The sequence below is a fragment of the Chaetodon auriga genome, chromosome 13 (assembly GCF_051107435.1).
Source record: "Chaetodon auriga isolate fChaAug3 chromosome 13, fChaAug3.hap1, whole genome shotgun sequence".
In the NCBI taxonomy this organism is placed as follows: domain Eukaryota; kingdom Metazoa; phylum Chordata; class Actinopteri; order Chaetodontiformes; family Chaetodontidae; genus Chaetodon; species Chaetodon auriga.
Window position 1 is genome coordinate 10,155,516 of NC_135086.1, and position 576,716 is coordinate 10,732,231.

Below are 576,716 nucleotides of genomic sequence, written 5' to 3' on the forward strand. Positions count from 1 at the left end.
GTTGGAATAACTCCAGCAGAGCCGTGGGGAGATGGTTCTTTTGCGTCTCTGGGAAGCTGGTTTGTGTTTGTTAATGGTACTCCACCTGGCGAGTGAACAGTGGGTAATGATGGAGAGAAAAAGCCGAGACGTGCAGAGAGACGGAGAAGAGAAAGAGCGATGATGATAATGATGATAAGGAGGAGGAGGAGGACATACTGCCTTTCTCTCACTGCTAGACTCCTTCCACGACTCCCTCCTGTCTCATCCCTCATGTGAACTGAATGGAAGAGAAGAAAATCAAAAGGGAGATGAATTGAACTCCTCTTTCTGACTGCAGGAGCACTTATACTCTCCTTTTTTACTCTTTTATGTGTGTGTGTATGTGTGTTTAGAATGGGTAAAATGGGCCTTGCTTCCTTGTATGAGAATGAGGACGAATGCAAACGCGCACTTGATTTTGCTATTAGTTCTTTGTTTTCTGGCTTTAATCAAACAGCTGTCTAACATTCTGTGAATTTCTTAATGCTAAATACACAGGAAGCTGCACACAACTTGAAACACAAAACACAGGTTAAATCCATAGAAACAACACAACGATTTTTACTATTTTACAAAATACCTCAAGTTTTTCTTTAGAAATGCATTTTTGATGAACTATAGACAGTTGTTTTTTTTATGTTTTTGTTTGCTGGAATACTTTTTCTTCTTTGTCTGCCTTGAAATGATTTGTACCTTGGTGACGTTTATATTCCAGGTTTCCTCCACCTGTTACAGCATATACAAAGTAAAATAAATAACAGATCGGCTGATGCACTTTGGTGTCTTAGCCAGTGACCTCTGAACTGTCAGGACTACACTAAGTGTTCCACCTGTTCAGCGGATCATCCACATGCTGTGTGAAATTGTAATGGTAACTTTATAGTCCAACATTTATGTCAGTTTTAACCATATTTTCCTCCTCATATTTCAACTGTTTTTGTGTAAAACTTGATGCCAAAGAGACTAAAGTTTAATGCCACATCATCAGAACTCAACATGTGCTTTCAAGTGGCTCCAAAGTTTAACAGACCACCTGGATGATTTCTGGCGCCACTATCGTGACACGGCACACTCTTTATCTTTTCAAAATGGTAAACAAAGCTTACAACAATCTGCTCTGCTTTCCTCTTCCTTCACAGGAAGACGCCTTTGCCTTCGCCAACCAGGTGGGCTACCCCTGTCTGCTGCGGCCCTCCTACGTTCTCAGGTCAGTTTAAACACACGTCAGCCAAAACACAGTGAAACTGCAGCAGATGAGATTATTATGTGAGCAGTCTCTTCATCATGACTCACTGTAACACCTTAATAACAAGCACATTTTTTGCATTTCTAGCCAATAAAGTATATGAACAAATACAGGGGAGAAGACAGTGCAGTCCTGGTCGGCTGAGGCATGAAAGAAAAAAATCAAGTAGCTTTCTTAATAACTCATTTGGAGACTTATTGCTAACTGAGTAAAATACAATTTCAGTTATGATGATTAATGAACTTTACTCCACCGCAGCTCATTCAGTTTTGCAGTGACACTTTTGTCCAGCAGGTGTCGTGATCAGACCCTGCATTCAGCAGGGGTTTGTCACAGGGAATAAACTTGTGTATGAGGGAGTTTTGTGAGACATTTTGCGATTCTACATGCGAGCTGTGATGCTGTTTCAAAAAGGGAATCTGTCCCTGCTCGTTAAGCATGGTGGGAAACCCCGTGTGTCAGGCGCTCGGTCACATTTAGCATCAGAGTAATCCACTTCATCTTGATGTAGCCACAGTCATGCTAATAATGAAGAGTTTATTTATTGTTACAGAGTTTATTATTATTAAAAATTTCACTGTCTTCCATGTTAAGGAGGAAAGGCTTCCCTCCCTTCTCCTCTCTAGCATCAGCGCACGGTGAACTCTCTCTGATCTCTTCCCATCCCCAAAGCATTTTCACTCTTCCCCTTTGACATACTTGTTAATGGTTTTTGAATGTTCCTCCCAGCCTCGGTACATATGCACAAACTCACACATTTACACACCAAACACTCTCTTCCTTGTCAGATTCGTGCTTCATATTTTTGTAACAGTGAAATATACACACACACACAACAGAACTCACAAAGTTTGAAGTGTTTTGCCCTAAAATATATTTATGCAATAACTTAAAAAGAAAATCCATATATTGTATATCTTATTTGCATACTTAAACCCATCATTCCTTTTGGTTATGAAAACATTTTCGCAGTATAACTGCTGTGACATGCCAGCACTGCTTGCTCCATCTGTACCATGATGTGCATAAGGAATAAGACAGTTTTCAAACTAGTTTATGGTTTTTCCATTTTAGTAAACAGCTTCCAAAATGTCAATTCAAAGCTTAAACATTTGGAAACTGTCTCATTTCTTCACTGTTACAAGTGCTGCAAAAGCCAACGTTGGCAAGACAGCAAATGCACAGTTGTTCTGAGGAATTTCTGTCTGTGTGAGAGCAAACCTGTGTGGGTGAGAAACGTCCCAGTTAGACCTAAGTAATAAACACAAGACTGAAAATCAAATTACTTTCGTAAAAATCCATCAAGTGAACTGATTGTGATGCCATTGTTTTGGAATTGTTGTATCTGTTGAATTTCCCTTCACTCTGGGGACTTTTTTAGGTGCTGGGTCTCAATGTTTTGAAAGTTGAAATCAATTCAGGATGTGGTGGGTAACAAATGGGTTAGACCTCTGAATAGTATTTGTTCAGACAGACTGAAAAATGTAATTATTGCCACACAATGTGTTAAGGCATATGCCATTCTCCGCTACACCGAAACAATAATAATGCAGAGCATCAGCCAGTAACATTTAGCCCAGTCATTTAACTGGGTTTGCCACAGAAAATATTCTGTCTTATTTTAGATCCAGTGTTTGTTTTGCATTCTGAAAATTTCCCCTTAGTTACTTTATATTTTGCCCTCTGAACCAGGGGTCAGTCTTCTTTACAGCCCTGATTCCAAAAACATTTGGCTGACGAATATAACTTAGAAATGTTTCCAGGCAAAGTAATAAGATAAACACAGCACTTCTGTTGTAACTACTAGCAGCACTACAATCATCACCATCACTACTAACACATTTCCCATGACTGGCTGTACTAGCAGGGCCGATAAACTGAAAAACACATTTTTGCATACTCATTTTATTCTTGTCAAAGGCTGACTCAGTGATCGACTGGGCCAGCATATAATGTTTTTTTTTTTTTCCTATGAAGAATTGTTTTAAAGAAACATCCTCCCAAAAACTGTATTCATGTGAAACATCTGAGAACAGTCATACAGAAACTAGATGGCATCCAAGTCAAGGATATGCCTGAATGTAAATGCACATCGTCGGTACTCAAATGAGGGGTCAGTATTCATTTGGGGGTTGGACATATGTCTGCCTGTGAGCAACAGGCAGCTGAGGCATAAAGATCTATCCCGAGCCCGTGGCCTCTCTCTGTCCTGTTTCTCTCAACCCCTCCTCTTCAAACAGGAGGATAGCCCAGCTAGCAGTCTAAAATCAAAAACAACAACAACCGCCACAACAAAACTAGCCTAAATCTGTTGTTTTTTAATGACTGAGTTCTGAACTCGTTTTCAAGAGCCTGCAGTGCTTTTCGACCTAAATAGCAGCTCTTCTCCCTCTCTCTCATTTTGACTGTTTCCAGACCTTGTTCCCGATGGTAATAGTGATGCAACGGAGAGATAATGAGTGTTTTGAACGATCATTTGAAGCTTGTATGTTCTCCTGTTTGCTTGCGTCTCTGCCTCTCCTGTGGCCTTTTGTTTTCTCTCCCTCACTCTCTCTCCTGCTTGCATCTCACCAGTGGCTCTGCAATGAACGTTGCGTACGGAGAGGAGGAGATGAAACGCTTCTTGGAGGAGGCCACTCAGGTGTCCCAGGTGAGATCACTGTGTGCATGCCTGCACATGTGCGAAGAGATTGCCTCCAAAAGTCCTACCTTGGCTTTTAATTTTTTTGCTGTCTTGTACTAAATTAACATGTTAGGACATGTGATCTCTCTCTCCATCACACACGAGCACTGTCATACTTTTTCGTGTTGTGTTCTCCCTCTGCTTTCAATTAGCTAATGCTACCAGCTGGCAAAGCTGTTGGCTAGTATTGTCTGTGCATCTCTACTTCACTGAACGCCCAAGTGGTTTGGGGGCACCCAGCCCCTCCAAGAGTTCCTTCCTCAGGCTACAAGCATACACACACGTCACACCTGCAGAGCACCAAAGCGAGCCTGTTAATGGTGATTTAAAAGGTCCAAACAGAGCACTATTGAAATACTTTTGTTTCACATTATTGGAACCAAACACGTTCTTGGGGGCTCTGGAAATTGACGACCTTCCCCTTAATTTAAGAGTAGTCATGTTTACATCAGATGAGCAGTGGAGGAATTGTGTCAATTTTATTGCAAAGTCACTGTTTTTGAGCATCGAGTGTAATTGAAATACTTAGTATTTGGTGTCAGAGCCTTTGAATTAATGGCTGTTTGACATTAAGGCCCACAGACACCAGCAGGACCTTCCCTGGAAATGCTTTATCAGGCTTGTGCTGCAGCCATCTTCACTTGTTCATCATTTATTGTCTTTAGCAAGTGAAACAGGCTGAGTTGGGTTAGGGTCAGGTGACAAACAACTCAAGAACATTAAACTCCTAAAAAACCCATTGGTTCACGTTCGAGTCAACTCCCTCAAATTAGAAGTTTGCTCAGAGCCAAAAATAACAAGATTTTCACTAACTTAAGTTTACACACACTACACAGACACACAAAGGCAACAACCTCGTTCAGACTTGGGTTCTTTACCTTGGATTCATTGATAGATGAACCATCCTGCTGTCTCTCCTTTAGGAGCATCCTGTGGTCATCACCAAGTTCATCCGTGGCGCCAGAGAGGTAGAGGTGGATGCTGTGGCCAAGGGTGGCAAGGTGAGACATTACTGACTTGTTCTGTTCACTTATTTTTGTCTTACTCGCTTTAATACCACCCTGTTTCCACCCTGTGTATGTAAAGAAGTCTTTGCACTGTAGACTCAATGCTTTGCCAAGTACACAACATGCACCTGATGCACTGTATTATTGTGTTCTGCCTACAATAATTACATGAAGTGCCAGAAGGTGAGGTAAAAAATGTTGTTTCATTTAAAATATGACTATACATCTTTGACATAATGTAAGATTATGTTGCACGGTGTAACAGCCTTGAAAACAACAATGTTTGTCCCTCTTTTATTTAAAATGACACCCCATTTGACCATATTTTCATTTGTAACAGTATCATTGTTATTCATCTCTGTAGCCTGGCATTTTTCAGTCCTCCATTATTTTTCAGTTTAAATGGAGGAGTAGGACAGATATTGAGCCCAGCAGATGAATAAAGTAGAAGTAATCTCATTCATCTTAGTTGAAAAGACATTACAGCCCAGACAGATCTGATTGGGAGAATGGAATACATTAAAACAAAAATGCAGGTAAGTGGTGATACTAAATGAATTTTTCTTTTTAGATTAGTTCAGTTCAGGGCCTGGGTTTTTCCTTTTTTTTTTTTTTTGAGACAAAGGTGGCAAAGGTTGGAGAATGTGCATGGCAGGAGACCTCAGTGGAAAAAAAAATCACAATTTCACTTTACTTCCCAACTTGAGGGCAGACAAAGAAAAGGGATAAAAGGGCACAGAGCCTGATAGAAAAAGTGAAGACAAGAGCTTTTCAAAGTGACCAGTAAACAGATACCAACAGGTGGGTCACATGACATGCAAGCTATCGGAAAAACTGGAGATATTTTTTATTCAAATATTTATGTACAATATATTAATTACACATTGACAATCAAAACACATGTGTTACATGGTACTAAGTTTATTTTTTCAATCACGGGGTTTATGTTTGTTGGCCAACTGATAAATGATAAATCATTTTAAGAAGACAATCTAAAAAAGAATTAAAGTCCCTATTCCATTTGAATTTTTAATGACATAATTGTTTTTTTGGTGGGAAAACTATAATATTAATCATATACAGTATTAGACACAAATAGCAGCAGGGCATTTTCATATGTCTAATGAAGTCTGTGACAATGTAGAAATCACCAAAAGAAATAGACGGGGCACATTTAGGGAGGATAATCAAAAAGGCAAATTGCAAAATTAGATTTTAAATGACTCCTGAGACACATGGACCAATGACTTCTCTTCATGAAAGTTTTACATTAAGCTGATTTAACTTTGAAAAAGTCCTATAACTGTATAATTGTTAGCATTTTAAGTTGCAGTAGGCGACAGAGCCACCTAGGTACTTGTCCTGAATGCCCCGTCTGTTTTTCTATTGTTTAGGCTGTGGGAGTCATTTCAAGGGTGTCAGTTTGAACGTGGGCAATCCAGTTGTATGGTAGATTTTCTCTCTCTACTTTCCCTGAATGCAGCCCCTCCATTATCTTCAGTATCACATTAACAAGCTGTCCACTCATTGAATACCAAACAGGCCTCATTATTCCTGGCCAGGCGGTGTGTGTGTGCATGAGTATATGTGTGGGAGAGCGGAAAAGTCAGAGATAATACGTATTAATTACAGGCTCTATCTGAAGAGTGCTAATGAATGTTGTGGTTAGCAGCAGTTTAAATGAGCTAATGATACTGCAGCTCATTTACAGACACACACTCACAGAGTGGCTTGGAGATACAAATCTCCTTTCCTTTGGGTGAAATGTTGGAAGTTATTCTTTTGACACTACACGTCGGCATACGTTGTTTCTTAGCTAGTCCATCAGCAAATACAAGCTCTTTGTCTTGAATGCATTTTCAGTTTTTGACCTGAGTCCTCTCAATGTGCAGTGCTGCACACACTCACACTTGTTGACACTGCATTTTAGTATACTAGTTTGCACTGTGACATGCTGTCGGTATAAACACATCATGTGTGGAAGCCATCTGCCTCTAAATCTGAAAAGTTATCATCAGAGAACGGGCCAAGGCTGCAAAAGTTGAGCTGCCTTGAGTGAGTATTTCTGTTGCTTGCTCTTCTTCTTATCTGCATGCAAATATATAATCATTATGTGTCTGTCCAGGTTCTGGTCCACGCCATAACAGAGCATGTGGAAGATGCTGGGGTACACTCGGGAGATGCCACCCTAATGCTCCCAACGCAGACTATTAGCCAGGGGGCGCTAGAAAAGGTCAGCTAAATCACACCCAGCATTCACATAATGACTAAAACCATATAAATTATACTATAAGATATATACATAATATATGACCCAGTTGATATTCCATTCATATGCTGTGTTTATTTAAATCATAATGGACATTATGCACAGATAAATTCTCCATTTGTGTTCATAGAGATATCATGGTATGGAACTGTTGATGACAGCCTCATACGTATTGTTGTGTGTGTGCTCTTTTTCCATTGCTCTCAGGTTAAGATTGCCACCCGGAAAATCGCGCAAGCATTTGAAATTTCGGGGCCCTTTAATACTCAGTTTCTGGTTAAAGGCAATGATGTCATGGTAGGTAATATTTCCTCAGGGTATGACTAAATGATAGATCGACATTTTCACGCCTGGTTGCATCAAATGCAATTCACTCGCAAAGTGAAATCACCTTGTGCTCAAAATTATTTGCAGAAACTGGATGGATTTTCTGATCTATGTTGCCTTTAGCTTTGATGTTTCAGCTACAGTGCACACACAGGAAATGTGACCGTAGATAATATTGCAATTTGTATGTATGTTTGTGTGCTGGTAATTTACATATCGGAACTCAGCGTGTTTATCATCTTATTATTTTGAGTGCTCTCTTGAAAAGACAGTAATTGTGTTGCGTACCCTTTTAGGTGATTGAATGTAATCTGCGGGCATCACGCTCCTTCCCGTTTGTATCCAAAACGATTGGTGTGGACTTCATCAATGTGGCAACCAAAGTGATGGTGGGAGAGCCTTTGGATGAGGCCAGCCTGCCCTCGCTGGAGAAACCCATCATTCCTGTTGATTTTGTTGGCATCAAGGTGAGAAGGGAAACTGCCTGCCTGACTGGCTTTCTTTCTTCAAACGTTATTATTTGTTATATATAATAACATTTATAGAGTGCAGAGAGAAATTGGATGGATGGATGGATGGATAAATAAATGTAGAAAAAGTTGAAATAAAAAAAAATAAAATAAAATAAAAAAGTTCCAAGTAAGGGAGATTTGTGTTTGAACACAAGCATGCTGTACAATGGGCTGGCCTTGGACATGTTTTTCTATCAGGGACAGCAGGGCATGCAGTCGTAAGTACCAGAGATAATAATCATGATGGACTTGAAACCTGTCAAAATGTCCTCTGTGAAAAAGGCCCAAGTGCAGTACAAAACGGGTTTGCACAACCAAATTAATCATATTTCTGCTTTTTATTCAGTCTTCATTGTCAAAATCCTGCATAGTTTTGGTTCAGTACAATGTTTTTTTCACTTCTATGACACATCAATGTGGGAAAAGCGCAGGGGTAAATAAGAAAATAATACATGATTCACGGTCCTGTGCAGAACGAATCCATCATTAGTGTTATTAATAACACCTGTGCTTTTCCTATTGTACCGTGAAAACGGCCTACTTTCTTGGCCAAATTGGTCCATACGAGAACTAGTCAGCACAAATGTGTCACTTTGGTCAGCCCAAGTTACAGCTGGTCACCATGTTCCCCTTTTAAGGGCCTGTTGACCATGTGTTCAGTCCCTGTGCCCTTGCAGTGAGCCCCAGTGCTTTTTTTGGTCAACAAACTACTCACCAAATGCCCCTTTGGTTGGCCAATGTGACCCCGGGTCAGCCCAAGTTGCTGTGAAAGTATCCAGTCAGCACAAGTGCTGTCTCATTGGCCAAAGTGGCTCATTGATTAGTTCAAGTGTAGCTCGGCTAAAGGCACCAGTCATGGAGATGCCCCCATTTTAGCTCCTCCCTATTATCCTATTGCGTCAAACTTTGTAGATGTAGCTTTGATGTCCATGTGTGTACGTTAAAACACCTGGTTCAGGCTTCACAAAGGGATTTGTTCTGATTCCGTTTAAGATTTTTTACTGATAAACATTGTATTCATACTGCACATAAGGACAAGTTCAAAAAAGCACAACCCTGATTCCAAAAAGGTTGGGATGCTGTGTAAAATGTAAATACAAACAGAATGCAGTCATCTGCAAAAAAGTGAGCTCATGTAGTAATATCCTTTATCGAGTCATGTGTTTCACAAAATGGTGAATCTCGCCCCATCCTTGCTTGGTCATGGTCATCGGGTTAACCATCCATCTTTACATCCAACCGACGCTGCTTTACTGCTTATCTTCAGCCTGAGCATGCCTCTATAGTGTTTCCCATAGTCACACAATGTGCAGGGTCCAAGGTAATGAATGGGAATATCCTTGGCTCAAATGTGTCCCGGTGCTGCCTAGGCTGTTGCCATTTTCTGGATAAAAGAGAAGGACTCCTGAACGTGAAGAGTAACACTAAGTCACACAGGGAACTGTTTACAAGATAAACATTCTTTGGTAACAAAGGATTTTTAATCATGTACAGTGTGTGTTAAAGGATTTTTATATGCCTAGGAAGTTGTAAAATACTCTGAACTCATACAGGACTATGTTGTTCTTAAACTTAAGTACATTCAGAATTAAGAGATTTAACTGCCACCAACACAATGGTGGATTTTAAAGGTTTAATAGCTACCTGCTGTGTAAAAGTGACTTTCAATGTTCCTTTCAAGTCCTAATAACCACGTCTGAATGTTTTACAGCCTGATGTAAGAGGTGTGGTTGGAAAAATAGTTCCTATGTAAAGAACTCTACATGTATGGTCTGTTATTAGATATTTCAGGTTCTGCTCGTACAGCTTCCATTGGATGAAATAACAAAAACGACAACTACTGTTCCATCCCTCTACCTAGGCATGATTGGGGGGGTAGTAGGTGCTTGCTCTTGCCGGCTGGGAGGCTTACTTCTTAGATTGGATGTGAGAGAGTTTATGTGTCGCCAGCTGTTCCAAAGCTATTTTTTCCAAAGTAATTTCTCCCTCTAATTACAACAGAGCTGCTGTAACAATGGCTGTAGTTTGGAGCCAATCACGCAGGTATAATCCCCCACTCTCCCCCACCACCTAAAGTTTTCAATTTCTAGTCTGCATAGTGGTGAAGAATATTAATCAGAGCTCTGAATACTCCAGGCGCCAGGCTTAAAAGACTTTCAGAGTTTACTTGGAGTCTATGATACAGACTTCATACCCCCCGACTAATATGGGCCTTGCTGGAAACCCTGACAGAATACATGACGATTGTTTAATGAAATAGTGTGACTGTAGTTAATTTCTTCCTGTTTAACACATTATTGCTGCCTCAACATCAAGCCCCCTCTGTAAACACACTGTGATGTCTGAAACCATTATCCAGCCTTAGTAGCCTGAAGTGTGTGCCATCAAAATGCACTCCATCTAAGCCTTCATCCTCACTGTCCTCATATCATCACAAGGCACAAGTCATTGCCATCCAGAGAGACCATCTTCATTTATCTGTCTCATTCCCTCTCAACCTCACTCTGTTGCTTGCGCTGTCTCTTTTCTCTCTCCGACAGTCCCTCGTTTGAAGCCACGTTGTTTTCCTTTCACTAACAAGTCCCCTTTGTGTAATTTCTGTCTCTATATACAAACTCATAGGAACAATAACACAGTTGTATTTATGATGCTGAGAGGAAGAGGGGCACGAAAATAACATTTGAGGAGGAGGAAGTGGGTTTGGTGGTTTGGTGTCAGTCCCCAGTGCACACTTATTGGCTGGAGAAAAATAACTTCCAACATTGAATGTTTTGTCCCCTTGACCATGGCATGCAGGACATTATTGTGAGACACTTTCTTGTGAGCTCAATGACTGAGGAAAATGCTGAAAACATCGTACTGGCCATTACATTTCTGTAAAAGCTGCAGTATGAGGTCATTTTAATACCAATGAAGTGCTATCTGAACAGAAACACATTGGCATAGAAATATCTGCTATTTAATGTGTTGGTTAATGCATAATGTCTACCTCTTCAAATATGATGCTTTCTAGTGTGCTTGCTGATCAATGTGCAGTATTATGATATAATTACAATTACAGTCATTTAGCAGATGCATTTTTCCAAAGTGACGTACATATGAATTCACAGTTTTTGTGGTTCAGTATCTTGCCAAAGGATACTTCAGCATGTGGAGCCGAGGCCGGGGATCAAACCACTGACCTCCTGATTGGCAGACAACCGCTCTACCTCCTGAGTTACAGCTGCCTCATGATATTTTACCTCTCAGTGCAGTGTTGTCACATATACCTTTGATGTTGCTCACTGAGATGTGTGCTTTGACTGTTGGTGGCAATCTATTATATAGTTGTAGAAGTTTGCGATAATGTTCCTTTTCTCCATAGAGAATAATGGGAGTCATCTGACAGAATCCACCCAATTCCACCTTTAAGTGAGTCACTACATATCGAACTTTATTGCTTCAAATCACTTGAGCGTCTTTTAAACTTTTTGACGTTTACTTTTATTGGTTAAAGTTTTATCCTTTTTGTCAGACTTTAGACCAGCTACTGTACAGTGGGGATGTTAATGGTGATATCACTCACTCCAGCTGCTAATCTGGTTTTCTAAACGGGAACAGAAAGCAGTTGCACTGCTACTACTCACCAGTGCTACTAATGCAAGCACCAGTACTGCTTCTTTGACAGTTGTACCTGCATAGTATACTCCATCTGCCAACCAGAATTACCACAGCCACAACTTCCAAAGCAACAACACTGAACCCTAGCATTACTTATTTGCACTAATTATGCTAAAGCACCAGCCCCAGTACCCTAGCACCCACTTGCAACGCCTTAACAATGCCAAAAGATGCTACTTGCAGCACACTGGCAATGATCTAGTAACCTAGCAAAATATACCTAGCAAGCTATTGGAATACCCTGGAATAACAACCAAAAAGACAAGCAACCACCTGGCATTGATCATCTAGAAAATTAATCTAGTAATCACTTAGCAAAGTCTTTATAATGACCTATGAAAGCCCGAGCAAACCCCTAGTAGTGCCCTAAAATGTCAACCATGTTGCTCTCCTTAGCAGACCAATTCCAGGTAAGTTTTCAGAAAACAGTCTTTCCTAAAGCTTTTGTTACAGTGTTAAAATATCATTTGCAACATCAGTTAAAAAATGTGGGAACTGTCATTCAAAAATCTGTAAGCACATATATGGCTGTTAGTTTCCATTCAGCTGCACGCATTTACACAGGTGCCACTTTCGCCTCCGACAAGAATGACATTAGCAGCAACGTTATGTGGAAATGTCTTACTTTATTCCTTTCCGTCTCCACTGAAGCTCAGCTGGTGCACCAAGATAACATTGTTCATGTTGTGGAGCTTCACAATTCTACTGTCTCTTAGGAGTGGGCGGTTGGTGTGGGACAGGGAGATGGGGAAGGAGTGCTTGTGTGTGTTGGTAGGATGTCGTAGTTACAGAGCCTCGGTTATTGTGCCATTCGCATACAGTCTGTCCCGGAGACACACCATTGCAATTGGAGGGCATAACATTATGAATGAGACCACTGAGGTTTTTCTCATTTGCTTCATGAAGGCTTGTGGGTGGTTTCTCATCTCCAGACCATTTAAATCTCTACTTGTGTAAGTGATACCATTTTTCTAGCTTGGTGGTGGTTATACTTCCACTACCTAGCTTCATAGTTTTAAGTGGCTGCCGCAGATTTGGTTCTACATTTTTTATGGGGGTCCCCTCTCTTACATACAGTTCCACTGTTTTGGATTTACAGAGACCCAAGAGCAAATGCTTTTGTCTCACCTCTATTTCACCAAAATCACCACCTAGTTTCTTGTCTCTTTTAATGCACATTTAAAAGTTCCCCCTCTCTCTGTATGTATTCCTCTCCCTCTATTTCATTTTCTTTCTTGGTTACATTCTGCTGTTTTATCTCTGCATACTTCTCTGTCTTTCTCTGACTCTTTGAACAAAGCCATGATAAGCGATGCTGGTTCCCCGCCTGCTTTCCCTTCTCTTCGTCCCTCCTTACATTAGTATGCGAACATTACATTCAGCTGATTAGATAGCCCGCTTCAAGGATGAATCCCCCCCTAGTGGCCCTCGCCTCTTTGAGTGTGTGCACGCTCATGAACCACACAATGCCACACCACCACCACCTCTCTCTCCCTCTCTTCAAGGTAATGGGGATTGTCTGCTTTTAAATGGAGAAATAAGAACGGCTTTCCACATGGCGCCCAACTATTCTTAATTCTTCTGTAATACAATAACAAGAAGCTATTGTCTTCTGTTCTTGTTCTGGCACTTTCCTTTCAATCATTCTCTCCTCTGCATCTCTATTTTTATGATTTTATCTAATCCTTTCCCTCTGCTCTGATTTTATTCTCTTCCCCTTTTCCCTTCCTTTCATCTTCTTTTGTTTAGTTTATTTCCCCATTCTTTAAATTAATTCTTTGTTCCTTACTTTTTCCCATCTCCTCTCTGGAGTCTTTTAATTCATTCTCTCCACTTGTCATTTGATTCTTTCTCCTCACTATCTCCATCTTCTTTTGTTTTCTCTCCTCTTCTGGCTCGCCCTGCTGTTGCCCTTCCACTCAGGCCACCAACCTTCTCCTCTTGTGACGATGGCGCGTCTGGCAGGCTGTTAATGCGACTGGTGGCCTGCAGTTTGAGAAGCCTCCTTTCTTTACAGATTTCCATGTTTTTAGTCTGTCTGCACCAGTAGCTGTCGCACTAATCTCCTTAACTTTCTATGCATACCATAACTCTCCCTCTTCTCTGATGTGCCCTTCAGGTTTCATAGTTGAGGCAGAAATGACGGTTTGGAAGAGGCAAAATGAAATGATGACTAGTATGGGGAAAAAGCCACTTTTAGTGTTATTTGGTAGAAGCCATTATTCATCATTACACATACACATTCCATAAGCATATGAGGCAACTGCTGCTGGCTTGCCTCGCCTGCTTTTTTAAGAGAATGCAAACTTTGTGTCACCTCTAGGTGGCAGCAGTGTTATAAAATCCCTGATATGATTCCAATGGAGTGAAGGCATTTATGTGGGAAATGATTTTCTGTTGACTGCCACTGTCTTTGCAGTATTTATTAGTTTATAATACCTCCACAGTTGTTTTTCCATTAAGAGGAATTTGTATTTAAACACAGGTTGTAGTTCATGTTTAACTCTCATGAGCGTTGCCTTTTTGGTAAACTGATCCAACTGATCAAATGACATGCAGTAACAACTGGCCACAGCTAAAGGACGTGATGTACTTTCAGCCGCGGCTCATTACCATCACATGCAGTGATGTCCTTTTCCATCAAAAGCATGCAGAAACAAATCCCTTCCTCTCCCCTTCTTTCACCAGGCACCCATGTTCTCCTGGCCACGGCTGAGGGATGCAGATCCTGTACTTCGCTGTGAGATGGCCTCCACAGGAGAAGTAAGCCCCTCAAAGGCACACAAGCCACGTTTTGTGTTAATACGTGTATACTGTCAGCGTTAACAGTTAGTCATGTGTCTGTTTGTGTGTTTTATTGCAGGTAGCTTGTTTTGGACCAAACATTTATTCAGCCTTCCTGAAGGCTATGCTCTCCACAGGCTTTAAGCTACCGCAGAAGGGCATCCTGATTGGGATTCAGGTAAGACTACAGCCATCTGGAAGTCCACTTGCCTCCTGTTTGTGTTTCCTTTTGGTGCCTCCTGCCCACAAGACAACAAATGCGAGGTGCCTTCTGAACAGATGGCCTAAATCTTTTAGGCTATCGGCTTCTTACAATGCCAGCCTGGCACTCCTCAGTTTGTTTCACACTGAATCACACCTTGATTCATGCGACACTTAACAACTCTTACGTGATTTAAAGAGAACGGCTCTCGAGTGACCTTGTGTGAATGACCCAGCAGATCTGGTCATGCCTGTCAGAAGAGTGGATAAGATGAGTAAACCTGATGCTGTTATAACAACAACAACTATCCACACAAGCAATAATCTCTATTATAAACCTCCCTCTGTGAGGAGGAACACCTCACAAAAAAATGACTAGTTTAATATAAAACTGTTCTCCTCATCCTCACCAAACAAGTGCTCTGTCAAAAGAAGACTAGAATCGCCACTGTTGGGTAGACTTGTGGCAAAAAACAATTCCCTTTCTCAGCCACAGAAAAGAATAAAATGTAAGCATGAACACTGTACTATTTAATGACACCACATTACGTGAGTTTTGGTAATTAAGTCTTGCTGCCACCCTGGGTTGCTACACTGCAAGTTTGACTAATGCAGCTCTAACACAGCACTCACAACACTAGCTGTATAATTGGTGCTCTTGGGGAACAGGTCCACTTCAAGGCAAGTACCTGGGGTCACATGCTCACTGTAACATGGCTGACGAGCAGAAACACTTTAGGCTGACAGGTGCAGAACAAACAGCTACACAGATGTGATTTACTTCCAGTTTGAGAAATACTGTGGTAGGAGGATTAAAACCATTTTTATTTCATTTATTTTATCTTGGTGAATATGACTGTGGGCTCTAGCTCGAGGGGCAGCAAATTTCACACTTTCACACAGGTGGTATTGACATGTGTTAGTGTGGGGACTTCTATACTGTTGCCATAAGGCAGTGTTTCTCATTATCGTGCTGAGAGTATACAAATTTGCCTAATGTGTTACCACCCGTACATTCAAACAAGTAAAACATAGAAAACTACTCTTTCATTTCTGCACTTTCTTTTGGTGTGGTTGTGCTATATTGGAAATGTGTCGTATATCATTACACATTAACACTGTCCGTCTGTCAGGCTTGTCACGGTTTCCATCTCTCTGTGTTCCAGTTGAGCATACCTCAGCTGTTTGGATGTCCATTCATGGCAAAGCAACCATTTCGAGGCTAGTCTGTCAAGCTTTGGAGGCAAACAGCGAATGTTAGCCTACCAACCACAGATTGGGGGTTTCAGGGTTGCAGATTACATTAGAAAAATTAACATTCAGGACTTTCATTTTCAGACAAATCAGCTGGAAGCACTAAAAAGTCACTTTAAAAAATTAGCTTGACATGTCAAAAGCTAATTGTTAGCAAGAGCTGACGTTTCTTTGTTGTTTTTACAGTTTTTAAACTTTATACTTTCAAAGATGCATCTTGATTTATATGTATTGGTGCATGTTTTTGATAGTATAATTTGCAGATAAGATGAAATGTTTAAAAACATTAAAGATGCAATATTCCTTATTATTTATATTAACAAATGGATTCGATGACAGCAATGTGTGATGTGAAAGGTGGCACACATAGTGACAAACTCAGAGAATTATCAACCGACTCAACTTTTTAGACTCTTTCAGCTAATTATTTTGGTCTTCCAACCCATAATTTTACTGCTTGGTACAGTCTCACCGAGTGAATTTTAAATAATTGATTGCAAACCACTTTGCCATCCCTTTTCCATGCATCTAATGACCCCACATTCTCCATAGACTTGCTCACCAAAACTTTGTTCTGTAGGCCATAAGGGTTGTTAATTTGTGGATATGATTTTGATTGTGATATTAAAGAAAAGATAATCACATTTAATGGAACACAATGCTGTGTTATTGTCACCAAGCAGAGACCCACAGACTTTTAAAAAGGAGCCGTTGTTAGAATAGAGGAGACATTGCCATTATTTTTTAATGTTTAAATATTCTGAATGAAATGTTCACACTCTTCTATAAATGCCATATAACAGCTTGCAGATGTGGCTGTGTAAACCCATAATATCCTCAAATACAAAATATTTTATGTCTGACACTAAAGCTTGGTTTAGGCTTCGGCGTCGCGGCGACGCAGTACCTACGGCGTACACCCTACGCCGTCACTGAGCATTCGTAGTTCTGCGTCGAGGGAACGCGTTGCTCCGCAATTCACCGCCAAGCCGCTAGGGGGGTGCGGCTGTGTCTTTGTATGGTTTCGGGGGGCTCTTGCTGCCGCGAAGAGGAGTTGTAGAGGTGGTCGTACTTGCATACCTCCTCGATAATTCTTTCTTCGGCTTGGTCCAGTTTTTCTTGTAGCTCTCACCACAGAAACTTTGAAAATGGCGGTGTTGTTGTGCTGCGACCATAGGGCTGCGACTGAACCGAAAATTACGTTCTGAACGGACCAATCACAGTCCTCGACGTTCACGTCACTACGCGTCGACGCGACGCGTAGTCAGGATTTTTTGGAGGCGCGCGTCAGGCCACGGCGTAGGGTCCGCGTAGGGGTCTGCGTCGACGGCGTAGGTACGGCGTCGACGCGACGCAGAAGCCTAAACCAAGCTTAAGACTACATTATCCATGTTGGCATTTCTCTGGTGTGCTGTGACTTAACTCCCCCCACTTCCTCCCACTCCCACCACCCCCTGGTGTTCGAATCATAATTGGACGATATGAGAATAGAAAAAGTTGCCCAACCCTATGAGTTATAAGTTAGTGTTATAGTTATAAGTCAGTGTTGTGTTTTTAGTTTGTTTCTGCTGCCCTGTGCAGTGCAGCATACATTGGTTGCTTTGTGTCATTCGACGGGATTTAATTTACGCTTGTAGTACAAACTTGATGCTTCACATAGAAAATGATGAAGAGGGCAGTCGCTGCAATGTGGTGAATGAATGTAGTAAAACTGCTGTTTTTAATAGTTAATACACGTTGGTCTTGGAAAATAAAACTATGGGGTATTTTGAAGGGTTGATGCGTCTCAACCGACAATGACTAGTGTCAAGACCAGGGTGACACGACCCTGGTGTCTCTTAACAGTTTACATAGAAAGCAATAGATGCAGGTGCCTTGATGCACATCTGTAATGTCTTATGTGCCGACTGCAAAGCTGATACGACTATAGAGAAAACTACATAGTGTGTACTTCATGGTATTAGTATACTAAGACATAGTTACAGTCTCATTAGTCGTCGCTGTCTCCAGATCTGCTGTCATCTACAGTCTCTCTCTCCACTGTCGTTTTAATTAGCTGCACCTATTCTGTCCCAATGCCCAGACTGTGTGTCAAAATTGAAAACCAAATTAGAAACTCGTGTGTCATATCGGACTTATTATGGTACTCTGCAGAATATACAAAAGATATCAAACCATATCACAATGATTTTGGTTTAGACTGCAGTAATTTTAGCAAGCATATTGTTTACTAAGCTGAAGGGCACCCAGTTCGAGCATAATCAGTTGCAAATTAGCTGCAAAAACTCACAAAGGAGCTTTCAGCTCTTTCAGTATGTTTGGTGGAATCCATAAGTGGGTCATTTTAATGTCTAACAACATAAATAGTTTTTATTCTTCCTTTAAATCCTGTGTTGTGTGTGTGACAAATGTGATAATTTTTTAAATTAAGGCCTTAAACCCATCACAAATCCAAATCAACACGGAAACTGGATTTGTGGGACCTAACTTCTTTTCAAGCAGGTTTTTCTTTAGATTCTTAATTTACAAGGCATGCCTTATTGTTAAATTCTAGCAATATAAAAGACACCTTACTACTATCTGTACAAATTAGGTTGTTTAAGGTTTTCAAGCAGAGCTTAGCTTAATCCTGAACCATGTTAGCTACAGTATCTGTACACGTAATTCAGATTTCTTTACTTTGCCTAGTTTTGTTTATATAGGCTTAATATAAAGTAGATTTATAACTCACAAGATATTGCAATGACAAGGCAAAGAAGATCTTTGCAAATATATCAAATTACAGATTGACAGATACAGGGTGAATACAATACTTTTAACATAAATACATATGCTGTCACAAACAACAAGGGGGGTTCTTGTATTACTGTAGTAAGTCCTCAACTGCGGACCCCAGTTGGAGACCCACTTGTACTTGGTTTTTTTGGTCATATTTCTTCTGTTGACGTGATAATAAAGCCACAAAATGTCCGAATAATCTTTAAAAATAATCGTCAGTACACACACAAAAAAAGGAAAACTGAAAATAAATTGAAATCATAGATAATGAAACTAATTTGAAAAGTGGAACGAACACAACCCTTACACACAGCACTGTAATGCTGAAGCGGCTTCAGGCCCAATCTCCAAAGACCTTGGGTGGCCAAATAAAAGCCTGCTTTCTTTGGCTTGATCAACCACACATTCCCTACACACACATTTAAGACGCTACAAATTCTATCCATCGACCAAGAAAAAAACAAAAAAAACACTGTCGTCTAGTCTCACTAGTGTAAACTGGCAAGTTTTCAGAATGCTGCAGACTGGCAGTTGCACGTTTTTTCCTGTCTCGTCACAAATCTTTGGTCTGAAGTAGCCTTTAGTTAAGCAAGGCAAAATTGGAGAAAAAAAAAATTGGTGCAAAGCTAGTAGAGGCATATCCAACATGACATGGAACTGTTAATTTCAGATCTGAGACATTTTACTCTCACGAGCCCACGACTAGAGTTGAACAATACAGTCGCCTCACAGCTTGGCACAATATAGGGTTCACAGTTTGATGCACAGCGTTGGAAAACCAAACAATGACTGTGGAAGATTCCTTATTTATTTCTCCTCATGCCCAAAACACACTGGTGGGCTGCAACATGTATCAAAACTTAAACAACTCGGCATCTAGTTGCAGTGGGTAGGCATGCCGCGCCACTACAGAATATGCCTCAGTTTTCTTTGTCAACATCAGTGTTGTCAACAGACTGACCGTAGACTGGCACATCTATCACCAACACAGAACTAACTGAAGAATGAAATACACCGACATAACAATGGCAACCTTTAAATGAATGAGAAATGCACAAACTTGATTTGACCAACGTTCTCCAAAAACCACAGTTGGCACCAAAGCCAGACTTTTGAAATACAGCTGAACAGCAGCATTTGCCATTCAGCTGTATGATACATGAAGTGATAAAGCAGTATTTAGAGTCATGAATGCATTCAGTCAATAGAGAGACGCAGGGGGATGTGAACATCGTGGATCTACACAAGACAGCTAGAGGTATCTAGCCAAGAACGCATCTTTCTTCTTCCTCTTTTTTTTTTTTACCTTAGTGACATTGAGACTTCTACCTGAGCTTCAATGAATGAGCAGGAAGGAGAGGACTTTGAGTAAAGGAAAACATAAAAGTACAACTGGAGTTCCTGCTAAGCTCGAAAATTATTCAGCTTGAGCTGTAACATGCAGTCACTGTTTGTTGTCACACCGAACACACGAACTGTCAGAGAACTCCAACACTCCACGGTAAAAAAAAACTGCTCCATAGCACTCCACTCTTTGGAAACCTATTGGTAAGATTCACTCGATATGTGTACTGCAGTCCATCTTTTACTCCACAGTGCCATCACATTTCACAACAGAAAACAACTATAATACAGCAAAAGGTGAAGGGGTCTAAGTATTTCCTGGAGCCACTGTTTCAGCACTCGTTCCTGTGAGCTGCACCATACACAGGATAGTAAGGTCAAATTAAGAGCAACCCTTCCTCAAACATTACGTGCCTGTTGTCTGTTTAAGAGTCGTTTCTGATTTAGTGCTTTGAGTAATCCAGTCTGGGAGCAAATTAACATAAACCAGGGATTAGTTTACATTGTTAGTCAGTTGCTTTAGCGTTGCAGGTGCAGCACTTTCTTGAAAGTTACCCAACACCTAACACACGTAAAACAGTTAGACATCTTTAGTCTTAATTACCATCATGCTAAAGGCACCATCATTGCACAGCATGACTACTGATTTGAAAAGGGGAGATTTAAAGTAAACTTTCAAAGATGACCTGTACAAAAGTTGTCTTTTCTCTGTATTTATAATGCTGCATTTTGTTTCCGTCCTCCCATCATCCCAGCATTCGTTCCGACCCAATTTCCTGGCTACAGCCCACCAGCTGAAAGAGGAGGGATTCAAGGTGAGGATTGAAAGACTGTATGTTTCAAACGCTACAGACCAGACTCCTCATTGAAATTCAGATATTTTCCTCTATGACTCTTAACGCAGGTTCCTGGTTCTCATGCTTGTACCCTCATTAAATAAGACGCACCCCAACATTGTTTATCTCTGTCTTCTAGCTCTATGCCACTGAAGCCACCTCTGCCTGGCTGTGTGCCAATGATGTGCCTGCCACTCCAGTTGCCTGGCCTTCTGAGAAGGGAGGAGACACCAGTTTGCCCAGTATTAAGAGGTTGGGAAATCATCCATTCACTCTGAACACTACGATGATGTTTTAATTCTTTTGACACGTTCACAAACATAAAAACAAAGCCAGCTAAAGTGGAATTCTGAGACAAAGCTCTGAGACTTGCTTATAGTTTCCTCAGGCAAGGCTTAACTTATACATAAATTGTGATTCATTAGATTCAAAATTGGGATATCTAATCTAATATCTAATCAGATACTGCCTTAAGATCTAAGGGCATAGCCCCTTCATTATCTCTGTAATATGCTGACAAGATCAAAGAATATGTAGCAGACTTAGAAGTCCAGAGTCATTGCATTAGCCAGAAATAGGGCTCAAATAGGGAGGATGAGGAAAGTCTTACGTCAGAGCAATGCCAAGTTAAGTTTGGGGAAATCAAAAAAGCAGCTGAAGGATCGTGGTTTTCATTTGGCCTGGTCCAAAAATAAAGGAAAAATAAAACAGATATATTTTTAACATTCAAAAAAAATACCTTTAACTGCCAATGCACTTGAAGTGAAGCTGACTGCATTTCTTCCAGTTATTGCTGAAATGAAACATAAGTTTTACACCATTCACTTTCAGTTGTCAAATGTACAACCTTCTTCAAACGTTCCAGCAACATAGAATAATTGTAGCAGGCTGAGTGTGACTGCAATTTTGAGGTAATGATTCCACAAACAAGTCATGATCATGCTACAATGAAGCCATCTGGACCATATGTTTGGAAATGAGCTGGTGAAGAGGAGGATGTAAAAAGAATTTAATAGGCCTAGACCAGAATAACACACACACACACACACAGACACACACACACACACACACACACACAAGGTTAGCTGGCATCAGCTGTGCGAGGTGGCATAGAGGCCAATTCTTTATAGAACAGAACATGACCTTTGTTGTCAATGTTGTCTGTCCTCCATATTTTGTATTAGAATTCAGGCCTAATTCGAGGCTGTCTGTCAAAGGCCTTCAGATGAAAACAGTAATACACAAGTCAGGGCTTTACTCTGTGTGTGTGTGTGTGTGTGTGTGTGTGTGTTTGAGAGAGAGACTGTGTGTGAGAGAGAGGGGGTAAACAAAATTAATTCAAACACTGCTAAAATAATGGGTAATAGGTTTCTAGTCCTTTTTGCAAGGTGTTTAAATTATTTTTTCAACTTTTTCTTACAAGAAAAAAATCTTACAAGCAAGGAAACTTAATGAGAAAATAAACTTTGAATTTTTCTCATTTTCTTCACATATTTTTAATGGCAGTTGTGTGTGCAACCTGCACAACTCCACTCAGCTTTATTTGGCACGTGATTACAGAGGCTGATAAACAAAGTTGCAGCAGAGCCCTAATGTTGACTAATTGTTGTTGTTGACAATTTCATAGAGGGGATCAGTAAGAGCCATTGGAGACATAAATGTATTGGCTGTCGAACCAAATTAAAGCGGCTAAAACCTGCAGAATCGCACAAACATGGCCCACATGAGTTCACAAACACAAATGACGCCTGATGCCAAAAAAGTCCTTGTCCAGCTGGCACAAATGCATACACAAAAGTGGAGGTAACTAATATCATATATAATATATAAAAGTAGAAACAACTCTATCCAATTACAGGAAGGAGTTTAATTCAACTGCATTATATTGCATAGGGCACTTAAAATAATTTAGATTTATTGCTTTGATTATGTTTTCTCTGTTGTTATAGACTGATCAGCGAGGGTCATATTGACCTGGTGGTCAACTTGCCCAATAACAACACTCGCCACCTGAAGGACAACTTCAGCATCCGCAGAATGGCTGTCGACCACGGTGTTCCCCTCATCACCAATTACCAGGTCAGTAAACGCCATGTTACTAGTGACTCCTGAAAAGTGGTGATGTGCTCAACTAATATTCATGTACTGCGTCTGTCACTTGGCTTCAGCTTATTGTTTTTTTCCTGTGTTTTAGGTGGTAAAGTTGTTCGCAGAGGCTATTCGCTATGCAGGTGAGCTCGACACGACCAGCCTCTTCCACTACCGGCAGAAAGATGGCCAACAAAGAGTGGCTAGCCAGCAGAGCTAAAGTTCCCTTCCTTTTGTAAAACAGCCGTATGAAGTGGGAGCAAATTTCCATCATACAGTTTTTTCTTTTTTTTAATTCCTTGTTTCCTTCTGTAAACACAATAATTCATGATAAACCATTCACAAACAACTTTTGGGTTGAAAGGTTGTTAAAAATGGATGGTGGACCAGATGCTCTGTAGATCTTTCCCAGAAGGTCAGAGGTTAAATAGACCCTCACAGGAAGCCCCCTGAACAAAACAAAGAATCATAGCTGGAGGATAAACACCGGCCAAAGAACTGTTTCACAACCTGGCAGTCCAAAAGTTCTTCTTTATTGATGGCCTCTGAAGTAAGCTATAAAGCACTAAATTAAGTATTATTATAAATAGACCTTTAGTTATAATTTACAAGTGTCTTCTAAAAACTGACCAGAGAAGGTGTTTACACTGTCTTTTTAGTGAAGTACATCCCTCAGAGGTTGCTGGTTTTAGTGTTTCTTTCTTTCTTTCTTTTTTTTTTTTGTCTCAGTGGTTGATTTTCTTTTTTAAATTTGGAGGGCCTCTGTGACTGAGATGCAATTTAACTTTCCAGCGCTCTTAAAATACCAATATTTGGCCAATTGCCTTTTTTTTTTATTGATATGGTCTAATTCATACATTTTTTGTTTAAGATTTAAAATGCTGAAAATGTACTCTATAGTAAAAACGTCTTACATATGCATGACTTTTCAGAACTGCAGATAAGGTCTCTGTAATGAAGGTAATCCTGCTGCATTTCTTTGATGAGGAGGAACTTTTATTTTTCAAGAGTTCCAGCCTGTAGCCCCGGCTTTGACATTTGAGGTTGATGAAAACCGATCTGTTTATATATTTGGATTTTTGTGTGTGTGTATATACTGTATGTTTCAAACAGTCTGTGTTTGAACCTCTTTTGAATTTTAAAACATCAGTGCAGTTAAGTGCATTTAACTATACTCTGTATAGCAATAATCTCCCACGCTTACATTTTGTTGTTCATGTTTGTGTTATGTAAGAATCCACTAAAACACAATGAAGTTTTCTCTGGCGTGTATCTGCTCTGTGTGTGTGTTGTGTTTGAACCGGACATGCATTAAAATCAGGGTGCCTTCTTCTCCCACAGTAGAGCCTCTACTCTGAACAGCCCATTCACACACACACTCAACATAATACAACTGAATTGGAAAATGAGGTGGTGTAGTGTTACCCACCAAATTAAACAAGTTTGGTCCAAGAGGTTACTGAGAAACTCTGACTCGGAAACGGTGCATTGTATTTACAACACATGTACAGCACTTAGGAAAAAAATGCTCCAAATAGAGAAAACACAACCAGAAATATGGCAAGTAGCACAGATGCATATTAAAGGGGAACGTTCACCCCAAAATCTGTGTGTGAGTTCTGCAGATATCAGAGTTCCCTCTGCTCAGTGATACTGTCCCTTTAAAACCATCGGTACACTGGAGTATGACCATGCCACTGGGGTTACTCATAGTAAAGTGCTAAACACAGGAATAAACTACAAATTGATTCTGAATGACTGATCTAGCATTGCTATTATAAATTATTTTGTTCCCCTGCTAGCATAACTGCTTAAGGTTCCATTTACAGGCCCTCCAAAGACCACTATTATTGATCTGCCTGCAAATCCTTGGCAGCCTTCCTCCAGCTATTTGACCTGATTTTACCAGCCTCACTCCTCCATCTCAGCTTCTGCAGGTTAACATTTTTCTTTGATTAAGCAACATCTACTGCATCTGCCTATAGCACTGTAAGATCCACAAATAGTACATCTCACTAGCCACGGAATAAAGCCAACGAAACTAAAAGGCAAGAGGGGGCAGCTCCTATCTACACAGCAAATGTGGTCTCCCTTTTGGTATACCATACTCAGCTCAGCGGTAGTGATGTAACACCTAATGCAGGAGCCCAAGGGATTGTTCTATTATTCAGAAACAGGGATATCTAAACCACTGTGTTGGAACTTGCTTTTGATCGGGTCATGATTGATGTTTGAAAGAGCCAACTGCTACGTTCTGTCAGTGAAGATGTGAGTGGAGTCAAAATCATGAGGGGCTTCATAAAGTTACACACACACACTAGTGTCGTTGTCTTTTTTGAATGTACAAGCACATCTACTGTAATAAACCTCAATGGTTGCCAATATGACATTTATTGTGGGAGGGAGGACCCCATGTGACAAAGCAAACCTCCACTGGGTCATCCACCTCAGAACAGAATAAAGTACCATATTAAATAGCACAAAGATATACACGTGGGGTCAGTCTGTTGCCTCCCAACATGCTGTAGCACCAGCATGAAAAGGTCAGTGTGCTGTAAGGGAAAGATTCTTCAGAAATGTACACTTGTAGGAATTACACTTACATACAACCAAGTTTAGTCATTTATAGTCAAGAGTAAAAAGTGCAATTGAAAACAGACAAAATGTGCAACTATGTGGTCCAAGAATAACCCATGGTTTAGGTTGTCATTGACTGCTGATGAGGAAGCACAACTGGCTGTATTTAGCAGACATGCTTCACAGTTTCAGCCTATAGTGGACACTTTAACGGCTTCGGTTTAGTGTAACTCGCAGTTTTCTTGGCTTTTGTGTTTGTCAAGGATGTGAGACCACGAATGAGAGAGAAAGAGACAAAATAAGTGCAAGTGAGAAATTTAAATATATTCACAAATCCTTGTTAAGTTCCTCGCGAGCCAGAAGAGAAAGAAGTCCGCTTTTTTGCTTTCCTTCGACTGCTTCTCAGACACAGAAAATATCGAATTCTGTCCGAGCAAATTCTCAAATCCTGTTCAGCTGAGCTAATTCTGCCTCAGCAGCCCAAGGCCATCAGAGTCACGATTCACTGCAGGTACAGTAACCAAGCAACAGGGCTGCTTGTGGTGTTCATTGCTGACAATAACTCCAAGGTAGACCCCTATGCCTTCAGCAGTATGTCTGCAAATCCCACTTTGATTAAAGTGCACTGTTGTGAAATTTAACCTTACTTTGTTTTTATGAAAAACTGATGTTCTGTTTTGGGGTCTTCTGGCCTCGAATCCTCTAGGAGTACACCAAGGTCTTAGATCCTATGAGAGTCTTCCTTGGGCGAGCAAAATTACAAAACTTACAGATGCAGGATGAAAAAGGAGAGGAACTGATGGGAAACAGAAACTGGGAAAGGTCTGAAATTACGACCACAGATTGACAGTATACCACACACCATCGTTTCTGTGGACTGCATTAGGCTAGAACAATGGGGGCTCCTGGGTTTGTAATTGATGGAAGCTACTGCGAAGGTTAAACCAGTATTTAGGCAAAAATCGTCTAAATGGGGCTCAAACAGGCCCATTTTTTTGTTTTTTAAGATGTCATCCAAAAGGAGAAAAGTGAGAGCTAGATAACAAGATTCTAAAGTTATTTGTGATTTGATATTAGACATATTACAGTAGGTATAGAACAAATTCGTCTTTGATGCAAATGCATGAGAAATATGTCAAGAAATCAGAGTTTTGAGGACACTTTAAAACCATGTGAATCAAAGATGCCATTTTAAAAGTCAACATTGAAAAACGTACACATTCATCTGTTTCACATTCAAAGCACTTTTAGCACACTTAATCTCATAACCTCACAAAATCACTAAACACACATTTAGTGACAATAGCTACAGTGTATTGCAGGGGTACTTAAAGTTAAGGATACTCATTATTGTTCCCAGAAGAGTCATTAAAAAGTGCTCTTGTATTTAGTGAGGGAGCGCACAGCACTGGAGATGTTTAATAAGGTACAGCAACGATTGTTCTGACATGAAAAATGTGAAGACATGCTTCTGTCAAAACAAACCAACAATAACTGTGTTCTGGACATCATCACTCACAGAGAGGCTGGGTGTCGGACACAAGTTAGTAACAGGCCATCTACTGTAAATCTAAATTATCGGTCATTTTTGTTTTATTGATTGATTATTACTGAGCCTCAATGTACAAATTCAACTTTGAACTTTAACTTTGACGTGAATTACAGACGGTTGAAATGATGGCAGCTGCCAGATGTGCAAACATGGCATCAAGCGAGAGTTGTTGTGAAACTTAAGTTGATGATTAATTGTCATATCAATAAGTGCAATTAACAATTTGTCTTCTTCTGCTTACTCTGTGTCACTCTAAAACAACAAAATATCGTCTCATATGAGCTGAAACAACCCGTTCAACAGCAGTAAAGCCTAGACAGCCAAGGTCTTTTTTCTCCCATGTTTTTTTCCTGGGAACCTTGTGAAGACAGACAGTTTATTTACCTCAACCAGCTGATGGAAATGCACCTAATTGAGTTTTTAAGTGTTTCAACATCAGCCAGGTTTCCATCCATATGTAGTGTAAACTTTAACCAGTTAAGTGTAGTATGGTCCCATTTCCCAGGTGCCATTAAACCATAGGAGAAGAGAACACAATCAGATGACATCAAGTAAAAACTCAAACGGGAAAGCAGCAGCTCATGCATCTGTTTCTGCTGCCTAATACTGGGTACTCATTCTGAGTCATCGACTTACGATGTCCATTTTATGCTTTTTGAGGAATTTCTGAATGTCGATTGAAATAAGTGTGTAGGCTATTGGTGTTATTGTTAGTGTGATTATTCTCTCAGGCAGACAGGGAAAGAGCAAGCCAGTTCTTTGAAGAGCTCCGGCAATTAAATTCAGCAGCCAATGTTGATACATAGAACATGAGTGCTTGTAAAGGAGGAATGGAAACTACGGTTAATCACAGCTGCAACACAGCAGGCAAACTAAGAATCTATCCCCGTAAATAAAAAAAAACCAAAACAAAAAAAGAGATGTGCCTGCTCAAATCAAACAGAATAATTGACACTGTCAGACTTTGTTCTCGATTTTTTTTTTTTTTTTTTTTTTTTTTTTTTTTTAAAGAAGAATGAGGTCAGTCTGAGCAGCCATGTCCAGAAATCCTAAATAATGCACTGCTTCACTACATTCTCCTCTGGCTGGCATGAAGAGAGACCCGCTGTTTTTCATTGGAGGAAAAAATAAACCTGGCTAATTGACATGCGTTTTTCATGCTGTGCTAAATGAATTATTTATGGAGGTGAGGAGCGAGCAGGGATTAGACGACAGCGCTTCCTTGTGGGATGAGTCCCATAGTTGTTGGAGGCCAACTGCCATGTGTGTAAGTGTGCACGACGGGATGTTAAAGGCCCATCAGTTTTCCGACCATATGAATAAATATTTGATGAAAACAATACATTTTTCAGCCTTTAGTACAAAGTCTGTATATCATGTCAAATAGTATGAGCATGTCTTGCCCACCTTGACATAAGAGAGTGCCTGTTAGATGTCCTGCCAGCATACACACACACACGCACACACACCATAAACTCAAAATTAATAGTACTTTCTGCATCTGCCCTGTTTCAGTATGTGGTAAATATCATTCCGACAGCAAGACACTACCCCATTAGCTGTAGTCGTATCTCATTGCAATAGTGATTGTGCAGCTTAATTGTTTCCCAGGCTGCCAAATGCTCCGAGCTGCCTTCTGCAAAGACATGACTGCCATCAGATACTTCCATGCTGCTACAACACAGTCACCTATTGTTTCACACATTCTTCACCTCATGAGCTTTAGAGTCATTTACAATGAGTTATCCTGTCTGCAGTAATGGATAAGCTTCACACGTGTAAACCTGAGTATCTACAGTAGATAGCGGTTCATTAACACAGTATCTTTGTCTCTGAGTCAGTTGAGTTATTCAAGAACTACTGGTTAAGTGAGTTTTTACTACTTAGTCTCCCCCCTTATTTCTAAAGTGTAACCAAAGAAACGTTTAACAGGAAACTTTTAAAATCAATTTAGAAATTTCCATCTGTATTTTTTTTTTCTCCAATGTTTTACCTGTTTTTTATGTTCAAAAATAAATATTAATCATTTTTCTATTTCATTTATTAAAATATATTGAAATGAATGAATGTAGCAACTGGAACTCATGGTCGTCACTTACGCAACACTTACTTATTTTACAGAACTGATTCTGTGGAATCTGCCTGTTTTAATGGTCTGTTCACTGAATGTCTCCTAAACCTAATTATCAGAAGTTGGCTTGTCTAAACGGTACGATATCTGTGTATGTTCTGACAATGAATAATCTGAGCTTTCCATACTAATTGCTCTACCCCTGAATCCCATTAAATCCCCATGTAAGCTTGCCTGATGAGCTCACTTAAATTACACCTTCTGATTTACTTCCTTGTTAGCGTACAATTAGGAACACTTTGCGAGAGAAATGGCAGTGATGGCAAATTCCCTTTTGTTATGTTTTTACCTCCCAGGTTCCAAGGGAGGACTTTGAGAATGAGGACTATAAAGAGTATGTTTTTCAATCAGCATTACAAAACTTCACTGGGCTCAATCACACCCCTTGTTTATCGAGAGGGGGTGGCAATTGAATGCCGTGGTGGATTGGTGTTGGTATTCTGGTGATGAAGGGGAGATTTCCCAGTACGGTCTGATGAAGGTTGTAACTCAGGCTTTGTCTAGAATGCCAAAGACAAGATGTGCTGTGCTGCCTGCCCCCCATCCCCAATCACCTGCATGCTAGCGAAAACTTTCATAGTCAGCTAAAACCCACAGAAAAGCTCTGAAACATGCACCAGGGGAAGCTCTACTCAGTATCACTGGATTATGTTTTATAGCCTCTAACCGTTCTTCACTCTCGTGTGAGTTTACTTGTGCATTTAGCGAGTTGATTTTGAACAATTCACAGAGGTGGGAGGGGGCGGTTCTATAAATCCAGAATGACGGTGGTGCTTTAGTAGTGAAATAATTTCTACCGAGGATGAACGGGACACAAACGTCCCAGTCTCGCTCCAAGTTGGCTAGCCTGTTCTTATGTTTTTAAGTGTTTCCTCACAAGGAGCAGGTACCATTTTTTTTGCTAAAGACTGGAGCACTCAGTGGGTTAACTAGAGGGCAAGCAGGGCTAGTTAACATATAACATGTATTTACCAGATCTGTCAAATTGGCCAAAAGTGATGTTTAATTATTCCCTCTGAAAAAACACATCAGATCAGACCATTCAAACCTATTTTTGAGCATTATGCCCAGAAGAGGGCAAACCAATACAATCAGACACATTCTGAACAAACATAGATGTTTCATCTTCAATCAATGAAAGCGACATTTGTGCAGTTTCCAATTGGTGTCCGTCCACGCCGTACGGAAGATTTCAATGTCCTGGACAAATGGGAGAATTTAAAGTCAAATATTATCTTTGATTATGGATCCTATTTTCCTATGTTTTTGTGTGTTAGTGATTAATGGTGACAACAAAGTTTTTTCAGTATTGAGCAAGAGTGCAACAGCCAGCAGCCATGAAATGGACCGTGATGTAATCGAGTGAGTAGCCTCGAAATATTTTCACATCTAACATTATGACCAGAGAGATTACATAATATGTCAGACCTCAAAAGATTTTTCTGGTTTAAAAAAATCCATGTAATCTGTGTATTACAGAATAAGGGAAATTCAGGTTGAGTGACTCATGTGTGTCACGCAGTGCATTCAGTGTGGGCCCACCAGAGAACAGACGTCGTGATAATGCAGTTTTTTTCTCCACAATTAGGTATGAAGGTTCATGATTGAATATCTGTTCTACTTTCTTTTTTTTTTTGCAATTTTATTATATATTCAGATTTAGAATATTTGTTGACAGTTCTATCGTTTACGAGCAAATGCTATCTAGGTAGCATTGCTAAGAATCATATTTCGTTTGCTTAAATTAGCTTTTTATGTCTACAGAAGGAGCGGGTCCTCCTACATGGAGTCTGGCAGGTTATATTGCCACATTTCTACAGTAGACCAGAATGGACAAACACTGGCTCTAGAGAGGGTCTTTACATTTTTCACCTTTTTAGTGGCCACCATAGAGCAGGGTAGGACCAAGGATATTCAGTTGATTACAATCTGCAACCTCGCACAATGTTAAAGAAAAGTTAGGATATTTTACAGACTTGTAAAAACGCCTACAAAACTGGGTATGTTAAGCATTTTACTAATCTAACCAAGTGGTTTTTGTGCTCAACCTAGCCAAACCTTAGCCACGGCACTTTCACAACATAAAACGGAAATGCAAAGTTTGAATGTAAAGAAATGTTGAGTTTCAACATATCCATGGTTTGCAGAAACGTACAATGCCAACCTTTACTCTCCTGATTGGAATGGAAAGATTGCCATGATTCAAATCAACATTAAAAATGGTTCATAGTTTCAAACATAACTACAGCAATTTATTTAACCACCTGCGGCAGCTGTGCCATCTTCCTTTTTGACTGGGGCAGGGTTAGTGGACGATTGTTGATGAATGTGAAGAAAGTCAAACTCTGAAGAAAGACTGACACAACAAAAGCACATTTTACAAAGCAGAATCTCTTCAGCCACATTTCCTAAGGAACCATGGGACCTTCTTAGTCTCAAAGCAACTCATCTTCTGCCACTTTGCCTTTAGTGACACAGACACATGGCCCAGGCAATGAAAAGGCCTCAAAAACAGAATCAAAAAGCCTGCCACGAAAATGACAGATTTTGGTGGATTATTAGGTTCATCAAAAGCTCACCCACCAAGCGGGGTCTCTGCGTTTCATCCTTACTGTCTTTCTCCAGCCCTGGGGTACAGATCTGCACAGATGAGTGCTGAGTGGGCTCCTTAAAGTGTGGGACTTTAAGACAAGCTACATGAATAGAGCTGGCATACTCGCAGATAATTAGGGACGTGTAGGAACAATGGTGCAGCTCATATCGCCAAACAGTTCCCACTGAGATGAGCCTCGTAGACACAGAGAGGAAAACTTTGAACTTATCAGGCAATTGTAGAAGTCCAACTCACATTGCATGATTAATAATAACAACAGCATTGTAAAACATTTGAAGGCATTCAGCTGATGGCACACTGGAGGAGAAGGTCAAGCATGTCTGACGTGACTGAAACTGACTGATTGACAACCAGGAGAGAGTTGCATAAGAAGAAAGCTTAGAGAGCACATTCTAAACTCTGCAAACGCTTTGTATGGGGGAAGCAAGATGAACTCATTTAAAGACGAGAAGAGTGTAGGTCTCTCCAGTGTCTTCACAACAACACAACATTAATCATTTAACATTGGCTCTGTTGCATAACTGGGTTTCTTTAAGCTCATTAGATATGAATCTAGGCCAAGTAAATATTTTACCATAGGCTACTGTTAAGTCTGATCCCTAGCCTGTCCTCTGTGTTTGAGCCACATTGAAATTATCCCTCTATGTCTGTTGGTGAGGCTTGCATTACTTAAAAAAAGCCTATAAACCTAAGATACATTACCATTTTCAAACCACACCACATTAAGCACCTTTTAGTTAATTAGAGCCGCTTTACAACATCACCCGATTTAATTTCCCATCATCATGTGCACATGACAGAAGCAGCGATGCCATCTTGTCTTTGCTGTCGAATGTCTTTCACTTGATTATAAAATCGTATGGGTTAAACAGTGAGAGGGGTAGTCTCTTCTCTGATGCAAAGTCAGGCAGCTTGTGTCAGGCATTTTCAATTTAACACTCCCTGGCAAAAGGGGAACCATAACATTTATTATGTTTTGCGAAGTGGGGGGAGTGGGAGAGCACACCAGGTATGACAGGTTAGTCGTGCAGTGGCAGCAGTGCCCACAGGGGCAATGGCTGCTTGGGTAAGGGAACAAAACCATAATGAGATAATAGTGCTCATTGATTACCCCTCATTACAATACAGCTGATCCCCAAATGGTCCTTTCTGGATTGTAGGAGGAGGCTGGAGGCAAGCCAAATGTTTACAATAATTATAAAGGCTGTAAGAGGGCTAAATACTGCATGTGTAGCCAGATTGCAGCACTATGGAAAAGTTGGAAATAAGGTGAGTTTTCTGGCTTTGGTAAAGAGAGTTGCATTAGTTCAAGCAAGATGAAATAACAGCATGGACCACTTCTTCTAGGTGTCTAGAATATAGTAAGAAATTGATTGAAAGTCGAATAAACTTTCCAAAAACAAAAATCCAACAAGAAAGTCTGCTTCACACAAGATGTGCAGGGGTGAGAAAGTAGTGTAGACAGGGTTTTATCTCTCTAGGTCTCTAGTTCATTCTTTACAAAACCACTTTGCTCACTTTTAGTATATACAAACTCCTTCCAGGAAAGATCTTCTGAAACTGTAGACCATTATCTCTGCTTGAACAATTGCATACAGCCACTTTTAGTAGTATTTGGGTGCACCAAAACAAAGAAAAGCACAAAACAATAAAAAAAAAGCACCTGTTCTCATTCTGTTTTTTGCCTTCCGGCACTTACTATCATCAAGATAGGCTTAGAAATTCCTGGCCATCGGGGTAATTCTGCTTTACAGTTACGTAAAACTATGTCTAATCCACAAAACAATTAGATAACATATTATATCTACATATTATAGAACTGAACAGAAGAAAATATAAAAAAGAATGGGATTCAGGACTGAACCTTGGGGCACACAATAGCTGATATCTGCGGATGCAGATGTGAATTCTTCTGCTGACAGAGCAATTCAAGGGCAGAAAGAGTGACATCAACCCAGTCATGCAGGCAGTCTAATAAAACAGAGTGGTCCACAGTGTCAAAAGCCACAAGATCCAATAAAGCCCAACAATGAGCAGTTCCCTGCATCTGCTGTTATAAAATTTGACTTTTAAAAGTGCTGTTTGCTGTAGATAGAGCTAAAGGTATCAGCATGTAATTCCTGGCAATATAAACATTTTTTTCTGCAACTACAGAAAATGTTGGCTTGGATAAAGGCTGGCAACGGTTTAAGGGAGAAGGATCAACATCGGGGTTTTTTAAGGGTTAGTGTGATTACTGACTGTTTAAAAAAGAAGGGAAACAAGCCAGAGAGCCACAGGCAGTTTAAAATGATATATGGCCCCCTTTAGACACTTGGTAGGAACCACAATTGGAGTTCATTTTGCAAATTCTCTCAATGAAGTAAGTGGTCCAGACTGTTATGGTCACATTACTCAGAGGGAAAAGATCCAGTCTGTGCTTATGGAGCGTTGTGCATTTTTGTACTCGACCTTGAACTTCCTCACATTTCTGAATGGATTATTTATTATTTGTTAACTGATGACGTACAATAAGATTCTTGACATCTTACAGGTTTGGGATCTAAAAGGAACTTCGCTGCTACATTTTTGGTGTTCATTTTTCTTCACAAGGTCGGTTAGCGTTTCACAGGACGATTTTGTTTTGTGATGTTTCCACTCCTGTTCTGCTTGCCTGCATTCTCTCTTCAGAGCTGTTCCTATGTCTCAATAGCTATTTCAAGCAGTGCTAGCCACTCGTGCTGTCTGACTAAATCATGCTCCAGCACACAGCTGACACTGAGATGACAGAAAGCAGGATGCATGTCTATTTAGGCTGTGCTTATGCCTGCAGTTTAACATAATATACAAACAGGATATTACACATACAAATGTTCTACAATACACTGGAGTTTTATCATAATGTAAATGTTTACACTCTACAGCATGAATATGGAGGTATTAAGCATCAAATTAGGCATGGCTATAACTGGATTAACCTTACAGCTGCAGTGGTTTCCTCATATAAATAGCAGATGCTGTGTGGAAAAGCATTCTTTAAAATAAGTTTGACTAAAGCAGATCAACTTGAAAATCTGTCAACAGAATCTATGTCGGTGATTTGAGTGGCTTAATCAGTCACGTAGGCCTCCATCGATCAAATCAGAGATGCGGAGCAGTATTCAACAGATGGAGCACTGAGTATGTAAGGTAGCCCTAACCTGTTGTAACAGCACTGTCTTGATGGAAAAAGCAGGGACATCCCTGAACTTTGTCCTGGCAACAATCTGGATGGTACTTTCCCCTTCAGCCTGGAGGACTCGACATCCATGTTTTCCAAAAACAATTTTGAAAATTTGCACGGCAGAGAAATCCTGTGTTCTTTGAATTGCATTCCAGTCAATCCAATGCGAGACAATTTCAAAATAACTTGCCCACTTACTGTGATCTAGTCTTTCCACCCCTCAATGCCCCCTGCTCACATCCACTTCCCCCTGCCGTCCTTCCTCGCAGAGATGCTCTGCTTGCTCTTAATGAGTGTGGACATCTCTTCAGAGTGCAGAGCCCACCTTGTTCCACTGCTGCAGATCTCCTCATATGGTGAGGCTTTGCACTGACTCTCAGCAAAAAGTGACACACAACAAAGAGAATATACATATACTGTATAACACAGGGGCAAAGCAGTGATGTGCAATCATGTGAATGGGGTTAATTCAGAAGTATTCGAAACAAAACTAAGTATGTTATCAAAATTTGGCAACTTAGCACATAAAAGCATCACCTCTTCTCCAACACTTTGCTAATTTGAGCTTGAAAGATGTCTCCACACCAAACTACAGAAGCAAAGCAATATTAAAAAGGACCTCAGGCCACTTGTAGCCAACTCTGCCATACTAGATATTGTGTACATTAGTTTTAGTAACGAAACTGCCTGGTTTAAGCAGGAAACTGGAGTGTGTAGTTTGGGTTGTATCAGCCTCCTGTTTTAGTTTTATCTGGTCTCCAAAGTGAGTAAAACACGAAAGTAGGAGTTGTAGCATGACTTACTTGGGTTTGTTCCCTGTTGAGGCCTTCAGGATGACTGAATTGAACTTTTCAGTTTTGCTCCTAGGCTTGCAAGTGTACATATTTGTAGTGGTTGTCTTCTATTTCCAGGATATTCAGTGAGGTGAGAGCTGTCTGCGTTGATGGCTTAGATTATCAAATAAAACAACATTAAAGAATTATAAGTGGGATTCAATAAAATCCTAATGTAATGCAAGGTAAGGCAGCAAATGCGTAGGGTGTTCATGTGTTCAAAATCACATCTTGCTGGAAGGAAACTCTAATCTTGATGGCAAACTAACACACAGTATTGATTACCTGCCCTATGGGCAATTAGCCAACACTCCATTATCTAACTGCCACATATGTAGTTTGCATGTAACTGCTACAGATGCAGCGGTTAGATGCTAAAAATAGATTGTTATAAAGGTTAATTCAAATTAGATTTTTTTCTTCGGGGGTTACAACAACCATCCAGACTAATACAAGCTTTATTTGGACCTAAATTAAGCTCTTTCTTCATCGTTGAGAGGTCCCCTCCAGGAACAACATTAACGACAAGCTACAGTAAAGGCTGCTCCTCTGCACAGTTCTCAGTTTCACAAATCAAATGAGAGGTCAAGGTCTTGTGTCATGGGCTCTAGAGCAGAAAGAGAGTGAGCAGTGAACAACTTTCTGCCACAGAAATCAGAGACCTTCAGATCTAAGCTGAGTTTATTCAAGTGAAGATGGACTGACTTCTCGAGTAAAGACCATTATAAACACAATAGAACTTGTGGAGGAAAGTATCCTCTGAAACCCTTAATAAAGGTTGAGAAGAAACATGGCTTCAGGGTCACACATAGAGATATGCTGTAGTTTTGGTTTCGAGGAAGGAATGTAAACTGGAGAGGTCTGAGTCTGAGAGGCTGCAGACGTCAAACATGATGTTTCCTCGATTGTTTCAACTCGCCATGACCTCAAAAGTTCATTTTACAGAAAATAAGTCCTAGACTGTGGAAATGAACATGAAGAGCATTTTCCTGGCGTGTGAGAACTTTGAAGACAGAGCTGTGCTGTCTTGTGTTGAGTGCTGTGCATAAATGCCTTTTGCTTTGGCACACTGTGAGCTGTCTATCTTGTAAAACATTTTGCAACACATTATTGTGAGCTCTTATTTTCATTCCTAAATGCTTAAAGGTAACTGAGGTGGAAATATTCAAATCCTTTACTTATGATTAGTAGTAGTGCACCATAAAAAACTCATTTACAAGTAAAAGTCCTGCATTGAAGCAAGTAACGTGGTTGTGAAAGTAAAGAAAAAAGTCTTCAAATTTTACAGTAATACAGTATTTGACTAAATGAATTTAGTTATATTCCACCACTGCTTACAGGATAAGAAAAGCAATAAGATACAATCATTGAGATATTGATATCTGTCGGTGAGCAGTAGCTCTAACTCTTTTGGAGGCAAGCCATTATACATGATAAAATGACAAAAATTGACCCCAAAAAACACACAACCAGCGATGGACTCAGCCAATCGCTGATATATTCGTCCAATCGTTGACAGCGAGTGTTTACTAAGTGACTGTGCCCACATTAGAACAATAACAAGCATCATCGTGGTTGTCGTCATAGCAATTCCACAGAGAGGTCACAAGTGAGGGTCAGCTTTCGAATAAAATGTCAAATATTGTATCTCTCCTCAGTGAGGTGGCTGATTGCCAGTAAAAGTTTAAACCCGGATTGAAGCCTCTCTTTTTTTTAACTACCCATAATAATCCCCCCAATTCACCCAACTGCCCCTTCTGTGTCGGAGGTCCTTGCTTAAAAAGATAGCGAGATCCAATTTTACCCTTTAAGCTCTCCTGTGTTGACCTCATCACCTCCCTCAAATTTCCAAGCTTTTTTGATAATCCTAACTATTTGAGATAGCCACCTTTTTCAGACTGTCACAATATTAAAATGAGTCTTCTCCTTATGGAGGGGAAGTCGAACAATAAAAATCTGTGAAGAACAAGCACACTTCTGTCTGTGATTTACCCGGAAATGGGACCACTAACCACAAGGTTGAACAAGGATCAATACAAACTTTTAAGCTGCCATGCAAGACTTAAGTAAGTCTCAAATGGCAGCTGTACCACCAAAAGTGTAGAAATGTGGTTGTGGGTGAATGACTCATGATGAAAGAGCTACATGAATGCAGTCAATACAAGATTAAGATTAGAGATTTAACAAGATATATAATTAATTGTGAACAGAAAAGGAGTAACTGAAGTAGTTAAGAGGAGATGGTCACTGACAGTGGGTCATAAGGCTGAGCAGTGCAGTGCTCAGTGCTGCTTATGTATATTATGATGGTATGATCTGAATTACCTTTCACCGAGTGCTTCTCAGAAATCAAATAAAAACCAAATTAAGTCAACATACGGAATGAGATTAAAGCAACACTTTTGCGCATTTTACAGCTAACACACGCTGAATGAACAGCATTATTAGGCTGTTCCAAATTTCTCTAACTAATCACAAATTCTCCATTAGGGTTGTTAGGATTTTGAATGGAAGAGTTACTCATTGTGTTCCTCATTAAACTGTTAAAATTACAGCTTAATGTGCTTAGGTCCATACCACACACTCCAGTTATCGTTTAAAAGGAGTGCTCAGGCACAGGCTTGTTGTTTATGGTTTTGTGTATCCCTCTAAAAGCTAGTCAAGCACAGCTAAAGGTGGGCCCATACTCCATATTTATGAAATTGGCTCTGTGTGAAATTGGTTTTTGCCTAATGGATCCCTGCATGGGTGCTCCGCCTGATACCTCAGCCTTAGCTTATCGGCACCAGAGTCACACTGAGGACGGAGAGACAGAACAGGAAAAGGGACAAATAAACAGGAACAATGTCACAACAAAATGAGGCTAAAATTATTATTATTTTTTTCATAAAAAAAAAAGAATAGAGCACGCATGGCCAGGGGCATAATATCAAATGACAGAGAGCTTACAATTGCCTCACGGCACACTTCCCCCATTTAGACATAAACTACAGAACATTAAAGGATCCATATGTAGTGCCATCAGTGTAGCGTAGTGCCACCTGAATGTTAATTTCCCTGCTACAACGCATCTCAGCTGAAGTGGTGAAGCAGAGCATCTAACAGGACAATATGGGAAATATACATGAAAAGGCTTAATTCTCACTTCAAGGAACTCCACTACGTACCGCTCTCTCTCTGTCACTATCACTCCCGAGATGGCTAACAAGGCTGAGGTCACTCAGTGCAGTGTGACACTGAAAACCATCTCAGATTAAGAGAGAAAAGGCCGGGAATTTGCTGAAATTAACCTGCACCTCTTTCTGTAAAGCTGTGCATCATTAAACAAGAAATGGCAGGATTTCAGCACTGTTAAGCAACCGAGTACTTCAAAAGATCATAACTTGTATTATGAACCAGGGATTTGGCCAGTATGCATCAGGCCTGTTCCATTTATTTCAATTACACGTCATTCTGCATCCTCCTTGACTGGATTGGGGATGTAAACAGAGTGGGTCCTGAGTCTGTTTTGGGGTCTGCAGAACATGATAAAGACTAACACGAGTAGACACAACTAGAGTACCACAGAATCTTTGTAAAATGTTTGCAAATGCAATGCTGTTCCAGAGTGATGTCTGCCATGCTGCATCAACAGCTAATATTGGCAAATGTTTGCGTCATTAAGTTGCTTACCAGTCCAGCAAATCTGCAGCCAACTCTGCATTAGTATTGTTAATCCAAAGTCCTAAAGATCCTTTCAAATCCTTTCTGCACTGATGTCCTCTCTGGTGCTGAGGAAATTAAATAAAGTGCAGAGTGCATTGTGGGGTGGTTCATGGAGCCTGACAGTCTCAGAAAATACAAAGAAAGCTTAAAATCTCACCAACCATTGAAGTAGCAGAATAATTGATTGGTATGAATCAGCAACAAAGCGAGACATGGTTAATAACTAGTATGATCATTTTGTGCAAAGTGCCAACAAATCAGAATGCACCTTTTACACCTTTTTAGTTACAGTAATAGCGCAGACAGGTTAAAAAAAACTCAATGCATATTTGACTAAATGATATTTTTTTTTAGTCAGTTTCTTTTGGTGCAGGCAGTATGTTACACTTACAATTTGCTGTGTTGTCCCATATGACATGATAGCTTCACTCTGTTATTTTTAGGCAGAAAAGTGGTGGCAAACATCTCTTTGTACCTGCTCTCAGGGAAAAAGACCAAGGATTTTAGGGGTGGCACGGAGGGAGGGTGAGAGAGAAGGAAGGAGGAGTGGGGGGTGGATGGATGGATGGATGAAGGTTGGCTGGAGCTGTCAGTCTCATCTCTCTCCTGTCTCTCCTCATCCATCCTCACCATGCTGACAGCAGTCTTCCAAGCAGAACACCGCCTGCCTGCCAGGTAATTCATATTCCCTACCTGCACAGCCACCACCACCACCACCACCACCACTGACACAAGGAGACAGACACGCAGGGAGGGACTGGTATGTGAATAGAAAAGCAGCAAGAAGCATGATACAAAATGAGGGAGAGAAGAGAGAGAGAGGAAAGAGGGAGAGCAATTTAGATGGCAACATGCAATAGTAAAGATGCTGGATATGGATTATGAATTACATTGAATGGATTAATATCATTAATAACTAAACAATTAACTATTAATTCTTTTAGTATGGAAAATTTGATATGAGGATGTAAAACAAACTACACACAATTATTTGTTTAACGCCATCCATGGTGAGATACAGACTGATAATGATTAATGTATAAGAGGAGGAGAGCAGTAGTTTGTTTGGTGCTATAGTCTCACATTGCCACACACACACATCTCCACACTGTTTTCTCTGCAGGCAGGAGTAACACTGTCAACAGATCATCCACAGCGCCATCCACTGAATCACAATACAACAAACACCTAATCAAAAAAAAAAAAAGCTGGCAAGATCATATCTGGCCCATCTCACCTGCTCATTAACTGTTTCAATGTTTTCTTTTTCCTCTGTGAGGCGCTACAGGTCTCTGTCCATCAAAACATCCTTCTTCAAGAGCAGTTTTTTTTCCTACCTCCCAACTCCAGGATATATCCCTGCATTTATTCTCTGCCTACCGAATTACTATGAATTGTGTGATATGTTATATTGATGTCTGTATGTGTAATGGTGTTGTGAGTGAGCCTTGTTATGATGTGGTACTGAAAACAACTCACACTGGCTCGAGCTGTGTGGTCGTTAAAGCTCAACAGCACCACTGTGACCACTGTGCTGTAGTGTTTGGCTACAAAGTCTTGAACCAAATGTTTCCTGCAACACTATCTGATTCACTGACCAATAGAGTGGATTTAATTAATTCTGTACATGACAGCAGTATTTTTTTTGTTAATTGTGTAGTAAGAATTCAGTACTACTTCACAACAGGTCTACTGTCTACTGCCATATAATAGCAGCCACTTATGGGACCACTTCTTGAAGGTAAACTGTGGAGTTTTTTACCTGTAGTAGCACTATGGAGCCATTTTTTATGAGTGGGTCCCTATTTTGCATGCACATGAGGTGGTGCAATGCACATTCATGCCAATGGTGTCACACTATTCCACTATCCCAAAGATAGCTGTAATGTGCCAAAAAAAAAAAAAAACCCAGGGAAGAGGAAGACTAGTAGCTCACAAATAAAGATGTGAAATGATGCACAAGGGAAAGGAGGAAGGAAACGCTTTCATCACATCTGTTAGACCCCAAGGATACACACAATGCATTTTGGTGAGTTGCACTGAATGTAAACACAAGTGCTGTTTGTTTACAAGAAAACTCAGGCAACCTTTAAGGCACATCACCTGTGAGCCTGTTGGTTTGTTTCACCTGCATCACCTGACAATCAGGTGATGTCTTGCACATGACTTGCTGTGTCCTGCCTTGTTTTGAAAATAAATAAAAAAATTAAATGAAGCAGGTTATTATTGAAATATTTTATTGTAAGTATACTGTGATGCTGTCATTTTGTTTTTTGTCAAATGCAACCTTATCTTTTTGGAATAAAGGTGGGAGTAGTGTGACTTTAGTATGAGTGGCACAAAAGGAGGTGGTTGAAGTGGATGAATTGGTCAACAAAGCATGAAACGTTGACACTGGAGCCTGGCTTTCCCTACTGATGATAGCAATCACCATTTAACTGCGTAGTCATCCTGTCAATGGGGAAAATGCTGATAAGTGTCACTTTGGAAGGCAATGAAAAACATCTTATTTTGTGGTTTAGGTTGGAGTATTTGTGTGTTATACTCATTTTTTTAGATAAGTGCTGTGGAATAGTCTTAAAAATAAAACTGGCAATATCTCCTCACATCTTGACTAGATGGAAAGACACCTGTGCTGTAATCTGACCAGCCGAGATCAGAAACGCTAATCCTTATGTGTCTCTCTCTCTCATTCTTTCTCTGTGTGCTCTTCCTGTTTCTCTCCTTGTCTAACTATTCGTCCTTTGTGATTCAGGAGACATCACAAAGAAATCTCAGCCATCGGATGAGGACAGCTTGTGGGCCTCTGTAGCGTAGCGTAACCGATAGGTGATTGGATTGAGAATGATTCCCTCTAATGACGAGGCCGGCTCAAGGCTGTTAGCGGTAATGAGAACACGGTACGTGCACAGAACCAGACTGCTTTGCCTCCAAATGCACCACTGGAGGCCAGGAAACACACATACATACACACACACACACACACACACACACACACACACACACACACACACACAGATCAACACACGCACAGAGACACGTATGGACCCTGATACAAGGACAAGCACACATGGGCATAACACTGACGAGTCGCACCTTGCTGAACATTTAGCCCTCAACTGAAGCGAGGAAAAATAAACCTGACAGAAAAAGGTTCAAGGCATTGAGAAGATCGACATATTTAATACAGAAATTAAACAAAGATAATAAAGTGCAGTATGTTCCAGATTTTGCTTGGTTTGGTTGAGAATACTTCTGAAAAGATTGCTTGATTAGTGAAGGACATTCACTTCTAGTGGCTACTGCTCTGCCCTGAATGAGCCCCATGGCGCTGGAAGGGGATTGGCATGGCTCCACTCTGATGCCTGGTGCTACTAACTGGCACATACCGTTGGTGTGTTGCAAGCCACCTACCAGGCACACATGTTACATGTATGTTGCCAAGAACGGCATTTCCGCACCCCTGCTGCACATAGTGTGAACGCAGCAGAGCGTCCCTCTGTCTACCTGTATCTCCAACCCCCCCCCACACTCCTACATGCACACAATGTAACACACACCTGCCAACCACCAAAGTACACACACGCTCATTTACACACAAGGAAACCCATCCAAACACAAGCCCAAACACATGCAGGTATAGCAGGCCACTTGAAAACAAACTGACAGATGCTGGTGAGCTGGCGCAGACACATACACACACAAGAGGGCATGGAAATAAACACTTGCCCACACACACATATATGCATTCACATTCACACATAACAGTGGGCAGATTGTGTACCGTAGTATTGGGAGCCTAACCAAATGATGCATAGCTGTGGTTCTGTAATCATAAAACTCATCCGCTGTCCCTTGTGTGGGAGTCACAGCAGAGTATGTGAAATAGTAGCACTTCAGATGCAGTGCGTAATGACGGACCGCCAGATGCTCAATGGAATGCTCAATGGAGCCCATCACTGCTGAGCGTGATCGTGGAGCTCCCTGTATACCGACTGTTCCCACCTCCACTGGCAGGGAGACGACCAGTGGTAGCAGTCAAGCAGGTCGTTCCAATCTCCAGAGCCGAGTGAGAGGACAGATGCTAATCTCTTCATAACCACTTCAATGTTCTACAGCTTTCTTTTTGGGTAAGAGGATTTCATGTAACACTCTTCAGCAGTTTAGGTCCTGAGACTACATGTACTTGACACACACACCTGACGCTGTTGCGTTATTTCTGATTCATGTTTCAATCTGTTGATAACATTTACAACCTAGTAGCAGTAGCACATTTAAATGAACACTGTATGGCCTCAAATAGATAATAATTTAGTATATTTATAGACATTTCCACATAATAATCAGCGCTGTTCAATGAATTGAAGGTTTTGTTTTCTAATCATTTATCTTTATTCATTGCTTATATTAAACACTGCCTTCAAATCAATTTGACCCTTTTTTCTTTTTCTTTTTTTTTTATAATATACCACAAATGCTAAAAATCTAACCTCACCATGGCCATCCTTGAAGAGGAAAAGTGTTGAGTGTGCCTTAAATCCAGCAGGGGGAGCTATTGCAGCTCATCTTGTCTCAAAAATAGCCCATTGGCCCAGGAGTTGAGTAACACTTGTGTAAAAAATTCACTACAGACACACATGGGTAAAAAAAATAAAAATACTGAAAAACACAACACACAGAGAAATGTCAGATTGCACCACATATGTGCTGTGACTCAACAGCAAACATATAATTGGACTGGTACTTTCTAAGTACATTGTGCTTTTCCTTTCATTTTGAAAGTGAAATTTTGAGTGAACCTCTCCAGTAAAACTTGCAGAGACATTTAATGATTGAACTGAGTTTCAAGTCTTAGGTCTTTATATTGTCACAAAATGACATTTTACCTGCCTTTCTTCAAGTATTTTTGTACTTTAACTTTCAAATGTGCATCATTGATAAGAATTCAACAATATGCAGGAGTATGTAAACTGCATGTTGGTGACACCAATTACTTCTGAAGAGTTGTCTGTAAATGGAAAACCAAGTGAGTGACAACCAGATCCTCCACAATGACATATACATGTACACAAGCATGTACACCAAAAGTTATATAAACATTCACAATGTATCAGTGAAAACTGCCATAAATAAATAAATAAATAAAATAATTGAAATTAAAGAAAGATGACAAGCAGTCTCGAAACAACTTTTTTCCACAAGTCAGCTCCGGGTGTCCGCCACAGATGACTGAATTAATTCACAATTACGAACGCTCCTCATCATCCATCTACCTGCTGTGACAGTGATGAGCAGGGGATAATGCTACTACCCATAGTCCTATTTAGTAAACATATGGTGAATGCTTAATGGGAGGAAAATTGCTACTATGATCTCAGCTTAATCCCTACACCTGTATTACAGCAACTGATAGCCACCTATGTTCTGTTGTCTCAACATAACCCCTTCCTCACCTCAGTGTCTTCATTAGGTAACAATGATTGAAACACACATTCTCTGTGCAGTGATTTTTAGCAGTGCACTCGCATCCTTTACCCACTACCCTCACTTCAATCAACTTAAACAAAAATCTCATAATCACATATTAAATAATTCAATATGATTGCCTTTAGTGGACACCACTGAAGCCATGCAGTACAGGTGCCCCAAGGCACAAAGAGCCACCATATGAAAATGTGAAGTGTAGGGAAATGATTAGGAAGTATATAGGTGGCAGCCATGATAAGAGCTGGTTGAATTCTCTAAATGCTAAGATGCGTCAACGCTTCCTCTCTCATTTCCTTTAGCATAGGATACACTGGACCACTGCTTTATGAGAGCAAAGGAGATAACACTGTCCCACAATTCCTTGTGGCAGCAGCATTCAAAGCAGTGCACCACTCAACATCCACCATTGCATAATTAGGTGGCCTAATGTAAGTGCAGTAGGGTTTTCTTAGAACCGCGGCTGTCTTTGGTGATGCTGAATGGTGGACATCACTATCACATCAAAGACAGACCAAAACCTTTTGGACAATGTAAAGACAAACTACTCATGTCTTTTATTACCCAGCATGCCAAGTCTCTACCAGCTCTAGAGACCATCCAGTCTGCTTGCACTAGACATCCCCTGCTATTACTGCTAATGTACCGTACGTACACATTTCCAACAGCATCTTGGCTCTGACCAGATACCAGGTACACAAAATTTTCATTATTTCAAACCTTTCTGATACTCCTGATATATTTTTTTCATTCTATAATGGCATCCCCCATACCAGCTTTCATCGTCACAGGCAGATTCCACCTTTCCCTGGAACAGGGATTCACAGGAAACGTAGAAATGCTCTAACCATAATGTTTGTAATTTCATCAACAACAAATGTCAGTCTCCCTGTTAAATTACACCCTATTATTGCTCTCCTACAGCTGTATTAGGTAACTGCTAATGCATACTGAACAATTGCCACTGTTTCACATTAAACACAGTCAACTGGCATACCATTGGGTGGCTTTTACTGTGAAGCAGCCACCTGCAATTCAATGCATTTGTCATTGATGTTAAAGCATCTACGACACAGAACATGGTCATTGTTGCTGCTTTCTGTCAGATAAGTTTGAAATATTGCCAGGGAGAAATGGAACAAGAGGGAACAGCAGTTTGATGAAGAGCAGTCAGATGAGATTTGCGAGAACCAGCACACCTCCAACACGTCATCAAGGTAAACAACCCCCCTTTTTTGTGCCTCATTGATGTGAGCACAACTCCTCACTTTCTTCTTCATCATGACCTTGTTTGGCTGCACAGTAAACTCATTCGTTCTTCTGTCACCTTTCTGACAGAACAGCAGTGGCAAAATCAGAAGAATATTTTTGTAATAGTTGTTTCTAGCGGTTTTGGAAAGCAACAAGAATACTCATGTGAACTGTTTGGGAAGACATTAACATCTATTTTGTTAAGTTGTTAACTTTTGACATGACAATATTGGACAACCCCTGTTCCTGAAATACAGCTCAACCAAAACTCAATTTGTAGACCCCCTAAGGCCCAAAGAGGCAACGGACCAGCCAAGGCGCATAATCCATTTTTGTCCCAGAGCATCTTGCTTGTTAATGCAGCAACTCATGATTCCAATCTGAACTTTATTTTTCCACAATCCTATAAGACCCTGCAAAAGGAGCAGAAATTATTTACCATTTGCAGCGTCCATACATGGAATGCAATTCAGCGGAATAATAGCTCCAGGCTTTGTTTGATAAGTTTGTCCTCATACAGATGCATACATTTTAAGCAAACAAAAGAGGAGAGAAAGCCACTCAAGAGTCAATTATTAATTATTAAAAACAAAAAAATCTCAACTTGACGGGATAAAAAGAGCTGTATTGAAGATGCTTGTCAATCAGGCTCCATAGTCTGCCTGTTCTCTACAGAGCGCCTCACCAATGACAACTGACAGCAGCCAAACCCTGTCTGGTCCAGTGTGTGTATACTGTACAATAACCGTGGGCGCTCTGACTCATTAGCCTCCAGGATTTTCACCTGAAGGGGAGATTTTGGGGGTTTGAGTTAATTCAAATGCGCTACTAGGAAGACGCCGAAGGCAAGACATTTTGGAGACAGAAAGAGCCTGACTTAGTTTGTCTCACACACCATGAGCAGTTTAAAAAGGTGTTACAAAGGTTTTTCAGGCTCCTTCTGTCTCCAAAATGCCTTGCCTTCAGCATCTTCCTCGCGGCGCATCTGAATCAACACAATTCCCAAAAAGCTCCCAAGGAGGGTCGAGAGAGAGACACCCGGGCCAAGTGAGGTGGTGGTGGAAAGCAGGAACTGTGACCTCGCTGTGTCTTAACCACACTCAAACCTGCCTCAGATAGGAAAGGTTCCATTTGGCCCATTTGCACATCTAATGTAACATGCACGAAGAGGCATTAGCTTACTAGGTTGACATAGCAACGTGACAGTGTGTATACTGTACTGGAAACTATTTCCACCAACTTAGCCCTCTGGTCATTAACATAAAAGAAATTGAATCCACACAGGGCATGTATGTATGCATGCATGTGCATATTTAAGCACACAGTGTGTTATGTTCATTAATTCACTCATTCTGATATTCAACCCACCTACTTTCATTCAGAGCAACAGGACAGGGAGTCATTATTTACAATGGACATGCTGCATGTTCAGTGTATGTGTGACAACCTGATGTCTTATTTTACTGCTATTGTGGAAGGCACAAGTTAAATAAAGAAATAAATCAGATCTGTTTCATGTTAGTTTGGTCAAATGACATTAAGCTACCACCGTGAACAAATAGTAATAGTGATAATATCTTTCCAGTCACTTTCACCAGGAATCTACTCAATTTTCACAAGTGAGTTTGTAATGTCTGACAGGCCACTAGAATTTGGGATTTTTGTCATATTAGGGTTTAATGAATTGGCACCCTGCTGTAGCTCATCATATTTAATTATCAGACGTGCTTGAGTTTTTCTGACTGGTGTCCAGGGTAAGCAATAACCTAATCCTTTGCCGGAGGCATTGCATTAAAAAAATACCACTATGTTAATATATGTTTATAAATTAATGAGCTGGGAGCTAATTTCAGCCGTAACATTTCCTTTTTATTTTCTTTTCTTGTTGTATTCATCTGGGATGAATTCATCTGGGATGAATACAACAAGACCACGAAATGATCACACTGAAAAAGGTGGTCCAGTCTGAACAGCGTCTCCGTCATGGGAACACTGCTAATGGAAGAATCTTGTATGCAAGATGACTGCGAAGACGATTAAACTCCTAAACAATGAGACACCTTTATACATATATCTTTGGATGAGGATAGTCTTTAATGACGTCAGCAACAATAGAAATGGTAAACCAGCAGTCCAGAAAACGTAGATGCTACATTTGGTGTTGCTGTGTAAAAACCTTGAACCTCATCAATCATTTACTTAAAATACAGAAGCAGTTGCATGCTCCTATAATTGTTGAGAAAGTTATATACCCATTTGGGGTTATGATACTGTTTCAAAGGTAATTAGATAACAGAGGAAGAGTGTTGTATACCCTACGCCAAAAGCTTTTTTCTTTCTTTCTTAAAAGCTATCTTTTTAGAGATGCAAAGTTTCCTCTGCACTGTAAAGTGGCCGTGGGGAGGAAGATGAGAGACAGACTAAAGAGTGCTCTCATCACTGGAACAAGAGAGATAATGAACATTTTTCAGTAAACACGCACACACACACATACTTACCTCAACTTGAGGTGCTAGTCAGCATAGCTTTGCTGCTGAGTCTCTTTTTCTAGGTGCGGCTGAAGAGGGTATTTTTATGTTAATTGCCCACTTTCTGCTGCTCTGGTTATTCTCTGAATGCTCTGTTAGAATCGCTTGTTTCTCTCTCAACCACCTGCCACACAGAGGAAGATGAAAAGATGAGTAGGGGGATAATGGGAATGAGTGAGAACAGGGCAGCTGTACTCTCTGCCTCTCTTTTTGTCTTTTTGAAGAGAAATCCAGGAGTCACCTCAGCTGTCTCCTCCATCTTGGCACACAGGCCTGCCTCTCCACAGCTAACACATTAACCAAGCGTAGAAGATTACTAACAAAATCCACAATTGGCCCCCGATCTAATCTCTGAAGATATCCCTTTTGCTGCTCCACGCAAGAGCGCGAATAGGAAAGGGATTGCGAGAGCTGTTGCAAGAAAAGCAAAAAGGACCTCATCCTCTATTTAAAATGAACCCTTATTAATATTTCAAAATGTTGGATATGCATGTGGCTTTGAAGAAATGAGCAGCTTTTTTCCAGTCATTTGCTACTGGAAAAGGGAGGCCGTGATTGGGAGCAGTGGCAAAAAAAGAAAATTAAACAAAAGAGTGAAAAAAATGGAGCCCTCTTCCCTATTCAGCGGCTCAACAGCATTTTGCCTGCACTGAGGAGAGGCAGGAGAGCACAGATGTGAAGTGGTTAAAAGACCTGGTAGAGGAAGAAAGGTAGAGGAAGGCACTCCTGCTAGTGTCTCTGTCATTACCCTTTCACTTTGCACACTGCCAAGCCCATTACTTAATTTCCCTTGACGCCCTTCACTATGACAGAAGTTTAAGTGAGTTAAAAGCAAACCTGCAGAGGCATGCTGCCTCAGAGAACTGTGATAAAAAAGCCAAATCAAACGATATCAATTTTAAAATATGGTCAAAGATGCTACTGGTTTTTGGATTTAATCGGCTAAAAGCCCAAAGGATTCTACTTATGATGCATCACACAATGTTAGTCACACTCTACGTCTCTACACCCTGGAAACCAACACTGTATATGCATACAGCACATTCACACACACACATACATACACTGAGACATTTTCGCATACAGAAACCATTTCTCTGCTATCTCAAAGATGCAGTACTATGGCCTAAGAGATTTGTGAGCTCATTTGCAGGCACATTAAAGCTCCACTCACTCCAACTTGAAAAAAATGCCATAGCCTTTTGACAATTTTTTATTGTGGAAGCGCAAAACTCATTTCAGCAGTTGACACTTGGGTACAGATATCAGAGATACATGTATTTTTGGAGAGGAGCTAGTGCGTGGAAGCAAGGTATGTCTGTAAATTGGATGTGCAAGCAGTTTTGGTGCAGAATGTGTGGGGTTGGGGGGGAGGGAGGTGTAGAAAATAAGCATGCCATTTTGCTGTAATGATATATGTCATCTCTAACAGTGAGTGAGAAAACATTCTGTGGAGATTTCTCTGGTAGAAGTCTGAGCAGATGCTAAGATGATGACCAAGTAAAGATACTGATCAACAAAAAAACACACTTTTATCAGGCTTTACTTCCCATTTTGCCCAATCTCTTCTCATTGATAAAAGAAATCTCTAAAAAGTGATTTACTTTGAAAAAAAAAAAGGGTGGGGGGGACTGTTTAAAGTGTGCAGAAAGTGTGTATTTAACACCCCAGCAAAGAAAGCATGGGAGCTTTAGCATTAAGTCTTTTTGTGCACTTGCTTTGCTCAACCTACAGCAGCAGCATTCTGAGTTCATATGCTTTAAAAGCCCTCTTTTGCCAAGCAGCCAACAAATGATTAGCAGGGACAATTACCCAGGAAAGGCCTGCCAACCAAATAGGTAAACAAAAAAGGCCCATTAGCTTGTGGAGTGCACCTCAGCTACACCGGGGACCCGTTGTGCTGGGCTGCTGGCAGACATATACAGACGTAATGGGATGTTTTCATGTTGCCCCACATGTAAATGTAGTACCTTGACGTGTTAACAGCCAAGCAAGCTGACATGGTTGCTAATTAGCTGGAATCAAACAACCCTAAAAAGAAATCCTGTTTACAGGGTCTGCCTGATGTCAGAAAAGGAAGAACATTGTTAAGATGTGCCACCTGATGTTTGGACAGTGAATTCACATTTTTCTCAACAGGTGGTTGAAAGTAACCCAAGATTCATATGCTGAATGTTTGTTATCTGCTCACTAATAATCAAATTCACCCTTCTGTACTTAAAGAAAAATGCAGTGGTGCAGTGCTATGGACCTTTGTAGCAAGATTAACCAGTGAAGCAGTGTTTCTATGGCTGTGCTCCATTTGGCCAGAGAGCTGCCTGTTATGTATCAGAGGTGGAGGGTATGATGTTAAATCACTATCAGCTGATGATCAAACAGCAGCTGGCAGGGGAGACGCTGTTGTTAACTTTAATTTGATCTTTCCACAGCATTTAAGTCAAAACAAGCCATGCCAAATGTGTGTTCATCAGTCTATATTGTTTACAATGGCGCTGGTACAGGTGGGTTTTTTGTGTACTTGCTGCGCAAGCTGATGACTCAAGTCAGCTTTAGTGGCATGTGCTGTGTTGTGAGCCAAATGGAGTGTTATGAGAGTCACTGTATTTCTTGGATGAAAAAAAATCAGAGCTTCCTCTCACTCGTGAACTCCTGAACTGCGTTTCATAAAGGATGCATCTCACTATTTTCAGTATATGACTCCTGTCAATACTCTTGTGGTGTTACCTTACAAAGCGTTAGCTCACTGAACGCCCACTCGCTCTCGTCACCACCCCAACAATCCCACCTCCCACTTGAACCTCATTGGCTCCAGAGCCCCAGGAGTGCTGCGTGTGTAATGTCATAGCCATATTTTATTCATGTCATTGGAGTGTTTGGGTGGCCCTGCTTGAGACTGGGACACAATCTCTGCTGCCAGTAAACACCAATTTAATGGGCCCAACTGGCTGGGAAGAACTGCAGCAGCTGGGGGAAGATGGCATGTATAAGAAATGAACAACAACGATGTGTCAGACACGAGCAAAAAGCAGCGAGAGGGAAAAAGTGGCAGCGTAGCAAATGTCTCTGACTAGAAAAAGGCTAAGGGGGATGACAATGTGCTGGCGTGAGCTCTTGCAGCTGCCCCAGGGCGTAGGTACTGCATGCTGAAATGCTCTGAAATGTTAGTGCTGGCCCACTTTGCCTGTCTGGTACAGTGATACAGACAGAGAATCATGTTAGATGCTTAACTCCAAAGTGAAATGCACGTCTATGTTAGAGAAAGTCCTAGGAGGAGATACACAAATACACAGTATGTGCGCGCACAGGAGATGAAGACAGCTGCATCACAAAGTGGCACATTGAAAAACTGGCCATTTGGCAGGAGTATAAGTGGACAAAATCTGGACTGGTCCAGTAGGCAAGAGCCATAATAAGTCTTTCTTGTGGAATCAAACTCAAAAAATTACCTTACATAAGTGAATCTCCAATTTACTGTGTGACAGCACAGACAATATGCATAAAGCACATTTACAGGCAAAAAACTTGCGTAACAAGTGAGTGTGCAAAGAAAAAGTCTGTGTCCTTAAATGTCCCATGGAAGCTTCATTAGTGCAAACCTATCATGGTTAAAGATAGAGAAATGGATTTGGGGAATGAGGACAAGACAGCGGCTCGAGCCGAGAGGCTGAAAAGCCAGCGGAGCAAAGCAGAGCGGACAGTAACTCCCCACACAAATCAGCAGACAAGAAGAGTGAGCAGAAAAAGGCTTGCACACATACAGCGCAAGAGCTTCCCCTCTTCTTTGTGTTATGCCACGCTGTGCTGATTTAAAGAAACTTACACAAGGATCCTTTGTTAAATCTTAATCAGTCTGACATTGTTTGTTATGTGTCATGTTCCTGTAGCAGAAGCTGGTACTGTAGTGATACTGGGATGTTGGCTTCTCTTGTCTCCTCCACTTTGCCTGTTGATTGTTTCTCAAAACTGCTGTCGACCTCAAGCCCAATCCTGAACCTGACAGATTTTCACAATCCTAATAAAAAAAAAAACAATCTCAGGATGTTTTGAGGGGGTAATAGAAATTGAATTAAAGCGAACAAAGCCAAATAAATTGGCTTGGTGGCATTTGTTATTTAGAGAGTGTTAATCCAGAGCTATGCTGTCCAAATAAAAGCGAGGGCAGAATGAGCTGTTGCCTTTAAGCTAATGAGATATTAGCCAAATCCTCTTAGCCAAACTATTTTGTGAGGGTTCAGTGAGCAATTGCCTTGCTGGCACTAATATGAATGAAGAAGTGTGATTTTTTCAAGTGCCAGGTTGAAAGTGAGTCCACATGAGACATATCTAACACGCACAAATGGAAAAGACAAGTTTACACCTTTAGCTTCTGGCTTGAAAGGAGATCATGATTGTCTTTTTTAAGACTCTCCAACAGCTCTTAGTGAATGTTATTGTCTAAGTCTGGACTTTAATAATAAATGATTAGACTGTTACATGTTATTATGTTAAATATGTCATTTCTTCAGTGAGGGAAATTTGTATGCTTCACTACACAGGATTCATAACAGACACATTAAGAGACACACAAGAAAAGAAAATCCACATTAAGTATGCAACAAATGACTCATTTGAGTAGCAATTACATGCATTCAGGTGCTAGCAAGATTTTTAAAGTTATGTTTTCTCTCTCTTTTAGACTTGCTTATGAAAGTAATGTTGATGTTGATGATAAACATCTGTCACCACTGCAGGCTTCTTCCAAATGACTCTGTGTTCCGTAAACTGGAATACCAGACACGGTAGTCAATAATGCATTGAGATATAAGACAAATTATCTATATTTTATTTCAACCAAACACAATGGGGTAGTGCACTAGAAGTCAACAGAAGCTTCACAATAGAATCAGTGGGAGTGTGAAAGATTGGGGTACCAGCCAATTCTTTATCTGAGATGCCAAGCTTAGAATAGACTCTTCCTTTGCCAAATCATGTGTCCCTTCTACACCAAGTAGGTCTGACACTGGGGTTGCCAAAATGATTAGATTTTACAAAAGATTATGCCAGTTAGATAGGGGAAACAATCTTATATTCAACACTGTGTTATAAACAAGAGTGCGTTTTCCCCAAGTTTAGTGACACGAAAATAAGGATTTGGAAGTTGAGTCCTTGCCACCAAGGCCCACATAAACCAAGAAACTTTCTAATGTGAGTGAAAGTGTAATCTGGTGTTTATCAAATAAAGCTCATCCCCAAAGTAACTCAACTTGATTAAACTCTGTCAACAGTAAGAGAATGTGACAGCTATATGTATGATAAACTTGAAAGAACAGGGTTTGTGGCCACTTAAAGGCAGCAGAAACAAGCGCTCATGTTTTAACTGGTGCACTTATAAGCAAACCACTGCCGATTTACAGATCCGTTAGACAAAAAGAACATTAGAAAATCAGCTTTGAATCCAATATTCACCCTCCTTCAGCTTTGTTTTGTTGTCGGAAGCAAACAATGAGTTCATCAGGGCTTATTTGCTGAAAAAAAGAAGACTGCACTGAAACGATTGCAGACAATAGCGAACCAACACAGTAAAGTTGTGTGCCATAAAACCAAAACAATGAGACGAAAGATGCTAAAGTGATCTTTAAAGCTCAGGGGACCTGCATTTTTGATTAGAGCAGTTTTAAGTACAGCAGTGGCATAAATGTACATGGTTACTTTATGTAATTGCATGGTGGATATAAGACCAGAGACAGGAAGCCGGTGACTGTAGTGCAGTGGAAAATAAGACCATGGGAGACGAGGGGATGTATTTACCCTTATTTTTCTCTTTGATGAACTGGGCTCAGTCCAACTGCGAGTGAACATGTCATCTTTATCTTAAAAGTTTAACCTTGGTGGCAGACTGATGGACAGAGAACCACCTGCTCAACGTTGGGAAAACCAGGAAGCTGATCGTTTATTTTAGGAAAAATGAGGCAAAGACACGGACCCTGTCTACATCAGCGGAGCTGAGGTGGAGCAAGTTGACAGATTTAGGTCCCTGGGAATCAGCATCTAAACCCTGGTAAAGAAAGCTCAGAAATGGCTTTCTCAGGGAAACTTGAGAAAGCAACATTCCCGTGTCAAGGTCTTGTTAACTGTTACTGAGAAGCAAATGAAAGCATCCTGGCTGGAAACATTACAAATGAGCATGGGATGTGTATGACCCAGGACAGGGGGGCTCTGCAGCCGGTGATTAAAACCACCCAGAACATCACTGGTATCCTTCTACCAAGCATCAGTGACATCGGTGAGGTGAGGTTGCATGTGCAGAGCCCAAAGGACACTAAAAGACAAGACCCAACCCAACCACAGCCTGTTCACTCTGCTGCCATCTGGCAAGCAGACATATCCACTGTTGTACCACCAGACTACAGATCTTCACACTCCTCAATTCATCATCCGCGCTCCGCCATGAATAAATGACATGGCACAGATGTACATACTTTCTGGGTGTATTCATATACAAGTTGTACGTTCTACAAAAGTAACTGCATATATTTTATTTTTAGTTAAGTTTACTCTAGTTTAAATATTTGTATTTATGTTCTTTTTTGTGTGTAGCATAAAGGTACTACAGCTTAAGATTTCATTATACAACCCTGTGCCATAAAATGAAAACAAACCTTAATTTGGGTAATCGGTGTTGGGTTATGCTCAAACAGAACTAGTTCATAAGACGTGTTGTCTGACCACGTCAGAAAGCAAAAATGTTTACGGCAGTTGCCTACGTATGGACAAGTAAAAAGCCAGCCGTCACAGAGAAGGAGACGTAATATCATTTACATACGGGGATAATGGAGCACATTTTCAGACTGTGTCTCCTGGAAGGCGTTCATAGTGCTGCACTGGAGTATAACTCATACGGTTTAGCTGGCCTAAAATTGCTAACTTGCTAATTTCATAAAAGTTTACGAGACTACTGCAAATGGGGGCATATTCTTGGTTAAGTGTCTGTTACATCCAGTTACACCTTAGATTTAAAGCTCTAAGGATTCAGCTTTTCTTACGCCTATGATAAAGCTGAGCTTCATATAGAGTGGATCATGTGTGCTGGTAACGGTGTGTGACGACTTACACACTATCATGCCAGTGCAGGGAGCAGCCCATTCTCTGAAAGGAGCAGACTCACGTTTCGCTGCTCTGTATGCTAATGAATTCTAAGGGCAAAAAAAAACAGGTTGATTTACAAGTTGACCCTTACCATCCCAAACAGCATTACAAACAACTCTGATTTCCTTGCACCCAGGCATCGGGGGAAGACAGAGAGGGCAATCATATTCATCTGTATCCGCCCTCACTCTGCATTTGCCAGGTCTGACAGAGAAACCGCGGGGGTTGTGTGCTCACTGAATGAAATGTGAATAAATAACACAGAGAGAGAGAGAGAGAGAGAGAGAGAGAGAGAGAGAGGGAGAGAGGGAGAGAGAGAGAGGGAGAGGCAAAGGCATTAATTTCCCTCCTTCATTCATATTCACACGCTGGGGACATCGCTCTCAGATGCATGATCTTAAACAGATTTCTTGGCGCTCACCCCTATCAGCGCGTTTTCTCTGTCATGTATCAAAGCCGTCGTATATATGAATAAACGCCCCGGACCCAACGTCATATCCTGCCTGAGCTAAAGCGATATTCAGGACAGGACTGGGAGGGGGGCTGTGGGGGGTGCATGGCAGTAGGGACTCCGGTGCACATTGCGGGGATCGTGGCGGGAGACGACACCATACATCAGTGGGGACATAGGCTGTCAGAGCGTGAATGGGTTTTGTCATGAATGAATAACTACCAGAAATGTGCGGTGAGGGGAAGAAGAGAGCTTTACTTGCCTAAGCCTTTTCATCTCCTGTGATCCACACTTCAGGGCTCGAGTAAAGAAGGGGGGTTTTGGGGGGGAGTGGGCTTGTTGAAATAAACAGATTCCTCAGTGGGAGAGGATGAGGAAGGAGAGCCTCTTCTTCCCACTGAAAGAAGGAGTGAACGAGGAAGCAGATAAAGTCTGTAACAGAGGGTGCAGCCAAGCCAGTCTGACAGTGTGCAGTGTATGGAGTGTGTGCTGTCTGTGCAAGCGTTGTGTTGTATACTCATGTGAACTGTCCCCTCAGGCTTGTGTAGCCTGAACACTTTTGTTTCAGAGTGTAGGGCTAATTTTCCACCCAAAGCGAACTCTGTCACAGGGAATATGCAATGAGGAAAAGGCTCACTGGAACTATCTCGCCCTCACTGTCTCAGTGTCACCATTTCAGTCCCTGATGATTTTCTCTAACTATTAGGACCAAAGCAGCAGCTCTGTGTGTGCGTGTAAGCAAGCAACAAACACTGCTGTGAAAATTGTGACAGAAATGGAAGAAAAAAAAAAGGCCACATAAATGGGGATAGACGAAAAAAAAAAAAAGTAGACCCTCCTACAGGAAGAAACAGTCCATACTGTGAGGAGGTGGGTGAGACTGGGAAGGTGAGGGAGCTGGGCTGAAGTGGGAAGCGGGGGGGAGATACCAAGTCTTGCCCACCGCACTGTGTTTGTACTTTACCGGCACTGTCCCAGAATGCCGCCTGCTGATTTCCCGTCTGCCCTGGCATTGCCTCTCATGGCAGCTGGCGTCCCTTCTCCCTGTCCCTCCCTTCCAAGAATGGCAACAATGGATTCAGGGGGCTGAGACGCTGCCAGTGTCAAAGATTAGCTCCACCTCTCACTTCCATGGCTCTGCCCTCCTGTCACCTTTTGACCTTTTCGCCATTTTTACCCGAGGATATGATATGCTGATTAGCGCTGCTCGGCGAAAAATTATTTCAGTCAGTGCTGAGATCACGATTAATTAACACGATTACGCATTGACTTTGGAAACATCATGCGTTTACTGAACTTTAAAAATCAACAAAAAAACAAATAGATTAAAAAGGCCTATGATATAATTAAAAAAATGAGAGCACCACACATTATTGTTTACTGCTTTTCATAATAGTTGGAATGTAAGATTATCTTTTCCATAATACTTATGGCCCTATGAAAATCTGTTTCCAGATTCTATTTCATTTTTCCTAAATTCTGTGGTTTCCGTTTCAATTTTTCTGAATTCTGTGTTTTGCAATTGAAACGTATTTTATCACAGAAAGAGTGTCTAATCATGTGGTGAACAACAATTCAATTTAACAAATATCAGTTAATTTGATTTAACACAACATTGCACTACTCTTCATCAAACGGATCCCCTGCAGGACGGCCTCCATACGCAGCTCCAACACACCAGGTCAAGTAGGTCTGACGGAGGCTACTCTCATGTTTGGGCAACGCTTCGCCTTGTTTACAATGCTTGACTAGAAACAGAAGAAGCTTTTTCATATTTTCCAACAGGATATCTGACTCTGCACACAGCCACAAAGTCTCTGACAAAGTTGCATCCATCGATGTGGTTGCGCTTCTGAGTTTGTTGAAGTGATGCACGCTGCCTTTCTCTCTCTCTCAGAGGACCTCTTCCACATGACGGTGTGTGCTTGTGTGTCACATCAAAATAGCAGTCTAGTTGTTTTTCTGTTTATTTGGCTTAGGCTGTGTTAAAAAAATGTTTATAATGGAGGAAAAACCCTGATTTTTATCAACATTTTGGCAATTGTCGCAATACTACGCCTTTTACAGTACATTCCAATTTTACTGTCAAATTCTGCAATTCCCATCCTGTTTTCCAATTTGTGGAAATCCCATTCTGGGCTAATGTAAAGTGTCAGAGCAAGTCTGTCTCTCATGTGTGTCGCCAGTGTCCCCTCACACACAAGCCCATTGCTCTGTACTGACCACTGTCCTTTACTGTACAAACTGGGGGAGATTTATGTATTTACAGGGACAGTGAACAATGAAAAACACTTATTAAGTGTCATGTTCTTCATCGTTCATGATCAAGGTTAAAGGAGGCTTTTAAACATGTGCTGCAGAATAGTAGTGTGAGTGTGTGTCTGTGTGTGTTTCCCGGTCCCTAAAGGCCCAGTGGTTCCTCCTGACTAACTGTGTAATCGATCATAAAAAATGCTGAATAGCTCAGTCTGGACAAGAAACAGGGAGGCAGCAGTGTACAAGGGACATTGACTGAGTTAATGGTGGTTTATGTGATGGCCTATGCGTAGGTGTCTTTGTGGTTACTGGTATGAACTCAGTTACACTGGGATATTTTACAGGATAGAATTATAAGTTGTATTCCTCCCAGAAAGTTTGTATTCTAAAATCTCACAATCGTTGGACAAATATAAATACTTGGATTCTTGATTTTTATTGTGCCATGTCTGCTTTTTTGCTTACTCATCGACACACAAGGGAATGTACTTGTTTGCTAGCTTACTGGATTTTTCTGCAGGACAGAGATCTGGTGCAGGATGTAATAAAACTAGCTGAAAGTCTGGAAACACGGTTAACCAATCAAAACTGAAAAGCACTTGATGTACCACCTCATTAGCTTGCAAATGTGCAAAGACAGAACTCCTGAGGTGCCGCACGCAGTCTCTCTGCTCAGCTGCTGGTCAGTAAATGGACTAATTCTTGTACACAAGCTAAACTGATTGGCCTCCCTAGTTTGGATAACACCTCAGCAATCAGTAAACAGGTGTTTGTGTACCAGCTGCTGAAAGCTATGGACTGTAAGCCTGTAAGCATGCTCAGCGCCTCTGATATGTACACTGCAGCAATCAGTTTGTCTGAATTGCCCCAGCTATCTGGGATCACAGGTCTGATGGAAACCATGATGCATAATACCAACCAGAAATTTCTTCTACCGGGAGTTCTTGCTACATATTTGCAAATGTTATTTTGAATTGTTTCAAGGATAAATGAAGAAAATTAGATCAGTTTTGTTCAATATCAAAATCTTTTACAATGCTGGAACGACACATTAGATTAATATAAAAAGGAAGACAACAGCACAAGTTTTGGGATATTAAGTGGAAATATTAATGGGTAAAATTTGCATCAAATCTCTTAGATTAGTAAACCACAGACTTTATTTTCTACATAATTGAAAGGCCTTTGGGAAATAAGCTGCAAAAATGCTCTGAAGAAACTAGACAGCTCAGAAAACTTTCAGGGTTTTAGAGTTACAACCAGTAACACTTCCACAAAACTAACAATCACATCAAACATGTCATTTTGCATTGCTTGATGTTAGCTGTAGATTTAAGATAATGTGCTGAAGCAACACAATGGTTGGACAATCATTGTTAGTAAAGGAGAAAGCCAAACTCAACCATAAGAGCAACACCAGTATCTGCCTGATACCAGCGAACATGCTGACATTATCCATGTGTTAATGTGATGAGCTGAACCAACTTTCAAAGTGTGAAATACAATGCCAACTTGAAAGACCCCTGCAATCATTCCTGGGTATTACTTGATTTATTATCAGGAACAGCACCTAAACAACAGGACAGTCAAAACAGTTTGCGTTGTCTTTGGGTTGAACATCTACTCACTCGACCGCTCAGCATGTTCAATGAAATGGATAATTTGTAAAGATGTGATTGCAATTGCAATGTTGATTTCCCTTTTCAGGAATCAAAACATCACATCAGAATATTAAAAATTCATAAAAATGAAAGGAATCATGGCACTGAAATGAATCAGTGTTTTCCCCCCATCCCTAATGCACACTATGTGAATTTACCCTAAGTGACTGAAATTAATATACACTGATGTGCATGCTAGAAAGTTTTGCTCAGGATATCATCACCTAAACCAACCAACACGATGATACATGAAACGCAACAAGGGTTAAGAAACTCCAAGACAATGTGAGCATGCACAGACACTGACACAAACACACACAAACACACACAGTCAAGCTGTGCATTCCTTCCTAATCCAGGCTGGATGGAGCCTGTAATACAGCGACTCTTCTCTCCTGGTAGACCCTGGTTCGTCTTTCATCTCCCAGGGACTGTTTACTTCCAGTAATTAGGCCATTCATCACCCTAATGGGAACATCCCCCTCCACTAAATAACTTCTCTTTTCTCTGAGGAGGCTTACAATCCTGGCACAGCGTCTTGGGAGGGAGGTGGTACTCCTCCTAGGCACAATGCCATGGAGGGAGCAGAGGGTTGGGAGAGAGGAAGGGGCAGGATGTCCAATCTGTGAGGTCTGATAAAACAATGGAATGAATAATTCTTAATGTGGTGCAGATGCTCTCCAAATATATTAATGTGCTATGTGGAGGTAATTTTGTGATTGATTAGAGGCCGTTGGAGTGACCCATCGGTGAACTGCAGGCCTTTGACGAGTGGCTACATTTGCGAAGATGGGTGGTGTGGTCGGCCTTCAAACTTGACATGTGTGAATGAGCCAATACAACGGTTCTATGGGGGGATCTTTAACATGGGTAACACCCATCCCATCATACAAAACCACACCTGACCGTTAGCTCACAGGTTGTATTGTCTAGCAAAGGCAGTGTCAGCTCCACAAGGGGGCAGTGCCCCCTGACTACATTCACTGTGCCCCCTAACTTGATTAAAAGCATGTCAGTGTTTTCTCCGTCATCAGTGTAGGTAGCGATGACTGCAGTGAATGGAAATCCATAGTAAAGCTTTTAGAATGCACAGGACAGCGAGATTATGTGGATGTTTTGTCTGTTGTCGTTTTGCTGTGACCTTGTTCTGTGTTATGTGTGAAAGGTAGTCGACACAATGACGTCGTACTAAGCAGTGCGTGATATTCATGTTTTTTATAGTCATTTGAATGGCAATGATACCTTAATCTGTGATTTTTCTTCTTAAAATCTTAAGTCCTCTGAGGAGCTTACTACCATTTGGTTTCACTTTTAAATGATGAATATACCTTGCTACTAATTTGTCCCTGGAATATATCCCACACAGACAAAAACACGATAATAATTTTTAAATACTTTTGTGTAAAACTGTTGACAGCACACCTCAAATGGAACTCTGAAATGAGAATGCATGAATGCGGGTGCAAACTTTGGCATACGCACCGGACGAGCAACTTCCAGATGAATAATGATTAATAATTTATTTATTTATTTCCAACAAGCAATTGGCAACTATACTAAATATATTTTACCACGGAGCTGAACATTTTTGACTGTGCAGGCCTTTTATCTCACGGACAGGCTTGTTGTCAGTATGAACGACTTGGGAAAACCTCATCTTGTGTGGAGGTCAGTTAAACCACATAATTACTCATTATTTTCCCCTTCAAGAATCTCTAACTCTCTACTTCAGAGTGAACAATAGCTATTGTGGCATGGACAGACACCTCACACAAAGCCATGGGAAGAGAAGGGGGGAGTATATTAATGAAGCACCAGCGGGAGCAGTGCTGATGAGAGATCGGTGAGTTGATGGCTCTCCGGCAGTACTGCCTTTCCATTCATTACCCTGTCCTGCTGTATCGGCAGAGGCTGAAGTCCAAACCCTTGTCTTGTCCACTGGGGAAAGAGTGGACGAGCTGGACTCCTCATCTACCTCTCTGATCACCACTCGCCTCTCTGAGGGTGCCATTGTGTCCTGTCCCTCTTCATTAAGATAGGCCTTAATGGACTTTTTCCAGGCCTCTGGGCTTGCAGAGAGAGATAGAGACTAGGGAGATGTAAAAGGGCACATGAGGCTGTGGATGAATGTGTTCCCCTTCTCTTGTCACCTACTATACAACAGGTTTGACCAGCTAAAAGGAGAGTCCCTCTCCATACAGAAAGGGCTCTCTTTCAATATTTGGTCTCACAGAGAGAGAAATGAAAAACAGGACAAAAGGGAGGCGGGGTGGGTGTTTCTCTCTTTTCAGGGGTCTTTCTATGAAGGGGTTGCGATTTGGCCCAGCTGCCCCATCATTTTTGTATTGTGAAGTTATTCCTATTTGCCAAAGCAAAATCACGACCAAATATGTTTAATGTGTTTGAAAAGAAGACACTTACACAGTCTGATCTGTGTATGTGGGATTATTCAAAAGCCTCTGGACTTCCAGGTGCAATTCTGAACACAGCAGTTTCACCCTCATTTCCTTATCTTATATTATTTCCACCCCTTTCAGACCTTCTTTCTTTTCCTGCGACTGCATAGTTTCATGGCTCCTGTCAGTGCACCTAGACATCTCTGATCCGGGTCCTTGTCCATTAGGAGCCTCAGTCAGTTGCTCTGGCTTTGCATGTAACTGCTCATGCATCATGTCTTCTTCTCTGTATGAATGGATGAATGAATGCAAGTTTTGCCTCGTGTGTATGAGTACTCAGAATCTGAATCGTGGGTTTAGAGGATTAGGTTTAACCCCTTACCCTACCAAAATATCTCTCGTTCATTTTTCTTCCCGTCTATTGACACAAATGCTATGTTCATGTTTATACTCACATTATACATTGTTAACAGTCGATTGGTAGAACCCACTTCAAGATACAATCACAACAGTTAGGCACAATAAACGCCAACAGCAGACTGAGCTAGTAAGAAAAGTGAAGTAACTAGTATTGCATTGGTAGGAGTAATTAGTAGTCATTCACGTTCAGTAAGTACTATTTTAAGAGAAATTAGTTACATATCTTAAATAACTTACCCAACACTGGTCTCAAGTAGACATTACTTCCTTTTAAAGACAGAACAAAGAAAGAAATTTGGAAACCATGTTTGTTGTACATCATTATTTCATCCATTACTGTCTTACACAAACTTACCCTGAGTTACGTAGTGCAATTAAATAATAAGAGTGATGCCACTGACAGTGTAATGCCGTAAAGCTGTGTTGTACTTTCATAATGGAAAGATGTTGACGATGTTATTTGATGTTGTACTGTACCATCTATATAGATTGGGCATAGTCTAATAGTCTGCACGCATCGTGAAGTCAAATCTCTATCTGACCGACTTGATTACAGCACAGTCATAAAGAAACACAAGTGATTTTGTGTCACAAGAACACAAGAGTCATCGTACACAACCCCATCCACCATAGCTACTATCAGATGCAGGTTTTGTATTCAGCAAAGGGTCACTCTCATTAGTCAAACCCTTGTATGGCACGGTAATGAATTAAATTAGGTAGCTCATTAGCCAGCAACTGGGTGATAGGCGAACTCATTTGATGTGCATGTGCCTTCTCTGATTTCAACACTGATGAGGATGTTATTGGAACAGGAAGGCGTGTTTCACTGTTAAGTTGTTTCACGGCTCACCTTTGAAGGTTTTACACAAAGCAGGGGAATGAAACCAATTTCCATGCACCTGATCCTGATTGCTGGAAAAACTGGTAGCATGGCTAACAACGTGGAGAATAAAAGATAAAACTGAAAAGGCCAAGTAGCACAGAATAAAGCCTGGGCAGCTTCATCAAAACTTAGCTGCTCTGTCATTATTATTTTTGGTTTATTAAATATGAATAGGATCAGGCAGATGTTTGCGATGAAATAAGATTGAAACAACACTAGAATGAATATCCACTGAGTTTATATCACTTCAGGCCTTAACGGGAGCGTACACATTGCTTTTGGTTTAGATCACAGTGAATCCATTGACAGAACATGAAAAATGCAGGAGCCATGAGTAAATTTTTCCTCTGTTGTCTTTCTATTAACTAAAACAACACTAGCTGTGCATGAGTAAGAAAAAAAGGAAATAACAGCTCCACAAAAAGCCAACACCAGTACATAAAGACTGTTCTTATATTGTTGTTCGTGTATTCTTCATCCAACCAATACCATTTCACATGCACAGAGCAAAGAATAAGATATGTAAATACTTAATATTTACAGTAGGATCAGTGACCCATAGAGAAAATACAAAGCAGAATTCTGTTTAAGCACAACTTTTTATTTTAGGCTGCACCCAGATTTTCCTACTCTGATTTCCTGAGACAAGCCAAACATTGGCTCTAGAGAGTGCCTGTCGCATTTTTTTTTTCAAAGTTTTGCAGCCAACGTGGGTTACATGTTGGAAGGAAGGAGGGACGCAAGGGATATACAGTTGGTTGCAATCTGGAACAGGACTGCTACATGCCACTAAATCCTACACACTGGTCCTTTAAGAGAATGTTAACGAATACATTTAGAGAGAGTAGATCATAAAAATAAAAATAAAAAAAGTGTGAAAGAGTGAGAGTATAGTAAGTGTAGTATGGTAGTTTGATATAGTATAGTAGTATGACATAACAATCCCAGTCCAAGGTCCACTTAAGTAATTTTCTGGAGCCTTTGACCACATCACTTGGTCTTCATTTGTGGGTACAGTTGTTGTTAAACTTGTTGTTAAACATGAAAATACTAAAGAACAATCCAAACCGTCAGATGAAGACCATGAGATTGTTCAAAGCTAAACGCTTCGATGGAGGCTAGCAAGCAAACCTGGACTGGTCTGAATGCCAAAAACGCAATTTTTCTTAAAGCTACAGTAGACAACTAACGAACAAAGCAAAAGTTTCCACCTCTCTCTCTCTGCTGCCTCGTATCACTCCACTAAGCCTCTCCCACCAGTTCACATAGCAGCAGAAGGAGTCCCTTGCCCTGTGAATCCTACGGCGTGAGCCTTGCTAAGACCCTGGTCCCTCTCGTCGCGCTGCAACTCATCCTGTGAAAGACGGCCCTCCAGTGTTTCGTGGCCCCAGGGCAGAGCACCCCAGGCTTCAGAGGCAGCTACGACGCCGTCTAACAGCAGGATGAAAGGCTAGTAGATGCTACACACACTCGCACACACACCACTGTCCCACCCCAGATGTTATTCCCCCCCGTTTGTCATCATGCCTCTTTGCCACTCATCAATGCGAGGGCATGCCATTGAACATAATGAGCCTGAAGCTCATGTAGAGTCAGGATGCGTTCACACACATGTTTTGTATTATACACTGTTGTTTGAAAGGACGTATCAGAAATTTATCACAAGCTGCAGTGAACTATTGCTCACCTGAGCTACAATATGCTGAAAGGCTATTTTGGAAGGTTGCCCAGTGATACCTAAAATAAACTGCCCACCACATATTGAGCAAAGTTACCAAAATCACTACTGGACAGTGCTATTGTCACCAGGAGTTTAAAACCACTTGCCTGGGGAACACAAACTTGTTTCTGCCCCTTAAAGGGACAGTGTGTCTACGTTCGTCCTCTGGAGACTAACATTAACTCCACACCAAACCCCAGTGCTAAACCTGGCATTTACATTCCCTAACCTTAACCAACACCTTAACCCTGAAATTCAATGTCTGACTTTGAAGACCAGGTTTGTGACCACAAATTGGCCCCAATAATGTGACTGTATGAACTGGATTAACACAAATACAAACATACACACTCTCTCATTTCCCCAGATTGTTGCAGTCCTTTTGACAATGGTCGGGTTTGTTTGTATGAAGGACAAAAAATTCAATATTTGAGTGGTGGGGCGTGCAAAAAGCACAGCTGAGGCCCTGTTTATTTCATAATGGAGACAGAGGGGAAGAGAGAGAGGGAGACAGAGAAAGAGGGAGACTTCCTTGTATCTTGTTTACCATTTCCAATGAAAAATCCCTGTTTTCTTTCTCTACCTCTCTCTCTCTCTCTTTCTCTCTCTCTCACACACACACACACACACACACACACACACACACACACACACACACACAACATCAGATCACAAGGACAAAATGCACAGTAATCTGAGCTCTGAGTATCCATTATGTTGTAAAAGAGGGAAAATGATTGATGCACATATGAATTAAAGTTCAATTGAAGGACGCAGCTCCCAGTTATGGCTGCTATTCATCAATTAGATCCTGAAACACCCCCTTCCAGAGAGAAAAAAAGAAGGTAGCACAGAGTGTCCTTCCTTACTTTTGTATTTTCCTCTCGATGGACAAAGCAGAATTCATTGGCTATTTTTAATTTAAGGGAGAAAGGGCAACCCTCTCCCAATCATTTTCACTTAGTAGAAAGTTTGTGAACACAAAAGAATATTACAGGAACAAGGCTGAGAGAATACTAATTTTAACCTCTGCAATCAGCAACAGATTGGCTGATCAATTCATCTTTTCAGTTATTTATTCTGCTTTAGTCTACATTTTCTAGTTTGAAATGTGAAGAATTGTTGCTTTTCTGTTTTACATCATTTTGGATTTTGGACTGTTTGACAGAACAGGGAAAATGAAAATGAAAATGAAAACATCACTTTTGGGAAATTATACTGTCATTTTATACACTCAATGATTAATCCGAAGAGTGATCAACAACAGGAAAATAACGTAGTTGCAGCCAAATCAAGCCAAGCAATTTGCCTCTTTCTTGCTGCTTTTCTGACTCAAGAATTGCTGGCCAACTGTAATGAGGACACTGTGTACCACTGTTTTGTTTAACAATACCAAAATCACAAGGGTGTAATATTTCTCATTCAAAATGGTGATAAGTTTTGAAGCAATTGTTGAAGTTGACAAGATAAAACCAACTTCATGAAACAAAAGACTGTTCATCTTTTCAACTTTCTAATATATATAACACTATTATTGGAAACTAAATGGATATGAATACACTGGAAAAATTACTGTAGCAACACTGAGGCCCAGCAGAAAAATCAAATCTCTAAAGAAATCTAAAGTCTGTCATATACGCTACAAAGCTGGTAAAGCTCTATAACATATATTCTCAGGAATCTTTTCAAACTGAGTGAGCAGAAAGACGAGGAAGCTCAGCAAGGTTGCGGGCTAGCAGAATGACAAAAAGCTTGTACGGTTCATATTTGTGAGTCCGCCAGTAACAGCAGACAACACCCCCTAAGCTTTTTCCAAATCCTAACACGTTTTTCTTGCATGGCTGGTGATAATTTCTTTCAAATACCAGCCAATGTCTCTCCCACTTTTTGTGCTACAATTGAGCCTGGAAACCAATAAAGAATGAAGCTTCCTTGACATTTTGCAGCTTTACCTGTGTCAATTCTACCGTACATTGTTTCTAAAGGAGATAATCCGTGACAGAGAGCTCTGATCAGGTACTTGTTTATGTTGCTGCAATCTAAGGCCTTAATCTGCTAGGGAGATATCAGATAGTGCCATCCCTCGGTGGTGTTGAGTGGATGGGAGACTGTCTGGTCGTGACTTTGTGTGCATAGGAGGGGATTAACTGAGAAGAAGCGAGTGTAGAGGAGAAAAGTAGAGAAACAGATAAAGCCCATAGAGAGGCAGCATGATGACTATGTCTCATATTTGAACATATTCGAACAGAGTCATGACCACATTCATGAAATTACACGCAAAGACCAGACCAGAATTACCAAAGCACTCTGGATAGTTGCTTTGTCTCACAGCATTATAAGAGTAATGCAAACGACATTCACAGGGACACCATAATGCTTGATTTTACCTATACATCAGGAACTCTGCAATTAAAAGGAATTGACAGTACACATTTGGGAGCTGATTTAGACTCAGTGTCTAATTTCACTGCAATATCCACAGTCTTTAGAGTTTCTCTTTTAAGGAGGGTGTGTATTTCTTATGATCTGACCGATTCAAGTGCCCTCTAGTGGGTGTGATTTTACGAAAGTAACAATATCTTGTAGTGTTAGTAATCTGTCCATTTTGCCAGCCAAAATTAAAAACATTTCACATGAGGTACCCCTATAGCTCAGTTGGTAGGGTGTGCGCCCCATGTATTGATACCGTCAGTCCTCTGCAGTGGCTGCAGGTTTGACTCCCACCTGCGGCTCATTTGCTGTATGTCGTCCCCTCTCTCTCTCTGCCTCCTTCTCTGTTGTACCTTCAGCTTCTCTATCATAAAGGCTAAAAAAAAAAAGTCTCATGAATATTTGACCCACAGATGCTCTAGTTATGGGTTTACTGAAGCTACTTTCAGGTTCAAGTTTTGACTATGAACTGGACACACAGTGAGAAAACTGCATAGTTATACATTGCATATCAGAAATTTCCCTATGGTGCAAGTAGAACGAAGCAGAAAACAAAAGGTCACCTCAACATGACAGTGGAAAAGTTCACACAGTGAGTGAGGGAACAGCAACGTATGCGCACTCTCACACATGCCCTGCATTCACTGCCTACATATTTTGGTGCAGCAGTGCATTAGTAGTAGCTATTGTAGCAGTGGGTTCACATCTCTCATTATGCATCACCATGCCAACTGGAAGAGAGATTAGAGTGCAGATTAGTGAGACTCCATTATTTTATGTCCCAAATGGTTTTGAAATCAATGGTCCAACCAAAGAGCGTGACTTTCATTTCAATGCTGGCGCAATCCACTACAATTATAGGTTTCACTAACAAAAGTGATGTGTTCCTAATGGTATACTATTCAGGTGCATAATACCCAGCATATAGTCTATGTTATTCTTTGCAACTTTCCCTTAATCATAGTTTCATTTATTTATTATAAATTGACAATAAACTGTGGTCCTACAAACCACGCTTTTTGTCCTAAATCAAGCAAAAACACAATAACGAGCCATATTTTTGCATTGTGAGACCCATTCCTGTCATTATGATGAACATGGCCAGTGTTATAACTGCCATATTTGTGAGCTACAGTTAGACTTTCAACTGTGACAAGTTCCAATAAATCAGACTAAAATGTTGGACAAAATGGCAGAGAAATTGAGATCCCCTCAACTTACAGGTCTGCTGACCAGCTGTATGCTGTTTGTGAATAAACATGAAGGAGTGTACTAAGTGCTGCACCATTTCTCTGTTTCTCTCATATGTTTGAGGAGAGGTGAGATCACTGCAGACCTCTTAAAGGTTAATTCGGGAGAAGAAATGAGTTGTGCAAAATTATAGCAGGGACATGTCTCCCTGTCTTTTGTTTAAAATTATACCTTTAGTCCAAGCACATTTCATACACAACTGCACTGTTGAGATTAAAAGAGACAAGCGAGATATGAAGGGGAAGAGCCGGGAAGAAGAGACAGAAAGGAAGGCTGATCATTTTTCAAACTGATGTTTTCCTCAGGACAAGGCTGTGAGGAGGATGGAGACACAGCAAAAAAGAGGGAAAAAAACACAATAAGAAATGCTAATATACACTGAAATTAATTAAATGATGTCGAGTCTGATTTTATCTGACAGGGAGGTAATTTGTCTCTCTTTGGTTGCCTGCAGACTATGGCTTTGTGTGTGTGTGTGTGTGTGTGTGTGTGTGTGTGTGTGTGTGTGTGTTGGTTTTGTAATTGCTTTGTGCCAATGGGGCACCGTCTTCGTGTTATATGTGACTGTAATGTGAGCATTTTCGATTTTGCACGTGCTTTCCAGTGATGTTCAAAGTGGGATGTGTCAGCTGAACCACACAGGTGAAGGACAAACAGCGCACTCACAGCTGCAACACCTGCAGATTTTAAAGCAACCTTGTGTCTCCTAAAGGTTTTTCTTACATTAATGCATTCTTGTAGTTTATTTAGGTGCTCACATTTTTCTAACAAGCGACGCCATGTGTTCATGTGAATAAGGAGCATCCTCTCTTAAGAGTGAAGGGACGTAGTGTTATAGCACTGCATCATCTCTTAGAGCGAATGTGATGAGAATTAAAGGAGAGAGATGAGGAAAATGAAAGAGAGAGAAAGAGTACCTGGAGAATAGTCTGCGCTGTCACACAAACCCACACATAGCCACCTTTTACACATGGTGAAAACTAGCTAAAGCTACATCGTCTGTAACGTCTGTGCAGTCAGTACACTGGCCGGGATATTCCCATGAACAATAAATCTTGTGCTAAAGGAGGTAACATTTAGTACAAGCAGTTTTTGTTATATTTGTTGAAATTGTCCATACATCCTGACAGCAATCAATGGTGGCCTATATTTGATTCTGCCTGTGCATCACCCAAGTCTTCCACAAGGCCAGGCAGATATTTCGCTAAAGATACAGCAAACTCATCGCAAAAGAATGGCAGAGAAAGTGCCTCTGATGACATGAAAAACACGAGGAAAAAATGGTTACATTTAGACAACTAAAACTGCTTGGTTCAGGTAACTGACGAAAATTAGTCAATGTTACGATAAACCAAGTATCTGATGGGATGTAAACCATGGACTCTGGTGTCAAAGACACTTTATACACCTGCCGATCAACTGCAATGTCTTCCCTAATGACTCTTGCAGTGATAAAACTCCTTCCTCCTTTCTCCTCTTGTTTTGAGAAAGGTCATTATGTCACAAGGGCAGTCAACAAAAAGTAAAGATTAAACAACTGAACAAACAACCACTGCATTGTTGTTTTTCTGGTGAGGAAAGCCTTGAACAAATCTATAAAGCACACCAGAAAATTGTCTCAACTTTCCACAATGTTTTATCACAAAGCTCTTTCTCTTGAGGTTCAACCAGTGTGACTCAGGGGACTGTCGGCTTTTGTTCCAGTGAAAAACAAAAGCATTTCTTTGTTCAGTTTCTGATCTCCTGTGCTGAAGGTGCTAGTAAAATGAACTTTTGTTGTGCCTGGTTGGAATGAAAACCTATTTATACATTCAACCTGCTGAGTAAATCTAACCTTACAGACAGCTTTAAGAGAGAGTGTTTACAGTCTCTACCTTTCTCTGAGTTTATTCCGGTTTTATGAACGTCACTCTTGCTATATAAACCCATCCTCAGACCATGTGACTGTGCAGCAGAAAGAGAGGTGACTGACCTGCTGGCCTAACCCATTTAGGTGACCTGACATTCACCTCAGCTCTCCCATCAGGCTTTAATCCTCTGGCCCTCCTCTACAACCATCGACTATGCATGTTCAGACTCCAGTGGCCCTTGTGGTTTGAGTATGTGAAGGGCTAAATTAGAGTGGGTTGGATGTGGGAGGATTTCAAAGCTTTTCAAACGCTACTGATCTAATATGAAGCAAAAATGCTGCAAAGGCAAGGTCAGGAGGGGGCTCTGCCATACACTTTATAGTTCACAGATCCAAGCAGCTGCTAAAATAAAGGAAGATACAATCGTTCTTTTGTGTTGCGAAAAAAATCAAATTGCATCATGAAAGAAGATGGTGACAAGGGTAATGAAACTCTGCATGGCATAATGTGTTTCTTCTTCTAGCAGCAAAAAGCACAATTGTTTGTTAAGGAAATGGGTACAAGCAATCATCAGCCCTTCTTTTGACGTCGGTGATGAAACATGAAGAAAGCCTACATGACCAATCAGTGCAGGCTGTCATGGTGAACACAATGACAGTACACTCCTTGTGGGAGCTCTGGTTTCTACCATGCGTTGATTGTGATATTGTCATTTAAAAGCAGAATTTTGTTTCTGATGAGCACACTCAAACATGGCGGATACATAATGGCTGTAATCAGCCTTACTTTGATCATGTCTCATGTATTCTTGTCACACAGCTATCTCTTGTCGTTTTCTTGTCCTCACATTATTGCTTGAATGTAAAGATGGGGTGAAGCGAGATGAAAAATCCATTTTGAGACAGACATCGAAAAAGAGAAGGAACACAGACACAAACAGGAACAAAGTGTCTTCCCATTAAATATGCCTGTTCCTCCCATAAATAGACAGTCTGCACTCATTGCTCTAAGGGGTCTAGGTGTGCAGACTCCTTATTTGTGTCTCACGCTAAGTGGACAGAGGAAAGGGAAAGCACTCAATAGAGCAGACATCTTCACCAAGGCCAAATAACCTCCCCAGTTACCTTTTATCTTCACAGTCAACATTTTGCCAAGTAGATGACAGAGCAAAGTTTACTCTGATGGTATCACTATGGTCACATGGTTTCCAAAATCAACATTTTTCTGACTGTTGGGTGCCTGTTTTTTTTGTTTATTTATTTATTTTTTTTCGATGTACTCTCTAACCATGCAGCTGTCCCCCACTGATCCAAACTGAAATATCTCAGCAACTATTGAATGGATTGCCATGAAACTTGATACAGAGAATCTTAATTCATTCGATCACATTTCTCTTTGTTCAGTCCTTTGGTTTATGACCATATATCAGCCAAACTAATGACATTTCCATCAGTAGCTGCTGTACTTTGTGCTTTTTAGCAAATATGAGCATGCTAATGTGCTGAACTACGTCAGTAAACATGGCAAACATTTTACCTGCAAATCATGAGCATGTTAACATGCTGAAATTAGTGTTTTGCCTAAAGCACCACTGAACCCCAGTACATCTCCACAGAGCTGTTAGCACAGCATTGCAGTCTCAGACTTATCAATATTCTGTCTATTCGTCACAGATAAACAAACGTAAAGAGACAGTCACATAACTGACTGTGACATTTTACTTGTACAGACTTAAGCCAGCTTTAGTTTGCGTGTAATGTAATGTAAATTAAAGCCAAAAATTTTCCAGCTTAACCACAAGCAATCGCATAAAGTGTTGTGTTTCCACTGCAGTGATCAAATGAACTTGCCAGCAATCACTGTAGTCTCCTAACAAAAACAAAGGGTAAAGAGTTTTTCAAGACAGCAGTGACCACATACTTTATTTGTTGTCGCTTCAGTGCCGACTGAAGTTTCCTGTATTATACGTGTTTAAATCTTCAAAATGTCCACCCTATGAATTTGCAGACTGATCCCACTCAGACTTTGGTCAGAACTCCGATGACATGTCTGAAGTGGTCAGCATCATCATATCAATATGAGATTGAACCTTGCCCATTTATGACCCTGCAAAAGCATCTACCTCCTTTATTCTAACATTAGCAAAGTATGCAAAATCCTGTTGCTCCATATTGTCTCATATGCACAGTTAAACTTTAATTTTACATGAGTACAACATTACTAATACTATTTTTTCGTCAAATCCTCAACTAAGGATTGTAACATCATCGGTCCACCAATATTTTCTTTCTCAGTCAGATGTTCCTGTGGAACTGTAACATATCTTAACAGACAAGTACAGATTACATTTGATAGTGTACAGTGTGTACACTATCAAACTTTGTGACATTAGTACATTTACACATCAAAAATAAGATTTAAAAAACAAGGCTTTGAGATACTTGGGCTACAGCACTTCTACCTGTTGTCTGAAGAGCCCAGAAATCATAGAAAATTAATGACTAAATATATGGAAGAACTAGAGAGCTTAGGGTCAAGTTTATCTTTCTCAAACCATCCCTGATGCAACTTAAGGCTCTGGAGACCAAGTTTAATTAACAAAAGGCAAGAACAAAAGATTATATCTGCAACCTGATTGTAAAAATTCATTTAAAAATTTCCAGGTGAACCAGTGGAACAACAGATATTTACTTTTTAACTTTACTTTCTTTTGTTTTTAACTTTTTAAAATTAACTTTCTTCTCCTGAGGGATCTCAGAATGACAAAGTCAATTCGTCTGCACTGTTTAATGACCAACATCCTTCAGGAGGTCAGTCATATTAATAAATTTTGACCAACAACATACACCCTAAGTCCAACTGCAGCCCAATGGCAGGATAAAGTAATAAAGATGTAACCTCTACCTTATTACTGGATGAGTGTTAAGAGTCAAAATAGAAAATTGAGATGTGCCACTTTTATGTGTGAAAGGACACAATTATGCTGCCACTGTAAGCCAACAAAGAACTGTCATCAACCCATTATGTTACACATGAATAGAGCAGCATAATTGCAATGGAGAGTTGACTTTAACAATGATGCCTGCTCACTTAAGACTGCTGCTTAATTAAAATGCAGCGTTGCCTACAATTGCTCTCATTTATCACTCTGCTCACATGTTATTAGTATATTCTATGAGTGGAAGTCATTTGAAAATCTTACTTCATTGCCATTAACTTCGCAGACACGAGGAAATGCTAGTTTGCCTGCTATGTCCTTGATTAATCTTTACCGTGGGTAAGAGGATGTGCATACATACAACTTCATTAACAATTCTTACCAACACAATACAGCCACCTTTCTCCATATTTAAAGAAACTGTATACTTGATTGTGTTTGGCAATAATATAATAGATCTAATACTAGACTTGTAAATTAGCAAAGTTAACCCAAATAAACAAACAAGACTTGACATTAAGCCATGGAGCAAATAATATTTCCTCCATATAATACAGGCTACTGTCTACAACCAAAGCAGCAATGCATTTGTATACGAAATAATCATCAGCCATAGTTGACAACAACTGGAAACCAAAGCGAAATGATAAAGAACACCCAAAAATGAATTCATATTAGAATAAAAAACAAGAAAAAACTGAGAATACCCCTGATGTTTAGAGAGGAAATCCAGAGGTGATCCATAATGATTTGGAGCTTATTGAACCAATGATGAAGGTAACACTAAGTTCACAAACAGTTCAAAAATCAACGCGGAGGCATCAGCAACATAGTCGAGATGCATCTGTACATTAAACCACATGCTCACATACAGAAGCAACACCAAAAACACACACAATAAAACAAATCAATGAACACTGCGGACACAACAGTATGCAACAGGACACAAGAGCCAACCATGCTCACACTCACAGCAAAAGTGCACAATGCTCAAACAATCAGACAGGAAGTTATTAACGTTAGCACCCACAGTTCATGTTAAACACACGCGGTTTCCCGGAACCATAAAACTGGCGCCCATATGTACAATACACTTCACACAGCCAACACAGCATGAAGAAAAGACATGAATGGCTTACCTGTGGTGACACTTTAATCAGGTGTCCCAGGCTGATGCTCTGATGATGCCAAGTCGTTTTGACTCTTGAGAAGAGTGATATCACTTTAAAGTTTATCATGCAGGTTGATTGAGGACCGTAGGAAACCATTCATCTTAGGATATGTTACTGGGGCTCAAGCGACGTAAAGTCCAGTGCGCTTCATGGTGTCTTGCTAGCGGCTAATTAGCATACACACACGTCTACTTACGCTAACTTACCGACAGGGAAACACCGCAGGTCGCGGTGCAGCTTTGAGAATGGCCGTTAAACATGAAATTTTAACATTTCTGTCGACAGACTGAAACAAAGTGCTTTAGTTTTACCTTTACTTAAACTTGTAGCTAGCTAACCAGAGGCTGCTAGCTACACAACCTCCCGTTCCTCTGCGCTGCGCAATGCGGCCGTTGTTGACTGAATTACAGAGGAGGATCATGGGTAATTGAGTCAGGGCGCCATCGCACGGCGCATGTTAAGACTTATTTCATGTTTCTGCGTCACGTGGGTGTCGCACTAACCCACCCCTTTACTAGACATACATCTAGAAAATCTACTTTTCATGAAGTCAGATCAAAACAGATCCGTTTTCAGCTTTGTGACTTCATCCAGTTAATACAAGGGTAATTATTTTTAATGTTTTATTTAGCTTAGGAAGATTTTCTCTACCCATTAAGAAACTCTAAATTTAACACTCAGTTTATCAGAAATATTCTAATTACCAAATCTGGAGATTGTTGATTTTCACTGGACAGAGGATATTAAAAACTGTACTCTGAAAAGTAACTAACTATAGCTGTCAGATAAATGGAGAAAAAAAAAGTGAAATGTAGTGGAGTAGTAGTGCTGCATAAAATGGAAAGCCTCTAGTACCTTGAATTTGTACTGAAGTACAATTCTTGAAAAATACACAGTGGAGACTGTTTGACCATATGATGGCAACAAACAATGCATTGTTAAGATAAAAGATGGTTAATTAGGCCACAATGCAGTTCACACCGATCCCCGTTCTTTGGGTGTTATGGTTTCTGAGACTCTGACACTTTTCGGGAAAGACAAGGAAAAGCAGAAGAGAATTTCTAGAAAACCAAGAGCAAATAACATTCAAGCAAATACCACCATTTGCGCTAAGTATGTTTTTCATTCCTGAAACACTGACATGAGGAGAATCATTTCAAAGTTGGATTTGAGTCAGTAACAACTGGCAATGTCACACACCGAGAAAAGCACCACCTCCCTGAAAATATATTCAGCCATCCCAATGTATCTTTCATTATTGGAAGTGAAGGGAAATATAAATGAGTTGTAATGATGATTTTCTCATTTAAAATGCCAGTGTAGTTTCAATAGGGTCCTCTCTGTTTGAATATTGCCTTGCCTAACAAAGCGAGTGATAAACACTAAATGCTGTGCAGCTCATATTCAACAGTAATCAGATGAGCTGTACAAGCAGTATGCAAATGACCAATGAGATTGCCTTATTAATCTTAATGTGTGTATTATCAACCACTACTTAGTGAAATGCTGGACAGTTTTAAATCTTCCCAAGCTTGAAATGACAATATTTGAATGCAGTGAAAACGAAGTAGCTTGTGCAAATCTTTCATAACCACTGATTAAAATTCTAATGTTCCCAATAAATCATCAAACTTCACTGGATTTGGAATAGTTTGATTTATGTTATGAAACTACTTCAGCATTCTCGGTCTTGATTGTGAAACACTGGTTGTGCACCTTACCTCTCAGGTCATGTGGCCCATTTTTGGCAGCATGAAAACTTATTCCAGTCTGTTTAAGAGCAGCACAACACGTAGAAGGATCAGTTCCAACCCATCATTAACATGGGGCCTATTTCAAGATGTTAATGCAATCATGGCAGTGGAATTTTAAGCATATGCCCAGCTGCTCGGGTAACAGGTAAACTTTCTTTATCTTAAACCCAGTGAATTCGACAGTGGGTTTTTTCCTTATTGTCTTCTGTCTAAAACTTGTGTTTGCAATAGCATATCTCTCTTTGCATCTAGTTGTGGCACATTCCCAGCACAGACCCTTCTCTCACTTGGATCTCTACCACTAGCTGAGTTAGGGCCTAATTACAGTACAGAGCACACATTTTGAAGGCTGAATAACATGAGGCGAGTTGCACTGCCTTATTCAGATGAAGCTCACAAAGCAGAGCTGCTTGCTGAGTTTTGTGTGTTGTTGCTAAGAAACCATGGCATCAGCTGATGATGTGACAGGGTTGCCAACTCGCAGGCTTCTGGACCCTGGCGCACACTTTCACCTTCAGTCTCACGCTGTCACTGGCCAAACAGTTCTTATGCCAAAACACTGCTACAGCACCAGAGATGAACGGGCAAACGTTATGGTCAGAACTCAGACTCCGAGTGTAAAATTAAATTAGCTTTAGATTGGTGTGTGATACTGACTGTGTGGTCTTTTTTCATGTGTGGGCAGTGGGAGAAGCTCATGGATTTCAATCACTGGGCTGTGATTTCTGCACTGTTAACAAGACAGCTATGCAATGGCCATTTGTTTAATTTTATGATTTTTTTGGGTGTTACTCTGGGTTAGAGTTAGCGGCTAACAAGCAGCAACACGTCCCTGTCTGTAAATGAGCCCCTGAGTTTGCTAGCCACATATTAGCTATCATGAAAGTGAACTAGCTAGCTCATTATCTGAAAACAACATTCTCTACTCTGCTCAATTATGCACCTCGGGTCACTGTAAACAACAAAACAAGGGTTCTGTGATTTTTTATTTTGCCAGAGAAATAAGTTAAAAAAGCATGAGGAGGTTGCTATGAAGGAGTCTTGCTAGCTTGGCTGTTTGTAATATCTTTTGTGGAAACCTTAAAATTTAAAAAATTTGTAAGAAAAACTTTCCGCTGCAGAGTAAATTAGTGAGCTTTGCAATGCTCCTCTCTGTTGTTTTAACTGTAGGCCTATTAATGCTTTTTGTTACCCAAATTTTTGAGATTTAATCATCATTGAAAAATGCTCCAAATTAAAACTGACTGCACCGCTACAACAGAGACTGGATCTCAATAACAGCTGACAGCAATCTCTCAACAAAATGTGACAGCACAGTCATGCCACATCTTTCATGAATATTATAATATTCAATAAAACAATTCAAGAAAAAAAAGCTTGTGTAGCTTGTGTTTCTCTTCCCAGCAATAGCGTGTCCAGTCATCAGTTTAAAGAATAAGGTTCAACTATATAATGACCATGTACGGAGAAAATGCTTTTTGGGTACCTGGGTTTTTTTTGTGTGTGTGGCGGTACCACCATTTGCCACTGGGACAATTGGAGGCAATACTGACCGGCCAAATCATGTCTTCATTCATAGTTGAGATTGCTGTTGGCTGGCAGAGCAACTTTGTCTGGCCAAGTTCACCAAAAAACATTGCAGTGGGGCTCTAAAGCATTTCATGAAAGCAACTTGAAAAGACCTCTCCGCTTGAAGTTTAAAATGCATCTGGCACGATCAGGTCGGCTGATCCACGGGCGGGCCATTTACCGTAGAGGTCATATGACATACTGGCAGTAACACTGTCGGGGTTTATTGTGCCTGCACAATAAGAAAACAGATTCACTTAGAGTCAGGCAGGATTTAATACCAGGTTGTCTACGTATTGTCTAGTATGATGCTTTTTGTGTTTGTGTGTGTGTGTGTGTGTGTGTGTGTGTGAGCGTACATTCCTTGAGAGATTGTAGCCTCTAGAGACAGACAGCCTGTGAAGAGAATCCAATATGCTGTTCCATAATGAAAGCTCTCAAGGGGGATCGCAACGCTGCTTAGTGGGCTTTGTACAGTCCATTCAATCAGAGGCTGCCAACATGCTGGGACTTAGAGGCAGCTGCCCTCACCACTGGCTCTCTGAGAAAAAGAGATAGCAATGCCAAAATAGTGGGAGCAAGACAAAACAAGTTTTAGAGCTTTGGTGTTAGTCTCTTCTGTCATGTTAAATAACGTTACAGTGTGATTGCATCAGGTGATAGGATGTTATTGTTTGAAACTGCTACGCAACGAGCAACCATCTGCTGTGGTGAAACATCCGCAGCATGTCCCGTCTACGCTGAAGGTTGTACAGCTTAGTTGCTGAAACAATTGGTTCACCAACCCAGGACGAGACAGCGAAAACTCCAACGAGAAAGAGAGCGGTGTGCACATGACACCAAATGGCATGCTATGGAAAAATGACTTCTAGCTGGAGCAAGCAAAATGCTGTTCTGGCCTGCAGCCAATTCTTAGACCTCTGTCTTTGAAAGTGTTTGTATCAGCATATATTAAAAAAGCTGCACATGGAAACATGTAGACAGTAAAATGGTTTTGCTGTGCTGTAGAGGTGCTGCAGAGATTGATGCACTGTCAAATACAGCCTTCACTTTTATTCGCTGAGAAGCGTCGGTCAATCGATTCAACTAAAGACATTTAAGATCATTTACATTCAACTGTGCCCATCATCCCTCATATCAGGTGCAAATCCATACACTTTGTCAGGGGGGCTGGCGTGTGAGAGTGAGAGGAGAGGCAGTGACAGATTGTTTCGCTCACACTCTATTACCATCTTAAGGCAAGTGATTTGACTTTGCATGGGGCAAAGGCTCCAAGATGCCGATCTCGTTATTGGATTTCCTATGATAATGCCATAAAATGTCATCAGCTGGAAAAGAGATGCATCTATCATGCACGAGCAAGTGTCAGAAGTAATGGCACTTTATTATTGGTGCTCCTGTGTGATTTTCCTGCAAGTGTACAAGTTTGTGTGTGTGTGTGTGTGTGTGTGTGTGTGTGTGAGTGGCTTTTAATGTGAAAAAATGGGCTGAAGAATAGAGGTTGTGGTGATGGAAGAAGAGCTACTGTACTGTCTGACTCCTTGCTCTTTCTAACCTGAAGGCATAATCTCCTGAATGGTGAGAGATGTCTACAGCCTGGCCTCATCTGGGCAGAATGAAGATGTCATGCTCTGGCTACAGGCTACACAACACTCCCATGTGTCTGGCTGAACCACTCAAGAACAGGCTGACATTTGAAGTAAGGAGGTGTAAAGAGCCCTCAAAACTATAAGGACTGAATTGGAAGAAGCACTGAATCCCATCTAGACGGGGATAAAGGCAGATGGCCACACTGAAGCCTGTCACTTTGATGGAAAAGTTGAATGAATTATGAACAGTCTGAATTTCTCACTTGTATTCCTGCAAAACTACAAACACATCTGAAAGGATAATTTGTTAAACACGTTGCGCAATTCTCTATGATTGCAATGACAGTAAGAATGAGAGGTGATCATCATTGCTGACCTTATGATCCTTTGTGAAATGCTAACCCATTGGATTTTCATTGTGGTCCAACTGAGGCATGCCCCCAGTGTACACCCCAATACAATCCTGTGGGATCCAGTGTCGATTACGGGCCAAATCTACCGAGGTTCTTATTTCCACTGGGGTCCCACTGTGACACTGGGGTGTGTCCATTGCGGTTCCAGTTAGGGTCCCATTGGGGCATACCTCAATTTTACCAGTTCATAATAACACAACACTTGAAACAACGTTAAAGCCTTGAAAATGAGCACAATCCATCTTTAAATATTGACTGATCTTTATTCATATTGAATTAAAAATATAGTTTTGACAGATTCATGTAACAAAACAGAGGGAATACGTATTTAAATGTTCTAGATTGGGAAATGTGTCAATTTACCAGTGAAGAGAAACGTTTAAAACTGGCAATATGTGACAAGGTATGGTCTATAAAACCTAGTTTCTCAATCATTCTGATGAGCTGATACAAAGCAATGATTATTTATGATAATTTTTCTGATAGAAGAGCCTTTCTTCCAAACTTCAGTGTACTTTTAAACAGCCACGCAGACCTTTGAGAAGCAAATCAAATATATACTCTATGTAAATGCTGGATTTTGTAAATGACTAGATTGCCACCAAAATCACCACCCTTCGTTTGGGAAGTGTACCACAGGCCTATAGTATTCTGTAGGTAATAGGCAATATAGAAAAATTCTGTCAACATTTAAGTAATCCAAAGTTGATACTGGTGAAAATTCCAAGTTTTGAAAGCTAAATCGCAGTATTCATCAACAGCACAAAACCTGTAGTTGTCTGGCTCACTTCCTGCATGAATCTGATACAACTGCGGGTATATTCCAGTTGTCAAATTGTGCATCCATAGACTTCTCATACAATTCTGCTCTCCCTGATAGGTTGAGATTAAAGTATATTTAACATCCAACCATTCATCTTGAGTTTCTGAGCATCAGCCACACTTGATATCAGCATTGCGATGCACGACTTGATCGCTACTGACATATTTGCGACAATGCCACAAAGAAAGTAGCTGAAAATGATGATTTTGGTGTCAGTCCTCACATCAGATATTAGGTAAAGTGACAAATGGGCCAAACTCCCATAAAGTCCTGCAAACATCCTGTGAAATGGAAATCTTCACCTCCTGCTAAACTGAAAAAGAGTGAACTTTCAAGTCCTGATGAAGCCAAAAAAGGTAACCTACGAACCTTTATACAAGTAAATAGCAGTTGTTTAAATCATCAGTTCAGCCCATGCAAACTGTCTTCCGTTTTGTCTCTCACACACCATTTAATCACTCTGGGAGCTGTAAAATGATATTGCTACACAATTCAATCAGTATTGCCCCAAATGGATGAAAAGCTGAATATCTTCCGAAAGTAAACAATGACTGAGCTCAGTGCAAATGGAAATTAAATTAGTCAAGGAAATATAGTATAGGTCCTTACAACTCAGGGTGAAAAGTGACACTGGTGTGTTAATAACATTGGTTAAGAAAAGACTGAGAGAAAAGGGGGATAAAATATTGAATATTCATTAGTATTGCAACAGCATTTTAAGAGTGTACAAAACTTTTAAAAAAATCTCAAAAGGTGGATAATACTGAGAGAAGTGTGGAGGAAAATGGAGGTATAATACACCCAGTAAAAAAAACCGAAACAAAAAAAAGAGGAAGAAAAAAATCACTCCTACAAAGTGAGCAAGAGCAGAGGTCAAAACACAAAATCCACCAAGTTGTGCTGAAAACACAATCACACAATCACAGCGGAAATGATGAGGTGTGGGGTGACAAGAGACCCTGCAAGCGTTTAAAATCAGAGTTCACTCTTCAAATTACATTTACAGGAAATATATATATATATATATATATATATATATATATATATACTGTATACTGTATATATATTTATATACATACAGAAAAGATATCCCCAGAGGAAAAATTAAAGGTACAGTAGACCACTAAAAATGCAATGATGCAAGGAGAAATAAAACAAACAAAAAAATATCTTCAGCTGGAAAAAGAAGCATCATTGTCCTATTTACAGTTGCACCTGGCCACCTTTTTTACTACCTATAAAAATACTATCCACTTTTTATTTGTTTTATTTTTTTTAACAATGGTAAAACTGTGGAGTGACCCATTTGCTAAATGTACTTGTCATTTGGTTAAAAGACAATTATTAAATCCATTTTACAGTTTTACCATCAATTCATACATTGTAAACTGTGCTTACTCAACCACTGTCATCTACCCCTGTTTTCATGGCATGGTAGAATATACACATATGAATCAGTGTAAAATCAAGAGCATGACAGCCATTCACAGTTTGATTCTATTACAATGGTAGAATATGTTTGTTAGCTGCTTTATGGTTTCCCTTTATAAAAAATGTGATTTGTTTGATGATGCATTGACCAAAACGATTTGTACTTGAGTGATTAATGGTGAAGTTCTCTGAAATGTAACGTATGTTCATCCAGTACAGTAGGACCACAGGTGGATTGATATTATTGATGCTGTGAAAAATGTCCTCATGATATGAATAATCAAAGCACAGAAAAGTGAAATAGAGCACACTCTATAAATACAGTCCCTGTGTCCCAGTTCAGGGGCTGGACCCTCCAAAGTCCTAATTTCTTGACCAGATGTGTTTTGATAGTCCAACAAGTGCTGTCCCACTTCAAAGGTCCCGCAAAAGTGTTAATCCTTTCCTTAATGTCCCATTGTGGTCAGGGGATCTGGGGATTACCACACAAAATGCTCAAATTCCACTTACTAAACCAGTGAAGAAGCCACACAAAGTGTAAATAATGGAACTTCACTGTTTGTTATCTTTCTTAGCCTGGACATGTAAATCACAAGGGATTTAAAACTCAGCCATTTGCACTATGAACCCGCTCTAAATATCAAAATCACGCTGTAAAATCAGATATCGTGAAAACTGTCCCAATTAACCACTGGTATTTAAATGTCATAAGCTGTCTGAAGGCGACTGCTCAGTGGGGAAATTGCGAAAGCTTCAGAGCACCTGAACACAACATTAGTTTTGGTCTTTGTTTGGTCTCATTTGGCAACGACGTGCAGGTTCAGCCAAGAACTCACTTCCTCTGAAGGGCAAACATCCAGCCCCTGATTTGGGACACAGCTAGTAGCCGCTTTAAAGTTAATGAGAGAACATGACGGACATAAGACGAAGAAGCCTTAAAAACTGCACTTCAAAAAAACTCTCTGTTGCCACAATGACACCCTGAAGAGCAAAAATGAGAGTTGAAAGAAAATTTTACACACCATTTACAATAGTCATCATAACATTTGTTTAAAATACATTAAACCCCAAAACAAAAGTAGATGCACAAAATAAATATAGCTGTTACTATAAGGCCGATGAGGAGTCAGTATTGACAGGGAGTTATTGTGCTCCTTTAAATAAGTACTGTACCTATGAGGCTATACCTATATCAAACAGAACATTATATCTTTTTACATGAAACAACGACTCATGTTAACATTTGACCACAATTACTTTCCCTTTCCAGATTGTTTTAGTCTTTGTTCGTATTCACTTCACACAGAGCTGCTTATCGGTTTTTACTGCTTAAGCTGCAGAACAGTGTTTGCTACATACAATTCTATGGTCACCTCGGAGGAGAAAGAAAGAATGGCAATAAGCTTTGGTCTCCTTTGCCAGTTACAGTGCACTTGCACCTTCCCCCCTGCTAGCTTTTGTAACGTTGATGCATTGGTCGGGTAACATTTCTGGAATGCTAATACTTGAGTTTTAACCCTGCTGCAGGATTACAACCTATTGCCTGTCGTTCAGAGTTTCTGAGCTGGTGCAGTGTGTGAGATGTTGGGTAACATGATTTCCCCACAGAACAACAAGGGAAAGTGGATGCATTAGCATTCAAAAAGCTAAAAGCCCCTTGCGATGGTTGTTGGATGAGAGCGCCAGCAGGTTTTCTCCTCCAGAAGATTGGCTTTATTTTTCCATAGAGATCCATTACGAAGCCTTTGGGTGTCTCTCCACTGCTGTCACTGCACTTAAACACACGGCCATACAGTAGTCCACAAGCACTACAACTAATACCTTATGGGTGATGGTAAAAATAGACTTACATAACTGACTTAACTCTAAAAACATGGAAAGGACACTTTCGTTGCACACATTTACACAAAGAGAGTATACATTAGTGTAAGCTCAAACTAGTAAATCTGAAGATGTGAGGGGACAGATCTAGCACAACTAAAACAAGTTATTAACAGAGCAATGTCTGTAACCGTGTTTCCATCTGTCGAGCAAATCTGAAGCAAACTTTTGACATGTTGCAAAAAAGAAAAAAGAAAATGTTAATTAGGCGCACTTCCATCAACCTATTTGGAAGTTGCAGGTATAGACGGCATTATGAATGGATGTAGAAGTAGAAGTTGCACACCGGAAACAATACCGGTTGTTTGCCAGCCGCCAATAAACCTCAAAGAAGAAGAAGAAGAAACAAAACCAGTCATCTTGGCCATCTAATGGACAGAGATCCTCAGGAATTTTTCAACAGCAGGAACAGTTTCTTCTTCTTCCTCTTCTTCTTCCTTGTTTTCTTCCTCATCTTCTCCTCCTCCCAGAGCATAAACAGCTAATATGAGTACAATGTTTAGAACTTATTCCGAAAAAGTGTTTCCATCTCTCATTACTGTACCTCTTTTAAACTTTTTTTGTGAAATCTACATTTCTGTTGAGTTGCACATTTTAGCAGTTTGTCTTTGTACCATGGCACTAATCTGTCTTCCTTTACGCTTTTATTTCAGTGGGTTTGACGTCTGTTTATGATGTGGTAACTTGTGCCTCAGCTGGAGCTCAAATGGATGATTATTATTCCCCATAAAATCTGAGACACTGAGCCGGGGCAACATCTGTGTTTTGGACAGTAAATCATCAGCACTGCTTGTCTGACTCTTCCCTCTGCCTGGTGTTTTCAGTGGAGAGGCACAAGGTTGTGTAACAGTGGTTGTGTATTGGTATGTCAGCAGTGAGATATGCACAGGTGTTAGTCGGTCTCCAGATTTCATGAACTTATCACCTATTACTCAGGGTGGGCAATTTAAAATAAAATCTCAAATCAAGGTATGTTTAGATTAATGTTACAATATCACTTTATATCACGATATGGCCGATTTTCTGGAAATTTAATTAACAAATATTTACTGATGTGAATGTTGGTTTGGTTAAAGGGGTACTCCATCATGAGCTGTGTTGCTCAGCCTTTGAATGAAAACAGCTGTGTAATGTCTTCTGTAGTAAAGTCTGCGAATACAACCCCGGTAAGAGTTGAATGAGTTGAATTGTATTGACTTCTGTGGGGTTGCATTATGGAAATTGTAGGATTTTTGTGGTTTTGGAACTTAACCCATGCTGGGACCTTAGAATATGGATATCTTGGCCTCTGCTCCTTCAAATTTGAGCTTCCTTTGACATTTAAGAGTCCCCTGACTTTGTGGGAGTGTGATGCTAAATTGCTGGAGTACCCCTTTAATCCAGAGACTAAATACAATCAAGGTATTTTGCCACATTGATGTAAAAATCCTGTAAATCAGATGTTGTCAGCAGTGCATGCAATAGCCCAGTAAAACAAGAGACATCAAAACAATTACTATCTGGGTATAAGTGTGTTGGATATTGTTGTATATCGCCCAACCCCACATATTACTACTATGATACTCTTTAGAGAGTGGGGATACTCAAAACAGGCCTCAGTGCACTGGAAGCTATCTGTTTATAGTTGCAACATGATGAGGAAAAAATGAATTGCTGCTTACAGCAAGAATAACAGCAAAGTCATTTGGCTGTGTCAGAGCATTAAGTACTATTAAATTATCAACCCCAGCCTAAATTAGGCTTCAAAGTCATTTGACGGCAGATGCTAGTGCTCTCTGTCAGAGTTTACTGTGGCATCTGGCAGCATTGTTTGAAGCTAGCATCAGTGGATTCAGTGATAACTTATGTCTCACTATTAATGTCAAACACCAATACAAAAGACAGTGTCCTGTTTTCTCATGGTCATCCATGGTAAAAATGTAAAGGAGACCTTCGTAGACAACCTCTCCTCCTGAACCACTGAAACCCTCAGAGACAGAGCAAGGCTGTGTCGTCGTGACTATGTGGTCAAAGTTAATTCTTAGCTTCTATGACACGAAGTAATATGAACATTGAGAGGTGCAAAGAAAATCCTCGCCTTTTGATGCACTTATATATCTTTCCAGACACTGCTCGGTCTACAGAGCCTTTTTCTGGGATTTCTGTCTTGTAATGACATGTAATTGGCTTATTTACAGCTCTGTGGGGTTAGCCTCTTTGCCACCTCCACAGTGCTCTTTCGTGGCTGGGTGTCTGTGCTGTTTGCGTAAGAGTAAAACAAGGTAACAAAGTAAACAGATCCCTGATACCTAAAAAGAAAAGAATATATATATATATATATAAATTGAGCTGTTTCAGATTCTAAAATCAGATCAGATCAGATTTTTCTCACGTGTTCAGTTCATATGCTCTCATGTTCCTTTCCCTGTTAAAAGATATGTCCGTTCCCAAGCACGAGGTCCACTGAAACATTATTCCTTTTACTGCAGTTAGCATTAGTTATGCCAGTCACGATGCCGCTTACAATGATCTTATAACAGTAATATTGGAGTGGATGGTTTGCTGGCTCTTCGGACTGGGCTGGTGTGGATGAAAGAGGAACAAGAGGGATACCATTGAGGGGAGTTTTCTTCCGAGCGATCAACCTTTTAAATCCCACCTTAGCCATGCCAATAATCCGTTGGATGCTTTCCACCAGGTACTGGGTGATATCACAGATTTCCATAAAACTGTGGTGACATTTACTTTTCTGTTGACCCTTTCTCTGCGCTGCACCACTGGCTGCCATTATCGGCACACTCTGTCTTCCAGCACAAGGTCAATGAAGCTTCTCCTCCAGAATATATTTCAAGTGGCAGCAGGCTTATCTGTCAGGGCTTGTGTGTGTATTTACTTATGAATTCATGTGGGGTTATTATTGGTGTGTCAAGGCTGCAGGCATGTTAGCATGTTTTAGGTATGATATGAGCCGTGTGTGATAAATGTTTGAATTCCATTACTGGGGCAGCAACATGTGTAAGTGAAAGAAGCATGTAGACAGGCATGCAAGCAAGGGCTCTTCGGCATGACTGCAGGTTTGCTGGTAACTCATGACACAACTCCATGTGCATGTGTCATGTGACAGCACACAAGCAGCGGCAATGTGTGCATACTGCAATGTGTACATCAAGCTAGGTGGAAAATGTGCGCAAAGGACATGGTGATTGCAATTCATGGGTGGATAAAGAAAAGCATGTAAGGGCATGGTGACAATCCTCTCTCTCAGTTCATTTCTCCTTTTTCTCTCATCAAACATTTCCAAGCTTTTGTTATGTTGTTTTTGTGCCTTTTTTCTACTAAAGATGGCAGGACAGTGTGCTCCAGAACAGACCCAGCCTCAAAGAGGTGTGTCTACTTGCTTTACGCTTCAGGGCCAAAGATGGAGCTAAAAAAGATGGTTTGAATGTCAAGTGAGGCTGCCAGTGACTGTAGTCCTGTCAAGAAAAGTCAGAACCTTAGGGTGAGAATAAAAGACTTGCAATCAGACATAACAGAGAGACGTGTTCAGGGAGGGTGCAAGGAGAACCCGGGTTGAGAAGTACTGCATGGAAACGAGAGGACTGTTCAACGTCCGTTCATCTCCACCCTTAACCCTCTAGTCATCCCTCCATTGTGCTACAGGTGGGTCACTACACCACAGTGTTCCTCTGTCTGTATGGAGGGGGTGGCAACACATTGCCAGCTTTCATAGCAGCCTCAGACAAGTACTCCTGGTTTTCGGCCACAGCAGGGCGAATGCGTCCATTCTGGCGGTAGAAGAAGCGTGTGCTGCAGTCCTGCAGGTACTCAGGGTTGTGCAGTGAGGACTTCGGGGGTAGACTGTGCTGCCAGTATTCAGGATTGTCAAAAGTGGCCTTCTTGCCTTTCTTATCAAACATGATGGTGTTGCTGGTGATGCCTGAGTGCAGAGTGTGTCCTGAATGTCCCGGATGCAGGGTGTGTGATGGGTACGATGGGTGGGGGAGGTGGCCAGGAGGTACCACATATCCAGAGGAGGAGACTGTGTGGCTCGAAGTTGATGGGTTGACTGTCTGCGATACTGATTGGGCAGCAGAGGACCCCGGGCCAGGGATGGAGACTGCGCCAGCCAATCCGTTCTTGTCCCCAGGGTTAAGGAAGGTATTCAGGTACAGTGGCTCGTTGATATACTCATCGTCCCCGTGAACGGACTGGCTCTTGGGGGCAGCAGCAGCTCCAGCCATGTGCAGGGTGTGGCAACCTGCTCCATCAATCACTGCGTGGGCGTCACCGTTCCTACGACGTGTGACGAAGGGGTTTTCCTCTACTGGGTTGCGATAGTCTGGAAACAAAAACGGGATCGTGAGATTAGTGCAGATCTTTTCATCTCAATCGAAGCTGCAGCTACTGTGGCCACTAAAAAAGCACGTCATACATCAAAGAGCAACATGTAAGTAAACACAAACTATTTAGGTTACTATTGCTATCAGTGAAACATCTGCTAACTTTATGGACAAATTCAGCAGTTCTCAAAACCGTCAAAAGCACCTGAGTTGCTCTTGTCTCTCATGGCAGTCATGTAGCCATCCTGGTCCTTGTCTCCTTTTGCTCCTCGTTCCACTAGAAGAGCAGTTGGATCTGCACTGTAACGCTGTCCGCTACTATCCTCCCCTCCACCTTGGGAAACAGAAAGACAGCAAGAATGCAACAAAGAAAATTAAAACATGGCACTTTATAAAGCATATCTCCATGAATTGACAGATCCCAGACTTGTAAATAAGCACCATTTCGATTCAATCTAAACTCATGTACTGTTGTCAATTTTGTGACTGTGACTCAACTCTTAGGCAGGGCTATGACTAATATCAAGCACTCTGTATTTTTATGAGGATTTAGGGGTTTTAGTGACCTGAGATGCATTTCAATTCAATTTTTCCATCTGTCGACAATAGATAGATCACTATCATACACTGAGCCATCACCAGAGTGGCACAAGCATACTGCGCTATCACTCTCCAATGAATGCACAGTAGGCAGATAAACATTTATTTATGCTTAAGGCTTGATTTATTTTTTCTCTAAACAAACAAATCTGCAAAAGAGGCACAAATGGGCCCAAAAAATCCTGCTCTTGGTCTCAACAGAGCTAGAAGCCGCCACTGCTGCTGCTTCTCTCCTGTTGTCTGAGAGGTGTAATATGTAGCTCAGTTTTGCCAGACAGCTACTAGATTCAAGCTTATCCTTTTGTTCTCATCTCCCAAATCCTCTGCTGGTGAGTGATTGACTGTCACAGTGCAATACCAATGAGGAAACAGCACATAGGGTCAGCCAAGGAAGGGCAGGAGCCTGTCTGCTCGCTTGAGGGCTGGTTTTCATCGATGAGTTATTGCACATATTATGGTTTGCATGTTCAGCCTATGGATTTTTAAAAGCTGATACTAACTATTTTCACTCTGTATGTTATTCCTGAAAGTGTGGGAAAAGGTTATGGTGCAGGATAATGCAAGACCGTACAGCAACTTTTAAATGAATATTACAATTTAGTACTAATAATAGTCTGTTTAGTCTAGAATAGTCTTGACTCTTAAGCCTATAAGTCATTTTTGGTTAAAGGTCTGTCAACACAGACATAGATAACAACAACAATGATATTATGGACCTTTTGGTCCATAATTTAAAAAACGTCATTGTGCAGATGTAAAGACAGCTGCAGGCTGTGAGTAGAAATTTTAACATACAAAAGCGTCTAAAATGCATTAAAACTCAAAGCTGTCCAATGAAAAACATTTAGAACTACATAGCTAATGTAACTGAGGCCTGGTTATATAGACCTTGTACTCTTACAATATCCATCAGTCTCACACACACACACACACACACACACACACACACACACACACACACACACACACTGAAACTCCCCCCAGTTTCTGTAACTTTCGGATAACACTTTGCTTTACCTTGACCAGCAGTGAGAACTGAGCCAGCCACAAGTGTGCTCGACCTTGGGGAGGCCTTCTTCCTCAGGGTGCCATTGCAACGAGGGTCATCTTGGCTGGCACAGCCAAATCCACCACCAATCTGGCCCCCTGAGGCCAGATCCTGCGGAGGGAGGCAGCCTCCAGACACAGGTGGAACAGCGACCACTCTGGGGAGGGTGGCCAACATGTCCTCCATGCTGAAACTGGGGTCCTGGTAGCCAAACTGGTTCTGGGAAGAAGGAGAAGAGGGAGAGGGTTTAGTAAGGACAGAGGGGCAGGAATTTTAGACACAATCCAAAAATATCAAGTTACAAAGCCAAAGCAAGGCCCCCGAGACAAATACAAGTGAGGGGTTACGGTAAAGTTTTACTCTGCTCCCCTGTGGATGACTTAAGTTTGAGTTATTATCCGTGTGAGGTTGTAACTGTGTTTCCACTCTTTAGTCTATACAGTAGTTCTGAAAGCAGGTGACTCGATCCACTGGTGAAGTACAAAAACAAACAAAGAAAATAGAAATGAAAACATAAAAAGTAAAATAAGGACCACACACACACACACACACACACACACACACACACACACACACACACACACAAAAACCGATAAAATGTAGTGTGAAAAATGGGCAATTCAAGTTCTTTGTACTATTGTTCATCTGTAATATTTAAATGTGACAGGCAGGGGAGACAAACAGCAGTGCCAAACAATGATATGGCAGCATGACTGCCAAGGACAATTTAATTAAAAGGAGTTTAATTAAAAGGCTCCATGCAGCAAAGTCTTAAAGAAGCCATATCAGCCCTGCCCTGCTGTGTGCATTTGTGTCTACGCTCATAACAAAAAAAGCCGTTTTAGAACCTCACTGAGTGCTTTATTCTGATTTATCTTTTTTACCCATGTATCCAACAAGAGGTTTTTGTTTTCCATTTCCCATTCCCTCACTTACTTTCCCTTCACAGCTTCGGTAAATATACTAATAAGATAGAGAATCTTTTTTTTCTCCCCTGTTTTATGTATTTGTCCTTAAGCACGCATGTTGAAATAATGGCAAAGGTGGCTGAAGTTCCTGGAATTTTGGTCTATGAATGAAGGTTTTGGGTCAAATCTCACTTCTGGCCAGCAGTTTCTATACTCATTTATTTATCAGGTTCTCCCATTATTCTTTTGGCATCCTGTAAACCACAAGGAAGTGGTTCCTCAGGCCTGTAGCAAGAGTCAGACCTGAACAGATTTTCTTTATACATTAGAGATGGGGCAGTCACAGGTGGGAGAATATTGACTATTCTTAGTTAGTGGCAGTATGCATGTGTGTATGCTACTGAAACACAAAAGCCCCAAAGCCATCAAGAAGTTTATAAGGACTTTTTTTTTTTTTGAGGCAGGCTCATTTTCTGTGTGTAACTGCATCATTATATTCCATTGACAGTTGGCTTCCACCTCACTCTCTCATTCAGTGGTCTGCACTTGAAGCCTGGAGGTATTAGTTGAAGCTCCAGAGCTTGCGCCGTGTTCTCATTCCTACACCCTCTCTCAGCCCTCATTTACACCTCCTCTCTCCTCTCTTGTCTCAGTATTCTAAAAGGAAATTACTATCACTAACCTTAACACAAAAGTAACATTTAAAAAAGCTTAAATAATGTTTGAAGTCATTAAAATGAACTGCCAACGTCTCAGTCACATTATTTCTTCAAAATCTTGGCCACAAAGCTCATCATGGACTTAATTAATCCATTGTTGAAGCACGGTGAACTGTGGGAAAGTAAAACATCAAGTAAAATGTCCCATCCAAATGTCGCTCTGTAAAAAGCAGAGTTTTAGTGTTTTGGTCACGATTAAATTTGCAATTCTTGCATATTCTGTCACTGTTAGGCAAGAGAATGCATATTAAAAAAGACAGTTTCAAGTGTGGTGGTAACGCATGGTTGTGGGAGTGAATGTACAACTATGCAAGTGTGAAGATTATAGTCATGTGTAAATATTGCATTTTGTTTGCTACAATAATTGAGTCCATTGCAATCATCTACATGATTCACGTGGATGAATGTGGCTGTATGAATTTAATCTAATTAATTCAGCATGCACCCCAAAAGAAAGCCCAAAAAAGAGTGGAGGATAACTTTACAAATATTATGCAAATAAATAATCTGTCACACCCTGAAATGCACCAAACAGAGTTGCAAAAGGAGTCATGTCTCTCATTGGCATTCAGCAGGCATTTTCATCCTGACACAAACACAGGGGGATGTTGGAATACAAAATGGCTGAGTTGCCTGGCTGTGTGACTGGTTTTGTGATAGATTTAAGTCCAAAGATAGACGATGAACATTTGAACAGTAAGAACTGAGGGAATCTGCCTGTAAACCCGAAATTGGAAGAAGGCAATTACCATAGTTTCACAATGGAAAGAGACCAAGGGAAACCGGCGGAGAAAGAGAGAGCAACAGGGAGACGAGAGTGAAAGCAAGAAAGCTGTGTGAGTTCTGTTTTAAGATCTCAATCTTTTGTGCTTCAACAGGAGAGTCCTGCAGTACACGCTGAGAAAACTCATTCCCACATCACTTTAGCGGCCTTCTAGATGATCTGAACGACTGCTTTGACTTAATATTGTCTCCTTTTCCATCACGGTTCAATCACCTGCTGCTACAGTCAAAAAGAAATGGTAATATGAAAGAGTCCATGTAAAATTAAAAGATAAGCAACTAAATTCAAATGACTCTCGCTGGAAAAACAACAAAACAAACAAACAAAAACATACCAAGCTGAATATTAAATACTACAAGGGCTTCTTTTTGCTAAAGTACGCATACTCCTGAACAGCCTTTATGCAATATGCAGTGGGGGAACCCTGTCTGGGTGTACTGACTCACCATATGATTTGATTATGCATGTGATAACAGGTATTATGAGAGATTAAGTTCTGAAAAACATATTGTTTTAGCATCTTCAAGTTTTTCTGGACTATGCACATTTAATAAGAATTCTTCATTTAAACAGAGAGTTGCTGTTGCTTCAATCTGCTGACTGCAAAGTATCCAGGGCTTACTGTCAGTCATGAGGCCTAATTTACTCATGTTGGCCAACAAGTTAACCTGACTGACTATATTTTCCTATTTTTTTTTTTTTTTTTTTAGCCCTTGTGTTAGAATCAATGCCTTCAGATTATAGAGAGTAAGAGTCATGCTGGCACAGGTCCTGAAAAAGGAGGCTTGTCTTAATTTTAAAAGGTGTTTAAGAGCTGCAGCAATCCTTCACTTTTTATGTTTGGATGGCCTAGATTCACACTGAATGCAAAGAAAATACTCTGACAGGATCTTCTGAGAATCAGGAACACAAATCATTAAAACAGTTTAACTTCTCACTTATGTTGAAACACCAAAGTAGTACTTGAATTTAGAATGAGATCGACTTTAAAAAGGCAGACGCACACAAAACACTCGGGATGAGTCTCTGATTGCTTGAAAAGTAAATTTGAGAGTATGTGATTCGAGAAATCTTCCACCACCAGACCGTGAATACACAGCTCCAGTTTAAGACATAAGTCAAAGATATGGCTGAGGTCGGCTCAGAGACAAACTGAAATTAGCAGGCGTCTAATTTGAAATGAGAGCAATCAGCCTGTAATGCCCTCTGTAGCACTTTTCAGATGGCACTGAAATGTGCCATTAACACTCCTACTTTACTGCCATGTTTTGAGAGGAATTCCAGATGTGGGAGTGTTATTACAACAGCTGCAACAGCAGTGTATGATATCATATGAAAGACAGGGTTGCACAAAGTCACAAGACATCAAGTGTAACGTCTACAGTCATACTCTTGGTCACAGTGGATATAAAATTAAAGACTTTAATTATGTTAAATTAGCTGTGTATTTACTAAACCTGACAATACTTTTAGAGCCTTATAATGAGTGAATTACAAATTAAACTATGCGGTTGCTCAAATAAGCCATTTTAGAGATACTGCAAATAAACATGTTCCAGTGAAGGAGACTTCTGGATATCTGTGTAATTGTAATGTGAATTCTGTGATAGATACAGTGAGAGCAACAAAACAAATCACCATCTGGTTGCATAACTACAACCCTGATTCCAAACAAAAGTAGGGAAAAACGAAATTTGATCTTTTGCACAGCATCCCAACTTTTTTGGCATCAGGGTTGTAAGAGGAAAAAAGCCAAACTAAACAGATGCCCCAGCAGAAACAGTCGGTTCCCTCCCATCATCTAAGACAGCTATTCAAAAATCCACGAGTTGAAACAACCCACTGCTAAAAGAAAATACCTTGTTGGAGTCCATGCGTGGGCGGGGAGTGTATGCCAGTGGTGGGATGTTGAAGGAGTGAGGCACCAGGTACTCTTCAGCATCCATCAGGTCCTCCAGCTCCTCCTCATCCAGGAGGCTCTGGAAGAACTTGCTGTCGTTGGGGCTGGGCAGCTTCATGCGGTCGTCACCCTGAGAAAAGACGTGCATTGATGTACAGCTTGTGTGGGTTCAGTAATTTGCATTAGTAATTAATGATAAAGAAATACTGTGACTGATCAGTTGTTAATTGTGTCACATTCAAGGCAAAATATATTAGAAGTAAAGGCACATGAACAAGCAAAGTGGGAAATATAACTTGGAAAGAGAACTAAATGCTGTTGAGCTCTATTTCTTTTTTATTAAAAAGCACAAATAAAGATTTGTGTCAACATTAATTTGATTTCTGCAAATGATGGAGGCTCAGCTTTACTGTATTTCTTGACTAAGCCTTACACCATCAGGTAATGCGATGAGCAGTTAGTGTATTTTCTCAGAAAGGAGTAAGAAAAGCATAAAGCGGTTTGTAATGAATATTAAAGGCATCACTAAATACCCACATCCTGTATAAAGTGTCAAAATAAAAAGCACAAAGAGGAAGACTGGCCAGGTTTCACTTTGAAGGAAGCTTACCTATTCTGGTTTTTAGACAAATAGAAAAAAAGAAATATCATCAAATCATCTTAAAGACATGTAATCCAGATCTTGCAGGTACGTCGTCACTCATCACCTACCTGGATGACCAGGTATCTTTGGGGATCACGAGCCATCCGCGTGAACTCTGCAGCCAGCTCCTTGAACTTGGGCCGACTGTCTGCGTCAATCATCCAGCCTGAAAAACGTGTTGGCGTTAGTGTCTGACTAATATGAGCTTCCACATACATCCTGTATATAGATATTAACATTCAAACCCGTGGATACTTGATGTTTTTGCTAACAACCCTTGACTTTAAATGTGACCCTATTAATGCGCAAGTTTACCCCTAGCATCTTATTCTTGGCAGCAAGCAAAAGCCTCATCTACACCAATCAAGATCGCCTCATTTCCTGATGCTCTGTGAACTTAACTGCACCTAAGTGGGAGGAAAGGTGCAGTACGTAGGTATACGTGTCAGTGGTGATCAAGCAGAGCCTTTCTGTATTCTTCACACTTTGGTGTCAAGGGTTCTGCCTACGCAGACCACGTCAAATATGTGTGCCATGTTCTTATCTGTGCTATTTGCATAAAAACATACACTTTGATATGAACTTTTGAGCCCTAAATAGCATAAATTCTTCATTTGAAGTTCATGCATATGTGGCTGCAGTGACACTGTCATTCAACATGAAGGGTGTGTATGAGGAAGAGTGAGAGCTGCGCTGAAGGCTACTATGACGGCATCTCGACTTTCTTGGTTAGATTAGTGTTCCTCCTAATCCCACGCAACCTGCCCACTCGTTCCAAGTATGCCAGAGCAATGTTGCAAGCACGTGAACACAAAATTACTTAAAGTCAATCAAGCTATGTTTATACTTTAATATGACATGAAAAATGATACATATGCCTCGATGCCTCGCTAAGATCACAAGCAAACAACGAGTAACTGACAATAACTTGTCACTAAACTTTGTTACAAAAGTTAAATTGTGTAATAAAATTTCCCACTTTTAAAGGTCTCAAAAGATTTCCCATTCACACCATTTCCCACCACATAAAAATTCTTATTTGTCCCATAACGAACAATGGCAGAATTTTTTAAACAAAGTTCTCTTTATTGTAATCACTTTTTCCAATCTAAAGATAAATACTGTTTCATCACTAGAATGGCCATATGGAGTAATGTGTTCCTCTGCCAAATTCTCGGTGAACACAAGGGTATGTTGCCAAAGCAATCATGTGATCTGGCCCTGAGTAGAGCCCATCTAGGTATCCAGGGAAATAAGAGATAGAGATTGAAAGACAGAGGCTTTCCACACAAGTACACACATACAGATACAAGAGATTCCATATGTAAAATGATCAACTTTTATCTTGGAGCCTGCTTTCATGCCTGGAATAGTGAAGTGAATATAGGAAGTGCAGTTCCACCACGTGTGCAGTGCAGCATGTGTCTGTGCCTTCAGTGCATGAGTTCTGCATGTGTGGTGCAAAAAGAAAGGCAGATAACAGGCAGGTGACAGTGACCTCTCCCTGCTGTGTGTGTGTGTGGTTGCCAGGTTGGCGCAGGTTCAGGGTGTCAGTAAGAGCCAAGGTGACAGTGAGGCCCAGAGGCTGCAGCTTGGAGACCAGAGGAGGAGTCCGAGGTGGAGCTGGCACCAAGTCTTTGTCATGGCAGCAGTGGCCAGAGGTTACATCGCCCCACCTGTGACCCCAGTGCACGATGGCGTGACAGCAGTGACCGACCAATAAGGCAAACATGTTGGTGGTGGGGGGGTCACAGCCAGCCAGAAAGATGACTTCCTAATTCATTCAACTCCTTGAAGGATCTCTCACTATTATTGCCATCAGAGAAACGTCTCATGTTGTAACACTATCCGCTGAAAAATAACAGCTGGGCTGCATTTTAGAATAGTAATATTTCAGCTTTAAAAAGTTCATCTCTGACACCACCTAGACCCTCTTGTACAAAACAGCTGTTGTGGCATTTTGAAAATCACTCAATAAAACGTGTAATTATTTTTGCCTGCTTCAACCAAAAAACGGTTTGCCCTCTCTTCACCTTTAAAATCCATTGGCTTTTCTGCTGCTGTGAAATACTGCGGCTGGAGATAAAAACTGGAAATCAGGTACAATATATTCTAATAGTGTACAGAGACCTTTTAGTGAATATCTTTTTTGCTGGGACTGTAAGAAAAATGTTCATTTCATGGTATTTTCTGGGGGTGTGGTTTGTAGTGGTGTTGCATTCGATGTCTTTGTGGTTTCTACGTACATTTGACCATGACCATGTAGACGTCGATGGTGCAGATGGGCGGCTGGGGAAGACGCTCTCCTTTCTCGAGCAGGTCTGGGATATCTCTGGTGGAAATCCCATCATATGGCTTCCCTCCGAAGGTCATTACCTCCCAAATGGTTACCCCTAAAATGAAGAGGTCATAAATATGAGCGAAAAGAGACATCAGTCAAGCAGAGCAGAAAGAGAAAAGATGTTCAGAGAGAACAGAACAAGTAGAGGAAACATAAGTAGAATCGAGATGAGAAGAAGATAAAAAGAAGAGTAAAGAGCAGAGAAGATTAAAGAGTTGAGAAAAAGGGGTTACACAGAGTCAAGAAGAGACAAGTAAAGAGATGGGATGCCAAAGACGTGAAAGAGTTAAAAAGAGAAAGTGGGAGACAGAGAAGAGCGAGTAAAAATGAAGAAAAGTAAGGAGACAGAGAACAAAATAAGAGGCAAAGCAAAGATGTGAGAGAGCAGAGGGGATCAGAGGAGATGGGATGAGGAGACAGAAGAGAATACAAGAAGAAGAGAAGAGGAAACAACCAAACAAAGGCGAGAGAAGAAAGGACAAGATAAGAGAAGACAAGTCAACAGAGGACAGAAGAACTAATCAGAGTCTTGAAAGTCATCAGTCAATCTGAACTTTCAGCACTCTTCAGCTTTAATCTTGTTAGCGCTAAATGAGCTAATAAGTGGTAAGCAGAGTAAATGCACACTCCGAGATGGAAGTATAATAGCCCGCGGTCACAGAAGCCCGCTGAGGACATGGACGCACTAAACCATACTAATACTTTTAATCAAACACACATTATTCTCTTTGATATGACCCGTCTTGCATATTTTTTTTTTTTTTTTTTAGAAATCTTATTTTTAATGGCTTTAAGAGTCATTGTTAGACTTAAACAGGAAATTATTATTTGCAATATAGCCATAAAAACCTCATAAAAGATTGGTAGATTTAAATCTTGCTGACATTGTGATGGCTGGGAATACCAATTTTAATATTAGAGGATTTGAAGAAGGAGATTGTCCAGTTTGCACTGATTCACTGAATCACGTCCGAGCAGTTTTTAAGACTACAGTACCGTACGCATGCCCTTACTACATCACATTTCCTTTAAAAAGGAAGACAACTTTGGGCAAGTCCGGCCCATTTATTTACAGAAAACACTAAAAAAGTTCTGACCAAAGTGCTTCAAATCCCAGATGCCAAAAAAGTTGGGACGCTGTGTAAAACATAAATAAACCAGAATGCAGTCATTTGTGAACAGACTGTGTTCACTGACAACAGTTTTACAAAATGTTCCTGAGCCCATGTAGTTATATCCTTGAAACAGTCATGTGTTCACAAGTAGTGAACCTCGCTCCATCCTCGCTTGTGAATGACTGAGCCTTTCCAGGATGCCCCTTTCATACCCAATCATGATACTATCATCTGTTATCATTGAACCTGTTTACCTGTGGAATGTTCCAAACAGGTGTTTTTGGAGCATTCCAAGTCTTGGTGCTCCTGTCCCAACTTGTTTGAAACATGTTGCTGCATCAAGTTCAGAATAAGCAGATATCTATAAAAATCAATGAAGCTGATGACGTAGAACATTCGGTTTTCAAAAGGCTTAAATCATCAAATTCTGTTTTATTAATCTTTTATGCAGCATCTGGGCTCATTTTTGGGATCAATGCTGTATAATTAAATAACAAAATGAAAATAAAAGAAACTGTGTAGTTAATTAAGAGGACTCAAATGCATGATTAAATAGTGGCGCTGGAGGAGGAAAACCTGAGAGTGAGGGCTAAACTATTCCACAGTCAGTCAGCAATGGAAAATAATCAGCCACTGCTGGACTTTGAGACTTCAGAGAGAGACCTGAGGAAGGCTGAGCTGGTGGCAACCCATGCAGAGTTTCAAAAACATGCAAAAGAACCTCAAAATCAATTCCATATTTAATGGGTAACAAGGAAAGGGAGGAACAGACAGGGGTGATATGGTCTCTCTCTGTGGTCCCAGTGAGGACTGCTGCATTTTGAACTAGGTGAAGGTGCGATAGGCATGACTGACTGAGTTCCACATGAAGAGATAAATCTTACCGTAACTCCAAACATCACTCTGATGGGTAAACTTCCTGTAATGGATACACTCCAGGGCCATCCATTTGATGGGCATCTGCCAGGAAGAAGCAGAGCAGTAGTTTTACAATTCATGCAACATTCACGATTTAAAAGACTAAACCTGGATCATCCCTTGGTGAGATGTTGGCACACAAAGATGGTGTAAAACCACGTGAGAGAGAAGACAAACATACATACACACACACACACACACACACACACACACACACACAAACACACACACACAAGCTCCGGCTGTATTGGAATAAGGTGGGGCAAATGGCAGGATGGTCTGGGAGGCAGCTTAACACTGTGATTAGATTTGAAGGCCAATTCTATTGATTACAGTGATGGAGGCTGAGGGGAGGGGGATGTCGAAGGTTAGAGTGTGTCTGTCTTTCTCTCAGTGGAGGGGATAATACCAGAGCGCTCAGCGTTGACGCAAACCATGATGGACACACTTGAAAGGGGGTGAGAGAGGATCAAATAGGCTTTCGTGAGACGAGAGGGTTTGAAAACAAAACACAAAAGACGAAAAGGATGAAGAAAGATTTGAAGAGGCCGGAGGCCCATGTAAAGGGAGCTCCAAGGACATATTCGTTTACTACATTTACAGGGTTTAGAGATCTCCATTCCCCAAAAGTAAATAAAACGGTCCAGCAGAGCAGAAAAGTATCTCACTGACTCCACTAAAACTGTCCTTTGTGATGGGCTAAGTTCCTCCCACAGGATATAAAACCCTAATTAATGTTAATGTCTGTTGTTGTCTTTTACAACATGTCAATGGTATGGTCCAAAATAATAATTCAATAATATTGAAACCAAACACATCAAACGGCACGTAGTTAAAGCGGATAACAAGGTCACTCAAATGGTAATAGAGTACTTATTAGTACAGTACAAATTAAAGCCAGAATAATGACATGGAAGCCATATTAAACCAGTTTAGACAACATTTTTTTTTCAATATTTAACACCACTTTAACACCACCTCTTTTATCTGTTTATCCAAAGTAAGGTTACAACTAGCAGCTAGTTAGCTTAGCTTAGATTGGAAAACAGGTGGAAACGGCTCACCTGGCTGCCTGAAGGTAAGAAAAAAACAACAACCAGCACCTCTAAAGCTCATTGTTTGTCAGGTTATATGTTTAATTTGAACAAAAAACAATTCATCTGTGTTAAAATGACAGTTGTGGGTTTATGTTCTAGGCTATTTCTTGGCCTGGAGCAGTGACTTCCTGAAGACTGGTGACTGTGAGGTCGCAAGACTCCCCAAACTATATTTAGAATTAAATGAGGGGCACATTTTATCCTCCACAGTCTTGCACAATACAGAGCGAGGCCCAAAGATGGCGAATGTTGACACATATTTGTTTATTTATGGGATTATTTGTCTGACAGTGTAAATTTCATGTGCCACACAGTGATGACTGGATTTACCTTTCCTCCATCGGCATTGTATTCCTTCTCATTGACATCCAGCAGGCGAGCCAGACCAAAGTCAGTGATCTTGATATGGTTGGGAGATTTGACCAGGACATTTCGGGCTGCAAGATCCCTGTGAACCAGCCTGCGCTCCTCCAGATACATCATCCCCTGCAACACACACACAAACAGCGATGATTTTCTGTTGGGTTCAATGATATACAGTACACCTATCTGCAAGCATGGTATGCAGGAAGAGGCATAAACACACACATGCAAGCACGAATCCTGTTCAACATCACCATCCATCTTCATCATCATCATCGCTATCATCACAACCACCATCAAGACTGCATTAAAATTCCTATAATTATTAGTGTCATCATCATTACCACCACATTGTTATTTTTACGGTTATAATTCACATCAATCAACAACTAGACGGTGGAAAAGCCCCCTTTATTGCCAAATGCTTGGTGATGCAGTAAGACCAGCAGCCATAAGCATCAACCCAGAGGCAGGTTTCATTTACTGAACAATCAAAAATCATTCTGAGGTGTTCAGATGAGGTTTCCATGTGGTTTCCATTTGGTAAAAAGTACAGATAACCCATCAAAACCACTTGACCACTGAGGGTCAAACACGGGCAGCAATTGAGACATGCTGTGTGGGAATGCAAATGTTCACATAAAAGATATTTACTCATAAAAGTGTTTTCTACCAGCGGCATCAATCTATAAGTATCTGTATCAGCATTCGAAAACCATCACAGACCCAGACACATAATCATGTATCAGAATTTGCATCACCATAAAAGCAGGTAAAAAGGTGCAGTCCGAGACAAAATGGCAATAATGTCATCAAGCTAGAAAAGAGCAGCTCGCTATAGTTGTGTGAACGCTTGTCAGAAGCGCATTTTGTGCGACACATCTACAGTCTTCACTGCCTTTTGTGCATCACTGTGAGAGGACCTGAAGAGAAAGAAAGAAAGATGGGGGAAGGGGGACGATTTCAAATTGGACGAGCAATAACAGAAGCTACTTTGTTTGAAGTGGCGAGAGCACAGAAAAACAAGGCCTTATTTCAAACCAAAACAAATTGGATTTAGCTGGAATGAATGGAGGGGTGGATGGAGGAGGAGGAGGAGAGAGGAGGAGGTGTGGGGATAGGTGGGGTTGAGTGGCGCAGTCTAAGAGGTGAGATTACATTGGTAAGGCTATAATCATACTGCCTCATTTGGCTCCTTCCCAGGAGAGAACATGTAGTTCCAGCACACATCTGCACAAACCCACATATTCCCGCAGACATGCAACACACATGGAGGTACACCTGTGTGTGTGTGTGCGTGTGTGTGTGTGTGTGTGTGTGTGTGTGTGTGTGTGTGTGTGTGTGAGTGTGGTGGACAGAAGTTGAGCTTAGGAAAAGATCATGCATGTTCAGCTGGTAGAGAGTTATAAAAAGGGAAAGAAGGTGCAGAGGTTCCAGCACAAATATCCACTGTTTGTGACTTTCCATCCAAATGTAGGGCAAGTTTTGAGAAAATTGGCAAAAGAACATGCAAATGAATGCCTGTTTCCACCTCTAACGCTATGCGATTATTAGGAGTTGGTTCATCAAGATGACACAAGTAAGAGAGCGCCAGTCGAGCCTCAAGCCGTGAAAAAAAAAAAGACAGAAAACACGACGTTAATATGACATTTCTGTTTGTGTCACATCTGCGTGCCGCCACGAGGACACGTTTTAATCTGCAGAAACAGCTTCTTCTCCTTCTTCTTCTTCCCTCACAGCGCAGTTGATCAGCCATGTGAGTTAAACGTTCACTACGTCACAGCTTCTTAGAATGAAGTGCATGAAGTCTTTTTCGAATGCCTCAAGCGAGTACAATATTAAAAATGAGGATGTTTTGTCGAATTTTGTTGTTTCTGATATGGTGCGAAATACGCAGATGAATCACGGCTATGGAGATACGTGATTGTGTTGCAGCTTTTTCACTTCAAAACCTACATTCACAACTCGATGCCCACACTTATTCAGATTATATGGTGGATATTGTGGGCTGCATCAGGATAGGCTCAACATTCCTGTCAAGTTCTGGCCTAATAATCAACCATTTCACTTCATCATTCAGCCTGACATCGAGTTCGAGATGCCTGTCTGATTGGAGGGATGGATGGACAGAGATCCTGTTACAATATGCCACAGGCCACCAAGGAGATGGTGGCATCAGAGATGTGTTATGATTTTACAGACAGTAAAGTGCATGTGGCAGTTTCATCCATTCTTCAGTTCAGTTCCTGTCATGACGGATAGATTAATTGATGAGCAGCAGTGAAAAAGCTTCATTGAAGGAAAGGATTTTTCCTTTTGCTTGTTTGTTTCCTACATTTCTGTTCATTAGTTTAACACCAAACTAACTGCTGAGCAATGAGGTATTTAAATCATTTCAGGGAGATGCAGTGCCAGGCAGCATGGAGCTCTAAAGTGCCACCTATGATTCATGGAATCAGGAGACCTGACAAAGTGCACAGCACTCTCTCACTGATAGCAAACAGTCTGATTTTCAAGTAGCCAGTAATTGACTTTTCTAACCACATTTTCACTACGTTTTTAGGAACAGCGTCGCTGGCTCCAGGCTCAATAAGCTCTTTGTGAGCCAAATGTTAGCTCGGCTGCTAACTATTGCTGCCAACTTGGCAATATGTTACCAGATTTATAAACTCTTGGCGGCTGTGCTTAAGAGACTAATAAAAATTATTCAGCTTTTTTTTTTTTCAAACTATAACACAACAATTTCTTAATTGCCAAAACATTTCTTAATAAATGTACAGCATGAGTTCTGCACATTTTTGCACATTTTTGCTACTAACATGTCTAATCCAAAGAGGCCTGAACCCATAAATTGCTTTACACAGTCAAGCAAGTATTTATATGTAAATAAGTTCAGGACCTCACTTGCAGACTTTGTGAGCGGCTGATACTGAATCTCCTTAGAAACACTTGCAGTACCTACGATATTGATGCAGCTGCAGCGTGACCTGATGTTCAAAGTCAGAGGACATGTCAGGAAAAGTCACTCTAATGTAAAAAAAGATGAAGCAGATGATGTGTGATTCATTTTTTCACCCCTCCAGTGTTTTATCCAGCTCTTGCAAGCATGCTTTTTTTTTTTTTTTTTTTTTTTTGCTCAGCTTTATAGAGAGAGAGGGAGGAATTGAAAAGACTCAAGTTTAGGATTTGAGGTATCCCACAGCTCACACATCATCAAGCCTATATCTGTGTGCATGTCATGGTGCACACTGCCAGCTTTCTGACAGATTCTTATTTGTACATAAATCGTGCCCGGTAATCTCCTCAATTTTCGAGACAATTAAGCAGTGGAGGGAGAATGGATGGCTTGGCAACCTGTGAATTTTAATTTGCCAGCACAATGAGATTGAGAGGGGGAGGTGATGGAAGTGCGCAGAGTGGGAAGTGGCTGCAGACGTGCGTGAGGAACAAACTTTTTTTTCTTTTTCTGCTCGGTTGCTCTCATTTACTGCCCTCCCATGTGGACACGATGAGAAAATCTCACTGCCAGAAGTTTGTAATTGCAGCAAATCTGGATGCGACAGCCAGGGAGACGCCGGTTGAGGAAGCTGTGTTTCAGGTAAGCCCGCCACCAGAGAAAAATCCACCGGCTTCAGACGGACTCAGTTGTGATCGCACCTCCAGACATGGGCTGCTTTCCAATCAGTAGGGATCAGGCCTGTGCCCTAAACCCCACACGCCAAGGTTTTACATGAAAAAGCAAGCCGAGGAAAGAAATCTCAGCACTGGAAGCAGACGTTTCAAGGCTTTGAATATAGAATAGACTTTCAGGTAAATAGAGTTATAAACCAGTTTGTCACAAAAACCCACTTGCAAGACTCCTTTTTGCACACTGGATGAGATCAGTCTTCAGGCCATGTTTGTATTTTTATGCATTGACAGAACTGCATGAGCCACATACTCACATTCGAGCAGCTAGTGCAGTTTTAAAGCTTTGAATCTAATTATGAAAAAAATGGCTTCCATGTAACCTTCAACGACTCACTCGTCACTGCTGTTGCCCCTGCAGTGGGTGCAGACATTACTAATCCCTGCTTGACTTCCTGTAGGTTTGTTAGACGTAAAAAATACATGCAGAGTTGTCCTTACGTGTAAATAGCGGTGAGGAAAATCCCATTTACGGAAGAAGAAGGGAAGGTGAACAGGGCATAGGAAGTGCTATAGGTCTGCATGCAGGATGCTTAAGCGCCGTCTCACCCGCCAAGAGAATTACTGCTCCCCCCGAAAATATTCTGACCTCCCTTCATGGCTATTTATGCTTATTTCACAGAGTCATGCGAGCAAAACCTGAGTGGACGGGATTGTCCTCTGATGTGTTTCGTGAAGACAGTTTTTTTTTTGGGGGGGGGGGGGCGGAGTGGCAAGGGGCTGAGAAGATTAAATCAACAGGGGAAGAGCGAGGAGAGGTGGCACCCATTTTTCACCGACTGGCGCTTCCCACTGTTGTTTATTCTTGCAAGATAGACACACACACACACACACACACACACACACACACGCACACACAGAGGGCCGCACACAGAGGAAGCTGTCAACACACACACAAGCAGCACACACATACAGGAATCTATAATCAAGTGATTCATTCCGATTCAATGTTATTCAAGAGGAAACACTTCTAATGAGATTGAACATCCTACAGAGGCTCTATAAACCCCTTGTGTGTTCTCTTTCTTTAGAGAGTGTGTGTGTGTGTTAGGTGATTCACATTTTCATTATCTGGAATCCAAGATTAAACCGTTCTTTTATTAGCTAAAAAAACAGAAGGCTTAGGATGTTTGGAATAGAGGATGGTTTAAGAATTTGTTAATGCGACACACCACATTTTATCATGTGTGCCATAAATTTGCCGACTGCCTGGTGACTAATGCGACCTGTTTCGACAGGGTGCCTCCCGCAGTGACGGCGTGTTGAATGGATTCTGAAAAAGCACGTCTTTCCTTCCCGGACTCTTGTTTGCACATACCTTCGAAAATGTATCTACTGATCATGTTCGTCCATGATACTCAATCTGAGGCTGGCTTCTCTCATGTATATCAACAGTCCAGGAGGTGACCGCGTCTGGCTGCTGCACTTCACAACACATAACTCAACACAACCACAGCTTGTTTTTCTGGTTGTGTACTCATTAAAGTAATGTGATTAAATAGTTAATTAACAAACTAATTGCAATAAAAAAGAAAAAAAATCCAGGTTAGCCGTTTTCACATCCTTCCTGTCTTTATGCTAAGCTACGCTAATCACCTCCTCGCTCCAGCTCTGCACTTATAACACAGACATGAGGGGGGTGTCGATCTTCTCATCTCACTCTCTGTGAGAGCAGCATGTTTCCCTTGCACAGCTGATTCAGCGTTTTCCCTCAGAGGAGCCGTTTTGGTAGGTGTATGCTGTTTCAGCGGGTCCACATCTGAGCAAACTTTGTCACTTTCACAAATGAGCTTTAGTAGCCAATGTGAACATTATGTCTATTCAACATGACACAACGACATAATACAACTTTATCAATGCAAATTTGTTTTGATCTTTGCTCGATATCCCGTCCCTGCCACACCCATGATAAATCCTTGTCTCTAAGCAATATGCAATACTTTACTGTAATAATAATAATAATAATACTGTATAATAACACTATTCTGCGTAATAATACTATATAATAGGCTATATTATCAAATCATTGTGAAATTCACTTTGATTAGCTTTTTTCTTACATGATGTCAGCTGTTGTGGGATACTGTACATTTCCTTTCAAGTGCAGGATAGCAGACCCATTAAAAATGTGATCAATGTGAATGAGAGTAATTTTATTCTAGACAGTGAACGCTGAGCAGCGAGAGGGCATGACTCATCTGTGCTATTTTTCTCTTTTGTTGTACAGCCTCTCTGGCTCATTTTAACTGGGATGCCAGTATTTCTGGAGGGCACAGAATGCTTGGTGACTGTCTATTTTGTGTTATCATATTGTGAGGCACGACGGCGTTTTATTGGAGGTTGGTGACACCAGTGCGGCATCTGCTTGACGTAGTGCATGTTTAATGTATGGTTTGGATATAAAAAGATCCCAGTGGGCATGAGAGGAGGTGAATCACGGTCTGAGGAATGAGGTGAAACGAATCGGACCAATGTGGAGGAGAACCTGAGAGAAAGGGGGGCGGTGGTGGTGGTGATAACACAATAATGATGAAAGCAGTAGGCTTTCATTTCATTTTGAGCTCCCATGTCAGAATGAATTTACAAAATGACATTAGGGGGCAGCTTGAATATGAACAATTTGTCTGAGCACAGACTGTGTTAGCAGTGTGTGAGGGGAAACCTTGTCCATATACATTTATTCTCTCTGATGAATGCTTAATACAGATTCCACCGCCGTACCTACAGCACACAGGAGGGTTAGTCCTTGTTACGTGAACACACACACACAAACACTCTCATCACCTTCAATTAATAAGCGGGAAAGGCTGAACGAATGTAGATCGCGTATAAAAAAGCGTCTGCAACATTCAAAGACGTTAAATGCCACTCAGAAAGTCAGGGATTCTTTTTGTGTCGCATTGTGTGTTGGGATGAACGCGTTACGCTGATCTACTGTGTCTTTATCTTTTTTTTGTGTCTCTATTGAAATGATTTGTGGCCTCTGACACAGAAATCTGAATATTGGTAGAATGGGAGAATGCTTGTGAAATCACCACACTTTGCTGTATGAAATGATCTAAGTTAAATCAATGTGTTGTGCCCTGGTGAACGGAAATCAAAATGTGTTGAACCAACCACTAAATTTCTTTGCTTTGGAAAAAGCTTCTCAGGTCTTACTATCTGCCTCAGCCCAAACAATCTCCATCAATTCTAATCTCAGCAAAACATTTCTAAATTACCTCGAATTAACAACCAAAAAGAAAATATGTCAAACTAACGATCTGATTTATGGGGCTATTTGGCAGGAGTACTTATCCTGGGTGTAAACATTACACATTAACAGTACAGAACAGCCAAAAGTCAGGTTTTTACGCTGGATCAAAGTTTGTTAAAATTTGTTTCAGCACTGCCTTTTGAAATTTGGTTTAATTCTATGAGCCCCCAAGAAGTTTAATTTATTAAAACCAGCGTATATACTTGAACACAAAAATAACAGATCAGGCACCTTAATCTCTTTTCCACAAATGTTCTCTCAAGCTTGAATTGAACTCACTCAGGACCAACCTCTCCAACCAATACTACAGGATGTACCCTCTTTGAGTTGTAGTTGCAATAAAAGTGTAGAAAAACATGGTGGCTGTGAAAATCTGTGGGGATCTCCCCTCCCTCCGTCTCCTGTCTGTCATGTGTATGTTTCTCTGCAGGGCGTGGCTGACAGGTTGGCCTCCTCCTCTCCTGACCACAGCTGCTCTCAATCAGGCAATCGAGACTCACCTGCTGCCACAGTACATAAGCACAGGTTTTCCACCAATTGTCAGTTCATCCATGTGGTAATGACAAAGACCTGAAGTCTCTCACTTAAGTATTTTTTTTTACTTTGTTTTTTCCTGTCAGCTCCCTGACTCTTGTTTTTTTGTGCTCAGGTGCCTAATCTCCACCTGTCTGAGTCCATGCCCTGTTTGTTTGCTCCGACTGAAAGAATTGGATTGAGCACTTGTCTGGCCTGTTCCTCCTCCGTCATCTCAGCTCCGTGAATCATCTGGATTTGTCTGTTTGCACATTCTCCGAATATCTATTAAGACTATTGACTTTTACTTGTCTCCTGTCTCTTCTGTCAGAGTTGTGACACTTTGGGTCCAAGAAAATCTGCTGATCTTAGTGACATTTTTGTGTTCTTTTTCAAAAAATACTTGATTTAAACAGTACAAAGACAATATATTTAATGTTTTACCTCATCAGCTTCATTGGTTTTTGTAAATATCTGCTTATTCTGAATCTGATGTTTCAAACAAGTTGCGACAGGAGCAACAAAAGAGTTGTTGTGGAAGTTGTGGAATGCTTCAAAAACATTCGACAGGTAAACAGGCTCATTGGTAACAGGTGATGGTATCATGGTTGGGTATGAAAGGGGCATCCTGGAACACATGACTGGATAAAGGACATTGCTACTTATTACTATGGACTCAGGAACAGTTCATAAAACAGTTGTCAGTTAATGCAGTTTGTTTGCGAATGACTGCATACCACTTGTATTTACATTTTAGAAAACTTCCCAACTTTCTAGAAATCAGGGTTGTACATCTCTGCAGTCAGGTCAAGCATCAGTTTCATCAGCAGATCCTGCTTAATTTTGATGTTTGTTTGCTAGCGGGCTTGAAAAAAATATGCACTATTCTAGTCCCCGAGTAAATTCACTTCAGAGCAAAGTTCAGTTTCAGACACCTCTATTACAGAGTGGAATGTTTAGAGATCACACAGGACAGAGGGAATGATACTGCTGAGCCTCGAACGATCACGGACAACATAACGATTTGTAGAAAAATATCAAATGCCACAAGGTGCTCGAAAAGGTTGTTTTTTTTACCTCATGACAGCGATATTCTATGTGCGAGATGAGGGTATGATTCCCAGGGAGGGTGGCTGTGTTTTCACTGAAGAGCTGTCAAGCAGCCATCACTGTAAATGGGATTCAACCTCTTTCCTGTACCCGTCACTGCGGCAGCTGAGCAGGGAATGACCTCACTTGGCCGCGGCTGCTGAAGTTAACAATCCTGCTGTCACAGAATTCATATCTGCTGCTTCCAATTGAATAATCAAGTCAGAATTCAATCTAAGTTCAGCTCATGAATGTGATTACAAGCTGCAGGATCTGGCAGAAGTTTGAAGTTTGTGTCCGGTCAGAAATTCTAAATAAAATTGCATTAATGTCTTTTTATGGAAGAAGTGGCGACTCCTGGTCAGGTTGCACAATATTACTTGTTTAAACAATAGAAAGGGGAATAAAAGTCAAAAGATTTGAGGGACTGAGCGAGTAACAGAGAACAAATCTCATCAAAAGCCACAAAAAATCTCCAAAATGTCTTTTTTGGGTTCTAAAAGGTATTTTAAGAATAGCTGTAACAGATGCTTTGCCAGTAAAATAGATATGATCTGGAGCCTACTCGGCAGATTAAGCACATCTTTCATAGGCTGGTGTGTTTTAGCTCTGAAGAGAGAACATCTATTCCATACGCACATTAAGATTTCTAATTTTGTTTTGAATAAGGAGAATTAAAGTTCACATAAACGATAGTTTTAATGAAGTGAGGCAAACGAAAGTAAAACCTGAAACAATAAAAGAGAGGAAAGCATTCAGAGGCCTCTGCTTGAGAGAAAGCTCACATTTTTGAAGCCCCTCATCCAGCTGCCTCTTATGAATGAATGTATAAAGGGTATCCTTTGACCTCACCGCCCACAGAAGGAGCCGCAGAGGGAAATGCTCAGGAGGAGAAAGAAATAAAGAACAACGGGACAGCAGTGCTAATAAACCCTGCTTCAGGTGAGAGTTTGATGTAAAATCTAGATTTCTTGTTTGCAGAAATCACAACTGTTGGCTTCAAAGCAAAGAAATGAATCTGAGGAATTCATGTAACTGCAATAATTATAATCCATATGGATGCCAGTTATGGTCGCTTGCGCTGAGGAATTTAAAGACACTGTCATGCCAGCTGAAAAGTGAAGCTTGTACAGCATGAAGACATTAAACACAGCTACTCAGAGAACACTTCTTCTGATGTTTGACGCTGTACGACATGTATTTGGCTTCAAGGGAATTAGAATGCTGTTGAGATTGCTTTTATGGTCGCTTTCCCCTCTAAAGAATGAAAGAACATGTTTTTGTTTCAATCGAGCTGCTGACTTTATTTTTATGTTTTAACTTTATTTATTCACTGAAACCAATGCTCCTTTTTATGAGGAGGAAGCAATACTGTGTGCTTTATGTACAGATTCAAAACTGCTTCCCGCTGACATTAAAGACCAACATGTTATTACTGATTGCATGTTTGGGTGAACAGTTTTTGACTGAGCAACGCTCTTGAGTTTCACCTAAAAGGTGACTGAAAGTGCTGTCCAGTGAAGGCTGGACTCACTAAAGATGCCTTAACGTCTGCACGCCGCCAAGCCCACCAGACCGTACCAAGAAAAATGAGTTCGCCTTTCTCAGCAGCATGTGCGGGTCATGCATTTGTGGAAATTTAAAAGGTTAGAGCTGCCAGACTGTCCTTTAAATTATGAGGCAATATTTGACAATCTGTTCTTTGCATTTTTCTTCAGTTTTGATGATGCCAAGTTCCTGGGTTGACTGTGACATGGACCCTTCCTGCTCATTTCTAAAACAACAACAACAACAACAACAAGCTTGCTATATGCACTTATTAATATTTCTTCTGTGAAACTCCTTTTTCTTTGTTGTCTCTTTCCTTGACATAGAGGTACTTCAACACTCTGGAAGTGTGCAGTTGTGTGTGCGTGTGTGTATATGATGTATAAGGTAGGGAGGATGCATGCGGCAGAGGTTGGCAGAGGCATGACAGCATATCATCAACAGCTATGGTCTGCTGGGGTCTTAGGGGTTTAGGTGAGGTTGAGAGAAGGCTAGGATGCGCAGAGTAACACAAAAAACAAGAAGACAGCAAAAATGGAGCAGCTGTGTATATGGTCAGGGCAAAGAAAGACAGACACTCAGCAGAAGCTCGTCCGTCTTTCCCCATGTTAATCGAATCAGGTCATACTCATAGGTCAGAACCAAAGACGAAACAACGCCATGGAAAGGGCAGGTTTCAGCAACTCTTTCGTCTCCGCAGGGGTGTCAGGTCATGAAATTCTGAGTGAAGTCCCTGCATCTAAAATCCTCAAGGGCCATTTTCACTCTCATAGCGCAGAAAGGGTGCAGGATCTACAGCAGCTGATTCAAAGTTCACGCAGGGCAACAGACGGACGAACAGTGTGCCATCCAGCAGCCATTTCTGGCTAAATAAAATCCTCTCGATATGCTCTGATATGCTGGGGGCTTGTTTTTCATGGCAACGCGAGGAAAAAAAATCCACAGGTGTCGTGTGGGTACCAGCTACTTCAAGTCAAACTTTACTGCGGCTTTTAGCACCAAAATAAAACTTCCAGTTCCAGCTCACAGGTTGACAAAATGCTATTATGGTCGGTGTGATAAATTAAGAGATATATGTTACAACTCATCTGCTTAAAGGTAACATTTGGCCTGGATCATCTCCACTGATATGATTTTAATTTCAGATAATGCTTGATTTTTGCTCTCTATTATAAAAACTGAGCACTATGCAGCTTGGACTTCGCTAAGCTACGAGGTTTGGAGGATTAACTCAATAAATGATATCAATTCCTTTACTTCTCTGCCCCAGTCTTTTATTTCATTTTCTTGCTCTTGCAAATACTTCAAGATTGAATACTGACTGGCTATCTGTACTCCAGTCATGCCATCTGTCTGTTTGCTTGTCTCTGTCTGTCTCATAGATAGAAGGTATGGGCCCACATCGCACAGTGTTGCACACTTGGTCATCAATGACCCACATCGAACCTGGCTGTGAAACTGCAGGGACTGCCAGTTCCTGTGGCAAACACAAACACACACACAAGCACACACACACACACACACACACACAGGTCGAATGCATGTTAGCAATACAAACACATCAAATTATCGTTGCTATGGGTTTACATCCTGCTAGGACTGTGATGCAGAGAGACAAAAACAGGGAAAGAATAGGAGAGACAAGCAAAGGCAGGGACAAAGAAAGGTGTGCGTGCATCTGTGACCCAGATTGTGCAATACGGCCTCGCTTCCTGTCAGTTTACCACAACACTCACCACTGCCACCCTGCCAGCATGCCTGTGCGCCAGGCCCCCTCAGGCACCTTTGGGATCAGGTGGCAGATTGATAACACACGCCAACAACATGACCTTGTCCTGGAAGGGCCCACTCAAGCCCAGTGATGAGGGCAACAGAGGCCAATGGGGTGAGTGGGAGTGGAGGAAGAATGAGACACCAGATGGATATGTTAATGTACTTGGCACGGTGTAATCTGCTGCTATCCCTCTCTGTCTTGCTCTTTCTCTTTTTCAGTCCGCCTCTCTTTGTCAATGAGTAACCACAGTGGAAAGTGTCATTCTTAAAGTGCCATGACGTGATACAGACCGGTCAGTCTCTGTCAGCAGCCAAAGAGCTCGCAGCCACATGATCACGTTTCTGGCACAGACCGGCTTAATTTGTGTCCTCTTCAATTACAGTAGCCTGTAATTTGTACAAACAGGAAATCACAACAGACGGAGCTAAGCGTGCTCATTAGCGCAGAGATTCAACCAAATATCTGCTGAAGTAGTCACAAAATAACATGCTAAAGATTGCAAAAATAATCACAGGTGGTGCCTTCGAATTGAAGCCTCCTGAAAACTGCAGGTTCTGGATGTGTGTAGTATACGTGTTTGTGCGTTTGCATTTAAAGCCCTACAATGAACAGTTTGTTTGAATGAAGGGTGGTCATGGTGCTATTGTATTCACTTGGTGTGATACATGACAGCATGTAAGCAATTAAACAGAGCAATTTGCAAATAACTATTTTTCCTGTTGTGCACATGTAATAATTACAGGCATCAAATAAAATGCACGAAACAGATTTTTTTTTTGCAAGCTACTAAAATGTCTTTCTAGAATTGTTTTGTTAATTAATTTGTTGACATGCTGTCAGAAAATGTCTGCTCCCTGATGGGAACGTGTAACTGATTTGAGCGCACGGAAAAGGAAAATAATGAAAATAACTGGGCAAAGTGTATCTTATTTGCATGTAATAAGGCTTGAATTTATTTGATTGATGTCGCACAATCTGGTCATTTGCTTGTGTGTGTGTGTGTGTGTGTGTGTGTGCATGTGTGTGTGTGTGTATGTATGTGAATATTTGTATGTTTAATGCAATGAGAACAGAGCTACTTCTACATACAAACACAAGAGGATGACATAAGATTTTTGCAAAAATAAACTGAAGTCAAAATAATTAAGAAACATCATAAATTAATCACCATCTGAATGTTTCTATATAATATGGGGCACACATTAATGCAGACTAAAGTATGAAGTGTGTAAAACATACACACAAATTAACACCAATACACATTCTCTGGGAAAGGGGATAAAACTGCACACACACACACACACACACACACACACACACACACACACACACACACACACACACACACACACACACACACACACTCATGTACACACACAGCATATATTGTGGCAGTGTCTCCCGACCACTCAAAGGCAATGATAACCTAAAAAAAGGTATTCAGAAAGGTAAACAGAAAAGGAGTAAGAAGAAAAAAACAACAGTACCCGACCTCTCGAGGAGAGGAGCCGTTTTGTTTTCAGTCAGCTGTAGTTTTGGCCAACAGGAAATGCGTTCAGAGATTCTCGCTCTCCTCTCCCGGCCCGTGTACTGATGGCCATGATCATAATCTTTATTTACTGTCTCGTAATCAATCCGAAGCTTGATTTCAACTATGTCACACATCTCTTAAAAGATGTCACAACTTCCCCTCACAGACTGAGAAAGTGTAAGTGAAACTGAGTGCTCAGCTTCTGTGACTCTGAAGTAATCGACGCTTGGTGTCTGCAGCAGGCTTTGACTTAACATTCAGATTGAACACCGCAGAGATGGACAGTACGATGTGGCTAAAGGCGAGGCTGTTTGCTGCCTTTCGCACAAGCCTTACAGTAAAATCATGGCGACAACATGAATTTAAGTCTCTTGTTTTTCAGGTTATGCTCTCTGAGGCTTTGGTATGTTGGTGAAGCTTCGGAGTTTCACTTCTTTGAACTTTCGTTCATCTCACGTTGAGTGAGTCAGGTCTCTGTATGTGATGTTATCTAACAAGGCTATTGCTTGGTGCTAATATTTTTTTTCCATTCAGCCTATACTTAATTTTGATGGATAAGTCCACACTCACAAGGTAGAGAGAGGCGGGAAAAGAGAAAGGGAAAGACGAGGTTTTTGATGATGAAACCCTGGATTCAAATGTGAGGTCGGGTTTGGTTCAATATCTGTTTGAAAGCTTTTCTTAGCAGTTCTGCCTTCACAGAATGCTTTGGTAAATTCCTGCCATCAATGCATGAGCCTGTATGATGAATCAAAGGTTCCCTCCTGCTGGATATACAGTATTTCGAATTAAAACAAATACATCTTGCATTATTGAGCAATATGAAACATTAATATTTTCATTTAGTGACAATGCCTCTTCAAATATTCATTCAATTTGACTCATGTAAAACTGTATTCTGGCCAGCCCCCCGAGTTAGACTCTCCCCTCATGAGTGGCCTCTTTGTCCGAGGCAACAAATCACACACGTGACTTTATTATTGGGTCCTGTGAGTAATGTTGATTCCCAATAACATTTTAAATTATGAAACCATTTAGCTGAACAGAGCGCACGTGTTCCTCTGCGAGCTGGGAGAAGTGTATGACCCTTCTGCCTTATGAAACTATTTCAAAGCTTATTGCATTATCTCCTAAAATGCATGGTTGTCAATCTAACCCTAAGTGTATTTGTCTTAATTCATGAAAACTTGACATTTCTGGAGAGAAATGATGTTCTGCCAGCAGCAGCATGATTTTCTTTCTGTCCTTAATCACATTGGTACAGCTTGTGCTGTCTGGCATACGACAAACATGGTTATGAGTCAGTCGCTGACTCAGGTTGATGACTGTGAGAGACAGCAGCTATTTAGAGGATAAGTTTATTCTAATTTCTTCACCTTTCAGAGATGGGACAGTGGCCCTATCTGGTGAACCATCCGTCTGCTTGTGTTTGAGTGTGGGCAGCCCGGTCTGTTTGTGCTTTCCAGTGAGGAAGTGTGTGGAGATTGCCTCAGGTTGTTTGCATAGGGGTGGGTGTGTTGAAACACACTACTGAGACACCTCTCGAGTAAACATCAGCTGTGCTTGATTTGATCTGCAATGTTGCTCACAGGATGGGCCTTAAAATGTGTGCGCTTCTTTATTTTAAGCAGATACTGTCTGGCAGTCGTAAAATCTCTTCCAAATGAGACTCGGACAAGCTGGTAGCTCCGATGTAAATGTTTAATACAAGGAATGAACTGGCAAAACATGCTTAAACACAACAGCACGACAGGTTGCCGCCTTTTCGGGCTGACAGAAATCTGGCTGAAGGAAAGCCTCCTGTGTCAATCGGCAGCGTGCAGCATTGTCAAACTGAACCAAGTTTTGAGTAGGAAAACGCATAAAAGATTGATTTTGTGAAAATAACAGATTTGGTAGCAGATTGTTGTTTAGCTGCTCTATGAGAATGTGTGTTGGCTCTTTGGCTCGGACCAATCTGCCTGTATGTTTTTTTTTTTTTTTTTTTGACAAGAAAATGTGCTCATTGGACAGAAGGATGAAATGATGCTTTATAAAAGAAGGCTGAGGCAATCTTGCTTGGCATCCAAAGCTTTTTCTGCAGACCTTCTCTTTTAACTTATCAGCACAAAGTCCCTCGGTTTGTTTTCACTTTCTACTTAATAGATTGGTGGTTGTTTGATCAATGAAAGCCACAAACTTTACTATAACTTTGCTAAACCACAAAGAGCATCTTTACATTTCAGGTACAGTACAGTACATCCATCCTGCTTTACATCCATCTATAATGTTATGTCTACTGTAAGTTTGCCAATTTACAGGCCAATTGATCAGAGCACGGGGGGGTAACTGGTGGAGTGGCCTGGCAGCACTCAGCCATCTGCAATCAGAAGAGAAAACAGCATGCAACAAGCTTGCAACTTCTCACCAATCAATAAACGGAATAACTGCCACTTAGACCATTATACCATCCTCTTTCGGGTCTGGAGTAATGAACTGTAATAGAGAAATGATAATAATGATGATAATCATAATTAGTGGGATAATAATAGGGCAATCACCGGGTGCCGTAACGGGAGACATTAACTGTGATCTATGATTGATCTGCTGCGAGGCTGGCAGCTTTGCAATCCAGCAGGAGTTCCAGGGTGACGCCAAGAAAGCGTGTCCAAGTGAGCTTGTTGATGTCATTTAAATTCACAAATATACAGAAATAGTTGCATTGTTGTTTAACACAATCAATTACACACTAATTTTGCCACTAAACCTTCGACTTTTCTAATATGATTGTAATGGCAGCCAGTCTCCATGTATGCTTTTATTACAGGCCTAGTTCAGCCGAATTACAGATAAACACGTTTTCTTACTCTCTATATCCAGCCATACCAGCACATCTGCTTTCATTTGGTTTTGAAATATTGCCTCTGAGATTTCTGCCTCCACCGGTGAAATAAACTGCGTTTGTGTTGGTCAAAGCATTAAGAAAACTTACATTAAAGAAATTAAACGTTACTAACAGAGCACGCTGCCAACAGTTTTCATATGGAGCTTTTTTCTTTTTTGGTAGAAAGAAAAGTCCTATTAAAAGTGCAGAAATCTAAAAACTAAAACAAATAAAAATCAAATGATCTACATGGCTAAATATCAAATGTACAGCTTTTATATAATGCTTTTATCCAAAGACCTTTCTAATTGGCCCCATTATGCAAACAATACAAATAGCAGAAGTGGTAGAAAATACCAAATGTATTTTATTGTTTCTTTCAATGTATCCTTTCACTGACCACATCCTTTGGAAAAAATAAACATCTTACCAGGCCTGTGTGGTGAAAGGAAGGTTAAATGTGCAAGCATGAACTTGCAATTGCTGTGACCGCCTACGAGCATGCATCGACACGCATGTATGTGTGTCAGCGAATGGCTGTCAGGGTTTACTTTGTCCTTTGTACTCCCAGTAAATGAAACACACAGTGTCTCTCCTCTGTCCAACAGGTGTATGAGTACATCTCTATATCATAGTCTGGATTTGAACCACCTTGCAAGTGCGTGTGCGTGTGGCTGAGAGACCCTGAGGACGGGAAGCTGCCATCAACATTGTACGGCTTTCTCTTATGAGCTTTGGGATGTGAGGCTCTGTATGTGTGTGGGAGCAAGAGTGTGAGTGTGTGAGGCCTTTCCAGCCAGCTCCGGTTTGCCGAAGGGAGCGCGAGACGTGCCTGCATCCCGTCGACGAGTTTTAACAAAAGCTATATTATAACGGGAGGATCCTGTCTCGGCCGTGATAACAGCTTCAACAATGCCAAACCCTGGACCCCGGTCAGGACAAATGAGCAGGACAGGTTTTCTATAGTTTAGTCTCATTTGCTTCATTCCTCAGATGATACTGATGACACACCAAAACAACCTTGAGCTGTGACAATTCCACAGAGCATCTTAGGACACTGTGAAAAGAGCCGTGAGCTTTCGAAAATATGCTGTTTTGGCTTTTAGGATGTGTTTGGATATGAGTCTCCACAAGCAGGGTCCACAGGCACAGGGGTGCAGAGCTGGGCAAGGACGAGGAAAGTGAAAATCAAAACAATTTGGTTTCATTATACGACAGTATTCAAATTTCACTCAAAGACACATTTGTATGCTGACAAAGTGCCACTGAGATAAGCAGACTTGTATTAGCATGAAAGACAAAGTCGGCGTGTAGGTTATGTTCTTCATCATGCCACTACAGTGTTTTTTAGCCATTTAAATGTAAATCAAACAACTGTATACACTGTCATACTAATGGCAGTGACTTATCATTAGGAAATAGCAGGGATGCATCAATGTCCAACCCTGTATCTGTATGCTAGAAAAAAACACATCGCTCAACAATGGATAACTCCAGTCAAAGCACAAACTAAAAAGAGCACGACAGCCTCGCACAGCAGCCAAATCATCTCAGCTTTTGCTGCCATATTTAAGACTTTAATCAGTGAAGCAGCAGATGAGGCAACAAATGTTTAAATAACACAGCCTCAGTTCCAAAAAAGTTGGGACACTGTGTAAAACATAAATTCAGAATGTGACAATGTGCTAATCTTTTTTGACATATACTCAATGCAAAAAAAAAAAAAAAGTACAAAGGCAAGATATTTAATGTCTTACCTCATCAGCTTCATTGATTTTCCTAAATATCTGCTTATTCTGAATTTGATGGCAGCAACATGAAGTTCCAAGTTGGGACAGGAGCAACAAAAGACTGTTTAATATAAGATTAATATACATATCAAATAAGTGATAAGCTTCAATATGACAAACTATAAAGAATCATAGCTAAAAGACGCAAAGAACGTGAGATTTGACTCTGACTCACAAACTGTGTTTATGCATCTTGGTGGCATCTTTGTAAAAGAGTGAGGGAAAAGATGAGAACAACAGTATATTACACTGCCCTCTGTGCGAGTCAGACACCACTGAAAATAACAGATGGTGCAGGTCTGTATGCATGACCGTATTCCTGACCTGCGCTCCAACAGCTACATCACGAGTCCACACCCGTTCAGAATTTTATTGCTAATTGCAGTGAACCGGAATATGGAGAGGTTGAGATCATTAAAAGGTTTAATGGCATGTTGGTTGTGCTTGACTTTGATTGCTTTTTTTTCCTCCCCTCACACTCTCTAATCTTGGTAAATGCATTATTACAACGCCAAAAACATTTCCTGTAATTGAACTGATAGTTTAAGAAATGTGCTTGACACACTTTGAGCTTCATCCAGCACTTGCTGATGGGTGTTCAGTCAAAAATAGGCTCCAGCAGATAAGACACATGACAAGTCATGGCCAGAGGATCAAGAGTGTTTCAATTACAAAAACAAGAAGCCCTAAAATGTCCTGCCACAATAACCACGACACGGTAAACAAACTGTTATGCAAATGAGGTCTGGGTAATTAATGAAGTAATTACCACATACTTGTATTTACAATGTTCTTGTCTTCAAATAGAATTATAACTATGAATATGGACTCCATATCTCAAAGCGTCAGGGAGTTAACAAGTCACTAATGCCTCATTAACGCGCACATTTTTGCAGAACCGTGATGGAAAAGCTTTTTTGCACAATTTACTCAACAGGGGGAATCTGTGGTGTGAGACTTGCAGGGAATGTGGAGTTGAGATTGGTCGACTGACAGCCGACTGAATATCAGACACTGTGATGGACAAATTACACCTCAAAAAAATGTGACTTTGACAGATTACACCTGTAATGTACAATGCCACAGTGGGTCTTTCCATGTGGTTGGGAATCCACCAGATATGTTAAGGGCCTCATGTCTATTGTGTGCTTTTTATTTGGAAAAAACATTCTTACACCTGAACGGTTAATTCGAGATGAATGACCCAAAACACATAAATGTCTAAAATTACTGAAGTTTATGAGAAATGGACAGCAAGAAGACTATACATCAGCACTAACTGTTTGAGTGACTTCTTAGACTCGGTCAAGAACGCTATATATACACAGTATTTATACAACTATACTGACTGCTACACATTTCAGAGCAACGAGACACGAGTCGTCCAAACACCCCTTATAATGGATCGGTTTCATCCTCAAGTCCTTCATTCAAAGGTCTGGCAGGTGACTGGCAAGCCACAGGGGTGAGATGGCACGGAGCTTGGCACTTGTCTCTCGCGAAGGGCTGGACATGTCAACCAGACATCATCACACACACTCAAACCCACAAACACACATTCATTCATTGACCCTTTGAGCAGGAATGCAGACAATACAAGCAAATGCATATGCACATTCTATTTGAATGCAAAATTCCCATTAACATCCACTTCACACGCACTCACTCTCTTATTGTTCCACACACACACACACACACGCACACACACGCAGGGTTTGAGTCAGTTCCAGAGAGGCTCGTGAGGAGGCATCTACAATGGCAGGCGACTAATTGAAAGTGAAGTGGGTCCAAGCTGTCGCAGCGTTGGCCTTCCGCCTACATGGCTAAGAGATGACAAGCTATCCACCAGCGATAGCACCAACAGCCTGAACACACACACTCACACACACACCAAAACTCTGACGGCTGTGAACTACCTACATAAATGTGTATGTTTATTGTACATTCACATACTTAGAGCGAGATAGCATACATAAATACATAAATTCATGTTAGCCACCCACATCTCCAACCACCTCCAGGGATTCAAACCCTTTCCTATGTAAATGAGTAACATCTAACAATAATAACAACAACAGCAACAACATCTTCATCACACACAATAGGGTGTTTTACAATAGTGTGCTTGTCAATCCACAGAGGAGCTTTAATCATGATGACGGCGCTGCAGCAAGCTTCAATCACATCATTCTGGACAATTTAGGGTATTAAAAAACTGTTAATCAATGAACAAAGATGCTGCATACATATTGAAGACTGGATCATCTACAGATGATGTTTGGTGATCATTTTAAGTTGGGTGAAAAAGAGCAAACTGCATTTACTTGACCTTCGTTTTCAGCCATAAAACTGCAGAGAAAAAATATCAATGGACAAATGGTGCTAAGTTACTGAAAATAGGCACACTGGAGCATTTAATACTATCGGTAAAACGATTTCACTCACTGCCAATGTGAAAAGATGTACTTTATATCTTGTTTCAGCAATTTTATTGCCAAACCCAAAAGCAAGCATGGGAAGCATAAAAATATGTCAGACCGCCTGTATTGGTTTGATTCGTATCGACTCGCGTAAGTCAGGGAAAACATAATGTTTGCTGATGCATAGCTGAGGAGTTACAGGCCAAGATGTGAATTGAACGGCATTACAGGCAAACTGTATTGCAGTATTGACCCCAAATGTTTGCCTGCATATCTATATTTATGATGATACAAAATATGCTGAATGCTTGTATGGCTGTAGTTGCCCATTGCATAAAAAGAAGAGGATGCCAACAGAAAGGCTTGCCAATAGCTGAAACAGGTTTGAAGCCGCTCTTAAATGCAGAGCCTCCATCTTAACCTCAACATTACAGCGATACACAGAATAATCAATAACAATTACAACAGTGCAAAGTGGTTAATTGTTTTTATAGTGTACAAACCTTTCCTCTATGCCTCGGCAGTCTCTTGGCTGGATCCCATAGTTTTTCAAATTAAAGTTCAATTGACTTGTTGAGAGAGCTCAACAGCCCAAACACACACATGCATGCACACACACACACGCACACAATTGTGTTTCCATCATTTCTGGGGATATTACATAGACTTACATTCATTTCCTGGAGCCTTATCCTAACCTTAACCCAAGTCTTCACCCTAAAATGTAATGATTTACATTATGGGGACCTGCACTTTGACTGTGTGACTGTGTAAACAAATTTATGCCCCCACAACGTATATACAGAGAAACAGATTTCTGTTTGCATGATGTGATTGTTGGTGTATCCTCAGAGAAATAAATCTAAAATCAGAGGGTGAAACTGTGTAGAGGAGACTGAAAGAGTGAGAGTAACAGTGAAGTAAACGGTAAACTGATGACATATTTTATACATCAGGATCTGTGTGGGTGTGTTTGTTTGCTTGAGGGCATTACGATGTATATGTGTGTGTACTTATGAGATGTTCACTTTGTTAATGTTTGTGTTTGCCACTCTGGATACCTACAAGCCTTCATTTACCTGTATGAATGAGTGTGTGTGTGAGTGTGTGTCTGGTAGTCACTCATTAGCGTAGACCCGTCTCCCTGCGCTGCCAGTCTCATCCATTGTGTGGGCTGCCTGCAGCCATCCATTTCCCCCACCGCCCTACCTGGCCACATCCATCTCCGCTCAGATGCTGTTCAAACTGCGTCACTGCTATACGTGTGTGTCTGTGTGTGTGTGTGTGTGAGCGAGCCAGAGCGAGAGACAGAGGAAGACAGGGAGAGAGGATTCTTCTTGGCTTGTTTGTGTGTGCCTTTGATTGACAGCATGGCAGCCATGAGTCAGAGCAGGCCTAATAGTCTTTGTATATTCCTCTGTCCTTTGTGGCGACTATCTATCCGTCAGCTGCCTTGAGGTTTGTGCTTTTGCATTCAGAGGCCATTCTGGGTGACCAAGTTTCACTACAAAGACAGAATTTGTTTCACTTTTTCTTGATAAAATCGACCATTTTCAGGTAAAAAAGAAAAGAAGAAGAACAACAAAAAAAACAAAAAAAACAAAAAAAACACCAAATGCTATGATTAGAACAAAGACTACAAATCCATCCTTTCAGTTTGCACTGTTCATCCAGACCCGGGTCATGGTGGAATCACACAACCCACATGTACCTCTCCTTCTCCCTGGCCAACTCCTCCTCCTCCAGCTCTACCTGGGAATTCAAAGTTGCTCCCGGGCCAGATGGGATATGTAATACCTCCATTGTGTTCTGCCCTCGTATTTTCTTCCCGGTTGGATGTGCCAGCAATGCCTCCAGATGTGGAGGTGTCCAGGAGGCTTTCTAATCAGATAGCTGAACCATCTCAATTGACTCCTTTTGGCACGGAGGAGCAGCCATCCTAGTCTAAGCTCCTTCTGGATGTCTGAGCTCCTCGCCCTTCCAACCCTGTCTCCTAGTAATTATGTTTATATGCAGCTAATTTGCATTGATAATGATGTTGTCAACACAATGTTCAGAATCAACACTTGCATCAGTGAATGAAACACTATATTTTATGTTCCATGCTCAAGTTGCAGGGAGGTGATCAGGGTGGATATCAGGGGTACAAAGTGCAGAGGACCAGAGTCCAGGGTTCACGTCCAGACACAAGCGCCTAAGTTAAGGTTTGCCAAAGATTAGGATTTTGCTTCAATGTTAATAAAAATTCCCATGTTTCAAGTCACTGCTGACTTTTTCTGTATTAAAACAGACCATGATCTTTCCCTAACATTTACCAAGTGCTGTCAGTGTCTGAAACCTAACCATAAAAAACTGTAGTCACTGCAAATGGAAAGTGCACTTCCAGTTTGCCTATTATGGTGGAACACAAATGAAATACGTTGTCAGTAAACATACGTTCAGTATCAATGCTTTTGCAACTTGCCAGCTATGTTAATTAACAACATTTCCTCATTATGTTAATCGAAAATGTAGCTTAATCGGCATTACATTTCCGTCAAAACATATTTGCTGTTGCTAATTAGTTAGTATGTAAACGTAATTTGTAGAAGACAGGGCTGCACCCAACAGCGAATGCAACTTATCTGCAAAGTTTTTTCGGCTGGTTGTGTCCACAATCTGCCCAAAGCACATAGCTGAGGGGTTGGACATTAGACCGACTAGGTACAATTCAGAGTTCACATTACTGCTGCAATTAATAATAATAATAATTAAACCTATATTTATAGATAGCATCTTTAAAAGGAAAGTTACACAGTGCTTTAGAGTGAAAACATATGAGAAAAGTAAAACAGTTCCACAGCTGAAGGGCCCTGACAGCAAAGGTCTGGTCAGATTTTGAAACCGTTAGTAAGGCTCAGCCAGAGCAGTGATCAGGCTCATATGGAGTTCGCAGATCACAGGTAAGGAGCCTGACCACCCAAGGCTTTGAAAATGAGCACTAAAGTCTTAAAATCATTTCTAAAAAGTGCAGCAAGGCTTGGTGTGATGTGGTCGCTTCTCCAAGAACGTGTTAAAAGCCTGGCAGCAATGTTTCGTATCAACTCCAGTCTTTGGATGTTTCCCCTGCTGATAGGAGAATAAAGTGTGTTGCAGCAATCAAGTCTGGAGGAGATTAAAACATGGATGATCTTTTCTAAAGCTGCAAATGAAAGGCCTGACCTGATCTTGGTTAAATGCCTCAGCTGGAAGCAGGACTGCACCACTTAAGTCACTGAGCATCACAAGACATCACAAGTCCAAAAGTACACTTGGACCAGAACTTGTTAATTTGCTCATGCATCATCATCATCATCATCATCATCATCATCATCATCATCATCATCATCCACATAGCAATGAAAATGTCTACACATTATTTGCCCCAATGGTAGCATGTAAATAGTCAAAAACACCCATAATAGACCCCACAAAACCAATCACTGATGCCACCACCGCTTTTCAGACATTGTGATTCACTGTGTTGAAGGCTTAGACAAGGTCAAGGAGAAATAAAATGGAGTACAGAACCTGCATTAGCGATAAACTGTTAACCTTGACCAAAGCAGCCACAGTGCTGTGCAGAGAGCGAAATACAGGACTGAAACTTTTCAAAAAAACTTGATTGCTGTTCATAGAAGTAATTCATTGTTTTCTAAAACCTTAGATAAAAATGGCAGCTTAAAGATGGGTGTGAAGTTAATTGAAAAAGCGGGAGTGAGAAAGGGCTTCTTTAGAGGGGGTAAACAGTGGGGTGTTTAAAATCTGAGAGCAAAATGCAGAGAGAGAGAGAGAGAGAGAGAGAGAGAGAGAGAGAGAGAGAGAGAGAGAGAGAGAGAGAGAGAGAGAGAGAGAGAGAGAGAGAGAGAGAGAGAGAGCACCCAGTAATGGCTAAAATATCCCAACAGACTGCAGAAATACAGCTTTTAAAAACCAAGTGGGAACGCAGTCTGGAGGGCAGGTGGATGCTTTTTGAAGGGTTGACAGAGAGATTTCGATGAAGTGAGTTAATGTTGAAGGTGGGCAGGAGTCAACACGAAGCTCTCTGGTTTCTGTGTTAATGTGCTGCCAAATCTTCAGTACTCTGTTGGAAAAGTAATGAGGAAATTCCTCACGTCTCTCTGGGGAGGATTCAGCTGGCTGGTTAAGCCGGGGGTTCAATCACAGAGTTCATGGTTTTAAAGAGGATTCTGGGATTTTGACCCTGTTTAGCAATCAGTTGTGAAAAACAGGAGTGCCTCGCCTCTTTGATCGCACACTAATAAACAGAGGTGAGATTTTTAAGAGAAGTAAGGGAGACGATGCTCATTCATTCTTCTTTCATTTCCGCTCTATCTGCCTTTTTAAATTCCCTGTTTCTTCATATAACCATGGCGGAGAATAAGATTTTGAATTTTTCTGTATCACAGGAGATATTCATTCACGCAACAGCTATTAAAAACAGTGACTCGCTCCTCCATGGGGAGGCTCTGGTGTTCATGGGTACTAAAAAAATGTGTTTAAAGCAGTAAAAGCTTGACAGAGACGAGGAGCAGAGAGTGAGGGAATCAGAGAAGGAGAGCTGGGGTCAGGAGAGAGGAGTGGAACCTGGAGGAGCTCTGACTTATGGTCAATCAACCAAATTCATGTCTTCCTTAAAGAGAGCATAGGGAGCATAGGAGGCCACAAAGTCAAGTGTGTCCTTCGTAATGGCTGGCAATGCTTGGCATATCAGATAAGATTAAAAGAGAATTTGATAAAAGATGAGGAAGAAGAGCAATAAACATGGATATTAAAATCACCAAGACCTCTGTCATATTATAATGTAACGACTGATAAAAGATGATGAAAATTTCTGAATAAAACTGTCTGCAGGTTTTGATTCCAATTAATTACCTCCACAGGTGAATTCACTGGTAGCTTCTTTGCTAAAGGAGCGCAAATCAGTGGTGGAGTCTTTGGTTGGAATGAAAACCTGCAGAATCTCTTCATGACATGTGGTCGTTTATTTTGGGGATTTTGAATTCTGTGTCCTTAAAAACTTTAAGGCATCAGCGGCCAAAAGAATTGATCGTCTGCCACTGATTTTCCAAACAAAACGACGAAGAAACATATCTCCATCTTTTAATTTATTGGTACAGAGATGCACATTCATGGATGAAATGCACCGAGAGCATTTAATGTGTGTCAACTACAGCCTGAGCTCTGTTGTTGTATATCGAGCCTACAGTATGTCATTGTGCCAATATGTGATGGCAGTTTAATCCAGTTCCCTGAATCAACCATATTTCTTTTTTATCATGGGTTTCCCTACAACTTCAGCCACATGCTATGATGATACAGTACATTGTGCTTCCATGCCACTTACATAACGACCCCCCCCCCCAAAAAAAAAAAAAAAAAAATCTATGAATTCTATCTCAAAAGTCCTCTCCTTTGATGAGAATTGCAACTGATGAAAACATGCATAAAGCTGCTCTCTCAAATCAAACAGGCCTTTCAGGCTGATATTTACCCAGGGGAAGGGAGGTATTCTGGCTGCTAACATTGAATCATACACTTATTTATGCAGTCATGAAAGACCAACACAAAAAAGCTTCAGAATTAATTAGTTTGGGAATGAAAGAGAGGGAGACAGCTAGAGCGAAAGCTAGAGCGAGGGGAAGGGAGATAGGCGGACACTTGTTGACATTTCTAAGGGTTGGTAGTATCAAAGGCTCGACGCCTGTGATCTGCTTCTCGCTCTGTGTGTTAACATGCAGTCTCGGAGCAGGCATGCTATTTGCCAATGCTGCTCGGAATCAAACATTTGAATGCAATTTGAGGATATTCTACAAAAGACAAAAGTAGGAGAAGAGAGAGGAGGGAGGGTTCAGTAAGCACAAGTTGGTCAGTTGTCACATCAGTGACGGTGGTCTGTTTTCAAGACAGTGGTTCAGCAGACATGGGATGAATTGCTGGTTTCACTTATTTTCCTGCTTAACATTTAATCTGTCATTTTGTACAGTAAACAGCATGATGGTGTCATTTCATGAGACAAAAATTGGTCATGCTTTATCATGGGATGAATGTATTGAGCGTTCCTTGTACTCGCATGAGAGGAAATGCGTCCAAAACCATTAGCATTCCTTGATTGCAAAACAAAACCAAAACAAACAACCTTGCAGTAATTTGAATTTATTAAGGTAACCACATCGATTCAAGGACAGGCCTTAGTTGCCCCGAGCTAGCTGGTGTCCTTGAAAAATTGTGTCCCAGTGGAAATGTTATTCTGGAAATTTTCGCATATTTAGATTGCAAACATAGTTGTATTTCTTGAATATGTCCAAACAAGCATCAACAAACAAGCAAGGATTACGGCACAACAGAAACCAAATTCTTCCAGCATTAACAACTAGCACTAGTCGAGGTTGCTCATACAAACACGGGTTTGGGAAGTGGAGACACTTGGAGAATTTCAAAAGTCAGCCAGTCGGCGGCTCATCAGAGTGGCTCGCATACACCGACTCGGCCCTGGTTTACAGTAACATGAGACAAGATTGGACAATATTTGTACCTGCAAAAGATAGAGAGGCAAGATGAGCATCTATGGGAGCTGACGGTGTCTTCTTACACGAACGGGACGAACAGAAACAAAAATGAGAGAATCCCATAGAGTAGAATGGGAATAGGAGTGAACTGAGTTTTCATTGGAACCCTGGGGATGTATGTAATGAGTTGGAGAGAGGCATGTTTGTCGAGTCTGGTTTACACAGAGAAATGACCCTGTGATACACACTGTGGGGCCCCTCTTACCACACGTGCACACACACACACGCACACACACACACGATACCTAACTTGGAGGCAATCCAAAGCAGTAATATTGGAGAAGGAAGTAGGAAAGATTTGCTGGTGAATTCGACAAAAACAATTTTCACTGAAAAGCTTGCTTGGATGAGTTATTCCCACTGTGTAAGTGAGGCTGTTTAAACGGTGGTGTTGTATTGATGCGGTTATGATGTGTCATCCCGACACAAGTCTCACAGGCAGTGGGACACCAAGTTCTCCTTCAAAGACAGAATACGTGAGGTTCACACTAAATGTTTACCTGGAAAATAAATAACACTGGAAACCATCACCGTTGTGTACTACCTGTGCAAATTCAGCTTCTTATATAATTTCCATTTTTCCGTCTCTTTTGGTGTCTATACTAGTTCTGCTAGTTCAAAAGAATTCATGTAGAGGCTTACAAATTTCTCATTTTATAACAGGGGGACCATCGCTACACTGCCTTAAAGCGACAGTCCCATTTTCTTACAAGGGTTCAGAATATAACTGTAATAACTGGATAATTAACGGAGTTTTCATATGAAGAATGCCAAACTTCAGAGAGGGGTTCTGAGTTCTAAGATTTCCTTAAGGGCATAGTGGTTTGTGAGTCTGAGGTTTTGATCTGATGAGGGTGCTAGAGGCATTATAATTCGGGCACTGGGATATAATTCAACCGTCTGTGGCAAATTTAATGGCAATCCATCGAATGTTTGTGCAGACATTTCATTCAGAGCCTGACTGCATCATCTGGGCAGCATGTAATAACATCTTGTCAGAATACAGTAACATGGAAGTGAGTGGTGTTTTCTAACTGTAGTATCTTGTGCCTTGACCTTCATCTCTGAAGCAGCTGTCCTACATCTGTACAAGCAAAGTGAATTCCTTTAAAAATGCAGCAGTGAGTTTTAACAGCTAATATATGGATCATTACTAACTCTGACCCCACACTGACTTGACTTGAGCTTCAAAATATAAAAAGCAGTGCCCCGGGGTAAACAGTTTTACGGCTCACAAATGAAGGAATTCATTGTAGCAGCGATGGAGGGGATGTTTAAACGCAATGCAAGTTTAAATAAGAAGAGTTAAGTGCAAATCATTTCATAAGACATTGCCAGGAACATAGCAGCTCCAAAGGTATGGTTTGGTGACAGCTTAGTAACGATGAAATATGTCTTATTATCAGAGTGGTATGGACTCATTACTATATATGATATCATCTCCCCTGTTTCTGTCTCTTTTGGTGTGTTAGAGTGGTATTGGCATTGGTATCAATTATTAAAAGTGATAACAAGCCTGCAACTGAAAACATTTAACAGATAGCCATGTCTACAAGTGGATTTAACTTCCCCTAAACTGCTTAACAAATTCGTGTCAGGGTGAATTATTTAACACAAATAAATAATTTCATTTCCTGTCAAATTTTAATTTGGGGATTAACCCGTTGAGATGCACCATCTCATTTTCAAGAGGGTCCTCGGGAACAACAAGATGCAAATCAACAGACATTTAAACAGGAAATAATGAAGCATAAATGATAGCAATGATAAGAAATTATCCAAGGACAGAAAACAATCAATATAGTAACATCCGCAACAACATATACTACATAGGGACGCTCCTATGATCCCGAACCACACACTACGCCTGTTGCAAGTGTAATGTGCATGAAATCAGAAAGAAATTAAAAAAATTAACACTGTCAGACAAAACAGTATGATACCAAAGTACTGAGTCATCGTATAAACTACTAACAAGAACAAGAACATTTGAGGTAAAGAAGCAAAGAAGTCTTGAAGTCATGAAAAGAAGTAATTGATCTGAGGTCAATTGTCCCAGTCTGATGGTGCTTTTAAACTTAAAAGCACATCTCACTTTAGAGATTCCAAGCACAATAAAAAAAGGACGTTGAGTGTGTCAAACGGAATATAATGATCTAAATGGATCTATTAGCTGACGACGGATAAGTGCATTTGAAAACAAAGAGCAACCTGTGAAAATCCAGTAAGGACACCTTGAGACAAATCTACAGATATTATTGTGTTAAAACATGATTGAAAGCATGAAGATGTGTTTTGGAGGCGTTCTGGTGTGCGATATGGGATCAGTAATGGAACATACAAGGTGTAAGACCATACAGAGAGTAAAACAATTACTTGACCAATGGGCCTAAAAGAAATTCAGAATCAATTCAGCCCCAAATTAGGTGTGGACCCATTGGTAAAATGAAAAGTCAACTCCGCAGATGAAAGAGTACTAGTACCAAACAGCTTACTAAAAGACCTCTGTTTCATTATTGAGCAGGAGGAGATTCTGATGGCAGAGAGCTTTGAATTTTAATTATATCGGAAACAGATGTGTCATCTGCATATAACTGAACAATCTACCATTAATACAAAGAAGAAGATTAAGTAGATCATTGTGGTACATCCTTTTCCATAGTTACAAAATTGGATTGATTGTGATGAAAAGATATGCACTGATGACAACCATGAAGGGAAGAATTAAAACAGAATAATGCCTTTTAAGAAACACCAACATCAAAAATTTGATCAAAAGGAAGATTATCATGAAGCAAACTGAAAGCCTCGATTAGATCAATACAAAATCGCAGCTGTACATTGACCTTGGTCTAAGGATGACAATACATCATTGACAAATTTTACAAAGGCAGTAGAAAATTAGAATGAAAACCAGACTGAAATGGGGATATAATACTGGATTGAATATATTAACATTTCATTTAAAGACAAAAGCATATAGCAGATTCCTTCGTGAAAAGCGTCTTGAGGAACATTGTTTGAAATTTTCTTTTCTTCCCTCAGTATTACAGTGAATTCATATGTTGAAATATCATATTTAGTGTTCATGTAGTTGTTCCAAAGTCAAACATCTGACATTGTAGCACCACAATATTTTATATACATGAACAAGAGGACCAAAGAGTGTGTGAGTAGCAGGAGATTTAAAAAGCAAGCAGACATAATGAGGAGAACATGATATAGTAGGAGCATATGCAAAGATAAAACAGGATAAGAAAAATCAGTCCGAAGGCAAAAAACACATTCTCTGGCATCAGAGCCCTGCGTGCGTTGTAGCTCTAATGAATCCGCTCATTAGTATGACTCTCATGGCGGATCATGCCATTAATAATCTATGACTGTGATGGCGGCCATGACAGAGAGGGAGGACCACGGGGATGTCGCCTCAGAGAGTGGAGGCCCGTCACTGGCAAGAGCCTTGAGATGTATACATCCCGGATAAAAATAATGAAACACTCTGCAGAAAAGATGCTTGAATCAAGTGTGGGATAAGTTATTATGAACACTACATGTGGGAATGTTGATGGTGTTGGCTGCATTGTCTAAGTGTCCCTATTCACCTTGTAGGCATTATTCAGATAAGTCCATTGTGTAGGACACTTTGTGTGACCATGAACCCATGTGTGGCCACCTTATTAACCATGGCCCCGAACGGCTAATCGAGTCCCCAGGAGCTGTAGCCAATCATTGAAAACGCTAAACAATGCACGCTTGAGACACACAATAACAGTGGTAAACAATATATCACCATATCTACCCTTTATGAATTATGCATCTCTCCATGTTGACAGGTGTTCACAGCAGGCATGTATTTATTCATGTCTATGTCGCTGCTGTAGATCCTTTTTCCATTAAGTAATTTGTGCGATTAATTCTATACCATGAAAATATTTGTGTCACACAGCATGGGATGCTTGTCAGCGTGGCAAGACTTAATGCACGCTCTGATCGCCTTTGGTATAAATAAAGAACTTTATGTGGTATGATGGTAACCGTGTCCCTAAGTTTAAGTGATGGTTTAATATTTTCCTGTGGCAGCTCACTGGAGCACTCTGATTTAGCCAAAAATGGCAAGTGAAATATTTGTCCAAGATATTAAATCTGGAATTGCAGTGATTGTTGAGTCATTTTCATTCTGCTTTTGTTCACTTTTTAACCAATTACTTTTGCTCAGTCGTCTCACAAATGCAGCATGTTTGCAGATGTTATTATATCATATGGTATGTAAAGAGGTAGAATGCAGTCTACCACATGGCCTTGTAATAAATACCTTTTAATAATGAATAAATAGATTTTGAAATAGTGAAGCTTTTGATGCTCAGGTTATGTTAGGGTTGTTTTCCCTTTCAAAGAGATAGTGATTCAGCATCGTAGTGAACTGTGAGATCATTACTATGTGTACCTGTCAACTATTAATATTGACAACTTGATTAAAATGAATTACAATGCACTCCTACATCCATGATCCTGTAACACTGAGCTCCCTGCACTCAACACTTCCCCCACCGAAGTCAAGCAAGGCTTTGAATTATTTACATCACTTCTCGAGAGAGGCCGGCAAGGAGCGCCGCTGTCTGCTGTTGAATCCTCCACACACACCAACACACACTCACGGACACCGAATATCCAGTCCTTGTGTGTGGCTCGCAGCAACACACGAACACAGGCATTTACTTTTCACTCTGGAAGCAATGTAGTAATGTCACTTGGCCTCTATTAGCCAAGGCAAGTTATGTAAGGGGCGTTAGGTGGTTCGGTAGTTGTGTCCATTTAATCCAAAGCAAACACAAATATTTATACAGTATGATTTCAAAGGGCGCGGGGGCATGGCAGCCAGTGACAATACAAAGCAAATGTGGGAGAGAGAGAGAGAGAGAGAGAGAGAGAGAGAGAGAAATTTTAAGCTTCATCATATACATACAACAGTGAAATGGATGCAGTGAGGAGGAGAAATAACTTTCTCACTACTGACTGAGGAAAGAGTGACACAGATGGTGGAAAATGAGAAAAAAGGGCCTGTTAAAGGAAGGTATCAATCACTGGAAGAGGGTCAACACGAAAGGTCATGGAACAACAAAAATGTCAGTAAGTCAAAAATGACTTGTTATAAATGTTGTAAAAAATGCTTGTGTTGTTGTGTTAATTGTCCGCAAAGCCTTCAATGGCACTCCAACTCCAAATCATCAGCTATGATTAATTCAGATATTTGGCGCAACAGTCGAGGCAACAAAACGGCAGCAATCAGTGACGATGATCCACTGGTGAACAAATAACTAAACTAAAAACAGTAATCTGCCAAAGCACCAGCCTGCAAACTACTTAACTAAGCAACCAGCCGGTCACCAAAGCAAGCAACGAATGAAAGAACTAACAAGCAACCTTACCTTGGCAATCTGGACACACCAATTGAGCAACAGCTGGGATCCGATGTTGTCCTTGTGCTCATGGACGTAGTCGAGCAGGCACCCGTGCGGCATCAGTTGTGTGACCAGCTGGATGGTGGGACTCAGGCAGACGCCCAGCAGGCGCACCAGGTGGGGGTGCTCCATGCTAGCCATGATCAGGGCCTCCTGAATGAGACAGATACACACTCAGGCATATGGGGGAAACGGGTTGAGGATAGATGATGACATCGAAAATAGTACGCCAACTGATTCTACAGTGTTGGTCACTTTAGGCAACAGTCAACCCTTTTTATACAAAAAAACCTGTCATGTTATTTTTGTGATCTTGGATATTTCTGTGTGAATGTTTGACCTTGAAAATCTCTTCCAAAGCTACACACCGCTGTGATGTTTTTTGGGCTTGCAGAGAACACCCCAGTCATTCAGATTAAGCTGTGCATGGACCCTTAAGATCCTGCTATTACATGTCTTTATGAACAGCCAGAAAAATCTCCCCCAAATCAAACAAATTAAGGCAAAGAATAAATAGCAGTGGCTGCCCTCTTTAACTGCAAAGTCCATGCTTATGATGTACTTCAAGCCAAGCATCTAACTGGGTTAATGGTAATAGCATCTCAATCTGTTTATTACAATTACAATGTTTAAACACGGTAACTTGAAACTATGATGTGCTTCTATACGCACACTCAGAGCAAGAAAACCTATCTGTGCAGATACCGTATCCATAATGTGTTATGTTGTGCTCAAACAGGTAGTCTTTTAGTTAGTGTCAAAAGACAAATGCCAGAGCAAAGGTTCAAAGACTCACACACTGGCAGAAGGTTCATCATGTTTACAAGTGTAGACTGAACTGTCGGAGACCATATAGTAGAAGCCCTTATTCTGTTTAAGGCTGAGGTTCTCTTGAAGTGAGCAGCAAGGTTCCACCAAGTCAGAAACAGTCGAGTTTTTATTCAAAATCCAGACATCAAAGTGACTCACTGATTCACAAGACTGCCAGCACGCTTTGTAGTAGACAAAAAATGTAGTAAATACACCAAGGTGAGCTTGCTGCACAAGCTCGATTCCAAGGAAGTCGGGACTATGTCTAAAACATGAATAATACAGCATGTGATAACTTGTTAATCCTTTTTTTTTTTTACATACGCTCAATTAAAAACAGTACAAAGACAATACATTTAATGTTTTATCTCATTAATTTAATCCTTTTTTTTTTTTTTTTAAATATCTGCTTATTCTGAATTTGATGGCAGCAATATGTTTCAAACAAGTTGGGAAACTGGGAAGACTGGGAAAGTTGTGGAGCACTCCACAGGTAAACAGGTTCATAGGTAACAGGTGATAGTATCATGATTGGGTATGAAAGTGGCATCCTGGAAAGGCTCAGTTGTTCACAAGTGATGATGGAGTGAGGTTCACCACTTTGTGATTGTATAAAGGATGTTGGTACACAGGCTTAGGAACAATTTTTAGAACTGTTGTCAGTGAACACAGTTTGTTTGCAAACGCCTGCATTCTGGTTTTTTTTGATGTTTACATAGCATTTCAATTTGTAGATCATGTGTCTCTGTGTAATATATTAAGTTTGGTATGAAAATATGTAGATATGAAGAAGCTGCTCCGGTGCAGTATTTATAGGTTTGATATCTGCAGCCTGTGGGGTCAACATGTTTATGTGTAGGATTTGTAGAACAAGAGCAAATGTTCTATATTTATCATAATGTGTAAATTATATTACGAGTTTGCAATACTAGATATGAAAGAAAGAAACACAAGATATAAGATATAAGATATAAAGAAACACAACAAAAGACAAAAATAGATCATCTACTCTGTGCAACTATGCAACAAGACACCTGAGTCTTTGTGTGCACGCACGCGCACACACACGCACACACGCACACACAAAGCATAGTGCCTCCAGGGGTTATGGGTTGATATGACAATTCATCATGAGATGGATAGCTGTGCAGCAAGAATACACAACATAGGTGGAGGAGGTTGTGTGTGTGTGTGTGTGTGTGTGTGTGTGTGTGTGTGTGTGTGTGTGTGTGTGTTCGGGAGAGACAGATACACAGTGTTTAGAGGTCCACTGAACACTGACAGAGAGATACAACCATAACACAGTCTAGGATTTACAGTACACGGCTCGTGTATCACAGCACTTGCATAATCAGACTCATGTGCTGGAGATGTCCTGCGATGACGGCGCATACGGTACATTAAGGATGATGGTAAATCAGACCAAAGTCTGGGAGAGACTGGGCCTTCCTGTCTGCCTGCGGTTTGACTGCTTGGACGGGGTTCATCACTGCGATGTGATTTCCTGAGATGTCTTCTCTTTTGTGCATATGGACATCTCTAAATTAAAGGTGAGAGGATTGCGGTAAATATGGATTGAGCTCTGTGAACTATGGTCCATTACCATGCCAGCTCGTGACTACACAACATCTGGGGTTAGTTAATACTGAATAGCAGCCAATTTGATTTGGCTGAATCCTTATCAGAATACTAATTATGGAATTCATTTTTCATAATTAAATGAATAATGTCAATATTTCTGGGGGTATATCTGAGCTGTTTGTGTGTGTGGGTGCACTGGAGTACGGATCTGTGCACCATGACAGAGAGAACAAAATGTGTGTGAGTAATAATCAATTTACACAGCAAATATGGATGCTGAACGTAAAACCCAGTGAGAAAAAGCTGATTTTCATGACAACACATGTTAATTTCTCATTTTGCTGTTGAACAAAATCACAAGCAAATCAGAAAATATATATTTTTAAACTCTTGTTAAAACCATTAAAACCAGAGTTCAATTAAAACAAAAAAAAACTGAAAAGTGCTGTCATGCAGGTACGGACCTTCACTGTCAGAGCCCCCAGACTGTGCAACACTCAGACAGACTACATCAGTAGCAACCTTTAAATCCTTTCTTTTACTGTATAGGAGGCCGTTTATGAATTCTTAAACATAACTTATTGGGTTTTATCATCCTGCTCGTGACATTTAACATTGTTTAAACTGTATTTTATCTCTCTGTGTTTTATGATCCCTGTGTTGTTTTTATTTGGTTCTTCTTCATCTGCTGTTCTGTTTCTGGGTTGGTTCTATGTTTTGTTTTTTTTTGTTTTTTTTAAACTTCCTGTGAAGCACGCTGCAACCTTGTTAAGAAAATGGTATATAAATAAAGTTTATTATTATTACTCAAGGTTGATTTTTTTCCCCTCAGAGGACGCTGTTGTGATATCGACATAACTGTTTCCTGCAATTCTTGTGGTTGGAGAACTTTATAAATAATGTTTATTGTCATAGTTTATAGTATGCCTGCCTTCTGATACATGTATGTCATGCTAAAGTGGATTTTTTGGAATGCTATAGTCTGTTTTATACTCATGCAATTACTGAGAAAAACATTAATGAAAAGAACAGAGCACAGTCTTCTTCATGCACAGGGGAACACGGCATTGCTGAATGCAACTTCCAAGGACAGGACACGAGGGTTTATCCTGCTCCTGTGAAAACAAGCCTTGAGCAGGACTTTGGCTTTCAAAAGGAATAACAGACTGTAGCACGCCCTGCCTGCCTGTAGCCACTATTATGATCACAGCCACACAAACACACACACGCATACATGTAGATGCATGATGATCTTGCTCAGTATTGACACCCTGTGCCCTTGTTAGGCGGGCGCTGGCAGCAGGGAGGCGGTATTGGCATTTTGTTGCTGGGCCAAACATTTTGGTCCATTTGATTGTTGTTTAAAGGAGAAGCCTGAGTGCCCCACAGGTGTGGGGTGGGAAACTCTACACACTCACACACACATGCACACACAGACTAAAGGACAATCAATCCTCGGTGACATTCTTCAAACAGTCAGTGGCAGCTGAGTGTGGCCTGCAGCTAGAAGGTCACCGGTCAGAATTCCCAGTCCGGCTGGGAAAATATGGATGGTTAAAGTGAATGAATGGCACTCCTCGTTCTCTGTGTAACTACCGCTGATGCTCCCTGGAGCAGAGGCCGAGCCCCCGGCTGCTCTGCAGTCAATAGCTGTGGAAACACCGTGGAAGTGGGCGAATGTGGAAAATAAGGTGGAACTCCAATTATTTTACTGGGAAAAACATAAAATGAGTAAACCAAGCATCAAGAAATTTGCTCTGCATTTTGTGTGTAACGCTGCCACTTTTATTAGAAGTTTTAGTTTTACTTCATCTCTCTGCTTTCTTGCTCACCCAATCACACTCTCAGTTACACTAGAAATTTCCATCAGGAATTCAATCTTATTTGTAAACACTATCACAGCTTCTGTAATTGAAAAAAGAAAAAAAAAAAAAAATTCCCATGCAGATGTCTACTCCTCTCCCTCACTGGCTGAATAAACGCTTTTAGTCCGAAATATGTATTGATCCGTTTTTCCTTTCCTGACTGGAGCTGTAAGGATGTTCAGCATGCCATGTACTGTAAATAAACACTCCTCGCTATGCATGCGCATTCTGTCACACAAACCATATGAGTGAGTGTTGAATGGAGGCCTGGGGTGGCGAGCTGGCTTTGTGCGCACACACAGGAAGACATGCATGCATCAGGCGATATAAAGTATGTAAATGCTTGTTTTTTATATGAACGTTTGCTCGTACATGATAACGCGCTGTTTATGAATTTATCCCTTTCGCTCTTTCTCTCCGATACGTTGTCCATTCATTTCTGAAATCTGGCTCTCAATCTGGAAATCAAAGCTCACGGAGCATTAAATTAAACACATGTAGGATATTCATCAAGGATGTCCTGATAAAAATAGAAATGCTAACACTCCAAAACTCTTCCTCTTAGACTGTCAAACTAAGTGCAAAAACATGAGTGCAATCGGGTCGCTTTCGATGTGTGTGCACGCGCGCTTGTGTCTGCTGCGTGTGTGTACATGTGTTGATGGGGTTATTTCATCTGCATTGCATCATCATAGGGTAATAATTTTGATTTTTTTTCCCCTCACTTTTCCTTTTGAAATGAGCCGAGCTGTGAATGTTTTATAAATGGGGCCTCGTGCACTGTGCTGCTGGGAGCCTGTGGCATGGTGTGTGTGTGTGTATGGGGTGTACATGGGGGTCCTGGGGGCCCCTGATGGTTTCTGTTCTGGTGTCTGTAGGGTCTAAACTTAGTTTTCAATAGCTTCATTTCACCAGCGGAGCAGATGTGTCAGTTGTCCTTTCTTTTAAAAATGAGTGAGAAATGGTTTCTATCGTCTGGTGACTGCTTTTAAGAGTCAAGTCCCAACACTTAACTGTGTGGCTTATTTCTGGAAAACTTGAGCTCAGATCTGTGGGGAAGGTCTGTCAGGTCTTAGCTGACGGGAAACTAGCAACAGGAAAAACAATTAAATCCCGGAATTGATTGTTTTTTTCTGTTCTATTTGCCAGGTTTCAGGATACTCACGTCCATGAACTCCACATTAGCCTTGGGTCCTGTGGCCTCACTTAGGATTTTAATGGCTACAGGAATCTTCACTGTTTCACCCTCTGGGACCCAAATACCCTGAATAAATAAACACACAAACAGATGATGAGTTAAAAGACTGAATGGAAAAACGCTTTCTTATAAAATAAAGATGTTAAAGATTTGAACAGGAGGAAATGTTCATTAATAAACTGAAGATTTTCCACCCTGAATTCTACTTTGTCAGCTCACTTAATGACCGTCTTCCATATTCTCACATGCAGTATGAGAGTGTTCTGCATGCTGTGTGATTAAAGGTTATTTTGTCCTTCAATAAGACTTGGGCAAAACTATTTAATCATTTTGAAGTATCTAATTTCAGGTGGGATTAAAGTCATTTAGCAGCTGCCAAAGTGGTCAAAGCATTTCAAAGAGGACAGAAAGCAACCTTTGTCCAAACGTGTCGCACCTTTGTTAGTCTTTTCTCAAAGGAACAGCATTCAGGATTTGTGATATTGTACATATATTTTATCATTTTTTTGTAAACCCCTCAGTATTTCAGCAATATTTCTGTGGCTGACTGTTACAGTATAGCGAATGATGCACTGCACCACTGGGTTCTACCATTTCCAAAATCACTCATTACTGATCGCCCCAGAAGGAGGCTGCTGTGTTTCATGGACCATTTCTAAATGTCCGGAAACACAGTTTTCCCTTGTAATCAAGCCTGTGAATGGCAAATATTTTCAGATTAATAAATGGTGCATAGGCCCGTCCAACGTGATCCAGATTGTGTTGGAGCTCGAAGAGACATGCAGGTCAACACTTCCCAGTCCAAGCATCATTCCTCCTATCCCTTCAACTCTTTAACCCAGCCAGATGAGGAGTGAGCAAATTCTCCAGGTGCACAAATGATAGTAAAAATGGACTTTTTACTGGTTTAAGATACCCTGTGAAGTAATCAATCACAGTTTATCTCAGACTGTGTTTCTCACCAAAACCCATTTTGTGGCAATACATATTATTCATCACACAATGCTATTTGCAATTTCTGTTGTTTGTGGACATCAGCTACACGTTTCCCACATTTGTTGGTGCTTTGCTATGTTAATGATGCACCACCAACTCTGCATAATCGTGAGACCACGGGACATCGTACTGCTTCACTTTCATTTAACAGACCAGGCAAATCTCTGAGGTTTACTTTAGGTGTCAGCTCATGGAATGAGAGAAATATATTGAAGCATTTATTGAAAATAAATAAGTATTGAAAATAGAGGTGCGTTGCAATTAGCCATGACCTCTGAGTTGTGCCTGATGTAATAAGATCATGCATTCAAGCTGCTGAAGTTATTCTGCTGACTGACTGATCTCAGCAGCGATCAACTGTTCCTCAACCCCAAGAGGATCCACTGGAGGAGATTCCGGTACTTCTCTGATGTCTCCTGGCCACCAAGGGAAACTGTCGGGGTCCGAGGGCTCACCCTTGAGACTCTGAATGGATTGTATGTTCTTACAAACCTAGAGGTACCTGGACGCTCCCCAGGGAAATGTGTCCTTTGAAAAAGGGACATCTGGGTTCCTGCTACCATACCTCTGACCCAGAAATGTGCCATAACGTGAATGGATGGATGTATGAAATGAGAAATGATGATTTCGGTGAGAGAGAATCAGTTCTGTCTAATTCCAGCTGTCTTCCTCTACCTCTCCCAGTGGTCTCAGCGTCTGCTATTACTTATTCTTTTCATCCCCGCCTCCAGCCTTCCATCTCATTTCCTGTCATTAATGGTCCTGCAATCTGTCTCTCTTGTCTTCCTCTTTTCTCCAAGATCTGACATCATGATCTCAAATTTAGGAGCATATTAATTCATTTGGCCGAGCACAAGCTGAAACAAACAGTGCAAACAGTTACTATGACTTTATATAGGGGCGTGTTTTACCTTGTAAACAGTCCCGAAGGCCCCGGAGCCGAGGATCTTGACCCTTTTGAGTTCTGTCTCTTTCAGGATGCGAAGCTGGGCCTGGTTGGGTGCCGTTCCACTGGGTGTTAAAGGTTCCACCAGCTGAAAACACATCCAGTGACAAAGAATCGTTCAATCAGTGGGTACCGTAGCACAAGCCCTTTCACACAAGCCCCCTCCAATGCGATTGATTCTTTTTTGCACAGTTCCTCTCCTGCAAACAGTCAGCACAACCCTTTTCCCCAACACGTCAAAATATCGTCGAATGTCTGATATCACTCATATTGTCAGCACTTATTTGCAGTTCAGCTTTAGGAGAATCATGGGGACAACAAGTGTGTAAATATGTCCAGGTACAATAATAAGCCCTTATCCAGGAGATGGTGCCGCCTAACAAACCTCAGCTCAGTGAGAAAGTACATTTTATATAGACTACTGCTAATGTTCAGTACTTACAAGACTGTTCCTTCACTCAACAATAAAAAAAGGCTGTTTTAAAAAAAACTGTGACCTATTTTCCAGGAAGTCATGCTGTGAAACTCAGCTTTTATCATAATTGATCAACAATTGCCATGGAGTTACTTAAAATGAGCTTTCCTTAAAATAGGAATCACTCCCTGAAATTGTGAAATTCGAGCACAATATTTACTGTGTCTAATTAAAGTTGTAATTATTGCTAATCTTATCACGCGTTTTGCACAAGTTTAGTGACTGCCCAGTACGTCAGGTGACTGTTGGGTTACAATGACATTTTTCCAAAAATCCAAACCTTGGTGTGCCATTACCATTTCAATTTAAGAAGTGAGAAATGTAATATGTGGGCAGAAAAGGGAGATGGAGATGGGTGGAGGAAGAGCGAAAGAAGGAGATGGGGGAGGTGGATAATTGTAGAGCCTGAAAAGGAGTTGACACTTTTGTTGTCTCATTACTGCACAAGTGGAGGAACGAACAGATTTAATAGCAAGAGAGGGAGAAACATTATATGAGGGGAGGGATGGAGGAAGACGTGGAGTGGGAGAGGAGCTGTGGCAGAAACAACAACAACAACGAGACAGCGATGGAGAAGCGAGCAGCTGAATTAGTTTGAGGATGCAAAGGCATCACGCAGGGGGCAATATAAGGAGAATTAGGAAAAGAGTGGAAGATTAGAAGGGAGGAGGAAGAGAAGCAGAGGAGGAAACGGAGTGAGGGAGAGCGTAAATCAGCCTGGCTGTGGTCGGCAGCTTCTGTCCCTCTGGCTCATGGTTACCATTTGATTAAAAAATAGCCATTCTTCATTTAAATGGAATAACAAATCAGCTTCTGCAGGGTGGAAACAAGTCGGGCGGGGGCCACAGACACAAACAACCAAGCAGACAAACACACACGAGGCAATACAGATGTCTTTAAAAAGGAACCACCCATACACACACACACACACACACACACGCATCCACACTGCTGGACGCTGCTCCACCGCGCAGGGAGCTGTCCAGCACGAGTGGTGCTGAAGATGCTGAGGCCGTGCAGCAGCACATTGTACAGCACATGGGAGCTGTCCACCGCCTCACTCTACAAGCCAGTGCTGAAACCCAACCAAAAAGGGTGTAGCCACACAAACATGTTTGCTTGCTATTATGACTTAATCATACCACAGCTGAGGCACTTCTCACGCCAGCTGAAAACAGAATGATGAGGAAACTGCAATGCATTCGTTAAGGAAAAATCAATCGGAACGTATTTTGAAAAGTTAAAATAGTTTAGACGCCACAGAATTGGTGAAAAAGCGGCTAAAAAGTTAAACTCTTCACATTAACTACAGCATTACTGCACGTATTCACAAGGGAGACACCACTGCAGAAAGAGAAGGGCTGTTAGTTTCCGTCTAGCTGCTTTGTGAAAAAGTAATTTCTTCTATATATTTATCTAATTCTTCCCTTTGAATGAAAATGCACCAGTTAGGGCAGTGAAGATCACATTTAATTGTTTGCCGCACATTCTGACTTCGCATTAAAAATGACAACAGGCCTCTTCCTCATGAGGGCTGTTTTGTGAAATATTCTTCATAAACTATATGATGTGATACAAGACGGCCCTGAAAGAACTGAACATTTGTGTAGCCGTGATGGTGTTTGAATTTGTGTATGAAACCAAGAAGAAGAGGCATTTCTAAGTAATCAAGAGACAGTGACAAGTGTCAGGCATATCATACTATAGCTATACCAATACGCCTATTCTGTCATTATAAAAGGTTTCAGCAAAGCAACTTTGCTGATACTTGTGTGCTCTGAAGAGAGAGAAAGCAGCGAAACAAGACCTGATTTTAAATATGGACACACAAGTGCACTGGATGACGTACTCTTCTTGTTTTAACACAAAGGAAAAGTGCTTTCTCCTCTTCTAATGGCATGGGCCGTTAGCTCTTCCTGACAGAAGTGTCCTCTCCAGTACACTATGGCAAAGTCAACACCTGTGCCTCCCAGTTTCTGACGCTTTCTCCACCTCCGCAGTCACCATCTGGAGACGTGACATCTCTTTTCTCTCTCTTTCAGTCTGCCTTTCTCTTTTCTCTTCTCACGCACGCACGCACGCACGCACGCACGCACGCACGCACGCACGCACGCACGCACGCACTCAAGCTACCCTTTCAAATTGTGGCCAAAATGTCCTCATTTTCCAAAAAATGTCTTCAGTCTCTTGGTTAAAACCTGCTTCTCATTGTGTAGCAATTTCAAGTACACACATACACATACATACATAATAGCGCACACACACAGTGCTGCACTACAAACGCATTCAGATTGCAAGCACACACACATCTGCACACAACACCGTAATCACACAAGCTCAGACAAACGTCCTCAGGCGTTTCCCATGTTTTGATCTTGTTTTCTTTTAAGATTAATGTAATATTCGTCCTAAAAACTGTCAATTTTACGCAGAATCTGTTAAAGATAGTTCTGCCGCTCTTCCAACTCTACGCCGATTTTCTTTTAATTTCTTCAGTGTTTTAAATGCGTTTGATTCGAAGCTATGGCAAAATTGTTTGGCCAATATGTTAGAATATTAAAGGTTTACGGCGTCTGGGTTGCATATAGATTTCTCGGGACGTAGCTGCATTTGGTTAAATTTGGACTAAAACTGAGGGAAAGTGCCATGCAAATGTCCCAAATGTCCTTTGACTCTCAGTCATGCACGGTCTTCTGACCACGCTGTCTTCCAGTGCTGCAGGCATCAATTTCTCCCTTCTTGTGTTTTTCATCTGCTGCCCTGCTCACCTCTGTCTCCAGGAAGCGACGAAGGGCTCTCTTCTTCTTAATGTTCTTCCGCCGTACAGACACTGCAACGCTCAGCACCATGATCACCACCATGAAGAGGCCGCCGATCACCCCCGCTGCGATCAGAGGGGTTCTGAAACGGAGACAGCGGAGGGGGAGAAGAAGGAAAATAAGTAGATGATTAAGACACAAGAGGATGGCGGCATTGAGAGAGCATGAAACATTATTACCGGGAGGACAGAGATGGTGACAGAAGGGTGGGTGGGGCGGACATGTGAATAGGTTGAGTAGGAGTGGAGAGGATGAGGACATGAGGACACCATGTGCGCACGCACACACGCACACACACACACACACACACACACACACACACACACACACACACACAAAAGAAGCTAACAAATAACAAACACATAAACCACATGTCTCTTAAGTCGATACTTATGTGGGTGATCCTTAAAAAAACCTCTTCACCTTCAGGTTTCCACTCAGATTCATCTGGTAACAAATATCCGTCCATGCCGTCTCATTAAAATCGAGGCCGAGATCAAAAACATGGAAATAACCATCAAAGTGAATTCTCTACACCACACCAAGGCTGTCATTTGAAATCAAGCCTCTCAATAATTTTCCTGATATGCTCCCCAAACTGTCTACAGAGTTGCAGCAGAAATGAGGAAGAAGAGTTTCCAGTATACCAGCCCCCACTTCTTCTTTTTTTTTTTTTGCCTTAATGAAAGAGCTTAATTTGGTCAGTGCATACTGAGACTGTGTCCTAAATCAGAGGAAAAAGGCTGTTATACAAGACTGTATATCACAGTCTGCAAGGATGCACCCCATAAAATGTTATCACAGTCAGCCGGCTTCATGGGGAGTGAAGTATCTCCCCACATTGCTCTCTTTGGCTTACACAGGCAGAAAAACACTGTTTTGGGCACCGTGTAATGGTAAAGAGCTGGTGAGAACTAGAGCCCGACCAACAAATCTGCCGGGCGGATATACTGGCCAATATCTGCTTACTTCTGATATGTCAATACTGATAATTACTTCATTTTTCAACTCTAAAATGTTCAGAATAAATATCATTGCCGCAACTCTTTGAAGGAATAGTTCGAAATACGCTTCTACACTTTCTGGTGGAGATTTATATGAGAGGATCAATACATTTGTATATTAAATATGAGCTTAGCAGCAGAACAGCCCCTTTAAAGCTGACAAATTGACAAGTTATATCTTTTTTTAGTGTGTATACACACAGAAATGTAAAATAAACCAGTTCATGGTGACAATAATCGACACCAGGAAGTCACTGCACCTGGTCATGACATGACGTAACCCCCGCAAAACCACAAATAATAATAATTTACACTTTGTTTTTTGTATGAATTGAACAAAGGAGATAAAAAGTGGTAATTGGTGAGCTATAGAGATGCTGCAAAACAATTAATTTAACTTCAGACAGAGCCAGGCCAGGTTCCCGCCAGTTTCCAGTCTGGCTAAATGTCTTCCGATTTTAACAACATCTAACCAACTGATGAGTAAGAAGAGTGATTTCAATCTTCTCATCCAGCTTTTGGCAAGACAGCGAATGAGTTTATTGCTCATGTTATTTTTTTGGTGAAAATTATTAGCTCAATTAAATTCTCAAAATTTGTTATTGGCATTAAAAATCCAGAACATTAGAGTTCAGCGTATCAATGTTTTTAGCCTTACCAGAGGTTGGTAAGAGTAAAGATCTCATTAATATGTGTAATATTAATATCTAATATTCACGAGATCATCGTTTAGTGTTCCTGCTGCAGTTTATGAAATCAGGATGTAATCCAAGTACCATTACTTTTCAGAACACAGACATGCTTGAAGCTCATTTGTCTGCACTCTTAAGCAATAACTGTGGTGAAAGGACCCCTGACAGCCAGTGCTCATCAGTAAAGCTACAAATAGCCGCATATAAATCAACAAGACAGGCCACCAACAATGTGGTGCATGACCAGATGTCACTGTAGCATCAAAACCCACTGCAGATGTCTCATTCAGTCTGCAGGCTTCATGCATCCGATGGACATTAACAGGAGCCCTGAGTGATCACATGAAACGAAAAATGTACCCAAGTTCTAAAGATCACCCTGCAAGCCACCTTTCTACATAATCCGTGATACATTTGACCACATTAAATGCAATGATTCTCCACCATTACAAACCCCAGAATCTAACAATCAATGCAAAAGGAGCCAATCGGGGAACACAGAGACACAAGACAACAGGCAGCTCTGATCGCTGTGAATGAAGTGGGAAAGATACTGCCGAGTGGGAGCATGTTTGATGAGGTATTACTTGTCATTTTCATCAGACTAAATATTACATAAGTGACGGGAAGTGATTAATCCGGCTTAATCAGATATGCACACAATCCCTACACAAGATGTATGTTAATGCCAGGTGGAACGACGGCCTTTGAAGGCTTAGCGTAATCGTGTATTTCTGATAAGCCACTTTGAGTCGTGCTCAAAAGTCAATACCTCCACAAGGTAACAGATTTACAAGATGTGTGACACTTCAGAGCGGGCAGCTAAGCCCGGGGGTTAGCCGGGCGCCTACTGCTGTATCCCAGCCACGGCTACTGTATCGGAGATCTGATAAGAGCTGATCTGTTCAGCGGGTCAGCCGGCAGCCACATTCTCCCTTCGGCTGCAGTTCCCATTCGTCCTGTTGGCAGTGGCTCAAAGACTGTTTCATGAGGAGAGGTTTTAGGTAGATTTCGAGCTGTGGATCCACTGGCCTCGGTAAAAGCTTCAGGACACTGAATTTTGATTAGTAACTCCTCAGTTTCTCTGTTTGTGTATATACCTGCATGTCTCTTCTGCACAACCACCATGGCAGCCTCCTCCTATGCTGCTGGATGGTCTGATGGTCTGAGTTTCAAGTCAAACGTCGTCTTTTAGCATTGCACTGTCCTGTCCTGTCCTGTCCTGTCCTGTCCTGTCCTGTCCTGTCCTGTCCTGTCCTGTCCTGTCCTGTCCCGCGTGGCTCTTGCCGGGCTGCATCGTTGTGTTGCAGACCTCCAGATCCACCAGTGAGTTCTGTAGCGCTGGCTGCTCCCTCCCGCCTATCAGCCTTGCTTTTTCTTTTTTTTTTTTAGATCATCCGCCATCCAGCACCCGACAACTCTCGCTGCCACTTGATGCCAAACTGTTTCTCCTATGAAATCCATTTGCTGTAAACTGTTAGCGGCATTTTGTCCCGACCCCCCCAGTCTCAGAATGAAAGCTAAAGCGCTATCAATTTATCAAGATCCAGGCAAATTGCTTGCACACATACATATACACAAACACACACACACAAGCATGCATGCACAGAGAGGCATTAAGGACACTCACAGGGATTTTGGGCCTTAGAGCTAGCCATTAATCAGAGAGTTTGCTTAGACTGTGTGTGTGTGTGTGTGTGTGTGTGTGTGTGTGTGTGTGTGTGTGTGTGTGTGTGTGTACATGGTGTGTGCTGCTGTGTGCTGTGTTTGTATGCTGGAGTATAGAGGCAATCCAGAGAAAGAATTTTGTACCTGTCCATCCAGCCAATGCAGTCTTGCAGTCTTGGTCCAATGCACCTGAGTAAACAAATACAGGACAAGCGAAAAAAGTTAAATGAACAACATTTAGAGTTTACAACCCATCTGAGACCCTGTAGTGAGAAAAGAAATACAGCCACTAATGTAAAAAACATTTTATGCCAAGGTCCTGTGTTTATCCTGTGGTCCTGGCATTCAGATGACCCGTGTGGGGTTTTTATACACAAAACCTTCTGCTTTTGTCATCCCGTTTAGACGAGCTTTGAATCAGCGTGTGGGCGTCCGTTACATAAATAGGTGGTTCTTCTCTGCGCTCATACAAATTACTACATTCTACACATCCCCGCCTTTCATATCGAATGAAGGACACTAAAAACAGTGCTCTATGTTGTTAAAAAAAAGTACAATTTTGCCAAAAAACTCTCCATCAGCAGTGTTTTCGACTATTGTGATGATGCAACCCATGTAATGCAAGACTGCAGAGGTCACTCATGCTGACTACAATTACATCGTTCAGGTGGGAACAGTATATGACAGCACACATGTTTGGGAGCCTTCACACACACATCATATATTAATACATAAGAAAATCCACATTTAATTACCTTTTATGATGTACCAGGAAATAGCATTTGTTCAAAAATACTATAAATTTGAGATTTTCAAGTTTCTAAACATATTTTGGATGCTGTATTTTCACGCTCGAGCAGATTCATTCGCTTGTCCAGCTTCTCAAATCCGCATTTAAATAGCAGTGTGTCAGGTGCAGGTGCACTTTGCTTTTAAAGGGAACAGTAGATGACACTGATTGGTTTAATTCATGCTTTGGCCAAAACATACCTATGATTAATTTAGACACTAAACACAACCCCTTTGCACCTCATTTTGCACCCAGATTAATTAGTAAAACTGGAGTTTGACATGCCCCCCGTGCACTTTTGACCATGCACTATGGCTCATTTAAATAGGACAAATAGACTTTGAAATAGTGCAAAGAGGCGAGATTTCACCGTTGTCTTCATGTCTGTCTCCCTTCCTTCACCTCGTTCTGTCTTTCGCTTCTCAGTTAAATTCAAATTCTGCCTTGTTTTATCTGCTGAGCATCAAACATACACGAAGACAGCAACACATAAAATCCAATGTGATTTTCTATGTTTAACTCTGGCTTTAAGCCTCACAGGAAAAGTAAAGGCTAGGCCGCTGTTTTAAAGTAATAGGCAGGTATAGCACCAAAAAAAAAAAAACAGCATCCACAATCCCACAGACTTTCCTGATGCCTGTGGGCAAACGTGAAATGTGAATGAGTTCTGAAATAAAGCCTTGTTAGCGCTTGTTCAGCTTCAGTGTGTCCACATGGGGGGCAGATTACAAAGCTACATTGTCTTGTGATGAAAAGCAAAGATCTCTGCTTGAAATTTCACCAGTCCCCCCGTGTCGACGTTTCAAATCCCCCATGCGCACTGTGCACTGGTGGCATCACACGCCACGTCTGACAGACTTAATGCTACCTCCAAAATTTGAATGTTTAGAAGTAAAGGATAGTGGTTTCATCCCTGTCTCTGTCTCTTTGCCTCAACGTCTATCTCCCCTCCCTCTCCCTCCCTCAGCTTGTTTTTTTTTTTTTTTGAGAGGTGGATCTGCTTATGAAGCTATACCTGTGACAAAGTGTCAGCCTGGTGTTTTCCATTTACGACTACATTGTTATGCTCGAGCGAGCTGGAGGCTGTCACTCAGGAGAGGAGAAATAACACACAAGGAAGTGACATAAACTCCCTGTGGAGTTAAATACAAAATGATGTCTTTCCAACCCTTGTTGAATATTACATTGAGCGATCAGTGGCTAGTGAGCAATGGAGAGTGGCAAGGTATTTTACTGACTCCTCTCACTTTCACTCTACCTCTCTTCTCTCTCATTTCCTGTGTTGCCTCTCTATTTATCTCTGTTTTCTTGCAAGATGTTGGATGACAATTTAATGTTTGCAGGACAGGGATAGTAAAGGGGATATTTGTGACTTTGTGCTTTTCAGCCACTATTCATATGAAAGCCAAATGCATTTAAAATGAGAGACTGAGGAGACTCCAGGGAGTGGCACAGCTTGTTTATGTGGTGACTACTTGAAGGGCCAGTTGGTGACCGTCTGGCTGGGGTGCGCACCAGTCACATGGCATGACAAGCTACTCATAATAACCAATGAAGCAAGTGCACCAAGTTAAATAAGGGATAATGCGGCTGTGTGTTAGACAGTTCTGGGCTTCCCATCATCCAGTAATTCCTGATAATGGACACCTCAAAGGGCATTATCCTGGTTATACCATAGTCAGTTTCCCTGGCAAGGCCCGAGGGTTTGACTAATACTTGAGACAATCTCACTACATGATTCTTCAACTATATATATTCTTCAACTTACTATATATTACTATTCATTACTATATACTATTATTACTATATTATTACCATTGTTAGTATTGTTAATAGCAGTATTTTAGCATTCTAGTATTCTTGTTACTTACTGTAGAGTGTTGCACAACAGACATTTCTATGTAGATGGTTGCTATCTATTGTAGCATAACACACATTTACATATTTGGCTATTATTTATGGTTGATTTATATTGCAGTATAGTGTACATATTACATATACACACATATATATTTTACATATTTTTACATATTCCCTAAGATATTTCTTATTTCCTGTTTCTATTGACTTGTTCTACAATGGGAGCAGCTGCAACTGACCCAATTTCCTTTTGGGGATCACTAAAGTATTCTGATTCTGATTCAGTCATTATTGTTCCATAAAGTTCATATGTTATCTAAACATTTTTTGCTACTCCAGTAAATAGGACAAGCCTTAGATATGGCTTGGCAATGGGAGATATTTCTAGGCTGCTCAGCTCATATAAGCCTTTGGCTTCGCTAAGAGCCAGAAAGCTAACGTGATGCTACAAGATTCAGTCAATAACACATTTGACAGTATGTTTAACAACAGGACTAGCTAGCTACCCAGCCATGTAACTGTCCCCAAATCAATATCAAGATTTCCATGAACAGATGATGGACCATGTGTACTGTTGGCTGCAGCCTGAAGGCGAGTTCAATAGCAAATGTACTTTTTGGAGCTTGTGTGTTTCAGTCACCATGTGGCATCTAGAGGCACTGAAGGTCTGACTGCACTCAGCGTGTGAAAGTTAGTCATGGTTGTAATTAGGTGTTAGCTTGTTAACATGTTGCAATAGATTGTAAATGGAGGATTTGACCATGTCCCTGATGTTACGGTTTTAGATACAGGCTGATACTATGGAGCCAGTACATCCAATCAGAATTGAGTATTCACCCAGACCATTTGTACCATCAAGTTCTGCCTCATGACAGTCTGCAAACTTCTTTTTTGGAACAGCTTGAACTCTAGCAGAAGAAGGCTTTATAAATGTATGTACGGTGCAATACAGCTAATCTTGCTCCTTATACATTTTGCACTTTCAAGCTCCCTTTTTCGGTTTGCAATTTCTCAGTGGTGCAGATTTACATGTCAGAGTTCACCAAAGTTAAATCCTTCATAAAAGCCCTGGGCATATTTAATTCACTTTATCACTAATTGTGGTAATGCCATTGCAATTGATTTAAAAGCCTGAGCAAAGCCTTATGGTTTGGTTCAGGATCTTGGGTGAGGATAGGTTTACGGTATGGTCAGGACTGGGGTTAAGGTAAGGGAATGTTAATGTTAATGGAAATATTCCTGTATTAAGTTCTGTGATACCCAGCTACGTTTACTGTAAAGTGAGGTGGGAACCTTAGAAATAAAACTAGAGTTTGGCCTCATTCATCTTTTACAGATTGGAGGCACTGACTTCTGATTTCTGAAGGAATAACAGAGATGTCTTCCTTCATCTCACTCCACACCTCTGATCTGTCCTTGTCCTGACTCTACTTACCCCTGGGTGCAGTTGGCATGGCAGGGATGGCATTCATTGTTGGCCTCTGCGTACTTGAAGATGAAGCTGTTGGCGCCTTGCAGACCATCGGGACACTTTTCCACACAATTAGGACCATCCTTGAAATGGAGGCATTTCACACAATGCTCGGGGCCCTGAGAGAAGTGAGAAAAAACAAAGCATTGTTTTCTTCAGATGTGTGTTTCTTTTCATTTTGAACGCACAGAGTAGTTGTGAAGAAAATGAATATGGTGGGCTTGCATATAACCATCAGCAAGGTTTTAGCAAGGCACTTGACTGATGATGATTATTATTATTATTATTATGAAGATGGCGATTAGTAGCATGAGTCACATCAAGCTAGAAAAAAAGCTTTTCGCAAGGCGGCTTTGCAGTTATGATAACTCTTCCTGCAGATGTCTTCACGGCTGGTGATTTGGAGAGAAAATGTCTTTTTCATCGCCGGTGAGTCCAGCTTTCTCTCGCAAACATTTATGTGACAGTTTGTACTCTCAAGTTTTGATTCCTAACTTCCTGTGTGTGTAGAGAGGACATACTGCAGTCGTACTTTACATGATGAAGTCGGGCATAAAGGACAAATCTGTGGCGTCAAAAATTGAGAGGATGAGATATCTGCTCTAGCCTCGCTTTTTAATGTAGACTGATTGATGGGTATATTTCTGCATCAATAACTTGCCAAGTGGAGGTTTCTTAGCAGCTTTATGGATTAAATTGTTGTGCTTGCTTCGGTGTAGCACTGAAAGCTTGAGAGCGTAAGTGAGATAACAGGGAGCAAAAGACAGAGGGTGAACCGAGCAAACGCAGAGACAGAGAGGAGAAGGAAGTATTGTACAGTAATAAGGGAAAGTGAAGGAGACGGAGAGTGGACATGGATGCAGAGTAACACAGCAAAGGGCAGAGGCAGCGAGAGCGAGAGCGAGAGCGAGCGAGACACGGTGCGAACAAGAGAGAGAAAGAGGGACGGGAGGGAGAGAGCAGACGAGACGCATAAAGCAGTGCGAGCGGAGCAGGCAGATAATAACCATCGCTCACAGCACACACAATGACCATAACAATCCGCCTAGAACAGGATTTATGGAGCTAATATAGGCGAGGGAGGAGGTAGGGGAGGAGAGGAAGAGAGGCGAAGAGCTCTCCCAGACAGGCCTCGTATCATCAACAGGCCCAAAGAACATCTCATTGACAAACAACACACACATAATTACACACACACACGCATGCAGGCACTGTGAAAGGAAACAAACATGATTGAGCCACATATACAAACAGATGTCCAAATTACACACGCACTATAATTAACACATACATCCTTTGTAAGTGATTAATACAGGTAAGAAAGAAACACAAACTCACACACTGTTGTGTAAACAAGAGGCTATCAAGGTAAAAAGATAATAGCGAAGGCAGAGAACTGTCCTCTGGCAAGTGGAGGAGTGTATGTGTGTGTGAGTGTTCGTACTTAAGCTTAAGTTGTGTCTGTATGTTGTCTTGTATGCAGTCTGTGTCTATCAGTGTGTGTGCACACTAATGTCCCTGTGTGTGTTCTCCATAGCTTGCGTGTGTGCGTACACATACATTCACCCCGGTATAATTGTGCAAAATGAAAGTTTCGCTGCTCTCACTGGCTTCAGCGTTGAGCCTGGCACTTTGAGTGTCTTCCCACCCGTGGTTATTGGTGTGTGTATGTGTGTATCCAATAATCCCACCACATCAGTAAACTAAATTATGTGACACAGCAAACAAACAGTGTTTGGTCCTGCAGGGGTAGCGGGATACGCTAAAAACGACAGGAATGCACAGTGTCGCAACCAAAGTACCCTGCTGTAAATTTAAATTGGGCTGCTCGTGTGCTTAATGCTGACGTTTGTGTGTAATTTTTGATATCTGTGTGTGTAAATGAATATTTCTGTTCCTTCTATCTGTCTTACTTATGCACAAACCACACGAGTATCTCAGGAGGATCGGCAATTAATCTTTACAGTGCCAGAGCTTATAGTTAAGACTTTGAACAGGCAGCCACACAAAAAGCCTTTCAAGGCATGCTCAGGTACATCAGCAAGGATTTACAATTTATTTTATCATATATAATGCACAGACCGAATCATCATGCTCTGGTATATATATCTGCTGGGGTCCTTAAAGATACTCCCACACTCGAAGTCTTAGAAAACCATCACACCACAAAATAAGTTTAAGCATTAATGATGAGGTGGAGGGATAAAAGGCATGGAGGGGAAAGGAGGCAGAAAAGAAACAGCGGAACAAATGGGAAAGAGATGGATGTGGTAACGCCTACGAATATGAGAAATAGCAATTCAGTGGTCACGAAGAATATATACAACAGCTACTCGAGCAGATTCAAATGCATTTTATTTAGATATCACATGTTGTACTACCAAAGTGAGCAGTTTGTGCCTCAGAGTGTGCGACTGCATGTGAGTGTGTGTACCTGCCACAATGTGTTTGCAACCTTTGCGGAACACAGGAAGCAGCATGCAGAGTATCAATCCCATTCATGAAACGAGTGGGTTGTTTTTATTACAGTCACAATGGAGCAGCTTGGCAACTTGATTCAAACTTAAAAGAAAAATTATTTGAGATGAAAGAAAAGGGGAACAAAGACAAGATGGAAGGAGAAGGAAGGAGCTATCCTTGTCAAACATGCTTTGAAAATTGACAAAAAAAACTGTAATTTATAAGACAAAGTGTGTGAAGTAAAGCATGTTAATACAGGACATACAGACACGTGTGACCTGCCATCAGAACTCCAGAGATGGGATTCAGAGTCTGTCACAGCCTGCTACAAATTTCACAAGTCTTGTCTTCTGCAGAAAACGAAAGCATTCAGTAGGAGTTGAGTTGAGCTGAACTGAAGCTTTTAGTGCCTGTTGTGAAATGTACGCTTGCTCTAATCTTTCAGTTAAGGCCAGTAATAGATGGGCTTGCCGGAGATAAAATGAGCAAGTCAAGTATGTTTGTATCGATGATCAACAACAGCAACTACTCCAGATCTACGATTATCGCCTATTCTGTCCATAATACAGCCGGTACTCACGGCTATAGTCATATTTCCAATCTCCCTCCGCAGAGGGCATTAGGCCTATCAAATCATTGTGTGTAAGCTATAATGTAATTGCTATGGGATCTGTGGCCATAACATGATTGCTGTAATCCATTTGTGTGCCTGTGCTGAGCATGTGACATCTACATGAGGTCCAACAGGTTACCCTGGAACATTTCCATTATAAACAGCTTGGCAAATCACACACACATGCACGGAGGCACTCACAGGCTTGATTACTGCGCGAGAATGTGCAGCGCTTATATATGGAGATTACAGGGTGCCAAAATAGGGACAAATTGACACTTTTGCTGAAGAGTCATGTTTAAAGTCATATATAAAGAATTTAACTTTCACAAATTAGCCCTTGAGACTTTGAGCTAATGAAGAATCGTCTATATGGGCCACAAAAAGTGCGTGTCCTATGTTTTTTTTGTTCCTTTTTTTTCCTCTGCTACAGGTATCTGTGTTGATTTATTCTCTTCATAGCAGCAATCTTCCCATCACTTGTCCAAGAAAGCCAAGTGCAGGGCTGTGAGGAATCAAGTGGACTGCCAAGATAATCAGACCAACGAACCTCCTCCAACAACAACAAACACACTCAAGTCAACAAGCAGAGATGCGCTAACTTTCAAGTCCCACCCTTCTAAACTGCACTGGGCAAACTATCTGACAGGGTGTGATGGGACACAAAAGACAGCACACGGCGCCTCTGGCTTGCATCTGTCGCAAATCATCCCCTTCTATCAAACAGCGAGATAAGATTTTAAGAGAAAGCGCAGGGTCAGGGGCCTCATGTGGCTGTGGGTGTAGAGCGCAGGAGAGGCAGACGGAAATGAAGGTCAGGGATTTTCTTTTTTCACTCTGGCATTTTTCTAATGTACAGCTGCGACCAAACAATCTTTCAAAAAGCTGCTGTGCTTCTCTAAGAGCCTGTGCAGCACAAAGGTTTGTCATGAGTACGAATGCCTTTCGGAAAAACAACACACATTTCAATTAAAAAGAAAGGGTGTCCATGAACGCATTGTTGACGGTTCACGTGAGATAAAAACAAAACCATATACTCGCGTGCCCTTATTTGCACTGAATACAAATGCAAATAATGCTGATCTCAGCTGAAACAATTAGTTTGAGGCGGAACACGAGACATAATCAATAGAACAGCTGAGAGCCACGCTTTGACTGCTAATACAATAATTAATCATAGTCTAAGATGACCACAGGGAATGTCTGCAGCTCCAAGTCATTCGGTTTGTGGTGAGTGAAGCAATGCTCTGGCCTTGAACACCTTTCTGCTTTTTGTTGGTTCAGTTCATTGTTGGTTGTAGTATTTTCATGGGTTATGTGTAACCTTTAAGTAGAACTGTATTGAGGCGTATGTTTATTGATCTGATCTTTTTGTCCCTGTCAGGTGCCCATAGGAGCACTGAAGCCGGCTTTGCCTCCTGTAATCCTTCCTGATGTGTCAGCGATGGAGGGACAAAATGTGCAGTCCTCTTTTCATGTGTAAAAATTTAGCTGAAACTGAAATGAGGCTTCAATTATCCAAGTCAGACAAATCATGTTAATATCTTCCAAAGCCACAGCGAGAGATCCCTTCCTAATGCTCAATTTAAATGGAAGGGGACAACTGAGTTACACAGACAGTAGATATCTTCTTTTAAAAAGTCTTTTTAGTATAGAATTCCCTCTTTGTGCTTCCCTTGAGCTGCGGTAACAAAAAGAGGGAATTTTGTACTTAAAAGGCTGCAACTTTGGAAGATTTGTCTTAGCTGGATGGCTGAAGCTTTGTAGTATCATTTTCAAATAAACTCTTTAATGCAAATTGCACAAAAAAAAGGACTGCAGATTGTGTTCCCCATCACTTAAGCATTAGGGAGAGATCTTTTAATGGAGGAAAGATGACAGCAAGCAAAGCCTGTTTCTGTGCTCACATGGGCACCTGGTTGACCTGAAAAACCTCTCCTTTAAAACAATATCATCATTATGATTTTTTAAATGACATTAACCTTATATTTATTTACAAAGTCACACTATGGCACCTTTCAATGATGGAATAAAGCCACGATGTTTCCTTTTTATGTTGAATGCTATTCTTCTTTAATGACTCGATGAAAGCAAACGTAAACAAACCGCTGCTTCTCCGTCTTCATTAAGACGACGTGCGTGAGCGACATGAATGCTTCAGTCTGCCTTCTCGTCCGTGGGAGCAAGCTTACCGGGCCGTGGCAGGTCAAAGAGTCATCGTCAGCTCGCTCACACTGGCCGTCACACTCCACACACACCGACCCGTTGGCATACTCTCGAATATCCCTGAGAGGGAGGGAGGAAAGGTGGAGGGAGGGATTAGGGAAGAGAAGGTGATACAGGGGGTGAGAGACAGGAGGCGGGATGATATTTGTGAAAAAGAACAATAGAATAGATGTTCAGTGCTCTCATTTAGACTGTAATTTCCATTCATGGTGTGATGTGCCTCTTCGGTTAGCTTGTACTGTGGATAGTATGGGAGTAAAAAAGCTTAGCAACAGATCTTCAATCAGCTCTATACTGCTGACCACGAGCACATCACGTGTATCAGATAATAAACACAGTTTAGCTAAACAAGGCATTCGTGAAATAAAGGTGGCTGGTAAAAGAAAAGAGTGTCTCAAACTACTATTAATTGCTGCTAAACACGAATCTCAATGTCATGTTTTATTTTCCAGAACAATCTCTTTAAGAGCCTTCTTATTGCCGAACACAAGTTTGCACAATGATCCCTATCAATCAATAACGTCTGGATCAATTTGGAGTTCAGGATGTCATTGTCAGAGCCAAGAAGACAGATGGAGGGATTGAGACAGATACAAGAATTAGTAATAGTGGATTTGTCTGATTCAATCTGCTGTTATGAGCATTGTTTCTTAAAATGCTGACTTTTGAAATCATGGCCAGATGCTGCTGCCAAAGCATCAATAGGCAGTCTCAAACACACACACACACACACACACACACACACACACACACATGCACACACTCCTGTTACGACAACAAGCATAATAATACTGATGGCATCACGCAGGAGGTGAATGCAGTTGAAAGGTACAGTACCTGTGAGGGTTTTCAAAAAATCAATTAAATTAAGTGCCTTGTTATTCAATTTCTGCAATCCCCTTATAATAGTAGAACACCAGAGTGGCCTCGAAAAGTCATTAAATTTGACCACAGTGCGGCTGAGTTGGCGCTTTGCCTTTGTCACTACAAGACAAGGAGAATGACTTTTGGGTACTTCTCTTTTGGTCAGTGAGGGAAAACAGAATGTTCAATCTCAGCAATAGAAAAAAAAATGTCGTTGGCCCAGTGGGATCAAAATGAAATTAGTATTAATTATGCTTCATCTGGCCTTCATAAAACCTTCCAGGAGGCAGGGGAGGTAAGGCTTTGTCTGGGTGTGTGCTGGTTGAAATAATAAAGGCTGCAGTGTAGCTGGAAGATATCACTGATGCTTCAGACTTGTGATGTTCTGCTGTCTTCTGCTTCTCTGTCTTTTCTCTGATATGGGACAAAAATACAGCAACACACGTGCAGTCAATAACAACCTCCATACAGATTTGATGCAAAATTAACAAACGGTTTCACACATAATCCCTGCTGCCAAACCTGAACCTGTATGTTCAAATGAACAAATAAAACTGCATGTCGAACAATAAGGCAACTCAGAAGTGCTAAAAATTGTAATTCCTCAAATGGCCACTTGGGGCTGGCTCCAAAAGAGAGTCAATTCCCATAGACCCCCATATTAAAATATCCAACTTTAAAGCAGAAATAAACATTTTTACAGCTTAGAGGATTAAACAGTTTTGGTCTCTATAACTAATTTCCCCATTCATGACAACTGTATGAGGGTTAATCTTTATATAACGTACTTAAATTATATTAAGGCTTAAAGTTACGCTCAATTATGGGCATGGCTGCTTTGAGTGACAGGTAGCTGCTAGGTTTCAGCAACCAGGCTTCATTCTGTCTGCCTCATGTCCACCAAAGCTTCACCTCTTTGCCTGCTCTAAACACATTTTCTTTAGACTGAAATGTAGATTTTCGAATTTAACACTTGCAGTTTAGGAAGCAGTCTTCAAGTACCTCTGTCCTCCAAGTTTTTGGCAAGCACACATGGTATGAAATAAGCTCTGCACACTGTCATGTGATCCTTGTTAAGGCAGATTTCCTGTGCTTCTAGTCCTAAACCAATCCACCGTAAAAGCCCTGTCACAAAAACCTGAACTCCAGGGCACCTCGAAGATTTGAATAGACTGATAAATACTAAGCAGACACCAAATAAAGGCACAAACAACAATAAAATATTCTAAAGCATGACTCATGGAACACACAATGTGGCAAGGCTCAGTGGGTGAAGGGTTGGGGGTGCATTCAGTGAAGCTCTATGTTTGGCCGATGATGTGCTGGTTGTGCTGGCAACGCTGACGGTGTGGGTGGTGCTGGCGTGCAAGTGGACAGGTAGGCAGGGCGTGGCCCCGTGCGCAAGCAGAGACTGTGACACGCAGTGACACGCCTAGCCCCCCTGCCCTAACAGCACCTCCTGGTCCTCCTCATATCTCTCCAGTGCAGCCACCCAAGATTTTTTTTGATCAAGTTGAGACTCTGAACTTAAAAGCATCTTCCCAGCAGCTCTGCAAGGAAAAATAATCTAAAATGTTATTAATAAAACTCACCGGGGGAGCGGGTCTCGTCACCTTCCACTGCGAGGTGGATAGCATCAAGCTATACCGCCTTTTTAAGTCAAGGGACCCCTGTTGTTTTGAAACTCTGCAGGGGTGCCTTTTAAACTGAGAGCTACCACTACGTCTTAAATTGTTCTTTTCTGCCCCCGGCTCCTCAATATTATCCATAGTAAACAGAAAAGTGACTGCTGAACTTAAAAGCTGCAACAAAGAGCCTTGGGGTGTTTAAGTTTTGATGAGCAGGTTGTGCAGCAGGTCTTCCAACAAAAGAGGATTACTTGAAAATTCAACCACTCCTATTCATAGCTGAGTAGGAGGACTTGACACATGCTTATGCATTTGTCCTTGGTTCGATTACATTATACCGCTGCTTCACTCGCCTGAAACCTATCTAGAATATTCCTGCAGGGGTTCTGTCATGCACTTAATAAAGGAATCAGTTTGATCTTTCCTGCACTGGACACCTTCAAGTTGATGTACCAAAGCGATGATGTCAATTACTTTAAAAGTTGCATTAGTTGGATTTACAAACCAAACTCTGAGGCAGATGCTTCCTGCGTGTTTAAGAAGAGGCTGTATGTATAGTTTGCTCCGAACACATCAACCACTTGAAAAGACACCATAGAGACACGGGAACCAGAGAGCCTTAACAGAGACTTTCTATCGCTGCAACGATAAACTCCAAAAAGTGGGATCGACCTTGTGCATTGTGCTGCTGAGGGACTTTCATTGTTATGATGAAATCGTTCTAGAAATTGCAGAATTGTTCGTCAACACATGAAGAGCTTGAAGTAACCTAGACAGTAACCTTGTTGTAGGTAAAGTAAATAACTGATAACAGACTGATAAAGCATTTTGTTTCGGGGGCCTGTGTACACGACAATCAGTAAGCTGATGGGTCGGCATTTCAACAAAACAGTGAGAAGTAACGTTTGGCAGGAAAGCTTCAGTCTGAGTGACAAACATGCAAAGTTTTTTCATATTACGTCTATGACTATAAAAGGGTTGTTTATCATTGACCTGGTGGTGTCATGTTGATGCTGAATGCAGCCTGATTTTGTCCTCTGCGCCACACAATTAATAACTGCAGCCTGAGCAGAATGATAAGTACGGGCAGGAACGCTGGCTTCCTCGATGAAGACCTTCTCCTGGCCGACCGCATTGGCATTGTGCAATGCTTTACACTCGTACCCAAAGAACGTGGGTTTTTTGGGGTGCCAGGGACGAGGCAGGCACCCAATCAGCCCTCAGCATCTGTGTTTGTGTGTGTGCCGATGCCCTGCAGATTTTCTTTCTGGTGATTTACTTGGCCTGAGAGAAGAAAGTGGTATCTTCGCTCACATCTGTGATTTCCTTGGTTTACCCACAATGGGCTGTGGGAACTTGACACAGATGTCCCTACTAAGACGGTGGGAGTAAACAGGGTAAGACTGCAGTTTAGCTGTTATAGTTCACGTCATTCATGGTATCATTATCCATTTTATTTTACTTGAAAAGAGACATTTTCGCTTTTTCTGTTTTGCTTCAGCTGCAATTTTGGGCAGCCTGATACAGCAACTGCACCCAGCAGATGGAGAGGACAAATATGGTATCTTGTCAAGTATAGAAGCTAAACTTTACTTAGCAGTGGGCCAGGACATGATAGTTTCCACGTTTTTACTTTTATTAGTTTGAGTCAATAAACACGTCCACAGTATTTAAACCCCTCTCTGTCTCTCTCTCTTTTTTTTATTTTAAACTTTTGGTGACTCAGACAGCTTGAAAATTTGCCGTTTTTCCAAATTTCCAAGTCCACAGCATAGACAAAGCACAGCAGGAGCTACGTGATTGTGTGGTTTGTTTTATATTGTGAGCATCAAGTAGTCAAAAAAGAAGACCTGCACAGATGGAGTGGTTAGGTGAAGAGCTGCAACTTAGGCCAACCTAAAACTTCAAGTGTAATGATGACCTGAAGACCTTTAGAGGACAACACATAGACATATCATGAGCTCAGATGCTCAGTGCGGCTTATGTCTGCATCTGCCCACCGCACCAGTAAGTCTAGGGTTTCCCCAAAGTAGGAAGCCATCCACTTCCTGATGCACCCATGATTTTTGTGGTTAACAGATGACAGCCTAAACAATAGCCACACATATTCTGTACAGCGTTTGCCGTATGAAAAAGCCTCTCTGCTCTTCTGCGTTTTCATTTTTATGTTGTTAGCGGAGGTGTTTTTTTGTTATTAAAGACTGCAGGATGCAGTTCATAAAAAAAACTACATTACATTTTTTAGACAGGACTTTGTTTACATGAAGGAAATCTGTTCTCTCTTATTCCATTCATTATTAAGTAGGCACTGCAGAGGTGATTCCAATGTGCCCTCAGATTTATGTTTTCAATCAATGCCCCATCTGCTGTCTCCCTCAATCAGTCAAGCAGCAAGAATGCTACCCAACCTCCCACCGTACATCCATATATCTAACTAGCACAATGTAATCTACCAGTCAGGATGACATAGGGTGACTGTGTTGATGTATTTGTGTGTACGTGTACATGCTCATGCATAACTCACCCTTCATAAAGATTGCAGGTCTCCACGCAGGTTCGTCCACGGCTGAAGTATCTGCAGGAGAGGCACTGGTCCGGGCCAGGACCCCAACACCCTGCTTCCGAACACAGCGGGTCACACACCATGCTCTTCTCGGCTGCTCAATACACACATACAGGGAAAGAAAGACAGTAGCAAAACACAGAATTACATTCACGTAGACTGCAGTTGTGCTTTGATGACTCAGTGCAGATGCAGAGAATAAATTACCTAAATTACCCCAAATTAGCTGGATATAAAAATGGCCTAAATAGGCACATTACCGCTAAAAAGAAACAGGGCTAGATTTACTGAGGCACATGCAATTTGCAAGGGTTCGGTTTTGCTTTAAACTTCTCCACCTCCACTGAGCAGATGTTAATTTGCGGTGGTCTATGGAAGATGTGCTTCTGTGGAGATGACTTTCCTCAATAATGGTAGGAGTAACTGCAGGAAGACAGAGCAGTACAGTACGGCTCAAAGAGATACTGAAGGATTACACTCTTTGAACAGTCACACAATAAGTACTCTCTGAAAGATGAAACACATAATGCTCCCATTTGATCCTGGCAACAGCTATACTTTTTAAAACATTACATGAATTACGTCATTTCAGTCAAGGACAGTGATGGCTGTCCATTGTGCATGTATATACTGTATGTTCTGCATTTATAAAAATAGCCTCTAATAACACATAGTGTGTGTGTAGTGCTGTGTGGTATGGCTCACTGTGGAGCTAGCAAAGGAGGGAGCTGTACTGCTTCGTTATAAAAATGCTGAGCCAACACTGACAAAGCACTGGGGGGGACCCAGATTGCACCTGCATACTTGTTGATTTAGACTTACAGAAGAGAACATCACTGTCTGTATTTATTTGAAGGGTTTCATCTGAAACACAGCCTTTCAGCTCTTCCAATAAGAGTCGGTGTCAAAAGGCCCAAATTTGTCAATACTGAACATTAAAACTAGAGATTTTGTACTGGCTTCAATCCTAAAAGTATCTGCTTCCAACAAACAAATCCATAGCTGCACACGAATGGTACAAACAAGTTTCGTTGGATGAAAGTCATGAAAAGCCACCTTTGATTTATGAAGAGAGAAGCGTGAAATGTGTAGGTTTGGCTTTACTTTGGATTGCATTCAGTCAAAGAACGGAAAAGGCCCTTTCTGCTGGTCCATTCACAGCGAACAATCTGTTTGCTGTTCTCTCTGCCTCTGCTTCTCGCTATTCCTCATATGGTGCTAACTGACTCAGGCCATTACATCTACTCTGCTCCATTCGCTTCTTCTGTCTGCATCTCTTATCTGGCTCGCTTTTGTCCCCTTTCAGCACTCGGCTCTACAAAGGTTGCTACATCGGAGAGCATTACAGCGACAAAATGAGAGTGTTGAAGTACCATGGTGACAGCGCTGCAGATACACAGGGAACTTTTATCACCCCATATGCATCTGACGTGATTTCCCCTTTGCCTATGGATTTTAAGACTGACTCTTCTCTTCTCTTCTCTTCTCTTCTCCATGCCATAGCTGTAAAAAGACCCCTGCTGTTTCCGAGGTCCTGGCCACATGTAAGCTGGGGGCAATGCCTCTGTGTCTGCTATAGCCATGCTCTGAATGCTTAAAAAAATCACACAGAAGGATGCAGATACATGGAGAAAACAGAAATCAAGTGCTTCTTTTGAGGGAAGAGGATGAAAGCATTGCCTTTCACAAGAGACCAAACCACTTCTGTTGGGCTTCCAGTGCCTTAGGTAAACTGACCATGCAGAGGGAAAGATGGCGAGTGGGAGGATTGATGGGTGCTGAGAAAAAGGAAGTAAACACTGTAGGAGGAGAGGGTGATCAAAAAGATTCCAACTTCTGATGTTTGTGCCACAGCTGGAAAACAAAAGCTCATGGGGTTTGAGCTGACAGGTGTCTTTTTGAGTCCCATCAGAGGAGAATGGGCTATGATGATGATGATTATGATAAGGGCTTATAAGTGACAGGGAGGAAGGAGAGAGAGAAAGGAGAAAAACAGCCAAATCAACAAAAGACAGAAAATGAAATAAAACGAGTGAACAAACACCTGTGAGAGCCAAGCTGTGCTGGTTAACAGATTAAAAAGGCTTGCAGGGAGAGGTGTAGTTGGAACTCAACTGTTGCCTTCAGCATCTGCATCCCTTTCGTCTGTATCAGAGGCAGCACTGACAGCGAAGCAAGGCAGCCACTGAAAGGCTAAAGAGCGCAGACAGGCAGCTGGGGAAATTATCCTCGTCCCTGTGCAGCACGGGACAACTTTTTGCTTTTGTTGTAACGCTGGCAGTAATTACTTTGAAAAATTTTGAATTTGTATAATTAAACTTTTTCAGATCTTTCAGAAATCTTTGAGAAAGCCAAAAAAAAAGAAAGAAAAGAAACTGAACAGGATTCATCTCATGGTTAAAAAATTCATTAAACTCCTGATAAACTTCACTGGAGTTCTCATTAAACCTCTGACTCTGATTGCTTCTGATCAATGTAAATATCAACTAAATATCTGCATTACAAAACAGTCATTGACTGTACAAAATGCGTTCATGTGATCTTTTAGTTTGAGTACATTTGCTTCCATCTTGCAGGTTATTTGCTATAATATTTCTCTGAGTCCTCTTTGTTGTCAACAGGCCTTTTCTGCAGCACACAAAAGCACAGACTAATAACATAAACTGTGGCTCCAACCTATGGATGATATTATATATAAATATGGTATGATTTTATCCCTGCTGCTTGCTGAAAGCACCAACATTTGGTCGCCTGTGCTCATGTGCTACCGCAGCTCATGTTGTTGAATTTTTTCTCCCTTTCCTGTTCTGATGAAATAATTGGTCCGAACCACCTAAAAAAAAAATGATTTCACACTAGAGACAAACTGAATCTCGGTTCAATTTGATCCACACCAAGACCGCCTCTTTTTATCAGACCGAGGTTTGGCTGTTTGTTCCGGACTGAGGTTCAACAAAAATTCAAAGTTTGGCTTGGATCAAACAGAAAAGCTCAAAAATCCAGACCAATCGAGGTAAGAGTGAAAGGACCCTTACAGTCATTCCGGCTGATTAAACCTCTTTTCAGGTTGAAGCTGCTAATATGAATGATAAAGGTGTAATTTGTCCTGCCTTAAAATATGCAGCAAAGCTAAGTCTGCACACACCCACCAGTCCTGTGAAGAGCTCTAATCATCCAAAATAATTAAAATCACCTGTGTGGGTTTACCATCTCTGACGGCCGGCCTTTAAGACATTACTGAGAAAACAATGGTTATGAAACAGCTCTGTCTGGATGTGGTTATTTGCACTGAGGGCACTGGTGGGGCTAATAACTATGCTTTCTATGCCAAGGTTTGACTTTTTGGAGAAGTTAAGAAAACGAAATACTTTTTTCTCTCTCATGTATTATCCTGAAGCTTACACTCTAAAAACTGCATTATAAAACGCTGACCTTTCATCGCTAATGAGCCATCACTCAACAGGAAGTTTAAGAACCCCATCGTGGGCCCTGGGATTCCCTTTTGTCAGATACTGGCAGTGGTAGCTGAAAGCTTGTCTTTATCACTTAATACTTGCTTTGGACCAAAGTGAGAAGATCCTTCTTTTCTTCAGATCTTTGAGAACGGCAGCAACATTTAAACATGTCTGACGGTCTTGTTTGCATGCCACGTTAACTAAAACCAGATATTGACTCAACAGGACCACTTGCGTATTGTTGACACAGATGATGTTTTAAAACTTTGACAACATTCTCTGGAAGCATTTTTTCAGCCGAAACTCAAAAGAGCGAGTTAGAAATACTGTTTACGACCAGACTTCAACCGAGTGCCGACTGTCAAATCACAGCTCAGTTAGAAGAAACTGAGCAGCTTAATGCACAGTGAGGAATTTTTTAAAAGACGAGTAATTTTCATCCAAAGCAGAAGCGGGCAGACTTGAAGAGAGCGCACGCTGTCAAGCTAAAGACAGATCATCATTTGCAATCAGATCCAAAGCAAACTGGCCAAAACCACTCAAGTCTAGTTTATAGACGTACGGTCAAAACACTGCGGCCTCAATCAGCGAGCAGAAATTTTACTTGGTTGACAACTTTGACCGATGAAGCTTCTTGGACGAGTGGTGAAATATGTTCAACCCTACAGCATTAATGCATCGAATTTCATCTGGACGTGACCTCGAGGACACAAACAGATCGAGTGAAAGCTGTTGTAACGTTGTTTCACGCACACACACACACACACACACACACACACACACACACACACACACACACACACACACAAAACGTGATTACATTCTTGGATGCGTCTGCTAGCAAACGGTACAGTTAGTACAGACAGTGCTGCTGTGAAAATCCGGTTGCCTTGGTTTCAGGTTTCTCTAATTACACCATGACGTTTCTACATCACCACAAGTCGTATGAATAAAAGGGCATATGCAGAATCTTTGTCCTCTGTCTTTGCTGCCCTGTAAGGGTGTGAGATTTGCCCTTTTCCAGTTCCTGCTAGGCTCAGTCAAGTGTAGACACACACACACACACACAAACCCACACATACACACTCTTGATGCACACACGCAGAGCTATGTCAAGGAGAGTGGTGTGTGACTCTCGAGTCTCACCCAAAGTCTTCAAAGTCACTGAAGAGGGAGAGATAGTGTGTGTGTGTGTGTGTGTGTGTGTGTGCGTGTGTGTGTATGCCTAACACTAAGGAACTGCCCAGGGGAAAAGAGCACATGAGCAGTGAAAAGGGGCCAACTCAATAATGCAAATACTGTCTCATTAATGAACATTATACATAAATGAATAATGTCTTAACACTTGTGGCAGTGATATAATAAAAGCTCTTCCATTTTTAGGGACACAATTTTTGTCTCATCACTTCAGATATTTGCCTAATTTAATTTGGCCAAACCTTGCTTGTCTGAACAGGTCTGCTGGTTAATTGGTCTAATTATAAAATTATTGTTTTTGGTTGTCTTTAGAAATTAGTGAGATAATAGCTTCCAGTCATACCAATGATAAAGAATAATAGAAATGAGAAGTGTGTTGCTACTATTATATGTTCATCGTCAATGGTGCCATCTGCTGGAGCGCAGTGAAGTTACAACCCCGATTCCAAGAAAGCCGGGACGCTGCGCGAAACATGAACGAAAACCGAGAAATCTCAGCAAGTCAGAGGCAAGGCAGGAAACTTAACACTGAATGTCCGTGACGCGCGATCCCTGACGCAGCACTGCATTAAAAACTGATATGACTTAATAAAGGATATTAGTACGTGAACTTGGGAGTAAGCACAGTTTGTTGTTCCTTTTTAAATTTAAGTTAAGACTCTACCATTCGAAGTGAAAGCCGAGTATCAACAACATCCAGAAACACTGCCGACTTCTCTGTCCTGAGCTCATCTGAGACGCAAAGTGGAAAAATGTGCTGTGGTTTGACGAGTCCACTTTTCAAACTGTTTTTGGAAATCATGAACCTCATGTCCTCAGGGCTAAAGAGGAAAAGGACCGTCCAGATTGTTACCAGCGTAAAGTTCAAAAGCCAGCATCTGTGATGGTGTGGCGGTGTGTTAGTGCCCTTGGCGTGAACAACTTGCACATCTGGGAAGGCACCATTAATGCTGAAAGGTACAGACAGGTTTCAGAGCAACATATGCTGCCATCCAGGTGACGTCTTTTTCAGGGACGACCCTGCTCGTTCCCTCAAGACAACGCCAAACCTCATTCTGGACAGACAGCCAGGCTTCATAGTTAAAGAGTGTTGGTTCTGGACTGGCCTGCCTGCAGTCCAGACTTGTCTGCCTTTGAAAATGTGTGAAAATGAAGAGCAAAAATACAACAACGGAGAGCTCGGACTGTTGAGCAACTAAAGCCATATGTCAAGCAAGAATGTGAAAGACTTTCTCTTAAAAACTTGAACAATTAGTGTCCTCAGTTCCCAAATTCTTAGTGCTGTTAAAAGAAAAGATGATGCAACACAGTAGTAAACATGCCCTTGTCCCAATGTTTCTGGAGCGTGCTGCAGACATGAAATTCAGAATGAGCGTCTATTAACAAAAAAAAACAATAAAGTTTATCATTTTGAACATCGCATATCTTGTCTTTGGACTGTGTTCAGCTGAATATAGGTCAGAAAGAATTTGCAAATCACTGCATTCCTTTTTTTTTCACGTTTTACACGACGTCCCAACTTTCTTGGAATCAAGAGTTGTATGAAAAACGATGATTTGCATAACCAGAAAACATTATATCATAGTACCTTAACAGATGTGGCAGATACTCCATTCCCTCAAAATAATTGACCTGGTTCAGAAGCTTCAGCATTGCTCTAATCGTCAGAGTTTTCTCTGAAGTTGAGCTTTGTTTCAGGTCAGCAACCTGCAATTCTGTCAAACCATTAGTGTCTGAGCCTTCTGCTCCGGAGTAAATATCAAACATATTTCTCCATAATCTCTCAATCTGTAACCTATTTATAAATGTGAACAAGTTTGTCAGAGCAAGAAACAAGAAACACTGCGGATGCCTGGAGCCGCACAGCTGATGTGGAAGACTAGAATACAAAAATACATCACAGTTCATGACAGCGAGCAGCAAAATTAAATGACAGCCATGCAGCACACTCCAATATTCAGTGACTCCAAAGAAATCTCTCTCCACTTTGTCAAAGGATGTCCCAGATCTGAGCTTTCTAAATTGGTTTCATGTTGTGTTTTTGTTTTCCTGACAGTTGCAGCCCAAAGACTGACTTGACTTAAAGATGTCTTGAATCTTTTGACTTTGGGTTAAATGTCACAGTAAGAGGCAGTTAACGGTGCGGACACACACTTTGATTGTTGAGATGATGAAGGTTGTGATTTGAGCACCAGCACTGATCGGGGCCGGTTGGCGTAGGCAGCCGTGCTGTTTAATGATTTTGATACTTCTCCCACTGATTAAGGCTCCATTGAGCTCTCTGTCAACATCACATAACAGAGAAATAATAATCAATGGTATAGGAATTTGTAACTAAACAGCCTTTAATTTTATTGCTGGTCTGCTCCCATTTTGGTTTGTTTCTTACATTTTATCAACTTTTTGAAGGGTTTGGATACGGGGTTTAAGATTCAAAGAGGCAAAGGATGATATTTGTGAGCAGTACATATTTCAGCCAGAACTGGATGAAAAACAAACTGGGCTCAAAAACAAGAAAGGGCAATAGAATCCTCTTTGTTTTTCCTTTTCAGTGGGTGAGTTTTTACAAAATGTTGTTGTAAAGAAAGACAATATATTTGTTACTTACATCTATTTTACTGCTGCAGCTTTGGCTAAACATGTAATGATACATAGGCACTCTGCATATCAACTTCATGCTTCTCTCTAGGCTGAAATAAAATATGCAAAGTGCCATTTGATGTCCAGATGGTTTGCACATAGCATATATACATATATATAGATCACTTTTTCTGTCCAAAATGAATCTGACTGGGGATTTTTCATTTTAATGGTATGTGACCCCTTTGTTACAGCATGGGGTAAACTATTTATATACCTGAGATTTTAGTTTCTGATGTTTGTGGTGATTTAGCCATGACTTACAGCACTTCTGTGGGCTCTGGTTGTTGCGGATCAGAGCCTTCTGCTTTGCATCGCGGAACAGTCTCGTCCAGTTCACAGTGCTGTAGTAGCAAAGCTGGCTGTTCTCCGCGATGTGGACGTTCCCAGCGCTGATCTCTCTAAGGGACTGGAGCTGCAATGATGAGATGCCCTGCTGCTTTAACACCAGCAGGGAAATCCCACTGAGAGGGAAGAATGGGTGGAGGTAAGAGGAAGAGAGGAAGGGATGGAAGATGAGAGGAGCAGGTGGAGAGGGTGAGGTGAGGAGAGGGGGGAAGAAAGGGAGGGGAGAGAGGCAGAGACGTTGGATTTATTTCACAGGTTTTGATGCCATAGTTAGGTGTTTTTTCTGGAAAAATCTATTTTCTGTCATGTTATCATGCGAATTATTCATGAATATTGCATGACGCAATTTCTCTCTTATAAATCACTTTAATTCCAACAAATAATGTTCATATGCAAACGACCAATTTAAGGGAAATGTAGTGCTGCCTAAATCCATCACTCTGTGTACATGGTTAAATAATACAAATGACAATAGCAGAATAGGTGCAAACATGTACTGTAACTCATATAGGTCAAGACTAGCATAACACACTGCCACCATAGCAAGTGACACAATGCACATGGAGCTTGTTTGTCTATGATGTTATATATGTGAAGTACAACTGGCATGAGATCACAGAGTGGTCGGATGGTGCGCTTGAATTACACTCCTTTGGCTGCATTTGCATTTGCCCAATAAACAAACTTATATAGAGAGTGACACTGTTCTCTGTCCACTTAAAGTCCATACAGCAAATCACAACAGGAATGCTTTAAGCTCCTCTTATAGTGCATCCTTCACATCAGTTCAGCTGAAATCTGTCATATATTTTCCACACTATTTTTAAAGTCTGACCAAAATCATTTGTGCTGCTGATCTTGTAACAGAGACCTGGAAGCCTCTATGCTGCACTTTACACTCAAAGCCACTGAGTTAGGTTTGGATGGAAATGTGATGGATTCAGTACAAAATGCAGGCAGGACATTGAGCAGGACGCAGGTGTTCAGCAGGAAACAGAGACCAGGAACACTGGGAACAAAAGTCGATGGTGCTACCAATTATCTCCACCGTGGTCTTGTTTGCAAAAATTACACCACAGAATTATCATTTCACAATGATACCATGTGTTTATAATTTAACATGTTCCATCTAGAATATTCTATTATTGTTAAACTTCAATTACTACACTGCGTCTGCTTCGCTGTTTTCTCTTCTCACATTTCGCTATATGCTCCTGCAGTGACTTCTTTTACCATTCTGCCCTCAAGCCTCTCTTTATTTCTTTTTTTCTTCATTCTGTCTCCCGCCCTTCCCCATATGCCCCACTTGCACAGTTTAAAAATGACAGGAGGCCACTGGGATGTCAAAGCCATCAGATAGACAGAGTATGCAGGATCGAGTGCAGGATAAGGGTTGATGGCAGCCTGTAATTTGTACTGCAGCCTGCTGTTTCCATCCGCAGGTGGACGACACACAAGTGCGCGCACACACAGCCTTATGCGCACACACTCACGTCCCACACGCTGCGTCCCACAGGCCACTCTGCCATCAGCCACACAGACGCTCACTTGGTTTCCAACCAAATGTCACAATACATTTTCAGAGGACATTTGAATAAACATTAAATGATAAATAATTATGTTCTATCAGCTGGGTTAAAACAAGCGAGCTGGCTTCTTAAATGTCAAAACAAAACCACCACAAGGTGTTTCGAGAACCAAACAATGTTGGACTAATTTCTTTGATGAAAGAAATGAAATAATGAAATACACCAAGGACTTTTAATTGGTATTAAAATGATTTAAATATACAGTATAACCCACTCATTTACCCATGGGCACTCTTCAGTCCTCCGTCTTTCTCTGCATGTCACATCCTCTGCACTGCCTTATGGTAGCATGTTGTTACTGTACTTCTTGAAGTGAAAACTGCTCACAATTGATGTAGAAATACATTTGATATGTTTAAGCTTGCACAGTAAAATAAATATCAATGCTTTGCTTGTTCACACCTTGGAGATGTACATTTCTACTTTGATGTGGGAAGCTTTGATACATTCTAACCAATTTAATCACCTTTTACTCTTTTTCTAATTTCCCAAAGAGTTCTAGTCAGAGAAAACTGATGTTTTGGTTTGGCTAAAAAAATTGAAACTAATCCCGTAAATGTATTACCAGCTTGCCTTTCTTTCCCAAGGACTGAGCTCTGTTTGAGGCAGCATTGACACAGCTTTGACATGAATCACACCATAGTCTAAAAAAAAAATATCCAATCACAGCAAAGCTATTATGTTCTCAGGTGTGTACCTGTACACTGCTCTTCCCCCAATCGTCACCAAGTTGGAGAAAACGCTCAAGTCTGTCATGTTGTCAGGCCAAGACTGGATGTTCAGAAAGCCTAAAAGGGGACACAGACACACACACACGGGTTATAATGAGTCACTAGTACTGACAGACGAGAGCTGTCCATCACATCTTCTATTTCACACAGTGAGAGAATGAGTAGAGAGAGAGAATTAGCAGCATTCCAGGACCACAACAACCACACCACCTGAGTCTCATCTGGAGGCAGCCAAGCACTGCTATGCCAGAAAAATGCTATAGCGCAGCGAGTCCACGGAGGAGTTTGGCGCCAGCTATGATGAGTCTAAAGTTTGATATATCAATATTTTTGCATTTCCTTTATCTGCCTCCCTACTGTTGAATCATTTAGAAGATTAAATGAATAGCTGAGAGGATGGCTGTGGCTCATTTAGGATTTTCAATAATGGATTCAGAAGAATGAAATATTTAGCAGAGAAACGGCAGGGGGTAAAATCCCCGAGCCAACACCAGAGGACAAACAAAACAGCTGGATGAGGCCCTGAGACCGAGGGAAAATGAACAAGAGGGTGAGGGAGGAAGAGATGAGGGGGAAGAGGGTGGAGGTCCGGGTAACCATGACGACAAACCAAACACAAAACCTCGCAAATTCATTTATTAAAGGAAAACAGAGGCTACAAGCTGCTGATGTATTGCCCTCCTTGTAAAGGCAGAGGAGGAGAGGGTGGTGGTGGATGGTGGATAAAAACCTTGTGGGTGTGATGTGCAGTTTGATGCATTCTCCAATCAATGAACACTATTGGACTCCATTATATTAAACTGTGTGTTTTCTTCCCGCAGGATGCATAACTTTGTTTATCCAGAAACGGTGGGGGAAGGTGGAGGGAGCGGAGTTGCAGAAAAGAAGGCAGCTCGTGGCTTGTTGACAAGAGAGCAATAACCTTCAACAGCACCTTTATCAGTTTGTGGACATTGTTTTGTTTGTTGTGTCAATCACAGCTGGGCAGCAGAGGGGGGTCTGGGTGGATGCTTATTAAGAGTGTTTGATGAGGAAATGAGAAAAAAAAGAATGGAGTCAGGTAATTGTGAGGAATCACACACCAGGGTCCGTGCAAATGGACATGAGTGGAATTTGATACACAGAGTTATTCTCCTTATTCAAGAGCACAATGGACAAAAATCCACAAAAATGGAAAACTAAGCTTAGTATATAATACAATGCTATTTACTTTATTTACTTCTTTTCCCAGAGAAGACAAAATACGTGTAATAATGGCTGCCATTGTGATAGAATAGTAAAAGGAATTTGTTTTGTTATAAAATATTATGTGATATTTATACAGAATAAGAACATGTGCTGCTTGGAAACGGTTGTTTGTAAAAGCAAACAGCAGCTTTGGTACTTGTCCATCTTGTTTATTGCATCTCTGTCCCTGACCTCATGGTGTGCAGTTCAGGATGCCGAGGGCCTCTTAGCCCAGACGCAGCAGTGCTATAGGATCGTTAGCGGTGTACTTGTTGGCACTAATTGTCTTAATGGGGGTGCTTCCTAATCAAGGTAACAAGCCACTGCCTGCTGCACACTCGCTGTGCTAATGTGATACTGGGCTAACAGCACACATAAGCTATGTATGTTAGAATGGCAATTGAATAAAATTTGTCCTCAACTGGATACAGCTTAAAAAAAAAAATAAAATCAAATAACAAAGGAGGCGATGACTGAATGCAGCATGGGAGTCAGAAGGTGGAAAATGCTAACAGCACTCACTGCAAGACCACAGCTGTCTAAATAAACAAGGAGAAAAGAATTATGTGTTGAAAATAATGTTATGCTTTAATCTTCTGAATTTTTTGACAGTGTGTCTTAAATTTGTCTTATTACTTTTTTTAATTTCCACATTTAATTTTAATCCATTTGTTTTTTCCTACCAAAGCTTTTGATTACACTTCAATATTTGATCTCTTACAGGCTCAGTGAAAACAGCAGCTGGTCAATGCTGTTCCTGCTGTCGGGCTTTGCACGGGTTTAGGGGCTAAGACGGATGGTACTGATGATGAAGCGTCCACCATCCTTGTTTGTGTTCAGTGGTGAAGCTATTGTCTGGAGTTAAAGACAAGGTCTAATGATATCCTATATTTTTCTTATTATAAACAAATCCCATGAAATCCCATGTCCTGGGTGACATGTTTCTTGATTACGATGGCAATGCAATTCATCTTTAGTCAAACCCACACAGTGGTGTACCAAATCCATACTAATCCTCATCTGGAAATAGCCCCCTTGTGCCCTCGTTCCTGCCTTTGGAGTAACCTTTGATAAAAGCCACAGTGCCCAGCTGTTTTGAGAAATTCCTAAGTCCTTTTTAAAAATCAAACTATGTATATGTGACCTGTTTTAAAAGATTCATAGTACATCTTCAGCAGGAACGAGCCAGTTGTGGCTATGTGAAGCAGAGAGAGGTGGAGAGTATAGCATTGTTGGAAATTGTTGAAAACATAGAATAACAGCTACATAATCCTTAAACAATAATAAAATAAATACATTTTAAACATTGAATAAACTTTCGACAGAAGACAAAACAACGTGCTGCGGCATTGCAGAGAGTCATTTAGGATGCACATGTAATTTATGGACAATACTAATACTAGTGGGGTCTTAGGGGAATTTATCTTAACGCTGTTAATAAGTGTGATCGGACAGAAATGCATTTAGCCTCATCTTAATATTTCGGTGTCTTCACCTTCTTCTCACCTCTGCTTGTGAGTGTTTTTTGAGCAGAAAAAGCAAAGTGAAAAGATCACCTATCAGCGGCAGTGTTCTGCTGAGAGACACGCCGCCGGCACACCAATGCACAAAGCAAATTACAGCGTAGAGCCACTTAGAGAAGAAGGCCATGAGCTCACAAGCAAAGGTTAAGAGTGCTTAAATTGTGGTGATTACATTCCGGGTCACAACACTGAGAAAGCCACTTGTGCTAAGCTGCGTGAGTCGCCCACTCTTTGGGTGGAAGCTGATCTCGTGATACGTATTTGATGGTGGTGAAAAAGAGAAGCGAGAGTCACTTAATGAAAGAAAGAAAGAGAAAGGAAAGAATGGGAGAGAGATGGGTATGGTGGTGTGTTCCTCCTCCACAGCTCATTTGAAAACCAGAGCAGTGCTATAGTAGTTGTGACCTTGGGGTCATGGAGGCAGGTTGGCTGCTTCAGTTCAAAGTCACGTTCTCTTGACGGCTCGGAGAGATGACAAGCTGAGCTGACACACATCACTGACTCGCCTGCATTTTGTTTGGCCATTGGTTTGTCCCTTCTCTCAAACTGGAGTCAGTAACCGAGAGAGAGAGAGACAAAAAAAATCCAACAAAAACAGACCTCTTGGATTGATTTTATCTGGGGTAAATGCATTATTGCACTTACCGGTTTCATTCTTCCGAGGTATTTGCTCAGTTATACAAAATACTTACAATGCATTCAGAAACAAACGCACTGAGAGTCAGATTTGAGTTGAAAGGCAGAATGAAAAATGTGTGATTGCAGCAGCTAATTACGCAGTTAATTGCTCACTTATATTATTTTAAGCATAAGACCATTTTAATAGCCTCTGCCTGACACTTTTTACATGCCCAGTCATTCTGAGGAACACTCAATGGTTTCCTAACCTTAAATAACAACATACAAATGGCTTTTTAATGTTTGTCCTCTTGTTTCATTGCTGCATCTGATCAGATTAGAGGCCTACAAATGAGCTATAGCTGACGTCTATGGTCAGTTTCCCTCACAGGAAGGTACGGGGCAAGTGTGGTCATTGTTGATACAGCAGTACTCTGAAACTTGCACTACTCTCTTTGCTCTAGAAGTATAACAAACCAAGTGCTGTTCATTACAGAGTGTTTGCTTTGAATCATATTAGACCATGCAGATGCATGTGGAGGGACCACGAAAGCACGAGTGGTGTAACTGAGCAGGTAGACATGAATTAGCCACTAGTATTATATTTGTCCAGCCACTTTTGCATTCGCTGCTCCATATATTACATTGAAAGAATAATTCTGTTAATCAGTGTTGGGTAAGGTTACTTAACTCATCAGAGCACTTTTGCGTTCACAAGAATGAAAACCCTTTGTGATTCCTGACACATGTGGGTAAAATTGTTCAGAGGGAGTGTAGCCGACTGTATTGACAGTAATGTATTGACTCTACAGTCATTGCATAGTCTAGTCTACGGCCTATAATTTGTAACTGTGCAGGCTACTGCAGGAATAACAGATGCAATATCCCCTTTATGGCTCTTTATTGACCATTATGATTGATTGCAAGCAAACATAGAATCAAAAGGGTTCCAGGGTGCAATGCATGTAGCCCAGCAGGCTCAAACAACATGTAACATGCTAGTAAACAAGAAAGTAAATAGAAAGCAAGGCGGTCGGAGTGTTGTGGAGCTGTGCTTAGCAGGTGCTTCTTCAGATTTGAAGTGGAGCTGTTCTGCGCTGACAGACACTCACCACCCAGACACAATTTGCCTTTCACTGTGATTTTCCTGCCTTTCACGCACAAATTCAAAATAATACTTCCATGACGTAAAAGCTGTCCTCTCCAGCATCTCGCTGGCTAAGCTGCACATGTGCTTCCACCAGTGAGCAGACACGGCCAAGGATTGAGACAGAAACAGTGCAAATGTGTCGGGGGAATATGGTACAATTTTAACAGTAACAGATTGCTTATCTAAAAATGTTACTAAAAAATGATTACTAGAATTGCAAAACTAATGCGTTACATTACTCATTTCAGCAAAAAAGTAATCTGAGTACTCTGACAAATGACTGTAACTCGTTACTCAACACTGATATGAATACTTCCTTGTCAGCGGTTGCAGGAGGAGGAGGTTCAATGTGTAACAGAAATAATTTATATCTGTGTGTGTTTCAGAGATGCTTTTCACAACCAAAATAAGACAAATGTCAACACAGTCCGAAGTAAATGTGTTTTTTTTTTCATTCAGCTTTTGTAAAACCCCTTCATAAGTCAAAAATGTGACAAACAATATTCCAACAGTAATATTTTCTCATTTCATGAGGGAGTGTCACATTGGAGATACAAGGTTTCTTTGTGATGGCATTGTCAAACGTCTGGGCTGGAGAGATGACAGTGTACATGCAGCTCAGAAGTGGTGGTGGTGGTGGTGGTGGTGGCATAGGGGAGCTGGAGGATTAACAATGCGCACCACATGTTCTGGATCTTTTCTTCATGGTGCGTGAAGGGAGAGCTGGGACTGTGGGACTCAGGGCTAGGGACTCCCCGAGGGAGAAGCAGCAGAGAGACAGAGGAGATTGAAAGACTCATCTGATATTCATCTTATGCTGCAATGTCTGTCCTTGGTGTGGACAGTCTCAGGGGCGGGGGGTGAGGTAGACTTGAGCAAATGCACGCACAAATACACACAGAAGCATCACATATATGAACACTCTGCGTGGCAACAAAGTGCAGGAGAAGGGAAGGTCATTTTTTTTTTATTTCTTTGTTTGTTTACTATTCGTATGCATGTGTGGAGATGCACGGCGCACAGGTGATATTACTCACCTGTGATCTCGCGAACGGTGCGGAATACATTGAGCTTTTCTGGGTCCAACGCTTCAATGTTGTGATAGACGTCCCTGTGAATGACCATGGGAGATCAGAACGATGCAAACAAAAACAGAAAGATCATAGCATCTGTGCATTAAACTCACCCAGACATGGAAGACGACGATTTAGAAAAATCAGATCAAACCTGTAAAATGTGATTTTTGTGTAGTTTTTTTTTTTTTTTTTTGCTTGTTGCTTATAAACGATGGCTTCATCCATCCATACATAATATACACGTTTGCAACACGCTCCCCACTGCAAATTGCTTTTACATTCCTTAGAGTAATTTATGAGTATGTACATTTGTCAGCCGTCTTCTTACTCTCAAGGCATTTTCAGTGTATTCACATCCCTCTCCTCATCAGCCTCACAGGTAATATCGTTTAGATTCATTCGAACAATTAACACCACGCTTACACGTTTTATTCAGGCTTTTATCTCAAGCAATATTCAAGCAAGAATTATTATTTATAATATATTACAGCAATTGGAATTTATCTGAACCATTACTCAAGTTCAATTTTAGTTTTTCAGATTCAGAAACATATTTCATTTTAACACTGTCAGTCCAGGACTTCCTTCATTAAAGCTATCGTCTGATGATCACAGTTCCACTCCTCCTTTAATCATTCTGATAAGCCAAATCCTCCAAACTCTCACCCTTTGATCCCGGTGATGAGGAACACCAGGTTGCCGTTGATTTTGGTGCAGTTCACAAACTTGTCGATGTTGCTGGAGTCCACTGTCTGAGCTGACTGTAGGCTGGCTGTACCGATGCCGTCGCACGCTGGAACGTGCAGAAAGATAGCAAAATGCATGAGTTTGATTGAATGTCTTTAGCCGCCATGTTAAAATCATGCAGATTTAAAAGGCAAGCAATGTGAGTGTAAGTGAGCATATTCTAAAACATCTGTCTGTGGCTTACCTTTGGGGCAGATGTCAGTACATGGAATGCACATCTTGATGCGGTTCTCCTCCACCTCCATCTTGTTACTGGGGCACGCTCTCACACAGGAGCTGTGGTCCACCACAAAATTATCTGAAAAAAACAAGTCACTGTAAATGTCAAGTACAGATGGCTGCTGTTTGTCCCACAGGAACATATAATAAGTGACACTTTGCGATCACATAAGATAAGACAGCCTTGAAAGTCACTTTTATTGACTTTGACAGATGCTCTCATGACTGCAAGAGTTTCTAGAATGCCAGTTTTATTATATAATATCAATTGATGGATGCTCAAATAATGAGTTCAGTGTTAAATATTCACTAATCAGAGAAACAAATGCTTTTTACATGTTTGTCCAAATCACTATTTGTATGTCTACTACTCTGTTATTTTAATTATGTTCATTTTAGCATTTCTCTATTAATTCACCAACCCACCCTACAGAAAAGGGGGCTCACATAAACAGCTGTCAGAATCTGTGAACTTAAAAACTCACTCCAATGAAAATCAAGTTTTTAACCTTGTTATCATGTCCATATGGGATTTTTTTTATGTCATGTGCCTGAGGAACCAATCCCATCAACAGCACTGATTTACCACAAAACTTCATTTGAAGCCTGACGCCGTTCCAATCTGTTTATCCTGGGGACACAGTGAGTAGGAGCCAACATGTTCGTCGACAGTTGAGGTTATTTTTCTCGTGTTTTATTCGTTAACAGTGTGCAAACAAATCTGGTGGTGTGCTAGATAATGCTAGCCAATGTTAGCCTGCCAATGTTACGTGATGATTCATGTAAATGCCGACAGGACATTTTATATGGCTTGGGGGTGTTGACAAAGAAAGTTACAGCAAACGTTAGTCAAAACACTTTGTCAGATAGCTAAGCTGCCAATGAGGTTTGTGTGTTTTATGAGCCCAAGCTGCAGGCGAGTGGGGGAGGGGCGGGTGGAGATAGAGGCGCAGACTGCTTAGATCTGTGCATACGACATGAAGGCAGTTAAATTAAGTTCTTTCAGACCCAAGACAAAAAAGAATTAACACCGACCTCATATGAATGTTATACAGTTGACCACAAATGAAAAATGACTAAAAACAAAGAAGAAGTGTGATGAAAGCAACAATACGTCACACTGAACATTTAAATGGTTACATGATACTGCATTTCATGTCTGCGCAAAAGCAACACTGCCTTCGAGCTCAAGTCCCACTTCCCTCCCTGCTGCTTGGCCTTTTCACTGATGTTGGAAGCAGCGTGGGGCGTCCACAATTAGCTGTGTGCATGGTGAGTGGTTAGCAGTTAGCTGGGTAGTGGTCACAGAACAGGGCAGATATATGAAGACGAACAATGTCACTCAGTAGATATGATGGTGATGCAGACCCCTGCTCATCAAGATGAAGGAGTGTTGGGGTGAGACCTTGAGCAGCAGTACAACCGTGAGATGTGTGCAACAGAATAACTGAAGATTTGGCAGATGTCTGGTATTTCTTGATGTAGAAAGGGTACGAAATAAAGATTAGTACGAGTATAGACTCTCTGTGGTGTTGTTAGTCTCCCTTCTGTGCATTTCATGATCCATGTTGATAAGTCTGTCAGGCCATTCCACACCACGGCCACATGTGAACCAGGGCTAAGACTCAAACTGCCTCTTCAGTGCCGAGGGCCACGCACATGCTCCAGTCATCCCTGACAGCAAAATGGCACTGCATTTGTTGTTGCTGTTTGTACTCATCACACTGATTTTATCATCCAGTTTAAAGGTGCAGCTCAGCACCAAAATACCCATTCAGAGCAGAGGAGAATAACACCTGTGTTTACTCAAATGACACGTGGTCAGCCCAAAGCCCACCACCGCGTGGTCATCAAAAACACACAGCTGTGAGTGTTGTTGAACTTTCTGTCCATGAATATATTCATTTTCACTGTAATACCTTCTTTTTCTATTTGTTTTTGTCATGAATGATCTTTGCTTATACTTTTTTCTTGATATTTTGAATTACTTTGAGTCCACACTGAAACTAAAGAGGCTTTCCTCCATTTCTAGAGGTAAATAATCCCTCTCCTCCCTCTCTGCCCATAGATCTCAACACCTCGCCGTTTGGGTTCAGTGAATGCTCACGTGTGATACATCAATCTCATGCAGAGCGAAGGTAATGAGGAAGAAATGCTGGATTTAAAAGACAAGAACACAAACAGTATGAGTGTGTTTATATGTATATTTATGGGAACCCTGATCAATATAATGCATCCCATAGCCCTTTACCTCGATCTTAACCATCACCATTAAACGCTACAGCACTTCCTCAACTTAACCAAGCTGACGGTAATCCTACCCCCAAACTTAACCCTTAAACAGCACTTTATAGAATTGAGTTTGTGCAAATGGAAAATGGATTTATATTAACACAGTATATGGTGGTTGGTACATTGTCCAGATCGAACCACCGACATTCTGGTACGTGGACAATCTGCTCCACCTCCTGAGTCACAGCCTGTGTGTGTGTGTGTGTGTGTGTGTGCGTGTGTGTCCAGGTGGTAAGACTTACGTGGACACTTCTTGACGCAGAAGGCTCCATAGGTGTACTTCGCCCTTGGGTTGTGTTCCAGTTGGAAAGTGGTGGGGTTGTAGACAAATGGCTGGGGGCACTGGGTCACACATGCCCCACTGTCATTGAAGTTGGTGCAGGCCTGCAAACACACACACCAAGAGCACACACAGTGGTGAAACAAGTATTTAGATTCTTTACTTTACCCTATCCCTGATGGTATGCAGCATGCATACAGTACAGGAGATTTGTTGGATGGTAGTGACATATAGGTGGACGTGTTGTTTTAAACCTACATAGCAAACAACACTATTACTTGTGTTTAAATATCAAGAGAGGACCCAAACATTCACTTCACCAAACCAGATTTGAACTGAGATTTTCCTCCAAAGTGGCCAGAGTTGACATTACTGAATGGTGTTGGCAGAGAATCACCTGTATGCACCCAATGAAATAAGCACTGGGACAAAGCGTGATTTGCAGTCAGTCGAGACTGTCGCTCTCTCAACTGGAGCAAAGTTCAAAATGGCTTCCTGATTTAATCATCCTTGATTCCTCTAAAAAAGACGAAGAATCAGTCAGAGAGAAAAATAGACAGTGGACAAGAGACAGTCAGGCGGAGAGTGTAAAAATGAGCAATAATTACCTCCGTTAATGTCCTGAAAAATAAGGTCTTTTATCGAAGAATACATGTGAGACTTTGATGCTTTGCTCTCTCATTTGGGGAGCAGTTAAAAACACGACTTCCTGATTTATCTCTTCTTGAGTATGATACGATAAGAACTTGCCTGCCCAAAGTCAGACAGAGGAGTTCCACATTGATGGGTTGAGTTCTGAATTACAAGCGCAGAAACATGCTTAACATGCAGAGGGATGAAAATAACTCTGATACAGCACATGGCAAAGAGCCAGGATGGAGGAGTGGCTGCAAAGTATTGAACAATAGCGCTGATGTGGGGAAGGAATGGAAATTAAATGTCACTTAATGATATTTGCCATACAAAAGAAAAACAAGGCATGGAATTAAAAAATCCCTTTGAAAGGAAAGGAAAGTTAAATGTCACAAGTAAAATGTGTCATATTTGTGAAAAACAAGACATGTGAAAGTACAGTGTGGACAGAAACTAGACTGCTGTACTGTGTAGTGGTTAAGGTCACAGTAAGTTTGCTGGAAATGAATGGAAGTCAATGTAATGTCCTCTAAAGTGATGGAAACAGGACTCTGTGTGTGTGTGTGTGTGTGTGTGTGTGCGTGAGCGTGTGTGTCCACTTACAAAGCAGTCTGTGTCCTTTGGTCCATAGCAGCCACCTGCACACTCACGATGGCAGCAGTCACTAACATAGGGACCAAAACAACGGCCGTCACACTGCTCAGCACACACTGTCTTAGTTACTGTGGGGCGACAGACGCATAAAAGAGAAAGACAGAGAGAACAGAGTTATCATATCGTAAACACCCAGAGTGAAATGCTGCTGAGGACTAGTCCACATAGTAATGTTATTGTAGTGAGGAAATGGAAAGTACACACACTGCAAATGTATCACTGTAAAACGGGCAAGGACTCTGAGAGAAGGATGGCATTAAAAGATAACTAGTTTGCTCTTATGGGCTCGTTCTTACTCTGTAGTGAGCGTAATTAAATTTGTCACCTTCCGCTCTGGCAGTATGTAATCAGTGTCATGTAGATAAAGCTATTTGAACTGAAATGAAATTAATTCACATCTAAAATGTCCACACACAACAATATTCTTCCGCGACCCCCGTGACAAACCGATGGGTGTCTGACACCTGCACTGAAATCGCCCGGCAAAATGTGTGTATGTGTGTGCGCATCTGTGTGAGGCCAGTTCAGCCGAAGCTAAGGAATCCCTGCCACCTACTAGCTGTCTTCAATCATGTTTCCGTCTCCCTGCGCGCTCCTCTGAGGGTCTCTGGCTGGATTTGACAGAAACATAGTGATTTCTATCTGACTCTGACTCTGTACTGCCGACCCTTCGTGGTGAGCGTCTGTCCACCCTTTCCTGTCGTAATCATACGGGCTGCCGTATGACTGTGTGCCTCGCTTTTTGACAGCCATATGTAAATGTACACACAGCGCTGACAGTTCACAGATAAAGACAGATGGTGAAATAAATGTCAGCAGTGGGATTTATGTGATGGAGCAGGGAAAACCTTCCTAAAGGAAATGCTATTGGGGATGGGAAAAACAGGAAAAGGCTGCAGTTGCTGCAGAGGATGTGAATTTCATGGGACTTGTTGCTATAGCTTCTGAATCCACTCCAGTGTTGGACTTCACTCATTTTAAGAAATGCTTTGCTGATTTTTATTTCAAATAATATTGCATCATTATACCCTGAAGGATCAGTAATTTGCAGTTTTAGTTTGTTCCTCCATCATACCCCTAAAATCTCATCCTTCCTGACAAATCAGGATCCCCTTTCCTGAGAAAATGAACATGCACTGATTTTCTTGCTCCCTCGAGTGTATAAAATGAAGTAATGGGAAAAGTTCCTTCCAAAAAAATAACAACTTTCTAGAATTTCTAATCAAAGCTGATTTGTGAGGAAAACAACCAATGATGAAGGAAAACAAAATAGATGGATCATCCCGCTCCTTTTTTTTTATAGTCAGATATGCTGATACAGCTAAAAGCAGTCACAGATGTTATTACTCAGATTGAAGCAGTAAGTTGTCTCTGTACACATTTCTGTGACTACTCTTATGATGGACAATATTTTGTGGTTTTTGCCCTTATTTGGAAAAAGACAATATTCCTACTAAGCTGTTTGGATGACTTATGAAAATGAATATTCCATTAATATTCCTGCTTGCAGCCGTGCATGCTCCCGCTAAAGCGATGACAGGCGAGACAGCCTCCCTCTTCCATTCATTTAACCACCTTCCTGAAAAGGTCGGCGTTGCAATATGTACACATAACCAGAAATGTGGGCTTTTCATTTGTGCATGCATCTCTACCCCAGCCAAACGGTTGGTTAAGATTACTTGGTTTGTTTACAACATACAGTGCTGACTGTAAACAGGCAAGAGACTACGTGTTGCAAACTGCAGTAGAATCCCAGCTGAGACACATATTCTGAATGCACACTGTACACACATGCACAGAATCCTCCTAAAACCTGAATAATATCAGCATTTCCCACATGTCATAATTGGAAAATGCCACATTCACAATAAGGTCTAATTCACAATATCCAATAGAACAAGCTGTTTATGTGACCTGTATCAAATCTGGAATACTGTCATATTAGAAATAGTGTAAATTAGTGCAAACGCAGTCCTTGTTAGTGTACAACGTTATAAACCAAATGCTGGTGCGTGAATGTTCTGTATTTTTGTTTATGTGTGCACCCACACTGTGTTTTCATGCACGCTGTGTTTGCCTTTGGGCATTGCGGTGACGAGATACTATCACAGTGATGGATACAAGCCACAGACAACCCGACGAACACACATGCAAACACACAAACGCACTTCGCACTACGCCTAACGTACCATCAGTGGCATTCCATTAACGGCGCCTGGGCTAAAATGAAACAGCCTACTTTGCTCAAAAGACACTTTGTCAAACAAATGACCTTGTCAGGAGAGTGACGCAACGCTGTTGATCAATTTGGCTTTAAACTTCCACTTTAAGAAAAAAGGGGGGGGGGGAAAAACAAGCTGGTAACAACAAATACAAAAGGAATCCATCTCATAAAATATGCCTGCAAGCTTCAGTTTGAACAGGCTGTGGACAGTGGCATCAGTCACTGGAACCACTGCCTCTCAGTTCCCATTTACATGAGCTAAAATGTGCTTTTTTACATCTGGCTTCCAAAAGGACTTCATCAATAAAGACAGGATTTTTTTTTTTTTTTTTTTGTGGTGAAAACACTTTCTATACGTAGTAAAAATTGCCTAAGGCTCTGTGTAAATTTCACCGAGGCATCGATGGTGTAAATTTTCCACTCACATAAAAGCCTGATTTTAGTATAAGATATGGAACACACGCCTATAAGATACAGATCAAATGTGTGGGTTAAAGTTGAAGGTTTCATGCTTGCGTATGCTCGCAGTCAGCTCGATTTCATATCAGTAACAGTGGTTTCCTGCAGTGGAAGATTAGTATATACAAACTTCTTGCGCCATTCTTGCAGCATAATCATTTTATATGTGTGTTTAGCCAAAGTATAGAAGCGCTGTACCCAGATATTAGGTCAGAATATAATGGATAAATCGAAGAAGTCAATAACACTGAAACTTGAGGAGTCTCCTTTCTTGTTTTGATACTTTTTTGACATCACTGGCATCATTGCAACCAATACAGAGAAGCTGATGAGTCACTGTGAAGGACTAAAACTGAATAAGCTAAAAAACAGATACTTTTCATGCTAACGAGATTTAATAAGGGTGTTCATCATGATGTTCGTTTCTGAAATAAATCAAATAGAAAGACACAAGGGTACAAATTAAACCTGACTAATACAAATCTTATGTCTTATTGATTAGCTGAAGAAAAAAAAATGAAGAAAATTTCAATACAAGGGGACATCTGTCTTTGTGTTGTCCAGCTAATACAAGAGATGCAGATTCACCGAGTGATATTTTTAGGATCTGATGGCCCTCAGAGGTTTTACTGTGAACTCAGTCAGACACAAAGACACTTAGTTAAATCATTAAGTAATCGCTTTGCTGTTCAGTGTGATTCATACAGTATGTGGCCACTTTTTATCGAAATATCGCTAAGTATTTTCTAATCTGTAACTTTCTATTGCTTTTGTGGTGCTTCATAGTGAGTTTCACTATAAAAAGCTCTTCTGAAAGAACGTAATTTAACGTAATTTATGCACAATGCTTGGGTCACTGGAAGGAGGCTTGCTCTCACTGTTTTTAGGCATAATGAAAGAAAAAGTTTGCACAAAGGATGTTTTGAGATGAGGTACAAGTTACTTATTCGACTCATATTTATCCTTAGACATTAGCTTGGGTTGATAGTTGTGGCTCGATATCTCCGAGCCAGCTGATGGCTTCCAAAACAAAATGTAAAAACAAAAAATATAGTCATGCTGAAATAACCTCAACACAACTGTACCTCCCAGAAACAAGCTAAGGAGTTGCTGGTCATCAGACCCAGCCGGTAGCAGCAGTGACCTGTTAGAAAGAAATTATCAGCAGAGAGCAGCATTGGCTTATGGCCTATAAGTTAATTTGACTGTGTGCTATGCAAAGAAGCACTACTGCATCTTTTAGACACCCTGGACTGAGGTCTGAGAAGAAAGTCTAATTAACTGTTGAGAGTCATTTCAGTGTTGAGTTGTGGTTTTTAAAAAATAATCCTATAATGACCTGGTTTGCTGTTGGAAATGTTTGTCTGGCTGGCCATTAGCTGGCTGGGGTGATGACAGTCGATAGAAATACCAAGAATTAGGTTGTTTCTAACTCCACACAGGCCTTTCTCATAGTGGACAATACCTGCAATACCAGGAACTGCATTGGTGCAGCTAATAACTGCAATGATGGCTGTTCTAGTAGGTGTGCCAGTGACACGGCTTGAATAATCAGCTGTAGCTCTGCCGAACAGAATGCCAGAGTTAATGTTTTTGGGTCCATCTGCGTGAAGGACAGCCGTGACAAAGGTTTACCACATTAATATACTCACATTGTGGAAAGTTTTATTTTGGAGCCGACAATCTTCAGAGTCATTTAGCTAAATTAATGCAATGTTGATGTACCATACTGATACCATAGCGTAAAAAACTGAAATAACTAAAGAGGCAACTAAAGGCAAAATAATTGATCCTGATCTGTGGAGACCCTGCTAGGCTGTGCTTTTACAAACCACAAGAGCCCTCAGACTGCACTTCAGAGTTGTTGTTCATCTACTTCTGGGAAAAAAAAAAATCCTCTACATCAACTTATAGGACACACTCCACTACTGTTATATACAGCATCTGTGATTCACAAAGCCAGGAGTTGTGTTGAGTTGTAATTTACTCCTTGGGTGTATTCACCTCCCCCCTGAGGTGGTGACACCTAAAGCTGCTGTTTATTGTTGATTTTGAGACAGCTGAATAATTATTCATGAAAATGTCACAGAAAGCATCTCTGAAGTCATTTTTCATTTGACATTTTTACACTTATTCATTCCATGTGCTTCAGCACAATAAAATTGAAGGTTGTGAGGAAAAAAGGTAGAAGGGGGATGAATCATGACATCCATGTATGGATGAAGATGGCGCGATAATGGCTAAAAGGAGGCAGACAGACAGGGCCGGGGCTTATCGGGGGCTCGTCTGTGACGTGTTGTTAACAGGTCCTGGTCAAACAGTTCATCCCTCATTATCTTAATGAGATCGCGACCGCAGAACAAATACGATGAGACATGCCAGGGTTGGAAGGCATAGATGAAGTGGTCTGCGCACAGACTGATGGGAAGAGAGGAGGAAATTGATGGCGAGGGTAGTGCAATCAAACTGGAAGAGGAAGGGGAGAAACAAAGACATATTTAATGGAGAGAGGGGAAAAAAGTGTGCGAGTGCTATTTTTTGTCTGCATGAATATGTATGTGCTGTATTTACAGGAAAAGAGCCAAACATGGTCAGATTAGAGAGCAAGCTGTGTGTGCGTGTGTGTGTGTGTGTGTGTGTGTGTGTGTGTGTGTCTGAAATTATGTGTTCAACAGAGATGGAGGGATGATGAAAAATGGATGGATGGACATGTGCAGAGACAGAGTGTGAGTATCTGTGACAGCAGATCGATGGATTTTACTGAGGTAAATGCCACAGACTACAAACTGTAGAAGTATTAGTTAAATAAAAGTAGTGGAGTAAAAGTACAACATTTCCAAAGTGGAGTAGATGTATAAACTAGTGTAAATTGGAAATACTCAAGTACTGGTACCTTAGAGTTGTGTCACGGTCTGCCACCTCCTTACCTGCTGCCATTCTCTCCCTCATCTGCACACCTGCTCTGTCAGCACCCTTCACCACTAAGCCACGCCCACCTGCCTAATCACCTGAGCACACACCTGAGACTCATCTCCAATCAGTGCAGTACTTAAGCAGCTCTCCCACTCTCACCTGTTGCCAGACAGGTGTTCATTGTCCTCATGCAAGACTCTCCTGCAGTTATTTTTGGACTGCCTCCTCGGTATCGACCCTGCCTGCCTCTGACGTCGTCTGCTCCTCTGCCCTCCAGCACCTGACCACGTTTATTGCCTTGCCCTTCCTGGTTCTGTTACTGAGTGGGACTGCCGACGTTACCAAAGACTTGGATATCAAGAGGATTTTGGAAATGCACAAATATCACAACGTCAAATTAACCAAGAGCGTTGTTGAACGAGTGAAAAGGGGGAGGCTGAGTATGCACGGCAGCTCATAAACAGGAATATTAGTGGAATATTCATTTCCGTTATCCATGTAAACTGCTTTCTCGTAATACTGTGTTTTTTGGAACAAGGACACAAACTGGAATATTTTGTGCATGTTAACATTGTCGCTGCCAGAGAATTTGAGAGCCTAGGAAAGATGACTGAAGGGGAGGGAATAACGTGGAGCTCTCCCCTGCCGATGGGCTCAGTAGTGTATCACTCTCACATTCTCTCCCGGCTGCCATTAGCTAGTATGAGGGTGGGAGGTCCCAGCAGGAAAGTCTGTGGTAGATGTGTTGGGGGTCTAGGGATGTTATTAGGTGTTAATGTGTGCTGGAGGTGGTGGTATTTTCACAGCCATTATAGGCTTGTGAATATCTGAAAAAAAGAAGTCCATTTACAAGGCTGAAACCTGCCTGAAACCTTACAAACTGCCACTACTGTCACTATGAATTAGAAATTAGTACAGCAACATAAACTGGGACTGTGCGATAACTTTACCTCGGCAATAGTTGAACACATTTACACGCCACTGTTGCAGAAAAAAAAAGCCTTGTATTACTTGAATATTGATTAGAAAAGAGTCTGTTGCTGCTGTTCGAGGGAGCTCTCCGTAAATCCAAGCAGTGACAAGACGTCTGCTGAGACGACTAATCCCCCTTAATAAACACTTACATGAACATTAAATCTCAGTTAAATCAACAACAAATTCCACATGAATGGCAGCGAACGGCGTTGACATTAGCCTGATCATCAGAGTTACAGAGACAAGTGTGAGGTTATAATCTACACACCACACCGGTGTGAATACGTTTGCATGTTAGCAGATCGCACACTGAAGCACATCTTCAGTCTGATGTTAGCAAATGGAATATTAGCATAGAGGTTTATTTTTTCATGCTCATGGTTTTAGTTGATCTTCATTTTTTTTCTGTTTAACTGGGGTAGTTCAGCATAGTTCTGATTATCTGCAAAAAAGATCATTTCAGGAGAAAACCACAGGTGCTATTTGATCTTCTCTCCGCGTGGCATACTGCAGGTTCAGATCTGATAAAAATTAACTTTACTGCCAGGAAATGAGCTCCATTTGTGGTCCGGATACATCAGAACACGTCAGTTAAAACTCAACAGATGTTTTTATTTGATCATATCATTTCCCGTTTATGGCGAAAGGGCTATGAATTAGAGATTTTCCAGGCATATTGCAGCTCTTTGACAAATATCAAAACCACATTAGTTAGACACACTTTAGTTCATAGTCGTATATGACAGCAAGCCAGGTGTCTGCCAATCATTTCACAAAATACATGCTGCTGATTACAGTGTTGTTGTTCCTGTCCCAGCTGGTTTGAAACATGTTGCTGCCGTTTAATTCAGAAAAAGCAGATATTTACAAAAATAAGTTGATGAGGTACATTACATTAAATATATTGTGTCTGTACTGTTTTCAATTGAGTATATTATGTCAAAAAGGATGAGCAAATTATAACATTCTGTTTTATTTGTGGTTTACACACCATCCCAGCTTTGGAATCAGGGTTATAATAATGCCGGTAATACTTACAGGTTTGACACTGCTCCTCTTTGGGTCCCCAGCAACGACCATTACAGGAACGATGGCACCTTGGACCTGCACACAAATCCACAAGGAAAGGGATGATTGGCATTTCTAATGGTTACTTATTCACAAAATATTACCAGTATCAGCCTTCAAAAATCCATTTCAGGTGAACCTTAAAATAGGCTAGAGGCGGTAAGCTGAGTCTGTGTGCCATCAAGCACTCCACTGAAGCCCAAATTGATCCAAATAGAGAGCGAGGATGTGGCTGCTCCTTTGGCTTACCTTTAAAAACACCTAGTGTGTGTGTGTGTGTGCACTGCTTTCTCTGCAGCATGATAAAATGTATTTGAAGTGTTGTTCCTAAGACCCAAGTCTTCATTATAACTGTATTTAAAGGGATTTGCGAGTTCTTGATATTTATTCTAATTAGAATCTCACTTAATTAATACAAACTGCAAGAAATGTAGGTTCTTGAATAATAATGACGATGATATGTCTATTAATTCTTTTTTTTTAATTTCAAATACTGTTTCTACCCTTGTAATTATAGTTTATAGCAATTTTTTCAACATTCATTTCAATGAAAATGTAACCATGTGTTTTGTTTTTTCCAGGTTTTCTTATGATTATGCAAAAAAGATGATGAAACTAGCAACAGCGCAGCATCTCCCCTGACTGGTACGTGCAGCTCTCGTTATAAAAACTTAAATAACCTTGGCACAGCTTGTTTTGTGAAAATACGATAATTCTCCCTGTCGCTCCACTCTACATCAGCCTCGCACGAAATCAGCACACATCAGGTTGAGATAAAAGCAGCAAAGCAGCAGAAAGCAGCATCATACCCTCAGAGCTTTATCCAGAGCCTTTCTGGGTTTTTTGGAGGACTTAATTGACTGTCTAGTAATTGACTGCGGGGGAAGTGAGCCTGGATAAGTGCAGAAGTGCTGTCCTCTGTCCATCAGCCTCTCCAGACGAGAGCTATTAGCATCGAGACTGCCTCCATTCCCCAACATGAGCCTCTCCATCCCCTGCCCTCCTCTTCTTCCTCGTCTGTGCCCCTCTCCACCACACATTTCATCTCTTTCACCCTCAATCCGCCCCTCGCTGATTCATCACTCCTCTGTGGTTTTCTTTCACTTAATGTCTATCCCTGTCTCTCTTTGTCTTTTTCCAGTCTGTCACTCTACGTTCCTTTGTTTCTGCAGCCTGTTCTCCTCAAACTAGTGCTTTGACAATGGTCCCGAAAGAGGGGCCGGCAACCCTGAATGTATGAAAAGCAGCATACAAACGGGAGAATAACGTCAACCGGATACAAGCGGTTATCTGACGGTGCCACGTGTGCAGAACCTGTGCTGCACTTCGATGTATCTCTGTTCTCCTCTGAGCCTGGTGCCCCTGTGAAGTCAAGCCAAAGAGTTTTCATTTAGTGTCCAAGGTCTTCACTATCTCAACTTATAAATTCTCAGTGGCCTAGAATAAACCTGTCCCACCCAACTTCCTGCACCATAATCTTTTACAGCTTTCTTACAACAGCCCCCGAAGGTTAAAATGTCAAGAATACTGCCATACTAGGGCAGGTGTGGGGCAAAAAACAACTGAAGCAACAGGGCATGGTTTCTGGTATTACTGCCCTGTTTTTGACAAAAGAACAATAAACACAATATGCATGGCACAAATAAGTAAGTAATAACAAGGTAAAGCTCCTGTCTCCCCAAAGAATGAAATGGAGATTAAGTTTTCAATTGTGGATTACAGGTTTGGAGATCTTTGATCTTTTCCCGGAGAGGAAGACTTGCACAGGAGTCAGGGTCGATCCGGGGCTAACAGGCCTGCAGAAAGGAGGATGATTGAGCAGAATATCAATGCTCGGAGCTGTTAATCTGCATCTGAAGCCTTCAGCTTGTGCTGCGAGAAGAAATCCAAGGACATGTGCAGAGATCTTTTTATTTTGTTCCATAATGATAACGCATTTTATCATGTCATTTTGTGTATGCAGACGAGACCAGGCGGCTTAAAGAAAACGGAAGAGCAGATTTTAAATGTCAAACAGCTTGAGCACATCATTAATAATAAAGGCAGCGTGAGTTAAGAGGTTAAGTCAATGAATTAACAGAAAAGGGTCAGAAGAGATGACTTAATGCGTCTTTACTTCACTGACAACCACCTCAACCATCATCCTTCTACTCCTTGACAGATTAAGTATGTTTATTTCACCATATTAAATCCCTTCATAATTCTGAGCATTTATTAACATGTCTTCCATCTGGCTACAGTGGGGCATTAATGTGACATGAGCGAGCAGTCATTGTGGATTGTTGTGGTAAGTAGAGTGACAGAATGGGGTCAAGGGGTGGTTTTCTGATGCCAGTGTTTTGCGGCTCACACTCAGTCAACTTATTGTGAATGGAGCAGGTTACGATGTGGGAACTCCTCTGGACCACTTTCCTTGTCACAACTGAACAGCCTGTGCTGCTTCGTGACAGGCTTCAGAAAATATAAATGGAATAGCAGTGGATATACCTTTCAAAGTCTAATTTTGAGTGTGCTCAGAGGCCTGTTAAGTTCCAGGTACCTTCAGGTGGAGCTGGCTATGCTTTCAATCAAGAGTGTTTAAGCACATGAGTCATCACATCTGTAGTCCTGAGCGATCCTCATTAGCAGGCTACACTGCCACAACTACCGTTTTTAAGGTCAAGAAAAATATGAGATGACATGTGGGAGAAATTGAGAGGCGCAAGATGGGAAAAAAAGGGGGAAAAAAAGAAGAATAAGAGTTGGAACCTGCAGTTTGGAGTGTAAAAATCTTTGTGGTTTTATGAAGTGCAGTATTAATACAGTAAATGTGCACATTTTTTAAGCTTTTGCTAACAAAAAGACCCATTTGGTGCCAAATAATGTGAAAATTATTACCATGGCTAGGTAAATCTGGAAGAGGAAAGTGACAAGAGCAGCAGTTACCCCTTCTTATTACCACAGCTCAAGAACTATTGAGCAAGGCAGTTAAAGAGGAACTGTTTGGGGAGTGCTGCTGCACATGTGGAAAAGTGCTGCTTCAGATCATGTGCAGCTTCCTGGTGTGAATGAGCGTGTAAGCAATGATCTCAGCAAAACTTCCTCCTACATAAAAGGTGAAAATCAAATCTTCTCGTCTCCCGTGCGTGTGCTTACTCACATGCGACACTGCTGTTGGTGGGCACCACCACAGGATGACTTCGTGGGTTTTTGACAATGTCCTGCCAATGGATTGTGTCTGCATGACACAGGAACTTGTTCTGGTCAACATACACGCCTCCACTCAGGATCTCTGTGGAGAAGAGAGAGAGAGGAGCACACAGTCAATACAGAAAGACACAGCAGGGCTTTCGGAGTACTTAAGCTGTTTCTGCCTGGAGGATGCACTGAATTCAGCAACCCTGCTACCAGGCTCCTGATGTGTTTTTTAATTGCCAGCTTTATTCACCAATCACTGTATAATTAACAGCTGACATGGCCAGACACAGCATGCTGAAGTCAAAATCATTAGCATAATTTAGGACCAGGCTGAGTAAGCACTTCATCCTTTTCTTTCCATGTGAGGGTAAGACCGGGGTCGGGATTCGGGATGAGCAGCTGATCTTGAGACGCTCATATCTGATGATGGTTATTGTGAGGGCAGCCGGGACAAAGCCGTGTCATATTGCTGTGATTACAACCTCTGATCTTTTCCTATTTTCTTGTTTTTCTCATCCTTCTCTTCCCACGCCGTGAGCAGACAGAATCACTTATGCCTCACTACCGTCACAACATAAAATCCATGTGGGATTTAAGCCCCGGCAAAGGACAGCAGCCATAATATGCATCGCCATGTCGAACCAATGACTGTCCACGGATTGATTCCTTTCGCCACGTACACGCACACAAACACACACAGCCTGTTGAATGATTGGATACAGAGGACGGTCCCGATTATTGTGCAGGAGTTTAGAGAATGCCTAATCCCGACTTTTATGTGAGAGTTAAAGAGTGAGAAAGAGAAAGAAAGAGAGACAAAGATGGGAGAAAGCCATAAAGAGACGGATGACAGGAAAGAAAGACGGAGTGAAGCCCAGTAGCAGATTTGCATTATTTACAGAGCTTGTGTGTTCTCTATCTCCCTACAAACAGATTACTGACACAGGGCTGAAGCTGATGAGACACATAATCATACACGAGGCGCCCTGCCAGCACCACACAGAACCAGCCAAATACAATATCATCCCACAAAGGCCCGATTAAATGATATTCCTTGGATAATAGGTGGCGGTGGTATTACCTACGCAAGCCCCCACTCCCCAATCTCGGCTCCCCCTCTGTATCTTTCTGCATGTGCGGTGGGAGTTAGGGAGAGAAATTAATCCTGCCTCTCACTGCAGGAGGGATATCGCTCGGCAAGGAGCAGCCCGCGTCTCAAATTCAAATTGTTTGCACAATGGGATGCTGCTGGCAAAGTAGGGCAACGGACAAACCAACAGACAAAGCAAAACAGTTATTATGACAAAAATACCAGCAGGACATCTCAACCCCGGTAAAGCAAGATACATGTACGTCCTGCAGGCATTCACCTTCATACTGGCTGGTTGGATTGTAATTGGAGCCAAAATGTGTCAGGTTTCGGTGTAAACATACCCAAGACATATTCAGCCACAGTTCACAGTTCCAGCGGGCTTTGAAAGTCCTTATAAATGTATGTAATTTTCAGTTACATTGGATGAATGAATATCCCAGTTAAAGTATAATTTATATGTAAATAAAGTGCATAAATTCAAAGCCAGCTGTCTGTCTCTGAGTGAGCTTCAGTACTTGACATCCTGTGGGAAAATGTAATATGGCAGTTTTAAAATGATCTGAATCATCTGACGCTAATATCTTGTCTTGACAAGACTTTGAAAATCATTGCAAAGTTTGATCAAAATTTGATCATTGTGTAGGAGGAGGTACATTAGAATTTGCCTTTATTATGCCGTATTCCATCTCTGAATATTTCTAAGTGATAGTGGATCTTTGCGCAGAGCTATCAATGATGTCCACCATTCATCGGTCAACGAAATGTGCCCTCACATCCGCAAACTTACTCGTCATAGGTTTTTCATGGGTCTCACTTAAGGAATAACAGCTTGGCCAAATAGAATTGCCAGAATTCCTGTGTGCAGTAAACAAGTGAAACAAGGTGTTTCCACTAATCCCAGCTGGATGTAAGCAGCATACATACTCTCAGACACACTGTATAAACGGACAGCAAAATAAAACACTCTCTGTTCAGCGCTGTCATAACAAGCCATCTTCAACACCATCCGGTCGGTTACACCATGTTCTAATGCCTCTCACGCACATGGTGCATTTGGATATGTACAGCACACACAGCACACTAATTTGCAATGTGAAATGACAGAGTTAAAGAAGCTGGATAACAGTTTAATTGGCTCCTTGCTGGCCCTTTGCCCAAGACAGTCATATCTGTCACCAAGATATGAGTAATTAAAAAACACATATTACATAATACTTACAATAACATGTGAAATTCATGCAGGCCTTTCTTTCATTACAAGTAAATGCTTGTCTTGCACATTTGGAGGGTGTGCAGTTGGTGGCCAGGGGGAGATCAATGGTTAAATCCTGTTGTTGATTGTTTAGTGGGTAGAGAAAATGCCTTAATTAGTTTGTTCACGTAGCTACAGCTCGTATTTCCAAACTACCCCCTCCCCTCCCAATTCGTCCCGAGAGCAAATCCACGCTTTCTTTGAATGAGCGTATGGCTGAAAAGGCATGGCAATCTTCAGTATCAGGCTACATGACCGTTAGAGGAAAACAATATGAAATTCAGGGAGGCAGAACAAATGTATGCAGGCAATTATTTTGATGGTAAGTACTTGTTGTGATTTTTTTTTTTTTTTTTTTTTCCCTTTATTGCAGTGCGGGGATGAGTTTGATTAAGACTGGGAGGCAAATAGCAAACCAATGATCAGAAAAAAAGTCATATTAATGAGTTTGGGAGAGAGTATTAATAAGTGTTGTGTGGATTGTTTAATGAAGAAATATGTAGGACAACAGAAGCACTGTAATAAATGTTTGACTTGCTCCAGTGCTGGAGGATTGCTTTTGCAGATATCCCCTATAGTGTTAATTCTTCAGTCTACAGATGAAATGTGCTGAACTTTACAAGAAAACACACGTACATACATATACACATGAACATGAAGATATCTTCTTGATAAGAGCGAACACAGTCAGCTGGACAGTAGTTGGAAAGATAGAAAGGCAGCAAGACAGGCAGAAAGACACTCAAACAGTCAGGCAATTATAGCCGATCGACAGGTATTCAATCAGAAAGACAGAGGAGTTTCTCCTCTCCTCCAGCAGTGGGTCTGGGGATTTTACTCTGGGTCTCCACTGTACTGTCTTATTGACTCTGAGAGCTTCAACTTGTTTTCGACTCAGCGCTGCTATCAGCTCAGTCGGACGGAGAGGAGAAACTCTGCAGGAAGATGAGGACGCATTCCGGGTCAAAGAGACTAAATGCCGGGGCGCAGATCCTGCTGTACACCGCAGCAGCAGGCGGAAAGCTAAAGTTGTTGCTATGCTACACTCGATACACAGACTGAGAGATGAATGCACGCATGCACACGGAAGGAAGCATGCTCCAAGAAAACATTCACACACACACAGCTCAGGGATGGCAATGATGAGGCCCCATTACTATATGTGCCTTAAGCATCAATTAAATTACCAGTTTGCTTTATCTGGTAACCAGAAGGTCACTAATTTGAATCCCTACAAGAGCTGGGAAAGTGTGGTTGCTCTACTCTACTGTCCCTTGTACCGTGAATCACTTGAGAAAGACACTTTATCAGTGATTGTTTTCGTGGCAAGCAATAGAAAACTATGCTCTCTGGTAAAAGTAAGACAAACAGTACAACCAGGAATCCTGGGATTACAGGAAAACAAGCAACCGTGTGCCTGTCTTTACTGGTGCTGTGCAGTTTGTATTCGATTTAGTATTCTAAATAAGCTTGGTAATCATTACAATAGTTATGTCGCTGTGCCATAGCATCACCCTTCCAACTAGTGATCCAGCAACAGAAGAAGAAAAGGAGGTAATCAGTGAGTAGTTCTCTAAGGAAGCTAATAAAGGCAAAAAAGAGGGAGCACGAAGAAAAAAATAAAACATCCCAGGCTGCTGACTGAACTAGGCCACTTCCTGTACGACAAAAGCGGAATAAATTAAGGAATAAGTGAGTGAATGATTGAGCAAATTAAAGAACATACATGCTGTTTGAATAAATGATGAATAAATGACTTGGAGTGATGGATGTGAGATGATGGGAGAATGAATGACATCTATTTTATCAGCCATCATCCATCAGTGTATCTGTTCATCTGTCATGATCGATGACGGCTCTTGAAAAACAGTGAGAAAGAAAGAAACTGCAGAGTGTCTAAACTACGGTTGCAAAGGTTGAATAGATAATGAATGTATTAGTGAATCGGACAGCATGATGAAACAGACCCACTCCAGAGACCACAGCCTCTTCATGCACCATCAGTACCTCTACCGAAAAAAGAAATACATGCTCCAACCAACTCTAACTAATAATATCATTAATAAACTAGAATTACCACCTTGGGGTTGTGTACCTCCGTCAACCTCTGTGTGTTTTTTTTGTTGTTATGTTGCTGCAAAAGAAGCTACAGGCTGTAAAAGGTGGATGCTTCACACACATCTTCAACAACCAGCACAGTTTGAAGGTGGACGCCCAAGATTAGTGTCACCATTCAGCATCTGACCAGATGTGAAATATGGTGATGATCTTTCCTTCTGCTCCTGAGTTAAGGTGTTGAACAATGGCCAGAGGGGTGTTTTTGCAGAACATTATGACGTCACAGTGAAGCTGATCTTCTTCATTTTATCTTATGAGATATTTGTGTCAAACTTTGTCATAATTAACATATGAATGTTTCAGTTATGGCCAAAAACGTGTTTTGTGAGGTCAGTGACATTGACCTGTAACCTTTACCACCAAAATCTATTGAGTTCATCCTTGAATCCAAGTGAACGTTTGTGCCAAATTTGAAGAAGTTCCCTCAAGGTGTTCCTGAGGTACCGCCACGGCAATTGGACGGACAACCTGAAAACATAATGCCGCTGGCCACAGCTATCGTCAGCGAGGAGGCATAACAACCCACAAGGTTTGAGAGAGGATATTTCCTGAGTTTTCAAACACCGCTTATGTTGCAACACAGCGCCGTGTCAATCACTGTGCTCTGAGTTGCTTGGTTGCCGACAGGAGATGTCAGGACAGCAAATCTCCGCCTTTGCTCTACAAATAGGTGATCTCCCATCCCATCCATCATCTGCTGCTGTGGCTGCTGCTGCTCCGCAGTCCCATCCTTGCCCTCCTGTCCCCACTGTTGCCAAGGAACTGCTTGCATATCCCAGACGTTAAGTGTACATTTGTATGTATGTGTTTGCATGCGTATGTACGCCTGCACTTGCATGTAGGTGAAGACAAGAAAAAAGGGAATGTGTTCGGATTAGCGCACAGGCATGGATAAGAAGAAGAAAAGGCATCAGTATGTATGTGCATACAGCTACAGTGAGAATAAAAACTGGAACATACACAGAGAAAGAAAAAAGATGAGTGTGTTTGCATGCATTTTGTTTCCATGTATGGCAAAAAAGGCAGTCTTCTGCTCTTTCTTTCTATGCTTGTAGACTGATTTGTTTCTGTTTAAGATCGGGAAAAAACTCACACACATATGTACAGACGCTTCTTTGTCTCAAATGATCATCTCTCAAACAAATAACCTCTGGGGTTCCACAAGGGTCAGTCCAAGGACCATTACTCTGAAAATGTTGCAAAAAGCATACTGATATTAAGGTTACGTTACCCCTTGGTGGTGTCATCAAGAGACATATCTTTTTCCATAGCTATGCTGATGACACGCAGCTTTACATGTCTATTTCCTCATGATATGTGACCATCTGATGCTCTTATAGGACATATTTTAGGTATTATCGCCTGGATGTCCGAAAACAGTTTACAGCTGAACCAGGATAAAACTGAAATACTACTGATAGATTTTAAGGCTTCGGGAGAGAAACTGTCAGCAAATTAAAATTTTCTAGAACATACCATTAGCCAACAGGCAAGGTAGCTTGGTGTCATCTTTGACTTGTCACCCAAATCCGTCCATTTGTCCTTCTGAGCAACACAGAAGGAGTAATATACACTTTTACCTTGGAGCAGGGTTGATGATTGTAATGCTCTGATCTACCTTTCCATGCATAAGAATGCAATAATAAGTCAAATTCAGTATCAGATTAACCAATGAATTCCTTAATATGAGTTCTATAGTGTGAAATACATCGCAGCATGCATCACAAACTTCATATCTTTTCAAAGGTCAATGGATGGAGCACCTCCCACGGGAACAGCATGCAATTTTAACACAGTTAACGCAGTCCCCAAGCGAAGTGGTGGTACCCATTCAAATGTAATTGCACTTTTATGTGTTTAACTATTGACCTGAAAAGAACAACTGCATTAATTCGACTACATAAAAGCGCTCCATGAGAGGTTCACCAGAGAGATGGCAGCGCTGGGATTTGACTGTCTCTGAACACACTGCGGTCAAGAGCAGCAGCGTGGGCAGTGTGTTTGTGTGTGTGCGTGTGTGTGTGTGTGTGTGTGTGTCTTGTATTGTTGGCTTGGTAGAAGAAAGAGGTTTATGGATAGAAAAGCATTTATGGATAGAAAAGCATTGTAAGACCAAAGCAAGTGGATGGCTCCATGTTGGGAGACTGAAATAAAACTGGAATGGAAGAAAAATGGGATATTAAAAATTGAACATGGAGAAAGAGACAAGTGTTTTCTTCACGAGTACATATGTTCCCACATACATACAGTATGCAGACAAGCATATGTATGTGGAGGGACCTTACAGATTAACTGCACATTTCATTTAAACATGGTGACTGACATTCATGGCTGAGTGGCCGCAGCAGCCCACAGCATCACGTGTGCAGCATCACAAGTGCAGCATCACGTGGACCCAGTGCCATTTTTGGGGTAATGAACAACCTTTTCCATCTAAATTCATAAAACACTTAATTTGAAACCATTAGTCTCACCAAGGCCTTTTATTTCATTTAAACTTAAAACTCCATTTTCTCTGCCTGGCAGTCGAGTGTTTGGGTGGAAAACAAGTTGAGAAACCATCTAGAAACACAGTTTCAAATAAGTGGCATTGAGAATGGAAAAAAAAAAAAATATGGCTATGGATAGGACATAAATCGTCTTGAGATGGGTAAGAGCTGGGGATAAAACAGTTGCAATAAATGGAAAGGGAGGACATGAGAGAAATGGCTGTCTTTGAGGGGACAGAAGAAGAAATAACTGCCTGGATGCACGGCAGTGGCTGGGTTTGAGTGTAAAAATGATGTTAAGTAAAGAAACTACAGACTGAACTTGGAGTGCAGATAATTATTTAGGCTTGAAATAAGTACTGGTCAAACTGAATAAGCTGCTTTATAAGAACTGTAAGAATCATCTGATCATTTATATCAAAACTGTCTCTAGACACAACAAATCAGCACTGCTTCATTTAGTGTCTTTTGTGTGGTGCAAAATACAACTCACTCTTTTGTACTCTACCTGTGGTTCATTTCAACTCAGAATAACAACCTTACTTGATTAAAATTGATTGGCCTGAAAAGCATTTTGTGTTAATATTCAATATTTAAAATTGATATTTTGTTCTGCTCTGATGAATAACACCTGTCGTTTATATCCTCTGAGTCTCTCTGAAGGAGAAATGTTGTCTGGATCTTTCCTGAGGTATTGTAGATGGCATGGGGGCGTCGGCCATGGCCCCCATCCCCAAACATACGCCTCTCCTCCGCCAAGATAATTGCATTCACAGGCTGCTGATTAAATTTGGCCCATCCCTCACGCAATTGTTTCCTATGAGTCTTTATGAAAAATGGCTGAGATTTAGGGATTATGGAATTATATCCAAGCACGGCAAAGCATCTGCTTAAAGATGAGAAGAGGAAAAAATAAATTCATGACAGAATGGTCGGGGGGAGGGGGAGGATGGGGGGCATCCTTGCTTATTTTCAAGTTAAACTGTGATAAAACCCTGGTAATCTGAGCTTAATGGATAGGGTGGAGGAGGAGGAGGAGGAGAAAATCATATTACAATACCTTGAGATAAGACAAATCTACGAGCAAGAAGGAAAAACAAAACCAAGAAAACAAATGAGCAAAGAGACAAAAACCGTAAGACAGAAAGGATTATCAAGGGGCAAAACAAGTGAGTGATTAAAAAAAGAGTAAAAGGACCTTCAGTTTCTGCTGCTGAGGGCCACTTAGCTTATCAAGGCTGATGTGTGATCAGCCTGCCAGCTGAATTAAAATGAGCCATGCTCTCTGGAATGGGCAAAACAAAACCGGGTCTGAGGGAGGCAGACAGAAAGAGAAGGAAAGATGGAAGGAGTGAGAGGAGAGAGAGCAAATCGTACCACAAGCATACCAAGTATGTTGGTTTTACCACAGAGGAAGCTGTGCCTCAGTCAGTGCACGATTTGCTAAGGCAACAGCACGTCACAGAGACCTTGTTTTTCCAGGCCTACTGAGAGACATTCAGTTACACACTACGGGCCGTGGCTCTCATTTAATGCATGCAGCACATGGATGTGTGCATCAGCCATGAATGTCCACTAAAAAGACCGTGAAGTAGATTTAAAGTGGAACTTTTCAGTTTTGGGATTCACAATTTTTTGTTTGTTTCTGATAAATGTAGGCTAACGATCAAAGTGAGCTGCAAAATCCATTTTGTCACACATCTTACAAACACGCGGCAAATCTCAAATCTTAAATTTGTTGGAGCTTGTAAGCTGTTTCTGCACTTCGTCTTGGGTTTGGAGCCTTTCATTTGAAAATACTCTACATTGCTCTGATATCTTCCTCTCCCGTCTCCTGATGCTGTGAATTACAGGTTTATTTGTTGATTGTTGGAACAGTGAAGGACAAACCAAGAAGGTTCTGGTAAGTTTTATAGTGTTTCTGTCGAGTCTGAATGTTTTACGATGATAAAATTGTTGTTTCTGTAAATGGAGTCTGGTGGCTTTGTTGACAGCGATACAGTGGCTGTTTCTGGATAAACAGAAAGGATCTTACTCTTTAACAAAAAGGTATCTCTGTAGGGATCCTTTCCATAATGTTGTCAGAATAACTTAGAATAACAATCTGAATCTGTCAATGACAAACACTTTCAGTGGCTGTACACTGACTGTAAGCAAAAGCCCAGAGGGATTCCAAAGCAGCGTTTTGTGGCTGCTGGCTGCAGCGCTCTCGCTCAATACTGGACCAACTTCTAACATGGTTGTCTCCATTAGTCACTTAGACACAAAAACATGGAAAAATAGGGTCCATAATCGCAGAAAATATTTCACTGCAGTTTTCATCTGTTCGTCTGGGACATTGAAATCTTCCGGGTGGACTGACACCAGACACCAACCCTTTTAGAAAATGTTTTTTAGTCAATAAAATACAAATAATAATACAAATAACAAGACAGTAGAATAACAGACTCCTGCTGCCTGAAAATGAAATGTCTGACTGCGTCCTTCCCGAGTCACGCTCCACACAGTCAAACTTACCAGCTGAAACTGCTACCATCAGGTTCCCTCCCTTATCAGGGAAGGGTTAAGGCCCCAGTTTACTCTATCAGAACTGCCTGTCAGATGGTTGAAAAGTTTGGGCAGCTGTGTCCAACAATGTCTGTATTTTTCTGAAAATGGCAATCCAACATCCACACCCACTTCACAGAACGGCTGTCAGGAATTCAGAGATGAGAAAGTAAAAGCGGGGTTTGAGCTTCTCTTTCAAACTCCTATTTTAACTATTTCTGACACTTCTGTGACCATCACTATGAATCTGAAAATGTGTTCCACGAGCCCACATTTAACTATTATTGTATCTCCTCTCTCTCTATGACAGTCAGATTTTTTATTGAGTGTCGCCTTTTGAGACAGGTATGGACACTTTTGCCTTCTGATGTGCTCAGAGAACATGTTATACAAGTTAGTTCAGTACATGATTGTATAAAGGATATTACTACAGTTACCTTAAAAATATGAATACAATCGACAGAGCAATGCAACATTTGCAAATCATCTCTGTCACTCCAGCTAAAGACTGCTTAGAAGTGATGAAACAGCTACTCATATTAATTACAGTGTAGACGAGGGAGACGCTGGTGTGAGTAGGTCTTTGGAGGTCAGTGGAGGCTCCCTTTATTGTCTGCCACTGATTTGTACCTTCTTGCATAAATTAACCTCTGGCACTCTTTGTCTGTCAAGTCTCCTTGATATTGAAGGATAACATTGGCAAACATTTTAAACACTTTGTCCATAAACCACTTGAATTTCCTGCTGTTTTTAACTGCTTCACTGTCCTCAAGGTCCTCCCAGTGTGTGATGTCAGCCAACATTACAATGCCTGAGAACACAACTATGGAAAATACATTCAGACAACATCCATGCCCAAACTGACCTTTGTGTATGGGCATTAAAATGGACCTTCCAGCCTGGTTGTTGTAGCAATAGCCTACAATAAATAACTGAATGTGACATTATCAAAGAGGCACCACCTGAGCTTTGAAAAAATGCCATTGATGGAAGCCAGAATCTTTTTACCAACACTGTGTACCATGGAGAGGTGGCACAGAAGTCAGGGAATGCTTTATTAAAATCTTTATTTGGTCATGCCTGGTGTTGCATATAGTAACACCCACCATATCTCTGTGGAGACCTGAGATGAACAGAAAAGTCCTTTTCATGTCCCATTACCCACCACTGCCCCCATCAATATCTGCTCCACTTACCCAAGGCTTCGGCCTAAAAGGCAAAAAATAAGCATATTAATTATTAAGCTGCCAGGGGAGAAGGGGGAGGAGTCGTAGGGTTGGAGGGTAATGTCTGTGTTTATGTGTGTGTCGGCAGCCGAGGTTATTAAATTGGTTTTGGGGGCACTGCTTCTTTCCTCTCATGGAAAGCAAGCCTCAGTGATAATGGTAATTGGCTGAAAATCTCAGGCTTTTTATCCAGCTGTTAAAATATGTACTGTACATCTTGTCAGCATATAAGAAATGCTGAAACACCCACAGATGAACCTTCGTTCAGACCTGGAGTCGACGGTTTTTGTAAAGCAACACATTCTAAAACACATCATGGATGGATGGCAAAAAAATGATTACATCGACAACGGCGGCACGAAAGCAAACAAAACACTAATAGGATGAAGTTTACCAACACATGAACCACGTGAGAAGGCGCGCTGCCATCAATGTGATTTAAGAACTTGTTCATACTAATGCTAAACACGTTTTGTCTTCCACAGTGAAAATCTTTTACCACTCAAAGTCCACAGGTGTCCATTTAGACCTCATAACGAAGTTGATAGAAAGTGACATTTTCCTCAGTGGCTTTTGAGACCCACCGAGCTGCCAGTCAGCTCCTATTTTATTTGCTTTCCCACTCATTTTGCTCCTCCTCTGAGATGAGCGCTGAGCGGCTCTGACATCAAAGACCTGTCTGAAACACTGTCTGGCCTTCAGAATCAAAGTAAGAGCTGCATGTCAAGGCTGCACGGCCACGCGCTGGCACGGTGAAGCCGCAATGACAGACAGCCAGTGACAGAAACTGAACATGACAATCACAGCGTGAGCTTCAGTTCGTTTTGAATCCGCAATCATATCTACAGCAGCGAACACAAAGGAGTGGGTACGGTAAATACTGGACAAACAACAAATTCTATCAGTAAATCAGTAAATTACAAAAGGGTGACGCTCTTCATTTGTGTGTTTGTATGTGAGTGTGTGCGTCTACTTCTGGTTGTCTGAATGTTGTGCAGTACGACAGCAGTGTTCACACAGTCGGTGTAGGAGTAGAGAAGTAGTTCTAAACTGCATCTTGTTCAAATGAGTTATGATAAACAGTGCATAACATATGAATTTAAAAAATGTTGATATACCAGGTACTAGACTGTTCTCACCAGAAACGACAGTACTGGTCATTTGTTCAAACATTTCTGACAAACACTGACTGTCCTCTTGAACCCCTAAATTCCACCGGGTGCCTAGCGTCCTTCTTCCCTCCATGACGCTTCCGACAGAGCTGATCGCTGCCGTTTAGGACAATGTGTGTAGTTCTACCGGCCGCGTTCCATCTCCATTTCAGAAGAGTCCCACAAGTGAATCTGAGTCGAGTCTATTTTTGACAAACAACGCATCAATCTGCACAGACCAGATTGAGCGAGACAGGAAGCCAGAATCCGGTAAATTTTCAGAATAAAACACCCTGTGCAGACTCCCAATCTTACATCAACACTAAACACGATGAAAACAGGCAAAAAAGGAAACTATTTAGCTATGAGGCCTACTTACCCGTGGTAGAAGCACTAATGTCAAGGAAAAATGACCAAATCTGCAAAATCTGAGCAAGTCAACAAAATCAGGCCTGCAAAACGCTCTGCTTCTGAAACGCACCTGGTGGGGTTTGCAGAGACGCGATCTTGCAATCTCGTGGCCAGAAGCAAAGGTGGACTTGGTGATCTCTGTAATAATATATGTGTCAGTCCAACACCAGAGGTGACTGTTTGCTTCCTGTCACATGCCAACAGCAAGAGTTGGATTCTTCTAGCTTTGTGGACAATATTTCTCGAACATTAAAGGATATATTCTATATTTTTTCACTGTAAATATAATATATAAGTAATTAGAATGACTACATATACAACAATAAAGTAGATAATACTACTACTACTACTACTACTACTACTACTACTACTAATAATAATAATAATAATAATAATAATAATATAGAATTACATTGAAAGACCAAAACCAACAATGACTTTATACTCAAACAAACAAGTATCGGTGCAGGTAACATGGCCACTAAGAAGGCTTGTTTCTAAGACTTAAAAAACTCAATCAAAACTAACAAGAGCAAACTTGACTTATCAAACACTTCATAGTGGCAGTGTGTCTGGTTTGCAGAGTTGAAGTGGCTGAAAACCACATTCTCTTTCTGTTCTGCTTAAACAACACGGTGGAATTCAGGCGAGATTTCAACTAAGTGAACAGCGTCCTATTGGTCTCTGAGCCAGTTTACATCTACATTATGGCAGATCTTAGCCTGATCTAAGTCATGGCCTGCGGGGGAAGGAAATGTTGAAGAAAGAGAGAAGAGGACTGTGTTTTGATTATTAATTTGCATTAAAATTCCTACCACGCCTACTTTAACTTTTAATGAGGTGAAAGTCGACGCTCACTTCCAGCGGGCAGTGGAGGTTCAGCTTGGAAGGCAAACTGGTAATAAAGGGTATGTAGCCGTGTTTAGGCAAGGCTGTATTTTTCCAGCTGACGAAAGGTGAGGCTGAGGTGGAGGCTAGAGCTGGACAATATTTCTAATCAGTGAGGATAGTTACCGAGTCCTCCTGGTCCCTAATGCAATCATGGACTTAGACAATGTGAATTATTTATCGGAAACAGACGCATATGATATATGCAAGCACTACTGCTGATGTATTCACACACTAGCATGCATAAAAACAAAGATATGTGTAATTGGTCCCCTGAATAGAACAACTACCATTTCTTTATCTCTGAATAACAAATAAAAGCACATTTCACTAACCGCTACTACTATTTTCCTCACACATGTGAAAAATGTCACGTGGACATTTTTAAATAAAATTTTCTACACTTTCGTTCTTGCATGACATCAGCTAGGTAGCAGAGATATAAATGCTCAAAAGCCTAAAAGACTGCAGTCATTAATCTGCTTTTTCCATCTTCAGTGAGGAATTTTTAAAAATGATAACGATTGTAATCCTAGAGCTACGAAGCTGAAGCTCAGGGGTGATTTTATTCTTCCCTCAATCATGAAAATTAATAATTATTAAAACAGGGAACCTGAGCTGCACCTGTCTGACAATCCAAGGCTGCTTTAACATTATAAACAACAGCCATCCATTTGATTACCCATCTGCCTTCCACCTTTATAAATGCTGTCAACGCGGATATAATTTTTCAATTCTTCTCTATTGTCCTCCTTCATCTTTTTATTTATAGTTTCTGCAGACTTTTTACCTTCTGTCAAAACTGTCTCCTGTGCTTTGAATGACTGAGGGAAAGGTTTGGGGGCTTAACTGACAGTTTTTCTTACAAGGGACACGTGCATTAGACATACACTGGAATAATAATGTTGCTTTAATGGTTGTTTAAACTTTGTCAAGCCTTGTAGCATATATGCTTGACATGACACACGAGGGGATTTTGAGCAATGTAAATGTGCTCCTGCATTATATGCAAAACCTTCAGACAAAGACACATACACACATTTTTAATTGGCAAAGATATTTTGTATTATTATTTCTCCCTTCCCATAGCAGCCTGTGCTGTTGTTATCCATTAATATTTCATAAAGGCCAGTTATTTTCTGCTTATGAAATCTCACACAACTCATTATTTAAGATATAAAAAATAACAAAAGCATGAAAAAGCAACACTGAACCTTTAAGGGCACACTGTGAGTGACACATGCAGATGTGCAAATGGCCCTAAAGCTAAAATAATCTAATGAACTGTCCAGGTTATATTTTATGGTTGAATTAAGCACATCTAAAAAAGGAAGTGAAACACTGAAGGAGGATTGTAAGATTACAAGTGTGAGAAATGGAGGATATGATTGATTTGAGATCTGGGAAAATTCATCATCATAGGCAGACTTAATCAAAGGTATAGAAATATCAAGCATTTAATCAAAGGCGTGTGAATTAAAAGCATCCTGTCGTGTTGGCTTTGTTCAGTTAGAATAGCACAAAAATAAACAAAGCTGCGAAAAGAGACACACACAGGAGAAAACCATGAAAAAGCGCATTTTGCATGATACGCGACCTTTGAAGAACTTTAGCTCTGTTGTTCTTCTGGCTTAACCACAACCACTGGCTCTAATAGTCTCACTATCTCTGTCACACAGTGGTAGTACACAGCAATCAATTAACACCAACCACCACTGATGGCCTATTCCGGACTTCAATTTAACACGTGTCTCCTCACGATCCACATTAGGGGCTCACAAATGTGACAATATGAATGTCGTCCTTCAAAAAGAAAGTCCCTCTTGCCCCCTTCCTGGAGCGGTGAAATATTGAGTGTGACACGGGAGTAATTGCATGGGAAGTAATCAATTAGACACACAATTGAAGGAGACCCGAGGTCTGTGGGCTGCCAGGCAAAGGGCTCAACTGAATTCTGGTGACGTGCACTGAACCAATCTTGCCTGCCTCCTGTGGCAGAATTGCTCTTTCTTCTCCTGGTAGTTAGACGGTGAATGCAAGTCTTGGGGATCAGAAGAGGGCGGCAATTTTATGGCCCCTTTCAGCAGCCCGTTGTCTGGGGGAAACACATTGACTTAAATCGTCTCTTTCACCTTGCCCCATCCCATCCTTTCCCTGCCTCCCCTGTACATTGCCGTCACAAGACGCTGAGCAGGACAAGTTTAGTGGATGATAGAGTGCGTTCGCTGACGTGGACCCATCGAACGATTGCAGCAGGCTTTGGAGAACGCAGTAGAACTCAAGTTCTCAAAAGGGTGTTGCATGCAGTACAAAATGGTACAAACACTAGATTGCATGCATTTGTGTGAAAGGCATCAATGTGACAAATCAAGACAGCCAACTGAAATATGATGAGAGTCACACTGCCAAAGAGAGAGGGATAAAGAGATGGAAGAAAGACAGAAAATAGGATAGATAAAGAGAGAGCAGATGGGCCATGAAGGAGTGGATAACGCCTTGGCGTACAACACAGGCTTGTGTACATGCATGAGACGAGAGAGGATCATTCAGCAGATGGGGCCTCAGATTGGATGCTTCATTTTGGACAGACGCAGTGCAGGCGTAGGGTGGTTAGAAAAATGAATCAACAACACTAAACAAATCTGAAAAAAAAAAAAAAAAAAAAAAGAAACGCTGGATGAAATGAGAGAAAGGGAGGGGGGTGGTGGCAGTAAAATGCGTTAAATCAGAAAGCTCATCTGTGTTGTGCTCCTTATTGAGGCTGTTATTATTTTGCCAGGGAAGCAGGCTGTAATTACCATGTGAAAGCACAGAGGCGGCCCGGGGTTCATGTGAATCCAGAAGGAAGTGCTGAAAATGTTTGCCTAAGCAGGAAGCAAGACACTGCGGGTCAGCGTGCATCAAAATACAGATTAGGAACTTTGAAATGTCAGGAGGCAGCTCTGTTTAACCTTTTTCTTGGCTATGGGGACAAAAGGTAGCCAGAAGTACTTATTTGAAGTTCCTCTTTGATGCAATCAGGAGGTTCACTTGTACACACAAAAAGCCTAATAAACAGGTAACCTTTAAGGAACCAGCGTTTTATCTTAAGATGAGAGAACAGAACAGATTTTTGTGCCCACAAAGTAAAACCAAACAAACAACACAACTAAACTTTCCACACTTAAGCAAAAGAGAGTCTTTTAAATTTGTTATTCACTTCTACACACCCCCGTGCACACACACCATCCCTCAACTTTTTCCCGGCTTGACTGTGCCTTATATTTCATATTCATGAGGATAACTTAGCTAAGCTTGATTGAAAGGTGCATCGGAGGGAGTCCTATCCCTGCTCAGCCGGAGACCTCCTCTACCCCATCCTCCAGTCCCCTCAAATGCGGAGAGTCCATTCACAGCTCGCAGAGAGTGCACCAGAGAAATCAATAAGTGCAATGCTACAATATACTGGCGACAAATTGATTTCATCCAAAGGCAATTTCGACCCAAGTAGAAATGCTGGTGGGATTCAGCACTGAAGGAGTCTTTTACTGTGCCTCCTCTCGATTAGCCCCTTATGTAGTTAATAAGTTTTATCCTCTTATATATGTTGCTCATGGATTATATCGATCATTTTACACTTGTCCTGGGAGCTGCTGGCAGAGGAACGGTAAACCAATATGACAGCAACATCAAAGGCATTGTAATGAAGAAGACGGCTAGCTTCAGACTCACTAAAGCACTTGATGGAAGGAAAGAATTATAATCTGTGCTGCTTGATGTACGGGACTGGCTCTATCCCGATGGTTCAGGCTTATATCCTTCCTCAGCAGTACACTGTAGAATGATGACAACTGAAACAGAACAAGCTGAGACACAAGTGACTTGTTTCTTCCCCCACAGCAAGAGCTTGTTTAACTGTCAGGACCATCTGTGCAAAAAGCAGTGATATGATAGACCCTCCAAGACAAGTTTCTTGTTATAAAAAGATAAGTTGGTACTCAAGGTCTTTACGGGTCCAAAAGGATCCCAAACTTGACATGCATGCATGCATTTTCACAAAAAAGATACCTGATGGAAAAGAGACCTGAAAGCAGCCAGAACTGGTCTGAAAAAGACTCGAGGATAATTAGACCTCATTCACAATGCGGTCGGCTCGAACAGACCCAAAAAGAGGGAGCATGATGTGCCACCAATTATGAGCAGCCAAGCCAAAAAGGGTAGCTACACATCTCGTTACAGTTCATACTCAAAAGACACATTTTTTTTTTTTCTGGCGATGATGATGAAGCAACATGACCACAGCGGATAGCGAAGGCTTGGATCCACTCAGGTATAGACATGATGAAATGCAGACACAAGACACTGTGAAAAAGCACAAGACCCTACCTGAACACAATTAGACTGCATACAATTAGGACCTGATTTGGGTCCTGGACTCGGTGTGTCTCCACAGAAAGTGAAGCAAAGTCAATGCAAAGATGAAAATATGCAAACTTTCTGTCACGTATTTGAAAATATTCAACTTGAATGAGAAATGTGTGCGTGTTGCGGTGCTTTGCAGAGTGGCTTTGCGGGGGACGGAGCCGCTGTTCACCAACAGACAGCTGCTGAGTGCTGGGGAGCTCTGGAGGAGAGAGGCGGGGGCAGAAACGGAGGTTCTGGAGGAATAAACACCCGGAGACACACCGGATTCTGCTCTCATCTGCAGCCGTGTACCAGCTCACAGTTTATTTTTCAAACTTTTGAGATTAAAAAGTGGATATATCTATACTTTTGCATCTCAGCCAGTATGCAGCAGTGAGCTGCAGAGAAGCCGACCTCCACTGTTGGGTGTTATAATGTACTGTAATTAGTCTCTTCATCCATGCTAACCGCTAACTGGAGGGGAAATGTACTTTACTGAACATACAGAGGGGGGAGGGGAAAAGAGGAAATAACAGAAAGAACCAGAGTCTGATGAGCGCTGAGTTCAGTCAGAGGCTGAACTGGCACACACACCCTCCTGCATGCTATAAACACAAAGCAAATAACCACAAAGGATCCTGCAGACAAAGTCCTGTGAGTAACACAAAGTTAAAACTCACCTCGCCACCTTAAGAACCAAGGGAAGCACCCAGGACCTCTAGTTTGTGTGTTGTAATAACGACAAAACCGTCGTACATGAGAGAATCTTCCTATAACCAGGCAGATATCTCCTTAGAACATTTTTTCATTGACAAGAAAGTGAGAAAATTCTTTTCTATTCTATTCTACTTGTAAGCACGAACGAAAAAATGCAAGTGTGAAACTCAAACAGTCAGAGTTATGAGGCAGAGCAGATTCAGGCCATGGCTGTTGTGCATAACTTCCCCTCTACTTCATGGCTCGAGGCCACGGATGGCACATCAAACAGCAGCTTCTCACAGAGTCCAGCCCCTGCTCCCTCAGCACTGGCTTCAACTTGGCACCACAATGAAGAGGACCGGCTTGGCAAAAAGCAAAAAAAAAAAAAAAAAAAGCTGCTCGTGGTGCTGGACAAATGCAATTCCCTAACTATGGCGCAACATGCGAGAACGAATACAAGATGGAACACAACACACAAGCACATACTGTTGCTGCATAGACACTCATGGATGGATGTGTTGTTTCCTTCGACTCTGGGGGATCACAGGGAAGGAACAGTTGAAGAGAACAATGAGAAACAACTGAATTATTTAGAAAGTGGGTTTGGAAGCAGCAGAGACACAAGCTCAGTGCAATGCTTCCTCCTTACAAATCTAAATAAATTCGAGCCGAGGAATAAATTGTAATCTCTCAGTACAGACAGAATTTTAAAATTGTAGTGCAAGCTGATGACATTGTCTTTCTCATATTGCCTCAGTGTCTCCTTGGCACACTTCTTATCATGCTTATATATATAACATATATTCATGCATTCGTGTAATATTTCTCCCAAAACATCATCGGGTGGAATCAAGCTTCAGCGTGCTGTGCGCCACCAGTCCAGTCTGATTGCACTGGGACTTCATCCCCACAGAGAAAATAAGCCCAAGCACAAGTCATTTCAAAGCACATTTTACTGACATTCCCCATCACCGAGGACATGCATGGCACTTTGTGGTGCTACCTAATAAATCATTCAAATCTCATTCCTCGTGCTTCCCTATGTGTAAAAGATAATAAGGGAAATAATTTATGTTATGATTGCACTGGAGAGCAAAAAATTAAATAAATAATAATAAAAAAAAAAACCATAGCAGTGTTTGCACCATGGGACTGAACACAACTGACCAGGACTTACTGATAACACTTTTACTTAATGTTATTCAGCCAAAACACAAATTGATTCTCCCTCCATTTTCACTCACTCAGAAAATTTGTGAGGTTGGATTTAGCTTCAAAATGAGTAAATAACACCTCTGACCTTGTGTTGCACACATCATGAGCTGGCCCTGGCCCTGGCATGCCCCACTTAGCCCTGTATCGGAGAAGCTCTACATCTTTTTTGCAAGTCAAGAGCTTCATTTCGCACTGACCTCAGGGTCAGGGAGCCTGAAGGAATCCTCGTAGCACAAGGATCCATTGTTCATAAAGAGGCAGAGCCGCCCACTCGATGTTTTCCTACTTAGTCCACTATTTATCTGCACTCACATCCACTGTCTTCTCCAGCTTCTGAGTAAACGTGCTTGGGTCGATTGTCGGATGGGTTGAAAACCAGACAGGAGTGACGTGTGGAAACAACAGAAGAGATAAAGTCTTTCAACAACATCGCAAGTCAGCATCATATTCCTTAGTGTGTGAGGGTTAATTGTGATAACAGAAGCGGTCAGGTACTTGAAAGTGACAGAAGCCAGTAAACGACTACCAGCACAATGGACAATTTATTAAATTAACTGTGCAATATATCCTCCAATCAGTGTTTCACTGCAATTCTATTTCTGTGAAAGATTTTCTGAAGGCACTCCTGAATCACCTGTTATGACCTTGCTGTATCTTTTCAGCGATATCGTGTTAGCTTATTGTTAGAGTGAAACAATACCAACAACTGTTGCTTGTCAGCATCGTTTCAAATCAGAGGTTAGGCAACCTTGTGCAAAGCAACTGTTGATTAACACAGCTAACTCAAGGTGGTGATCTGATCAAAGTTGAATTCAGCTGGAAGACCTTTTTGAAATCATTAACTCCAAGGAGAGCAGTTTGAAACGAGGTAATGAAGTGAGTGAAGTGAATAATGTTTCCGGTAAGAGTCTGTGAAGCATTCAGTTTATCTACCTCTTGACATAATTGGTTAGGAAAACTCAAAAATAGGTTTCAAAATATCAGGTTGTTCCCATTTTATCAAGCTCATGCTGTTATGTGGACTGCCACCATTTTCTGCAACTATCGCCTTTTTCCTAGGATGGCAAAGGCACGAACTGCCCTAATCTGCCTCTGATTGGTTCATAGTTGTTTTCTTTGTTGGTTCAGTTGGTTAGATCTAGGCATGACGATTAGTTAGGGTTAGATAACAGAACATCAAGGTAAGCCAGTCAGAGGCAGAGTAGGGCAGGCTATATCTTCGCCATCCTAGGAAAAAAAATAAGTGAGGTCTACCTTCCCTGTGGACCTAATGATGCAAAAAAGTTAAAGCAAAATAAATAAATAAATAAATAAATAAAAAATAGCCTATGGAATATTTAATTCACAAAATTAATAGGAAAGATGAAGCAAACAAAAATATGCATTCAGAATTAAAAACAACCTTGCAATGCTAAATTGATTCTTGTGGCTTTAGGGGCATAAATTAAGAGTATACACACTTCTCCAGACACCACTATACCACTGTGCTGGGCAATATGCCTCATCTCATCAACTTTCTAAACTTCAAAAATGACTCCTATCTCTTGCAGGATTTAAGACAGCTGTAGAGCTGTCCTAACCTGAGAGGAGTTCCCAGCAGGTGGTGAACGAAAGGGAAAACACACACACACACACACACACACACACATACACACACTCCAGGAGGCATGGAAATATAGAATGTTAAACGTTTGATCTCACATAAAAGCAAGATTTTTCAAAGATTGGACTGACTGACTGACCACATACCGAAGCATATCACATATCAGCTTTGACTAACCGGTCACTTTTTTACTTTTCTTTGCTCACTCACAATGCGAGTCACCAGAAAATAATTCAGTCACTCACCTGTGAGGTTTTTCAGACCCAGCTGGCGCAGGCCGAAGTTTCCATCACGTCTGTAGTTGAGGAAGATTGCGAGGGAGTAGCGGTCCTCATACAGCTTGGTCCCTCGGATGATCCTCAAGTTCTCCAAAGGTAGGTAGTCAAACTGGTTCAGGGCCACCAACACATAGCCTGTTACCTCTCGGATAGACTGTGGGCAGAATTACGAAGGGAGCTGTTAGTGTGTGCTTTAACTGTGCAGAAAATTCTTGCATGAATAAAAACACTTAAGGAAGCAAATCAGTAGTTATGTGACAGACATGATAGAAAAAAAATCTATGTCCTTCAATGGATTTAAAATTCCTGAATCAGCAAGTGAGATAGTTGAAGGTTGAGAGGTAGTTTATTAAACTGTAGTACCCACGAGCAGGGTTTAAGGACACCATATTCATGTGTCTCTAATGAATTAATCTGACAAATTTAAGGCTTAGCCAATAATGTTTTCAGTCAACAATGCACCACTGTACAAAACACCCAAACAAAGGACATTTTACAATAAATCTTGAGCATGAAAAGAGAAACAGCTGACTATTCACAAAGTGCACGGTGCTTTATTTGGTTTCTTTTCACACTTTGCAGCATGTTGATCAAGAGCTTTAGAGTCTGCCTACTTCAACCAAGATTTTGCACTTCTAGATCGACCTTGTTGTACGCTTGTGACAATTCATTTAAAATGGAAGATATTTGTTCATACTCTGCCAAATCGTCCTGGTTTTAGCTATTTTAAAATCTTCTAAGAGAGCATGTCTCTCTGAAAATAAGCTTCTTGAAATGATGCACTTTCAAACTTCAGCTCTGTCATCTGTTAGGTGGAAGTGGACAAAAGCATAAATGCTGTTATGTTCAACCAACTGGATACAGGCCACAGTTTCACAATGTCTTTCACATTTTTTCCCAGCTTGAATCACATCACATAGCATAAATGAATCCTATAGAAGCAACAGAGCCATGTGACGCATTGGATACGTCTCCCACACCTTTCCTTTACTCGGCCAACAACTACACACCGAAAATGAATCATTAGACTCTTAATTGCATTTAATTTTGCTCTGTCATGCAATTTAAAAGCTTTGGATATTGATAATTTTAATGTGGGGCACTTGGTAGAACCATGTGATTGGTTTATGTTCGATCCTTTTACAAGCTGTTTTACAGCATGTTGTCCATGCAGTTTGAAAAGATGCACGGCAGTCACAAAATTTCAAGAGGTTGATAAATCAAAGGTTATAATAACTCTGAATCTACCAAGAATGTTTCTTCTCCTTCCCTCCAGTGCTTCTGGATTTATCATTTCATGCTGAACGTAATTCATTGTGTCTGCATGGAATAGACACACGTCTCATGCCAAAACAGTTGCCTCTGAAATGAACTAATTAATTAAGGAGATGAGGGGCAGAGAAAGAATGCAGAAGAAGCAGAAACAAACAAAGGAAACAAAACAAAAATGGATAAAAAGAAAAGTTAAACATACATCAGATCATTGAAAACAGCCATTTTCAAGGTCACTTTCCACATATTCAATCACGCCAGCGAGTTGAGTACGAGCATCTGAGCGAGGAGAACTTGCTCTGGGGTTTGTGACCTCAATGCAAAAACTTGGCACAGGGTTCAGCGCTCATGTCCGGGCTCCGGCCTGGGGTGACTGAACCACAAGGACAGCCATTGCTTCACACTTTAAATGTCATTTAGGAGGGGATATAACGACTGTCGAGACTTTGGCAAGGAGCCACCCAGTTGGAGCTACTGTTGCATGAATCAAAGTGACAGGCTGTGTCCTCTTTCTCCCATCCACCATCATGGTGGCTGTCATTAGCAGACAGGCGGTCAGAGAAGTCTTTCCACACCCGGCCCGCTGATGCTGATAATCAACAAGTCTGTGTGTGAAGTGCTGTTGCAGCTGATGTGGTGAGCTCAAATAAGTCCTAAGGAGGGCCCTGGCAGTGTAGTCATGGCGGCTGACAGCTGTCAGAGAGCATGGCCATCAGCCACCAGTAAGTAAGCCGCAGTCAGAGCTCCGTCATCATTACCCTGCTGATTACCATTAATAGAAACAGACGGGCCGGAGTCTGGTGAGTCTGTGTGTATTTATGTGTGTGAGTGATGAGGAATTTATACTCAGTGTGTGTGTGTGCATATCAGTTTAGAAACTCGTTGAAAAAAAAAGATCAAGTAAGCTACTTTCTGTAGATAAAAATCTTCCAACAGTCAGAGAATCACTGAGGATAATCATGCAAAAGTTGATGCGTCATTGTTGTGTGCATGTGCATTTGTCTATGAAAATCACAAATGTGTGCGCATGCATAAGTGTACACTGTCTCTTCTTTGTACTCTGTTGTGCCATTGGCGTGAACACAGAGTTAGACAACCAGGGCCATACTTCACACTTTACTTTATTTCACTAGCCAAGAGCTGAGGTGTGCTGGATGACTCAAACTCACCCTGCTGGGGATTTGAAGGTCTTTTCTACCCTGCTACACAACCAAATAGCTTCAAGTCTATGTAGTCCAGTGACATTGCCCTGGGCGCTGTGCCATAAACTATCCTCCCCATCTACCATCCAGGTGCTTTTTCTAGCTACCAAAAGCTGGGGGGTGGTACACAAAAGCAATAGCAATCGACTCAGAATCTGGGCATATACAGTAGCTGATTATTGTTATTTGATTATTATTTCAGGGCACACACTTCATGGGTGCTTTTTTTTTTTTTTTTTTCTCCTGAGCCTGTTTATTACTCCACTCGCACGGTTGCTGGTTTGTTATTTTCAAGCCATCAAATCAATACTTTCCAAAGTGCAGCCTTGCTGAGGGAAATAAAACGAGGGGGAAAGAAGATGGCAGCCACGCACGCTTTTCTCCCCACAGATTGTTTGTTCAATAATGAACTGGATGAAAAAAGGGAAACAACTTGTAGTGATTACAGGTTCTTGCTGAGCTAATGGCCAGACCCTCTCTGCGTGGTCACTTTCATTAAACAAAGATCAACAAAAGAGGCGACCCCCCCCCACCCCACCCCCAAATACCACTGGTGCAGGACAAGTGCACTGAGTGCCCACTTCAGGGAAACAGGCACTGTATTCCCTACATTAATACATCTAAACTATGATATTCAAAAATGTGTTAATGCACAAGAGCCCCCATTGTGTGATGGAGTAACAATGCTGAGTTTGGAGTTATGTGCCAGCCTAGTAGCATATTTCATTTTTGTGTGTGTGCTTGTGCTAAATTTATTCCCGACTCATTTGCATGACCTCCTCTATATACTGTAGCTACAGTGCAATTAGAGCAGTAAATTGACTGCTAAAGATAACAACATGACACACTGTTGTCCTGAATTTCTCCCACTAAAAATAGCTCTATCTTGATGCAGGTGCACATTTAGCAGAGAACCCAAGCTCTTCTTCTTCTCTCTTCCTCTTTATTTCTATTCCAGTTTGTCATGTCAACATTGTCATCTCTTATAGTGGAGATTCAGATCGGAAGGTGCAAGTTAAGCATCTGTAATCCTTTCAGTGAATATGCATAGTAGTTTTTTTTTTTTTAACTGAGATGGCAGACTCCTTTACTGCGTGTAGACTGAACTGTGTAGCAGCCCCTCAACGCACCCAACCCCACGCCCCGCACACACCCCACATGCCTCCAGAGAGATCAATGCGTCAGAGTCCCAGTAACAGTGAACAAAAGAGACAGAGAGAGCCAGATTCACTAGATTAACAGGGATTTCTCCCTCCTCCCTCCTCCCCAGCATTTGTGAACGGAAGTGTGGCAGCGGAACAAACCCCTCACTTGAGTCACAGAGACGTGCACGGTTTTGAAATCGAGTCCTTCAATCCCCAACTTCTAAAAGAAGAGGGGAGGGAGGGAGGTTTTTAGGGTAGAGTTAGCGAAGGAAGGAAGGAGAAAGGATAGAGAGGCAAAAAGAGAGGGCTGGACACACACTGCAGGAGGAGGAGCTCACTCAAGTGGATCGGACTGGGTTTATGTGTATTTTAATGCATAATTAAAACCACACCTGTTCCAGGTCAGGAAAGTGACAGAGAGAGCAAAGGGTCTGAGGAGGGGCGAAATGTTGGGAGGGGTGACGCAGGGCTGAAAGTGCAATGACACCATTAGCATGTTTGGAGAGACTGAACACACGTTAGCATGATTGCCTCTCATTTCCATACATATTGAGGCGTACCGATGTGCTCCGCGGGCCTGCGGTCATTGAAGTCTGATACACAGGAGTGCACAGGGAGGGCTTAAGGTTTGCCTTGCATCACTAAGCCCTCATCCTCGATTTCCATATCGCTTCCCTAAACCCTCTGCCTGAGCTCACATCCACATCTGTAAACAGACACAGAATCCGGATGGAGTGTCTACAAGTCTAAGTGAGAAAATCCTCCTGAGTTTTCCCAGGAGCTCATCCTCAATGCAAGTGATAACATACTGGAAATATGGCTGGTAAATTGCCCCAGTTTTGAGAAGTGAAGGCTTCATTACCGTTTTGACATTAATTTCTGGCATCAATCTTTATAAATGAGTGTTAACCCTCCATTGTGAATAACTCATGCATATCACTCACAAAGTCAGTTATGATATGACTTTATAATATCATCATGTTGGTGCTGCGTGAGTGCAATATTTCCCAGTGGAGTCCCTGATGTGTTGTTGCCACGCTCTGCTTTAAGTCACCGAAGGGCCCACCTCCAGCCCCACAAACCGCCAGGTCCTCCTCATTCCCTCTGGAGTGGCTTAAACCCAATATGAGCCACTTCAAACACCTGCAGTTGATGCCTTTGATGTGTGCGTATGTGTGTGTGCAAGAGGGTATGTCTGTGCATTGCTCAAGTGTCTTTTATTGCTTGGACAAGATGATTATGATGACTCATCTTTGAAGATGAAGAGCAACTATCCCTTTTGTTTCTTACGTCACACCTCTCATGCTCTCATAAAACAAACCTGTCTCTCTCTCTCTCTCTCTCTCTCTCTCTGTGTGTGTGGCTGTACAAAGGTATTCTCATGTGAGATTAGACTGTTTTTTTTTGTTGACTGTGGTAACAAAAGCAAAAAAGAACAAGCGACATGAAAGATTCGAAGCCACTCTGTTGTCATTCCATGTCCTTCCCCTGCTTCTACTGAGAGTCAATGCCAGATGGTTTCTAGGACCACTGTTTTACTCAAGGATGTCACTGAGGATTTCAATGAGACAAATAAAATGAAAATTCACTTTATAGTAAGGCAAGAGAGGCAATATCAGTTAATCAAAATGTGCATACAGCAACAAGTAACATGACCTGAAGTAAAAAATGACTCAGAAGAAAATACAATAGAACAGGAATTATCTGATAGACAGTATGATCCTTAGAGTGTGTTTTTTTGGCCTTTGTTTCAGCTTTGGAGTGGTCGTTGCGTGCTAATGAGATTGGCAAGAAAGGGTGACTTTGAGAAGTCCCTGTTCAGTGTGTGTGCATGTCCTGTGTGCCGAGGCAATGTCTAGTGTTCATTTGACGCTTGAGTGTCATTGGTTGCGACAGTATGACAGTCTACTTGTCAAGCATGATGACAAGAAAGCCCTGTAAGGTGCATACATGACCGACAGAAAACACCCTGATGATCAAGTACAGAGAATAGGGTGAATTGGGAGAGCCTCATGTGAACAGACAGGGGTGGACAAAAAAAAAAACAAAACAAAAAAAAATGGAAACACCCATTGCAATTAAGATAGAGAAAGAAAGCTTAGAAAGCTATTATATAATTCCATAAGTCCAAGGCCTTGGTCATGTGTTATTTTACTATAAAAAACCCTCCTAGAGCTTGCTCAGTCTTTGGCATAGGAACAGACATCTGCTGCACAAGCTAATGTGGTTTTTGGATTCCATTTGGATGGGATGCTTCCCATTCCCACTGCATATTTCCTAAGCATCTGGCTCTACTGGAAAAGTTGCAGAAAAGGCTACGTTCTCCTCAGCTTTGTCACCTGTGGCTCCATTAACTACAGTTAAATTTGTACATTGTGGGCCCATGCAAAATTTCTCCACAGTCACACACACATACACACAACAAATGTACACATGACATGGGTACTGTAATGTTTAGCATTAATGTTTATTGATTAGTACTCTATAGCATGTTAAGTGCATTATTTTGAGATCTCAATATGGTTTGAATCAACAGTGTGGTATAACTGATAATTAAATAAGAAATTAGTGTTTTCTTCAGGTCTCTTTTCTGAGGAGTTACTCCTGCAGTCATAGAATTGAGCTGAAAAAGGAGAGAGATGCGATCTTCTGTGAAGCATCTGCCTCTAATCCCTGTTTGTAAATGTGAGGTTAGAAGTGTGATTACACAGATATGGAGAATGGGTGGTGGTGGGCGAGCTGTGGGTGTTTGGTGGTCACAGGTTGAATGAGGCTGATTTTTTATTGCCAACATTTGCTGCTTGATGCCTTTCAGCTTGTCTAACTCCTCTCCCCTAGTTGCAGCACAGACAATGAAACATGGCACAACTCCTATTGATTTACTAACACAGTAATTAAGAAAACGCATGTATCTTTCTCTCTTGCTTGTTCTGTCCTTTGTTTCCACTTCATTTTCTCTCTCCCTGTTCAACACACTGAATGCCTTTCTCTCCTTCTCTGTCTTGCACCCTCAGGTTGTTAACGCTGCTGCACCAATATAAACCAAATGAGTATGCCATTCATTAACGTGGTAGAGTATTCAAGCGCACACTAATGAATGGTATTGAACAAGCGAAAAGAGGTGTTCTTCAAGTTGCAGTGAAGAATAAGTAAGAGTACATCATGGAAGTTGCAGATACCAAGTACTGATAGAAGAACGTAAAGCTGTAGTAGGCCATGTAAAACCTTCCGCCTCTCTCTTTGCTGCCATATATCACTCTGCCAAGCCTCCCCCACCAAACCCACGAGTTCGATCGGCAGCAGAAGGAGTCAAACCTCACAGGGCCTGCTCTCCATGGGGTGAGCCTCACCGAGACCCTGGTCCCTCTCACCGCGACTCATCCTCTTTTCGACGCCCCTCCAGCGGTTCATGGGGCCAGAGCAGAGTGCATCAAGCTTCAGAGGCAGCTGCAATGCCGTCTAACAGCGAGATGAGAGGCTAGTGCACACACACAAACACACATACACACACACACACACACACACACACAAACACACCTGTCTCTCCTCAAAAGTTCCCTACTGTTTGTCATTATGCCTCTTTGCTACTCAGTGATACAAATGCCATGGCATCAAATATAATGAGCCCAAAGCTCCGTGTGGAGCCGCGACGTGTTCACACGTGTTTTGTACTATTCAGCGCTGTAGGCAAAGGAGGTGTTGGAAATTCATCAAAAGTCACAGGATTTTCTGCCACTGAATCAGGCTTTCACCATCTGAAGGCATGCGTAAGTGCATCTACATTTGCAGCCAATGTCTCTCTGAAATGACCTGTGACTGGCCGCAATCTCCTGTCACAGGCCTTTTTTCTGTTAGCAACTGCAACTGAAAGTCACTAAACTACTGCATGACTGCATGCTGCTGATATGTATCTTCATGACATGTGGGCCAGAGTAGCAAACTACAGTTAATTAACCACGCAGCATGGATGCCTAAAAGTGAAATAGTAAAACAGTAAAGCAGCAAATATTTGTCTTTTTTATGTCTACCATCCCTGCATTATTCTCCCACTCTCTCTCACACACTCACAAACAATAGTTAAGATGTGGGGCAACTTTCCATGTCAGGAAAGCACAATTTCACCACCTCAGCTAAAATTTCTTTATTCTCAGTCTCTGTGGTCAAGAGTCTCTGCAGCAAAGTGACAGCAGGAATCACATCTGAAGCAAAGGATCAAGAGCTCACTTTTCAGTTCAGCTCCTGAAATTGAGCCAGAACGGATAGCCTGATGTTTAAAAGCCACCGTGAGTATTTTGCACCAAACTGTCTCCACATGAGCAACACTTCTCTGAGCCAAACGCCCCTCTTTCACAATGGATTGAAGGGTGTGAGTGACATATGGCAGGCTCACGAGTCCAGGATCATCCAGTGGCCTGGTCATATTTTTAGCTTTGTCTCGGGCCACAATGCAGACAAAACTCTTCAGACTGCCCTGACTCTGACTAGTGTGAGGCCCTTTTATTAGTCCACTGTGCAGCTGAACTGATGGGAGACCTCAAGAATCACTTCTCCAAATATCAGTGGTGAAGCTAAAAGCCCAAATGTCATGCAACAAGCTGTTATTGTACTTTTTTCTGAAAAGACACACGCCTCTGGGTTTTTGTCTGTAATATATGATGACAACAGGGAATCTCATACTTTTGCTCCATCATGCTGAGAAGGTGTTCCTCTGTATCAACAACTGTCAAAGACTGGTCATCAAGAACAATGTGCAGGATAAGAGCTCTGTTTACTGCCCCTGGGCTGTCTCTGGGCCTGTTCCAGAGTTTGCTGCAAAGTTGGTTGTTGCTGCCCTTCTAGCGTGAGCACTTTTGTTGAATTCTGTGTTGTCTTGGTTCTTTGGTTGTTTCATTGAGTTACTTCAATAGCTTTTACTCCTCAGCCAACCGCCCGCTTTGCTTTAAATGTAACATGGGTTTAACGTAGTGTTGCTGTAAATTGGCATCACACAAGTTTTTGACATGGAACATTTTTATGGTTCCAAGTACAGGTGTGTGAGCAGAATCTTAGGCTGATGCCTGATGCTGTTAGCGATTAAAACGTAAAATCTACTGGATGTTGGATTCAGCCGATCAGAGCACAAATGTTCAGGGCGGTGGGTAATTTAGGATAATTCATCTCAGGAAGCATCAATAAATTAAATGTCAAATGAGTCAAATATGAAAATGACCTTTCGAAAGAAATACAAGTGGGAGCAGAATGTACCGAATGAGTAGAGCAACATTTTGTCTCAGGACAACATCCCCTTTAGTCATTTTCTCAAACTGATTTAATTGCTGGACTGTAAACTGAACCACAGCACAACCCACTCTGTCTGTACTGGACTGATTTTAGCTTTTTGTATAAGCCAAACTCTGACACCAGTATACTCTAAGTGTTGACTGGATTTGCTCTCATTTCAGGCAAAATCTCAATTTCCTCAACCACGACTTGCCACCCTCCTGCAATACTATTTCAGTTAAACGCACTACAACAAGGAGTTTTTAACTGCTTATGAAACAGTCTCAAATTATGACTCATGCCTCTTTATGAGTTGCAGTTGAAATATTTAGGCACAGTGGACTGCAGGAGTGCGTCACTCGATGACTACCTCCATTTCTATAGCCAATACTAATGGCAGGAATATTCCTAATATCTACTACTGGACAACAAAAACTTCCTTTGGGATCGATGGTAACATAAGGGTTTACAAAAACTAGAGTTTTTTTTAGAGGACGGTTTGACTTTTTACAGTGGTGCAAAAATAAAAAGTCAGTAATGGCCAACATCTATATCACAACTGCAAACTTTTTCGAAGGTGACCCATAAACTGTAATCTACCATCAGCAGGGTCTTAGCAGCAGCGCCAACTAATGGTACTCATTAGCTACCTCCTAAAGGTACCTTCATTAGCTTCAATTAGTGTCACACTCTTCTCGAGTTGGACAATACCAAGATTGCAATGTTGTGTAGTTGACATTTTAATTTGAAGTGTAATGCCAAGTAGCAGGCAGCATCAATTTCATCCTCCATTTGTCTTCCACATCCTACCTTGAGAAAAGAGATAAAGACAGATAGAAAAGGAGAGCAGTAGAGTGACACTCCTTCCCATGAGGAGAACTTGCAACTCCATCAGAGCACTGGTAATGAGTGGACTCCTGTGGGGAATTCTCCAAATGGACTAATTTGTAATTGATTCAGTGCATTAATTACCGGCCTGGTTACGCCTGTGTCATGGTTAATATTGTGCCGATCTGACGAGCCTGGGAGGCTCATCTGCGTTGGGACTGTTCGGGTGAAGCAGCCATTATTCAATTATGCCGCACATATCGGCAACGAGGCAAGTCTTAATCCAAGAGTAATCACTTCCCCACGCTCCCCTACTATGAGCTGATGTGAGGAAGGAGGGTGTTGCGGTGGGAGGTAGTCCTAGATCCATCTAGCCCATGGTTAGCTCCTTAATCAGGCCTGGGAACCAAATCCCCTTGGTGTTGTAAAGTTATCTGGCAGTAAAAGAGAATTATGCCCTGCAATGAAAGTTTACAATGATTCTGTGACACAATGTTGGTGATACAGTATGTGCTTTAATTCCAGCTTTCATCTGTGGCCCCCCAACCTTTTGCAACTACTTGTCCGTGTTTAGATTAAGAAGCTGAGGCAGATGAATTGTGTGCATGTTATACAGATGTAGCACTATATAACATCTAAAACCTTATCTGCCATTCTTGCACAGCAGCCTCTTTTCAAAGTGCACATGAGTGTCTTCACACAATGAGAACACTGGACATTTTAAAACCATTAGTAGCACAATGTGAGGTTGCAAGAGAAAAGTAACATCCAATTGAGAGGCTAAAGACTCATCAAATATCCCCATTTATACACCCCCCAGTGTTAGGTCTTTACCCCTCTTATCTATTAGTCTTTTGGTATTAAGTATAATTAAGTATGAACATATGCAGTTTACTGGCATTGGTAGAGGAGAGCCATCTTTTGCAGTACCGCCACTGTTTCTCCTATAAGGTTATGAGAACTGGACATTATCTCAAACAACAAATTATTTGCTTAAAAGTGACTGATTGTAGGAAGGACAATGAACACATGTCTACAACATCGTACTATAAATAGGAATGCAACTCTTGATAATTAAATATGCGTAAGAACTCTGATGACCTTTAATGCTGGAGAGGTGATGCTGTCTAATGCTCTCTGGCTTTGAGTGCTGTTCTAAGATTATAGGGTATATGAGAGGTGAAGGGCCCTAGGCCTCGTGGGTAAACTTCTCTACACTGCTGAGGCACAAACACCTTAATTGCACAGGCACTTAAGTGTGATTGGTTCAGAATGAATTCCCCTTTTGGAGATATCAACAACAGTATCACCCACCAACCAACTGCTGCGTGTGCTGTGATGGTGAGGTTTCTTTTAACTGATCGGCAAAGGGAATGGAACTTGAAATTAGTATCATTTTATGAAGCTTTTCTTAAAAGCTTTGACAATTTGATGCAAAATGATAAAAGAGACCACAGACTTGGTTCATAAATGGCTTGGTCTGTGTTGACTGTGAGCTGTAAAAATAAATCTCATCTTTCAAGGACCTGAGTGCTCTCCACGTGACTCATCAAAACAGACCATGTGTTCCATTTTTACTCAAAACAAGTGGAGAGCACACACTGTACACTCCTTTTTTTCTCCCTTTATCAACTTTTAGTTCAACAACAGTCTGTTTTCAGCCCTGAGCAAGGAGAGAAGATAAAATAGAGGGCTCTCTCTCCCTAACAGCTGATTATATTTCTGCTTTGATCTACAGCGGCCATCCCCTAACCATTCTCTAAGAGTTTGGACCTAGCATAACACAACAAAAACAACACCCACGGCCCTGAGAGTAACCAGACTCCATTGTGCCCTTCACTGCATATTTCAGTGTGGCAATCTAAAGAACGCCTGCAGGAGCTTTAAATCATCTGCTGTACAGTTTCCTCTCTATAGGCCACATTTACTTTCTATTTGGACATTGGCATTTTAATGCATAAACAGAAAACATGCTCAAACTGAGGTCTTCTGGAAACCTTAAGGGCATTCCAGCGGGGGCCTTGAAGTGAATGTGAAAATGACTGCACAAATTCCACGTTTCACTCACACCTCTGTACAGAACTGTAAAACTTTAAAATGGTTGTGAATCTCCTGGGTGGGTCAAAGTAGCTCTTCTTAAAAGTTAACAGCATGAAAATAGCACAATGCTGCGTTAATAAGTGACCTGTATAATCTTAAAAAAGAGAGAAAAGAACATCCAGCCCCCCCCCCCCACATAATGGCTCAATTATTTCAGCAAATGACAATGTTTTACCAGGAGTCATTTTTGCCTATTTTGGCTGCATTTAAGTGACATACCAATCACCCTCTGGGAGTGCTATGCTGGTCTTAGCATCATCAAATTAGAAGTCTAGTCAGACACTTCGGTGCAGGGGGGGTTGTCACACAGCAGTTCTGTTACTTCAGTCCTCCACTAGTACCCCGGTGGGACTGTTAAGTGTAGCTGTGGGGGAGCCTCGGCCACGCTTAATGGCCCTAACAGCATTATTAGCTAATAAAGGTTGATGGGCCTCGCGACTCAATAAATTTAGGAGGACAGGAGAAGAAGAAGCAGTCGCCATGTTAAGGTGAGGTTTTAGTCTGGGAATTTATGCATCTCCCTTGTTTTGCACTGAGGCACACCCTGCATAGGGATCATGGTAGGGTCTGCCGGTATAAAAGGGTGGTGGTTTCTCTGTTAAAGTCTAAGAAGGTGTAAAAATGGTATTCTGAAATCTAACTCCTTTCCAGTCGTGGAATATTTGCCTGCAAAATTCAAAATTGCCGGCTGAAAGCAAAAAAAGAATATGGTCACAGCGAGTTGAATTGGTGGGGCTCAGTTGTGATAACTGCTATGGTGCTTTTTAGTGAAGAATTCAGGGTTTTTCCTGGAGCATGGTCTGGGACATTTTTTACCACCAGAATGTCATACAGCTCTGGATTACTGCAAATGACTTTCTGAATTTGAAACCCTTTCAGTTCAACTTCCGAGCAGAATACATCTTCATCTAAGCGTGAGTCACAAAGAGTGAACGCACATTTGTTCACAAATTTCCACTCGTTTTGAATACATTCATGCCACATCAAAATTGTATTTAACAAGAACTATGCAGATGAAGGGGTGACAACATAACACATTTTCTATGGAGGAAGTGGGATTTTCTTGTGGAGCTGCAAACACAGAAAACCTGAAGGACTTCCAGTGCTGCTATTCTTTTTACAAGTCTTTTTAGTAACTCATTCTTTCAGATGATAGGGTCTTCATGCAGCTGGGAGGCAACTCACAAACTTGTTTAGCAGGCTGCTTATCATACGATGCTACATTATCTGACAGTACATCAACATGAGATCAAGACAAAAGCATAATCTATAAGGAAAGCAGTGGTGGAATGTAACTAGGTGCATTCACTGAAGCACAATTTGAGGTACTTGTACTTTCCTAGGTATTTCCAATTTAAGCGACTTTATACTGCTACTCCATTACATTTCAGAGGGAAATGTAAAAAAAACACAAAACCTCTGAAAACAAACGCACCACAAAAATGTTACATATCCATTCAACACAATGTAGGTTCTCCAGGCCTCTAGGGGGAGCGCTACGTGGAACAGCTTGGTTGAGAGAGAGACCAGACAAGAGAGTGTTTGTATTTGTTTTTCATATGTTTTTGAACCGTTTCTCAAGCTGCAGCACATTTCTCCTAATGGAAATGTTCTGGGCTGTTGCAGCATGTTTTCCCTTGACCGCCGCACATGTTGGCACTATGAATTTAGAAGAATCTGCTACTGCTGCTCAATAATCAGCACGTGTGTCTGCTTTCTATAAATACCCTCTTCACTCTTTTCCAACAACAGAAAAATTATTTGGACAATATAAATGTGGATTAAGGTGGAGCAATTAGGTTAGACGAGACAGGTTAGACGACGTGTCTACCAAAAGTTGCTTGAAAAAAATGCCCTCATTATATCTTTTCTTGTCTGAGTTAAGTGATGGCCCAATAAAACAAGCGTAAGAGTGGAAGAGAAATAGGTGATGTGGCCTGTTATTCTGACCACAGAGGAAATCTCTGAAATTGAAGATAAAGGTCTTGCTCCCTCCACAGGGAACCAAGGAATCAGTTTTCTGACCCACTTGGCTGTCCCCCCCTCTCTCTCTCTCTCTCTCTCTCTCTCTCTCTCTCTCTCTCTCTCTCTCTCACACACACACACACACACACACACACACACACACACACACACACACACACACACACTACACAGTGGCTGTATCAAGCCCTTGGAGTTTTATTTGGCAGCCAGACCTATCAGCATTTCTAAGAATTAAACAAACCCAGATAACAATCATGTTTAATTAAGATGTTGAAGTGTTATGGTGGTATTAGAGCAGAACACTTTGAACTGATGTGATTCTGTGAGTGTTGCTTGCAACAAAGGAAAGTGACATCTTGCGATTGTGCAAATGAAACTCCGAGAATATGGAGGGACCTTAAATTCTGCAGAATGAAGACGGATACCAGTGGCAAAGGTTTCTCAGCAGCCTCATGTCTTTTGTGAAAAGTTCTCAAAAAAAACAAAAAAAAAAAAAAGCGTGCAATTATTCATGATGCAACTAATTGTGATATATACTGTATGGCTGTGTGTTAATGTGCTCATATGTGCTTTTGAAGTTGCCACCTCACCCTTTGAGAATTGCAAAAATGAAAGTAAAATGATTACAGTAATTGAACTGCTAAGTTTGATCTCATTCATCTTTACTGTATGGTCAATAGTTTTTTGTGTACTATAAACCACCTGTAAATGCAACTATGCTCAACAACATTACAAGTAGATTTGGGGGGCAATCGCCCCTGAGGGGGTAGGGGAGAGAGAGCACAAGTAAGACTATCATTAATGATGGCTTTGCTGTATTTAAGTCCAAACATACACTAATATTTCCTTAAAATGGGATTTTTCCTCCTTCATCCTCAAAATTTTTATAAATCCTGCCCACCCATGCACCATGTTTCTGTATGTGTCAACATATAAAAAGTCCTGTTGGCAAGGTTAGCACCAGCACTATTTTGGCCACGTCCGCCACTACACAGAATCTCCTCATGTAAACAAAGGAGATTATAGTGCACACACTGTCATCATAAGCCAAAAACTCTGTTTTCCCTGTCAACAGGTCAAGGCTGCAAACAGAGTTTCTGAATACCTTCACCCAATAAGTTTTAAAAAAGCTCCTGTTTCGGTGACCTGAAATTGCATTAGTGTGTGGATGAAAGGCCAAAACGTATAGAAAAAGCTGCTTTCTGACAAATACCTATGTGGACTGGGCATAAGTGTTCCAATACGTCAGGCCAGTGAGCCAGTGTGCAAATAATCTGGATCCCAAGACTGACACAGTTTATATATAATCGGCCCTCATTAATGTTATCAATTCCACCTGTACTCTTCCTGCTTTGACGTGAAAATGTCTGCGGTGAAAAAGGCCAACTGCATCAAACAGATCTATCTATAGCAACTGCAGAACTTTTCCACATTTTCTTCCATTTCGTAAAAAAAAGAAAGAAATGTCTCAAAAAGTCAAGTTAGGTAGAAAAAAAAAGTAATTCTGTGCTTTTTGTGCAATGTTTCCCTGCCCTAACAGGACAGAAGCTGCTGCGACGTACGACACAGCAGCATGTGTGTCTTTGTGAGAGTATGTGGGTGTTGGGAGGTTTATTCTTAAGTGGCTGGGACGTGGGGGAGAGAGTGGGGAGCTGTTACCCAAGTAGAAAAATGATAAATATTTAAATTCTGTTAATGGACATATCCTGTATGGGAACCTACAGTAGTTCATGACAAAGAAGTTCACTAGTTCAAAACCAGAAGCTGGAGCTTGGGCAGGGATCTTTGGGGTTTTAAGAGGGCCCATGCAATGTGAGATCTTCACATTAATCTATGGAAGCTGACTGAGTTTTGCTTCTCCCCCTCAAGGATGGTCTGAGCTTGACCACACTTGGAGATAGTTGGTATTCAGTGTCATAAAGGGCTGGATCTTGCCAACTCTGGGGCTTGGTCAGATACTGTGGTTGAACAATGGCCTGTCTAACCAGCCTAACCACTAATGTAGACCTAACTTTAATATCATAGCATCCGGGACCAGTATAACTCCAGCTCCCACACAGTGAATGCGTCAGTCTTGAACAAGACTCTTTCTAACGTCACCTGTAAACCCAAAAAAAATTGTTGTTAAAAAACTCTTTGCCTTGGAAGTAATGCTAGGTTACTGCTGTGAGGAGCAAACTAGTTAGCCTAGCATGCTAACAATGGCTCATGTTAGACAAGCACACAGTTTACTGTACTGTTAATGTAATGTTTTAGATGTTTTAAACCAATCAACTCTTTGAAATCTAAAGTTTGAGAGATCTGTTGTGTCTGGCTACAGTTGCTAGCCTGTGATTGGACAATCAGAATCAGAATCGGCTTCATTGGCCAAGTTTGTGTGTACATACAAGGGATTTAACTCTGGTTTAAACATCGCACTCAATCAAGGGAGCACATCTATGGTCCCAAGGTCTTATATTCCCGGGGTATGTTCCCCAGCTCAATATTCTCTTAACACACATGAATCCTTTGCGGTGTCAGAACCCTAACTCTGTGAACAAAGGACCCTGTGAGAGCACATAATGTGGAACTGGGGAACATAGGACTCTGGGAACATAGGAGCCAATACTACCGTCTATTCATTCAACTTTATTTCTGTGTTTCTGTGTCTCTTTCTTTTCATTGACTCGTCTCTTTTGCTTTCTCCTTTTTTTTTGGAACTTGCCCACACTGTATACTGTAGATGTCAATGGCAGAGCTGTAAAGTTAGAGCAATTTTCACCTCCAGGATAGCTGTGCATAGAGCTAGACAAAAGCCTGTGTAATTACAGCAGTAGTCACTGGTACATTAGTGATAAAGACATGATGGCTCACATGGGTGGAGCTGCCACTGTTAGCTAGTCACAATGCATTCATTTCACGGTAAAAACTGCAATTATACTAAAAGAGACTCTCTTTCTAATCCTCTATTTCTTGTTCTGTTTCTTTATGTTTCCCTTTTCCCATTCCTTTCTCTCTACTCTTTCCCATATCATTTGCTGTCCCTTTATCTGCACTATGTCAATGTCAGGCAATGGCATTATCTGCATAAAACAGTATTATCAACTCAATGAGCAATTAAGTTATTCTCTCATCTGTTTGGAGGAAGAATCGGAATCATTCTGAATAGAACAAAAACACTTCTCCTCCCCCACCACCTCTGCCACATTTGTGTCTGGTGCGCTAATAGGAGGCTTCTTTTGTCGCTCCTCCTACGAAGACACAGCAGTGCTTTTAGAAGACAGATCGTAGGAACAATGGAGTCTCCTGTTGCAATTGTGTTAGAGACAGTAGGCTTGGCTATGGTAGGCCTTGTGTCCATTTCAGTCCTAAAAATAACGCCCTTAGTTACCCCAACCACAACAATTCATGCTTGCAATAACTGATCAAAATGCCTGCAAAGAGAGGAACGACAAACCACAAGCCATTACGTTTTTTAAGGTCCAGTGTGTAGGATTTAGGGGGATCTACTGGCATTTATGTTTTAAGATTTAAAATGAGCTCTTTATATCTATAAAGATGGACTCCACCATGTTGCACTACCACGTTGCTACGGTGGCCCAGAACGGAAAAACCAAACAATGGCACTGGAGAGGGCCCTTTCACATGTTTTGCAGCCATTGTAGGAGAGGCTGAGACGAGGGGTGATCAGTAGGTTGCAATCTGCAACCTTATCACTAGATGTCACTAAAGCCTACACATTGGACCTTTAAACAAGCTCAGCAAGGATTACTCAGTAGTGCTGTGTAAAACACACAGAGGCGGGCAGGAATTATTATTGAGGGGGTTTATGAAAATGTGAAGCATACACACGTACACAAAAGGGAAAACTGGATAGTTGAATTGTAAAAGTGGTGCTTAATGACGTCTAAAATACCTTGAGCTGTTGCTTTATGATATAGCTTCTGTTCAAAATAAATCTCCTGTATCATAGAAATTAATAAGTTCAATACATATGATAAGCTAACATGAGCTTTAAACAACAAATTAATATAGCTTTGTCCAGGTAGCAGAACAATTTATTGATTGACTAACAAGTTAGTGATTGGATTCCGAGATGGTCAGAAGAGTGAAAGAAACTGAAGGATTAACAGTGCATTGCATGTCTATGATATGACCACAGTGAACTGTAGAAATGAGCTGAAAAAACAATATAGAAAGAACCGTGTGCTGGAGGGCAGGAAGCAGTGAGGGTAAAAACTGAAAAAATGCTATTGTGTACTTTCATGCGTAAGCTGTGATGCAATATAACTGGACTGTGATCTATGGTTGGAGCAACAGAGTTGGTGTTAGAAGATGATGAAGTAAGATAGTGATATGTGACACTAGGGTGAAATTAAGGGTCTCATAAACAGCAATGAGCCAGCACTGTGCTGAGAACAAGCTGACTCACCTGCTTTGTTCTCTCTCATCATCTGGTGTCCTTTGGCATGAAGTAGCCTTAAAAAGCGAATGACTTGATGTGACTAATCAAAAATAGAGTATTGGCCATGTTCCTAACAACTGATGTTATCAAATGTAGAGCTACACATCCTTCATGTCCAGTACCTTATATGCCTTAATTTTAAACAGAGACTATGATGAATCATATGTATTATACTGAAAGGCAGGGAGACTCCAATGACCAGTGTCAGTAAAAATATCAGTGGCTTGTATCTAAAAATCATCCTGTATTGTCCAGACAAAGCAATACAAAAGGACAATAGCCAGGGAGGGAAAGTGATACTTTGCTTGTCTTTGACACTTTGTTTTCAAGTTAATTTGGCTTACAAGGGTCAACGACCCCGACCGCAACACCCTCCGAGGCTACCCACCACCCATCACCCCACCCGATCTCCTCTGGCTATTTATTCCCTAAACCCAGTGGTGAAATTGGCTGAGGGCTAATCAACATTTAGCTCCTCCAAGTGTGTTATTACACAGCAATTGATGGATGGTACAATTACACCCCGTGTCACTTAGCTAAATGGCTATGTAATCCTAATGAGTTTTTATTCAAACACTGACTAGTTAGCGCAAGGAGAGCTGAGGGTGGGCAGAGAGAAGAATGGATCATGGAAAAACAGAAGGAAGCCACCATTGCATGTAAAGAGAAAAAGAGAAAATGAGAAAGAAGGAAAGGCACAGGGACTGTGGGTGAAAAGATAATCTGGTAACATGAAGAATGTGCGCTGCTCTTGTCGACAGGAAATCGGGATGGGAAATACAGCCTGGGCGGTTAAGACGCTGAGTGCTTTTCAGCCTGAATTTGAATGCAAATGCAGGGGAGAGATGGTAGAGTTTACCTCTCTTTATGGACCCGCAATTAACATTTGCATTTTTATCAACTGTAAACATGAACTTCCCCAATCTGAAGTGTTTTAGCTACCTAAATATACCTTAATTTATTTGCCATAACCACAAACCCAAGCGACCAAAGCACAGAGCCTCTCACAAGCTTGACATGATCAGAGTTAAACTTTACAGATTTACAGTAATTTGGCAACATTATCACAAAAATATGACTGGTTCATACTGAGCCAAAGTGTGCTGAAACATTTCTTTAGATGGTTCTCCAGAACGAAGGAAAGTCCTTTTTAAAACCACAGTGCAAGTGTTTCATAATGAACAACAAAGAGGTTTTTGGGTGGAATATCAGATAAAGGTCCACTGTGCAGGATTTAGAGGGAACATAATACTCACACTTAAAGCTTTCATTAGTGTATAAAATATAAAATAAAATAATAGTCATGTGTTTTTGCTGCCTTAGAATGAGCTTTTTATATCTACAGAGGGAGCGGGTCCTCTTCTATGAAGCCCACCTTGTTACACTGCCATGTTTCTACAGTAGTCCACAATGGACAAACCAAACACTGGCTCTACAGAGCACCTTTCCCATTTTTCACAGCACCTTAGGGGAGATTGAGGTGAGGGGTGTTGAGTTGGTTGCCTCACTGCCAGACGCAACTAAATCCTACACATTGGACCTTTAAGTATTTCTGTCAGACAAGACGTAGTACAGCTGGAAGTTGTGACTAAAACGGGGACAGCGAGAGAGATGAAACCATGATGCTCACACAGTGACCTTGATGCAACATGGGTGAACTCGCACACACAGACACATACTGTGGCTTAAACAGCACTATAGGTGTTAGAAATTCAAGATCGGCATGCAGGGTTGTGAATTTCAATCCCTGCTCACATGGACAAATATGGACAGAGAATAAGAATGAGTAAGAAGACTTCCACACCTCACCCAACAGCTTGCAATGCTGAGGTGCCCTTAAGCAAGAACTGAACGCTTGCTTCTCCAGTGTAAGCAGCCAAAGACGTACAATAGAAAAAAATAAGATGGAGAAAATAATAAAATAACAACCAGGCACAGATAAGACAGAGTCTCACCACCCAGACATGACGAGCCAAACCCGCAAGGTTCCTTATTATTATGCAAAGACTTACCAATACAGGTTGAATGCATAAAAAGTGTGTGTTAGGGGTGGGGGCCTAAATAAAGCCAAAGAGAATTAAATGTGCTGGAGGCTGTTTTCTGTAAGTGCTGTCATCAATAAAGTGATGTTAATGAGGTGGACGGAGTCTGGTTCCACTGGAACTATTGTATTCAGGCCATCTGAGCCTTAACACCAGCGGTTCTTGAAAAGGACTCCCTCATCTAAGTCGCAGTGTGAGGAAATTGATTTCCATCCTCCTGAGAAGTTGGTCTATATCATTCACCTTTTTTTTTTTTCTTTTTTTGGCAAGCTGCAGCAAGAGGCAGATATGAAGTTTGAAAGGCATCAGAGAAGCAGGGTGGGCTATTGTCATGCCCCGGTTCTGCTTCTCCTCTCCACTGCCTCTCTATTCAGTCTGGCACTGCTCTGTTACGATAAGTACTATCACCTTGTGTGTGTTTGTGAGTGTGCGCGTGTGTGCAGTGTAGTGAGAGTCTCATGCATCTAATGCACCGTCTACTCCAAGACAGTGGGATTTTTTTTTTAAAACTTGGCCTAGTACAGATGCATCTCCTGAGCATGACTACGTTTTCATGCTCTTGCTACACATGACCACCAAATGACTGGAAGCCACAACTGAATGTGTGCATGTATGTCTGCAGCTGCCACTCCTTGTTTCCGAGTGCAGACTTCCATTCCCAACAATTTGCTGAAATCTGCCAAACATGCTTTTCAGGAGGACAATTCTGCTGTTACTTAGAGACAACATTGTGCAACACAGATAAGCACCCAATACCTCCAATAACAAGATATTATAGATATAATATACATGTTGACAGAAATAATGGTTGGAACTCTCCGTATGCACAGAAAAATACATACACAGAACCAAAATTGGAGGCCTTATTGCAGTTTACAAAGGAACTCCAAGACCTGAAATGCCTCTCTCTATATATGTTTAGCCCGTACACCCTCTTACTTACCATCTAACAATGCAAATATTATTGACTTTGACAGCATTTTCAGACCATATGCAATTTCAGCTATATCAATTACAATAAACTCAAGCAATTCATTTAACTGTGAATGTTCAATATGTTTGTCCTGCGGTGAGGCACAGTTGTTGGTCTGTTTTGAGCATTTCATCAACAGCTGAAGACTTGAGCTTGACAGAAACAGACATCGGTCGTGGAAATCGTGTTCCTGACTCTGACTCTGGGTGTTTTTAGGGCTCAGGTTTTGGTGTGGATTTCTTTGGAGATCAGCCATCCTGCAGTGACGCTTAACAGAGGAGGCATGAAAAGCCTGACAACATGATCAGCCACATATTGCAAAGACTATATCAAATAAAAATGGACAAGGACAAGCACAGTGCTCCACTTGCTGTTACATTCCTCACTAGGTTATGGCATACAGAGGCACATTTCCTTTACCAGAGAGAAAAAATGCAGATGTTTGCTCATTTTGTTACACCTTTTAGTTAGACTTCCGTACTCCATACTATCTTTTCCTTTAGTGGATGCAATGTGCTTCTATGGTGGCAAAATGTAGAATAAGTTTCAGCACTCTAGGGGTAGTGCAGCAGCAGTTTTCTGCCCTCTGTGTTCCACTACATATTTCCTTTTTTTTTTTTTTTTTTTACAGTAAGTATCATTACAAAACAGGTCAGCACAGCTGCCGGGTTAGATATGTGTCTATTTTGCTGATTTCCTCTTGCTGCCCTCCACAGTGCTGTAGGTCAATACAAATGGTAAATGTGTATTGGCTCATTTGAGGGATGGCAAATAGAGGCAACCAGAGGAAAGTTTTCTTTCTTTCTTTCTTTTTTTTTTGTGCTAAACACAGACATTTAACCTCTCAGTTTCAGTTATTCTCATTCAATTGCTCTATCAGTCCAGATCATTTCTAAAAGACAGGGGGAGAAAATGATATGGGCTGACCAACAGTGCAAAGGGGAGCAAGAAAATGTATCTGTCAGTCAAACAAGGAGGTTTTACTCCTGCTTACAAACACACACACACACACACACATGCACATACTTACGGACAGATAAAACCAATTGCTTCAGTCAATTTGAGAAAGGGTAGGTTTAAAATGAATGCCAAAATGGCAACAAGGAAGTTTTCTGATGTCACATTTCCTATGAGTGACAACAGCGCATACACGGTCTCACACATATGGACACACATAAATATAAATGTATAGAAATACAAACAAAAGTGACATATCATCTACCTCTGACAATCATCCATTGCTTCTTTTCCCTGCAAAGCGATGGAGAATCATTAATTTTCAGGCGCTGCTGTCCCCGTATCTCACACTCTCACTGAAAGCAATTCATTTGGCAACAGTTGCCAGTGAGAGAAGAAACATGGAACACTGAAATACTGCCATTAGGCAAACACTAAAAAAAAAAAAATACACTGAGCTTCATGGGTGATAGAAGAGAGTGCACAATGGAGATCACACCCTAGACCAGACTTAAGGTGGATTTGACTCGAGTGTGGACTTCTCTTTGGCTGCCACTGTACATGACATAAATGTAAGAAGAGAGAAATGTAAAAAGTAAGCTGCAGAAAATCACTTCAGATATCAGTAAGGAAAAGATTTCTTGGGACTCTTCAATTTCCTTTGTGCCCGCTAAAGCGTGTTCCTCCTCTCTGCTTTCAAACTAGTTCCTGGTCAAACTCTTTCCCTCTCTAACCTTTCTCCTCGGGATTTCTTTCTCTCAATGGTCTCACTTCCCACCCCACACTGTCCTTCTTCATGTCAAATTAAAGTGATGGAAATGAACTTGAGGGGACGCTAATTGCAATTGTCAATCCAATCTAGGTCGGGCCTGAAAGACAGGGGCTCCCTAGCACTTCATCAGTCTTCATTAATATTGAAGGAGTTTGCTGAGGAGCAGGGGCCCAACGTAATCTGCACTCATCTTACAGTGCATCAACAATTAGGAAGCTGGGGAGGGCACCAATGGTGCCTGAGGGACAAATATGCCAGTCAAGAAGAAGTATGAAGGAAGATGTCAGAGGATGGGGACGGAGTGCAGGAATAGATGCTGCCTTCAAATGCTGTGGGAAATTGCCAGTGGAGGCAGCTTCATATGTAACTTTTTTGTAAACTACATAAATGAGCCTGGTAGTGGTACAGATGGCAGCAGTAACTGTAATGGCGGATACACTGTTTTATCATTCAATTTCCTTTTTTTACTTCACAGAATTTTACCTTTTCATGCATGCACAGCATTTAAAAAAATCAGTCAACCTCTCAATGAATGAATAAGCAATGTGTAATGAGTTTGCTGATCTACTATGTAGTATTATATTTGTACTGCTGCTGCTTTACACTTTACAATCAGCAGCTGATGTAATCGAACTTTCATTGTCCCTGCACGCATAAGTTGTAACTCTGACATATTTCTGACAGGCACCTCACGGCGGCATAATGTTAATTTGTTAGGTCGACTCAGTCGCAATTTATGAACCAGCAATCAGTCTGTCATTGTGTCACAGTTACAGTTTGAAAGGCAGCGTATATCAAAATAAAACTGGGGAGGGAAGAAAGATGGAGGGATGATTTGTGATGAATCAATGACCCTGCCACACACACACACACACACACACACACACACACACACACACACACACACACACAGCCAGTACAAGTGCTGGCTGGTCATGCCATAGCAGGGTTTTCAGATGGTTGTTGCCCACAGACCCAGATGGTCAGTCCACCTCCTCTGGCAAGGCAAACTTATGCTTTACCAAGTGAGGTATACAAAGTGATCTGTCAGTTCAGCTCATAGACTGTTGTTGTTTGTTCCCCGCAGTACTGGGGCTAACCAACCAGCAGAGAGAGAAAAAAAGAAAACAGTGTCTGGAGGGAGGAGAAGCAGCCCCTTTAAAATGAAACTTTAGCTAAATCCCCTGTGTCAGAATCGGACTCTTAATCCTCCTTCAAGAGCAAGCGCTGCCATCGCAAACTTTTTTATTTCATTTTTAATTTTCATCAAACGTCCTTCTTTGTATAACCTTCACTTTGCTGCTACCACTCACTCACTCACTCCCGCTCTCCTCGTGGGTGTGTATTATGTTTGTACAGGGGAACAAAACATTTGATCATGCCCTCTAAGGTTAATGTCACAGCATAGAAAAGCAGCTCAGGTCAGACCTACTGCACTCTGCAACCTAAAAGTTTACTGCAAAACACTTGTACGGCCTGTGTTATTTGAGGAGGTGATTCCCTTTAGCAAATCGATTGCTCAACCCCTGAATCCATATGAACCCATAATTGGCCCCTTCACTCTAAAGTAAAGCTGGGTAAAAACAACTGGGACTCAAAGTAAAGAGAGGGAGGACATTACCTCTGCCTATATGTCTCCTCTCTAAGCTACTCTCTCCAGTGCCTTAGAAAAATACTGAATTTGAAAGGGACGACACCTATGACCAGGCTGAGTGGGGTTTGGGTGAAGTGGACAGACATGGGGCAACATGGCGAAAGAGGGCCTGCTCGCCGCTGAGTCCTCTGCCAAGTGGAAAATTTAACAGGGGGGTTGTTTTAAAGGGGATCTGACCTGCACCGGCCTGTAACTCTCTACACGTCGGGGGGGGCGGCCTAAGGCAGGAGAATGCACATGCTGCAAGGACGAAGAAGGAAGGAAAGGAAACCACTAAAACACAACCAAAATACAGAAATGAATGCACAACATAAAGTCCAATAAATTATCAGATAAAGGAACAAAACCCTGGCCTGATCCAGCTGTCCTGCCCCGTCCCCGACACCACCAGAGGTCAACCCTATACTGTGCGTATCGTATCGTGTATCATTTATCTTGCACTATTAGTAAACACCAAAAACACCGAATTAGACAGATTTGCTTGCATCTGCATACGAGCTTGTAAAAACAGTGTTTTAACCCGACATCTTTAATCTCGAGTCACCCTGTTGTCTCTGTTATTCCTGCTCACTGGTGCTCTCACAGTGGTTTCCATCTGGTACACATCACAATGACAGCGGAGAGGAACAAGCTTAGGGTCAAGTGAACACTTCACACAAGTGTCATTGAGGGCCACATTATCAGACCACCACCCTCATTTCTGACAAGTCCCCTTTAGTACATAGGCAGTAATGCATGAGCCATCCAAATAAAAGAAAGATGACAAGATGAATGCAATCATGCGGCCTCTATCTGTGTTCCACACTTCACTATTGCATTTAACGAGTGACCGGATCCAATTACAGATGCCTGTGCGGTGCAATGCAACCCTGCAATAAATACGTCCTTATATAAATTATTACGTTTTTGTGTTGTGTTTACTATTTTAGTTGTTTGCCTCAATCCAATGGTACATTTGAAAGATATAAAGATATTTCTATATATTTTTGTAGAGCAATACCTTATGAGGAAAGACAAAAATTTACTGGAAAAACAAGTGACTAACATGTTGCAAGAAAGAACAAAGGAGGTTGTAAAGAAGGTATTATCTAAATCACCTCTAATGCAAGTTGTTTGTTGTCCAGACCATTAGCTTCATCAACATTTTTTCTACCTGTTTCTTATACTAATAACAAGCCCGGTGTTATTCTCAGAGAGTCAAATACCACCGCTTTGTCACCGCCTTCAGCATCTTATACAAACCCGCAAGGTACCCTTAAGCATCTGTATGAGACGCACCGGGCAATCAACTAACTCCACTGTAAACCCATCTGTGGCAACATTAGATGCCAAGAGCAATTTGATGTAGTATAAGGAGCAAGAAAGTCCATGTTGAACGTACAGATCAGTTGTTCTGGGCACCTAATATTGCCATGGATGGATTTACAGTGGAGTTAGCTGAATTGCCAAAGGGCGTAACAATGCGGCAGTAACTGACACTCCGAGAATGAGAGCAGGTCGTAATAACATAAGGCCTGTTGGAGACATTAAATGTTATTTGTAAATGATAATTCCATAATTTATTTTCAACTGCAGGGACAGAGGTGGGGAGTCAGTGAATTGGTGATGGGCTGCTAAGCAATCTGATCACCACATTAATATTGAGGGGAAAATTACATGTTTACCAATGGTTGCAATGGCAAGACAAACAATCCAATCTGACTGCGGCTGTGAGTTCCTACTGAGACTGGGAAGAGATGACGAGAGGGAAAAATTAATATTTCATAATCACAGAATCCGTTTATGAGTGTGTGCGACAAAGTGACACAAGGGAAAAGAGAGACGCCAAAGCGTGTGTTTGCTTTCGTCCCACTCAGACGAAGAAAAACGTTACACTAAAATACGATGAGCTGGGCACAGCTTTCATTTCAATTTCTCAATGCGCATGCACTCAATATGTGAATGTATGTTCTGCTTATAATATGAAAGAAAGATTCAAAGCTTATGTGGGTTTAGGAGTAATTTAAACATTGAGAATGTCAACACTGCGTGTGGTTAAAGCTCACCGTTGGGCTGCTGGGTTGGATGTGCATATATGAGAGTGGGGAGAATGCCTCAGTGGTGAAATGCAGTTATTAATCACAGTGCAAGCGTTGATTCATCTGTCGTGGAGGCAGTTTGGAAGATGGACTCTATTTACTGCTAAAGCTGTTTGAGAGGCTTTGGGAGGCAGCCATCAATCTCTTGGCTATCTTGAAAAGAAGGAGCCAATGCACAGGCATCAGTTTCAATCACCTCCCAGAGACAGGTGGTATGGTAAGCTGCTGCACAATGGTTTTTTCTTCTTCACTCCTTCCCTTCTTCTCTACCTCAAGGTGAAGTCTTTCCCACCCTGGGGAACCATGTTATTAATGTGTTTTATCATAATAATAATAACATCCCCTAAAAATACACACTGCACCCTGCCCTCTTGCTCCCTTGCTGTTTGGCACCCTGTGTTCCTAATTAGCATCTTCAATTAGCCCATGTTAATTGCCAGCCATGGAGAGGTGGAGGAACCTGGCAAGTTGGCGCCACAGGGAGCACTTTTGTAAATGAGTGGCGGTGTAACGTAGAAGCAGGCAAGAAGAGAGGGGATTGCAGCCGAGAGCGTCTTTAACCTCAACCAGCAAAGAACTGCCTTATGTAATGTCAGCTTGTACAAACGAGACATTGTTAGAAGCAAACCGAAAAACTTAGGTAGGAGCGTGAATGTTGTTTTTAAAGAACAAATTGGTTCTGTGTAGTTAAACAACAATCACACTTGGTTTTTGAACTGCATCTCTCCCCCATTCCATCTTTTTTTTTCATCTGAGTCAGTGGGGCCTATTACCTCTGCAGGGGTCTAATGGTAGCACATTACCATCCATCGCTCCCTCTTTCTTAATATCATCTTGTTTTTGTTTTGCATCACAGGGGGTATTGTCAGTATTGCTCCGCACAATGTAGAACACTTAATGACTCTGTTTCATTTTGCTGCTTTGATCAGTCTTGATCTGTCAGTCCATACAAAGTAAATACACGTGGGAAAACGGGCTGTCCCACTGCTTTTACCTGATGTCAACAAATCACTTTGCCATAGTAACTTTAAATCATCGCTGTATGGAGCGAAATATGAAAACACTCTGCAAAGCCTCTGCAACCCAGTTCATTCTCACAGCAATACTGACCCATTAATGCAGTCAGCACTTTAGCGTAAACAGCAGGGGGGCTTCCCAACCCCCAAGATAGAATGGAATCAATTGAGGGTGGATGGCGTTAGCAGAGCAGAGTTCAGTCTGAATGGTCTAGGGTGATGTTCTTGAGAAATGGAGGGTCAACAGAGGTCAACAGTAACAGCTGATTTCACAAAAAAAAAGATTCCTCTCTTCAAATTTCACTGCAGTAACTTCTCTTGCCTCCCTCTGACCTCTCATTACAACACTATTACAGCTCAGGCCCCCTGAAGGGCCGGGGGCTGTCATCACCTGACACTGTGTGTGTGTGTGTGTGTGTGTGTATGCATGTGTACATCAAACCAAAATGGAAGTTAAGCAGCTCCCTCACCCAGAATAACATGCACTTCCTCAACAGCAGAGCACGATGTTCACCTCAGCCTCCTCTTATTCATTGACTACAACCAGCTGCTGCTGATAGACAGTGCTACAAATACTGTTAACACATGTCATATCTGTAGCTATCTCAAACAGCCTGAATCAGTTGGCTCATATGCTCCGTTTAGGAATGAAGTGACTACAAAAAATTGGCCTTCAATATCTGAACATTTTCCAAAGGCTTTCTGAAAGGTAGGAATTCACTTGCAGTGCCACAGCACTTTTCCTTCTCTGGCTGTGAATCATGTTTCATGGAAAGGAAGATTAACCAGATCAGGTTATTTGGATTTTCATTATTCTGTGCCTCAGACCACAATGGTACGAGTGTACAATCAGACACTCGGAGAAGAGCGGATGTCTGATTACCCCTGATTGGAAGAACTTTCCATGCTGCTTATCACTGGCTATGTAGATACTAATCCGAGCGCTGATTGGTTGAAAGGGATCTGAGCTCAGGGCATTCTCGGGGCATCAAGGTCAAATGAGAAGAGAGCAATAAGAAAAAGTTCAGTCTGAACTTTTTAGTCAGATTTAGACAAGTGGATGAACCATGCAAGATGTGGATGTCTGGATGGTCATTCTTATGCAGAGATAACTGGAGACATCATAAAAATGACTGTAATGTTCATGATCAGTGAATACAAAAATATGTGAATCCTTAAAATGTTTGTTGACCTGCTAGTCAGACACATGTTCCAGCAAAGTTAAAATAGTTTAGATCAATGGCAGTTTAACCAAACAAAGCATGGATGTGTGAGGTGTGTGTGGACATTTTATGGAAGTATTGGTAAGGCAGTGATTTGTTTGCAGTAAAACAATTCTGCTTTCAGCTATCAGGAGCTTCAACGACGGGTCAATTAGGGAAGTCACTTAATGATGATATAACAGAGATTAATAGGTTGTTTGCATGACATCACATCATTCTCTCGTTGTTGCGCGAACTGCAGACAGAGGGCAGGAAGTGATTTTCGCTATGACGTACTCAAAATGCCTATATTTTGTGTTGTTTACGGTTGCTCAAATCAATCAAACTGAGACACCACGAGGAGCTTTTATCAAGTACCATTAGCTATTGTTTTAAATCTTCGATGATAGATTTAAAACCTTTGCGAGTGATTAACCTAGCAAACACCCTTAATGTATATGTCAACATCTGTTGCTAGGTTTGTTGCAGTTTTCATTTCCTGTCCTCCATCTTAATTTAACATCACCTAACCGCAGACAACCCATTATTGATTCACTGCCATTAATAATTTGAGCAATACAAAGACAACATATATTTGTATTGCAACCAGTTTACTGTATCATTTTGCTTAGTCCTTACTCTGAGGAAGGTCAGGTCCCGACTGCGGTCGATGCTTGTGATCTCAAGGTTGCCCATCACGACTTCGCAGTTCTCGTAGTACTTCCTCAGGGTGCGGTACTGCTGATCCAGGTCAGACAGGGTGCTCAGCTTGTTCTCTGTACCAGCACATACTGGGAAAATAAAGGACAGAGGGACATGTTAGTGTTAATACAGCTATATTAGACATAGCAGGGTTTGGTTTAGAAAGCAGTAACACAAAGTCAGCCAACCAATAGTTTCCAAACTTTTATTGTAGACGTTAAAAGAATGATATGGGTCGAGGCGTTTCACTATGTATGTACCAGACCTGTGGCACAAAAAATCATTTGGAGAGAATGTAGTGTAAACATGAGCCCTGACACTGAGCTGCAGCACCTGCTCAGCTGGCCTGGTCATGTAAGACTAGGGAGTCACTGGCCCCACTGTACCCCAGCCTCGCCTCACATCGCCCCTCGGGGCACTCGCATCACAGGGGAGCTCTTTAGAGGCTAGCTGGGCTGCTCACTTGACAAGTAATTAAACAGACCCATTTCCACCCATCACACACCTTGCCCCCCCGCCCATGACGACACAAGCCATCTGCCCAATCAGCTGTTGCTTCCCACTCCAGCATGAACACACACACACACATGAATTAACAGACACAGACCATGTTGAGTCTGTGTGGAATCAGGCAGCTTTGTGTACAGATCAAAACAACAAGCCAACAACAACCCCCTGCAACTTCTGCAGTGGAAGGCTACCTTTACAGCATTATGTGCTCTCGCTGTTGTTTTAAGCATATTTTGCACAGCATCTGAACTGCGGCCAACTTAAAGATTTGTTCTTTTGAAGCATTATAATTTAGTTTCATTCGTATTGCCATGGCGATGCGGTTTCTCCCACCTGCACCCTCTTGATGACAGAGGTGCCATCAGCGTGACAGAGGGGTGGCAGGTCCTTCCCTGATTCTTGTCACACTGTCACCCATGAGCTGTTACCTCTCTCTCTGAACACCTTCACCCTGAAAGATCTACTGACGCTTTGCATTTTAATCCAACATCCCTTTCACCTCCTACTATACACTACACTCTGCTTTCCTTTTTCTACCACACACCCCCCTCAATTCAACCTGAATGTTCACAATCTACCCTCTTGGCTAGCAATAAACTAGGCCAAACTCATTTACCCTTTTTCTCCACACAGGCATTCAGTGGCAAAATCTTTCAATTCTATTTCCTATTTACTCCCCTCCATTACAGCACAGATACATATGGGAGAAGGAGGATTCTGCCTCAAGGCAACACAGGCTGTAAAGACAAATGGGACTGTGGATAAACACTTCCACATCTAAGCAGATATTAGATAAGTGGAGCTATTCCAATGTGGCCTGGACAACACCCGCACGAGCCGGTGGTGATTAGCCAGGTTTCACATAGCATAACGCGCTGCTCAGGAAAGATATATGGCAGACCTGGGTGTTTTCAATAACAGTTAGCGTGGGCTGGAGGGGAGCGGGGTGGATGGTAGGGGGGTCATAAAGTGAGGATAGGTGTAATAAACTGTTATTGCACCCTTGGGGCAGGGCGCCGAGATCAGAGGAAAGGGGCATTGTGGCATGAGGTGTGTGGTGAAATTTACTTTTTTCTACCCATTTGCGTCCTCGAGCATACCTTCAGTGAGCCTGCTGATTTTTGAAAGCTCTCCACGTGAAACCTATACACTTATTTGTTGGTGGCTTTTTCCACGTGTGATTTCTAATGAAACTAACTATGAAATCCTATAGCTGCATGAGCTTGAGGTGGTTCTGACTGCCAAGTGAACCACAACAAAACCATCTGTGCTGTGTGGGGCGTATATGGAGGAGGTGTGAACTGTTGCAGGTCTACAGCAAAGCTTGTTGATCTGACTGGTGATATGTCTGCGTGTGTGTGCATGTGTGGGCAGACTGTAAATAATAGACCTCAAGGTATATTTCCCCCCCTCTCACTGCATGATCGAATCCATTCGTCTCCATGCTCAATATGTCACATCTGAGCCCGAATATCACAGTAAAGGTTGTGTAAAGCACAGTGTCTGGCCTTTTTATTGGCACGGCCTGCCTTCCCAGGACGACATGCTATAAGACACTGAGTCGACTGTTTAACAAACTGCCTGTAATGCAGATACAGACTGCAAGAACAGGTGAATCCTCTTATGTTTAAAACTTATGGCTGTTCTGTAAAAAGAGAATCCATCTCATCTGTTTGATGGATTTCACACTTAAAGCAGACAATGCCAATGAGATTAAATGTCTCTCTTCCATATATGTAGTGTAGTTTTGCCCATGTGAGTGAATTGATTTTGTTTGTTTGTTTGCAAGGAAATTCTTCCCAGAAGTGATGGATTAAGGCAATGGATCATAATATTTCAGGTTTTTCCAATATATGTAATTAATGAGAAGATTATGAGACGATGGGGTGAAATGCTCAATTTATATGGTCCAGAAGACAATTCACATTTTTTTTTCCTGCAGTGCCTTGACATAGACAGCAAGCTTGTGAGCGGCCTTGTTTATCATCACATTTATTTTTAAATGATGACAAAAATACTTTAGTACGGGTAAGGCAAAATTGCATATTTATTTACATAACAGGACCCAAAGGTTTGGTGCACCCAAATCTATAAAACAGATCTACAGACATTGATGGATAGATACAAAGAAACACAGAGAGATAGATAGGAAAGCTACCTGTATGTGAGAGGAGATCCCAGACTTCCCATTTCCTGTGAGAATGAAAAGAGACTCTCTCTCTTCATCCATCTTTCTCTCACAAATCAGTCGCTAACTTTCTAATGGACAGATGGGTTGGTGGCTGGTTCTAAATGACTTCCATACAGCCTCCATGTGTCTCCAACAGACAACCGCCAGACAAGACCAGAAAGCATCCATCACTGTCTCTGACACACATCACAGTGTCATAGTCGGCCACAGAGGGAATGCAAACAGCCAGTTCTTTACATAAAAACAAATACTCATTTAAGTGTTTGCAAAGAAACCGAAGCACCCCATGGTCGCATTTTCATCAATTCTAATTTCATAAATATCCTCATCAGGATAACACAGGCACCGCACCCTGTGGTTTCTGCTCACTGGCCAATTCATTTCATAGGTAGCTCACACAACAACTTCATCAATAGTGCCTTGTGTGATTATTGAATGCCTATAAAGCTGGCGAGTCTCTGAGGTTTATAGGCTCCTGCCAGGGAAGCTAGCAAAAGGTCACCCCAATAGCCAGTAACTGACTGAATTAAATAAAGTTGCAAATGTCACTTCCATAAGTAAACACTGTCAATAGCTGAGCTTGCCTAACGTGCCTTGAATAAACAGGAGGACTTTGTAGAAGTTGTACTCAAACAGTGTCTTGCACAGGACAAAAATACTCCCTTTTCTGTCAGGCACAGTGAACAAAAAGTGTCACATCCGAGGTCGGAGCTGTCCTTTGTCCCCTAATGGCCCCCAGATGAGCTTTGCTGGCTAAGTATGAGTTACAAGCCACTGCTTCTGACGGTAATCATTGCCCAGATTATTGTCCATCTGCTGAGCGGCTTAATAAGCATCAGAAACAATAACTAGATGAGTGTTCGTGATGACAGCACAGTCGAGTAACGCTAACCTCTCACTGCCCTCCGAGCTCTGGTCACCTACCAACCATGCTGTCGCTGTCTCCATATGGTCGACCATAAATTAGCATTCATGCTGGTGCACACAGCCCTAACACCTCGTGGGAGTTTTCCACAGAGGCTAGCCTGCAGCAGAACCTGTCTACATTGCATGTATCTGATGCATTACAAATTCGACTAGTAAGTGGTCCATGGGTATGAGTAGCACATTTCCTGTATTGTTCAGTCGTGCTGTCCTCATGAACACATTTTCTTGCAGCAGGCAGCTGTAAACAAGCGCTGGCAAACAGACCTGCACAGCACCACACGGCAGACAGACAAGCCACTAGTGGGCAAAGAAAGTCAGACATTAAGGAAGTGAACAGCTAGATATTAATTCTCAAGAGTTGGCAGATGCCAAAACTGAGCTACAAATAGAGTGAGAGTAAATAAATAAATTTATACATTTGTCAGGTGGCCAGAAACACAATGAAATGCTAATGTTGCGCCATGCCTGCTGAATGTGTAAATCACACTGGTTTTCTAACTTCTTAGCCAACTTCATGAGGTGATAATATGTCGGAGCTGTGTGTTTTGGAGGTACCCACAATAAAAAGAAAAGGAAAAAACAAAACAATGTGTTCAGTAAACTTAGTTAGCCATAACAGGTTCACAATATGATCGCTTTTTTCCGGTGCTGGGTGTTTTTGGAAACTTAAGTTTGTCTTTCAGCTACAGGTTACTCTTGTTGGTTGCTTTATGTGTAGAGGTTTTCTATGTTTTCTGATCTTTATGCCTTGATCACACTGTATTTTTGGTCTTAATGACACACTGTGATTTTAATTTGCATTCTTGTTGATGTATTAATGAGGTCCCTATGAAGAGTAGCGACCACTCTGTGTAAGCTAATGGGGTGTCTTTAACAAACAATAAAGAACAATATGATCTCAGTCTCCTGCTATCGTTAAACGTGTCAGGCTAACCCTGCAACAAACCACAACAAACTGAAAAACAGCAAAACCAGAGTTTTCCAATGCAAACGTGAGCGTTAATCCATGTCACATATATACATGAGCACCTCGTGGCAAGTGTGCAAAGATGCATTTACCTTCCATTACAATCTTATTGAATTGCATTACATGTCACACACGCACACACCCCTTTTTCATGTATCATTACTTTTTGTATCATTATCTTTAGTTATTAAACTCTCGTTCACCGGCATGCTTTCTAATACTTCAGCTGTGACAGAGTGCTTAGTGATACTTTGCTTCTAAATTAAAATCCCGGTGTTGCAGGAAGCAAAACACAAGGAGGGAGTGCAAGTTTTGAGTGGAAGCATGCAAACAGTAATCAGGCTGCCACTGATAACACACTACTGTCACCTATGTCTGTGTGCACGCGTGGGCGTGTTTGTTGTGCTGCTGCTATGAAAGGAGGAAATTAACACAACTTATTTTCTAAATCAGCCATTCAGGGGGTCACCAAGAAGATTTCTGTCAGGAAGGAGAACCAGTCAGTCCAATGCCTAATTCCCTCTCTCGACCTTTCTCTCTGTAGGATTTAGTCTCCAGACAAGAAAAATCCATCCAAGTCACAGGAGAGTGATTGGCTGACACTGACACATACCTCATTACCTCAAATCCACTTGCTGTTTCGTCTTGACTGAAGGCGCTGCTGACAGTGGGTCGAGTGAAAACCTTTTAGGCCTCACACTGACCACTAGAAATGCGTGTGAGAGTGTGTCTAAATGTGCACACATGACCCTCAGTTTAAGCTTACCCTTGTAACACACAAGTGCATTGACCAAGCTGATTTACTTTACAGAAAACAATTCAGTATGCTAGTTTTACTCTAAACTCTGTTCCAACTCTATCAAATTGAATTTGGGAATAATAAGGCTCTGGAGTAGATGCACCGTAGCCTAGTTTTAATGCTTTTTGGCTGTTGTGAGGTACGTGAGTTAGTTCAAATTAAATATTTGCAAAGATATTTTTTCCTATGCAGTAACATGAAGGAAGCTTAGAGACTGTCAAGTATCGACAGTATGAAGTGGCCTCTGTCTGCACGGTTTAAAACAGTCAACCAGTCCGTTTGATTCTTTTTCCCTTCATTATTTAAGATTGTTTTGTGAGTTGCCATTGCAACCACTTGTTAAGTACAATTACAGAAAATACAGTTTGGCAGCTATGACTGATGGAGCTGTTTTCCAAGCATTGATTTTCTGTGGTTTATTCTGGGTAGATTACAGAGAACTGAGAAGCTCTGAATGAGCACATTGAGGAAAGCATGCAGCGACCCTGAAAACTATGGTTGTCAGTGATAACCGATTTTCCCTGGTTGCTCTTCTTACACAGAAAACAAATGGGTGCCCAGTGACTTGTGAATATATGATATGATAAAGTTTTATCTTTGGGGGTGGTTAGGGTTATGACACAAACACAAGGCAACAACTAAATCACAAGCCGAATGACTGGAAACCAACATTCATACAGTTCCTCTCTGACTGGTTATCAGGCACAAATTAGGTCCTGTGATCAGTGATGGTGAGCTGATGTACTCTTTGTGACATTGATGAAAGCAGGTGAAATTAAATAGCAAGTATGCCACATGCCACTGGGATGGATGAACTCGCAGGCAACTTCTGTTCTGGAATGAGCACAAAATGCAGATTTTTTTTCAGTTTATCAAATGTGGAAGTAATTCAAACTGCAGGCTGAAGCTACAACAAACATAAAGCCTTGACATTTTACTGAAAAGAGTGTCAGTTCTCACCTTTATTTTTCTCCTACTGTGTGATTTTGAAAAAAGTAAACAAAAGAATTCACTGAAATTAATTGATCTTGGCAGTGAAGAAGACAAAGGAGATCCGGCTGTGTTGATAAGAGGAAGGGTCGAGTATCTCACACATATGTGCACGCAATATTTATTTGTAATTCAAAATTTAACTTAAAAACAATTCTCCCTGAGAGTGAGTACGTGATCCAGCTGCCGATACCCCACCATAATACCAATTATGCTTCAACCACTGGAGGGCAAAATGAACTGTGTTAAGTTGACGGTAAGATACACATACTTTATGGTGCATTAGCCCTCATTACCAAAGAGGAGCATGGAGCTTTTCTTAGGTAGAAGAATTGGCTGCTGCTCCAAGATTCACCTAACATACCCTGTGTGGTGTCAGAGTGAGTTCACTTTCAGCTGTGAGCTTGCTTTTAGTGGGAGTCAGGAACCAGTTTCTCCTCTGTGATTGGCTGGATCATGGCACTCAAAACGCAGCTGTGTGGCAAGTTCAGCTTGTTGAGCGGAGAGGAATTGTTGACCCTCTTGTCAGGCACCTGTATTCTCTCTCCTCCTGAAATTTTACTGCAACAACAATGCTCTCTCACTTCGACTTCTAGAGAGCTCTTACAGCTCAGCCAACTCCAGCGCAACCCTCGCGGCTGACTTTGATGGTGTTGCTGACAGTGTGAACACAGGAAGATAAATGATTGAACAGGGTCACTCGTATGTTATGCTTTGGGTCATCCTGACTCAACGCGTTTGGACTTCATTTCCCTTAAAAATTAAGTTTCTGGTGTGCACTTATTTTCAGAGCAATAATCACGTATGCAGTAATGGTTTCTCTGGCAATGTTGCGTTGTGCTTATATAAATCATTAGAGTCCTACAGTGAGTCTAAATACAGTCAGCTTTTCAATATGTCAATAAATTACTCCCAACATGTGAAGAGTGAATTGCAGTTCGACCTTGGGCTGAACTGGGTGTGTGTTTGTGTGTGTATGCAGGCACAATATGCATACACTGAACGTATGTGCGTGACCACACACGCATGTGCAAGTGTGCATTTGAGGTTATATGTGTGATTATTCTATTTCACAGCTAAACCACCTGACTTTCCTTGAGCTTCAGGCGGAGGCTCTCCAATCACCGACAGTTTTCTTTTTAGGTTGCCCAGGGAACTTTGCCTTTGCTCCTGCAGTCTCAGAAGCTTCCAGCTAACACAAGATGGGGCGAAATTTATGCTCTTTATATGCTAATAGTAGAAACGGTAAAGCCCTGGGGGGGTTCATATCCCAACAGTCTGCTAAAGAGAGACGCTAGATAGGCTGAGCAACGGGGTCAAATGAACGGCTCACATCCTAAATTGGTGAGCATGTGTGTGTGTGTGTGTGTGTGTGTGTGTGTGTGTGTGTGTGTGTGTGTGTGTGTGTGTGTGGTGTGTATTTGCATGTGTGTGACAGTGTTGGATGTGTGTGAAAGGGACAGAATGCTTGGTGGGTGTGTGTCTGTGTCGTGGCCTTGAGCTATTCTGTTTCTAGCAACATGCTGACAAACTTGACTGGACCTCAGGGGGTGATCAGTAAAACACACTCATACACACACGCACACACACACACACACACACGCACACACACGCGCACACACACACACACACACACACACACGCACACACACACACACACACGAGGCTGCTATTTAGAGATAAAATTTGGTTTATTGTGATTTAGACTCACACAGACACCCACATAAATCATGGGACAGCGTTCTTTACGTCTACAGAAGCCTAAGAATGATAAAGGGAAGAAAATTACCTTTAACTAACAGTAAGACTACAAACACACACACGCTAACCATAAAAATCTGTAATTAGTTTTGATCCTGAATCAAGCACATTTTAGCATCTTATTTTTATTTCTTTTTGCAAAAAAAACAAACAAACAATGTAACATGTGACCAAATCAGATGCGTGGCACTACATGTAAGGTCGGCACCTTCACAAATGGTGTAATTTCTTTACAGAAACGACATGGAAACTGATACTGTACAGACTCACTGATGCTAAAATATTACATTCACAACCTTTAACACCCGTCTCTGCCTCTGTCTCCTCTCATTTCCTGTCAGGTTTGACCCCCATTTTTCCATCACCTCTCAATTTTGATCTTTTTCATTTATATTTTGTGCACACCTTCCTTTCTATTCTCAACCATTCCCACTATAGTATAAATCACTATCAGTTCAGTGGGTCAGATACTTACCAAGGGTGAACCTGCAAATTGCTGCTAGAAAGACACCTCAGAATATAAGGTATTAGGTATTCTGTCTCTGGCCTCTTTGGGAGCCATTTGTCTTCATAAAGCATCAAAGAGTGACTCAAGGACAGGCTGATATAGGTATTCATGGTGTAAAAAAAGGTGATATGTTGTTTAAACATAAATTACTATATCCAGGAAAAAAAGCTGAATTGGATCTGCACACTTTCCCTACAACACTTAACATTCATGCACGCACTCAGGTGCGCAGCAGGAGCCATAGCTTCTGCTGCTGGCCGCCGAGCAGCTCCATCGGGGCAGTTGTGTGTTAAGCACACTGCTGAAAGGCTCCTCAAGGGTAGCTGTTGAAGAGCGGGAGAGTGTAACTCACATTCTGTCCTCACAAGTCTTTTTCCAGCAGGTCTGGGGATAGGAACAACTGACCTTCCTCATACAAACCTGCCTCTCTTGCCTCTGGGCTTCCACCATGTTCTTCCCCACCTTCTCTCTCTCTCTCTCTCTCTCTCTCTCTCTCTGTGTGTCGCTGTCCCTCTCAATTCAGGCCCAGGTGTCGGAATCCATTCTAGCCTCCATTCTGAGAGTGAGTGAAACCCTCTCCGCTAGTTTTTTTTCTCCTTTTTACTTTGCGCCTGGGATGACACTCTATCAATTAAGCCAGGAGGCCAGTCAAAGTGTTGCCTCACATCCTTCATGCCTCCAGCACATCCTGGTTTCCAGCCCCCATGTGTGGTCCTACCCATGAATCTTAATCTTGTACCCAAACAGTTGCCATCAATTATCCTGGCTGCTACTGCTAACTCTTCCCCTGCCTCCCATTTTTCCCCATTAAAAAAGCCTTTTTTCCTCCTCGCTGCGATGGAATTGCCTCGCTCGCTTGCCTGGGAAATGATTTCTCAGCAGGCTTGTGGACCTGGTGCTTTCCACAGGTGGAAGGTGGGACTGGATGCATGCATGGATGTGTGCACGTGTGTGTGTGTTTGTGTGTATTCCTTGGGTTATCGTGCATGTGTGTGAATTGAGTGCGCAGTGGGTTGCTATTAATGGTTTATCCAAGTCAATTTCCTTGCAAGAAAATGTGTGGGTGTAGAGAGGTCTGTCACACCTAAGCCACGCGTTTGTCATACTTCAGTCAATGTCACAAATTTCAGAGGGCGTCTGCTGCAATTACAAAAGGAACAAAGAGATCCCCTGATGAAGAAGAAGAAAAAGAAGAGAATCCAGCTACTCGGTGCAACACAAATTATAATAATTTTCCATCAACAATGACTGTCTTATTCTACAAGCAAGCATCTCTGGGTATCCCTCTTTTCACTGTCAGACAGTGACTTGATTTGTCATTCAAAAGACTGCAAGTTACATACAACAGACACGTCTGAAGCTGTCAGCATGGTAAGTTAATTTATTCCATTAAACTGCTGGAAGACACTCACAAGCAGACAGGCTGAATGTTTATGTGTGAGACATCAAGATGACAAGAAGACACTCCTGGAGGCATTTCATTGTCTGAGCGCATTACAGTTCCTCATTGGTCCTCTCTGAGGTGCCAACCTCTGTTGTCACAACAGTCTATAATGAGATTTAGAGCGGCGTTTATGACAGGATTCTAATTGATGATTGGTTTTATTTTAAACATTTGGATTTAGAATATATATATACCTTGGCCAGTGTAGCGTGCCAAAGTACTGCACATTTCTCAGTTAAGGATGTGCACTATTGGTTTGAGTCTCTCTGTGAGGTGCATTTCAAGTAAATCCAGCTACCTGGAGGCATTGCTCGCGGGCAAAGCCTGGGAAAACACAGAAATCCAACTTGTTAAAGGCCCAATAACCCACAGCACAAAACTTTAAAGGGTGGGACTTCTAATTTGGTACTCTATTTGATTGTGCATGCTTTTGCTTTTATTGTTTTTCGATCTCATTTATTAATCGTGATTCGTATTTCTTATTTTTGTAACATGTTTTTGCGGTTGTCCTGGTTTAGCTCAAAGTGTAGTTCTAATGTTTGCACAATGACACATGTATTCTGAGTTAAACAAGCCTTTTAATGCTTTCAAGTGCAAGTTATAGGACAGGCTGTGCTTTGGTCTCTTTATCAAAAACTAGATCGAGAATGAAAAGTCTTGATGTGTGAGACGAAGCGCTTTGCAATACAGCAGAGAGTCGTCTCTTCCAAAGTACAACCACTTCATAGAAAATCACAGGAAGAGAAAATACTCAGTCACATTATGCCGAGAGAGAGGATCAAAATTTAAGTATTAATAAGTAGTTGATGGGCTCTTCAATCTTCCATGCAGACCAAGAAAATCCATGGCAATTATGCACATTTACTAAATTACCTCCATTACTGAAAATTCTCTATTTTCCATAAATTATAATTATGAGCGCAGTTATGCTCCCATAACAAACAGTTGTGATACTTAAAGGTGGGGTGAGCCATTCTGGAGAAAGCAAGCCAATTCACCCCTTCCATCAGTACTCATTCAGAAGCTACGCCCACCAACCTCATGGACACACAGCTGACACGCAGAGAGCACACCAGCTCCTGACAGCCACACTCACAGCTCTCCTGCTACTATAGCTACCATCACAACAACACCATTTCTAAGCTGAGCATCCATGTGTTTAACGTAACGTGATGGATTATTCACAAACATCTCAAACATGGCAACACTAATGTTACCCAACTGCCGCACTGGTCTCCATGCTTTTCAACTCTCGGTGGTCTCTTTCACTGCTGGAAAGCCTCAAAAGGCCTCAAAGTTTAGAAAGTGTCGAGACGAGATGCTCCGCTAACCCCTCGAGGACATGGGAAGCCTCAAGCTTTAGATGCAGATTGATAGACTTTATGTATTTATTGTAATCCCTGATACAATTTAGATTAACTGAACAAAAGCTACTTCGTGCTATAGTGTTATATTTAAGAGTGGGAAACATGTTGACTTTTTCCCAATATTGACAACTCAAGTGACAGAAAACAGAAAAACACGAGGAGGGAGAGAGAGAGGGAGGCAGCAAAGATCTCTCGGCCAGGTTTTCACTGAAACGCCTGTCATCCGCTTCTGCATCTTACAGGTTATTGCGCTTATTTATTGCACCGCACACTCTGAGGGGACCTGATTGCGATTCTGCTGTCCTTGTCACCTTGCATTCCTTTTAATTTGTGGAAGGACCACCCTTTTCATCACGCCCCAGATCGATTATAATTTGTTTTAAGGCTTAGCGGATGAATGTAAATAGCCAGACGCTGACGCTTAAAAAGATATAAGCTAACACACGGGCGGGCCAAGCAATCAGCTGGGATGCAGATAGTGAATTCAGTGCTGCTTGTAATCTATGCTCTTATTAGAAGAGGGAGCAAATACATCTTGTAGCACAATGTCAGACTCAGCAATAATTACCATGTGGCAGACAGCTGCGGTGGTCAGGCAACATGGAGTGTGCCGTCATTGTCAGTGTGTTTACATACATGCATGCATATTGTGGTATACAGTATATGTTTGTGTGTGTTTGTAGGCACTGCATTACAGCTAAGAGAGGACAGAGAGAGTACAGAGAGGGAAAAGATGGCTTACACTGCAAGAAAAAGTTCTATAGTCACATTGTCCCTATTAACTTACATTATATTTGAAACAAACTGAGGCGCACTGACCCTCTATTGAATATGATACACTGGGAAACACTGTCTGGAAGCTGAACAGAGAGATGGGAGGGTTTCTCTTTGGAGGCCGCAACTGGACATTCTGGTCACAACATCCAAATAAGGAATTTATAATTTTCATCACCCTTGAACACGGAACATCAAAATGTCAATGGCACATCTATAGCAGCCTGTAAATAACACAAATAATAAAGTCACATGTGTTAGGGCCCTATGATATCGGCAATGCAGAAAACCCAGATGGAATCGTGGAATCAAGTGTAAAACCAGAATATTGTGGAATTTGCCAAAATGTGGAAACAATTTAGAAAAATCGGAGCTCTCCCTCGTTACAATGCTTTGTTGTCACACACACACACAAACACACGTGCACACACAGTGTGTCTGAGTGAGTGAGAGAGAGAGGCAGCGCGCTAGCAAGAGCTCATCACCTCAACAAACTCTCAGGATGCACCCACATCGGCAGCTGGAAGACAGGAGTTCACTGAAGACTTCGTGGCTGGAAGGAAGCGAGCACTGAATTATCGGCTTGCAGAACAATCTGTGCTGCCATTTGACCACTTCTCACATGCATTTAAATGTGATCTTTTCTCTATGCCATTATGTCTAATGAAATGAAATGTCAAAACAGCTTGCCTCTTAAGATGCACAACGGTCTCTTATTTAAATTCTGTCACATTTCCATTATTACCTTCTGCTTTATAATATCCTGTTGATATCACTACATGTGGTGTTTTGTCGGAGGCACTTTGTGACAAAAAAATTTTGTGAAAGTGCGACTGTTCAGCCCTCAAAGCTGATCACTAATATTTTCTTCTCTCCAGTCTATGCCTGGTCTATTTTCTGGCATATTTAAATTAGCTGTTACATAGATGCTGGCCACCATGTAAACAGAGGATACAGTAGAGTGAAGGGGTGAAAATGATGAATCTTTAGCGTCCTGAAAAAACAGGGTCCCCTCTGCATAGACTCCATCGTGCAGTGGACTCGAACAAACAGCCCACTTCTCCTCCGTCCGTACAATTTTTAATTGTTTGTACAGCTAGCGGGTAGATGCATCTTTGTTATAATGTGTACATCTGGGCAGCTCCTCAGTTATTCATTAATTGTGCTATGGCGGGCCCTTGTGTAATTGTTTCTACCACCACACTGGAAGTGGCTGGCCAAAGGAGCTTAGTATTAATTTTCCCCGGCCACAGCCAAGGGATTAGATGTGCTTTCCCCTGGCAAGGCTGTTTGGCAGCCACACTTATCTGCAGCGACTTACAAGGCTTATTGAACATTAGCATGCAATTATCTTTGATGGTCTAACTTTCCTGCTGGCTGACAAGACCCAATTATTCCCTGTTAGGGCTTTTCTGAGGACATGACATGAATATCAAGGTGCAAGGAAAGCAGAGAAAATAAAAATGTCATCTGGTTGAAATGGACTCCTAATAAAGCTGGAGGTACACTAGGACACGTTTAAAATCCTGATTGATTTTGAAATGCTTTGCGTCATTCCTCATAAACAGCTATGGATTTCACAGATGGTTTTGCCTCTCCGTTGTCGATATCCTCCAACTATATGACCGTTGTGTGCGAGGAGGAGATTATCGCCAGTTGCCAGAAGACCTTCATCACCGTCTGAACATTTTAGAAATGACAGCAAATCCACTTTGAGTTTCAATAGCTCAAATACCCCCCCCCCCCTTCCACAGGCTCGTAATGATTGCACTGAAAGGTGAGACACAAGAAGGGAAGGTCTCATCCGTTTTCACTCTGAAAAGAAAATTCAGACACGGCAGGACTGAGAGAATAAACAGACCATAGTGGGTCTTGCAAATAAATACAGTCAGATGAATCAAACTCATCTAACATCACAAAACAAATCAAATAGAGTGGTTGAGGATTGCCAAGGAAAGGGAAAATGATCCTGAGCATGAACTCCACCACTCAAAGGGCCATTATAACACATGATAATACAAGTCATGGAACAATGGGGTTTGCAAATCTGCAAAGATACCTTTCAGTTGAAATACATGTGGCTTCAACCATTATGTGGAAAATCCATGTTGTATTTATGATGAGTACTCAATGTGCAATTAGATTTTTACAACAGCCCCTGAAGGTAGCATAATATTCATTATTTAAGGTGGAGTCTGTGAACAAACAGCCTGAGGCCAGATGTACTCTTTCATGTGCTCAATTTTATTATTCTTTTTATTTGCATCAGATATCAGATTTTGTTGATAACACGGGTGCTGTAAATAGCCACAGCTGAGTGTAACAATCACAAAGAAGGACTGCTGCTCTGGTCTCGTTCAAGCTCACCTTTGTGATACAATCTAGGAAACTGTGCTACTTCTTTCCCTTCCTTTGCACTGACAGGTCTAAGGGTATTGATTTGCAAATAGTTTCAGTGTGAGTACATATATCATCATGCAGGAAGTTACTTAATCAGTTCACTTTTCCAGTTTCTGCATCCCCTGGGCTCACCCCAGACTGGTATCGGAAGCTGCTAATAGTTTTATCAGAGCTAGAGTCAGTTTTCTTTTCCCTTGATTACCTCAGAGCCCTCACATGCCTCCAATTAGAGACGACTCTACTACCCTTTGAATCACTTAATTCCCTTGCACCTCTGCCTCTCTTTGTTTCCCATCCTCTGTCTATCACCCATTTCCCCTGATTGCCTTTTGCTCAGTGCCCATGTTAAGTCACCTCTTCGTGAGCAGGAGCGAGAGAGATCAATTCTCTCCCTCATCAGCAGTCAATATCCGGTCGATGGCGAGAAAAGGAGAGGAGGCAACTCTATTGATGATTGAGGAGATGTTGTCACACCTGATTTTCTTTTTATATCTTACTCACCTGGGGCCCTGTGATAACACGGGTATTGATTCTAACGAGCCAGTGCTTGCTAATTCAATAACAGCAGAGATGTAGCTGGAATCAAAGGCAATTACAGTTATGTGCTGTTTTTAAAGTAGCTGCAGAAAGTTGATGTTAAAATACCTTAAACTAAGTGATTGATTAGAAAAACGGTGTGAGTGTGTGTGTGCATGTGTGTGACGACAGGAAGAAGGTCAGAGCCTAGATGACAAACAACAACGTTTTCTCCATTCACATCATCATCAACACTATGTGGGTTGGCTGACTGTCCAAGGAACTGAACCCCAAATTGCTCCCCAATGAGCAGGCCGGCTCACTACGCATAGGTCTGCTGTGTGTGTGTGTATATGTGGGTGTGTGTGTGTGTGTCTGCGTTTTGGATTTCTCATGTTTATGGACTTAAAACTGTTTACACAGTGTCAGGTCTCCAAGAAATGGATGTAAGTCTATATGTCCCCAGAAATTATGGAAAGACAACTGTCTGTGTGCGTGTGTGTGTGTGTGTGTGTGTGTGTGTGTGTGTGTGTGTGTGTGTGTGTGTGTCTCCCAACAGCACGTGTTTTTAGACAAGGCCAATGCCTTGTCTCACACAGATTACCTGCAAGGGTTTACGACCAATGACCCTCTTCCTGTAAATTGATTGGATTATTAACTACAGTCTGGCTGTCAGCACAGAAAGGCAAGAAAAGGACAAGAAAAAAAAATCCCTCATTAACCCTGAGGCATTTCAACATAGTCGTGTGTATGCACACACACACACACACACACACACCACATGTTAATTGTTTTGTTTTTTTTCTGCGTTGTCATGCCATCTTCCTCTTTCCTGTTTGGTTGCTAGCACACATCATTGGTTCAATCCCTCTATATTTTTTGATTATCTATATTATTTGGTTATTTAGGAGTTGACAAGGTCACTCTGTGTCAAAGTATCACCTGAACGCTAAAAATGTAGCTGAAGAAACATGGGCAGACAAACACAAATGAAAGGCAAACAGGAAGCTGGAATGACAGAGAGGCACACAAACAGATACTAAGCCACTCGTACTGAACTCGTTCCTGCAGCTGTACTCCTCATCCTCATCTCCTCACTCTACAGTGGAGGCCAGTCAAAACTACAGCTCTCTTTCTTTTCTCTTTCTGGCTGATACAGGGACTTTTAGGGTAATCTTCGGTCTCCTCATTGTTCCAAATTTGTGGATATTGCGGCGGTACTTGGAAAATGCTGTGGTTTTTTTCACACCTGAGATCAAGAACAGATCAATTGTAAAATTATGGTTAAGTGGAAGAAAGGTGGGGTTTCTCTGATGATCTACAGACAGGGCCTGTAAATGTTAACTGAAGCGCAATCATACAAACTTAAACACCAGTCACAGAAACATTTGTCCTGCAGAGGGTAAAGAAATCAGTGTCTTTGCAAAAACTTTGTCACAAATGTAGCCGTCAGGTGCAGGGAATGAACACAATGAGCAGAATTGGCCTGGCAGACTGTGTAAGACAAACACAGACACGCACTGATGCAAGACAAAGAGCTTGTTGAGCAATAACTGCACTACAGCACGAACAAGTTATGCTTCCTGACACATAATTTGATTTTAATGAACAACAAGTCACAAGGAATGAAGCTCAAAAAGCCTGTTTCCATCGGCGTCCATCTGCAGAGCTAGGCTAATGAAGTGCCTGGCACATAGCACCTGGGCAGGGGGAGGAGGACGTGTGCATTTAGTCCGATGCGAGCACACAGCCTTCCATCCAAACCGCCCGTATGCATACAGTGAATACAAGCACGTGCACGAGAACAGCATGTCATCTGTCTTGTATGCAAAGTTGAAGGGTTTAAGAGACGCCAATGAGGGCACTTCGGTCCAGACTTTAATACTGATGACTGGATGGATTGCCATGAAATTTGGTGCAGACATTAAGGGTCCACAGAGCATGACTTCGAATATCTTCAGTGAGCCCCTGACTTTGAATCTAGCGCCCTCATCAGGTCAAACTTTCAATGAGAATAGTACTTTGATAACCCAAAGTAATGACATTCCCATTAGCTTCAGCGGTACTTTGTGTATTTTCTAATTAAGAAATAATAGTGTGCACACATGTTAAACTGGTAAATATTAACTACTAAACATCAGGATGTTAATGTTGTTATTGTGAGCATGCTGAGGATAGCATTTAGCTCAAAACACCACTGTGCCTGACTGCAGCTTCACAGAGCCGCAGCATGGCTGTCGACTCTTAGTCTTGTTCCATTTACACGAGCAGAGTAAAGGATGCACTTTGTCCAATTTGAGTGACAGGGAGTGACAAGTAACTACAAGAATAATACTCGGAGTCTTTTAATACTGCCATAATAGTTGATATAAACTCAAACTAATAAACCACAGCTCATTTTGATTATTGTTGGTAATTGGTTTTTACTTCATGCAAAAGGGGAGCAGGTGGGCAGAGTCCTCCTCAGGTTGAAATGACTGATTAAATGAGATTGATGAAGGAAAAGGAGAGGAGAGAAACAAGAGGGAGAAGTGAAGCCAAACTACTCAGACGAATCAGCCAAGTCAGCCCAGCCAAGCTGTCAGAGACCGGGTAGTGCTTTGCATGCAGTGTAACAGATCCCACTCGAACATTCCTGCACCACAATGTGTGTGTGTGTGTGTTTGTGTGTGTGTGTTGATGTGGGATTACCAGCTCTGACTGTCAGCCCTTGCTCGTCACATATCTGAGTCAATGTACACATATTCACACATGCACAAGCAAGCACACGCATATGCACTCCTGTCTCCTAACAACACACCATCCACCTGTCACACAGTCTCTGATTCTATCGGACTCTCTCTCACAAACACATATGCACATTTGTCTGTTGTGTGTGTGCGTCACCGACTCACACGCCCGACGCCCACACACATATTATGTGTACAAAACTCAATGAGATGCTGAAGAACTGTATGCATTCACCCGAAGTGACAGCTTTTCTGAACATAGACTGAGTTAAGTCCTTGCATTCTAGACAGCAGCTTGCAGATTTATGATAGATCTCATCTCTCACACAGATGATGCAGCAAGACACACTTTACCAGCTAAAAACTCCTTTTTATCTAAGTGCTGCAGGATGCCAAACTGGCCCAGATTGTGCCTCTGTGACCATTTAGCCCACTTTACTAAACATTTTAATTGGCTATTACTGCACATTCTAATTATCTATAAACCAATGGGTATACTCAATGAAATATAGCCATAGACGGGGCTAATCTTTCACTGAAAAAGAGATTTCAAGCAAAGAAAAAAAAAAAACAAGCAGATGCCTCATTGCAACAAGGGCACATCTTTGATATGAAAGGGCGATGTTACACACAAAGTGCACATGCATTCAGAGGTGAACCAAGGCCTTACATTAATATCAAAATGCAAATAAGGGACAGTGTGTGCATTCACAATTTATGCAAAAAAATAGGAAAATTAAGTGCTTAGTGTCTTTTGACACCCGTTTTTGTGGAGTCAAAGGGAAAAAGTCTAGAAAATCTCAAATACACCTCAACGTCCCACACAGAGATCTGCTCACACACGTAGCAGAAAGAGACGCCCATGCCACCGCAATACCAGACCTGGCATGAGTCGAAAAAAAGCCCAGCAGACTGTGATGATGTGCTTCAATAGAGCTGCTGTGGACGGAGCATCAGAGCAGTCAGCAGAGTGCAAGACTCAGGGATGTGTGCCAGATTATGTGAAATGGTAGACTTTAAAAGGACACTGAGGCATGCTTCATCCGAAGCTTAAAATACCCAATATGCTTAATCTTTGCTTATTTGCAAGTCTATTTTAAACTAAAACTGAATAAGATCCTAAAATCAACACATGCAGAAGTGTCAGAAAGATAAACACTTGGAAAACAGTGCAGAAAACTAAACTGAAAATGAAAGTTAAAACATAAAAAAACTTTCAGTGTTGCTGAGGACAAAAGGACATTCTGGCGCAGAAGCAGGATTTTCAGAGCTGAAGACGACAGGAGATTGTACTGTATATTTTACATGCGTGAAGCGGAGAGCGGAAAGCCTCCTGAACAGAAGTGCTGGTGTGTAGTTGTGGGTGTGGTGTTTGATTATGTGGCCGTTCAGAGCAAAGCTGTCATGTTGCTTTCCCATTTAGATCGCATCTCCTCAGGGGGAAACACTTGTTCGTGCGTCTGCCGCGTACAGTCACGGCATGGCAACCTCGATTTCATCAAAGAGATGGGCATAGAGAAAAGAGGGAAATGGGTGTTTGGAGAAAGTGTATGACTGCATTTGTGGTGTATTCATGCTCTTTTTCCCCCTGTCCTTGTGTGTGCTGATGCATACCATTTTGTGGGTTATCTTACAATATGCCTGTAAGTGTGTGAACTATGCAAATTTAATGAAACCAACTTGCAGTGTATGATTGCAATACATCATGTTGCCATCCTTTCGGCAGTGCTTTGATGAAGCCAGCTCATTCATTTTTGAGTCAGTGTTGTAAAGTTCAGGTGCACGCCACAAAAAGTATTGACCTTTCTGCCTGAATGCCGTCAGAATTGATAATCAAGGAATTAAGTGAATTAGAGGCTGGCAAGGGCATTTAGAGAGGGTGAGGGATGGATATGTGAGAGGGACTGTAATGAAGTCAATGGCGCGAGAGTAATGCCCCATCACCCGGCACCGACAGCACCCCCGCCGCATACACCTCCCCACTCCTCCCACCCTGCTGCAATACCTCCGGGCATCGGGGCAGAAGATATTAAAAAACTGTGGCACATCCTTTTCAAGGACGATTAGACATTTCTCCCCTTTGGTCTCCTTATTTACAGATTGCCACAGACTCCGCTGAGACAGTTCAGGAGCAATATTTTGCAAGCTAACGTTCATATCAAAACCTTGTTTGCCAGGTGACGCCTGCCATTTCTTTCTGTTATTTCGCCACAAACAAAGAGGCTTCCCTGACTTCACAAGCCAGCTTTGAGCCAGCATTAAAGCCTGTAAGATGGCAGCTACCTCAGACAACCATATGCTAATTGATGATGATACTCTATGAAAAACCCCTGAAATCTGTTAAAATTGCTCTGCAACTGACCTACAGTACGTGAACAGTACACCTTACCATCAATGCCGATTCACAGTGAAGCTTTGGTTATCTGCAAAGCACCATCACTCCCATTGTTGTAAAACCTGACATTTTAAATAGAAAGGTACAGCCAACCCTCTAAAGAGCTCTCAAAGTTACTGCAGAAGTGTGCACAGGCGACATTAACACTTCAGTCAGAGCCGGTGTGTTCGGAGGATGACGCAAGATGGAAGATAATGCATCTCAACTTTCCTCTTAAGATTTAAACAGCCTGTAACTTGTCACTCCTCAAAACTGTGCCTAACGGTTCTATAACAAATGCCAAACGGCACAAAATCTCACTGAATTTGTCACTTTGTGCGGAGTGGAGTGAGCCTACTCTCAGGTAGAGGAGTATGCGATGTTTTCCAGTGTCATGACAAACTGTAAAGAGAAGAGATGAGCGGAGAGCAAACAAGAAAAAAAGAAAAAGAAAAAAGCATCCATACGATTTGAATAGATTGTTGCTTTCTGGATGATCAAGTTAAAATTTGAAGTTGATAAACTCAATACAGAGGATGTCTGAGCCTAATGTGGGCCACGAAATCGATGTTCCTGGCCCACATTTGTTTGTATTCTGCTTTAGGCTCCATTTCACACTCTGCAGAGGACCTGCTCTGCAAGCTGAAACTCGGGATGGGGAAGCTGCAACAAACACAATGCCCCGCAGCAACCGGCGCTCTACACTTGTCTTCTCAACAGAAGTAGTCATATGTTGACGAGCAGGATGGGCAGAGAGTGTGAGCAATAAGAGGAGAGACCTGACTCCCACCCACTTGCGTTGTCAGACTGCGTCGTCCACTACATGATGTGTTGTTTTTAAAGCCACTGAGATCATGTGCTAAATTGTGGCACAAAGTCTCCGGAGGTCTTGTTAGAGCCGTCGATGTAAGTGAGGATGAGAATAGAAATGCAGTCATGTAAACTTCTTCTTCCCCTTCTCCGTCTGTGTGCAAATGTACCTCACCATGACATTTTCCTGTACTAGATTTGAGAAAGCGACTGGCTACCTCAGGCTAATTTTGCACCACTGTTCATCTGACTCATGACATATGTATGGAGGCAAAGGGCACTTGTGGGCCAACAAAACTGAACTGACTTCCAGAGAGCAGAGAGAGACTGGGTCACTGAATTACTTGTTTCTTCTTTATGTGTTGGCACATTGACTTTCCCTGCCTGCTGAGCCTGTTCAGTGAGTAGAAGTTACATTTCAAGCCTTGAAGGAATACTCCACCCAAATACATTTTGAGTATCAAACACTCACCCCCTGTGGCTCTGAGAAGTTCTCCTTCTTGGAGGACGGCAGCTGTGAGTCTACAGGAATTGTTTGATACTCAAAACATAGGTTTTGGGTGAGTATTGTCTTTCGAAGGTGCTCTCTAAAAGCACATTTTTACCTTAGCTGGGTTATTGAAGGGACTGAAGCTACCTTTCTGTGGGTTGTTCAACTCTAACAAATAAGTCTCAGTAAACTTGAAGTCCTGGCATCAAATTGACCTGGGTCGGACTGCTACAGCAGCGTGCCAGACGGCCTCACTGAGTTCAGTTTAATCACATGAATAGGAAGATGAAAGGGGTTTTGTCCTCGTCCTTTGGTCTAAAATCAAAGTTTCACTGCCATCTTAGGGAGAGATTTATCTCATAATTACTTGAAAGCATGCTTTGGTTCTTTTAACTACCAGACGTAACCTTCTGGAGTCAGAATAAGCAGCACCGCATGTAGAAAGAATCTTGGAGGATGGGAGCACCGCCTGTTAAGCCACCTTCTGCCTTAAAAACTTTATCTGTCTCTAATTTATTTTTGACTGGCCTCACTCAACAAACTTGGAACATGTTTATAGGAATCAAAAAATGTCCCAAGGAGTTAAAGGAAAAAACCAGAGAAAGTGATGATGAATGAGTCAGCTCCCCCTCCGGCGTTGTCTCTCTGTTTCTTTCTGACTCTCTCTCTCTCTTTCTCTCGTCTATCACTGGCCCTCTCTCCATCTAATTAGATTTGTCTGTAACCTCGCTGTTCCTGCCCCGCTTTCAGTTCTCTTTGTCTAGCAGCAACGCTTGATCCCGTGTACCACAACTCACATCGCAAATGGGATTTCAACCCACCCAACCCACGGGGATTTTTTTTTTTTTCAACTTATTTCTAAAAGAGGCCTACTTTAATACAATGGAAGCTAACATGGGGTAGGAAGCAGGGCGTTTGAGGAGTGCAGAGAGCCTTGTATAGCGTTGGTGTTAGAAAACATATAAATAAAAAAATCACGCTATCACTCCATTATGACTGGGCGCTTTGCAGGACTTGTGTAACAGCTGGGAGTAAAGGGCAAATTTGTCAGTGAATCCCCGTTTGGTTCCTCTTCTTTAGTACCTCTGAAGGCCTTCTTCTTCATCTCTCTGACTGATGTATTTTTAAGTAAAGTCTAAAGCCAACATGAAAATGAGTGCTGGTCTGCTCACAGCGTTCAAACAGTGAGGGGCTGTGTTTCTTGAGATGAGTGTGTATAAATCCCCACAGCTCTCACAGACTGACCATGTCCTCCCCCTCCCACCCAAATATCTTGGTCCTTGCACTATTTTCCTTTTCTTCCTGAAAGCATTGCAGTGACTTTAAAGGCATGACAACTGACTGGACCAAGTCTGACAAAATGTTTTTGATGGATATCTGACACTGTTTTGGTGCAGTCACATGCATGTGTTCTTGGGGGACATCAGGGGTTGCCAATGGTGTTCCTACACTTGCAATCAAGTGTGTTGCCTTCTGTTTAAGTGATTCTTTCTGTCATGATAAAACAATCTGATGAACAAATGAAATGATCCTCCTTTGTTCTAAGTCATGCGATTGACCTCCATTATCCCATGCATTTCTCACTTGGCAACACAAAAAAATAAAACCAGCAAGCACCTTATTTCTCAGAAATGTAGAGTGATTTATCGCTGTATACTAACCTAAAGCAAACCAGATGACAATGTTTCACAGCAGATTGAGATGATATATGTAACATCAGGTCAGTGACCTTCACACAATGCATTTTTTTTATAATCAAATTGATTCTTTATATGTTACAAAATGAACAAAAGGTAAAATATCTTAAGCTCATTGTTGGTGAAGAGACTGATGCATTAGACCAAAGCTGTTGATTCCTATAGTGACCCCACATTAATGGTGGGCTTAATGCAACATATGAAGCTGATGCCAAATTTCGTTAGGCACCTAAACATTCTAATATCTATACATAGACTATTGGTTCCAGCATCTAATCACAAGTCCTCTTGGGTGCCTCCTTTGGAGGTTTGACGGGCATGTCCTACTGGTAGAAGACCCTGGATTAGACCCAGAACACGCTAGAGAGACTACATATCTCATCTGATCTGGGATTGCCTCAGGATCGCCTAGGGGGAGCAGGGAAACAGTGCTGGGGAGACGGATGTTTGGACTACCCTGCTTAACCTGCTGCCACTGCAGAAAATGGGTCGATGGCTGTACATAGACTAAAGGTAAAGCTTATCAATTACAGGAATCAAATATGCATAAGCTTTTGATGTTTAATAGACTTCATACTAGTGTGAATCTGTGATGTGGGGAGCTGCTTTTTGCCACTGACTGATAGACCACCTGGAGTAAAACGCCAGCCCACCAGGAGCCTCAAGTTAGTGCATTTCCTCATCCATTGATCTTATTCTCAGTCCATCTCTCATCCACTTACTGTAAGCAGGGGTGATGAGACTGTGGGTGAAAGGGCCTGCCGGTAGCCACTGATCCCATTACTAAACTTGTTTTCCCAGTGCTCAGGTCAACTGGCTGTAGCAAGTCAAGTGATGTTTTTTGTGCATTCATGTGTGTATTTGAGGACACACACACAGGCTGATATAAGTGTGCACAGTCCATAATTGTTTGTGCGTTACAAAGATTAATGGGCCATTGAGGTCCACCTTTGGTTGTCGCTAACATTAGGGAGCAGACCACATATTATTACAGAAGCACTCCTGGCCAAAAAAACAACCCCTGTGTGTCGAGATTCTGCTTTCTCATTCTGGCAATGGACTCCTGGCCCTCCTTTGATAGGGGCTTGAGAGGGGGCGAGAGAGAGCAACAACGGAAACACAGAGATACAAAGAAGTACTAACCAGCAGGCACAAAGACAAAGGCCAATAAAGAGCAAAAAACTCAGCCTGGGTCAGAATCAAAGACCGACAGAAAGGGAGGAAAACAGAGAAATGACCACTTCAAGCCCATAATTTGTCTGCTGAATGTTGCTAAGGAATTAAATATCTATCACAGGGAATGCAATGCAGAAACCAGCAGGATGCCACCAACACATAATGAACTGCCTATAGTAAAGGAGACAGAGGCACAAAGGATGATCTGTGCAAGAGTCACATTCATCCCCCCCAACCTCCACTTGGTTATGGTACCAAAACGAAACATTTCCCTTGTCGATATCAGGGCCCCGAAGTGGCAAAACTATCCCCGCTGTTCTGGCATTCAAAGGTTTTTACTCAGCACTTGCTTTGGGAAATGCTGTGTTTGAATGTGACTTTATGTCACTGTATGTCAACAGTGAGAAGTCAGACAAGGAGATTTAAGAAGAGCGTAAAAGAAGCATTTGTACAAGTGTTGCAGGATGGTGGTGATTTCATCTTAGAGTTGAGCATTGAAGTTACTTGAAAAGCACATCTATCTTTGGCTGCTCGATTTCTCGCTGATGGACAGTGCACACACCCTGTACACGCGCTCACACACACGTATTCACACTCCAATCTACTGTTCTTTTAGCCAGAAGGGGAGGATATGTTGCCAACATATAATTCTCCTCCCTCTGCTCTACTCCACTCTCCTCTCCTCCATATCTATGTGGAATGCTTTTGAAGATGATAAACTGCTATTTTTGCGATTTGCCCTCTGCAAGACTTCTCCTATCTTGCAGCTTTCTCTGGTCCAGTCAGACCAGCCCTCACATCCACGCATGCAGAGATGTGCAGGCTGTACAGAGCCAAGGCTCTGGCTTCAGGCGCTGTGGCTGGCTCTCCAACTAGCAACCAGGCTGTCAGGCTTGACCCTGCCGGAGCCCCAGTCAGTGTGTCTTTACTTCATTGGCTATCACTGTGAGAAAAAAAAAGGCCAAGGATGGCGGTCAGGGAAAAAGTCAAGGCTAGTGGATGTAATTCAGACTGATACAGCCAGATATTTTACATGCTCCAGTGTGCTGCTGTGTTCTTTGAAATTGGATTCATCTTTGTAATTTTTCTTCCAAATCTAAGGCATGCAACGTTTCCACAAAATAAAATACAAACTTGAGAGAAAGAAAGTAAGCTTCCTCATTCTGATGAGGCCAATAAAAATACAAGGCGACAGCAAACAAGTCATCATCCCAAGAAACCTAAATAAGCTTGAAAAATTTGCTGGGAAATGAAAAAACAATTTGTCATGTTGTAATCATCTTTGTGAAGTTTATCATTAGCGGTAGAAGTAATCGGATGGTAACACATTCTGTCCACAAATGAACTGGAAAACGGATATTTATAAAACTTGTGAAAGCTTTTGCAGCATTATTTACAAAATTTTGTTTACTGCAAAACAATTTGACACATTGTGCGTATTGATTCTTAACTTAACTATTAGCATTTTTGGCCCCAGGCAAGCACAACAATGAGATTTTGCCTGAAGAAAAGGTCCACTCCCACAGACAGGACAAATAAACAAATAAGAAGTCATCCTGTTCACTTGTTGTTGCATTGTGTCTTTAAATGTGAGTCAGTAAATAAGTGTGTGTGTGTGTGTGTGTGTGTGTGTGTGTGTGTGTGTGTGTGTGTGTGAGTGTGTGTGAGCACATGTATTATGCTGTTTGTATCTGTGTCAGCTTTGGCGTGAAACAGCCAGACATCAATTCTATGTATGTCTGTGGGATGTGTCCATGTATGTCTGTAGTATATGTGCGTGTTGGAGCATATGTTTGTGCAGGTTATATAATATATAGAAAGTGTAGAATAGAAAAGGAGAAAAAAGTGAGTGTGCAAGCATCAGTGTGTATATGTGTATGGCTACACTAAATTACCAGCTTCGCAGTACACCTGTACTGCATATTGCAATCCAGTTGGTTGGCTGACTTTTGATTAGAAAGATTCAGTGCTCATAATTTTGAGGTCATAATGTTGTGGAGGAAGCAAAAACATGATAAATTAAATGCACAGCATAGATTGGCTTATGTGGTTAATAACTGGTTGTCTACAGGGATCTTACACCTTGGTGATAAATGAAAGGCTGAGCAAAGTCTGTCTGTTGGCAAGCTGACCTCATGGCCTGCTTCTTCACTTCACTACAGATGCTGGTTAGCTCAGCCTCAGGCTGGACAGAGTAGATATCCGTCAACAGTAAAGAGCTCATCAAGATGAGTGACAAATGTTGTGAAGAAACTTGACCAGCTGGGAGAAAGAACTGCAGGGCTAACAATAAGCCCTGTGCCTGAATACAAGGTTGTATATTATAGGTATAATGGTTCAGCCAGAACTCCAGATTTTCACCAGAGTAGACTGGTGGTAGTTCAACTAAACTTAAATTTGAATGATCTTTAGTGATTGTGTATTTCTCTGTGAGGCACAGTTGACTCCTGTAGCTTCTGTGTATCATTTTGGTGAAAAGGGAATTCCTGAGTAAGTGATGTAGAAAAGCTTTTTATAGCAAACCGATGTGAAAGCTCAGCAAAGATCAAATGCTCTTGCCTGTGGCCTTCCTTTGACCACAGCTCTGCATATAAAGCCCATGTTGGGCAAACAAACTATGATCAAGTTATCCTGAGTTAACAAATGCTGTCTGTGCGGGTAATATGAAAAAACTCTCAGATCTGGATACAAGGAATGACTGGTCACGGTCTAGCGGCAGTAAAATCTGAATGCATAGCTACACATGTATGTTCATTTGGGCAAGGACAAGCCAGTTCTGTGCAGGATTGAGGTGTCAAAATTACAGCGAAAGACAACATCATCACTGTCAGGCTTCTGGAGCGAACACTGACAAAATAAATGCCAGAAATCCGTGTGATTGACATCTTCTTAGAAAACGCCCTCCAACCTTCACTCACTGCAGTTAAAAATGATGTGGTGGTGAAATAGATGCATTGCTGTCTCTGGCTTTCCAAAGATCTATGATGCATCTCCATTTGAGTACACCGCAAGAAAATTAAGTCAAAAGAGCAGCAGAATAAGCCTGAAAACAACGTTACTGCATCGGTTGCGGTGCTGGCCAACAGAGCATCGGATTAGAAGCAGCGCTGTCTAAACCTACTTCACACCCGTGAAGATTTCCAAGTGCAGCTTTGCCAAGTTGTCAGTGGACATTCACCTCAAATGTGCAGATATACAGCATGCTCTAGACTGCAGTTACATTTTTTTTCTTCTCCATTTCCTTACATACCAGGAACTGGGTCTTTAGGACTTTAAATAAAAAAAAGGTTCTCCTGCTAAAGATATGAAAGATTTAAGAACTGTCTTTATTCTTTTTACATAGTCAGTTCATATCTGAGCAATTCCAGCTCTTTCCTGACCGTCATTACATGCAAACTCCCCTCTCCTCACATCTTTTCTCTTGCCTGTATCTCCCTATGCTGTCCACAATTTCGGCAATTCTAATCGTCTCTAAAAAGGGGTTTAAGATGCAGCAGAGAGAGTTACAGAGACAAACGCACCTCCAGTAGGCAGACAGACAGTGAGATTGGCAATCCCTCTTATCGCCATCTGAGGCAAAGTGGGTTGCCAGGTTGAGATGAGGTCACACATGGTCTATAGCCCAACGACGGGGTCCTGGCTCTGCCTCATGGCTCTAACAGTGGGACACACACATACACACACACATACTCCCAGGAACTGGCAGCTTAGAGGAATGCTCTCATTCAGCACAGGGGCAACGGAAGTCTGTCAGAATGAAGCTGCACTACTGAGCTGTGCGTTGATGTAACCACCACAGAGCTGGCAGTATTTGGGGTTTCCAGCTCAGTCTCAGACAAACAGACACACACCAACAGGCAAAAAAAAAAGAAGAAGAAAAAAAAAATTCCAGGCACTGCTATTCAGATTAATTGTCTGACAAAATTACGATTTCTAGCTATTCAGCTCACATTCATATAATTCAGTGCACACAGAAATGAGATATCATACAGGTTTGCATTTATTTATACATCCTCCTATGTCGAGCCTCCACTCACTTCACTCCTCTACCCACAAATGTTTATTGGAATGTGCACGGGAAGCCAAATAGAGACTGATTGACAAAACCACATCTTGGGCGTTAAATGGGAGTTTATGTGTGCATGGCGGGCATATTTACAACTGTTAACAAATAGCCTTAGGGGAGAGAGGGGGCACCAGGGAGACAGAGTCAGCAGAGTGGGAGGGAGCGGAGAAATAAACTTTATGGAAATGGTGGACCAGCGGAGACCCCCGACTACAAGCTGCATAATGCAACAAAAGAAGGGGATGATGTTTGTGTCAGAGTACTTTCTAATATTCATACGTTACATTTTCCAACTTAATTGGAATCTGTCAGGGCGCATTGGCCGTGAGTGGCATCACAGCAGCAGCTGGGCCGTTTCCCCACGGCTGATGAGATGCAATAAAAAGAGAGGGAGAGAAAGAGAGAGGGAAGTGGATTGCAGGGCGCCGAATGAAATGCAATTCAGAGTCAATGGGAGTCAAAAACACATTACCGCAAACATGGCTTGAGTAAACCTGTAAAGGGAAGATTGTTTAAGACAAATACTTCCGCCTATTCAAACCCAACTGTTCCCTCTGGGGTCTGTCTCTCTCCCATCATCTCTATCTGTCTGCCTATTTATCTGGATTGCATACACACACACACACACACACACACACACACACACACACACTCCATTGACATTACCCTGACTGTCACCACTGAATGCCTGACCCTAATCCTAAAACCACATCTTCACCTGCAAAAAGGCAGTGTGGACCTGTGGGGACCTCAATTTTGTCCCCACCGTGAAAAGAGCTCCCCATAGGTTGGTGTGCACTCTGGTTAATGACCCCAGTGGGACACAAAAACAAACAAACACAGACGTGCTTTAGGTTTTACAGAGCTGGTGCAGCACTGGATTTTTGAGTGATTACAAAATCATAATTATGTATCAGTAAATACTCGTTTTTATCAGTGATTCCGGTGTTCAGTGTTATGACACCATTTCTAAATGACCTCAAAGATACCAGTCATTATGCTATCATTTCTTTGGCGCAATTTCTTGTGACTTATCAGTCAACATACAGTATATGCAGAAACAAGCGAATCTGTGAGCTAAGCTAAAATCAGCCGATAACATTGGCACAGCAAATGCTTACGTAGGGCAATAGTTTAAACACCCATCGGCTGATGGAAGGGACATTTATGCACCTCATCATCAATAACAGCGAGGGCATATGTTGTTGTGAGCTCACATACGCACACACAGAGGGGAGGCAACATTGACAATTAACAAATAACAGATGTAAGCAAGAAACATGTTACATACAGTATTTTATTATATTAATGCATGCTGCCATTCTTATAAATGACTACTCACACACATACTCAAACAAAATGGAATAGCTCAGTGACAGAACTGGCATGAAAAGGTGCCAGTGCTGTCAGCAGCCTGCACAAGATGCGCATGCAAACAAAACTATCTGCCAATATAAAATGTCTTACACCACAGAATCTGACACAAGCCTGCATTTCAAAATACAACTTCAGGTATTCACTGAAAACATATCCTGGCATGATATTTCAACAACTGTTCACTGGCTCGATGAAGGTTTTGTGGTGCAGTTGCATTTGACCAATTTCATGATCTACATGCTTTTTCAGAACTGTCTGTCAGGAAGAATTAAATTAAGGTGAAACCTTTAGATAATGGGTCTCGAGAAGAAGCTGTCAAAAACTCTTAAATACAAAATGTGCAAATATTTATAGGACACCGACGAATGATAAGGATGTTTTTTCTTCTGCTTCCTTAGAAATGCAGGATTGCTATGAAGCGAGTTGGTCGGTCCTCACACCCCCTGAGCGGCACTCTGTTCACTCGACATTAACATTGTACTATAACGGCGGAGAGTTTACTGACAGGAAGCTTTGGATGCAAGAGCGAGAGCGAGAGTCTAAGCTCCAGCTGTGCAACTCAACTGAGCCATAAATGATGATGTACCTCAGAGAGAAAATATAATGCTCTTCTGCTGCTGTCTGAGTTTGGCTGGGCAAGAAAAGGAGCGACCTCTAGCCTGAAAATAACAACAACATGGACTGTACCTAACAGTAACAATACACCGGAAATGGACAATACTTATCGAGCAATTTTAAACTGGAAACAGAACAAAATGCCTCATAATTCCTCACATTCTCTCTCTCTCTCTCTCTCTCTCTCTCTCTCTCTCTCTCACACACACACACATTCATTTCCCAGAGACTTGACCTGAATCATAACCATAACCACTACTTGCCTAACCCTAACCCTAACCTTAACCCAAGGCTTCACCCTAATATTTCATGATTTACACTACTGGGACTTGTGTTTTATCAGCATAAGGAAGACGAGTCCCCACAATGTGTAAATGTGCAACATGTAAACAGAATTATGTCCCCATAACATGAGTAAGACACACATGTACACACACACACGCACACACAACAGAGGTGCTACGCAGGGGGCTGGCCTGGTCAGTGGGGAGGTGTTTGGGGTTCAGTACCTTGGACAAGTCAGCCAACTCACACAGCATGGATGATGATGTGAATGGAGAAAATGTACAGAGTTGTTTGTCATCTAGGCTCTGACCTCCTTGCTCCCAACAAAGAAGCACCAAACTCAGCACAGCAGGGGGAGCGATGATAATAACTTCCCCTCTAGGGGAACACAGACCCAGGGCTTACTGGGTGATGCTGGGGTGGAGGTGGGGCTTTTTGATACACTACAGAAGAGCTGCAAAGCTTTCATGTGAGTGGTGAGGCAACATGCAGACATGCAGAAAGAAGAGCTGAACAATGATGGCTTGAGGGATGAATGATGTGCTGGCTATATTTTTCAGTTAGAGGAGGATGCTGTTTCAGTGTAGTGAAGGACTCGAGTTGACTGACCACTGCAGTATCGGCTTCGATTCTACACCTGGACAGGAAGGACTGCGAATCAAACGACCAAAGGTGCAATCAGTGGACAACCACCTTGACCATGATCTTCTCAACTGTGTTTTTAACTGTAAATGCTATACCAAAGAGGCAGTTACCACAATAGTAGAGCAGACTACCAGTGCCTATAATTTTTGGTGAGACTGTAAAGCCATCCATTTAAACACGCACGGTCCTAAAGCGACAACTTGAGGGCTAACCTTAAAATGTGTCACTAGCACTAGGGATAGCTTTAAATTCTGGTTCATGCCTCTTAGTGATGCTGAACTGGAGCAAAGTTGGATATTTCTCAAGCCATGATTGATTGGCAGTATGCAGCGGTGTGCACACATTTTAATTACACTTTTTAAATTGGTATACATGCACAAAGGCATCTTGCCACAGGTAAGAAAGGAGTTCAGGAAGACAAAATGATGAGACCACCGAAACAATATATGTAAAGAGTAATATAGACTGAGCAGTAACTATGAATATGTTTCCTTTTAAGACAGGTGCAGTAATCAGCTCTCACTAAGCCTTAAAGGTCCAGTTTTCATATTAACTGTTTGTTTGATGTTTGTGAAAACAGGATTCAATCCAGAGTTCTTTGAACCTTTGCTTTTATTGATTTCCTTTTTCATGTAGAAGATTCATATGGGTGGAAAATCAATTAAGAGTTATCATTATGTAACATGGCATGCATTGTTCATGCCATGGTCCTATTTTCAATGCCTTACATCACACGATGTGGTTCATGTTTTGAGCACAGCACCTTCAGAATGTTATTAATGCACAAAATTCAAAGTCACCAAATTGTCCCATTTGCTGATGCAGTGATTGAAGGTTTAGGCAGTCTGTCACAGGCTGGCTCTGTATGAGGCCACTTTCTAAACCAGAGAAAAACAAGCTCAAATCCACTTACCTTTGGAGGTCCAATGGAGGGTTACCGGAAAAGAAAGAGAGAGAGAAATTAGTGCATTCTTGAATGAGAAGCCAAGTTCTCCACAGAAAGCTAATGGTAATTAAGTCTTTTGCAGGAAATTAGTCCACAATTGTGAGACAACTCATCCTTCCAGTGCATTTTACCAATAATGGGCTCAGTTGGCATGAAACTGGCAGTAATTTAGGTCATTTAGCCTGAATCAGTTTGCTAATTGTTAAGAGAACAAAGTTGGGTACAAAAACATTTCAAGGCTTTTTACTGACACAAAATAGAGAGAAATACAGAGTTGGAGTGACTGTAGAATGTGCATTATTACTCTCAACAATTGTTGTAAAATGTCCAGTAAGGGCTTCAACCTTTATCTATTGTGACAAAAGTGAGGATAATGCTTTCATTAGAGTGTCTGCTGTTTCATTTCTGGAGGTCCAAGTAGCTGGTCTGTATTTAAAGGAAAAGCTTATCTAGTATTCTCAAGAAAAGAACTACCCAAACTACCTTTTTAAGCTCATTAACTGAATCATAAGCTGTCCTCACTAATACACCTGCTATCGCTAAGCTGCTGCTGCTGGTATCTCAGTCTTTTCTCCTTGCAAGTTCCTTCAATAGCCATCCAAAATAGTGATTCTTTTCTTATTTATTACAAGGGACTGATCTCTGATTTGTCATTAATGTTTTGAGACATTTTGTCCTATCAAAGGCTTTTGTGCTATCTGACATATCATCTGTGCTTGACCATTCAGAGAACATTAATTCAAGGTGAAAATGAGACAACAGCTAGATGAAAACCCACTCACACATACAGAATCGTCTTAAACATATGCATATGGTCACATCCACACATCCATAGCCAAAATCCAGTTCCACACACACATACACACACTCACACACACACACACACAATCACACCAGGCATATAGCTGGGAACATCTGGAGCTGAAGTCGACTGGAAGTCAAACCACAACGCTGGCGGTGAACCAAGGCAGAAGGCGACAGATCTAGGCGATCACAGCTATCGCCATCACTGGCCTGCTCTGCTTCCCTAAACCCTCCACCTCCAAAATTCACCACAATGACTTTGAGAAAGAATCACAGGCTCTCTCCAACAGCGCTGCAGGGTGCAGGAAGTTCAGGACCAAAGTCAAACCAGTGGCATTGATGAGTGAAACTAATACAGAATTTTAACTCTGATGCCACACAAAGCAATGCATGCTTCAACAGTGCATGACGTATACTTTCATTTTGTAACTATAACTCCTAATGTAGTTTTATATCCTGCAGACTGATAAAATTTTCTTTGTGTAAGGAGTGGTGACGCCCCATTATACCACTTGCATTAACAACAAGTTAAACAAAGGCAGCGCTCATTACAGGATATTTGTGTTTGATCACATTGTAGTACTCCATTTTTCAGATCACTCAGCATTGGGGTGAACAATACCGCCTTAAAATAATATTGGGTGTTTCTGCTTGAGGTGGAATAAGCTTGTTGTGTTGCCCCCTGTTGTTGTTACAGTCTTCTTGCACTTCTTACATTGCCATGGTTTGTTGTACATGTGATCTTCTGTAACCAAACCGCTTCCACAATGTTGCAGTCGCTCCTCTTTTTGGACCTAACTCCTCCACCGTGAAGCTGGTACAGTGTTACTTTGGCTTTCAGCCATGCTTGTTGTTGCTGTGCGTAACAGTACAAAATCTATACGTCAATATGAACCGATATTGACGATAACATGAAAAATGGTATCGTGAACAATATGACACGGCACATCTCTACTCAGAGTATAAGAGTATCTCTGCAAAAGACAGAGAGAGAGTTTCTCTGAGCACAACATGCATTAGCAACGCGAGACTGCGATTGCAGGAAATGTCATGTAGCAGAGGGCAGAAAAAGGCTTGTGATGACCTCGACTACATGGTTCATACTCCACTCGTCCTCCCTTTTCCTTCCTTTTCTGTCACTCACAAAGCTATAATGTAGGATACCGCAGGAAATGGCATTAAAAGAAACTGCAAGCTGTAAAAAAGGCACAAAGGCTATCAATTCAAATCAAACCTGTATGTTTGTGTGCGGTGAAAAAAAAGAAAGTACGAGAGAAGACAACGAACACGTGCGTCAGTAAGCTTCAGTTTAAAGCCCTATCATTTCAAATGTCTTGCTAAGTGAGACCCTTATAGATGTGACTGCACTGCCAGCTCTTTCTGGCTGACATTTAATAGAGGTTTCCCTCCCACAAGAATCAAAGTCACACATGAGGGAATATAGTAAGGAGGACTAAACACACACACACACACACACAGACACACAACCTTGATTAAATTCATTCTCTCAAACCAAAACACACTAAAACTGTCATTAAAACAAATTCCATTCCAAAAATCACCACAGTATTAACTCACAAAACAACAGCAATAACAACACACTCATTCATGAAGACGCCAACTTTTTCTGGTTTAGCTTGAAAAAAAATGTAAAAAAGAGATTTACATTAATCAATTTACATGCAGGGCGGCACGGTGGCGCAGCAGGTAGTGCGCGTGCCTCACAGCAAGAAGGTTGCTGCTTTCTGTGTGAAGTTTGCATGTTCTTCCCGTGCATGCGTGGGTTCTCTCTGGGCACTCCGGCTTCCTCCCACAGACCAAAAGCTTGTTGTGTCGCCCCCTGACCAAAACATGCTCATTAGGTTAATTGGTCTCTAAATTGTCCATAGGTGTGAGTGTGTGAGTTGTCTGTCTGTGTGTCTGTCTATGTTGCCCTGCGATCGGCTGGCGACCGGTTCAGGGTGTACCCCGCCTCTCGCCCATTGCTAGCTGGGATAGGCTCCAGCCCCCCGCAACCCCGAAATGGGATGCGCGGGTGTAGAAGATGAATGAATGAATGAATTTACATGCAGTCATCATCAGTTTCATAAAAATAACACAAAATATCAGTTTGTTTTATTTTTATACATTCATAAAAATTGTTTATCTATACTGTTAATAAAATATAAATATACCGTAATTACACGTATTTTTGTTTTCTTTTTGTAAATAAGCATTAATGTTAGTGTATTTGTTTGTACTGTTTGTGTTATAGACAATCTATTGTGAGAATATGAACTACAGTAACTACATAACTATCACAAATGCAGTATACAGTACATACAAAGAATATAACTGCATGGTTTAACATCAATCATATTGGTAAAATTTTAAATGATTTGACTTTTTTTTAATATTAATTTGACACTTGTTTCAACCATCTATTCAGGGGTTGTTTTAGAGCAGTGGTTGTTAGTATTCTGAACAAATATTTGTCAACTTTTAACTGAATTCTGTTGGTTTTTTCTCAAAAAGGTTCTAATAGGTCCAAATTCTCCAGCCTTTAATACAGCCTTCATACATTAGAATTTGCAGATTTATTCTATTGCACAATTCTACCAGCAAGTACTAGATGTATTGCCTTGACTTAGATGAATTGCTTCCTTTGCAGCAGCTGGGAGATTAGTCAGGAGGGGGGCACAGCGTGCATTTCTTGCCGTGACAAAAGGCTGTGCTAATGCATTCACTCACAAGATCATTGTGGGATGATAGGGAGGACCACAGAGAGCTATGGATAATCTGCCTTCAGAAAGATGTTCTGCTCATTTAATGGACCCTATGCTGATGGAGGATGTAGTCAAATGGCCAGAAGGATATAGCATAAAAAAGGCACTCAGGTCTTCCAGAGGCTATTGCTACCATGTCATTATCTTGGGAAAAAATGGGTCCACAGCATGAGGGATGAAAAATTGTGTTTTGATAGGAATTTGGTCTTTTCAAGGAGGCCACCACTTGTGTCAAGTTGTCCTCGAGGTTGAGGGTGGGTGGTTGGCTTCAGGGGACTGCAGGGGACTCAGTGCTCCCCTTGATGGAGTGACCCTTCAGACCGACAACAGCCCCACATTGAAAGCGCAGGCCCTTGTCAGGTGACACTGTATTGTGTTCTGGCAAAGGTTGAGCCAGGTTCTACTTTTTTGTGAGACAGACCCACAGTTACCCTCTGCGTCAACATCCTCGCTGTGTCAACGCAGTGGCCTCATTCAAATGAAGAAGGGAGCTGTTTTTTCATGCAGTGCTAATGTCACTATGCACTCCACTTCTGCCCCACTGCTTCGAGGGACATGGGAGGAAGCAACAATGTCTCACTATGAAGCAATCCAGTACCGCCCCTCAAATAAGACAGGTGGAACCACAGAAGCAGAGGAGGGTGGCAACAGAGGACAAGGCCACTGTGTCAAAACACTGCAGGTAAGTTCTCATATCCTTTTCATCCTACAAAACATGAGCAGCAGTGGTAGTAGTGTGGGTCCAATGTGCCAATCATGCTAACATCAAAGCGGGGATGTCTGGTACAGACACAGTCAGCCACAGCTCCTTCAATAATCACAATTCTTAAAGAGGGAAATGGGGATTACATTAAGTTCAGAGTATTACATCTCTATATGATATCTCTTTCCAATGCCATGGGTCTTCATGCTGCTATAACAGCCTCCACTCTTCTCGGACATCTTAGCACCACTGTTTGGACCTTTAATACAGTGATTTCCTCCCATTAAACTACAAGGGCATCACTGAGGTCAGGGACTAATGTGGGGTAATAAGGTCTGGCTTGATGAAAATCGTCCCAAAGGTGTACAGTGGGGTTGAGGTCAAGGCCCCGTGCCAGTCAAGTTCCTCCACAGTGAACTGGGAAAACCATTATGCATGGATCTGCATTGTGCTCAAGGGTATTGTCATGTTAAAACAAGCATGAGCCTGTGTCCCCAAACTCCTAAGCTCTCAAAAGGAATGTAAAGAATAATACTTCACATCAACTGCTTCTTTTTGATGTCATACCTTTCCTCTGCTTGGATGACTAGTAACATGCTGAACTCCAAAGCTAAAGTAGTACTGAGGTGGCATAGGGTTTACAATGAAGACCATTTAAGAAATTGGGTTTCCTCACACACAAAGATATATTTCACTGAATACCTGCCCTTAAACTCTGAATACAACAACCATTTTATGAAGTGTCCCCAAGCCCATGCAGTAATATCCTTTATACATGCACATGTTTCATAAAATAGCAAACCTCTCCCAATACTTGCTTGTAAACGAGTCTTTCATACCTAATCACGACTCTCGCCTGTTACCAGTGAACCTGTTTACCTATGGAATGTTCCAAACAGGTGATTTTGGAGCATTCATTTGAACTCAGAATGAGAATGTATTTCAAAAAGAAATCAATGAAGTTGATGAGATAAAACATATTCTGTATATTTATGTTTTCCACAGCGTCCAAACCTTTCTGGAATCAGGGTTTTACAAGAACCTAATTAGGAGACCTTTCACACACATTCCCCTGCTCTCTCTCCTGCTCGCTCTCACACTTTCACCTGACAACTCTCCCTTTTCTTCATTATCTGTGTGATTGAATACACTTCAGCCTGAGGCGTTTTGAGCATATTTTCACTTGCCTTCCCCCTAGAGCTGTTGTTGATTTGGTCCAGATTCCTGCAAATATCAAGGCTTGAAATATTGTGTGGCTCCGTTCACTTCCAGTTTCTTGATGATTAGTCCAACAACTTCACCAGTTTTAAAGTTCCCAAAGCTTCTTCTTTATGGGCAACATTATGAGCCTGTTTGACACATATGCTAACGAGTAAAAAGTTCTGTTCCAAAATATAATCGTTTTCAAGCATTAAAGAAGTTCAAGCATGACCAGCAACAATCATCTGAAAGGCCTTTCAAAGGAAAAGCTGAGTTAGATGCAAGAGGCAGGCACATGGTGCAAATACGAGACATTTGATGGCCTCACTTCATAATAAAAAATAGAAGAACATCATGCTTAGGATAATGTCAGCATGAGTTCAAACTCAGAAAAACATATTATTAAAAGCAGCGAAACAATTTTGCCTTTAGAAGACAAAAGTACAGAGGAAAAAGAGAAGTGCCCCCAAAGGTAGAGTTTGCCTACACAAGATGATAGAGCCAACTTTGGGCTGCCTGACAAAAATATGTTTATATCTCCCACGACAGTTCTCTCACGCAGCTATTTTTCTCCTGTGTCAGGGGCCAAGCCTCTCAAGGTGTGTTATCATTTAGTGCGGTGAAGTTTTGTGCTGGCGAATTGATTCTGTGGGTTGAAGGCTACCCGTCTGCTCAGCATCCTCCAGCCAAACCAGCCAGACCGAACCTGATGCATTTGTGCCCACATATTCTCTCTGTTCTTGTCCAAAAACCGAAAGGGGTGAGCACGAAAAGCCTCCTTCGAGGGAGGAGTGTGAAACCCTCCTTGAAGGAAAAATAGGGCCTTCCATCTCTCTCTTTTTCCCTCTCCCCAGCTTGTGCGTTGCTCACAAAGGCAGCAGACAGGCGGGTAGAAATCAATTCCATGGAGCCACCAGATGAAAGCAAGGAAGAAAAAGAGCAGAGAAAGACAGAGAAGCTGTATGAAGATTTCACCGGGCGAAAAGCAAAAATAACCCATGGTTACTGGCTGGTCTTCCACCTGTGTTTACACACACTCAATACAGTATGAAAATATGGTAAACCCAGTAGGTGGTAGGATACATAAACTCCTCGGAAGTTCTTACTGCAACGCAGACTGTTGACTGCTTTCCCAACTGAACTACAAAGCAGACCTACAGAAAAACTTCTAAGACCAATCACTGTAACTTTGGAAATACAAGATACAGTGGGATCTCATCAGCCGCTACGCCCTGCATCATGTTCACGTTCCAAGCTATGAGAACTCACTAGTTATCAGTACATTATTACATGATAAGTCGGACTACGCCCATGTTAGAGCTCGGCCTTCGTTTTGAGCTCAACTACACACCTGTAAAGTTTGGTGACCACATGTTGCACGTTTCTGATGCCATCAAGTTGACAAAATCTGTCCACAAACATAAACACCTGGCAGAGTACTCAAAGCCACGTCTGTGGTAGTTCCTGCTACAATAGCTGTCTCTGCACACACTTACGAGGTGAAAACAATACCAGCCACGTTGTCGCGGTTGGTAAATATTTCTTGTACTTACCTTGAGGTATGCAAGAGCAAAGTGTTGACTAATTACTTAGGTTTGTACAGAGACAGGCTCATGAAGGCATGTGTGATTACAGAGTATGTTCAATTCATTTGTCTTTTGGCAAAGAAAATATTTTGAAGAAAGTTCTGTGATCCAGATTTGTGCATGTTTGAAATACCTTTGGCAATATCTTTGGTTGTTTTGAATCTGCATTTCCATTTTCACTTCCATAGTGTTCAAAATGGTTTAAATTGTACAGGAGGGCAAAGGAAAATGTTAACAATGCAACATCATTAAATTATTTCAATACCTATTTTTACTTTATTTTATTATGACTATGGCTCTTTTCATAAATGAGCTGACCCTTGTTATGTTTAATCTGAGTGCCCAGCAGCCAAATAAAGCCAAATGATCAAATCATGCAAACAAGAAATTTTGTTTTTTAGCTGCTCCCATTTCTGTCTTACTGGTGCTGCTGGTTTGACCCTTACTGGTTTACATTATGCACAACAGTTTCATGGTTTTCAAATCCCAGAGCTGTGGCTGTTTTTGTGCCTTAACTGCTTGTGTCCACGTTATTACCATTGTTGCCTATCTTGACTTTGGAGTTATCTTGACAGCCCAACAATTCATGACTGGTTAGCATGAAGGTAAGAATATGATAAGATGGGTCAAATACAGGGCAAGGAGGATAAAATTCCCAGGAAAAATACAGCACATTTAAAAGGTTATCTTTCGTTGCACAAGTTAGTCCATTTAAATAATGCAACCAGGTTATCCTATGGAGAAGTGTCACATGCTGTACAATCAACTGCAACATTCCCATCTGATGAAAATAGTTCCACTCATTGAAAACCGCCCTTGATCAATTGTTATCAAGCAACTCAGACAGGCACAGTCTGAAGCAAAGTTCTTGAACAAGAAAACTTATAAATATTTTGCAGTTTTGTATTGCAACATATTTTCATGCATGTCTTTAACATTTTCTCATTAATACCATTTAGAAGTACATGAAGGACAAGGTCACCCATGGCAGGGCAGGACGAGAACTCATTTACAAGGGCCTTGGTTGCACTGATAGAGTGAAAGAGAGGAATGAATGAATAAGCTTCTGTAGATGAGAGAGAGAGAGAGAGAGAGAGAGAGAGAGAGAGAGAGAGGGAGAGAGAGAGAGAGAGAAATACCAAAATAAAGTCATGACAGGAAGAAACCTAAATCCAAAACCTGATGAGAGGATGAGACTACAGGAGTGGAGAAAATCTCACACACACACACACAAACACACACACACACACACACACACACACCCCAAACATAAGCAGCTTCAAGCTGACTAGGATCCCAAACGGCCCACTTACAGGCAGACTTTTGGCGCTATCTACAATCTGCATGACTGCTCGTGTGTGTGTGCGTGCACATGTTTGTGTGTGTCAGTGTGTGTGTGCAGTGAGACCAGAGAGTGCCAGCAGCTCTCAACCAGTATTAGGATTAACCTACTGATCGATCCTGGCAACACAAATATGAACAGAACAGAAAGAATAAGGAGGGACAAAGAGAGAAAGCATCCTTCAGAAACAGGAACATGGAAGGAAGGAAGGAGAAGAAAGGAAGGAAGGAAGGAAGAGGAGAGGTGGAGTCAGAGTCTGGAAAGAAAGAACAAGTGAGTTGTGTGTGGGTGTGAATAAGTGGGAGGATTAGTAGAAGAGAAGAGAGGAATGGAGGAAGATGAGACACATATACTCACTACCCACTCATAAACTTATGATGGCAGATGGAGCATAGCACCTTCCAGACTGTATATTCGTGTGTGTGTGTGTGTGTGTGTGTGTGTGTGTGTGTGTGTGTGTGTGTGCGTGTGCGTGTGCGTGCGCACGTGTGCATGTTTGTCTGAGACCATTTCAGCTCAATCTGTTTCTGTCCCACCTGTGTTCTGTTCATCCTCAGTCAGAACTAAACCGTGTATGAACGCACACTTTAGGAACATGCTCGGGCCCTTTAACCGTCCGCCCGGCGTTCTAGCCAAAAAGCTGCACTTCACGTCCCGAGCAGCAGATTTGAGCTGACAAGATATCATTGGATTACAAAGCTCATTTCACCGTAAGTTTAACACTTGACACACTAGCGCCTGGGTTGGTCAGGCATGCAGATGGAGATGGAGATGGAGCTGCGGTTCTCTCCGGTTCTCTCCTACCCATCATTGTCTGTGGCATTTGCAAAGGGCACTTGCAGGAAGCCTTAGACATGACAAGCTCCGGCTCCATCTGCATCCCATGATTGCTCTGTGGACTGAATATAACAGACGCTTTCCAAACCACTGGAGCGACGGGACACTTTAGCGGCGAGGCGGCAAAAGTTACACACACAGGTAAAAACCATTAGTGCAATTGCGCTAATACTGTTTCTCTGTTGCCCACGTCCTCTCCTACAAGGGAGAAGGCCACTCGCTGGCTGGAGTGCTGGCCTTTATTGAAAAAAAAAAAAAAAAAATTAAAAATTAAAAAAACAGACTCAGTCAAGCAAGATAAAACAAAGACATGCTTGAGGGTAATTGGACGAACAGGCAGGGCATTGCTAGGCTGGAGATGAGGGAAGAAAATGGAGAAAATGCATGGACCTACAAGGCGAGGGAACGCATCAAAGCTTGATTAGGTGCGCATTAGAAAGCAGGCCTACTTTCTGTCTGCAAGTACTTAGCCCTCACTGAGACCCTAGAGCCTTTCACCCCCGAAGCCTCTGCCGTAGCGAAGAGAGAAAACTTGTGTTCTCTTTCATGGTACATGTGTACTTCTGATGTGTAGCGGGGATTGTAATGTTCCCGATGGCAGGCCCCGGTGATTTGTCAAGAATGATGGTACATCTGCGGCAGACAGTATTAATGATGCACTGGCCGTGGTTACAAGCTCCCTCTGTGCTGAACAAACACACACATCCACACAGACACAATGTTAGGCACGCATTACACATACACACGCCACATTCGAAAATCCCTTCACTCCGTCCTAGTCAAGTCATTACAGGAGAAACTACCGACGCAAGTTTTCTTGGGACTAAATGCTGCCTGCTGAGCAGAAGCATATAAATAGACAGATACCTGAGATACTTTACAAAGATATGAAGCAATTTGCAATTTCAGTATCTTTGGGTCTGAGACGATTTATCGGCAAAACAAGCAATTTGAAGATGTGCCCTTGGGCTTTAGGAAATTGTTTTGCCCGTTGTTTTTTTAACTTTTTTCTCACATTTTAGGGACAATGGAGAAGAGTTTGCTTCAGTAGGAGTTTGTCTCTTCTGTAATAGAAGACTTTATGTACTATTTATGTTGCTATGATGCTGGATGTATCTTTGGCTGTTTCTGCATTGTGCTGGCTGTGAAAACAAAACTTCCTTTTCGTCAATAAAATCTAAATCGGATCATCCAATCCAGTAATTGATAAAGTAATCACTGGATTAATCTATAATGAAGATAATCTTTAGCTGCAGCCCTCTGGTGTGTCAGTTCTTCCTCTCCAGAAAAGCAGCCATATAGGTCATCTGTGCAAGTTACTGCAACCTATGTTTGGCTTTACTGTTAGGTGGCGACCTCTAGTGGCCATGGTAATTATGCCAACAGCAAGGAGGAAGTCTGGAGACATAGTATAAAGAGCAAGAAAGTCTACGAATGGAGGAAGGTGGATGGAAGGGTCAAACAAACACAGGATCGACCGATGTGAAACCAAAAGTAAACACTGATCCATTTTAAGTTATGTCTGTAACAGTAATGTACTTTTTTTTTACTCAAACAATTTGCATTTGGCAAACCTAAAAATGTAGTTTTGCTGCCTAAAATTAGGCAAACTGCAACCGTTTCACAGCATTGACCAAATGATGACGAAGGTCAGGCACGCCTGTCGCTAGTATTCTCCAGTGGTCATATTTGTCTTTTTGGGAGTCACTGGCAATCGACCTTTTCAGTCATTTAAGTATAAGGATGTGTTGTAATAGCAGTTAACCATATCTGAGTGGTGACACAGTGTGGGGCACAGAACACACTGCTCACAATAAATGTGGATAATGGACACAGTGGCTGAAATACCAGCAATTTTTTGTCTGCCAATATTAAGTGTATTCTAAAAAAAAGTTTTCTTGTGTGAATTTAATTGACATTCAGTATTTTATTAATTCATTAATATACAGAGTGACTTTGAAAAACCAAAGACAGTCAAACCTTGAGCCAACACGACTCACATGAAATGCGTGAAAGCTGAATGGAGGCCAGTGAAGACCGACAGGAGAGGCAGAGTAGGTAGAGAAAGCATGGAATAGGACGACGCAGCCTCGGACACAGAGAGGTTAGTGGGGTGTATTGAGTTTGTGCAGTGGGTAAGAGGGTGGGAGGGGGGCCAGAGGCATCTGTCTACTGTTCAATTTGCCATCTGTGAGGCATACTACTGCCAGGGTCCCTAATCAGGCAATCCATCACACCCCAATAGAAACACTGTCAATTATAGGCCGTCACAAGGCTGACAGGGGCCCTCTTGCCATTCAAAAAAGTTGTTGCCCTCTCATGCGTCACTGTGCAGGGTTTGAGTTTTTTGAGGTTAAACTTATGTCTACTGTAGCAGATTCTGAGTCACTTCAGTACTCATTCCTCACTGCTTTTTCTTGTCCAGTTACATTTTTAACTACTGTTGTTCACACACCACTCCAGCTACTAGGGCTGCGACACATAATGTTGGGAGCGGGACATTAATATTAATATTTACATTAACTGCTATTACATGTGCATGAGTGTATCAACATTTTATGGCTTCCACGTCTATGCAGCAACTGGGACCAACAGCTTCATAATTAACGTGGTCATTATTAAGGATTCACTCCCTTTCAAAATTATTTCCTCCAAATTTTCCTTGTTTGCTACCGTGTCACAACACCCTCCAACCAGCCTCTTTCAAATAAAGCTGCAAACCTCATTTGCATTCATTCCTCTTTGACCCCAAGTTTATGAGCCAAATATCCACCGTTCCAAGAACATGGTGCACTCAGACAGTTGTGGACAGGCTGACCATTCTCTGAATCTATTTTGTATTCATAAATTGATTGTTAAGTGTCCATACCCAGAGCCTTTCAGTTTTCAGTGTTTGTTTGTATCCTTGTGCCCTTGTTCAGTCTAGATGTTGTTACTGTCCAACAAACTCTCAAGCTACATCATCCACAAGATTAGCAGCAAACACTGGGTCATCCAGGGGCCTGAGACAGGGAGTTTTATTCTCACCACTGTTTGTACAAAGTTGAACAAAAGTGGAAATCAATGCACCCCTTGCATAAATTGTCAGGAACTTGCTTTGCAGCAGTGGACATGAGGATTCATATTTCTCATGGAGTATAAGGAGAGAATATAACAAATGTTCTGCACCTTTGAACACATATTGTTCTCCATAATAATCACCCTAATTTAATCTATCCACCCATTAGCTTTAGCTGCTTACCCAGTTTTGAGAGGGATGCAGGGGGAGCTCCAACTGATCCCACTGGCACAGAGAGATGCTCACATTCACACTGTCAGTTAACATCTTTATTTTGGCCTGTGTGAGGAAACCTGAAGCACCACGAGTAAACTATACATGCATGCAAAAAAACAACAAGAAAACCCCACAAATCTTAAGCCTGTCAAGATTCATCTTCATCTCTGCAGTGTTCTTCTCACAGAGGTATATACAGTAGAAGAAGTACTCGCCAAGCACAGTGCCAAATCACATATACAAGTATGCAGAGGCTGTGCAATCCAGAGGCATTGTTGCCTTCATGCATGACTGTACACATCAAGATTTGATCAGTCATTTAAATCAGCTGCAGAGGAACATCAAAGGAGACAACTTGCTTCATAACAGCAACTTGCTCTATAGACACCAGGGACAATCTGTTCAGACCTGCACATGCCAGTCACACACTGAAACTGTACTGGTGACCTCAAATCACTCTAATCACCAATTAACAAAGCACTGATCAAAGAGCCGGCAAACTATTGCACCGCTCGTTAAATAAGCAATAAACATTGACATGGGTCGGCAGAGTGAGTTGTCTTACCTTAAAACAAGTGTTTGTTCTTTCCTTTTCTCACGGCAGAAGCATTCACCACTGTGCTGCCCTCGCAAAAAGTTCCCCTTCTCAAAGCTAGATGCTACTAGCTAGCTTAGCCACTGTGAATCCTCCAATGAACACTTCTCTTCAGTATCTAATGAAGCCTTGCAACTGTGAAACTGCAATTAGAGGACAAATTGCAAACAGAAACCTGTGTTAAACTAATGCACATTACACTGACGGCCATGTAAAGCCACAACTTTACGTTGAAGTGACAGAAAAGGTTGACTCACTGTGTCAATCAATGCTAGCTAAAGCTACACCTTACAGCTATGCTTGCTAACAACAAAGAGACTCAATTTGCAGCAAAATGCAAACACAGTTTAGGCTCTGCTTAAGGCATCAGACATTTGATATCACAAAATACTTAGAGCCAAACAGTGTCAGATGATAAACTGCAGCAGGAGACGCAATTTCCTCCCATGCTTCATTAACACTCTGTGAAACCTCCTGTGCTAATGCTACTGCTGCAGAATGACCAGGAGGGGGCAGTGTAGCAGACAACATTCTTATCTTAAATACGCTAAAACAGAGGCAAAAACCACCATTTTTTCTTTTTTTTTTTTTAACTTGAATTACATATCATCATTTCATGGCGAATGTGTGAGCAAACAGTCGCCTATTTAAGCCTCCAGCAGACACAGAGCAACACATGCATTCATTCGGAGTTGTGTTTTTTAGGCCAACTAACAACGACTATATCACACATATGTTATCTGATGCATTAGCTAGCTATTGCACTTCTTGTGGGGCCACTGTCACCAATAGCCGGGTTAGCAGGGCACTATCTATCCATCCATTATCCATCCATCTACTCCCCTCCCCTCTCTTTCTTTTTTTTTTTTTTAATAGATGCAAACCAGTTCTAATTTGGAGGCCATCAGCTCGCTAAATGCACTCTAACTCTTCTCTGGCACTGAGGTCACATAGCCCGCTGAGCACACTCATAAACAAATTAATTGGCTTGCCAACACTATTTATGTGCTCTACACACAGAACACCAAATACACACTTCCTCCATCCCTGTTGATATAACCCAGGTACCTTTTGGTCTGGGGAGTAACGAATTGGTGTTATTCTCTCTGTAAATTAATAACATTCCACACTGAATGAATGCTGATCTGAAACATTAAAATATCTTAGAGCTTGTTAAGTACAATTTTACAAGGTAAACATCATCTTTTTTGGAATTACTTTTTCAAAATTTGAGTAAAATATCCTGGCACACTCGAGATAAGTGCAGGCAGTTTTCCCAAGGCTTTCCTGTCTTTAGGAACGGATAATATAATTTAAGCTATGCTTAATTTATTTGTGAAAGATTAATTTATCTAAGGAGTTAATATTTAAACTTGAAGGAATAAATAATGAAGCCAGGACATTTCCCTAACCTATGCTGTCTGTGGGCAGTGGCAAATAAAAAAATCTGACTTAAATGGAAAACTGAGAATAATGCAGAGAGGACATCACCAATGATAGCTCAACCTTTTCAAGCCTTCCACTCCCATCTCAGGTCCATGCACTGTGTGGGCTGCCACCACATTATATGACTTGGGGGTTTTGAAGTGTCATTATTCAATCCATTACCTTGTGCTGCTATTTTGGGCTGCTAACATGGGAAATTGCCTCTTTCAGCTTTAACAAGAATGTTTGTCACATAAAGCACAAAGTGATTTATTGATCTTGGTAACATGCTTTAGCAAATTAGGTCCTGAGCTTGTTCAGCGCAGTTCAGCAGGGCTTTACATCTGGCTTCAAACAAAAGAAAAGAAAATGCATTCAGACTTTTTGAAGCATTTGCAGCCGGTGCACATGTTCAAATGGTTGGACACTTACTTTTAGAAGGCAAAATAGTTGACATCATTCTTATCTATCTATGGTCTGTGTCTGCTGAATGTGCAAATAGGGAAGTGTCTGGTAACAGTTTCGTCCACTAAAACAGCTCTATAAGGTAATAATAGGATAAGTTTCACATGGAGTTCTTCAGGCCCTAAGTGAGGCAGTACACAGTTTTTTTCTTTTACTTTTAATTCTTTTAAACATTTCCTACAAAACACATTCTATTAATGAAAGTATTTCCTGAAATGTCCCTGATGAGGACCTTGTTTACTTGAAACTACGGTGCACAAGTTTCCTAGTGGCAGGAAACAAGAAATTTTGGATGCATGAACATCTATTTGCAATCTACATACATACATACATATTACCAAATGTGGAAGTGCCACAAACTATAACTTAAATTATATTAAGGCTTATAGTTATGTAAAATTATGGGCATGGCCGCTTTAAGTGTCAGCTAGCCGCTTGGTTTTTACAGGCTACATTTAGCCGACCTGAGCTCCACTCACGCTCCACCTCTTTTGGCAGTCGGGTACTGCCAAGATGGCAACAGCCAGAGCCACCGAGCTTCACAATGGCTCTTCAGTAACGTGTGGGTGATCTGACGTATGTATGTTTTATACAGTCTATGATAGAGTTTTTTGTTTTTTTGTTTGTCTCTCACTTCCAAACTCAAACACATGCACATGAACACAAGCACATATGCAAATACATAATTAACACCCCTGCACACACAGACACAGACAGACAGACCCACACACACACACACACACACACACAAGCCTGATTGGAAAAGATAAACTTGTAGTTCAGACAGTTCAGAGAAGGAGGGCCTGAGAACAAACTAAAGTATTGGGCCAGGCTCCAAGTATCACTTATAACACACACACACACACACACACACACACACACACACCACCCTGTCAGCTTGGGGCAAAACGGTTTACATAAAACCCCAAATCTCAGTTGGCACACACATCCCTGATAGGTGCATGCCTGGTCTTGCTGAAGTAGAAAAACAGCTTGATCGGGAAGGGAGCACACACACACACACACACACACACACACACACACACAGAGTATGATTTTCAGTAGTGACTTTGTCACTTCTGTTTTTTTTAAACTTAAGAGATCAAGCGTCTTCGTAAGACAAACAGACGAATGCTTTCCAGTGAGCCAACTGGCCTAAAGGCTAAAAAGAGTCAGTCAGGTTTGAAGTTCAGGTTAAAGGTGAGAAGGTCACTTCTACACTAAGGGTGCAATTATCTTTTTAAAAACCTTTTTTGACAAGATTTTACATTCTGCGATCTCATTTTTACTTAATTTTTTACCTGTTCTTTAACTTCAGTTTTTCCTCCTGACGTTGGGTCTCTGGTGTTACAGTTTCACTGCTGTTTTTGATGTTGTTTTGTTTTTAGATTTTAGATTTTTCATAACCTGGGCCTGATTTCTCCTTTCATTTCATCTTGTTCATCATTTGCAAAAGTATCAAACCTCTGAAATTGAACCCCACTGATGTCTGAAAGAGTTTATAAAGGCTTTTGATGAATCATCTTGCATCATTTGAGAGAGACTCTTTAACCTCATAACATATTGTAGATCCCAGGAGAGTTCCCTGAAGCATCCCACTGATTCGTCATTTGACATGTAGGACTTATGAGTCACAGACAACTTTTGAGCAATTTTAAATGCTAAACAGCACAAGTGTGATTAGTGCAGAGGCCAATACAACTGATTTTCTGCAGATATCTAAAGAAAGAATGAGTTATTGAGAAAATATGTGAGTGACAGAGTCTTCAGGCAGCAACAATGGAGAAGGAAATAAAACCTCAGCACAGAATGAGGGTTAGTGGAGCGACAAAAATCAGAGTATTGATGTTGCCACAAGGGCAACACCAGAGGGAAATCAAAGATATCACTGGTGTGTAAATGATCTTTTTAAAAATGATAGAAGTGGTTACGTGCATGTCCAGTTGTTAGTCTGTGACCTCTCCCTCTGTCTGTGAATGTATCTGAATGCTTCATCTTTCCTTCTATTGGCACAGGAGGAAAGATGACAGAATTGTTTGGACAAAGTGAAAATGTGAGACGCACCCGCATACACACACACACACACACACACACACACACACACACACACACACACACAGACCTAGGTCTAGTCTTAGTAGCCACAGAATTGTTTAAAGAAGTGAGCACTGGCCAAAATCTCCTCACTTTCCAAAAATATCCTCAAGGTCTAAAACTCAAAGAAAGAACACACACAAGCGCACACAGCGAGCAGCTCCGTACACACTCTGTAATTGCAAACACACTCACACCCACATTGAGAGATTAGACCATCTGGCTTTGTCTCAATTGGACCTGAGCCGAGCATCGCTCATCCTACAACCACTGCCTGCACAAGGCAACCTGGGAAATGCATGAAAAGTGTAGTGAATGCATGTAACTAAGGAAACAAGTGTGCATACACACACACATGAAAACACACACACAAACCCTTTAGCAAGCACACATTCTGTATGCATAAATGCATTCATAAGCTCAAAGATGCATCTGTGCTCCACTCATATTCATACATAAATAGGCCATGAGAACTGACCGTACCGCTCGATATGATCCATCCTCATAAGGGAGGAGACAACAGAGCTTTCATCAATCAGTGATAAATCAATCCGGAGATGAAAAAGAAGGGCACAGAACACAGGGCACAATCAATCGCTTTACCTCAAGTCAAATCTTCAAAGTACTGCCATCTTCAGAGCACTCATTTGACCTAAATGAGGAAACTTTAGCACTGTATTCAACAAACGGCGTATGAAACTGGATTTCATGGTTGGACTAGTGAGAATTCTGCACACCATCTTGTTACGGAGTAAAAGAGAAAAGCCGGTTTGCCCATGAATGTTGAATTGTTCTGGAGTTTGCTAAGCTATGTTTGCTCTTTGTGATCAGACGAGAGATAAGGATGACAGAGAGATTATAAACTAGTTTTTAATGCATCTCATAAGGGCTTCACAAGAATACCAATGTGTTCAATTTAATTCCTCTTTTCACAGATTAAGCACGGCACCCCTCTCTCGGTCTGGCCTTTTGCGGCCTTTTAACCTTCAGCCGCACCGATGCATACACGAATCATCATCCCCATCTCTGCTGTGACACCAGCCAAACTCTTTCCACGTATCAGGTATAACAGCCATCAAAAACTACATTAATCTACACTTTGGACGAGATACTGAAGCATAGCATACACACGATCACTTAAAGTCTGTGGATTGCTGACAGCAATGTAAATATCCAAAATGTTGACAAGGAAACCTGTTTCTCAGGTTCATTAAGGCACAGGTCAGCTACCAGACATGGAACACAGAATATTCACCACCAGTGATTTGGTAACATACGGCTCTCTGTACACTGTGTAATCTTAGAGCTCTGCTAATAAAGGGCAAAGATCCCGCTGTGACAATCTCACCGTCAAAGACACAACAAGCCTGCATCATATCGGAAGCCACTTAGATTTAAATTTGAGGAGGATACAGTGGGAGAAGATGTTTTAATGCTTGCAATGAGTTAATCAGAATGACAGACAGAAAGAGAGAGGGGAAAGAGAGGAGCTTTTAGCTTCCTGTCCTCTTTCAGACAACCCTCAGGAGCGTCCAGACAAGAAGGTATTCAAGTGCTAAATCCCTTTAATCTCACACATCAAAAAGCTACTCACTTCCAGCACTTAGCCGTCTCTAGCTACTGAAATAACCCAGGACCTGCAGCTTCTTTTCTTCTTTTCAACAAAACTCCACAGTTTCAAGGCAATAAATCAGAATGCACTTCCCTAGTTATATCTTTTGTTTGATTTTCTTGTCTCTCTTTTAGACAACACACATTTTTTTTCTTGATGCCAATAGAATATTCTCTACCTTTTTTAAATCCCTTCAGTGCAATGCACCACTTTGTAGTCAAACTATGCTCTATGTTGTTTACTCCTCTGCTTGCTGTAAGATGCAGCTTTTTGTCAACGCCTTATCAAAGTTCTCACTATCTAATATCGTTCCCTGCATTCCCCTGTAGAGAAAGGTAATGTATGGAAATCTGTGGCTGACAATACCACCACACCCCCAAGCTTTTGTAATACAGGGAAGTCAGTCAAATGGATAAATTAGTGTCACCGCACTTGTCCACCTCTCTACTGGGGGTTATCTCCCCTCTGCATCACACCAACATGCATCATGTTTGATGGCTGCAGGCGACTTTTCGTGTCAACTCAAAACTAGTCGCTTAACAAACCCGGCCTCTGCATTATCAGTCATGGAGTCTTTGCACACACTCATACATGTGGTACATACTCCACATAGTACATGCATCAGCCCATACATTCATTACAGCTTACTCACAGACAGCAGAGGTTTTTGTTACATGCAAACGCACATTAATATGAGCCTGCTGGTGCACAATGATATGCAGGCACAAAACAAAGGTCTGCAATTTATGATGAATTCGGAGGTTTGCTGCGGAATCAAACAAGCAGCTAATGGCATCTTGTATGTGTGTGTGCATGTGTGTGTGGGCACTGTCATATCTCAACAGTCAATGAAGAATCAGTCAGGCCACCTTCAAATGAAAAGGGTGGAGGGAAGCCAGAACAAATTACGCTTCACTCAGTTGAACGAATGAACAATGACAAACATGTCAGCCAAAACTGGCAGCTCGGCAGCACACGCCTCTGAGATAGCACGGCTTCAAGATGACGGTAACGTTTTGTAGGATGGGATGTGAGACACTTCACATGTAATTACAACGACCAAAATGGGTTAGCGTAGAATTAGCGCTCTTCGGAGCGACTGCAGGCTTTGGACATGCAACGGCGAAGAAATGACAGGATCATCACAGGCTCCATTTGCTATTCAAACAAAACCCAACTCACTTCACTGACAGCATAAAATGAAAGAAAACTTTTTCCCTCATTTGCTCTCTGGCTGGGAGTTGTGTGCTCAAATTGTGCAAAGTTCGTTTTGAAAAAGAAAAAGAACATTTGAATTCCCCAAAAGATAGCAAGTATATATTGTTTCCAAAAATCGAGCTAAATTCAGAGGGAAAAAATGCCAAAAAAAATGAGGCCTTCCAATCTTCAAAATCATTGATTTGTGTTAAGTAGGAAATTGCAGGAAATTCCTGCAGGATGCAATATTTGTCGCATATCTCTTCAGTATTCTGCCCATAACCCAAAACACCCAAAATAATAAATGCAGTAATAAAACCAGAGCACTGAAACACATATCACACTGCTGAAAAGACAGCTTTTACCCTCAGGCAATCAGAATCATGAGCAGTGGTTGTGCAATCTGACACGCCACTCTGTTATTGTACCGTTTGTTGTTTTTATTGTCCTTTGAATGTCCTTTAATGTCTTTTCATTCATTCAGTGCAGTTGTGTTGCCACAAGCACCATATTTCTCACATGCATTTGACGACATACAATGACTACAATTAAATGTCATGATGATATTAATTATGTATGTGTTTGCATAACCATTTCTGTGCCATTATAGGCCTGCACACGCATATGTCCCTCTCTCAGCCCTCACACACAGGCCTTTTAATTGTTTTTTGGGATTAGTGCTGTGTGGGCAGGAGTTGTTTTTCCGTACATACAAACCTGATAGGATTTTAGAATAGTTTGACCCATTCGGGGTGACAGTTTGAGTCGGAAAGAGTGAAATGGAGATACCTCACATGCTTATTTTTAGGGAATTTCGTGGATACTTCTGTCCAGGTTAAATTAAAAAGAGCACACGTGGCCAAAATACTGGAATTCCCATTCCATTAACATAAAAAGCCAATCAGCGGGGAAAGATCAGCATCTTAGCAGCTTTTTCACATTTCTATTGCCATAAAAATATCTATAATTAATGACAAAGACTTTTTGTTCATCAATGGGGAAACGTCCCTCTTTCCCTCTGCCTCTTTAAATCCACCTGAAGTCGATCAGTACCCCTTAAATCATTTTGCAAAAACGAATAACTGTATTTAACAGTATTAATGGATCTATCACGCCATCACAGACGATGATACAAATGTCTTTTGAGATCATTAACTGTCAGAATCAAATTTCCAGTTGAAAATCTATACATCAAAATGGATAGATCATTTAGCAAGCTGCTCCACCGGGTCAAGTCCTGTGTCACAGGAATACAAGAGTGTGATTAGTCAGCTGTCATACATCGTCTTTCCCTGCGGACCCTCCTCGTGTCCATGTCCCCAGGCTACTTGTCACTCGGCATCACCCCTCCCACTGATTATAGCTCAGCGGAGGTCATCAATCATCACAGTCAACCAAACGTTCTGTAGAAGTTTGCTGCTTTCATGAAGAATTCTGATTATTATGATATTCCTGAAACACGATGTCCTTCCTCACATTTGAACATAAGTACGCCTGTGCTAACGGCCAAGGCTGGGTATGCTCCGTGCAAATAAGCAGTGATAGTCACCTTTTATTTCACAGCATGCTCTTGCCATATTGCCCCAGATGCTGAGTGGCAAACTACACCGGTAGATCTAAGAAGTGCTTTCCCTCTTTATAATGAATTGGCCTCCAGGAAAAATTCACACAAATGCCCACTGAAAGCCTGAAAGGGTATTTTGTAAATGATTACATTTGGAATATATGCACCTTTATTAAGATCAGACATGAATTTGGATGAACTGAGTGGCTGAACAAGGACTGAATAGCCACACAAGTCCAGGCTAAGGACAAAGTAGTACCATTTGTTAAAAGGTGTTGATCGCCAGAAAAAGACAGCACTGCACAGGTGTCACCTTATAAAGAATATTTGATGCTGGCCACAATGTAACTTGGTACAATGGGGCATTATGGGGGGGGGCTGAAAGGAAGAAAAGACCTTGTAAGCTACAGGAGAAATAGAGCTTGTATAACACTTGGCGGTGGAGACGAGGAGATGCCAACTGTTTGAGAGGGCTAAAAAAAAAGTTCAGATAAGTCGTCAAGAGTGAGTGGCAGTGGTGGGTGACAGGCAGCAAACTGATGTGTAAGTGTCAAAAAGAGTGACGCTTAGAGGGGAATGAAGGTCTAATAAACATGATTCAGATATTCTTTTTTTACTGGAGGTAGAAAATAATATCGCTCTCAACTCCTCCTAAGCCTCACCTGTACCTCCGCTTGGGTCAGCTGCGCATGACTTGCTAAGCCTCCTTCCAGCCTCATGCTGTCTTTCATCAGGCACGACAGCACATTGTTTTAGTTCATTAAAGGGGACATATGAGCAAGGCCTTGATGGGCTGGACTGTCTGTCATCTAATGTAATGTATCTAAATGTGTCTGTCCTTGTAAAGGCAAGTAGAGCTGAAACAAAAGAGGCTGCCTCTATTTGGGCCAGTGAATTTTATTGATTGAGCAGTGTGAGCCGGAATGCGTGCATTTGCCGTGTGTGTGTGTGTGTGTATTGCAGGCAGGTATAACTCTTGTGTGTCTATAAGTGTATGTCCGAATGACAGCTCTACTATTGTGGTCTAGGAAAAGGTCCGAGCAATTTAAGACAGAATTCAACATCAGATTGAGTCGTTAAATTTAAATCTCTTCAATTTCTTGGTGCATGTGTTAAGAAATGTGTGCATTAAAAAGCATTACAAACAGTCTTGGTATGCATTTTAATGTGGGGGAGTTGCGTCTACACACATATGTATCCATAGTAATTCATTACTACACAACAAGGTGAAAAATTAAAAGCAAAACCTGAAGAGACGAGTCCCCAGGGAGGCTCAGAATATGCACGAGTTAGGTGTTCTGTTTACTCATATGCTAATTTATCCCCATGCTAAAGCCCACACGTAAAATGGATTTTCTGCACTCGGCTATTAAATAATGAGCTCTCACTATCCAGCTGTTTCTTGCTTTATTTCCCATTCGCTCTGATGTTTACATGTTTATCTCTAGTTTATGCACTATTTACTTGATTCTCCCCTTAGCTTTTTGTGATACTGAAACAAGTGCAGTGAAAACAGTGAAGCAAGGTGGAGATTTCCTATATTTAAGTAACTCTCGATATCTTGTTCACTTGCTTTTACTACATTGTTACCCAATTTTTGTTTTTTAATTTTTGATTAAATCTTGAAAGCTCACACTGTTCGTTATGATCGGAAAACTTATTCAAAACCCATGGCGTGGTTTTAAAAAATGCATGGTCCTTAATTTGAAAACCAGTGCCTTTATTGATTACTAAGTGGGCTTTTTTTGGCTCTGAGAGTAGAGGCTTCATCAGACTGGTCTGAAGGTTTTCACATGTAACTTGCAAGGGAAAAGTGTTTAAGAAGTCATCTCAATCAACCTCTTACTGAGCTTTGCTGTGGTCACTAGGCCCCCAAAATGCATACCAATGCATGCTTAATCTTTCTCACATGAGTAAAATTTTCCATGCTTTTGCCTTATTTCCGCCATTGTTTACGAAATAATGACAAAATCATTTTCTACATGAATAAGCTATTTCAGAAGAACACTGTTTAAAGCCCTGTGGGCAGCGTCAGGTGCTATCAGATTCAAATGGCAGACTCTGATATGTGAATATCTGAGGACTGTCAGAACTTCAACACCTATGAATCAGTCAATATGACAAGAGAAAAAAATAGCTTCTTCTACACAGCTGGTGGTGGAGTCGGTGAAGAGGTTCAGTTTTCAGTAGAAAAATACTTCTCTTTCTTGACAGAATACTTACTCATTGTTGTTCCAGTGGCACTTATCAAAGTAACTCTTACTGTAACATTTTCCCACTAGTTAATGTATGTGGACATTTAGTCTGTGCTGGAGGCTGTCCATAGCTGATAATCAATTTTGTGACATTCATATAAGGGAAAATTTTGCTTTACCAAACCAGCAGGGGCTGTAATTAATCCGTACACAGACAGAAATGTAAATGCTTTTGCTTTTAGGCGGATTTACATGCATCTGTAGATACAAGCTCCCAGCACTTATCTGCAGCATTTCAGGCAATAGAGTGGGTCACTATAGTTGGTGAGACAGCTTTTAGTATAGACCTTTTGCAGAGGTACAGTGGTACCAAACCTGGTAACCTCACTGTGATGACAGGAGTCCAGGAACTCACAGCCCCAGCTGTTCACAAAGAAGCTGGTACAGCATGTTACTTCCTCTAAAACCACAAACCATCATTGAAAGTGGACTCTCACAGAGATGGCAAATGATCTCCTAAAATGCTGAACTATTCCTTTAACTCTTCAAAGGAAGCCTGCACCACAGCACTCTCTCTGCTCTGGGAAGGATGACACAATCCACAGACAAACAGGCCATAGTGGAAACTGTCTGCAGAACAGTGACTCTGTCTCTACAAGCAGCAGTCACTGCCTTGTCCTGGAGGCTCTGTCTTTATCATCCGAGCTAGCGCAACTGCTACTGTCTGCCAAGCAAGGCGCAAGCTGGGCAGGAGCTTTACAGTAGAAGTCTGAGCCATGCTGGCTTTGATGTATTATGAGCAGTATTATGTGAGTTGTGGACTAAAATCAGCTTTGACACTGGTTACATGTTACATAATGTGAAACAATCCATAATGCTCTGTACATACAGTAAATATAGAGAAAAGTTTTTTGGCTGTCCAAGAAGCCGTTCTCAAGTTTCTAGAACATGCAGAGGAAAAGGAATCCGAGCTCTCCCTCTCTCTCTCACCATTGGTATCACAATAGATGAGATGATGATTTGAGCAAACTGGGCTGCTACAGATGGCTACAGCAATAACGATGATATTGGCAAATGCTGTGGATAATATAAACACGCAACTTCTACGACTAACAGGACTGGGAAGTTTAAGTGTTGCCTGGGTTTACCCACTTCAAGACTTCTTAATTTATCAAACTGTATTTTCTCAGATTTCTGAGTATTAAATGTTACAGGATGTTTGAGTATCAAGTGGAAGTAAAGCAATTTATGGTTTATTATCAAAAGATGAAATATTAATGTGTATCTGGTGTTATGTTGATAATTGTGTTGATGCTACGTGTGCAATTATAGTGACACAGTTTAAGGTTGTATTTTTGATCACAGGTAGTCGGATCGATAAAGGTTAAGTATATGGGAGAAGGTGAGAGCCTTTGTTGGACTCAGAGTGCAAGTATATGGCTATTTCCTGGAGGTAGTATGTACCAATGTAGACTCATTACAAATGAAACTTGGAAAAGAATCAGTACAAAATTTTTGTCCTTGCATTGCCTGCATGTGTCACTAGCTAATCTACAGAAAACAGAGAATTTGAAGTTTTTCTTCATGATTCAGTTCCTGTATGGAATGATTTCTTGCTGTCAATTGTGCATCAGCAGTTTCTTTAGGAGTTTTGGCTACTTTGCACACTGGAAGGTCCAGACAGCAGCAAGAGACACAAGTTTTAAAAATCCAAACTTTAAAACCCAGGAATCCTGTTCTGTAGGCTGACGTCTTCTTTGCCCACCTGGCTGGTCTGTTTAATACTGAAAGTCACCAAAGGGATGAGAGAGGCAAACACCTGGGATTATCTCATGCAGTAAGTTCAGCTTTCTTAGGATACACCCCACTGCTGTTGAGGAGATAATTTATATTTCACCCTAGTGACTCCTGTGGGTGGAAATGAGCCGATATGCAGCAACAGGGGCCATATCCCCAAAACATCTGAAGAGTAAAAGTAACTACTTCTTGGCCAAGTTAGAAGAAACCACAGTGAGAAATAAAATAAATAATAAGTTTAAAACTACAATGAGCCTTAAAGTTAGCTGGAATGCAATGACTTCACCATCAAACGGAAACAAGTCAGTAACACTGGATTGGTCAAGGTTCATGCATCTCGCCACTCCTTGGCCACTGGAGAAATGTAAGCCCCTTAAAAAAGTTGATGTTATGGTTTTAAAAATGTTATTTCAAAAACAACAACCACAGTATCTTGGGGGCTTAGCCTAATGAACAATTTATTCAAAATTCCAATCAGTGTAACTTAAAGCTTCAGTTCCATTTTGAAGGTATTAATATAGTTCCCTATTTTTGACCAGCTGCGTCATTATCAGTGGGTGTTGCACATACCTATTTTAATACTGTGAGAATGGGCCCTGTGGCACCCTGCCATCTTATTATTGCACTCCCACGTAGAATTGTCACCGCGGGACACACAATCACAACTAAACAAAAATTTGCATCCATGCATGCACAAAAGCAGGCACTTGTGGATCCATGAACATGTCACCACATGTATAAACATGCACCTACAGACACTCTCCCAGAAGACTGACTTGCAAACAGAGATAAGTGGGTTTGCCAGCAAGCTTTGGGTTGAACTCAGGCTTTCTGGTATCACAAAGCTGGCGCTCCTTCAGCTTGGGTAGATTACCACGAAAACCAACAATGCCTGTCTGAACTGCTCTGGAGCAGGTTCAGTTGACAGCGATCGAATCAAAATGTAAACGATTGGCCAGCAAATCAATCAACTTCCTGGAAAACCGAGTCGTCATCCCTACATGATATTGACATGGACATACTAACTATTCCGTATGCACTACAGTGATGAGTGAGCACAGACTGACGCGTATAGACCAAGAGAATCATTTTGTCCGTAATGCTCTTGTAACTCAACTCACTCACAATTTTGACAGCACTAAGAAAGTTTCACATCAGCTGCCAGTGACATGATCATCTTGCTGGTTGGCTAATGTACTAACTTACCTGATGCCACTCTGCTCCATTAGCATTTTAATGGAATGCTTGGACACTCCACCTTTTGTTAGATCATGGATTTTCAGGCTACCCAGCAGGTACTGTTCCACTGAATCAAAAGAGGAACAGCCAGGTTGACCAGCGTTGCTGTTGCATCCCTCCATCATATCACACTGCAGCCTCAGCGCTGTATTATCTCCGCAAGGACCATGACTACAACTTCATTCATTTCTATGCCAGTCAAGACTGATATCATTCCAATTTGTTCAGTAAAGCCTCAATCTGATCTAAAAAAAGTAAAGGAATTGGCATTTGCCTCTATCTGTTCAGCTGCAGCCAACATATCTGATTTCATTAAGAGCTGCCATCTGAAATTAGATACAAACTCAACCACCAGTCGCAGGGCAGCGTCCAGCCCCTGACTTTTGATGGATGAAGTTGACAGATTTATTCTTTTTCTTCCGCAGCAACTTACACTATGGATAAATGAAAGTATATTTGATTTAAAATATAATTTTAAATCAAATCCTCTTAAGCTTCAGTCGCAAATGTCAACCACTGATTTATAGCCAATTATTTATTGTGTTTTTGTACCTAGACTGCATGCGATTCCACTCCAGTCGTGTGATAATATTCTATGTGCTTTGTCTTGCTGAATATCACTTGCAGATCACGCATTGACCTAATTTCCCCACAGGGATAGAAACTTCATCTCATCTCATATTAAACATACTGAGCTTGATCAGTTGATGTTGCATGTGATTGCAATTACAAACTACACATGTGAACATGATCATAGCTGGATGAGTGAACAGACACAGCTGATAACCGTCTTTTAGAGACTAGTTATCCAAGACTGTGGATGCGTATTAGATCCAGCTGGAAGACAGCCTGATGTTAAACTTGGTTTGTGATACAAATCCCTGGTGTGAAGAGATTCAAATAAACACATGATGGTGCTGATATCATAAGAAAAAGTTTTTTTTTCCTTGTTCTGATATGAAGAACAGAGAAAAATAAATTGGTAGCTCAGAAGGCCTTAAGCCCTCAAACCAATAGAGCAAGTCAGTGGATTACAGAGATTAGAGAAATATGGTTACAGGATACAACCCAACAGCAAACTATATGTGCAGATCTGAGATAGCTATTAGATGTATCGCCCCATGCTATGTTCTCCCTTCTTAAACAACAGTTGAGGGAAAAACATTCAAAACTCTTAATATAATTTCCATAAATTGCATAAACAGATATACAATATATATATATAGACTATAAAGCAACAGCAGACCAAGCCAAACCATACGAAAGCAGACTTAACGACATAAAAATTCTTCACCACTCCACACTCAACTTAAGAAATCAACACCAAACTCAGACTAAAACTGAAACAAACTTGAAACCATTTTTCAGGACAGACTCAAATTCACCATGAAAACACTGCTTTCACCGCCAACTGATTGATTAAAAAAAAAAAAAAAAAAAGTATTTTCCAGCAACAATTTCACAGGTGGAGTCATGAGAGTGTGACAGGAAGTGTGATCGTCCATGATGGGAGCGTGCAAGGTGAAAGCAAGCACACCATCATAAGAAAAAAAAAAAAAAAAGAAAAGAAAACAACACAAAAAAATGATTGCTTGTTTTGTTTTGTCCAGTCCACAACATTGTGTAAGAGGAGTCTGTATGTGCACATTTAATTTACTGCTTTCTCTACAGCGTCAGTGTGTATTTATGTATGTCTCATTCTCAGGACTTATTTGAAGCTATGCGGCTGTTGGCTCTTTCACCTTCTCCTGTCCCCTTATATGGACGCTCAGTCTAAACGACATGCAACTGGCTGCCACTCAGGTCATGACCTTTCTCTACACCCCCTCACCAGCCATCCAAGGGTCAGCGCTAATGAGTGGCAGGTCGGTACAAGAGGAGGCCAGGTCAACCCGAAGTCCTTGTGACCTCTTGCTAACACACACCTCCGCAAATACCGCTTTCCTTGCCGATGGGAAGGCTAAACCTTTGATGTTGTGGCTGATCAAAAAAAACCAAAAAATTAAAAATTAAGAAGAAAAATACCCTAAAACGGCCCAATATGAGTAGATGTATGTGTGTGAGCGAGCGGGAGGACGGAGGTGATGGGTGGAAAGTGAGGAGTGATATTGTAGGTCAAGTCAGAGCAGGAATAGAAGAGAGTGAGAGACAAAGAGAGAGACAGAAAGACATTTTTAATGCATATGACAGCTCCGTCTCCCCGCCATGTGCGTTTGAATAATTGATCCTGGTTCTGCTCTCAGTCACTAAGTTTGATGCTTGTATGACGTACTTGATAAATGGTGTGTGTGCAATGAATCATGAAATACACCAATGAAGGCAACAGAGGGTGGAAATGCCGTGGGTGTGAACGTGAGCTTATACACACACACACACACACACACACACACACACACACACACACACACACAAATCATGTTTCTCTATCATATCCCAAACTGGTTTATCTGTGTTCCTCCCAGCTTATGGTCACTCTACCAGTTCTCACTCTGTTGCCCTTTTTTATTCAAACACTTAGTTGCTCACCTTAGAATTTTGCGTGAGCTCAGCACAATAAGCAACTAATTTATTCAGCACACACACCCATATGTGCAAATGCACAAGGCAATCACATTGTTCCCAATGTCCTATGGCAGTCAGAACCATTCAGTGATTTTAAAAATCACCGCGAACTACAATATGTTTTAAATTCAAGATGAGACTGAAGATCAAATCAAAGCAAATTGACTCACTATGATTGAGTTTACTTTATGGCCTCTCTGTCTCTCTCTGACTTCGTCTTTATTCAGACTTTTTCTGGCAGGATGTAAAACACTGTTCAGATCTGTTTCTGCTCCACTGCCTTTGCTGCAGCTGTGGGGCTTTGCACACTCAGTGTTTACTTTTTAGCACACACACACAAATGCAAAGCCTACTGGCGAGGTGCCAGGTAACCATGCCATCAGTCAACAATGTAATGGCAAGGTGTATCCGTGTGTGTGTGCTGACATCTTTATAAGAAGCAGTGACTGGAATTACCACTTCAACACACCGTGACACGCACACACGCACATACACACAAGCATATTGCACATTGCTTTTGAGTTATACATATTATATTATGTATAACTATATTAGGTATATTATATTACTTATATTAAGTATATTTACGTGACATTGATTTTCCTTCTAGATAAATATTGAAAAAAAAAAACAATTCAATCAAAAAGAATGAAACCAAATCCTTTTGTAAATTAATAGCTTGCTCATTAAAATGAAACATCAAAAATACATTCTTTGTTTTCACACCGAGCAAATTAATTGAACGCTAATGTGTTGTTTCTATTCAAAATTAGCGACTACAAGTTGAGCACGTCGAGCAGCATGAGGAGAATTCACTGAACAAAAACGCACAAGCTATGTCTCGGCACTCATTATGTAAAGTGTTATTCTCATTGGATGGTGCATGTGACACAATGACTAATTCTGTGGTGTGTGTGTGTGTGTGTGTGTGTGTGTGTGTGTGTGTGTGTGTGTGTGATGAGACACATAGCAATATGTGTAACAGATTTTGACTGACAAGAAGGATGTGTGGGCAGAATCAAGCCACAGTATTGCAAAATACTGTACATACTGTACAGTATAATATTGTGAGACAAATACACAGCATCACCTTTTTTTTCACTCCTTCAGCTTCTCTGACACAGGTAAGATTCAGGATGCACATTTATTGTTTTAAGACAACAAAAATGCTGTCCATACCCAATTAATTTGGACCTTTCTCTTCTTGTAATCTGTTTTTCTCTCCAATGCTGTAGTGTATTGTGCACTCCATAGTACAGTGTGGGAAGTCATAAGCTAGTCACCTTTACCTCAGACATTATAATCAGTTTCGGCTACTTTAAGAAATAATGCAACATTCTGGGTTTAACACGACCATCACATATTAGCCTGCATTAGCATAAAGTCTGGAAACAAAAGGAAACAGCCAGTTTGGTTCTGTCCAAAGCTCAAAAATGCTCCTACCAACATCTAGGATTAGTAAAGCTTACCAATTCTTGCATCCACTCTTTATGCTATGTGATATTTCTTTTCTTTTTCTATTTTTTACATTTTAGCTGCTTAAAGCTTTGATTATTAGTGAAATTCTGTATCAACTAACAATTGAGGCTGACTAACAAAACTTTTCCTTCATTGTATGTGCTTAACTTTGAATATTATCTTGTCAACTTTCTTTGTAAATCTTTTTTACTTTCTTTGCTCTTTCATCCATTTCCTATAAGACATACACTCTGGAAACGTCAAATGCGACCTCAGATCAGCTCAACCTAATCACCCTGCCTGTCTGCATCTACCCACAGTGAGGCTCTGTACATACACCCACTCATATACTCAGCAGCACCTACACACAATAATTTAGGTGGAAACTGGATAACAAATCTCTCCTGTGCCCCTATTGAATTACCTATTTTTGTTGCACTTTGACTCTGCACAGGAAAACCAGCCTACCCTTTCTGTATCTGAGAACACACGGCCAGGTGAACAATTGCAAAGACAACCGTAAAAGAGGAGAAAATAAGAGCAAAGGTACACATGACCTAGAAATCTGCAGGTCAAGCTTGTGCAAGTCAAGTCAACCACACTGTACGTTCAACCAGTTACACCGCATTGCAGTGCAGAGAAAAAAAAAAACTGACAGTTAACTCTCAAAACGTGTGTGTGGCACTCCCATGACCATCTCTTACACTTATGCAAGCATTATGTGCGTAAGTGTGTGTGTCTTTTTCTTAATTACTCTAATAGTGCAATCACTGTGAGATGAAAAAAAAAAGGCACAAACATTTGTGTTTGATTACATTATTTACCTAAGCGAAGGCAGTCGACCAACCCAAATATTGCTCCAGCCACCCACATGAGGAGAGCAGCTTTACACACACACACACACGTTTGCCTTCTCTGGATCAGGCAAACAAAACTATTTATACCAATGTAAATAAAGATGTGTGCCCTCTGCTGAGTTGTTGCTTGGGTGTAAACATGTGAGCATTGTGTGTGTCTGGATCAATCAATGATCATCTCTTCATAGGAAATAGAAACAAATTATACATTGTATATTGTGGTAACATACGCAAGAGGAAGACGATTGAAAAAAACACAATAAAGGTCAATCCCTGCCTCTCTGGAGTACGCTATGTGGTGCAAACACATTTACTGTGTTCATCTATAGAGTAAATGTTAAACGCTTGCAGATTAAAGTAAATTGTAAAGTCAAGAATCCTTTCCACCTGTAGCTAAATACAGACCTTAGATGTCAAGAACTGGCAAGTGAATGCATTCACGTGTCTACACGTACTCTGTGTGCATGCATATCCATGTTTTATGTGAGTATCACATGCAAGTTATGCCTGTTTGCTCATATGTGTCAGTATGGGTGTGCAAAGGCTGTTCATACACAGTGTCTGAGATTAGCGACTATCTCTCCTGCTCTGTGTGCATATTCAGCTGTGGCCCATGAAGCAAAGTTGTGTTACTCATCACATCTGCGGCGATCATTGAGGCGACACCCATGGGGATGAATAAAGCTATTACCTGCAAGACAGAGAAAAGACAACATTAGATGACAGCTCTGCATTCTGCATTGTGCATTTACTGTGCTTACATGCAGTTTTGACTGGGCTACCAGCACAGACACACGGATCAAGTCTGGATGTTCTTTGTAAATGATTTACATGCATTCCACCTGGATTCATATATTGATGCAATGATGCATTGCTGCTTTTATTTTGTCTTTGGAGTAAAACATGTGAAAACAGAGCTAATAATAGGCATCTGCTGTTGATGGCAAACAAGGCTTGGCAGATTCGATGTCTGTTTCAGGAAATTGATGCAAAAATGTGCCACAAGGAAAACAGGCAAAGCCATCTGGGCAGTTTATTAGCCAGGATTTATTTTCGTTACGGGCAAGGAAAGAGTTAGCAGGAGGACGCAGCTTTAGGACTGGCAGGTAACAGTCAAATGTCTCTTCACCCCCTTTCTTTCTTCCTTGTTTTCTTTCTTCATGCTTCCCTTCCGTCATTCTCTCATTCTTCCTTTACCAGACAGACTGGCTGCCTATTTGGTTTGGCAGCAGAAGCTAAATGCAATCTCTCTGTAACAGAGGTCCTGGTGATGTTTAACCCATTCAGGTCAATGAGATGGGGGAATCAATCACCGGCGCAAAAAAAAAGAAAAAGACCTGTCCTGGCAGCTGCTGCTTTAACACCTATTCCTGTGGCTGGCTGACATGGAAAAGAAGCCCATGGGAGGGAGAAAGAGGTCAAACCCATTTAGGCAACGATGGGAAAATGTCACACAAAAGCAATGTGTATAAATGGCTGACCCCTTAAAATGCTTGTTCTCTGGTCTTAGGAAATGCAACCATTACCCACCCAGACGGAAATGTCACTTCAAAACATAGTTGCAGGTTCAAAAAGGTGAAACATCACTGGTGAACTAAGATGAGTCAAGCTCTGCTCATTTCAGCCATTTTTAATACATCCAGTGTAACATAATATTGTATGTGCTATCCTGTTTGAGCTCATTAAACCACTCAGCCATGTACAGAAACAGCATGCCCAGCTCACTAAGTTTTGGTACAGCAAGTGAAATTAAAGAAACTGGCTTTACTCCCTTTATAGACAAATATTTTTTATCTTTCACTGAAATTAACTTTTCCATATACTGTACGAGTTAAATAATTTAAGATTACAACATGTATGATTAGATCAAGTGACCAATATCTCCATAACTACATGAAAGTAGTCTGTAAAACCTGAGTTAGAAAAGCACATTTATTTATTCACACTTCACTGTGGACCTGTAAATGAATGCTAAATTAATTACAGCATGCCATTTGTGAATTACTGGTAAGAAAAAATACCATTTGAAAATGATGATGAATGGATTCTGATATGGACTAACAGAGGACAAAATGTTTACTGGGGATGAACTTAGCATAAACTGCTTATTTTAACTGATTTGGATCAAATTACCATTTTAGGTGTCCTATGGTCTAAATGTTTCAGAGGGTTTCCTCCCACTACGCACCTCTTGCATAAATGATGCACATATGCATAATTTATGTCAAGCTGTTACATATGCAAGCATTTACAAATAAGTGTTTTTATTCATACAGTATCTGGGTGAGTTTTGAATGGCTTCACCGTTTGCTCTGGCAAACTTTAAAGCCAGAGGCGATTGATTCTGATTAAGTCAGTAGGGCAGAAAGACAAGGAAAAGGAGGTGAGGAAAAGGTTAACCACCATTGCAACAAATGACTCCTCCCTTTCCTTGCATCGATGTTAACTTGCCACAGATGTGGTTGAAATTTTCTGGAGGCTTTTAAGTGACAGACGTAACTGTGAGGTGGAATCATGTAGGTGTATCATGCACACACAGAGAAACATAAACACACTCACACATACTGGAGGTTTTGAAGGCTGTGCAAATGAATATATTTGAATGCGCTTTCAAATGTCAGTTGAATTCAAATGCTTGATTTTTGTCTTAAACAGCTTCAAAAAGAAAACACATTGCCAGTGAGATAATCTGCAAGTGAAACCTCCCTTGTGCACTGTAAGTACTTGGCAAAATGTCTCATGTCGCTGTCTGAGGATGCTACCTTTTGGCACATCCTTCCAAATTTCTGGACTTGACAATTCTTGGAGGTGAAGACAAACTAACCCTTTGAAGCATGTTGTCACTCTATGAAGCTGCTGCAGGGATCATGTTTATATGAGATTTTTGACTGCTAAAACTCAACTAAAGAGAATAAAATAAAGCAAATAAAGGGGAATGTCAGCCATGACCCTCAGCCCCACCATCAATGATATGCGTCTCCGAGCATTTTCAGAATTTTGCTTTTGAGTCTCGGTCTCTCATTTGCTTTTCATATCTTTCTCTTTTCTTTTCGTTCTTTTACACTCAAATGCTGTAGATGCAGGGCCGTGTTGATGTCCCTTGTAGTGCTAATTAATTGTGACTCAGGGCCAAGAAACAAGCCCTTCATTTGAACATTGAGCCACCCACTGTCCGGTATTCGTTGTACTTGGTTTTAATGAGTCTCTCTGAAGTCCCTCCACCTCTAAAGTTCCCTTATCTGCTCTACTTTTTTTTTTTTAAAAAAAACCCTCCTGTGTCTCCTCAGTTAATCTCCATCTGCCAATGGACGTTCTTTGTCAGTGTCTTCCAAAATTACCAATATGGGTGTTTTCTGATCTGATGCCCTCATCAGCAGGGCAACATCGTCCACAGTTGAGTGGTCCCTGATTACTTTTTGGCTTTTGACTAAAAAGAGCTAAATATTACTCACCACGCCATGGAAAAGTATGATACCAGTTGCCCTCTCCTGAATGATAAGGAGATTACAGACACTTAATGACTTGTGTTTTATTTGTGCATTGACTGGATGAATCCAAAGCAGCAGTAACATTTATAGCCAAAGTTCTCACAGTTCAATAACGCAGGCAAGAGGTGTTAGGACCCAAATGTAGACACACAGGCAGAGTAAGCTGAGTTATGTGACACAGTTTACTGATACAGGGGAGGGAAGGGAAAGAGTGAGGCAGAAATGAAATAGCTTTGCAATCTTATTGTAGGAGTAGGAAACTAATGAATATACTAAGGAGAGCTGTTCACGGAAACGGCTACTGGTCATTTAACATGGGAGGGAAACTGTGTAGGGGCAATTAGTGGAGTGGATCCTGAGGGATGAAGGACATGGTGCAATTGTCATTATGACTAAGGTAAACTTTTGAAATATTCCTTCGGATAATACAGATAGGGGATTTTAAATACAGCTGAAGATAACTAACATTATCTCAATGAAAATGAAATAACATTTTATCACGTGGCCCCTCACTGACAAAAGCAAAAATATAAGTCTGCAGTTGAAGGCCCAGCATCGGCTGTAAAAGCTACAAAACACTCCTCTCACAGCCAGTTAGCTCTCCCAAGGTGCCACTTAAAAGAACGAAGGTTACACATATTAACCCTACTTGGATGAGCAGAGGCGGAGTCCTCTGATGGGCTGAGTGGGCTTGTCCACTTTCCCCTGCAGAACAGGGCACTGAAATTTTTATCTACAGTACTGGTGCGGCTGATCGGGATGACTCCATCACCAATCCTGAAACAGTAAAGCCTGTAAAAAAATCATCACACCCTCACCCAGCATCCACAGCATCAGCGACAAGGATCAGCAGGATCATAAGGGCAGGTTCTGTCTGTGTTTACAGACCAAGAGTTACAATGCTCTGTTGAGAGGGCATATCAAGTCCTGACAAAAAAATATCACTCAACAAAACTGGCAGCCGCATAGCGAAAAGTGTTATTTTTGGTCTGAACTCAAGATCTGAAGATGCCTCCAAAGACATCTTGCAAGTAGATGCTAACAAAAGGGCGACATACACTAAGACCTTTCCATACAGGTGTGCAAATACACCAGCATTTCTGCAAAATAAAAGCCTATTGAGGTAGTGACGCTGTGCTCCTAGTGGACTATACAGGCGCGGCACCAGGAGGATCCATGCCAGCTTCCTTGATGATAGACATGTGAAATTGCATCAACTGTCAATAGGTGTATCTCTCAAATATAGACCTTAAGTGCCTCCGCTAGAAAATCCAAGTCAGGCCACAGCACTGCCTTCCTGAGACAGGGCTCCGGAAAGCTTGAAAAGTGGCCAACGTGGTTGCATCATTTGGCAGCATACTGTGATATGCAGAGTCCTTCTGCACTGTGCCTGCACTGTCCATGGCACGTGTAAGATTGTGTCTACTCTCAGGATGGGTTTTTGTGCAAGCACAAGAGGCAAACAGTTTGCTTCCATAAGGCACACAGATCTAGCTCCACTCAACCAAGGCAAATGTAGTCCATTACATTTAGATATCTTGTCTGTCAGTGCTCCTGCCTCTGGGCATGTCAGAACTGGTATTTTGAATGCCAGGGATATAGAGGGCTTTGGCAAAGAGTCCCCATGGGACACACTAGACACCAATCTCCTGCCACTTCAACAATTTGTCTTCCCAAAACATCAGAAGTGGTGTGAAACTTTGAAACACACACATCACTCTATCCATCACCAGCAGACGAATTACGGCAGGACTGTTGAAGGGGTCATGTGCCAGAAACCTTCCCAAACCATGATGATGAGTTCCATGTACTGCCTGGATTTGATGTGCCAGTCAGAGGCATTCTATGAGGTGCTTTGGGGAGGTAGTTTGCCCTTTGTTTGCAATGTAACATACATTTCATATCGTATGACCCAGTAAGAGCAGCCATCCTTTGCCTCTGTGTGTGACATCTCAGACTTACGTTCACATGTACACATTTCACTGCAGAAAGAATGTTTCAAATCTAAGTTTAATTGGTTGAAAAAACATGAATTCCCTGTGAAAATACAAAACCGCCGAGAGCTACAAAAGGGCTGTGCAGCCACTTTAATTCTGTTGGTTGTAGGTGAGGGGGCTGGGAGGATACTTTAAGAGAAGAAACTGAGGCCACCATGATAAAGTGGGGTAATAATCCCCCCCCCCCCACCACTGTCATGGCCACAAAGGGCTAGCCTTCGCCCCCATTCCTCCTCTCCTTCTCTTTCCCTTTACACAAGGAAGACAGCCAATATGTGCCAGAGCGACATATCCTTCCCCCAGATAATGGAATTGCCTGGCTGTAATAATAATTTGAATTTCACGCCCTGGTGCCTCGGTACGGAGGGATCGCCGGAGCAGTGGCATAAATTAGCCTCCATGCACTGAACTGATCGATGACTGCCCCGTCCGCCACCTATTGATCTGAGACAACTCCTGGGGACACAAGTATACCCTGCACACACATGCACACCACTGTTTTCTTCACCGAGATGTAGCAAGAGGTGAAATATATATTTAGGTATTGTTGCCGCATGATGCAGAACTTTTGAAGATAAACTAAAATGCATATTAAAACTGGATATGTCACGAAGGCGTTCAGGACAGGTCGGAGCAGTGAGTTTTTTTTACAAGAGCAATACATTTTTTTTTAATTACAGACTGACAGAACAGAGACAAAAGGCAAATATTCTCCCCACAAATGCCTTTAAACATGACGGCACAGTAAATTTCCACAACATGCCTTTAAACACACTTTGCTTCAGGCCAGAATGTTGTTCGGCCTGCTTGGAAAGAATAGCTCTCTCTGGAGTCAACCACTGTGTCAAAGTCTGTGAAAAACACTCGGTTGCTGTAGGTTTGCGACAAATGAAAGAATTTTACCGTCTACATCATGAGAACATTAAATCCTCAATAATTAAAAGGATCTTAAAAATTACCACTTTACAGTGCATCATCCTGTGCTGCACTGTCGTTTTTGGCAGGGCTTGGTGAAAGCAGCTTGGCATCAATAAATCAATTTATCAATCAGCAGAAAAGAAGAAAGAACATAATTAATGACTGTGTATATGCACATATAATGCTGCATTATTGAGGAAGTGCAGAGACAAGGCAAAGACTAAGAAGACTGACTGCTGAAAAATGAATCCCTGTCCTTTGATCACAGTGCAGGAAAAACATTGTTCCATGAATTCAATCAGAAACCTGGAGATGCAGGCAAACACACACACACACACACACACACACACACAGGCACCAAGGAAATTATAAATGGAACAAAGGTCATTACGTCACTGTTTAGTGCGTGAACACACATGAAATCTGTTGGCTCAGTTAGCGTAGCGGTGAATGGACCACTTCTTCATCTCTCGTCTCTCCTTTCACAGTTGATCAGTCTGGGTGATGGAGGCACCTGTGTTTTGTTGTGTTGGTATTTAGCTAATGTTTCATGTGTTTTCAAGGGACATTTTGCATGCAAGTTCAGTTGATGTTATGATAATTGACTGGAGCCTATTATGCATGTGTAATTGAGGTTATAGTCACTGAATAATGTTAAGAACTTTGCAAAACTGTGATAATAGCCGAACTAAATGAAGTCTGGGCCTGTTAGCTAATGTTAACACAATCTACAGTTTTTGATATGGCGACCAGGCGTTATGTAGAGTCACAGCAGGGCACCAGACAAATGGGATTAGCCCAGATGTTGACTTTATCACAGCAGAGGTTAATCATAATTACAATGCATTATTTTGTGATGATCAATTTTATGGATAAAACTTTTTGCCTTTGTTGTTTTATAGCTAAGGGTTAGTTCATAACCCACCAATGCACAATTAATAATCAGAGGAGGTTTGTAAACGCTTCATTTGAATTCATGATATTCCCATAACATCAGCTATTGGCCCCATCAATCATCGTAAAGCAGCTACTGCATCCAAATAAAAGGACGGGAGAGGGAATGAAGAATACAGACTTTTTAAACAGTTTTTATTTATATTATTTATTATTTACCCTGAACTCAATTTTGGATTAAAAATCTTAAATTAAGATTAAGAAAAAAATCTGTAACTCTATTCTTAATGCATTTGATTATAAACATACAGACACACACCCACTCACATTATCCACAATCATGCATTTACCCATTCAGAGATACGTGTGTGGACTCGAAAGAATAAAACACAACGGAGTCCCACTCAAATGCAGACACACTAATTAAGCAAGTTTCTCGAATGAACCACTACGCTGCAATAAGCACATCTGGGAGCACGTTCAAAGCATCAACTGCACAGCGGGTGCCCCAGCCAAACAGGAACGCAAATGGGCCCGATGGGTGCTCCCGCCAAACACGAAAAGTAAGTGAATATATAATAAAAAATAAAAAAAATCACATACTGAGCAAAAAGACTCGGGTGAAATATTGAAAGATTCATCAAATTCACAAATCAATAGAGGCACAAACAGCCAAATCCTTCTGACTGAGAGGCGGGAGAGGTAATTTCTCTGACCTTTCTACAGGTCTGTGACTGTGGGTGCAGCAGAGGGATTGGGCCCGATAATGATGAGAATCAATTCTCAGTTCAGGTCTTTTCCCCCCAGTGTAAGGGTGAGGGGTGTTGAGGAATCAATGAGTTTCATAAAAACTGGCTGCATGATGGAGCAAGCCCAATGCTCATGAGTGTCCACAAATCACACCGGGGGGTAATGGCTTCAGGATCGGGCAAGTCCCGAGGCAAGGCTGCACAGACTGCAGCAGCATTGCGAAAGAACACCTTAGACACAGTCTTCCATTTACTGGAAACCTGCACATTTTAAAAGTACCACTTATTTCATCGCTGCAGTTATGTGGCATGAGTTGTGACAAATGGTAGGTTGTGCAGACGCTTTATATAGTTACAGCCAAATTACGCATTTTCAGCTGCGATGACCACACTTTACCATGGGGATCATTAAAAGTTTAATCTGTTTAAATCCAAATTAACTGTGCAGCACGGTGAGGTACTCTGTGAGGTTAACAAGTTAAAAAGCTGTTTAGACAGGCTTCTGCTGCTGTCAAAGCTGTGTATAATAAACTGTGTCTAATTCAGCACAAAACAGCACTGTCGTCTATGGTAACTTTATTTAAACTCTAACGCACTCGTGCTTATATAAAGACATCACAATGTGATTATTAAACCTTGGTAGACAAAAGGCACAGAGGATAGTGCTGAACTGTGATGCTGTTGTTGGGTGTGGTAAACAACCTTCGCCGATAAGAAACCAGGCATGGTCAGCTAGCCGCTTTCCCACACTTCCACAAACCTTATCTAACAAAATATCACTACATTCCACTGTGAGAGAGACGCAGGCAGACACAGAGAAAGTCAGCGAGAGGACTGACTTCCCACTCTCTGCCCACCTGAGCCGGTTAGAATGCCTGGAATCTGAAGAGTCCAACGAGCCGTCACACTCTTTTGCTCTGTTGGCTTTTTTTTTTTTCAAACTCTTAGAAAAGCCCTTCGTCTGTAAGATATACTCCTTAATTATTTTGTGCTGAGAAAACATGGATGGATTATTTACGATCATACGTTCATGACATTCTATTCTGAGTATACGTCGGATTGTGTGTATGTATGACCATCCCCCGCTCTCCATCCCCTGGTAGTGCAGACAGTGCAGAGGGGTAGTTTAGTTGAGTATGTTAGTCTAGTCTGCCTGACTCATTGATCCTTTAGCTGACTGAGGTTTGTGCAAGTTAGAATCCATGGCCCCCGACCCTGGCTCTGAAATATCAGTAGTCCAACTGTGCTGTGTATTGATAAATCCATGGCGCTGTCTGTGGTGCTGAAGTAGCAGACGGATTTGTAAATGTGGCTTTTTCTCTCAGTCCGCCTTTCTGTCAGTTTCATCTTGGATCTGTAATACTGTATAATAATTATTATGTCAGAATAATATATTATTTGTGGTTATATTGTATATTGTACTGGGCAGGTCAGTGCTCCCATCCACCCTGTTAGAAATTAACAATTCACTGACTGTATGTATATAAATATTTTCATTATAGTGCTGCAAAACTCAATTCCATGGCCCCCAATTAGCCCGCCCTAAAGTAGGACATTTGCCAAGATTTACAGCACAGTATGCATCTAAACCATCTGAGATGAACTTTGGTTGCCATTTTTACAACCTTTCAAAAAAGTTTGTACAAATCCAGGTCTCATTAAATAACATTCACTATTTTACCTGCATATTTGACGCTTTTATGCCACATCACACATGCTCATATGAACAGGGCCTCAAAGAGAAAATGGAAGATCATTTTATGATGCTGTGCAGAAAAGAGCAATTGGGCTGCCAGTTCCCTCCGAAGCCATTTGATGAGCTTTTGATCTCTACAACTATGAATGTTACTTTCACAGTTACAAAACGAAACACAAAGACTTCACCAAAAGCCATCATGTCTGAGTGATGCAGCCTCCTGCAACACCGGTCAGCTAAGATGGATGTTACGTCCTCTGCGATCATGCTGAAAGAGATTGGCTTTTTTCTTCTCACATTTTTATTCCATAGTCTCATTATCTATCAGAAGACGGCTGAGTTGTTGCACAGTTGACAGCCACTGGGTCGAACCATGAAAAGAAGAGATATGTCGACATAATGCCAACCATATTATTATTTTTCTCCCATCTCTGTCCGACAGGAAAAACAGCTGAAGGGCATGAATTGTGTTAAGAATTCCCTTTCAACCTCTCAGCCATACTGGGCCACGTTCCCTCTCTGGATAAGACAGAAACAGAATCACAGAATCGTACTCACAATTGCACATGGCATAGTCAGAAAGCAAGAAAAACATACACGAGTACAGTATACTGAACTTATCCCAGTAAAGTAATGGCAAATAAACACTGAGTGCATTTATGTTCTGTTCTTCAGTCAGATTAGTTTGGTGTTTGTCATACTGAGAGATGTTGAGTAAGAGACGTTTGCTCCTATTCTCCACTCCATTCACTGCCCCCACATGGCCATGTCCGATTATTTCAGTAACCTGCTATCAAAAGGAAATGTTGCAGCTGAAATACACTGTTGTTAACCTCCCATCTGGCTGTCTAATCAAATCAAGGATGGTATAAATTCAGCTACATATCACATGGTTCAACTGCAAACTGAAACTGCAATTCATATATGAGAGAGAGTGCTCTCATTGTAAATAACTGGATGAATGGAACCTAAAACAAAAACCCTAAATTGTGCAGTGATCCTGATTGTGAGTGTGAATCCTGATTGAAACAGCCCAGCACTTTTGGTCCATGACAATTTATCTAAAAATCCAGACAAAAGACAAGGACTTGATCGAGGATTTCGAAGATCTTGGTGAAACAACTGATTCGCAAAGAGGCCTCCCTTCTCCATCCTCTCCCCAGCCAACCCTCTGTGATTAAACTGACCAGCAAAGCAGAAAAGACAAAACTTTCTCCAAAAACCCAAAAATAAAGAACCTAATTTATGGAGAAATCTCACCAATATGGTTCCAAAGTTAACAAAATGTGCACCCAGTTGCAGGCTTCAGTCCACTGGCTTACAGGCATCTGTGTGGCAATACCATATGGTGTTTCCTAATGAGGAGGTTCTGGGTGCTGGTATCAGTATTCTACTCTCACTTCCTCTCCCCACAGGAAGACCCCCCCCTCCCAGCTCATAAGGAATTCACTGCACATTGTTGGCCCACTTTGTAAAAGAAAGTCTCCTTGAATCATTGAAGCTGTGAGTTTCTGTTTCAGTCAATCCTCTGTGCACTGTGGGAAGCTTATTAGCCAAGCTGAGGCATTACAAAAGGATTTAAGTAAGAGAGGAGCGATTGTCCAAAGCCCTCGACTTGGTTTTTGTTTTTTTCTTAACCCCTAACTTAAGTCAGGTACATATCCAGGTTAGAAGAGACTGTAAGAGTTTGTAAATCCTCCAACATTTCTTGCTGGATTCCTTTAAACATAATCTCTAGGCTGCTTAATGCACTTAGAAATTGACACAATGATGCTGATGAGGTTTGAAAGGATTAATTGCAGAAGGTGATATATTTGAGGCCATATTAAGCCACATTTGGCACAGGTGTAATATTCTCCTAACAGAAATATATATATAGTTTATATTCAGAATTGAAATTCAAATACCTGTTTTTCATGTGCTGCACGTACGCTCGGGCATTTCTATTATGGATGGGGTCACTCTTTGCACAAAGGGGACTGAAAGTTTAACACACACACATGCACACACGTATATAGAGAGTTAACCAGTTTTATTGTATCTCTTGATCAAGTCGAAGCATACTTTGTATCAGTACGAGAAAACTGCATCAGTGTGCGGCTCACTGAAATAACACCACTACACTACAAGTCTCTCGAGAAATATTGGACAGGATTTTTTCCGGCACAATAAAACAACTTAAAAAAAGATCAGTTTTGGTATCTCAAAAGAGATGTTTTCAATATTAAGCATGGGCTGAATAACTGACAGGTGTCATCTCACGTTTAATTGGGACGACTGCTAAAATCACACCAAAATACAGTAACTCCTCCACTCTCCCGCCTGCTCCTACTAAAAGCTGAACCTAAAGCAGTTTGTCTCACCTTTCGAAAAGGGCAGGTGAGAAACATTTCAATCACTCCCTCTCATAAATAACCCAGGTGAATAAATTACCCTGTTCATTTGACGTTTAACCACATAATTACGTGGTGCGTTGCAGAGCTGAGAGCTCGGTGGCAGGGCGGCTCTCCTCTTGGCTTGCCAATGGGCTGCTAACCCAGCCATGACATTGGCCGCTCCTCATCCTTCTTAATGAGGCTGGCATCGCCACTGGACTTAACAATGAGACGCACTAACACACACGCACACACACAGACATGTATTGTTGACTTAGTGGTGGACGTCCAGAAACACACTTAAAACACTCGAATGTGGTGGTTTTGTCTCTGCTCTTGTGATTACATACACAGGGGAACACGTACGGTCGGCACACTTTAATGAGTGAATGTAGAAGCAGGATTCAAGAGAAGATCAAGAGAGCGTTAGTGTGGCTCATGTAAATTTAAGCAGTCTGTAAAGGAGTGCTACATTATTAAAACTTCTGTGAACATGCTTTGTGTATGTTCCAATTTACCAACTTTCTTGTCAACATTGCAGCCACCTCCCCAGCTCCACACTCACACTGCAGCCCTATTTGTATTTCAAGAAACATCGGTGCCACCACCACCAAGAGTGGCTGTTCATGAGAATGCGTTCTGTGCTCTTGAAAGGGCCATTAATATACTTTAGAAAACTGCCTTTATAGCTTTTGTGTTATCAAACTCAAGATCTTAACTCTGCTATACAAGAATAGGTAAATTTCTGAATTATAATCCACATGTTCAAACTGTAAACACATTCTAATAATATGGAGTCTGATTGAATGCTGGATTGAATCCAACCAAAAAAACATGCAAGAGTTATATGAAAGAGTTCTGCCTTATCCCTCACACTATTAACTCCGCTAACCTCTAAAGGAAATTGCTCGGAGGTTTTTATATTGAAAACCTGAGGTCAAAATGGCTGATATAGTGGGATTCACTGTTTATTCCTGGAGCTTTTTCAGGTGAGCAGTCATGTTTGTTTTCTTCTGCACAATAACTTTTGCTGTGGAAGTCTCACATCACTCACTACTTTCATTTCATGAGAAAAAGGAAAACTTCCTTCGGCTTTTTAAACCCCAAAATATTTTTTGTATAACTGTAAAATTCATTATGATATGGAATTGAGTTAGATTTGAGAGGTTAAGAATGCTTGCTTGATGGGGAAGAAGCAGAAAAAAATGCGTGCTCAGCAAATATTTAGTCTTGTCTCAAAACACTTTGTCTATAAGACAAACAAAGACAAATAAAAATTAAAAGGTAAGTCTCTCAAAATAATTGTGCGAATTAACTCGGCCTCCTCACAGTGAACCTTAACAGTGCCAAGCACATGTTGAGATATATGTTTACACCCCCACACACACAACACACACACACACACACACACAGGCGCAGAAGGCTTGTGGTCGTGTATGTTACATGTCCTTGGAGCAAATTGCTTTCAACTGCAGCAGGTTGACATTGTTCAGCACCAAATGTGAACAAATTAAATGAGGCAATTAAAGAGTGAATAAGCCAGCGTTGATAATTGCGACCTGATATGCCAGCAGCAATCATAATGAAGCTGCCATTATGCTCTGCTGGCTTAGTAATGCTCCACAAGCAACCACAAGATAGCACACACGTGTGTGTGTGTGTGTGTGTGGTAACATGCACCACTTGGCTCGAACTCTGAATCCATTCTCTGCAAACACTTATCCTAACCTTTAGGGTGGGGTTTCAATATGCGCCTGTCAGGATCAGTGTCATGTAGTGTATGCGTATTGAGAATGAGAAATGGAGAAAGCATGCGAGAGACAAAGAGACTGAGGACATGAGCTGAACAGAAAATCTGAATTAGACGATGAGATAATATGAATAGGAGATACACGCACGCAGGCAGAAAAAAAATGAGAGAGGGTGAGAGGCAGCCTGGCAGAAAATTGAGACGGTCGGCCATTTTCGACTCTCCCTCATCCCTCTGGGTTTATGGCCCGTGAAGCCTCTTGTCATTGGGACTCGCCAGAGAGCCAAGTTAACAGGGCTTGTCCTCGCCCCACCAGCACAGGAGATATACCTCCTTATCATTAACCCACCTTAGAGACATGAGAGTACACAGCTGAGGTACAAAATAATCCAGAGCAAACCACGGTTACAACAACACACACAAAAACAAAGGAGAACTAACCTTCACCAACCTGCCCAGCCTGTTAGATCTGCTTATGTAAAACAAAAAATACACGTTATGCAGATCATGCAGGGAGCCAGGTGGAAATTTTGCCAAGACTTCATGTGCATTCAACTACAGCAAACAAATGTGGACACGTGTTATCATTAATGCAACACACAACACTTGACTTGCATAAAGTAATACGCAAAGGGCTCCATGTAATCACAAGAAGAAGAAATGCATCTTAGGGGTCTTATAGACAGCCAGTGTGCAGTCAAAACATCTCTGAGTTGAATCATTACAGCAATGTGGTACATAAGTTAGTAAGTGTTTGGGTGATGATTTCTGGGGACCCTTTATTCATCCTAGCTCCAATAGATGGCTACAGGTTAGGGTTTGGGTCATTGCTGCAGTATTTGAAGCATCAAAGTATTTGCAAACCCATCTTGAAAGGAAGATACAATTACGTAGAAAAGAGACCTGCAATCTCTTCTTTACTTATTTTTCTAAAAACAAAATCAATATAAAGTTCCACAGCACACTCCTCTTGGATAGCACTTGTAATGACAAGATGATAACAGAGGAAAAAAAAAAAATAGAGAAAAAAAAAAAGTAAAGAAAGATCAAGGTGAGGATTGCTTGCTGTGTTCTGACCAAGCCACACAAAGGCTGTGACAGAAAAAGAAGCCTTCAAAATGAAAGCTTTTGGTAGATTCACAGCAGACTTTGATACAGATCAGGCAGAATTAATATTCACCCTGCAAGCTGATTACGTCTGTGATGAGACGCTGGCTTTTAAGCAACCCTAAAGCAAGCCAAGAAAGGAATGACCTTGCAGACAAAGCTTTAAAAAATCATGCTGATATCAAATGTGTTTGTGTTGTGACACAAATGATGAAATGTTTTGATGTGATGACTCTTCACGAGAAGTTTTTGATTTAGTGTCTCACCTCAGCAGTTATGTCAGCAAATATGGACTGCAGGACAGTAAACCCCGTTCAGCGATCAAACCTGCCTCGCAGACCGTCACTTCTCAGCTTACTCTGAAGTACATTCTTTCCTTCGTTGCTTTTAGGATTGGAGTTGTTCAAGTGCTCGATTTGAGATGTGTTGAAGACCATCTGGAATTTCAAACAATCTCTAAACTCTAAAACCTCCCGGTCACATCATGCATGCTGCTACCTCCATCATCCTTGCCGCACTGCCGCAGTAAACAACCTGGCCTTGAAAGTCCCTGTTTTCAAGCCTTCCACTTTCACACACTCTCAATCTCCCCTCCTGTCACAGGGGATTCGGGCAGCTAGTGCTGGCCAACTGCCATGCAGTCCCACTCTGTTTATCTGTTTGTAATCGCTGCCTTTCCTCTGCAGGGACAAATGGAATCCAATCAGTCTAGCTAAGGAATGACAGGGTCACAGGCCTGACTCACTGGTCGGCAATCTATTTGTCAATGGTGTCAAATGGAGGGGTGGTCGAACGTGTTGCTGGGCCAACAGATCAGCCTGGTGTATCACTGACGGGAGACAGAGAGAGAGAGGGAGAGACAGATAAAAGTGAGAGAGATGGAAGATACAGTAGAACACTGGGTATGGGTCATCAAGATAAGCTAAACTTGTTTGTAAAACGTGTATGTGCACTAACACATCAACGCTTCTCAGGGCACAGACACTAACACTTGTGACCAGTGAAAGACACACAAAAAACATACAGTAAAAAGCCCCTCTCGCCCGATAAGCCCTACATTAACCCCCGACATCTGTTCTGTGCAGTGCATTCACACTGGTATGAGCAAAGTCTGACCCAAACTTACTGACATTAACACCCACATATGACGTCAAAACTCTGCATAACATCAGTGTTTCAGATGTGGAGTGTCTGTTCTACAACAGCTCCATTAGTGCTAAAGTAAAAAAAGTGTTCTTTTGCCCACTTCCTGCATGTTTTACAAGCACAAATATATATTTGCAGCTTATTTAGATCAAGTGGCGGCTGCTTTTTAGCTGAACTTGAACATGACAGCCTTTGGTTGCTCCTAAGCTTCTTAGTCATCACTCATTTTAAACATCAATATAGCTGATCTCACAGCACAGCTGTCGACTGCTGTTCAATAATGAGCCACGATGACATTTTAGCCTTGTTCAGTTGTCTGAAATCAGAAGAAATATGACCTCAGATCAAAGATGGGACTAATATTATCACATGACCTCTGTGTTTGGCACAATATGGTAGGTAATTTGTGGTGGAATTTTTACTTTAAAAATAACAAATATGACAGATTCACATGGGATTAAGATCATAGACGACCTCTGCACTTATGACAAATTAGTAGAAGCCTCCAGGTAATACTCGTCCCATGCTAATAGGGCAAAATATAAAACAATATAATGTAATAATACAAAAATAATCAAGGGAAAAATCAGTCACACTCTGCTGTCTCTCATACATATAGCTGGCTGTAATGTGTGTGTGTGTGTGTGTGTGTGTGTGTGTGTGTGTGTTTGTGTGTGTGTTTCTCGTGTGGGGGTTTTCTCATCATCATAAAGGGGAAGTGTGGGTAAAAGGAGTGGGTAAAAGCCCCACTGGAGGCCCATCTCAATGTGACCTCCATTAACAACACCCAGGGTATCTGAGTGTGAAATGAGCAGTGTGTGTGTGTGTGTGTGTGTGTGTGTGTGTGTGTGTGTGTGTGTGTGGACAGGGCAGTTGAAGAGGTGCTGGTCTGGGTCTGGGTATGGAGACAGAGCTCTGTATATGTCTTCATTCTTGCAACTTGCTTCCAATAAATACTATGGAAGTGAATAAAATTGGTGTGTAAAATGCTGTGGATCAGGCCCGAGATGCTACAATTTGTTGGTTTTTTGAGGAAAGGAAAGAAAATAAGGCTGTAAAATTATGTTTAATTCTTACTGTATATATAGCACATTTAATTCTGCACAAATGATGTATGATCAGTTATCTTTTTTATCATTAGTTGAAGAGTTATCGATTTAAATAAAGTCAAAATGAGCCAGTAAACCTCGAGCCTTGTCCTCTTCTTATTATCTATAATTTAAAATTTTGTGGGAACTTCTAGCAGCTCTTCTTTTCATTAAAATAGATCTTGGCATGTGAAAAATGATCCAGAGGATATGAGAGCATCTGTAATCTGGGAATCCAACCATTTCTAGGGTAGAACAAAAATCCTACAATTGAAACTTTTGACCTTTTCATTCTGTGGCTCATGGAGCAAGAGAGGTTGGTTTTCATATATTTATATATCTCCATGTGTCTGACCTCCCTGTGTGTATGCCTATATGTGCATATGTGTACTGTATGTTGGTACATGAGCCGACACTGTTTGACAGTGACAAGGTAGTCCAGGTTGAGAGGTTTATCTCCGTCACACCAGTAATCCTTTACACATTGGCAGCATTACAGGCAGTTAGCATCAATAATTAGCTCACTATAGGCAGTCAATAAGGTCTCCTGAGATTTAGGAGGCCATAACCAAATGCCTTGTGACTGCGTGCCCTGCTGACAGACCTCAAACAGGCAAATAAATCATCCAGAGTGCTGGATGTAAATATGATATGACTGCACGCACACTGGCTCGCATACAAGCCAGACGCACACAGTTGCATTAGATATCAAGACTATTAGTTAGAGTCTCAATAAAACATACAGTATGTTGAAAGAGGGGGTAGCTAGTGGTTTATGAGGTTGTTCTTCAGCTGCAAGTCAACAGGAACAATGACTAAACTGAGGTTTGAATTCAGATCTGTGTCAGTGCTACAGGCCTGAATCTTGACCTTTTCAGCAAGGGGGTCCGGTAGCTCTGTTATTCTATTTTCCTGACATGGTTGGTACCACTTGTACGCTTAGAGTGAAGAGTCACTGCAAATCAATACAGAGTTATTCAGAATGACCACTTTTAACCTTACATTTCTATCCTGATTGGATGGGCCTCTTCCAGGCTGACAACATCTGCATTCACAGAGTGCGAGGGGTCACTGAATGGTTTGATGAAAAATCATATGAATGATATGCTCTGGCCTTCACAGTCAACAGATCTCAATCCAACTGAGCGCCAATGAGGAAATATCTTTTGGAAGTAGCTCAACACTGTATCTATTTTCTATGATTTATGATCTGTTTTTCTACAGTAAAATTGTGCTGGACACACCATTTGATGATTATCCTAATCAGAAAAGTGAAGTTTTACATACTCATGTCAAAAGTGCTTTAATTTCTTCCTCACCTAGAGCATCCAAGATATTATGTAAAAAAAAGTATTTGCATTTCCAGTCAGCTGTGCAAACTCAATGGCAAAATTCTCCAGTATGTACTGGATGTATCAGGCAGAGCGATATTAGGCACAGCAACTATTAAAATGAATCAATTCATCTCTCAATCTCTGTCAGGGTGTCTAAACCAACAGCCGAGGGCGAGCACACATAAAACAAAAAAATTACACTAATGAATTCACCCTTGACACACTGCTGGTTGAGAGAACTATCAATGTTGCAAGCTGTGCCTCAATAAATGGCTCTCACTCTCTGAAAGCAAATTTCACTGGGCACTGGATCGTAAACAATTATTCCAGTCTTATGGGATGCGCGGCGTAGAATAGCAGCCATTTGAGTTGATGTGAGGGTTGTTGTGTAGGAATAAGAGGTGGTGTCATATTACAGCGATAAGGGGAGAAGAACAAGATAACCCTGGCTGACTGAGCAGTGACGAGCAGCATTAGGTGTTATCAACTTCTTTCAGAGGGGCAGGGAGGTTGAGGCAGGCAGGGAGATAGAGCAAGGGAGAGAGAGAGAGAGAGAGAGAAGGGTGAAGGAGAGCTGGAGGGAAGGGGAAGGAGACTGTGGAAGTATTGAGAGAGAGAGAGAGAGAGAGAGAGAGAGAGAGGAAGGAAGATGAAAAGAGAAAGTAGAGAGAGGGAAGAGGAGGAGGTTGGAGAGTTTAAAACAAGGGAAAATGAAACATGGGTAATAAAAGAAGGGAAGTCAATCAAATGAGCAGGAAGGAGGGATGGAGAGAAACAGAGGAATGGAAGAGGCTGACAGCGGGATGGAGAGGAAGAAAGCATCGAGGGAGGAAAGGGAGGGAGAATGACGAAATAAAGAATGGAGTAAGAGTAACAGAGGGTGAAAGAGAGATGAGAGAACAAGTAGACTTAAAAGAGGACAGAAAGAAGAGAGTGAGGGGACAAGAGAGGAAAAATATTGTGGGAGAGGAGGTGTAGAGTGATAAAGGAGGAGTCAAGGAAGTTGAAAAAAGTCTGTAATGATGGTACGAATGAGACAGAAAAGCCGGCCTGAAAGCATGTCATGGAAGGTAGACAAGGGATGATGACGGCAATACACCCATCACCAATGACTGTCACCTTGATGTCAAGTGATTGTTTTTTGTGCTTCCTTTGTACTGCGTGGTTGTGGTTCTTAAAGCCTCAACAGTATGTAGAATCTGAACATCTCCAGCCTTCGTGCCACCAGTGGTATTTCCAACCAAGACATAGTGGCAAACAGCCAAGTATTACGCGAAAACATGAGAAGAACATTGTACTGCTTGATAACCTTTTTAAGTCAACTTACAGTTTCACTTCTGTCTTTCTTTCAGGCTCTGGCTGACACACAATGGACCATTCAGATTGGCTGTCAACGCGAGATTAACTAACGTTACTGTGTTGGTTTAAATGGTGCCGAGCATTCCTACCAGTTACGTAACATGTAATAACAGTAACAACTCCACATCTCGTGATTTACATCAGCTGTCAATGTTCAGTGCAGCAAGCAGGGCGCCCTTTCTGTAGCAAGGCGGAAAGTTCACATCCCGTCAAAGATCTCCGAGTAACATTCTCCTTTTAATTAATCATAACCACAATCTTTCACTAACCTCAAGTGTTTGAGTTGCCAAACCAAAACCAAAGGGGGAAAAAGTGCTTGCTTCCTCTATCCATAAAGAAATATGATGTACTTGCCAAAACCACAATCTTTCCCAAAATTCAAGCATATTGCAGTTGCCAAGAGTAGAAGGTGAGATTTTGAGCGTAAAAAAACAAACAAAAAAAACCCCACTGAATGCAATGTGGGGTTTTGCTGAATTACGTAAGGTCACTGCATTTTAGCTTTTTTTTCTGCTTGCACTCAGATTCATAAAAAACACTGGTTGGTTGAGTGTCTCAGCATGCTTTTGACTCGTTTTTTTTATCCATTTTCTGATTGTCACGTAAAAACCAATGAGAAGATACTGAAGGGAAGACAGGAGCCTCGAAATTCACTCGAATCATTCTGGGAAGAGTAAAAACCAGAGGTCATATCTCCCATTAGAATCTCTGAGTATTGCCATCCCACTGTACTGCTGCTTTGATCAAATTAGTGTGATGCTTTGTGTCTAAAAATAAACGTATCCCATTGGAAAGAATATGGGCACACAAAAGCTTTGATCAGGGCATACAAGTACAAACGAATATCGATATACCAATAAAGCAAGTAGAGATGGAGTCCTTTTAACTTCAAAGCCAAAGAAGACTAGTCAGAAACCTTATAATATGTGCTAAATATGATAATATATAACAAAAAAATGTCCAGATAGTAATGACAGTAGACCTCAGGTCAAATAGCTACACTGAATTTCTAAGCATATTTTCAAACACAGAGATACAGTATGCACACACACAGAATCAAAATGAGGTCACTTGTGCTAATTCATTCATTATTCAAGAGGATCTTTAGCTTTGAATTAGAATTGAGGTTTGCATCTTCATTAGGGATCCAGGAGGCTTCAATAGACTCACAAATTCTCTACAGTGGGGTTTCCTGAAAACAAACTGGCAAGAAACATCAAGAGGAAAAGACAGCCTCGTCCAAATTCACAGACATCAGAAACAGTGTCTCTCCAAACAGCTGATATGGCAAAATGTGACAGGCCTTAAGAGATGACATGAATAGCAATAAGTCCTTCATAAGGCAAAAAACAAAGACCTGACAAAAGGTATTCTGGAAATCTCTCAGGAGCTGTTTTCTCCGTGTCCCTCCTCCCCTGCAATAAATAAATAACAGATGCCTTTGAGGAGTGAAATTTCAAAGTTGCCAAAGTAAAGTGAGCGATTTCTTGTCGTTACTGTGCTGTGAGGTTTTTGGAGAGGCCACATCCAGCCATACAAAAATGTTTTTTAGGCCCGTGGGTTCACAATCTGAAGGTGTGGTATTAAAGCAAGTCCAGCTCTGTCGGCCTATCTATCAACATCGAGGACTTCTTCAGCACCATCAGTTACTAGTTTGAGCGTGAAAAACACAACATGTGGGACCTTGTCCATACAAAATCATCATCTTTTATAATGCTAATGATATCTGCAAGATTTTTTCCCAAAGCTTAGCTGCACACGAGAATATATTACTTTCAGATCATTGTGAATGTAATGTACATTAAGTGACAATATTTTTCTGCAAACACCCTGGTATTGGTGATTTTTTTTGAAAACTGCTAATCTCTTGTTTATTCTCTTCCTCATGACATCTCCCAAGGCCAAAGCTACAGTATGAAAACTGGGGACAAATGGTCGTGAATTGCAATGTAATCTACAAGGAGCACATCATGAAAACGACCACTGTGAAGTTTATAATGTTTACTTTTTTGTTCACATTGTATCAGTTAGGTGTTGATTCAGTGCCTGCGGATCAACTTCCAATGTAAAGTTTCTGTCAACTAGGCCACTTGATGGAGATATTAAATCCTCTATTGTATTTGGTGCCTGCTATTTTAAAACAAAGACCATTTTGCATTTTACATGTTGCTAGTTCCTTGCAGAATAATTGTCTCATTTCGCACATTCAATAAGTCTACTTACAGTCACAGTGGTCATATTGACTAATCAATGCAGCGGCTGTCATGTCTTCACAAGAAATTGACTAGCCTGGTTTCTTCAATATGACCACACCATGGCAAACTGATGATATTATTAACTTTCCTCAAAACATATTTGATTCCTTGAGCGAAGACATTGATCCTTTGGCATCCAGACCATCAGAAGCCTTCATCTGTCTGCTGGGTTGGAGATGGTCTTGATTTGTCTTAACTGAAACACACTGAGTCATAAAATGTTGGTAAATCTGGGATTATACAATATCTACATATCGTAAAAATGTTCAAACCAAAAGAAGAAAAAGTTTAGTAGAAAGTTCTGAAGAATCTTTTTAATTTATATGCACGTTTGCATTGATGGATCCGAACTTCACAAATTGGAAGCATGCTCACAGTCAGCGTTTTGCATGAATGAGCTAAAAGAGCTCGTGTTTTTGGTGAAGGGTGGACTGAACAAAGCTGTTTGCAACTAATGAATGTGAGCGTTGTTAACTTCCATGAGAGTTAATGAAACACCTGCATGTGTTTGGTTTACACTAATGTTCTTCTCCAAGCTCGAACCAATCCCACTCCTCATGCCTACACCTAACAAACCCAACCAACCCAGAAACAAGCAGACAGACTTGTAACACTGTCGGATATTAGCAGCCTTTGCAATTCATTTTTTAAAAAAGGAGGAAATGAATGTGAAGTAGTTCATTTTTTTGAGACTGTGAACTTATTTAAAAATTGCGAACAATCAGTGTGAACTAGGTCATTTTGAATTTTTGAGCTCTTGTGTGAACTTTAACACTGCTCACGGAGCTTGCAATTAAGCTCAAATGGAGAATGCCTGTGTTAATAAATACCCATGCCAAAAGGCACTAAAGGAAAAAATGAACCTGAAGTGCAGCAGTTGAGCTGCCATTGAAAATAACACAGTGCTCCTCAGCTAAAGCAGTCCATCCTTACACAAGAACCAAGTTAAAAGTAAGTGGTGTGAAATTGCTCCCCAAAAGGCACAAGGTGGCCAACAAAAGAAACATCAGGGCCTGTATACTGTAAAATGTGTTTGTCTTGTAGTGTTGTTTGAAATGGTCACTGTTCCATCACAGTAGGCTCAACCGAACAGATATTGTATGACTACAGGTTGATCAGTAAGAATTGATGATAACGATGATTCAGTTCTGTTATTTTGGAGGTACGTTTGATGCACTCAATCAATCAGTTTAATAACATCAAATACTTTGTTAAAAATGACTAACGATGAATGGCAAAGGCAACATATAGCTATCGCAACTTCTTTACTTTATTTTACATATAACCATAAGTACAAGTATGACTTAATACCTTGATGACTTGTTTCATAACCATGTTTAGTTACACCCATGGTATCCATTTGATTGTTGTTGGTAGAACTACTTTGAGGAGTGTCACTGTGCTTCCAATCACTGTGCTCCACATTCACAAGGTGTGGGATCGGTTTGCACATTTGAATCTGACTGTCTCACTCTTGCTGAGCCAAACTCTCCAAAATGCATTGACATATTGTCTGTGTATTGTCTTACTTTACAAAGACTGGCTGTGCTACACTTTTACGCAGTCATACATGCACATCTTCACAGTGTTCTACTTGTGACCTGCGGGAGTTGTTGAATACAACTGTATTTACACTGGTGGCCACTTTGTAGCCCCTCTGGAGCAGTCACAGCTTTGTTGCCTTACTCAAGGACACTACACAGAAGTTGCTGAGGGAAGCGACTTTTCCCAATAGAGATCAAATATTCTGTGTTGTCAAACAAATTAAACACGCACAAAAGTCTCTTCTAAATCTACATTAAAAGTTTTATTTTACCCTGGTCATGCCAAGCCTCACTCTGCCTTGCTCTGCTGAGTGTTTGTTTTTGGCTTTGGATGTTTATAGTACGTAAGAACTCTGCACCGGTGCCAAGCGCATGAGTACGGTTTGGCAAGGTCAACTATCCACTCACAGAGCAGAACAGGTCGAAGTAAAATCCCCAGCAGTATATTCCAGACAGCCAGCGAGCAGGCAACAAGCAGGCCATGCTCTTGGGGGAATGGATGGGCTGCACGGCTGGGGTAAGGTGTTTGTCACCAGCCCACCTCCTGTGGCCCCTCAGTCCCCACAGAACTCGATCATTACAAAGGATTACACTAAACTCTCCCTCTGAGGTTTGCTAAACAACCCCAAGATATGGTTGCAGGTGCAATGACCTTGACTCCCCAGGCTGTTGCTGTGCTGTGAAAGACATTCACACGGATACATTTGCACAAAATTTGATGAATCGTTTGAAATAATTCTCTCTGTCAAACAGGCTAACTCAACTTGCAACCAACTTGTAGAGGAGTGAACGGGAGAGAATGGCAGAAATATTAATCATGGTCTAAATTTTTATTGAATTTGTGCCAGCTCAGTGACAAAGGACTAAGAGAGGAGGCTGGGGGTTTAGATCTTGCTTTCATTTCCGCCCACAACCATCACTGGTCCTCCTCTCCAATATGAGGAAAATGGACACAGTTACTCATTAGCAGGTCTCTCTGCTGAGTGTCAATAATCCACAATCATTATACAGAGTAACTCCGGCAGAAAGGCTGGCTATCCATTGTGTCAGAGGAAAGGTGTGGCATTTAGAAGTGAAACCATAAAGCTGCATCAATCACAAAGCAGCAGCAGTTAAGTCGCGACTCCACGGAGAACAGCAAAGGTTACAAATCCCGGTAAACAACTAAAAAGACACAAGCTCGTGTGGCAGCCAGTGTGTGCTCGGTGACAACTGTAACTATAGGGTCCTTTGAAAATTAGCATATTTTTTCCAACACGATGTGAATGGCTGCTTAAATCCCCATGAGACAGATAGAAAATCCTATCAGTCTCCATTTGTCTAACTCTCTTATTATTGTTATTGTAGATCACGTCAGCTAACATATGCTCAGCAAGCACAAGTGCAAATAAAAACGAGCAGACAACACTCTCTAGAGCTCCTAGAGCAGGCTAGATCTTCTTTATGGTTCAGCAGTCATCGTAAACCATCATCTCGTACGTAAGGGACTCAAGGGTTTGTTGTTTATACAAGGAAACAAGCACAAAGACTGACGGGCATTGCATTGGAAGAGAAGCCCGAATAAGTAAATGTATGACGGAAAATGTACAAAATTTGATCTGTAATCTCTTCTAGGTTTTCCTCTGAACAGCTCAACAGAACCACTCCACACAGAAAGTGACAGGTGAAACGTGGCAGTAAAAAGTTTGCTTCTTCACAGACATTGGAGGCCACGATCATCTTAAATTCAAGGCAGTTATATAGAACTGCGATACTTCACAGCTTCCACCGCAGAGAAAAAACTAATCATTTACAGCCTTTCAAGTCTTCAGCTGGTGAGTAGTTGATATTTAAAAGGTAGATTTTGGTTTGAGTATCACTTTAATATGCTAGGTTTGGCAAAAACATGGATTTATTGCCAAAATTATTGAATGAAACCCCCAGAAAATAATGATTTTATGAATGAAAGATGAAGTATGCATATCACCTTGTAGCAGCTTAGATGATACAAGTATTGAGAGGATTTAAAGGTGTAGCTGAGCACAGCAATTGTTGAGCAAACACAACAGCGCAGATATAGCCATGGATTGATTTATCTATGAGAATCCATTCACACAGAGGTGTGAGCAGCAGAAACAAAGTGCTGTGTTAATTCACTTAACCTCTATTGTTCTGTGCTGTCATGCAGAGACGGTTATTGATTCTTTTGCGGCTGAGTATCATGCATGCATGCTCACCCACAAATACACAGACATACAGGCGTACATGCAATCACACATCATCGAGCCCCAGCAGAGGCTAGACGTGAGAGATGAATACAGAGAGGGAGGCATCAGATCATATCAGATCGGACCTGTGGTGGCTTGGACTCATCTGAGTTACACAGAGTCAATCAATAACCAGAGGTGGTTGGACAGAGAGAGGCAGCTGTGTTAAGCAGGGATCCAGTCCCTGTGGGATGCACAGTCTTACTCTTAATAAGCATAATTACATCAAGGGCTTGTGGTTTTGGACGCAGCTTTAGGAGGATGTTGTGGAGGAGTTTTAGGAATGCATCCGGATAATAAATCAAGCGCTCCTTTCCCAGGACTTTCACTTTCTTGCACTTTTTAGGGACATCAACATATTTGCTCAATCTGATCTAATTTCAAAAAGCCGAGGTAAGCTTTTTGGTTCATTTGTTGTTTGGTGAAACTGAAGTTATGCAAATCTGTGAGAAAGGGATGACCAAATGTCCACAATGAAAAGAAGCAAGCCTCTTTTTCAATTAATGTGCAGTTGGTTTTGTTGAGAAAAAAATAAAAGAGCAAGTGTGCATACACTGTCACAAATCCATACAAGAAAAAGACATTAATTTATGATGTAATATTTCATGCAATATGAGACAAAATACCAATATCTCTTAATTGCCTGAATGTAAGTGTCAAACATTAATTAATGCAAGAATTAAATTATTCCCACCATCATGATTACTGGGGTATCAAAGATGTGCATGTCTTTCAAATTTGTGTCATTAATGATGGCATAATTGAGACATTAATTAAGCATTAGTGATGTAGTTACCATAAAAGGTACGTTGGGCACGTATTCATCAGGGACACTAAAATTATACCACACACAATACACTGCAGTTGGAAATAGTATTAGATATTTTGTTTATTCATAAACAATAAAAGTTTGGAGGAACCACACTCACAAGTGTGTTTCAATTAGATTTTAGTTTAACTACATTTTAAGCTTTGCTTTGTTCATATTCTGTGTTTATGATGCTGAGAACAGACACATGACACAGGCAACTTGTCAACTGTACAAAAGCACGATGAGGCACTAGTTGACAGCCGTTATGTGAAATCATACAGTGCTCATTCTTTACAGTGTGCCGTCTGCACAGCTCTCCAAGTTCCCTCCAGGGTGTACAGTATCTGCTGTTTTCATAAACTGAAAGAGCGGCTGCAGAAATAGAGGCGGCCCCAGCTGTACGAATGCTCCCGCAGCAGAACGCACTGTCTAGACAGACCATCCACAGAGGAAAAAGAATCCCTGTGTCCTCACAAATCGTGACAAATCACTTTGCCCAAGACAATGGAGCAGAAGCAATATAGGCTTTGATATCTGTGAAGGTTGAGGAGAAAACACAGGTGAAAAATAAAAACAAAAAGTCACAGAGGAGGACTACGGGGGTGCGTGTGTGTCTGAATGTGTGTGTGTGTGTGTGTGTGTGTGTGTGTGTGGCTCTTTGGGCGTGTGGTAACTTGTGTGCAGGTGTCAGGGGAGGAGGCTATTGTGTGTGCGTATGTGTGTGTGAGTGCACATACTGCATGTGTACGAGTCAAATGGCTTATCACAGAGTATTGTGCTATTAATATTAACACACTCCGTCACACACACAGGCACGCACACTCACATACTCGTGTTCACAAAGCTTCCTCGCCAACTGGGAGCCCAGAATCAACTCACAACACAGAGCCCACGATGGCACTCGTCTCTTCATGCTTGTCTCTGGGGATCTGGGTCACAGGCGGGGTCGGTGTTACGGCCAGAGCCTGGTGGGCCTTGGAGAAAACCAGTCTGTTACCAGTTTCCCAAACCCCCTCCAACCTTACCCCTTACTCAGCCATCTGCACTATCATCTGCTCCAGTATTCCAACACAACGTCCGGCACATTGAATGAATGACTTCTCAGCCCTGTAGATTTCATTGCACAATATTCATAATGCAAAAATGCAGTCAAATGAAAAGGTAAGATAATGAGTTTTGTTGTAATAAAACTTCTTAACTGTTACGTTCTGTGCTTTACAGCACCAGATAATTGTGTTTGCTACGGTGCCCCTTGAGTTAGTGAAGCAGTGCAAAACAGAAGCCCTCTGATTTCTGACTGTGTGTATGAATAAAACAAAGAAACAAGTCCTCGTAACCGAACTACAAAAAGTTGTGCTCTAAGTTCATTTTTAGCTGTTTCCATAGTAACATGACGATCTTTAAAAATGAATATGAATGAGCAAACTGATGCTTGATGGAAAAATCTGAAGTCAATTTATGCATGATTGAGTTGTTCAATATTTTGCAGGAGGCCAAGACATAGATGTGACTGGAGAATCATGCACTTTCTGAACTGTCAAATTTTGGTCAGTTTATAACGATAAACATCACACACGGCGCTCATGAAGCAAATGCATGGCATGGGCTGAAATAAATATTTGAGTCCTGACCTAATGAAGCCTTCTCAAAACCGACTGCATAAAATCAAGTTTTTCTAGCTGAAGACACGACTGTTTTATTGGTTTGGGTAAAGTTGGCATTTGGGAGATACAATGATCCCATCTGCCAGTACAAGTACAATATAGAACAAGGGTTTCAGTGGACAAAACTAGCTGTTATGGGAGAAAACAAACAAACAAACAAAAAAAAATATCAAATGTAATGGTGAAGGTAATTTCTCTGCAAAGTATGAGCGCTGTTCTCACGTTGAGCTCCCATGATTCCATTTGTTGATGTCCATCAAAGCCATTGGCATGAGGGAATCAGAGGGAGACTGCCATCAGAGCGCATAAACTGAGAGCAGGACAGTTCAGTTAACTCAGTACAAACTGAGTAGTTGTAAGAATTTCCCTAATTCTGGCCTATTTTTAACATGAGTGGAATGATAAACCATGTTGTTCTCTATTTCACGTTTCTGAAATCAGTATAGAGAGGAACAACTGAGAATTCAACTAATAGAAATGTCTTATAAAACTGATAGAGGTGAAGAGATGAACACTTTTTACATTCCATTAAAGCCAACTTATCAAGGAATTATTTTTACAGCACAATCCTAAACAGAACGTCAAGTTTGATGTGGTGTGAGAGAAACCCTCATCACCTTTACAGTAATTACATCGAGACTAATAAAAGCACTCTCACTCACGCACGCACTCTAGCTAACCTTATAACTCTCCTTCTGTTCTTTCCTCTGCTTAGCTCAGTAAGCATGAGACACCAGAGAATCTCATTCATCAGGTTTACTCGCCAGCTAAACAGATGGGGTTTGAGCAAACTCCTGCGGTTTCCCCTGAGACAGATTACAAACCACATCCATTGAGTGTTCAGAGGGAGCGAGAGAGAAGAGAGAGGATTTGAATTTGATGGAGAAAGATTGTATCTGGGTTCACATCAGCATCAAAAAGCGATTCCTGTTATTCTCTTTTTCCCGATTGGATTCACACGCACACACACACATGCACACTTACAGTAAAAACACAGTAGCATGCTCATTTGAATTCGTGTACTGGTGAGGAACTTCAAAAACAACTGATTCCCTGAAGATTCACTCATGCACTGCTACCCTGAACTTTACCTGACATTACCCTGACGAGCTGTATGTGTGAACACAAATGTCCAAATCAGCTGAATCAGACACGATCTGGACTTTGCTCCCTGGTACAAAGTTTGTGTAATGTCCAATGGGGCACGTGTGTGACTCGAGCTGGTCACTGTCTGGAGAATTAACCATGAACGGGTGGGTGTGCTGAAACCATTGCTGCTTTGTTCTCTTTCCTGCTTGCCTGTATGTTGCTTTCCACTCTTTCTTTGATGTTGCAGATACATCCAAATATCAAGGCAAAAACAGACACCATTATGGATGACTCCTCCTCTTGCAAGCTCTACCCAGGAGCAAAAGCAGCCATAAAACCTTAATGTAGTGTACCTTAAAGCTTTACCTTAACTATGACCAACTACTTAGTTCTTTGCAAACTCCACAACAAATCTCCACAAACAATATAACTGCTGTTGGCACACAGACTTGGTACAAGCCTCTCAAAATTTGGATTTTCCCTGTGCTAGTCCCTGGCCAATCAGTTCCTCTTTCAACCCTTTCAAAAACAACAGCAACCAGGAAGCCAACATGTTTTTTAGAATGAGAGAAATGGGGAGGAAAGTAGAAGAAAACAACAAAAGTGGTGTATAATGCCAACATACAGCTATTGTGTTTTATAATAGAGCCATAAAATGCAGCTTTTCCCTGCTTTTGCTGACTTCAGGAACAGCCTTGCACTGCACTCGTTTTAGATTTGTCCACAATGGCCACTAAAGTGTGGGAAAGCAATGGCAACTCTTGCAGAATGCCACTGGTCTGAGTATGTACACGTTAATTGTTGCAGACGGTGCACACACAGTCGCAGTGGAGATGGTGTGTTGTTCGGCACGGGGACCATGCTGAGCCCTTTATACTAATTCTAACATTACGTTTATCAAAGTATAAACTAACAAACAGGTTGTGCCAAAATGTCATGCTGGACTCCAAAGTCCTGACAATGGAGGGATGTGCCACATCTTTCACTCTTTAGGATCATAATTTCCTCTCAACTATAAAAATAAAAGAATTCAAAAATGCACACGCACGCACACACACACACACACACACACACACACACACACACACACACACACACACACACACACACACACACACACACTCATCAACTGTGAGTGGTGACAGATTGGATATTCTGTGACTGAGTGAATCTGGGAATACGCAACATGGAAACCACCGAGGCTCAAAAATGTTGTCTAAATTTAGAAATTGACTTAGACTCACTGACAGGAGTCACAAAGTGAAGAGCGAAGGAAGTCCAGCCACTCTCAACCTTTATTTTGTACCTGAAAACAATAATTCACACTTCCCTTATCATCTTACAACCGATGCACAAAGCATATTTTCCCTGTACAGTTTACCAAGCAAACAATAAAGTGAGAATGAAGCACTATTGATTCCCTCTTGCTGTTGGTAAAGCAAAAGACCTTGGAACAGCATCAAGTAATGACAATGTGACTCCCAGATGGATGTGGTGATAGAGCATTTATACGAGTGTATGTGCCTGAGAGATGCCATCGGCTCGCAGTTGGCAACACAGCAGAGCAGCTTGCCTTTGTCACAGACACCGAGATCCATGTCAGCTTTAGCCTCTTTAGTTGGAGTATTTGGGCAGAAAATGAACTCTTCTGTTTCCCGAGGGAGCTGGACACAAAGGCAGACAGAGGGAAAGTGCCACACTCAGTCCCAAATTATACACCTACGCCGCTCTCCGCTCAGCTGGGATGTGTTAAAATCCATCCAAAAACATCTTCCCAGCTGTTGCAGGGAGCAATGATCTCCCCAGGCTGCCTCCATGCCCTGTGAGGGGAAGATGGGGCACTGGTCCATATTGGCAGGAGTTATTGTTTGACTGGGGGTGGTACGGTTGGATCAAGGCTTTTTTTCTTGGATCTGTTTATAGTCATATAGGATGTCTGTTCAGTGTACATACTGTTAGACATCTTCCATGTTGGGGAAAAATACACCTTCAGAGATCCATGCTGTTGATGGTGTCGATGACTATACTGACAAATCTTTCATTGCTCTCAGAACAACACCCACCTGCATCAAATTAATACGACCACAATGTAACTACAACTCAGAGCTTAATGTCTGTAAGAAATGGATGCCAGGGTAATGCTTAAGGGTTAATGAGTGGACTGCGGAGGCTTCCCTTTCTCCAGAAGTGCCATCATATATTCATTGTGTCTGTATTGTCCACTCACATGTCAGCAGTCTGTAAGACCTTGTGGATCTGAGGTCAGATTGCGATCATGAATGGTGTGTATGTAATGGACAGGCCAAGTAAGACATCAGTTAGGCTCTTCTTTACCCTGGCAACATGTTAGCACCACCATAATTTTACCAGCTGTGTTGCCTCTTCCTCCAAGTATCTAAATCCAACGACAACCAAAAACAGTTGGTCTGTCTCTCAGCCTGCTTTCACGTGTTGCCCCAGAGACAATACAATAAATACAACTGCGCCATCGCCATTTTAATAAATCAAAGCAGCCGTTAAGGTGCTCATACAGTACATTTTTTTATCCACTGCTGACTGGGCCATTAGTTTCCCAGCACAGCGCGTGGCTTGGTTTCATGTGACTGGATCCATGCATGTGTTATACATGTGCCCTGAGGGCACGCTGCAGCAAACCCTATCAGCTCACAGCTCAGGATAAGAAATAAGGACTGCTTATTTAGTTGAGCAACAAGGCAGGAGCTATGTACTGGAACGGTAAATGAGACACTGACAAGAGGAGTTATATCTGAGACCAATTTAGTCACCTTTGTGAGGCGGTAAAGTATAAAACCACCTGCAGATACGCTCTGACTACAGACCTAAGGAGAAAGCCCTCCTTAACGCCACCAAATGAGGTCCTGTCTGCTAGATAAGAGGATAAAACAGACTGTGGTATGGAGGGGAAATGGGAGAGCATTTGTTACTCTTCCTGTATTCCAGCCTTTGTGCAAATCGCCATAGAAGAAAAAGTGAGGTCATTTTGCTCTGCATCCTGAGATGTGCAGTGCTGAGGGGTTTCGCTCCTTTTGAGTCACACCAGAGCTATAAATCAAATATATTCCACGCTGATGAATATTTACATTTTATTAAAGCAATCTGCATAGAATGAAGGAACATTTTGACATCAGATGAAAGGAAGATAAAGATCCTTTTTACACTGGTGGAATTAATTCTCCTGCAGGTGATGACCGCTGTTACTCACATTTAGATGATGATGCAAGAGTTGTGAATTGTGGGAGCAAAAAGACAGATGGAAATAATTTCTTTATGATGTTTTTAGGGGACTGAGATGACTTTTGCTGTCAAGAGAAGGGGGGCTATGAAATATTTCATGATTACAGAGAATGTCTATGCCAGCAGAGACTCAAACATCATCTCAAATAAGTGTTTATAGACTGCACATAAACTAGCCATCTGACATGATTTGGTATAATCAGTTCGACACTAAACTATAGTCAGCATCTCTAGTGGCTACAAGTATACATGTAACTAAACAATTAAATACATTTAAAGAATAATTGGAGCAGTAAAAACTAAATAAATAAATAAAAACACTTGACTTTCAAGATGCATTAAGAGCACCAGTCTTGTCTGCAGCAGTATTCATCCAAAGCATTAAGTCAGTGTAAGAAAACCCCTGCAAGGCTCTCCATCTAGCTAAGCCATGTCTCTGTCTGAGCTTATTGGCTCTCTCATTCCCCTCCCAAATCTCTATGCACAGTGCAATTCAATTCACAAATAAAAAACTCATCTTGTTTAATTACATATTTCCCAGTATTGACTCGAATCTCAATAGTGCTGGTTCGCAGTTCATTAAAAGTCAGCCGAGTCTGAAACTGGTCAATATTATTAAACAAACCGCCTCTGTAAAAAGGGGTTACTACTTGCAATCTCAGCGACTTCTTTTACCCTTTTTCATGGCTGGTGCATTTTCATATGCATGTAGGACGCAGGTTAATTTCAAGGAGCAAGTCCATTACCACGTCCACTCTCCTTTTCCAACTAATCCAGCATCAGCTCTGTTAAGAGGTATCAAAATTAACACGTTGAAAGGACATTGCAAATTGGCTGCAGAGGGGAATGGAGGGCTTCTGCATGAGAAGTGTGATGCATGAATAAATCAGGCCTCAGTGTCTTATTGGACCCAAGGCAGTGTGGCAAACTTGTATGCATCCTGATAGCCACCCATTGTACTCACTCATCACTCATACATGATGCAAAGTGAACTCAAAGAGTCCCTTGATAGAGCAGCTATAGCAGGTTGCATTGTGACTAAAACTGTAAAGCTGTTAAGTTGTTGACCACAGCAATAAGGTTGGTAGTTATGTTTTCATAATTTCTGAGGATATTACATAGACTTACATTCATTTCCTGGACACTAACCCTAAAGTTAACTTAAACCTAACTTTAACACAAGCCTTCACCCTAAAATTGAATGATTTACTTTACAGGGGCTTGCTTTGTCCCCATAAGGAAGACAAGTCCCCACAATGTGACTGTGTTAACAAATTTATGTCCCTGCAACATGAGTAATACATGGGCACACATGCCCACACTTCATTTTAGAAAATCTCTCACTACTTTTGGCCTCTGCAAGGTTTCCAAGACACGTTTACACCTCCTCCAGTATCTTATCCATCCACCAGCACACTTGACTGTCGTAGTGCTTCAGGATGTCAGTGATGTAAGCCAGGATATTCAGAGGTCTACACATCCAGCACTGGAAAGGCCAAGCCACTGTCAATTTTACTGCTGCGCTTAATTTAAAATACGTCCCATTATGACTTTCCCTGGACTCACTTCTGTACAAAGCAATTACATTACATCGAAATGTAGAGGTTGTAACAGCACAGTATTCACTCCATTCAGTTGACAGTGTATTGGCCTTCTCTTCTAGCCGAAAAACTGATTGTTTTTTAAAGCACTAGCCTCTCAGGGTGTCAGATGTGTCAACCCACGGCAGATGAAGACTAAACAAAGTATCTAAGAAAATCTATTGGAGTACAATTGCCAGCAAGCAGTGAAGAAAAGAAGAGGTTATGATACCATCACTGACATCTGACAAAAAAGCGCCAGATGGAAAAGATATACACACACCCACATGATCCACCCATGAACTGGAAGAAAAGGATGCAGCACAAAGAGTAGTCTGACTACTACTCTCTACTCTGAGACAACGGCGAGTGTGAGGCCACGTTCATGCAGACACAAAGCAATTTCTGTCTTACATATACAGTACATGGAGGGATGTGCAAACACACACACACACACACACACACACACACACACACACACACACACACACACACAGGGCTTAATAGACCCTTTGTTGGAAAAAGCACAGTGATCCTTCTCACTAACACACACCCAGCAGCTTGTGATTAAAGGCCCAGTGGGGAACAAACAAACAGATGAAAAACTCAATGGAAGAGATTGTATGGCACCAGGCGTGCAGAGACACTTTAAGTAAAAGTACCACTCTGCAGTACTGCTACTTTATTTACATAGAAAATATACTTAAAGTCAGTATCTTTTTTTTTATCAGCAATGGAAATATGTGTGAGGTATCACCTACTCTGCAGTTTCCCTCAGTGTTTTAGCATCTTTCAGCTCATTGTTTTGGTTTAATGCCCCACAAACTTTGTTTCCAGCAGCAGCAGGTTGCTGTTTTCAGCAAAGAAGCTCTGATGAATCTACTGTACGCTACATGAATGCGCAACTGTTTGCTAACACATTTGCTATATCAACTTTATAAAGTGATAGTATGTCCATGATGTGTTTCTCGCTTGTAGAATTAATGAGTTTAAACTGAAGTAAGAAGTACCTCATTCATTTGAGACCACAGTTGCTCATTCTGGAGAGAAGCTGTTCATTTGGCACCTTTACCTTGGCAAGTGAGAGTTATCAATTGTGCTTGCAAGGAAAAACACTGTTTCTACATCTAACAGCTGTGTAACAGCTAAAAGCTACATAACCAGACTGTGTTGTTCGCAATTAGCAAAAACTTATCTTTACATTTTGTTTCACGGGTAGGCGGCATTCCCAGCGATGGTGTTTTGATATTTATACGCAGACAGAAGGCAAAAAAACAGACAAGTAGTTATGAGGTCAACTGTGAATCCTAAAAAGTGAATTGTAGAGGAAACAGGAAACATCCCATCCAGTATAGAGCACACATGCATCCAGCCATTTTGTGTATATGCACAGAAGCTCTCCTATAGTGCTAACACTGTGGCTCTGTGTCAGTATAGGAGAGAAAGATGTTATTTGACCACTTGGACTTTTTGCAGACATCCGCAAGTGTGGAAATTGAACCAGGCTGATTTGTGTGCATTTACACAGTCATATTGTGGGGACTCACATTCCTTAAGGGGACAAAACGCAAGCTCCCATAACATAACTCACTGAATTTTAAGGTAAGGGTTGGGGTTATGTAAGTCTATGTAATGTCCCTAAAAGTGATGGAAGGTAATGTGTGTGTAGGAGTGTGTGTGCCTATGGTGTATTCTCCTCAGTTGCTCAGGTTTCTAACTTTTTTTGTTTGCTTTAGTGGTGTAGGTAATGGCAGACAAAAACCTGTCTGCAGTGTTTGTCTCCCAGCATAGCCACTGGGGGATTTGGGGATGCTTCTGTAAAGCCTCTATAGATGCTTCAGCATTCTGCAGGCCAACTGTCTGAGCAGACAGAGTGGCCATTGAGGATCTAGGTGAGTAATAACACTTGTGACTTGTATTCACACGTCTAAGCCTGGCCTCCATCCAGCCTAGTGTATGAACACAGTCCTGTGGGAAACAAGAGAAGGATTGCAATACTCATCCTTTTGGCTGGTATTAGAGCCTGAGCAAATGATTTTGTTTGGAGCCAGCTTACTATCACTCATTATGCTCAATGAAACAATTTGGGAAAACAGCATACATCATCAGTGTGGATTTTGCTGAATATCAATAGACTTTATTCATCATTACAATACTATATGGCACTTTTTAGTTACAGTGCGAAGACAGAAGAGTGTCTGTTAAACAACAACGGAACAATGGGTACGTTTTTAATGAAAGCATTGTGCCATTACTTTGACAGCGTTGCATTTAATTTAGGAGTAATTTGTAGAGTGGGGGTGTGCTCATATGGTCTCAGTAGGCCAGCAGATAATCCTTTCTCTCATATCCGTAGGACACACATGCTAGCACACACATATGCCAGGTGACGCAGCTAACAGGGCCAAAGGAGACACATTACATCACATCCGATTCCACACAGTAAGCTACCTATGATACCCTACAGTCAGCCAATTAGAGGTAAAAGTAAAGTTTGATGGCTGAATAGGATTCCCCCACTGCAGCAGCACATGCGCTCAATCTCATGCCATAAAAGACTCATGTCTGTGATGAATTGCACATATTGAACAAAAATATGCAATTAATTGTGTCAAATTCTAAAACATCGCTAAGTTGTGGTGAAGCTTAAAAAACAGATCATGCAAAGAAACCCTACAGGTGCGCGATGACGGACGTGACGGAGGTCAAATCACTGTGTTCCTTAAGTGTGTGTGTCTGTGCATATGCGCATGTGCTTATGTGGAAGGACTCATGGGGAAAGAGGTAACTGAGCTTATTGTTATGCTACGAGCATCATCTTCCATCCTTCACCCAACCAAGTGTCTACCCAGACAGTCTCTACCCCTGCTGCCTCCCCCCCCAGCCCCCCCATCCACCCACACACAGGTTACTGTGGTAACAGTGCATCTCTTCCATCGGTCTAAGTCCTGACGACTGAACACCACACCAGGGTAAAAGCAAAGTGTATCTGCACTGATCTGGCAGTGTTGCAGAGGACGATGATGGCACGGAAGATAAGAGGGACTGTCTCTGTCCAACTGATTTCGTTGTAGTTGGTAAAGGTATTGCTGATACTATTTATTGTTTACACATACCTCTTTCACAGATGATGGACATGGGAAAGTCAAAAGATTATCCAAACTCCAGTCCATGACCACATTCTTCCAATTTTTTTGTAGTAAAAAATGTTGTCACCATATGGGTCTTGACCATCTAGTTGCCGATGTCAGCTTGGAGTTATTGCTATTTTTTTTAAGTGAAAAACTTTGTTTTCCTGTTGGTTAACTTTAGGTTTCATTCATTGTGGGAACTGCTTGAATTTCCATGATATCGAATGAAGTGAAAAGAAAACAGAATGTATCCTGTTCAGTGGGTTTTTGAATGTACATAAACATGCTTATATATTCAAACATGTCACTGTAGAGCATTTCATCACATTCAGAATTCCAGTCCTGTCACTGTTCTGAATGAATCCTCTGTTCTTAATATGATCTGTTAAGATCTATTTTCTTCTCTCCTTTTCCATCTTTTGCCACATTGTCTTGACGTCTATACAAGTACACAACTGCCCTCTGTCTGACCCTCTGCTGTCACTCTGTATGGCTCATAAACCTCCACGCCTCTCAAGCCCCTGCGAGTACCACCATCCGCCGAGCACCACCGTGGGTATGACACCGGCCTTAGCCACTCCAACACAACTGAGTGACCAAACTCAATTACATGTCCCATTTATCTCTGCTGGGGCCGCCTGGCCCTGTGGCTCCAGCGTAAATCTCTGGTCCCAGTCAATAATCTATTCTCCAACTCGTCCAAGGGCCCTCCATTGTCATTAGACATCCGTTTGGCAGAGGAGCGATGAATGAAGGGGGTGGGGGTGGGAAAATACAATAGAAGAGGGAGAAAGTGAAGTGGTGGGAGGTTATAGCGGGCTGAGAAACCAGAGGCCATCCATCTATCGAGTGACTTGTGGTCACAGTCATTATGGATCGTAATGCAACCCAGCATCACACATAACCAGTGTTAAGCCTGAGCAATGCTCTGGCAAAGGTTAGGCTGGGGCCCCCTCCTAGCCTTGTTTACTGGTCTTCAACACAGCTAGATGTAAAGCATGGTCAGGTTTTTAGGGGTTAACATGTGATAGTGATCAAATCTTTGCATTTTTTTCTGTTTCCTTGAGCTGGGATTTCTAAGTTGTACTACTACTCTAAAAGTGGCCTGCTGGCTGAGTAGATATACAGTGTCCTTTACAATACTTCTTGACATAAGTTAAGGCCTCATCTCCATCCACTCAGTGTCCAGCCAGTACAATGATTAATAGACTGAGACAGAGGCAAGAAGGACAAGGACCATCTAGCTCTCTAGCCACCAGACAGATTTGCAATGTTACTCTCAGAAGTTATGAGTGTGCAAACCCCAAAAAGGGTGTCGATGGTAACCAACAGTAGTATCAGATGTCAAACTAAAGATGTCATATTAGATAGATAATTACAGCTGATATAGCAGCGTGGGCTGCTGTTTTGCTCTTCCACAAACTCTAGGCAAAGCTATCTAATTAAACGATGAGAGGGCATATTCATCCTGTTGTCTGAGAGTCCACTGGTGATGGATGGGATAATGAGTTTCCTGAAGAGCAGCAGACTGGGATAATGAGTTTTATCCAGGAGGGGCTCACAGGGTGCTCAAGGAGGACTGCTGCATCCCAAGCTAGGTGACAAACAACTCAAGACACTCAGTCGAGTGTGCCTGCAATTGAGGAAATGGCATCATAACTGTTGGCCAACGCAGCCTATTATTTTGTGTGCCTGGCTGTTAGAAATGAAACTGCCAGACGTGTTGGCATAGCAATCTGTAAAGGCGATCATTCTGCATGATGGTGAGATTGGCCTCTGGTATCATTCGCAGACAGATTAAATGATGGTTCATTCTCAGTGTGTCCTTATGAGTCACTTGCACAAGCCTGCTGTCCCTGTAACAGCTCATCCCCTGTAGAACGCAGGTGGACTTTTTATGATATTGCAGTGAATGGGTTCAAGGTTTTTATCAGCTGCGCATGTGACTATATTTCTTTTATGGTACATCTTCACGTCTCTGTTTTAGTGCTTTACGGTTTGGGTATTTTCCATCTTTTATTCTGGTCTTATGTCTGTTGTTTTTGAGCACTGCAGCTGGCAGAAAACTTTTGGATGTCTACAGTGTGGACTTTGTCAGTCACAGGCACAGCCAGCTTGCTCTGCACTGCCGCAGGCGGTTGAGTAAGATAGGATGAGGCAAAGCTGAGCATGTCTTTACAGTGGTCATAAAGGCACAATGAAGAGACTTCTTACTGCAGCTTTATGTCAGCTGGCAGCTGCTGCCGGTTCCAGCAAGTGCAAGTTACGGACAGGCACAATAAACAAGGGTATGAGAAACAGAGTATGGATTTGTATTTGTATATTTGTGTAAGTGTGCGTATCAGCCTGTGTTAACTTGAGCACATACATGTACTCTGAAAAGCTTATTCACCTTCACACATGGTCTGAGTAGAATTCTGACAAAACAGAGGTGAAATGAAATGGCCACATAAAAAGAAAAATAAGTGCTACAGATGCAGAATAATTTCCAAGAGGATTACTTGTAAGGTATGACTGTCAAACTCCAGAGCTAAGTGGCATGAAAATGCTTCCAAATTAGCAAATTTGTTAAACATTCCCGCAGTTTGTCAGTTTAGGCAGGGCACATGGAATAGCTGCATTCTGCAGACGTCAGTGATCAGGAAAAGTCTGTTTTTGCATTCATTGTGTTCATGTTCTGCTGCGTGCAGGTAATGACAGGAATTCTAATTGTCAATGGTACAGGCTTGATCCTATGCCAATGCAGCGCAGACACATACTGGGGTCTTTTGCAGCCCACCTAATACACATGCATGCATGTTTAAACTCATTTGTCTCCATTCCATGTTGCCATAAGCTCTCAACTCAAATGAATCATTCAAACCAGGTACAGTCGCTGCATCTGGTTGCATTGATAGCTCTCAAAGGGTAACACCTACTCAGTCTGAATAGGGGTTTCTACCCACTCAGCCATTCAAAGTGACTTCCAAAAAACACACTATCATCATAATAATTGTACTTTTACTTAATTTTACTGTCCAGTTTTACATCTACAGATAACAAGTATGGAAACACACAAGTTCTAGAATAGTGAGTCCAAGTGTAACGATCAGATACTGAAGGTAAAAACTGATAAAATTTTAATTATGTACATAATAACAAAAGAACATTATTTTGGAGCTAAGCAGTGCACAACAGCTATCCTAATCACCGAACACGACAATGAAAGTTCACACATGCAGAGATTAATTACACCCCACAAGAGAACAAATGAAACAAAATACAGAGAAAAAAGGATTTCAGCAGAGTTTGTCAGTGAGTGAGGAAAAAAGCCACAGAAACCAAAGTTATCCTTCCCTTTCAAGCCGCAGAGAGAGAGAGAGCATGCCGACTTTTCTCCTGACAATTTTAAGACGTGTGTATTGCAGCTATTGAACTGTGGCAATCAGTGCCTTAAGTAAGCTACACTGCTGGTGTTTATACAACCCTGACCTGTCTGGTAAGAAAGAGATAGAGAAAAAAAAGACGGACAAAGAGAAAAAGCAGTAGAGAGCAAGTGGTAGCTGAAATAATCAATAACTCATACCATTGTGGCCTGGCAGTGCAAATAAAGAAAGGGAAAGCAGATGTATAAAGAAAGAGGTATAGAGAGAAGAAGGAATGTGTTAGTGTCTTGAATTTCTCATATTTATGCCACTAACCACGAAGGCCGACATCATCGATCAGTTTTTGAGGCATTAAGTTTCAGGAACATTTATGTTGAACCTGGGCTGGTCTGAGATCACCAGTGTGCCTCTGAGAAGTCTGGCCTCATTTTGGTATCAATAGGTTGTCAACAAACGGTGGCCACCAAGTTCACTCACAGCCTAAAACTCTCCTGCTGAAATGATGTCTATACAGCTCTGTGGCCATCAGCAGCAGGCTGAGACCACTCACCTGTTAAACAGACACCGTAGAACATGAATATTGATTTGTTAACTGAAGTTGTTGACAGTGCTAGTTATAATTTCACTGCCTTTTTATTTCATTGCCTCATGTCTGCTTATCTTATACTTCAGCTACATCCTGAAATTGCATCATCCTAAGGGGATTAACAGACTCATGATGTTTATAATATCAGTTTCAGTTATAGATTTGTACCTTATCATGCCATGTAGCATCAACTGTTTTTAATGATTTGTTGTCATCTTTTTCATCTCAGCAGCAAATTTCTCTTTCTTACAGCAGGGGTTCTCAAACTTATCACTCAAAGGTCCACAGGTGATTTCTATTCAAAGTCAGAGGTCTGGCGATAACAAAATAACATTTAGTCAGTTAATTAATGTCATATGTCCTGTGATTGTGCCAGCACGAGACCGAGGCAGACAAGACAGCTAGTCTTTATTTAGTTCTAGTCAGACATTGTGGACTAGATTAAATGGGACACATTCTGTATCTGAAGAGCTGATAACAAATTCTCCAGTGTAACGTTAATGTCAGCAGCAACAACATACAACACTCTGTACGGCAGTTAACGTCGCCATGAAAAATGGCAACAATTGGGAAAAAAAACATTAAAAGCACTTACATCTGAAGACAAGATCGCTGTGAACAATGTCCAGCTACACTGTATTTTCAATTTTTAACAATTTATTCATAACATATATATGGCCTATTAATAACACAAGGTCTGAGTTGGGTCCATTGACTGGATGTTAGGTCCATTATCCCTCACAGACCAAGGTCTGGACTCTAAGGAGCCCTGTCTTACAGCATTATTAAACTATTCCAGTATTATTGTGAAGAGTCTGTTTCATGCTTTTTAATCTTTTTACATTGAAGGGATGGAGGATAAAAAATTCCTTGAACAAGTAAAAAAAAGCCAATATAAGCTGTTCTGTCCTAATAGCAAAGCATTCACATCAAGAAAACTCCTTTTTTCATTTGAATGCTCACTTCAGAGAAATCCCACCTGTACTAGATGCAGCTGAATGTATTAGCCAGAGGTAGCTAATGCGCCTATACAGCATCCAAAATCAAACCTGCTTCAACATCATGAATCCCTCTCCACCATTCTTTCTTTAACTACAAAGACACCATGGGGTAGCCTTGGAGCTCACTAATGCATTATCCAAGAACCCATTTTTCTGTACTTTCACTGGCATTTTTGAAATGCATGGAAAGTCAGCGGAGGAGCTGGTGGTGTCAGAAGTTAACCATTAAGATAAAACAGTTAATACTGTCTTTTCCTTGTGTTTACTGAAGAGAATAAACATGCACAAAAAGCCTTTTGGTCCTTCAAACATCTGCTGTTACTAGAAACTCAGTTTTAAAGCGGTGGATGAGTCAATCTTCGTAACAATGGTCCTGATTGATAATTAATTACATCAGTTTCTCTTTATTGTTGTTCTTGTTTAAAGTGATCCACCTGGAGTCATTAAATGTACTCCCCAAAAAAGGGAGTTTGTCCAATCTAGTCACTTTCTTGTATTTACTGCTTTACTTTCTTTTCAGGTAAGGCCTGATTTGTACTGCAATTATGTTATTGATTAGGCCCAGACAACTCCAGCACACTCTGACCCAGCAAATGTACACTGAAGCAGAGATGTACCACTGGAGAACACGTTAAAATACTCAAATTCTGTCATATTATCAGTTTTTATTGACCTGGGACTAGGGTAAGGCTTCATGCTGTTGTCCCATTGTGTTTTCCTCCTGCTGGGGATATAAGTTTAGTTCAGAGTGTTGTCCATCAAGAGTCCAAAGCCATGCATGTACCACAAGCTATCAATTTACTTTGGGTATGCCTTGGATTGGTGTTTTAGGCCAATTATTACAAGGCTGGTAAGGGGTGATGATGGGGTGGTGTGGAGGTACTCTACTTTTGAAACCATAACATTTTTATCTGATCCTGTTTTTTTCCACAAATATGATTGATTGCTGGTGAATGAAGTGAAAAGTCTGTTGTGAGATGTTGTTTCTTTTCTTCTTTGCACGCATGGCCTTAACCTTCAGCAACATTCATGTTACAAGCTCTTCAAGTTATCATTGTATCATGTTTAAAGAGCTGCAACCTGCTTCCTATCCGCAGTGATAACTCACACAACAAGCGTTGCTCACTGCTCTGAGACTTCACATGGCAATGTTCTCAGCCTCAGAGCCAGCTCAAAGGTCAGACTCCTTTAACTTAAGAGATTTCAAGACAAAACAGCATCAGGGCTTTGAGCTGTCCGCTGGCGAAAAAAAAAAAAAAAGACAAGAAATTGAATCTATCAACCTCGTCATCTCATCTTGAAAAACACAGCACCTGCTGTGGAGCTCTGCATTCAAAAGACATCAGAAAGACAAAACGCTGGAGTAGCGTCTTTCTGACAGAATGCCCTCAGGCCTCCAGGGTGTCTGAAAGCGCAGAGAGAGAGAGAGAGAGAGAGAGGAGAGAGGATAGAGGCACTCTTTAGCTGAAAAAGTCAAGTCACTTGGAGAGACAGTGATATAGAACAAAATCTCTTGCCCTTTAAAAAAAGATCTACACGAAGCATACAGTGTTCGTGACATGAGTGGTAGATAACCATTGTAGCAGTGCATGTGTTTCATACCTTTGCTTCATGGAAACTTCACACTGGTCTGCAAAGTTTTAGGCCAATTTAGGGGTCTGCAATTCTATTCACTGAGATTGAGTCCGGACTTGCTTGCAAAATATATTATAATTCAGTCAAATTTACATGCATTAACCCAAAACTAGGTTTATTTAAACCTATAAGAACTAATTTTTTGGCCACTTGGGGGAAACAAACAATAGCCACAACACTGACAATTATCTTTTGAAATGATGGCAAACCTGTTATCAAACAGTTGCCCATTTACGAATTCAGAAGATATGAAGCACAATTGCGATTCATGAGTCTTGTTTCTGGCCACATGGTGAATATAAGTCAAATATTCTGTCGTTTTAGCTCTGCTTTGGTCACCACCACCTCCTGAGAAAAAATATATGGCTCGTTAGCTGCTAAATGCTTCACTATGTTCACCAGCTTGTAGCTTACTCTACCTGTCTGCTGGGCAGGTAGTGCACAGTGAGGTTTTAGAGCCATAAACAGCTGCCTGCTGTGGCTGGAAAAAATGCTCCCGTTGCACTGGGAGTGAAGTAAAGCAGCACCATTCCAGAGCTGAAAATCTGAGCTGAAAAACCCCATAAAGCTCCATAAAACTGCAGTTGGCTGATCATTCTCTGTTGGTTCAGCACAACAAGTAACCTACTTCACACAAGATGAGAATCATGACTAAAATCAAAGAAGTGGGTTAAAGAACAGAAATGTCTGTATCTACATATAAACGTGGTTACAGGCTATAAACCATCTCTGGTATGAGATGCTGACCTGCTGATGCTGATCCATGGAGAGATGAACACATAGGGCTGCAGAGCTGACAGGGATAGGGAATTAAAACCCAGAAAGAGATTTCTAGCCAGCGCATGGTGTCCCACAGGTGCAGGGATCTGCTCATATCACACATACATACACTATGTGTGTTTCACTAGAGAAAATAAAGAACCTTGCAGCTCATCCAATAACACTGGAGATTTGTTACTTTAATTGTTACCATGCGTCAGTGAGGGGTTAGCAGGGCGACACAGATGGGCCAGATTTATTGGAACAAATTGGGAAGATGTGGACCCTGCAGTATATAGATGACTTTTAGTAGTTCACGCCTCTCCCTTTTGTTTTTACCGGTGAAATAATATATTTCATTGTAATGTCATTGAAAAAAATGTGATGACATGTTGAGAAAGTAGAGGTTAGATTTGCAATAATTAGAGCATTGTTGAAGGCAGGGCTGAGTTATGTTTGTGTGTGCATGTGTGTATGGGCAGAAGTGATATGTGGGTGTGTTATATTGTGTGACACTGGACAGGTCATTGTATGGAGTAAGCAATGTGGAATGTGTGGGGGAGAGAAAGAAAAGTAAATAATATTATTGTTATAGTTATAATAGATATATGCTTAAAAATTAAGTATGTGATGTATACATGTAGATAAGATTTTCCTCTGCTTATTATTACTCTTCATGGCAATGCTTCAAGCCTAGAGGAGGGCGCTGGCTCATGTGCAGGCCTCTTCCCATCTTGAGACACTCCCAGACCCTTTGTCTGCTGAAAAGTGGCACATTTTGTTTTCTTTATTTTGATAGTGGTGTTTTTTTTTGATTATGTTATTTATTTTATTTTTGGAGAAGAGGAACTAAGGGCCACCTGTGACCAAACAGAGGCCAGTCGTAACCATTCCCCAGGGCCAAAATCAAAAAAAACGATAGGTAATGATAATAATAGGGTTGGTGATTAAGCCTATGTTGTTGTGTATTGTGCGTGTATTGATGGGCTGTGATTACTGTATTTGTTTAGAGGTGCAGTCCCAACCTGTGGTCAGATTGAACAATGAATGGGTTGGAGCTTTCTTGTAAAAGGTGCATGGTGTTTCTGTTGAGAGCAGTGATTTTTTTGCTTTTTATGATTATATGCTCTATGAGGAGGTTGATATAATGATTGATGCGCAGTGAATTGATAGTTGTCCATTTCAGAAGATTTGTTTACTTGTTCTTGTTCTTATTCTGGGTTTTCGGCAGTCTAGCCATGACTTGCATTGCTGCCTCTGTGGTTTAAGACTATATTGTACTATACCGTTTTATTTGTCTAACAACTCAGGTTCCACCTCTGACTGAGAAGATACAATCATGGTTCAGAATAACGGGCGGCACCTGGGGTGGCCGAGCGGTTCCTTTACAGTGTTGGTGTTGACTTTGTGTTTTTGACTTTGCACCAGGCTGTCAGAGTTGTAGACAACCCTGTTTTGTTTTTTTCAGTGAAAAATGGTATTTTCAGTGAACGGATAGAGAGGGAGACAGTGGGCATCATTGTCTGGTTCCCCCGTGAAATGTAAAACTTGAGGTTTTAATAGCAACTGTGGCACTTGTAAATGGTGCAACTCATTTGTAATGAAACTGCACTGTGTGGCTCCTTGCTTGAAACTTCCTCTCCAGTAATGACTTTCTCAGCAGTCTTAAATGTATTAGATATCTGGATATCACACTAAACTTATGGGATTTTTTTTTTTTTTACAATCTGCTCCCTTGGCTACGTATATAAAATGTCTAATTAACTTGAAAACCATATTTTCCTAACAATATCCTATAACGAGGGCCAGAGATTTCTTTTGTTTTTCTTTTTTTAATCCTCATTCCATTAAGTTTTAATTAACACAACTAGGATTCAGTGTCCTTTAATGACATCGCTTTGAGGAGATGTTCATGCTCATTAACGATCAATAACTCTCAAAATGAAAAACCAGCATTGGCATAGGCACATAGCGAGAAGGTGTGCATGAATGTTGTTTCTAATAATTTCCTCTTTAAAATGTTGTTTTGGAACAGGGAGAGAGATAGAAATCAGACAGAGGAGGAGACTGATAGCAAGTGAGAAACCATCAGATAAGAACAAATACCAGAACTTGTTTGGTTACTGCAGAGGTTTTCCATTGAATTAGGGTGAAACTTTTGCTGGTACAGTAGAGCTTCAAAATGGATAACTGTGCCACCGTTCACATCTGAAGACACAAACTCTGACTATGACGATCTAAATGACATGTTATTGGCACAGTAAAGATACTCCTGGTCCTGACAAGCACACTCTCTGCGTTGGTCTCATCTGGAAATGTCTACATGCTCAGTGAAAAGACAATCAATATTTTCCCAAACATTCATGCTCCTTTGCTCTCTTGAGCAAAATGACACACGACAGTTGCTGCAGCAGATAGGTTTAAACTGATTTTCACACGGATTTGATACGCCCATGCATCCAAACACTGGTGTGTTTTCTGCTGCAAGAATTAAATGTGCTCTGCTTGCAACAAGCAACACTAAGAAAATCAGTTACGGAGCGAGAAAGAGAAGAAATAGAGAGAGAGAGAAAACCGTATTGCTTGTTGATTATGCCTCAAGTTCAAACGGGTAAGTAAATAAGAGCAATGTTTCAAATACACTGAGCTTGATTTGCAAATTTTATATATATATATATACGTATTTCCCCCAGTAATCCCCCCAGATTTGTTATGTGATTCCCACTATGTTTTTTTTTTAATATTAAACAACTGCAAATTGTGTCCCACCTTCCTACTGCAGCACTGGAGCAACTGGATCACGATAAGAAGGCCAAGTATCTTTGTATAGTCCCGGTGATGTAAACTCATGACTTTGGCCCAGTTTAAGGGCTAAGAGTGACAATCATGAGGCCATGTATTCTAATAGCTGTCCGTGTGCTGACAGAATCAGGCTGCCCATTCCCCTCACCACTGTGTGGACCCTTGATCCTGAGAAGCATTCATATTCACAGGGCACGTACAATCGCTGCAATTACTTTTTTTTTTCACATACAAAATTAGTCAAGTTAGCTAATTCTGTGCAAAGACAGCATTTGCAGAGGTAGACACCCAAAGGCAATTTTGTGCTTTAGTAGCGAGACATACTAGATGTCATTGTTGCTGTTAGCAATAATAGTGGTACTGCAAGGGCCACATTGATGAAAAGACTAATGCCTCTCACTATGATGCAGACTATGGGCAACTTTGGCTTTTTGCCATATGCTTATTGCTTATTGTTTCTTTCATGTAATTTAAAACAATTTTAGATTTTTGGTTGTATAAGTGGTTCACAGTCAGGACAGACCATAGACGGTATTAAACATGGACAAAGTCTCCATGACATCACCCACAGGTTTCTGATGTGAAGCTCATTGTGAAGCTCGGCGACAGTGGCTCCAGCCGTCAGCCTCTTGGTAATGCCTGACTCACCAAGCTTTATGCTAATCCAAAAGCGGGCAAAGAGGTGGAGTATAGGTGAAGCTGAGGCGGGCCGAATGAAGCCTGGTTGCTGAAACGTAACAGCTTTGAGCTGTCACTCAAAGCAGCCATGCCCATAATTATGCATAATTTAAGCCTTGATAAAATTTAAATGAGCGAGTAACATGAAAATTCAACTCCATACGGATGTTATCAATGTGGACATTAGCTATAGTGACTAAAACCATTTCAATATGGGGGTCTATGGGGATTGGCTCACTTTTGGAGCCAATCCCCAATTTTTAGCACTTCCATGTTGGCTTCACTTCTCGGCCCCGGAGGTTGCAGCTCGGGCTTTTGCAAATGCTGTTTTCCAGCAGCCTTACATTCACATGAGACGAGTGAATAAGTACACACTTTGTACTTAAAAAAGGCTTTAGTCAATACTTCAGTCAGTCCGACTCAAAAGAGCAACACTATAATATATAATTAACCGTATAGCGTTTCCTTTAATGCGTGGATTTTCTTAAAGATCAACAGAGATGTAACTCTACCTGCAGGAGCTCAGCACTTAATAATAATACTGTGTAGTTATACTACACAGTACTACTGTGCAGTTTGTCCACACTACACCATCCAAGCTTCCCTGTGATGTAATTGTCCTGAATGTTGCATATTCTTGAATATATTTTCCATCTTCCTTTACTGTATGTCTGTCCATCTGTCTACGTGTTGCCCTCCTTCCCTCTTAGGAGATGGTAATGGGATCTTAGCAGAAGTCTGATTAAAAGGACACTTCCTCCTTGGAGACCACCCGACAGTTTCCCTTTTTTCTTCCCCTCTCTTCCTCAGAGGCGAGCGTCAGAAACCTTGGGTATGGGAACAGAAGGGCCTGATAGCAGACTCATGCGGTGCAAGCTAATTAAATTAAGCCTCCTTTAATAAAAGAGGAAGTGAACTTAATGCTTTTATCCCAACTCCGCCATCAAAGGAAGAGGAAAAATGAGGCAGCAAAGGGGAAAACACACAACCTGAAGATATGAATTTCTTCCTGTTACGTTACATTCACGCTACCCCTGAGCTACATTCAACCTCGTGCAGGGAAAAAAAGAAAAAAAGAAGAGGAAGAAGTAAATTGTTTTTAAAGAGTGAAAGAGTTCATGAAGACCAGAACTCTTAAGAAACCATTACAAACTTTTTCCCTCTTGCGGCTCGGGGTTGTCTTTGTAGTTACAATTATTTCTGCATGTGTTTGAAACTCATGTGCATCACATAGTCCTGCCTTGTGTGTGAGTGTGTTTGCTCTGGAGTGATTGAGAATGAATGTGTTGGAAGTACTTCTCCACCCTTATGTCACCAGAGCACACTAAATCCTGGTTGCTTTAATTACAGCTCAATGATGTCTGCACACTTGAGACTTCCTAGCAGTTACTGCTGAGAAAACCATGGTTGATGAGTTTGTGTAAGGAGCTGATTTTTTAGCATTTCTTGACAAAGAATTCCAGACTAAATATGTAATGAAGTTGGACACCTAGTAGAAATCCTTTAATCTTAGTAGCCAAGAAGAAAATAGAATTTGGGGCTGTGGTGGCATGAAGGGTAGATAAAATGACATATGGCTGGAAGAATTCAATGTATTCATTGTAGTACAGGGGGAAATGCCCCTTTAACCTGTAGCTGGGAGAACTTGAAGTACGTCCTTCAACACTTGGCAGTTTGCTTTCATATTCTGAATCCTTTCAGTGAAGCAAAAGGCTTCTGGACTTAAGTATGAGTCCACTGCTTTCCATATCAGGGAAGGAGGAAATGAAAGGTATTGGAGTGGGCCAAAGGCCAGAAGGAGGAAGCCGAAGGGATTATCATAAATTTACATGATCAAACTCTCTGCTTGATGTGCAGTAAGTTTGGAAATCTGTGAGGCAACAAGTCTAATACAGAGGTACGTCTCAAATGTAAGTGTGTGCCAGAGGATAATCAATCAACAGGGTTTGATGTCCATCTAACAAACAATCTAAAGTTAAAACCCTTTTTTTTTTTTTTTTTTTTGCATGTTATTGAGGCAAATCCTGCAGAATGCATGTCTTGGTCTACAGTAGCAGGTCAGTGGGAGATGTTTGACATTGGCCATAAGGAAGAGAAGGAAGTGCTGCTCTGCTTTGGTTCAACAGGCCAAAGACAGAGAACGAGAGAGTAGCAGGGAGACAGAGAAAGAGGAGAAAAAGAGCCTCTCCTCTCATCCTCATTATGTAAACGAGGTGCATGACTGTTCAGTGGGTCCCTCGAGAGTTAATTACCAGTGGCTTCTCAGCCTAATTGGCTGAAACTGAAGAATTTGCCATTTCTTATTCCCATGCTCACTCTTCCCTACCCCCTCTCTCTCTCTTATTTTGTCTTTTTCTTTCTTTTTCCCTCTCTCTCTCTCACACAAGCACATTTCCCTCTCCTGCGTTTCAACCTGTTTTCTTGTTTTTCTCTTCTCTCCCTCCTCAGTGTCGGCCTTCCAGCTTAGCTTCATGCCAGCTGAAAATCTGGCACTGATGCTTAATTTGAGCATCTGCTCCAGCTGGCAGTGGATAAGCAGATTTTTACATTGCTAATTCCAGCTATTTGGCTAAACTAATCACTACTGGATAAAGAAGAGAAACAGGGGCTGAGAGTTGCCCATCACTTAGAAACAAAAAAAAAAGAGATAGTGAGAGCTGGCATCTCATCTGTTTCTAAATTGATGTAAATTAAATTCAAAAAGACAGGGATAACAAGTTTGAAGTATATGAAAGTGGGCAATACTGTGAGAAAATATTAATAAAACAGGGCAGGAAAAAAGAGGAACCGAGGGATCCAGAAGGCTTTGATTTTCATAGGACAGGGCAAAGTAACCAAAAGCTATTTTGGACAACGACGTGCAAAAATAAATACGCATACGCTCTCTCTCCCTCTCTTTACTCCAAATTTATTTGATGTGTCTTTGCCAGTCATTAAAGTTAATACATTCATCCAGATCCTGCAGCTGCAACTATCATATTCAAGGCTGACAGGCCTAGTGCATTGTGACAGCCAACCTCAGTCTGGTCTACTGAAATTTGAATGAGGTCCCGAGCTTTAGCCAGATGTTTCCAGGCTGCTTTAGAAGGGAAAGACTTTTGACCAGGTAATACAAGTTCAATATTGAGCATTTTTAAGATGACAAACTTGGTATTTGTATGGTGAAAAATCACACAGCAGAGGACGAAATATCCTGAAGTTGTAACAATGCAGAATCCTACATTTCCCATAATGTTAAGTTCAGCAAAGTATCATTTTTTATTTTTTTTTACTTTTGTGAGGCTCAGGCCAACCGCCATTAGCTGCTTGATGACCAAACTGTCCAGCAATAAAACTGAAAATAACAGCTTTAAGGATTTATCTGCTTTTCTTTCAGATTTTGGAAGATAAATGCTAAAAACTGTAAGAGAAAATAAACAAACTAAACAAACTAAATCTCAAGTAATGTAAAGTTTGTTGCAGAGGGCCAAACATGTAATTTTGAAAAGTCCGTCTTGTGGCATTTTGCCAGAATAAGGGGGAACAAAAGTCACAAGCTGAACTGTACGAGGCACGTTGGCCACAAGGAAGCCCTGACAAAAATCACCTTACAGTGGAATTATCAGGTTTTCATGTGACAGCAGGTGTATACAGCCTGCTTCACAGGCATAACTGGTTGGTCGAGGTCGTTCAAGCACTACTGATGCTTTAGACAAACAATTCAGTCAGCTGACAGCTATTAGCAACTAGCAGCATCTGTGATTTCCTCTGTTAGATTTCATTTCCCCTCATGTTTTTTTTCTAATCATTTTGTTTTATAGGCATAATATAAGGTTATTTACCACTGTTGCCATTCCTCCTCCAGATGCTGTCATCATAATATGGCATATATTAGGCTATTCTATATGATTTATGAACAGTGCGTATGTTCAGTGCCAATGGAGGAAGTACTGTAGTGTGAGGTAAAAAATAAAGGTGACAGGTTATGTTTTCATTAGTTAGGACAGGTACTGGAGGTGGAGCATGGATCAGAGGCAGAACAGCTCAACAACCACACAAAAATGTGTAAAATAGGAAACTACATTTAAAATGAAAGCACACCAGAGCCTAACTGATAAATGTTCAGGAAAACACAGAATTAAATTGGAAGTCAGTCAATTTGATGTCCTTCCATTTGTTAGAGAAAACAGACAGTCAGAAAAACACTGAGGGACTTAACAGCACTTTTGTATTGTACTGTATAAACAGTGATCAGGCCCCGGCAGTAGTGTGGACAAAATATGATTAGCTGTGCTTGTAGTTCAAAGGCCCAGCACAAATTGTAGTTGCTCTGTGCAGGCATATCTGTCCCTTCACAGCTGTGTTTTTAAAGATAACCACCATATTCAACATGCGCTGCGCAGAAATACTATTTATTCAGTGTAATGAGCAGATATTAAAGAGAAAATGAGAAACCATGAAAACAGAGGGACTCGGAAGAAAAGAATGACAGAAAAATAATAATGATAAAGGTAGAATAAAGAGAAAAAATAAAGACATTAAGCACATGAAAGCGGGAGTTTTTTTTTTTTTTTTCTTTTCTAAGAAATGTCATTAGCAACTTTCTTTCTGTCCTGAAAGTGTCAGTGTCTAAACTATGGAACAGTTCCATTCACACTCTTCTTTTTCACAGCATACTTAATACAAATTAGTCTTGCGAGCAGGCTGACGGTATTCACTCTTGACATAGAAACTGATGCCGAAATGTTTTTTTGTATGAAAAGTTAGACGACCTGCGTGCAGCTGGAAAGGATGAAGTGAAGCGCAAAGAACGTCACAGTCGATTGTCACAACCTGAAAACTCCTTCAGCGACATTTCTAGGAAGAATATATTTCAAGAGTGGAGGATAACCTTGCCGGTTTACAGCGTATTTTGACATCCGAGCAATAAGACTTGGTTGGGACCAGTGAAGGTCAGATTAGCCTGATCATATCAATATTGATCGGATGTATTTCTATTCATTCTGGCTGGTGTGAAGATCATGAGCTCAACCCTAAACCTGCAGCAAATACGTTCTAATTTAAGAATCTGTTTAGAGTGAAGTGAGGCAGAAAATGCAGTAATACTTCATAGTGATAACAAATTACAGAAGTAAATCATAATGATGCAGAATTAATAATATGTTGTGAAATGTTTGTCCTATTTGTCCTGAATGTCACAAACTATTTTATTTTTCCAAAAACATAAACATCTACTTTTGCTGTAAATACAATAAAGAATGAAAAAATATTAGTAAACAATAAAATTATGCAGACGTTGTTGTCATGTGTGTAATTTCTAATGTTTTCTTGGAGTCATCTATTTTCCCTGATGTAGAATAAACCATGCTTAATATGTGTTTGCTGTCTTTTAAATGTGGATTCCACACAGATTTTTATCAATTCTTACTCGATCTATGATTCCCGTTACATTAAGGAAAGTAAAATAAAAGTGACTCACACAGGCGAGGTAGATCTAGATAATACCTATCTTGTTATGTTTATTTGCATAGCCCCAAATCACATTAAATGTCTCTCTAAATAAAATGAAAAATCCAAACTGTGTGAAACTTCAGGAGAGGTTTCATTGAAATGGCTCCTCTAATTTTGTCATCAGACTGGAGTTTAGTTATGTTCCATCAGAGCAGATATTTGACAGTCGTACAAGAGGAAGATGAATGAGATTTATCTTCTCTGACTAAATGTCTTGCCAGCCCTGACTAAGTATTCCCTCCCGTTATCTTTCTCCTCTCTTCCGATGGTTTTTACTCTCTCAGTCCTTCCTGTTTCTCGCTCATTGCAAACAGTGTCACCTGAGTGGAGGGTGCTGGTGGTGGCATTTAGGAAACAGCTGCTTACCTCCCACTTTCCTCACCCTGCGCCCATTACAGTGATTATCAGTACTGTCACTCAGAGCACCCGCCGCACCCCCCAATCCCGCTGTCCCACCCTCCTGTGGCCTGGAGGGCTGTGCTGATAGACGGATCCGGCGCTCCCGTGAGATGGAGGGAAGCGGAGGGAGATGGTGGCAGGAAGAGGAAGCTTTTCAACACCTCAACAGGAAAGAAAAGCAACAAGGCAGCAGGAGAGAGAAACCATTACTGCCACTCTCTGCTGGTGTTCTTCTGGGGGATACATGTGATATGGATGAGGTCCACTGAGCTCTGGGAGGAAAAGGTGGTTGTATGTTGTCAGCGAGTGTCTGCTGAGATAAACAACTAAAAAAGATCACGCAGAGTGAACAACTAGTCGCACACTGTGAGCAAATATTTTACATGTAATGTTTGTCTTACATTTTTAAAGCTATGTTCCTCTGTGCTCAGCTCAAAATGTTTATGATGGCCACGTTTTAAACCAAACCACTTCTTTTTAGCATTCACCAAGCTGCTCACATGGGTATCAATCAATCAGTGGCCTGGACACGCTTCATGAAACATGAATGAGTTTGAGAGAATGAGAGAAATTTTTTTTGAAAAATGTGCGTAAGGCCACATGAGTGCAAGTGTCAGCTGAACGAGAGAGAGGGGAGCAAAGTCAAATTTTTCTGAACAAATAAATGAAAATATTTTACTGCCAGTGGAATGATCAGCTTTACTCTGCCCATTTGCAAAATACAAGCCTTTGTTGAAAGAAAAATTCAACTCAACTATGTGCGGTGGAAAAAGGGGAAATGATCTCAGTGGAAGTCTCTGCAGAGATCTTGTTTTAACATTTTTAGAGAAAGAGCACTGGGAGGGGAACGTAACCAAATAAATGCCAACATTAATGTAACTCAAATATTAATAAAATATTGATTTTTAAGGGCAAGACATTAGGTATTAGGTGTGAGGCCCATCTGCGCTGTCTGCAGAGCAATTCTTTACATTACCTTTTTAGTTTAAAACATACTGAAACCTCACAGAGAGGAAAGAAGTAGCCTCTTTTAAAACATGCTTCAGTGCATCATTAACCCATGTCTCTGGACCAACGAGTGAGAACCAGAGACTGGGGCCGCTAAAATAAAGGGCCATCCCAAAACCTTTGATCTTTAGTTCTGCTTATGCCATTAGTGAGGAGAGCCACACACAGTGGCTCGCTGCCAGGAGTTTGTTAGATCTAGCTAACGAGGAAGGCTCAGGTAGTCCTAATAGAATCTTTCCTGCTCTTATCTGTATTGACTTCAAACAGTGTGGACTGAATGGGAAACAATCTGGGCCTGACTTTGAGGGTGAGGTTGAAGAATTCTTATGGGTTTGGGCTTTTCTACCGGCAGGGCTACAAAGCTCCTACTACACTGCGGCAGATCAAAGTTAATTCCCCTCTTAATTAAGCTGAAATTGGATGAGAGCAGGCAGGGACTAGCTTTTGTTTTCCTTTGTGCCAGCAAACATTACAAGCTGTACATCTGAATGTGTGTGTGTGTGTGTGTGTGTGTGTGTGTGTGTGTGTGCGCGCATGCATGAGGGAATGATTTCTTGTATCTGTACCCATAACCGTAGTTGTTAGTGCGCCCATGCCCACTTGTGTGTGTGTGTGTGTGTGTTAGAGCTGGTTGTTCTCTCTCTCTCCTGACGGCCAATCTGCCTGCATGTGGCCCGGCGTTAGCGCAGCGGTGCTCCGTAATGAGACTCCTTCTGCCGCTCTCTTTTTCATGGCCATGTCCATGTGTTGTGATGCTAATGAGCCCTTGCTACCAAAAACACCCCCCCTTAATTGTCCTCTTTGATCTACCACTAATTCTGCTAATTAGGAGCCCAACTTTCAAAGTTAAACGTTTTGCTTGCACCTCCAAGAGTGCCCCTGTATGTTTGTGCGTGTGTGTGTGTGTGCGTGTGTGTGTGTGCACAAGGGAAAACTAAATAAAATTGCATAAAGAGAAGGAAATTGTCATCCTTTTTCCCATAGGTCCCTCTGTGAACTATAGGCCTGAGTTATGCTGGGCGAGTATGGTTGCAGGGCATGCAAAGAGAATGCATTCACCTGCCATGCAGCATTCATTACAATAGCTACATTATCAGCCAACACCCAAACACACACACATACACAATACAATGCATCTGCAAACATGTCTTGCATCATGCTCCAAACAGATGTAAAGGCTTAAAGTCTTCTTCAGCCCAGCCTGATTACCACAGATGCCTCAGTTTGCATCTGTCTGCACAAACACATGTGTACATACACAAACAGATTAATGTGCTGTATGAGCAAGTTCAGATCAGAGCAGACATTCACTGGCATAATTGGAAGGACACATCTAGCAAAGCATATTCTTTGCCCACCAAATTGTTGGCTCTGCCGCCTCACACGTTGCACAATTACGCAATAAGCTTTGCAAACCATCCAAAATGAGCACAATTACACCATGAGTAATCAGATAAAGGCATTTAGCTTTAGTTAAAAAGTTCTAAGGATACTCAATCAGGGTAATCCCTTCAGAATCCATGGAAAATTAACTGTTTTTTAAACGTTGCCTTTAATATGTTTAGTACTCTATTAATAGGCGTGGATTTTTGTATCCTTAAAGATCCAGATAGCATCCCTACCGGATTTCACACTCATGTTAAAATAATTTTGATCAAAGGGGCTTTGGAGGTAATGCTGTGAAGAAATTTCTGGCATAACCACAAACCGCTCCACAATTTGTCTGGTCAAGTTGCTTTCACGCTTCTTTTTAAAGGCCTTTGGCTGCCCTGGCACAGGAACAGGGATCCAGCTACCTTCAGGGTACTTCTTTGTGAACTTACTGACCACAAGCACATATGCACTGAAAGTATACATGAGCACCGGGAAACTCACATACAGTAGATCAAATACACACACGTGTGAAGCTGCCCTCTGTGGCCAGAGTCAGTTCTGGCCAGCAGTGTTGTCTCTGATCCATATGTATGAGGAAGGAGACAGAACTGAGCACAATCAGTGGGCATGTCAGTGCAGCAGCCTGCCCTGAAAACAACTGACACATCTCTATCTCGCTGACGAGAGTCAACACACTCAAAAAGAGGGCAGCTGGATATTGTCCAAAGCCATTGTCAACGTTCTTTAGAGCTCATATTATGAAATGTGAGGAGGGCTGAAAGTGTGCCGCGCAACATCCTGCTGCATTTGTGAGACAAATGTCATTTAGATAAAGACTTAATTGAGGAAACTACAGTGACACTTAAACTCCAGTTAGTACAAGGCCAAATGAAGTGGTTTACACTTAATTAACAGGGAGCGAATTCCCGAAGAACACAAGTGGCCCTAACCTGCATTCGGAGTCACAAAGGGACTCAGCTTTATTGGTTTCTGCGAGTAATCAATATTAATCAGTGGCAAAATAGAAAAAAAAGGGAAAGAAAAACAAGAGACGGGCTTAAGGTCTCACTCCACTTACTATAAACAGCCCATGGTCACTTCTCATCCCTATCAAACTGAATTGTGATTAGCTACAGGCTCCAGATAAAGCAAAATGAGCAATTAATAGTGTGGTCAGCCCACAGAGAGAATTCTGGCTGCACTTCATCAGCACATCGATTGTTAGTTGTACTACAGAAGATTTTTTTTCCAAACAAGAAACATCAGTCTGTTAAAAAAAAAAAAAAAAAGAAAGAAATACCTAAGACAGCATGCTTACTTTGCAGAGGCTGCATGTTACGGTGCCCAAACCAAGAAGGTGAATGTATTTGCTTTGCCTCTCAACAACACGCGCAGAACTGGCAGGAAAAAAAAAATCTACAAATAAACTCCTCTGAGAGGTTGAAGCAACACTGACGCTCCAAGGAAAGAGAACGAACGAAAGGAAGAGCAAAATTGTGGTTAGGAGTGTTGCAGGGAGTCGATATCTTTCCAGATTTGAGAATACTAATAATGTGGAGAGGAGAGGAGAGGAGAGGAGAGGAGCTGCAGCCTGACACTGCACAGCCAGGGGATCCCATGCCAATCGGAGCATGGCCTTTTAGCCGAACGCTCTGTCAGAGATGCCAGTTTGACGGACGATGCCGGCGCAAGTGACATTTCTCCAGGGTAGGAAAGAGGGGACAAAAGTGTGAGACATCACAGGTTGTTAAAGAGAAAGAGGCTAAAAAGCACAGAAAGCATCCATAAGCATAAAGGAGTGAGGGTAAGATGGTTATTTTTGAGTCAATTTTGTGTCATTTCCCCAGGTGTGAAGTGTACCAAAATGTCCTATTCTTGTGGAAGTGGTGCAATTTTACTTAACATGTTCTTGCGGATTTGAAAAATTCAGTGTGTCTGAGTGCTTATAAAATGCCCTCAAATACATGTGTACAATTCTCTTAAATGTCAATTAGATTTAAACCTTTTTAAAGATCAGAGGGCACAGAATTTAAAACAGATCAATAAAAAGTGTAAAAAAGAAGTAGGTCAGTACTGTGTGTAATGGGCGAATTTAAAATAAAGTGAAGTTTAATGCAACATCAAATCAATCAAAGCGTGTTTTATTAATAATAACAACACTGACAAAAAGATAGTAATTGGTATGAGACTATAAATTTAAACAGGCTTCATCCACTGCTACCCAAGCCTGGTTTGTGATTTCTTGCAGTGAGGCTGAATTTGCCTCATCTTACCTGCGAGGGTGTTAAACAAACGAGAGAGGAGATCAGAGGTGAGGGGAGGGGAAGGGAGAGCTTGTTTATTGGCTCGGAGCTCATTAGCATCACACCCATTAGCGTCCTGCCAGCTTCGCTGCCCCTCTCCGTCACTCAATCCTCTGAGACAGACTGGCTGTCAGTGCAGAGAGGCGGCCAACATGCCCCACAGAACAAACACACCCACTGCCAATTTTTGCTCGGTCTTTATTTATCCATTTGTCGTCTGTCTGTGTCTCAAGTATAAAGGACAGGTAAACAGATGGACGAGAGCATTGTAGCAAGATGGGCCATGCCAATGGATGAATTGCAAACATCCATTGTTACAAAAATCAACCACAATCATGGACTGGAAGGTCCTTTACATGAAGGCTGTTATAATGGTTTGGCAGGCAGACTGACCTATTCATTAGAAAAAAAACTAGACTTCAAATTCAGTCGTCTGAATATGTTGACTCCCCTCACATTTCTGCCCCGTGATCCTTATTTTGTCATGCTGCCAGAAGCTTCAACATTTTTAATATAACACCTTCAACCAATAACCACTGGTTTGTGATTACTTGTGTTCATAGGCTGCGATTACAGTCATTACCGTGTTGTCAAAATTCGGAGCTGAGGCAGTAAGAAAGAGAAGGCGGCGGTGGTGAAGCCTTGTACAGATGCATTAAAGCAGATTTTGAAGAGAATTACAGGAACAGCGTCTACGTTTGGATACTTGTTATTACTTTACCTGTTAGCATAATGGGTTTTGCCAAGGGGAACCAAACATTGCCCCCCCCCCCCCCCCCCCCCAAAAAAAAATTAGGTTTCTATTTCTGCCTTCCATCCACTCAAAGCCTGAACTGTAAACTACTGAAAATTAATCTTTTCAAAAATGGTACAGTATAACTGGCATGTGATTATGAGAATCTTGACTTTCTGGCACACTTGGTTCTTCTCATCAGGGTTGGGCTGGGAACAAAACGCAGGCCTGGCAATTTTTGTCTGGATTGGCCCCATTTTTCCCCAGTAGACAAAGTTATGAGTTGCATAAAGCAATATCAGGCTACTTCATATTGCCTAAGCAGTACATATCAAGTTGGCAGTAGAGGGAATCTGTAGTGACAGAGTTAACACTTTTGACTTGAACTCTGCTCTTTCTGCCTTGATTTCATTCAGTTATTTCCTGCTTAACCTCTGACATTACATGGATGCATGGATCCATTTGAAGGGTTGACGACAGGTGGTACCACTTCCTGCACCTGTCTTACAGTGCATGCCGCTTATTGACAATTTTGGGACTGTGCCCATTTGACATTTGCCAGTATTGCCAGCACAAGCCTGCTTCATTCATCCTATAACCAGCCTATGCCCACTAGCAGAAATACATCCACTATTGTTTGGCTTGGTTTCACAACATCATCTGAAAAAGCACAAGTAAAGTGCAGAGTGTTAACGCTACTGACCGACTCAGGAACGCTCCTTACAGCTCATAACTAAGAAGGAAAATGCTGGCTCTTGGGGTTCAGTCATCCTGCATTCATTACATCCCTTGAATTAAACCACATGCATGTGAGTCTATGTTGTTTTCCTCACTGCCTTGCATGTGTTTGTCTTTTTGTGCATTATTTACAGCTCATTATGGATAATGACTTGCCTCAGAATGAACCTTCCTTCCTGCTTTCCCCCTCTCTCCAACGTCTGACCTCTGAACTTTTTGCAGCATCTCCCTCTCTCTTGTTCAGATGGGCCTAATGACTGCTTTGTCACGCCGCTTGTTCCAGCTACAGAAAGTCAGTCTGGGAAATGATGGGGCAGATGGTAGGTGGGACGAGGAGGAGAAATGACAATACATCCTATGGACCATCCCCTCCTTGCAGCCAATCTGATGTCTTGGACCAAATCACATGTAACCTGTGCATAATGTGTGTACCTTATATGTGTATCAGTGTAGGTGTGTACATAAACATACAGTAGATGTGGTGTGATCAAAGCCCACTACAATATGTCGTGTGTTTTTGTGAATTGCTGCTTTCAAAGCTCACATGCATTTGACTCCAAACAATGGAAATGTTATCTTGGTGACTCACATCAAAGTATCAAAGGCAACCTACACGCACATGCACACTTTCCCTGCTCCATACTTCCCTTCTTTAGTGTTAACAGCAGAGTTGTGATTACCACAGCAGAAGGAGATGGCAGGGGAATAAAGGTAAGAAACAGGCACTGGCATGGAAGAGTGAGATCTGGGCTCTGGCTGGTTTCAGCCGCCTGTTTTCATCCAAGAGGATTTTTTCAGAGGGTGGACAGTCTACCTTACACCAGATGGCTACAAAGAACCAGCAGACCAATTTGTGTTACAAATTTGCTGAATAAGGAGAGACGTAGGCTGCATCAGGCCAAGTTTGACGACAGCCATAGACCATTGAGGAGTTCTGAGGATTTCATATCAGTTTGAAGAGCATGAGCTACATGCAGTTTACTGACTGTTGAAACAGGCTGGACTGTTTGTTGCAGTGGTGAAGAAGTACTCATATCTTTTACTTAAGTTAAAGTATTATTACCACTTTGTCAAAATACTCTGTACAGTACATTCAAGATTAACCTTAAATAAAAGCATTAACAGCAAAATATCCTTAATGTCTTCAAGTACTTGATCCTTTTCAGAGAATTATATTGTTGCATCTACCGTATCATTGGAATACTACTACTGATGTTTTAACATGTAAGCCGCATTTAATGTTACAACTGGATAGCACAGCATCATATTCTATGAACTGATTATATGTTTTGTTTGTAAAATCATTATCCATACAGTAACTCATAATTCCAGCTATAAGTTAAATTTAGCAGAGTAAACAGTTCAGCGTTTCCCTCTGAAATGTAGTGGCCTTGAAGCCTAAAGTGGTAGAAAATTGTGATGCTCTAGTAAAGCAAAGGTACCTCAAAGTTGTGCTTTAGTGCAGTACATGGGTAAATGTGCTCATTTCTTTTCTTGCGCGGTTTTGTTCAATATGAGTAATTGTATTAAACGCAGAGGAGACCAGGAGTTAAACATATACCTGAAAAAGTTATGAAAATGATGTGATTTAAAACTTCTCCGCTGCACACACATTTATGCACAACCTGCCTCGAACTTCATCATGCCTTGATTATCTGGCTCGTGCATGAATAGCACTGTGCGTGTGTGTGCGTGTGTGTGCGTGTGTGTGTGTGTGTGTGTGTGTGTGCGCGCGCATGTATGTGTGAGACTCTTTTTGGCATAAGGCAGGAAGTCAGGCTAGCCTGTCGGGCCCCTGAGGGCCCTCCGTGTTTGAGTCTCCATTAGGCTGATGAGATTTGGCAGCTGAAGTTGCTGGAGTTAGTGTTGAGCTTCAAACCTCCTTATGGCTAGGCCTAATTAAACCTAGACCTCAACCCTAATTTAAAGATAATTGGCTGTAGGGGTTAGCTTCCGCCACCAAAAGCTGAGTGTTGGATAATGTGTGTAGTAATGCATGTTAAATTGTAGTTTTTCAGTGACAGAGCAGTTGAATGAAATACACATACCATATGTAATTTAGAGGATGTTTTTACCCAAAGCGGTTTGCAGTATGGGTGCACACAAGTCCTTCCACTGGAAAGTCCCAGTGGAAACTGAATCTCTAGCTAAGCAAGAAAAACATTTTTAGCCAGCTGAGCTACAACACTTAGTAGTGTGCCTCTCTGAAACATGTTGGACCACTATGCTACAGTGGAGTAAATTTCTCAGACAAATATAAGCAGTAATTGAAAAAGACTCCATCTCATTCATCTTGAGCATTTATAAAACGCATGGACACAACGGTTGTGACAAGCGACCACTTTGAGGCCAACCAGAGTTTGTGTATTTGTGTATAAACACAAAGAAACCAGTTGGGGTGGCTGCACTTTTAAAGGTACTATGCGATAAACTGTCCGACCCTTGAGACCGGCCCTATGTTTTCCCATTAAGCTATACTGACAGCTTGACATTTCCCAGGGTAGAGGGTTCTGATTCAGGTATGTTTTATTCATCCTATTGACTTCACATTGCTGCCAAGTCAGACAGAGAGCAAAAGCCTGGAGTGTGGTAGGCGGCGGTGAGAAGGAGAGCAGAAGATACCTGTTGTTGCTGTGTTTACTACTCAGATAGCCAGACACAGCAATGAGACAGCTGGGTGACACATACACAATACGCTCATCGCCATGCAGACAGTGAGTTCGGGAGATATTGCCAGCATTGAGAGAATGAAACTGCCGATTTACTGGGAAGACTTGAGGCAGGCAGGTATATGTTGCAGAGGCGGGGAGATCTCATCCCTCAAGGAGTTTTGTACTTAGCTGCACCTTGCTTTACCAAACTGTGAGTACATCCACACTAAGCCAGTTAAATTTGAAAAGGCAGCTTTTTTTTCTCTCCATTCTGCCCTTCTGTCTGCACAAAGCTGAGATTTTTTTCCTCATTTGAAACTGAGGTGTGTAAGTGTGTAAAGCTGAAAACGTCAGCTTTGTGTTTTAGTGCAAAAGGGGAAAATGGAGCGTTTGGAAAATAATGATGTATGAATGGCATTTCTGTACACCTCGCCGATGGCTACTTGAGGAAATCTTTGACGTGACCCCCCTCAAAATTCTGACTTTGAAAAGGCTGGTTGAGACGGTTTCAAACACTGTTCAACCATCCGACAATCACCATGGTTGAGGCAAACTGACGCCTTGTATTGACTCTTGAATATTGACTGAAGAAGAAATTTAATTATTTTCCTATTGTTCAGGCATTTTTGTGTGGTAGGAGACCCCATGAAAAAAAAAAACAGTGGAGCAATGTTATTTCACTCACACAAAGAGCGGGATGGGAGTAAGCAAAAAGGCACCAGAAAGTGTGCAGTAGTCAAAAGTGGCAAAGGCAATTAATGATCTCCTTGTGGAGGAACACTCTAGACAAAACCTGTAAAATGATTCCATTCGCTAAGAGGGACAGTTTAAAACCCGTGTGCAGAGGCCATATGAATTCATCTGTTAGATCAACCGTGGTTGCTCACTGAAAAAGATTCACTTACACAGTAAGATCACTGTTAGACATCAAAAATAAAGACAGCTCCGCAGCAGTCTTCATGTTTCCATCGGCTGCCCTTTTAAATGCTGTTGTTTTGCATCACTGAAATTTGGCTATGAGATGATTTTGATAATTTTTGCTGAAATCCCCTGAGGGGTTTCTGCAGTGCTGGGTGAGAAGTTTAAACTTGTGCCATCTGTGCTCCCCAGCCTTTTCTTCATAATCATAATAAAATAAGATACTGGATGCTGCACAGATCTGGAAATTTGGGAAAAAAAAAACAAAAAACATCTGAGATGCATTGCTTGATTTTTTAAATTTAATCTTTGTTTGTTTTTCTTGCTGTAAATCAAACACATCCTAAACACTCTCCAGATTGATTTTCCCCAGGTCTGACTTGTTGAATCCTGGAAAGGGCTCATCCCTGTGCAGACAATGTTCATGACACAAGTGCTTCCCTCATCTCCAGGCGTGTCACGTGGGGTTAGGAGCCGGGAGCCACGGCGGGAGCCTCCTCCAGGACAAAGCACTTGGAGCAGGGAGACACTGCGGGCCTTGTTCCCCTTTGCTTGGCTCCATGTCAAGTGGGTGTTTGCTTACTGGGAGGACCAGGACCCCCCTGGAGGGGAAGGCAGCACACAGTCTCCACTCAGTTCAACTCGCAGACACACATGCACTGGACTTACTATATTTATGACCAGACATCGCCTTTATCTGTATCAATAAATACAACAGCAGCTCCAGCTCAGTCTCATGTCACTGTCTAAAAAAGTCTATCTATCTCTTTCATTGTTTTGCATGAAACCCTACTTTTTGTATGCTGTATATATAGAGTGTACAGGTACTATTAAGACTAAAGAACGGACACGTACACAGAGAGCTGCGGACACCACAGATGTGTAATAGGCCTGTTTATACTACTTTGTGGAGTCTGCATGGAGGACGTGTTCCACACACATGCAGATTTTTTTCGTCGCTTACTGTAACATAATGGCAACAAATTGGAGGTACGTGGATGTCCGCACAGAGCCTCCACCCTCTGATGACGAAAAATTAATCACGTGGACTCAAGCGGATCCACCCACACTTGCGGACGCTATAATTTCCATTTTAGGTTGTCACATGTAAATATTTTGCTCATGTTAAAGGTTTAAATCCCCTTTCAGACTTTGTGTGTGCTGAGAAATTTCTGTAATCCCAAGCGCTTCAAAACCATTTACAACCCTGATCATAAATCAAAGATGCACTGATGTTTACCTACAAACAGTCAGCAGTGTCAATGTGCTTGAGTTTCCATCATCTCTACAGTTCGCACTCACCATTAGAGTTCAATATTGAGGCAGTTTTCCTTTCGTGTGCATTCAGATACAACCATATTAGCTCATTACATGGCCATAGTGGAATAGCCACAGGGTGATGCAATGGAAAACTGAGAACAGGTGCGCAGTTTGAGGAAAAGCTTACTCACCCTGGCAACCCTGGCAAGGCATGATGGTCAACAGCATCAAGTACACCCTCTTTGCTTTCTTTGTCTTTTACTTTCCCTGTCTGTCTCTCCCCAGCATCTGGCTAAATCTCGCCAGTGTCCTTGCTAACGCCCTCGGGTGAACCGGGCCATGTCAAACCTGAATCCATCAATCACTCAGCGCCAGCCATGGGGGAGAGAGAGGGGGTGGCAAGGCAGAAATGGAGGAATGAGTACAGGGAAGAAGGGAGGGGCGGTTAGGGTGAAGTATAGCCACGAGTCCACCCTCTCTCACCTTATTTTTTTCCTCCTCCCTGCCTCCAACTCTTGCAGAGTTAGCTGTCAGGTCACAAGAGGGACTCTCAACTGATTCTAATCAAGAGGTTTAAACACATGTTTTGTGGAGAGGGGGATGAAAAGTAGATGAAAGCAAAAAATGCATCAAGAGGAAAGTCAAGGTGAGCAGAAAAGAGGAGGAAAGCAGACGCAAGAGAAGGGAAGAAGAGAAAGAGGAGCATAAGAAAGGAGATGAGAGAAGAAAGGAGGACAAAGAGGAGGACAGAAGATATGCCACGAGAAGAGAAGCAAAAATAAGAGGTGAGAAGAAGCTGCGGGTGAGCCTGTCAGCAGTTGTGTGTGTGCGTGTGTGTGTGTGTGTGTGTGTGTGTGTGTGTGTGTGTGTGTGTGTGTGTGTATGTCCTGTGCAGAATGAAGTGTCTCTGTCAGAGCCCCAGCTCCCCCTCTGGGCCACTGCTGATTAATTGTCCGTCCAGCTCCTGTGATAGCAACCACTTTAACCAAGAGTCCCGAGACACTCACCCACTGTCCCATCCCCGCCAGAAGACACCTCTCCTCCCGTGTGCCCGGCTGCTTGCCTGCCCTTCTCTGGCTAAAATTAGGAGAATTTCTCTCTTTCGTCCCCCACTATGTCTTTTTTTTTTTTTTTTTTTTTTTCAGTTTTACTCAGCTGCTACAAATAATCTTACATCAGCACCCCATTCACCTTGCCATCGGGGGATAATGTCTCTCTGTAGGAGAGAGGTTTTGGAACAAAGGCAGGGGGGGCTGGAAACAGCATGATATGCAGTGTGCCTCCACACCCCCCTGTGTGTTTACACGCGCACTAGTGACTGGCTGAGATAAAGCACCCCTGCCTCAGGTAAACTGTCTAGCACAGCAGGGCAAAATGGCAGGGTTGACTTTGGACCTGGGTTGCACTTAGTCAGCACCTCTCACATTTGATATACACTCCCCACTCGCCCACCCATCCCATCACACACATCCCCTCACACATACAACCACCAGTGGTAGAGGAAGTCCTCAGGAAAAGTACCGACAGCAAACTGTGAAAATACTCCACTACAAGTAAAAGTCTTCCATTTAAAACCTGCCAAAATAAAAGCATGTATTATCAGCAAAATGTACTTAAAGGATCAAAAGCGAAAGTCGTCATTCTGCAGAAACGTGGTCCATGTCGTGTTTTACTGTGATGCTTTTGAATTAAAATTACTGCGGCATTATGTGCATGTTGCATTTTACAGCTGTAGATGTTTATGGTTGAGCTAATTTTAACTACTTCATATACTGTTGAGTAGTTTAATCTGCAGCAATGAAGCGTATTCTATAAGAGCATCATATATTTGTTGAGTGGCTGTCCTGTGAGAACCACGTATGTCTGGAAAGTGAACTTTTCATGAGCTCAGAAAGACAACCCTATTTACACTTTTGCAACAATTAATTTTCCAGCTTTTCTTGCTGAAGCAGAATTTTCTAAACCAGTTTCAGTTTCAGAAAAAAAATCTGATTCAGAATCATCAAATTTGGAGATACACAGTTTTCACTGGACAGGAAGTGTATGAAACAACTAAAGCTGTCAGACAAATCAAGTAAGGTACAAGTACCTTGAATAAATGTACTTAGTTACATTCCACTACTGACAACCACACACACACACACACACACACACACACACACACACACACACACACAATGTATAGCCTGCTGTTACACTTGTCTAACACTGTAAGTCTGAAGTTGCTACAAAGACACAAATATTAAAGATAATCCATTCTCAACTTTAATAGAGATGTTAACAAAGAGATTTCCCAAGATTTCCAAGCATTTTCTTCCACATCGATCCAAGTTTAACAATTATGCATGAATTTAAAGCAGAAAATCTTCTATTCTACACTGAGAACAACTAAGTGACACACTCAGCATTGCCCCTCTCTTCCCTCCCTCGCTGCCAAGCTGCAGAACCATAGCATCCATCCGGACGGCTATATAGCCAGCCCCCAAAAGCAGCCAAGGTCAATTGCCTTTCCTGCTTCTCTCATCCTGTGCTTTATGTACCTTCACATCCAGGGAAAGAGAGCTGCGCTATTTCTGCTCTGCTGCAAGGTGACTGCTGCTTCACACCAGCGACAGCCACACTAATACAGGCTGGAAAGAGGCGAACATTTCCTTTAGCGTTGCAGAAAAATGTCTAAAAGTCTGAGATAAAAGTGAAATATAGTTCATTGAAACGTGCAATGTTACTTGTTTAACAAAAATATATTCTCATGCCTGTCATGACTGCTGGTATATATTGTTCAAATGCCTGAAAACCTGAATAAACAACAATACAAGGGGGTTTATTGTGAGTGTATTTTTGACTGGTGTTAAAGGGAAATGCAGTAAATGGCTATGATGTGGGCTTTGAAAAAGCTGCTGATCAATACTAACAAGTCAATGATTAGTCTACCAAGCACTGAGATTCCTGGTTTTCTTTCTTTCTTTCTTTGTTTTTTTTTTTTTGGGAACAAAATTGATATTTCAATAAAAACTCCCGAAGCAGTTTTTGTGAAATCGACTGATCTTTTAGTATTAACACAGTAATCCCAGTAGTCGTGTTACACAGGGTAGCATGTCAGTAAAGAGATTTTAAACCACAAATAAGACCATTGGCTTCTTAAATACTCCAATAATACAAGCACACAGAAAGATGATAATAATTGTTGGAATAAATGTACTGTTCGACATGTTTGTTTGGGATTGTGGGAATAAAGGCAGAAAAAAAGATGTATCCATGGTGATTAGGAGGAAATCCAAAGTGAAAATTATTTTTACTTTTCACTTTTTTGTCTGTGACTCTGGTTATTTCTTCACTGCAGCTTCTTCTGATTCTCCTCATCTACATCCCTGAAGACAAAATATCATTTTGCCATATATTCAGACAGAGACTCATTATGTGGTATTCAGTGGTAAGATCAGAGTGATTTCATGCTAATCCTGACGGTATTACAGTAAGATTCTCCTTTCTCCTGCCTTTCAATTTCTGCCTTCTCTGAGACATTTCTACCGTAAACAGCTAATGTCCTATTTCACATTTGGATTATTATTTTTTAAATAAGCGATAGCATGTTTGGTGCAGCCATTTTTCATCCTTGCATAGATAAACTGTTTCCCAGTCAAGTCTGAATATCTCCCTCTCTCTCCCTCTCCTCTCTTGCTCCCAGATGTCTCCTTACAGCTGCCATGACTGACTGCAAACTCATTTATTACAGGTCACAAACGCCAAGTGCTTCATTTAAAAGGACGCCACCCTCCCTCTCCTCTAACACAAGTGAAAAATCGACCTGCAAGAATAGCATACAGGGCACACCGCTCCATTACCACTAAGCGGCCAGCAGGCCAGCAGTGCCCAAAAGATGGGGTACGGGGTTTGAGCAGCGGGGGCGAAACAGAAAGACAGAGGGGATAGTTTTGTGACATCTTTCAATCCGCTGGAGCTAACAGCAACTGTGTGCACATGCGGCAACACAGACAGTGAGCACAGCGCCTCCATTCAGATGCAAGGCCCCTAAGATAAATAAATAATAAGATGTCACATTGTCGGCTCTTAGCATGAACAAATTTGGCCATTCTTGCGAGAATTGTACTAGCTGACTGGCTGAACGGTTTCGAAAAAAAAAGTTCGTTTTAACGTAATAAGCAATTGTTTTAAACCTTAACCCACAGAACACATCCCAAGCCTGTTTCGCATTTATTCAAGCGCACAAATCACCAAATCAAGATTTTGCGTGAAGCATGTGTTCCGCCGGCCATATCCGATATCACTCAAAGCCCGTCTGTAATTACATTGTAAATGCAGATTAGCTATGAATATTTTATAAGGGGATTACTAAAAGAGGAAAGAGACAGAGAGGGAGACAGTCGGGAGAAATCAGCCCTTTAACACACACCCACATGCAGAACTGCATGAAAAGCTCATTTGAAGGTGGAGCTAGTCTTTCATGCCCAAGTTGTCAGCCTGTTATCATCCTTTCATATGTTCGCCACCATTATTAACTTTGAGCGGGAATAGAAAAATAACACAAAAAAAGTGAGAATAAAACACATCACTCCAATATGTCAGGCTGTCGCTTCAGAGAGAGGACAAAAACACAGCAGACCAACTGTTATCATCGGACTCTCGTTCTAAAACGTGGCGGTAATGAGTGTCTTAACAAAGATTAGCCATAATTTCCATTGTCATTTTAATGCTCCCACATTATGTCGGAGGCTTACAAAGCCAGAGATGAAGGCAGAGGGTGGGCGGAGGAAGAGGAACAGGCAGACAGTGGAGCAGAGAGAGAGAGAGAGAGAGTGTCTCTGGAGCTCGGTTAGTCTGTCAGTCACCCTCTATCCCTCCAACCATGCAGCCATACAAACAAACACTGACAGACACTGTCACCACGCACACAAACACACACACAGTATATGCGCATGTTTCCCAGACCTTTTGTCACCACATTTTGAAACCCTCAAAATGTGGCTGTCAAAAGGGTCGGTGCCTGACAGCCTTCTGCAGCCCTCCAGGAGGATGCGGAGGACAGACGGGCTTATTGTGAGAAGGGTAGCAGCAATAACAAAGGGGATCAAAAGTCTCAGTGAGTGACAGACATACATGGTGCGCTCAGACTCCCGACATCTACATTGTTTAGTGAACACAGGAGTGAGGATTTCAAGGGCCTGGATCTGGTAGATTTGCCTTATACTTCAGAGCGAAGGCCCAGGGTGACAGCAGTATGAGCGCGTGGGTATGTGCGTTAGTGCGTGGGAGTGAGTCTCGGCGTGTGTGTGCCGACGTGTGAGGCGCACCGGCACCAAACAACTTTATGTGAATCCTTTAAAAGACTATGTGCCACAATTTAGACAATGTTATGCAAACATGCAAAAAATTTGGTTTAGAATATCAAATGTATAAATAATTATTTGTTTGATGGCTGGTGGAGGCGTGACCTCCCGGATGAAGGCAAGCTGAAAATGTTTGGGAATGAAAGCATGATGTATGAAATAGTTGTGTGACTTGCATGTTATGGTATGCTGTTTAGCTGAGCTTTATTTGAATGTTTTCCTAAGTAAAAATGGGTGAAAGTAAGATCAGGAGGCTTTAGTTAATGCTTCACTTGCTTGCTGGTTTAGTCAGTAGAGTCTGCTGTTTTACCATTCACATAAAAACAGTTGTTCCTTTTTGTACAAACAACTTATTTATCCTGATAGCAGACTTGAATCATGCAGCGCTGGTGGTGCAGAGAGAAAAAGTCCACGTAGGGATTACTTTGACTGACAGCTGTCTGCACTGTGCATGACACAGCATCATTTGGCCTCTTCTCTTCGAGTTTTGTTTGTGTCGATCCCATTTCACCACCTCCAGAAAGGCTGAATCGCAGCAGAAGCCATGAGAATTTCATTGTTTTTCATGCTGCAAGCACTTCTTGGTGGCCCCAAACGCACATTTGCCAACCTAATTAAAACGCAGCCGATTGATTTCCCCGCTGCTCAAACTTAGTCCCCAATCTGTCTAAACTAGCTGTGGTATATTGTCAAAGATATCAAGAAGGACCTCGCTCGTGCTGTTGCTCAGTGTTTGTTGCACTACCTTGTCAATGAAGGACTTTGGTTGCTGTGTATTCAGTTCTCTGGGCCTGTGTTGCACAGAGGCTATCAGTATTTCTATTTGTGTGTCTCCCTCTTGCCACCTTCCCTTTCATTCTCTCACAGACACACAAAAACTCAAAGCTCACTCAATTTATAGACAGCAAGAAGAAAAACCATAAAAGTAGAGAAATATAGAGGAAGTGAAAGATGGCAAAAAGCATTGCATTTTCAACAGACCTTATCAAATCTGCGGTGAGCTAATTGCTCGTAAACCACGGTCCACACATAAAATCTGCATTTTAAATACACACGTGATAAACAGCTGGCAAACTTAAGTATGTACAGCCATGGGTAATGCTCCAATCCAATTATGACATCCTTCACAAAAAAGACATTTAATAGCGGAGCTGACAATGATGCATGGCAAAACATATGCACATGTGTGGTGCATTTATAACTGCAGGTGATAAATGAGGGTGCGGCGCTCGTAAAGGTCACGTAGGATATGATCCAATCATTTCTGCTGGCTGCAGACAGTCTGACTGGTTATGAGCCCATCAACAAGTCAAAACTAGAAAACAACATATGCAGTTATGTCTTCATAAGGAAATAATAATACTTCCCTCTTGTCATCCTTAACAAAGAAATTGGTGGTAATGTAATACATTTTGGAAGAACATGATACAAATATAAACGTCCCTGTGGTAGTGATTAAAGAATATTACAGTAACATCACAGCAGATTAAAAACAGCAAAAACAACACCATTAGGGACAATAAGGTCACACACTCACTGTGGAGCAGGCCGCTGCACACACACTTCCAGTGACTGTTGGAATATTGGAGTGATTTTTCATTAAGGATTCTCAGGCCGCATTGTGGGTGCTGCACATGTATTATTGATGCAGCAGTTCAAAAGCAGTTTGTTTGCTGAGAAGTAGGGAGATTTATGGGAAATTTAGTGGTTTCCACAACTCTCACAATGAAACCACAGTCTAGATTACACAAACAGAAGGGTTTTTGTTTTTTTTTATTCTTTATCTGGCTGCAGGGTGAAATCCCCAGGAGAGCAAAACACAATAAAAAATGGTTGGACTTTCTTTTCTGCAGCAAGTCTTTTGGCTATTTTTTTTTTTTTTTCTGTCAGTAACCTATGGCAGGGTATGGACAACAGGGACAGCAATGGTGTGTCTTGAAAAATCATCAAAAACTCGCCAGAAAGAGAAAAGCAATAATGTGATCATCTGCGTCCAGTAATTTATAACACTAACCATCAGGCATTGATCACCTTTGAAAACACATCTGGACTACTTGCAAGAGCAAGGCGGGAGGATTTGGTGTTGAATTATCGTAGTTTAACAGATTTTTCCATGTAGTGGATCGATGGCTTTAAGTTGGTCCTCATCTCTCACCCAGACAGAGACAGAGGAGATGAAAGCACAGGGGTTCACATTCCTTTTTCCAACAAATGGAAGTGGATCACCACCTAATCAAAGACTGCCATTCTTCTAATAAAAAGCCTGGTGGCAGTGGAGGGTCAAAGCTCCTTTATCGGGCGACAGCAGGCAAAGATATGACTGTAAGAGAGCTTTGTGACGAAGCGGAGCTGTGTGGGCCGCTAAATGTAACACCATTCTTTCCCTATGCTTCAGACTGGAACAAAAAAAAAAAAAAAAACACAATGAAGAATAGTGCACTAGAAGTGTCGGTCTGCAGCATGGCGAGAGTTCAAAAAGGAGAAAAGATAAATCCTCATGTCTCCTTTTTTCTAGATGAGTCTCCCTCTGTGCCTCACTCCATCCCTTGTAAACATTTTTATATACTGTGAACTCACAGAGCAGCACTGTCAATTTCTGTCCAGTAAACAGTCGGTGCCACTATAAAACCAAGGGTGCAGTAGAGGGCACTGTGGCTCACCTTCCACTTCATTTTGAGAAGAGCAGAATTCTTTAAAATCAAACTCTCGCTTTACATTACATTAGGAAAGAGGAAACTGCTGAGAGCTGCAAAACGGTGTCACACAGAGAGAGAGAGACAGAAGAGACAGTGACAGCTGTGTTTCCATCATCTTTCAGGACATTACACAGACTTACATTCATTCCCTGGAGACTCTACCTAACCACAACCATAACCACTACCTGCCTAACCCTAACCTCAAACTAAGTTTTCACCCTAAAATGCAAAATAATTCACATTATGAGGACCTGCATTTTGTCCTCATAGGAAAGGTGAGTCCCCACGATGTGACTGTGCAAACAGATTTATGTCCCAACAACATCAACACATCCTCAGACACGCACAAAGTTGCATTAGGAATGGATGATTTGACTGTGCTCCGATGCAGAAAATATATGAATATTCATAAACACAGAGTTTGGAATGTGGCCATATAGTTCAGAACCAGCAGCTGTATACATTTCCCACCTCAGTCCTCTGGCTCCAGTATAGAGCTGCTGTCAAATGAACTCTGTGACACACTCCTCCCTGCATCTTTCAGATCTGTACCCTGCTGTCACGTGAAAACATATAAACACCAGTTTAGGTGATTTTTGGGTTTGATTTAAGGATTACATGGTTCTCTATGCCTGCTGGAAAAGTTACAGAATTTGTGAGCTCCTCAGCAGTCAACAAAAACGCATGCTAGTCTGGAAAAGGCTCTGATTTCCACATGGTATAGAATTTTACAAACATTAAGTCCACTTTAATAAGGATTATTGCGTTTCTAACGACTCATTAAGGGAAATGCGTCAAATATAAAAAGCAATTCTGCCAGTGCGCGTGTGAGCGTGCATGCGTGCGCATTTCCCTGCTCTTATGTTGAGCATCATGCTTCATACAAACCCCAGGCTACAGCTTGCACCCAGAAAGCGAATCCAACACACTCAGACAGCTCGTTCGCGCGCTCAGGTGCGCACAGGCACGCACGCACGCACACACACAACAGCACACGCATATTTCATCACTTTGCCTTTCTCTGCCTTTCCCTCTCAGACAGAGCTTCCTCCGCGTTTACGCCTATATTTGTATAATGTATGTGTGGCTCTCCAGACTCTCTTCTGTGCTCATTTAACTTCCAAATGCATGTTACAAGATCTGGGGATGGTATCAGCCAGTCTGTGTGAAAGGCAAACTATCACCTTCGTGTTGGATTCTCCCGTTTCCCAGAAATGCATCGCGCAGGTTTCTGAAGCACAGGTGCGTGCGGTATGTGTCGTCCTGCAGGGAACCGATGGTTTATGTTCAGTTTGTTCTGAAGGAATAAATGTGTTTTATTTCGTTTGCTTTTATGCAACTTGTTCTGACACGCGTTGTGGAAACCGCCATTTCCTTGGCACTCAGGTGGGGGGTCGGGAGTGGGTGGGAGTCACCTCGACGGACCCATGTTCAACATTCCTTTAACTGGTAAAACAGCGCAGTGAACAATACATACATCTGAGTTTGGAATGAGTTATGTGACTGTGCAGAGTATGACAGAGGGACATGCATCCGTCTCTCTCCCTTCTAAACCGCATCCAACCTTTAATTCCCTTTAACGGTCTGCTGGACGCAAGCTAAGGTGGTGGGCCTGTGCGTAAAAGTGTGCGCATTCACTACTTATGACCTCACATTTGACGGCTTAAATTAATGGTGTGCTAATGGTGCGTGGACTGTCTGAAAATGTTTCCCTTTTTTAAGATTTTTAAGCAGCAAGATCAATAATGCGCAACGAGACAGAGCTTCGCGCTCATAGAAACAAAAAGATCACCGAAGAATAGCTTGACGAATTGATAAAAGTTGTGTTATTTCACCCCCTTTACAGATTTTTAACAATAAATTGAACTAATTTGAAGCTCTAAAGAGTCAATATTACAGCTTTTTTATGTGTTCTTTAGACCAGCGTTTTAATTCCAGTTTCCCCCCTCACTCGCATTGCTCTACACAGGTGGCCGAAAGAGTCTCACACACGGGGCTACACCAAAAAACAGAGGAAGGAAATGGATTCGGTCAGAGACCATGTGTGAAGTGTGTCCTTATCTTCTCTGGTCTCATTTCAGCTGTCCTTCTGCTTGAAGGTGATGATGCAGGATGGTGATGATGATGATGATGAGGGAGGTGGAGGTTTTTGCTTTCGTCTATTCGGAGAATATTTGTTATTTACAACCCCTCATATCTCTCTCTCTCTCTCTCTCTCTCTCTCTCTCTCTCTCTCTCTCTCTCGAACACACGCACGCACACACACACACACACACACACACACACACACACACACACACACACACACACACACGCTTACCTATACTTCCCTGTGCGTAAAGAGCGCCGCTGCGCTGTACAAACGGTACTGCTGCTGCGAGTCAGAAAGTGCTGTGCGCTGCAACGCTTACTGTCAAACGGGTCCACAGAGTCCCTGAGGGGACTCACTAAAAAATGAGGAATAATGTAATTTCACGGTAATCCGCTTTGCTTTTATCCCGATTACAGAATGCATATGGATGAATTTTCACCACTGTTATCGCACTTTGTACAGGTGGGAGAGTTACACACATCAGTCCTGAAACACAACAACGAGAGACTGTTTCCAAACGAGTCCTTGCAGGACTTACAGCTTAAAGTACTTTGATCGAATTGGTGCCCTTGGAATGACAACGCTTGCGAAGCGTAGAACTATTGGACACAACCAGCTGTCCGACAAACCGACATTTCAAATAAATGAAAAAAAGATCCATGGGGTCACAGCTTATTATCTCCACTATGATTGTGATTCAGCAATGAACTTGTCTGGAGGGGAAGACAGAACAGAGTTCAGAGGGAACTTCTGAAACAGAATCGTGCATCAGACAGCCTGTCTGTCCACAGGAGGGAAGACAGCACAGTAGTCTGTTGTAAAGCGAGGCTGTCACTCCTCTGTGTTTGTCCACACTGTGTCTAAAGGGCACGTGTGATGGACATTAAATGCTCTCCTCTCCTTCCAAATTCAACAGTGCCGCTCTGTGCACGAAGAAGACAGAGCAAGTCACTAGCTCGGCTTCATTCAGCGTATCACAACAGAAATGTCCTGCTATAACCTGCCATCTGCTCAAACAAACACCTGTGTTTCACTATCACAGCGCTCTGCACGTCGCCCCCTTCTCAGGTGAACGCCGAGGCTTTGATTTAGACGTTTCCTCAACAACAGGGTGCTGGCATGAGAGTGAAAACGACAGCAGGGAACTCATACACCCCTGTTTCATGCGTAAAAACAACAACAGCGATGGAAAAGTATGCTAGATGGACAGTTGTGCCGCTGCGCTCAGTGCGCGCCGACCAGCTCCGCGGATACACCAAACTGCGCACCGGGTAGCAGGCGGATTGCGTCCACTCACCTGATTGTGAAGAGCCAGACCCGAACAAGAGGCAAGTCAGGAGGAAGCCGAAGCAACACAGGGCAGTCGTTGGTTTCATTGTTCTGCTTGGCAAGTATCTCCTTTAAATTCACATGTCCAGCAGCGTATCCTTCCTTGAAGCAGCCTGAAAGGATGAGTCGTTTGCGTGTGAAGCCTCTTCAGCCTGTGAGTTTGGGGACTTTAGTCGCTTTTGACTAAGTTTACAGTTTGACCGACAGTCCTCCGCCTCGCCCCTCGGCGTCTGCAGGTCTAATTGTTGACTGGCGTGAAAGCAGAAACAGTCGAATATTAGTTTCCAACGCGCGCACTGCAAAGCTTGTCTAAACAGTATAAAGCAGTACTCATGCCATTACTCCCCGACTTGGATACAGTATGCAGCTGTAGACTCGTATTCTTCGGACACACCTCCGGGTCCCTGAACTCCTCCCACAGACGCTGTGATTGGCACAGGTGCCCGACGATCACTCTAAACCCCGCCAGCCACAACTCCGTGCGCGCAGCCATTGGTTGACACAAGATGCCAAAACCCCATGAATTTGTGCGTCGGCTCCGTTGCACCTGTCACACTGCACACAGCACAGATAAAATGCTGCGAGAAGGATTTATGGGTGTAATGAGTGAAATAGAGCTGAATATCACTTATAGGTGGCTGTCCCATGCGCTTTTGAAGGTCTTATCCGGATCTGATAATATATTGTCTCATACTGGAAGTGCTGTTGATTTAGTACTGAGCTGAACTGCCAGCACTGTGCTTTGGGAGTGCAGTGAGAGTGATGTTTTGCACTTGAAGAGATTTCACATTATTATCAGGTTCATAGTGAATTAAATGATTATTTTGCTGTTGATCCTGTGACTCTAAAATATTTATTCCTCCTATCTATGGCTTCATTTTATAAGACTGTGATACGACAGGACCAGCTAACGAAGGGAAGGCATTTTGACAGCAAAATTATAACCCAACACTCTTTTTTTCATGTTGCATCTTAAGCAAAGATTTCCATTTTTCCTCAGCTATCAGTGTACATTACCGTTGAAGGCAATATCTCTCCATATCCAGGGTAATCATTTCCCCAGGGGTGACTCGGTGTAAATGACACAAATAAAAGTCAAATAGAACGTTTAGATAGTGATATTATTGTGCTCAGTGAGCTATTTGTAATAGTCTGAAAGCAGTGACTTTGCAGTGGCAGAAAAATAACTAAGATAATGGGAGCAGAGGAAAAAATGTGACAAAAGGTTATTACTTTCTGAACCAGCTGCTGCCTGCGCTTCTGCACTTTAGGAGAAGGGTGAGGACCTCCTGGAGTGACAATATGTCCACACATCTGGATAGAAATCATGCACTCTGACTGTCCCCCCACCCCAAGTTCTCTCCACACATACAGGCGTGTGCATACATACACACACACACATGCACTTGCACTGTGTTTCCATAACTTTTGGGGACATTGCAAAGACTTACATTCATTTCCTGGAGTTACCCAACACCAAGCATGACCGCTACTTGCCTAAACCTAATCTCAAAAGAAGTTTTCACCATGAAATGTAATGATTTACATTATGGGGACTTGCATTGTAAACACACACACACACACACACACACACACACACACACACAAACAAACACGTTAGGTTTTCACTTTTACATAGACTTGCATTAATTTCCTGAAGACTCACCCTCACCATAAACATAACCACTACTTGCCAGCCCTAACCTTTATCCTAACCTTAACCTAAACTTAACCTTAATCTTAATCTTAACCCAAGTCTTCACCATGAAATTTAATGATTTACATTGTGGCGACCTGCATTTTGTCCCCACAAGTAAGGCAAGTCCCCACAATGTGACTGTGTAAACGGATTTATGTCCCTGCAACATGAGTAATACATGGGCCCACACACACACACACACACACACACACACACACACACAGTGTAACAAGAGTCTGAAAGTACATAAAATATTTTTTTAATATTTGGTTCAGCTTTTTTTTATCAGTAAGACAACAAAATAAAGTGCAATAAATACTTTTCTTATATTTATAAGATTCACTTACTTTAACATGTTTGCAGTTCAACTGTATTTAATGAGGTTAAATTGTATTTTACCGTTACATTTGCATAATTAAGCAATTTAAACTGAAACATAGTCGACTCTTATGATATTAGATGTAATATGTAGGAACCATAACAGGTACTCTCCACTGTAAGCATGTTCTATAATGGTGGGGTCTTTTAAGGGACAAAAGTATGATATTTATGGTCTTCTGAAAGTGGTTGTTAGCTTTATTATGAGTGGAGGAGGCAGTTTCCCTTCCTTTTAATTTTCCATTATATCAAAGTATATGCCTGAGCATAATCTACTCCAGCCCATAAACATCCTTCTTTTAGCCATAAGCAGGTCACTCCTCCCCAGAAATAATTCAAGGCTTTTGTTTGCTTCTAATGGGGAGGCATAATGCTCGCCCACACACACCCACTGCCTGGCTGGTGCTTTCTCTGATCCTGGAACAGTGAGCTGAACTTCCTTGAGTCATGCAAGTGTACCCAGCACTTTAAGAAAATGGGATGCAGACAGTTTTCACTTTGGAGAAAGTCAAAAGGCTCTGTTGTTTTCAGCTTGGTTGCAGAATGAATAGTGCACTGAACTGTGAGGGGCACTTCTTGAACCTCCGCTGCAGTATTGACCCTTCACCAGTGGGGGGCAGTCCATTTCTCACCTCATAGGTCATAGGACCAGTGGAGTGACACAGTGGGGGGTGGGCTATCCAAGCTGCCACCAACTAGTTTCCTGACTCTCTATGTGACATTGGCTTCCTATCACACAGACCCTTTATTAAATATTCCTCAGCAGAAACGAGCTTTTAATATCACTGACACCACAAATTTATTAAGAAATATGGAAAAATGAGATCTGGCAGCACAAGAGGAGAGGCTTCGCTCTAAATATGCCCCAAATGGCTGCCGTTTATCATTTTTAATACCAAAAATGCAATTTAGCAACGTTGTGTATTTTCATTATACATTATGCTTTAAGAGGCTCTTTCTGACAGTATCATCCTAATGCTGTCAATTAGGTAATTTATTCCAGGGGATTATGAGAGGGAATGAGACGAGGTTTCATGTGTTCTTCTAGGCGTTCCCCGGTGCCTGCTGTACAGCTAATCTAATACATAACCCCCTGATTTGTTTAATGGATGAGACTTTGCTGCTGCAAGAGGCACGCCAATAAAAGTCGGGGCCCTCCAGAGGCTATTGTGCCTCATAATGATGCCAGACACACAATGTGAGAGTTATGAAGCAATTTTTTATCATGCGGCACATTGTTTTGCTCTGTTGGTGCCGTGCAAGTAAAGGCAATCTCTCCCTGCAGCACAGCATTTCTCCCCCACACTTAGATAAACCTTCAATATGATAAACTGTCCTAGCCACATGTTGCAGAGATGAAGGAAGTTCTGATAATTTTGCCAGTTAGTCACAGGCAACTTAGGCTTTTCATTAATAATTTCTTCTTTTTCCTTTTCTTTATTCAACTTCGTATTGAATGACGTTATTTCTGGGAAATAATCAAACCGCGTTTGAATCCCACAGTAGCCACTCAAACATCAGCAGACATTTCACACAGCCAGACAGCAGAAATGCAGAAAATGTCTGTTAATTGCAGAAAAGCTCAAAAAAATGAAAGGGATTCTGGTCCTTGGAGATATGCTACACGGCTCTGGAGAAAATGAAATATATGAACTCATATGTCGTTAAAAGCTGTCACAGACCTCTGCCTACTTCTGCACATACAGTGTCCACCAAGTAGCATGTTAAGAGTATGAAGAGTGTGATTTCCAACAGATAAAAGGGCATGACAGCCAGCACTTAATGCTAAATTGCCCCTTTCTACGGACTTTCTCCCTCTTTCTAACACTTAAGTCATATGCATCTAAACAAAATATCCTCTGAAAGCAGACATCTCAGAGTGCCCCTATCTTTCCAAAACTGTAAGGGAGGAAGAAGATGAATATTTCTATCAGAAAAGAAAAAAAAAAAAAAATCAATTTCTGTGATGCCAGGCCCGCAAAAACTTAGAGGCATTTGTTATTGTCAAAACAAAATGGTTTGTTGAATAGATAATGCTGAAGTAGTCTGAGGAAGCCAACCAAAGAGCTAAAGACAATCACAACACCTCAGAGTATTTCAGTCTTTTTACACAGCGAGGGAGTGTTAAATCAATATCAGTATGTCTGCATGCACAAAATAGAAATATATTTGACAAATAATTAGATTTTGTTTTCAGTTTTTTCAGTTTTAATTCAATGAATGGTTTTACCTAACCTGGCTAATCCTATGTCTTTGTGCTATGCGCTTGTCCTTGATGAGCAGCTTAACTAATCAATAATAAATGTAATGGGTGGTTCATTGAACTACAAGAATTTACCAGCTTCTGAATCACTTATCAACAAATACTCCAGACCACCACTTTGTAACTTGCCTTTGGTTTGAATTCAAGCCAGAAAAAGTAAGTGTCACTATTGCTTCCAATTTGCATCAGCTTTGTATGCATAACTTACATGATGTATGCAAGATCGGTAATCATCATGCAAACCAGGAAATGTTGCATAACTGAGCCTAAATGAGAGTATTTGTACAACAAACCAGTCTGAAATCTCATGGGTGGATCAGGAAGCCAGAAGCTTTGTGATTCACACCAGAAGATTAGGTTATCATAGACGAATTCAAAATGCAGATCAGTGATGGTTGCACAAAGATGGGTCGCGTTTTTATAAACAGTATATTTAATTATCTTCAGATAACGCTGTCATCAGCAGCCACAATGAAGCCATTAATTGCCCTCAGGATTACATGGCATTAGGCTTGTTGCATAGGTTCAGGCATGAAATCCTCACGCAGTAACAATCCATCACACGTCGATGCCAGTTTTTGATGGTTATTAAGATAACCATCGACAGACATTTTGCTCGGCTCATGACGATCACTCCGCTGTCGCCATTGTCATATGCACAATTTCTCTACAATCAGGTTTTCAGAAGAAAATTAGATGTTTTGCAGCAGTCTGCAAGAGCTCCAGCGTTATGAAGCCTATTCAATGTACTAGTTTTAAGACAACTGAAAGAGCTTTTTGTGAAAATGTCTGAATCTATCACTAAAACTAAAAACATCAACCAGGGAGGAGAAATTTGGGTATGTTTATATCAGTGCAGTCGTCCAGCTGGGAATGAATCATAAAAAGCATCTATTTCTCAGGGTAATCTATTCACATAGCCACTCTCCTGAGAAAGAGGAAGCAACAGGAAATATTTGGCATTGTGGGAGACTTGTTTGTGTGGACGCATTTAAAGTGACAAGTCCACAATGACAGAGGTATTTCTCCGAGCGAGCGTGTTGTACACTTACAGCTATGTCCCTTTCACATTTTTCCTCTCAGCAAACTCGTGCGGTGGCTAAAGAGTCAACTGAAACTCCGACTAGCTCCGCATGAGCCTGACTCAGTGAGCAATAAGCAGCGTTAGCGCATTACACACACATGATTACGTGGCCATTTCCTCAGCGAATGAGTCTCATCAGAAGTCACTGAAGAAGCCACTGAGTGTGTAATTGTTTCCCATTAGGGGAAACGTTGACTGCCATTGAGTCGCATCTCACAGCAGAGTTTGCTGACGAATGCTCACTGTCCACCGAGTGGAGCGGGCTAATTCTGCTGTGGGTTGTGATGGAATTGCTCAAAACCCCAAAACCACCAGACCACTTTTAGGGTGATGGTGATGAATCATCTTTCTTTCTTTCTTTTTTTTAATTATTTTTTTTTATTTTTTATTTTTTTAGAAAGGAACTGCAGGGCAAGAGTTCATCTGTTTGTTGATTCACTGAAGTGACACCAGACTTGAAACATTATTATCAGTCATATCAATGCCTGCAGCTCTAATGCCTCTGTAGCTCAGATGCAGTCGGTGGTCTTGACGCAGCAGTGTGTGACTGTTTGGACTGTGTTTTTTCTCTCTCTTTCTTTTATGTATTGCTTTTGCTTTTTGAGGTTTGGTATTTGAAGTTTGGTATAATGACAAGAATAAAAGTCAAGTGTGCAGGCTATGGCTTGACTGTGAGGTGTTATATTCACATCCTGCATGTATTCATGTTTTGACAATCCTTTACCTTTAGTAGTCTTTCTAGAGTGTTACCATATCATCTACAGCATTGCACACATGCACACACACACACACACACACACACACAGGTTCTCTCTGAAGCCTGCACTGCAGTGATGAATAATCGTTAGCATGCGCCGTTGTGAAGGTGTTGTAAATTGGATAGCTTACATTGCAAATTACAGGCTGGTCAAAAGTTCAAACGAGGTCAGCCATGTCAAGTGAGACCTGAGGATGAGGCAGAGAGAGGACTGTTCTCCAGTTATTAATGGCTGCCTGAAATGGACTCTGCTGCTGCACTGTTTGATGGAGAGGAGAGGAAATATCAGGTTGCCTTTATGCTGCTGCCATCTACAGGATGATGGTGGTAGTGTCATCGTCACTGCCGGGGAGGTGGCTGTTATGTCACTTCAGAGACAGACAGACAGACAGACAGACATACAGAGAGACAGACAGGCAGACAGATATAATAGAAGAGAATAGAATTGGCCAATTCAGACAAATTGGTGGGCATAAATCTGTGAGAATATCTGTAAAAGCCCCTCAGTTATAAGAAGCAGAGCAAAAAAATGGTTATCATAATAAATCCCAGTTAAAATTATAAAGAGCAAAAACCCCATTAGAAATATAATGTAGTTTGTATTCAGAAACAAGAAACATGGCATGTTGCTCGGCTCCTCATGTTTGATTGCAACTGGTCACCACTGGATGGCAGTATGAGACAGGGTGTGAAGTTGAATACAGGTGGATCTCTAATGGCAGAGCTGCTGTAAAGGGAAAAAAAATGGTGGGAGAAAAAAGGTTGTTATGACTTCTTGACTGTGTGTGTGTGTGTGTGTGTGTGTGTGTGTGTGTGTGTGTTTCTTATATCAGTGTGTGGACAGAGAGAGAGACAAATGGAGTGTAGGTGAGGTAACGCCCAGATAAGAAATCCTGATCTCTCACAAAGCTTTACAGCAGACAACTCTTTCTACTGAGAAGAGATATCTATAAAAAAAAAAAAAAAATATTCACACAGACAGTTTATAACGTCAAAGTTTCCATCTGACTTTTCCAAAAAACTTGAGTTAGCACAATTCGTAGACCACAAATACATATCTTGAAAGTGTGATTTTTAGTAAGCAAGGGTGGGTTCTTGAGCAAACTTTTAAAACATTTGGCACTTTTGCGTCATATAAAATTGACACCAGACTTGTGACTCACTGCTTGAACAAATGGCCTTTTTTTGTTGTAAAGCGGTTAGGAGGTAATGTACAATATATCGCTTGAAGTCGCTGTACAGTGGATGAATACATGGCTGCTCATGTGAAATAATCCCATAAATAAACAGGCTTTTACTGTATCTCACGATCTTGTGAAGTCATTCAGCATGAAATGTAACGGCCCACGCTTGACTCCTAAGCACAAAGAGCAGAGATACTGAAATTGGTCAACCTGGATGTGAACTCCATTCACATTTGGGCTATTTTCTCCCGTTTTGGGTGGCGACTCTCCCAGTGGAACCTATTTGAAAGCCCCCACCTGCATTTCAGAAGAGATAACTTGGAGTTTGAATTCACACAAACAAACCACAATATTCTGCCATTGAGAACAAGTGAGGTGAGAAATAAGCATTGGCCTGATTTTTAAACCAGTCTGACCAGCAACATAGCAATATATGACATCATCATCATAAACTGGTTTCAGGTAGATTTCCCAGTTATTTTCACTGACACACTGCCTTGAGTGTCAGAAGGGAAGAAATTCTGAATACTTATGAATGAGGTCACATTGGTAACGTGACATGATGCCTGTTAAATCATCATTCAAAGAGACATCTTAATTTGAGAACAGAGCGCAGAATATATCCACATATATCATACATTATGTCTGCTGCAGTTCAGTTTCGCTCAGCCATTGTAGTTGCATCAGTCGTGAGAGAATAATTATTCCAGTACCAGAAAATGACGACAACAAGACCCATGCGTTCGTGTAGCCGTGACCTTGATTAACCTCAAAGGGTGGATTTGAGTAACTCAATAACAAAGAAGAGGATGTAGGAGGATGTAGCAAATTGTTTAATTTCTGGCCCTCAGTGTTCCTATTTTCACCTACAAAAGAATACAGAATAGGACATTAATAATGCTGCAGTAAGACATTAAACGAGGAAATCAGAGAGGTTTTGGTAGACAGGAAGACGTTGATAACAGAGCTGACATCATCAAGTGTTATGATCACAGTTTATCCCTTCTATTCCTCATTCTGAAAAATCATGAAACAGATTACTTTTCTTCACACATCGCACCATTCGCTCTGGCCCAGCCAGTTACAGGCCTCAGCACTGGTTAGAAGTGTGTCAGTGGTTCCATCTTGAGTATTCTCCTCTGTTCTCTTGACCCAAGAGCCTGCAACCACAAGAAAATGTGCTGACATTTGAAAAACAAAAGGCGAGACGCGTGCCAAAAGTACTTGCACCAACTGTTTCATTCTCGACTTTCTTTCTCCCTTTTCCCTGAGTTGCAAGATAAGCAGAATGTGTGAAATACTGATTGTCAGAGTCCAGAAAGCAGTCTCTCCACTCACTAAACAGCAATTAATCAGCAGCAAGAACTACTCAAATTACTGCTGGGTTATTTGAGTAATGCTATTATTTGTGCAAACTTCTACAACTCTCCTCCACTTTTACCTTGACATGGTGTTAATTCACACTTTTGAGAAGTTAGCAGCTTTACAACAGAAGGTACACCACACACTTACACGCATACACACACACACACTTTCATTTGAGAAATCATCTACGTAGCACATCATGATTGCAGGATTACCAGCAGTGACAACACTTCAGTTTGAGTAACAGCATTGTCCCAGGCTCTTCTGAGAAGTACAGTAATGCCAAACCTTTCAGAGTCACACTCAGCATCACTGCACAGACACAAGCGTGTGACCTGCCGTGTTGATACCGTACAGACAGTAAAACATGGGTTGGCTACAAAGCCAAGACGCAAAGGTGCAACAGTTCAAAGCAGATTTCAGTTTGAGTGCTATCGTTCTGTCAAAACGCTGTCATCAGTAGAAGTAATGGAGAGTTTTGAGTGAAAGTAGTTTGATGTGATGGTGACTGATGATAAAGTGCAGAAAAATACAACTGCAGGGAGGGGACAACACACTTTGCGTGCCTGGCCCACATTCAGCAGTGAACGTGATGCAAATGGAATAACATAAAGGGCTGACATTTACTTTTGCACCTTGGTTTACAGTACGTGTGGTTGCCCTTTAAATCACTTGTGATCATTTCGAACATGACTCCCTCCGTCGACCCCTTTTAGGTCCCACCCCCGAAAAACTGACACTCTGCAGGAATTAGCACCTTCACACTGAAAATGATTATATATATATATATAAAAAAAACAATTACAGTCCGAGCAAATCTATTTTGGGAAATGTCAGCCATCATATATGCTTCTCAGTTCCCAGCTGACATTCAGATTAGGCTGATTGAGGTACTGAATTGATGAAACTTCCTTCTCTTTATTTGTCTGTTCTGAGAAGGAAAAAAAAAAAAAAGGTTTTGTGTTCACATTTGTTTCCTGTTTTCAGTTCGGCTCATTGCAGCTGTGTATCCATTTATGTCAAACCACCAGTGCATGTATCCCCACATCCCAATGTCGAGTTCCTGCAGTGAACCTGTAGCCGTCTGCTTCATGACAGCCTTCAAACTGTGTCTGGCTTTCCAGTGTATTTTCACAGCTCAGGCTGATCAGCAGGTGTGCACTGCTCTACAAAACCCCACTTTCTCTCTTTCTGTCACGTTCTCGATCTTCCTGTGTCAGATGCATTCATCCTTCTCTCTCACTCTCTGTGTCTCTCCCTCAGTTTCTATTTCATTGTTTCTCTCTTTCCCTTTTCCCCTCTCTCGGTCTCACTCACCAACAAGCATCTGATGTGTGTGCTGATGTCCTTTCTCTGTGACTTTCTCGACTTGCCCTTTCTGCCTCTGCTCTCTCTCTCTTCTTCTGACTCTCTGACTGTCTTTTCTAGGGTCAGATGCAGCTGCACATTATTGTTTTTGTCTTAAATGCCTCTCTTCACTTGTCTGTCTCTTTGTGTGTGCTCCTCACCTCACAGCCACCCACCCCACCCCCCGCCTTTTCACCCCGCACCACCACCACCACTAGACATGGGTGCATCGGAAGGAAAGTGGAAGTTCCCCCACAGTCCTACTTCCTCCCCACATGAATATTGCGACCTCTTTTAAGCGCTCTGACCACAAAACCAGCCCAAGAATACCCAGAGGCCTTTGCAATGGCAGTCTTCCTCACCAGCGTTATGGTGTCTGTGCACAGCGTGTCACAAGCCTGGCCTCAAAAATCTAATCTCCATTTCCAGCTAGCTGCGAACATACAGTGGATTTAATTTGCTTAGCAACTTTGTGGGACTTCCACTGTTCACTTGCATCAACGGAAAAGTTTTTGAGGACCTTTCATTCCATTGCTGACATTGTAACAGCCCCGCCACTGAACACGTAACATCAGTCAAGCGGGTTGACATAGTAGTAGGAGCCACCCACGGCAGCCCAGTGTTCCCCCCAGATTGACAGCACCCACATCACACCGATCAGTCGCTGAATTGCATTCATGTTTGGTTCTCACATCACATCAAACAGGCAACGCAAACACACAAAGCTACTCTGAGCGATACCACACAGAGTGCTCCAACTAGCCTTACTAACTTCTAAAATATGGGTGTGTAACAGAAACGACCTGGGTGTGCGTGGGTTGATGTTGTGTGTCTATGTGTGTGCGTGCATGTCTTTGCTGGTGTGTGTGAGGTGTTAAGGGCCAGTCCAAACATCCACCACTACCTGGCAGGAAAAACAGGAATAGGACTTGTCACCGGGCGATTGCACAACCTCGCTGTGGATTCACACTCGGCTGAAAAAGATCTGGAACTGCTCCCTGCGCTGTAACCCGAAACCCAGAGGACAGGCTGCACCACTGAGACAAAAGCAACGTCGAGACTAACATCCAGAATTACAGTGACGATCCATGCTGTTGTTTTTTAACTTACTACCAGACATCATTCTTGAGATCAATTAGGAAGTAAATGCTTTTTCCACTAATATAGAAATTAGACTGATTCAACCCAGCCAAAGATTAGACTTTGTTCACAGTTCGTTTGTCTCAGCCGGGTTCACTCTGTGCCGGCTGAATGTTGGTTAGAGTCCAGTGCGAATGAGGTGTGTTGGTGTTAAACCGAGTGTGTCTGTGCACATAGGTGTAAATTGCAGTAGTATCCAGTGCTTTTGACACCTCCAGACTGCTTTTAGTCTGTTTTAGTCTAACAGGGGCTGCAGAAGAAGAGGCATGGACAGTGGAACCCAACAGAGTAAAGTCTTATAACCACAGCCATCTTCTGTCCAGAAGAGGGGAAAAAAACAATAATAATAGCAGCACTCAGGCTGAATTCTTTGTCTGAAGAGGGTAAATCTTTGCAACATTTAGCTGTCTTTCTAATACCATGATTCTCATTTGCAGCACATAATGCAGAAGTACCAGAGAAATAATATTACTGGAATTTTGAGACTATCATATCAAGTCTCATTCATTCTAGTGTTGCAAAGCTGCAGCAGGTTCACATGCCATCATCTCCTCTGAGGGTTCAAAAACACAGTTCATTTTCCAAGATCTCAGACCCCGGACCCAAAGCCTGTTGAAATTATCAAGAAAAGTAATAGCTCACCCTTACATCACCTATAACTTGGCTGACCGACCATTAACATATTTCAAACAGCTTTGGTATGGTGTGCTGTTAAGCGTTAGACAACCTTTAGCAGACTCCTTCACCATTCTTCAACATGGTGAACATGACTGTCTACAGCACATCCTATCCTCACCTTAACCACAAGCTGCAGTTTGCATTAGGGATTGTTTAATGAAGCAGGAGGAAAATATATTACCCTAATGGTTGTCTTGTTTCCATACCAAGAAAAAACGGATCATTAACAATGTTTTTTTTTTTGTATTTATTATTTAAATTTGATTCATCTATTTAAAAAACTTGCATTTTTCCTTAACTCAAGACAAAGATCCAATCAAAGAATGATAATAATGCATCAAAATTAATGCAACAATCCCTTTTTTTAATTTAGGTCTCAAATTATTACTTGTTTCCATAATACCTGTAATGTCTGACAAAAGGTTTTCCGCCAGACGTGAACCACAGAGTTAGGGCAGGTGAATGGCGCCAGTGTTTAAAGCACGAGTCAAACGGAGACGTGTGATCGAGATGTGAACAAACAATCAACTGACAGGCAGGTAAACAGACATCTCAAGATGAAAAGATACAGTTTGGGGTCTGTTCCGGCTTTACGTTTCTCAGTTTTGCTACCGCCTTCACGTAGCTTTGATTTCATGCGTGTTTGCTGTGTGAATGCGTGTGTGTGTGCAATACACAGATTAAAGAAGTAAGCAGGTGAAGAAGGCTGCTCTGACATTTAGAGGCTTCAACAGGCTCCAGCGCCCACCTGTTCATAGACAAAGACAAAGAAGGGGATACAAAGAAGGAGAGGAACAAACACCAGTCATTACATTGCAAACTAAGGCAAAGCACTCGGGTTGTACAGTGTGCTGCCTGCACGCTAAATTTCTAGAAATTATTTTTTACATAGAGATAGGAGATTTTGCAAAAGCCAAGCCTCACTTGCCACCATACTAGACCCGAAGCTGCCAATTTCTGACATTAAATTACGTGTGTCAACGTCTGCTGAAAGTTATGTTTAAAGTTTTCTCAAAGGAAAAAATAACCAGCCCATATATTGATCTCTGAGATACATCAGGCCCCAAAAACATGTAATTATAATGGTAAATAAATGTGTTCTGAAACTGAAATGTCATCAGTGGCTTCAGACTGTTTAATTTTGCTCTCCTTCATGTCAGCAGTGGACCACATGACTGATGTTATCTGACCTTCAAATAAAACAACACCTAAGAAATTCAGCAAACTGCTCCAGTGTCGGTGTAACCCCAGCGCTTCCTAATCAGGGCTTCCAAATCAGCGCTAATTGTCTCAATCTAATTATCTTTTTCTTTCCATAATTCATGTCCAGGAAATTGGCCTATTAAGATTTAAATGGAAAATTTGCCCTAAAATAGATTTCGCACACTGTATGATATTTTTTATAATATTGTACAGAGCAGCTGGGGAGTCTGTCATTAAGCTGAACAGCAGGAAGACAGACTGCAGGGAGAAAAGTCGAGTAAATTCACTGTAACACTGAGCGTGAGACGCTACGAGCAGGGCCTGGCTAATAAGAACATATTTTCTGCTAAAAGCCTTTCATTCAAATAAAACGCAGTGGGATTCAATTTCAAATGGATATTCTGTGAGTCAACACAGTCACTAATTCATCAAGTGTCACCTGATTATCTCATCAGTTCACTACCTGATCCTTGTCTGTGTTTGTGGATTTTGATGTTACTGTGCAAAACCACTGGAATCCCATCATTTGAATTCTACTGGGGCTGGATTTCCCCTTTGTGCTCATGTTAGAGTCACAGTTATAACAAGAAGAATTCAAATCTGAACAGTGGCAGAGGAGTTAAACCGCACATAAGTCACCTCTCCAGACATGCTTTCAGCCTTTTTCAGTTTCGTGACCTTGCATGTTTTTCACAAGACTCAAGCACTGTGTTTTTTTTTTTCTCACAATAAAATATTTTAATTGCATGTAAGATACAGTTTGCATGTTTTGAAGAAAACTATATAACAATATATCAGACTTCCTGTTTCAAAATTCACAAAACAGCCAAGGCAGTAAAATCATTTCTTTAATAGAGAGAAACCCATGCCTTAAAAATATACACTGTATTCTTCACAGCAGTGTGTCTTCATGTAATGTCACTGATGTCAAAAACAGGGCTGAGCAATACTCCAACTTCCTTTACCACATTCAGTGTTGGACTGATTTAAGTCATAAGAAATTACCAAAGAACTTCAATTACTGTGCATCTTTTTTTTTTTTTTTTTTTTTTTTTTTGATAAATTAATCACATATTTTAGGACATAAAAATACACAACCTATGCAAATACCTGAGAGCCCTCACATCAGAAAGTTGTTATCAATGTCAGAGATGATCAATCAGCACACATATCTGAATAGTTTCAATATTGAGTGCCAAAATATACACCTTTCATATATTATTCCTTAAAAAAAACAAAAAAACAATTCACCTGAACCCCAGTCTTTTACATTTTTGTAAACATTTTAAACTTAAAAAAAAAACAAAAACACACACACACACAAAAGTTCACAAAACTAGTTGCATTAACATTTCAGCAGAAAAATAGACATTTAGCACACGCTTTTTCAAAATTTACAAAAACACCCCCGCAATCTGAAACAATAGCAATGATATTGATTTTCAAGTAAACTCCTCGCTCACAAGGAGGGCTGACAGAAGACCTTTTTTTTTCTCACTTTGTTTTTGTTCATATGGCTGTTTCGTTTAAAGAATTTGTGTAGAAGTAAGGCTGTCCTTATTACATTACTATGAGAACAAGAAAGAAAAACATGTCTTTGCCCTTAAGTCTGCCCAAATATAACCTGGAGAACAAATTAAAACTGAGACAATAACATTTGATTTTAATATCTTGTCATCTTAATTTAGTTCAGGTCTGTCTATTTGCATTCTTTCTGAAGGGGATTAAAAAGAACAATCAGGGTAGCATTAACTTACATTTGATCTCGGGATCATTAAAAGGATATGTTATTTTCGGAGGACCCCTGTCTCAACAGATAAGGCTTCAGATAATGAATATATACAGGAATAATATAATAGAGGAATGTATAGAGTCAATATCATAGCTGCAAGGTGTAAACAAATTCCAGTGCCAATACTTTACAGACAGTAAGTTTTTTATGCTAGCTGGGCACCAGTTGCGCATAAGAGAAGCGACATGTAAACAGAGAAAAAGCTGCCTTTTGGTAACAAGTAGACGTTGAACATAGAGGAGAAAATCACTGAGTTTAACCTTAGAGAATAATCAACTGTTTAGGATGCTGACCGGTGTGAAACTAGTAATGCCAAACTTCTTGTAAGTACCATTAGAATAAAAATCTTCATGAGACAGCATAGCAAAACCTACATTGAGTCTCTCCAAGATTGGCTAACCTGTGTTCTGTCAATGATTGGTTTTCACTCTGCCTACACTTTAATATAACAACCTGGGGAAAACAACAACAACAACAACAACAACAACAACAAAAGCAACAACAACACTGCCTATAGTCAGGGCGTGGACATAAAGTGCAAGGCCAACTGTACAAAGCACAGTCTTATCTGAGTCCTTTCACAGGGAGAGACAGTAAATATGAAAAGAGCTGCAACTAGCCTGATTGAATGAAATCTGCTATCCTTCAACGTATTTTAGATGATGGACAAGAGATTTGGAAAGTTGTTTATGTCCTACTTTCCATTTTCATTTTGCATACATGAGCCTTTAATGTTAGAGGAGGTTTACAGAGGTGACTTGGAATGCTACAGTTTCAGAGTAGTACTATGTGGTAACCACACTCCTCCTCTTTCTCACTTTTCCTCTTGCTCAAGCCGTCTTGTTCTCCATCACCTCTGTGCAAGGTCATACATGTGAAGACATTATGGGAATGCAAAGAGTGACACTCAGACAGAGAGGGAGCGTGAAAGACATTATTAGTGTGTGTGCTTGAGATGATGCTGGTGAGGAGAGGAGAATGAGCAGACTGATTCAAACAAGTCGGTAATACTACAGTGGAAAAAAACATGACATATGCCTGCCACACACATCAAGAATCCACTCTCTTCCCCTAATGCAGTAAATTGTAAGCATTCAGCTGCATCTAAAGCTGAGGTACTCAACATTTTAAGATCCCCAGAACAAAGCACCTCGCAAAGATCTTTTTGTGCAGAGTTTGTCATGTTTCCATGTATTTTTCACCACATTCAAATAGGAGGAAAGATGGCATTGAAACCAAACATATGAAGCTGAACCAACAATGCCCCCAGCTGACCCCATACCAAAAGCACTGAAAATTAAAGCACAACACATATACTAAACACACTCACACAAACACACAGTCATCCAGTCTTAATCGCAAAGTGGATTAGATCAAAGAGATGGGCCTAAAGCATGAAGTGAGGTACATCAGAGAGGAGCAGCCCATACCAAATGTTAAGCCTCCTTTATCCCTTTGGTATCCATCGCAATTAAGCATCATTACTGCTGTCAGGTGGTTGAATGACTTCTAGATTTTTAAGTCATCAAAACAAAAACAGTTCTGCATTTTTATGGTGCCAATGTGGAAGTCTGCCAGTTCCAAACAATGATACTCAAAGTTTAGGAATCTGTGTGCTCAAACTGCAAGCAACACAACCCGTGAGCCACCAGGATCTAATAATTTCTAAGGCCATGGAAAATTACAAATGGCCAGTTATTAGTGTGGAGAATACATTAGCTTTGCAGGTTAGAAAAGAAAAAAGTGATAAAAAAGATGGCCATGAACTGAACTTTCACTGAGGTGTCGATCAATAGCTCTACCTCCTACCTTGCCGATGCAAACGGAGTAAAGGCTGATTACTATGGAGAGAAATACGTTCCAATACAAGCAGCAAATGCAATTTCATGAAACAGAAATAAAAAGATTTCTAAATGTTTGTGAGATTTTATAGGGTATGTTATTTTCATTTTACTTCATGATTTGATTAGATGCTATCACACCAGCTGAATCCTACAAAGTGGCTGGTAAGAGGAAGCTTTCTGCTATCAGCCCGCTATTTAGCCTTTTTAGAGCGTTAGCATTAGCTTTAGCATCTTTATAATTACTACAATCTTAGTATTAATCTATGTTTGCTAATTGATTAAAAACCATGCAGTTATACATATCAATACTAAAGCAGGACAAAATACTGAAGATGATGGCACGAAACATCTACAGCTGCAGATAGAGAGTCAAACACAACCACACCACTGGAAATCAAGCTCAAATGGACACCAAGTTGCTTGCAGCTAGAACACAAACTGAGATGACTTCTATAACACCATGGTTCGTAGGGAAAATGAGGATTATCAGTCACGGCATTGTCATGAAGAACGAAAGGAAAACTGCAAGGATCCAGTGTGTCCATGAAAGAATTCATGAATGCTAGTATTTCTTTAATGGAACTGAGACTACCTGAAGACTTTACTACTGTTATCAGTGTTGAATGTGACATTGTCTGGTTGAACTGAAACTTTTTTTTTTTCTTCCGTTGCATTGAGCTCACGAGGCAGGAACATGTTCTCGTATTTCATTACTTCTTAGGAGTGAAAGCATTTTTCTGTGAAAAAAAGCATGATGACATGACAAGCACAAAAGGAGACATTTCCAAATAAAACTAAAATGAAAAACTAGACAAAGTCGTCTGACAGCTGCTCTGTTATACAATTCATCAACATTTTGAGAGAGTGAGAGAAAAACAAAAAAACATCCTTCCTCTACATTAATCTTAATGTAATTTGTAGAAAAATGTGTCTTTGGCCCGTACCTTCATATGATTGTTCAACTGTTCAGATTCACAATAAGTAGCTTAAAAAGAAGTTTATGCTATGATTGTGCTACACTTGTCTACAGTGCCATTCAACTGTGCAATCTCAGAGATTTGGGGATAAGGACGGATATCAGGCTATTGCTCCTTTCCCTTCATTCCTACCCCTCCTCTTAATGGAAGGTGTGTTCACCGCGGACTATGTGAGAGGAGAACTCATACCGGTCTTTGCTGCGGTGACCACAAATGTTGCACTCCAGTGGATCTCTGTACCCGTGACAACCCATGTGGATGGTATACATGACATGGTCCAGGAAGAGCACCCGACAGTGCTCGCACTGGAAGGCCCGCATCTCCTGGCCCTCTCGTCCAAACACCCGCACCCCTTCGTGGCTCACTGGCCTCTCTATGGCCACTTGCATTATCCTAGGAACCATTCCTGCCCCACTTCTGGGTGATGTTTCTATCACCCGCTCACCTGAATAGATCACCGCTGGACTGGCCCGAGACCTGAGGCTGGAAGGGGGGTTGCTCCCGTGGTTGCCCTGCCTCTCTTGAGGGCTGCTGCGAGCTGAGTCAGCAGAGTCGAGTCCACTGTTGTTGGGAGATTCCTCTTGCCCTTTTTGGGGCAGCTTGCCGTGCCTGTTTAAAGCAGTGGGGCCGTTTGTGGAGGGATGGCTGGGGAAGTCATGCGGCTGAGGCGGCAGCGTGTCACAGTTTCTTGGACGTTCTGTTCGTTGGCTCAGTGGCAGGACATGGTGGAAGAGGGGGTTGACCATGGGCACCACCTCGGCCATAGAGAGAGGGGGACCTGGATGGTGGAGCATGGGCCGGAAGGTTTCCGATCCCACGTATGTGATGGCATTATTGATAGCCTGGTCCATCATGTGGGCTGGCAACAGTTCTGCCTGCTTCTCATACTTGTGGCCCATCTCATAGCCTGCTTCAGGGTAGCTGTAGCGTAACATCTTTTCACCTGCATGACACAGAGCAACAGCATGACTGTGTGGAATTAAATGATTTAAGAAGACGGTGCCAATTTCAAAATTACTAAACTAAAAAAAAAAATATAGAGAGATGCAAGAGCTGAAGTGGAGGGCTACACTCTTGATTTTAGCGACAAAAGCGACAAAAACAATATGCACAAACGCAAGCATAGTCTGACTTCACAAAATTTCCTTTCTAGCCAGTGAACCTTATATCTTGCAGATATTTCAGGGCTTGTTTTTCATATTTTGTACTTGATGTTCTGTGTGTACGAGTCTAATGGGGTGGAAAGCCCCATCCATCTACAAGTGCACTGTTTAACCCCTCCAGAACAGGGATGCGGTGAGCTGTTTTCTCTCGATAAGAGCAATGGCAAAGTTACAGGTGTACCTAACCACAGAGTGAAAAACATTTCCTTGCCTCTCAGTCAACCGCTTGCTCTTGCTTGCTCAATCACTTTTTCTAATACTGAGGCAAATAAAACCAAAATTCAGAGAAAAAATCTGGGCTCATAAGTAGGACAGGGCCATTGTGTGATATTTTATGATATTGCATGATGCAATGCTGAAAAGGAAGGGAATAACTAAAACTAGGAAAGAGCAGAAACCAAGACTGAGGTTGGTTAACAACATATTTCCATTCTATCAGCATAAAAGTGATATCAGTAGCAAGGTGTAGTACATGATGACAATGTGACTGATGCATTCAAAGACTCTGCAAAGCAATAGTTAAAACTGATGAAATGAAATGACATCAGATTAAAGAATACTGCACATCACTCTGTTCCTCATGGACACTGACTAAAATAGAAAAAGCCATCGACCGCCTGGCTATGTTTGAAAAACCCACCAACGAATTTCTGGGGCGTGGTGCTCTTCCTCTTTCCCACGTTGTTGTGCAGCCTTTCGATAACAGGTGGCCGATCAAACGTGGCCACGGTGTTGGCCTCTGCCATGGGCCTCGCCTCTGTGGGGACCTCACCTTGACAGTTTGAGGAGGGGAGGGAGTTAGAAAGGGCATGGCTATAGTTGGGTGTTGTACATAGGTGACTCTTAAATGCTGGAACGTAAATTGAACAGATCACTTTTCTTGGTATGTGAAAATGACATTAGAATTTTGGTTTTAGGGCCATTTATTTTAATCATGGCCTGAATTTTAGCAGTGAAGTTATCACAAAAGTTAAACAGGTAAATAAAAATAATAAAAAAGTACATTGAGTAAATGATAAAGAAACAGCCAGAAAAACGTCTGTACAGTATTGATGCAGTAGTATGTGCTTCATATCAGTCTTTTTTAAAATTTCACTTCTCATTTTATTAATAGTATTATTGTTTCCATTGATTTAATAAGTCATAAGTAAACTTCACAGTGTACATGCTAATACTGATTTTCTACTGTGAGATCCAACTTTTCTACTGGATTTCATTGTACTATGATAGAACATCTTCATTTTCCTGGTTTCAGTTTTAGTAAAGCTATTTACCTGTGTAAGGGCCAGAGTTGGTGGTCGGATCCAAGCTGATACCCTGCAGGTAACTGTGGCAGCGCTCTTTGTGTTCCTCTAAAGAAGTGCGCTGTTTGTAGCTCCGGCCACAGTAGTTGCACTTGTGTGGTTTGCCAACTACAAACGGAGACATTCGAGGGAGAAAATATTAATTTCATTCACTGCTATACCCAGAGAGAGAGAGAGAGAGAGAGAGAGAAAGAGAGAGAGAGAAAGAGTGGGTAGTGCCCAATAAGAAAATGCAACCTGCTGCAGTATTCAGGCGGTGCGTAGTGGTGAATACTGTGAGCAGTCAGTAGTACAAGCAAACCAGCCTCTGAGATCATGGATATTCCACTACTAGTGTGAGGATTCCACACAACTGTTGCCAGACAAGCTGTGGGCGACACAGATAGTTGCACCATGAAGTCTGCATTTCAGAACACTTTGGTGTCTGAAACGTACAGTGAACTCCCACTGCTGAAGCACGCTGAGTGAATTGCGGAGTTGATCATGCATCCCATGGTGGCGGTAGGAAACTAACTCCAATGTCAAACTGCTATGGAGGTGGCGTGTGATTCATTATGCCATTTCTATTTTATTCAATTTCTTCCTACCAAGATGAGTGGAAAGATGAAGACAAGCCTTTACATCTATCTCTGTCAAGCCCATCGAGCCCTCCACCCATCCGACATCCAAGTATGACTAATGGAAGACATTATTATCCACCAAGAACTCACATAGTCATGAGTTGACCGGTAAGAAGAACAGCCCACAGTAGATATGGGCCAATAGCTTGTGTCACCACCTTTGTACAATGGAACTACACGAGCTGTTTCCATATCGAGGCAAAAGTGGAATTAAAAACGTGTTAAAATGTAATTGCAATGCACTGCGTTAAAGTGAGAATCCTATGCACGCAGACACTTCTGAGGGAGTAGGTCCATGTCCTGTGAGTATTCTCAAAACTAATGTAATGACTCATAAAGGGACTGAGTGAGTGAACTGGAGGCCACACAAGCACACCGATGTGACCCAGACAGCATCATTAGCAATGCGATGTAGTAAGACATTCACTGGCACGATGGTGACAGCGATTACTAGAAGAAAATGAGCGGCTGATCCTGCACTCTTGTCACTGTGAGAACAGAGAAACCAAACACGTTTCAGTCTGAGGCCTGGAGGTTGTAACGCACACGCACACACGCACACACGCACATACACACACACACACACACACACACACACACACACACACACACACACACATTTAGAGGTAGGTGATAGTTCACACGTGAACAGAAGTGCTCCTCTCCCACAGAATGACATTAAGTTTCTTCTATTATTCTTAAAGGACTTAATATGTTGTATAAGAAGACGAGTTACTCAGAACTGGATATTTCTCTATGTGGAAATGTTATATTTTCTTCCCTGGATGACCTCTGAGATTTGTGTGAGTGAAATAAAACTCACTTGCTACAGAATGACATGGCCAATCTTGCATCAGTAGGCACCTTTTCAGTGAATCATGTGGAATGATGATTTTCTGTCGCATCTGTCATTCAGTACTCTTGTGGTCTATGAATGACACTGTATTGGCAGAACTCGAAACTAGGGTTCATGATCAGAATTTTTCTGAGTACGATCAGATACAAAAGGTGGTGGCTAATAAGAAAAGGTTTCAGTATTATTAAGGGAGTGAAAGAGCGAAACTTCTATATGAAACGTCATCATGGAAATCATTTTCTTTGCTGCTTTCCAGCCGTGAAAGTAAAACAGTGGAGTAGGCAGCACTCAATCATGCATCGCTCCCTCGTTCTTAGCGGCTCACACACTCTCTCACGCACACACACAACACAGACTTTTTACTTTTTCAGATATCCACCCACACACAACCTTGTGCAGATGCTGGATGGGCCTGAAGAATCCACCTTTCAGCCGCTATTCTTGCTCATGTAAATGATCCACACTGTGCACTTGGACTCACTTGACTGAGTGCATCTGGCTAATAAACGGGAACTTGCTCAAATTTAAATCCTGTGTCTTACAAAATGTGAAAACCTTTGCCTCTTACGCATTACCTTTCCTGCATTATCCTTCCACCAATCAATGGGTAATTGCGACATTTTACCTGGCACTCGGGACAGCAACCATTCAACACCTTTTTGCACTACCACTCTTGACAGTTTCTCACTCTTTTTCCTCGCCTGACCTCTCTTGCAATGCTGCATTTCCCTCTTTTGGTGACACCTGTTCTTCCGGGCAGGGCACCAGGCCAGAACTGCCAAGTATGCAGCAACTGAGGGGTGAGTCCCTCTGTTTAAAAGAACACCATGACAGCACAACTTGGAAGCATCAGATTCCTCACATTTCCCCCTGAATGACCAGAGGAAGGCAGGTGTAACGTTTTAATCATGATTTTAAAGGGGAAACACAAATTCAGCTGAGCAATAAAGGAAGTGAGAGTAGGAAAATGGTCATGGCTGATGGTGGAGGACAGCTGTGGAGAAACAGATAAGAAAGTAAGAAATGCATGAAAGAGGCATCTGAGTAACAACAGACATGCAAACAGACAGAACACAAACACATGGACGCACACCTAAAAGCACATGTTAGCTCTGTTTAAAAAGAGAAGTGTGTATGAGTAACCCCCCTGGGGCATCGCAGGCAGAAATGACAGCGTTGTCTGACCTTGATTTCAAAGGAGCAAAAGAGGGGAGAGATCCTCTGTGATAGAAAAGTGGGTTACAGTTGAGAGACGCAGCCAGCACTCCCCATGTGTTTCTCAACAGACAGATAGTTTCCTCCTTAGCGAGTCAAGCAAGTAAGGAACAGCATGTCCTTGGTACCTAACCACAAAGCACTCACAGCGCTGTCTACAACAGTCACATAAAAAAAACAAAACACACCACAATGTCTATCCAACAACAATACGAGACAGAAAGTCACCAACCGGCAAGTATGGCCACTGTGGCTACTGTACCGTTCTGCTAGCTCCTCCATTAATCACACAAAGCTTTAGAAGAAAAGTATCTAAGGAAAAAACACTTAAGGGGTACTTACAAAGCCTGTAGATAGATAAAATGGAAAAATGACAGTGTTATCGCAAAGACTGGCCTTATGTTGAACCAGACCGGTGCTTCTTACCTTCTTCCTGATGTATGTGTACACAACTATGGTTTGGCTTTCAGAACCACATTTTTGTTCCAGGATCACTGATTTCCAAAGGAACAAAATATTTTTCAAGGTTGCCTTATGTTATAAGCTGACTGGAGTGACTATGTAAGTAGATGGAGTGACTATGTACACACACATAAGCAGTGAGAGAGAGAAGAAGTTCAGTTCAAGTTGAGACAGACTTCTGCAGAAATATCTTTAATGCTTTAATGCTGGGGTTCTGTGAAGCACTTCTGATGAAAGAAATGAAGTCTCTTCTGGGTAACAGAGGTGGATGAGTAAAAAGGGAAGAGAAGAGGGTGAGGAGGAGTCTTACCAGCATGAGTGCGCAAATGACCGGTGAGGGCATCGCGCCGCCGGCAGGCGTAGTTGCAGAAGGGACATTTGAAGGGTTTCTCGCCTGTGTGCAGCTTAATGTGTCGCAGCAGGTTTCCCTTCTGGGTGAACGAGACACCGCACTGGTTGCACTGGAACGGCCTGTCACCTGATAGAGGCAAGCACAGGAAGTCAATACCACACTCATTGTGGAAGATGTTTTTAGAAAGCATGAAGAACTCTGCAGACATTTTTTTTTTTGTCTCTAACTGAACTTATTTACTTTTTCTGTCTCATAACTGAAAGCTGACGTTGTCTCCCTGTGTGCAGGAACCACTAAGCACCGACACCTGCTTTATATTTTACTAACTGAATCTCACACCTATGAAATCGTCCTAACGTGGCATATGACTCCTTGAACTACTTCTGCGAATACTAATGAAAAACAAGAAACAAAACAAAAACTCAACTCAGCCTGTAATAACAATAATTACCCATTTTCTCTCTCTAATAGTGTGGAAATACAACCCCGACCCCCCCCCCCCAAAAAAAAACATAAAAGAATGCAATGATTTTCAAATCCTTTTTGACCTACATTCAATTGAATCTAGTACAAGGTCAAGATATTCAATGTTCAAATTGATTAATAAACTCTCTTTGTAAATATACACTTATTCACTCATTCAATTGTTCAAGTTTTAAAGGGAAATTCTGTCACACTCTTGCTTGGACTGCAGGCAGGTTGCACTCTTTTATTATGAAGCCACGCTGTTGTAACAGGTGCAGAATGAGGTTTGGCGTTGTCTTGAAGGAACGAGCAGGGTCGTCCCTGAAAAAGACGTCGTCTGGATGGCAGCATATGTTGCTCTGAAACCTGTCTGTGCCTTTCAGCATTAATGGTGCCTTCCCAGATGTGCAAGTTGTTCATGCCAAGGGCACTAACACACCGCCACACCATCACAGATGCTGACTTTTGAACTTTACGCTGGTAACAATCTGGATGGTCCTTTTCCTCTTTAGCCCTCAGGACATGATTATCATGATTTCCAAACACACTTTTAAAAGTGGACTCATCAGACCACAGCACACTTTTCCACTTTGCGTCAGTCCGTCTCAGATGAGCTCAGGGCAGAGAAGTTGGCGGTGTTTCTGGATGTTGTTGATATATGGCTTTGACTTTGCATAGCAGAGTCTTAACTTAAATTTCTAAATACAGCAACAAACTGATTTTGACTGAATTGTCCCTGAGCGAACGCAGTAATATCCTTTATGCAATCATGTCAGTTTTTAATGCAGCACCACCAGCTTCATCCACGCTTGTGAACGACTGAGCCTGTCGAGGGTGTCCCCTCCAGCCCCAATCATGATACTGTCACCTGTTAGCAATTAAACTGTTAACCTGTGGAATGTTCCAAACAGGTGTTTTTGGAGCATTCCATAACTTCCCCAGTCATTAGCTGCTGGTGTCCCAACTTGTTTGAAACACAGGCATCAAAATCAGAATGAGAGTATATTTACAAAAAACGAGTTTTTTAGTTTGAACACTAAATATCTTTTCTTTGCACTTGTCAAAAAGGATTAGCAAGTTTTTGCATTCTGTTTTTTTTTTACTTTACTTCTTTGGAATTGAGGTTGAAATATTTTTGTATCAGCTCAGGTGCAGTCTACACAGCTGTGTATGGCAGCATTCATAAAAGAACTGGATTAAAGTGAACTGCCCTGTGTTGAAGCAAATTGGGAAAAAAAATCTAATTTCACCTCAGCTGGACTGGTTTAAAATAAATGAAACCGATCTTCCTCTAACTAAACTGACTCTTGGTGAACTGAACTCGAAATAGAGAACTAATTGCATCTTCTCCCCATGTTTGCATTAGTTGTAATTAAGAACTAATTAAGAACAATTTTCACTGAAAAAAGTGCCTGTGCTGCATTTACTTGTGTGTATTTTTCACAGTAAATGCAATATTTTCCAGAGTAATGAAGGGGAATATGTGTGTGTCTTTCTCTCTTGCACCGTGTGAATAGTGGACTTGATAAAATGTGGAATGACGCCATTCAGGACACCTCTGATTTTACAGCGACTCACAACTACTGTCTTCTGCTCTAATGGAAAATCTTTTGATCTGTCACCAGTTGGAAAAGAGAAATATGATCCTAATGCTGCGACAGCCACAGCAGTCGCGGCGTCAGTTGGAACAGGTTGTGGGGGATTCCAAGGATATTTTTTTCCCTGATAATAATTCCAGGTCTAAGCTATTGTCTTTCAACAAAACACACACAGCACCCACACCCACTGCTGGGGAAACCAAATCATTTCTGACTCAGTCTAAAGAATGGGAAACGTACACAGCCCTGATTTCAATCATTAAAAAACGAAAAATCCTGTGTGGATATGCAAAGATGCCATTAAAAGAAAACGGGGACAATTACACTGAACAGCTTCTTTAAAGCATTACATGCTATGGCATTTGAAAATATACTAATTATTACCGTTTGGTTGTCGATTTCCTGCATCAGCTGTCACATTTGGTCCCGATAATCCATCCTGCACATTGTTTGGGCTGCCAGTCATGGATTCCTCTACTGCTACTTCTTCCTCCCCTGTTTGGCCTATTTCTTCAAGTGCTGGGCTTCTGTTGTCAGCCTCCTCCGCTGTTTCTTCCTCTTGCTTAATTGCCAGTTCTGTAAAACAAAAACAACATCAATCTTGAGATGCACATCTTTACAGTGTCACATTCAGGCAATGCTGGTTTTATGGGAGCGGCCTAAAATGTACTTCTACCATAAAAACACTCTCTATTGCAAATATGTGGCCTAGGCTGGCCCTGTGATGCATGACTTGGTCAAGATTGAACATCGTACACAAAAATGTGTTGCATCTGTAGAACTGAGTTCAAACATAAAGATTTGAGATGAACGTTGTTGGTATCAGGAAGGATTGGCCCTAGGTATTCTGGGTTGATCTGCAATGGACATCAGTTGAATTAAGTGAGATAGATGCTGGAAATAATAAATCACTACATGGGCGCATGGACTGACAACTGACATGGGAGGGAGAGAGAAAGAGAAACAGGCTGGTCTGGTTCCTGGCTGTCCCTGGGGAGAAAGGGAGTGTCAGAGGCCCTGTAGCTTACACCTGACAAGCAATGGGAGATTGCTTGGAAGACAAGGGCAAAAGATTGTATTATTTTGCATGTGCGGGGGTGTAAGTGTGTGGGCGGCTGTGGCGGGAAACTATTCACCACCTGCAGTCTCCAGTTATCGTCACCAGCAATTAGTAACACACAAAATAATGACGCAGATGATAGTAATACATGTGGCACAGGTAGTTTCATTCACCTGACATCGCAATAATCACTTGGATTGTACAAACTGTATACAGTTCAGCCAAATATCAAAATATTCACCCAAATTCTCCAGCCTGTTAGGTAGCAAAGCCGAAGCACTACTGGGTAATTCTTTTATACTGTGCAAAACACATGAGATGACAGCTTAGGATGAATGAGAAAACTTGCTTTTTATCCTAACACAGGATTCTAATAGTGCCGCAAAGCAGCTGAATTTTGTCTTATGAGGGAGAGGAAACATTGTCTTGGAATTTTCCTCTTCCCTGTCCATATATAGACAAATGTTAGTTTTGTGCTAATGCTAATTTACCCTTTTATGAACAGCCTGGAGTGACCAGGCAGAATGCGGTATGTCACATCTACAGCGTCTTGATCTTGGCTTGTTTATTCTTTGTCATATGCAACAAGATCAAAATCATTTGCATGCTTCACACACTGCTTTTGTTGTTTGAATTGTGCTTTTTTTTTTTTTTTTTTTTATACAGCCCTCTGAAACAAAGTAGTGACTCTCAGTCAGAGAGTAAAACATGATTTGATCCCCTGTAGCAGACTTGACTTTGTTACCACTACAGCCATGGCAAACAATTTCCACACTAGGAGACGAGCATGTCAGTGGGAGCGTCTTCCACTAAAAAAGACGCTCCCATTGTTCTTGTTAAAGGTTTAAAATGGATACAGGGGGCTTTAGATATAGTGTGGAAAAACGTCTGGACACTATCCGAACAAAACTTACTCATCCTGATGATCCTGTTGTGGGATTTACTGGAGCAGCAGTCACAGTGTGAGCATGCGGTTGTTTTACTAAAGCCTCCCATCTGACTGCATCCATCAACTGTTCCCTCAGGCTTTGGTACTGCATCTACTTAACTCTCAGAGCCTTGTACAATACATTCAGAAATCCAGGCAAAACTTGTACCACAAGAGAAATCTACACTAAGCAACTGCATTCTTTAAACTGACACTGTATATTTCCAATGCCACACTTTGTACAGATGAAACCCCCAATACCCACGTTGCAATCGAGTCTTGACTTCAACAGCTGTATCCTGGCAACACGGAGCAGACCTGAATGTCCTTGCTATTCAGCTCCTTGCATCTTTACATCTGTCTCTCCAGTGTGGCAGAATGGAATGCACAAAGTGGTCCAATGAGGATACGCTTTTGATACACGATTGCAACGACAAAAGCAGTGATGATGATCATCGAGATGCAGTTTCAGTATATTTCCACTCCTCCTCTGGATACAATGCAGTAGTGTCTGCGTTTTTTTCCGAGTTTCCCATAATCCATAGAAAATCAGCAGAAAGTTTGCAACAGATTACAGGTTTACTGAAAGCATCTTATCATTATGAAGACACTCTGTCATTCTTACTACCTAAACTGTCACCTAGCCCAAAGGGTGTAATTCTACCTACCTTTTATTACCCGATAGAGTGCACGAAACCAAGACAAGTACTGTATCAGTTTGATTTTAAGCTTGCAAGCTGAAGTGTTGGGCTGAAATTTGACAGCACTTCATGCTTATTTTCAACAGATGATGTGATGCAGCCCTTCTTTTGTAACAAGACCTCAAATAGCAAATCATGTGAAGCAACTTCCAGAGTGACAACAGCTCTTATCGGTGAAGAGCATCTCCCTGTGAAAACCATCGCCCAGCCCGCCTCCCTGTATCTCTAAACTTGTGGGAAACAAGCTTCCCTTTTTTTCACTTGTCTCACTTAGTTTCCTCTTTTCTTACTTTGCTGCTTCACGGTGACATCGCCTAAGCTAATCTGAGGCATCAGGTCAATAGACTGAAAGGCACCAAGCAACACTTCTGGGTAAGTGCCAAGTGTGATATGGAACAAATTGCAATGTGGTATTTCTTCCCTTTTCTTTTTGCCATTTTCTTTAAAATATGACTCCATTTCAAGATTATCTTTGATTTTTGAATGCACTGTTTTAAAATGACTTTATGCAAAGCGCTTTGCAGTTTGCCCCTCAGTCACTCATTCACACACACACTGATCTGGACACATTTGCCATGTTAGGTTCAGTTCAGGGGAAATACTGCAATCCTCTCTTCCCCAGAAGGCTTTTGTTGTGACCTTGTTCAGTTTCATTAAGACAAAGCAAAATACAATAATCAGAAAGAACAGATCTAGTGAGTTAGAACAGTATATCTGTTAAAGGAGAAACTGTGTTTGTGAGCACTGTAGCTGCTCTTGGCAGACTGTAGAATGGCATATGTCTTGATTGAGCACTCACCGCTGGGGGAATTAGGACCCTGAGGAACTGTCTGTCCATTAGGTGTTGACATCTCCGCCAACATTCTCGAGTTCTCCTCACCGGGAGAGTATTGGCCGTTACCTGGGAGACAAACAGAAACATGGCACTCTTCATTGTGCTGTACAATACTGTAGATGTACAGCTAATACAATATGGTATGTCCAGTTTTGGGCTGTTTTTGGACATTGTATAGAAGAAGATGATGAGAGAAAAATTAAAGGTGGTCGAGCAAGAAGCAAGGGTGTCTGAAAAAAGCATTTTGACATGAACGTTTCAGAGGATGACACTCTTACAGACTGTGATGATATACTCCACACCTACATAAGAAATATATCTGGTCTATTCACCTTCATACAGATAAAGGCACAATAGACAGCAGCCTTGTGTAAGTTCTTTTCTTGTCGGACTAAAAATGATTATTTTCACCCTTCTCAGGCGTACGTTTAAGCCTAACCTGAATGGTCACTACATAGGCCGCCGTACAGAACGCAGACGGCAACTAACTCAACTGTCTTTATGCATTTATGGGATCCTAATGTCCAGCAAATGCGGCTCAGATTGCATCCTCTCAGCTGTCTGTACAGAGCCCAGGCTATGGATAGCCCTGTGTCCACTCAGAGGGAGAGCAAACCAATCCCTTATCCCCTTACACCCCGGCCCTGTCAGGGTCACCAGAACAATACAGTGGCAACAGGCAAACACCCCTGCTGACCCAGGTGTCAGATCCCTTAGGAACCACGGGGAGCTGTCATTCACCACCAGCACAGTTAAAGATTTTCCTCAAGCATACTGACAACTGATAACGACAACAAAACGGGAAAGCATCCATTATAATGAGACTAGACTGCCTCATGCTTTTAAAATTGGCGTAGCAAAAGCCACAGCTGAACAAGTTTCAGTTAAAATCAAAGGACCGTGCTACGTGCTACATCTGAAACCGCTACAAGGAAGGCCTTGTTACAATTTGTCGCTGCTGAATGTGTCTGCAATGATCCCTCATACATGAAAAAGAAAACTATGTCAGATCTCCTCTTGCTGTGACAGCTCCTCTTAGTTTGACAACCTCTTCCGTGGTATTGTTCCATTGTAGTGGCGGCCACACTGAGTGGGGCATACTGGGAGACGTTGTCCATGACACAATCCCTGGGCCTGGGCTCGGGTTGCACAGGTTGGGGTTGGAGGAAATCTCAGGTGACTGACGCTGGCTATCCCTTGGCAATGCTGTCCTGGAGACAGGAGTGGCCCAGATTTGTCATGAAGGATTTTCCATTACTGTGGCAGACGCTGACAGCTGCCTAGCAGCACTATGGCTAGGTCTTCTCATGCATAAACTAAAAGTTTTGGGTTTTCTGGGTTCAAATGCTAAAATAAGAACCCTCCATTGAAGGTTTTAACACAGTGTTATTGTTAAAAAGGTAAATTGCTTCATCAACAGTTTATTCAAAAGCTATGTGTGCTGATTTAAGAACAATGCTGTCAGTGTGTTTTTTTAATTAATGACAAATTTAATCAAATAAAGGCTTTTGTCATCAAAGGCATATGTCCTTGTCTTCAGGCAATCACTGGCAATCAAAGGGAGAAGTCTAACCTCTATTATGTCCGTCTGTTACTTAGGATGGTCAAATACAACCGCAGAGCTCGTGAAAAGGATGCATTTCCACACACACCTGTTGAAAAGGGGACTCAAACTTTTACTGTTTGGCAAAAAAAAAAGAAAAAAAAAATAGCTGAGCCTGCACTGATTGAATTGAAGCTTTTGCGTTGGCGCCCCGCATTTTATGAGTCAATCCTGTATGAACAGTAAGAAGAGGATGTCAAACAGTCGAGACTTGCCAGGGGAAAGGTATATTGAGTAATACACCAAATTGGGATAATTTAACATGCTGACAAATGGAAAGGAACAAATGTGTACATATGAAAGTGGTAGGTGTAGTAAATGCTGACTTCATCAGTGATGCCAAATTAATGCAGAGCGTCTGAGGTACAGTCATTCTCTCAGAAATCCAACAATCGTCAACGCAATTTCTGGTCTTACAACTTATTCAAAAAGGAGCATGAGCAGTTTTGAATGGTATCTAGGTTCAGGAGCAGTCTGCAATAACGATAACTCTGAATCAAGCCAAGGTCAAGGTCCATCTACCTGTTTGTGAGGACAAAAATGAATAAGATGCACAAAATGGCTGCATCTTAAAAGACGGCACCTACGCCTAGCTGTGTGAGGAACTAAATCAGATTCTTTTCTGGAGTGACGAGGCCCTCCTTTCTGGCTTGCTGGATGCACACTGTATGGGATCTGGTTTTTCCTGTCAAACCCTGAACCTTCCTTAAGACACAGACTCATATCACAACAAACAAACAAACACACACACATACACACACACCACTGACCCAGCTAACAACAAATATTAATAGGCAAATAAGGGCATCCAAAAACTTTTAAAAACTACTTTTACAAGTACAAGTACAAGTAATAAATGAACACAGTTATATGTATGCAGAAGTGTTACAGGCACACCTGCTGTGAGTTACAAAGCCAAAGAGTGCACTGTTCCATTTGTGGTAATCTGTACTGGTGTATGTGGGGTGACCCAGAGAAACCTGGTACAGTCCACCTCTGCAGATAACTAATAATTAATAACATGAGGAAATGGAATTTCTTAAATGAGCCAGCGTAGAAAGTGAGTGCTGTAAATGAGGCAATTTAAAGGCATAGTTTTGCTGTTTTTAAAACGAGACAATGTTTCCCCATAGATTATTGTGCATGACAGCTCACACAGCTCATTATTTTTAATTTGCCTGTCCCTTTCTGTCAGTTACCCCTGGTTTTGTACATAACCCGGGAGATGTTTGCATCTGCTCATGCTATTTATTTCCATTTAACTACAGCAAGAAACTAAACATCAAACTAACACAGTGTTGCTCTCACAAAACAGTCCGACTGCATGAGGCAGCTGTCAGACATGTAATTAGCTGCTAGCAAGGTGGTAGCTGAGCACGAGTGACCAACAACCGGAAGATGATACAGAGAAGCTGGAATATCTCAGTTAACTTTTTAAACATGTCAAATATTGGTTATCAACTTCAAAGCTCCGAAATGGAGACTGTCAGGATTCCAGAGTGTGAAGTCTGCTGCAGCCCGCTTTGGCGAACCCATGAGGCAAATCTGATGTTAAAATGTGAGAACCCTGGGAGGACCAACTACATGAGGCAGCTATGTACAGTGTGCCATTTACAAACCAGAAACTGCACAATTAAATTTTTTTTTTTTCCTTTTTTTAATGTAGAAAGTGGACAAGTTTGCCATTGGTAGAATACGAAATGAGTATGAGTCTCAGAGAGACCGGGATAATTTCTGTGAGAGAATGATTGGATATGTGATAAATTATGATAGTGCATGTGATACAGAGAAGTAGTGTGCTGCGTGTGAAAAGAGTAACTGTGTGTGAGAAAGAGAGATCGACTGTGACAATGACAGCGAATGTGGTTAAAAATAATAGTGTGAGAAGAACGTTTATATAAGAAAGAGTGTTGGTTGATTAAACAGGAAGGAAACTGAAATTCTTGATTCCTGATTATTGAACAGCCTCTGAAACCAAAGCGTGTACCTGCTCAATGGCACTGCTATCCTTGGACTGCAGGGAGCATTCAAATCCAGCCACAGTGCCTATACACACGCCACGTTTTGTCAGTGCATGCAAGGCTGCTCTGGTTTTCAGAAATTTTTACCTTCCCTTCCTTTTTATGTGTAAGCTCTACGCAAAGCTGTACGCCAATCAACAACTGAAACTACAAATATTCACACAATACAATTATCTACATTGTCTATGTGTGTGTGGGTGTGCATGTGAATTCGATTAATATACACAAGCATTAGAATTTCTAATATATATATATATATGTATTATTAGTTGATTTATCATTCTTATTATCATTATTTATGTATAATTAAAGTGGAAACGGACAACTTGTCAAACCCCACTAGTCTTTCAAGTAGAATTACTGTCAACGCAGCTCACAAAGACAACGGGATCACTTTCTGTTTCCTGCGGGGTCCAGTAACGACCAAAAAACACTGCATTTGTTTCCAAATTTCTGTAAAAGACATGATCCACTTCACTTTGGAAATAAGAGAAATAAAAAACTATGTTCACTGAAGAGGTTAAGTGAAATTGTCCTAATTTTATATAAAGCAATAACATAGTATTACACATATTCATAGTACCACAGCATAAGACAGCGTTACTTCACACAAACAAGTAACTACAGCAGTGGTTTGTTGTCGGGGTGGAGGGAGGAGTAGAAGAACACATGAGGAGAAAAAGCGTTCATTCATTCATTTAATCTGAAATGGAGACGAAAGCAGATAGAAATGTGTCGATCAGCAGGCAGTCAGCCTCCATTTTTCTAACGGTAGAAAAAATCATCTAAACACTGATGGTGTCGTTATTGTTCAGCTTTTACATTGTGACAATCAACATTTACGTCATAATAACACATTCGAGTAGAAAACTAGCCAGTATAACTGAACCTGAAAAATTTGTTTGAGTGTTGAAAAATAATCCTCTCCGAGATAAAAGGCCATCGCTTACATGAACAGATGTAAGCTTCTGTTACAGAGCGATGACTTTGTCACCAAATGATATTATGTATAGGAAAGAACCTAGTTGCGTTGACCTGAAATGACATTTGGTTTTGCCGGTCATCAGTTTTCTGTTACCTCATGTCGAGCCTGTTGAACTCAGTTTCAGACATGCGTTTGCCTCAATTTGTGCTTCCAAGGTGAAAACTGACCCCCTCTACTCACGTCTTTGCACTGACTTTAAATGCACTTATGCCACCTGTAAAATCTCCTTCAAGTTCAGTTTGAACAAACCTTCACATTCTCCAATGTATATTTTTCTGTTTGACTCAAACCACATATACTATTTTGCTTTTGTACATATGCTGAGTACAATATAAGCATAAGAGGTTACTACTGTAGGATGCACTATGTGCATTTCAGAGAGCGTATCCATGTGTTTTATGACGGTGAGTGGAAGAATATGTTTGCATGGATGGTAGAATCTATAGGTGGAGTCGGAATGTTCTAGATTATGACGATGAGTGTGGCAATGGGTGCGATATTTGACCTAAATTTTCTCCCCTCGTCAGCAGTACCTTGCCAAAGTATTGAGCATATAGTAAAATACATACCAGTAATGAGGATGCAAACTGTTGCATTCCACAATGATGTGTGTTTTTTCCGCAGATTCGCGCAAACGGAACAGACGACAGAACTATGTTCCAGAACTATCATTTCAGAAGCGCCCTACAGACGGACAAGGAGAGGAAGAGCCTCCATTTCTTCTTCCGCCACCACCCGTACCTCGCCTGCCAAGTGTTCCTATAAGCACAAACCCCCAATGGAGGACTAAAATCCCCACTGATGTCATGAGCAACATGCTACCTGTTTTTACATCTGAATATCAAAGCAAAACACAAGGCGGGCAGGGAAGATAGTCAACAGACCTGCCCAAAGGAAACCAGCAAAGGGCAATGGAGCACCACATATATCTGATGCATTCAACAGGATGTTGCTAATGCATCGTTCTCTCTACCTTTAAGGGGTGAACAGGAAAAAGGCTGCACTAGGGGAAAATCCCTTGAAATGTTTATAGTTTTGTGATTGCAAAAATGTTGTTTTTTTTTTTTTGTATCAGCAGTGCATCATATAGTTGGAAGAGACAATAAAGTCAAACTTGTTAATAGTACAGAAGTGCTGATAAAGTAACACAGACGTATTATTATCGTCCTTATCACCATCATTGGTACAATTAAACAGACAGACACTCCAACATACTGCATAAACTGTGTCTCTGAGGTGTAAAGTGTGGGTCACTGAGTGTCACTGTGCACTGAATATAGTGTGCTAGTGATATGAGGACTTACTAGCACAGTAGCCATCAGGAGCCTCCATTTCAAGTGCTTTGGGAGTGCTGCAGGGAATAAAAAGTCATATTACTGCGACTTTTACATCACTGTAACACAAAGTCTTTTTTAAAGCTGTGCAGCCTGAGCTCTGTGCCACAATACGTAGCGTGCAACAATGAAATGCACCTTCATAATTAACCTTGATCAGTATTCAGAAAAACACCGTGGACCTGTAAACTATCAATGTGTTGAAAATCGCATAAACACCCAAATTAAAAGCTGTTAAGCTCTCTTAGTTGCATGGTTTCCAGTGTACAGAGGTGCATTACAAAAGAGGCTCTGCTCTGTGAGAAGCTGTCACGTATATTTGGCAAGCTACCCTGCATGCTATTTTAAACGTGTGAAAGCCTTGTTTTAGTTTCACCCTCTCTATGTGATGTTCTTGTCTAAACAAAAGTTAAATTACAACTGCTATGGTCTCTCAATTTTCTGCCTTTTTACACCAATGAATGTGCATCATCATCATCATCATCATCATCATCATCAGTAAATTCAGGTTACGATTTAACTGTTTGTACAAAACTGGCATTACACTCTCAAACCAATTGACAGCAACTTAAAATGAGCCAGAGGTGTTCAACTGTGCAGAGATACACTTTAAGTCACCTCGTTTTTTAACTGCTTATGTGCTCTAAACTTTAAGGGTATGCTGATAACACATGGTGTCTACAGGCTTCTTTAAGGAAGTTGTAAATGACTTTTAAGCTCTTTGTAAGACGGTTCTAATTATTACAAATTGCAGACTCAAGGTTGGGTCCATCTTTATGATCCCTTGACACGTTGGTATCGCTGTGTTGAACATTTGTTAAAGTCAACACAGACAAAGTAAGTGTGTCATGATTATTGTACTTTGGAATAGCAGTGAATCAGAGAGAACTGTATTTATTTATTATATATATTTAAATACTGGCTTCCTCAAAGAACATAAAGCTTAAGTGCTTCATTAAAAGAAAAACACTCTTAAGTGTCATTGCAGAGACTTTCCTCTTGATCGTGTATCAGACTGAAGAATGGCCCTCATCATTAGTTTCTTTGCACTGAACTATTTTCCAACAGCAGCTTACTGTCCAACAAAGATGATGGTAACCTGACTCAGAGCCAGCTGGAATGGTGAGTTCTTAATTTTGACTCCCTGTGTAGCTACATTGAGGAAACTTTGGCCACTTAACAGTGAGAGAAAATTTGAGAGCCACTTATTTTAGACTCCTAGCTCAAATTTAAAGTGAAACGTGACAGCAAAACAAGAACGCAACAAGCAAAAAAGATATACATAAAAAGGTGGATTCATATAATTACCTTCAAGCGTCTCCCCTGTGCAAAATCAGTTGGTAATTTCAGTCAAGGACGGAGGGAGGGAGTGGTAAGTTGTCTCCACCTCCCTTTAAAAAACAAAAAAGATCAAAATTAGGCCTACCTATTGGGTCCAGAGATCTCTCATAAATGTCTGAAAGAAAAAAACTTTTTTCAGCATGTCTCAGCAACAGTCCAGTAAGAGGAAGGTGAAAATCGTCTGAAAATCAATCTGAGCAAGCTGAGAAAAGCAGAGAAAAGTTCAGGAGCGCATCTACAGGGTCCTACAGGTGACTGCCGCGGCGCCAAAGCCTCTTCTGCGCGCGTCCCGTCGACTTTCCCACTTTAAAAGCAACGCGGGCACCGTCCCGTCGAGCTCCACGCGCACTGGATTCAAACTTTCCACATTTCATCAGAAGTCACACAGCTATTATCTGAGCCGTACACCGTGCACTCTTACAGTAGGAACACCAAGAGGAGGGGGGAAGACTCAACAAGTTGGTAAAGGAAAGAAAGAGAGGGATGGATCAAACTGGATCCACCGGTTCCTAAGGAATTAGCCATAGTGGCAGGGAGCACCCAAGCTATTTTCAGCAACTAAGAGAGTGGAAATCCGTGTGTAGGCAATGTTGAAAATCCACTGTGGAGACGGCTGAGCCTAACGCGTTTTAACCACTACTGCGGAGGATGGGACTGTAATGTGATGTAGAGGCTAATTAAACAGTGGCCAAACTGCTGCAAGGTCACCCTCCCTCCAAAACACACTGCAAGCAACAGCAAAATAATAAAAACTGTCTCATTAGAAGGGCTTAAAATAATTACCCAACCAAAATCTATACAGGCCACTTTTTGCCACTACTTCCTAGTATGTCTCCAACGTGACTTCAGGTAGCCGAATTAAAAATTGATGTCAGCAGCCAGCAAAAAGGTGGGAAAAGTCTATTTTGCAGATGCACAGACAGGTTCAGCGGCGAGGACAGGGCGCGTTTACCTGGCGACCAACAGCGCATCTCTGGAAATAACCATCAGCTGCAAAACCGTGGTGCCAGTTTTGCTGTTATTGTAGCAACGCGCCGCGGTTCTAGTGTTAAGTGATTTTTTTTTTTTTTTTTTTTTTTTCGCTGGCTGCGTTGCCGGCGTGGCTTGGAGCTGACTGACAGCTGCAATTCAACAGGTTATCCGATCACCGCAGTGTACAGCAGAGCCCGTCTGGCTTTCCATTCATCAGACAGACGCTCCTTGTCTGCCTTTGCCGCAGACATGCGCCTCCAGCAGCTCTGAAGCGCCTGTAGCCTACTGACAGTCGAATAATATTGAACGGCTACCTTAAAGCAGCGACAGAATGGTTAGTTAATACAGGAAACCGATTCATGCACTTATGTCTCTCTCGCTGTCTTTTTTTATTTACCTTAAACACGGAGGAGTTTCTATAATCCCATCAACTTGCACATTACTGTTCCCGGCTGAATGTCTCGGCTTGGAAAAGGCTTCATTCTAGCCCGACATGCGCCACGCAGCGCGGACTGAAAGGCAGTTTGGTTCCGCAGCAGCAGCAAAAGCAACAGTTGTTCAATCCACCACTGACTTCCTCCTCCATCTCCTCCAGAGCAGAGCAACAGACAACCCGCCCGAGTTGCTATTCTGGGAAGTTGGTCTGACACAAAGAAACCGATCACAGAGTGTGGACCCAGTCTGCCTCTCTGCTCGGCAATCGATTAGGTTACAGGGGGCCTCTTATTCCCCGAGGCTGCAGCCAGGTTATATCCCTGTGGAGACATAAGCATGACTGTCATGCGCTGCAAGTGTTTCTGTAGGGATTACAGTGTACTCAAGGACATGCTGAGTCTCTTTTTTTTTTTTTTAACATATCTTCAGCGAGTTGTAATGTTTGATCCCTACAATATACGGCAGTAATTTGTCGAATTTATGACAAAAGCACATTTTTAATTAATTTATCATTATAAATTATCACAGTTCTGTATTGTCAAGAATGCAAACTGTTGTGAGAATGAGAGCACGAGCGAAACTGTGTTCCTGAGGCCAATATGAATATTTCAGAGTTTATGACAAGAAACTTTTTAAGATGAATGCATGCGTGCAGTTTTTATTCACCAATTATAACAAACAATGTATATGCTGAGCAGCACAGTGAAATATAAACTTGTCAGTCATCCCTAGTGGACAATCTATGTAATGACAGCACAAAAAGAAAGAAAGAAAGAAAGAAAAAATCAGCATTTCCCTCCTTTTATATATCAGCCACTATGCAAGAAGGCTAAGAGAAACAACAGTGCTGTACTACTTTGTACTGCACCTCATTTCACAAATAAGCCTGACAAGCAAGTAAGAATTAATTCTAATCCAATCAGCAAGTTAATGAAGCATAAGGCTTTTTTAAGCATCAAAATAAATCCAAAGTTGCTATACTGCACTGGGCTCAGGTCTGCAGTCAGAAACCTCAAACATCTTAAAGATAGTACAGGTGAAGCATACACACCAAAGGAGTTCACACACCTGCAGGAATAAATGAATAAAACAGGCTGATGCTGCTGTCCTGACTTCAGTCCACTCGTGGGGCCGGGGCAGAGAAAAGCCTCGTCTGAGAGGTTCAGATGAAGCGCACTCTTTGATAGATGAAGGAAACGGTGACTGAGGAACACCAATGCAAATTTAACCATCTTGAGAGCAGTTTATTTTTTTATTTGAGTCTCAGGTTAGTGTATTTTAATTTTCCCTGAAACATTTTCGAGCGGTATTTGAGATCTGAGACAGGTCAGGCTGTAGTTAAATATGGAATTTAATTGTGCTCGCTGGCATCTGAACCTTGTGTTTTGTGGATTTACTGCCTCCTTGTTTGGGGTCCCACAGACTCCCATAATGTGCAGCAATAAGAACTGTAATTGCAAAGCTCTTCCAGTGTTTTCTCTTTTTGTTTGTTTCTTCTGACCTTATTAAAACCCAGTATGTATGGAAGGATTGTAGTGATAACCATTCCTCTCTTCACTGAGTTTACATGGAAATGAGTTTAAATCAGAGCTATTACAGGAAGGAAATTGTTCGTGTCTTATATGGACTATGCACTAAAAAATGCGTACTCATTTTGTTTGACAAAAAGTCATTCACAGACTAAGAAATGCACAATTTGTTATCCTATGAAGTCTAATAAACTCTCTGGGGTCTAACAGCTTCAAAAAAAACAGAAATCTAAATGTACTAAATACTATCAACACCAATCACAGAGCACGAAGCACACAAAAATTAGCTGTGTTTAACCACAAATCCCAAATAGAAGTAGTGCGTCATTTTCTGTGCCGGATTTCTGAAACATGTCATCATTTCTACGTAGCTGAAATAACTACACCTCATGAGCTCAGTTTTCACTATGAGATTATATTTCTGGAAAGAGCCAGTCAAGGTTTGAATCAGCCTCGTCAGATAGAAATCAGCAAAAAAAAAAAAAAAAAAAAAAAAAAAGGAGGCAGGATGAGAATGAGTAACATAAGATCGTCTTCCTGATTGAACTTAGGCTAAGCTTCATTAGACAGACTGTGTGGCTGTCGCCTGAGCAGAGCAGAGCCGGTCTTTGACCAGCAGTGGTGGAGGTCATACAGTAGTTCTACACAGTGGAGGAATGGAACAAAGTACTTTTACTCAAGTATTAAGTACAATTTTGAATCTGCTTCATTGTAATTCAGCCAGAAATATCGTTCCTTTTACTCCACTACACTTTTTTGACACTTAGTTATTTTTTTTTTTTTACCTAAAAATATCAGTGTGCTTATATCTGATTCACTATTACACCACTAATCCACCCAGTTGTATCCAAAATTATCTAAAAATTGGCTCCACATTGACAAACTACACAATATTCTATAATATGACACTGTGAAAGGAGCCATTTGCCATTCTTTTGATACATTAGGCATATTTTGTTGATAGTAGTTGTATACTTTTACATAAATAATATTTCAATTAAGGATTTAACAAAGTATTTCAGATCATGGCATTTCTTCCTTTATCTAAGATAACCTGAGTCCACCAATGGTTACACAGCAGAAGTTTCAGCAGTGGAAAGACTGTTATAGTAGCAGCTGTGATATTACTCGTACTTTCAGCAGTCATTTGTAGCAGTAAAGAGGAAAGAGGATGATAATACTAGTAAAAGCAGAAGCAGAAGGATGACTAGAGACAGTGTAAAGCTGCAATGTCATTATTAGAAGTGGGAACAACCTGCTGTTTGAGGGAGGAGAGACTATTAACCAAGTTAAACTTGAATTTTTACACGGTTTGTATTCATCTGAACAGTAAGACTCCACGATTAATGTTTTCTTTAGAAAATGAATTATTTCTCCAGTGTTGTGTGATGTCAGGTGCTTACAGTGCCCTCCTGCAGCATTGCTGCAGATCACCTCTCTTTTACTGCAGCTCCCTCCTGTGGTAAAAAGGGGGGATTGACATCAATTGACTACTGTTAAAGCCAAGTATGTACTTGTATTTTGCAGCTCAGCTATGATTCAAACTTTGATGTGAAAATCTTTTGGTATCATTACAGTGAATAATGTTCTGGTGTAGTCTGCAGAATCCTTTATGATTGTGGTGGATAGTCTGCTACCGTGAGAAGCCCTTGACACCTCCAACATGTTTTCATGTGAGGCTTTCTCTTTTATCTCCTGTGTACCCTCCACCAAATGACAGTGATCAGCTGCCATTGAGTGGCACGAGGGCTCCCCCTGGTGTCTGTAGGCTGACAAACCTCCTTCATGAAAGTACGGCATAAAGTTGGATCACCATTTCTCCTTAAAAAACACATGGTTGCACAACTATGAACACATGCAGTAAACATATTTAGCAGTGATACTCATCTGCGGAGAGATACTGACACTGAAGTTTTTTCCCATCTTGAATATTCAACAAGTACTTCCTCCATACCACACATAACGTGAGACTTATGAAGCTACTGCTAAAAGAATTGAGAGTTCAGAGCTTTTTTCTTGTTATTTCAGGCAAATCGAGTGCAAAAAGTTCTGTAATTACACTCCATCCCCCACACCCGCCCACACACACCACCGACATCGACACTGAAAACGGATACACTCTGCACATTTTCTCATACTGTAGCATGAGTGCAAAATAAAGTAAAATGCTTTTTTTTTTTTCAAAATGGAAATGAAATTTTAACCTTTAACTTGTAGCCCAACTTGAAAATCTAAATTCTAAAACATATCATGTCACCGTGCAGTGACTTTTCAGGAGGTTTTTCCTTCCAGTTCTTTAATTGGCTTCTCTAATATCAGAGCTCAGAGCTCTGATAGTTATCAGCATGCTGCGTTTCTCACAGAACTCATCTGAACATTTACATAGCAGCGAGAGAGATGATGTTACTCGTTTCGTTCCAGGAAAAAGGAATTGGATGGCATTCACAGGTGACAGAACTAATCCACACAGTCCCACTGTGTGATCAAGCAGAAAACACCCGTCACCCTGAGATTCCATTAAAGGGAGTTTCTAGTATATCAGTGTGTTGAAATACACATTTGACTTCAATAGCAGGAAAGGCGCATTTGTACAGTAGCCAACAACATTAAGGATGGCTCTATTCCATTTAGTGAGCTACAATGAACACCCGAGGCCTGGGACAGGAACACGGAAGTGACATGCAGCCATCATTAATGTTACTAGTTAAAGCTGCCAAAAATGTCGACCATTACTAAAATTAGTAAATAAAAAAATTTAAACAAACTGTGAAAATACTTCACCTGTCGATGATGCATGTTTTTAATTGTTTTGCCAGCATTGCTCACAAGCTATTTTAGCATTGTTGCAGTATTATAACATAAATTCAAGTCATCCATTCCATTCATTTCAGACAAGAAAAAGTATGAATTTTTTTCATTTTTTTGATGAAACATAGTGCAACAACTCAAGGAAAGAACAAATACTTTAGTACAGTCACTTGGATGAAAGATGCAGCCTTTGCCTTTCATTCCAACAACACAACCTGAGACCAAAACTCATCTGTTCTGCAGTGTGGAGTTGGCTCCATATCTACTTTTTTATTCAAAAGTTACAGATCAGAGATGACAGTTTTACTGGTAATATAAACTTGCCTTTGTATGAAACGAGGGTGTGAGAGTGAGCAGTGTGTACTGTAGCTCATATTAGCTCATAAAGTTGTTTGCTTATCTTTGTTTTTATGTACTGGAAAGAGAATATAAGACAGACAGAACCAGACTGGAAAATGTCTGTCGTGGTCTAGATAAAGTAGAGAAAGATATCATCAAGACTGAAGCTACTTCCTTTACCACAATTAAATTTCAGTTTCGCACATGTGAACAAACACTAATCGCTGCCTCGGGACCCCTTTACCTCAGTGAGAGCCCACTGCCTATACAACCACAGGTTTTGTTATTGCATGACTCTGTGGTAACTTTTCACATCCTCATATCTATCGCTGCAAGAGCTCCTGCAAGAAGCTTATTTTTGCACAACCCTTTTCTTTTTCCATTTTTCAAATTCTACATTTAAAATTAAAATGTTATTAAAACACACATATGAACAGATCAGAGGAATTCAGTCAAGCGTGGTTTCAGTGATCCAATCGAAGGTTAACGTAAGAACTGTATGCTGAGAAAATGGAGCCTTTTGTTTATAGAATATTTAGTTTTGCATGCAGCATACATTAAAACAATGAGATACGGATGTGAAATGCTTCCACATTAGCTTGTTGGCAGCTTGTAAGTTGTTGGCCATTTTACTGCATAATGGCTTATTTAAGGACTTAGTACATTAAAAAACTCAAATGACCAACTGCACTGTCAGAAATAAACAAATTATCACAGCAAAACCAAAAAAAAGTAAAAGTTTCACCTTAATGCTGCATTAAAGTTCAGCAATGCAGCAGTAAATTTAAAATAAACTCAAACTCAAACACAAGGACATTAACACAGCCCACAGAAGAAAACCATTAAACATGTGATATCCTGGTTGAGGCTGACAGAGGGCACTGGTGGTCTACCAAATATTTGACACAAAAGCCCATTTAGTGTGCAGAACTTATAGAGATCTTGTCCTGACAGCTTTTTTAACAACTCACAAGTAGACACTCAAGAACCTGTAATATTAAAGCATTCTGACAGTAGTGCAAGCACATTAACCCTCCTGGGCTGATTGTAGAATGTACAATTAGCACTGAAAGCTAAGGGTGTCTTTACTGAGGCCTTCAGTGGAGCATGATTTGAATGGTGCATGCTCCAAAGGATAACGTCCCAAAATCTAACGCTAGTTTAAGGAACGTGAAAGTGACATTAGCTCAAAGCCTCGGTCTTAAACTGATAAATTATCATTTGGGATGGGAAAGCACTCAGCGTGTTTGCAGTGAGCATGTGCGACAAATCAAATCATTAAAGAAGAATCAATTAATACTACTTATAAAATATTAAAGGAATGCAGTCAAACCCCACGGTTGAATACTGTGTGTGGGTGTGTGGTGGTGGTAAACATGATGAGGGGGCAGTGCTTGTGTGTAGGTGGAGCGCGGGCAGTTATTTAAGCTGCCCACACACAATATTTTATGCCAGTATTTGAAGATGCAACCAGTGATATTGTTGCTGATCATGGCTGGCCAATCCTCTGTTTACTCAGTGACTGCTGAGAATTTCTAAACAGGCAAAGCCAGTCCAGATCTGTTTTTGTTGTGATTGCTCTAATCACCCAGGCCTCCTGAACTACCCACAGTGCTCGGTGCATATCATTTTGCATGAGCGTTGGTGCAGCATTTCAAAGGAGGAGAGAGCTTTCAACGCATTAAAAATGTATAACACTGATGCAGAGTTGGCATATTTTGACAGGTAAGCAGCCCATGTTGAAGCTAACATTATGCACATACGATTTTCCTTGATGGTGGCAACATTACTGCCACAGCATTGCAGTAGGTGGCTATTTTGAAAATATTCAGCACCAACTGTTCCTTGACTGGCTTTTTGTCAGTTCATGCTTGAATGAAACCTTGAATGTGATGCATGGCAGCTTTTATAATAAGCGCCCCCTACAGTATACCATCTGCAGGTAAGGGTACTTTTTCAATTTTAAACTAGAAACCTTGGGTAGATTTCCTTAATGTGCGAGAACAAGAGACCTGCATCGAACCCCCCCCCCACCACATTCCTTCAGAGGAGCTGGGGAGGAAAGACATTTCAACTACAAAGGGTTACCTATCAGTTAAATTGTTTTCATGGAGATGTTAATCCTTTCTTCCGGCACCACACTAGATAAAGGCGTTAAAACCGAGAGGATTGACGATTAACAGGTCTGAAGAGGTCTCAAGAATCCGATAACACTGAGAAGTTGTAAATCAGACATTCCTGGAGCAAACTGTTCTGTGTGTCTGTGTGCTTTCTTTTCTACCACATCAGGGTAATGCAAACGATATGCTTGATTCAACTTTGGATGTTCCCACAGCACTAAACTCATAATTTGTATGGTATCAATGTTTTTCCCGTGTTTCTCGCTTGTAAGATGACAAAACTATGATCCTAATTCTCATTAGCATTTTTGTCTGGGTTTCTACCATGGAACTATACTGTCATCAAGAGACTAGCAGCGGTTAGGTTTTAAATACATGACAGGAGACAGTTCTAATTAGTAGTGCTTAATTCACCAAATATAATCTGCCGTTCTGTGTTTCATTGTTCTATTATTTAGTTATACTATTAGTTATCATATAGGTTAGCATTAGCATTGAAGAATGTTGCTGTTAATCAACGAAATGTGTCTGATGTATGTGTTATTTAAGCATTTAAAAAAAAAAACAATAAATAAAATCTTTCTGATCTGATGAAGGTTGGTGCCCCTTTCTATATTAATGAGTGCATATTAAACACAAAGGTTTAATAACCCTCTTTCCCTTACATTAACAATGGGGACTGTACACCTGAGAGGAAACTCCAGCAACAACTGATGTTTTCATTCAGTATCACTACACTTATTCGGTCACTTTGCAAGACACTAAAAAACTGCTAAAAGTTTCTATGAAGCTTTGAGGATTTGTTAAGCAATGTTATGAAATACAGCCTCAGGTCTTATCTCTGTATCAGTTACCTTGCAAGTGGTAGACTTAAAAATCTCATTCACACTAAGATGCAAACAAGCAACATTTAGCAGGCATAATGTTTGTCATGTTCAGCATCATAGTTCAGCATATTAGCATGCTAACACTTGTAAATTAGCTAAAAACACCACGTAGAGCTGAGTTTTGAAAATGCATTCTCATAAAATAAAAAAACTGATCTCACGTTGGCACTAGATGAAAGGATAAGGTTGCAGCAACATAAATGTTTGCACTAAATCTATCACGACAGCCTTCAGGATACATCCTCTGTGCATCGTTGAATATCTGTACTACCTTCTAAAGCAATGCATCCCATAGTTGCTGAGATATTGCAGTCTGGACCAAAGTGGTGGACTGACAGACCAACTGACCAACTCTCCTTTAATGCTGCCTCTAAGTGCCCCCACCATTTCATCCAAACAGACACAGCTTCTCCACTGGCGAAATATTTTTTTTCATAGCTTTAAAATTACACTTTAGTTCGAGCAGACAGCAGGATCCTGGCAACGGGGTGTTTTTATCCCCACCGTCGGCTTTTTTGATACCTATCTCTGTTCAGAGTGTCACAATCCAACTTCCAAATCACTCGCTGTGCTGTTTACTGTGTGCCTTTAAAGTGCAGGAGCAACAAAGGCAAATCATGCAGCACACGTATTTGCAACAGCAGAAACAACAGCTGATGCAATTCTCATAACATGGCATTAAATCCTGAGGTTAACAGTGAATGTATGCTGTATGTACGTACAGTCCACAGTGATAAATGCTTGGACAGAAGGATCAGGACATGCAGGTTGAGGAGATGTTGCTGTTACCCACAGGCAATCACTGGGTCCTCTGTGAGGGCTTAGTCCCAGTAGCAACACCTCCATGGGTGACTGACTAACTGTTCCCAGTCACCGACAGCCACTCAACCCCACATAACACTAACACCTCTCAAAGCCCAGCAAGGGTTTTTAGGGAATCTATTAACTGAAAACAAGAGGTCGATATACAGTAGAGTGCTCAATAGAGCGCTGCAGTACAATAACACCTCAGCTACATCTGTTACTTTAGCAACACATTGTATACAAAGGCTGATTGTGATTTATGTTCATATCTGATTCAACTGGAATTCGATGCGGGGTCAGGTTTTGTTCAGTCTCTCTATGAACACATTAATTTTCACCTGTGTCCACAAAGCCAATGGAAGCAACCCACGTTCAATATAAATGCAGAATCCATATAAAAGCTTGTTTAGTTATCTTAACACATCTTTACATGTCTGTTCACAAAGAAGCAGCAGGATAGTTATTTATGATACTGTGGATGTTGCTGTATCGCATGAAATATTCTGCTAATGTTAACACATTCAGCCCACAAACTGGCCCCCCACTGAGACTGTGGTGGGGGGGATCTCAGGTTAAATTCAAAAAGGGCATTTTCTATGTCAGTATTAGTTTATTCAGCATGAGTGAATGAGAAATTATTTGCGACACTGGTTTGCTCTGCATTTTATATCTTCAAGCAATCTTATGCCAAAATATGTTACATTAAAGATCCAATCTCAAATCTACGCAAAATTGTTTGAACCCTTTGTTAAAGAGCTTGAGATTTGTAAGAGGGGAAGTAACATCAAGGTTCAGGCAGTTCCTCAGAATTATTTGTGTGTCTATTGTTCATTTTGTGCTGGACCTGTCTATCTCCTGCTACTTCAACAATAAAACTCTCCTGGTCCTTCTTCGACATTTATTTGCTGCTCTTTGATTCATTTTTCATTGAGTGCAATTCATTTTAAAGTTGGATGCAGACAAAGTAAGGTCAATAGACTGTTTAATTTATTCTCACCGTGTCTGTACACCCTGAGCTGTGAAATTGCAACTGAACAGTAAGCGAGGCAACACACAGACTCTGAAAACATTCAGAGAGCACATCTGCCTGCAGAGCGTACCCACACAACTCTTGCCCCTTTCATTTATGCTGTTTGTTGTTGTGCATGTGTGCACCAAAATGTGTGAATTTGTGTTTTATGTGTGGGCCTCTGTTTCATGCAAAAGGGGCCTCCTTGCACACACACACACACACACACACACACACACAGACACACACGTGCTGACATCAGTCAGTCATCCTTGACCTTGTGGGAAAAATGCTTTACAGATTAGAGAAAGGGGCTCTGAAGCCATGACATATCACCTGGCCCTGTACTACATCAGTCTCCAATCACGCATGGCCTCGTGGTACCGCCCCAATAATTCTCTGGATTTGTTATGGCGTTCTGATGCTCACTGTTTACCCAGGATTTATAATCATGACTTCAGTGCCCCACGAGGGCTCAGCAGATCCAGCTAGAGGCTTAGATGGCAAACAAACTGAATTACCATGCACAGGCAGCTGGGAGACAGTTCATCATGGTCAAGGTCAAGAAGCTCTCCAATTTTTAAAAGCATGAAGATGTGTGTCCGCCCACTCCTTGTCATGACCGATTTCAAAGTGGTGTTCTTGTTCGTTGGTGGGGGCCTTGGAGTCCGACCATGGCAGAGTATACCATCACCTCTTTTTTCAGGCAGGTCTAGCAGTGTTCATTACTTTGTCCCGGATTGGTCTGCGCTCTCAGATGACAGTATGACCGTTTCATTTCTGTTGATCACTGCTTTTCCACCTCAGAGAGCATGAGCTGTAATGGCCCTCCAGCAGCTTGGCACTCCACCATTGCCTTCCACAGTATCAGAGTTCTGCAGTAGTTTAAGACACAGTACTGCAGTCTCCATCACACTGATAGGAGGAGACTTCAGCTTGTGACCAATTAACTGCTTGTAAAAATGTAAAGTCAAGGTTTTTGTGTTGTAAAGCAAAATATTCATTCAAAGATTGTATTTGCATTGCACAACAGACCTTTATTCGAATGTAGACACATAAACAACAGACCAGAATCCAACATCTTCATGAAAAGACATTTTCACTTTGTTCCATCAAGGGTTTGACATAAATGTAATTATACAATATTATCAGATTTCGGTCACAGCGAAGGAAAAAAATGCATTTTAAGACATTTGAGAAAAATCTCACACACGTCAGCCGTAGTAGCTCGAGGGCTGGTGATGAGCGATGTCATTACACAAGCATTGTGAATCTGATTGGTCACAGCTTGTAAAACGACCTCAAAGTGCTCCACTGGTTTGTGGGGCTAAATTAGATCAATGAATTCTTTAAATGAGGAATTTACCAAGGGGATAAAATACTATTGTTATGTAAAAGTATTACAGAATATCACTGACAGCACTTGTACACCATACTGTAGACACTAGGTTTGTTTCCATCAATAATATTTGATAATATAATACTTTTCTTATGAATATCACTTTAATTTGAGGAGTAAAAACAAATACATTGTGCCTTTGGAATACAATAAAGAACATGGGGATATCTTTGGCTCAGTTTTGAGCATGTTGTGATCTGCAGCTTGAAACAAGTAATTTGTCAATAGTGCTGGATGGTACTCAACATGTTCCCTTGAAGGAAACATCCAAATGAGTTATTACTATGCGCTCCACTGTTTGTATGAACCATGGTTAACAAAGCAGGGCCTGCACAGTTTTCAAAGTTACTAATTAACTGAGCAATATTTTCTAAATGTCTTTGCAAAGGTTAAAGTGTAAGACCTTGTAGCTATGGTTGTAGCTCTGCTGCACTGTCAAAAGAGGTTGAGATCCCTATTCGTATTTCCCTATTATCACCCAGTCCTAGTATGGTGATGTAATACACATGAGCTTTTGACATATTATAAATTATAACACCAATTGGATTTAAGCTGCTGTTATTGCAGTCAAATAATGTGATGAAATCATAGGAATAAGAGTGACATAATCAAGTACAAGGTTTTGTAAGCTGAGCTAAGTTAATGAAAAACAATTCATGATCTTGAGTGTGGAATCAAGCAAGTAATTTTCCACTAAGCAGCACCCAAAAAAGAGGAAGTCGCATCCACATCTAAAAGAGGAAGTCACATGGGCTGTGACTAGTGGACTGTACGAAACCATGACGAGACAAACGCTTAGTTGAAAATGACCAAAAATCCACTAACTGTGGATTCTAACTTGGAGTTTAACTTCACTCACTCCGCATGGAGCAGATACTGCAGGCACCGACAGTGAAGATGCAAGAAGGTTATGGTTGAGTCCTGTGACCAGCAACCCTGTCGACAGGAAAGGGCCAGCCCGAAATCATTATGAGAGGCTGGTGCTTGAGGAGCACAATGATGGAGACGCACACATTGCAAGAGCTTGTGCAAGGTTGGATCAAGTCCAAACACTCGCGCAGATATTGAAGGCTACATTTTCTCAGGCTACTTTTTCTCTAACAGATGCTGCAGTGAAGACCTGGGATTTGGAACACCAGTTCTAGGAGGACAAAAGGAAGAAGGAGCTTCATCAAACAAAAGCACAGGTGCTTTGAGCCAAATGCTAACGTTAGCTCACAGTGACACTGTTTACATGCTGATGTTAGGCAAGTAAAATGTTTAGCATGTGAAACATTTTACCAAGCTAACATTTGCTAATTTGTTAAAAAATAAAAAATAAAATGTTGCTAAGGAAGGAAAGTAAAAATCATTACTTTAGCAAGATTTGGTCAAACTTTTGATCAAATGATGGTACTGTGAAAGGTCAGGGGTTCGCCAAAGTCACAGTTCTTGCTAAAAAAAAGTTCTATAAGAATGTTTAAGGTCAGCAACATATTTGAATGCAGCTGTTGACTGAGTTGAAAAGACTGACAACAGAAGTCAGTGACGAGACATTTTGATTCTGAGAAGCATTTCCCATCTGACTACGGCTGCAGATGATGGTCATTTAGGCAGTTGATAAGGTGAATCAAAATGTAATGCATCGAATATAATCTGAGGTTTCATTTAAAACTCTAAAAAAAAAATAAATAAATAAAAAGACTTTAAAGAAAAAAATAATGTGTGAGTTTCTCAAAGAAGTTGGAGCTAATAATAGTGAAACTGATGATTACAATAAGTTGAAAAGTGCTACTTTTGTTAAACTAGCTGAAAGGTGGTTTGGGTCTGAGGTGTTATGCAGATGCTCAGGTCTTGCTTCCACACTGTCACCTCTCTGTTCTGTGTAGGCGTCAAAAGTAAGAGGGGTTTGGCTCAGGGTTAGAAAAGTTGATAACGTGTACACGTCTGAGTTTAGAGAAATCACGCTTACTCTTACGCATTCAATAACCACAGAAACCATACTGGAAATTTTGTCAAGTGGGGGTGTTCACTCTCTGTGGACCACCACTTCCCATACAGTAAGTAACAATTTTCCCTGCAACACAGCTGGGAGATAGTGATGACAAGTGAAACCTTCTCACGTATTCTCCACTCCCCTTGCATACCCACAATAGCTTTGCAGCACAAGACCTTTATCTTAAAATCTTATGAAAACAGCAACTGACAGTAAAGAGATTTTGTGGTCTGCAGGCAGTGTGTGTATGCAGGGGGGTGGGGGTAGGTTTCAGATAGAGAAGCAAAAGTGAATCCATATTGTTTTTCAAAATCTGTATTATCCTCAGCTGTAGATGCAATGTAAAGTGGTAACTCAGTGCAAAAAAAATGCAATATTTGTACATTAAAAGCAGGAAAATGGAAATAATTGCAAAGATGGCATGTTTTTTTTTTACTGTTTTAAGGAAAATATTGTTTTAAGGCCTCTTCGCTTTCACTCAAATCAGTTTGAGCTATACATAGAAATAATGCCATGTGATACCACACTCATATTTACCATAGTCTGTTTAGAGGCCTTTATACCAAAGGATATCAAAATGATGATGAGCATTTTGCTGTGTGTAGCTTTAAGATGGATATTTTCTGTGCTGTGCTGCACCTGTCTGCTGGGCTCTGACGGATTAGCAAAGAAATACCGATTTGTACATGGATAATCTTATTAATGGTTTCAAAAATCCAGGTGCTCGGGTAATCTTTTCATTACATTCCACTAATCTTAATCCTGGTGAGATAATTCCTGGACTGGAGCATGCTAATCTGATCTCTATCACCATTTTTTCTCCTGTTTCGTTAAAAATTAGCCAGAGAACTAAAATAGCTCTGCTTACAATCATGACATGCACAGGATCAGGACTGTATATAGTGAAATTTAGGTTAGGCATGAAACCCGCATTATGATTAAGGAAGGTGTTAACAGAGTCGGATCACTTAGTCACTGTGTGTGAAGACCTGAATGCTGTTTGTTTCTTACCCACCTCTTCTCACTACACATCGTTACACACAAACAAAACCCACTGACTTATGAATGCCAAGACATATTTCCTTGTTTATTTATTATATTAGAAGAAACACTGTCAGCTTTTATTAAACTAAGATATGGTCAAGGTCTATATAGCTTAAGTACACACTTGTGGGCCAAGTCATGTTACAACATTGGCTAACTTGTCACACATCTTAATCTTATTGTTCAGAATGTATGTTAATCCCACACATGACTAGTAAAGACAACACCGAAACATTTATTGCACTGTGCTCCACACTAAATACGTTTCAGAGCAGATCTTTACGCAGCTGGTAACTGCAATCAGGTCAGTGATCTGTGAAACAGACAGCTGTTTCTTTCACCTAGTTGTCTTCAGAAATTTGGATGGATTGTCTTGTGAAGAGTATGAAGGCCCACCTGACAGAATGGGCAACTGTTGCTAAGCGACAGTTACCTACCTAACATTTAATCTACCTGAAAGATGTTTTTATTGTATGCATGCGCACAGTGTTGCATGCCAAGTGCTGCTGCACTGCATTATGTTTGCATTACAGTTAAGGAGTGATGAGAAAAAGCTGAACTCTTAGTATAACAGATGACAACCAGTCAGCCAGTTAGGCGCTCTGAGACAGTTCCTTTCACTGCTTTATAGCATTTGAGCATAAAATACAAAGCAGAATGGGACACAGTGACCTGTCTCGAACAAATACAAAGCCCACACAGAATAAATGCATGATTAGAGTGCATGATTTAAATGCTTTTGATGTCAGTGATGAAACAATAGAGCTGTGGTCCCATGGAACACTTTCATGTTTTTAATCCAGATAAATGGTTGAATGTCCTCTGAAAATCTGATGAAATTCAAAGCTCTGCTCTGTTTGATAAGGACTCAGGATATTCTACATTGTCTTCATAGTATATTGATATATGATGCACATGCTGTATGTATGCCTTCCAGCAGCATGACTGAAAATGAAAATGAAAAGTAGTGAAAAGAGAAAATGAGATAAAGACACCGTCATCAATGCTTGCAGATAGACTGCAGCACAATCTTGGAAAGCAAGCAAACTCACGAGGGAGAAGAAGATGTCAGAGTGACCAGTGTAAGCCAAGCTTCACTCTCACATTCCTGTCTGAGCACACGGAGAATGAAGACCTCCTAAATCAAATTCTGCCAGTTGTGATGGGAGTAAAATGAACCAGGGGGTCCTGGGATCGTCTTTGATTAAAATGTTGAGACTGTTAAATCATTGACACACTAATCCATTTTAAAGCCAAGGGAGCACCAGCACTTAGATATGACTTTTTAGATTAAATATTTACCTGTTGTCGCCTATGAAACACCAAAAAAAAAAAAAAAACAACCTCAAACTGTCATGTACTGCAAAGCAAAAATTAGCAAGTTTACATCAGCATATTAGTCAGCATCATGAACTTATTGGATCCACTGACATACATGGCCATATATAACCTAACTAACCTTTTCTTTTTTTGTGCCTTATGTCTAACCTCCTGCACATAAGTAAGACATATGCCACAGCTGTCACTGTTACAGTGAGGTGAGAAATGTAGCATGTTGGTCTCACATTAGCACACACCCTCTGTCTCCTTTATCCTGCTCAGACAGATCACTACAGTGTGTCTGGTGTACCTTTCTCTCCCAGGCACTGTCAGCTCTGGTAATTGACTCTTGCAGTCTCCGCTGAGCCGTCCACTACATGGCCTCTCAGGCTCCACACCCAATTACAGGCTGCAGCTCCCTAACAGGCTGAGGTGGATGACCAGGGGGGCAGCAAGGTGGGAGTGTGGTATTATTAGTTTTTGATATGGAGCCGAGAGTGAAATAGATATACATGGGTACCCCTGCATACATCAGTGGCATACCCCTGCAAAAATATTAACTTATTAAGTTGCTAATACCACAGCATTGACAAAGGCCTCCAGATTTGACAAATTTACGTAGCTGTTATGCTCAGGATACATGGCTGACTTGTCAGTTTAATCAATTAGCAGACTTGCTGTTGTACAAGTTGAATGTGAAGGCAGCAACAGTATCTGTCCCGCTCCATTTATCTGCTGTGTGAGGCTACAGACTGAGCTGAAGTACCGTTCAGTCTTCAGTCAACACCACACAGAGAGAGGTGTTTCTTTTTGGCCACCAGGCACAGCTCAGTCGATGATAGGGCACCATTGGTCAGTGGCGGCCTGTCAAAGATAATAACCATCACTGAGTTAGGTGTGTTTGCCAGAGGGAATGCCTCAGCAGTGGTTTTTATGTTTTGTATGCAAGTGTCTCACTTGACAACTTTTTCAGCCTAAAACATACCTGAGGGAAAATTCTGGGTTTCTTACAACTTATTTGCTCTTTTCGTAGTTTAAGTCATTGTCTTTGTCGTTTTTCAGGACAGTGTAATCACCAAAGTCATTGATGAGTTCTAGGAGCATGGCAACATCGTTACAACAATGTCCAACAGGGGGAAGAACAGGAGAGGTCAGATGATCAGACAAGTTGTTTACAAACCAGTTTATCTTGGAGGAAAAATCAAAAGTGAGCACAACCAAAATCCTGGTAATAATCCCTCAGTACAAAGAAACACTGCACGCTCACACAATTGATATAAATATGAAAACTCAAAGTCGAAGTAGGAAGTTGGTAAGTATCAATCTTACCATTCACTTTCATTTTTTTTTTGTTCAAAATACATTTAACTTGGAGAAAAAAGGTGCCTTAAACTATGAAAAGGATAGGTCTTAAACTGGCTTTATGCATTTGTGCTAAGTGGTGACTGCAAGTACACAGCCTGCACATGTAGCCGCTTAGGCTAATCTGTACGCTGCTATGATGTGCACCTTCTCAAATATATAATTATATGCAGGGCTGAGACAGCTATGGGGATACAGCATGGAGGCCACAAGAACTGTGATTTGTCAGCACCGGCTGACTGTGCGTCTTCTGCAAGACAGCATTAAAGTTGAAGATGCACAGCAGACCTTCTGCTAGCTGCAATCAATGAGTCAAAGAACGCACTTCCAGACTAAAACTCTCACTGGCAACCCATCTATATAGCTAAAGTACACATTTGGGATGATATGCTGTTTGCAGTGCAGCAGTTAAATAGGTCGACACAAGACAAGTGCAAAACATAAATACACAACATAAAAAATGTAACCACATAAACTGAACAAAAATTGCACAAGACGGTGTCGAAAAACAATAGAGACTGTGAGACAGGACAGTAAGACAATGTAACTGTAAACTGTGAAACAGTGCAAGAAGAATATGTTAACTATCACTCTTTTAGCAGCAGGTATTTTTGAAAACACAGTATTTGTTATTCAGTAAGGCAACATAGAAGTTACCTGGATGTAACTCCAGTTAAGTACATGCATTGCTCTCATCACTCGCGATCAGGAAGCGCAGCAATGTAAACACGAACTGTGGGCAATATAATTGAAGCATGATTCGGACACGTCCCTGGTGTGTTGCTGCTATCAACGAGTGAAATCTTACACAGCGCAATAAATCGAAAGCGACACCATAGCTGTACAGCAGGGCTCGGCCCCTGCGTCAAGTATAAATCCAGCTTTACTTTAATTCACAGCCAGTCACACCCAACCCTCAATCCACGACACCATAACCTCTGTTAGACCAGGGAAGAAGAAGAAGAAAAAAAGGGACCAAAAGATTAAACAGCCAGTCATTTTTGATTGCGACTTGTGTGAGCCAAAGATTGTACTGGACGTTATTACTTCTCCCTGGACCACTATCACTGCCTCCATCAGCCACCCTCACAGCGAGAGGGAGGGAGAGAGAGAGAGAGAGAGAGAGAGAGAGAGAGAGAGAGAGAGAGAGAGAGAGAGAGAGAAGAATGTTTGTAGTTTAGCAGTTGTGTGGCCTAATGGTCCATTCTAAGATGTGCACAAACCAATTAGCCTGGCTGACCTTAGAGAGTGTGTCAGCCTGTCAATCTCGAGGAGAGGGGGATGAGGGGCAACTCTTATGTCTGCCTGACAGTTAAAAGGGGCAGATGAGTAGATGAGGAGGATGGACAGAGTGATGGGAAGATGTCAGAGCCTGGCAGAGTGGAAGGGTCAATTTGGAAAAGCACCGGTGGCACCGACCCCTGAAGACAAAAATGATCCAATAAGGACGATTGTATCAGCATGTAGAGGAGAAAATCATTATCATCTCCCACAGTACCACTATTACCGCTCACTGGACAGAATTTCTTGAAAATTCCTGTTATTACCACCACCTCAGGACTGACTGCTGGCAAATTTTCCATCACCTTCAGATATTTCTAGCCCGAACACAGGGCTATGAAAGGCTTAAGATGATAAGCTACATAAGTACTTATTGTAATTCTGGTTTTTAACAACTTTTTCTCTTTCAGACCTATGTCCCATTTCAGAACGTCTAGAATCCATTAAGTAAAAAGAAAAGGTTCTTCAAGGGGTCTTAAGGACAGGTACTGGTCGTCTGTGCAATTTGAATGGTTCAAATGAATGATTTGTCAAAAGGAAAACCTCATTTTAAGGACCCTTGTGGTGTAAAACTGTATACATCTTTAAGGGTTTTAACCACCTTATGTAACCCTATGTTACAATTAATTTTAATGCATGATTGAGATGGCAACTGGGGTTAATTCACATAAGCCTCCATAATTTGCCTTTGTTGAAGAAATGAATGTGTGAAATTGGCAAAACTGATTAGTCTTTGCAGCTTCCTCGCTCATTCCCATCCTGGGTTTCTTCTATATCAGGTTTTGTGGCATAAATGCATGCAAATAAACATGACTATCACTGTTGGATGGTAGCTCGAGGGATTGTGTTTTGGCATGCATATGTTTATTTAAAAGAAAAGCATATATACAGTCAATGAATCTGTCAACATTTGCTGTAGCCTCATGTCATTTTTATCAACACTTTGCCCTTAAGCATGAACTGTAAGGTTTGCATACATGTGCCACTGAGAATGAGATTTTTGCACCATATGTTAAATTAATCTTAATATAAAGACAATAATAACTGCTGCTAAGCTTGCTTTTCTTACATGGTACTTATCCCAGTAGGATTTTTTTCCCCCCAGCCTGCTTTGCTGCCATGCAAACAGTATGCATTTACAATTGTTAATTTAATATTTTGGCAATCTGGGCTATGTTTTGTTAGAAAGCTTTTCTAAGAAAGCTCTCAAGGTGACTAACAAATTAAACTTTGAAATTATGAATGCATCATTTAGGCCAATTGCATGTTGAGCTATTTACCTCTAAAATGCATTTAAAGTCATTAAGGGTTTGACTAACACTAATTATATTTCAATTCAAGCTGATATTTCTAAATTAAGTACCCACTGTTTTCTCTAGGGTGTTATGCCTGCAGGCTGCGTTAAGCCTCTGACACACTTGTACAATAATAGTATTTATACTTTATTTGGTGGGTGACACTGAGGGCCCCATTACAATAAAACAGAAATACTGACCCAGTCAGAAAGCCATTACATAAGTCTAACCCAAACCATTCTTCTTGCAGCTCAGTGAACAATATGTTGCTCCACTCACCCCTAATCCCTTGTCCTCCCAGCTGCAGCTTGTCCCTGTGGGCCACATAGAGACTCTTTCCTCCTTCATCATGACTCCTGTCAAAGCTTGCAGAGAACATAGATAATTGTAAAGACCAGGTTGTGGCAGAGTCATCTTCTGGGTCCTGGTTGTTAGGACATGATGTATCATTGTTGTCACACTCTTCCTGGATCAGGTGCTACATGTATGTCCTCATGGCTGAACCCATGAACGCCAATATCGCAACACCAGGATACGATCATTAATACGCTGTCACAATCACACACCAAGGACACACCGGAACATCGGCAGTTTACGTGTAATACTTCTAAGCTCTGAAAGGTCAAGACACTATTGATACACTGCTGTGCAAATATCCCGATGTTTTTGACTTGTCTATGAGCTCCAGTGTAAGTTATTAGCCTCGGTTGTCCTCATAGACAGCTGTACTGATAAATGTCCAGGCTGCACTTGTACTTGTACTTCAAAATCATTCAGACCGGTGCAAAGCCAAATGACCCTCAAGGACACTGTGATTACAGGGAACTGAGGTATGACCAAAAAAATAGAATAAATAATAAAAAAATATATATATATCTAAAAAAATATATTATTTATACACACACACACACACACACACACACACACACACACACACACATTATTGATTTTGTATTTTAAGGCAGGGTTGTGGCTGATAAAACACACGGACATGAGCATGTTTTAAATTTGTCAGTAGGGGGCAAAATTGATCCAGCACCTCAGAGTCAATGACCTCTCACCAGCTGTGAGAAATACCCGTGTGTGGGGGGTTTACAGAGAACCTCATTGAGAAAAGGAGAAAATTATTCCTCACTGAGAGCGTGCACTGAGAGGTTACAGAGACGGGAGGCTGCCTTATGTAAACAACAATGCCACCACGTCCTGGGTGAGCCACTACATCTGTAATTTCTTTTATAATGTACTTTGATAATATCACCTCATAAACTAGAATGACTTTGGCATCTTATTATCAGCAACCTGTCAGTCAGAATCCATTACGTTGTGTTAATAGAAACAAAAAGAGCAAAATTAGTTTATTGTTACAGCTGCAAGCTTGAATCAATAAAACAAACAAAGATATCATCATCATTTTGAGGGGAAAAAAGATATCAAGGAAAGGACAAACACTGAAAGACACTGGAAGTAACTTTGGTCTTTCTCAGAAAAGAACAGGAGCTCTGTGTAGGACTAAAGTCATGTGACTGACATTTAACCCCACGCCCATTCCTCATTCTCAAAGTATTTTTTTTTAGTTTACCTGTAAGGACGTTTTTACTTTGTGAAATTGTGGTTGAGAAAAGCAAAAAGGCCACTGCATGAATTGTCTTACGATGTCTTTGCATAGTAATGTATACCAGTATGCAATTATTACTTTTGAAAAGCATGTGGTAAAAGTACACCAGTGATTTAGTACTGCACTTGTTGCAGGACATGTGACACAATGGTTAAAGGTGACAGGTGGTCAAACTCCAAAAGCATCACCAGTGACTGGAAAACTCTCTCAGGAGCCACATGAGACATCATACAACTGTTTCCACAGACAGTCATGCTCTGTAGGACAAGTGTGCTGATCTGCATGTGTAAATCAGCGGAGTGCTCCTTTAAGTGATGAGCTGGTAGTGCTGGACGGAAGGATGAGAACATCTCATCAAAAACACTGAACTTAAAAAAAAAAAAAAAAAAAAAGCTGACACACAATCTGAACCATAAGTTTGGAAATGAAACAAAATACAACTGTCAGCAGCCCAGGGGCCAAGCAAAAGCATCAGGAAGAGCACACTGCACAGAGTTAGAATGACAACGTCTCTGCCCACTGAGCAATTTTGACCGTGACTGGAGAAAGCATTGCACAGATATGAGCTTCTTCCTGTTTGTGTCTGTGCTGCCAAGTTTGTCACAGGAAAGAGGAGCAATAAATGGCGTGAGGATTCTTGACTGGAATGCTGAAACTATTCACCCACTCCTCTGTGATATTGATAGGACTGTGCGACTGTCTTGCATATCAATTCAGACGACAGAATACATACTTGTTTATAGCTTTGAGGCTGTGATCATTGGGAGACATTTGTTACAGAGTGAAGAATGTTTTTCATGTATGTGGAAATTGTGTGAACAAGTCAACTGAGTATCAAGCACAGGCGTTAAACTGTAAAGATTGAATTTATATTGGTTGTCTAAGAGGATCATTAAAACCGTGATCCCTGAAATTCTGTTCATCTCACTGAAATGAGGTATGCTCCATGAATTGGAAAATGGTTGCTTTTTGTTTTGTTTCCCAGAATTTGTGCACTCGCATTTTAAACATTGTTTATGTGGGTTATGAATCAACTTTAATGAAAGGACCAATCTGTTAAGTGCATCTCAGAGGAAACAAGGATTGCTGTCTGGGAACTGAGAATGTTTGTGCTAAATTTTGTGCCAATCCATCAAGCATATTTGGATATATTTCACTATGTGGCAAAATTGATGTGCTGGTGGCAAACTAATTATCATCGTCCCCTAGGGACCTAAATTATTTGTACCAAATGTCATGGAAATATATCTAGTAGTTTTGGAGACACTTCACTCAAAACCAAAAATGTACACCACATGGAGGTGCTAAAGGAAACATAAGGGGAATCACCAAAGTCATTAAGATTCATCACCTGGTGACCATGAATGTTTGTGCACAATTTCATGGAAATCCATTGGACAGTTTCTGAGATATTTCAATAAAAATGTTGCAAGATTTCTTTTAAACCCTGTACTCTTTCTCAAATGGTACAACATATGCTGGGCATTCTTCTTATCTGTGTGCGAGAGACACTGCCAGCAAGCCATATCCCATCCCTCTCTATTGATTTATGCTTCTTTTTTTCCTAGAAAAGAATCCATGACTCATGCTAAATGCCTAATATCAAGTTAACGATGTGTGGTGCTGTGCTGAACATCTGGCGATTCCTGGGTGGACTGATAATCGGAAATGCTGATGAAAAGTGCTCTGAAATGGCTCTCCCTCCTTTACGTCCCTCACTCTTCACCAATCTGCATTTGTGAAACAGTGGAGAGCAAGTAGTCATTTTCCAAGAAAAACCGTTCTGGAGTCTCAGCTCCTCTGACACCAGAAAAAATTTTAGTATACCTGCTCATCAGCTTCTGCAGCTCACCTTGGTCTCTATAGGTTGATGGGTTGAGAGTGGCAAAATTTTTCAGCTCAGTGAGAATTTTAGAGACCCAAAAATGCAAGGCAAAAAAAAAAAAAAAAAGCAGCAGCAGTCTCATGTCACTTAAAAAGACAGTAGTCTTGACTGTCTGCGGTCATTTCTAACATGAATAGGTGTCCCCTCCCTGTGGCTGTTAATTGCTTTGGGGCAGAATATGGCACATAACAAAACTAACTGCAGATCAATTCACTGCATTTTAAGGCAAAGATCCACTGTTGCTGAAACAGCCCAGAAAATGTGGTGGCATTACAACCCCATGACCAGCTCGCAGGCAAGAATACACTTTTTGCAGGATATTAAATGCTTTGCTAAATAATTCAAACAATTTGTCCCACCTAACTGCACTTCCCCTTTATTGTTGAATCTGGTTATTGCTGTAGCCTGTAGGAGAGGGTCAAAGGAGACATCTGGAGGTGGATGAATTGACATTTTCCAGCAGCCACATTAACTTCAGCCAAAATGATGGACCAGCTCTCTACAGGACCTCATAAAGGTGAACAGGCCTTCCTGCTTTCAGTAACTCTATAGCCTGAGCATGAAAAGCAGGCTGGAGAACTCACCTGGTGATAGAACCCTAACTCATTAGGATTGTCTTTACTGGATGTAAAGTGTACATTTTACAGTAGATACTTTAGTGACAGAAACTTTAAAGGGCAAGTTTTGACATGCTGTTTTCATTACTTTGGAAATATTTGCATTCCTAGAATATCATTTGGAAATGCTGCAGCTGTGGTTTAAATGGTGCCTGACATTTCTGTTTGGAGCTTTTTGTTAAAGCCTCTCTCTTTGTTGGGGCATGTGCTTATTCAGTGGTTGGTGAATTTGATTGTGTGCAGCGGACTACATTGCCCTGGTTGCTTTTGGGTGTCTGGTCTTTAAGGTAGACAAGATTCTTGCTATTCTTACAAGAGTATTACTTTGAGTTTATTGAGCTCCAGCCATGTACATGTCTGGAGTCACACTGCACAGTATCTAATTTTTGACCACCGACTGGAACACAAGGTGGAGGTTATTAGACCTCTATGCCATCAGACTAAGACTGCACCAACTTGAGTCCTTACTGCTTAAGCATACACCCACCAACACAAAGAGAGAAATGTATGCTTAAGGTTCACACCAATACACAACCAAATTCATGTGACTTTGTTAAAATGAATTTGGGAGTGAAACAACAGAGATTTGAATGCCTCAGACTACCATCAAGTCAATAGAACAGGTGAAGTCTTTTTAGATGAAGGACAAAATAAGAGTGAAACAGCAGGTGCAGTTGCCTTTGGCTCAGTGCATCTGCATTTCCTATTAATCATAAAACTGGTAATTTTCACCAGAGAGCCAGTGATGGAGCCACTGCGTCAACAGCCTCAGCAACACACCATACTGCTAACACATCAGGATTTACTGCAAGTCTGATGTCACCAAGACCTTCAACACTGTTGATGTTCCTTGCTGTTTAACCAGTTTGTTAGAGTCACAATCCTAGAGGATTAAAATGATAGAGGAGAAAAGATAATGACACTCAAGCCATCTGGAGAACTAAAAGAGAATTGTAGGCTGCAAATTTGCCAGAAGGGCAAAACATTAGATGGCCTTGTCATAGAGGATAAGTTAGCCAAAGATGAAAGGGCCAGTTGCAGCACCGTCTTGTATTCTTAAAGTTAATCTGCTACACATACAGGATAGCAGAAAGTATTAAAATCCAGTTTCTCTTTCTCATATGAAAAGATACTGAACACACAGCATTACACCATACCAACAGCATAGGTTTGTATACTGTGATTTTGCATGCCACCTTCCATCCACTTCCCTGAATTAAAGCACCTTGTAACCAAATCAGTACAGGCAGACGAGGGAAGAGCACATTTGGAGGGAGGAAGAGGAGGAGAAACATGAAGTGTCTCAGTAAGGTGCCACCATGAGCCTGCAGAAAAGCTTCAGGGCTCCTTGGCCCAGTTCACTTGTGGCCTAAAAGATGTACAATGCCTGAAAAATTTGGAAGTTTGATTCATTCAGATATCCAAACCCAACATATACCAAAGCCTGTAGATTTGAACTTCCAGGCACGACTTAAGAGCTGAAAACTTAACATAGTAAGATTTTAATACAACATTTTCTCTCTCGTCTGCCCTGCATCATCATACATCTTGAGTTTATTACTTTGGTGCAATGACATGGCTTGATTGAGGGCTGTGAGCCCTTGCTCCTTCAACGGGCCAAAATTTTGTGGGTTTGTCCAGACGTCCCCCTGGTGATGGGCTGCTGTTGATATGCTTATGATGATAATTTCACGCCACGGTGGAGCGAAAAAGTGTTAAACAGGGTCAGAGGGATAAGGTCATTGAAGACCAGCTGAGGCTGCTCCCAGGAGATTGTGGTGCAACTCCAACTGGTGCTGCCCATCAAGGAGTGAGAAAGGATAACTGAGCCTGACCTAGTTCAGACACATGGCTATCACTCAAGGGTCCTGATTGATTTGAACTGTTAATACTTTTGATTAGATGCAGTAATAATGAGTATTAGCAGGGGCAATGGCTGGTGGTAGAATGAGGGTGCTGTTATCCACCATATGCAGAAACACTGGAGCTAACAAAACACTGTGGTTTAACAAGCAGCTGTAGACATTCTGTCCCCATGAATCTAGGCTTACTCGTGCCTAGCAGGCCACTAAGTACACAACATGGAAGTGGCCACATTACTGTTAATAGAAGGTGTGTTTCCCATTTTTTGGTGACAGCAACCGTCTGTTCACTAACAGTCTGTCCCAGAAACACATAGAAACAAAGTTAATACCAACCCTCCCATCCAACTCCTGGAAAGACAACAGAAAAACTAAAACAAATACATTATTGAAATGCAGCCCAATGCTGTTGGCCAGTCAGTGACATTTCATGTATGCTTACTGGGTAGTCTCATTAAGGCTCTGTTTGTTGGAGACAAGTCAAGGATGAGACTCGAGAAAGGTCAATGCATGTGTTTGCCTGTTCGAATATTCTGTGGGTGTTACGGTGTATTGTGTGTGTTCAGTGTGATCACATGCATGTCGCTACTTGTGTATTGTTAACCTTTCTAACAATATGCTTAAAGCTTAAAGGAAATGTCACAGTCTTACATACATTTTGATATTTGCTTTTTTATGCTCTATGTTTGTATGTTCAGTGTTTTTCTTCTTTGTCCTAGTGTGACCTGAAAATCTATCTAATCCACCATTATTTTGCAGGTTCAAACTCTTTGTACTCTGCTCAGCATAGCGAGGAAGCCTCCCAGAGGAGCTTGAAGCGAGAATACACAAGGTCCTTCTACATGGAAGCCTTTTAGTGGACCCCTTTGGTGGAATTATGTTTAGTGATTGGACACAGCAGCTAATTTGACAGAGTGTGCCACACTGAAACAGAATCACCACAACCCCACACAACTGGTTCAGACAGATAACAGCAGCAACTTCTTAAAGACAATGAAACACTATAGTTGTGATATGAGCTATAATTTCCCTTTTTGCCATGCAATGGTTAGTCTACCACAGGCATCCAACATGTTACGAGACATCCATAATACTCTGGATAATCTGGATTCCTAACTAAGAAATAAATGGTGGGCTAGGGTTAGTGTGACTGTAAGATCGTCTTGGCTTTGATTGTACCTCATTTGCACATCACATCAAAGGTGTCAGAGAACATGAAAAATGTGTTATTAAAAAAATGTAAATGCCTCATTTTAGCCATGCTCATGTTGCATGTGTAAAAGGTCTCTGCTGTCTATGTTTCTGGATGGACTGAATGCCTATGCAAACTTGCTTAAGTGCCATCAGAAAGACGATTCTGTGCCATTCATAATAAAGGCAAGAGTAGCTTTATTTATGACACAGCTGGGTAAATCTCTGAAGATCATACACTTCTTCTTTCAACATATGCCAGCAAGGAACGAGGACTTCACCGCTCTAACCAAGTCTGCCAATTTCCACTTTGAGGGCGCAGATGAACTGAGAATCCCTGCGTGACAGAGAAACTTGGCTTCTCCTCCTGGAATGTGTGGAGGCAGTGTGAGCAGTGTAGAGAAAGCTGCTACTAAAGCCTGCAAAGCTTTGTATGACATCACTGGAGTAGCACAGCAAGATCTTATATCACTGTAGTAAGCTTCTCATCTCGGGCAGACTGAAGCTTTTGTCATGGTTATCACTCAAATCCTGCTCCAAACTTCAGGGGGTGGATACAGTCTTATGAATACTTGATTTTATGTAATGCAATTCAATGAAGCAGCCCGGCAGCAAATACTACTGTTCGTCCTACTGTTCTTAAGCTAATAATGTTCTGTTTTTGTTGAGAGTCCCAGAAGGTTGCTGACTGAATGACATTATGAAAACACCATTAAAAAGTGCTGTATGGTTTGTCCACTTCCACGATTATTTTAACTTGGTATCGCGTAATATGTTATAAGGCTATGATGCATTATCTTGTGCTCGCAACTGTTCTGGCTTCCCATTGCACCATAGAAATTCTTCCAGATGTGTTTTGTTGGTCTGTTTCACTTAATTTAGCAAATGCTGCACCTCAGTAGAAAACAATCCCGGAAAAGAGAATTCATACTGGTATGAATCACTAGATCACCAGCAAGTTAGTCAAGTTTAGCATAAGGGTTTGCAGTAATACTGAACAATCACAGCAGCGGACCAATCAGGGTTGTTGCAGCTGCTTCAAAGCCAAATAAGAAAACTTTCAGATATCAGTGGCAAATATACTGTAAACTTAAAGCTGGGTTAAGGGCAGGTCTTTTCTATTGTAGTCTCTTGTTCGATATTACGTAAAGCAACAGGAATTGATTTTCTTGGTCATACTGGGGCAACAGAACAAGCTGTAAGGATATTGTGTTTGGTGCTGAGCCGGTAGCGTACGGTGGGTTTATCAGAGAAAACATCTCTCTTCTACAGCTGGACACAAAATTATTGAGTGTTGGTGCAAAACTATATATATAAAAAAATAATGATTAGAGCAGCTTTCAAATTCTTGCTGTTGAATCTTTGATATAGTTGCAGTTAACAACTCTTCTTTTTGGTTATAGGATGTTGCCATTGAGCGATGATCCACTTCTGTGTAGGAGAGTGTCTTTTTTGAAAAACAATCTTCAGTCAAACAAACAAAAAACACCTCGTCTTTTACATTTCAGCAAAAGCAGTGGCATTTTGTCCCAACAAAACAATTCTATGCACACAAAACGAAAGATCATTGAGTTGGTAAATGGCATTGCATCCACTCAGAACCATGCAAGAAGCTGTGACACACTCAATCAAAGTAACATCAGTGCTATGGGAGGAAGCCTCTGGTGTTCCCTCTCCAATGCATCCTTGAAATAATGGCAGATCTCTGACATTTACCCAGATTGGGACAGACGTGGCTCCTCACTGAAACTATTCATGGACTGACGGGCTTAAAGCAATAGAACTATTATTAAGCAGTAAAATAGTACATACCTGAGCCAAGACCATTAGAGACCCCTCAGCGTGTAAATAATTTATCAGTAATATATTACTATAATCTATTTTTGTAAAGGAATCTTGAAAAAAAAAAAAAAAAAAAAAAAAGGCACAGGCAATCTAGCCAACTTCTAGTACAGTAATTAAACTGAAAAGGCTTAAAGTGAAAAATGGATGGTGGGCTGTGCATGATTATTACATCTAATATAATATACAGTTCAAATAGAAGCTTTGGAATACTCTCACTCATCATTGAGATTATCCTTCCTGAAACAAGAGATTCAGATTAAGTGGTAATTTTCTGATTCAATCCATTACTCTAGCATTGACCTATTTTGTCTTGTACTTCACGCATTGGATAGCTGAAATACTGTCATACCATTCAATCATATTATATGAATTTATCTTTTTGCGTATGTTATAAAAATCTACCTCAGTTAGCTCTGAATAGCTCCCATCTTAATATTTCAGGAAGCTACTGGGGATTCAGCAGCAGCAAAGGTGGCTTGGAAGTAAAATGTACCACCTGTATCTGTGAACTGTGCCGACAGGGAAATCTCTGTCTAATGACTGAATGTACATAATATCTCAAAGGAAAGTGAGTGCCTCAGAGGTCTCAAGCACCCCTTATGGGGAAAAAAAAGTAGAAGGCTGAGTCAGTCACGGAGCACAGGGCAGGCAAAAGCTGACTGGGAAGAGAGTAATTACATTATTTTTAAAAACTACATTAATTACCTCTTTTGATGTGATATCACACGTGAAACCTTTTATTTTTTTTCTGTCTTGTTCCTCTGGGCTCCCACCAGGGTCCTCTGTTTTTTTTTTTTTCCCCAAATACAACTGCAGAGTAATAACTGGCGACCAAAGCAATTAATGTAAGAAAGCAATCTCATCAGCTGTGCAGTCAGCCATCCTCCAGCCAGAAAACTAGACAGTCTCTTGAATAGCTAGCCATTCATTCAGCCACCTATGTAACAAGTCAGTTATTCAGGCAGTAATTTAAACTCATAATCCATTATGCGAAAAGGCAGCTAAATAAGCATCTAGCCCCCTCATTGTGATAGTTAGCCAGCAAGCACTATGACCACCAAAATAAGATGTCTAGCTGGTAATCCAGCTAGACATCCACCATCCACAGCAGCCAAGCCTCGGCCTAAACTAGAGCTTTTGCCTCTTTTGTGAAAGATGTAACTAAACACACCACCCCAAGAATCACACATGGCCCTCTAAAATGGACAACAGTATAAAAATTCTACAGTTCACATAGTTAGAAAAAGAATGCTGTCATGATCATGCTATAACAACATAAATGAAGGCTGCTGCAGAAGTTTAGCAAGTTTAATCAGAAATTAGTGAAAGTAGAACCACTGATTTTAAATCATACTCCAAAAAATTCTCTGTAATTAGTAACAGTCCACCTTTGCTAACCAACCTGCCAGATGCTCCTCATTAGCCCCATCCTAACATCCTAACTCGGCAGATGTAGCCAAATTTAATTTAGCTTCCCCAGCTGCTTTCTTTATTCTGAAGCCCTTTGCCTCTGCTGTCCCCTCCTACCCTCACTCTCATCTCTCTTTCCTTGTTAATTACTCCTGCAGTTAATAAATGGACAGCTATGTTTACCATGGATCCTATTGGGAAAAAACCCAGGAAATTGGGGAAATGTGTGCCTTGGTGCTTCTCTTTTTGTAGTAATATCATATATGTTAGAGAATAAAGTTAAAATGGCCCATTGTTTATGTGGTTTCATGCATGGGACCAGTGCTATTCTCAAGTTCTTGTTGCGCCTTTTGGTGAAGCTGCTCAGACCTTGGAACATGGAGTTATGTGCCATCTTTGAGAACACCACCTCTCATTTTTCAAAGGCTGCGCAGCACAACATGGCACATTACTATTCGGTGGCTACGTCTCAGTCAAAACCAAACCAAGCAGTGATCAAATCTCCCCTAAACCGAGGACGAAGAAGGGTATAGGAGGGTGACAGCTTGTATGAGGAGGCCTTGTTGAAATCTCCCTGTGAAGAGAGATAAAAGGAGAAAGTAAAGTGTTGGATGCTCTTTGGGTTAATTGCATTTGACATCCATCCCTGCCTTGTATGCTTCTCCTCTTAGAATGAGCTCTGTAAAACAGGACAAAGTGTGGGATTGGGTGCAGATGAGCAGAGGGAGTCTTGAAGCCGTGTGTCAGAGAAAGGGTATTGTAAGGATATATAGGTTTCACTTTGATCATGACGAATGTTCAGCTGACGCTGCCTTCCTTTTTGGTCTCCAAGGAGACTGTGGGGGAGGGTGGATTAATATTTGAAGTCTCATAATAGAGCTGGGTGGGGCAGAGTTGAGGTGGTCACAGCAGGAGTTTGTGGTGTCCGCAAGTTGCATTATTTTTTTGCTAGTGACATGAATGTTAACTGTCGTGTTGTACGACGCTTGGCAATGCGTAAGTCTGTGTTGTACGGAATCAGTTCATGAGAGGGTTATACTATTTAAAATTCTGCTGCACAGGCAAAGTCTTGCTATCTCTGCATTAAAGCTGCACACTGCCATTTGATAACAGTATGTGGGAAGAAAAGGTCAAGGCCCATTGGGTTTTCCAGCACATTCACCTCACTTGAGAAGTTTCAGCTAACTACCCTTAATGGAATATAATTTCTATAAGTGCATTTTCATGACATGCTAGCTACATATATCACGTACCCAATTAAATGTTTCCCATGCCAAGCATAATGTGTTTCATGCTTCAGCTGGAGTGTTTTGAGCAGCACCAGCTAATGTAAAATGAGAGTGCATTAAGGGCTAGAGAATCGGGAGCAAAAGAGAGATGGAGGACAAGAGATAAAGAACACATCACAGAGAAAGGAATGTCCCTTAACATTCTCTACCATTCTCCTGCTCTAAATCAATACAAAAACCTTGCTTTTTCACTCCCAAAATACGATTTAATGGCTCTGTATAAATTCACCCTTTGGCCAAGAATAGTAAAGGCCCATCTCTCCTGGCGATGCTCTACCATTTTTCAGTATTCTGTCACCTATATCCGCATAAGCTTTTATTGTTCTAGTCATTTATGTGGATCCATTTGTATTAAAATGATATTGGCAGCCGTGCCTGGACAGCTGGACACTGCTGTTACCCACAAATCCCTGCTATACCCTGTTTGGGAGCAATAATACTTTCAGTTTCCTCAGAATAATTTTCAGACAGAATTAGTCTGACTCCCCCAAGCTAGACACATGCCAGAGCAGACTGTGAATGAGGCTGAACGAAGCTCTGTTCATCCCAGAGCTGTGTTGCAGAAATGTAAATGCTTAATGTTGTTGTTTTTAATGGAGAGACTGGGATCTCCATGTAGCCTGATTCATTCAGCAATTCATTGAAGTCTGTCAATGATGCAGTCAGACAGAATTTCAACTTCTGTCTCTCACACACATTTATCAGCCCAGTCTCCCTCCTCAATCATTCACTTATCCACCCACTCACATATTGAATGTCTCCCTTGCACTCTCAGTCACTCCCTCAATCGCGTCCTGACTCCATCAATTGTTCTGCTTCACTCATTCAGAGCAACACATTCACTGATTCATAACCTTCCTTATTTACTTACTCATTCATCCCTCTACTCCTTCACTTCCTTCCCTCGCACTGCTTTTCACCCACGCACTGTCTTATGCAGTGGTAAAACAAGTAGCTACGGGCTAGTGGTGGCTTTACAATATCTTTCAGCCAGATCAAATTATGTTACATTGATTGCCCAGAGACTGTTTTCTCCGAATGCATAATGGATTGGTCACGTTAAAAATATCACGCTCCACAATGGCAAACACTCAGAGACTGATGACAATGCATCAGGTTTTGTCTGGCAATTTGTTGAGGCAGATTTATTAGCTCTGTGTGCATGACTTGTAACTCACTGGACTACATTGCAGGAGATCTGAAGCCTTTGCAGCTCATTAAAAAAAACGATGGAAGGAATGATTGTGAACTAGTTCATTTTTGGGGGGGATTGTGAATTTAGATCAGAATTCAAATGTAGGAATTATGGGCATGAACTAGTTCATTTTAATATGCATGAACATGACCGACAAAGTCATTTCTAAATGTGTGGGACTGCCAATAAACAGGACAGTGTGCCAGAGTCTTTTGTTCTGTTTTTCGACCCATGGTCTTTTCCTACCCACCTATTGATCCACAGGTATGCAAAAGTTTTGCTCTTTTAATCTGTGTGAACTGAACTTTGCTGGTGTGAAATGTAAACTTGCACAACACTACTGCTTGTATTGTATTTATGGAAATAAAAGACTTGCAGTCTACAGTGGTGCTAGTGGCTTTGTGAGCTTGTAGTCACAGTGGGGCTGAAGTAATGACAGAGGCTTGCCAGTCAATCACAGGGCTGACACACGAGGACAGACAACCATCCACACTCACACTGCTCACAGGTGATTTAGAGACATCAACTGAACTAATCTGCATGTCTTTGGACTGTGGGAGGAAGTAGGAGCGTCCAGAGACAGCCCATGCAGGCATGATGAGACAAACTCCACACAGAAACGCTCCAGCTGGCGAGTAGGTTCGATCATTCTTGGTGTAAGGCAACAGAACATACCACTGCACCACCGTGCTGCTTATATTTGTGAATTAGCACATTAGCCGCAGCTTAGTTTGTATGCATGGTTAGAACAATTTATCCCCTATGGACTCTGAATACGTCTGTATATCACATCTTTGGAGCCTCATATTGGCACGATAAGAAACGTCAGTGGATCATCAAAGCCTGCAGAATTCTTCCATCTCTGTCCAGACTGATAGGATCACAAGGCTGGAGCATATCATGGTACATGTCTGGTGGGAACATTTTAGATTGTTTTTGAGATTTCAGCTACAGCTCTGGGATAATACCACATTTGCATTTGTGTCTGAAACAATTTACACTTTCAAATTCAAAAGAAGTGAAACTCAGGAAACATGGGAGAAACATGCAGAGAGCTCCAAAAAGAAGCAAACAGCTCACAAACCTGCCTTCTCTTTGATGAGACAACAATGGCAACAACACTAAGCATTAGATATGAACAGCATTTTCATTTTTGATGAGCTGTTACTCTGTGTAATATAGTCATTAATGTATAACTTACCCTTAAAACTTACCTTACTGTGTTTTTGAAGAGCAACAATGTAAAGTTACTTTTATATTGTACAAAAGACACAGGGGTAGTACCTGTTATTGACAGTTACAAAGTGATTTTTATTTTTTAAAATTGCACAAAAAATGCTCACTCATGGCAAAGCCTTGAGGCATTTTACCTACCCGTGGTGCAGATATATGAATAAAACAAAACACTGACATATAAATTTGATGATCTGAAGGCAGACTCAGAAGTTTTCTGCCCTTTGCGAATGGAGAAGACTAAAAAAGTGATGCAGTTTACATCTCAGCCCGCTGAGGTTTCAATCAATTGATCCTCCTAATGAGGGCAGGATTAATATGCTTGGTCATTATTGTCACATTCACAACTTTGTGTTTCTACTTAGTGGAGCTGAATCAAAAGCAAAGTCTTCACAGGCATTTTTAGTGCCTTGATATATGTCAGTTAAAATGACACTGTGTGCCAGCAGTTTTTCACTTTTGAATAATATCTCAGAGCCCCCCCCCCCCCCCCCAAAAAAAAAAAAAAAAAAAAACACTGTCAATTTGGGTGGGTATACACAGTCCACTTAGGGAGTGTCATTAAGCTGACAATGATCAATGCCTTCATTAGCAGTGCTGAATGGCTTCTGTATCTGAGGAATTTTCAGAGCATTCAGACTGCGCTGATCCATCCACCGAGCTGTCGATTAGAGCTGTCAGGCCATAAAGCAAAGTCATTTCTCCATAACTCCCCACAGACACCCAGGAGAAATCAAGTGACTGTAACTGAATGTTTTATAGGAAAGGGCAGCTGATTTTGTGCCAGTGAGTAAGAGCCTCTCATAGGTCAGTGTGCGAATAATTAACTGTACTCTATTTGGTACAAAACTGGTTTTAGGTTACAGGACTAAAAATGCACAGACCATTGGGAAGAGTACAAATCTTTTACCACCACCAAAAGATAACTAAGGACCACTGTTACTTAATTTTGGCTGGATCTAGATGGCTGCTAGCAAAACAATTACTGGGGAACTGAATGAAGAGCGATAAAGTCATTGGCTGATTAGTACCAGGTGAAATGATTCTTGCACCCCGAGGTCCTGACCAGATGTCCGCCCTGGCAGCCTTTTGGATATTCATACCACACATGTCACATTTCTATTTTTGTCTTGAGTGCCGCCATGCAAACAAGCTTCTAAAAACACTTCACAGTCTATTACTCTAAAAAAAGAAGAAAAAAACAAGGGTTATTTAACTTTAGTAAAAGCGGAGTTAAAGGAAATGTGTGCTTCCACAATAAATAACTACTCTTGAGGCTAAAGTAAACATTCAAATCTAAATGTGTATTTACAGAGTTTGACTCAAAGTAAAGATTAGAGTGTGGACACAGTCATGGAATTTGGGATCAATCATCAAATCCTACACACTTCATTTGCTGGCTATGCTGATTTTTTATTTATTTACTTTTTTTACTACAACAACCGCCTCCTGTTCTAGTTCACTTATTGTGCTTAATGTTCCATATTTATACCACTTGCGGCAGATTAATGCATTCCCCTTGGAATTTAACACTACTTAGATTCATTTACAGAGCACCCTCAAGCGCAGATCTTTCTCAGGTATATAGCTGCGTATCAATAATTGGTTCAAATTCCTTTGAGTAAAGCACTTTTAATTACAGGTCAGTCAGAGTATTTGGACAGTCATAGGTATGAGCAGGTTCATCTGTTTAGATTGACCAGATGGATGATACTTGGGGTCAAGAGATGTTCAAATCACCACACATTGTGTATATTGTCAGGTCACGAGTGGTTCATTTATCATCTTTGATTGGCTGCAAAGATTCAAGAGGGTGGGTCTTGCATAGGATGAGCCAGTCAGAAGAGAGTACCGATACGGATGCATGAGCGCGGTGTGCTGCAGATGATGGTAAGGAGCAACTTATTGGTGAATGATATTTTCATCCACAGTGGCAAAACCTGACTTAGGTAAAAGCATGTCGGCAAACTATTATATCTGATGCTTCTGGATTAATATTACTGCTGTAGATGTTAAAAGATGCAGATGTTGAGCCAATTTTAACTACTTCATATACTGTTGGTTATTCTAATCTACAGCAATGCATCATATTCTATAAAATCATCATATATTTGTAGAGGGGCTGTCCTGTGAAAACCACAATAATAATAGTTTATCTTTAGAAGTGAGAGAATTTTACCAGTCCATAAAGGAACACACAATTCTTCAGTTTATCAGAAAACCTCAAATTCAAAACACCAGATTTGGAGATACATTGTTTTCATTGGACAGGAAGAGGATGAAAAATTGTATTCTTGAAAGTAACTAGTAACTAAAGCTGTCAGACAAATGCAGTGCAGTAAAAAGTACAATATTTACAGTGCTATATCACTTAGTATAAAATTTAAATGATGAAGTACAAGGAGCTCAAATTTTCAAGTACAGCACTTATGTAAAAGTACTTGTTCATCCTTAAGTATTTCTGCCTTTTTTAAGAGAAACTAAACACTGGGCTCAGGGCACAGTTGCTGACACCTGAGGATGATTGGAGTGGGTTGATCCTAACCGTGCAGCAAGTGCTTGACCCTGCAGTGCAAGTGGCCACTTGATGCAACATAAGATACTTTTATCAGTACAATTTGGTAAATAGAAGGATGTGCTTCCCCAGTTCTTACTTCTTTGCGGGACTTGTGTATATATATTTAAATTGTTATTTTTTATGCTCTTATTTTAGTAGATGTGTCATATTTTAGTAGATGTGTCATGCACCAATTTCACCAGAAAAAAATCCTCGTATGTGTAAAAGCATTCTTGGCAATAAAGCTTTTTCTGATTCTGATTCTGATTTCTGATTCTGATTCTGATTCTGATTCTAGAGAAAAGAAATGATCATTTGGCATGATACTGTACAGTGTGCATGTTGCAAATGCATAGAAAAGCAAAATTGTTTGGCTACCACATTAACATCCTAAGATGACAAAAGGTTTATAAGGATCCATTTCACATTTCAACTAATTTGAAGCTTATTTGCTAAACATATGCAGATAGTTGGAAACACCTAATCCCAACTTAATGTATTTACCATTAGGCGTCTACTGACTTGCTTAAGCAGAACACATGGCTGGAATATAAGTGTGTTAATACAGCGGCCAAATAAACAAGTAAATTAGGTATTTGTCTCAGGGCTCACGTCTGTTGTTTGTGCAAACTTCATCTTCAGGTGTTGGACTGGGAATTAATTTCCAGTTGCTCAGGCAGATGCTGAGTATGACCTGAACAGATGCTAACCTCTCACCAATACACCTATTTCAAAATGTAACTTCTGCAATCACAAAGTAGCTTTCACACACTTATGAAATGAATCATGTCCATCTTAAAGTGAATTGATATCAAAGCTTTGTTATTTGCTGTTTTAGCAAAAACAAGCTTGTCTTGTAGCTTATTCCACCTTTGCTTGATGATGAGATTGTTGTAGCATTGCTTCTCTTTGTGATAAATCTGGTGACTCCACTTCTGCTTAAAGTGAAATTAGATTACAGCGGGGTAATAGATCAAAAACACCTTGTCATATAGCTCTGACTAATAGGACTCATCAGGTGGATGAGGGTGCATTTGTAATCAGTTTCTGTGTGGCCCCAGCGTAAAAAAAAAAAAAAGGCAGTGAACAGTGAAATTGTCTAAAAAGGCAGAGATGTCAGATATCAAACTAATGATTTCTCATTCATTCATTTGATTTATCCCACTGTTAAATCCCATGGGAGGGAGTAGAGGAAGCACAGCAAGGCAGAGGACAGATCTACAGCACATCCAGGTTTCAAGGGTAATCATATTTTCTTTAGTTTTACAGTGCCAAGGAATGTTTTATCACACCATAACTTTTTACTGGTCCCCTTAGAGTGCCATCATATCTCACCTTTGAAAACTATGTTGTGCCTACACCGCTAGCCACGAAAGAGGCGTTTGTATTTCTCCAATAAGCCAAAGTTCTGCATTCTGCATGCAGCTTCCCTGCATGACTTATCTCTGTATTTTGAAATGTGAAATTCATATTTAAGAGCTGATGAATATTTTATGGCCAAGAAGGTCTGTCTCTCAAATCAGGCCTGTTTTAAAAGCACCCCAACCACCATCTGAAAAATGCCAAATTGTCTGGAAGATTTAATGAGGTGCGTGTTCTCCAAACTGTACAAGCATGATGTTTACACAATACAGTGGCATAATACCATACATATTAATGTATAATGAGACATACTATAAATATTGAGGAATGGAAAGACACATTTCAGCTTTTAATACCATATTAAGGTCCTGTATTCACATAACAATGCTGGTTTCGGCGGTGGTGGTACGGACAGGTGGAGAAACATAATGAATGTAGATCAGACTCAGAATGGTCAAGTAGGTTTTCACTATTTGGTAAATAACAATAAACCAATACTAAGAGAAGAAAAAATAGAAAAACGATTGCTGCAAAAGTCAAGAATAATAAATACAAAATGTACAATAAAAACATAAAAAATGTATGTAAAATATGTTTGCTTTTAAAATGCAAATAGCTGTGTGATGTTTGAAACAAAGAGGATGGAAAATGTAATATTCAGTGCTGCGCAGGGTGCTACGTATATCAACACCGACAGAATGTAAAAGTGTTTGATTTGAGAGAGAAATGACCTAATAAGACAGAAAACAAGCAGGCGAGCACAAGAATATCTCTTAATTTGAAAAACTCCAGCACATAATGTAGGTCTGCATGCATGTACACTGACAGATGCACAAACTAGCACAGCCAGCTGCATCAACCTGCACACAGTTTGAGATCTAGTAGAAACTCATTGGGTCTCAATGACTTTCCATGATGACATTGAGAGGTTTGCAAGCAAAAAGTTATCCAAAGTTCATCATTGGCTATCAAGGCCTTCAGGGGGATGGATATAGCTTTGGTTCAATCAACTATGTATGAATAAGAGATCACCAGGTCACTGAGAGGCAGAATCCTCCCCAATTCGAATTCAACAAGGTCAGTTTCCACATTATGTTTCATTAATGACCTTAAAGCTAAAATGTCAAAAATATGAATTAAGCATTTCGACTAGTTCACTCTAGTGACTACATTTTATTGGTGATATTAGAAAAAGATCAAAATCAGTGCTCGCAATTTTTTATGATGTTGGCCCAATACTCTGGAAAGGTTTGAAAAATCACTTTTTTCTGTCAGGTATAACCTTGAGTTATAAATTCACAGAGCTTCGGTAATCCCTTGACCACAAATGTTGATTCAGCAAAGATGGAAAGTACATATTTTTGGTGCAGCTGCACAAAGAGATGAAAGCAACACAGAGAATTCACTAATTCTCAAGGGAAGTGGCTCAATTTTCTACAAATAAAAGGCGACACCTGAAACCTGCAATGAGTATTTAAAGCCATTAGTAGCGCGATGATGCTAAAACTGCTGATCTGTGATGATCTTTGATAATCCAGAGGGAATGTTAGAAATATTCTTTCACCCCTTTATCAAAAAAAAAAAAAAAAAAGGTGGTCTTCAGAATGGAGGTGGATGACATGCTGTGTCAAACGCATCTCCATGATGTCTCTGTGCTGTTCCTGTACCTTCACATGTGAGGTGTAAATGCAATCTTTACAGGTGAACAAGTGATATCAGTTCAGAATGTCATGTCATGTAATTGTTATTGCTAATCAATCCTTATTTATCAAAAAGAACTATAATACATTTCAGAATTGTTGGCTGCATTAAAATAGTTGCAAACAATCACAGTATATGTAGACAGAGAAGGAAACAGCACTGTCCAACCACAGTCCCATAGGGCCAAGGCTTCAAATGGCAGTGAAAATAAAATGCTCTCACACGGGTGGTGCCTCCAGTGAAAGGCCTTCGTGTGTCTGCACGATAGTGAGCATTCTCTTCCAGTGCACAGTGCTTCATGCTAACTTCCAGTGTGTTTCAGGCCTGAAAGAGCCTACACAAAATGCCCCCATTCTCAAAGGCAGCCCGAGTGACTGATAAAAGGCTTTTCTAGCTGTGAAGTGTGCCGGCCTTCGCATCAAAACCCCAGCCCTCCCAGAGGACTCGCTGCTGTTTTGAAGTGAGGCACAGCTCGTCCGTGGTGTCACATTGCATTTTCCCTCTGTTCAGGTCATCGTTTTCAGCTGGACTTTCCAGAACAACCTTCCAGAAACCAACTCTCTGATTAATATTGTTTAAGACTGTTTGAAAAGGGCTCCAAATTTAAATTTGGAGGAGTACATGAACAAATGTTTCCACCAGATGTAGCAAAACTTACCTCATCACACTACACAGGTTGTTAAATACCCAGTTGTGCATAGTCTTTATTGGAAGCCTGATTAGAATGTAAACTTTGGCTTTTGGCCATCAGCATCTATTTTGAGGATTTGAACAATATCCTCATGCTCCACAAGGATTTTCTCAGTGCAGCAGAGGCTAATGGATTGGCCAGACTAATAAATAGCAGTATTGATCTATGTATGCCTGCGAAAGCATGTTCAAGACCTGTCCACGTGATAAAAGGATCCCATCAGCCTCCAAACGCTGAATGGAGCAAATGCTGACACAGTAACTCAGGGTGCTACCTCTCTTTCAAAGCCTTAAAACACACTGAACATGCTGAGAAAAAGACACGCAATGAACCTTCCTAACATGATAAAATGAAAACAAAAACAAGAAAATATTCAGACATGTCTGTGTGCAGTGTAGAAACCTCACTGATGGACATCTTTGACCATTCAAAGTTTGAACTGACAGCAAAACCTGATGGGGCCTCCTGCATCTGATCTCCAAGGCGTTGGAATATCAAACCCTGTGGAGATTTGGATTCCAAAAGCAATGTCTATAATGCTGTCAGAAATGGCAGGTTGAAGTGGATTTAAATGATATTTACTTGGTCATTAGGCAGGCTTACAATCGCCATTAGGTGAGGACAGGCAAACAATTCAGAGGGGGAAAGGCAGACAGACAAAATCCAAGGCATGCAAGTGGACATCAGACAAAGGTGAGCAAGGATCAGGGGCTGGATCAACAAGACTATGGGTCGTATTAGATGATCAGGCAGAGGACAGTAGCTATTTGGCTGGTGTACAGCTTCTACTAACTGATTGATGGGGTGATGAAGGCAGCACAACACACGAAGCACAACTGGTGGACATGAAAGAAACAGTAGGTCTGAATTGAGAGATTAATAAATAAGACAACAAACAACAAAAACATAAAGGCTTGTTTTACAAAGCAACATTATTGGGTTCAAATCAGAGGATTTATTGAAATGTGTTCACAGTTGGTCTGAGGAAAAAAAAAAAAAAAGCAGATTTGTACTTGAACTATCCGAGATGTCTACAGATGATAGCTAGCTAGGTCAACTTTCCTGACTCAGACAATCCCATAAACTTTGACGTGAATAGTGAGAATCTATGCAAATGCATCCATTTAAAAAATTGTTGACCATACAATCAGATGTTTCTTACATTGAATTTCCTTTTATTATTTCTGTTGCTCCCTTCTGTATCTGGTTTATCTGGTTATGTGTTTACATATCTTACACATTGCTGAACATTACCTTCTGCCACCACAATAACTGTATTAACAGTTGAGTTATACCATATTAAAAATGCTCAGTTTAATCTACTGATGCTGCATGTAGTTGGTCATACTTTTGTTTTGTTTATGTACACACACACTCGTATTGTTGATAACTTTCATGACCTTGGTTATCCATGATCATCATGTTTTAGTTGAGTGTAGCCAGGTAAAACAAGGACAGTCTTATTCTGATTGTCATAGCTGACAGCTAAACTAGCAGAAATAAAGTAGATTTTGGAGGTGAAAACACTACCTGAATGCTACATTCATTTTTTCCTACAGTTTCAAGGTTTAATGTGACTTAAGGGAGCTTTATAATGTAATCACACTCTTCACAAAGTGTCCGTTTATCACTTAGGACACCTGTCAACAAAACAGCTTCCAGGCATTGCCTCCTCTAAGCACACAGTAGTAGATGGAGACATAACCCTGAGTGCAGTAAGATAGCATCATTCAGCAATACACCATTATCCCTCTTTACCATTCTTTCCCTTGACTCCACGAGACTTTAATCATTTATTAATTTCCCTTGTGGTCTGAGGGAAGGCATCATGGTCTGAATTTAAACTGCCAAGATCAGAGGATTGGAGTGTCACTTTCTCATATGAGAAGGAATATGGAATGTGCAGCTTTCATCCCAGCAATCAGCCAAATCCACCATGGACAAGCATAGCAATATAGTGGTGAGTGATTGCTTCAGGGAAAGTATATAAAGAAAAAATTGAGTCGTCTTAAAATTGTTGACACTTTCACTATACCGTCTGCTCTGGCAGAATGGAGAACAGGTATCTATACATTGCTGTGTGTGATGGCATTCTGTATAGTTGATGTTGATGCACCAGCAGTTCAGTTGGGAAAGACACCTGACACTGAAGAGGAAAAACTAACAAGTATAGGAGGCAACCTGATGATTCGACAGTGGTTCTGCTGCCTAGACCCACATTCACAAGTGGCATCATCATCACACTGAATGCCAACAAAATGCACTGACAGCTACAGTGTGTCAGGTAAGGTGTGAAATACACAAAGAAGCGATGCAGTGTGATAGAGAGAAGAGTAAAGCCCAGCCTGATTGAGGGCCAAATTCATAGGACAGAGATAAGTGGGTAATGGGAGTCAAGTGTATACAAATGCCAGAGTATCCTTCTTCAGCTGATTTGTCACTCGAGTGTGTGTCCAGTCTGATATTACTGTGAAGGGAAATAACAATGCTGATAACAATATGATTTTTTTTTTGTATTTTGTAAGAGCTGGGGAAAAAAAAACAAAAAAAAAAAACACTCTGGATTCCAGTCAGCACATACAACATGCAATATGAATGCTCCAGGGATGTTGTGGTAAATTTAGTGAATCACAAGCTCACCCTTTAGTGCGTGCTGGACAATTCGGGCTTTCCAGAGAAGCACAGAGATCTAATAACCTAAAGCAAACTTTCCCTGGTTCACCCAGGTCCTTGTTTTCCCATAATACCAAACTTCCCTAACCAAAGAGGCAACAAAGCATTCTTGCCTCCTAATCATCATATTAAGTGATATTTTATTCATTGTCGTCATACCTGGAAAATGGCCTTCGCATTTTACCTGAGTCACCTTTGGGCACTTTCCTACACATAACAAACTCTCCTGCTGATGTTAAAGTAATACAGTACCTGAATCCCTTCCTTAATGCACTTAACTTTTCAAGCAATTTTGGCTTAGAGGAATGAAAATTGAGTAACCTGGCAGTTAAACTTAGCAAAAGACTAAGTAAAACATGTACATATTTTATACAATAATCTGGCCGTAAAGCTCAATTAAGTCCCTTTCCCTTCATCACCCCTATCTTAGTCTCCATCCAGTGGCTAAATTGATTTAAAAATTGTACTTATTACACTCCAGGCTGTAGGTCTGGGCCTAGGCTACAACTATGAGATCCATATCCCTTATGAATGGGATCACAGCATAAGGCATTTTCATGTTCACAATATCCTGCCTGGTATTAGCCACTGTACTTCCCAGTGCGTTACTTTACCTTTCCTTCCTATTTTGCCTGGGAAGCCTGTCTGCAAAGTACTACAGTACACATTTGATGTTGCTGCCTGGATTAGACACCAACCACATAGCCAAAGTATTCACACCATGCTGAAAATGACAATCCTTTGATATCTTTATATGCAGATGACGCTCTAGTTTAATTACATGTCTCACTTTAACATAACTAATAGGATATTTGTTCAAATCAATTTAAATTCAAACCACTTAGCCTAATCCTCAAGCACACTGTACAATTAATGTTGTTCCGTTCATTCAAGGTACCGCAACTTAATCTATGGTGTCAAATCAATGATTATCCATTCAGCACTGCTTGCTAGCTTTCTCCATTTTACATAAATTAAGACTTGCATTTTTAACACTAAAGCTAAGCTAAAACAGTGCAGATGTATTTAGATCATATGGAATGTGATAAGGAACACATGTGGTTGTTTTCCATGAGAAACCACCAAAATTTCAAAAATCATTTTCATTTTCATCATTTTCAAAATCATTTGCTGTTTACATGATGAGTATGTTTGTGCTGTTTCCATGTCTAACCAGCAATGAACCAAACCAATCAACCAAATCAAACTAGCCTTTCTCTCTGGATCTGTCTTTTATACATGTGCATACTGAAACAACAGCACAACAGCACTTCCTCTATCTTTCAGAGCCAGACCAAGAGTGAGTTGATGATTTTAAAGAATGTCTTACGAACATCAATATGATTCCTACAGGGAAAACAGTGTCTGTTCTCAAGCCCTGAATGAATTAACTTTTCATGAGGCCAATGGTTATTGATGAACCCCTGCATGTCCCAAAGTCTTTTTAAGTCCTGCCAAATGGAACCACGATAGAGCCAAGCAGTTTTTACTACAAGGACACACACAAACACCCACACACAGCTTAAACACAGAGTTGCACACACAAAAACTCACAAGCAGTTCTTAGATGAGACTGCATATAGGATGTCTCCTTTGCCAAGGCACTAAATCATTCATCTTGAAGCCCAAAGTAAATAAGAATTAGAAGATTTTCCCTCTCTCATGAGTGAATCCAAACAACAGCAACAACAAAATACCTCTGCAGCAGCACTCTGTGAGTCATTCATAAATTACTTACTATAATGTTTGATGAATTGCATATTTATATCTATTTGTATAAACAATCTTCAGCATAAATATGTATCGAAATATCAGCTGCCCTGGTGCATCAGAAGCATGAGCGTTGGTATAAAGATACCTTGTATTCCCTTTATGAGCTGTAGGAGCCCACCATTAAGGGTAGACAGGTAGACAACAAAGTCCAATATGACCCAGGCTGACGGAAAACAAACCAAATTATAATACTTCAATCAGACTATTTCTATGTATCCTTTTGTTATTTTATTATATAGTTATTTTGTGTTCATGTCTGTGAACTGCAGCTCTGAGGGCTGATTAATAAGGCAGCAGCTAAAAACATGTTGCAACGTGGGAGTTGTGTTGCATAATGGGATGATTTAGATTAATTTAAGAGGAGTCAAACGTAATGTGAGGACTTGTAGAGAAGGACATGAGAATAACAGGCAGTACAGTGAGAGGGATGTGACACAATGAGAGATATGGCTGGAAATCAGGCCGATAAATAATGCCCACCAGCAGGGAGGAGACAGGGGCATTAGTTTAATTTACTTACATAATAGCAGAAATGCTGGTGTTGGTATAGCATCAGAACAAATGAGCTTGGTCTCTGCTAACGATGGAAATTCATCCATGATAAATTTCAACTTGTGTCTTAGACATCTCCGCTTGGCTTTTCATCCAAAAAACCAACAGTTTGGCACTCTAATGAAGAACAACATTATGAATGCAAAGGCTGGGTGGATTCTCTCACTTATGCAAGATAACAAACTAAATTTATCCTGACGCATTGGTCTTGTGTGAATATTCCTCGGGATATAGAGCAAAGACCATGCAAAGCAGTATACCATGTAGATTATTTGCCGTGCAACCCACAAATGGGGAGAAAGTAATAAACCTCTCTGCTGTGTCAGTCAATTTGGGTTTGTCAAATAGCAGATGTCAGAGAAAACAGGACGTCCTTGGTGTTGCATCATGATTGATGATGAAGACTCTGTGAAAGCAAATGTGTGTCTCAGAGACTGAGTGCTTTGGCCTCCATAAATCTGGGGATGAGGCTTGGGTGCATGCAAGGACCACCTCCTTGTATGTACCCAAGCTTCATTCCCAAATTTATGGTTAGTATGAGCAACTCTACCTATTTAACAGGCAGTAGTCAGTCTTCTTGGACTGTTAGTCGACTCGCGTGAGTGAGTCACTGCATATCTATCTTTCACATGCTGTAGGGTGAAGTGATAAAATGACTGCCACCAAGTAGGACAGATTAAACTTGAAATTAGGTTCTGTCCACTTCCGAATATCCACCTCTTACATTACTAAAATATAGTCTCTGCTTTAAATAGTGTGGTGGTGATCATTCTCATCCAACTATAATGCCTGTAACGTTTCATTTTCAGATCCATCCAGACTGTCAACCCATCTGTGTTTCATTCCTCTATCCCTCTGCCCTCAAATTGGAAAGTAATTAGACAGGTCCGAGTGGCAGCTCACAAAGCTTGCTTGGCAGATGTGACCAGGAAACATGGGCACAATGGGTCCAATTGAACAGACTGGGGGGGCTTTTCACAGCCACAGATGGAGCCCTATAGAGAAAAGGGAAATTATACAACGTAGCGGATGAGGAAAAAGATTTCCATTTCACAAATGGATTCTTGCTTGGACGCAGTTCAAGAGTGAACAAGCTGCGTCTCCCTCATTTGTTTGAAAATCTGATCATTTAGCAAACTGGACTTTTTTTTTATACGATCTATACCATGCAGAGAAAGTATACAGTATATGGCCATAGCCTATGCTCACATAAGCACATTACTGCATGAAACGGTGCACATGCACATGCAATGCTCTCCTATTCAGCTACAGTCATTTTTCATTTCTAAAAGAATCAATACTGAAACTTGCTTCAGCACATGAAAACATGTCATGAGATGTTGGCGGTTTCCTTTTTGCCCATATGCTCTACAACTCGTATGCAATTCGTGATTTTTAGCCATGCTAGCTACATTGCCATGAAATCTGACTAGATTTGTAGTCCCCAGGGGGATAAACTCCACTGACTTTTCCTCTAGCACCACCTGCAGGTCAACGTTTTCACTCATCCTGTGAAAAATCTCAACATCTATTTGATACAAAATGCGGCACAGACATTCTTGGTTCCCAGATGATGAATCTTAATGGCTTTAATGGCTGACCCTGAGTGAAATATCTCAACAAACATGGGATGGATTACCACGAAGTTTGGTACAGACATTCATGTCTCCCTTGCAATTAAGTGTAATATCTTGTGTTTCCTTAACTTTTCATCAGGTCAAAATTTCAATTTGTTCTAAACTTTGATTTGTGACCATATACCTGCAAAGGTGTTTAAGGAGATGCAGCAGTTATTCTGGGAGCCTCCAAAAACCTATCACTGTTCTCTGGCAGGTTTGCATTGACATCTATGAGTATCTCTGCGGAAGCATAATTCTGATCTCCTAAGTCCAGAACTGTGCACATACATGTGCAGGAAGCAAATGCTTACATGACCTTTACAATATATAATATTGGACTATTGGAGAAAGTGAAAATGCCTGCATTACATCAATAGGAGAATTGTCCAAATGCCAGTTTGTGAGAGAGGAAATGCCATAAAATGTCTTTTATTGAAGTCATCATTAGTGTGTATTTTAAAAATGTGGATTAGTTTGACCTGTGACATAATCTTTGAAATGACTGTAAACATTGTATAGATTATATGTAATTGCTACTTTTTTTCAGTTTAACAGGAGGATGCTTGAGACAAAAAAAAAAGCTGCTAAAAAGATAAGAATAAGAAGGTAAGACAGCTACTTTTGCATGTTCCTCTGGGAATTAAGGGTGACCTCTAGGTTTTTTGGAAACCAACTTTTAGCTGATAGCCATGAAACGCAAGCGCTGATGTTTACATGTACTCTTTGATGTTACCCTCAAAGCATAATTGGCTAAACAAAAACTGTAGTAAATAAACATATTTTCTCAGAGACAGGGTTGAAATTGGGCATCTCTATTGGCTTCAGGAACCAGGTCTTTTTTTTTTCCTTTTCTCTCTCCGCACAGTCTTTTCAAGTGTTAATTTATGCCAAAGATAGTGCCTTTCGGGTTCATTATAGAAGTGACAATTACTTGTCTGTGTGCACCCTTCTCCCTAGTTCTGTGCCTGCATTCAGCTTTATTATTTGTGCCAATTAGCCCCAAGATGTTTTTCAGTCTGTTGTGAAATTCTCTAGTTCAATCAACCTCTTTCTCTTAAAATGCTACCCCTTCTTGACTTGTTCGGAGTGTAGTTGTAGTCAGCATCATATCCTACCTCCTTGTTGCAGCCCTGCTTAATCATTTATGCTGAAGCAGAACAGGTGTATGTCTACATTTAAAGTTTGTCCAGCGCAGTTTTAACAGTAAACTCACGTATAGGCAGACACAGTCAACAATTGGCATGATAACCTTTTACCCCCACTGAGTATTACCTACAATATATGCAGTCCTATGGAATTCAGCTTGAAACAGACGCATGTCGTTTGGTACTGAATTATGGCTGAGCTCAGAGAGAAGGTGCATTTTGAATGGCATTTAAAGTGTTGTGTGGAGTGCCTTCCTGAGAGCATACAGATATAAACTACTTAAGATTTCACACCAACATTTAAATCACATTTGAGTCTTCTTTCAACGCTGTTTACTACATAATTTATGAATGCCTGTCCTACTTTACATTTGACTTAAGAGGAGCAATTCAGATCTTTTCCTCTCCTCGCTTTAACTTTAATACGAAAGCTGATTTACATGTAGAAAAAGTTACAGTCCTACTGATAGTAACAGTCAACAAAAACAGTCAAATTAGCACAAAGCAATGTTGTTTACACTACAAGGTATTGGTCTGAAAGCAACCTCAGTTTCAGGCTTTTCAAAGAAAAATCTATTGCATAATTTTCGGATTACTCCTGAGTGGCATTTCATACAGCATGTCTCTGCTATGGTACAGAAACATGAGGTTAATCCTGAAAAGAAAAATAGATATGGCCTCTTATTAATACTTTACCAAAGAAGGAAGGAAATTATGTAACATTGCTCACTTCAGGTTGCACAGGTTTAAGGGGTGATGAGCTTCAGAATATCTGCTGACTGCAGGGAGCAGTGATGCATATCAACAGCTGGTGGCAGTAATGGTCTCTAAAAGTTAGCCATGCAGCAGTAAAAGAGGAAAAGATCAAAATCTGATGTAAACATGCAGATTTCAAAGCATTTAAAAAGGCTGTGAAAATCTAACAGGTTTCTTAACGGTACATAGGATGTGTAAACAAAACCATGATGGTTGAAAAGTAAAACTCAACAGGGCACCTGAACTGGGAAATGAGATGCTTTTCTTTTAAGCTGTTAAACAATGTGTTTTTGCATGACACTTTGCTAAGTCCATCTTTAATAACAAACTAATCCTCTCTCTGCACATTCAACAGTGGGCCCGGACACATTCATCCCCTCTGTGAGGGAGAAATGATGCTCATAAATTGCTTAAATTGAAAAGCTTAACGTAAAGCTGTTAACTCTAATGGCTCAAACACATTTCTACCAATTCTCTGAATGATTATCAAGAAGCAACATGGCCAAACCTGTTGTCTGCCTACTTGCAGATTGTGAACATCGGGGGAGGCAGTAGGATAGGATGCTGAGATATGCTCAGCATTCAACTCAGCATCCATCCTTGTAAACGGCACAGTGTGACACCAACAATATGTGACAGATGAAATGCCACACGGGCTAACATTACTCTCCTCCTCCATCTTTCATAAAACCCAGCATTAGTGTGATATGCGTGTCGCGCCTCTACATTTGAAGCAGACGATCTCTACAGGAATGCAGACAGTAATTAAGCGGTATGCAGATGGCGTTTAAAGAGCAAGGCGCTTGGGGGAGCCGGATCAAAATGAAGCTAAACCAAACAAAATACAGCACATGGACTGCGTGTTATGAACGTGTCGCATTTGTATACAATCTGACAAGTGTTATGTTAAGCACTGCGGGGCAATTCTCCAGCTGAACTCTCCACTGTGATACAAAGAAATCTTCCACACTTTCAAGACGCACAGTGATGCAACATCTACCTTTCATAAATTGCGTTAAAGGGGAAAAGTTCATACATAATTAGTTATAGTTATATACAATACAACTGGATGGCATATTTAATTCTTTTTGACTTGATTGATCTTCTGCTTCAAAGCAGTTTCCCCCATCCTTCCCGTGTCAGCCCGAGCACTGTGCATCTTTATTAGAGTATATTGCTAAAGAGAAAAGAGAAGGGAGAAATGAAAAGCCACAATGACTGTACCACTATATCTTCCACTACAGCAACTTCTTACTTAAATTAAACAGTGATTATTAACGATGTTGTTGCTTTACAGCAGAGGTTTTCACACTGTGAGGCAGCTTGAAGGGGAGCCGGAGGGAGAGACATGAGGCAAACATGCTGCGGTGAAGGGAAACATGCATGCTGGTGTTCTAAAACCAACCGGAAGTGAATCACTGTGGGTTCGCTGATTTGGCTGGCTCGGCTACAAGGTCAACAGTTGGAAGTGAAGCTGTGGCTGTGACACATGGAGGCAATAAAGGTAGGCCACGTTAAACCGTTAGCAATTGCTGCAATTTGCATTAAATACCACAATTCTCATACCAATGCAGATGTACTGCATACTGCAATGTCAGAACTTGCATGCGACTCATCATGTTTTTAAGGTTTCTTCAGTATCAAAGTAGTCCAGTGATAGTTGTCGGTAAATCATCGGATACTTTGCAAACAGGAACGACTAATCGCTCATTCTGCATACTTTTAATGGTAACAATTTTCCATAATGCAAACAAATGCAGGTTAAAAAAAAGATGTTCAAGTGTAGGCCACAGTGTAACTGACTGAATCCATTGCAACATTATAAGTACTATAATTAGTATACTTCCTGTTTGCATCACCCAAGCATTAAGGAATTGTAGTTTCAAAACTTGGCTCATGATTGTCCCCAAATACAAGTCAAAGAATAATGCCAGAAGTGTTGACAGGGGGTCCACTGTGTCAGACTCTTAAAGAGTATGTAATAAATCACTAGTTTTAGTGAAGTATATTAACAGTGTACTCATTGATCAAAGTTTAGACACTATAATTAAACATTTTTGACCATCTGTTCTTCAAAATAATGTCTTTTGTATTCCTCTGCTTTCTTTCTCCATTGTCACAATGTCCAAGCTGTTTCTTTCCATAGTCTGCAGCATAGTACAGCACATTTACAAGCATATATGTAGGAAATGAACACAAAGTGATGAAGTGCAAAGCGGAGATATGTGTTGTGCCTGTGGTGTTCATAATACAGCCTCCAAACTGTGTGTAGTGATATGGGTTGAGAGCCATGTGATGTTAGGAAAAGACCCCAAACATGCTGTGATTTGGAAGTGGCTAAATAACGTGCTTGCCAAAAGAATTACTAATCAAATATTTTACTGCGATTGTTCAAAATACTTATCTGTGGGCAAAATGAATAAACTTTTAATATTGTGTTTGAAACATATGAAGACAAACGGTCACGAGAAATAGTAAATAAACCAAAAATGAGAATATATGTCATTATTAATCACATTTACCATGCAGTTTGGGTCCTCGGCTGTAATCAGGCATCCTGCTTTTGGCTGTGGAAATGGGATGTTTCCAAGTGAGTCTGTCTTCCCAAGAAAAATTATTGATCCTTTCACCAGGTGCCCCAAAATGACATGTTTAAGCTGAAGTGACAAGCCCTCTCGTAGATGTAGTAAACATGACAGCAAAGGAGGAAGCGAGGTGACATTATTATGGAGGGACAGTCAGGTAGGGTGAAGGTCGACATGGATAGGCCGACATAACATCAGGCATAAACCAAGTAAAGGATCATGGTGACCAAAGTCCCCTGACTGTAATGAAGTAGTTATCTGAACACAAACCATAATCTTCCCCTAAACCTTTCAGTGTACATCACTTGAATAATGGTCGGGTATTCAACTCTAAATATATGAGTGGGTGTGTGCATTCCACCAAAACTTGCTGCCTTCTGCTTTAATACCGTTATCTAAAAGCCATTACAAGAAAAAGTTGTACAAATTTCTCTGCGGCGAGGGGTGGGAACTTGCCAAAAACAGCCCTTTTTTTTCCCACTAAGACCTGTAGAAGATTGTGTACTGTCCACAGCATTTTACACCAGCCTGAGTGCTTTTGGCAAAGTGCCTCCTTATCTCTTGTAGTCAGAACCCTGGGCCGCAGCTGTTTGGCCCTCTTAAGGCACTGCAATGCAGGATTGGAATTTTCTTCTGAGTTTTAGCAGGAATTGCCCTTCATTTAATACTCATATAGCCGCATACGCTTAAAAATGATTCGTGAATGATCCATCAACCCATCCATCAGCCAAGAAAATATCATGAACTTCAAGGCATTCGGATTATACTTTGATAACCAGCAAGTGTAATTGTATGGGACAATGTGGCATTTCACCGTGTAGAGGTGTGGTATTCATTGTGGTAGAAAATATAAGATTTGATTAGCATTTCTTCCAAAAAGTTGGTATAAATCTTAAATTATATTTGGTATAAATAGACAACTGATCTGAAAGTAGAACATTCTGATCTCAGGGAGATAGAAGGTCTCTTATGTGCTCTGTCAAGAAATGATTTTGGTATTTAAGCTAGATTGCTGAGGCCAACATTGTTTTTATTTGGCCTGGGTTTTATGCAGTTATTTCTGAATTGCATCATAAAGCTGATTTATTTAATTTATGTTTTTTGGTTCAAATTAGGTAGCATTGGCCAGATTTTTTTTAAAGAAATACTGTGAGGAAGAGCAAAATTCTAAAGCTCAAACAAGTGTATATTATATTGTATATTATATATAAGGGTATATTTCTGCCTGCATTCACTTGAATAGACCAGTCTGTATGGAGTTGTGTGGATCTGATGCCATCTGACGTGGTCACAATGCTGGCACTCTTCCATATTATGTGGACAAAATGATGCATTTGATTTTATTTTCTAACAGCAACTTGAGTGATCTCTCTTAATTATCCATTTGTTGTCAGATAAAACGAATGCATGATCAACTAGAAGAGTGCACTCAGTAGTGCAGATATCCACCACGCTTATCTGAGCCCACGTGGGGGGGAGTGTCCAGCATGTATGCATGAGAGTGAAGGGGAGACCAAAACAGGTTCTTGAGCACACAGTCAGAAATGTGCACAAAAATATTTGGCTGGTGGGTCCTGAAGCATGTGAGATTAGCTGCGGACAGATGCACACACGGACACAACCATGCGCATGATCCCCCGAGGCTTACGCCAGGCAGAGATAACTAACAATAACGCTAACACAAAACATACACGGCTTACTGTAAATCAAGGGTAATTTATCTGAACAGCTCACTGCCGATTTTTTCTATTAGTTGGTGCATTACTTGCTCAAAAGAGCATTGCAGGCTCTGCAAAGCCTTTTGAATCAGTTTTTACCCCTGTGTTTGAGTAATTTTTTTTTTTTTTTTTACCTCTTACTATTGGTTTCCTTGCAGATGCTTCTTCTTTTTTTTATGTCTAGTGCAGACGACTGTGTCGAAGCCTGGGGTTTAGGTGGGATTTGTTAAAAAGGAGAGCCTTGGGGCTGGGAGGTTTAGAGCCTGGGGGTAGGGTTAGAGTTATGCTTTGATTATAGTCATTTTATTGATGTTATTGCATAAAACTAAACCAAACATTAAAATGGCATAAATAAAAAGTTTGGATCAGAAAAAAAAAAATGCTGTCAAAATGTCCACTTTTTATGGGTCGTTTTGAAATCATGACATCATGTCTACAGCTTTTTTTTTTTTTTTTCATCCTAACAGCAGGCTCCATAGCTTTCTTTGCTGTACTGCAGAATGACTGTGAATGTAACTCTGCAATCAGCAGTTTGCTGTGTGTATAACATTACTGTTCATAGCTGGTTGTAGCGGAGTGCAAGATGCATGAGGAGACTGATTATCACATGGCCTAAGGGCATGTTTACTATATATGACTGGCAAAATTGACTCGGCCTATTTAACATAAAGGCGTTAAAAGGCATTGTGGAAATGCACTTAAATTTACAAGTCATGCACACACACATGTGATCTGGTAAAAGTTGGTGACATTCATTCTATATAGTTGCATACTATGCGTAGGAGATCTGGTCCAATGGCCGTTACAATCAGTTGTAATCAGGAGAAAGTGGGCAACTGCCCAGGGTCCCAGACCCTCAGGCCATGGTAGTCTGTGTGGCAAATATGTGTGGTACTTTGACTAAGGGCATTAATTTGTTTGGCAATATCCACCATTAAAGCACAGTAACATATAAATTGTAAAGGCCCTGAGGTCACTCATGCATTTTTAAGTAACTCTAAGCCCCAGTATGTTGAGGGGCTCAAGCTAAATCTTGTTTTAATACCTTTAGTATTTTAGCATGGTGACCTGGTGAATATTGTATGTATTCTATGTTCATAATTTCCTGTTTAATCAAAGTATCACAAACTAACTGACTGCTGTTTGGTTTTTGGAGCTCTGAGCAAACATGCAAGGGGGCTAATAAAAAAAAAAAAAAAAAAAGTGCCATGGCTCATTTTTGGCTTGGGGTGCTTTGGTGGGTTAATCCACCCCCTGGGGGTTACAGCTCAACTGGTAGAGCAGGTTAGACATTAATTCTGGTGTTGTTTTCTTCACAGCTCTTTGAGTGACCTTGAGCGAAGATACAGAACCCCAAATTGCTCCCAGTGTGCGTACTATATGTGTGAAAACATTACGACTCTTTGGACAAGAGCGTCTGCCAAATGAATCAGAAGCTCAAATAAATGTGCACATACAAGGAATGTAATAGATTAACACATTTAGGTAGGACTGCGCAGCCTTGGAGGGAGTGTGCTCTCTCACTGCTGTCTGGTTTTACCACAGCTTTCATCTAAGACATACCTGTGCTATGGCCACCATTTAATATTCTCAAGCAGCTCACCATGACCCCATGACCACAACACGCAGTGTGCTGCTCAAAACATACCCACAGTATGCACAACAAAACAAATGGATATTAATGAAACAAGCTGTAGATGCTAAAGTAGGCTCACAGGGTTATTTACACATATATAATAATGAAAAGGATTACAATGTAATTGCAGCACACAGACTTTCAGGAGGAGACTAGAATTTAACCCAGAGTTCAAACTGTCATTTCTTTCTCTCCAAGTCTTTATTGTGCTTCTCATACTGTGCCTTACTGTAGTTGTTTGATGAATAGTTTTCCAAAGTCGCTCAAAACAGCCAAGAGCAACATCTACTTCCTCTCTTTCTTTCTTTGTGTTGCAGGCCATGGCTCTAACTTTTCACATTTCAGCATTGTGAATTATTGATATTTCCTTTCCAGCCATTCCATCACTTTCCCTTCTGCCTGCAACAGATTAAATCTACCTTTCAGACAACTTTAAAAATGTGCAAAACTCTGGAGGTTGAGCCTTTTAAACCAAGTAAAAAATATCTTTGCCTATATGATGTTAGTCTTCATAATATCTAATAAACAGAGTGAAACCAACTGATGAATTACTCAGTCATTACAGGCTGCATCTTCTGAGGAAAGGTCTATGGCGGTACAGTCGAGACGAATAATCCGGGATACTACAGCATGGTTTGGTTGACAAAGATGGTAACTGATTCTTCAAGATGTTGAAGTGCTTTATGACAAAGTGTTAGTATGACTGTCGTTGTCTTCACACAATCGAAATGAAAAGACAAGTCAATACCAAAATTGGAGTCAGGGAAAGATTGTGCGGCAAAAGCAGGCTAAAGGCTCACATCACCCAGAGAGGGTTGCAAAATCCAATTACTTTGGTTAACAAGCTGACCTTCGCACATATAATGCCACAGTGTCCCTTGGCTTATTTTCTTGGCAGAGCGTAAGCACTCCAGGGCCCTGACAAAACTCTAAATATTGCAGTGATTGCACTCAGAAGTAAAGTCCACTGAGCAGCTTTGAGGAAAAACTGGCTGATAAAAAAAGGCTAATGAAGAAATAAGGAGGATTTCTTTCTTGAATCAAAAAGCCAGGAAAAGTACTGAAATGTGTTTTTTTTTTTTTTTTTTTTTTGTATTGGTTTGTCGTCTACAAGAACACTTTCACCGACTTGAATATTCATAAATGAATATCATTAGAGGGCTCCCTTCTTTCCATCCTCGGATTCTGGGAGCCAAAAAAATGAAATGTGCTGATTTACAAAACACTGTAGCATCCTGAGGAGCATCTGCGTGGGAAAGACTCTGAGCATGCTTTGGAGCAGTGGACTTCTGGGTAAAAATCCAACTTTATGTGACTGGTACAGATAGTTTTGTGTTATTATATGTAAAAGCAACTAATGTCCTCTGATGTAGGAGAGAGCCATATGTTGTGACCAATCAGTTCAACTTATGGATACGTTTTCATTCTCACCAATCTATTAACAGAACAATCTTTTTTCTGTTCATTACGGTAATACAGAAACGTAAGATATTGTGTTCCATACTTCAACTGTTTTTACACATTTAGTCATACGAGCCGCTGCACTTAAAACGTGACTGATGCTGTATTTATGATACAGTGTGCATTCAAAGTTGGATTTGTCTATGTGCTGACTGTACGCCCATTGCTGCCAATGGAGCCGCTGCACGAGGAGAAATAATCTCCTCATTGAGCACTTCCTGCAAATCCAAAGTAACGGTAGTGTACTGACACTCATCACATTGCTATCCTTGCTAAATGGAAAACAATTATAGACAATGTCTTAATCGTTTCAAATCAAGTTAATCAATGGGGATTTAAATTATGGTTCTTGTCTCTATTCAACCTGAAAAAGCTTTTAGAAGAATTGTAATGGATATGGTGCCTAGTTAATAGTTTGTTGTGCCAGCTATGCAGAGTATGAGTAAACAAAAGTGGGCTTTCACTTTTGAGGGATAATGTATGTGGCAGCCTCAGAAACCGAGGCTCTCTCTCCCTCTCATGTTGAGCCAACAGTGCATGCTTCCAAAGGTACACCTATTAGCATAATTGGGTAATTTACACCACTAGGGGAAAAAAAAATAAAAGAGCAAAACATATCAGCCCGCAGAATAATGCTCCAGCTTTTGCATTAGCTTTGCAACCCTGTGGGAGGTTGTGCCAAAAGTACTCTTTGGATAAACAACATGGATTATTGAGCTTCCCAGGATGATGAGATGCTGAAAGCCCCACAAATCCCCCCTTTAAAACATTGGCCCTAATAGAAATAAGATGTATATAAGCTGAGCCAGCCCAGAGCCAGGTTAGCTCTCAGAGAGGCCCTCTAGTGCTAACTGGCAATTTAATATATTTTAAATAAAGTAAAATGGAATGAATATGTCTTTTAAATCTGCGGCAGACTAAAAATGGTTCACGATAATCTGTTCACATTCAAGCATTTAGTTTTCAGGGATAGTCTTTGGGCTGCAGTAACCGGAAACAAGCACAGATGTTATATACACCTACAGTGTACAAAATTTTAAAGGTGCAGTGAGAATTATGTCACCGGCTCTGCACAAATAATATCAAGAAGGTGGGACTGAGATGTATAAATAAATCTTTAAATCTGGCTAAGCTATCACTAGCTTTAACTGCTAGTTTACACAGTGTGACACTGTCTGACATGAAGCAATTCAGTAGTGAATGAGGACACACTGACTTTTTGAAACATTGGGGAAATATTAAATACAACAGGTCCTCATACCTAAACGATAAAATAAGATGAATGTCAATGCCTTCCAAAATGATTATCATGACTTTTCTAAATATGCCTTGACTTCCATGTTGGCCAGTGTTTCATGTGAAGGTAGAGACACAAAAAAGCTGATAATGCCAATAGTTTGGAAAGGGGGGTCCTTGAGGCATGTCAGCTCATCACATGGTGTCCAGCGCTCATAAAAGGAGAACAGCTACTTTAAGGTTTAGCCAAACCAGTGAGTTAACTTTGGAAAAGATCATAGCCATGGTTAAGGTTGGGAAAGGATTTGGTTGAAAAGAAACCAAGACACCTTCCACCTTTGCTGCTGAGAGAGGACAGCCATCATTCACATGACCCCAACCGGTGAACTGCTAGCAAAACCTAAGCATAGGTCATTTTAAGCAAGAGTAAACAGCCAATCTTTTTCTGCCTTGAACAAAATAAAGCCAATATCTTAGCGATAACACTATTGATTATGATAATCTATATGTTTAAAAAGGCCCTACATGTTAACATAATAACAAGGAAACCACAGGAAAATTTAGAATTTGTGCATGTTTACTTGCGTGGTTCAGATGCTGTCGCTGTAATTACTGTATTTCCATGACCAGTTTTTCATGTGCTGCAATATTTTGCAAACATTTTTTGGATTGATGTTGAATTTGCATATCATGTAAATGAGCTCAACAGCGCTGTCCATCAAACGCTGACTGCTTTGCTTTCAGCGTTAATACCATTTCTCTTACCGGCAATGAGGTTCAGATTCTCTGTTTTTTTTGGGGGGGGGTTTTTGTTTTGTTTTGTTTGGTTTTCTTGAGCGAGCACGTCAATCTGGGTGAGTGAGAATGATAGCCCAACTGCTCAAGCTGTGGCACTGTAAAGGGATCTGACTACGTGGACAGTTGAGGAACAAATGGCTCAGCTGTGTCCCACATCAGCATGTTCCCTCCTCAAAACAACCACCTTAGGATAGAACACACAAACAACAAGCCCTTCCCAGCATATAAATGATCTAAACAGCCAGTCTTCCAACAGCAGCGGCAGTGTACTTCTCTCAACACACACGCTGAAAGGTAAGACAAGTTGTTACAGCTTTGACAGGCTACACTCCAGTTACGGACATTCACTCGCGCCTCCTGAATGCTTCAACAATTAAGTGCATCAGCAGGAAAAAGCCTAATGCCAGTCTTACCATCATCCTATTAACACCATTGTCATTTTCATCAATATGGCAAATATTGAGTGGAGCTTCATTATTACAGGAGATTTAGTAATCAAACATAAAAATCTTTTAATGTCCAACCTGAAAATGAATCTGCCACTTCTGACATTACATTCTGCTCAATTAAAAGCCGGCACTCCTGGGCTTACACAGTTAATTGAAGGCATATGCACATATATAACTAAAACTTATAGACTAATAATATTTCCAGGAGCTAGAATGGATCCAAGGGATTCACTGACCATAGTATTTTACACAGCTTATTTCTGAAATCTCTTTCCTTACTCTACACTAATGATATTACTCAATACCACCTATTCCCCTCCTCCACAAAGCCGGACTGCATCACTTACACAAGTCGTCAAGTTCTTTACACTTTGAATCCCATTATTGCAAGAAAATCTGAATCCATTCTATCACACTGAGGAAATCTTGTGGAGAGCACCACTGAAACAGGAAAATCGCCGAAATCAGAGCTGCTAAGTTGTCACATTATAACATCCAGTGAAACCTCTGACACCTCCACTGTCATACACCTGCATGTATATCCATCACTTCCAACTCCCTGAGCAGTTGCTAGCATGGTGCATGCTCCATCCACTCATGAACAGCTCTATTCTCCCCGATAGACAGATGTGCAGTGCTCATCCTTGGCACCTGTAGGTACCTCTGGGAGAGCAGCATGCCGAAAGGTGCCGGGGAGCAGACAGCTGTCAGACTCAAGCAAAGCATCCCAAGTAACCTCCCTGTCTGAGAGGAGGACAACAAAGGAGGCTGGGTTGACCTGTCAATACTGCTGTCAGATGCACTGGAAATCTTAAGAGTCCCACCTATGTTTATGCGTCATGCAGCCTGGATATGTAAATGTAGGTATTTTAATGATTCCACCTCTAATTTCTTTAATTATAGAAGGAAACTTGTCAGCAGTTCTATTTTTAAGCTGGCTGTCCGTGCTGTATATATACATATAAACCCTTATTTACACACATATTTACTTCTCCCAGCGTGACAATTTATGTCTGAAAATGAAAATGTTGACATACCTTGGGAATAAAAACTTTAAATCGATCACATTGAACATATGAGTTATAATGATTTAATTCAAGTTTGATGCAAATGTTATGCGTATTAAGAATGACCAAACTGCCAACTCAAAGAATGCATAGTTAATCTATGGCTGATTATTGCTCTGCTTTCTCCAATAAATGTCATATCACGCATGCTGTAATATACTAGCAGTCAATACAAGTCAATAGTGCCACAGCTTAGTTTCTGAATAAATCAGTAGTCAGCAGTCGAGTTCAGTGCATGAACCTGCAGGCAGGCTTTGTGGCAGCTGCAAAAGCTGGAGGCAACACTCTGCTGATGGGAGAGAGATGAAAAAGAGGCTTCCTCTCATCATGCCTTCATCACCATAGCACCAGAGGATGCCGAGAGAGGCAGAGAATTATGGCAGCAAGAGGGAGAGTAAATCTTCAAGACCCATTCTCCCCCGTGCTCCCAGACTTGACCATTAATTCAAATCACCTCGGGGGGGGGGGGGGGGGGGGTTGGGGGGGTTGGTGCACATCTGTGTACACGCTGGTTGGTGTGGTATTCATGTGGCCATGTACTGTGTCAGCTGAGAGAGGCGTTGAATGAGGGATGGGATGCCATGTGAAGATGACGAAGGATAAACCACCATTATATATCACCACAGATATGACACACGCCACACTTTCCTATCATCTGAAGCTTGCAAATGTCATCATTATTCTCTGGCTTGAATGCACTGGAGCTGGTTGTGTGTGTGTATAGCACTATAGTAAATAGTAAGAATTATATATTTATATATTTTTTTCCACATTTCAAGTTTGAGTGAACAAGCAAGATTTGTCATAGATCCCAGCATGTTACACAACATGTGTGTTTTATTTCAGTGTCAGTAGCATCAGCAGCAAGCTTCCTGCACTGGAAGGCAAGAGGATGATGAATGAATGGTAAGGCCTCGCGCCTGTCATGTACCTCTCATGAACATCGGCAAGAAGGTGTAAGGAGCGGTGATAGTTATTGATGCCTGGGAACTCAGATACTCAGTGTTTGAAGCGTAGGTTATATTTGGCTGCCTGTACTTGAGTGAGCGATTGATTGGCTCTAATGGAGTGGGTACATACAGTAACAGAGTGAAGCAAGCAAACGTTTAAACCTTTTGTTTTACTCATAGAAGAATCGAGACCATTGCTGAAGTGCACATATAGCACCATCAAAATCAAAGCCGGGTTGACAGCTGCAGATGCTACATGCAAAGTCAAACCTAAATATTGAAGGCAACACATTGCAGAGCTGCTTAAAATAATTGTTTGTTTGTGTTACTGTTGAACTTGGCCTCTTCTTTCACACTACCAGCTGTCAAATGCTGGCTGGGAGAGATTTCAGTGGATCTACAGTGTGAGCAGACATGTTTCTATTTATGAAGTGAATAGACATGGCTTTCTATGTCTCCTCAGCCTTAGAAAGTTGAATTCAACTGTCTCGCTTATTGTGTGTTTTAGTCCACTTGGTACCATATGCTAACAATTCAAAGCACTTGTATCCTCAGAGAGAAGGAGCATCTGTTCTATATTTTGACAAATAGCATCCATAAATCATCAGTTTCTCAAAAGGACGGCATGGAATTATATGCTATAGAGCAAAACTCTCAAACCATGCTACAGAATGTGTTTATAATGAAGGCTCATTAACTTACAATTACATTAAAAAAATGATGTACATTTTCTAGAAATTTAGTCAACTGTGAGCATGTGTTATGAATGTATTCATTTATTACTGGAGAAATGACCCTGTGATGGTGCAGCAGGCAATTTCCCAACTGGATGAACTAGGGTCAAATGTTAGCAAGTAGAGTAGGCAGCAGGAAGTGCCCAGAGATCAGCTTGTTCAAAGGTTGCCTTGAGTTGGCTGAGAAAATGTGGGCAGAGAGAGTGCATGAGTAATGCTCACCACTACCAGTGCCATTCGCTCAACCTTGAGCAAGTCTCCCAGCGACTGAAACGTACCCCTAACCCTGCTAAGCGGTCGCCAGCAGAGGTTTGGTTGTACTATGCAGCTCTAAGGGTGTGTTTTGATTGGAAGTAAAATGAAATTTACATGTGATGTAGTTGCATGCAAAGTCAGTACTAAAATATGAATTGAGGTTAAGACAAAAATTCATACGCAGCACCTGTTTGCCACTTTGCAAACAGAAAGAGACCAAAGCATCCATTGACAATGAGCTTCAAAAGTCCTTTGGTGGTTCAATTCATGCAAATGAAGCAAGTCATGTTGCTTTTTATCTGAACGTATGAAAAGTTTTGAATGGGTATAACTAATCTAGCAAGGGCGGTCTTTGAGAGGTATGGTGTTGAAATGGCTTTGTTTTTGTTTTGTTTTTCAAGTTGATGAGCACGCTGGCTCTTCCTTCATCCACTCTAGAGTGCTGTGCCATTCATATTTTAGTTATCATTTCAGTAGCTTGCGGATGTAGTTTTGTGTATGCCTAATTGCATGCCATCATGTCTGACTTGTGCATAGGCGGCAAAACCAAATGTTTTGATTAAATATAACAATGTTTCCGCACACTTGTCAACATAGTGTAGAAAAAGGGCAAACAATCCAACTAGCATTTTATATTCAGAGTGTTAGCCACCAAGGTAAATCTAACAATATGTGCATGCATTCTTCAAAAACAGCTGACGGCTTCAAATTACAATTTTAAGAACATGTGAACCCCTGTCAGGACTTAAGGCACTACACAACTTCAAATTCAAGTCCAATCGCATCAGTGTGATGCAGACTGCTTGGTTGTGCTGCACATCTCTCTGCCCTGCCTCCCTTGAGGTTTGCTGCCAAGGGGTTTCAAAGTTTAGAGACGGGTTATCAGGTGGCCCTGTCTGAGGAGATACAGCTGTGATACTGCGCACAAAACAACTGCAGTGGAAACAGAATGGGTTTGCTGGTTGACATGTCATTGGGAAACATTCAAACTTGGCAAATGAGGCGCTTAAAGAGAGTTTCAGATATTCAGAGAAGTTGAAGGAAACCTTGGCATTAAGGGTAAAGAGCAAATTGACGCAGAAACCCATACAGTTATCAGTGGTTGTTACTCTGCAAGATATTTACTGAAGAATGTTGAAGTCACACAGATCACTCGCAAAGTTAATCTTTTCTGGTTATGATTTTAAAAGTAAGGATATGCAAAAAGCATATACAGAAGAAATGAGTCTCCTAAAGTCTTGGGCATGTTTGGTCATTAAAAAGCCGCTCATCCAAAAAGGTTTCGGTCCTGGCTTTCAAACCTCTGCGGTTCTTTGTGTCAGCTGAGATTTGTCAAGGTCACATAAGAATCTTTGAGGGCACGTTGCAGTCGTGTGTCAGATGAATTCAGGCGTAAACTGTTTGTTGCAGCAGCTCCCTGTGTGGTGAGGAATGGTTGACACAGATGGCCTCTCCCTCTCCTCTTTCAAACTATCAGTCTTTGAGATGTGAATGACCCACAGAGGCTGTAATGTCGGGGACCCCCTCCATGAGCAAGCAATGAAACCTTCAAGCATCTTGAAGACCAAACAGCAGGTTCAGTTGCCGTTCATTTAGTACCCTAGACACACAATAGCTATTTTCACATGGGACTAGTATTACCAGGGGACCTCATGTGAAATCATCACAGCTGTGTTTCACATGGGGCATAACCATGGGATTAGTCTGAATTTTACTCAAACTTACTGACATTATTCCCAGATGTGATGTCAAGGCCGACCTGTTTACAGTTTTTGGTGAACATAATTACATGTCTAAACATGTGATGATTTACAAGTTGGTGAAACATGTAAACATATGTACACATACTGTGCACACACGCCACAATAATGTGCATCAATTGCTCACCTTATCACTTTACACATCAACTGTCTGAGTATGCAAAAACCAACACTATGCCAGTGGCTGTAGTTCATATTTTCAACCATGTATAAGATTTTCCTCACAATGGAATTTAAAAAGGAGGCTCTGGTCTTAATTTCTGAGGATTTTCAGCACTAAAAATGATCAAATTAAAGGTGGCACTGACTCATTCCACATGAGTCACTGCACCAACATCCACTTCTCTTGTATTTAGAGATTTTCGAAGAGTTCAAGAAGGCTGCAGCCTGAATATAATAACATTTCACTTTATGCAATTCATTTCCTTTCCTCTCAATGTTCTGCCATCTTCCCCTCTCTCTCTCTTTTGACCGTATGTTTCTTTTCTGAGTCAAGACAGGAGACCATTCATCACCCGTTCTAATTAAACATACCCTCATAGTGGGGCAGTGGCAGCTGCAGGGAAGGGAGACAAGAGAAGGAGATCAATTGCCATGGGAGAGATGGAAAAAGACAGAGGTGGAAGAGAGGGGGCGGAGAACGAGGCCGAGAGAGCAGTCACTGTGATAGAAAACACAGAAAGGACGTGAAAAAGCTGTGGTGGCTAAAAGTCAGCTCTTCTGCCAGATTGACCGAGCCCCCTACCTGAGTAATAAGAGGAGCAACTCCCTCCTCAGGACGCCTGACAGCCCCGTCTTAGTCCATTCCTTTAACAACATGTGGCCCTTTTTCCATTCCACTGGAGACTGATGGAAGTTGTGCGTCATAGCAACTGCAGCTTTGGGGCTGGTATGGCTGCACAACAGGCTGGAGATTGATTCCAATACGAGTTCTTGATTTCTGACCCCTTAGCTGCACTGACATATTGGTTAGATTATCCTCACATTGCTGGTGCTAGATCTTTGTGATGCTGTGTATACCCAGTTTACATTTGTCAGTCTGCACGAAATGACACACGAATGTCTGTGGAGTGACATGCCGGTGGGAGTCAATAGCTGCAGCAATATCATTGATACAGTACATGTGTGATAGTATGCCGAGGGGAAGATGCAACGTGACAAGATTATTTGAAGAGACATGCTACAACATTAAGCTCCGAATGTGAACATTTGTACTCAGTGCAGGTGCAGCAGCAATACAGGGCTGTGTTTGTCTACTAGCTGCATCATTTTGCAAAATCCTCAGTGAGATACTTTAACGGTGTAAGTTGAAACAGTTTTCAAGGCTGTTTAAAAGAGTCTTCAGTATGGAATAATAGAGGCAAAATACTGATGTGCATGTTTAGTATTATTTCAACAGTCCCAAATACACCTCCCTCATTTAATGCAGTGGCACGATCAGTCATGCTACAGTGAAGTGCGGCTGTCAAGTTTGAAAGCAAAAATCGAGTGATCCTGTCTCTTCTCTGTGAATGCTTGTTTCTTGTCACTGTTGGTTACATCCATGCATTCAACAGAGAAACACGTCAGCCTGACCTTTTCCTTAGATCTGCCGTGATTTTTCATTTCTGCTCAGTTGAATTAGGTTCAATTCACTGTTGATGATAAGGGCTATTAAATATTTCAATCTGACTCATTGACCTTTATGGAGCAACACAAATATCGAAACTATCACTCTTTCCTGCAATGCATGAAATGGCTGTGGTGGCCAGGGGCAGGGTAAACAAATGTCTATATGACACCTCAGTGGTTTCTTGTTTCATGATAGTACGCTATGCACTCAATCATAATAGTCATAATAATAATGATCCAGTGACGTGCTTTGACATACATGAGAATAACACGTACAACCGCGTACTTGAATTAAAAACAAAATGATGTTATCAAACAGGCAAATGAAATCCTGAGGAGCAGGGATATACTGTGTTTCAGGAATATCCTAAACTATTATGGTCATGTAGAAATCTGATTAATGCATTTGAAACATGTCAAAACTACTGTGAAAACACTCAGTCGAGCTTTTCTTTAAAGTTACAGGACTTGTCAAATGAACAATGCTCGACTCAAAGAGACAAGCTGAAAATGTAGGGTAAGAAGTGAAACTCTATTTTAATGAGGGAGAAACATCTCCTTTATATCCTGAAGGGACAATGCAATGCATGCATCCAAGTGAAGTATTAAGACTGCTGGGGACCGACTGTGAGTAAAACTATATTTTTCATGCAGTCCTGTGGAATAATACAGTCCATCTCCTTTTGTTGTTTTGACACAGGAATATAAAATGCAAAGCCAAGTGTGAATCTTAAGTTACTATTTCTTTTGCACAATTCACTTCAGGAAAAAAATAATGTGAACAAGGCATTTTTGAAAGATACTGAAGCCAGGGTTTACCCTCACATACAGGAGCTCAGGTGAAGGATTCTGTGTTGTATTGAGAATGACAGCACTTACTGAAGTAATACCACATTAAACTATGACATGGTTCATGATGTCAGTATATGGCTGGTACACCGGTGGCTCACACAGGCGATTACTTTAATTAGCTCAACCATTTCAGTCCCTACCTGTGGATTACTCGCACTACTGCTGACATTTTCGCTGGTCGTGAAAGCTGAATGAATCCTGTCAAACTAGTGTAGTTCAAGCATGATGATGAAGTGATTACCAGATGATGTCCCCGAGTTCAAGCCACCCAGAGCAAAGTGGATTACTGTACCTGAGAGCACAGCTCTATTTGCTGGCTACTGCTGAGACACATCAACCAGCCTTCATTTCTACTCAACTGAAGAAGATACATCACATTATCTCCATCTACATATCTCCAGTGTCTTATGCCCGCAGAGGGGGGGCCAGATTAAAAACAACACCTCGACAGTATAAATCAATTCAATCCAAAAAAAACAAAAATCAGTAATTTTGATGAATAGGGAGGAGTTTTAAGGGATTTAAGCAAATTTTATTGGACCAAATGGATCAAATTCTGGTCATACAAAGAATCATTTGCTCAGAAAAATGTATTATTATTGCATTGCTAAATACAAGTACAATAATACAATAATGCATAAGAAATACGCTTTGGGCAGGGACATAACTTGAACATATTAATCATTCCCATTGCATGACATGCAGTATGTATGGAGGTAGGTCATAATGAAGCAGTGCATTGAGCGACATAGAATCAGGCATCATGGTGATATAAAGGTCCTGGAGAAAGAAATCAAGGAGATGAGGACAGAGATAGAGGGTATTGTGATTGCGCCTTCTTTTCCCCCTATTATTGACCCAAACCCCCACAGCAACATGTAACAAAATCAATTTATTGCTGCTGTGAGGGCAATGGGTTGTCACGACACAGGGGAACAACTGCACTGAAAGCCCCCCCTGCTGTACTGATAATTAAAATAGCACTAGTGTCCACAATGCTTGAAAAACACACAGTACTGAATGACTGATGACTGCAATCACAATCTCAGAGTTTAAAAAAGCTCAATGCTCCAAATTAGATTTGAGGCTGAAGTCTGTTGTGTAGGACGTTGAATAGAAGGGATGTAAAGCAGAGTGGACGATTGTGAGAATCTGTGACCAACAATTATACAACAGGCTTCAATGTGCTCGGATGTTAATGTCAATGAGCTCAGATATACTTTTGAGTTGAGGTTGAGTCATTAAACTTTGAAATGTACTTCCAGAAAATAGAGTTTAACATTTATCAGAGTGACTGACGGACTGAAGAAGTGACCTTTTGTATTGACACACATTCATTCATTACCAGACCAAGGTGTAACTGTGTTGTGTTCTGCCTCATAGACGCCTCCTTAATATTACAAATAAACAGTGTAATCTGCTCCTATGGGGGAGTTGTGAGGCAGAGTGTGAAATTAATACTTCTCTCTTCTCCGGGGTGCAATAAATAAAGTCCTTAGTTTATCAAGGGAGAGAGCCCTCCTGCTTGCTTATCATTACACTCACCCACACAATTAAAAAGGCCATATGCATGTGGGTATCAATTTTCACACTCAAGTGCAAATTTGAAAATAAATCACCGCAATTTCTCTGTAGTCCTTGAAAAGATGGAAAACACTTTGTTTTGTATTCAAAGTTGATTCATGGCTCATTTACTTATGTCAGAGCAACACACATGCTATTGAAGAAAAAAGCATTTTCTGAGACAGCAAGCGTCAAGGTCTCTATTACATCTCGAGGAATTTCGCGTTGCTTTAATAGTAGTTTCAGTGTAAATGACAAAACGAATAAGCTGCATGAGACACACAAGATAAAATATACAACATTTGCATTTAAATCCAGGAACTAATGTTTTGAAATTGGTGACCATGTTTATAGATTTGATGAAAATAGGCAAAGTATTTTGGTGTTTTTGAAGCAGTTTTCAAATATCAATTCCAATATAATCAAACGATGCACTTAGTTTTCATGTTTTAAGTTTTATTGGTGTTGCATGTAAATGTGATGAGAATGTATGCAGCTAAAAACAATCTCTGGATTATTAAGGTAGTTCTTCATGACATGAGGTCACTGAGGACTGAAATACTATTGCCGTTTCTAGCTTTGCATTTATAGGTATCATATTCATTTAGATAACCATTTAGCTAATCATTGCAATAGTTCAAAACTGGGACTGTGACAGTTCCAGTTATGTCTGATTCCTCAGCAAGCAGCTGCAACTCCATCTGATTCACACATCCATTTCCTTGATGAGATCCCAGGATACCCTCCATCACAGTGCCATGCCGAAATGTCAAGTGACATAATGGCGATAAAGACTGATCAATGCAAAATTAATGCCGGGCAGTGATTAAGCAGCAGTGTTGGCGGGAATAAAGAGGTTGCAGCTGCAACTTAATGAGCAGGTGAGTGTATAAACCAGCTTATTAAGGAGTAAGAAAGATGTCAGTAAATGGAGACAGAGTGCAACTCAAGACGTATTCCTCAACTGTCTAGCACATAGGCGTCATTTCATTCGGAGATCAGTTTATAGTCGTGAAGACAAGTACCTCATGCAAAATGAAACTGATATAAGTAAATCAGTGTTGCACTGCCATTATGCTGCTACAAATGTGGGTCACGTTGTCTGCCTGCTTGACAATTAAAAGTATTTTTCAGCTCTATGCAACCAGTATGTATGTATATCTATGTGGGTCGGTTTCAACTTCTGTTTCTCTTTGCAGCATTCAGCAATACTGCAAGTAGTCAGGATTTTCCCTGCTTGAAATATGCAAATACGCAAGAAACACAAATGGCACCAGCAGGTGTGCAGGTCATACGGAGCACAGGGTGATCAAGGTAAAGATAACTGAATGGGCATGAGAATAAAACAGCAGTCATTGTACAGGTTGATAGTGTTTACTACAGAGATGACAACAAAACTTGAACTTTGACTCGATGCAAATAAGCAGAGAGCAGAACAGAGGTAAAACAGATAATTTCATAATGGCCACAACTTTCTACATTTATGCTTACATTGATAAACAAAACTAAGATCAGGTAAGGATGATCAGACAAATAACTCAGGCAAATTATGCAAAGAAGCAGGCAAAATAATTGAGGCCGAGAAGGCGAACCTGTGCACTGTGTAAAGTCTGGATATGTTTAGATTCTAATGTTTCACAAGTGGTTATCAGATTTCCCAAAATGCAATCATGTTTCATCCCATCCTACCATCCTCTCAAAATAAAGTTTGTGGAGTGAGAGCTGAGAGTCATGAGATACAAAGAACTGATTTGCTGCAGCACACCTGTGTGCTAGCAGTCCAATCCAATCTACCAAGCAGCATGGGGCCTTTTATTTTGCTTTCATGTCACAGAACTACCCATCAATGACCTTCAGGTCGACCTGCTAAGGACAATGCCAGAGCTCTGTTATCAGCTACAGTCAAAAAGTATGGGTGGGTTCTTTAATACATACAGAGTACATGTTTTATCTCTTTAATATAAAGAGTTTGCAGCTTATGTCGTACCTTCCCTTCTTTGTGTAAATGAAGTGTGGAAACAGAACCTTGCCACTTGCTTCTGTTAAACCAAAAATTCCCCTTTACCACAGTGCCTTTCATCCTGTCTCTGTTTCATTGTACAGAATGAGGGAGACTGGATGTTCAAGGGAATGGGATAGAAATACATACCCCGATACAAATCCAGCAGCAACCGCATAAACCCTGCATGGTTCATATCAAATCAGTGTGAGGGATTGCTGTTTTTGGTGGTGTTTGAATTTATATTTCCGCCTGACCAGACAAGCATTGCTCTCTGATATCCCAGTATCATGTTTTGACACATTCTGCGTTTCCGAGCAGAACCAGAAATCTAGGAGATAAGCTGACCTCGGAGCACAATTTGTTGCATCAGTGATACATTCTGTGAAGCCAAATCAGTGCAATGCCTGAGTCTCAACCCGATTGATTTGATTACCGTGCATAAATATTTCACTTTGTAAAATGTCCTTGACAGATTAGCCTTATTTGAGCAGAGCCTTCAGTTTTTTCTTTAAATAAGGCAAATCAGTGTTACAGTCACTCTGTTATGTATGTGGGTTTGCTGGAATCTCTGGTGAAGATTTATGATGTCGGTTACATATGTGTATATAACTGTATGGTCATAAAGGCTTTGGCATAGTATCTCTTAAAATATTGCATAGCAAGACCTGTGAGCTTATCTAGTTTAATATGTACTCTGTCAGCGCTCAGCATTTTCCATCCAAGGAAGCTTTTTATCCTGGCTGTCTCAACGATAGTTCAGCCTCAAGACAAAATTCATGTGAAAATTCATCCTGGAGTGACTTCTAATCTGCTCTTCCCCGGGTTATATCTACAGCCTCCTCTAACACTTGGTTGTATACTGTCTCTTACAGCATGTGGGTTCCCAGGAGGGTAGTTTATTCCACATGGACCCCTGCCCTCCAAGCTGACTCTAAGCCAACCGGCATCAGTCGTTTCATCTTGGTCTCCTGGTCATAAAAAAGCTGCTTCATTGTCCATGAAGCAATTTCAGCCTCTGAAATGCAGACTGCCTGTTCCCCTGTTTGCTCCCCACTGCCACTGCGTATAAAACATCTTCAACATGCAGTGTATGTTGTCAAAGAAAGACACAACATTGTGCATTATAGAATAGATTTTCTACCACCACCTGTCTCAAAAGGATATTGAAGAATGAAATATCACCATGCTGCAATGGAGTCAGGACTGTCAAATCATACATTTACTGCCTTTCCCGGTGGAGTGGACCTTTAGGTCTGGTGCAAACCTCTGAATACTTTGACAGTTTTGATTTGGTTTTAATTTCACATCCACAATGGCACAAAAAGTCAGGACTTTGTAGTCAGCTCCTATATTAATGTACATCAAGCCTCATTTTAGTAGCCCACTAAAAAAAAAATGTACCCTAAGGAAATGTGTGGCCCCTGATGAATAGTTTATATATTTCCTATCTTTAACACTATTTCCTGTCATGATCTCTCAATTATTCAAAATGGCATTAGTCTCTTACACACCAATCTAATTAAGGCTTAAGAAAATGTAATGAAATCCAATTCGACAATCCAGCACTGGTTTCCCACACCATGTCTAATGATCCATTGCCTTTCCAACATAGAAAGGGAGCTGGAGGGAGAGAGCGGGCCCCATCACATCATCAGCTCTTCAATCCTCCGACGGCGACAGTCTTCCCTGGGTTATTAGATGAATCTCTTTTAATCAGACAAAACGATTCTGCCAGGAACAGCAGTGACACAAGCCCAACTGTTTGCCTGTCAACTGCTGATGCATGTGATGCACCCCCTTCAGCGCCAGGAGGAAATCATATCCCTCAACAAATTATCTGGAAGTTACATGTTATGTTATGCAGGCATTACCTCTATGTAATATGCATCATCTCCAATCATAAGCCCAACTGTCATCGTCAGTGTACATATGAATCACTGAGGTGAGCAATGCAAAACTCGACTGTTATTCTGGTAAATGAAAATATGCTTGTTTTTTCCAGGCCCTTTTTGTTGCAGTAGTACTTGTACTAATATGTACTTGCAAGTGTATCTCATGAGAGGAATACCACACGTGTGGAATCACGTTTGACTGTTTATAGAAGGCAGAATGCATCTTGCAAATACAATTCAAAGTCTCGCCTTGCTTGTCTGATTGTTGCTCGCTCAAGTGGAAAGAGAACTCGAAGATATTTAAACAAAGAGGCAGTGGAGCTTAAAGAAACTTTAAACAGATGACTCTTCCCCCAGGTTTCTTTTTCAGAGCAGTCCAACTAATGCCTGAGTCTGAGCCAGCTGATTTTTCTCTCTCTGACTCTCTCTCTTTCATCTCTTCCCTTCCTTTCTTCCCGGGAAACGCTCCAGCTAATCGCCAGGGGCCTGAGGGCCATTTGCTTCCTCCAGCCACTCTGGCCTCCCAGGACGCCCCAGATGGATCCCATTCTGGGTGTTCATTGAAATCATCCCAGCTGCCCAGTCCCTCTGCCCACAGAAAAGGCCTCCTTGCTGCCCATGCTTCCCCCTCTTACACCCTTGGTAGTCAACTTATTGAAGGGACATTTTCCATTTGTGGTGAGCTGATGGGTGAGCCGGTCACAGGCAACATCAAGTCCCGCTTTCTTTTCTACAGCTGATGATATGCCACACAGAAGGAGCAACATCTAGACAGCCTATTTCTTTTTCTCAAACTCAACCAGCCACAGAAAAGGCTTCAACAAATATTGTATTTCATTACTTTATCAAATATATGTGTCTCACAGTTTGTTACGTCTGTTGATAGCTCTGGGTGGTGATGGGTAATGAAATGGAAGCCAAACAAATACGAGCTGGTGCGTGTGAGTGTATTTGCATACATAGATTCTCTGTTTGAGGTCCCTCAGTTTGCAGTGGTGTTTTCAGGGACCAAGAAAAGCCAGTATCCAACTGAATATCAAAATATGAATCAGTCATTTTAATGAAAAGATGTGCTAATTTTGTTTGCCACATCACATAGGCTTATTCTTTAACTGCACTGCTGTACTTAAAGGACCAGTGTGTAGGGTTTAGTGACATCCAGCAGTCAGGCTGCAAACTGCAATCGACTGAATACCCCTCCCTTCAACCCTCTCTTTCCAACATAGGGTTAGAGTTAGGGAGAACGTATGGTGGCCTTCAGGTTATGGAAAAAAAAAGAAGAAAAAAAAAGAAAGAAAGAAAAAAAAAAAAAAAAAAAGGAATGCTCTCTAGAGCCAGTTTTTTGTTTGTCCTTTCCAGGCTACTGTAAAAACATGGCAGTACAAGAGGACCAGCTCCCCATGTTAATATCAAGAGTTCATTCTAAGCTAACAAAAACAAATGATGATACACTGATGAAAACATAATTTTTAATAGAATACTTCTTTTCTGCCAGTAGATCCTCCTAAACACACACACTCCTACACACACAAAGTGCAATAAGCTAAATGCTAACTTCAGCACGCTAACATGCTCAGAATGACAATGCTAACATGCTGATGTTTAATAGATAGGCTACACTGTCAACCTCAAGATGGTGCTAGAGGAAAGTGAGGGGATCACTTAAGCATACTTTTGTCCTTGTAGCCAACTTTTGTATGCCAAGCGCACGAGATATACATTGGTACTTTTTGAACACACGTTTAGACATCTGAATGTTTTTAGTGCTCACTGTTTTCAGTACTGTATTAACAGATCAACATATCAACATAAATCTGTAGTCCAGATGTTATTTCAAAGTCTGTTATGTGGTTTGTTAAATTACTCCATGGAACAGTACTATGGCAAAAGCTGATAATGGCTGTGCATTTTAATAGGGTCATTTATCTTTATCTTGAGAGAACAAAAGGCTGATTCCTCGAGATAACAAGATAATGGAGCCATTACAATAAGAAAACAAAAGGTGGTTTCCTCTTATTACATTTATCAGAGATTTATCAGAGTGCGATTTCAGCATCCATACAGTAGATAGCATCTTCACATTACTGTAGCAAATTATTTAAGATGAAAATGATCATATGTTGTATGGTTTGCTTGTGCGTATGTCATGGTGTACTCTTATGAATCTTATGAAATTGTTTTCTCCTGATAAATTCTCATCATTGAGAAATGAGACTTTTGTTTTCTTGAGATAAGAAGACAAATTAACCCGTTATCAAGGGAAAGTCAAGCTTTGTTATCCAGATAATAAAACAATTAACTTGCGATCTCAAGATATGGGCTTAAAAAAAATGATTGCAAGCATGGCCATTCTCTACTTCAATAATACTACAAATCTTAATTTCAATATTACAATTATACAGTTTCCTATTTTGCACCTTATTTCTTTGGATGGCCTGTATGACATGGCATATATGTTGCAGCATACATTTCGAAAAACTTTTAGAGGCACCGTTGAGCCACCATACAACTGCTTTAAAATGTGGACAGTCTGTTTTGGCTTCAAACCAGCTACAGCCCTTTGGCTGCCATCCTCTTAAAATTTCATACCGGGCTGATAGAAGTGGGCCCCGAGTAATTGTTTTCCAAAGGTGCATTAGAACTCAAATTGCCTGAGTGCTTTGTTGTGAAGAACAGAATGGGGGTGATGAAGCCCTGTTACTAAAAACCTCTCTCCCTGAGAACCTCTAAGTCAAGCTGACTCACCAACTACTTTGCCTGATCCAGTGAGGGCAGGTGTGTGTGTGTGTGTGTGTGTGTGTGTGTGTGTGTGTGTGTGTGTGTGTGTGCGCGCTGTGGAGGTTGAGGGCCCACTCCTCTGGGTTTACTCATAATACTTGCAACTGAGATGTTATCTTTCAATAGTGCAAGTGCTTTATTTTTTCAATTGTAGCATTGTTCCTACCTTAGTGCTGCTAAAGTATGCACATGCACACAAGCATGCGCTGCACGAGCAGTGTCAAACACTGAGAAAAGCACAAACGTTGTAATGGCGGATGTGAAGAACAAAAAAAAAATCATCTTGAGTCTTCTGAGATGGCCTGACTAATGGGATTTCTGCTAATATCTTATATGAAATATAAATAATATGAATCTTTTGCTTATTATACTATCATACAAAGTTTTCCACATCATAGTACACTGCCAATGAAACAGTTTCAACTACCAAGAGCAGGTTTTCGAATGAAGAAGATGCCCTGCCCAGAGCAAGCTGCCTACAACTGACTCACTACACTAGACATTTACCTGCACCCCATATCTATTTTCAGTCTCCGTCAATCTAAATTATAACACATAGCACAACTCTTCTCCAAGACATAATGCTTTATTCACCTCACAAAACCACCTCTGTGGGATTTAGGTTCAGGCCATGCTCTCCTTGGAATAATGACAGACAGGCCATCTGGAGCACCAGGAGTTTTCCAGGTGGGCAGCTTATCAATTGGGGCTGATGTAACACAAAATATACAAATTTTTAAATAACTCCAGCCCCTGCTGAAATAAAAATAACCTGTGTGACTGGCCCAAGCAAGTGGGCTGCCGGCCCACTGCTGTTGGGTATTACATCTGTCAACCTCTTTCTCCCAGCCAGTTCTTTTTGGTTCAGTCCATTCGAACTGTACCTGGGTACCACCCCTTTACCATCTCTGTTAGGTGGTGACATTTGGATCAAATAGTGGAGTAGAGCAAAATGGACAAACAAAAAGCGAAAAAGGTAGGGCTGAAAAGCTGGGAGAGAAAAGGTTGAAGTCCCTTGAGGCTGATGCAGCCAATTATTCAGTTGGCGCCGTTACCGTTCAATCATCTCAGCATAGTGAGCCTGAAGGCACTGGCAGCCGACAGGAGAGAGAGCCCATTGAGCCCAGTGGTACCAGTTTAGCTGTTGTTTAGCGGTAAAACAGAGGACAGTCAGGGTAAGATGAGGAAAGTTTGCGTTTGGCTGGCTGGATATTTAGCTGTATCTATTGGGTGCCTTTTCATTAAACATGTTCAACCTTTCATTAAGTCAATGGGCTCATCAAAAAAGTGAAAACTCTGAGGTTGGAAGATGATGGCTGGCACACAGTGAAGAGAACCATTCCTCACTGTGCTTCATTTCTATGGTATCTGCAAAGCCGACAGAGAGCAGCCCTTTCTACATCTACCTTACTAAAGTTATTTTTTATAAATATTGATCAATAATTTTGTTGACATGAAGTGAACCTTTCTAGTAGTCCTCGCAAGGTTGTCACTGGCACTTTACTGTGCCTTTGAAGCCACCATCACAAGCATCACAAAAGATCTTGGAGAGGATCAAGGTCTGCTTTTACCTTGTGACCACCGTCTACATTTTAACTTTTCCCATTTTCATCCAGCTCTAGTTTCGCAGTTAGCATACAGACATGAAAGCGGAATCAATCCCTCTGAGCACTCTGACACTGAGCAAGAAACCAAATAAGTCTATTTCCAAAATGTCAAACTATCCCTTAAAATGCCTTGAACAGTCTGGAAAAACACATATTTGATGTAAGTGAACTCTCAACCTCTCTTTTCTCCTAAGCAAAATAATCATAAAATACGATCTTCACGCTTTCAAAATGATAATAAATAAAAAATAATCTGAACTCAAAGGGTGATCTCATCCCTCATCAAACACAATCAGAAGCAAGGACGACTTGGATGCCAAATGTGACATTTTTCTCTCTATACCTAGGAGAAACAAAACTGTCATAGGCACGTCTGATCTCCCTCTCAAACTGTAAGCACAGCACAGAGATTGCTCGGGGAGGGGGGTGGCATTGGGAATGACACCAAGTGGAGCCTCCTTGCGATTGGAGTTGTCAGTGAGAATGAGCGATGTAAAATGCCGATGTCAAAAAGCCCTGTGTTTAGCTTGTCCGTGCTGACAGGTTAGGAAATGGAGCGTGCTACCTGACCAGTATAAGAGAATGGCTGCCCCCCGGTGCTACAGCAGTCACATCTGCAGGCTGACGATAAACAAGTTTTCATGCCGTCAATCAGCGACAGCGCGGCTTATTTTCTCTGCGGTTTGCTCTCTCTCTCTCTGTCTCTCTCTCGGTCTGTCTGGCTCTGTTGATCTGCCCTGCCTGTCACATTAACAAAGCAATCTTGTCAAATTCTGCCATGATTGAATTCTCCAGTTAGTTATTTGTCACATGAAAACCTTTTAACGCTCTTACTGGTCATTTGTATAGAGTGTGGATTACTCAGAAGCAGTTTACTGTGTGCTTCTAAATGTGCTTTGAAGAATTTTAATGCGATGATGTGTTGCATCTTTCTAATTACTCTGATAACAGCAGTTTGTAAAAGAAGAAAAACAATCTCCGTGGAAGGTGGTGCAGTCTGTGTGTTGATTTGAGCCCAATCATTTTTGGTGTCCCTGGATCTGATTCATGAAAGGATTGCTCTCCTACCACTAGGGGTCACAAAAGTAGGACATTTTTGAATTTTCTGAAGTGTCAGACTGGGAAAATACTTGGGTTCGCTAAAGTTCAAAGGCTACCAGATCTCTTATAAAGTCTTATTCCTGCTTTCCTATTTTTTTTTTTTTTTTTTAAACAATAATGTACTGTATATAATGTCATAGTCGCACACTGCTCACCCCAAAGGCCTCCTAAAATTTGGCTATTGTCTGGTTGATAGGAAAAAAAAAAACATTGCTAACAGGTGGACAGTGTGTGTTTGCAATTTAACAGCATGGTGAGTCTGTTTCGCTGAAAGAATCTAACTACAGAAGGCTGATTTTGGTAGTGGAAATCTTAAACTTAAATTATCTTATGATATGCATTAAATATTATCAACTTAACTGCTCTGAATCGACTCATTCAGTGTTTAGACCAAACAGCTGGTGAAAAAGGAGACATATAGGAGTAAGTTGTAGTTATTTCAGTGTGTCAGATACACAGCCATTCTGCGTTTCTCATTTTATTGTACATGGGTTTCAGGACTTGAAGTAACTAATTACATCTGCTCTTGTGTTTTTGTGCCGCTCTGCTTGTACGTCAGCATTTTTATCTCAGCTATTGTACTTTGCAAAATTTCAATCTGGGTGCGTACGGAGTAAAACAGTGACAAAGTCAAGATAATGCATGAAAATAAAACAAAAGAAAGGAGCTAAAACAGCAGCTGCAGCAAAGGAGAATTAGCTGGTGGTTGTGTGTCTGCAGCTGCAAGGGGGGGGGGGGGGTCCAGGGAGGTGCATGAGTCTCGCAGTTTGTGAAAAGTACAAAAGATACACAACAATGCAAAAGAATGAAGGATGATGTCATTATTACCTTGGCACCACCCAGCAAGCATGCTAAATGATTCAATTCATACACACCCACAAAAGGTGCATAACTAAGGGGTGCATGCTGGACCTAGCTGAAATGCACATGGTGGATCCTCCTGCAGTGGCTTCTGCATCCCGGAACTTCAACCTTCAGCGAGGTATGTGAAGCTATTCTGTTATTTTCGAATGTTAATCTCTGTGACTGCCAAGCGCTCATTCAGCCCAAGAGTTTTTGAAAACTTTGATGAGAGTGGTTAAGTGGACTGATTATATGATGCTTTGAGAGTGAATTGGCAGAGAAGTTGAACCTTAAGCAGACTGAGGAGGATTTCATGACACACAAGACTCGCAGAAGGCCGTTCAGACAAAGAGGGTTTTGTTTGCTTTTCTGGTTAATTCTAGCAAGACTACACTGAGGAAGGTGGCTGTATATTGATGATCTCTGTATACACAGGCTGCAAATATTCTTTTACTGAAAACGAATTTATTGTTGATTTAAGAGCATGATATTGTTCCACTGGTGTAAGTGTTGTTGTGTTAATGCACTTTATTTAGTAGCCAAAAGGTTGTGTTTAATTTAACAGCTCTCCATATAATGTTATCATCATTAGATAGCAAGTTATTCATTCAACATTGAGGTGTGGTCAGAAAGGTTGCTACTGAAAAAAATCTACTTTAAGTTAATTGATAGTTAAACATTTAATCACTATTGCCTCAGTATGCCTACTGTCAACTTTCAGGCTAAAATACTTAATACTGCTGACATACTACTTCAACCCAACACTCTGATCATGTCTCACCATCTTGGGGAGAGGGAGGAAAGTTTAGGTCAGTCAGCTCAAAGCTGCATTATTGCTTCAGCATACTGGTCCATTGGTTGTAATAACTGTTAGATTTGAAGGCGATCTGGGGGGATGCTAGCAAACAATAGGCTAGTTTGCTTAGTTAAATGAAATAAACCCCATTGCAAACAAGTGAACCAGTGTCATCTTGTTGTTATTTATGGTTAGCCGTATCAATTATTGTAATGTCGAATTTTCTGCTAAAAACGAATGTTTCTAGCTAGCATTTGGCTACTGTTACCAGACATCCGCTTGAATTAAAACATAATGTAAGGTTTAAACTTTTACTTTTTTACTGGTCTTAAAGAGACCTGCAATAATATGCATAAATATTTATGAGCCACTGGATAGATTTTCTGATTCATCCATGTATTAAAACACCAGGTTAACACATGCTATAACCTATCATAAATAACTACACATGTGCCTGTATGCACACACACACACACACACACACACACACACAGTATTCCTGCAGTAATGTTAACAATGCATCATTAGCATGGGAATGATATGTAAAAATCTGTCACTTACAGGCAGTAATACCAGTGAGCTGCATCACGCCTTTATTTGAAAAGATTTGGGAGCTTCCAGTCTGACTCACTGTGAAAACATCTGAATTTCTTTGTAGCAGAGCAGGCAGGCAGATTTTTACCATCAGAGAAGAGAAATGAAAAGCGGATCATTTGAGCCTATTCCAGTCCTGATAGTCAAATTCATCCCAGCACACTCCAATCCTGATGAGATCAGAGTCAAAAATGGGTAAGCTCGAATGCAACCATAATGATAGGACGGCCTGGGGAGGACTCATCGAAAGATTTTTATTTATTTATTATTTCATGGCCATTCTTTGCAACACACTGGCTATGAATGGGGCTGAAAAAAGATCCCAGCCCAGTCCTTTTCTAATAAATCACTGTCCACAGCAGCTATTGTTTCAAATCTGTGTCAGAAGAGGTTGAGGTGGGGATATCTATCGACACTTACAGACCTCAAAGAGTGGCTCATCTTGTCTAGCACATACAGCTAGAGAATGAGATCCTGCCCACCTGCCTTTAAAATTAAATGCTGCTGTCTGAAAGGAGAATAAGGTGAAGACTATCATATTGCTCCAAACTATGAAATACAACTTGTATTATGAATTTAACAGCCCCTCTGTGACCTTGTTCCGCAGCTTATGGAGAGTGCGTATGAATTGCAATTACGCCCCATCAATTCCATGGCCCGATGCCTTGAAAATGTGCGTAAACTCATAAATGCATTCATTGGATATGAGGGAAGTGTCATTAAGCAGACAGAGACAAATGATTGTTATTAGCAGCATAAATTCCTCCATATGTGCTGCTGCACGTTTAGACCTCGCTCTTGGATCTGATCACAGATCCAGATCCATCTGAGAGTGAATCAACTGACATCAAAGCCTGAATATGGTGTCGACACCGGGCTTTACGTTGCTCAAAGATAGTTCTGCTCTGTATATGAAAAGAAGGTAGAAGGCCAAGAAAAAACTAAAAGAATGAAAACACATTTCATACATTTAACAGATCGTGACATAGGTTGCATACAAACAAGACAAAAAGAAAAAGCTTTGTGCATTCCATCAGTGAAAAACCTTAAGTCGTCTCGCCCTCAAGAGGATAAAGCTACAATGTGTAAGTTCCTCACATAAAAGTAAGAGCACGCTAAGGGTCTGTTGGAGACCTCAGTGTATCATGTGTATAACTTGAACATCATTTACATGATGCTCGATCTCAAATGATTTCAGGAAGATGGTGCTTGTGAGTGACGGTGTCTCGCTGGTGGCTGCTGTGGTAAAGCAACTGATGAAAAAAAAAAAGAGAAGAAAAGCTCAACGAAAGAACCCATTCAAAATATTTTCTCTGCGGATTGACTGGGTTCACCCGTCATTTCTTTAGCAACTTAAGTGGCTGTTGCCCTACAGGCTAAACGCACGTTCTACAGTACTTTGGAATGAACAGCAGGTATTGAGCTGTGGACTACAGTGTCTGAGGAGGCAATTGGGATGAATCTTCATCTGCTTCAAGGAGAAATACACATTTAGCTTTATACTTACAACAAAGTCACACACCAAATTCTTTAACTGCATTTTCTACACAATTACTGTTTATTAAGCAATATCCAACAGATTCTTTTTCCCTCTACAACCATTTCCTTCTGACCGGCTGTCCCTCCCACCTTTACCATCCTTGCTGCACATCAACAAAAGAGAATTGGTCTTCTGGTAAAATATGATTGTGAAACTATATCCATTTATATTTCTTGACAGTACCTACTGTAATATCCCCCAAATCAAATAAATGTCATCATTCATCACACAAGCCAGCCTCTTCTGATTTGAGAGGTAGAGGAAAATTCAATTCACTTTGGCGTGACATCCATCTATCAACATCGTACTCTCTAATTGAACTTTAAGGTTAATATTTTGGGTCTATACTCTGCACTGTTGTATATTATTCTTCACAAGAACTTCAAAACTTTTCACATTCTTGCAGGCCAGGGTTAATATAATAAATTTATCACCAACTGGTGGGAAAAGGCAGATGATTTAATCATTGCTTTACCAATTCTGCTTCACTATTTTTAATTATGGGTGCACTGTTGCATTTGGCCATACATAATTAGGGATTGTATGGAAATTAGGAGGGAAATTAAGTTAAACCATAAACAGAAATATGGTTTTCATTTGAACAGTCCTTGAATTTGAAGCAAAAAACCTGCAACATCTCCTCAGTCTCAGGTCGGGAGCACAGCGAAGGAGATGCTCTGTGATGACATTCTGAACAACATTGGCTTATATGGTATCGACATGAAACATCATTACAGAGCACGATGGATGGTTCCATAGTTATGCAGACGACACCTAACACTACATCTCTGCTGAACCAAATGATGCTGCAGCTGCAACTGTCTTTTGGCAATAAATAAATTATTTCTTTCGTAAAACAAGGACAAAACTGTAATCCTGCTAGTCGACCCTCAAACTGAAAAAGGGAAATTAACCCCCTGGATTAAAGTTACAAGTCTTGGTGTTCTCCTCGTTTCAAACCTAAGCTTCAAATCCCACATCAGCAAGGTGACGACAACTTAATTTTTCCACCTTAGAAACTAGCTAATAAAAAAAAAACAACAACAACAACAACAACAACAATACAGAGACTTCAGATTACTCAAAACTCTGCAGCTTATCTATTAACCAGAACCAAGAGGAGAGAGTACATTAGTCCAGTTTTTGCTGCTCTGCACTCGCTTCCTGGAACATTCAGTATTGATTTTAAGGTCCTTCTCCTTGTATAAAAAGCCCTTAATGGGCTAGGACCAAGCTGCATCGCTAACTCCCTTGTTTGCTGTTATGCCCCAAAGCTCTGGTACGCACTACCCACAGATATCAGGGAAGCCAGCTCGCTAAATATCCTTAAACAAAAGCCAAAAACTTGTCTCTTCACTTCAGCCTTTAACTAGCTATGACTTCCTGATACAGGCCTGAAACTTCTTATGCCCTTATGCCCTTCTGCGCTTGTATTGTTATCCTGTGTAATATGTTTTTAACTTTATTCTATTACTACGGATATTCATTGGGTTTTATACTCCATCTTATGTAAAGCATTCTCTTTATTCTATTTTCATTCTTATTTTTATCTGACTTCTACTGTTACTTTCAGGTGCGTTTTACTCTCCATCTTATTTTCCATTCATTTTCTGCCCCTGTTTTAATGTTCACTCGATGTCTTTTTTATGTGAAGCACTTGATGCATGTAATTCCTCTCCTGTAGAGCACCGTGAGCTGCATTTCTTGTACCAAAGGTGCGATACCGATAAAGTTAAATTTTCTTTGGACGGTGTGCATGTTGCAAAAATGAGACGTATAAACATGTTGCATGCAGAGGAAGCAATGGAAGGCAGGGTGATGGAATATTAGTGTAAACTGAGTTCTTGGCACTGAAAAGAGTTTTTCATTGCAAAGCCATTAAGTCGACAGTCTTTGCTTGCTCATGAATTTACCAAACAAAGTGTGTGACCTAACTGCAAAACAACTAAAGATTTGGGTTGAATAATTAGAAATATGTCTTCTGAATGGATATTTATTCTATCAACAGTCTGAGTCGACAGATTTTATTCAAATTTTTGTTGATTCCTACTCAATAGACATGTACAAAACACTCACTGAATGACACTTTCAGAATCTAAAAACCACTAAATGTAGATTGCATGAAGAGCTCTAAACTTTGAAGACACTGCATATACAACATATGATTGTAGAAGTACTTTTTTCTGGTCATTCATAATGCTCTTTTATTGAACATCCGAGGATATCATTTTCATATTGGATTATCTAGCTGGAAAATACTGTGAAAAAAAAAAACTGTTGATGGAGTATGGTATGGGAAAGCTGAACTTAATTTACAGAGATACAGAACGGGGAAAATCATAAAAGGCTTTTCACACTGTGAAGAGCACAGAAAAGCAGATCAGAAACGGCAGTCCCTCAGGATACGCTGTCATTCTCAGCTGAGGTCACCCAGCCTGTTTGTTTTCACCACCGCACTGTTCCCTGAGTATTTCACCATTTTGAATTTAATCCCTCAGACAGAAATACTGCAAATCCTCCATTTGTTTTGTGTTTTTCTTTTTTTTTCTTTTTTGCATTTAGGGATTCAGTTTAGATGCTACTTGAGTCACTGATGGTTCCATCCAGTAAAATATCTTTTTTTCTTTTTTTAAAATCACATAATTAAAGTGATGATTGAATTCGTAATGAAGTAATCAGGTTACCAAAGAACATGAGTTTGAGTGATACAAAGCAGGATCTATGGCCATCACTGAGAGGAAAGGTTCTTTATGGTTTTCTCTCAGGCCATGTGTCATTTCTGATTATATCAGATATCAAAGTCATGCTCAGCTGTGTTATTCAGCTTAGAAACAGAGGACTTTTACCTCTGAAAGTTTAAAAAAAAAAAAAAAAGTATTTCAGAGATAGGACCTATTTTACTTCTATTTAAAATGTATGTAATTATATACACATTGTGCATATTCAGCATGCATATTCATGCTCATCAGTCGACAATTTGTTTATATAGTTTAGAGAATATTTGTGTGTCCTCATGCTTAGGTCATCTGTACTTAACACAAGCCAATTTTCATGCATATTTAACTGTCTGCACTGGAATCAAATCCAAGAAAATTAAAAAATAGACAAAGGTCATCACTCCTCCTGACCATTCAGGTCACAAAGACACAAAGCTGCCGAGGCTTCTTGCACTCCTGTGTGCGGGGGTATTCAATTAAAATTCTAGTTAGAGAAAGTAAAGGTTTGGAACATCATAGTGTCTAACTTGCATTACGAATCAGTGTCATATAAGATATTTTATTTTCTCTGTCTTCAGTTTGGATTTGAGTTGACATGTTTGCTCATAAGATGCTCTGTGCTTTGTCTCATCGTGTCACTTCACATTGCTGCTTTTAACAATCACCAAACTCTTGGAACATATGAGACATTCTGGTTTGAACTGCCCATGGAAAGAATGAACATGGAAGAGTTTGTCCATTCCTGGTTAACAGCTCTGCATTCGCAGTCACTGACTCAATTCGCAATGCTCATTGAAATGCACGCATTTGATTGGCTGAGTAGCATCACTTGACATAATTTGTAATGTATGAAATTTGTGGGTGAGTTATCTGGGTCAATAAACCAGTGCTGTAAAGAGCAAAGAAGGATGGCAGGTTTACAAGAGGGGCACAATTTCCTCTCTTTGCCAACAAGGAGGATGGCCGACCCTTCAAATCACCTACTGCTTGTTGCATTATCGAAAAAGTTCACATATAAATAGGTTGAAGAGGTAACTACCCAGAACAACATGAACAGAATACCTGACTTTAATTCTGTTTTGTGCAAACATCTCTTTTTCTCTGTACTCACCTGCCAACACCTCAGACATCTGAGGGCTGTAACCTGCACAGCATGCCACAAGATGCAGGGCCCTACAGACCAATGAGCTTGGGAGTGCTGGCAACACAAAAGGACAGACTAATCTTTACACTATGTAGGGACACTGTGCCACTAAACACACGACTTTCCCTTGAGCCAAGTACACTAATACCACTGCATGATCAGGCTCTATTACAGAGTAAGAATTAAAACCTGGAAAAATAAATAATAAAAATAATCCTGTCTAGATGTGCTACTGAATTTTATTAATTATTACACTGTATTATAGGAAGACATAGCAGTGATGTCTGAAATATGCTGTGTTCCAGTATTATGTCACTGCTGTTGTATTTAGCATTTTGAAACATTTTGCTCATATCTGACTACGCCTGCCTCACCAGTCTTCAGTGATTCTAATGCGATTATTGCCACCTCGTTGGCCATTTGAGTTGCCAGGGGGATCGCTAGCACAGCGATGCACTGACCTCTCCAGTCAGTACATGGATGTGTTTCTAATTAAATGCACTTTCAGAATTCAGAATCACTGGATGATATGGCCAGTGCTGGCCTGGTGCAGATTTACCTGAACGATGTGAAACTGTTGTATAGCCGAGTGCATGCGTGAGTAAATACAGATTGCACTGGGAAATGTTGGAAGCTGTATGCCTTTATGCTGTGGGTATTTGTGTTGTCCAACACTGTTAGCTGTACATGTTTCTGCATATATTTATGAATTATTTATTTCCTCTGCTATCAGGCATGGCTTAGCATTGACAGAAGGCAAATACAGGAGATTGGGAAAATTGGATGGCACTGGGTCATTGACATTGAGATTGCTTTTTTGACAGTAAACAGATATGGACATATAGGTGAAAATGTCAGTGTCACCAACGCAGAAGCACAGGCTTTATGAAAACGTTTTCAGATGACTTTGTCCATTTCAGCCCTGCACACAGTTGGGGCACTCCATGGTCCAGCGGGTTTACACAAATTCTACAATATGTATCCTTGTGGAGAGTTCATTTTGGACTCTTCACCTACTGCGTACAAACCAATGAAGCAGAAAGAGCAGCATAAATAGCACTTCTAAAAATAAAGTGAGTCAATGGATTGAGGCACAGCAACTCATGTCTAAAGCCCCCAGATAAAAACACAAGTGATATTTTGTTTCACTTCATGGTAAGATTAGATAAAATTTGCTCTCTCTCATGTTAAAATGAGATACAGTAAAGTCCCTTTCGTCTCATATTAAATGAGATGAATATGTTGCAGCAAAGCCACGTCTGCGCTTCTATATTTCTGCTGTTATCAGTTCAGGGCATTAATGATTATTGTGACTTTGAAATTGTCGCTGTGCCACCTACACCGCCATCCAGTATAACTCACTGTGTAGTACATTCTCCTGACCACGATGTAGCCTAAAATTACTGTATTTCTCAGCTATAGGGTTGATGCTGCAATACTGATGTTTCTTCTGTTGTCACAGGCCCAGTCAGAGGAGCCAATGGTGCAGAAAGGTTCTGGGCTGATGAACAAGCACACAGCCCTCTGATTACAGCAGCGCTGTCTCTATTCAAGCCTTTGTGACACTCAGAGACACAATTAGTCTTGACGAGCAAAGAGCCCTCTTGTGCCTGCCTTTTACCTGCTCCCATTCCCGTCCTCTAATTCAATTTACAAGCAGCAAATATGATTGCTATGTGGATTCCAGACGAAACTGATTCTAGCGCTCCTTTGTTGTCTTCTTGTAATTGAGTCACAGATGAGTGACTGTCCTCCCCCCACATGTAATGAAGATACACATGAGATACTTGAGTACTGTCAACCACAAGCACGCATCTGTGAGGGCAAAGGCGCGGCGGGTTAATTTTACATCACCTCTTTTGGCTGCACATAGTTGGTGGCAGGATGGCAAGTTGGTGTCAACTGCAGCCAATACTGCTCTGTTTGTACAGACATACTCCATACGTTTGCAACACATACAAACACACGCACACGCACACACACACACACACACAAAGTGCCTGTACATGCTGTATCAGAACATACCTGTAAATCCTCAAACAGTGCAATTACAGTCTGATGTTATTAAAATCATTATCTCATGGAGCTCATAAAAATGGTGACTTTTTGGAAAGCCTCTGAAATCCATTTCTACAGGCTCTATCAAGCCAAAACCTGCGATACATTCCACGGAAATTCTGACCAGAAAGTTTCAGCATCCTTGAGAAAATGATCACATCCTCAGGTGTGCTGGCACTTAACCGGCCTCACACTCTAAAGTTATATATGCTGTGACTTATTCTGTGTTATGATATAAAAACGCCACCACACATTCTGTAGACTGAGGCCATTGGAGTGGCAATTTGGGAAACCAGTGTTTTTTCCTTGACAACTACTGAGGGTTCAGTCAGGTGTGGACGGTGCTGATAGAGCTTTGCACTCTCAGTCTGCCTTCTCATACAAACACACTATTAATGTTCAAATTGAGTCTGCTTCAAGGGAGGACATGAAAGTTCTCTCCCAAAATATTAGAGTCCTACCTTGACTTGAGGTCTGGAGAGTGTGTGTGTCTCAGCCAAGTTCAGAAGTTTTCTAAACAGAGAAAATCAAAAATAAAACAGATGCAAAGATTAGCGGATGGATCAGTGTCAAAAGTATCGATACCATTGACACAAAGTCTTGAGTATTGATCCGTGCGTGGAGAGGATTGATACAAAAAATAAAATGGATCCATCACATGTTAGATCATATCCAGGGCACATGAACGCTCCTCTTAGTGCTGCAATATTTGCATCTCTGCTGCTGTTATGTGCATGCACACAGTTATCACCTCTTTAGTTCAGGTAATTCACATGTTGAGCGTTACCATTAAAAACTGTCTTGTATTTAAACATGCATGCGATTAAGTCATCAACAGAATAGTAAAAAGAAACGTGTCACATTTGGCAAGCTATTTGGTGGTACTTAAAATATATTCAGAAGTAGCCTATAAATATTATATTCACCTGCTTAATCATGACATTTCTCTCTGATAGTACACTGTAAACCAACTTTTGTGGCATCGCCCATCCACACTGTATCACATGAAGGTACTACGTGGAAAGACTTCTGCAACAAGCCTTGTTATATTATCATGGTTCTGGGTTAGTTTTGTTATTTTCTGTTCTATGTTGAAGGTTTTGCTCATGTGTTATCTTTTCATTTACTTCCTGTGTTTTCCACAGGCAGCAAAATATGAGCAGGTGCACATCAAGTTATTTATTTGCAAGGAAAAAAAGGCAATTAACAAAAGGCTTATGTGAAGATGAGGGAGGCAAACAAATGCCAAAAAGGGAGCAGAAAAGTCCAAAAAATCCAGAAATAAGCGAGGTCAAGGGAAAAAACAAAGCAATAGTCTAAAAACACAGGGGAACACTAGGAAGGACTGGGAAATGAAGGGAAATACTGGGAACAGCTGGATTAACTGACACACAAAGGTGCAAGGACAAACTGGCACAGACTGAGGGAAAACACAAACTTAAATATATGCAAAAAGGAAAACTAATGAGGGACAGGTGAAATAAATCAGCAAACACAAAGGCGGGAAAACACAGGAAGTAAAGCAAAATAAGACACGAGGAAAAATTTCAACAGAAAACAGGAAATATTAAAACTAACACCCAAAACTATGACAGAGGTTACAGACAGATTCCAGTTAAAAGTGTGAGCTTTTTTTTTCTTGTTGTTGAGTGTAACATAAAAGCATGTTACACTCAATCATAACTTACTGGATAACTTGTCTGTATGAGAGACTGCTTTATCTATAGTGTGATATCATGGGTCATTAACACTGTTTAAGCATATTAGATGTGTACTGAAACCGATGATTTGCAAATCAGTACATTCTTTTCTTTCCATGTAGGTTGGTAAATTTTACCCTTTGAATACCTGTCCTCCCCAAAATCAGTGAACACCCCCATACATATTTTTTCTTATTTGCCTGCTCAGAACCTTCTTGGGGAGCTGTCAGATCAAATGTAAAAATGAAAACAGTAAAAACAGGCAAGACATAATCGTTTCCAGTATCAAGCTTTTCCAGACCCAGTTGCCTCGTGTAGAGTTCAATCTGATCGAACTTTGACACAGAAAATTATGAGGTTCTCCAACATCCTGCCAGCTTTAGCGAAGGAGTGGCATTGATCTCCCACACTGGAAATATTGATTCCTTATATCCTTGTTTATAACTGCACAGTAGTGCAAGCAGCAGAGAAGGGGGGTTGGTGCTCGGCTGCATGTGTGCAACAGTAATAGATAGTAATGACAAAGCTGTATAATTTACAACTGTGTGAGTTTATGCTTACATGCTCACATTTTTATTCTGTCCTGCCTGCCTTTTGCACAGCATGCAAGTAAATTTTGCAGAACCTGCTCTGACCGCACCATCACAACCTTGTAGGATTGTTAGTTTTGCTACACCCGTTAGGGCAGGACAACGTGCATATGTGTCTTACTTGCACATGAATTTAAGTACACCAGATGCATCCAAGCATTACTTCAACCAACTTCAATCATGTTGTACCAATGACAAAGCAGTGTTTTATTCAAACTGTTAACACTCATACTGACACAGAAAAAAGCAAATTAGTGTCTATTTGACATTAAAGTCAATATTGTGGCAAAAAACTGTGGTTTCTTACACAAAAGATCTAAGACCCTTTTCTAATTATGGTCAATTATGTAGAGTTAATAAACCATTATGCACAGCCTCCAGGAAATAGAGGATTTGAGCGTTATCAGTGTTTTAGGGTAATTAGTCAGCTTTTGAGGACTCCAATTTCAGCCCCTCACTCTCATTCCATTCATCTCCCGGAGAAAGAGTTTGACAGGTTCTGAGGTCACATCCTTCCACCAGAAATGTCCTTCTTGATTGTAATTATTTTGGTTTGTTCCAGCCCTGGATTGCCTAGTTTTGCATGTAGTGTTCTTCTGTAATGTTGAAGAAATGCCAGTGAAATGCACATGGAATCTTAAGTCAAACACCCTATTCCATCCACGTTTAGAGCAAGCCCGCTCCAAAGCTTTGACACAAAGCCAAGGTCACCGCTAAAAAACAACAGGGACCCGTGGATTTGCTGGTATGTCAAGCAAGATTTAGAAGATTGTAAGAGGCAATTACTGCAGGGTCGTGGAGCTCTGTGCACACAATAAGCCGACACAACCTGATCAGGATTATGATGCCCTAATTTCCATAAATCTGCCATCACCACGGCAGGAGGCACGAATGACTGATTGTAATCGCAAAGAATTTGTGACGATTAACAAACCTGCCAGGTCAAAGTGCCAATCAAAACGCAGTAACGCTGTGGTTTCTCATTACTCTAACTCCCAGTTTCCAACAACTTCGTTGAGATGCAGATGACATTGCATGACAAGTTGTTTTTTTTTTTTTTTCTTTGCAGCTGCTTTCCTAGCAGTAGATGCACCTTGTGATCTCTCTCCAAGGACTGCTGTAGTTCCAAAGTAGTCAATGACTTTTGTCACGCAATGGGGCATGATAAGAACCTGATCAATCATAATCAGGAGGCCTGTCTTTGTGACACTGACAGGTAGTATTAACCTTGCATTGCAGAGGTGATGCCTGTGACAGTGCTATGCATGCAGGAGGAGCAGAGGCTTTGCTACCTCTGTCCTCCAGAAGTACATGACAGGAAATGTTATACAAGAATGAATAGTGGGTCTCAAATTAGAGCTTGGCACTCACAAAGATAGATGCAACACATTGCAGTACAGTGTATCTGGGCAACAACACCTATGAGACATACTACCCACACAAACACACTCTTGCACATACTAGTTGCACACAGCAATCCATTACACAACAAAGTCAGTCCTTTTGACACTATTTTCCTGGATGAAAAGGTTAGCCCAGTAGATGAATGTGGTAGTTGTAATGCATTAGACAAACATTGACCCAGGTGCATTAATGTTTGCCATCCATTTCTTTGGCAAACCAAGTGTTCATATCCATCCATTTGTCAACAGAGGAGCAATATGTGGATTGTGTTGGGGGGGGCATAAAAGATTACATGTATCACAAGGAGACAGCTTTGCCACCCGATTAATTAATTGTGCTGCATCTGTTCTGTGACCAAATGCTGTTCCATGGCCGCAACGAGAATCTTTTATATCCAGTCTTAAAACTATCATGATTTTTTAATGCTCCGAGGTCAACCCAGATTAGGGCTAAATTAATGTAATATATGGTGGTTTGTTTGGAAACACAAGTCAGCTTTTGCTTGGTGCTGAAACTTTCTGGGTAAAGTAGATGCCCATGCTGGTTATCAACATTGCCGTCTGTTCCTGTGCACCTGTCTAAAGGGATATTCCCCTGAGTGGAGTCTCTGTGATCCTTACCCAGCACAGATAATGGGATTGTAGACTACCATGCATCAAAGGAAAATGCTTGGTCTGCTTTGTTTTCATGGCTCAATCGTTTGATGCAATATTTCCCTCTTTCGATACCTATACCTCATTCTAATAGTTGTTTACTAGTGTTGTTGTATGTCTGCAGTGGAACAATGACAATGAATTAAGAAAGTGGTTTAGACGTATATAAAGGTTGTAATGTGCATTGCAGACTAGGGAAGAGGGCAATGTTTCTGCCATGGTCTGTTCAATAATAAATCTTGAAAGATGACGGAGAGGGGAAAAAAACAAGATGAAGACATATATATACTGACAGGGCAGCGTTTGCCCATGCAATTGAAGATAATACGCTACACATATCTGTTCATCAGACAAGTCGCGGTCTGTTGCTGCACAGTACTTTCATTTTTCACTCAGCCAGCAGCATTAAAGATGGAGTTGTGACACAGAATAAGACTTATGGATGTAGATCAGACTAATAAATACTGTCCAGCAGCAGAAAGGAGACGGGTGCATTAGTTTAATTCACTTACAGTACATAATGCAAGAGAGGCTGTCAGTGCCAAAAGCTGTGTCAGTCTACAGCTTCTGAGACAGTGGCTGCACAATAGAGGCATTTACTGTAGGGCCCGAGATATTGAATGTCTTGTTCTGCATTTGGATGAAGCTCAAGCTGTGTTTCAAAGAAATGAATATGGTACATGAATTAAATCTTTCACATTTTATATTCTATTAAGATGTTTTGTTTCACTCACAAACCACACTAAATCCTCATTTTACAGGTAATACTTTAACCCTTCCTTCTCTCACTCTAACATATAAACAACTTGCAACAGCAAAATCTCACCCCCACAAAAACAATCATATAACCATTCAGACCTTGTTCAGCACACCCACCTGATAAACACATCACCAACTGAGCATCTACGGAGAGAATAGAAGACAGGGCTGAAAAAAGTCAACACCTTTGTTTTTATGGTCCAACTGGCTTGTTTCTGCACCAGCATGTCACTGGAGGGTTTATCATTTATCTTCACAATGATAAACAAAGTTCTTTGTGTCAGACACGAAAGGACTGGGCTACATGTGAAAATCAGTTCTACTCTGTAAGTAACATAAAAAAGCTGTGAATAGAAAGATGTCCTTGGTCCAGCATTGTGATTGATGAAGACTCCTCAGAGAAAATAGCAGTGTGCCTGACACTACATGTGCAGCAGCCACACACACACACACACACACACACACACTCAGAGGCACCTTTGCACAGCCTGCACCTGGGGTCCTGTCTGGTGTGGTAGGCCCTCGCCACTATTGATCTTGTACTGAGGGTCTGTTCTTGTGCAGCCATGTTTAGTGCCTCTGTGCTGTCTTTCAGTCCAGCCTTTTCCAGCCACTGGTAGGAATTCTTGATATCAGCCACTTCCTCCATCTGGCAGTGGTACATGCCATGAAGGGGTTTGTCCTTCCATGATGGTCGGTACTCCTCTTCTGCTTTTATTGGGTTTCTGTTGCCTGAGGTATGTGCTTAGCAGCTCATCTTTGGGGGCCATCTTCAGGTCGTATTCCTGGATCTTAGTTGTTTCCTTGTGGACAGTGGCTGTGACACTCCCTTGGTATTTGTAGCTGTCCTGAACATCTGCAATGCGACCTTCTGGTAGTTCAACCCCCTCGGTTCTGATTATCTTCCCTCTCTTTGATACTATTCGCTAACATTTATATTGTCCGAATGATATCCCCCTGTCATTGCTGTAGATCCTAAAGATTTGGATCAGGGAGTTGATGTCTCGCTCATTCCTGGCATACAGCATGATGTCATCCATGTAGAGGAGGTGGCTTATGGTCGTTCCCCTTCAGAACTGGTATCTGTAGCCACTCTTCATGATGATCTGGCTGAAGGGGTTCAGGCCTACGCAGAACAGCAGTTGTGGTAGTGCATCACCTTGGTATATGCTGGACTTGATGGTGACGTGCAGTTGGCTTTGAGTTGGCCTCCAGAGTCATTTTTCACAGGCCCATTGAGTTCTTGATGAATGCTCTTAGTGTCCTCTTGATGTTGTACAATTCCCAGCATTCCAGGATCCATGAGTATGGCATTGAGTCATAGGCTTTCATGTGGTCAATCCAGGCAGTGCACAGGTTGATTTGAATGGTCTTGCAGTCTTGGGTGACTGCTCTGTTGACCTGTAGCTGCTGCTTGGCTCCCCTGGTATTGCTACCAATGTCTCTTTGGACCCCACTCATATATATATATACACACACACACACACACACACACACACACACACACACACGTGTGTGTGCGCACATGCATGCGTGTGTCAAAAAAAAAAAAATTCAGACTGATGTCACATACAGTCACTGGTGCATTATGAAAGGCACTGTCATACTGTAGTTGAGACGCCCACGGCAAGCCACCAAGACCACACATTCATGCAAATAAAACATGCACACATATTTTCCATTGCCCTTCAGGACTCAATTACCGCATTACTGTGTTATAAAAAGTATTTTGTTTGCTTTGGGCCTGTGACAAACTGACAAAACTGGTAAGAGAGCAACAGAATCACGACTGACATCTACATATTCAATGATTATAAGGAATCACAATGATGCTTGCCAACCTACATACATTTCTGCTTAACAAATATAAAATAATATATACATAAAATTACATTATGTTAAGTTCAGAAAGGTTGTGCTTAGCCTCATTTCAGGGGGTGACAGATTGCCCTTATCATTAAAGTATAAACAAGCTTTGACCATACTTCAGCACAGATGCTGACACGTGCAGACTTGCACGCAGGAGCTTCCATACATATTACCATCGGGGGTCTGCTGACGCGTTCCACACATTCACACAAGAGAATAAGATGACTGCTCAACAGCAGGAAGAAGAGCTCTCTGTTGGATTTGGCTGAACAGCAAGAAAAAAGTACAAAAAAATGTTGTTTGACCATTTAAGAAGAATATGACCAAGGATGTGCAATGTAGTACACACATACAGTGCACAAAAGCAAGTATCCACTTTGCTTTTCTAGTGCATGTGCAGTTAGATTGTAGTGTGTGCAGAATGGCGCCATGTAGGTCAACGTGGACCTTCACAAACGTGCAACAAGATGAAATTCAGATCATGTGGGTTCCCAGGTACCTTCACGGTCACACAAATAAAGCAAGCATGAATCACCATTCAGTAATTACAATACAAATTACCAATTCTTGCCAACAAATTCTAAAACATTTACCAACAACCTGCTGGGTGCGTTGTACAGTTCCACTATAAGAACACAATGGTTGTATGTGGGTATGATGTCAGTCTGGATGCAGACACTAACAGCTAATACAGGATATTATAAAGGTTGTATGTCTGTCTTACAGTATATTGTTAATATGTCAGGTGTCATGTCTGCTCCGGACTGTTCCAGAATACTATTTTAATATTTTAAATAACAGCATAAAAGACAGTATTTACTAGAGACAGAGGCATGAAATGTGCCTCTAAAACACATGTAATGCAGAGGCTTAACATTGATCAACAAAAGTTATTGAGAAATGACTGTTGGCACTACTTTCTAAGTTAAGTGGTAAACATACCTTTACAACCTTAGTGGTTCAAGGAGAAAGAGCTCATACAATTCCAGAAAACGTGACAGTGGTTGTGATTTATCTGTCCATAAAAGGCATGCCAGGATGAGCAAGATTACTTCCTGGAAATGACAATGCGGGTGAAAGATGATAGAAACATTTGGCAATCACTGTCATTTTTGGCCAAATGGGTTGTTTTGTTTTTTTTTTTCCACATGACAAACACAGCATGCAATTGCATAATGTTGATTGAACATTTGTTCCACACTACCAGCTTGTTTCACATTTCAAGACACCACATTAGTTCACATCAGCCACTGTGGAACAAATCCTTGAGCCTAATACATTGTGAATGAGATGGCTGGAAAGTAAATCACATTTGGTGTGCATGTGTGGTTATCTTAGACTGTTTGGTTGGGTGCTATGTTTATAACAGCATACAATGTGTTTTTATGGCTGTGGTGGTGTTTGTAAAAGCCTGTGCTTATAGATAGATTTAATATTCTTGCAAAACTACTGTAAAGACTGTTTACTTGTAGCAAGACATGCTCGGATATCTCATCCAAAGCGATGACAACAATGACAAAAGGATGTTTCATATAAACAACACCCACAGTTCAATCCCCACTTATTTCAGCATTTATCCAAACAGTGGTTGGTTGAAACAATAAAGATGTAACTACAAACAGCTGAATCTCAGCAAGTGTCTGCTCTGCTATTTCTAACTTGACTAGTCAGCACAAAACTGCAGTTTCACCTACATGTAGTATATCCATAAGATGGTTATTCCTACTGATTTTGGGTTGAGGTTCCCAGCCATTAGCCCTTCCTCAAAGTTTCTATTGCCTCGTCAGCAGGCTTCCCTTCCCAATTACTCCCACTGCAGAGGTCTCAACATTCTGATTCAGCAATTAATGCCCTGCACCAGTGCTCTGGACAGTGACCCACTATCTACCCCTGCTGTCTCCCCACTGCCTCCTTAGGCTTCAGGGTATGTCTGGGGGGAACTTTGGATGCACAAGGAGCTGGACCAGAACAATAGCAAATGTTTTCCAGGGCCAGGGAATGCTCACCAAGAAGCATGACTCCCTCTGAAAGGTGCAAAGTGCTGCAGGTGATGGATGTGATTTTTTTTTTTCTTCCTTTTTCTCCAGATTCCAGCTGAAGGTGCAGCAAAGTTGTGTGCAAGAATGTGCTATTCTTGTTTAAGCTGAGGTTATTGTTACGGATGAAAAGACATCTTGTCACATCTCATCATGTGCAATGACAAAGTAAAGATGGGGGGGGGGGGTATTTTCCCTAATGCCTTTGTGCAATCATCATATCTCAATCACATCGACCCCAAAAGAGTCATTCTCAGTCAATTATTCAGTCCCAGATGCAAATCCATCATAATTTGAAAAGGTGGTCACCAGTGACAATTCCGATGATTATGGAAATCGCCATTGTCTTTGTGTAGCTATTTAAAGGTGGTGATAGAAAGTTGTTTATCCAGCCTCTTCACACTCTGCTAAATTGGCAATGACTTTGAACAGCCTCATTTGTTCTGCTTACTGCACAGAAGAAGTATTTAAAAATGCACAGTATACATGTACATCTGCTCTGGGCATGTTGATATGAATAATTTATTCAGGAGCTCCATTTTATAGCCTGCTCTCAGACAGACCGCACGTAATACTTTGAAACGCATTCAAGAGCATCAGCGTCCTTTACCCCAGAAGGGTTTGAATGTTCTTTTTTGTGTTGTGTCATTTCTGTTTTGTCCCCCTGTTAGCTGATACCGAATGTAACACTGGTGCACTGACTCACAAATTTCATAAGAAAAAAAAAAAAAAAAAAATCAGGTTTCATTTAGGGACAGCATTAGTGCTTGTGTATGACTTAATGACACTCATTGGGGTGTGAAAGCGGAAAAAACTGTGTAACTCTGCAAAGATGCCTATTGTGAGCGTGACTCAGTTTGTACCATTCTATCATCTTTATTTATGAAGGTCTCCTGCAAAAGCTGCCTCAGTATATCGCTTCTCAAATTTAAAACTACTGCTCTCAAGACCAGATCTTAGGACTGTATCACTTATCCCTCAGGAAAATACTGAACTTTGGAAGACTCCCTATCACTGCTTTGCACCTTTACAGAGAATTTTAAAACTTGAAAGGCCAATTTTAAACTTTCAATTTTAAATCTATTTAACAATGTCTGTGTTTGTCGCTCTCACTTAGATTACACAAGTAAAGAAACGTTATGTTTGCCAATACACAGTATTTTCGACTGGTGATAGGATTTTTATTTCTTTAATGATGATTCATAAACATTCAGACATCGACTTCCATAAGACCCAATTAAGATAAATTCAAAATGATTCTTAATTACCATCTAATCAAATAAATGGCAGTAAGAAATTGGCTACAAATGTAGAAGAGAAATCACACTTAACTCAACCATCTGTTGATTAGTTTGGTTGAGGTCCATTTTTTATCTAACAATTGTCGTATGTTGCTCAGTGCTCAACAGGGGCAAAGTGTCTGTTGGGTGTGTGCTTTCTTCCTCCTGCTTATCTTTCTCTCCAACACCCCTGTCTTCTCTCCAACTGCTCAAAACATCATGCTGCTAATTGGTTCCTTCAGACGTCGAGACATCAACATTGAGTTCAGGACACTGAATAAAGAAAGGCTGTTGTTTTTGTTTCCCCTGCTCTTAGCCTGCCTCAGCTGAAGTTGTACCATTTTCATAAACTTATTAAGAATTCAAGAAAAAGTGTGTGGTGGGAGGTTGGGGACGATGGGTGAGTTGGGGGACCCTTTCAACTTTCCTCATACATAGTTAACCTTTGTCTAGAGACAGCAGGATTATTTGTGAGTGCCACGTGTATTCATTTTGGAGACGTTCTTATTTTTAACAAAGTTAGGTTTGTTGTTTGTGAATGTGTTTTCAGAGGTAGAGATGAGCTAGATGAGCCTTTTGACTTTAAGTGAATATTCTTTGGTTGTCCTGTTATGGTCTCTGTTTCCCTGTATTTGCTCAAAGGGGGCTCATTGGGGATATTTTTTCCCTGAGCTATAAGAGACTCAATATTGTCAGAACAGGGTCAGAAGTACTCCATAGTATGTCATCAAGCTCAAAATTTGCTTCCAGCTAGCCCGTGGCTACACAATGACCAGAGAGCAGTCGCCCACCTGTTTAAGCCAGGTGACAAAGTTTTGATTCTTTTGCCTGATACCTGGTTCTGTTCTCTCTAAAAAAAAAAAAAAAATGTTCTGGTCCTCATGACTGGTCAAGTCACATGACTACATTGAGAAAAGCTGTATCAATCTTGCCAAATGTAAATTTAAATAATGGTATTGTCCTCTTATCTTGGTCAGCGGTTTGATTTTTTGTTACAACTCCAGTGTCAAAGTAATTCATGAATTTATTGTACAAATTACTATCAAAAGACAGTGTTGTGCAGAGTTAGGTATACAGAATATGTGTGCATGTTTGACCTATTCTGAGCTTCTTGGAATAATGCATATTGGAGGTTTGGTCTAGTTGTTGAAATCAATGCCAAAGAGGCCAAGGCTGACAGTTCAGTGAGGTTAACTATATCAGATGATCTCATTATTCCATGAAAATATGAAGTATTAAGATAAATATAATTACATCCTTAAAATTATGTTTACATAAAACCCTGTGTTACTCTGTGTGAAAGGTCTTTGGTGGAGGTGGCTGAATATTCCATGGTAATCTTATTCAGGAACTCTCAGTGATTCACTTTGCTCTGCTCGTTGCATAAAAAATTCAAGTTCCAGCAACTGAAAAGATCCATCTGTTGGAAAGAGTCTAATCTTTGCTGTTCTCATAACAAGTGTTGCAAGTATGCAAATTGTTAGTCGCATTATAGAGCTCTCGAAAAGCTTAACAAACTCCTTGTGGCTAGGCAAATAAATCCACATTTACTCCCCTTCTACATACACCGTTAGATGCAGATCACAAGATCTAAGTTTGATGCTAAAAAAAACATCTTAGTTGTGTTTGTGATGTTGGTATTTACCTGAAGGCCGCAATGTGTTTTTCAAACTAGCTCCACCAGACAAAAGCATTTTCAGGAAAATTACCTATTTTTACAGCCATTTTTGCTACTTCATGTACCCAGTCACTGCAGTTTAGGCTTCTGGCAAACCTTAATAGGAGGCAACATTATTAAGCTTGGTTGACAACTAAATACAGAATAGAGTCTGGCATCAATAATGTATTTGTGCTCCTATTCCTAACACACGCATCACACAAGATAGTGTGGAAAAATACACTGTATGTACTAAGAGGATGGTGACAAGCAGGATGACTGCGCTTCAAATGGAGTGTGGTCTCATAGGAACTGAGCCTGGGGCCATGGCATCAATCAGACCATAGATGAATTACTGGCATATACTCTTCAAAGCATTCAGCTTGTAAACAGACCAATACTTTGTCCAATCTAGCTTTATGTGTGGGAAAACATTAGGGAATTTAGAATAGTTGGGTGCCCTATGAAGGGAAAGAATACAAGTATGGAGTCCAATGTTTTATATACCTGAAATGTGTCTGATTCCACACGGAGCTGCATGCATTTACTTTCTGTGCATCTGTGCGTGCACGCAGTATACAGTAGGCTACATGCATGCCTCAATACACATGTTCATTTGATGGAAACGGCTGGCTGAAGACACTGTGTCCTGTTAGCCCGAACATTGATTTGATTGTAGTAATATGCCAATCTCTGCTGCATAGGTGATCATATTAATTTGTCACTCTCCTGCTTGTTTGGAAAGAACAGTACTTGCTAAGTGGGAAGGACAGCATGAAGCTGATCCAAGGGTGTTTCCTCCAAGCCAGGGCCACATAAAGAAATGTAGGTTCTGGACCATCAGGTTGCATTAATGCATGCAGGAGCCTCCTCTGACATTTAGTCTGTTTGGTTCTGATGCTCAGCTCCTTTGCGGTGCAGCACTGAGGGAGTGTATGTGTATGTGTGTTTGCGTGTGTGTGCAGTCAGGGGTAGTGGGTAATGCTATTTATGGGATATTACACATTGAAAATGCAAGCCTAACTGGAGCACAAAAAACATATACCCTCAACAATTGTGGCTCCAGTGAGACGGTCTTTAATTCTTTATCAGGTTTGGAAAAAAAAGACAAAAAAAAATGATCTTGTGTGATGCAACAATGAGTGCACTCCTCCAGACTTATTGTATCTTAAAGATGGAATACATCTACAGAATGACTATAAATACACAGAGACGATTATGTGTAAACAAATAAGCTTTGATGAACATGAATACTGTGTGATGATTTCAGGTGTTAACGAAGATTTTTTAAATGTAAGATAATCTAAGTGTAGTCATTATCAGTGGGTATAGCTTGGTTCCAGAGTCAGAATCAGCTGTCTAAAAAGCTGGTCATAACAGGATTTAGAGCAGCAAAATTTCAATTTGTTCCAAATTTGATAAACTCTGACACCCAAATTTGTGCCTTTTACCGATAGCAAGCCGTCTTAATGGTGCTGACCTTCGAGGGGACGGAGAACCGAAGAGTCCAAAATGGAAGAAGCCATCATAGTTTATTAGCTTTGTTGCACAATTCACTTTTACTAAACAGTTTCATTGCTATTTAACCCGATCTATCAAAGTAAAAAGTGCTCCACAAAAGAGCAGCAGCTTGAAGACAAAATGTGACACAGGAGAAAATGACACAAATGTGTCTTCTGAATAAGCTGTGTGAACTTACTGTTCAGTTAGCGATCCAGGTAAGGTTAATGTTACCTTGAAATAATGTGTAATGATGAACAGTGGTAGTACAGGGCAATCGAGAGAAGGCTCTGGAGCTCATAACTGACTAGCTTGCTTGCGAGCTTGTGGTTGGTTTTACCAGCTACAGCAGTTCATGAAGTGGTCCTGCAAATAGTACTACTTCACCAAACCTATTTTGCATAAATGAACAAATTTGACTTTAGAGAGCGACTGAAATTTAAGTCTGGAATTTTGGACAAAGTGCCCTAGCAGATAAAATAGCAAGTTAGCAACAAGTGTCTTTTGGAAATAACTGGTAAAACTCACCTGCCGCAAAGTGATAATGTCACTGTGTGCTATGTTTTGTCCTGGGTCCATAAGGTGCCAAATTCTTGAAAATTTGTTTCAAGATCACTGGTGCCGTGGTACATCTTATGGTTTTGTGGCATCTTGGGACACTGTGGTTCTTTTTTGAGATTTCAAGATGTCTTGCATGTAGTAGAGGAAACTGTTTTTGAGTAATAGATGGCTTGACTTAGTATTTGTGATTCGAGAACTAAGCAGGAGAAGCATAGGTTGCAAACAGAGAGACACAAGCTACAAAAGCACAGAGACTATTTAAAATTGCCGCAAATTAGGTTTTGACTGCTGTGTCAATTGTTGATTAAAGCTAATTAGAATGTTTTAATGGCAATAATGAGAGGAGCCCCAATCCCATACAAACACCATATTATGAAAAAAAATAATAAATCATGGTGTGAATTGAAACAAATATAATGGAAGCTCAGTAGTTTTCGCACATTAAAATATGCACATTGAGTTTTCTTTAACTGTGACCAAATTGTGAACCTGCCATGGATTATATGAAGTGAACTTGCACAATAATTAAGGGATCATGGTGACATAAGCATTCCCCACTTCACTGATTATTCATAATAAACGTTTTGTAGTGCATTATCCTTCCCTTTGTTGCGGGTTGAGTAAAATATCGTTTCACCACTGACTACTGCTTTTCCCTCTTTCCCAGAGCAGTGCAGAGCTGCTTCCTGGGGAATCATTCAAATCTATAAAGGATGCTGACTCTTGATGAATGTATGAGCTCTGAATGCTAAAGCACAGGAGGCTGATCACTTATTGTAACAGGATGGGTACTTGTATCTGCCATCGGTGGTACAGCCGAATTACTGGCAAGAAATAAATCTGTCTGGATGTTTTATGCACCAACCATCAAACCATCATTTACACAGTGTTTTATTGGATTTGTGGACTGTGGAAGCTGAGGGTCTCCAGTGTTCTGTGATTTGTCCTGGCTGGGGTTAATGAGTGCATTCAAGTTACTACTTACTATTACTGCAGAATCCAAAATATTAGACTGGTTTGTGAGAAGTGGAGCGACATGGCCATATCCATATATCATATATCTGTAATGGTTGGTTGGTGGATTTGGTTGATTTAGAATGATATACTGTTCTGCTGGGTCTGGGAAAGAGGTGTGATGGATTAAAGGGACTTGGAAGAGATGTGGGTTGACCCAAATAGAATGCAACATCTAATTGCTTAAAATAATACTGTGTACTGTTCTGATTGGTAGTGATTTGTATGTGGACATGTGATTACTGTGTGTATGATTGTCCTCCATCACTCATAATGTCCTCCATCACGCTTAATGATGCACATCAAATGTGAATCATTATGAACAGACAACATGGCGACAGGGACATCACAACATGCCTTACTGCTGAGATGACAATATCCTTTTTTCAGGGGGGAGTGGGGGAGAAGGAGACCCCCATTACAAATGACAGAGGATACACTACTTTTACAGGAAGTGAGAGGAGCTCATTTGAGTGTCAATGATTTATGGCAGCGCCAACACAGCTACTGCTAATTTATTACCTAATTCAAGCTGTGCTGAAGGAGCGTCTCTACTGAATCAACAGCCCTTCTGGTAAACTCCCTAAAAAAGTGCTGGTCACAGCCATGAGAGCCAACACTGTAACTGTCTCAATTACACCAAACAACAAATATTACCTTCTGACAATCTCCTAATATGGTTAGCACCATAGTGGAATTTAGAGCCAGTCTGGTAACTCTACTATGAGTCCAGACTGCTTAAAATCCTGTGTGGGATGATTCTGGTTTACAAAGCACATGTTGCTGGCTCTGCAGATGATTTTGTGCTTCTTTGGTAGGCTTATAGTCATGTTTTAAGCAGACATAGCATTAACAATGGTGCAGAATGTCATATTTCTTTGCCTCAGGCTCCAGTTATTGCTGCATGTTTAAATAGGCAGCTATTTACTCTACAGCTGAGATGGATCATGTACTGCAGGACTGATGAATATCATGCTTGCCCTCGTATGAAGAGATAAATAAAAGCAGCAGATCAGTGGTTAGTGTCACATTGAGCTGTGTCCTTCAGTCAACCGAACTACTACTGCTATGATGCTGCATTAAGCTTTCTGCTCGTTTCCTTTCCTGTTGATAATACGATGACCTCATTTAAGCCTTGACTCTTTAAATACATTCATGTAGTTGTGAGCATTGATGCAGTTTAACATAACGTGCAGTAGGAAGTACGAGAGTGCAACCATTTAGTCAGTTTCTTTCTGTTCAATGTGTGCTCCTTTAAGTCAGGCACTGAGAATAATGCTTCCATTGATACAGTTTATACTCAATAAAGCAGGCAGTTTTTCATCACTGCAAGTAAACTTACACACACAGCTGAACAGTATTTATGTTCAGTTTTCATGTATTCTAAAATCTTCACCTGCTGAGAACCGTCCTTTATTAAACACACTTATTGGAAACTTGGCAGGATCAAATACACACAAACAAAACAGACTGATGTAAACTCTTTTTGCTAGCGCTGTCAAAGTGTGTCAAATTACTGCATTACGACGAATATGAGTTTCAAAAAGGGCTCATTCAGAAGTAAAATAAGAAATGGTGCCAGAAAACAGCACTTACTGCATATTCAAACCCTGCTCTTTGGTTGAATGTCAACATCAAATAACTTCATATGATACACTTGAGGATTATTCAGTAGAACAGACACACGCGACACGCCATCATTCCTGCCTTCATATAACCTTAAACAGCAAAGAGCGCTGCAATAGCTGTAAGCTGCTTTCCATGGTGTCTGACTCAGTCAGGCTGTGTGGGACAGACAAACACTTATAAGGACATCAGTTTCTAAGGCTTAAGCTTCACACAGATTTCCTTTAGCCTCTTTTATCTCACCTCTCTTTGTCCCCTTGGAGACTTACCAGGGCTAAGCTATTTGCTGTCATGGTTGTCTGTGCTGTGACATCTAAATCTTAAAGCATTGTGTCACACATTCTGAGCTGTGCACTTACGGCGACCATCTGTAAATTGCCTCATGTTAAAGTGATGAAGTTAGATGGGCTGACATGGTCAGCTGAACAGGATGCAACCGTAAAAATCCTGATTAACATTTGACAGCAGCACAGAGTGTCTCCAGCCACAGAAAGAGTTCATTTTTCAGCGTTACATCGCTCTCTACCATGCACATAGATATAACAAAGGTATATTGATTTTAAAAACAGAAACAGTGGGAATCAAAAAAAAAATAAAGACATTAAGTGCATTACTTTTACGAGTAAAAAACATTTTAAGGTTGATTCGACACTGCTGCTTTAATATTTTGTCTTGAAAATGAGAAAATGAATTTCATCTCCTGGATGTGTAATGACAGAGTAGGCGGTGGAGCAAAAAGACTAACAAAAAGCTATGCCTCCTGTATGCAGGATTAAACACTTGGCACGCAATGGATGCACCTCTGACACAGCGTGAATGTGTATCTCTGGTGGGCTGTTGCTGTGGAAACAGCAAACAAATCTATGGCTGTGAACTAGGAAGTAAGGGCAAATGTCACGGCACAGGTAGTACTGGTAGAATGGGCTGTTTGTTTGGCCAGGGCATTTAATTCCACCTTACCCACCGCACCTGAACGGCCGGTGTCCGCATCCTGATTCATGTGCGTGTTTGGATTCGAGTAACAAAAGCAGCTTTGGTCAAGGTTAGGGAAAGATTGTGGTTTTACTTAAATATTAATTAGTACCTCATGTGCCATTCACTGTGGACTCTTTGCCGTCTTAAACCAAGAACATGCTGTTTCCCCCAACCTCAATAAAGTGCTGTGAATGCCTAAACATAACCATAAAAATTCAGGTAGCGTAGTCACTTGTGTGAGCTGTGTTTGCAAGAAATGTGTGTAAAGAGAGAGAGGTTTGTGAGAGTTGCTGGAGGGCACCCCGAAAGTACCAAACAATGAGGTAAGAGTAGCTAAAAGCTGAAGAGTTGGGTTTTAATTTGTGGTATGTGCTCCGGTAAATGTGGCACTGAAGACTCTGTGGTGATCCCACTAAAGAATTCCACTAATTACTCCTCTCACTATGCAGGGAGAGAGCCCACTGTGACCGGGCTCACTGCGATTGGCCAGAGAGCCCAGTCCTGGAACATGCACTCAGCACACTCCAAATGACACAAAGATGCAGGGATGGCCAGTAAGGGGACAGCCTGGGCTGGACGGCTGGCAAAAACACTGATGCAGTGGACCACTGGGATTTGTCCCAGCATGCCATACAGCCGGTATGCCACTGCTGAAACAGATTACAAACTATCTGCTCTCCTCAAATCAGTGATAGGCCAGAATGAAGATTATATCCCTGTCATCGCCATGAATTCCTTCTACTGTGTTGCCTCTGCATTATGCTCCTCACACCTTCATCTCTCCCTTGTCATCATGCCTGATTAAAACTCTCACTGTGGCTGCCGGAGCCGTCATTCATGTCATTGCCGAGGACAATCCTGTGATTTCCCAATGGTGTCTGCAGCTGGGGACAATGCTCTACTTAACAATTTCTCAGATGGATCAATTTATCTGTGCGAAACCTGAAATGGTTCCACAAATCCGAGAAACTGATTTGGTGCCTGAGAGAACTGACACACCTGCCAGATAAGATATCATAACTGCATGAAATTAGAATTTAACCCTTTCTAGAGTGAAATCTTACCTTTCTATCTTTCTGTATGTGTACCATCGGAGCAAACAAAGTGACATTAGATAGATGCCACTGACAGTCTGCAGGACCACTATTGGACATTAGACATTAGTGAACATTGGTAAAATGGTTAAAACTGCATTAGTATTTCTTTGTATGACAAGGAAAAAGGTCACCTGTAGTGATGATGCCTCGGAAAACTAACAGCAAGAAGCAGTCGTACCCCATGAATGGTCCTTCAATACCTCCCAAATGGACCAGAAAATGAGGATTCTTCAGGGAAACAGACTATACTAAAATTCATTCAGCCATTGTCTTTTTTATTTTAACCATGCAAACAATCCTTCTATCTTCCTTTGATCTAATGTTCTGATTAACAGTTAAACGACATTTTTAATTAAATTTAAATCACTTTAATTAATTAGCTTTTTTCCCAGACTTGGACTGGCTTCTTTCTTCTTAAGGAAAGCTAACATTTCACAGAAATGGCCTCAAGCATGATTGATCTTGTCACAACATCATAAAGAAACGTGTATAGCGGCAACATTTTCAGCTATATCGTGCAGCACGCAACAGCTTTACACAGCACATTGTCACTTTTGACATTTTTCCACCCTGATGTGTTCAGCTGAACCTCCTCACAAATCTAAGTACATTATAAGTGAATACAGCTCAGGCAGTATCATTTCATAAGACACTGCGCTGCCTCAGAAAATGGATTATGTAACACAATCAGGCAATAAGGGGTGCCTCTCTTGTGGCTAAGGCTTTCTTATAGCCGCATCAAGTATTTTTCAATCTGCACCTCATGGCTCGAGCCCTGTCCCTGCTGTAATCAGCACACCAAATAATGGAGGAGACATCCTGACAAATCAAATGCAATCTGACAGCTCCTCACCCTTCAGAGCAAGCTGTAATTATAATTCAGTGTGATTTCATTTTATCCTGTTACAAATCAATGACTTACCTCTGTGACTAAAGCATTTGTCTTCTGTACTTCTCTTATCCTGACACAAAAATCAAGTCCTGTGCTCAACTGATGGAAGCATTATATTTATAGTACAGCGCCCTCCTCAAGTCAGTGTGTGCAGAGAGTTTAATGTCGACCCAAATGAGATCAAAATAATCCCAATATGAGTTTATGGTACGTTAAAAACATACTGGAGGTTGCCTGGAACTACTAGAGAGTCTTTTCAGACGTGAGTGGCCACAACAATATAGGTAACACCTGTGGACTAGCTTTAATTTAATCACAATTACAGTGATGTTGAGGTTCAGGATTTATGGGCACTGTCCAGATGTTCTGGGGCTAATTTTGGGGATCTGTTGGTTAGTTTTATGTCTGGTCCTAAAAAAAAAAAAAGCCAACCTGTGTCCCACACTAAAAAGGTGTTCATTTTTGTCCACCTGAGCCAAGCTCCAAATCACAATTGCCAAAAAAGACTAGAGACTGTTAGTACGCACACACACAGACACACACACAGACACGAAGATATGAAACAAAGCTGAATTATTTTTCAGGCTGTGTTCCAAAGCAAAAGGAAAAATCCTAAAATACCTTGCAGCTTTGAAAGACAGCCCTAAAATTTAATGACACACATAGCCTCAAAATTTTATCAGCCAAAAAATGTTGAGCATCTGACTCGATGTCCAAAACTTGATGTCTTTTTTAGGAAATAAATCTGAACCTGGCCTGAATCCTCCTACAGGATCAGGTGCCATGGGCTGAGTTTGAGATGCAGACCTTAACTTTCAGCGTTGTCTTTATTTGTCAGCTGCAGAATGTGCAGAATAGTTATATACTCAGGGTGTAATTCACATTCAAAAAAATGTCTGATGTCCAAAGCCTTGACCCCTGCAGTGCGCTCACTAAAGATTTTGCCTGTCCAAATGTAACGGCAACCCCAAGCTCTCTTTGGCTTTTTGTCTGCTTTCTCTCTATTATTTGTTATGGCGTGCACCTTTAAATTCATACAGTAGAGAATGAGAAGACCACATGAAGTGACATGCTAGTGACTTTGTACAGCTGTCCTTGGTGTGTCTTCATCCAGTAAAGGGAAACCATGACGGATTTGTCATCAGAAGAAAAGGGCACATGTTACTTGAAGTGACACAGAAGGGATGTTAGCCGTGTGCTCCGGCTCCACAATTCGTTCACAACATGAAACAGCTCAATGATCCATGCAGAAAGGCTGGAAGCAGCGCCTTGGGTTCAGAACATTTTAACAATAGTATGGTGTCTCTACACGCTGCATGGTAGATCTTTTTGTAGGGCATATCCTGATGGCTTATTTGTACAGGATAAACCGATGACACTGTACACCCTCATTCTGCAGATTTTTTGTAACTCAGCAATTTGTACCCTATTTGATATTCTGCATGTTTATACGACTCTGTCTCTAATTAATTGCATTCTTATGCAACTATTCTGCATCAGCAATTTAGTCTTGATCGAGTAAGTGGTGCAGCAAAGAGTAAGAAGGTTAGACACCAATGACCCGGTTCCATGCCCTTTCTCATATTGGTCAACGATGATATTTGGATTATTTACCACGATAATGTTAATTCCTCTTACTTCCGAATGCATTTGCAATTAAGGGTATTAGTTGCCTAACCTAATTTATTAGCATAAAGTTTTGTTAAGAACAAAAATATGCAGAAAAATGTGCAGCTCCTTCACTTTCTTTCATCGGAGTTAATTAAAAAAATGCAGGATCATGATTACTAAACGAAGTGTTTTTGATATTGCCGGACACGACATGAAAGTAAGCTTAACCTGACCTGAAAAAAAAATTAAATTAATGGACCGTTTCTGTGAAAATGTGGAGCCCTAAGTATGATTAATGTATGATTAAGGTTGGGCAACTAAAATCACATGACTAAGATCATGGTCAAACACTAAATATTTGATCACTGACGACCAGCACGAGACAGGAACCTGAGTTCCAACAGTAAAGGCAGAAGAGTGTCCACGCCTTGACCTACATACCCTCACCTTTTATGCTATGCTAGCATTATCTTTGCCCAGAACATTACTGTCCATGCATACAAATGTAATCTATAAAATACAGGGTTTTGCTTCCTGTCAATTAAAAACACTGTCACACAGGATTTCATCTACACTCTTCAGTCGGCAAGCCCAGTCAGGGTATTCACAGACATATACACCTCTAACTCAGAAATTCAGTGGCCTCGGAAAAGAGACTTTGACACTGCCAAGTTCCGGGTCAAGAGATCAACTGCTGTGGTTATCAGTCCCTAATTGGTCCAGAAATCCTGAATTTCAATGCAGGATTGTTGGGTCTCTGTAGATTAAGGAGCATGTTCCTGACTTGCTCTGTATAGAAAGTATCCTGAGACAACTTCTATTGTGATTTGATGCCATATAAATAAAATTGAAATTAAAATTAAACTCTCAAGCTATGCTAAACTGTGGCTAGCCATGGCTGTATTTATATAGCACTTTTGTCCAAAGTGTAGGGATGTCATCATGCAATCATGAACCCCTGAGGTATGGTTGATTTAATAACAAATTTAATTTGACTTGGCACACGGAAGAAGATGGAAAAACACATAAGAAATCACCTGACGTACGTCTTAAGTATGGGACGGTGGAACTAATTCCAAAGCACATCGTGTTTCAGTGCACATCTGGTTCACAGGTCAACATCAAAGTACAGTTTGTTAGCATTAATTATAAATTCAGTCACTCTCCAAAGTGTCCAAAAATCTCTGATCAACAAACGGTAAAGGGTAAATACGCTGTAGAGAGGGAGCGCCACGATATCCCCAATAACTTTAAATGTGTTTCCAGCTTAATTAACTCCATCAAATGTTTTAAAGTGTGTGTTCATTTTTGCAGTGATGAACGCCACAAATGTACAAAGCGTTTGGAGACAGGAAAAAATATCATCTTTGTATCGTGCCTGTTCCAAGATTTCAAGGTTGTGGCTTTGTTTTTGTGTTTATTTATTGTTCATTTGAGGGTTTTTTGGTGTGAGAGTGTGTGTGTCACAAATAAATTACAATGGACTGCATGTGTGCTGGGGCATTCGGTGTGATACAGCGTTGTGCTCTAAATGTCCATAATGCTTTGCACTATAGGCTCTGTGTGTGGAAATTCTATTGTGTGTAAACTAGGAAGTGCATAGGAAGTGGGTCTTTGGTTGCTGCAAATGGCGTGGGTTAAGCCACACTTCATTTCTGTTCAATCAGTGTAGGATGAGACTCAAACCTGGTGCAGCACATACACTAATCACAGTAACTGATTCCCTTCTTGCTACAGTGCAACATGCATGACAGCTGATGAACCATTCTGCCCTGTTGCTTTTTCAGATGACTCCATCAAAAGTCTTAGTGAGTCAATGAAGCGTTTCAGATGAAGTTTTTATTTCAGTTTATTACAAGGAGGGGGATAAAACATCCCACTGTGCTACTCCTCTGTACTTTAGTAGTGTAGTTTTCCCCTCACCTCAGAGATCAAGTTTAATTTGGACTTTGGACCCCTGTGGACTCCCCTATGAGTGATGGGCCATGTCACAGACAAAGGGCAGGGGGGTAAGTGAGTTGCCTTGTAGTATAATGGAGGTTGTAAAATGTAAAAGAGTTCTGTGATACATTTACTATTGTCCATAAAATAATATTCCTCAGAGTGGCCACAGTGATGGAGAGCCACCAGCTCGCCACAAGCTGTATCTTTATCCAGTCATCATGTCAACGCGTACGTCTAAGTGTAGTAATCAGTGGCGTGACAACATGGTAAGTACTGACATCTAAACTCACAGTACAGTCCTTTGACCTTGAGAAACCACTGGTCAATCAGCAGCCTTTCCTCCAATCTTTCAAGCACAATTTCTTGTGTTTGTATCATTTAATATACTATCGAGACAATATGGTGTAGCGGTAATGACAACAGGCTACATTCAATTACCGGTTGTTTATCATAATTAGAGCCGGTCGTCTGAACGTCTCTCTAACTATAATGAATGAGCTGTACTAAGGGCAGGATGTTGGTCAGCAAATGAACATTCGGCTTCCCTGTCCATAATGTCTGCCATTAATCTTAGTCTCTCTTGACTCAGTCTGTAATGAAAGGGTCATTTTCGAAGCCTTATTATTGCAGACACATCTCATCCTCGTTCATGGTTTTTTCTTTTTTTCTTGATGATTTAAGACACTAAACAACAATGGAAAAAATATGACAGTTATGACAGTGTTACGCCAATCTAAGTCATGCAGTGCTGCAAACATACGTCATTACAGTATCACAGCAATTACAGGAAGGAGGATAGAACCAAAAAAATGAATCAATTCAACAACACTCAACAAAAGCTCTCTAGACTAACTACATCTATTTTCTAACTGGGACCCTCTGAAGTCCCAAGGTCCATAAACCCATTATCAGTCACTTAGAGGACTGATGCCTTTCAATTGTCAGTATCAAGAAGTCCTTCAAGTAGTTCTCAGTCAGACAGCTCTTCAGTTTACCTTGTTTCCAGTGCCTTAGCATTACCCGCTTGGCTGAGCCTGTGTGATAATCAGGCGGTCACAACCACGCCAACATAAGTCTGATACTGTTTTCTGTAGTGTTTTGTTTAACATCTTCGCTGCAATAAAAGCTCTGTGTAATGCATCTATTTGTCAAATGCAATTTAATAGTTTTGTGATACTGCTGTGTCCAGTTGTGTTGAAGGAATTAGTACACCAATGTCATGTTTATGGTGTATTTTTGCTTGCCTTATGGCATTTCTTAAGGTTGTGACAAAATCTAAATCTTTATTAAGTTGTTTAATCCATCACAGGAGTGTGTACCAAAGTCATCAGTCTGTCTCTGAATTTTGATATTAATGTATTTTCTATGTGTCGCTGAGCGGAATGCCGCTTCTATTGCTACTCAACCTATTTCCTGGATAATACCACAAATAACAGTACAGGCATTCAGTCAGGCAGAGGTACCCACATTCATCTCCCCAAAGCAACTGAGGTTAGTAGAAGAACACATAAAACATACATGCAGCCATGCAGAATTGATATGGCACAACTGTGATTCTTCACTCTACCTCCTAAATTCTATTTGGTTCCACCAAAGTAAATCTACCCGAGCTACAGAATGATGCAACAAGTTCAAGGTGTTTTTTTACATTCATCATAGTTTTATTACCTCTTATGGCATTTTGTGATTCAGTGTCGATTCCAAGGTTCAGACCTCTTGCAGACTATATCACCGTTCATTCTCAGAAATGGTGGACACATTGGGCCAGACTGAAATTTCTCAACAACCACTGGACGGATTGCTGTTAAAGGTTGCACAGGCATTTATGTTCAGCAGAGGAAGAAGCCCACTGATTTTGGTGATACTCTGACTTTTCCTCCAACATCAGGTAAAAACTTTAAATCGTCCAATACTTTATTTGCGTGCACGTTAGCTTGCCAACATATAAAACTAAGATTGCGACCATGATGGTGACAATTACACCTGATAAACATGTTGACATTGTAAGTATGTACGTACATCTGAGTGTTACCATGCTAACATTAGCATTGCTGTTCCTAAAGATTGCCTTTTATTCCTGTTTACATTTGAAAACATAGGTTTAATACTTATTGGCTACTTTGTGCAGAACATGCCTTGGTCCTGGCCTTAAATTGTAATTGTTCTTTATGTCAAATACTGAATTAGCAATAAGTGGCCTTTACTGCAGTCCCGTACCTAAAAGCAGTAGATAAATTATCAGCAGATAACCAAAATGACAGAATATATTGTATCATAGTGTCGACCCAGATATTTGGAGAAAAATATACACCATGTCTCACATGAGACAGAAGATTGTAAAGATCCATAACAGCACACTGTCTGGTTAGGTTTATTGAGATTTTTGGATTAAGATTTGCCACAAGAATTGAAGGCCTGTGTTCTGCTTTCAAACAGTAGAAAGATGATGAGTAAGTGGAGGGTTGAGCCTAAGGCCACATGACTGGCTCATTGAAATCGACAGACTCAATAGCTTTTTTTGTGGGTCACTAAAAGGAAAAAAACATGCTCAGACAAATCGCACTTTGATGGCCTCCTTTTCCACAGAGGAATGGGATTAATGAGACCTATTTGTGCGTTGTTCTGCCTCCACTGTTGATAGAATTCAAGTTCAAGGACATTATGTGCTATCACAGTTATGTATATAAAAAATAAATAAATAAAAACAAACATATGAGTGGCTTTTAATAGTCTTGTGGCAATGAAACATTTTTCCTGGGGAACATACACAGCACATGAGTAGAAAAGACATGAAAGTGTATTTGAATAAACTTTAAATGTTCTTCAATACAGATTTACATTATAATCGTACATAGCAGATATTGTGTCAACGTAATAATGAGATTAATGTCAAGAGAGCAATATACAGAAGAGACATGAGCAAAGTGCTTCTTTGATGGCCTTCAATTATTAAGGTGATGAAATAATAATGCAGCTTGAAAATAGCCTTTCTCGTGTTTCAGTGCAACTTTTCAGTGCAGTTTTCTTTTATGGGTCTTGACATTGTTCTACATGCAGTGCTTTAAATAATTCATATCATATTCATTTAAAAAAAACTATGATATGTTTTGAGATGGCCAAAGAGGATATACATGCTGCCTTACATTTTGAGCCTCCATTCTCCTGCATTAGAGTATTACTGATATCAAAAACGAGGGTCAATCAATGTTTGATTCATATCACATGTTTAAAAAACATGCAACTCAATAAAATTAATTCACCTCTTACTGTCTTCAAATTTTAGCTATTTAATACATTGTAACTCCACTGGCTGTGTTTCATTATTTACCCAAAAACAAGCATTTATTCTCAACGTTACATATTTTTCCTACCACTATCATAAGAGTTTGTTAGTAGTGAAGTGCAAAATACACATATACTATACTTGTTCATGTTTTGTGTACGTGTGTGTAGACGTATGTGTTCATATTTCAATAAAATATGTCATGTGACAACAGTTGGAGAAAGCTATACTAATGAGCTTGTGAAATAAGTATTCAGGTATAACCTTTCTTACAAGAGCATCTCTTAAAAAAAAAAAAACTGTATTGTTATTGTCAAAAATGAATGTTTAGTATCAACTGATTTCCGAAGATCATGTAGTGATTGATGAACGATTGATTATGATTATGATGACTGTATCAACTTCTACATTTGGATACTACCAAAATCATACTGTAGACCTCAAGTGTAATCATTTCGTTTGCATCCTCGCCATTAGACAACAAACCTCATGCCAGGGGTTCTCAAACTTATTACTCACAGGAACGGGTCTGATTTTCATTCAAGGTCAGAGATCCGGAACGACTGGTGATAACAAAATAATATTTAATAGACGAATTAATGTGACATCACAAACTGAGGCAGTCAAGGTTCAGACAGTTAGTCCACATTTTAATTCTGACTCAGACATTTTCTTATAAATGCATTAGTAAAAGCTGCAGAAATTGTGTCCTAGAGAAAAGGAGACACGTTCTGTATCTGTGATTTAGGAGCTGATAGCGAATTCTCTGGTGTAACTTTAATGCGTGAACTGCAGCAACACACAAGGCTCTCGCCAGCAGTTAACATCAGCATGACAATGATATCAATGATAGGGAAATAAGCCACCCACATTCATCAAGGGAGAGGATGACTGTGATTGATCTCCAGCTACACTGTATATCCAATATCACAAACAAACTATTGATTGATGGTAAATTTATTTTAGAATAGAAAATGTTCAAAATGTATTGTGGCCTATTCATATCACGAGGTATGGCCGGAGCCCTCAACTGCATTTGGGCCAGAATTCTTTTATATATATATAATTCCGGGACTGGAACAGCTGACCAATAAAAATAAACCCAAGTGATGCCTCTTGTGTGTAAAAGACAAGCTTTGTTTCTGTACAACAGGTGAACTATTAATTATTCACTTTTTTCAATACAAAACTCAAAGTTCAACGACTAATGAATGAGTCCTTATCTCAAAAACGCCTTTTTGGGATCCCAGGAAGCAATCAAAACACTCAGTTGGAGACTCAGTACAACAGTTGGCCAACAAAAATAAACCCAAGTGAACCCTCTTGCATCTAAAAGACAAGCCTTGTAATTATCTGTGACAATTATGAAAGACTTTTTGGCTGATTGCTAGGGGTTGGCAAGCTGATGGACCACCACTCTCAGGACGGACTGGACCTTACAGACTGGATTGACATGCCATTCAGTCCAGATGTGGACCAAAATCTGGGCTTTGAGAAAACCTGCCATAAGCACATACATGGAGCATAGCTACTCATACAAAACAAAACAGTAGTAATGTTCTGTTGACTAATTCTGCTCTGAGGTGTAAATGATTTAACGTATTATTTTAAAACAGACATCGATTTTCTGTTGACTTCATCAACCAATTAAACAATCATTTTTGCACTACTATAAGATCAAGTTTCCACGTGCAAAAATAACATCTTCATGACAGGAAGAAGTGCAGGGTTGCCGGGGTTCTCCTTACTTGATGTAAATCTGCTTTTGGTTGGCCTTGTTTATTTTCCCTTGCAGAGTGGCTAGATGGCAAAATTGTCCAACAATCATTACAAGTGGGATTGCTCCTGCAGCAGCGGTTATAAAGTGGCCCTTCATGCCATTCTTAAAATAATGGAACCATCAAATTGGCCAGGCTGGAGTGCATTATAGAAAGAATAGATATATTTTCATTTGCCATTTTATACAGCCTTATACAATGGGTACCAGCCCTGCCAAAGCAATTATGGATAGTACATGAATAATACCAGCGATTGAATGCGAAAAGGTTTCACAGAACACATACTGTACATATTTATTATCAGTGCTTCCAGATAAAGGAGGCTTTTAACCCTCGTGATTTGACCACTGACATTAAACTCAGTTAGGTGAAAGGAGCCAGTAATGGAGGACAATGAAAGGAGCTCTCTTTGATCAGCGGAAAGTCTTCCTTGAATGCACTGCTCTCTCTCGAACCCATCTTCAAATACACTTCATGATACGCCATCAAAGGAAACCAACCTATGTGCTTATCTTGTCAGTCTGGTGTAATGAGGATGTCACTGTTATTAACACACTCAAAATAATTTCAGTCAGTAGAAACACATGAGGTTTTTGAGAGACTGACCCATATTGTAGCCTCTTAAAGTAAACAAAATCTCTGCATTTCCCAATTGATATCTTATTATTTTGCGAGTGTTCTCAAATGACCAGCAGTTCACTGAAGGGCACATTTGTTAAAATGACATTATTAGTACATTATTTGTTGTTGTATGTATAAATGCTTCTAAAATTACAAAAGGCACTTTCTTTCTTACATGGTTGTGCCATCTTTCATACATGTTACATACAACGTTATACTAATTAATTAGACTTAACATTGTGAGAATGCTAATAGAGAACCAAATAGTAATATTTATAGTAGTTTTGCCCATATGATAGAACATGTGATGTTGATTCTGCTCGAAAGTGTCTAATCGTAAGGAAAAACTCTCGTGTTTAAAGGTGTGTTTCTTCTATCCTTCTTTTCAGGTAAACGTTTGTTGTGGATCCTGAGATATACGATTCTCTGTAGATGCTGTACCTTTAACACAAAAAAATGGCATTAAGCAAGCAAACAGTGATACAGACAGACCCCTGTGCTGTTAGTGTGTAGTATGCTGGTAAAGATGGACGCCACAGTTTTGGTGCACCCTGTACTTTGTGAAGCAGTGCATGCTTCAGTAGTGCAAAACATAAGTTACTTAACCTTAAGGGCAGACTCGATTTTCATTAAATGAATCATGTCCTTAGAACAAAGATTTTGTGTGAAACAATAGCTAATGACAACAATAAAAAGGACCGTGCATAATAAACAACATATGGTGGTGTTATTTTAATAACCATTAAGTGCAATTATACAGTACACAGAGTAGTCTGGATCATAGATTAACGAATGAGTACTGGAGAATGGATGTGATTATAAGTAATCAAGTACAAACTGCAGTCAGCTAATGTCTCCCTCTGTGTATTATTAATACTTTGAGCTGCTTTTTTTCTAATAAAGTTTGTTATTTACTACAAACATAACTGCTACAGTTTTAAGTTTCAGATGGCAGATCACCAGAGTGACTCAAACTGTTGTGGGTGGAGGAATGAAAAATGTGTGTGTTACATCCCAGAGTTGTTTGTAATGGGAGCCACACACATGCCACTGTCTCTCATTAGAAGACTGAGCTGTCTAATGGGTGGCCATTTGTCTAGAGATGCTGATGGGACCTAATGGACACAGGATGTGAATTAATAAACAACGCCCCACGGTACATGTTTGGAAAATTAATAGTGCTTAACGAGAAATAAGATGGATGACTGGGGGGCTGCTGACGGACCCGAGTTTAACAAAGTTGGGTGTTGGGGGCAACTCCTCCATCGCCCTGCTAAGAGAGACGCATAACTTAATGGGGGTGAGAAGCTGGGGACAGAAAGCTTTTAATCATGGAAAGCAAGCGTTAGGGAAGCTAGCTGAAAGTAAAATACAACTCATTACTCTTGTATGGTATTTGCATTATGACCCACAGCTGTATTTTATCTTACAGTACTGTGGTTGCACTTTCCTGCTCCCTTTCTTTCCACATGCAGAGTTAATAAGGGTCAAGGTTGAGTGTATCAGGATTATGTGGGATTCTGTCTGTTTGACTGTTCTCATAAAGCTGCCTGGCAGACCTTTGGAAGTTGAAAAGAACGAATAAAACAGCCTACACCAAAGTTGAAAACCTTGGTGTAGGCAGCACTGTAGCACCATCACATTTGTTAGTCATTCTTTGCTGTGTAATGTTATGAAATAGAGATCTAAATATCTTTCTCAGCTACATTTGTAAATCTATAACATGTAGCGAACAATTAGTACTGGTGTGATTACATAAACTCGTTGTCCTTCTGCATGCTACCAGCTTTTAGGGTGTTTGAGTGCTTTTGTTTGCTGCAACCAATGCAAACTTCCTGCAAAGTAGAAGAAAAGTTTGTGTAGTTCGGGGCTGTGTAGAGGCCATTCATATTCATAGAGGAGAGTGAAGGGAAGAGCATTACAAAATATGGGAGCCCATTCTGAGCTTGGTGATTCAGCACTGGGCTTGTCTCTATCAGATAAGATGACAGACTAATATTGATGGGTCTTGTCCTTGCTCAAGCTGATACTGTATGGTGTACACAGATGCGGGGCCGCACCATTCCCCAGGGCTTCCCCTTGGCTTTGCAGCACAGCCAGAGTGACAGACAACTGCTCCAGGTGGATAATCCTCTGAGGTGAAGGACAGAATTGGTAATGAGAATCTGAGCAAGTAATGCGGCCGTTGGATTTGAAGCAATGAATAGCAAGCACATTTTTTCAATTATTGACAAAATGCCCTTCACCTGATGAGGTCCAGGAACAGTGCCTGGGCCTGTGATGAGTCACTGCTTGTTCTATTTAATGCAAAAAAAAAAAGGAGCATCAATTATGGGTTGCTGAACAGGTGCTTGCAGTGATCGTGTTTACTGGCATTATTATCTGCAGATTGAATAGGATGTGTTTGAAATTCATATCTCAGTGTAAACTCTGGTTTTGATTTGTAAAGAAGACATGACAAAAACATGACAGCTGAAGATTTTTTCTGCTGATCAGAAGTTTCATTGCTGGCATAGACTTCAGAAGCCCTGCGGGGGTAAACAGGAAGCAGCAGGTAGAGGACTATAGGCCGATGAGTGGATTTTTCTTGATTTCTGATAATCCAACCTACATTTCTCAACAATTAACCAATTACCTGATTGATTCTGAGATGCCAAAGCAAATATGCTGACTAAAAGCCACTTTTATTCCTGTACTTACTGCAGCATTTAAAATCGTGAGCTTCGCTTCAGCACCCACTATCTTAAAGCTAGTGGCTATGTGTAGCACAGAATCCAATATGTCTTCCAATAAGTTCCACTGAAAAGCCATTAGGCCCACAGTGCTCCTTCCATTGAAAACCCTAATGGCCTTCTGCTTGGGACAGGTGCTCCACAAATTGCTTCCTCTAAATGATTAATGAGTGAAGATTTATAAGCGGGGCGGCCCAACTCTGTGGACTCTGTGTGTGAGGAGTGTGTGTGTGCACATGACTGTGGTGGCGGTTGTTGACAGGAGTGCTGAATAGACCGTTTAAGTGAGACTTTCAGTACAAAACTTCTCATTGATCCATATTCAAATCATGTTGCACATTCCTCTACTGAACTATTGTGTGTTTGGCTTAGTTTCCTGCAAAGGACCAATTTGTGCAAGTGAAAATGTACAATTATAGGGAAAACTACGGTGGCCCTATGAGCTCAATTAACTGCAAATTAAGGGAAAGCAAAACGTAAGCAAATGAAGAACACATTTTGATCAATTTAAGATCATGTATGCAGCAAATCAAACACGAAAGAATAGCGTTAGGAGCTGCAAATACAGGAAATATAACCAAATACACAACACCACTGGCGTATAATTGAATTCACGTACCACAAGCCATGGCAGCAAAGTGTCATAGGTGTGTCAGGGCATTTTCAACATTTCTTCCCAAGTTCCTGAAACTTCTATTTCTATTTCGGCATTTGGTTGTGTTTTCTATATTTGGTTGTGTTGTCTTTTTCTGAATATGTCCACACGAAACTATCGAAGTTTAAAATTCTCCTCCAGTCAAAAATATCTCTTTAGTCTTGTTTCAACAGTTGAATGGCTGAGCTTCTCTGTGTAGAATGGTGTAGGTGCAGGGCTTGACACTAGAACTACAACACTGTCTTCACATCCTTTGCTCAAAGTGTAACATTTCTCTGTGCTGACGAGAAATTAGATTTTAAGAGGCGGACGTATGATCATGGTTTGTGACACCGCAAATAGCCAATCGTGGTTCAATATTCAGCATACACAAGGGTGATGTGGAAATCTGAAGCCTCCAGTGCTCAAACACTGAGAATGGACTTCACAGTGAAGTAGGAGACATGATGGTGGTGATGGTGTCAGGCTAAGGTCTTTAGTCATAATGCTTATATTCACATTCACTGTCAAAGTTTAGAAAGGCAAACATTACATTTAGCATGCTCTCCAGCATGAACGTCATGCAAACTAAGTCCATCGCCACCAGTCAAATGCTGGTAAAATATGAAAGCGAAAGCAGTGAGGTGTGTAAATTTCCAATATGTATGTCAATATACAGTATCAGCCAATCCCAAAGAAGTAGATCACCACGGAAGATGGTGAGATTAGGACCCCAGAGGTTTACTTGCTCACTGGGAATACGTTAAAAAGTAGAAAGCTCCAAGGCTTGTTTGATAACTCCTCACTGCACTGAGATTCGTAACGTAGAGCACAGGTGGTTAAAACTGCAATTTGCTGAATATATATATAATTATATGAATAGATCAAGCATAACCAATCTGAAACTGAAGGGGTTTTTTGGTTTTTTGGTTTTTTTTTTTTAAAATCAACCAGTTAATGTGGGAAGAAGCCTCACTATGAGGACACAAAATCAACACAGTAATCTCTCTGTATGTGTTCAATACGATGCAATAGATTATATTATACAATGTATGGATTTGCTATCATCAGGGCCACAGTTAAGCTTGTTTCCATTGACTGTCTGACATGCTCTTCCTGATGAAGAACACATGACGACTTAAAACATAGATTTACAATGATGGAGCATGCAGCATCCTCGACCCCCCCCCCCCCCCCCCACCACACACACACACACACACACACACACACACACACACACACACACACACACACACACAGGCAAGGCACAAAAGATAATGACCCAACCATTAGTGTACCATTTGGGAAAATGCTCAAGGTGTGAATCTCAGAACCACTCTGAATGTATTTTGAAGTCTGCAATATGACAGCTTACATGTAACTTGAAAATCGTATCTTCACGTGTGAAAAATAAGGAGACAAATGTCTTGCAACCCCTCATCTCTTAAACCTTGGTGCCGGTAAGCACTCAGCCCCTCTGACGCATTTCAGTGCAATTTACACGTTACAGTACATAAGTGCCTCTCTAATTTCAGAAATCACTGAACCAATAATGCATTCATTTTGTCCAGAGACAAAGTCACGCACATCCTCTGAGTGCCACTTATTTGCTCCTGAGAGCACAGTCTCCGAACGACTTGGAGGCCAATAGAACAGACGCCCTGAAGTCACCAGCAGACACTGCAGGTCTCCATCAGTGTTAATGGCTACAAAGTAACGTGTGAGAACTTCTCAGAATAGTTTCTTGTTGTCACATGTAACATTTTGAAATTCAGCCAATCAGTTATTTGGATACATTTTCAAATAAGCAATCCGTTACTGCTAACATTTCACATCCCGCTAGCCGCATACTAGCAGAAGGTATCCAATCCTATGGTTGTGTCAGTGTGCATGTGTAGCTCAGCTAGCCTACAGGCAGAGAGGATGGCATTTACATCATGGAAGTATTCTCTAATTTTGAATTTGTGGGTGAAAGAGACTAAAATTTGAAATGCAGCTAATGTCTGTCAGCTGCCAAGAGCTCTACATCTAGTTTGTCAGGTGTCCTCGGTTTCTATTCACGTTCTTGTACTTCAAATAACCTAACGTTTTTCATTGCAGTGTGATTACAAATTGCTCGTATGAATTTTTTGTCTATAAGCAGGTACCCTCTTAATTTTCTGTTTATTTGTAATCGTACAAAATCCCTAATAAAGAGCAGTAAAGGTGAGATTTCATCTGTTACTCCTGCTATCAGCCTTTGTTACAGGGTTTATTACTGCATTGTATGTAAATTGCATGTATTTGTTTCGGGTAGCTGTTTAGTGCTTCACAGGTAATGAAGAATCTAAATAAATTAATATAAAACTGTACTCTGGAGCACCTTTGAAGCCAAATGGTTATAGCGCATACCCCTCCGTCTCCCTGCTTCCTTCCCGCTTTTTCACCTGTCACTATCAAATAAAGGCAAAAAATATCTGTAATTTTTTTTATTGCTACTTAAGAAATCCATTATTTCTTAGTAATATTTTCAATGTGCATATTCAGCTGCTGAACAGAAGAAATTGAAATACACTGTTGGCCAGAGAAGAATTATATTTACGAAAAATATACCCTTTAATGCCTTTAGAGGTTTTTATAGAAATTGTAACCTTTGTAAGGAGGAGGAAGATGAAAGTGTGATGCACACAAATTGCACACTTTTTTTTTTATCTTGACCTTTTTATGCCACTGTGTTTGCTTTTTGTTTGCTGGCTTTAACGACTGAATTTCGCCGGTGTGGTGTCAATAAATTCTTATCTTACCTTATGTACAACTACACAGCTGTTTAACATTCAAATTAAATGTTAAGATCAGTTTTCTATTTATCGTGTGACAAACTGGGGTTTCCTTTGTGTCGCATGGGACCCAAGATGGCGCCGACTGTAAACTTCTCAGTAAGATCAAAGAAAAATCCAAGCATTTTTCATGAGAGGCACTTTGAAGAGTTCAACTTTGCATGTCTTCAGTCAGCTGTGAACTGAAACAGTCATAAGCAGCTATAAGCTAGTTTTTTGTATTTCGCACTATGAGTTCAGTTAAATGAGGGAACATGTTCATTCATAATAACGTTTTCTTTGAAGTATTGGTGACCTAAATGGAAACAAGAGCTCAGTTAAACGACTGATTGAGAATTCATTAATGCAATACTACACTGATTGAACTGGAAATGGAAAATTTCAAATAAATGTCTTATTTGAAAGCAAGAAAGATTGCAATTTTGTTTTATTTTTGATCTTATGGATCTTTATAGTGATAAAGAAAGCATTGGGGTACTAAATCAAAATAAAGACATAAAAAGAGAGCACCTGTCGCCTGCCTCATTCATTCTCCTGTTTCTACAGGAATCTCGTCTGTTTATGGGCTCTCAGCCTGAGATCTGTCACAAAAGCAGCACTAAATTGCACAGATGCACTGGCAACAAAAAAAGCCACAAGAATGGGCCTTAACAAGACACACATTGTGAAAAGCTTGTGGAATTCGTGCACAGCTAACGTGCAGCCCTTCCGTCTACGATTCTGAAAATGTATTCTGACACTGAGTCACAACTCAGAGAAATATGAAACATTAAAAACATTTAAATATTAGCCCAGTGCGCTTGATTTATCTTAACCTCCAACCAGCATAATTTAGCATATCTTTGTTCCAAGCGTCAACATGCTCTGCTGTTTTTCCTCGATATTGCTTGCAATGCATTCAGCATATTAGAAGAAACTGAGTGTCTTTGTTCTGCTAGGTCTAAGGGCAGGCCTGCACCCAGTCAATATGAGAGAAAAAAGTGGCTCTGTAGTTTAATGCCACTGCAATGCTGGTGGTAGCACAAACACAGTGGCAATGAAATCAGATGCAATGTACCTCTTTGGGATTTTTGCAGTCTAGTTTTAAAGGAACGCATTTGACCATCATAGAGTCGCAAGGAGGTCCACTGGTTGCGCTGATGGGGAATCAGATTAAGGCAAATCTGCATTTTTACTGCCTCTCATTATTGTCATTTCAATGAAAGGCAGAACGACGTCTTATTTCAGCTGCTATTATCACAGGAAGACACCCGGTAGGAGGCTATTTCCACAGACTGTTTACTTAGTGTGCATCTTGGAGAAATCCATTTACAGCAGACCTTTTTGACTCTGGGTAGCTAAATGTGGTCTTTATTGTGAAATCTATTACTCAGGGTTCAGGCTGCACGATATCATGGCCGTAAGGCATCAATTCGTTTCCACAATGTGTGCTGAGACGTTGACCAATTGGAGCACTTCCACGCACAACTGTATAAGTGGCAAAAGAGGAATGGTGTTGTTGATGCTGCTTGATGGAATTGTTAAGCGAAGGTCACAGCTTGTTTCAGGCTTACGTGAACACAAGATAGTAGCCATAGATGGACGCCATTGTTTGTTTCCATAGAGCATGTTTGGGTGCACAGACTCTGGAGGGAGTGTATGCAGAGTGCATGCATAGTGCACATTTAGAAACTTAGAACAGCCAAACCAAGTTTTCTAATAATAATGACAGAGAGAGAAGGATGATAAAAGGTTTATTTTTAATAATTTTAGAGAGAGACTGTCTAACAATATCTATCTCAACAGAGTTTTATCTCACAAGGAAACTGTGCAGCTGTTCCATCTCTCTGTTGTAACTCCAAAAAATAGCCTGCAAATTTACCTTGAAAAGAACGAGGTATTTTCATTAATTCAATATCTTTTTAGTTATTTATGACACGGCCGTGGCAAGAGCGCAGCAGTCTTGACACACTTTCCTCGTAGAAATGCCACAGCAAGGGCAGCTCTGCGGTGACACGTTAATATGACTTGACAGACATTTTGTTTCAGGTAATTCAGTGGAGAACTATTCCTTAATGTGCATGCCTCCAATTCACAGTGTAAGACAGACATTGAGCTTGTGTTCAAGACTCTTTTCATTTTGAAAAATGGGACTCCCTGCTGTGAAACTGAATGAGGGGAGAAGTCTCCCCCCAAGCTGAGGACTCTCTCTGCAGTGTGTGTGTGGTGTGCCTGTGTGTGTGTGTGTGTGTGTGTGGATCTTTGTTGCCCAGGCACAAACGGCTAGGCAGCAATGATTAAATTTAGAAATTGGTGGCCTTACTCTGCCAGGAGTGTTCACACCACCATGCTGCTCATTTAGAAAAAAAATCTAACTTTGAAAGATGAAATACCAAATCGCACTTTTTTCCCCCCTCTCCCTCAACAGCCATATGTTCACAGTTCAGAGGCAGAAACTCTGGATTGCTGACAGATGTCAGATAAAAAAGCATTATCTCTGCGCAATATGGCTGTAATTATCTTGACCTATTGTCCTCCTGCTCAGTCAGTTCTTTGGCGCGGCGACATGGGGCCACAGTAATGGCTCTCGAATCATTTTCACCTTCACCACTGCCATGCTGAGAATTCAAATCACATAAAGAAAGCCGAGGCACAGATTGGCTCCCAGATTAGCTGCTTATCCTGAATATCTTCTCTGCAACCTCCAAGGGCACCAATCAGAGAGGGGAAAAAAATGATTTCCTCACATTTTTCTCAGCTCTGCTAGACAAACGCTCACAATTTGGTATTATCAATTGTGGAGAACACAGGGAAATGAAATGGAATAATGAAAGATGCAAAGGGGCATTTTTGCTGAAGTGTAACATTGATTTGGATGGAGAGCAGTTGAACTGTTGCTCTGTGTTTGCTTTTAGGGGATCATCACTGTTCAGCTCTGGACTAAACAGCTATAGGAAGGCAGAAGTGCTTTTGAATGAATGCATGAATTAACTGACCTTTGTAAATGTTAACATTAACAATTTAGACTTTCTAAAACTTCTCCCAGAAATCAGTCAACCATTTGATTTTCAGAAACCTGTATAGTGAAATGTTGTGGACTAGAAAATTAGTCAAGTGGATTATTGTAGGATTTTCCATTTCTATCATTCATTGTAGTAGATGGAAAAGTAAACAGTCACCTTTCTAGAGATGGCAGAATTTTTTTCTTTTAGGTTCGTTGGCTGCTTTGAATGAAAGGATGGAGTTAATTACACATCTCAGTGGTTTTGGTCTGTACCTTATGGTTTCTTATTAGGAAATCCAGAGTGTGTGCACTGCTTACTAATAAAGTAATTTGTTTACAGGACTTAATTTGCTTTATAGAAAATTCAATCTAGCCTAAGGCTAATCAGCCAACTGCATGTCCTGGCTCGACTGCTGTTTCCCCTAATGGTCTCGGTCTATTATGATTGATCAAACATCTGTAATCAATTGGTTGGCACCAAATCAGGAAATGATCAGATGGGAAAATCTGCCACTTCAAGCCAGTCTCTCATCTCTCCTTCAGGTTAGTAGGTCATTAATCCGCCTTTAATCACTGCAGTGTCCATTGCTGCTTCTGCTTCTTCTGGCTGTCAAAAACCCATTAGACTCCTCTGAGGCTGAGGGTGTCTGTGTCTGGCCCATCGCTTACAGTATACACCCCATCACATACAGCCCATTTAAGCATCTTGTGAATCTTCCTGTGCCTGGCAGCCAGTGGAGACAAACACTATTGACTACATGTTTTTGAATAGTTGGTTTAAGAGGCTGCATTCAGTTAATCATCTCAGGTTATACTTAAAGATGCCTCTTCTGTATACTGTGACAAAGGATCTATTCACTTACATAAACTGAGAACACCCTGCAATAATCCTGCTGACACGGCAGAATTTATTTGGTTTATCCAGAGTACACAGCGTTTGGAGATTTGCTTAAGGTAAAAACGTCAGCCACTATATAAATGATCTCACTTTGACTGTGTGGAACAGCCCGTAAGTGTGCAGAAAAGGAAGGTCAGCCACCCTTTCTGTTGCGCTGAAAGACTTAAATAATTAATGAAGGAACTTGCGGTGTGTCAAAATATGTCCTGTGCATCAGAAAATTGGAGACTGAAGATACATCGCCTGCATTCTTCCAGTTGATGGCTACAGGTATTTAAAGCGAACTTTAGAAATGCTTGCAACGTCGTGATTTGGAAGAGGTTAGTGTGTGGACCACAGCCGAAAAAACACATGCACACACACATGCATGGTGGTGAAGTGGTATACACTTCTGCAGCGGTCACAGTTCCACTGGCTACAGGTGGGAGATGTAAACATGCATGCGAATATGCACAGCTTAAAACACATATGCAGCTTTGCAAATGTTCGATGAGGAAACATGTCAGACCTCAAGGATGTGTAACACCGAATGTAAACATGCAATTTGTTTGCTTCCAAGAAAACTCCGCTGGGCGCTTTTAACAATACAGATGGACAGGAAACAAATCTTCCCTAATCACTGCAAATCTGTTTTTAAAATATTATTTAAACTCTCTGCATCTATCTGGGGAGGCTCTGGCTGAGTGAGCGGGGGACTAATCCAAGTTAATAGTTTTATAGAAGACTCTGGGATTATGACCCTTTTAAGTAATCAGATGTGAGAGACAAGCATTTCTTGCCTCTCTGACTGCACACTGGTAGCTAAAGATCAGTCTTTTAAGAGAAGCTTGGGATTCGATGTGTTCATCCCTCTTGAATCTCCTCCCAGGCTTGCTACATCGTCTTTTTAAACTCCTGATAGTGATTACTTGTAAATTATCAGCTGAAGAAAGTGAGCCAAATAAATACAATAAGCTTGTGGTGTGGTTTCCATTTTGTTATTCCTCTATTTAATCTTTCATTTAACATTTAGCACACAAAGTTTTCATGTTTTTGTTGCAACAGAGGACAAAACAGGTGATGCATCCATACCTAATGGCCAGAGAAAGCTAGTAAATTTAAAGTAAGGTAATGCCGACATACGGTTGCCTTCAGTAGCACAAAGGTCTGATTGAATGCATTTGATAGCCCCTATTGATTTTGCAATAGTGTGGCTGTTTTATCAGGAGACAAATTGCTTCTGCAGACAAGCTCGGGGACTCAGACATGACTGCAGTCCTTGGGGTAGCCCTGGACTCACCTGCAATAATTCCATCTACTTACAACCTACAGTACAGAATAATATTCGCTTGGATTGTAATTAAGTTTATATAATGGTGTTATTCAAGCATTGTCGCTGTCCTGTGAAATCGAAGAAGCTCCAAATGTCAACAAAGAAAGTCCTTTATTCAGAGAGGAAGAGTCTTTGTTGTTTATCATCAACAAATATCTTTACAGATTCCGTATTACATTTCCTCTGGCTCTCAACCAAAACAAAAATAATTATGTGCCATCCTAACGCAAGAAACAAAGTCTTAAAGGGAAATTAAGAGATACAAAAGAAACTTCTAAACAATTAGTAACTCTCTGGGGGACTCTTGGTACATAAAGAAGCTCTGCTGTTCTGAAACTGTTCTACACAAACCAATCCTCCAGGAGGGACTGGAAATCTCACTCACTGAGTGATAATGTTAAAGCAACAGAGAAAAAAATAATCCTACTAAATTACGGGTTGTCATACATCCTTTCACTCCTGTTTTGAAAAGAACTAATACCTCTCTTTTCTATGCCTTTCACTTTTGTGCTCAACAATGAGCAGGGAACAGATGGCGAGGGAGCAGAGCATCAAGCTGGATTTTCTGCCACTTAAGCTTACCGTTTCTGATTCTGAACTAAGGACTGCTGTAGCAGCACACTATGGAGTCGCTCAATGCATGAGGCTTAGTTCTGTGATGTCCAAAATTGCCTATATTCACACATACAGTTTGCCGTATCTAATAGAAAAGGGATGGCCGAGTAGAATGACCTATCCACCGTGTTTGTGTTGTGCACAGTTTCTGTATTTACGAAATGCTGTATGTATCATAATTCTGATCAGCAGTATCTTCTACAGCACTGCTTTCCATCCCACCGGTTGAAATTCTTACACTGGCACAGTCACCTTCCATCTGCAGCAACTACAAAAGTAAACAAAGCAGTGGCAGCTGTAGGCTGGTTGCTCGACAATAAGAAAATAAATGAACAACATATTTGCCCATCTTCACACCTGCCACACTCCCACAGTGTGGGCAGGCAAACATTTCTAAAAGATACCAAACACCATTGTTGTACTTGGAGCACTAGTAGATTTTCTGCATTTATACACTATTTTCTTTTCTTGCTTGGATAATGCATGTGATTATGGTTCCACAATTGTTTTGAGTGCCGCTAACAGCATTTTGACCTTGAGAACAGAGATTCAGGCATCCTGTTTTTTCAGCGTTTGCTTTAATTCTGGTAAACAGGGTGTTTGTAGCTCCTTAAAAAGTCCTAAAACCTCTTAAAATAAAATCAAGCAAATTAAGGTCATCAATTGTCTTTTATTTACTATAAAGTTGCTGCAGGTATTAAACTAGCAAATAGTGCATTTAATACTGATGGGAAAATTGTGATGCACAGTAGTCTACCATAAAATGACCCATAGTGTGTATTTGTTTGAATAAGTTACTATTAGACAAGAGAGACGCCGCCATTGATAGAATTTGTACGTGATGTTTACGTCATGTCAGCTAGCTACAGACATCGGCGTCTGCTTTGAAGGAAGATAAGTTTTGGAGGGCGTTTGTGCCGACAGGAAACGGAGAAAAGTGTAATTCACGCTGAAAGACTTTCACGTTAGGGACCTGGGGGGGTGAAAGCTGTTGAATTCCACATGAAATCCGAAATGCACCATGGTACAGAGCAGAGTCTTAAAAAAGGTATTAAAAAGCATTGAATTTGATTCTACTTTGTGAAGAACCCTACATTATGTGACCATCTGCCTTAATACACAGACCAGCAGCTGTTTAGAAATGGAATGATTCATCAATGCACCAACACACTCATCAGACGCTGTTGATTCATTCTCATTTACGTCCATTACCACCCAATACTATTCATGGTCAATGAATGCTGCCACTCTCCAAAGAATAGGATGGACTTACATTTACATTTCAAACCAGCACAATAGTGACAGGTCCGGTTTTTCATCCCGAGAACGGTTATGCACACGTCCGACTAATTAAGGAATTTATTCGTCTACATCTGTGGCCTTTGTTCCTCCACCAGACTGTGCTGCTCTACTGAAACGTTCTTCATTACAACATCAACCAAAAGTGACGTCAGAGACATTGAAAAAATTATACTTTTTTTTTTTTTTGCCCAAGACACATGCATAGATGCAAATATACTGATGGTGACACAGAGTGTATTTTGTGCTTCTGGTTTTGGGCTCACTGTGTTTGGTGTCGGTTGCTTTATTAGTGCATTCATGTGCTGTCGGACTAGTCCAAAAAATTGGTTCCTTCCTCGTAAAATTCACGTGAATACACCCTCAATCAGAAAAACTGGGAAAGTCTGCAAAAACCTTAACACACAACTTTCCAACTTTGGCATCATATCTGCAGAAACATGACAGTCGAAAGTAAATGTCTGGTCAATTCATTAATTCATATTTTGCATATCAGTTTGTGTTGTTGCTGTCTACAGAGTGACCCAGATTAGTTATTTATTAGTACAACTCTGATAAATACAACACATCTCTAACGTCCGTGTTGTTTCCACACTATAACTTCCTTACTCTGGAAATGGGACCATCCAAGGAGAACGTGAATGCAGCATAAGTTTTTGTGAGTACATCCTAAACGGCCACCATGCACGACAAACTCCTCGAGAAGCAGACGCATTCATCCACTTATTCATGCAGCAGAGGAAGAGAAGTGAACTGAAGTGAGTGACCCTGGGAGGTAGAGTATACATCCACACACGCTCGAGCTTAATTGACAGACATCCCTTACGTGGTTGTCGGCGTAAATTTTGTTATTGTGTTTGACGTCAGCGAGTAAAATATAGTGAGGAACAAGAACAGGCAAAGTCGATGCTCCCTGTCAGCAAGTGAGCTCCACAGAGAGAATTCACTGTGTAGTATCACTGGAGTTCTTCCTGGAGACAGCAATTGTTTATGTTTAAAGTAAAGTAAGTTACAGTGGATTCATATTCACTCATTTAGATTTTTCTTTAACGACCTGCAGATATCTTATACACTGGATTAGTAGCATCTCATTTATTATCAAGCTGCCAATCATTTTCACTCATTTCTCCAAAAGCAGGAACACAGACTGAGGAGACAAAACACGGGGAAAGCAGTGTTTCTTTGCATGTCTGTCGAAGCCGACTGACAATCTGTCAGCAGCTTTCATTATCTGCTGACAAATATGTCTTTTCTTGTCTGACTGATGGATCATTGCGAGCCAGAAGACAGAGTGAACTGGAGGTTGTGGGGAGAGCGATGACTTTTAAAGGATCATAAAGAACCTCTAGGGGACAGCTCGGTGGAGGATTATTCAAAAGTGTTTTAATTTATTGGGTAATTCTAAGGGAAGGGCTCCCCTTATCAATGAAATGGCTTCAGTCTGAATGTGAGTCCTCTGACATTTAATTTGGTTCCCCAAGAGCTCCTGGTTTTAAATAACAGCAGTCGCAGAACTCTCAGATGGACGCCATTATCAGCCATATTGCAACATCTTCAGCGGGTACTGACACAGGGCACTGCTCCGATTTTAAAGTGATATATCAAATAGCACATATTTTTTTGTCTAACTTTCATCATTGTACGTGAAGCCTGTTTGTGGCCATATTTACTTCAGCCCAGTGCTTTGATCTCAGGCTGTCACCTCCATTAAAATGAGATAAATTACAGAAGGTCATGGGTGTTGTTAAATAACACCCCTTTGGGGGCTGTTTCTGCTTAGCAGTTAGCATCAAGTAGTTTGATTATAAAACAGGGTTATCAACTTTAATTAATATAGAGTGAGATACTTGTGGCATGGTGAAGGCTGGGGGTGCATGCAGATGTGGAATAGAGTAGTGAAGCAGACAAAACAGACTTTACAAAACACACAAAAACAGCAACATTTGCATTTTATGGGAGCTCTCTGTTCAGGGCGACAAAAGCACAGCAGAAGACCAGAAATGTACTAACACTACGGTTTTTTCAAATGAAAAGCAAAAACAGTAAACTTTTTTTTTTTTTCCTGACCCCTCAGCTCCCTCATGACAGCCTTCAGCTGGAGTTTGTATTTTTCAGAGTGGCTAGCTGGGTGTGTGGTGTGTGTGGTGCCATGGCTGTTGTGATGCTGCTCTAGTCTTCTGCAATTAAAGGATCTTTTATTGTTCAAAAATGAGGGGATTTGATATGTTTTCTTAAGTTGTTTGTCCAACTGATTGTGTTTCTGGCTGGCAGCACATGACAAATAAGCACAAATCTCACCTCAAATTTGAATATTGCCAAGAGAGGGTGCATTTGAGTGTGAAATTAACATCTTTCCAAAGACAAATTACTAATCTTTGTACAAGTTTGTCTTAAATGCACGAACTTATTGTGTTTCTAACTTCGATATAAATTCACCTTGCTGGCCAGACTGACTGCTTTGTTCACGTTTGCTCAGTGGATGCTCTCATGTGTGGGCTTTCCATCTCTCTCTCTGTGTCTCTCTGCTTGAATACAACAGGTATCCTTGGCGAGTACAAATATAAAAACTTTTTTTTTTAACCTTAATAAACATTGAATATTATTGTGAGGGAAGAGGAGAGTAGGCCTATACTATGCTACTGCATTGGTAGCATGTTGCTAGCTGTTTCCTAACATGGCCCATTGCTGTTGGTGAGTCCTTCTTCCATGTCAGCCTCATGCAAGTAGTGAGAAATGTTTGGTGTTTTCCTGACTCTTCATATTTCCTGGCCTTGTGGTATTTTTGTGCCTTGTGCAACATGGTGCAAAGGATGATGCCACGTGATGGCAGGTAGTGCACGGTGAGGCATTACTTTGGTGAAAATTAGGTCTTTGACATGTCGAGAACATGGTGACTGTCATCGCCTTCTTCCCAAACTCTGTCACAGAGCGATATTGCTCCTATCTCATTAATATTTGATACTCTACCTGTCAATCAGACATTAACTGGGAGAAGGAAGCACTTTTCCTATGATGTAACGCTAAATGTGTCTTTAATGTCATAAATGCTTTCATAGTCATTTGAGTGACAGTGACCTTGCCACGGCGGAGACAAGAGATATAGCACTCAGAATGAGAATTTCCACCGCAGACCTAATGAGTGAAGGGCAGATGATAAAGCTGGATAGTTAGGATCTCCTTCAGCTGGGCACACATTCCTTTCCATGACTAGAGGTCATTTCTGCACTGGCCTTTTTCTTTCCATAGCTAAAGTCAGGTCATGGCCGATATTCACACAGCGCTCGATTTCTATTTTCTATTTTCCTCTGATGTCACGCTCCGGATGGGAAGCTCAAATGCTGACATGTCATACCGCTGTGTTACAGGTTAGACGTCATACAAACGCACCCTTTTATAACAGCATGTGAGCTTCCCTTTCTTGATATTTGTGTTTCTGCCATGAGTAGGTAGGCTTCATAGTTAAATGGTTTCTTTCTTTTTGTCTGTTTTAAGTGTATTTATTGTTGATGCATGATCTGGAGTCTGCATAGGGCATTTTCTTTTTAAAAACTGACCTGATTTACCACACAGTTGTGTAGTGTTATGGTTCTAAATCATTTTTGAAAGAATATATTCTTCTGACCAGGAAAAAGAATTATCACTAAACATCTAATGCAATTTAATATGTGTTTCTCACAGTGTCGTTCATTATAATTGGCAATAGAGAGCTTATGCATGGAGAACATGGTTAATTATATGTAGCATGGGCATTACTAATTAAACAGTAATACATTGTATTACTGATTTGAATTTAATGACTGTTCACCATTAGTAATTCACTTTAGATCAAACTGTTTTCAAAACAGCAACTAGAAAAAGAAAACAGTTTAAACACAACACAAAATCAGAATCGTTAACAGTGCGTCATCCCTTATCCTGCGGATGCATGTTACTTATAGTAAAGTCTGATGACCCCTTAATCGATGTAATTTTAAACTTATATTTTCTCCAACTACGTTTCCGTGTTCAGTCTCTCACTGCATTTTCTCTGCACAGCTTCAGCCTTTAGAGATTTCAGAGAGATGAGTGGAGTCTCTCACTCCAAAGAAACATCAGCATCAGCACAGTAGGCAGGGACTGCCACGGGGCAGAGACTGACAAGAGAAACAAGCCCCAGAGCTTGTGGAATGAAAGAGAATGGGATTAATGAGCAGGTAGCTGGCTTTCCTGCAAATACTGAGCTCACACAAGTTGTATGTTTTGGTTGTGCACTTCAGCCCTCTCTGCCTTACTAAAAGAGCTCTGAGTGTCAACCGTAAACAAAGTCAAGTCTAGTGCTTTGGCTGATCTTTCAATAAACTAATTGAAAAAAGAAAAAGAAATGCACAACATGCGCTCTGAATTAACTTCATGTACTAGGGCAAAAATAAAACCCATTATGTATTGTCTTTTATAATTAATAGTAACTCATAGTATTTGTTCAGCCTTGAATGGCAGGCCTATCCCATTTCCACTGGGCCCTGCGTAGCCTCACTTGGTGTTTTTCCAAAAATAAAATGATGTTCAACTGCAGCCATATGTCATCCTATCTTCTGGAAAACAAGGAGGCTATAAATGACTGGAAACAGTGGCAGAAGAAAAAATGAAGGGGCTTTGTAATTATGCCTGGAGATTCCAGTACGCTTGAAGATAATTACATAATTAATCCTCCATCGCTGTCAAGTCAGCTCTGCTCTCTCTCTCTCTCTCTGTCATTGCCTTACACTTCTAAGACTGTGTTCAAGAAGACATTAGAGCTGCGTGAAAATGCAATGCAGACCTTTCATTCATTTTTACTGTATGAGCACACAGTATTGGCACAGTGAGGACCCAGAGACAAAGAAAACACAAAGTTGCGTAACAACCTTGCTCAGTTTTTGCTGCAGTGCAATACAGTGTTGCCCAGCAGCTGCTGCATTGGCCAATTGAATGCAAGCACATGCTATGTAGATGACTGTGTAAATTGCTTTATGGCATAATTCCAGATGGTAAAAGGATTTGTGCTATGATAACCCCTTCAATCCTTCCTCATAGGTTTATAAACTGCTGTTTCATTTTCTGGCATCGCCCCCGTTGCTGCTTACTGCAACACACCCCCTGGACACAGCACTGTCTGTGGTCTGAACGCCTGGTGACTGGAACAAGGAAAAAAAAAAAAATCTTTGCACATTGACACCTTTGTCTTGATTGTGCTTCCTGCAGTTAGTGCTGTTGTTTGCAAATGTCAGAAAAGCAGCTGGGATTCAAATGCATGCATCTGTGTTGTTGTGCATCTGGTAATGAGCTGTGAATTCCCCCCTGCGGGTAAATAAACCATGTATCTATCCATCTATTGCTTTCAGATGTCTCTACATTAGTGTGACCTTTTCATGGTTCTCAGTGCAGCCTTCCCCCCTTGGACCAGGTGCTCAGTGCATATAATGGCTATAATGAATTTCAACATGCATTAATGCCGAATCCCTGAAGTAGCCACAACTGGATGTTGACACTGGATTAAACAGAATTGACTGTTTAATTCAGTGTTTCTCAAACAAGTGAATATTTTTGGACATGGTGATGTATGTGAGTTTTAGGACACACATCCCAAGATGTCTTTTCATTGTACAGAAAAAAAAAAAAAAACAACTGAAATTCGGAAGATAGCAGTATGTTGTCAATAGAATAACAAGACTGTATCATGTGAAAGTTTAAAGACGTACGAGTATGATGCAGGAGAATGTGCTATAAGGGGCATGTGGTGCTACGCCGGGAAGTACAACCAGGAGATGGCATCAAAATGCTGGTGGCTCCCTGAGAGCACGCCAGTGACAGTAGTGTTTACATTTCACTACCTTTGTCAGACCGTCAGCATAAATTAAAACTACACAGTCTGGGAAGCCTGGCTGAATGTGGCATTGTGATTTAGTGTCATCCAGAAGCATGTCATTATGCAGTGATTAGCAAGACAATCATCTTAGATTATCCAAAAATGAAAGGGCACCCCTCGGTGTGACGGATCAAGCTAAATCATTAGAATATAATGCAGTTGTGACTGAATTAGAGCATGTGTCATCTGTTTAATGGAAATGTTATCATTATCAAGCTCGTAAAATAAAACTCATGGCATTATACTGGTCATGTCAACCCTGATCACAACCCAACGTGTGTTCACGATGTGCATTCATCTCAGATATACTGGTCAATAAGAATCAGACACCAGTTCAAGCCACAACAATATGGCATTATGCCTGAGCTGAATATTCCTCTGAAGAGGATTATTTCCATGATCCACAGAGGTACAGACATCCAGAATGAGGACCTTAAAAGTGTTAATCCAGATCATACTATGAATCACAGTCCTGGATGGCTGTAAGAGGGAACCTGAACATTAGGGATCATTTGAACATTCGAAAAACTGGTTGAAGACACTGAACAGAGGGCAATGTCTTCAGCAAGTGCAAGCAAGTTAAATTTTGCAGGTTGAGTATAAGGTGAAGAAAAATTCCTGATTAAAATTGTTATCTTATTTAGATAACTTCCAGTCACCAGCGGCAGCTCTGATTACCCCGCAGCCCTCCTGTTGGGAGACAAGGTGGAAGTCATCTTTGATTTCAAACGGTGTGAATTGGTTTTAATGGGAATCAACCTCTCAGTGAACCATGTTTTTTTGCCACTTCATGCAAATCGCTTGGCCTTTTTCTAAAACGTGCTGCAATTGCCATAATATAAATCCATGCCCAACGCGCAGGTATGATCAAGTAATCGTTGCAGCATTTGCGAGCAGGGGTGGAAGTGCAATCCCAGTGCAGCATGGTGCAACGTGACTTTGTGGCTGGAGCAGGAAGAATACATTATCTGTAGGAGAAATACAATATAAGGGAGGTGGAGACAGGGTGACTTCAATAATGTCAAATCATATCAGCTGCTCTTATCCTATCTAAATGCAGCAGACAGTTTAATGTGCCATGGAGGAGAGTCCAGGGCAGCCTGTCTGATGAAAAAAATGAAGGAGAGGATGGCAGAAAAATATAATTTCCAATATACAGTATTAATGTGTAGCACCATACATACAGAATGCATTTAAGTATAAAGTAATAAAATGAATTAAAGATTTACATTTCAGGAGACACTGATGTACCATTTGGCATCACATGGAGGCAGAAGACAGACCCCACTATAATAATCCTGTTAATAGACCAGAAAATGAAAGGTAAATATTACTTTCATTACCCAGGTTTAAAGTAATTCTGTCGATGTCTGTATGCTCTCCGTCAACTAAAGCACCAACTTTGTGTTTGTGCAATTTGATGCCAAAATCGCACCACAGCACCCGATCTGCATAAAACTCGGTCAGCTGCACCTTGGCTCAAGCAGCTTTGCAAAGGTAGCCATGAAATTACAGAACAGAACATGTGCCCTACAACTGTTTTTACTGTAGGTGCCATGAGCTCGGTTTCCATCCAAACGTTGTCCAAGTTTTATCAGAGTTTCAAGAAAATTGGCAAAAGGAAATTCAAATGAGTATGTTTCCATCCTCTACTGTTATTTGATCATTAGGAGTTGGCTCAAGTTAAACAGCTGCTAATTCTTCACTCGCATGCCATTAAACCATTGTAGAAGAAGAGGGTACAACAAAATGACATATTTAAATGAGCTCCACTCAAACCTCTTGAGGTGACGAGGTAGAAAACGCAATGGAAATACGGCATTTATGTTGGTTTCATGCATTAATTTGAAAAAGGCTATCGCCTTCTTATCGCTCCACACAGCTCTTCTCTTTATGTCTGTCGACATTTTTCATCTCTTTGGTGGCCCGGAGGCTTCATTATCTGTTAAAGTCACATGCTTAATGTATGTCATGATTTATTTGCTGTTTCCATTGCTCTCTGTCATATTTGCCGTTTCCTCTCAGGTTTTTAATGTGCAAATTGAAAATGTGTATAAAACGTGTTGGATAGAAACCTGCCTACTGTCTCTGATCACAGCTCACAGGATTCAGGTCAGTTATCCTCTTTGGACCCACCACTTTGTAGCTTTATCAAAGACTATGTTTGAACCTTCTTTAATTACTAACATGATTTGGCCATCAGGGTCCACATCAACCTCGGCCACTCCTGCTTCACTCTGTTATTTATTACCAAGACACAATCCAGCGAGACAGAAACAGTTCATGTTATGATCACATAAAAGCACAAGTACTCAAAATCATGCCAGCCAATTTTGAGCCAATATTCCTCTTGCACGCCAAATAAAACAAAACTGAGCAATGTTCATGTCATCTCAATGAGCGCTGTGATTTGTTTAGATGTCTTGAAGAATTAGAAGCTTGCACATCTATACAAGTCAGGCCAGTATAAGGTAATATTGAAAACATTACTGCATCTGTTGAAATGCTATCATGCCCAGCAGTAAGGGGTGGTCATCATCGTCAATCTAACTTCTAATCTAATCTGAAAGCATTACACCAAAGAGGGCTTAAAGCTTACACCATCGCCGCCCACAATTTACTACAACTAATTCAGATTAGATTGCCTTTTCCAACTGGTACAGTGCTTGTGTGGCGCATACATATTTATATTTTCAATGTGTCTTTAATGAAGTTACAGTAATTGATGTAACGCGAGCGTGTATTGCAGCACACAGTATAGTAAGTCATTGGTTTCTGGGGCCAATGAGAAACAAAACCAGACAAAAATGAGGAATAGAATTGGTTAGATCCTCAACTAAGTCTTGGTCCATGAAAGCAATTTGCACAGTGTGAACATTAAAAATAAAAGAGTCATAATGGTAAACACAAGCTAAAAATCAATAAAGTAATTATGAACTGATTTAGTTCTGGCTCCAAATGCACTGATCAATGGCATGTACCAACTGTGGCCATACACGCATTCTCATGGCACATTCCTTTAATACGTGTGCTGCTGTGTTGATGACTGATTGCTTGTGCAAAATGGCCGACGCATTAATTTGGTGTCCTTCTCCAAAAGTTTCATCCATCCTCTCTGTAACCTGATTGAGGATATGAGTGGAGCCTGTGTTTTTATTTTGATTTGTGGCCATGTTTAAGGCCCTTCAGACTGTAACTGAATAAGAAGTCATCCTGATTCTTTTCCTCCTCTGATAAAGCGAGTACAATGGCTAATGTATACTGACATAATGATATAATGCTAACTGACTGCAGCGCTCTCTATAGTATAATGATTGGCACTTGTCTATGAGTCCCAGTCAGGCTGTTACAGCTGCGCTTCTCCTCCTGGCCAGCTGTATGGATGGATGTCTGGGGGGCATTCAGAGATTCTGCCCTTGTTTATGTATTCATGTCAAAGTCATTTAGCCCTTTCTGATGATGAATATATGGAAATGTTTTTTACTGTATGTTGAGTCAAGAGAAACGAGAAGAATATCAAAAACACATTACTGAAGATTTCAGTAAATGACTTTTTGAAGATAACATTATGATCTGCTCGAAGCTGGACACATAATTACCAGGCCAGTATAGATATTCAATATTCAAGTACGGTGAGTTTCATATAAGTGTATGAGCGTCTATATTTAATAGTGCATTTTATTATTGAACTATTATTAGCTCAGTACATGTGCTCTAAATTTTCCATTGCGGAATCGTTCACCAGCTTGCAAGGGTTGCGTGAGCTTTCATTCTGCATCTGTTTCACATGCCCAGTAACGTTAAAAATTTGTGTTCAACCAGTGTGTGGACAAGTTATTACCCTCACAGTCAAAGCACTGATGAGAACAGCATCGATATGAACACAACATGTCTGCAACATCAGTTCCCTAAAATTCCATCTGATATAAATGACTTGACATTACACACAGTAGGATGCTTCATTTAAAAGATCCAAGGCTATTGCAGGAGTCATACTCTCATTTTTTTTTTTTTTTCTTTTGCACAACTCATCTGCAGCAGATATATCCCAGAGGCTCTCATTCTTCACTCTGCAATGAGGGCAATCCCTTAGTGACCACCTCTCTAAGCACTTTGTGACAGTCCCTGAAGGCTACAGTCCAGCTTCCAGTGAACACTTCAGAGCACAGGGTAGAGTTGAGTTCAACTAAAGCTGCTGACCTCAGCTCTCTAACCTTCCCCATTAGCAGCCCAGATATTTCTTTGCATTTACCATGCAGGAGCTAGCTCCAGGGTTGGTGCATAAATTTAGCGATGGTGGATGTTTGTTCTAATTAGATTTATGGGTAGGAAATGTTTGGAGGAGCAAGACAGCAGTGTTTTATTATTAAGCTCGGAATCAGGTCAGATGAAAAGAGCAGCAATGAAATGCACTTTGATATTTATGAGCTCTGAAAGCGAAACAAGGTACCCAGCTGTAAAAACTGGGGTATACAGTCATTTTTCAGAACGAATAAAGAATTGTTTGCAAAAGTCCAGGTTAAAGCTTATAGAACTGATTTATGACCATGAATCCATGACACGTTAAGTCAAAAGAGTCAAACCAAACTGGTGAAAAAATATCCTTGTTTAATTGGGTAAACAAGATAAGTTCAAGGGTATTTCCACAGAAATATGAAAAAAAAAAAAAAAAGTTAACGCATGCAGACTTTCTCCATGCCACCAAATTTTCATAATTACAGTTTTCAACCCATCAGGTCAGAATGCCTGAAAAATGGAAACCATACTTAAATATTGAGCATCTTTTGTAAATATTGTGACAGATTAATCATCCATATATTTGAATCTATGACACCCACGTTCAAAAATCTAAAATAATTACAGCAAAAAGAGAAGAATTTTTAAATTTATCGACAGAAAATGGGTCTTAACACCCTTCTTTAAGAGTTAGCTTGATCAAACCATAACAGAAAAAAGTTTGCAAATGTGTGTCTGAGTCTAGGGAATACACACTGCATATCTGCTTTATATAAAGTGGCCTGTGCAGCAAGTGTGCAGGCATCATCATTCTTTATTGATGCTGTTTTCTTATGGCTTTCATCTATGTGACATGCCTATAATTACCCTCCTTCAACTCATTTTTCCATGGAAATACCCATTAATTATTAATACATAATATACTGTACAATAACAATAATATTTAATAGCAGCTCATCAGTCTTGCTTTCTAGCTGCATTCCCTCACATTGTCATGAGATTGTTTTACTCGTAACAGTTGTATTGGTCACATGAAACGTGCTGCTTACAAGCTTTCAAAAGTTTCGACACGTCTTTTTCTTATCTACTGTACCTTCTGTCCGGTAATAAATTCTTGGTGTGATCAGAACTCCTGATAAGCTGTAAAGCAACTTGAGAAGCCTGTCGCGCTCTGTTGCTTTTAGTGATACTGCAGTGAAAATAAAGGATCCGTGGGAAGATGGCTTAGACACAATTATTTTCAACGGTCACCTCACTGTCTCTCGTCTCTCGCAATCCTATTGAATTTGCTGCAATTAAAAATGAAGTTTATAGCTAATCGGCCTCATGATTGAATTTTCAGATGAAGAAATGAGATGGGAGGCTATGATGCACTGAACCAATGTCAGCTTATCCATCATAATATTCATAATGAAACATTCCATTTGTGTATTTTAGGCTGGACCACTGCAGCAATCAATCATCCTTATTCAAGCTTGCTAAAGACTTACTTCATATTTGCAAAAATGTATACTATTAGAATTATCCTTGGCACGAAAAACACTAATAAGCTTCAAAATTCCAGCGTTACATACTTCAGCATTCATTTGCCTGTTGTAATCTCCAAAAGGTATCACAGTTGAGGACACACTGTTGTCAACAGTTCATTCAAAATGTTGTATAACTTCTCATTTCTACAGAGCACGTACTAACTGTATGCAGTGTGGTTTGGTGTAGTAGCCTGAAATAGAATTACAAGAGTCCCACCTGGCTGTTGTGAGACTCAGAGGAGTCAGCTAATTGAATAAACCAAACACTACAATTGAGTCTTGCAATGTGACCTCGTACAGTCCACGGCACATCCATTTAGATTCCATCTGCTCTGAATTAAGGATGTGCACATTCTCATTTCTGTCCCCGCTGCTCCAAGCAAAACAACCACTGTTGATCAGAATCACATAAGCGCTGCCAACTGCCTGCATGAGATGAAAACAGCTGCCAGGGAGTTGCAGGTGGGATCAAACTGCATTATGGAGTTTGAGATGACAGTGTAACTATTAATATTGAGCTTTAACATCTGCCTATTCATACAATGCAATGGCCTATTCATTAAAGCCGCATTCTAATAAAATCAAGCTATGAAAAGAGATTCAGTTACTCATATTTACATATATTGCTGCATTAAGAGAGAATCAACAGGCAGCCCATTCAGAAAGTGGCATTCATTAAGTGGCAAAGTTGAATTACATTTCTCTACATAATCATCGATAGTAGTAGTATCTCTCTGCAGGTTTATTGTTTCTTAAGCCTATTCAGGTTTCAGCTGCTTTCTGCGTTAGTTTACACCTAATTCTCGTCTCTGAACGTGCAGAAGAAACACACAATCTGAGAAACGTTTACACGAAATGTCGAACTCTGCTTGTCTAATTCGCACATACCAACACATGTATCATTGACGAAGGATGCGTTGATTTACTGCAGCTGTGTAAAAAATGCATGCTGATTAGTTTGAGCTGAAATATTGCACAGATTGTTTTTAATTCAGGTCAGTCTTCAGACACTATTGGTCAACAAAATGGCCAACCATAATGTTCACTCGATGCAAGTGATCCTTCCTCAATCCAACTGACAGTGTCACACTCTTGACTTTAGTACCAGAATTTTGTTTCTTCCTGTTGGAGCTGAGTGCACAAAGCCTTATTAGCATTACAGTATGAATTATGAATGACCACAGAGCTCTATATAAAGGCTTATGTTATTCGTGTACTGTATTATTAAACAGAAAACTGTTTTGCATGCCAAGTCGGAGCAAGAGAGTTGCTGATTGCTTTAAGTCTCACCATTATCTTGGATAGTACATACTGTATAAATAGCTTTCCTGAGATATTTGCGAGATCCCTCTTGAATTCCACTCATGCAAAGAAGAGAGCTGACATCCATATCATGTGGCTCATTCACTTTTGTTATTAAGCATGGCTGAACATGGATTGCATGAAATGTTCATTTCACATAAATTCTACCCAATTACAAATTTGAAAACACTGTTATGTTCGGGGGTATATGACACCGTGCTATTTGACACTTTGTGTGTCTACTAACCATGAGAAAACTGTTATCCCTGCAGGCCAACACATGAACAAGTTACAGACCAGGCACTTTAGTTTATTAGTTGTGTCCTGCTGAGTACACTTAAGGCTACGAGCCCAATTAGGCACATTTGCTACTTTCCCAACGTCAGTGCTGGATCACTGGAGTCGTTTTTCATGCCTATGCAAACAAAAAAGGACATGCTCATTCTTAACTGTACTTTGATTTTACAAATTACTTGACATTTTATTTAATTAGAGGAAAAGGGGCTGTCCCAAGGACATCTGAAACCAGCATTCACACAGCCCAATAGCACTTTAATACACAGTTACCTGAGCCAGCTGAGATGCATATTCACTTATGTTAAGAGCAAAGGAAATCATTTGGCTGGAGTGAATTTAGAGAGGTTTTGGAGGGATTCTTGGTATAAACAGTCCCTCTCAATAGCTTGTCTCGACAATTAGGCTAAAACGCACTTGGGAAATTTTAAGCTGCGTGTCTGTATTTTTTCAGGTTGGCTTTGATACATCAGGCTCTTTAAATATATCTGAGAAATCTTGGGAAAGCCCGGATGATGCGCAGAGCGTCTGCACAACAAATGAAGCTGTCATCAGACAGTGCGAGATGCCGCAGAGAGAGATAAAATACAGACAGAAAGTGGGCTGGAGTTGTCATTCCATGTGCCGCGCTGCAGTTCAAAGTCCACACCCCCGCTCACATCAGTCAGACACAGACCAAGTTTGAGAGAAGCCACCCACTTACTCATTTTGTAATTGGGAGCAGAGAGGGTGGATGCCTCTTCCGCACATCACTTTCTCCTCAGCAGGGATGTCTCTCCCTTCTCAACCTCTCCAACAGGAATGGATGACCATACAATGTCAATGCTGTCTACGCAGCTGTTAACCTACATGCAGACAGTTGTTAGAATGTATAAAAGACCAAATGCCAAAGCAGCTGAACGTGAACAAACACAAAATAGCTGTATCCTGTTTCTGAAAATGGGTTCACAGTTTTGTTTCAGTGGGCTCTGATTGTGGGTTCAATCATAACAACACAAAGAAGGAAAGAAAACAGAACGGCGCTCTATCTTAAAGCCTCAAGCATCAATGCAACAAAATGACTGAGCTTTTCCAAGCAAAGCTGTGCTTTAAACAACCAAGTTGTTTAAAAATTCAGTCAGTCAATGACTTTTTACACTTTGACTTTCAGCATGATGCATCCACAGGTGTCTGCACACAAGCGGGGGGCTACTTTGACATTCAATGAATCCACATCATGGATTCAAAAAGCAACTGAAATTTTGCATTTATTTACTCACTTCAGGTCATTGAATCATCACCTCTACCTCTGGTCCAGACCTCCAACACATTCTCACTCCCAGCTGTTCACAAATGGACACTTGGTCAGGGCCCATTGGCATCACTTTTTAAGGCACTGGGCACCCCTTCAGCTTTATTTTTCAACGTGCAAGACTCCACAATGAAGTTAGCAGTAATAAATATGCAAAGTCTGGTTCTGCTACCCTGCTACCTGAGATTTCCACCAGGTATGTATCGGTGACATCACGTATGCAAAGCTTATTTGTTCCGTCCTCCGTGCTTCGCCAATCCCCACTGATCGCGTTTCAGAAGCAGAACGTTTTGTATTTATTTGGTCATTTCCCCTTGATTTTTGTGCTTCTGCCATGGGTAAGTAGGCTTAGTAGGTAAATGGTTTCTTTTGTGGTCTGTTTTAATTGCATTGATTGTTGATGTACAATCAGCAGTCTGCACAGGGTGTTTTATTTTGAAAATTTACCAGGTTCTCTGCACCGTTTCTGTGTCTGGTTTCCAGTTTGGCTCAATCTGCTCTGTGCAGATTGAGGCATCGTCACTCAAAAACAGACTCTGCGCATACTCCGTGGAGCAGAGTGGAGATATGCTTCTGGGACACTTCTGAAACGGAGGTGGAGTGTTCCCAGTGGAAATGTACTCATTGAATAGAATGGCAGCAATGAGCCCTGTCATATGCATCACAGACAAAACGTGGCTGTTAGGCGCCTGCTAGTAGCTAAATGCATTAGCTACATATGTTACTTACAAACATTAAGCTACATGCATCAGTCCACTTTTGGTTTCACACGGGACACAAGGCTGATCCATCCAACCACCCCACTCTTTACCTCATTTGAGGTCTATTGGGCTGCCCTGCAATTGAAAAATGACATTAAAGGGGTACCCACTGCCATGAAAAGCGATGTCATGGGGTCCTGACCAAGTGTCCATATGTGACGAATTAGGAGAGAACGGGTTGTCACCTCTGGTCCCCTGTGTGGGGCTCTGTTTGTGCGGGTCAAAGCGGATGACTAGCAGCCAAACTACTTCAGAACTAGATAGCTAAGCATGTAAGTCTATAATCTCAACAAGCTATTTACTGTATTTATATGATGTATTATTCTGTCAGCATTTTTATTTATTACAGTGAAGTAACAACAGTTGCCTAATGTTACATGACAGACATTACTCAGACCAAGACACAGAAACTGAAAAAAAACAAAGGAGGCATAATCACCACAAAATGATAAAAGTCCCTAATTACTTAAGACGGGATGCTAAATTACCTCACGCAGAGCAAAGACCCTCTCTCTAAGAGAAAGAAATACATAAACAGACACAGTGCTCTCATAATGATCGGTGCATCACTAATAATGCTGATTCTCTGTTGTGTCCTGTACTGCAAATGCCACAGGGTTAGGGAGGTCACACTGAAGCCAGCAAGCTATGAAATAGCATATTCTAATGGTGCTCTATTTCGGAGAGGGGCAGACTCAGATGACAGCACAGTCTGAGCAATGACAGATGCATTCAGCAGTAGTGAGTGTAGTCACAGACACAGTCACAGACACTTCCGTGTCTTACAGTAAAAGCGAGATTGTCTCTAGCAAAATACATCGACTGCAATGGGAAGCGACTGGATTCAGCTACACAGAAGATGTGTTCATGGTTTCAAATTTAGCCACATGTAGCAACCCCATTGTAATACCGCCAGTGGCTTAGTGAGCATCAGCCAGTTTTATTTTGATAAAAGGACTGGAGAAATGAGAAGAAATATGCCAATATGCTCTTCACAGGCTATGTAAAGATGAATGCTCCTAGATAGTAGAAGAGGAATGAACTTCACTGGCAAAACTGAATTCTATTCTTTTACTTGAGTACCAGTTGCAGGATGGCTAGATGCTTTTGCTCGTTTACACTTGATTAAGCTTTGTGTGAAGTGTCAAATATTGAGCTTTGGGTATGAATGCCCAGTTTGAAAATCATATCGCAGTATGAAAAATAAGACCTGCCATTAAATTCTATCCCTGTCATTAGATCCATCTATTAAAACTGAGCACCTTGTGACAGTATTTGATTGGCTACTTGACTGAGTCAGGTGAAATGAGCCCAGCCGTTATATCATACACTTCCGTACATCAGCTGTATTGAATGCAGCACATGTGGTACTATTTTGTATCATCAGCATAAAAATTAAATGAGATGCCATGGCAACAGATAATATTGCCTTGAGGACGGAAAATGTTTTGCCTTTTAAGCGGCCACCGTAGGGGTGGGTAAGGTGAGGGTATTAAGTTGGTTGCAATTTGCAACATCACCACTAGACGCCACTAAATTCTACACACTGGACCTTCAATGCATACAGTGCTAATACTACTGTACAAAGGCTTTTCTTTCATCAATGAAATCAAAGGTTTTCACACTGCTCAGTGGAAGCAAAGTGCAAAGAATGACACTGACCTTGCACGACAACTTTTCCCCGACTTTCCTTCACCGAGGATGCTCGTTGCACAACACTGTGCAGATCAGCGTAATGTATTATAGAGGAAAGGCTGCTCATAAAGTTGCTAGACTTGCTGGATTTTACATACTGGAGATCTTCAGGTGCCAGGACTCATGGGCTTTGGGGAGAGATTTGTCTTTGATCTTGCCTACTCAGCACTTCCCCTATATCCATCTCAGTGCACCAAGGTTGTTACATTCATAGCGTACCATCATTTTTAGGTGAACGCACAATCCAGTCACAGGTTGAACATGAACATACAGTAGGTGTGTGTGTGTGTGTGTGTGTTGGGGGGGGTTGTATTGTATAATTTTTAAACGCTATCTCAGGAATTGTTTTTGACAACTGTTGAGAATAGCATAGAGGAGAACGACGTTTTCATATGTTCTGCTCATGCGTAATTTTAGCAACACAGTCACTCCTCCGCTCAATCTGTGTGCCTGTGTATTTTTTCAAAGCCCACTCTCTTCAGTGGCAATTCTGTGTGATTTCACCACCGCCTGCTGTGGTTTGTATGCAGTCCTTCTTAGGACTGATCACCAGACTTTAATCCAAACGCTTCTTTGATGCTCCCAGACATCTCGGACCCTGCCTTGAAATGAGTAGAACAAACAGCCGAATCAGATGACTGGTGCCTGTGTGGATCTTAAAGGCTGAGGAGGAAATGTCAGTGCAGTTTAAATTACGCATGATCTGATAAATGGAGCTGCTTTGTTGACATTTCTGCCTCCTCTTATTTTGCTTTTCCTTTTTTCTCCCCAACAAAAATACCAAGCAGTTTTTTTGCGGGGAAATTTTGGCACACCATTAATGATGTGTTTCAAGTTTGCACAGATCTGTGTTTGTGTGTATTTGTGAAACCAACCTGGCTCACCTCTACTGGCAACCAGCTGGAATGCATCATTGATTGAATGTATAACCTTCATCGTCATCCCCATCAATGACAGCAACCTGTGAGAGACATTTTCACACTTGGGCTGATTAAAGAGATTTTTTTTAATCTTTTCTGTGTTTTTCCTAAGAGTTTGATGAAGTGCAAAAGTTGAATAATTGGGTGAGGTTCAAAAGAAGCTGTATGAGACCACCTTGACATTTGCTTTTGAGCTCTCGTATAAGCACCTCTCCACTCCTGTTGATCAGCTTGACTGTCTGGCTGTGTCTAATTGTTATCATCCACCATTAAGCACAGTATGTGTCAATATCATAGATTATTAAAACGACATTGGGTGAAAGCCTCAGTTGTCCTCGAAACGGTATCAACACGAGAAGTGTGAAAATGTGTCAATCTTTACAAAAATTGCATACTTCATGGACATCACGGATGCGAGTTGTGCAGCTGATTCACTGTTTGGAAGATTCTCACATGGGAAAATACACCTGCAGTAATGACACCTGCTATTGAATGATTAAAGAAACCGAACTGAACTGTGCTGAGGTTGGACTTTCCCGCAGAAAAACAACTGAAACATCTAGTTAAGGAGTAATTTGGTTCAACAAACCACAAAACATGAGCATTATAATTCTTCTTTGTGTCTGCTGTGTGTTCTGATCCTTCACAGCATTCCCCTAACATTTAACATGAACAGCAGACGGGAGGTGAAATATAAAAGACAGGAAACCCAGCATTGGTATTGATCAGCAAACCTGTGAATCTCCCTTCACACACTTCATGTGTCCTGTTTACATAGTCTTGGAATACAAAAAGAATGACCTTTATTTAAAATGAAATGGAATACGATGAAATGCTTTCCAGCATATAATTACACTCTGTTCTTCTCGTCCACGGTTTTGAAATGAGCAGCCAAGGAGAAAACTTGTGTTTGCACTAAATTCCTCACTTGCGACTCATGTAACAGTGACCTGTGACTCAGAGCTGATTGGCTCTCTTTGCTTGTATGAAGCAGTCCATGTCTTTAAATAGTCTATCACCTATTGTTAACTAGTGAGTCACCATAGACTCCTGGCAAGAGCAGAAAATCAGAGCTGATGTGGACAGCCACTCATTATCCTGTGATTACTAGCTCAAGGAAAAAAATAAAATAAAAATCACTCCAAACACACGCATACACAAATACACACTGCCACAATTACCAGTGGTGTGGAAGGGACTGAAACGCATCCATGCCTGACATCAGCAGTAACACTTCTGCTTAGCCTTCAGCATCGTCTATTTCTGAGCTCCTCTAACATACCTGAGTGGCTGAGGGTGTCTGGATTCTAAACTGTTGATGAGTCTAATAATGAGCACGTATATTTGTTCTATTCGGATATCAATGAGAAATACTAATGATAATGATGATGATGACGATGATGGTGATGATGAGAGTGTGGATTCAGCTGTGACCCCCAGCAATCCTAAATGCAATTTGAAAGTGATTACATGATACAGTTGGGATATGGTGCGCAGCGGTTTTCCTGCTCTGCTGAGATGTATCTGTCTTAATATGACTGCCTCCCAGCACACATCCTTCAGACCACACAGCATGGGCTTAATAGTGTTTGCACGGAAAGGAAATTAACAGACAAAGGAAACACATTGCTTACCTCAGAGCCAACATTTCTGGTAGACTTCACGACGTCCTATAATGGAAAGTGAATAGTTGTCTGTCAAAGATCCTTCACAATGTCTTTTCACTCATTGCTAATAACTAAAGGTATTTGATACTGCTATTTTGGGATTTCTGTCAAAAGAAAGAAGGCAACTTATGGCCTCATAGTTACCTTACAGTCTCGTCTCAGGGACGGGGAGTATGTCTGGAGAATGACATTCACAATGTAAGCGAGGATTGTGGAGCCTCATCGAAAGGAGGCTGTTTGGGGCCTTGAGCATAACGGAGATGATTTACCAGGATTTGACAAGTAATTTTTGAGGGGTGTTTCCTTAAAAAACTGCTTCAGCTCATGTCTTTGACAGCTTATGAGCAGGACAATACAGTATTTCCCAAAGGACCTCGAAGGTCTTTATGACATTCTGAGAAGTTTTGTCCTTTTTGTGGGAAAAATGCTTTCACTGCACCAAGAAGCCGTATTGTCAGCCTTAAACCTGCAAATAACTTAAGAACTACAGTGTTAGAGAAAAACAATCAGGAAGTACAAGTGTTTTCATAGCCTGGGATAAAATTCTAACCTGGATTCTTATACTTTATATATGCAATACCAGATCCTTACGAAGTTTTTTTAAAAGGTTTGAAAAGACATTGAAAGCCAATAAATTCTTTTTCATTGGAACAGTTCTCCCTCTTTTACAAGAGAATGGGCCCTGTTGAGTTTTACATTATGAGCTTCCCCATCTTATTATTATAAACCATAGAATGACCTTCATTATGTTTATGGCACGCGTAACAGGCTTTGGTGGAACAAAATATAGGGTTTCCTGGAACACACTGCCCACATAACAATGTCAATATATCAATAATTTGAGGAAATAAATACAGCTGGCCACGGCTGTGCTGGGGAGAACAGCGGCGCGACCAGAGCAGACTGTGTCGACAGCTTGTCTCCGTGAGATAAAACCCCCGCCAAAGAAGAATGGCAGCATTTACAAAGCCCTCACATTTGAGCACAGGCACACACATACAAAGGGGTAATGGTCAGAGTCTGCCCTCTTGTTACTCCACAAATGGAGGTGTTGAGGACGGCAGGGGGTGACAGCAAGTTGATGGGAGACATCACCTCAACTCTTGAAATATGATGGTAGAATACAAATGCGATATACCCTTGGATCAACAGTACACAGAAGTTTGACAGCAAATCCCACTCTTACTTATTGTTCAAGAACTGTCCACGATGTTTCTGCCATGTGTTTTGTTGTAGCCACAAATAGACAAAGGGGGCATCGTGTTAGCTTTTGAATGTTTTACAGGAGCAAAGGCCCTGCAGCCAAAACAGAAGATGTGTTTGCAATAACCAACAAAAAGTCCTTAAAATGAAAAATATGTTGTTCGTAACACAACCAGACAGTTAAGTATTATCTAGTGTGACAACGCTATCGACAGGAAGACATCATTTGTCTGTGAAAAATAAATGTTTTATGATGTGACAATGCTTTAGTTATGCTTTAGTCTCAGTCTAGGCAGCCCCTGGGGGCTAATGTTACGGGGCTTCTGGTGAAGCCAGCAGATATCTAGTAAACGGATAAACAGATATCCAGGCCAAGAACTGCCTTCCTTTCAAGACTAGCAATTTATTTTAGGTCCAGACGACATTTCAGCCAATCTCCAAAAACAAATAAAGCTAATAAAAAGCTTAATCAGCATCAGACAATAGCCAATAGGTTCTGAGGTTTTATTTTGGCCGATGCATTCCACCTTGTTTGCTCTCCACACGGAGTGTTTACCTGCATGCAACCAAAGCCCTCTCAAACGTGAGTGGTCACTACTACAACAAACGGGCTGCAAACGGACACCTGAACACCTCAGATAACAAAATCTTGTCCCTTGCCTACAGATTCTGTGTTAAAATGCAGATATCTGTCTACTGAGCTCCAGTGTCATTAACAATCATTGTTTTGGTTAAGTAGGTCTACACCAAACAGTTTTGAAGAATAGTTTGGAAGCATCATTCATAACCTTGACATTCGAATTCTAAATCAGCATTCGATACATCATAAGACTGTGATGTTTACTACAACTTCAGCTACATGTGCTGCCTTACCTTCAAAACACAGCTCTGCTAGCTCACCGGAGCATCTCCAGTCCGTCCTGTAGCCTTCAGTGTTGATAGGCTAACTCATTGTGCGTAACCAATCAGATAGTGCTGTGGGTGGGACACAGAATGAGACTACAGATTGGTGACTACAGAAAGAAGGAGGCCGCTGTAAAAGAGCTCTAAATACTGTACATACATACAAATATATTTCTGTGTATACAGTATCTGTGTATTTATGTTGATGAAACTGATGAATTACCAAACTTTCCAGCATGCTGATCAAATTGATGATTTTGTGCAATTTTTTTATTTTTTTTTGTTCCAAACCCCTCATTTGAAATCTCAATAGAACTTCTGAATATAGAAAAATAACATTCAGTCCAGGCCTTTCGTCCAAGTTAGGGCAGCCTTTCAAAAAAATAAAAAAATAAAAAAGGGGGGGGGGGGGTGCAGCACACTGATTGGTTGCAGACTTTGGCTGTGCACACAGCAAAGTTGCAGCACAAGCAAAAGTCATAAGGTCAACACCACAGAGAGGTTCTGCACCACGTCTTCTTTGTCAATGTTGGTTTTGTTAACATTAAGTGTTTTTTTTTATTTTGAACATAGGTTCAAAAGCCAACAAAATACTAATAAATAAAACAATAGCTGTGGTTTTATGCTATGGCGTGCACTAAAAGTATTCTGAAATATGTTCCAAATTTATAGAGGTCAAAGAGGGAGGTGAGCGAGTACTGCAAAAAAGCAAATTACAACCTTTGAAATAACCCCTTCAATGTACAGTACTGAACATCATGACAGCATACTGTTCTTCACTGGAAGACAATGCATTTAAACCCTGGTAATGACAGAATATCAATATTCTCATATATTAAAGTTCATTCTCCATGGCTAAGGGACAAATTCAATTTACTGCAGCGCTGCATAAAGAGTTTCTGATTAAAAACAGGGACTCCACAGGCTAAGTGCGAGATTTCTGGTTTTCAAAACTCTGAATAAAGGCAGCCACTTGCATTCATGGCTGCTCATCATAAACAGGGAAGTGATGAAAAGAAAAGAAAAAAAAACATAAAAAGGACATAATGTCTACTGGATGTAATGTTTTTGACATTATGTTGTATTGACTTGTTTATATGTTCTAATTAGCTAGTTTACTCATCTCTATCTTAAATTCTGACTTTATATTTCATGCATGACCTCTTTGCTTTAATCACAGTTCATATTTGGAAGCCAGATGAGTCGACTGGATGACGTCGAGCAGAGATTGTTTCATGCACATCTAATGATCCACAAAGCTCGAATTAAGAGTGAAAAAAAGTAATTTTCTCTTTTGGGGGTCTTAGTTTTTCATTATCTCCATGCTTAATCTAAATCTCCTACTTTTGTATTACACAGCCTTCAGTCTTAACCTCAACACAGACAGAGCTTCTCTCATTAATCATTTAAGGGAGGCAATTTGCACAGCACCTGTCACAAGCAGGAGGGCTATTAAGGTCCTGAGTGAAAGAGGAACCATGGACTTAATGGTTGAGGAGTAAAGCTCGTTTACAAAATATTGCTTTCTTCTGAGATTCTGATGAGTGAGCTCAGCTACAGGGCAGGTTTCTTCTGCAGAAGTGCATACGCATTCGGTCAAGCCGAATGGACATGGTATCCTCAGGTAAAGTGTTTGCTTAGTCAAGGAACACTGATAGTGATTAATGTTTGTTTTGCTTCCTCTCCATTGCCTCAAAGTCTGTCTTGGAAAGGCCCCTGCAGGAAAGGATTGCACCTCTGTTTGCATAAATCAAGATCTAATATCAGCAATGCTATGTTTTGGTGATGTAAGGCAGTATTTCAGTGCACCAAACCTCCCAGTTTTTGTAAGACAAAGCTCAGTACACCGTCTGTATTTTCACATCCACCTCACTGCAGTATCCCCACCTGTTTCATGCATCAAGCCAAGTTTGAGAATCGAGCTAATGCACTCAGGATTATGGCGCTGCGATGCAGACTCTCTGAGGACGGTCCAGAGCATGTTCCCTCTGGTCAGAGCATACACAGCTCTGTGCTCGCTACAGTCCCACAGTGCCACACTGTCCCTGTCCTTCACTTTCTGAGCTTTGAGCCTTACAGCGGTGATGATAATGGCAAGAATTGTAGCAGTGTCCAACACACATCTCTCCCTCAAGGGTTCAGTCAGTAAATCATGTAATAGGGCTCCACTCTCAAGAGACCCAGTTCGGTTTAAAGCTGCCACACTGATATGGTAGAAGGACAATCAGCAGAGAGTTTTGTACATGAAAAATGTATATAATCTGCACTACATTGTTTTCCCGGCACAACTGGGGAAAAAAAAGCTTTTATCTGCTATTTATTTCTTATCTCTCGTTGCCAATTTAGTGTCAATTACTTGTTGTTGTGACTGTTGTACTCGGCTTTCTCAGTCAAATCTGATTAATGGCACCTTCCAACCACATTCTACAGATACAACACTTCCAACAGAAAATGAATTGTCTTTCCTTTGCAGATGAAAGCATGTTGTCAGTATCAGTAATATTTTCACTTTCAAAAAAAAAGGGAGGGAGGTGCTCAGCTGCTAATAGAAATATGACTTGCATGACCAGCATTCTCATTTGAATTGTCTGGAACTTATTCCATATTATATGCACCATCATGTTTGTAACATGAATCCTCTTGATTAAAGGCGTAATTGGCTTTTTAATGAAGAATCAAGGACTGAAGATTTTACTGACTTGGTAATTAAAGAAGAGACACTGTGGTTTCAGAAGCAAGCCAGATACAACTGGAAACAAAAAGGCAGAGATAATTAGTAGCTAAAAGACCACATTCTATTGCACTGCTGCCCTGAGTGAGGCGCATTGTATATACAGCACTAAACATTATCAGTACACCCATTTAATAACATAATCTAGTCATGAAAGGCAACACAAAGAGGGAGACTATGAAGTCCCCCTTTTCCACCTCATTGTCTACAGTACAGGATTCATAAAAAAGTATTTACGAGGGGAGTCTGTAAAGCTTTGGACTATGGTCCACTTATTACAGTGTAAACATTTTGTACATACAGAGTACAAATTAAACACTTACTGCATACCACAAAGTACAAGAAAAAAGTATTATAAGGTATTCGAGGGTGACAAAATTGGGGGGGGGGGCTCAGAACTAAATTATACTGCTAGTGCTTCTTAAATTACCCAGCACATATTAAATAATTACAGGGCAAGGACGGGGTGCCACTATCCTTAACCTATGTCTTTTCAGTGAGGGAGGGGTAAACAAGGGAACGTTCAAAGGTTTGTCCTGAACGTGTATTGTCACCAATAGGAGCACCCGTTAAGTCTTAAGGAGAAAACAGAGAGGAAAATTGGCATGACTGTATTTTCTGTATGTTTGGTGTTACAACAAGATAAAGTGGTATGTTGTTAAAAAAGTTTCGTGTAAAAAAACAAGTTATGTGGCATTGAGTAATAACAAAATGTTACAATGTGACAAATAACTGGTTATAAAGGAGAAATTTTGTTTTGGTGTTATGGTGGCAGCAGGAATTTATCATCACTTTAAGATTCAAACTAATTTCTAGCTCCAAAGGTAAATCTGTCTTGATACCTCATATATAC

The 576,716-nt window shown here is 41.1% G+C and overlaps 3 protein-coding genes across 6 annotated transcripts in view; 1 reads left to right on the top strand and 2 right to left on the bottom strand.

Annotated features, from left to right (window-relative positions):
* Positions 1 to 23,331, top strand: part of cps1 (carbamoyl-phosphate synthase 1, mitochondrial) — a 46,086-nt gene extending 22,755 nt beyond the window's left edge. Inside the window, exons 27-38 of the mRNA XM_076746937.1 lie at positions 1,161 to 1,228; positions 3,842 to 3,917; positions 4,874 to 4,951; positions 7,083 to 7,190; positions 7,434 to 7,523; positions 7,850 to 8,020; positions 14,414 to 14,488; positions 14,589 to 14,687; positions 20,842 to 20,901; positions 21,062 to 21,174; positions 22,872 to 23,001; positions 23,117 to 23,331. Coding sequence (XP_076603052.1) covers positions 1,161 to 1,228; positions 3,842 to 3,917; positions 4,874 to 4,951; positions 7,083 to 7,190; positions 7,434 to 7,523; positions 7,850 to 8,020; positions 14,414 to 14,488; positions 14,589 to 14,687; positions 20,842 to 20,901; positions 21,062 to 21,174; positions 22,872 to 23,001; positions 23,117 to 23,230 — 1,182 coding nt within the window. The 3' untranslated portion in view covers positions 23,231 to 23,331. The remainder of the gene's footprint in view (positions 1 to 1,160; positions 1,229 to 3,841; positions 3,918 to 4,873; positions 4,952 to 7,082; positions 7,191 to 7,433; positions 7,524 to 7,849; positions 8,021 to 14,413; positions 14,489 to 14,588; positions 14,688 to 20,841; positions 20,902 to 21,061; positions 21,175 to 22,871; positions 23,002 to 23,116) is intronic.
* A 64,843-nt stretch (positions 23,332 to 88,174) lies between these two features.
* erbb4b (erb-b2 receptor tyrosine kinase 4b) lies at positions 88,175 to 385,838 on the bottom strand. Of its 2 annotated transcripts, none has more exons than XM_076746331.1 (28): positions 385,426 to 385,838; positions 244,822 to 244,973; positions 215,220 to 215,406; positions 193,862 to 193,993; positions 190,693 to 190,758; positions 183,033 to 183,151; positions 181,759 to 181,900; positions 179,190 to 179,303; positions 178,925 to 179,051; positions 178,220 to 178,293; positions 172,631 to 172,721; positions 170,261 to 170,460; positions 162,666 to 162,798; positions 157,616 to 157,709; positions 152,315 to 152,469; positions 148,374 to 148,418; positions 144,815 to 144,947; positions 141,537 to 141,659; positions 139,597 to 139,695; positions 134,143 to 134,328; positions 101,626 to 101,781; positions 100,165 to 100,240; positions 98,071 to 98,217; positions 95,893 to 95,990; positions 95,141 to 95,311; positions 90,840 to 91,089; positions 89,428 to 89,556; positions 88,175 to 89,221 (listed from the first exon to the last, which is right to left on the bottom strand). In XM_076746331.1, the coding sequence occupies exons 1-28, from the start codon at positions 385,502 to 385,504 to the stop codon at positions 88,551 to 88,553; spliced, it is 4,149 nt and encodes a 1,382-aa protein (XP_076602446.1). In that variant the 5' UTR covers positions 385,505 to 385,838; the 3' UTR covers positions 88,175 to 88,550. The 2 variants fall into 2 exon arrangements, with proteins under 2 accessions (XP_076602446.1, XP_076602447.1); XM_076746332.1 differs by having other exon boundaries at positions 88,414 to 89,221; positions 134,143 to 134,325.
* Positions 385,839 to 399,435: 13,597 nt separating this feature from the next.
* On the bottom strand, positions 399,436 to 423,510 carry ikzf2 (IKAROS family zinc finger 2). 3 transcript variants are annotated; one of them, XM_076747707.1, is made up of 9 exons: positions 423,381 to 423,510; positions 421,979 to 422,061; positions 420,641 to 420,687; positions 414,692 to 414,793; positions 411,588 to 411,779; positions 409,099 to 409,266; positions 405,606 to 405,743; positions 404,972 to 405,103; positions 399,436 to 404,111 (listed from the first exon to the last, which is right to left on the bottom strand). In XM_076747707.1, the coding sequence occupies exons 3-9, from the start codon at positions 420,666 to 420,668 to the stop codon at positions 403,309 to 403,311; spliced, it is 1,563 nt and encodes a 520-aa protein (XP_076603822.1). In that variant the 5' UTR covers positions 420,669 to 420,687; positions 421,979 to 422,061; positions 423,381 to 423,510; the 3' UTR covers positions 399,436 to 403,308. The 3 variants fall into 3 exon arrangements, with proteins under 3 accessions (XP_076603822.1, XP_076603823.1, XP_076603824.1); XM_076747708.1 differs by lacking the exon at positions 423,381 to 423,510 and adding an exon at positions 422,261 to 422,497; XM_076747709.1 differs by lacking the exons at positions 420,641 to 420,687; positions 423,381 to 423,510 and having other exon boundaries at positions 421,979 to 422,496.
* Between the last annotated feature and the right edge of the window lie 153,206 nt (positions 423,511 to 576,716).

Coding starts and splice junctions, on each gene's coding strand:
- erbb4b (XM_076746331.1), bottom strand. CDS start 385,504: ATGAAACCAACGACTGCCCTGTGTTGCTTCGGCTTCCTCCTGACTTGC. Junction 179,304..181,758: donor CTGCGTCAAGAAGTGTCCAC/GTAAGTCTTACC, acceptor TGTTTTTTTCAG/ATAATTTTGTGGTGGACCAC. Junction 89,222..89,427: donor GAGAGACAAGAGCAACTCAG/GTGCTTTTGACG, acceptor TTTTGTTTCCAG/ACTATCGCAACCCAGTAGAG.
- ikzf2 (XM_076747707.1), bottom strand. CDS start 420,668: ATGGAGGCTCCTGATGGCTACTGTGCTA. Junction 409,267..411,587: donor AGGAAATCGACAACCAAACG/GTAATAATTAGT, acceptor TGCCTCTATCAG/GTGACAGGCCGTTCCAGTGC. Junction 405,104..405,605: donor CAACTCTGGCCCTTACACAG/GTAAATAGCTTT, acceptor CAAACTGTCAAG/GTGAGGTCCCCACAGAGGCG.